The 576,716-nt window shown below is 42.5% G+C and overlaps 1 protein-coding gene and 2 pseudogenes across 7 annotated transcripts; 1 reads left to right on the top strand and 2 right to left on the bottom strand.

Annotated features, from left to right (window-relative positions):
- Positions 1–19,047: 19,047 nt before the first annotated feature.
- On the bottom strand, positions 19,048–20,268 carry LOC133098286 (splicing factor 45-like; annotated as a pseudogene).
- A 49,090-nt stretch (positions 20,269–69,358) lies between these two features.
- LOC133098285 (surfeit locus protein 6-like) lies at positions 69,359–70,401 on the bottom strand (annotated as a pseudogene).
- A 22,319-nt stretch (positions 70,402–92,720) lies between these two features.
- On the top strand, positions 92,721–570,911 carry PALM2AKAP2 (PALM2 and AKAP2 fusion). Of its 7 annotated transcripts, XM_061200117.1 has the most exons (12): positions 92,721–92,801; positions 220,678–220,723; positions 305,287–305,367; positions 316,259–316,389; positions 356,989–357,103; positions 358,277–358,298; positions 363,983–364,084; positions 374,403–375,098; positions 435,281–435,366; positions 537,300–539,694; positions 556,593–556,771; positions 567,000–570,911. In XM_061200117.1, exons 1-12 carry the CDS (start codon positions 92,797–92,799, stop codon positions 567,096–567,098), a joined length of 3,957 nt encoding a protein of 1,318 aa, XP_061056100.1. In that variant the 5' UTR covers positions 92,721–92,796; the 3' UTR covers positions 567,099–570,911. The 7 variants fall into 7 exon arrangements, with proteins under 7 accessions (XP_061056100.1, XP_061056101.1, XP_061056103.1 ...); XM_061200118.1 differs by lacking the exon at positions 363,983–364,084; XM_061200120.1 differs by lacking the exon at positions 374,403–375,098.
- Positions 570,912–576,716: the final 5,805 nt, after the last annotated feature.

The following is a 576,716-nucleotide window of genomic DNA, read 5'->3' as shown; positions in this document are numbered from 1 at the left end:
CCTTTATCTTATGGACCATCGTTATGATAACTACTTTAACATCTTTGCCTGATAATTCCAACATCTGGATCATCTAGGAGTTGGCATCTTTTGTCTTTTCCCTTGAAATTTTCTTCTTTTGTGTATGCTGGGTAATTTTGGATTGTATTCTGAACATTTAAAATATTATGTCATGAGACTCTGTGACCTATTAAAATCCTCTGGCGAATGTTGATATTTATGTTTCAGCAGACCTTATTAGGTTCAAACTGCAAAATCTGTATCCCCTTCTGTGGGTGACTTTTCCAATGATAGTTTTCAAACTGTTGCTATGGTGTTTTGGGTCTGTCCCATGTTTGTGCTGCTTAGGGGTTAATCTGAGACTTGAATGGTGGTTTAAATCATAATTCAGTTCTCAAAGACTTTTCCATGGTGCTTTGTATCTGTCTTGTGCATTCACAGCTCAGAGTTAAGTCTGGGCCTTGTGTAGGTTTACACATAGAATTAGAAAATTCCTTTTTCTGGCTCTTTCCTCTCCAGGATTCTTCTCTGTGATCTAGCCCATAGAGGACTCATGATCCTCTGCTCAGAAAGATGGGGTTTTACTTAGGGTTTTATCTGTCTGTATCCTTGCTGCTATAGCACCCCTCCATGACTGGGACCCACCCTCAGGGCAAAGAAGCAAGAGAAAAAAAGAGAAAAAGAAAACAGGGATTCCTCACATACTTTTGGGAGTGCAGGGGCCTCTTTCCCCAATTATCCTGGTCAGAGAAACAGAGTTCCTACTAGAGTTTCAGCTGCCTGCACTGCCACCACACAGTTCCATGACTGGGGCTTGTCTTCAGGTCAAACCTGGGGAGCTCATCCCTGGACAGGTTGCTGCTGCAATTGTTTACTTCCCTTCTTGTCTCTTCTGTTTACTTTTCAGAGTCCTCAGGTAGTTGCTTTTTATATCTTGTACATTGTTTTTAGTTGTAATTAGAGAGAGGTAGGCTATTGTGGGCTTTATCCATCTTGTGTGGCACCAGAAGTTCTTATAATCCTTTTAAAGTTTCATCTTTTTACTTTTAAATCTTTGCTCCTTCTGGAATTAATTTTGATGTAAGGAGTAATGTAGTACACTATTATTGTTGTTGTTGTTATTATTATTACTATCCTAGGAAATCTTTGGTAGGTGAATAAATCAGGAGCCATAGTGGGAAGACCATGGGATTAGCAGTTGCATCAGTCTGGGTTCAAATGACTCCATCACTTACAAGTTCATGACATTGGGCATAACCTCCCTAATCTCAGCTTCCTCATCGGTACAGTAAGGATAATGAATAGTATCTGCTTCACAGAGTTGCTGTGAATATTAAATGAGATAATGCTAGTAAATTATTTTGCACGGGGTCTGGCACTTAGTAGGGGACTTAATAAATGTCAGTTATCGTGGCTATGATGATGGTGATAATTATTGTTGTTATATAAGTAACAAGACAAAGTCATTACACTTGAGAGTCAGGTGCACTGAAGGCTTAGGGGGATGTTACTTAGTCACAGTACATACATCAAATCACATAGAAAGCTGCTCTCTGTCCCAGAACATGTGTGAGGTCTGAATCAGTGACATGGATTTGAGTTTGTAGGATCAGGAAGTGTGACTGGGAGATGGAGAATGTTGTAGGTAATACATTCGTAACTCCCTCAGTCAATGTTTGTAGAAAGGAAAATGAAGAATCCTAAAAACACATTTTAGAAAATGGTGTTTTTCAAATTGGAATCAGAATCATCTGGTCTACTTGTTAAGATGCAGATTCTTGGGCCCCACTCCTGACCTAAGAAATTAGAACTGTGGGCAGGGCCTGGGAATATGCATTTAGCAGCCTCCCCAGGTAATTCTTTTTTTAAATAAATAAACAAACAAACAAATAATTAATTAATTTATGGCTGCGTTGGGTCTTCGTTGCTGTGCACAGGCTTTCTCTAGTTGCAGCGAGCGGGGGCTACTCTTCGTTGCTGTGTGTGGGCTTCTCATTGCAGTGGCTTCTCTTGTTGAGGAACACGGGCTCTAGGCACGTGGGCTTCAGTAGTTGCAGCATGTGGGCTCAGTAGTTGTGGCTCATGGGCTCTAGAGTGCAGACTCAGTAGTTGTGGCGCACGGGCTTAGTTGCTCCACGGCATGTGAGATCTTCCCAGACCAGGGCTTGAACCTGTGCCCCCTGCATTGGCAGGTGGATTCTTAACCACTGTGCCACCGGGGAAGTCCCAATGAAGATGTTTCTGGATGAGATTAACATTTGAATCAGTAGACTGAATAAAGCAGATTGCCCTCCCCAAAGTGGTGGGCATTATCTAATCTGCTGAAAGCCTGAACGGAACAAGAATGTGGAGTAAGGGAGAATTTGCTCTCTCTGCCTGACTCTCTTCAAACTGGGACATCTGTTTTCTCCTGCTTTTGGGCTCAAACTCAAACCAGAACTTACACCACTGGTTTTCCTGGTTCTCAGGCCTTCAGACTCAGGTTAGAACCATACCATTGGCCCTCCTGGGTCCCCATCTTGTCAACTGCAGATCTTGGGGCTTCTCAGCCTCCACAATCGTATGAGCCAGTTCCTTATAATAGCTCTCCTTATATATGTATGTATATGTGCTTTTAACTATATGTACTTTTATATATATTTAAATATATATTTATATGTATGTGATATATTTTATATGCTGCATATATATTTATATATACTGTGTGTGTGTGTATATATATATGTATATATACACATATATATATGTAGTGTGTTTCTCTGGAGAGCCCTGCCTAATGCATCTTCCTCCCTAGTTCCTCTGTGTCTTCCTGGTCCATCACCTCCCTCCGTGCCCAAGTCCCTTGCTTTGTCCCCTCCGTCACAGCAACTTGGTTCTCAGTAATGCTCTCCCTGTCCTATCACTCACCTGCTTAGATTTCCATGACTCCCTGTGGCCTTCAGGAGGAAGTCCCAGCTTTCCTAGGCCGGCCCAGGGAGCTTTCTTATCAACCACTCCAGCCTCCGCTCCCATCACCTGCACTCACCCGTCCCTGACTCTCGGCCCTGATTTGCGGCAGCAACTTAAACTGCTTATATTTCCTGCTTCATGTTTCCCTGCTGTCGCTCATGCTGTCCCTGCTGCCTGGGATGCCCTCACCCTCCAGACGTGTCTGGTTTACCTGCTAACTCCAGTTTATCCTTTACGACTCCACTCAGTCACCACCTCCTCCAGAATAGTCCCTGACCCAACTTAGCCTGCATTAGCTGCTCCTCCTATTGTTCCCAGGGTACTCCGTGTTTCCTTCTGTTGTTTCTCTTATCAGATGTGTTATAATTACCTTGTGTGTGTCTGTCTTCCTCATTGGGTTGTAAGCTCCCTGCCTTATTTAACTTTGTACTCATAGACCCTAAAATGTAACTGGTACTAAATATATGTTTGTTGAATGAACAAAACCAAGTTTTTGTAGAAGGGTCTCTTTAGTACCAGCTGTAAAACTCTTCTCATACCACCTACCCCAGTGGCTCAAATCCAAGTGGTTTCCACCTGGATCTCTGCTTATCACCTCTTTCTGCTGCCTTCATGGACCCCTGTACCTTGTACTTAGTTTGGACTTTGGCTTGTGGTGCTTATTTCCTGCCTCTGCATTCTCACTTTTACTGATCTTCTGGTTTGGACTTCTGTGTCTTACCCTTTCCAGTAAACCAACGATCTCCTGTCGTCTGGGGCTACTTGAACTGCAAGATCCAGCCTTCTCCGTCTCATCCATCTTGTCACCTCAAACACCCCCCTACCCCTGTCATCTTCAAATTCCATGTTATACTTCCTAGACATTAAATATTATTATAAATTTTATTTTATAATAATACCATGAGAAAAATGTCCTTCATAGCAAAACAACAACAAATCTGTGCATTAGTGTGGTTATGTGAGATTTACAAGGTGCTTTCACACAATTTATTTCATTAAATCCTCATAACAACCTCGTATAGTGGGTTATTATCCCCATTTTACAGATGAGGAAACTGAGGCTCAGAGTAGTTAAATGAACTGCTTGAGATCTCATAGCCAGAGAATGACAGAGCATGGACCTTAGATGAGATCCTTTGACTTCAGAGCTTTGAACTCTTTGGAGTTCACCATGGCATTAAAAGATGAGCTATAGCTGATGAAAAACAGATATATCTGATTGTAAGCTTGAAAACATGGCCTCTCCAAATCCATCTTCTATACTACTGTTAGCATAATTTAAAAAAACCTTAAATTCAGGTCAGATTTCTTCCCTATTACAATCCTTCAGTGGACCTTGGTTCCTCATCCAGTTACCTGGGGTTCTGTTGAACCCCTGACCTCAGTCTTACCCTATGTTTTAGCAATCTCTACCAATTGCCTTGCTCTAAAGGCCAATGGTGGTCCATGCCTTGGTGTTCTTTGACCTAATTTCCCACCTGTAGTGCATCTGCCTTTTGCCTGGCCAGTACCTCCTTCCTTTCTAGCTCAGGTATCACCTCTACTCTGGACTCAACAGCCCCACCCCCCCATCCTCACTCTTCCTACTACCTCCTTCATAGTGTCATGGAGTGAGTCACACGCTTTTGTTCCAACACCTCTAACCATTTGTGGTGTTGTTTTCATTATCTGTCTGCCTCCCTCTGAAGACCTTTATATTCCTTCAGGTTACAAATAAGGCCCAAGTTCTCTGTGTTTACAGACACAGCACTTAGCACAAGTCCACCACAGAGTAAAAGATAGTGGATGTTTATAGAATGGATAGACAGATGGATAGTTGGAAGGATGGATGGATTCATTTTTAGAAGGATGGATGGACAGCTGGATGGTTGGATGGATGGACAGATGGACGCGTGCAATAGTGAACTTCAGGTTGCCCTTTCAAATCCAGGTCTTCTTCTTCTTCTCTATTTTATCCAGTGGCAAAGTAATTAAACAGTTTTAGTAGAATATAGAATATAGGATTAACTTCTTTCCCCCTTAGAATAGTATACTCATTGAGCTGTAGAGGAAATACAAAGTCACCTCTATCAACCCCCTGCCTTCACACCTGTCAATGGGCCAGTCATTTTATTCTTAGATTATATTAATAACATTCCAGTTGGTAGAAGGAACCCCTTATACTGAGCACAAGTACGCCTCCCTGAAACTACTGCACTTGGGTCCAGTTTTGGCTTTTTGAACCAATGTAGATGAATAATTCCTCTTTCACAGGGTAGATTTCAACATATGAGATCATGGCCTGCCTTATTCAAGACTCTGCTGCAAGTGACAGAAAACTCAGTTTAAACCAGATAAATAAAAAAGGACAGTTATTGCCTCCTGTGAGCCAACTGCAGAATGGCAAGGATGGAGCTGTCCCCACAGTTGACTGGCCCCAGGCGCTCCATCTCTCCATTTCTCAGCTTGTCTTCTATTTGTGTTTTGCTCCATTATTTCAACTTCTTCCACATGGCTGGGAATCCAAGTACCACCATCTCTACAAACACATCCTTTAACTTACAATCCAAGGGGGAAAAGGCAGAAACCCTAGGGCAAGGCTTTGACTGGTCTGGTTCAGGTCACATGTCTGTCCCTGTGGCTAGAAGTCAGGGTACTGCACTTGAAACTGAAACCATGCACCTCAGATTGGGACTTGAACCCATGTGGCCGGGACTCGAACCCGGCCAAAACCCACAGTCTTCCAACTGAGATCACACAGCTGGTTTCAGGACTTAATGAATTTCAGGTTCTTGATGTCTCACTGCAGCAAGAATTCATTGAGGGGCAAAGTGATAGGTAAGAAGTGGATTTATTTAGAGAGAAACACACTCTGCAGACAGAGTGTGGGCCATCTCAGAAGGTGAGAAAGGCACCAGGGTATGGGGTTGTCAGTTTTTATAGGAGTGGGTCATTTCATGGGCTAATGAGTGGGGGGAGTATTCCAGTTATTTTAGGAAAGGGCAGGGATTTCCAGGAGTTGGGCCACCGCCCACTTTTTGATCCTTATGATAGGTCTTGGAACTGTCATGGCGCCTGTGGGTGTGTCATTTAGCTTGCTGTTGTGAGCGTATACTGAGGCTCAAGGTCTAGTGGAAGTCGACTTGTCTGCCATCTTGGACCCATTTGGTTCTAATCAGTTTATGTCATGTCCTTGGGCTATGTCATTCTTTCAGAGGTTGTGCTCTGCCTCCTTCCCTCCTGTTTCAAAACCCCCCTCCAGAATCACAAGGAATAGGAAAGGAGCAGGTCCTCTACAAAGCAAGGGAAATAGTTACCAGAATAAGGAGGCAAAGGATTCTGGTTAGACCAAAATAGGACATCTGCCACATCCTGCGTTCCTCTTACCTTTATACCTTAAGGTTTTGAAATTTGAGATTTGAGTGCAGTCCAGACCATCCTAGGTCCCCCCTGGATATGCTCAAGTTTGTCAGTATCCCACTCACAATGTGACCCTCTTCCCCCAGTGGAATCCTGAGGAACGCACTGTACCTCGAGTTATCTGATCTGCACAGGACACAGCAGACTCCTTGGGTTCCTCGTTCTGAACATGACCATCCCAGTGCCAGGCGTATAGTGCGTATTCCAGAAATAATGAATGCATAAAAAGATAACCATGATTCTCAAGCCAATCCTGCCTAAACATTTCTCCCAAAGGCAAATAAGGCAGCTGTTTTGCAATTGGTAAAATATAGCAAAAGAGACACAACCAATTGCACTGAGAATGAGGGAGCATGTGGGAGGCTATGGCTGGGACACCTCGCCAGGTGCACCTGGCACCCCTGCTTGGAGGGACGGCTCTGTCTTCCTCTAAACTTTCAGTTCACTGGAATGAGCTGCTCCTCCCCAAAGGCAGCAACACGGGAAGATGAAGGTATTTACAGAATAAAAACAAAACCCAAAAAACTGCATGTACTTTTCCTGCCTTTGACTTTGGCTTCAAGGGACAGAAAATTCAAAATGACAGTGACTTAAATATGAAAGACTGTCATTTAAACCAAGTGCAGAGGTAAGAGGTCAAGGCTGGAATGGCAGCTCCACAGTCCCTGGGGACCCAGATTTGCTCTTGTTTCTCCACCATCTTGTTGGTCCCAAGTTCCCACCATCACGCCACCATTCTAACAGAAAGCAGGAGGGGATAGAGGAAGGAAGAGGGTGAAGGTATGTTCCAGCGGTCTCAAGATTTCCAGAAAGCTCCCCTAACACTTCCATTTACATCTCATGGTTGGAACTTAGCTCTAGCTATGAGCGAGGCTGGGAAATAAGGTTTTTATTCCAAGCAGCTTTGTGCTCTGTTAAAGCCAAGGGCTCTGTCACTATGTAAGAGACAGGAAATGGATGCTGGAATGGGCAACCGGGATCTCTGTCAATGCTGCCACGAAGGAAAAGCTGATTCTAAAGTGTGAAGGCAAAGGCAGGAAAATTAGAACGTGTCCTGCTGTGGTCTGGGCTACAGTCCTGGTAGGGATTTTGGAGGGGAAGACTTCAGTCCATCAGTCACGTTGCCAGAGCATCTTCCGTGAAATTAACTAGACCAGATCCAGGATGTGATCTTGGTTTCCTGTAACTAAACTCCCAAGCGTGATATGCAAAGCATTCTGCACCTGCCCAGTTCTACCTCCTTTGTATAGCAGCAACCTGCCACTCTCCTGCACTAGGACCACACCCAGCTCCCTGTCATTACTAAACACGCTCAGGCCAGTTCAGTTCCCCTCCCTCCACACGTGCAGTTCCTGGTGCCTGGAAAGCACTTTCCTCCCCTCCTTGCGTGAAAACTCCCAAACACTGAGCTTTCGAGTTGAAGCTCACAAGGACTTCCTCCATGGGTCCCACCATTCCCTCCTTTGTGATTGCTAGAAGCCTTCCTCAGATTTCCTTTGCCTTCTCGTCTTTATCTGTATGTGTTTTCCTCATCACCGACCACCCTATTTAAAACAGCAGCCCCCATTTTCCCTCTAGACCCTTATCCTGCTTTATTTTTCTTTGTAGCAATTAACACCACCTAACATTTTATGTATTCATTTTTTTCCATATGTTATTGTCAGTCTCCTCCCGTTAGAAAGTAATGTTTCCAAACTCCTGGAAGATATTTAGCTTAAGGATTTCACGGAAAAATGGGGAGGGGGAGTTTCTTGGGGTTCTCCAAATCATGTTATTCCTCTAAAAAATCTAAAAAATATTTTTTCATAACTTTACTTGTTTTAAAATGATAATGAGTGACTCAAATAATAAACAGGGAATCAGTTTTTCTGTGATACAGTTATGCCAAAATTTCAGAGATGTTCTGTTTAAAAAACCTGACGTATTAAACAAATACAAGGTTTGTGAATCATGAACCAATGTGTTGTGATGAGACTACATATTTCAACAACATACAAAAATGATTTCTACCTGATATTTTTGATAAAGGATTAAAAGAGAACATTAACACAAATTAAATACTTTTTTATTCGTTATATGACAAATATTCCAGGTATAAAAATTTTTTCATGTTGCTTTGATTTGGTTGAGTTGTTAAGAGTCCAGAAGCATCTTTAAGTTGGGTACATGTTCCTTCATACATGCTCATTTCCTTAATAATGAAAATATTATTTGAGCTGCCTACTTTGTTCAGCTCAAATATTGCCTCAGAGAGGCCTCCTCGGGCGGCATGGTTCAAAGCAGTAGCGCCCCACCCCTGTCTTCTCTTTCTCCCTGCCTCCCTTACCAATAGGTGGTAAGTTCTAAGAAAAGAGGAGTGACCATTTGTAAGTTGCAACCAGGCCCTCAAAACTCTACAAGTTCAATGTGAGTCCATACTGCAAGTGGGCCAACCCTTAAAATATCAGCAGTAGCAGTAGTAAGTAGCAATAGTAATAACAGAGCTATTTCTTTTTAGCTCTTATTATGTACCAGGCGTCGTTTAAGTTTTTAAAATTAATGGTTTCTACGGGAGTAGATAGGATTATTATCCTTCGTTTTATTGAGAAGGTCCCAGAGAGGATAAATAACTTGCTCAAGGTCATGCAGCTAGTAAGTAGGAGAGCCAGTTGTTGAATCCAGAACACGTGCCTCCAAATTACATACTTTTCACTCTGACATCTTACTGCCTCCAGAACAATTTTATTCTACATACAACATGGTGTATGCCAGGGGAAAGCTAGGTGCGTACTCACTGCCTCTTCCCTGTGTTAGTTAAACCACACTAGAAGAAGGGTGTGTTTGGTTTTGGGATCCACTAACTGGAGCCCTTTGAGAGAGGGTCCAGAAATAAACCATGAAAGGCGGGGCTGAGAACCTGATGATGCTTGACCTGGGAAGGAGAAAGCGTGTGATTGCTTCCCTACTTTCTTTAGGTCCTTGCTTAGATCAGAGAGACGCTGTTTCTGATCACCATTTAAAATGGCAACCCCATCACCCTGGTCCTTCTCCTGTTTTAATTTTTCATCATAGCACTTATTACCACCTGACATTTTCTGACACATTTATTCTTGACCAAAGTCATTGTCTATCTCTCCCACTAGAGAGTAAACTCCATGAGTTCAAGGATTCTGTCTAGTACCATCTTTCCAGGGATGAGAACAGGGCCTGGTACAGAGTAGACATTCAGTATATTTGTTGAGTGAATAAATAAAATATGAGTCCCCAAATAAAATATTTTCATTTGTTGACATACTATTCTAGTCCTTATCCAGGAATAGATTCAATTAGTATATACCTAGAGTAATATCACAGAGAGAATTTTATATCCTAAATTTTCCGCTGATATTGAGCTAGGCATATTTTTCTTTTTTGCTGAATTTAAACTTTACCTTCCTCTTTCTTTTCCTATCTCCACTCTCCCAAAGGCAATTAATATTAAAAGTCTATCCTCCCACATCTTTCTCCCATATAATCATGCACCTGTATGACATGTACATGTAAGTTTTTTCATCGTTTTACAAATGGATATATATCTCTTCCATTCTGCCTTTCTCACCTGTGTATGCAAGTATATACTTAAAGATATACTTACATACATAGATATACTTCTATATCTATGAAGATATAGAATAAACATTAAAAAAGCCCACAACATACTTCATGGTATAACTGTTGCAGCAATTTATACATTTCTTATGGACAGGTATTTCAATTGTTTTCCATTTGTTGCCATTTCTATCAGTCCTGCAATTTGCATTCTTATATGTATATTCTTTTGACTTTGTGTTTCATTTCTGTTTGTTATATTTTATAAAGTGGGATTTCTGGAGTATTAAGGTGTGCAGTCAGAATAGATTTGCTAGATTACTTCCCTAAAGAGCTATAGCAATACACATTTCTGTCAGCAAAGGCCAAGAATGCCCTTTTCTCTCTGCAACCTTGTGTGGGGAAGTAAACCTTCTCTGGATTTCTCAGTGCTCCTGTAAAATGCTCTAGCCTCCTGAGACAGAGAAATGTATTTGGTATAAAGACAGAGAATGTTTGCCTTCACTTCTCCTAGGCATGTTTTGCTTTTCATACACTATGAGAATTAGATCTGTAGCCATTTGCTGATTCCTCTAATCCAAAACGATAACAAAATTTCTCTTATCTCCCCAAATGGGACAAATGACTATAATCTGGACTAGATCCCTAGGTTAAGCTTCCAAAGTGTCAGGAATAGTGGACCACTATTTCCCTAGTGTTTACGTTTCAAAAGGGATGAAGCCCGAACCTTGGAGCCATCTCTTGGTAAAAGCCTGAGACACCTACCGGGCTTAGCTGGCCCTTGGAGAGAGATTTTTACATTCCAAAAGGTCAGAGTGAGCATCTAGGATCCTTCCTATCTCTTCTCCAAAGGGCAAAGGTTTTTCCCTCTCCTTCCCAGAGAGGAGGGAGGTGGCTGCCTCTCTCCTGTATACAAATGGAGGAAATATTTTTTTCCATCCCTTGTCTATGGAATGAAACCTGCCACTCACAAGAGAGTTTTTATCAGCCCTCACAGCATTACCTGTGGGTCTAGGAGTCAGGGACCGACACTGCACTTTACTCTATTGATCTGGTTGCATCAATAAAGAACTCTTTTCTCTGACCCAAGTGCTCATGCTTCTGCGGCATATATATATATATATATATATATATATATATATATATATATATATATATATATATATATATATATATAAAACAAAAACTGTGCAAGTGGGAAAACATTCCAGACCCTTCACAGTTTTTGACACAGCATGCTGCCAGCACTGGGAATGTTCATTCTTTTTAATCTTTGCCAATCTAATGGGTGAAAACTGTCTTCTCACAGTCTTCTATTTTCCCTTCTATCAGTGAAATTGAACATATTCCATTTTAGGCATTTCAGTTACCTTGCGTGTGCATCTGTGTATGTGTGTGAGAATTGCCTTTTCATAAATTCTGCCCTTTTTCCAAAGTTTTCGTTGAAATTTTTCTTATCAGTTTGTATGGGCTGTTTTTATGGTAATAGAATAGCTATGAATATAGGCTGACAGTGGCTCTTCAGCAAACGTTTTGCAAATACTTTTTCTTCCAGTCAACCTTTCAGCACGATATTTGTCCTCATCCTGCTATTCTTCCTACATGCTTTGTCTGCTTTCTGTGTGCTACCTAACAGGAAGAGGGTCCTTAATGCCTACTACTTGCAGGTCCAAATGCTAAAGCGAGGGCCAACCTCTTAGTTGGTGAGAAAGGGGCTAGAGTCACATGGAGAGAGGGTCCTTCCTGAGGGGCTTACTGTAGGGAGGATGTGTCCATTGAAAACCTCCTGTCTGACCCTGAGTCTGATATGGAGGAGGAAACCTGGAGAAAAAGACACAGTCAGTTTCTCTGCTAGAGACGCTACTCCCGAAAAGGGAGAAGATCATGGTGGGGATGTCCCAACGGCTGGTCACTGCAGCTTGGGGCTTGGGATGCACACTCCATCCTGGGTTAGGAAGAACTTCGGCATCCTGACTTCTACTTTATCACGGGTCACCGAGCAGGCAGTCAGAAAGCAGAGCCTGCCCCCTCTCCTCACTCCCCTGGAGTCAGGGTGTAGATGCCCAGAAGAGCAAGCTGAGCAGGACCCACAGCTAGCAGGAAAGGAATATGGTGCCAGCAGGAAAGGAATATGGTGCCAGCAGGCTGTGTTTGGACCAGAAATGAACAGGATGCGAAATGGGGCTGAAACCGCTGAGGCAGAGACCAGGGAAGCGGGGCGCAGTCTCCATGCTGGATGCTGAGAGCGGGAGATGGATGCTCCTGGGTATCCTTGGGGAGTGTGGTTCTAAAGGTAGAGGAGGCACAGCCGAAATGCCACTCGGGGCCAACAGGCAGCCTGCTGGGCACATTCCTTCAGTAAAGTTTCTTTCTAAAAAGAAACCACATGGTAGCTGATCAGAGGATGAGGTTTCTTTTCCAGATGTAAGCTCTGAGTGTACAGAAGTCAAGAGGAATCCAGGGCTTTATGAAAAATGGATATTCCTTGCCCTTAAAACTTCCAGAAGCTAGTAAAGACCGAGTTTCTAGGGACAGTTGGCCGTAACACAGCTTGGGGGCCAGGAGGGCACGCTGACTCCCGAGAAATGTCAGCGACATCCACGGTGAGGCTGAGGGCATCTGCCCCTTGCCTGGGCTGTGGCTGGGGGCTCACTCACTGCCATTTTCCAGTTGGACTGCCAGTACACGTGTGGGGAGGCCTGGCTGCACAGTCTCAGCCCTCAAATCTCATTCTTTCCATGTGTCTTGTTGGCGAGGTTTCCTGCCACCCTCCTGGAGACTGGACAGAGCTGGCAGCAAGAAAAGAAAGACAAGTCAGGGTCATGCTGCTCTAAAGAGGCATTTGGGGCTATTTTCATGAAGGGATGGGGTAGCCGTGAGGGTGGTGGGCCGGGCAGTAACTTTGCCTCTTGCCCAGATGTACAAATGAGAAGCATCAGACTACAGGCTGTCCAGCAGAACTCGCCATGAGGGTGGAAACAGTCCATATTTGCACTCTCAGATGTGATAACCACTAGGCACATGTGGCTAGTGGGCCCCTGGAGTGTGACTATTAGAACTGAGGAAGTGGATTTTTAATTTTACTTGATTCTCATTAATTAAAACTTGAACATAAGTAGCTAGCGTAGTGGCTAGTGGCTATTCTATTGGACAGCCCAGCACTAGAACATGGGGGTCAGGAGTTTGGGCTCTAGAATGAGACAGAGAATCTTGTTTCCCTCACTTCCTAGCCCTGTGAACTTGGAGAAGCAACTTAACCTCTTCCTTTTATCTAAGCTGCTTCCCTCTCCTTTTATCTAAGCTGAAGCTGATGGTACCAACCTCTCAGCCTTAATGGGGGTGTTGCCTGTTCAAATACGGAAACACTAAACAAACACATTCAAATAATTGTCACAGTCCTGAGAATCCACACCTGTCAGTCGAGGTGGAGCTGCCAGGAATTTTCAGGTAACGTAGGAGGCAGAAAGGGAGGGGATGCTTTCTGAGAAATGGGCTTGGAAAGAGTTCAGTTAATGAACTTCTATCTCTGATGCTTGAGGGTTCCTGGCTGATGAAGAGTGTTTCAAGAGGCTTTCCTGGGAGGTGACAAACTTAGAATGCTCCCCTCTGGGTGGGCTTTGTGTCTGAGAGTCGTCTCCAGGGCCAAGTCCTGAGCTGCTCAAGACTTTGACAGATTCTAATGAGACCCCAGGGGACAGCAGGGGTGGAGTGGTGTTGGAATCCATGTCCAGAGAGTCTTGCTTGAGAGAAAGGAGAGGTGATACCAGAGGCTGGGGAAAGGTCAATTTTTCCCAAGCTTGTAGTGTTGTCCTCAGGACCGGAAGGAGAAGTCAATCCAGACAACCTGCCTTTGGTCTAAAGCTACCCTAAGGCATCGGTGATGGTACTAGTCTAGGAATCGGGTAGGTACAGAGAAGCCAAAAGCCTGGGAAGATGGCAAGGTCAAGTCCCATTTTCCTGTCTTTTGCTGGGAACTTTTTTTTTTAATTAGTTTAAAAAAATTTGTTTTAAATTAATTAATTAATTTATTTATTTTTGGCTGCTTGGGTCTTCGTTGCTGTGCGCAGGCTTTCTCTAGATGCAGCGAGCGGGGGCTACTCTTTGTTGCCATGCACGGGCTTCTCATTGCGATGGCTTCTCTCGTTGCAGAACACGGGCTCCAGGTGCGCGGGCTTCAGTAGTTGTGGCACGTGGGCTCAGTAGTTGTGGCTCATGGGCTCAGTAGTTGTGGCACGTGGGCTCAGTAGTTGTGGCACGCGGGCTCTAGAGCGCAGGCTCAGTAGTTGTGGCGCACAGGCTCAGTTGCTCCATGGCATGTGGGATCTTCCCGTACCAGGGCTCGAACCCGTGTCCTCTAATCAGGTGGTTGACAACCAGTCCCCACCCTTAGAAGCCCCCCCGCCAGTGGCCGATGATGTAATCAGCCAGCCTATGTAATGAAGCCTCCATAAAACCCCTAAGGATGGGGTTCAGAAAGCTTCTGGGATGGTGATTTGGGGAGAGTGGTGCACTTGGGGAGAGCATGAAGCTCCGAGCCCTTTCCCCCCACCTTGTACTATGCGTCTCTTCCATCTGGCTGTTCCTGAGTTATATCCTTTTATAATAAACCAGTTGTCTAGTAAGTAAAATGTTCCTCTGAGTTATGTGAGCTACTCTAGCAAATTAATCAAACCCAAGGAGGGGTTGGGGGTAGCTCCCATCTATAGCTGGTCAGTCAGAAGCACAGGTGACAACCTGAACTTGTGATTGGTGTCTCAAGTGGGGAAGTGGGGGGCTAGTCTTGTAGGACTGAGCCCTAAACCTGTGGGATCTGATGCCATCTACAGGTCGATAGTGTCAGCGTTTAGTTGAATTGTAGACCACCTAGCTGGTGCCAGACAGTTGCTTGGTGTAGGGAAAAAACCCACATGTTGGAACTGGGTGACAGATTTGGACCTCCTAACTGGACTCCTGCTTCCAAGCCTCTCCATCACCTCTCTGTCCAGCACACCTTGTGAGTTTGGTCTTCCCGGGAAGCCATTTCCCTCATGGTGCAGCCCTGTTCCTTACTACCTCCTTTCACTCCCACTCTAGGCCCACTCTGCTCTGCTGCTTAGGTTCCCACAGGGTCCTCAGCTACATCTCATGCCTCTAGCCTCTCCCCTTTGGTCCTCATTCAGTATAATCTTTCATCTGTTCTCTGCCAGGAATGTCCTTCTTATCCAAATCCTGCCTGTTGGCTTAAGGCTCTCTGCTCCTGAAATCTTTTCTACTGCCCTTGCTCCCATCCCCTCTCCTTCCTTGGACTTTCTCAGCGCTTACATTTTGACCCTACACCAATCAGTAGGACATTTGGTTCTGAACAAGGGAGTACCTCATTTGTCTTGCTGTCATAAAATCCTGCTCCTCCACTACCCACTCCCTGCTCCCACCAAATCTGGCCTCCTGGAAGGGCTCTGGGACCCTGTGGAATGGGTGCAGCCTCTTCTTAGGAAAGAGCTTAAGACTCTTCTCCCACATGCTCATACAAACACCCCAGAGAAGCCCCCAAGATTTATGCGGGGGGACGGGGAATCAGAGCAGAGTCAGAGAGTTGAGGCAGGAGGCTCCGAAAGCCCCCCTCTGCCTCGCTAGATCCTCAGCAGGACTCTACAGGGCATTAAGCCCAGGTGATGCCATCAGGATCAAAGCCCAGCCAGTTGCAGTACCTGGCAAACAGGATCATTACTGTCATGCATCAGGATGCCAAAGGTGGATCAAAAATGGCAATGTGCTTCAACTGAATGACTAGTTTCCTCTGCTCTCTGGTAGTAACTTACTACCAGGTTAAGCTGTTTCTTGAGATGCTCTTGGACCTGAAGGTTAGGAGCATATTGTCAACTCAGAGAAGGACACTTGACTGTCTGTGTATTAATAGCAGAGTATGTGTCTCAATTGTCAAAATGTTGTACCCACAGCATAAGGGCTATGAGGAAAGGTTCCCCTCTGATTTATAATTAATGTCGCAAGGTAGTGGTGGGAATAATAATTAGAACAACAGACTTGGGTTCAAATCTTTCTGCTATTAGACTCAAAGTCTAAGAGCCTCAATTTCCTTATCTGTGAAACGGGGGTAATAATGGTAACAACCTTATGGAATGTTGTGGGGATTAAGTGAAATCATGCATTTCAAACACTTAGCACAGTTCCTGGGACAATGTAAGTGTTCAATAAGTGTTAGCCATGATTGATATTATGTGAAGAGTCCTATCATAAGATAAATCTGTAGTATCAGAAGACAGGCATTTTTTAGGTTTTAGTAGTAAGTACATGAAAGGTACTTGGGTAGAAGTCTGTGAAGTTTTGGCTTTCTTGCTACCGCAGAAGTGAAGTGAGCCAAGGACACTGGTGGAATGTGACCTGGGGGTCTTGCTTTAGGACAGATGACCTGAGCATCACTTCTGGTTGCCCGAGTTTTGAGTTGCCTCTTGATGCTAATGGCATTGTGATGAGCTAAGCTTACACCGATGAAGTAAATAGTAATTGGGGTTGAGCACCTGTGGCCCATCAGCTCCCCCTAGAGGAAGGAGTGGGGTGATGCTGGAAGGGGTTGCCAGGGGCCACTTGCTGATACCACATGGGCCGAGTGTGAGCTCTGGATCAGGGACATCTTGGATCTGGAGTCTGAAAGCCTCTTGCGCATGTACCTGCCTGTAATCTGTCTTCCAGGCATGGTGAGACCTGTGAAAATAAACCCCAGCCCCTAGTCTGTCCTGCTTGCCGTGCCAGGGCGGGAAGAACACTCTGGATTGGGGGATAGTGGTAGTCATCGCTCCAGGGGCTTCTGTGAGGGGGCTTAGGTCGCCGGTGAGTGTGGCCGCCTGCTGCCCTGTTGCATGCCCTGCCCTTTGCTGCTTCTAAAGAGGGCAAAGCCTGCCTGTGTGGGTGGGAAAGGTATTATTACTGGGGCTCTTGTGGTTATTGCTGCCACCACCGTCAGTTACACAGGTGGAAAAGGGTATTGGTTGGGTCAGAAAACTGCCATCGAGTACTCAGATTCCTCTACTTAGATCAAAGAAGGAAAGAGAAAAGAAAAAAGACACTAATGGGCCCTAAGAGACCAGAATGAACACTGAAGTGCATTTTTTCAGAAACAAAGGCCAGAGAAGGCAGTGAGATGTCCAGGGCAGCCATCTTCCTGGCAAGATACAACCCTCCCCCTGACCCCTAAAGCCATTTTTGGTGGCCGAATACGTGGTAGAGATCCTGCAGGTGCGGTCTGCGCATTGTCTTGTGTAATCCTTGGGACAACCCCACGATGAAGGGGTCATTGTACCTCTTTTACAGTTAAGGCAAAGGAGGCTCAAAGACCTTACGAGATTTGTCCACTTTGATAGAGCTAGCAAATGGGAGAGTGAAATTTGAACTTGGTTCTGACTAGATCTAAAGTTTTCCAATTCATAACTTGGATGTTGCCTCCCAGGGCTCCATTTTCCTTCTCAGTAAAATGGGGGAGTGAAACTGGTTCTAAGGCCATCCTTCTAAGCCCAGTGACCACAGGTGGCCATCAGTAATTGAAAAAGGGAAAGTATAGGAAAGAATCCAGTTTGGTGAAACAGCAGTTCTGTCTGAATAGAGTGATCCAGGCAAGAGGTGTGTCCCAGGGGCTGGCAGGGGGCACAGGCAACTTTGGGAGGAAAATTCTGAGAAGGCAGGGATTGAGACATGTAGAGTCTGTCTTCCTTAGGCCATTTGGGTCTCTTGGGAAGGACATTAAAGATGCTCTCCTTTCTTGTGCCACTCTGCCCTTTCTCCTAGCCATGAACCCTGGGCTCTCACTCTTTCTTCCTCCCTAGGAAACAGGCGGGCCTGTCTAGCTAGCTTTGGGCCACCAGACTGGACTCTCAGCTCTCAAAGCTATGTTCTCCTTACCACTGGATGCTTCTCCTTTCATGCTTCTTCACCACAGGCCCAGCATCAGCACTGGGGGTGTTCCTGGAAAAGTGGCTGGAGACTTCATCCCCTTGTCCATGTCACCGGGCAGATCTTGCTTCTCTGGGAACCATTGTGAATGACCCAAGTACAAAAGTGTAAATCAAAGCCTCCTGATGCTTTGAGACCTTCACACTTTCACTGAACTGGCAACATCAGCAGCTCTGTCTGCACCCACTGCACCAGTATGACTGTTAGGATTCCAACTGTCACCAGAGCTCCAGCAGACAGGATTCTCTGACCTCACCCATGATGCCAGAACATTCCATGGTCCAGCTCAAACTCATATCCAGCAACTGTAAGACCCTCCAAGACAGTTTCTTTTTTGCAATAAAAACCCCCATAGATGTGCACTCGTGAAAAAAAATCAATTTTATTAATGTATAATTTACAGATTAAAATGCATCTATTTTACGTGTGCATTTGGTGACTTTTGACATATTTATACACCTGTATAATCAGTATCATGATCAATATAGAGAACATTTACATCATCCTAAAATGTTCCCTGTTCCCTTTCTCAATTTTCCATCCCTGGTCCTAGACATCCACTGATCTGCTTTCCGTCTTGATAGATTTGTCTTTTTTATAGTTTCATATAAACGAAATCTTCCAGTATGTAGTCTTCTATGTCTGGCTTCTTTCACTCAGCACAAAAATGTTGAGATTCATCCATGCGATTGCATGTATCATAGGTCATTTCTTTTTCTTCTTTTTTTAGTAATTTGCAGGTTTTATCAAAATGAATCAAAAAAAAGAAAAGCAAAGGGTAACACAACCCCATATCCCAAAACTTTCTAGATTTTTTAGTGCAAGAAATGCCATATCACTGAAGCACTTGAGGATTATCATGAAATCCTAGCAAAACATGTAATCACCTCAGAAGTGGTAATAAAAAAGAGAGACAACCAAAGAGGCACACAGATTGTTATTTATTTACTTATGTTTTTGAATTTTTGAATTTTATTTTACTTTTTTATACAGCAGGTTCTTATTAGTTATCTGTTTTGTTTTTTTTAAAAGGATTTTTATACTATCTTAAAAAACCACAAAATAAAAAAGGAATCAGTCGACATATATCTTAGAAGTCCTTCCAGAGTCTCTGTACCCACAGCCACGCGGGCTGCCTGTCGCCTTGCTCTCCTCTGCTTGGTCTGCGGCTTGTTGAAGGATTGCTGGAGATGACTCAGGGTCTAGTTCTTACAGTCACACTTGTTCTGCCAAATCCAAGACCCTGAATTTATCCAAATTGTAGAAACATGCTTTGACCACCCATCCACCAAAATACCTCCCATTCAGATCAACAACAACTTTAATTGCTGATTCAACCCTCTCAAATTCTAAAAATATTCGTACTGCTTCATCATCAGGGGTACCAGGAATTTCAAATATCACACATTTTCCAACTTTGCCATATTTTTCACACTCTTCCTTGGTTTCAACTTCCAAGTCTTCATCTACCTCTCCTGCACCAACCATGTTCCTTAGTAGGACCACTTTAGTAGGACACTTCATGTATTTCAGTTAATGGATTTGAATCCGACTTCTTGGTTGCATCTTTCTCAGTGGCGTCGCCCACGATGATTTGCCTCCCCGCTTGCTGGTCTCCACTGACAGCGCTGTGCTCAAGCCCTGCTTGTGCTTCCCAAGATCCTGGCCTTCCTGGAAGCCATACTTCTGCATGATTTTATGTGCTACTCTGCCACCCACGTTGGGGAGGAAGGAGTTGCCGGGGCCGGTCGGGGATCTGGGTCTGTCTTGTTCCTCGTACACTGGGGGAGGGATAGCAGCTTTGGAAGACGGTGAGCGAGGTCTTGAATCCTCTTCATAAGGAAAGTCTCAGGGTAACTTTGTGTTTCTCTACAAGGGAAGTGGGTGGTACAATGGCAGCTCCGCCCATACTTCTCTTCCTCCTCTCTGGCTCGTAATCTTCATCTTCATCAGAATCTGAATCTGGTCGCCTGGAAAACCCCCTAGCTTCACGTCTGTCTTTACGCCTCTTTTCTCTCTCTTCTATTTCTGTCTTTCCAGCTCCCGCTGTCTCTGTCGCTCCTCTCTTTGGCGCTGCACTACTTTCTCATAATCGTTAGGAAACATGGGATCATATTCATCAGCTAGGGGAATCAAAACTTCTCCTGCAGAAAACCCCCTGGGAACCGGATCCTTGAGGCCCGCTGCCACGTGCGGCGGGGTGTCCACAATCTGCCTCTGGTCTGAAGAGCCACCTCGCTTCAGGTCGATTACCAGGGCAAGGACTGTACTTTGTTTTGTCCTCTGGCTCTTTGCCTGAGTGACAGCTGCCCTCTTCACCTGGAGCTGAGACTACAGAAGTTTGAAGTTTGGGGACCAGGCTGCTGTTTTTGAGTCACTGGTCTCCACTCCCAGGTCATCGTACAGGGACATCTCAGTTTAATGCCGGCCCGCCCGGCCGATGCTCCCAGGCCGCGGCGGCACCCCGGGGCCGAGGCGCCGCGGACTCGATGGGCTGGGCGCTGGGTGTCAGCCCCAGACGGCCGGACCTCTCCGGCGCCAACGCCTACGCAGAGTCCGCGGGGCCCCCCGGCGGCGCCGTCATGTTTTTTTTTTTTTTTTTTTTTAATTGAGGTATAGTTGATGTACAATGTTATGTAAGTTACAGGTGTATAACATAATGTTTCATAATTTTTAAAGGTTATACGCCACTTATAGTTATTATAAAATATTGGCTATATTCCCTGTGTTGTACAATATGTCCCTGTAGCTTATTTCGTTTATACACAGTAGTTTGGTACCTCTTAATCCCCTACCCATATGTTGCCCCTCCCCTCTTCCCTCTCCCCACTGGTAGCCACTAGTTTGTTCTCTATATCTGTGAGTCTCATTTTTGTTATGTTCACTAGTTTGTTGTATTTTTTTAGATTACACATGTAAGTGGTATCATACAGTATTTGTCTTTCTCTGTCTGACATTTCACTTAGCATAATATCCTCCAAGTCCATCCATGTTGTTAAAGGTCATTTTTATTATTGCCGAGTAGTTTCAGCTGTATGGATATACTTCAATTTGTTTATCTATTCCCCTGTTAAGGGACAGGTGGATGGTTTCTAGTTTTTGACTACTATGAATAAAATTGCTATAACATTTACATACTAATCTTTGTGTAGACATGTGTTTTAATTTCTCTTGGGTAGCAACCAGGAGTGGAATTGCTGAGTCTGTGGTACATATGTGCTTAACTTTATAAGAAATTTGTGTTAGGTTTTGTCAGATACTTTTTTTGCATCTATTGAGCAAATCATGTGGGTTTTCTTCTTTGATCTGTTAATATGGTGAAATACAATAATTGAAATTCAAACGTTAAATATTCAAACACTTGATCCATGATGATTAACCTTTTCTATACATTGCCTGACTTGATTTCCTAAAATTTTGTTACAGATTTTTGCAATCATATTATGAAGGCTATTGGTCTCAGTTTTTCATTTCTTTGCAATGTGTTTGTCTAGTTTAGGTATAAAGATAATGTTGGTCTCATAAAATGACTTGGGAAGTGTTCTCTCTTCCTCTGTTCTCTGGTAGAATTGGTATGATTTCTTCCTTTAATGCTTGATAGAATTTATCAGTAAAGATATCTGGGTCTGGAAGTTTCTTTGTTAGAAGGTTTTAAATTACAAATTGATTTTTTTTTCTATTTTTTGGCCATGCCACACAGCATGCGGGATCTTAGTTCCCCAACCAGGGGTCGAACCCATGCCCCCTGCAGTGGAAGCGAGGTGTCTTAACCATTGGACTGCCAGGGAATCCCACAAATCAGTTTTCTTTAACAGATATTGAGATACTCAGATTTCCTATTTCTTCTTGAGTCAGTTTTATTCATTTCTATCTTTCAAGACACTTGTCTATTTCATCTAAGTTGCTGAGTTCATTGGCAAACATCTTTTCACAGTCTTCTCTTATTGTCCCTTTAATGACTTTAAAGTTAGTAGTGATGTTCCCGCTATCATTTCTGCTATTGGTAATTGTGTTTTTCTTTTTAACTTGATCAGTCTGGCTAAGGGTTTGTCAAATTTGTTGATATTTTTCAGGGAATGAGCTTTTGGTGTAAGTAATTTTTTTTGTTTAACCATATTCTATTTCATTGATTTCTGTTCTTATTTTTGTTTATTTTGATGAAAGTTTAGACAATTAATCTTAGACATTTCTTGTTCTTGTTTTGTTGTTAACTTTTTTTTTTTTTTTGAGGGTTTACGTGTCTTTAATATCTAAGAATACAGAATGCAATGCATGGCATCTGAAGTAAGGCTGTTGAGTAGATGTGGTTTGTGCTAGTGTTGGTTTGTGGGCTCCAGAAGCTCTGGCAGCTCTTGAATCTATAGGAAAAGTGAGCCCTGCCCTTCCATGTTACTTTTTTTTTTTTTTATTTTTACAAGAGATAGACTGACACCAAGCATTGTACATGGATGACCACAACAAAAGCAACAATGATTGCAATTACCAAACATGAAACACACTCATACTATGTCATAATATTGACATTCAGTCCGGTAATCCTCCACTGTAACAGCTCCTTTACTTTGCAGTGAAAATTGATTTGTATATTCTTTGCCTCTGAGTCCTTGTGGGATTTTTTCTTTTTTCAAATTCAAACAGAAAGTCACAAAAATTATACTCATCCTCATCAGTTCACTCAGTCCCATGTAATTAATTTTTTTTTTTCATCTTGATCTATTGTTAGCACTTTTATGAGCTCATCAGTTTTTCATTAGAGTTCTGAAAATGCTTATTCATTCAGTTCAGCAGTCCAGTCAGGTACCAGAAACCTGTACTTGTCAGAGTCTTTTCCATGAATTTCCTGAAGATGAAACCCTTTTATAGGAACATATTTACAAAAGCATCAGAGTACACCCAGAACTGTCTGTAAATGACAAAAGACTTAAAAATGACCACGGTTAAAGATTTGATGAAAGTTCATAATAATGCAGTTGACAAGAAAACTAGTTATTTCTGAGATATACATTTTAAAGTAATAACTAGGATTATGACTTATAACATTATACCAGAACATATAAGATTTTTAGAAATTTCATGTAATGTCTGAAACATTTATATTAACATATTTCCATACAAATAACCCAATGAAAGTTTAGTATTAGTTGTTTTGTTTGTTTGTTTATACTGCAGGTTCTTATTAGTCATCAATTTTATACACATCAGTGTATACATGTCAATCCCAATCGCCCAATTCAGCACACCACCATACCCACCCCACCGCAGTTTTCCCCCCTTGGTGTCCATATGTCTGTTCTCTACATCTGTGTCTCAACCTCCGCCCTGTTGTTGTTAACTTTTTAAATGTATAGAAATGTATACCTTAGAAAGTGAGAATTTCCCATAACCCATTCCCCCCCTGAGGTAACTGCCTTTCTACCAATGTGCTGATCACCAAAGACATACTAAAGGGCTTGACATCCCTCTAATCCACCACATGCCTTTGAACATGTGTGCCTTTGCTCCTGGCATTCCTTCAGAAAGGAATACTCTCCCCAACATTCTCCACCTGGTGAATTCATAGTTATTAAGGTCCATCTCAAATACCACATCCTCCTTGAACTTTCCTTCAGTTCTTCCAATCAGAGTTCATTCTCTTCTCTGTGTACCACTGGACTCTGTGCATGATTGTACTATATTGATCATTGGAAGGGTAGAATTTGAATATGGTCCATTTGTTCCAAAGTCCACACTTTTGTGTGCTATGCTACTTCCTTGGCATTTTTCTACTGGGTTTTAGAGCAGTTTTCTATAATTCTTGACTTACTATACTCTTTTTGTTTGTTTGTTTTAATTGAGGTATAATTCACATTACATAAAATTTGCCTTTTTAAGGTGCACAATTATTATAGGATTTTTAATCTCCAATTTCTTTATGGAAAGAATTATATTTATCTTAGTATTTCCAGTTCCTGGTATAGTACTTAACACTCAATATAAGACATTCAGTAAATGTTTCCTGAATTAAGAAAATAAGTGTTTACCATATGTTCTATGCTGGTATTTCTCAAATTCAACTTGCATACAAATCACCCAGGGAGACTGTTAAAATGCAGATTCTGATTTGGAAGTGGAATCTGATATCTAAACTTCTAACAAGCTTTTTACATGATGCCTATGCTGCTGATCTGAGGACCACACTTTGTTTTTTTTGTTTGTTTTTTATTTTTTATTTTTATTTATATATTTTTTAACGTTTTTATTGGAGTGTAATTGCTTTACAATGGTGTGTTAGTTTCTGCTTTATAACAAAGTGAATCAGTTATACATATACATATATCCCCGTATCTCTTCCCTCTTGGGTCTCCCTCCCTCCCACCCTCCCTATCCCACCCTTCTAGGTGGTCACAAAGCACTGAGCTGATCTCCCTGTGCTATGCTACCGCTTCCCACTAGCTATCTATTTTACATTTGGTAGTGTATATATGTCCATGCCACTCTCTCACTTTGTCCCAGCTTATGCTTCCCCCTCCCTGTGTCCTCAAGTCCATTCTCTAGTAGGTCTGAGTCTTTATTCCCGTCTTGCCCCTAGGTTTTTCATGACCAGTTTTTTTTTTTTTTTAGATTCCATATATATGTGTTAGCATACAGTATGTGTTTTTCTCTTTCTGACTTACTTCACTCTGTGTGACAGACTCTAGGTCCATCCACCTCACTACAAATAACTCAATTTTGTTTCTTTTTATGGCTGAGTAATATTCCATTGTATATATATGCCACATCTTCTTTATCCATTCATCTTTCGATGGACACTTAGGTTGCTTCCATGTCCTGGCTATTGTAAATAGAGCTGCAATGAACATTGTGGTACATGACTCTTTTTGAATTATGACTTTCTCAGGGTATATGCCCAGTAGTGGGATTGCTGGGTCGTATGGTAGTTCTATTTTTAGTTTTTTAAGGAACCTCCATACTGTTCTCCATAGCAGCTCTATCAATTTACATTCCCACCAACAGAGCAAGAGGGTTCCCTTTTCTCCACACCCTCTCCAACGTTTATTCTTTGTAGATTTTTTGATGATGGCCATTCTGACCAGTGTGAGATGATATCGCATTGTAGTTTCGATTTGCATTTCTCTAATGATTAATGATGTTGAGCATTCTTTCATGTGTTTGTTGGCAATCTGTATATCTTCTTTGGAGAAATGTCTGTTTAGGTCTTCTGCCTATTTTTGGATTGGGTTGTTTTTTTTTTGATATTGAGCTGCATGAGCTGCTTGTAAATTTTGGAGATTAATCCTTTGTCAGTTGCTTCATTTGCAAATATTTTCTCCCATTCTGAGGGTTGTCTTTTCGTCTTGTTTATGGTTTCCTTTGCTGTGCAAAAGCTTTTGTTTCATTAGGTCCCATTTGTTTATTTTTGTTTTTATTTCCATTTCTCTAGGAGGTGGGTCAAAAAGGATCTTGCTGTGATTTATGTCATAGAGTGTTCTGCCTATGTTTTCCTCTAAGAGCTTTGTAGTGTCTGGCCTTACATTTAGGTCTTTAATCCATTTTGAGTTTATTTCTGTGTAGGGTGTTAGGGAGTGTTCTAATTTCATTCTTTTACGTGTAGCTGTCCAGTTTTCCCAGCACCACTTATTGAAGAGGCTGTCTTTTCTCCATTGTATATTCTTGCCTCCTTTATCAAAGATAAGGTGACCATATGTGCGTGGGTTTATCTCTGGGCTTTCTATCCTGTTCCATTGATCTATATTTCTGTTTTTGTGCCAGTACCATCCTGTCTTGATTACTGTAGCTTTGTAGTGTAGTCTGAAGTCAGGGAGCCTGATTCCTCCAGCTCCGTTTTTCTTTCTCAAGATTGCTTTGGCTATTCGGGGTCTTTTGTGTTTCCATACAAATTGTGAAATTTTTTTTCTACTTCTGTGAAAAATGCCATTGGTAGTTTGATAGGGATTGCATTGAATCTGTAGATTGCTTTGGGTAGTATAGTCATTTTCACAATGTTGATTCTTCCAATCCAAGAACATGGTATATCTCTCCATCTATTTGTATCATCTTTAATTTCTTTCATCAGTGTCTTATAATTTTCTGCATACAGGTCTTTTGTCTCCTTAGTTAGGTTTATTCCTAGGTATTTTATTCTTTTTGTTGCAATGGTAAGTGGGAGTGTTTTCTTAATTTCACTTTCAGATTTTTCATCATTAGTGTATAGGAATGCAAGAGATTTCTGTGCATTAATTTTGTATCCTGCTACTTTACCAAATTCATTGATTAGCTCTAGTAGTTTTCTGGTAGCATCTTTAGGATTCTCTATGTATAGTATCATCTGCAAACAGTGACAGCTTTACTTTTTCTTTTCTGATTTGGATTCCTTTTATTTCTTTTTCTTCTCTGATTGCTGTGGCTAAAACTTCCAAAACTATGTTGAATAATAGTGGTGAGAGTGGGCAACCTTGTCTTGTTCCTGATCTTAGTGGAAATGGTTTCAGTTTTTCACCATTGAGGATGATGTTGGCTGTGGGTTTGTCATATATGGCCTTTATTATGTTGAGGTAAGTTCCCTCTGTGCCTACTTTCTGGAGAGTTTTTATCATAAATGGGTGTTGAATTTTGTCAAAAGCTTTCTCTGCATCTATTGAGATGATCATATGGTTTTTCTCCTTTAGTTTGTTAATATGCTGTATTACATTGATTGATTTGCGTATATTGAAGAATCCTTGCATTCCTGGGATAAACCCCACTTGTTCATAGTGTATGATCCTTTTAATGTGCTGTTGGATTCTGTTTGCTAGTATTTTGTTGAGGATTTTTGCATCTATGTTCATCAGTGATATTGGCCTGTAGTTTTCTTTCTTTCTGACATCTTTGTCTGGTTTTGGTATCAGAGTGATGGTGGCCTCATAGAATGAGTTTGGGAGTGTTTCTCCCTCTGCTATATTTTGGAAGAGTTTGAGAAGGATAGGTGTTAGCTCTTCTCTAAATGTTTGATAGAATTTGCCTGTGAAGCCATCTAGTCCTGGGCTTTTGTTTGTTGGAAGATTTTTAATCACAGTTTCAATTTCAGTGCTTGTGATTGGTCTGTTTATATTTTCTATTTCTTCCTGGTTCAGTCTCGGAAGGTTGTGCATTTCTCAGAATTTGTCCATTTCTTCCAGGTTAGGACCACACTTTGAATTGCAACGCTCTAAGGGTACCTACTCTCTAGAGTAAAGGTAGTTCTCCTGAACATACGCAAGGGGGCGCAATGGGCAAACATTTCTACTGCTATTTATAACAAAGTAGTGAATGAATTCCTGTGACATGCTTTTTGGCAGCTGTTTTGCTAATTATTATTTATTTCATGGAACAGGCACAGTAGATATCTCAGTATACTAAAAATAGACTTTCCTTTAAGCCATGTCTTTTGAAGGATTTGCCACGATTATGCTCATAGAAACTGGAAACCCTCACAATCTGTTATTAGAAGTGTCAAATAAGAATAGCACTAAAAAATTATTAGATATGAGAGATCTGAAAGATGTGAAAATAATAATAATAGTAATAATAAAAGTAATAATGATAGTATCAGTCATTTATTGATACCTATTAAGTGTGTAGTATTGTACTAGCTGTCTCACATAAATGGTTTCATTTAATCCTCACAACCACCCCATGAAATAGGTAATATTGTCCTCATTTTACAGGTAAGAAAATCGATGCCTAGAGAAATTAAATAAAATGCCCAAGTTCTGGAAGTTGTAATTGGAAGGGTAGAATTTGAACATGCTCCATCTTTTTTTTTTTTTTTTTGAATTTTTGGATTTTATTTATTTATTTATTTTTTGCATTTTATTTAATTTATTTTTTTATACAGCAGGTTCTTATTAGTTATCTATTTTATACATATTAGTGAATATATGTCAATCCCAATCTCCCAATTCATCACACCACCCCCACCCCACCCCCCACCACTTTCCCCCCTTGGTGTCCATACATTTGTTCTCTACGTCTCTGTCTCTTTCTGCCCTGAACATGCTCCATCTTTTCCCAAAGTTCACACTCCTGTGTGCTGTGCTGCTTCCTCAGAATTTTCTTTTCTTTCTTTGTGGGGGGAGGATTTTCTTTTGGTGTTTAGAGCAGTGATCCATGATTCTTGATTTGCCATACGCTTTTTAAAAATTGAGATATGATTCATATGGCATAAAGTTCACCCTTCTAAAGCACACAGTTCACTGGTTTTTAGTATAATAAATACAAGGTTGTGCAACTATTGTCACTATCTAATTCCAGAATATTTTTGTCACCCCCTAAGAGAAATCCATACTCGTTAGCAGCCTCACCTCATTTTCCCCTTCCACAGCCCCTGAAAACCACTAATTTACCTTCTATCCCTATGAATTTGTCTATTCTAGGCATTTCACATAAATGTAATCATGTAACTCGTGGCCTTTTGTGTCTGGCTTTTTTCACAGAGCATAATGTTTTCAGAGTTCATCCATGTTGTAGCATATATCAGTCCTTCCTTTTTATGTCTGAACAATATTCAAAAGTATCGACATACCACATTTTGTTTATTCATTTATCAATGGATAGACATTTGGGTTGTTTCCATTTTTTAGCAATTATGAATAATGTTGCTATGAACATTTAGATATGCATTTTTGGACGAACATAAATTTTCAATTCTCTTGGGTAAATACCAGGGAGTGGAATTGCTGGATTATATTTTAACTCTATGTTCAGCTTCTTGAGGGATTTCTAGATGGTTTTCCAAAGTAGCTGCACCATTTTATATTCCCACCAGCAGTTTTCTCCATATAATTGTCAATCCTTGTTGTTGATTTACCATGATCTGGTGATCATGAATTAATTGAAGGGGAGATAATCAAATTCTCAAACATGTTTCAAAATGAGATGCCCTTTAATTTTTTAAAGTGATGAGTGGGCTTCTGCCTACTGCTGTGGAAAGAACACTGAACTGGGCTTCTTCATCATTAACTATCGTTCTCTGTCATTAACTGTGTGACCCCATATTATGATCTAGTCCTTCAGACTCTCAGCTGTAGGTCTGGGATAATAAAACCTGCCTTGCTTCCCTGGTGGTCCTGGCATGAAGTTAAAACCAAATAGCTAAGGCAGGAGAAAACACTTTCACAAATGAAAGAGTTGCGAAAATTAATGAAGTTTAAGCACTAGTGCCCCTCTTTTGCCTTGGCCCTTTCCAAGGCCCTGGTCTCTGGCCACTCTGTAACCCTTCTCCTCTAGTGAGGTGGCACTGCAGTGGACAAGGACATGTTGAGTCACAACTAAAGATAAGTTCAGCTGGGCTCTATGGAACTTGTTTCTAATAAGGTGAATCCTAGGTATCAAGAAAGTCATGGCAGTATCTTCGTTTATTCAACAACAAACTATATTGCATCTAGTACCTGTACTAAGTGCTGGGAATACAATGTTTAGAAAGGGTAGTTGGGGGCTTCCCTGGTGGCGCAGTGGTTGGGAATCTGCCTGCCGGTGCAGGGGACACGGGTTCGAGCCCTGGTCTGGGAAGATCCCACATGCCGCGGAGCAACTGGGCCCGTGAGCCACAATTACTGAGCCTGCGCATCTGGAGCCTGTGCTCCGCAACAAGAGAGGCCGCGATAGTGAGAGGCCCGCGCACCGCGATGAAGAGTGGCCCCCGCTTGCCGCAATTGGAGAAAGCCCTCGCACAGAAACGAAGACCCAACACAGCCATAAATAAATAAATAAATAAATAAATAAAATTTAAAGGGGGAAAAAAAAAAAAAAAAAAGCTCCCTCTTTAAAAAAAAAAAAAAAAAAAAAAAAAAAAAAGAAAGGGTAGTTGGAATTTTAATATAGCTTTCTGGGACACCAGTTGACAGAGCACACTTATTGATAAAATAAGCAAATATAGAAAAATTACGTAACATGACTAATAAGCCTGAAAAAATAGATACATATCACATATATCCAACAAATAGAATATGTACTTTTTTTGTATGTGCAACATTATGTTTCTACCTCTGTATATGCTGCATTGTGCTCAACACCAAAAGTATAATTTCCATCTGTCACCATTCAGTTGATCCCCTTTACCTGTTTCACCCTCCCCCCTACTCCCCTTCCCCTCTGCTAACCACTACTCTTTTCTCTGTATTTATTTGTTTGTTTTTATTTGGTTTGGTCTATTCATTTATTTAAAACCATTTTTTATATTCTACATATGTGTGAAATCATATGGTATTTGTCTTTCTCCGTCTGACTTATTTTACTTAGCATAATACCCACAAGGTCCATCCATTTTGTTGCAAATGGCAAGATTTCATCTTTCTTTTATGGCTGAGTAGTATTCCATTGTGTGTGTATGTATATATACACACACTTCTTTATTCACTCATACATTGATGGGCACTTAGGTTGTTTTCATACCTTGGCTATTGTAAATAATGCGGCAATGAACATAGGAGTGCATGTATCTTTTTCAATTAGTGTTTTCATATTCTTTAGATAAATACCCAGAAGTGAGATAGCTGGATGATATAGTAGTTCTATTCTCAATTTTTTGAGGAACCTCTTTACTGTTTTCCATAGTGACTGCACTAATTTACATTCCCACCAACAGTGTATGAGGGCTCCCTTTTCTCCACATCGTCTCCAACATTTGTTATATCTTGCCTTTTTGATAATAACCGTAGAATATGTACATTTGGATCGTACCTTGTATATTTATTAATATTGACCATGTTCTAGGCCACAGAAAAAGATCAATTTATTCCAAAGATTATTTTATTCAGTATCATGCAGACTATGTTCTGTAATTATAATGCAATAAAATTAGAAATCAATAACAATAAAAGAGTTAAAAAACTTTCCTTTTTCTGGAAACCAACAAGCAACAAAAACAAATCAAAAACAAAAATAGTCCCCGAAATCCTTGGGTTAAAGGGATCATCATATGTCAAAATTCATGAGGCACAAAGTAGTATTTAGAGGGAAAAATTATAGTTTGAAACAAATTTATAAGAAAGCAGGACCAATTTGAAGGAAAATAAACAAAACATTCAACAACAATGGTTTGAAGAAGACAACTGAGCAAACTCTACTCATGGGGTTCTGACTTATACGTACACAGGATGCTGAGTGAGCCCAGTGGAGGTGCATCTAACCTGCAGGGATCACATGTGAGCTGCTTGATGGAGTATAAGGAATCAGATTAAGATATCTGGGAAAAGCAAAGAGCAAGTGCACTGAGGTGAGAAGCAGCCAGTGGTTGTGCCCCACTGCAGGGAACGGTTCCTATGGAGAGGAGGTCAGAGAGAAGGCAAGGGTTATGTCAGACCATGAAGGCTTTGTTGTGAAATAAAAGGAAGGCATAACACTTTTTAAAAAAATTAATTAATTAATTCATTCATTCATTTTTGGCTGTGTTGGGTCTTCGTTTCTGTGCGAGGGCTTTCTCTAGTAGCGGCGAGCGGGGGCCACTCTTCATCGTGGTGCGCGGGCCTCTCACTATCGCGGCCTCTCTTGTTGCGGAGCACAAGCTCCAGACGCGCAGGCTCAGCAGTTGTGGCTCACGGGCCTAGTTGCTCCGCGGCATGTGGGATCTTCCCAGACCAGGGCTCGAACCCGTGTCCCCTGCATTGGCAGGCAGATTCTCAACCACTGCGCCACCAGGGAAGCCCCACATTTTTTAAAATAAAAGGATGATGATTTCAAATAAGAGTTTGAGCTCCAGGGTCAGATGATGCTGAGTTTGAATCCCACTTATGCAAACTGTGGGGTTCTAGCTGTGTGCTAATGGGCCAGCCATTTAACCTCTGCAAGCCTCAATGTCCTCATCTTTAAGTAATAATAATAGTAATAATAATAATAGCTACCTGATAAGTGTATTGGTGTATAAAGCACTTAGCACAGTGCCTGGCATAGACTTAGGATTTATCTGTTGTTCCAGTGTAATTGTTCGTAGCACACCCTTTCATGATCAAAAGTGTCTCTGTTTGGCTGATAAATTATATGGTCACATCAAATTGGCACTCAGTATGTCACCTCTATGTGTGCGTGTGAGGGTTTTAGAAAGATCATCCTGGATGCACATTGGAGCCTGGATTTGAAGGACACTAGACTAAAGACAGAGGGGTCACTTAGGAGGGACCTGAACCAGGCAGGTGAGGATAGACTGGAGAGTTCCAGAACAGAGGTGTATTTTTTAAAAAGGACGCAGCTTTTATACAACTGGTGACTACTAAGATGCTTCTAGGCTTCATTAATATTCCTGACTTAGAGGACCAAGTGGGTGGTGACAGGGGATTCACCCCAGTGGGTCCAACAGAAGGAAGCACATATTCGGGATGAAGGCATGTGGGATGGTGAATTTTGGACGCGTCAACTTTAAAGACGTCTGGGGGATTGCAGCATGGAGGGGATCATTAGAGAGTCAGAAAGCAGAATCTGAAGTTCAGGGAGAGGCCAGGTCTGGAGATGGAAATATGGGTCTTACCTGTATGTGTGAGCAAATGAGATCACTCAGGGAGAGAAGTGAAAAGTGAGACGAGTTGAGGGCTGAAGAGCAAGCCCCGAGGAACACTGCCAGGTAGTAGGCATCCATGAAGGATGCTGTTGCCTGGGAGCTTGGGAAAGCCAGGAGAAATAAGGGTCAGAGCAGACAAAGAGGGCAGAGTCTCAAGATGCAGTGAGCTGTCAGTGGCATCAGTTCTATGGAGAGGTTGGATATGAGGAGGGCACAGAAGTGCCATTGGGTTCTGCCTGTGACGTCATGGCTGCTTTGGGAAGAAAGTTTCCGAGGAGTGGTGGGGTGGAAGCTGATTGCAGAAAGTTTAGTTTGAATGGCAGCTCAGGAGGAATGAATAGTTAAGTTGTATTTATAACATTTCTCAGACTCGTAGATTCAAGTCAAATCCATAATTCTGAGAATTAAAAGAATCCCTTAGTTCTGGTATAATTCTTGTGGCTGACGAATGAGCGTCCCTAGTTGTTGGTCATTGTGCGCTGATATCGTGCCGGACACCCTGGCCACAGTGTCTGGTGTGATAATCCCAGCGAGGGGATGAGGAAGGTGTCCCTTGACAAATGCAGAAGCTGAAGTTCAGAGGCTCTATGTGACCTGCTCAGTGTCACACAACTACCCAGTCCCAGAACTGCAAATCACACTCATCTCTGATCCACCCCAAAGTCCAGTTCGTTCCTCTGAACCTCAACTCCAACCTCAGAACCTTCCCTCTTTTTTTAAACTGTCTGAAAAAGAAATTCAAAAACCCCTACTACATAGTAACCACTTTTAAAAATAAAAATGCAGAAAGTTCTCACAGCTGCCGATGGAACCAATCACTTGTTCGTCACGGTATAACCTGGGGACCTCAGAAATGTGAAAAGCATTAAAAAAAAAATCACTGTGCTTTCTTGTGCTGAGAGGGAACAGTGGAAAATGACCTGTCTTTCCTACCTGAGCCCCGCTTTAGGGGAAACAAGGAAACTTTGTGTATCTTTCAGTCCCAGAAAAGGGGGGCCTTGTCTGTGAGTAAAATAGCAAGTTTCATCTTAACCTTCAGGAATGATGTCTTTTCATGTATTCATGGGGTACCTGAAGCCCTGCCAACCTCATGAGTGAGAAACCAGACCCACTCACCCTGGCCTGTCCACACCAGTCCCCACCACATCAGAGGCTCTTTCTGAGGCTCTTGCAGGGGTGTGAGTGCACCCTTGTCCTTGGGGAGCCGTTCATGTGTTATTCTCTACCACACATGCATGCTCTTTACCGCCTTTTCTGTGTATGGAACACTTCATAATATGGTCCCAAAGGCACTGCTTAAAAAACGTAAAGAAAAGTAAGACTAATATTTTCAAGAGAAAAAAAAATCTTTTTTTTTTAATAGATCTTTATTGGAGTATAATTGCTTCACAATACTGTGTTATATTCTGTTGTACAACAAAGTGAATCAGCCATATGCATACATATATCCCCATAACCCCTCCCTCTTGCGTCTCCCTCCCACCCTCCCTATCTCACCCCTCTAGGTCGTCGCAAAGCCCCGAGCTGATCTCCCTGTGCTATGCGGCTGCTTCCCACTAGCTATCTATTTTACATTTGGTAGTGTATATATGTCCATGCCATTCTCTCACTTCGTCCCAGCTTCCCCCTCCCCCACCTGTCTCTTCAAGTCTATTCTCTATGTCTACGTCTTTATTCCTGCCCTGCCACTAGGTTCATCAGTACCTTTTTTTTTTTTTTTTAGATTCCATATATATGCTTTAGCATACGGTATTTGTTTTTCTCTTTCTGACTTACTTCACTCTATTACAGACCCTAGGCCCATCCACCTCACTACAAATAACTCAATTTTATTTCTTTTTATGGCTGAGTAATATTCCATTGTATATATGTGCCACATCTTTATCCATTCATCTGTCAATGGACACTTAGGTTGCTTCCATGTCCTGGCTATTGTAAATAGTGCTGCAATGAACATTGTGGTACATGACTCTTTTTGAATTATGGTTTTCTCAGGGTATATGCCCAGTAGTGGGATTGCTGGGTCATATGTTAGTCTATTTTTAGTTCTTTAAGGAATCTCCATAATTTTCTCCATAGTGACTGTATCAATTTACATTCACACCAGCAGTGCAGGAGGGTTCCCTTTTCACCACACCCTTTCCAGCATTTACTGTTTCTAGATTTTTTGATAATGGCCATTCTGTGAGGTGATACCTCATTGTAGTTTTGATTTGCATTTCTCTAATAATTAGTGATGTTGAGCAGCTTTTCATGTGCCTCTTGGCCATCTGTATGTCTTCTTTAGTGAAATGTCTATTTAGGTCTTCCACCCAGTTTTTAATTGGATTGTTTGTTTTTTGGCTATTGAGCTCCATGAGCTGTTTGTATATTTTGGAGATTAATCCTTTGTCGGTTGTTTCATTTGCAAATATTTTCTCCCATTCTAAGGGTTGTCTTTTTGTCTTGTTTATGGTTTCCTTTGCTGTGCAAAAGCTTTTAAGATTAATTAGCTCCCATTTGTTTATTTTTGTTTTTATTTTCATTACTCTAGGAGGTAGGTCAAAAAAGATCTTGCTGTGGTTTATGTCAAAGAGTGTTTTTCCTATGTTTTCCTCTAAGAGTTTTATAGTGTCTGGTCTTACATTTAGGTCTTTAATCCATTTGGAGTTTATTTTTGTGTAGGGTGTTAGGGAGTGTTCTAATTTCATTCTTTTACGTGTAGCTGTCCAGTTTTCCCAGCACCACTTACTGAAGAGGCTGTCTTTTCTCCATTGTATGTTTTTGCCTCCTTTGTCATAAATCAGGTGACCATATGTGCGTGGGTTTCTCTCTGGGCTTTCTATCCTGTACCATTGATCTATATTTCTGTTGTGCCAGTACGATATTGTCTTGATTACTGTAGCTTTGTGGTGTAGTTTGAAGTTGGGGAACCTGATTCCTCCAGCTCTGTTTTTCTTTCCCAAGATTGCTTTGGCTACTTGGGGTCTTTTGTGTTTCCATACGAATTGTAAAATTTTTTGTTCTAATTCTGTGAAGAATGCCATTGGTAGTTTGACAGGGATTGCATTGAATCTGTAGGTTGCTTTGGGTAGTATAGGCATTTTCACAATGTTGATTCTTCCAATCCAAAAACATGGTATATTTCTCCATGTTTATGTCATCTTTGATTTCTTTCATCAGTGTTTTATAGTTTTCTGAGTACAAGTCTTTTGCCTCCTTAGGCAGGTTTATTCCTAGGTATTTTATTCTTTTTGTTGCAATGGTAAATGGGATTGATTCCTTAATTTCTCTATCTGATTTTTCGTTGTTAGTGTATAGGAATGCCAGAAATTTCTGTGCATTAATTTTGTATCCTGCAACCTTACCAAATTCATTGATTAATTCTAGTAGTTTTCTGGTGGCATCTTTAGGATTTTCTATGTATAGTATCATGTCATCTGCAAACAGTGACAGCTTTACTTCTTCTTTTCCAATTTGTATTCCTTTTATTTCTTTTTCTTCTCTGATTGCCGTGGCTAGGACTTCCAAAACTATGTTGAATAAGAGTGGTGAGAGTGCACGTCCTTGTCTTGTTCCTGATCTTAGTGGAAATGCTTTCAGTTTTTCACCATTGAGTATGATGCTTGCTGTGGGTTTGTCGCATATGACCTTTATTATGTTGAGGTAGGTTCCCTCTATGCACATTTTCTGGAGAGTTTTTATCATAAGTGGGTGTTGAATTTTGTCAAAAGCTTTTTCTGCACCCATTGAGATGATTATATGGTTTTTATTCTTAATTTGTTAATATGGTGTATCACATTGATTGATTTACATATATTGAAGAATCCTTGCATCCCTGAGATAAATCCCACTTGATCATGGTGTATGATCCTTTTAATATGTTGCTGGATTCTGTTTGCTAGTATTTTGTTCAGGATTTTTTCATCTATGTTCATCAGTGATATTGGTCTATAATTTTCTTCTTTTGTGGTATCTTTGTCTGGTTTTGGTATCAGGGTGATGGTGGCCTCGTAGAATGAGTTTGGGAGTATTCCTCCCTCTGCTATAGTTTGGAAGAGTTTGAGAAGGATAGGTGTTAGCTCTTCTCTAAATGTTTGATAGAATTCGCCTGTGCATCCATCTGGTCCTGGACTTTTGTTTGTTGGAAGATTTCAATTACAGTTTAAATTTCATTACTTGTGATAGGTCTGTTTATATTTTCTAATTCTTCCTGGTTCAGTCTTGGGAAATTGTACCATTCCAAGAATTTATCCATTTCTTCGTGGTTGTCCATTTTATTGGCATATAGTTGTTTGTAGTAGTCTCTTATAATCCTTTGTATTTCTGCAGTGTCAGTTGTGATTTCTCCTTTTTCATTTCTAATTTTATTGATTTGCGTCCTCTCCCTTTTCTTCTTGATGAGTCTGGCTGAGTGTTTATCAATTTTGTTTATCTTCTCAAAGAACTAGCTTTTAGTTTTATTGTTCTTTGCTATTGTTTGCTTCATTTCTTTTTCAGTTATTTCTGATGTGATCTTTATGATTTCTTTCCTTCTACTAACTTTGGGTTTTGTTTGTTCTTCTTTCTCTAGTTGCTTTAGGTGTAGGGTTAGATTGTTTATTTGAGATCTTGTTTCTTGAGGTGAGATTGAATTGCTATAAAATTCACTCTTAGAACTGCTTTTCCTGTGTCCCGTAGGTTTTGGGTCATCGTATTTTTATTGTCATTCGTTTCTATGTATTTTTTGATCTCTTCTTTGATTTCTTCAGTGATCTCTTGGTTATTTAGTAGTGCACTGTTTAGGCTCCATGTATTTGTGTTTTTTACAGTTTTTTTCCTGTAATTGATCTCCAGTCTCATAGCATCGTGGTCAGAAAAGATGCTTGATACAATTTCAGTTTTCTTAAATTTTCTGAGGCTTGATTTGTGACCCAAGATGTGATCTATCCTGAAGAATGTTCCGTGTGCACTTGAGAAGAAAGTGAGTGTATTCTGCCACTTTCGGGTGGAATGTTCTATAAATATCAATTAAATCTATCTGGTCTATTGTGTCATTTAAAGCTTGTGTTTCCTTATTTATTTTCTGTTCGGATGATCCGTCCATTGGTGTAAGTAGGGTGTTAAGTCCCCTACTGTTACTGTGTTACTGTTGATTTCCCCTTTCATGGTTGTTTGCATTTGCCTTATGTATTGAGGTGCTCCTATGTTGGGTGCATAAACATTTATAATTGTTATATCTTCTTCTTGGAATGATCCCTTGATCATTATATAGTGTCCTTCCTTATCTCTTATAACAGTCTTTATTTAAGTGTATTTTATCTGATATGAGTATTTCTACTCCAGCTTTCTTTTTTTTATAAATTTATTTATTTTATTTATTTTATTATTTTTGGCTGCATTGGGTCTTTGTTGCTGCACGCGGGCTTTCTCTAGTTGTGGCGAGCAGGGGCTACTCTTCGTTGCGGTGCGCGGAAGAGTAGCATTCTCATTGCAGTGGCGTCTCTTGTTGTGGAGCACGGGCTCTAGGCACACAGGCTTCAGTAGTTGTAGCACGTGGGCCCAGTAGTTGTGGCTCGCGGGCTCTAGAGCACAGGCTCAGTAGTTGTGGCGCACGGGCTTAATTGCTCCATGGCATGTGGGATCTTCCCGGACCAGGGCACGAACCTGTGTCCCCTGCATTGGCAGGCGGATTCTTAACCACTGTGCCACCAGGGAAGCCCTCCAGCTTTGTTTTGATTTCCATTTGCATGGAATATCTTTTTCCATCCCTTCGCTTTCAGCCTGTATGTGTCCCTAGGTCTGAAGTAGGTCTCTTGTAAACAGCATATATATGGGTCTTGTTTTTGTATCCATTCAGCCAGTCTCTGTCTTTGGCTGGGGCATTTAATCCATTTACAGCCAAGGTTATTATCTATATGTATGTTTCTACTACCATTTTCTTAATTGTTTTGGGTTTGTTTTTGTGGGTCTTTTTCTTCTGTTGTGTTTCCCACCTAGAGAAGTTTCTTTAGCATTTGTTGTAAAGCTGGTTTGGTGGTGCTGAATTCTCTTAGCTTTTGCTTGTCTGTAAAGCTTTTGATTTCTCCATCGAATCCGAATGAAATCCTTGCTGGGTAGACTAATCTTGGTTGTACATTTTTCTCTTTATCACTTTAAGTATATCCTGCCACTCCCTTCTGGCCTGCAGAGTTTCTGCTGTAAAATCAGCTGATAACCTTATGGGGATTCCTTTGTATGTTATTTTTTGTTTTTCCCTTGCTGCTTTTAATATTTTTTCTTTGAATTTAATTTTTGTTAGTTTGATTAATATGTGTCTTGGTGCGTTTCTCCTAGGGTTTATCTTGTATGGGACTCTCTGTGCTTCCTGGACTTGGGTGACTATTTCCTTTCCCATGTTAAGGAAGTTTTCCACTATAATCTCTTCAAATATTTTCTCAGACCCTTTCTTTTTCTCTTCTTCTTCTGGGACCCCTATAATTCGAATGTTGGTGTGTTTAGTGTTGTCCCAGAGGTCTCTGGGATTGTCTTCAATTCTTTTCATTCTTTTTCCTTTATTCTGCTCCCTGGCAGTTATTTCCACCATTTTGTCTTCCAGCTCACTTATTCGTTCTTCTGCCTCAGTTATTCTGTTATTGATCCCTTCTAGAGTATTTTTCATTTCAGTTATTGTGTTGTTCATCTCTGTTTGCTTGTTCTTTAGTTCTTGTAGATCTTTATTAAACATTTCTTGTATCTTCTCAATCCGTGCTTCCGTTCTATTTCCGAGATTCTGGATCATCTCTACTGTCATTACTATGAATTCTTTTTCAGGTAGATTGCCTATTTCCTCTTCGTTTATTTGGTGTCGTGGGTTTTTACCTTGCTTCTTCATCTGTGACATATTTTTTTGCCGTCTCATTTTTTTTTCTTTTTTTATGAGTGGGATTGTGTTCCTGTCTTACTGGTTGTTTGGCCTGAGGCTTCCAACACTGGAGTTTGTAGATGAGGACCTCCACGAGATCTAACTCTGATGAATATTCCCTGGGCTCTGAGGTTTTCTGTCAGTCCAGTGGTTCGGACTCGGACCTCCGACCGCAGGAGCTTCGGCCTGACCCCCGGCTCGTGGACCAAGATTCAGCAAGCCAAGCAGGGGGGCAAAAAAAAAAAAAAAGGATGACAATAACAAAGTAAAAAATAAAATTAGACTAGGAAACTAACAGATATGTTAGAAAGAATATAAAAATAAAAATATAGATGCAACAACAACTGGAAGGTAAAACAGAACCACAACAGTAAAAAAAGAGGAGGAGAAAAAAGAAAAAGAAAAAGGTGGAAAAGGCCTTGGCTGTGGAGGGTGGGGCCTAAGCAGGGGTGGGGTTTGGGTGGTGGGTGGGGCCTATGCTTAGGACCCTCAGGGCTGGAAAAGGCCCTGGGGGGTGTGGGGTGTGGAGCTTAGGCTAAATGGAACAGAAGAGGCCCAGGCATGCCTCCCACCTCTGGTCTCAAAGGGCGGGGGAACCCACCTGGGAGCCCAGCAGGCTTCCTGGGCCGGAGTGGTCAGGGCCAATGCTCTCTGCTCCTCTCCTACTCCTCCAGTCCTGGAGGTCCCCTCCTGCCTGCCTCTCCTGCTCTCCCTGGCCTCCCTCCTATGCCTGCAGGACCAGTGTGGTCCCTGGGGTGGGGGTTGGGGGGGCTTGGAGGGCGGGGGACCCGGCCTGGGAGCCCAGTAGGCTTCCCAGGCCGAGTGGGCAGGGAAAACCCCCTCCGCTCCTTGTCCTGCTCCTCCCGTCTTGGAAGGCCCCTCCCGCCTGCCTCTCCTGTTCTCTCGCAACCTCCCACCTATGCCCCCAGGACCAACGCGACCTGGAGGGGGCCTCTGAGGGCGTAGGACCCAGCCGAGAGCTGGGTAGACTTCCCGGCCGATTGGGCAGGGGAAATGCTGGGCACGCTCCCCCCTGATCTGAGCCCCCAAGGGTCCCTCCAGGTGTGGGAACCCCTCTGCCCTCTCAGCCACCCCTCAGGGGAGCCGGTACTGTCCGGCCTCCACTTCTCCTCCCCCCTCTGTCCCCCCACGTCCTACCAGTTTGCTTGGGGGTTCCTCCCGTCTTCTTGGGCATAGAGGTCCCCCACCAGCATCCGGCAGGTGCCCTAGTTGTGGGGAGATGTGAACTCCGCATCTTCCCACACCGCTATCTTGACTCCGGCCCCCCAGAAAAAAAATTTGAACAGAGGAATGGATAAATAAAATGGGTAATACATTTAATGGCACACTCGACAGTTAAAAGAGTGGGCGAGAGCTGTTTGAATCTGGATGAAGCTCAAAAATACATGATTTTGTGAAAATAAAACATTGCAAAATGACATGCACAGCGTGATATTTATCTACATGTAAAAATAATAAACAATCTGTAGATTTTCAGTGGATATAGTCATATGTAAAATTGCATATTAAGGATATTATACCAATCTTATAGTTGTGGTTACTTTGGTGCCAGGGAGGTGGTGGGTGTGTTGAAGGAATGGGGATTAGTGGATGATGAGGAGGGCTTCAGCTTGATCTATAACAGCTGTTCAAAAGTGTGGTCCGAGGATCCATAAAAATACCCATGACCCCTTCAGGAGTTCTTCAGAGTCGAACTATTTTCATAATAGCATGAAGACGTCATTTGCCTGTTTCATGGTGTTGACATTTGCACTGCTGGTGCAAAACCAATGGTGTGTAGAACTACGGGGTCCTTAGCAGGAATCAGAGAGTCATCATTATATCCCGGGCTGCCACTCATTTGAAGTGAAAAAATAAACCTGCCAGTTTCACTTAAGAATGACCCGAGGAAGTGGTAAAAAATTATTAATTTTATTAGATCTTGGCCTCTGTGTTCATTTAAAAAATATTCTAAATGCTGAAGTATATATGAAGTGCCTTTGCTGCATTCGCGATATGATGGTTGTCTTGAGTAAAAGCACTTGTGTGTTTGAGTTGAGAGTGCAATTAATTGATTATTTTTCACGGAACACCATTTTTATTGGCAGGAATGACTGACAGACAAACTGTGGCTATTCAGACTAGGGTATTTGGCAGATATTTTCCTGAAAATGAACAAAACGAGCCTGTTACTTCAAGGAAAACAAGTGACAGTTATTTGTTTCCCATGATAAAAGTACACGTTTTCAAGCAAAAATTAGAATTTTGGAAAACTTGTTTCTGCCACCATGAGCATGACAGCTTCTCGACACTTAAAAAGTTTTCTGATGAGACTGGTAGTCAGCAAACAGGATTTAAAAAAATTTTTAATTTTATATTGGGGTATAGTTGATTTTCAGTGTTGTGTTAGTTTCAGTTGTACAGCAAAGTGATTCAGTTATGCATATACATATATCTATTCTTTTTCAGATTGTTTTCCCATATAGGTTATTGCAGAATATTGAGTAGAGTCCCCTGTGCTATACAGTAAGTCCTTGTTGATTATCTATTTTATATATAGTAGTGTGTATATGTTAATACCAACCTCCTAATTTATCCCTCCTCCCAACCCACTCTTTGGTAACCATAAGTTTGTTTTCTCTGTCTGTAAATCTGTTTCTGATTTGCAAATAAGTTCATTTGTATCATTTTTTTTTTTTAGATTCTACATATAAGTGATATACGATATTTGTCTTTCTCTTTCTGACTTATTTCACTTAGTATGATAATCTCTAGGTCCATTCATGTTGCTGCAAATGGTGTTATTTCATTTTTTTTTATGGTTGAGTAATATTCCTTTGTATATGTACCACATCTTCTTTATCCATTCATCTGTCAATAGACACTTAGGTTGCTTCCATGTCTTGGCTATTGTAAATAGTGCTGCAGTGAACATTGGGGTGCTTGTATCTTTTCGAATTATGGAACAAACAGGATTGTATGATATTGTGTAATAAAACAAGCCAACCTCTGGAAGATCTGCATAAGCCAATGAACCAATATTTTGCAAAAGACCAATGCATTTTGTTACAAAATCATTTTATTCGTTTTTCTGCATTTTCAACTCTAAAAAAACTATTTGCTGTAAGATGTTTATCCTAAAATAAACCCAGATTACTAGAACTAAAGTTATTTAGGCGGTGGGACAGCAATTCACAACATATATAGCTTATAGCCCCAAAGAACTTGTACTTACCTTTCTCTCCTAATTATGTTATACTTCATCTTCCTTTTCCCCAGCTTCCTCCTTTCCCATTTCCCTCTTTTTTCCCCATGCCCCAAAGTCAAAATGACAAATGAAGCCAAGAGTTGTTGATGTTGCCCGTGTGGGTGTGTGTGTTTGTGATGGATTGGAGGGTATCAAATAATTGCTGTTTTTGTTTATTTTCCATCTGTTGCCATTAATACAGTCCCTTTCCTCTGTCTTGCTATTAAGAGAGAAACTTGGAAGTCAGAGAAAAGAAATTTGAGCATGGATCCTTTGTCCCAAATGTCTTAGTTAGAGGCATTTGGAGGTAATATATGGAGATCTTTTGAAATAAGGAAGAAAAGAGGCAAATATATCTCTAGAGTAATAAGACCAAGGTTATTGTTTCTCAAGGAGTGGGGCCAGCATCAAAGTAGCGGGAGAACATACATCCTTCATATTGCCTGGCTGGGAGTCCTGAGAAGGATAATGAATTCTTGTGGTCCCAAGTCATGTTAGTTAGCCTTCTGGTATTTTAGGGAGAAACTGGTCCCAGCATGGCAGGTGTAATCGAAGCATCCATGATCCCCTGCCTCCTCCTAACTCAGAACTGAAGCCCACCACCTCTCCCCCCACGAGGGGAGTCAGCAAAAGCATGAGCTTGAGTTCATCCCTGTGAGCTTATCGTGATTGTCATTTGGGCCCAAGCACGACAAAGTCAACCTTCTGGGCAGGACCCATGTCCGAAGCAGCATCTCCAGCCAGTTCTCAGGGACCTATTGTGTCGCCCTTGTGGTGTTACTATCTGTCACAATTGATGTCTGTTGAACACTTACTGTGCACCTGAGTGCGAATCATTTTATTTATTTCTACAACATTGCTCTGAGGTTATCATCCTGTGGCCAGGGATTGGCTGGCTTCCTGCCGTTGGGCACACAGCTAAACTCGATTCCCCAAACTCCTTGGCAGTTAAGCCTGATGGTAGGACTGAGTTTTGGTCAAAGACTTGCTAGTGAAGGTCTCGTGTGTTACTTCCCGGCCTGGCCTACATACCACCCGTACATCTCTGACCCTCCGTGTTCTTTTCTCCTCTATCTTGTGAAGACAAGCACGGTGATGTTGGGATATAAACTGGAAGGAGTCTGGCTTTGGAATCACATCTTGGAGGGCAACCACTGCTCGGTAACACCCGGTTTGGATTTCAAGAGAGCAAAAATAAACTTTTATTGTGTTAAGCCAGTGAGATTTTGGGGGGTTTACATGCAGCAGCTTGTGTTCCTCACATTAATACTCACCCCCATTTTAGACGTGAAAAAACTGAGCCTTGGAACATTTTCTTTGTCCACAGTCTCACAAGTAGCAAGCAGATCTGTGTAAGCTTGAATTATGTGTGTTTATTTCTTTGGGAGTGAAGTGGCAAGAATCTCAGTCAGGTAGTAGTTGGCAGTATGTATGTGTTGGGGGGGAGGGTAGGGTACAGTTCCACCAGTGTTTTGGGCTGTGTGGTTCCCAAGATCCCTCTTGATCTCAAGCAAGAATGAGAAATGTGAGTTTCAGGGCCATCCTGTTCCCTTGTCAAGGGATTGAGGGCTCCACCATGTACTTCTGCTCCTAAGCATTGCTGAGCAAGAAGCAGTGACCCCCAAAGCGACTGAAACTTCACCCCCGGTGTGGCTGCTGCCATGTGGCTGGCTGACAAGATCCCAGCCCTCATCTGGGCTGCAGAGGGCCTGGCCACGATGATGCCGACCTACGGGAGAATGTAACTCTGTAAGATGTCAGCTTTCCCAGGGATATCAGTTTCGGGAGGCTGGCAGGATGTGGAGGGAAAACAATCTCAGGCTGGCTTCCCTTGCTCAGGGCGATACCTCCCCTCCCCCATCATGTGGAATTTCCACCCGAGCAGGCAGAAAACAAGCCACCCCCCACTGCTCCACTTCTCAGCCAATGTACCAAGGCCGGCTGACCTTCTTCCTCGTAACTGCATCCCCCCGGGAATTGCCTGTTGATGAAGCCCATGCAGTGGTGGGGTTCATGTCTGTCTCCCAAGCACACACCCATCCTGCTACTGTTTGTGAGTTCAGGAACTAGCTGTTAGAATGTTGGTGCTCAACAAAACACCGAGCTGATCTCCCTGTGCTATGCGGCTGCTTCCCACTAGCTAGCTATTTTACGTTTGGTAGTGTATATATGTCCATGCCACTCTCTCACTTCGTCCCAGCTTACCCTTCCCCCTCCCCATGTTGGGGCCTTGGGGGCGGCAGTGGGTGAGGTGGAGAGGAGGGGCCACCCTAATTGTTCCGAGGCCTGAAGGAGGGCACCTCCTCCCCAACCAGCAGACCCTCGTCCCCCTCCCCCTGCCCCTGGGATGTAAATGCCTTAGGTGATTGGTAATATATGAGCAGGTGGTCCTAACACCTGGGAGGCATATATTCTACCAGGAAAAATTGTGAAAGACTTTGAAATGGGCCTAAAAGACTACTGGGTGTCTTGTCTAATGCACCCTTCCTGGTTATCTGCACCTTTGAGCTGTTTTGTAACTGTCATTGGTGGAAAACTGATAGTAATGCATATGATTCTTGCCCATAGAAATGCAAATGAATTTTGTCCAGTGGAGATGCAGTTGGTTATCACAGGGTGGATATTGACTAGTTTTGCATTTATTTGTAAATTCCTTTCAGCATTCTGGATTGCCTTGTTAATGTATGCTCTTGAATGCTCCTTTGATCTGGTTGGAACACCTTACTGGTTCTCTTATCAAAGAGTTAAATAAATCTTTGACACGTGCTCATTTAAGAAAAAAGGAAAAATAAATCCAGGTCCCCTTTCTCTCAGTTGAGTTGCCCTAAAACCAGGGAAAGTTAAGCTGTACTCTGCAGAGCCCTCTTAGAGCCCACAGGAAGGGGGCTTCACTGAGAGGACTGATAGGGACTCAGCACCCTCATGCCAATCAGAGAAGCTCTGCTTTGTCTACTTTTGTCCCCCCCGCCCCCCAGACACACGGGGTGGGGCATCCACATAAGATTTCATTGGAACCAAGATGTTATGGGTTGAATTCCTTCCCCCACCCCGTACCCCTCCCCGACCCCAGCCAAATATGTTTAAGTCCTAATACCCAGCACCTGTGAATGTGACCTTATTTGGAAATAGTGTTTTTGCAGATGGTCAAGTTGGGATGATGTCATTAGGGTGGGCCTTAATCCAGTATGACTGTGTTATTATAAAAAAGGGGGAATTCGGACACAGGGATGGACACACACACAGGGGGAGCGCCATGTGAAATAGAAGGCAGAGATCAGGATGATGCACCTATAAGCCAAGGAATGTCGGGTATTTCCAGCAAGCCACCAGGAGCTGGGTGAGAGGAGCAGAAAATGTTCTCCCTCACAGCCCTCAGAGTGAACCACCCCTGCCGCCACCTTGATCTTGGACTTCTAGCTTCCAGAAATGTGCACTAGATTTTGGCTCGCTAACCCTCTCTTCACCACGAGAAGTGGAATTAGGACTGCAGAGTGTTACAAGGCTTCAAGGACCTTAAATACAGCCACCATTCAAGTGGGGAGGCATCCCATCTTTTTGGTTGTAAGTCTTCTCCAGGACAATATAAAATCCAAAATAGCACGCCCAGCTGCAATTTGACATTGTGTAATTACAGTTCTCCTGTTTGTTGTAGGCAAAAGCAGAGACCCTCCCAGTGTCTGAACAAAAGGAACAGACTGTTGCCTGAATGGCACCCAGTTACTGCATCCTCAGTTTCCCAATCAGAACTGTCCTTGGTTGCACTTAATTAAGCTGTCTTCCCAGACTCCTGGCATCCGACAGGTTCCCATCGTAATTACTGTGGTTTGCAAGCAGGGCTGGCTTTCCTGCGCCTCTGCACGCTCTCCTGGCAGGCAGGGGTGGTTTGGACCGTGATGAGATCTTGGCTTTTCCCGCAGCATATACTGGAATAAACACTGATTGATTTTGAACATTATTTTAGCGAAACCTTGGTTTATCCAATTTTTCAGCAAGAATTTGACTACCAAAGAGAACACACACAGGGCTTGAAGAGGGAGTGACCCAGGTGCCTTGCAAGGGGGTCTCTGGCAGTTCTCTAGGTTGCTGGGGGCAGTTGGTGATGGGGCAAGTGGGTAGTGAACCTGGGGAATCAGCCTCATGGTTCTCTTAGGCTGAAGTGGTCTGCTGGTCAATTCTCCTCTCTGCTTAGTGACCCACTTGGTGCCTATCAGAAGCCCTTGCCTTGCCTGCATTCCCCAGATTGATTAAGCATTTTCCTCTGATGGAGATCTGATCAGGTGTTTTCCTGCAAAGGTTCAAGTCAATGCCCCAAGCTGGTTGATGGGGAGGGCGACAGAGGTAAAACAGGAGTAGAGAATGATGATTCTACTTTGCATCTTACTTGCTTATTACAATGAACTTGGCACAGCTTCCCTACACGATGATCAGACCTCATTTCCCAACCTCCCTCTCTTTTTTCCTCCCATAGTCTTCTCTTTAGGTTTAGAGTTTTCCACTTCATCTACGCCCTCCCCATAGGAAAAAACCCACACAGTCCCATCTTGTGTCCTGTGAATCTGACACCTTGGTCTTTAGCTGGAAGTTAATGAAAACTCCTCTGGGTGCCCTGGGGTGTGTCTTGTGTGAGTTCTTTCACTGAGTCCTTTTGTCACTTCTAATGTTCTGCCCATGAACTTCTCTCCTGCCTTCAGAGGAGTCTCCTGGTCCCTTGTGACTTCATAAAGTGGTTTGTCACCTCTGCCGTGTCTGTGAGTGTCCACAGTGACATCCACAGCAAGCAGTCAGCCTCCTAAGGCTGCCAGAGCTGCCAACTCTCCAGATATACCTTGTGTTGTCACTGCACTGCCTGGTGTCATCAATTCTGGGCACGATTCAAGAGGAGGATTCCTCCCCAATATGTGCCATGCTTTGCCTGTGGTCTCATTTTCAGTTCAGGTTTACACTACAAAGCAAATACGTGCTGGGCTGGCTCAGCCCCAAGCCCACCCCAAGGCCAATGCCAGCACACAGGGGACAGGCTAGTGACGTCTTCTTGTTGGGGCCTGGAGCCTTGTCTGTGGAGTCCTGTGACCGCAGGGGTAGGATGAACTGAAATGACAGAGAGCCCTGGCTCCATTGTGGACCTGTCTCCATCGCGTGGCTGCTCTTCTCATGACAAAAGAGATCATATACAAGGTGTTTGCTTTTCCTGGCACAAAGCACAAGCTATTCCTTGAGCCCTTCTGACATTGTAGACTTAATCGTGCCTGTTGCCTTGTGGCTGCTTGTAAATGTTTATCCAGAAACTCGCAAGGCCAAATATGTCTCGTCAATTGTGTTCTCAGAGCAGAAACTTCCATGGCGTTTCTCCTGTTAACTAAGAAGCTTCCAGAACAGATAGGCCTATCTCTAAGTGAATCGAGCAGAAGCAGTAGGTTAGACTGGCAAAGCCAAAATCACAATTCAAGAAGCCATCCAGCAGGAACTCATGTGTTTGGGGGGAGCTGGAGAGCTACTCTGAATGAGATTTTCTCCTGAGTTAAAAATCATTCCTTTAGCAAAGTTAACTAATGAAACCTAATCACTGTAATAAAATACACAAGCAAAGAAACAAACAAAAAATCATTCCTGACCTACTGTATAGCACGGGGAACTCTACTCAATATTCTGTAATAACCTACATGGGAAAAGAATCTGAAAAAGAATGGATATATGTATACGTATAAGTGAATCACTTTGCTGTACACCTGAAGCTAACACAACATTGGAACATCATAGCTGAGCCTAGCCTGCCTTAAACATGCTCAGAACACTTGCATTAGCCCACAATTGGGCAGAATCACCTAACACAAAGCCTCTTTTATAATAAAGTTTTGAATATCTCATGTAATTTCTTGAATACTACGCCAAAAGTGAAAAACAGAACGGTTGTATGGCTATAGAATGGTTGTAAAGTGTATCAGATATTTACTCTTGTGATCATGTGGCTGACTGGGAGCTGAGGCTCACTGCCGCTGCCCAGCATCACGAGAGAGGATTGTACCATATATCACTAGCCCAAGAGAAGATCGAAATCCAAAATTCAAAGTCCATTTTCTACTGAAAGGAGAAAAGGTTGTTTCACACCATTGTAAAGTTGAAAAATTGTTAAGTGAACAGTCATTTGAATGGCGTTGCTAATGCATAGTGGTCAAGGTCCCATCAGAAGACAGAAACTACAGCTGTTCTCATATTTTTTTTAAACACCAACCTGGCCCTGGTGGGTGGAGCATGGGGTTTCCCAGAAAGGGAAGCTGGATGTGGCTGGAGCCCTGAGGGTGCACTTTGACACTTTAGGTATGTGTATGTGTGAATAGGTCTGGGTCCAGGTGTAGGGGCAGGAAGAAGATGAACGGGATTTGAAACAGACCAGCATCATGGTGCAGACGTCTCCTTCCCTCTCGCCAAGTCAGTATGTGGCATTTCCAGCCTCCATCTGATGCCCCAGGCAGCCCTTCACAGCTCTTGCATGGCGTGTGAGGCTCCAGTCTATCTTCTCTTTTTGCAAGAACGTGAGGCTTTGCTGTTTGTCCCTGAGTCTCTCAACCACTTGAGTCCAGGTCCAGCTCTTATCCTTCTGTGAACCACTTGGCTTTAGTTTTTGCCCCTGAGTTGAGCTGTGCATATCTCCCCTTTATCATGTCTGTGGATGTTCTTTCTTGCTTTCCAATTCATCTAGGTATGTAATAAAGCTCCTTATTTGGGTGGGTGGGGGACTTGTGTGGTGTTTTACCCTGGATTTTTACATACTTGTGGCTGAGGTGGGTAGGCCATTCCGTGACAGGTGAGTTTGTCATGGTGACCTAAGTGCCCCGGAGAGTTCTGACAGGGTGAGGGTGAGAGAGAGGTACAAAGGGTATGTGAAGATGTTTGGCTGGGGACTAAGAATGTGGTCTTCTATCTGCCCCTGGTAATGATTTGAATTGTTTTAAATTACTCTTGTTCATCTGTGGTTTATTTTATTATAATTCCACAGACAAATGGAGTCACACGGGCTCCAGTTATATTTGAAATATGACTTCAGGTTTCTAATGATGGTGATTGTGAATTTATTCATCTCAGTGCTTGCCGTATAGTAGATCCTCAATCCATATCTGTGGAGCAGATGTATGCATGAGTAAATGAATGAATGGGTGACAGTTTACTAGGACAAAAATCTTACGATTGGGGTCTTCCATCCTCAATAATTTGACAGCTCTGATGACTTGAGCAGGTGCTGTGACATTGACCAGCAGCCGCAAATTAAGTTAATAAACAATGGCTTTCCTGACAGAGGGGGACACATGGGAAATGTGAAAAGCAAAACTAGAAAGAGAATGCTTGAAGGAAAACATTTCTCCAAGGAAGCGACAAATTGAAGGTGACTTTAAAAAATAAAAGGAAAGGCATTGATGACCTTATGGTAGAAAGGCTTTATTGTCTCTGTGGAGAAAAATCAATGAGAATTTTAGAGTGAAAAGAGAGGAATCGTGGGTTTCTCAGCGCACGCTTTGTACCAGGTGTAGTGGCGGCTTTGCCTCAGGGGAAGCTTTTATAGCCTCAGGAGGAAGGAGGCTTCTAGGAGCAAGTCACAGGCCAGCTGGGGCGCAGTCCTGACGGACTGAATGGCGGGAACAGGAAACTGACTCAGAAAGGATTTATACTTTGGTGATGTAGGGTAAGGAAAGTGACCCAGTAAGAGAGATCATTGGTTCAAAAAAGGAGGAAGAACTTGATAATCACATTAAGTTGATGAGAACAAGTAGCAGAGAGGCAGGTGTGAGAACAGAAGCTAAATCAATGGCAGTTATCAGTGACATGGGATCAGAGAGGAAGCCCCGGGCAGTGGGCAAATAATACTGGACCACACTTGGGAGGAGAGTGGGGATAGGAAGCTTGGGAGGAGGAGACCCCAGGGTGCATAAAAGGAGGAGAGTGATAGGGTCACAGCTTGGCCCTGAGGCTGTTGACAAAGAAGGCAGAATGATTCCGATCTGTTCCTCCATCCTCTCTCTTTTATGGATATGGTATTCCAACTGGAAAGGGTAGAACAAAGAGCATGTAGAAGGGAATTGCAACCAAATACCAGTTAAGGAAACAGGGAGAACCAGGCCCAGATGAACTATATTCCAGAGATTAAAAGAGCTAGAACTGTATGAAGCTGTTGTCAATAATCTATGAGTAATTATAGAAAATTGGTGTTGGCCAGCAGATTGGAGTTGAGTTGTCCTAGTCCGTTTGGGATGCTATAACAAAATACCATAGACTGAGTGGCTTGCAAACAACAAAAAATTATTTCTCACAGTTCTAGAGGCTGGGAATCCAAGATGAAGGTGCCAGCAGATTGAGTGTCTGGTGAGGACCCTCTTCCTAGTTCATAGATGGCTATTTTCACTGTGTCCTCACATGGCAGAAGGGGACAAAGAACTCTCTGGAGTCTCTTTTATAAGGGTATTAATCCCTTTTTTGAGGCTCTACCCTCATTACCTAATCACCTCCCAGAAGCCTTGCCTCCAAATACCCTCATATTGGGGATTAGGTTTCAACATAGAATTTTGGGGGAACACAAATGTTTAGTCTATAGCATGAGTTAACACAATTTTCAGCAAGCCACCACTGGCCCATATGGAGCCTTTGTGTGATTTAGCAAAAGGCACCTCTTCTTCAAGATACTTTGCTTCCACCTGTTGGAAAATTATCACAATATAATTTTTAAAGAATAGGACACTTTATGGCCTTCTGCCAGAACAATTTTTACAATATTTAATGCTCAAATTTACAGTATCTACCATGTATGTGGTCCCTCCTTATATGTGACACTCTTAAGTATATATCACCTGTACCCCTTGCACAATCTCTGATTTCAGGAGAGAAAAATGGTAGGTTACAGAAATTGTAGAATAGGAGCATGGCATGATCCTTGGAAAAATTGAAGGACACTCAACTATTTTACTTGGGAACATCTAGAAAATAATGTGGTGATCAGTAGAACTCATCAGGAATGTTGATTAATGGAGAAAAAGTAATTTGATAGACTAGTCTGTTAAAATTATATTTAATAGGGAGAACTTGTACATAACCCTTGAGTCTGAAAATAGCGCCACAAGTGTAGGATGGGGGAAAGACGTAGTTTAACAGAAGCATGTGTGAAAAGAATTTGCCAGGAATCTCAACATAAATAACTGCTGAGAAGCGATCCCTATACAAAATTTTGGGGTCCTAGGCTACATCAGTAAACTTATTAGAATGACAGAGATTAGGGCCCCTTTCTATTTTTTTCAGCTCACACCAGGATTTTACATTTGGTTCTGGGTTCCACACATGAAGACAGATATACCTAAACTGGAAGAAATTCAAATGTTTGTCTAGGAAAGTGAGAAAAATGGAAAATACGTTGTTTGTGTAGCAGTCTAAGGAATTGGTGGCATTAGCTGTGAGATAGGAAAAATTACTTGTAATTTATAACTTTCCCATTGAATGGCTGTGGTTGAACATTCTTTTGTTTGCTGAAAGCAAGTCTTCCTGGGAATAATAACCTTTGGCATTCTGGGATTCTAGAAGAAAGCTAGAGACCAAACAGAGGGCAGTCAACGGGAAAGATTTTTGGGAGGAAGCATGTGTAGGATGGTGACCAGTGGGGAGTGAAAGCCTCTCTCCAGCACATCAGTAAAATCTTTGGTCAAGTTTATATTGCTCACTGTGGGTTATGGAAGGTATTTGTTGCTGCAGGCAGGCTGGGATGAAGTGTTGAGTCCTGCTTCAAGGTAGGCTAGGTCACCTTGGAAAAGAGAATTTTCATAGGGAAGGTAACGGTTGCGAAAGGCTGTAAATTGAAAAAATTAGTAGCAGTTGCTTTCTTAACTCTCTTTCAATCTACAACAATTCCCCTCCACCCCCTTTGTCAGCCCGTCCATTTGTGGAAGTCATATGGTCATTTCTTCTGCAGAATTTCCTCCATTCTGGACTTGGCTAGTTGCTTCTTGTGGAGTTTAACTTGTTTTTCTATCCCTCTACCTCCCATACTTTCTCTAGACCTGTAGCTATGTCTGGAGACTTGATTAGATTCAGGTTCAATTATTTTGGCAAGAATAATTTATACATTTTGCTGTATACTACCTATACCTCACATTGATGCATGCCATGTTCCATTTTTTTCCATTTTTGTGTGATGCTAAGATGATCAGTAGGTTTAAGAGTTTTCAGTCTGATCCATCCATTAAAAATTTCCTATCAACTCAATGATTTAACATCCACCAATGATTGTTGTCTAGATGCATTCTTTCATTAGGGGTTGCAAAGTGGTCTTTTAAATTCTATCATGCCTTCTGCACGTATTATCTGAAGTTATCCTATAAAGAACAACTTACTCATCAACTATTTGGTTATCCTGAAATATGGTCATAGAGGAAAATCAAGATAAATGCTCAATTCTTGCCTTTTATCAACTTTCAGAATAGTGAGTTGATATCCTAGCAACCTCTAAAAGTGACTAATGCTTATTATTATTGTTATTTTAAGTGATTGTATAACCCAGGCAGTACTCTTAGATGGTTTCCTTCTTCCTCTAATTCTTGACAGACATTCCCTGGGGTGGTGCAATCTTTGTTCACCACATTTCCACTGTTTATTCCTTCATAAAGCAGTTCAGGTCTTATTGAGAGTGTTAAATGAGATGATGTGTTTAAGGCTCTTAACACAGGACCTGGCAGGTAGTAAGGGTTAGAAATATGGAAACCGTTATTATGAAAAGATTCTTGAAGCAGACTTTCACCTCATCGATCCACCCAGACAAATGAGAATCCCTGCCAAATATCAGTACCTCCTCCCTGCCAGACCCTTGGGGATTCAGCCTGCTCAGTCCTGCATCAGAATTCAGTGGTAGCTTGATTCATGAGAACATCAGGCAGCTGGGTCCTTTAAGCCTGTCCCGAAGAGAAGGTACTTCTCCCCACTTCCGGTATCACTGATAGTGTTTCTTAATGCTGAAGTTATTTATGTTATCTTTCTTTCTTTCAACATATATGTTTTGGTGGACTTTTGCATGAAAATGAAAACTATTTCTCATGGTTGTGGCATTCTTGCCCCTCCTGACTCACTCTCCATCCTTTACCGTGCTCCGTGCCAGGAGGCTGACTACATCAGTGGGCTTCTTTGCCCTCTGGCTTCTGGTTGGGCTGTGCCAATGGAAGGCACAGGCAGGGGAATTGGAGTGAGGTGATGGTTTTTTAAGCAGCTCCCTCCCTGTCAGGTTACTGTATATGGGCTGTAGCCCTACTGTGGGCTGCAGCTCCTGTCTGGCAGCTCTCTTCATATGTTCTCTCTAGTTTCTGGCATGTGCTCATCCTCCATCAGGTAACAGCCCCCCAGCATTTCAAGGCACCAGGTAGCACACCATCCATTGGTTGCTTTTCCTAAATCCTCCCCTTGACTTTGTAAATAGTACCTTTATTAAACTCTGCTGAAATTTCCCAATGTAAGTGTGCAAACTGTGTCCTGCTGAGTGGTAGGTACAAAATTGTTTGTTAGTAAAAGATCAGAAACAACCTAAAATAATCACAAATTATAGGGGATTAGTTTACCAAATTATGGTGTAGCTATACGACACAAGAATATGTAGCCATCTGAATTCAAGTTTTTGAAAATATACTTAACGACAAATGAAAATGCTCATGGTATAATATTCAGGATCACCCAATTTTATAAAATAAAGTGTGTGTCTATGTGTGTGAGTACGTAGAAAAAGGATTAAGTTCCTTTAACTTAACATTAAGTTCTGTGTAGGATTGTGGTTGATTTTAACTAAATTCATGCTTTTTAACGTTTCCCAAATTAAAAAATGAAAAGGTAGAGTTTTGTAAGAATAAAATAAACACATTTCATTATCTCTATATTATTTAAATCAGTTTTCTACTTAATGTCATGAATGGCAATTATAGCAATACCAAAAGAGTTACTTTGGGGCAGATGTTTTTTCCTATTCGTATATTGTTTTGATGTTTGTAATCTGCTTTAAATTACTTCAGCATAGAGGTGTGTGTGTGTGAATGTGTGTGAATATGTTTGTGTGTGTGTGTGTGTGTGTTACTCTGAGCTGCTCTCTAGGGGCTGTCAGTCGCCCTAATCAACAATTCACACCCCAGGAGTGATCAGCTAGCACTTAATCAGAAAGGCCAGGCCCTAAAGGCAGCTGCTACAGCATTTAAGTTGTCTATGTCTCAATCACCACCAGAGACTTTATTAGTTAACATAATGAATGTCAGAAATGAGCTTTCATGGATGAAATTTATGTCTTGTTAATCTGCATGACAGATGATAGAAGTAGGCTCTTCTTAGTGAAATTAAAGGGTCTCCAGCTATGTGAGTTGGCTAGCATACTTTAGAGATGGTTGTCACCCTTGCAAGTCTTACAGCCTGATCTCTTGGGGATGGCACCTGAGGTTTGGTCCTTCAGTAGTTCTATGTTGATGCAGAGTGGAATGATTCCGGTTGCTTTCTGTCCACAATTAGGGTGACAGAATCCTGCCTCTGGAACATTGTGACATCTGCCTCTGGTTAATGTTCCATGCAAGGTGGAATCAGAGCATCTAAAAACCAAAAGAGGTTATACGATCTGTTTTGTGCTTGCTTACTATTAAAGTTTGTTTAGTTGGTATCTGTACATGTGGCAGAATTTGATCTGAGACTTGCTTTCATGAAAACCTGGTAGCAAGGGTGTGGAGGTGAGCTACTTTTTGGTTTGGCCAAGACAAGAACCTGAGAGTCTTGGATGATCAAAGTAGCGTTACGTCCATTTGCAACATAGAGAACTTGGACTCCAAGGCATGTGTTGGAATACTGTGAGTTACAAAGAGCTACTTGAGGATGGAATTAGGATAAAATACTCTTTGGCCAGTTGAAATAGCTAAAGAGTATGCAGCAGAATATGTTCCCCCAAAGCCAGAAAGGTTGTGTATTGCTGTCCATTGTGCCCTCTGCCTTCGTAGTCCTGGTATTCACCTGCTCCTAAGACCAGGATGTTGCAGGTAGAGAACAGATCAGAGCCCCGGAAGGTGGGCATGACCCTCCCAGGTCAGAGGAGGAGGAGAATGGTTATGAAAATAATTTCAGGACTGAAAGAGAAATAGTGGCCCCTTCCAAGCACCGTTGGGTATCTCCAGGAGACAGCACATAGATGTAAGTCACCCAAGGCCTCAATGCCTCTCCAGGTTAAGAAATAAGGCATCAGTAGTTGTGGGCATGTTGAATGTATTTGCATACTGAGCTTGCTTAGGATTTCTCAGAGTCATCTACAGTCTCTCTACCTTTGTAATGTGCATCAATTATGAATTCAAATATAAATAGTATTTTTATTTACTAAAATTCCACTGTTCTGAAACTATTGAGGCAGCTGGATAATGTTGCCTATATAACTAAATGAGGTTAATTCATTTAGTATTTGATGATATATTTTATGGGCTAGCTTAACCCGATAAACCTTTTAGATGCAGTTCTATTCCAAAAGGCATCAAGTGACCAGCTTATTGAATAAGCAGGACTTACTTTTTTTTTTAAGAAATAAATAAATAAATAAATTTATGGCTGCATTGGGTCTTCATTGCCACACGCCAGCTTTCTCTAGCTGTGGCGAGCAGGGGCTACTCTTTGTTGCAGTGCGCGGGCTTCTCATAGAGGTGGCTTCTCTTGTTGTGGAGCACGGGCTCTAGGTGTGTGGGCTTCAGTAGTTTTGGCACTCCGGCTCAGTAGTTGTGGCTCGTGGGCTCTAGAGCGCAGGCTCAGTAGTTGTGGCACACGGGCTTAGTTGCTCTGCAGCATGTGGGATCTTCCCGGACCAGGGCTCGAACCCATGTCCCCTGCATTGGCAGGCAGATTCTCAACCACTGTGCCACCAGGGAAGCCCAGGACTTTACTTTTTCTCTAAACTTCCCTGTTGACTTGTCTTTCCCTTCCCTCGGATGAAAGTCTGGGCAGTTCCCATAGCTTTTCCAATCACTCACTCGCAGGTTAACACATTGTCTAATTAGTAAGTCCAGTCTGGTTGAATAGCAAACTTCAATCTTCCATCCAATTTAAAGTCTCTCCTCTCCCACAGTGTGGACCCTTGTCAGGTGGAGACTAGCAGTGGGGAAGGAGGCGTGGTTGGATTCTTCACTATTCCTCACTCTTCTACTCTTTCGCCTCGACTCTGCGGCTTTGGCTTCTCCAGGGTTAGGGCTAGAGAGGGAGAGGAAGAGGCAGAAGATGCCTGCCTTGACTTACAAGGTAGATTACAATGTACTTGTAATCTACATTGGTGCCCTCTGGGTGGGGCCAGTGGACAAAGGCCAATTCCTCCTCTATAGGGCTTTCTCTTGGGTTCCTTGGAGCTATCCTTCCTGGGGCCCTCCTATTTTGGTTACTTGGTATGGCACTTTCCTGGACAGTCCCTGACCCTCGGTGGCTCCCTCCACACCCCTTCTGGTGGGATCACCTGACCTTCCTCCCTTCTAAGGGATCCATATCTAACACCTGGGATGCATGTATGCATCTTTGCCCCTCCACACTCTTCAAGTGTGGGCCAATTGCAATGCAGCCCTCTTAACTGTACCACCAATGGCCTCTCCAGCCAGCCAGCCTCTCACGTTTTGACAATTTCAGGTATAGGTCAGCTCCAGACTCTGTCTTCCAATCACCAGAGTATATCTATCAAACTCTGAGACTTGAAACCCATCCTCCTGTGGCTTTAGGTGAGAACAACTTCCCCCTTCCTTCCCATTTTCCAGTGGGAACGGAGGGGAAATGCCACAGCACACCAAGTCTTTTTCTTAAAAAACTCCCCACTTCCCAATCTCTGTGACAAATCCCTAAACCTGTCCCAGTGTGAGGAGTGAAGGACTGCAGAGCCTGCCTCACGTTTCTAAGCTCATCCTACATAGGTGGTCTTGTCCTATTGTACTCAGCTGCAAGGAGAGGGAAAGGCATATTTAACGTCCTGTAACTCTAACTACCCACACCCAGAGGCAGTTCTATTTCAAATGAAACATTCCAGAGGAGTCTTGATAATTAAGACTTCTACTGCAGTAGAAGTAAGCGGGTCATGCCTGCTCTCAAAATCTACCAGGCCAACATCATCACATTCCCTGTGAGTCAGTCTGAAGGATTTGGAGACTTCAGTCACGCACATTAACTGCTCAGGGTTGCTTAGCTTTGGCAAAGTCCCTAGAGACCTCCATTCTGCATCAACTGCCAACTGGCTTCTGTCCATATTCCAGGCAAAGTTGGAGCTACGCCAGCCATCTCCAGATTCTCTCTTTCTCTCTGAGACCCATGTCAGGACGGAACAGGCAGTTCATGGAATAGTCTTCATAGGACTATGATCTAATTCCTTGGGTTTCATTGAAGGTCAGTGTAATGGGCAACCATTTACAATTTCCTTTTAGCCATACTAGAAACGTCAGGAAAAAAGCAAATCTAATGGAGAAATTACCAACCGCCTTTAATCTTCCATGTTCAATCTTCACAACATGGAAGTTGTGAGGTAAAACTGGAAATTCTAGACAAAGAAAGTAGAGTCCAGAAACACCAGCACTGCCTTACGACTCCTGTGACAGCAAGAGAATGTGTTACAGGGGACACAACTGAAAATTACAGGTGATTGTTCTGCCTCATTTGGGAACAAATCCTATTGCAAATAGCCAGCAGAACAAATTTTCTGGAAATTGTAATAATTGCATCTGGGCTAGAATGGAAGAAGAAACAATTGGGACTATTTCGTTTAAATGACAAGAACAAGAACAATTTTAATAGCAGTAAAAAGTAGCCTCTGACTAAAACATTCTCCCTGTTCCCCCAGCGTCCCTCAAAATCTTCACAGTCTAGAGCAGTGTTTCTCAACCTTTTATTCATTATAACCCAATAAGGAGCTTTTTCAGACATTTTTTTCCTCATCTCCTCCTTCCATGAAAATTTAATACCATAAACATAATCTAATTATGTTTATGTAAATATAAAAATATATGTATACTTACCATCTATATCTATATCTACATCTATATCTATATCTGTATCTATGTGTGTGTTTTATACATAAAAAGAGTAAGATTTTTTCACCTATATTAATTTCCCAGGACTGCCATAACAAGTACCATAAACTTGGTGACTTAACACAGATTTATTCTTTTATGGATCTGAAGACTAGAAGTCCAAAATCCAAGTGTTGACAGGGCCATGTTCCTCCTGAGGATCTAGAGGAGACTCCTTCCTTTCTGCTTCAGCTCTGGTAGCCCCAAGCATGCCCTGGCTTGTGGCTGCATAACTTCAATCTCAGCCTGAGTCTTCACATGGCCTTCCTCTCTCTGTGTCTGTCCTCTTCTATCTCTTATAAGGACACTCTCATTGGATTAGAGTCCACCCTCATCCAGAATGATCTCATCTCATGCCTTACCTGAATTATATCTGCAAAGACCCTATTTCTAATAAGGACATATTCTGAGGTTCTAGGTGGACATGAATTTTGGGAGATGATATTTAACCCACTACAGATCCCAAGAACCAAATTTGGTCCCCTTGGGGATGACATCATCCTTGCTGAGAATACCATAACCTAGAGAATAAATGGTATTCAAAGCACTCCAGAATCTAAATCCAACTTACTTGGAGAAGTGAATGCTGTCAACTCTCTGAAGAGATCCCCTGACCAGTCCTCTGCTGGTGACTTTTGTAGTTGTCTGCAGAGGGATGCCATGGTCCCCGGAGGAAAGTCACAGCACTATCAGTCCATCTGCCCTCCTGCACCCCTCACCCAGCTGCTGAAAGGGTGCTTTAACTTCTCTCATCCTCCACTGCATCCTCTGTAAAGTGGAGAGAATCAGAGTACAGTATCTACTTCCTAGAGTTAATTTTGGCTTTAATTGAGGTCATGCACGAGGAGGGGTTCACTCAGTGTCTACCATAGAAAATGTGCTCAATAAATGATTAGCAGTTATTTTTATTATCATTCTTTTTTCCCCACTGTGTCCCCCTGAAAAATGGTGCTCCCAGTCCTTCCCCTTGACAGTTTCATGATCTGATTCCTCTCTCTAGTGATGAGGCTTCCTTTTTAGCTATCTCTCCCATTTAATGACAGCCCATCTGATCTTTCACAAGCTTCAGCTTTATTTCCCATCAGGAAATCATGAAAATGCTTTTTGTTGGCTCACAAAGCTTGCCTTGATATAAGTTGGGGAACCATGCACAGGGGAGGGCCAACCATCAATGTAGTGAGCCAACTATGTCATGAAAAAACTGGGTGCACTGGTCAGCCCTGGTACACTCCTGGGGGGAAGGGGGGTTCTTCTCTGTGACTTCTCTTCTAGAAAGGTAAGGAACCTATGCATTCGCTTTTCTGGGAAAATATTTTATTATGTCATATGCTTGTGAATAATTTACATTTCAGGGCATTCATCTCTGCATATTTCTAACTTTAGGCTTTTTATCTTTGTCTTTATCCTGTGGCTAAAACTCTATGGCAGAAATAAAGGTGGAATGGGTGCCCTTGACTCCATAAGCCTCAGAGGGACCTCTGTCAAATGGTCCCACTCACATGACAGGAAACTCTATCCTGTGGTTTTGATTTTATCTGACAAGTAAGTTGAGATTTGTATTCACAATTCCATCTTTTTCCTCCATGTTGCACCAAGAGTTCTTGGTCATATAGGATTGTGCTTATGATCATTTAAACACTCTTTGTTTTACATACCCTTTGGCAGAGCCAAGCGTTTGTGGGGACTTGAATGATATTGGGGATCGTTGCTTGAAGGACATGCTGATTTTTTCCTCTTCTAGATAATCTATCATATATCCTTGAGTCAAACTAGACCACAGAGACCCAGGAAGGTGGGCTACACTGTTCTGACAGCGGGCAAAGTTAACTTTGCTGAGTTGCTTCTTGATTTGATGCCTTCAGCCTATATAGGGGTCCTCATGGACCCATCCCTAGGAAGCTTCTTATTCTGTTGGTTGAAGACAAGGCTGAGGGTGTCATGCTTTCCTTCCATGGTGTCCTCTTGGAAAAATGCTTATCTTCACTACTAAGAAGATCAGTACTTCTCTTGAATGACAGCTCTGTTTTTTGCCTCATGGATATTGGGAACTGTATATATGATCATGTTTCTTTTCTTGTGTTGGATGCTGCAAAGCTTAGAACCAGTAGGTAGTTCACCATAGCCAGACTGAGGACCGCCTCACTCCAAGCTCATTCTTATCCCTTTCCTTGTAGTCTTTTTTCTTCTGCACTATTTAAAATTTGTGCTCTTTTACTGTATTTTAGTTTTCCTTGTAAGATCCCTTATATCCTTTTTGGAATAAAGTAGGAAACACATTTTTTAAGTAAATATTTATCTGAGAGAAGAATTAAACTAATTTTGTATGATCCCAATGGGCAAAATGAGGATTCCTTCTTTTTTTCTATCTTTTCCTGCCCTCCCTGCCTCCCTCCCTCCCTCCTTCTTTCCTATCACTCAAATATTTAACATGTCAACTAACTATGAGGAACTGAAATAGGAGACTTAGGGAGATAGAGGAGGCAGCTTCTAGCTGTTTAAGAAACGACTTTATAACGCTCAGTCCTGCCCAAAGATAAACAATTACCACTTGTACCAGAACTTCATAATTTACAAAGCGCTTCTGCCCACATATGACCTTGTTTTACCTTCACAGCAGTGCTCAATTGTAGGGATTATTATCTTCATTGATCAAGAACCTGAGCTTTAACAAGAATCTTGGCCAAGGTAACTTAGCTGCTAAATGGGGGAGGTAAGAATGGCTTCCTGATTTTCTGGTTTCAAATCCTTGTTTGCCCTTTCCATGACCTGAGACACCCCACCACTTATCCCCCCTCCACGCGCCGTGCAGTGGGCATACCCTCTCAGTCTGAATGTGTCCCCTTTCACTCTGACATCATTTTTACCCAGAATGTGAATTCACAATTCACATAGTATCAGTGCTGTTTTTATTCTCTGTGATTTAAAAGCCAACAGAGGGACTTCCCTGGTGGCGCAGTGGTTAAGAATCTGCCTGCCAATGCAGGGGACACGGGTTCAAGCCCTGGTCTGGGAAGATCCCACATGCCACGGAGCCACTAAGCCTGTGCACCACAACTACTGAGCCTGCCCTCTAGAACCCGCAAGCCACAACTACTGAGCCCGTGTGCCACAACTACTGAAGCCCATGCGCCTAGAACCCATGCTCCACAATAAGAGAAGCCACCGCAATGAGAAGCCCGCACACTGCAATGAAGAGTAGCTCCCGCTCACCACAACTAGAGAAAGCCCGTGCACGGCAATGAAGACCCAACACAGCCAATAAATAAATAAATAAATATAAATAAATAAATAAATAAATAAAATAAAAAATAAAAGCCAACAGAGATATGCCAAATATGTTTCTGCTTTCATGCTTCAAAGTTTTGCTTCAGGAGATAGCATCTTCTGTACAGGGGCCACATGAATGCTGGTTGGAAAACAGGCGGGTCCCTGTGCCAGTCATTCAGTGCTCTATCAGATTCGGCATAGCGTTTTTGAGTCACCACATGCCACCACCTCCACCTGGGGAGGTGGCTCTAGATTGCTCTTCACGTGGGTGCATATTGTGTGTTATCTTAGGGAGAGCAGAATGGTACCTTCTGGAACAAAGCTAGGGCTTATCACAGCATGCCCCACCAGCAACTATTAAGGTACTTTCTTCTCCAAACCCAAAAGTTGGGGAGTATTATTATTATTATTATTATTGGTGAGGGGAGCCTCCTCACCATGTCCCTATTTAGCATGAAAAAGTAAACATTTCTAGGTTACTAATTTATTTAAAGGAGTATTGAGTCATCCCTTGTTATCCTTCCTTAAACTTATTTTATCTTGTTGAAATTTCTCCAAACTTATGGCTTATGGATGGCACTCTTCCTTAACTTCCAGAGAGATGCAGCTGCCCCCATTTTTATGGTTCTTTGGTCATTTCCATAAGGTCATTGCATGTAAGCCCTTGCATGGAGTGTATCAGGCAGAGTAAATCAGGTTGTGCTGTGGTAACAATACACCTCAATTAAACAAAGGTTTATTCCCTGCCTGGGTCCATTATGTGTCAGCTGGGGGCTTTGCTCCTCATTGGCTTTACTCTGGGACCGAGGCTGATGGCGTAGCCACCACCTAAATGGCAGAGGGAAAGAGTGTCTCCACTTGTGCACTGGACTCCAAAACTTCAGCCCACCAAAGCGAATCACTCAGCTACACCTCACTTCAAGGAGTGGGAAAAATCAAACCCACCATGTGGAGAAGCCAAAATATTTGGTGCAGTGAGTTAGATCCTTGTGCTACACGTTAATCTCATCTGGAAATGTCAGCATTTATCTTTTAGGCAAAAACCAGGGGAACTTTTTTTTTTTAACTAATTTATTTATTTTATTTATTTATTTTTGGCTGCGTTGGGTCTTTGTTGCTGCGCGTGGGCTTTCTCTAGTTGTGGTAAGCGGGGGCTACTCTTCGTTGCGGTGCGCGGGCTTCTCATTGCGGTGGCTTTTCTTGTTGCAGAGCACGGGCTCTAGGCGCGCGGGCTTCCGTAGTTGTGGCTCGCGGGCTCTAGAGCGCAGGCTCAGTAGTTGTGGCGCACGGGCTTCATTGCTCCACGGCATGTGGGATCTTCCCAGACCAGGGCTCGAACTTGTGTCCCCTGCATTGGCAGGCAGATTCTCAACCACTGTGCCACCAGGGAAGCCCTGCAATTCCCTTTTCTTAATGTTTAAGTAATAATCCCCTGGTCGGGCTACTTCCATAGGATTATTGGTGAATGTCAAGGAGATACTATATATGAAAATATTTTGAAATGTGGAAAAAGTTTTATAGATAAGGATTGTTCAGCTTATTGCCATGTCTTTTTTGGGTAGAATAATAATTCTAACTCATATCACTTAGATCAAAAATAAAATACACCCATTCTGAGGACAGGCACCTTTCTCTGAAAATGATTATATCAGTTCTACAGAAATGTCAAGAACCTTTTAAAATTAATGTATAAGGCACTGGAGAAAAGGCCATGCCAATGCAGCACCTGGCACAACTTCCCAATAGTTACCTTCATGTAACTATGAGTCTAGATGCGTAGGTTATTTTGTCTTTAGACACTTGTGGAAATACTTTCAGTCAGACCAAGAAGGATTATCTCTGCCTTTTGCCGGCCCTTTCTAAGTTGACAGGTAGAAAATTGATCATCAGAAAAGAGCACACAAAACTCTAATACTATAGATTGCGAATGGATGATAAGATTTCCTGGGCAGTCAAATGAACCCATTCGACATGATTCCCATTTTTCATGGCAGTTCATATTGATCTTCCTTCCTTGGGGCTCCCTAGAGGGGAGAATCGACCAGGTATGCTCTTAGGTTCAGCAGGGTGGCTTCCTTTATCTTGAATTTCACAGGACACTATGAAATGTATGACTTTTAGGTCCCTCAAAGACTCCCTTCACTGGGCACATCTGGCCAAGTGGGTAGCACATTTGCCTCACAAAAACTGATCCTTTATTCTTGGCTTTTTTTTTTTCATTCACTAAACACTAATTAAACACCTGTTATGCACTGTGTTAGCTACCTAGCTAGTACGGATGTAAGATTAACGAGACCCAGTCTGCCTTTCAGCAATTCACAATCTAGTGAAGGAGACAATTATACAGGCAACGGTGACTGTACAACATGTTAGAGATGCCCAGGAAGTGCAATGAGATATCCTGGCAGCTTAGAACAGGGGAGCCTCACTGTCTCTAGAGGTCAGGGAAAACTCCCATGAGGAGATAAAGTGCCAGTTGGGTCTTAAGGATGATTCAATGGCTGTCAATACAGAGCAAGAGAATTGGGGGCTGAGGAATAGCATATGTAAAGACCTAGAGGCTGGGAAGACTTCCTGTTATGAAATTTGTATAACTGGGGGTCATGATGCTCTGCAGAGCCCCAGTTATAGGGGCATGTAGGACCAGCTCTGTGCCAGGGAGGCCTGGGTCTCCCTCAGAACCAATTCCTGTCATCCCAGGGGGTTAACCAAAGGTGTAACATACATACATTACACGTTGGGTTGGAGCCCAGAGAGCCCTTCCACGTTTCCCCCACTTCTTCCTTCTCTGCTCCTCTGCCTTCTCCCCGACCTCCCACTCCACCTCCCAAGGTTCTGGTTCCAACCAGCTGCTACCATGGTTGGCCAAGCCCAGGACCCTCTGTGCCCCTTTGGTCTGAGGTCACTGCATCTTGGGAAAATAACAGTGGATCTTTGTATTCCTCAGAACGAGGCACCTACCAGACAGATTCACCTCTCTCTTGCTAATACCCATTACCCTGAAAGCCTTAATGGTGATGCATGATTATGTTAAAAGACTTTCTTCCCATAAGGGAAGAGGACAGGAAGGAACAAAGCAGGTGAACAGTACCAAGAGCCATGTGTGTTCACTTTGCAGAGGAAAAATCTCAGAGAGCAGCCATGTCTGTGTTTTGCATCGCTCTCTGCTTTCTCCCCAATCTACTGTTTGCATGGTAAGAAAAATAAATCCTGCCCTTTGAGAGGGTGAAACAAGTTCAAGAGCTTCTTATCCAGCTCTCCCTTGATGACAACCTAATGGTTTCCATTAGATTTGTTTTCCAGGTTATATAAACCAACAGCCTTGAACGCTGACTTGGGGTAAGCAGAATAAACCAAAGAAAAAGCCAGTTAGAATGTATTGGTGAGGCATTTAGTCTTAGAAAAGAAAATTTGCAGTTGTTCTTTGTAATGGAGATTTGCTGATCTGATTCGAAAATCCCAGAAGCTAGCACTGCATTTTGAAATGGTGCATTGCTTGACATGAGGTTTAAGTTCATTTTGGAGCCAGTTCTTCACCTACCACCCCAGGTTCTTTCTGAAATGTCCTCAAAGCCTTCTTAAGAGCAGAAAGATGCTCTCCCATTTCCTCCCCGCAAACCATTACATTTTCTTTCAGTGTAACACTTTATACAGTGATCAAATTATGTGGTGACCATAACTGAAAAATATCTGTATACAAAATTCTTCCTACTCTGGCAGTGTTTATGGCAGGGACTGTTATGAAATAGCATATAAAACATGGACCAGCTTAAAATGATTTTGCTTTTGAAAAACAGGCTGTTGATTAATAAAACCTGAAGTTATTTTGCAGTGACATCACTGCGCATGTGCAACACGGAAACCTGTGTCTCCAGGATGACCCTGGAACCAAGGATCTTCAGTCTACGGAATTCAAAGGATAGAAATGTTGCCACCAGAGCTCTTTACAAAGCAAGAACTCCTTCAGTGAGGAAAATCCAGCTTCCAGCAGCAAGAGTAGCTTGATTAGCATTTATGGACTGATTCAAGATTAGCCAATCAGCTTCCAGGTTTGAAATTCTCCTAATTCCTTAAATTTCGCCCTGAACCTTGGATCTGGGAGACAGATTTGAGCTCTGCAGGTCGACCTCGCAATAAAGCTCTTTCTTTTCTCAAAAGCCGATGCCAGAGTATTGGCTTCTGTGTGCCTTGGGCAGTGAGCTTTCGCTTGGTAACACTAATCTCTGGCACCCAGTAGGTTTCTAATTCTACCACTATGCCTGGCACATAGCAGGTGTTCAATAAATATTTGTTAAATTAAATCTTATATAAAATCCCTGCTCAAAAACTTCCAATGGCTTCCTATAAACTTTCAACTTCCTCCTGACTTACATATTAAGAATCATTCTGTGTAGTTTGGAGCTGAGAGTTTTGAAGAATATCTTTGGGTCTATGAGCCAAGGCTTTCTTTATTACCTCTAAATACTTAGAGTATCTACTAAGATTAGGAAGGCTTCCCCACCTCATATCCTCATTAGCTTTTCCTTGAACTATTATTATGATTTCTTATCTGGTCTCCTTGCCTCCTGACTCCCCCTTATTTTAATCATTCATAATCACTCTCTCCTGACCTCAGGACCAGCCACATAGTTTGAAGGTCCCAGTGCAAGATGAAAAATGCAGGGCCCCTTATTCAAAATTACTTGAACTTTCAACACCATGGCAGCAGGACATTACACCAAGCACAGGGCCCTTCTGTGCTCGGGGTCCTCGGTGATGGCAGAGTCTGCATATTCATGAAGCTGATCCTGCCTGAGTTCAACCCTTTTAAGGCACGGTTTCAGTCATGGTAAGTCCTTTTTCAAAAACTTTCAGAGGCTCCACGTTGTCTAGAGTTGTAATTATAGGGACTTATATCAATTCTGATCCCAACCAACCTTCCCAGCTTTATCTCCTAGAATTCCTCTTTATACACCGTACACTTCTTCCAAATGGAACTACTTAATCTTGCCCAGAGGTATCCCTTCCTACCTCTGTGCCTTATTTGTACTGCTCCCATTACTTAGAATGACGAGCCTCTTGTTTCCCATCATCACAAATCCTATGTGAAATCTTTCCTGATCCTTTCATTAAAAAAATTTTTTTTATTGAAGTATAGTTGATTTACAATATTGTGTTAAGCGTCAGGTGGGATCCTTTCATTTTTAAGAACTCTTTTCTCCCTCTGAATTTCTAATACCATTTTAGCGGCGTCCTCTTTTGTTCTTTCATTCTTTAATGAGCTCCAAGACTGTCTCGATGCTGTGGAAGGTACAAAGATGAATGCTATTTATTCTACTGATACTACTGTTAGGCTCTCTTATGCTCTCGAGGGTGGGCTTTGCCTAGACTTACCTGTGTCTGGCCTTTTGTAGAGAAGGTGCTCATATACTTGTTGAATAAACCAGTGGTTACCAGTTGACTTTCAAGAAAAGGGCATACGTTCATTTGTCAGGCAAATATTGAGTACCTACTATGTGTTAGACTCTCTTCTAAGAGCAGGTAATACAGGTATGAAAAAGGCATACTGGTGCCTGCTTGCATGGATATTATATTTTTATGGATAGGAGGCAGGGAACAAACAAACAAACCAGAAAAATAATAGCTGTTGCTAAGTGCGTTGGATGTCATTGTGAAAGGGTTGTGAGTTTGAGGGTGTCTGGGAGACTCTTGGATTAAATAGCCAGGTAAGATGACACCACAAGGTGACATTTAAGCTGAGATCTGAAGAATAAGAAAGATAATCTTGGGGGAAGTTTAAGGGCAGAGGTTCAATGCAGAGAAAACAGGCAGTGCAAAGGCCCTAGCGTGGGAATGAGCTTGGAGGAAGAGAAAAAAGACCAGAGTGGGCAGAGCAAAGTGGGCATAGAGAGACAAATATGAAATGAATGAGGGGAGGTCAGTGTGGTAGGAAGAGGAATATTGATTTTTATTCTAAATGTGAAGGGACACCTTTGGGGGATGGGAAGGTTGGGTTTAAATAGAGGAGGAATGACTTGAATTCTTTACTTTGTGGATACTGGCCTGTGAGGTGGCAAGGCTGGAGATAAGGAGTTATGAGCTGGCAATAGTCCAGGTGAGAATTTCTTTTTTTTAAGGCTACAAAGTGCTTTTTGCACTGCCTTAGCTGTGTCCCACAAATTTTAACGCATAGCATTTTCATTATCTTTCAGTCCTAAATATTCGCTAACACCCATTAGGGATGATTCTTTGACTCACAGGTAATTTAGAAGTGTGTTTCTAAGCTTCCAAAAAGGAAACTTTAACAATTACCTCTTAAGTTTTTTCATTGTCCTGTGGCCAGATCATATACTTTGTATGACACTGGCGCTTTGAAATATGACTTGCTTTATGGACTAGGAGATGGTTGGTTTTCACCACTGTTCCATGTGTGCTTGAAGTACATACTGTTTTCAGATACACTGTTCTGTGTGTCCAACAGATCAAGCTTATAAATGCTTTCATCCAAACCTTCCATATCCATCTGATTTTGTCTGCTTGGTTTATCAATTCCTAACAGAGATGTTAAAAATCTCCCACTTTGGCTTGTGAATTGATTTCTCCTTGTAGTTGTGTCAGTTTCTGCTAGACAGATTTGAAGCTATGTTCCTGGTGCACGACTGTTCTACCTTCCAGGTGATTTGAACCCCTTTTCATTACGTGGTGATAGTCCTCCTTAGCAGTGCCTTTTATCTTAAAGTCGACATCATCTTATAATACAGCCAACACCAGCTTCCTTTTGGTTACCATCTGTTTCTTAACTTAGTTTAGTCAAAAGTTTTTTGACTAAAGTTTAGTCAAAAGAATTTTATTAACAGTTTTTTTGGAAATATAATCCACATACCATAAAATTCATCTGAGTTTTGTCGACGTGCATTCGTTCTGGCTGCCTGTGGGCTTGGACTTAATTCTGCCTCTGTGTACCCTCCATTCCCCCGGCTTAGTTGTAGGTTTTACTTTCTCTCCCACCTCCTCCTAGACTGACACTGTCCACCCCACTACATTTTTCTTCTTTCTAGTTTAGTAACACTGTTTCTATCTTCTAGTGGTTATTTTAGGATTTTTAATGTGCATGTTTATCTTAAATGATAATCTTTATCCATCTTACAAATAAATTTAGAGTAATTCAATTCCAGGCAGCCTGAGGACGGCCCCGCCTTCTCCCAGTTACCAAGCCTGTCAATACCGCCTTCAGCTCTGGCTACAGGGGTTGGGTTTTGTCCTTTCCAAGAGAGTTTGGGGCTGACACAGCAGTCACACAGGCCATTCCCTTCCTGCTCCTGTGAACTCGGGAGAGGAGGAGGGGGCCAGTGAAGACCCACCCCCTCCCCATGCCCACTCCCTCCTCACCACTCCCTCGTCCCCCACCCCGGAATTTTCAGGGAGCGTTCTGGCCTCACCAGAGGAGGCTGGAGCCCGGATCTGGGTCACCCCCTCCCCGGATCTGAAGGCTCTTCCTGCACGTGTGGCCTGAGCCCCGAAAAGTCGGTGAGGGCAGCGGGGCAGCGTCCGATTTCCGCTGGGAGCCTGAGCCTGCCGGGGTCGGGGTCGGGGTCGGGCCCGGGCCCTCAGGCCGGGCCGGCCGGCTCCAGGTCCTCGGGCAGGATGCGGCCCCTCTTGCGGGTCTTCTCCAGGCGCCGCTCAGCCTCGGCCGCCTTGTTCTCGCGCGGGTTCTACCGCCACGGATCCCGCAGCTGTTGCGTCTTGTCCGCCACACGCGCCGTGCGCTTCTCGCACGCGCGCTGGCGCTGCACCCCCCTCTTCTTGCGCTTCAGAGCCTCCTGCAGCAGGTGCTCGTCGTCGCGGATCTTCACGCCCTCGGCCTTGTCCAGCAGGTTCGTCCACTGCATCTTTGCCTCGAGCTCCCGGGCCTGGCCCGCAGCTCCTCCAGCCCGGGCCCGCCGCGCCCGCAGGCGCTTCAGCGGCTGCCTAGGTCCTGCCTGTTAGCGGCGTCAGGTTGCCCTTCCCCTTCTGCCTCTTCTCCTTCCTGCGCTGCGCCTTGCGGGACGGCTTCTCTTCGGTCGCCTCCACCTCGTTGAAGAGCAGCCCCGGCCGGCCCTCCGCCTCCTCGCGGGGCGCCTCGGGCCCGCTCAGCGTCCTCCGCGCCTCGGGGGCCCTGGGCGCCTTCCGCTTTGCCCTCCGCCCCCGCTGCTGCGGCTTCTCCTTCCGGTCGCGCTCCTGCTTCCTCCGCTTCCTGCGACGTCTTTTCTCTAAAGCGGCGGGAGACAGCTCCTTGGCGCTGCCCTGGCCCCGCGCTTCCGGTATCTTTTCAGGCAGACGCTGCCGCAGAACGTCCAAGGCGAGTAAAGAGGCTCTTTGTCCAGGCCGTCCGCAGGGGCCCCGGTGGAGCTGGAGGCCTCCTCCTCCTCGGCTGCCACCGGCTTCCTGACCTGAGACTTCTCCGCGGGGGCCCGGGCCTTGGCCTCTGCAGCCTTCTCCCGCTCCTGGGATTTCTTCAGTGCTTTCTTCCTCTCTTTTTTAGGAGCCCAGCAGCTTCTAAGACTTGAGTTTTGCCAGCCGACTTGCGCTTCTGTGGCTCGGGCCTGGGCTTGGAGCAGATCTTCTTGGCCAGGCTCTGCAGGTAAGCATACTTCACGAGCAGAGGAACCATGGCTGGAGGCTCAGGGGTCGGGCGGGGATCGCTTGGGGTCCTACTCGGGGGAGGAGGGCCGGGGTTCAGCATCCCGGCGGCACCTGGCAGTTCCCGGCCCACGCTACCCTCACCTACCCGGCTGTGCTCGCCAGAAACACTCCATGGATTAGGGTGGTAGTGGCTTGATCACCTGGGCGGTTGTTGGTGCCGTTCTTGAGGACGGAAGAGAGTAGGGGAGGTGTAAGTTCGGAGAGCTGTTGCAGGGAAATTCTGCCAAGTGGAACAGGAAAGTCTGCATAGGCTTTGGTATGGTATGCAGTAAAGGATTAACCTTTCCCCCAGAGAGGCCTGGCCTTTGCCCTTGGCTTCTGGGAGGTAACCTCTAAGACCTTGGAATGTCCTGCCTGATTTGTTTAACCTGGGGACCTTTGGCCATGCCAGATAGTCTATGCTAGCAGTGTGATTTATAGTAGGGGTCCTTGGGTCATAAGCGTGAACTTGACCTCTGGAGAATAAGGTTGTCCACATGGGCAGTCAGCCATATCTATGTGACTGAGCCCCAATAAAACCTCTAGACACCAAGGTTCATGTGAGCTTGTCTGGTTGGCAGTAGCTCATGCGTATTGTCACACATTGTACCTGTGAGACATAAACAGTGTCTGCATAACTCCACTAGAGTCCCGTGTTAGAGGTCCCATGCTTGGGACTCTCCTGGACCCTTCTCTATGTACCTCTTCCCTTAGCTGCTTTTAATCTGTGTCCCTGTGCTGTCATAAACTGTAACTGTGAGTATAGCAACTTTCAGTGGGTTTTGTGAGTCTTTCTAGCAAATTATCAAACTCGAGGGTGATCTTCGGGGCTCTCTAACTTGCAGTTGATAACAGAGGTAAAGATGGCCTTGTAGACCCCCGAACTTTGCATTGAGGGTATATACAAATTTAACAAAGAGAAGCCCTGTGTGACTCAGGTCTTATACTCTATTGGTCAGCTGAGTCCAGGGAGACCTGAAGAGTAAAAAGAGAATAAAGAACCTGTTGTCTCTTGACCAGTGTCTCAGAGGATTTCTCTTTTCCTTTATGCCAGTGTCACATTAAGAATCATCTACACTCTTCTGGTCAGAGAGCTGCCTATAAGTGTAACCTGGAAAGACAGCAGAGAAAGGCAGTGCCTTTAGTCATTGTGCATGACGAAATCTGTGGGAAGAGATAACACTCCTGATATGTCAACACAAGTATGGTTTTCATCTAATTGAATCCATTCATCACTACATTAAAAAAGAAGCTGATGCAATTGAAAAGTGAGTTCAGTTAGTCCATCCTCCCACAAAAACAGTCGCGCGCACGCGCACGTGTGCATGTGTGTGTGTTGATGTGAATCTCATCTTACAGAAAGTATAAATTCTGGCTTCAGGCAAATGAAGGTTTATTTCATATGGCAGCCTCCTTGCATACTGCTGATGGTTACAGCATGTGGAATTACTTATAACTAAAGCCTTTGACTGAAAATGTGGACGTAGCACTCAATTTATCATCCTCTTCTCTGAGATTTAAAAGCTCTTTAGAACACAAGCTAATACCAGTTTCTGTTTTAACAAATCAGTAAGTATCTTTTCATGGACTAAATGACTTCCCCATTTGGCACCTCTCAGACCACGCCCCTCCCCCACCCCCCTACCCCCCTGGCTGCAGAGGTTGTCATATATGTGCTGGATACAGGCAGCTTGGAAGAGTGTGTCTTATTTCACAGACTCCAGCAAGGCAAGGGCAGCAAGAGTAATTGTTCAGAACTGTGAAAACCAGACACTCTTTCCTTGATATCTCAGCTTGGATCAGGATTGCATTAGTTATCTATTGCTGTGTAACAAATTGCCCCAAATTTAGTGGCTTAAAATGATATACATTTATTAACTCAAAGTTTCTGTGGTCAAGAGTTTGGCATAGCTTAGCTGACTGCTTTGTTTTAGGGTTCCTCACAAGACTGAAATAAAGTTGCCAGCTGAAGCTGTGGTCTCATATGAAAGCTCAGCTGGAAAGGATCCACTTCTAAGCTCATCCAGGTTGTTGGCAGAATTCAGTTCCCAGAGGACTGTTTGACTGAGGGTTGCAGATCCTTCCTAGCTATTGGCTGGAGATTGCTCTCCAATTTTTGCCATGTGGACCTCTCCAACGTGGCCACTTTTTTCATCAAAGTATGCAAGCTGAGAAAGCAATATGGAAAATCTAGCAAGACAGAGATTATAACATAATTATGGAGGTGACATCCCATCACTTCTGCTGTATTCTGTTGGCCTTCTCACTCTCAAGGGGAGGGGGTTACACAGAGTGTGAATACCAGGAGGTGAACACTGGGAGCTATCATAGTGTCAGTCCACCAGCAGGACAGGGCCCCTGGTTGAGCGAGTCACAGTAATATCCTCTTATAGGGAATGTGCTGCATGTTTCTGAGTTTCAAAAATATTTGTGGATAGGTTCAGCAGGAGAATTATATCTTTGAAGAAACTATGATGTCTTGGTGGCAAATTTATGTCTTTATTCTGGCTAATTTTCTCATTTTTCCCATGAAATGTTGTTTTCCATTCTCTCCAAAGAATCTGTTTTCTTTCATTCCTCCTTTTATTATAACCTAATAAATGCCTGGTCAAATTAGAACCTGGAAAGAGCTCAGGGTCCTTGAGGTTGGGCAGAATAGCCTAGAACTTAGCAGGTGGGCAGTAATGTGTTGGCTCAAGGCAGCTTTCTGACCTTGGCTTTTCTCAGTTTTACTATTTCTCTTTTATGTTTATGAGGCTCTGAATCGGGCACCCACACAGCTCCAGAGCTGCTTCCTAGCAGTGTCTTCATGACAAAGCATTTCCAGGGAATTCCATGCTTTACTCTCTGGAGTTTTACAGCCTATTGAATCGGTTCCCACCAGTGTTCCTTGTAGACATTACTAAAAGTTACAGATGACATTCTGACTGAAGACCAATATGAAGCACCCACGTGTCTTTTTCAAGTGGGCAATAATCTCAGGGATTACGAAATTGTTGTTGCTATTGTTGTTTTCGGTCACCAAAAAGTATGAAACAAATTCATCCAATCACTCATTCACATGTTGACCTATACTCATTCGAGAACTGTCATTGACTGTTGGTATGGAGAATGACAAGATGCAAAAGGCAGTCACTACCTTTATTAATCCTCGCTCTTCTTTCCCTTCTTGGCTTTCTTCTTAGCATCCACAAAGGTGTTTGCATGCTGCTCTAGCCTCTCCTAGAGATAGAAAACGTTTTATCTCTAATGCTTGTTAGGGTCCCAGCAGACTCAGAACTACTATTTCCTAGGTCTGAACACAAAGAGTCAAGGGCAATTCTTAGCCCAATCAAATCAGCAGCTCCTTCTTCATCTTCTTCTGGGGACCCAAGGGGCTATTCAGAGCCTGCCTGCATTGAGCTGGACCCAAGAGTATGCAAGCTTCCTGTTTTCGTAACATGCTTGGGGGTGGTGGACAGAAAAGGGGAGGAGGTGGGGGGATGCTAGGTATCTGAAGTCTAGAGAAGATGATTAGAGTCTTTTAAAAGATGAGATCAGCAAATCTCTGAGCCTGTGGTGAGGCCTAGGGGTAGTTTTCAAACAAGTTAGTGTATGCTAGAATCACCTGCGGAAATTTTTTTTAATACAAATTCTATTTGCAGATATTTTGATCCAGGGGAGGTCAAAACACAGCCTAGGAATCTGCATTTGCACTTAGCATTCCTCACATTACAGATGCTGAAGGTCTAAAAAGCACTGTTTAGAAACAGTGAGACTTTAGCAAAATAGGTAGATCACATGTAAACCATAAGAAGAAAAATCCAGAGAATGAATTTACTATTTGTTTTTCCCTTCATAAATTTCAGATATATAATCATAAACACAATACCACCTACTTGTTATTTTTGACCAGAGGTGGAATGGTTTCAATGCTTATTAAATGAGGGAAAACTGAAAGCTGTAATTAAACCAACTGGCTACTTAATTCGGTCATTCATCTACTCCATCGAAGGAGCATTCATTCATTTCCTTTCTTTTCTTTGATTCAAGAACATAGTCACCTATGCTTTATGAATGAAAGTCAGCAGCCTTTCACAGCTAGACAAAGCCAGCTTGGGACAACCAGACAACGTCTCCTCTATATTTATGCCTTTAAATCACACCCTGAGTAGCCACTGTTGTTCTCTCTTGAGGAAAACAAACCGAAGTTTGGAATTACAAAGACTCAGAGGGGGAAGTCTATGATCTGCTTAAGAAAAAAAGAGCAAGATACAAGATAAGAATATAATATAATTACTATAATATAACATCCATCTATATGTACATAGATATGTAATATTTTTATGATGCAAAATTTTAATGATTTTTATGAAATATTGTGCTGCAATATTTTTATGAGGAAAAAGAGGTGAAGATAGATTCTACCCTGTTAATATTTTTTCCCCCTTTGGGGAATTGGAGATGAGATTGGTGTGGGAAATTATTAACTTAATTTTTTATATCTGTGTAGTATTCTACCTGTTAACAGTGAACCTATAATTTTTTGGTATAAAAATTAAAGAACAGTATGTAATAAGTGCAAGGAAATTCCAGCTTTCAGGTCCAAAGTCTCTGGTATTTTAAAGTTAAAGGAAGAGGCTAGGTATTGAGGTAGATGGACTCCAATTGGCCTCCCATCAAATGCCTTTGCTCAATGTCTTTTAGATTAGATTTGCTAATGATTTGAGATGACGGACTGTTTGCTTTCTTCTTTCCTCAATGTGTGCGTGCTACAAGGGGTTTCACTCTTACCAAGAGGCCAAGTGGGGATCAACACACAAACACAAAGCACCCTCCAAATGAGTAAGAAGATGGCAGGATTTCTGATAAGACATCAAATGTGCCCTGATTTTGGAGTTGAGATTTTTGTTTGTTACTGAAAGTGACCAATGGCTTATTCCTTAAGAGTGACCAGCAAAAGTCCTGGGGCCTGCCCAAGTTTTGAGGCAGAGGTAGGGAAACCATTCATTCATTCATTCATTCACTAAATAAATTTTTAAAGGTGAGTAGAGGGCCAAAAAAAAGTTGGATATTGATTTCATCTGCTAGTAGCGCTCGGTCAACAGCTGGTTATTTTAGCTATTATAATTGAAAATCGGTAAAATTCAATTTATAATTTAAGAAATTACCAAAAGCACAAAAGGACAAATATGTGATTCCACTTATATGAGGTACCTAGAGTAGTCAAATTCATAGACAGAAAATAGGATGCTTGTTGCCAAGGGCTGGGGGAGGAGAAAGGGAAGTTAGTGTTTAATGGGTACAGAGTTTCAGTTGGGGAGGATAAAAAAGTTCTGGAGATGGATGGTTGCACAGCAATGTGAATGTACTTAATGCCACAGAACTGTACGCTTGAGAATGGTTAAAATGGTAAATTTTATGTTATGTATGTTTTGCCACAATTAAAAAAGATAGAAAATGCAAGATGCTTCCAGAAACCTCTTCAAAGTGCAGCTTTCTTGGATCTTATTACCCTTGCAGTGTGGACCTAATTCTTACAATTCAAGGGGAAAGTACTGAGGTGACCAACTGTCCCACTGTGCCTGGAACTGAGGGGCTTCTCTGGATGCAGGACTTTCAGTGCTAAATCAGAAAGTCCCAGGAAACCCAGAGCAAGTTGGTCACTTGAACAGTAGCCACCACAAGCACACCTTGTGTGCTTGGAAGAAAAACAACAGGATGGCAAGATTGTTAACCGTGGAGAACAAGGCGAAGTAGTGGGTGGTGAGGCAGAGTCTTGATGGGGGAAAGCAAGACCAATCAAGGCTTCCTGCACGTACAGTAGTGGAGATGCTTTTTTTTTTCTCTTCAATTTCATTTGAAATCTGAATTGCTTTGACTTCTTTTAATTTACCTTTTTGATTATCAGTGAACAATTCGAATAAGAAAATGGTGCAGACCTAGAGTTGGAGGTGCTGGCAAAGCATACGCTGCAGGACATAATGCAGAGACTGCCTGTTTTGTATGTGTCCAAGTTAACCCCCCCAGGTCTTCTGCAGAATAAACAAATAACTGAAATGGCTTCCTTTGATGACCCATTTGGCTGCCTGAGGGCAAAAATCCCCTGACAGGCCTTTTTGCTGGCTGCTGGCTGATCAGCGTTTTACCGAAGCAAGAAATCAAAGTGGCTTGGTTTTTTTTGTCTCCTCTAGTTCTCTTTCTCATATTTAAGTCATTTTATTTTGTATTATTTTATTTTATTTTTAGAGGAAATTAATGTATTGTTGTTTTCCCTTGTGCATAATTAAATAGTATGCTAATAATTTTACCGTATGTCTTTGAGTTATTCTTTGACTCTTATTCTGAAGGCTCCACTGTGAATGTGTAGATTAAAGCAAACCTGGATCTTTTCTGGTCCTGGACCCCTTGGGTCCTTGGCTCATCTTCTCTTGGCTCCTGTCATAATGCTTATGTGGCGATTGGGCTCTCTGGCTCTCACACGCTAAACTGATTCTTGGTCACATTTGTTTCTGCTTCTGGTTCTTGCTCTAGTTGAACAGGGTGGGTTGACTCTACCCTGGTGACAACAGTGGTGGCATCTGGGTTTTAATTCTGTGGCCTGGCCATTAAGTGATTTCTGTCAATGGCAGTTGATAAGAATCTGTAATCTGATTTCTATGACCCTTTTTGGTTGTATGCCTGAGGATTCTGATTGTTCCTGGCACTTGAATGCAAGGTTGAAAAGTTTTTGGTGTTTTTCTTCCTAGATTCTCTCTGTTTATGTATTTTGGTTTGTGTCAATTTGGCTTCCTCTGACCCTCAAGCTCAGAGCCTTTTTTCTTCTTTCAGAATTCTGGTAATTTTTCATGTGCATTTATTGTGGTCCCAATTGTGCCAATATCTGCTAAGTTAAAATTCCTGCACCAAAATTAAAAGGAAACTGAATCCTTAGTATTCAACCGTCTGCTTTTGTTTTTCTTAACAATTGAATAATGCCAAAATTACTTTCTTCAGGATTTATAAAATAAGGCTAAAGAAAGGAGATTATCACTATTGTTAAAAAAAAGAAAAGAAAAAATAATGGACCTAGAAAAAAAGAGAAAGACAATTTTGGTAAATTCAGAAAAATCACAAAATTGCACAGATTTTCAACACTGTGTTTCCCAAGAGGAACAAATGGTGATTAATTACACATTTTTATTCTTCAACTGATCAATATCCTTAATAAATATTAGTGCCTATATTTTTACCTTAAATTCTTAAACTCCTCTAACTTGTATAAGAGTTGATAAAAATTCCCGGTTTATAAATATGAAATAGTTTTTGAGCAAATAGAGATACTTTGTCTGCCTCTGGAGAGAGTTGATAAGTTAGATTATAAGATCTCAAAATCATTAGATTTTGCTCCATCAGGAGCAAATACCTTTTCTGGTTAACTTCTCTAAAAATTTCAATATATTAACTGCTTGTATAAATGTAAAATAAGAGAAACTAAAAATTCTAAATATGATTTAAATATGTTGACTATATAAGAAATTTTTTTTGCTAAAGCTGTAACCTAGGAAAAAAAAGGCTTAAGTGTGAGCTTCATTTGCAGCCTTGGATACTAGGTTAGAAAATCAAATGGAAAAATTTGCTTTAAAGCATGTTGGAGATTTTAACATATCATAATGTAGAGGTATGGAAAACAGCTTTTTGAAATATTCATAATCAAGATGACTCTGAAAATTAAACTGACTTAATAAATTTGTTTAAAAACAACTTTATCTCTTCCCTCTATGCCAATCTTGGATAGATTTTTTTCATGGAAAGCCTAATTAATTTGAATTTCCTAAATTCTCTCTTAGTTTAGCTGGTTAGATTACCTAAAATCACTTTGTTTAAGATTACAAAATCAAGGGAACTATACTCAATATCTTGTAATAATCTATATGGAAGAGAATGTAAAAAAATTGTATATATATATATAAATGAATCACTTTACTGCACACCTGAAACTAACACAATATTGTAAATCAACTATATTTCAGTAAAAATTTTAAAAAAGATTACAAAATCACAAAATCATGTGTTCAACTGAATTAAATTATAAAAGGTAATTTCTTTATAGAAAGAGACTTGTGGACAAAAATAGCTGTATAGTTCTTGCTTTTCTGCTTCAGGTTTTCTGTGTCTAGAGAAAAAACTTGATTGCTCTGGTTAAAGACAGCAATTACTAAAAATCCTGAGATTATACTGGTATAATTATTAAAAAATAAATATCTGTATACAAGATAATGAATATAATTTGTTTATCAAGGGAATTGTTACAGTTTATTAACATGGCAAACTTTATATATTTTATGCATAGTCTTATATATTTAACAGATGAAACAATCATAAACTCACAAAAAAGTTGGAAATACTGCCAAGACCTCTTATTTCCTGAGCTATTTGAGAGTAATTTGCAAACCCGATGTCCTATCACTGTCTTAATGTGTATGATATTTCCTACAAGGCCATTCTTCCATAAAACCACAGTACAACTATCAAAATTGGGAAATTAACTTTGATACGTTATTACTGTACAATCCTCAGACCACACTCAAGCTTTCTAATAATATCCTGTGTAGGAAAAAGACCCAGTTCGGGATCAAGAGTTGCATTTGGTTGTCATGTCTCTTTTATCTGGAACAGTTCCTCACACTTCCCTTGACTTTCATGACCTTGACACCTTGGAAGATTATAGGTCATTTACTTCATAGAGTGTCCCTCAATCTGAATTGGCCTGATGCTTCCTTATGACTAACACAGGTTATGCATCTTTGGCAGGAATAGCACAGAAGCGATGCTTGCTCTTCTCACAGCATCTTATCAGGTGGAGAAGGGTGTCATTTGGTCCCATTACTGGGGATGTTTACTTTGATCACTTGGTTGAAGTGGTGTCTTTCAGGCTTCTCCTCTATAAAGTTCTCTTCTCAATTGCCCATTTGTCATTCAACTAAGCTTTCTCTCTCTTTTCCTCCGTCTTTTCTTTCCACCACTATTGACTCATGGATTTCTCTTTTATTCAGTGGGTTATAATCTGTTTCTATCATTATTTCTATTGCCCCCAACATGGCCCCTGAGACCAAATCAGTTCAGGTTGGTGCCTGCATCCTTTCAATATGTTCCATCGTTCTTTGAGTACTTCTTTGCTTTCTGCCATAAGTTGTTTCAGGCTCATCTTGTACTTTTCCAGTCCCAGTTCTAGAACAAGACATTTCTCCAAGAAGCACTGGTCCCTTTTAATGGAGAATGACATCTAGAAACCCAGACCTGAGGACTAGATGTCCTCATTTTTATTGGGGTGTCACTGCTCCCACGCAGTGGGTGGAGGTAGGGAGTATATGTTTGTGTGTATATATTACATGTGCACACATTTGTATCTATATTTATCTCTACATATAACTATATGTAAATTGAAAACCATGAGGTAGCACCAATACCTCTAATTTCAGTCCAACACCACAGATTTTATTCTGTTTTTTTTCCTTTCTATATTTATTACTTCATTCTCTGACACTGAGAAACCTGGCTCCTGTTATCCACATGTATCTCCTTATTTGTTCAATCTTCCTGTAAGTGACCAATCTCCAATCTCCATCTTCATTTTTGACCTGCCTTGTATTCAACCCTGATGGTAATCCTAATATGGTATTACTTGATAAAGCCTCATATATTGAAAACAACCAAGGTGTACCTTGTTCTGATATATCAATACTATAATTTTTAAATATTTTATTATATATATAGTTACCTGTAACTCATTCTATTCAGATAGCCACCTATTAGAGGCTCTAGAATTAGCATCTCTGCCAATAGTGGATATGTCTTCAGGGTTGGTTGAGATTTTTTTTGAAGTATAGTTGATTTACAATATTGTGTTAGTTTCAAGTGTACAGCAAAGTGATTCAGTTATATATATATTTATATATATATAAATTTTTTCAGATTATTTTCCATAGTAGGTTATTACAAGATATTGAATCTTGTTCCCTGTGCTATATAGTAAATCCTTGTTGCTTCTCTATTTTATACATAGTGGTGTATATCTGTTAATCCTATACTCCTAATTTATCCCTCGTACCTTTCCCCTTTGGTAACCATAAGTTTGTTTTCTATGTCTGTGTGTCTCTTTCTGTTTTGTAAGTAGATTCATTTGTATTTTTTTTTTTTAGATTCCACATATAAGTTATATCGTATAATATTTGTCTTTCTCCTTCTGACTTACTTCCCTTGGAATGATATTCTCTAAGTCCATCCATGTTGCTGCAAATGGCAAGATTTCTTTCTTTTTTTGCGGCTAATATTCCATTGTATGTATCAATATATACCACATCTTCTTTATTGGATGAGATTTTGATATGGTGTCAAAATAAAAGAAAAAAAGGTGATGACTTATTAGAGGCACTTCAACAACTGAAGAAAACCTTAGTTATTAAGATTAAAGTCAAAACTAAAGAAAATGCCCCAAATATGTGATATGCCAGCAAGTAACCATTGTCCCTATGGGCTCCAGGATTCTGGCAAGGTAGAATGGGCTATGGGTGTGTTAAAACCAAAACCGTCCAGATTTTCAGACGCGCTTACTCTTTTTTTTTTTAATTTAAAAAATAAATTTATTTATTTATTTATTTATGGCTGCTTTGGGTCTTCGTTGCTGCGCGTGGGCTTTTCTCTAGTTGTAGTGAGCAGGGGCTACTCTTCGTTGTGGTGCACAGGCTTCTCATTGCGGTGGCTTCTCTCATTGCGGAGCACAGGCTCTAGGTGCATGGCCTTCAGTAGTTGTGGCACGCGGGCTCAGTAGTTGTGGCATGTGGGCTCAGTAGTTGTGGCTCGTGGGCTCTAGAGCGCAGGCTCAGTAGTTGTGGCGCATGGGCTTAGTTGCTCCGCGGCATGTGGGATCTTCCTGGACCAGGGCTTGAACCTGTGTCCCCTGCTTTGGCAGGCGGATTCCTAACCACTGCGCCACCAGGGAAGCCCCAGAAGCGCTTACTCTTTACACTTAACTCTAATAATAGCAACACAGTCCACACCTGAAAACTCCTCCTGTGGTCTCACCATGTGAAATGCTTACAGGAGGACCCCTGAGACTTGCTTGTCCCTCCATCTAACCATCTCTACTTCCTTGTACTCAGATCCAGCCACTCATAAGATTACACATTTTTTCTTGGGTTTCTTGGTATCCTCACCTTGCCACTCCTCAAGTTTGCTGGTTCTGACCTCAGATTGCCCCCGAGTCTGTGTCCTCCCCTCACCCCTGTTAAGATTGGCAGTCTGCACTTGGTTTGGTGCTTGACATGGCTCCTGCGGGGCTGATGGGGGCACAGGCCTCTTTCATTTTCATAAGGAAATTGAAAGACACATGGCACAGAAGCAAGACATATTCTAGAACATTTTTGCTTTGTAGCACAGGAAGTCCAAGCCCAGAAGTATTCTAAAAAGCATTGGTTGTTAGCATTTTATTTGGATGGGAGAATCCTGTGATTTGCACAATGTTGTATTTGATCTGGTCCATCTGTTCCTTTATACTGGAACTTTAATATTCATTCAAAAATCAGTATTATTTGAAAGACTACCCGGTACCCAAATATTTTTCCCAAGACCAGTCACAGTTTCTGAAATCCGAGCATCAGAGATTCATTTGATGAGGAAAGGAACTTTAAAATATTTTTTGTCCTTAAGTGCCCTCCATGGAAATAGGAATCTCTGTGGGAGGATTGTGAGGCTGGGAGAGGTTCTGAGGTTCTTGATATCAATTTCACTTTTCAGATCCAGCCTCTCCCCTGGTCACTATTTTTGTTTTAACTTAAACACTTTCTAATGTTTTGGTGTTGGAGAGCTGTGGAAATGATGCTTATGAATATGGAAGATTAAAAGGGAGGAAATTATTTGTGTTGTTGGAGACAAACACACTTAGCTCAAGTTCTTCTTTGTAAGTTGCTTAAGATGCTGGCACAGAGGGCTGTAGGTCAAGTTAAAGACAATGCCAGGAGAAAAGTTATCTGTAACATTAACTGGAACCATGAGTCAAGGCAGGGAGCCTGGAGAACAGGGGAGTAGGTCAAAGAGGCCTCAAGGACAACTTGGGAGGCAGAAATGCCACCCTAGGCAAAGGGTCTGACAGTTGGGACATATGGGCTTCTGGCTGCCGTCTTGTACGTCGGAGGAACGTACAGTCCAAAGAGGGTGGGCTTCGAGCCAGTCATCTCCGTGCAAGGAGTGGAGGATGGGGGTGAGTGGGACATTCAAAGACTGCTGCCACCTCTGAGTTTGGTAAGAAGTATTCTTACTCCCCTCCTGTCACTTACCTGCATTAAATGGCTTGTTCTGACTTGTCCTGAAACCCATAACTCCCTCAAGAAAACTTGTGTATGCCCTGACCTCTCCTCCTTCATAACAACCAACATCTTTCACAGAAGTCCAGAGGCCTCCCCTGCTGCCCATTGATTACTAGATAGCCATGTAGCCAAGTGTGTGACTCTACAGGGAAACTATGAAATATCCATGTGGTTTGTGAAATTCAAACTCATCGCAGCTGATCCCTTAAACCAGGGGTTGGAAAGGGCCAAATATGGCCCTCTGAGTCATAGGATTATTTAAAAATTTTTAGTAGTCATTCACCACTTTCTTGGGGGAGATTTTATACAAAAATAAAGATTTTGTGTTTGTTTGTTTCCCTTGAGAAAATTGAGAAGATCTAGACACACCAGACCTATATTCCTACATGGTGGTAGTTGGCTGGGGCTGAGTAGAGGGTACCACTTCCAGGTGGAGTATGGTCCCCACGGTTCCCTATTGTCTCTCTACCCGGCCCTCTTTACTCATTTAAAATACGTGCCTGGTCTTTTGTGAACTGAGTCGAAAAACTCACCTGAAACTATCCTTGGCTAGCATCTTAGATAAGATGGCACAGAAGATAGAAAAGGAGTGGGGCGGGCTGTAAAAAAAAAAAAGATTACCCTATTTCAAATGGTTAACTGAGACACTGACTCCCTGCAGGCCACAAATCTTAGCCTGACCCAGACTTGGACCTTCTCACTGACTCAGGTTCACTGCCCAGGGCGACATTTCATTGGTGTCATACTCATTGGGCAAACATTGGAGATGTAAGTGGAAGCATTCTCTCTCACTCATTAGAAAGAGGCCAGGGTGTACTTCCATTTTTCCTAAACAGTCTGAGACGTCCAGGACCAAGAATAGTAGGTCTGGGAAGGAAGAAGAGAAACTGCTCTGGTCCCATACTTTTCCTCAGCTTCTGCTACCCGAATCTGTGCCCCCAGGGACTGCTCACACATCCAGCGTGGCTGGGAGAGAGACAGCCAGAAGAGCGTGGAGGTGCCACTGCACTGTCTCTTTCCTGAGGTTTGGACCTCAACCCAGCAGTACCCCCTGCTATTTTCATGGTGCAGTATGTTTGTAGGAGTAGAGGGGAAAAAAGTGGATATGGAAGAATGTGGATTCTGGAAATCTGAGAAAGTAAAACAAGACTGTTACTTACCTTTTCTTTAAAAATAGGCTACGTTCATGTTTGGCTTTTCAACATGAAATCTGGTGGGTGTAGCTGCCTTGAGTGGAATGGAAGTAAATTTGTTGGGTTTGAGGAGGTCAAGAAACTATGATGAAAGGGTTTGCATAAGACATTCACATGATATGAGGATGATACCGGCCTACAGAGGTTTGAGGCGTGTCAGTGAGTGTAACTGACAAAGGTGATAGGAGGGAAAGGTTGGTGCAGTTCACTTGGTTCAAAGGAGAACATTTAAAAACTATCTGCGAATGGAGATTTAACAGGGGACAAATGGCGACTGGTAGCTAGGAGGACGCCTGGACTAACTTACTGGTCTTTCTAATGATGGAAAGTTTGCTCTCTGAAAATCAAATGATTTCTTATTGCGAGTATCTTACCTAGTTCTTTAGGTTAACATATAACCAAAAATACAACGTTTGAATAATCAGTTGTATCACTTATTTTTCCTGAGTCTTCTGATACTGTACTTTCACAGCAATCCAGATTGGCAGAGAATTAAATTCCATTGGTTCCTCAGATATTACTTCTCTCCTGACCTCTCTGCATAGCTCTCCCGGGAGCAGCTTAATGTGTTTCATAGGTCACACAACAAAGTACAGGTGGTCCCGGCCCAGAGGGAAATGAGGATCAGCCGCTCGTTTGTTGAGGTCAGAATCCCCTGGTGTCACCTCTAGGCTGCTCTTGAATGCTCTGTCTCAGTTGGTCTTATCTTTCAGTGAGTCATTCGAGCCGTGAGAATGAGGCTTGGTGCCTTTCTCTTACCCACACATTCTGTGTCCTGGCGTATTTCTTGACTCTCTTTCCTTTCCATGCCAACTATGGCTGCCCTAATTTAAGACCTTATCATCTCTTGTCTGAACTGTGGCATCAGGCTTCTAACTAGCTGTCCATCCTAAACTAAGAGACCCTGAGTGTCTCCAGTTACAGTGCTCTGCTTGTGATTTGGAGGTAAGAAGGGATGTTGTGTTTGCCAACGTCATCCTGTCCCTTTGTTAAGCTTCTGCAGGCAAAGTCCTCTAGTGACCTTCTCCAGCCTCAACTTTTAACCACCTCCTTCAGGACCACAACTCCAGGGGGCACCATTATACCATGTTGTATGTAAATGGGGCCTCTGGAGTGGAGTGATATTGTGGTCCTTCTCTTTGCCTCCTACTCCAGCAAATGCCAGAAATAGGTAGACATCACCCTGCTGATTCCTGTTTCTTTGTCTTTGATTTTGCTGGTCCCTCTTTCTGGAACATCTTCTCACTACTTTTCCCTACCTCTTTGGACACACAGACACACCAAGATACACACAAACTTGTGCACACATGCACACTTCTGGTTAAATGTTATTCATCCTTAAAGACATAGCCCAAGCATCAACTTCTCCGGCAAGAATTTCCGATTTCTCTACTATGCCTCACCTTTGTAATCACACTTAAAACGTTGTATTTCAATTTTGATTATATATATGCCTTTCCTCCATGAAACTGTGAGCTCTTTAAGGGGCAGACACCATGTCTCACGCATCACTGTAGTCCCAGTTCCTACCACAGTATCTTTCCCCTAACCCTTGTTAACACTGCTCTCTGCAGGTCAGATTTCCCATCCTAAGGCTGACCCATTCCGAGGGTGACTGAGAGTGGGACTACCTCCTTCCTTCACTGGAAACCCTGCCCTACTTACAGGAATGGAATTCTGTCCTGTGGACCCCTGAAAGATACTAAACATAATATGTGGTCCCACACATATTCCCAAAGTCTAGGTTTATTGAGTATTGATATCATAGGGGAATCATCGAAATCTAGACCAAGTTGTACCGCCTAGAGCATTATCTAGTTCCTTTACAGAACTCCAGCATCAAAGGAAGAGAAGACAGATCTGCACACTTTCCTGCCTATCGTGTGTGTGTGTGTGTGTTTGTGTGTGTGTGTGAGTCATGTCTCTGATTCCTCAGATGGCAACATATATACACAAACAAACAATACTATACAGGCATAGGGCAGTCAATGCATACTTAGAGAAAGATGCATTTCTTTGGGAACCGTCAACTGTAAAGACTTGGATCTGACAAAAGATACATCCAAGAAAGTACAACTTCTTGAGGTCTTGCTTAAGAGGAATTTTCTCATTATTTTAATTCAACAAATAGTTACTAAGAGCCTACTATGTGCTAGGCACTGTTCTAGGGGACATATGAGTGAACAAAATGGAAAAATAAATCCCTATCCCCATAGGACTTACAGTCTAATGGGTACCTGATTGCATTTGCATCAGTAAGTGTTCTCCTCACATTTTTCCTAGAGCAAAAGAACATTCTACTTCAAAGATAAATCCAGGTTTCCAGCTCTCAGAAGAGAGAGATGGTTTCCATCTTTCTAATGATCCTCCTCAGAGCATATTCCAAAAACATTTGCGGTCCATCTTAGGTAGTGCTACTTTTAATGTTGACATTTAATGTTTGTATCAGGAGATGAAAGTATTTAATGATGATATACGTAAGCCTACCTTTAAAGATACCACCAAGTAACCAGTTAGCTTCTCCAGCTTTATTCAGCAAAGGAGAGCTGTTAAGATTATACTAAATTTAGTATTAATAGCCTTATAGCAATTGAACCTCATCTAGCTCTTCTGGCTCTCAGCTTAAGCAGTGTGCAGTGTGTCTGGGTGACATTGGATTGGTTTCTCTCCCATGTGTGGTTAAGGGGCAGTTTTCCCTTGGCAAAGTCCCCTTGATGAGTCCATGGTGGCACTGGGTTATCTCTGAGAGGTCATTGTTCATCTTCCATCATAGGTCAGACTTGGCAGTGGTGAAATAAGTTTTCTTGCTACATCTGTACATGCATAATCATGGGCTGTTCTGAACACATACGTCATCTTGTGGGTGGATGAGAGGATTCTAAAAACAAAAAACAAATAGGCCTTTTCAGTTTTTTGAGCTAAAAGAAAACAATAAATGTGTTTCAACAAGGAAGATGATCCCAGGTCAATCATAGAAGTTTGTGTTGGCTGTTGGACTAGGTAACCCCCAGAATCCCTCACATCATCAATAGACTGTGATTGCAAGAATCATCCATGACTCAGAAGTCAATGCTATCGGTGTCTTGTCGGAGCAGACTCATAAATATAGAGAGAAATCAATAGAAGACTATGAAAAAGAGAGATTACCTTTGCCCATGTTTAACCAAAGAAAAGAGCTCTTTGCGTGCCATCCTTCCTGTCACGATCTGTGGGCTAATTTTACCCAGCATCAGTAGAATCACAAGAAGCTATTTGAAGTGCCATATTTTCAGAGAGAACTTATTAATGGTGGAAGAAGAGTGAGACATGAAGGCTAATAGTGAGTCCATGATGTTAATTCCAGCTCTGTAAACCAAGTGGGGGGGGGTCTGCAGATCAATGCAGCTCTGTAAACTGTTTAATTATACCCGCCTCACACACATGAGCAGCTCCAGATGAACAAATACCCAGCTTCTGTGAGAGATAGCTTTCTTTCCTACATCTCTCTAATAGTAACATTATTGACATGAAAGTAAAAGGGTAGAATGATCCTTGTTATAAAATGTAAAAAGTACGTAAAGCTCCACAGGACATAATACTTCTAGGAGTATAGTTGAAATCCAGTAATGCCAAGCAAATTAAAAGACTGATGTGTTTATATTTTAATTATTAATCTAATGGTTTGCTTTGGGTTTGTGAATGTATTGGAATGGTACCTAGAACTTGACAAAGTGACTGTGCTTATTTTTATTTTCTTCCTCCCCAGATAGACTTTAAATGATAATAATATCTCCATTTATCCAACATTGACAAGGAAGGAAAGTGAACATGAGCACTGAATATACTTTCCAAGTAACTAAAATTTCAGCCTAGGCGAGATATAAAATTAACAACCTAATATACATGGAAAAATTTGAAATTCCATTTAGTCTTTAACACACATCGCTGAATATGATTATCCTATGATGGTCTCAGGAGCTACTGTGGTGTGTAGGGTTGCTTGTCCTACACTGAAGGATTCCAAACTGACATTTTTGTTATTTTGTTTTGTTGTCTTTTGCCCATTTTCACACTTTTCTTCCTCACTTTTAGCTGTAACTGCCTGAAGTAACACTTTTTCCTGTTTCTCTCCAACCCCTTCTAATTGTGTGTTTTTATTTCTAGTAAACCAGAAAACCATTTAACCAAATATGCTCAGAATTATATCTAAAGTAGTCACATTAAGAGTTTGTTTTGAATTAGGAAACACTGAGATCCCAGTGTAGGTTATGGACACCCTACTCTCTATCCATCACACACTCCCCAACTCATAATTCTGCCTATAATCTCAGGCAGATTTCTAAAGCCCACCATGATCCCCAGTTTAAAAATTCCTGTTCTAAAGTTTATGAATTATACCTATATAAAAATCCTGGTAGATACTGTCTCAGAGCTGGTCATTCTGTTTTTAGACCGGGAAGCTGAAGACTTTCGTTCTGTTAAGTTATTGACTTCCAAGTCAGTTAATATGTATTTGGTGTGTTGACAGTACCTGGTGAGCTGAGCTTAAATGAATAAACTATTAGAGAATGTGTATCAATGGATCCACCTAGCCATACCCTGCTACTTTGAAGCTGTACTATATATATTATATATATATGCATATATATGTAAAATTTTTAATGAATAAATAAATATATTATCTAGTGTAACATTCTCATTTAATCAATGAGAATAAACAAATTGATCATCTAAGTACCTGTATCTGTATTGGTTTCACCTCTTCAAAGGAATACTATGAAGATACGTAAAGACGGCTGTTAAAATATTGGAGATTTCAGAGGAAAGTTACAATGTAATGATGATGATGATGAGATAACTTAGCTACTGTTTACTGAGAATCTGCTAAGTACCAGGCACTGTGCTAGGCAATGTATACATACTGAATCTAACTTTCAAACTAACCTTTAAAGATAAGTATTATTGTCCTCATTTTATAGGTAAAGAAACCTGAGACTAAAGTTAATAGGGTCAAAATCACAAAGCTAGTGAATGACCAAGCTGGAATTTTAATCAGTCTGTTTGACTCTAAAGCCTGTTATTTTTTCCCTAAAATTAAACATAGCAAATGATGTATTTGTAACTCTTAACAAAGTCTTAGCCAGCCCTATAAAATATATTAAATGTTGTTTTCCTAGTGCATTTTAAAATTGTAATAGTCAATCTACTAACTTCAGAGAACTTAGATGCACCTACAATTCAATTTAACCTTTATCTTAAAGTTAAGAGATGCCCATTGAAAGGTTTTAGGCAAGGGGATTCTATGATTAGATTTGTGTTCTTGGAAGATTGCTCTGGCTGTTCAGTTGAATGGGTTGGAACAAGATGTGACTGGAGGCCAGGAGGCCAGGAGGCCAGGAGGGAGGCTTTTTTATCTACAGCATGAGGATAGGGAGAAATGAATGGCTCTGTGGCTATTCAGGAGGTAGCCTGGATCAATCTTGCTGGCTGACGGGGTACGGCAAGTCAGGACAGTTAGGAATCAAAGACAATGCCCAGGTTTCTGTGAGGACACTTCCCTCTCTGTTGTTAGGATAGGTAGGCAGGGTATTAGGAGGAGATTTACAGGTGAAAATGATGAGTGAATTTCGGACATATTAGGTGTGAGGTGTTTGTGAAGATGTTACAGTGGCCTTTGGATATTCAGTTTTGAAATTTGAGAGTGATGTGGACTAGAGATTTAGTTTTGGAAGTGAGCACCGTGTCAGTGGGTAAATAAAGCCACAGCAGTAGATGAAATTGCACAGGGAGGGTAGGCACAGTGAGAAGTGCAGCAAGTTGAGGACAGACCCAGCAGAACACCAACATTTAAGAGACATGTAGCAGATAAGGGGTAGCTAGAGTCGAGGCAGTGTGGTGTCATAGAAGAAGTGCTTCAAAACAGGAGTGACCCTAGTATTGACCCAAAAGAAATGAAAACATATGTTCACACAAATACCTGTACACAAATGTATATAGCAGTTCTGTTAGTATTTGACACAAAGTGGAAACAATGTAAATATCCATCAACTGGTGAATGGATAAATAAATTGTGGTGCCTCTGTACAGTGGAATACAATTCAGCAATGAAAAGGAACTGCCTATACACACAACAACATGGAGGACTCTCAAAAGTGTTTGCAAAGTGAGAGAAGCCAAACACAAAAGGCTACATACAGTTTGATTCCATTTATATGACATTCTGGAAAAAGCAACACCATGGGGACAAAAATCAAGTCAGTGGTTGCCAGGGGCTGGAGATGAGAGGAGGGGATTGCTATCAGGAGACTCAAAGGAACTGCTTGGGGTGATGGTAATGTTCTGTATTGTGACTACGGCGGTGGTTACACAACTGTATAATGTATCTGAACTCACAGACCTGTACACCCGGAGAGGATGAATTCTACTGTATGTAACTTCTGCCTCAGTAAACCCAACTTAAAGTAAAAAATACAAAAAGGAGTGGTCAAAATGTCAAATGCTGGTCATAAGTCACACAGGAAGAGGACTGAGAGATGCCCATTGCATTCAGCATTGGTGACTCTATGGGGAGCAGGGTCAGTGGTACGTGGGAGGCAGAAGCTAGAATGCTAAGGATCAAGGAGTATGACAAATATTGCTGGTTGTCCCCCAGTATCCATTTCCCCTTCTTTCATGGGAATGGAGCCCCTGACTTTTGGCTATGCTATGCTTCTGGCTATGTGGACTGAAGACTGCTTTGCCCAGGCTCCCTGGAAACTGAATATGGTCATGTGAATTAATTCTGGCCAAAGAGATGTAAGTGAAAGTGTCCTGAGGCAGCTTCTGGGAGCCTTCCTTAAAAGGCAGCTGGTACGCTTCCTTTGCCTCTTCTGCTTTGCTTCTTCCACCTTTGTGCTGGTTGGGATGCAGACACGGTGGCTGGAGCCTAAGCAGCTTATTTGGATCATGAAATGACTTTAGGAAGGGACACCACAAATAAAAGAGCAACATTTTGGAGGAGTCTGGGTCTCTTAGCTCTTTGAGAGCTGCTAAACAGGTCCAGGACTCTGAACTTACAAGAGGTAGAAAGACAAACCTGTTTCCTGGTTAAGCCTCTTGATAACTCACAGCTGAACTTAATTATATATGCTACAGGGAGTAAATAGGAGGTAAGGGTGTGGAGATCGTGAGTATGGGCAATCCTTTAAAGAGGCTTGACTATGAAGGGGAAGAGTAAAGATAGGATGATAGCTGCAGAGGGACATGGGCTGAGGGAGAGTTTTCTGATCTCCAAATTCACACTGGATTCTCTGAATGGAAACCTGGAGAAGATCTATAATCTCTTTCCACAAAATATCTCTGTGAATCTTCACTGGGTTTGACTTTGTGGCTCACTTTCCAGAGGGAAAGGAAGGGAGTGAATCTACCCAGAACGCTTTGCGCTGGCTTCCTTTCAGTCCCTTGAGTGTGTAGAGCTCTTCCCCATCTAGAGCCACCAGAGAAGCTGATGGCTGGTTGGAATGCCCTTTCCCCTGTGGCTTGCATGTCTTAGCCGTTCCCCCTCTCAGGCCAGTCCCTTCAGGGGGGCTTTCCTGAACACCTTTCCTTAGCTGGTCCACTTCCCTTTGATTCTCCATCAGAGTATTTTTTTAACTGCTATAATAAAATATATTATATTTACCCAGAATGTACAATTTAATGCTTTATAGTAAATTCAAGAGTTGTGTAATCATCACAAATTAATTTAAAAACATTCATCACAGCATTTTACTACTTGATTTTTATAGCAATATCATCAGCCTGTGATGATGTTTATTTTTTTCTTTCTCTGTGCTTTGTCCTTCTACGTTAGCCTGTGAGCTCCACCAAGACAGGGACCGTGATGGCTATGCTTAGGGTTGCATCCTCAGCACCTAGCAGATACCTACTCACAGAGGGGCCGGGCAGTAAGATACAGTGAAAGCCTGAAGCTTGTCTCATCTACTCTTCACTGCAGCAGGTGCAGGGCCCCTGGATGGGGAGCCAGGTTCCCACTCGGGAAACCATTAGGAGTAGAGGATTCTCAGAAGGGGTGTAGGGAGGGAATATATGTCCCAGGGAGGCTTATAACCGTGGGGTGAGGCCGTGGTAATTTGGGAAACCATATTCAGTATGTCTTGTTTTCAGAGAACCAATTAGGGAAAGTAACGCTGGGCAGTATCTTTCTGGCAGGCGGGAATACGCAGAACGTGGAGTGATAAGAAGGGCGTGGGGTAGCCAAAGTGATGGAACACCGCATTAACGCGCCGCAGCGCAGCTGGAGTTTACCTTGGGAAACTCAGATGGATGCCCACTTAGCTGGCTCAGCTGCGTTTCCGAACCTGTGCCCAGCCTGTTGGGGGCAGTACTTGCTATTTGCAGAGGCCAGATGCTTCTTCCTCTTGCAACTTCCGAGCTGCAACCTTGCCAATGACTCAATCGTTTTCCTGCGCCCTGTGGGCTGTGCCACCCGCCGCAGCCGCGCACCTCCCCCTCCCACCGGTCCCCGGCGTCTCAGGGCCTTGCAGCCCGTCCCAGGGGAGCCGCCAGCGCACCTGGCGCCTCGGGCGCCGGGGCCCTGCGCGCTGGTGGCCACATCGCCCGGCGCGCAGCTGCCAGCGCGCTCCCTCCCCAAACACTTAAGTGGAGTGGCTTGTCTAGTGCCCAGCGAACAACATTATCCAATTGCTTCCCGTTTTATTCGCAGGCTGGGAGCTGAGAGAGCCTGAGCTTTCACTTTCAACCCTCAAGGGGAGGAGGGGGTTCGGGCGGGGAGGGGAGACGCTCCCGGCTCCACCTCGCGCGCCGCGCGAGCAGAGCGCCCGGCTCCGGCAGAGGCGAGCAGCGCCGTAGAGCCCCGCAGCAGCGCGCCCGGCCGCCCGGAGCCCCGCGATGGAGTGAGTATCCCGCGCAGCGCGCGCTGTTCGCTGCCTTCTCCTCCGTATGTTGCTATGGCGACCGAGGCAGCAGGCTGACCCCGGCTCCGGTCCCGGTCCCGGATGAGTGTTTAATTTCAGTCCGGTGTGTACGCCTGGCGTTTCCATAGCAGCAGCCGCGGCGGCAGGAGCCAAGGGGTAGGAGCCCCGGGATGCGTGGTTTTGGCCGCTGCCCCTTGGCCAGCAGGGCCTCTGGAGGGGACGATGTTGCTAAGGAGAGAGGCACGTTCTAGGCTTCCCCGTCCCTGCCCCAAGCTTCCGCTACTCAGGGAGTTGGCCGCAATAGCCATTACTTCCGATTCCTAACCATGTCAGCGCTATTGGACTGCAGTTAAAAAAAAAAAAAAAGGAGTGGGGGGGTGTCACTGCGGATCAGAAGCAAATGTGGCTGGGTGTGAAGCGTGTAATGGAAGGATGATGAGTTAGTGGGTAATATGAGCCAGAGCTGCAATGCCCTGGCTACTAGAAACCATGAGAACCTCCAAATAATTGATTTGTTCCTGGGGTAATTGAGAAAAGAGACAGAACCCTAGGACTGGCAGCCGGGGGTTGAATTACAACGTCTGGCACGGTGGGCACCGCATGGGAGGGGTGGAGGAGAGGGCATGAAGGCAAGAGGGGCGTTAACCAGAAAAGACACAATAAAGGGCTCCCGTGCAGGTTCGGACTAGGGTTCCTCTCTCCTCTGCCTTTGCATCCCTGCGTTGCTTTTTGGTCACTCTCCCAGGTTGCTGCCGCAGCAAAGCCACTCTGACAGGCGACAGGCTCCAAGAAGGGGTCATTTTGGGAGCCAGCTATTAGATATCTGCTCACTTGGTCAGCTTCTCCTCCTCCTTTCTCTTCCCACGGATACTCCCTGACACTGACGCTGTATGAAATCATATTTCAGCCTGGAGATAATGTCCTGTTTTCAGGTATCAGGACTTTCATGCCAAACCCATAAACCCTAGATGCAGCTTTTATTCCCTCCCCCATATCTGATTGTGTAGATGCAATTTAATCCTCTCCAACAAGACTACTAAAGCAGAAGTGAGAGACGGTGTGGCATTTTAGCATTGAGAAGTTGTAGATTTCAACCTCTGCCTTGGCTGATCCTAGTGCTGTTGATTTCCTACACCAGTAATTTGATGTCTCTGAGCCTCAGTTTCCCTATTTATACAATGGAGATAAAGATGTTCCTTACTCATTTTTAAATGTTGAGAGGATCAGATAATATTTCTATCTCTTCTAAAGAGATTTGTAAATTGTAAGGTATGTACAAATTTAAGGAGCTAATGATTAAGGTTCCGGAGTCAGTTTGCTAGGTTTGAGTCCTTCTACACTTTGCTACATGACGTCAGTCTATCTGGGCCTCATTTCTGGAAACAGAAATAGTAATAATAACAACTCTTTCATGTGATTTTTGTGAAGATTAAACCAGTTGATACATACAAGGTTTTTGGAACAGAACCTAGCACAAACTAAACTCAATAACTAGCATCAATTGTCTGTAAATAGTATCTATTATCTATTATTATTACTATGGTCTCCAGCATTTCCCATTGACATTTTATGGGGTCTCAGGTTGGCAGCAAGCTATTTTTTTTTCAGACAATTGGTACAGAAACTCAATACCCCAAGGGCAACTGAGAGTAGCACAATTCTTAAGATACCATTGTAGATGCAGAGACTCAACCAGAAGACACAGCAGGCTTGAGGAATACATAGCAGAAGCTGGCCAACTTGCCTCTGGCCCACTCCATTCCCATTCCTCATTGCCTTTTTGATGCGGAAACAGTCTGTTATAAGAGATTGAATGTAGGTCTGGTCATCCCACTGTGTAAGGTTAAAGGGTACCCTGGTTGTTTGCTGGGGCAGTAATTTTCATCTTTACGATCTCACATTAATATTAATACTCTAATGTATAACCTATCTGCCAGACTTGAGTGTGAGAGTTCAATAATTGTGTAACAGTGTATAGTATTTGTACGTTTACTTCCTCAGACCTTCCCTCCCTTTCCTCTCCGTCCCCTGCTAAGCTTTTATTTCAGGTGTGCCAGTCTCCCGCCTGGAACTCCTTGTGAACAAAGGCCTTTCCCATCACACCCTTCTGCTCCCTCCACAGGATCCCAGTTGGTGCCTCAGCCAGCCTCCTTCTCCTCTAACGACCTGGCCCTGGCTTTCCCATTCCCGTGTGACATTCCAAAGCCCTCCTCACCTTCCATTTAACCTCCTGAATTTCCAACTGTCTATCTATTCTCTGTCCCACTCCCTTTGCTTCATTAATGTAGTTAGCTTTTTAACTCTTTATATCCCCTTTCAGAATAGCACCTTTTTCTGTCCTACCTTGAAATTTCCCATATGCCGCATCCTGTTCTTCCCCTCAATCTAAACCCTCCCCAAATCTCATCCTAGATGGGACACTCCTTAAATGTGAGTGGGATAGGGACTCAATTCTCCTTACTTACTGTGTCCAACTTATGTTTATGAAAAAATTAAAAGGGGGAATAAAATTCACTTCCTTCTTTTATTTTTTCATGTAACCAACAAGTATTTGTGGAGGTTAGCACTGGTTAACACAGCAGCCATGATTCTCATCACCTGGAGTTCATAGTCTAATGAAGGGATAGATGTAAAACCAGTAAACACAAGTGAATCTATAAATACATAGTGCAATAAATGCCATGGAAGGAAAAAACACAGAGAAAATGACAGAAAAGGGATATAGGTTAGATTAAGGGGTCAGCAAAGCCCCGCTGAGGAACTGAGTTCTAATGTGACATCTAAAGGATGAGTAGGAGTTGGCTAGGTAAGAGGTAGAGGGAAGAAGCACTCTGGGCTGAGAATGCAGCATGTGCTAAAGCCCTGAGGCAGGAGAGATCTCAGCAAGTTGGAAGAACTGGAGGAAGGGAGGTGTGGCTGGAGTTTTGGCAGTGAGGGGATGGTGGTTCAGAGATGGCTAAGTGCATGGAGCCACCAAAGAGCTTTCTGCACCTTTCCTTCTGAAGGTATTTAAAATGAATGTGTCATAGCCAAGCGTGAGATTATCAATTTAAAAAGCCAGACTGTTGTGTGCCAATATCTGATCATTTCGAATAAGCCAAGGTCACTAATTTAAAATGACACTGAGTTAAAAAAAAAAGCAGTCATTTATTCCTGAGAATGTTTGGTTTTAATAAAACAAGAGCATCTTAGTTAAAATGAGAAAAAAAATCTAGATCACAAGCCAAGAGGGTCCTAGATGATTGTAGTTGGCTACTCTCCTTGTTGGGTTGAGTGAGAGCATATGTTTGTGAGCATGAACTGTAGTACATGCAGTTACTAATTTGATACCACACCTAAAGGCTTTGCCAGACACTTCTCTAGAACAGGCTGGGAGCCAAAAAGCAAAGAGAACATAGCATGGGAACTCTTTAAATTGTAGAGTGTGTCCAATTTAGACTTGATTGATTCCTTAATTCTGACAGCTGAGGAAATGAGAGAACATCACTTAGCCTTCCATTTACCATTTGTTGCAGTTATATTGTGAGTTTTACATTTTCAAAGTTTTCAACATTTGCAGTTTTGAACTGTAAACATAATTCTCACAGTTCATTCAATCGAGTGCCCTTTAGGTACTAGGCACTGTTCTAAGCACTGAGATTACAGCAGTGAACAAATCTGAAACAGGTCCTGTCCTCACAGAGCTTCTATTTAATAGTGGAGAACATATTTTATATATATATATATGTTAATGTCAGGAAGTAATAAATGTTAAGAATAAAAGTAAAACCCAGTAGGACACTGGAGGGTGATGAGGGAGGGTTACTTTTTTTTAAAATTGAAGTATAGTTGATGTACACTGTTGTGTTAATTGCTGCTGTACAGCAAAGTGACTCAGTTATACACACATATATATATATATATATTCTTTTAAATATTCTTTTCCATTATGTTTTATCACAGGACACTGAATATACTTCCCTGTGCTATACAGCAGGACCTTGTTGTTTATCCATTCTATACATAATAGTTTGCATTTGCTAACCCCAAACTCCCAATCCATCCCTTCCCACCCCCAAGGGAGGGTTACTTTTGATAGAGTAGTCAGGAAACACGTTTCTGAGTTGGTGAGTTTGAGAGTTTGAATAGAGACTTGAACAATGAGAGGGTGACCCATTGCAGAAGAAGAGCAGTTGCAAAGGTCCTGAGGCAGGACTATGCTTTGTGGGCTTAGTTTTCATCTTGGATCTAAATGGAGTCCAGGTCACCACCAGCCCTTTCACCAATGGCCTCCTCTTTCCTGAGCATTTTGTGTTGATTTAGTGTTCAGTTTGAAGGTTTTGTTTTCAAGTGGGGCCCAAGGATGTTATATTCTGAATGCCTTTCTGTTGCTTTTATGAACAAAAAAATTGAATGTGTATAAAATTATAGACTCATGTCCCCCATCCCCCCATAATTCTATAAGACATTGTTCCATTGTGTTCCAGCCTTGACTGTTGCTCTGGTCTGAAGCTAGCCTGATTAATTCCTCTGGCAATTTTTTTTTGCCTTGATGCTGATAGAATTATTTTTAAACATCAAAGTTTAGCAACTTTTTTGTGATATTTCTCACTGTAAGTCATTGTGTCAGTTTTTCCTGGAAAATGGTATGTTCCTTTGAACTGAAGATTCATATTTTCCTTTATTTTTTATAAAGGTATTTTCTTCCTGGCCTTCAATTAAGAATTTTATTTTTTTTGTTATCTGCTACAGGTATATCTATTACTCCCCCACCATAACTATTTTGAATTGCTTTCATTTTTTCCTGACTTTTCCATGAGCTCTTGTTACATTTTAAAATCTATCCCCTAGGTAACTGTTTCTTAGCAGTATTTGTTTAGTCCTTACTCATTCTAATGTAGCTTTCACTTCTGTAATGGTTTTGTTGTTATTTGTTTTTGTTGAAAACAAATCTTCAATTTATTTTCTGACTCTGCCAGTTCATTTTGCACTGATTTTTTAAAGGGTTTATATTTTCCTTAATTTCTTTGAACGTGTGGAGAAGAGCTTATCTGAAAATTTCATCGATTTCTTCTGTCATTTTTCTGAAATATATTTATCTGCCTTTTGCTTGTAAATCTCTACTCTCCTTTTTAAAAATAATAGGTAAGTATATAGAATCCGTGCATGTTGACAACTTTGCATTTATTACTCATTTCCAAATGGAGGTAATTCTAGCCAAAGCTGCTATTTGCCCAAGAGTAAGTGACAAGGATAAGGGCAGTGTTTGGGGAAGACAGTGACTTTAGATTAGATATTTTGTCTCATAAAAATTTCTTACAACTCTACAATGTCTTCTGCTCTAAAAATACCTCGTAATGAGTGAGCAGATCACTCGGACAGGTCAGACATCCCAGCTCACTTTGTGTGTGTGTGTGTGTATGTGTGTGTGTGTGTGTGTGTGTGTGTGTGTGTGTGTGTGTTGGGGTGGGGAGACAGACAGCTACTTGGTGCTTATTTATCACTACGTGGTTGACTCTGTTTAGCATCCCAAACAAAGGGGAGGGGGCAATTCATCTGCAAAGGTAATTGTTATTCTCTTCTCTTTCCTACATCTCTTGCCTCCAGACTAGTTATCTATGTTTAGTTTTTAAGTTTTCAAGCTTTCATAGATAATGAAGATAGAAGGCTCTGTGTCACTTCCTGCACCACTCTGGTGTGGAACCAGCCCCTCCACACAGACGTTCCCCATGTCCCCCATGTCACTTGCCCATGCCACGCCCCACCATTCCAACCCTGGGCCTCTCTGAACTTTCTCATTACTTATAGAGAAATTTGAAAACCTACTGAGATGTATAGAGGTATAGATCACCTTTTAGGGTTGTCCATTGATTTAATAAAACTTATACTCTTTTTGGCAGATAATTCTTATAGTCTGTGATTTGAGAATCTTAGCTCTTTGCTGGTTTCATAGTAGATCAATCTTTCTTTCCAATTTTTCATTCTTTTAGTTCATTTCAGCAGGTTTCAGGGAGATACAGAGAAAACTTGCCTTTACCGTATCTTTGAGTGAATGAATCAATGAATCCTGTGCTCCTATGAAAATAATGTTAGGAACTACCAAATGTCATTGTTATTGGAAAATTCGTTGTTACACATATCTTTTTTCAATCAATTCTTAGGAATGTGTATGGCAAAATAAGTTCATGAATAAGATTATAAGTACTTCGCAGTGGAAGAGTTTTGGAAAGGGTATGCGTAGTGGACAGTCTCTGTCTCACCCATCAAATCCGCTCTCTCCCCTTTCCCCACTGCTCTCTCTGTGCCCTAGGAGGCTGGCCCCTGTGTCTGCATCAACTAGGGTCTCTTGCCCTTTGGCTTCCTGTTGGGTTGGATCAAGGGGAGGCGCCAGCAGGAGACCCAAGGGTGGAAAGAAAGTGAGGTCAGAACATTTATTGTATCACCTCCTTTCTTGCAGGGGAGTGGGTTGGCAGTGGCTGCGTTCCTTCTGTGAAGGCCACAGCCCCTGCCTGCAGCCTTGTCCCACAGCTATAGCTCTGGTTCTCTCCCAGTGCTGAGAATCACTGCCCCCCCACCCCGCCCCCTGCCTTTGCTCCTTCAGGACAAGGTGTGTCAGTGGCTGGCCTCCCCACTTTGTTAGCCTCTGGTGCTTCACCATCCCCTTTGGTTTTTCTTCACTCTGACCATGTCTTTGTAAAGCAGTCCCTTTATTAAGCTCTCCTCAGTTATCCAGTTTGAGTGTGCCGTCTATTTTCAGCTGGGATTCTAACTCACAAAGGATAGAAGTGTTTGAAGTCTAACAAAAACACACTTCACATTACTGGTACGGAAACTGACAACTTTTCTTTGTCTACATATTCAGGTTATTGGAGCTCAAGGCTCCAAAATATGAAATAGACGTTGACAATTGTTATGAACTTACAAAGGAGAAGCTTCAATTCCACAAGGAACCAAAGTGTTGGTTTGCTTCACATTGAAAATGTTGTTTGTCTTATTACTTATAATAAAAATTCCCCATATTTGACTGCTCAGAGGAAGAACAATCTCAGTTATGGAGAGGCTTAATTAGAATTTTGTTGTATTTAAAGAAATGAAATTTTATTTCTTCTCATTAGAGGAAGGAACTTTACTAGTCAAAGTTCTGTTTTTGTGCATAGAACTTCATAGTATTTGACCTACTGTTTAAACATAAGTGATAATTTAACTAATCAATAGTGTATAAGTGAATGCTTCCTAAATTCTGCCAAATCAATAAAATCTGTCCCATCTTGCTTGTTCTTCTTCTTCACAGATAGCACAAGAGCATAAAATATAGGCTAATCAAAAGATATATTTTACAAGTTCTGAATGAATGGGCTCTAAATTAAAGATATTATACTCCATCTATTTTTATAAGTATTTCATACTTAGAAAGTAAGTTGTTTAGACTGCTTATCTTGCTTTCAGTACCACCATTTCTCTGTCAATTATGTTCATTTATTCATTCGTTCAACTCATAATTATTAAGTACCTACTATGTGCTAGGTATTGTTCTAGGTCCCTGTGATACAAATATGAATATGTCATAGTTCCTGCCTTCACGGAGGCCACAATCTATGAGGAACAAGTAATTATGAGAAAGTGTGCTAAGTGTTATGCTAGGGGAAGGTTCGATGAGATACTGTCTGAAGCACATAGCAAGGGGACAAGAGTCTAAGTGAATCTAAGGAATTCAGAGATCCTACATGGGGCCAAAATCCAAGCCTGATTCTTAGCCCCTGAAATTAATTTAGCATAAAAACACTTTGTTTCTTAATGTCTGGGCTAGTCATCTTACAACTGCTTAAGTCACTTTCTAAAAAAATTAGCCAAGCCAATTCCAATATTAAAACTAGATTGAATAATTGATAGTCTTCAAATATTTTTGTTTGCACTGCTGAGCCTATGGCTGAGGTGCCCTCCAGGACCATTCATGCTACAGAATCGTGGTAAACGTCTGCCCCCTTGAGGCATCAGAAACTCTGTTTTTCAGCCCTTGAGGAATCAGAAACTCTGTTTTTCAGATGACGGTGGGAGGAGGGTTAACTGAGGAAGCAAAGCAAAACAAAACAAAGAACAAAAAGCAAACAAATCGAAACAAACAAACAAACAGGCAAAACACATGAAGATTTGCCAAGCACTGCCAAACCTTTTTGGATACTTGACTTGTTTTAGCCACCTTTGTTGAAATCATGTCCAAAGCCTCCAACTTTTGAAAAGCATTAAGATCTGCTAAAGCGTGGCTATGAGACATACAGGGAAGTACTAAAGAAGTTGGTCTAGAAAGAATTTGAAAGTTCTCTATCCTTCCAGTGCTTTCCTTGTCTTCCAAGACAGAGGTATCCAGTTATTTAAAGTTGATGACACCAACAATAAAGGCTTATTTCCTCAGGGACTCACACTGTAATGTGCAATGAATCCCCTGGGAATAGCATTAAAAGGCAAATCCTGATTCTGTGGATCTGGGGTGGGATTGGAGAGTCTACATTCCCAACAAGCTTCCTAGGAGATGATAATGATGCTGCTGATCTGGAGACCACACTTTGAGTAGCAGCGCAGGGCTGTGTATAATGCAAGAAGTGAGGGTCTCGTCCTTTTACACTTCCTCCCCCCAGACAACCCTCCTCGTAGGGGATTGCTCCCATGAACCAGAGTTCAGCAATCTGTGAAACAGGCCAATCTACAGAGCAAAAACCAGACTCTTCATTTTAGTTGGCATAACTTGGCAGTTCCATGTAGATAAAGTCTTTATTTTTTGGACAGTCAGGGCAGGATAGGGGGTTGTGAAAAAAAGTGTCTAGGAGGTAAATAAACGTAATCTTTTTTTTAAAATACGAATTTGAAAAGTTTTGGGGTCATAAATAATTTAAAATCTAAAAGTATTTTTCTTTGGCCATTTCCTTAATATTTAAAAAATAACTAGTGAATCTAATTACCTTAAGTATCTGCAAATCAGTAAAATCTTGGTGTAAATGTCAAGTTATGATTCTATAAATATGATAGCCATGTTAATATGAATATGAAATGTTCAAACCAAGAAGCTTGTGGTATTATGTTTTCTGAACAAGATCAACAAACTTAGGGATCCTTACTTTTGAAAGCCAGGGAAGAGTGACATATTTCATAAAGAATAATTTAAACATGTTATTTAAGTTGGGTTTTCATTTATGTGAGACGAAAATTATCCCCAAAACTCTTTCCTTGTTATGGGAGCTAAATATTCTAAGGACAGTACATATTTGAGAATTAAACTGTGCAGAATAAAGTTTAGTTATGGATTCTTGATTGCTTAATAAAATGATGACTCTCCAAACCTAATTACATTTGCGTGAATTAAAGCACAATTTTTTTTTTTTTTTTAAATTTAATTAATTTATTTATTTTATTTTTGGCTGTGTTGGGTCTTCGTTTCTGTGCGAGGGCTTTCTCTAGTTGCGGCAAGTGGGGGCCACTCTTCATCGCAGTGCGCGGGCCTCTCACTCTCGCGGCCTCTCTTGTTGCGGAGCACAGGCTCCAGACGCGCAGGCTCAGTAATTGTGGCTCACGGGCCTAGTTGCTCCGTGGCATGTGGGACCCTCCCAGACCAGGGCTTGAACCCGTGTCCCCTGCATTGGCAGGCAGATTCTCAACCACTGCGCCACCAGGGAAGCCCCAAAGCACAATTCTTAATGGCTCTCTATTTGTCTTCCCCCAGCCGGTGTCAGCTGCACAATGTGCCTTCCTGTTAGTTTCACTCCAGGTCTTGAAATTAGAAGTGTTTGTTATGTTATGTTGATGTGCATGTGGCTTCAGTGCAAGAAAAGTAGGAGTGTTATGCTCTGGAAAAACAAAGATTAAGAGTGTGTGTGCCTCTGTGTGTGTGTGTGTGTGTGTGTAACGCTCTTTTTAAGGCCTCCTTCTAAAATGTGTATCTGTGTCTTATTTTGATACTTTCCCTTTTCCCCCATCCATCCTTACCTTGGGAATGATAAAAGGATTCCTAAGACCAAAACCCTCAGGCTGATGGAAAAGCTTTGGCCCTTGTCATCCACTGCCCAAATTTGCCTGCATCAGGAGATTGGTCATCCTTGGGGGTATAGGCTGGCATCTTCCATTCCACAATGGAATTCTTATTTGTTTAAAAAAATATTTATTTATTTATTTATTTATTTGGCTGCACTGGTCTTAGTTGCGGCATGAGCGATCTTTAGTTGTGGCATGCAGGATCTAGTTCCCTGACCAGGGATCAAACCCGGGCCCCCTACGTTAGTCCCTAATTTTCTTTTCTTGTAATGCCCTTGTCAGGTTTTGGTGTCAGTGTTATGTTGACATCATAAAACTAGCAGGGCAGGGTGTCTTCCTCCTCTATTTTCTGGAAGAATTCATGAAGTAGTAGTACTATTTCTTCCTTAAATGTTTGGTAGAATTCACTGGTGGAAGTTTCTGGGCTGAATTTTTCTTGATTGGAAGGCTTTAAACTACAAATACCATTTCTTTTTTCTTTTTCTTTTTTAATGAAGTTCTATTCTTTTTTTAAAATTTTATTTATTTATATTTTTGATTTTTGGGTGCGTTTGGTTTTCATTGTTGCACACGGGCTTTCTCTAGTTGTGGCGAGCAAGGTCTACTCTTCGTTGCGGTGCGCGGGCTTCTCCTTGCAGTGGCTTCTCTTGTTGCGGAGCATGGGCTCTAGGTGCATGGGCTTCAGTAGTTGTGGCATGCAGGCTCAGTAGTTGTGGCTTGTGGGCTCTAGAGCGCAGGCTCAGTAGTTATGGCGCACGGGCTTAGTTGCTCTGTGGCATGTGGGACCTTCCTGGACCAGGGCTCGAACCCGTGTACCCTACATTGGCAGGCAGATTCTTAACCACTGTGCCACCAGGGAAGTCCCACAAATTCCATTTCTTTGATAAATAAAGGACTATTCATATTTTAAATTTCTTTTTGTGTTATTTTCAGCAAGTTGCGTTTTCCAAGGAATTTGTCCATATCATCTAAGTCATTAAATCTGTAGACATAAAGTCTTTCATAATATTCTCTTATGAACTTTTTTTGTACGATATATCCTTGTAGCTTATTTATTTTATGTATAATAGTTTGTATCTCTTAATTCCCTACTGCTGTCATGCCCCTCCCCCTTCCCTCTCCCCATTTGTTTGTGCTCTATATCTGTGTCTGTTTCTTTTTAGTTATAGTCACTAATTTATTTTATTTTTTAGATTCCACTTATAAGTCATATCATATAGTATTTGTCTTTCTCTGCCTGACTTATTTCACTTAACATAATACCCTCCAGGTCCATCCATGTTGTTGCATATGGCAAAATTTCATTCTTTTTTATGGCTCTCATTATCTTTTTAATGTGCCTAGGAATTTGTAGTGATGTTGCTGATATCATTTGTGTTTTCTCTCTTTTTTCTTGATTAGAAAAAAAAAAGAAAAAACTATCAATTTTGATAATTTTTTCAAAGTATCAACTTTTGGTTTATTGTGTTCTATATTATTTGCTTTCCATTTCATTGATTTCCATTCCTTTCTTTTTAATTTCTTTTATGCTATGTGCTTTGAGTTTATTTTGTTCTTTTTCCAACATATTAAAATGAAAACTCCTTTTCTAATATAAATATTTTAAGTTAAAAATTTCCTCATAAACAGCTCCTTGCCACAAATTTGGACTTGCTGTATTTTCACTATCATTTAGTTTGAAATATTTTCTAATTACTCTGTGATTCCCTTTTTAACTCATGAGATACCATCTAGTGTCATTTTCCTTCAGCCTGAAGAAATTCCTCTAGCAGGTTTTAATGTAATGTGTTTGCACTGGTAACAAATTCCCCTGCGTTTTTATTTTAACTTCATTTTTAAAGAACATTTTTGCTGGATATAGAATTCTAGGTTGACAGGGTTTTTTTTTTTCTCTTCAGTACTTTAAAGATTTCCTTGTGTTGTCTCTTACTTGCAATATTTCTGTCAAGTCAGTCATCATTTTTATCTTTGTTACCCTATATGTAATGTCATTTTTACTATGGTTGCTTTTAGGATTTTCTTTGGTTTTCAGTAGTTTGGTGATAGCGCGCCTAGATGTAATTTTCTTGTGATAGTTCCTATTTGGAGTTCTGGAGAGTTCTCAGCATGTAGTTTTTCAAATACTTTTCCAAACCCATTCTCTATTCTTTCCTTTTGGAACAACAGTTATTCACATAGTAGAGTGCTTGATGCTATCCCATAAGTCATTGAGACTCTGCTTATGTGTTTGCCCTTTTTAAATTTAAATAATTTTTTTATTTAAAAATAGGTTTAGATTTATATAAAAGTTTTAAAGATAGTTTAGAATTCATATATTCCCTCACCTAGTTTCTTATGTTGTTAACATCTTATATTACTAGTGTACATTTGTCACAACTAAAGAACAAACATTGGGATATTATTAATATCTATACTCCACACTTGATAAAGATTTCACTAGTTTTCACCTAATATCCCCTCTCTGTTCCAAGATCCCACCTAGGATACCACATTACAGTTAGTCATCATGTCTCCTTACCCTCCTCCAGTCTGTGACAGTTTCTCAGACTTTCTATGTTTTTTTTATCACCATGACAGTTTCAAGGGGTACTAGTCATGTATTTTATAGAATTTACCTCAATTTAGGTTTGTCTCATGTTTTTCTCATGGTTAGAGTGGGATTATGGCTTTTTGGAGGAAGACTACAGAGGTGAAGTGCCAGTCTCATCACATCATCTCAGGGGTACGAACAATCAACATGACTCATCAGTGATGATGTTAACCTTGGTCACCTGGCCGAGGTAGTGTTTGCCAAGTTTCTTCTTTGTAAATTTACTTTTCTACCTTTTCCAAGGTGTAGGGAGTTAAGCTCCACCTCCTTGAGGGAGGGGTATCTGGATAATTTATTTGGAATTCTTCTGTAAGGAGGCTTATCCTTTCCCCACCATTTATTTATTTATTCAATCATTTATACATACCAGCATGGATATTTATTTCATACTTTAGGTTATTATCCAATGCTATGTTATTATTTTGTTCAAATTTTTCTGTTTTCGTTATTGGGATCTTTCTTAGGTTGACTATGATATGCCTAAATATAGTTTTCTTGATATTTCTTCTGAAGGGTTTGGGACTCCCAGCATATATACTTTTCCTACCCCATTCTTTATCCTCTTCTTCTAGGACCCCAATTATTCATATTTTAGAGTGCTTGGTATTGTCCCATAAGTCACTGAGGCAATGATCATGGTTTTCTAAATCTTTTTCTTTGTATCTTGCTTCCATTTTGATAATTTCTCTTGATCCACCTTCACATTCAGTGTTTTTTCCCTGCATTGTCCAATTTGCTGTTAATCACATCCAGTGAATTTTTGAATTTCAGATATTTTCTTTTTCAGTTCCAGGATTTGTTTTTGGTTCTTTGTTAATTTCTATATCACTGTGAATTTTCTTATCTCTTCACCTGTTATACCCACATTTTCCTGTAGCTCCTTTGACAGATTTACCATAGTTATTCTAAAGTCCCTATCTTCTGATTCCAGTGTCTGGGTCTTCTGTGGGCCTGTTTCAGTTGACTATTTTTTTCTTCATGTCTCCAGTTCACATTGTCTTCACTTTCATGGTGCTTACAGAAGTTATTGAAATGATGATGGAGAACGCCCACATTACGTGGTATCTGCCTAGCACCTCCTAAGGCAATCTGCTCTACAAAATTTCTTACTAAAGTATCCAGAAGATACTAAAAAGATAAAAAATTTCAGCACCCCAAATTGAGACAAATGACCTATTGTCACCCTCTGGAAGGAATTTCCACTAATTATGAAGCCAATGGAAATGGGAAGAGGACAGCATTCAGTGTCCTACCTATGCTTTGCCTCTGGAAAGGGAGTAGCCTCACATCCCCAAAACAAGGTCGAGAGAGTTTTTCCCCCTCCCTCACTCTCTGCCTGATTGACTGTACAGTCCGAAAATCAGGCAGCTTTACCTCTATTCATTTCAAGGCATATATTCAATGACTTCTGTGCCAGGAAAACGGGGAAGGAAACAGAGAGGAATTAGTGTTTGTCCACTGTAATCTTGGAGCGTAGCTAATGAGAAACGTACTGCAAGACACGGAAGAGATAATTGGGTGAATGTTGGTATCCTTATTAAGATAGGGAATGCAGGAGGCAAGAGCAGATTTAGACAACAGATGATGAGTTCAGTTTTATACTTGCTGAGTTTGAGGCGCCTGTGTTTTATTAAGATCATTAAGATGTGAGGTACTTTTAGATTTAATTATAATCATTAAGAGTTTTCAAATAGATCCAAGGGAATAACTGGTAGAAATTTGGCCAAGTGATTGGAGTTTAAGCCAGAAGTGATATGGGCTTGGAAAACATAGAGTAGTTGAAGTCAAGGATATGGATGAAAGAAAAGGACCCTGGATAAATCCCCAAGGGGCACCAACATTTTAAGTTCAGGCAAAGGAAAAGGAACATGCAAGGAGAGATGGAAAGATGTCGCGGAAAGAGTGGTGTCTCAGAATCTAAGGAAGTAAAGTGCTTCAAGAAAGAGAAAACAGTTCACAGTGTCAAATGTTTCAGATTAGGTAAGTCATAAGTATGTAAACTGAATGTATGTATTAAGTAAGATTAAGTAAGATGAATGTCGAAACTCGATTGCTGGAATTGAGTACTAGTTATCCACTGGTTATCTTCGGCAAAGAAATTTTGGAGGAATGATGGGGGTAGAAGTGAGATTCCCATGGGCTGAGTGAAAGAGAGGGAAAAAGTAAGGGTCACAAAAGTCTTTCTAGAAATTTGACTTTGAAAGTAAAGCTAATGGACAGTAGCTAGAAGGTTATGTAGGATCAAAGGAGGATTCTTTTGTTCATGAGCAAGACTTGAATACATTTATATTCTTAAGGGAAGGAAGCAAGTGAGATCAATATGGGAGAGAGAATAATGAGCTAGTTCCTAGAGGTGGACCTACAGAGGAACAGGCAAATTTATTGGCAAACCACTTACTCTGTGGTTCACAGGACCCAAATCAGAGACTTTTTTTGGATCCCTTAGTTCTTAAGTGAAATTATGCTGCTGCAGAGATCATAGAGGACTTTAACATAAGGTCTGACTTGGCCATAGAATTCTTTCCAGACTAAGGATGATGTTGGTTTTGTCCTTCATTTTAAGAAAGAGGTCTCTTCTACCTCAGGCCCTCTAACTATAGCAGGCAATCATTAACATTAATAACATTAACAGAACAACCTTGTAAAAACAGGTTCATTCTAAAAAGGTTTGAGGTGATTTCATAGATTTTTATTTTAATAATACAATTGGATAAAAAGAAATGGGTGATAAAATCAAGACAAAAGGAAAATTAGGTTTGGGAATATAGATTAAGGCTGAGCAAGATTAGGACACAGCAAATGCATGTCACGTGGTTCTGTTCACTTGCTGAAGGTGGGTCGCACATTTGGCACTAGGCTTGCCTGTGGCCACAACAAGGATGGAAAGCAATTGGTTACAAGATTCAAAATGCCTAAATGAAAAAAACAAAAAAACTAGTTATTAAGGAGAAAACAGTTTTTCTTAGGTCCAAGGCTTGAGAGAAATTTCTCTCATGAATGCTCAATGTTCCCACATTAAACCCACAGGAATTTCCTTGCAATGCCCCTCACTGAAAGTGGATGACACAACAACCATATGCATTACCTTTTACAGAAAGAAGTATCAGTGAGGGGCATTTAATAGGTACTAAATACTTAAAAGATTCCGACTACTTTCATAGGTCCTATTACTTACACTGCAGTAGTTCCTCACATAACCTCTGTCCAGGGTTTCACCCTTAATTTTCACACCCTTTCCAACCCCTGAGATAAACATGATCCGCATTTCATTTCAGAATGGATGAAAAAAATGATCTGTTTCAGTTCCCTTTCTCATTGTTGACTGTGCTTTACACTCAATCTAAGAGAAGCAAAGCACTTGGTACTGAGAGCTGATAATGTTGGTTTTCATCTATTTGAAAATCATTAAGATTTTCAAATAGATACCAATTCTCAGGGCACATACTTATCTAGCAGAGATAATCTCTGGGCCTTCCTAGTGTCCAGCAGAGACAAGGTATAGACAGAGGAAATTAAAGTTCTGGGAAGAGGAAATCACTGTTGGCCTAAATGTTATAGTAGCCTTTTTTTTTTTCCTGGCTAGAGGTAAGCCAGAATTTAATTATACTGCTGATGGTTTGGCTTGATGAGTATAATGGATGCTAATTCAGAGGTGGCTGGGAATCAATATATTTTTTTTTCAGCGAGTAATAACATGTTTGCTTTGAAATCTTTTATCTAAGTGTAAGATTCAACGTGAAAGCTTTTTGAGGCAAGAATTCTGGTAAAGGCACTATGGGAAAGGCAGATTCCTGTAGGGCTTAGATCTGCCCTGGTAGATCTGATTTACAGAAGCCCCTGCTCACCTCTGGAACATCATTTTAGAAATCTCCAGGCACCAAAAAGTCCTTCAAGGGCTGGGTCTGTGTTACTGGAGGCCTCTGTGTGTCTGGAACTCCATCAGCTTTCTGTTGGGGCTTCTTCCTGTGAGTGTTCCAGACTACACATGACCAAGCTGTGGCTGTGGAAGGCATCCTGTTGACAGCACTAATTTAAATGAAAATGCTTTCATTCTGTAGATGTACCAGATTAGAGGGAAGCTATTTCAGAAGTGAAAAGAGCAAAGACACACTAAGAGAGTAGTGGTGTGAAAATGGGAACAGTCAGTGTGTAGAGCTCTTGTGAAGAGCTGGTTCCTTCACCAGCCAGATGCCCTTGTTCTTTGCTGTTTCATGGATGCAGACCTTGCCCTCACCAGGCGGAAGTAAATTACCACTTCCCTCTTGGGAAAGGAACCCATTTATACCTGTCACTGATTTTTGCCTTTGGAAACTCTGACTTAGTATATGATCTTTGGAAAGTAATTGAACTTCCAGCCTTCAGGGGCCACTTGAGTATGATCTAGACTAATTATATTTGGGTTTTTCATACCTTGCTGGGAGATACAGAGCAACCCCAAAGCACAGAATTCTGAAGCTCAACAGTCATCTAGTTTAGCCTAGTGTCCAGGTGTTTGAACTCAGAGGTAAGTGTTCTCCATTACAATTGGACCCACATTTAAAAAATCCACCCCCCTGCAAGGGTTAAGAAACTCCTCTGGTTGATGGTTAGAGTGTTTCATTACTTTTAGGCAAGGAGATGCTCTTTGTAATGAGAAATATTGTTACTAGAGGTGGAAATACTGTACTATAGAGTCACTTCCCTAATTATGTTTGACAGGCTGCTTCATTTACTATCTGTGTGACTTGGTAAAGTCCCCTTGTTCATTCTGAAGTGTTCATCTGTAAAATGGAATAGTAATCCCATCTCTCTAGATTCATGCAAGAAGAGATTTTTTTCCAACTCTTACACGATGATGTTGTTTTATATTTTATTGACATTTATTTCTGGGAACTAACCAATTTTCATCGATGACTCACATTTGGCTTATGGTTCACCTAGATTCCCAGGTGGTTCTGGCTACACCTGGGTCAGTTTCTTCCTGCAGTGTGTATGGTTTGGTTTTGATTCAAATGGTGCAGCTTATGTTTAAACTCCATTCTCTGTTACTGAAGCCAAGTCACACACAGACAGGCCCAGACTCACTTGCAGATGGGTCCACTTCCTCTCATGGGTGATCGGAGCAGGACAGTCACACGGCGGGAGGGGGGTGGGTGGAGGCACAGACCGTGCTCTCATACCTGCTCCCATCACTGCTCCGCAGCAGGAGAACAGGCCACGTGCGGTTACGCCCCAAAGCTCAGCCCTGCCTTTGGACGTTACCTCAGAAAGATCTCAGATGTGTGCTAAGAATAACTACTATCAGGGCATTGATCAAGGTCCTTAAACCTTTTTTTTTTTTGGTACCACAGATCTTTTTGGCAGTTTAATGAAGCCTATGGATTCCTTAAAAAAAATCCCATAAAATGTGTAGGATTACAAAATTTAAAACACTTACACTGAAATATAGCCATTAAAAAAATTTTTTAAATGTGATATAGTAAAGCATGTACTTTATTCATGCATTAAATATCAAGCCTAACAGCAGATCAAATAACTACAGTTAATTTCAAAGTTGTGATGAGTATATCAGTTATTTCAACATATCTGCAACAATTGTAACATGAAAATACCTGTGATTTCTATTAGTGACAAAGTCACAGGTACTGCTTCTCCTACTGTGGTTTGTGACCTACATTCATAACTGGAAGAAATGCTAAATTTCAGTTAGATATTAGTGAAAATAAATTTGTAACTTTTTTCCCTATCAAGTTCATGAATCCCCTGACATCTATCCCAGGCGAAGGACCCTAGATTTGGTCAATAACGAAAGCAGAAGAAAAGATAAGTATAAGAAAAATTGGAAAGCTTACTTTTTCAGTGTACAGTTACATGAATATTAAGTACATTTCAAACAACTAACAATAAATGTGCTTTAATTTGGTGGTTAGCACAGCTTTTTGCATACGTTGTCTTGGATACATATCTGTTGGTTTGAAGAAACTAACAAAAACATTGCTTTGCCTTCATGCATCTACTGTGTCTTCTTCCTCTAGTGGACTGTGAACTCTTTAAGGGCACAGTAGCTTTCCTATGATATAGGAGCCAGTAAATGTTAAATGAAAAAACTCATACGATATAATATCTGGATTAAGTCAGAACGCCTTCAAAATATTATCTGCTTAGCTTTGTATTGAATAATACCTTATTAGATAGGGAAGAGAGAGTCCTCACTAATTTCTGGCAGAATTCTATCTAATAGCCCCCATTTATTATTTATTGTATGTCAGGGATATAAGTGTCATTTAATACAATAAGGGACTTCCCTGGTGGCACAGTGGTTAAGAATCCGCCTGCCAATGCATGGGACATGGGTTCGAGCCCTGGTCCGGGAAGATCCCACATGCTGCGGAGCAACTAAGCCCGTGCACCACAACTATTAAGCTTGCACTCTAGAGCCCGCGAGCCACAACTACTGAGCCCGCGTGCCACAACTACTGAAGCCTGCATGCCTAGAGCCCATGCTCCGCAACAAGAGAAGCCACCGCAATGAGGAGCCTGTGCACCGCAAGGAAGAGTAGCCCCTGCTCGCCACAACTAGAGAAAGCCCGCATGTGGCAACGAAGACCCAACGCAGACAGAAATAATAAATAAATAAATAAATACCCACAGTAAGCTTGTGGGTATGTATTACCCACATTCAACAATGCAGTTCACATATCATTGAGAGTTTATGTGCAATAAGCCATGGCGGGCTTTTTGCTCTAAGCTCAATGGCACACTGGGGAATAGAGAGATGAAACAGATAACGGTTCCTGCCTGCAGATAGCTTATAATCCAGTAGAGGAGAAAGATATGTATAGGCCTAATCATGAGACAAGGTGAACAAAGGCAGACTAAGGGGTCAGCATGACAAAGAGCACTGGGGCAGATGGAGTGGTTTTTTCTGGAAATGGTGGCTTTTTCAGAGGAACTAAAGCTTGAGGAGAGAAGGAAGGGGGGTAGCAGGAGAGAAGGCTGAAAAGGTTGGGATTTAAATTTCAGAGCTAAGTGTTTTAGACTTATTATATACATAGTTCAAAAATACCACTGCTATCTTCAAACTACATACCAACGATATGCCTCGTTCTAGTCACTGTACACTTAGATGATCGTGATTTTGGAGGAGCCTCTCAGAACCATAATGAATCTTGTGTTTTTAAGATTAAGTGTAATCAACACTCCTCTCTTTATCCCTGGTGGAAGTCTTGTTCAAAGAATACAGGTGACTCCAAATTTATGACAGGAACAGAAGCATCTAACTGCCATATGTGACCAACCTGACAATGCTAATCTGAAGCACTGATTTGCTCTCAGACTCTGGTGAAGCATCATCATAGTGGTTCATAGTAATTTTCCCAACTAAAAAATTTAAGAGGATTAATAACACAGTAATTTGATCCAACTTTATTCTCTTGGACTAGTCAAGGCAGTTAGGGAGCTGTCATCCATGCCATGCCTCTGTTTATCCTCATGAGAAGCACCCTGATTTATAGTGAAGGCTGACAGTTTAATGTAGCTCGAAACATAATTTGTAAACTCTAATGACCAGTGCAATCAGAATGGTATAAACGGAACCATTTCTCAGAATATGTGCTGTTCTGATGTTTCTGAATCATGTTGCTTTGCTCGCTCTAGGAAAAATATTGCTTTGTACATCGTTCACTAGATAAACAGTTGCATCTTCTACCAAAATATATTTTTCATATAATCGTCTGTTTAAGTACATCTGTGGCCTTTGAATGTATAGAATAATGGAATATTTGCAAAGATGGGGTTTAAAAGTGTTGTAGTCCAATTACCTTCCTTTATAAATGGAGACTTCCAGACGCAAAGAGAGAGAAAAGATTTGCCTAAGGCCATTTGACTCCATAAGAGTGGACCTTGAATGGGACCCCGGCCAATGCCTTTGCCCCACTCAAGGCTGATCCCACGTGTGGGTAGTTTTTAGGGCACTTGATCTTTTATTTGTTTGGAGTACCTTATGCTGCATGAGAACATGTTTCTCTGCCAGGTTTCTGGGGACTTCTGACCAAGTACCATTGTGTATTTTGCACTAAATGGAGAATTCTGTCATTGGTGAAGTATCATTCCTTCTCCTCTCATTTCTTGCCTTTATTTCTGAACTTCCTTCTTGTAATAGATTGAATGATGGCCTTCCCAAAAGATATGCCCACGTCCTAGCCCCTAGATTCTAAAAATATGACTTTGTTTGGAAAAGGGGCCTTTGCAGATGTAATTAATTTAAGGATCTCAAGATGAGATCATCCTAGATTTAGGGTGGGCCCCAGATTCATTGTTGAGTGTCCTTAGAAGAGAAAGGCAGAGGGAGATTTGAGACACAGAGACACAGGGGAGAAAGTCATGTCAAGAAGTAGGCAGAACTTGGAGTTATGCAGCTACAAGTCAAGGAACAAGGAACATGCCAAAGATTGCCGGGAGCCACCAGAAACCAGGAGTGAGGCATGGAACAGGTTTTCCCTCAGAACCTCCAAAAGGAACCAAAGAAGATGCTAATCAATACTAATGGAGTGAAAGGCAAATAAATGTTTACTTCTTAAAAGTGCATAATGGTCCAACTCAACAGGCTGTCAAGAAATTAGGCACTGCAGAGAAGATAATACAGAAAAGATTGAAATGCTCAAGGAGAGGCAAATTCCATGGTAACCTTTGTGAAGCCAAACGTATCCTTCTGTAATCATCGGTTATAAGACTCTAGTTGTTACCATCATCAGACCTCAGTTCTGTCCCTTCTGCAGAATCACATTCCCATCAGAGGGCTAACGGTGATAAAACTCACTAAACAAGTGAGAAGTGGTTGACTTTGGGTTCCTTAATTCTTCTGATCCTCAATTTTCCATCTGTACGATGAACAAAAATTGTATCTTCCTCAAAGTCTTTTCGAGGTCACAGCATGAGATAGCTGTGATATATGACTTTAAGAGGGCATAATAAATAGCACCTCTTACTTGCTTGAATTCTGAACAAACTGAGAAATAAGACCAAAGAATCAATAGATGGAAGACCAAAATATAATATCACCTTCATGATACTGGTAAAGGCTAAGTTGGAGTCCATGTTAGTGTGAGACTTCCGTGAGACAGCTACATCTCTGCATGGGGCAGACTTAACTTTCCAGTCTCAGGCTAAACCGGACCCTGCCCGGGGGAGGGTCTCTGGAGGAGCTCGGTAAGTCACGGGCTCCCTACGGCCTGGTCCACTTCTGAAAGAAAGAGGCAGGGTAATGCATGTCAAATTCCTGCCAGCAAATTCGCTACTCAACTGAGTGACTCCCAGGGGAAGAGTGAGGAAGAGGTGGACCAAGGCCAGAAGTGTCATGGAAATAGAGCTTCTTCCACATGAATGGAAGCATCTGGAGTATCTTTTTGTTTTGTGAATCCATTAGGGCTGAGCCTGTGCTCAGCCATGGAGTGGCCATCCCTGTGGAAGGGGGATCCCTGGGCATCAGGACAGTCCTATTCTTATCCTTGGAAGACTGTTCTCCCCACCAGCCCACTGCTCGCCAGCACTTCATCCTGCCTTGGCTTGTGTCCAAGATAATATCTTTAATTTAGTTCACAATCTAGAATCATGTACTTTAAAAAATCTGTAGTATTTAGCAAAATATCTTGAAATAAATCAGCTACAGGTAAATTATATCTTGGTAATTATGAGGTTAGAAGAATAAATCTTTTTCTTTTCTGGATGCTGACTTAAAAAGGAGATTGAATCTCTCCTTTTCTCTGTCACACATATTCCTCCAAAGGTCCATCTGATCTCTGCTCTAAATTTATGTCTCTCGATCTCAAAGAATCCAGTTAGCTTTAAAACTCTTCGTAATTTTGAAATGGTCTTCAATTTTCTTGTCGTCGTTACAGCTTAATACTGCATAGTTGGGAAGAACACATCATGTTCACAGCTTGTAATAGATATGTCATTGCCATTGTTCTCATATATAAATTTAGGGTTTTTCTCCCCCAAACTGAGTTCAAAGATAAAATTAAGTAGGGTACATGGAGACCCGGGATTAAATGTTCTAAATAGCTAAGTACACATTGGCTTAACAAATATAACTTACAAATGTGTAAATACTCTCTTCCTTCGTGGGCACCCAACACACATGGGACCTGCTTACAAGGTTATGATCATGTCCTATACAATTGTGAGATAAAACAAGATCTTTAAAAAAAATTTTTTTGAAGATTTATTATTTATTTATTTATTTATGGCTGCGTTGGGTCTTAGTTGCGGCATGCGGGATCTTCATTGAGGCATGCAGGATATTTCGTTGTGGTGCACGGGCTTCTCTCTAGTTGTGGCCCGCGGGTTTTCTCTCTCCAGGTTTGGCGCTCAGGCTCCAGGACGCATGGGCTCTGTAGCTTGTGGCATGCGGGCTCTCTAGTTGAAGCGCACAAGCTCAGTAGTTGTGGTGCACGGGCTTAGTTGCCCTGCGACATGTGGGATCTTAGTTCCCTGACCAGGGATCGAACCCGCATCCCCTGCATTGTAAGGCAGATTCTTTACCACTGGACCACCAGGGAAGTCCCTAAAAACTTCAATAAAAAAAATTTTTTTATCAAAAAAATTTTTTTAATTGAAGTATAGTTGATTTACAATGTTGTCTTAGTTTCACATGTATAGCAAAGTGATTCAGCTATACATACATATATATACATATATATATTCTTTTTCAGATTCTTTTCCCTTATAGGTTATTACAAAATATTGAGTGTAGTTCTCTGTGCTATACAGTAACAAGATCTTAGTTTTATGTGTTATATGTTCTGCAACAGCCGTTCTGCCTTTCTGAGATATTTCTCCTGACTTCAGCATGAGAACACTGGCCACTTCTCAGAATGAGGAATGAATGTGTATATTTCAGAAGAAAAGCTATAAAAATGGCTTTTAAGTGCCCTCAGGAGGGGCCTGGAAAAATCTTGAAAGGGGGAAAGTTGAAGGGGTAGTTGGAAGAATTTGCTGTTGGCATAAAATCAGAAGAGGTTCAAATATAACCACAATATAAAATATATAAATGTTCTCCTCTAAAGCACTTAGATCTCTGAGATGCATGAATGTTGTATTACTTTGAATCAAATTTTAAACACACACACACACACACACACACACACACACACACACACACACACAGAGCTTCATATGTTCTGTAGCTAACTATAAACTGTCAGGGTAAAACTTGGGTTACTGAGAGAAAACGTGATTGAATCAGTATCTGGTTGAAGAGTGGAGTAGAAAAATTCCTTCTCCTTTGATTTTCTTTCCTCCTTGAATAAATTAACTCTATTTATTTATAACATAGACTCATGGATCCTGGGAGAGGGAAAAAAACTTACTTAGAAAGGAAGTGGTATCATCTCCTACCAAATTTAGGAGTTTTCTCCCTAGCATTCCAAATTCTGGTCTTCCTACTTTTATTTGAAGAGGCCTAAGAATGCAAAGTTCTGAAATCATAAGACACCCATGCTCTTTGCAGGCAGTGGTAGCCACTAGAAGCCTCTTGTATCTGAGTTGACCTTCCTCTCCCTGTAATATTCATCCTTTGCTTTTCATTCAGTCTTTTGGAACTAAAGGAAATAAATTAAGTTCCCTGCCCCTCTCTCGTAACACTCTTTAAGATGTTGGAAGAAACCTCTCATATTGCAATAAGTCTTTTTTTCTAATTTATATCCAAGTTTTGCACAGCTGAATAAATGGCATTTCCAGGGCAGAACTGATATCTTAACAATACTGAGTCTTCTAATCCTTAAAGATGGTATATAGGTCTCCATTTATCTCGGTATTCTTTAACTTCTCTCAGCAAGATTTTTTTACTTTTTCAGTGTGCAGGTTTTACATATGTTTATCTGTATGTATTCCATAGGTTTTTAAAATTGAGATTGTAATTTACATAAAATTTACCTCTTTAAAGTGTATCATTCATTGGCTTTTAGTATATTCATGAAGTTGTGCAAAAATCACCATTTCATAGTTTTTAAATGGTATTGTTTCCATTTCCAATTGTTTACATACAGTATATATATAGTTGCTACTATGTTTATGGATATACAATTTATTTTTGTATTTTGACTTTGTGTTTGAGAGCTTGCTAAATTCATTTTTAGTTCTAATAGGGTTTTTGATTTTTTTTTCAGATCCTATAGTTTTCTGTACATAAACATTCATGGCATCTTTGAGAAAGACAGTTTTAATTCTTCTTTTCCTTTCTCTATTTTTTTCCTCTTTATTTTGCATCATTACTAAACTTCCAGTAAACTGTTGAATAACAGTGGTGAGAGCAGATATCCTTGCCTTATTCCTGATCTTAGGAGAAAGTATTCAGTTTTTCACCATTAGGTATGATATAGCTACAGGTTTTTGATAGATGCCCTTTATTAAGTTGTAGCGTGTCCTTCAACTTTCAATTCTAAACATATTTAGAATTAGTTTAATGAATGGGTATCAAATTTTGTCAAATGATTTTTCTGCATCTGTTGGGATTATCATATGGTTTTCTTTTTAGAATATGTTAATATGATGAATTACATTAATTAACTATTTTTAAAATGTTAAACCTTGCCTTTCTCCCCATTTGAGTCCAATGGGATGAACCCCATTTGATCATGATGTATTACCCTTCTTCTGTATTAGTTGATTTGATTTGCTAAACATTTTTAAAGGATTTTCGCATCAAGGATATTGGCCTGTAGTTTCCTTTTTAAAACAATGTCTTAGGATAGTTTTGTTAACGAGTAATGCTGGCCTCATAAAATGTGCTTGAAAGTGTTCCCTCTTTTTCTATTTTCTGGAAGATTTATGTAGAATTGGCTTTATATTCCCTTAAATGTTTAGTAGAATTTACTAAGAGGAGCCATCTGGGCCTGGTATTTTCTTTGTGGAAATGTTTTCAATTATGAATTCAAATTATTTAATAGCTATAGGGCTATACAGGTTAGTTATTTTTTTCTTGAGTGAACTATGATGTTTTGTGTTTTTCAAATAATTTGCCCATTTTATCTAAGTTGTCAAATTTATTGCCATAAAGTTTTCTAAATATTCCCTTATTATTTTAATGTCTGTAGGATCTCTGAGAAATTTCCTGCTTTTCATTACTAATATTGGTAATTTATATCTACTCTTTCTTTCTGGTCAGTCCTAGGAAGTGTTTTATCAATTTTACTGACTTTTTCAAAAAACTGTCATTGATTTGCTTTATTGTTTTCCTATTTTTTATTTCACTGATTTTATCTTTGTTATTTCCTCTCTTTGCTTACTTTAAGTTTAATTAATATTTTTCTAGTCCCTTAATGTAGAAGCTTAGAACATTGATTTTGAACTTATCTTCTGTAATTTTGTGCTATAAATTCCTTCTAACTACTGCTTTAGTTAATGCTCACTAATTTTGAGTGTTTTCATTTTCATTCAGTTTTAAATATTTTGAAATTTCCTTTGTGATTACGTTTTTGACTCATGGGTTATTTAGAAACCTGTTGCTTAATTTCTAAGTATTTGGGGATTTTTAAAGATATTCTTCTAATAATGACTTCTAATTTAATTTCATTATGGTAAAATTTCAGTCTTAATAAATTTATTGACATGTTTTATGGACCAGAATATAGTATCTTTAGTGAATGTTTCATGTGCATTTGAAAAGAATGTGTATCTTAAATTAGTTCAGTTTTATTATAACAAAACACCACGGAGTGGGAGGCTTATAAACAAGAGAAATTTATTTCTAACAATTCTGTAGACTGGAAGTCCAAGATCAGGGTGCAGGCATGGTCGGATTCTGGTAAAGGACCTCTTCCAGGTTGCATGCATCTGACTTCTTGCTGTGTCCTCACATGGTAGAAGAGACAAGGGAGCTTTCTCAGGCCTCTTTTATAAGGTCACTGATTCCATTCATGAGGACTCTACTCTCATGACCTAATCATGTCTCAAGGACCCACCTCCTAATACCATCACGTTGGTGGTTAGGATTTCAACATAAGAATTTGTGGGAAACACAAACATTCAATTTATACCAGCCACTATTGGATAGTATGTTCTATAAATGTCATTTAAGTCAAGGTGATTGGTAGTATATTCAGGTATTCTATATCTTTACTGCTCTTATTTAGTTATTCTATCAACTTTTGAGAGGGGAGCATTGAAATCACCAATGTAACTGTGGATTTGTCTGTTTCTCCTTTTATTTCTGTAAGTTTTGGGTTCCTGTATTTTGAAGCTCTGTTATTTGCTGTAAACATATTTAGTATTATGTTCTTTTGTTGAATTCACCCCTTTTTCCTTGTAAAATGTCCCTTTTTCTCCCTGATAATAGTCCTTGTTGTAAAGTTTACTTTGTCTGATATTAATATAGCCATTCCAGTTTTCTTTAGATTAGTATTTTCGGATTACATCTTTCCCATTATTTTACTTTTAACCTCTTTTTATATTTAAACTAGTTTTTTTTTTTTTTTTGGTTAAACAGCACAAAATTGGTTCTTACTTTTTTTTTTTTAAATAATGAGACAATCTCTGCCTTTTAATTGAGGTATTTAGATTGCTAGTGTTTAATGTAATTATCAGTATGGTTTGGTGTAAATCTACTATCTTGATGCTTGTTTTCTATATGATTCATATGTTTTCTTTCTTTTTCCTCTTTTCTCACCTTCTTTTGGATTAACTGATATTTTTATTAATCTGTTTCATCTTCTGTGTTGGCTATACATTTTGCTTTAATTTTTGTGTGGGGGGGGTTACTCTACTATTTGCAACATATATTCTTAACTTATTACATTCTACTTTCAAATAATATTATACCAGTTCACAAATAATGTAACACTTTAGAACACTATACTACCATTTCCTCCTCCCAATCTTTACACTATTGTTGTCTTTCATTTTCTCCTATATATGATATAAACTCCATAGTACATTGTTATTATTTTTTTCTAAATAGTCAATTATTTTTAAAGAGATTATTAAAATGAGAAAAAATTTTATATTTATCTGTATGTTTCCCATTCTGTTGTTTTTTATTGCTGTCTATTGATTCAAATATCCATCTAATATTTTTTCTTTCCACCTTAAGAACTTCCTGTAGTATTTCTTGTAGAGCAGATCTGCTGTCAATGAATTCACTTTGCTTTTGTTTGTCTGAAAAGTATTTCATCTTCATTTTTGAAAGATATGTCCATCTAAAGAATTCTAGATGGACCATTTTTTTTCTTTCAGTACTTTAAAGATTGAATTTCGTTATCTTCTTCTTTCATAGCTTCTGATGAAACGTCAGTCATATCTTTGATCCTCTGTATATAATGTGTCTTCTTTCTATGGCTGCTTTTAAGATTTTTCTCTTAAAAATCTTACTGGGTTTTAGCAACTTGATTATGATGTGCCCTGGTCTGTTTTTATTCTTTTAATGTTTATTCTGCTTTCGGTTCATTGAGCTTTGTGAATCTGTAGGATTAGAATTTTCATCCAATTGGACAAAATTTGGTCTTTATTTTTAAAGTGAATTTTCTTCCCATACCCTCCTTCTTTTTTAGGATTTCCAATTGCATGTGTGTTATTTTACATATTGATGAGGGCCTGTTAATTTTTTTCCCAGCCTTTTTATTTCTGTGCTTTATTTTGGATAGTTTTTATTGCTATATGTTCAAGTTCACTATTCTTTTTTTTTCTCTCCTAGAGTGTCTACTCTAATCTTCAACCCATACAGTGAATTTTTTCATTTTAACCATTGAAATTTTTATCTCTAGAAATTCCATTTGGACCTTTTTAATATTATCCATTTTTTCTCTTCATCATGGTTAAATTTTTCTCTACTTTCTTGAAAAATATGAAACATTTATAATAGCTGTATTAACTTTCTTGTCTGCTAAGAGCATAATCTCTGAAATTTCTATATTGTGTCTCTTGGTTGATTTTTCTCCTGGTTATGGATTACATATTCCTGCATTTTAGTGTACCTAGTAATTTTTTTTTAAATAAGCTGATCTTTATTGTATTTTTTTAAACATTATATATATATATTTGTAATTTATTTGTTATTTATTTTATTTTTGGCTGTGTTGGGTCTTCATTGCAGTGCACGGGCTTCTCATTGCTGTGGCTTCTCTTGTTGCGGAGCACGGGCTCCAGAGCGCAGACTCAGTAGTTGTAGCTCATGGGCTCTAGAGCACAGGCTTCAGTAGTTGTGGCACATGAGCTCAGTAGATGTGGCTCGCGGGCTCTAGAGCACAGGCTCAGTAGTTGTGGCGCACGGGCTTAGTTGCTCCGCGGCATGTGGGATCTTCCCGGATCAGGGCTCGAACCCGTGTCCCCTGCATTGGCAGGCGGATTCTTAACCACTGCACCACCAGGGAAGTCCTGTACCTAGTAATTTTTGATTGGATGCCAGGCATCACAAATTTTTGTTGTTGGTTCCTGGATTTTGTTGTATGCCTTTAAATAGTATTGATGGTTAAGTTACATGAAATAAGTTGGTATTCTCTCCCAAGCCTCATTTGGAGGCTTGATTTGAAGAGTTTTAATGGTGTATCTAGGACAACATCTTGTCTAGAGCTGATTTGGCCCCACAGCTAAGGCAGTACCTTTCTGAGTCTTCTACCCAAAGGCCCACATATTACAAGACCTTTCTACTCTCTCCTGTGGGACCAAACTATTCAATAGTCCTGTGTGATCTCCAGGAATTATTCTTCCTATTCCTTTCTGGTGGTTCTTTTCTTGGCTTAGGGTTGTTTTCTGTTAGGAAAGCCAGATCTGCACTCAGCCAGAGAGTCAGGGTGACCCCTCTGCAGATCTTTGGTGCTCACTGTCTGTGCAGCTCCCTTCTCTATGGTAATCTACTCAGCAAACTCTGCAGATCTTCTGGATCTCCTAGACCCCTCCACTCAGTGAGACCTCCAGGCTCTGTGTGGGTTCTGCCTCCAGTCAGTTAGCTGGTGCAGCAGTAGGACTTACCTTCTTTGTTATCCTTCCCTAAGAGAATACAGTCCCATACTGCCTGTTGTCCAATGTGTGAAAACTTGTTTCATATATATTGTCTGATATTCTAGTTGTTTAAGAAAGAAGGGCAAATCTGGTCTCTGTCATTCCGTCTTGGAGGGAAGCAGAATCACTCTTTGATTTTTAAACTTTAATAATTTTGTCATCACATCAAACTTTCTTCCTCTTCTTTACCCCCAATTCACCTTAGCTGCTGTCCCCCTCATCTTATGAAGGTGTGCTGGTTTTTTGAGTAACTCCACCCTCATTTTTATTAATCTAAAATTCACAGGTTCAATTTTAGCCACACATACTTGTCTCAAAAGTAATTTTTACTTCTCAAGACAAGAAATATATCTATAACTTCTCAACTATGATTAAACTTTTTTTTTCCTGAATATTCTCTTCTTTTTTCTCGGCACCATTCCTGTTTTTATCCAGGAGCAAGTAGGTTGGACTTCTTAATGCTCCTGAAATTAAACCTATAAAGTTCTTTGAATTACAACCAAATACAAAGATCTGTTTTGCAGTAGCTAGCCTCATTTTGAAACCTGAAATATCATGGTGACTGTGGCGAGTACCTAGTCATTTCAACCCAAACTAATTTGTTTTCCTTCATTATCATTCCCTTACTCCCTCTAAGTCTTTGATCCTCATAGTTTCATTGCAGTCAAGGTAGAATTGGATCCAACTCTTGGATATATTTGTGCTGTATTTTCTCCTTGTTACTCAGCTCGTAAAGATAGATCCCCTCTTTGTAAACCAGTTTTTCTGTGAACTTTAATCCTCAGGCAGGGATAAAGTAATATGTGAAACAGCACAAGGAAGAGTTTTTACTTACAGAGGATGGTATAAACAATGTGCCAAATTTTTTTAAATTGGGAGACTGAGCCAATATTTCTAGAGATGTGTATCATTGAAATATTCTCCATTTCTAAGACAAATGTTTTAAAAATAAAATAGGAAAAAATGCCCAGTGGAACATACTATTGGCTGGTTTTTGTTACACTAATAAAATAAGGTATATTGTAATCTTTTAAAAGTGCATTATATTAGGTCCAAATGAGTCAAAAAATTTTTAAAGTTGTTGAACGAAGAAACAGAGAGACGTTAAGTGCCAAATGGACCCTCAGTTTATGTCAAAATGTAACTAAGGACTGTATAATTCTGTACTGAAGGTCAGTAATTTTTATATAGTTCTTTAACCCTTTTAGATAATTTAGGTACTATTTGGTATAGGCTTATTATTCCTTTAGCATGTATAATTCTTAATGGCATGGTATGTAGGACATCATCCCTCTTTCATGAATGAGGAAACTGAGGCTTATGTGACTTGGCCAGAATCCCTTGCCTGGTATCATACACTGCTTTAATAAACACTAGTAGTGTCCTTTGATGAAACATGGAGAAAATATATATCCTGATTCTGTTTACTTCTCCCAGTCTCTACAGCTACTACACTAGTTCACCGAAACTCCCGTCTGTATAACTAACGTCCTTCCTTCCACTCTTGTCCATCTATAATCCATTTCTACACAGCAGCTAGAGTGATTTTTAAAAAAAAATATAGGTAAGAGCATGACATTATCCTTAAAATGATCCCATGACTTTCCATTGTACATATAAAATCCGAATTCCTTACTATAGTGTATATGTTTTGATGCTTTGGGCTGCAAGTAAATAAAAAGTTGACTAACGTAGCTTTAAGTGATAAGAAGATGCATTGTGTCATAAATCTGGAAGTCCATAGGTAGGTCAGGCTTGGTACAAATGACAGCCAAGGATGTCTTCTAAGATCCAGGTTCTTTTTGTCTCTGGGCTCTGCCTTCCTCAGGGTTCATCTTATTTGAAAACCAGTTTACTTCCTTATCAGGAGATGGCTGCCAACCACTGGGCTACATGCTTCTGTCCTCAGTAGGGAGGGGAGAGAAAACCTGTCACTGCAGCATAAGGCATGTGAGGATCTGGGACTAATGGCTGACACCAGGGGAATGCCATGTGTAAACGCTGAGATTAGGATGCTTGCTGGAGCTAGAGCTGGAGCTGGTGTAGACACCTGAAGTTCTTTCAGAATGGAGGAAGGAGGGTTGGATGTTGGGTAAGAAACTAACAGTGTGCACTACACTTGACCTAGAAGGGCCTTTGTGATCTGGCCCCACCTGTGTCTCTGACCCCAGTATATATCACTCCATCCTTCTCTCCTTCACTAACTCCAGCTGCAGTGGCCTTTCTGTCCTCAGATACCCACTCTTTCTCATGACTTAGGCCATTTGCACATGCCATGTCCTCTGCCTGGATACTCTGTAATGAGATATTTGACACCTTCATAATACTCAAGCTTCAGTTCAAATATCACTTCTTCAGAGAGTCTTCCTTCACCTTGTAATCTAAAATATTTCCCTTCCCATCCATTTCCCTCCTTATTCTACTCTTTATGACAACAACTTCTTTTATTTGTTCCATAACACTTGCCACTCTATGGTATTTTACTGTAGATATATTTGTTTACCTTGCTTATTTTCGATTCCCTCTTTCTCCCCCTTCCCTACCCCACAACTGGAATGTATGTTCTATGAGAGCAGGAGTTTGACCGTCTTGTTCTGAGTATTCCCAGCTCCTAACACCTAGTAGGTATTCAAGTATTGGTTGCATGAATAATTAAATAAACAAATAAATGAATTTATATAACTTTCCTCAAAACACCAAGAGAATTTATATGGCTAGAAGTTACGTACAGGCTAGACCATGGTGCTCAGATGAATACTTTAAAACTTCTCCTCTTTGGTTAGAATTAAAAAATGTGAAAATTTGTCATGTACATATTTCTCTGAAGAAAAAAATCAGCCTCTAAGAAAAATAATTTTTATGTATCATACACAATTGCTTCTTAAATTACTTCCAAATGATTTTCTTATGTGTCATACACAATTACTCTTTAATTCAGAATTCAGGAAAATGCCAATCCACCTCATTTATAGAAATTTATTTATTGAATTAGAAAGGAGAAACAGAGATGACAACAAGCTAGAGAATATAGTGGAAAAAAATCCCATTTGCAACAGCAACATGAAATGTAAAATATTTAGTAATAAGCTTAACAAAAATGTTTAAGATCTGTATGAGGAAATCTTCAAAACATGATTAAGGGATGCAAAATTAAATTGAATAAATGCCTGTTTTGGAAGGAATACTCAATATTATCAGATACCCATTCTCCCTAAATTAATCTATAAGTTTAAAGTAATGCCAAAAGAAGCACTAAAGGTTCCTCAAGTATAAAAGGAAAAATAAATCTGCCAGAGTGGAGAGGAGGATTCTAAAAAGGAAGACCAATAATCAGTGACTCACTCACCAAATATTAAAATATAAAACAATCTTAATTTGAACTATTACCGGGGCAAACTTAGAAAATGAAGACATCAGTGAAAAAGGAGAGTCTAGAAATACACCCAAACAAATAAACTTACTCTATCATAAAGGCACCGTTTCATTTTAGTGAAGAAATGATTAATTAATTAATGCATGGTGTTAGGACAAATGTGATGCCATCTGGAAAAAAAATTTTTTTAAGTTGGATCCTTACTTTACTCCTTAACGTCATCATAAATTCCAGCTGGATCAAAAGTTTAAATGTAAAAAGTAAAACCATAAATGTCAATTTAAAAAATCACTAAAGAATTTTTTTTTATCATCCTGGAGCCTTTGGAAATGTGACACAAAATTGAGATGCTATTAAAAAGAGTGATACATTAATTATTAAGGTATTTTTCATTTTCTTATAAAATACCATAAGCAAAGTCAAAAGTCAACTATGTATATAGTGTTTTTCCACTATAAAAGGGCTAATGCCATTAATATAAAGAGCACTCAGGAATCAGTAAAAAAAAAAAAAAAAAGACCAATAGCCAAATAGAAAAATGGGCACAGGGCATAAATAGGCAGTTCACAGAAAAGTAAATAAAAATAGCTTTGAAACATACTAAAAGATATTCAAAACTTCTCATAGCAAGAAAAATGTGAATTAAAATTGCAACAAGGTGCCATTTTCTATCTGTCAGATTGACAAAGACTAAAATGTTTAGTAACATTTTCAGCAAGGCTGGGAGAAGACAGAAACTCTCACGTTTTGGGTAGGAGTGTGAATTGGAGAGCAATTCGGCAATATCTATCGAAATTTTAAATATTTATAGCTTTTGATTCACTTGTTCCACTTCTAGGTATTGATCACTTCAGTGGCACTGGCACATATACAAAGGCTTGTGTCTATGAGGGTATCAGCATTTCTTGTACTTGCAAAATTGGAAAGGACCTAATGTCCATTGCGGTGCTCCAGCTAGATCACCTTTTCTGAGCTACAATATCCATCTCCAGCTGCTCTTAATGGCTTACAGCTGCACCGTTCTCCAGAGATTTATCCTCGACTGACCAGGACCCTTCTTACCTGGAAATGCCTGAAAGGCTACCCCTCGATGGAACCCAAAGCCAACGTCTGACCTATATTGTGGGACAGAATCTCAACACTCTTTCCTGGTGCCATGCACACTCCAGAGCTCCCCATGGGATCAGGCTGAGGTTAGAAGTGACTAAAATCACGCCTTAGCTTCTTCCCCAGCCCTGTCTTTTCTCCGTGGCTTCTGTATAGGTTTCTTTTGAAAGCACTTCTCAGGAAATCACTTGCACACGAATCCCCATCTTGGGCTCTGCTTCTAGAGAATCCAGTCTAAGAAATTCATTCACAAGGACTGGTTAATTAAATTATAGTATTCTGCATAATGGTGTACTACCTAGACATGGAGAAAGGCAAAAGCTCTCTGAATACTGATATGGCATGATCTCCAAAACAGAGTGCAAAAAGCAAGTTGCAAATAACTATGTGTAATGCACTACCATTTATGTTAATATAGGCAATTGACAAATATGTTTGAATATGCATAGAATATCTCTGCAAGTACAGCCAAGAAATGATAATAGCCTTTGCTTAATGCCAAGGGGAGCCAAATTGGGGTATGTGAGATGGGAGGGAAGAAGACAGAGTTTGCTATATATTGAGTTGGCCAAAAAGTTTATTCGGGTTTTTCTGTAAGATGTTACTATATACTCTTTTCTACCTTTTAAATATTCCTCCGTGGAAATGAATTGCCTATTAAATTATATTAACAGTGTTAAAGCAAAAACCATTAGTGTTACGAAATAACTTAGGTTTAGGAGAATGTTACTTCTCAGAAGTCTTTTCTCTTGCCCTCAGGAATAGATTACATTTTTAAAAATTAGCATGTTAGTACTCTAAATGGAAACGTGTTTTTTAAGTCTCTGGAGAATGCTTAAAAATTATCTTATTTTCTGTATCTTAAGAATTCTCTCTGCAATTTTGTTAATTGACTTAGTAAACACTTCTTATCAGTAATGCCATGGTAACTTACAACTGGCCCTTTCCAAGTTATCACATTGTCGAGTATCTTCATACAAATGAATGTGATTTTCTGAACTTGAACTTAATGACCATTCATTTTACTGCATTAATTATGATGGATTTCCTGCCTCCTTCATGCCTATGACCACATAGACACACCATGATTAGTTATGTTTGGCCTTTGGCTACAAATTATACACACATGTTTGCTGTGAATTGTACATTAAAGATCAAACATCCTGGACTTAGGGCTTAAACACAGAAAGTGATGACAATGCATAGTCCTGAAACTTGAGACCACACATCATCTCTGCCTCATAAAACAGACGTCATGACTATGTAAAAAAAACCTTTTTGCAGCTAAAACATAATAGAAGGTATCTCATGCCTCTCTCCCTGTCCAGCCCGGAGACCAGGAGGTATAACAACCCCCAGTTTGGCTTTTATCCTTCAGCTGCATGGGTGCTGCTTTTGAAGGCAGGCGAAGTGCTCTTTCAAAAAGTGCCTCACTCTACCAGCTCCCCACCCCACTTCTCACTCCTGCCACATTTGTAATATCCACTCACAAAACACAGGGCTGGAAGACTGGTGTGAATGCGTCTTGTCTGGGTGGCCTGTGTTCTTCCATTCATTCAATAAGCACTTCATGAATCCTTCTAGTACCTAGCCCCATGGAGTTTAGATTTACTCTGAGGCAAGACAGTAAGCAAATGAGAGTCGGACAGTAAGCAAATGTCCTTTTCATGTACAAAAAGGAACGGGAGAAACGATGTGTATGTGTGTGTGTGTAAAATGTAACAGTATATGTATATATTATATATGCCTATGTTTATATTATTGGACTACACAAAATTTTAAAACTGTGCACTAGAAATAGCACAAGAAAAATGAAAGACTAAAGATGACAGCTTGATTGTAGCACGTATGACATGAAAAACTGGATTGCTCTTAAAAATTAATAACAGAAAGAAACAGCTCAATAGAAAAATGGACGAAAAACATAAACAATTCTTAAAAGAATGAGCACATTAAATCAGCGATGAGATACCATTTGCGTCCATTAAACTAGCAAAATGTTTTAACTCTAGGACCTCATGAGGCAAGAATGAGGTTGAAAGACTCACACGTACAGCAGTTAGTGGTGTAAATTGTCTGATGGGCAGTTAGACTGTGTAAATCAAAAGCCTGAAACCAGTTTATGATACTTGACTCTTCAGAATTCTATCTTGAGGAAGTAATCAGAGATGTAAATAAAGATTCTTGTACAAGGATGTTTATTGTAACACTATTTTATTTTATTTTATTATTATTAGTTTTTAAAGAAATAATATTGGAAGGACTTCTTTACTTTTTTATTTTTTATAAATTTATTTTATTTATTTATTTTTGGCTGTGTTGGGTCTTCGTTGCTGTGCGCCAGCTTTCTCTAGTTGCGGCGAGTGGGGGCTACTCTTCGTTGCGGTGCGCGGACTTCTCATTGTGGTGGCTTCTCTTGTTGCGGAGCACGGGCTCTAGGCACGCGGGCTTCAGTAGTTGTGGTGCCCGGGCTCAGTAGTTGTGGCTCGCGAGCTCTAGAGTGCAGGCTCAGTAGTTGTGGTGCACTGGCTTAGCTGCTCCGCGGCATGTGGGATCTTCCCAGACCAGGGCTCGAACCTGTGTCCCCTGCATTGGCAGGCGGATTCTTAACCACTGTGCCACCAGGGAAGTCCCTGTAACACTATTTATAATTATGAAAAATAGCAAACATCCTATTCCAAAACTAGATGTTAAAATCTACTAAAGAAATTATAGGATGGAATATTATTCTACCATTAAAATTCATATTTTCAAAGAATAAGCATATGAGAAAATACTTAAGGTATATTATTAAATGAAGAAAGCAGGTAAGAACAAAAGCGAGTTAGTGATATGCACATAGACAGAAAGGAATAAGTCAAAACAGTGAGTGGTTACTTCTAGTTGATGGAATAAGGAGTGATTTTTATTTCCACTTTGTTTTTTCTTTGTATTTTCCCATCTCAACTGTGAACAAGCATTATTTTGATAATACATTCAAAGCTTATATCAAATGGTAAGGAAGAGATGTAAATACCACCCACTTCATTCTGCACCCAATCTAGATATTTACAGATGAATGTGTTTTAAATGATTGTTTGTTCAAATCCTTTAAAGGTTCCTGATGTCCTTCTGAATACAGCTGCTGTCTCACAACCTCTCAAAATTCTTCTAGGATGTAACTTGTTGTTCACAGTTCACACCTCCAGTGTCTCATTGGAAAGTCTGGGCAGTTTCTAAACAGTTACTTGAAAGGTTCTCATCCTCCTTAAATGTGTATTTGAAAGTTGTTGCTGGATGTCTCTATCACACCGGGAGTTCATTAAAGGTGGAGGGGAAAGAAAGTCCAGGAAAGTGGATGCATTATTTCCTATTTCCTTTTTGTCCACCTCGGCCATCTTATGTTTTCAGTCTGTGCAGTTGAGCACCAGATAAAATTATCCTTTCACTGGAAAATCAAAACATGAGCATGGTTGGCAAAAATACAGTAAGTCAATAATATGACTGGAATTGTAACAAGGACAAAGTATGGGAAATCACATATGGTAGACATGGACATTTAGGCCGAAATGCAACTTTTTATAGCTGGGAAAGAGGAAACACTTAAAAAAAGATTTTGCATTCAGTATTAAATTTTATGGGATTATATAAGATTGGGATATAAACATTATAGTTGGAGACAACAGAACAATCTACAGTATTTTATGGCTATAAAATAAATCCTTGAGCAGGATAATAGAACTTAAAAAAAAACCATTTCTTAAAGTCATTTCTCATTTGGTTGAATTTAGAAATTCAAATGTACATACATTTTTAGCTTTTGCAGTGTTGTGGGTATTCAGGTCAGTATTCCCAGTGAAAATTATTCAGCATTATATAACTCATCACAAAAATATTTTTCAGGCTTCATTTGGCAGGAATAGTTTCAGGAACAGGTGTGTGTTTGTGTTGTGACTAAAAAGAAGGATTTTACTTATTACCTAAGTTTTCAATAAATGAGATCATAGAGCAGTCTCATTCATTCAAAACATTTTTATTGCATACCCAGTATGTTTCAGGCAATATGTTGTTGTCATTTTTTTTAAATGAAAGGCTTTTTATTTTTTTTAAAGATTTTTTGATGTGGACCAATTTTAAAGTCTTTATTGAATTTGTTACAACATTGCTTCTGTTTTATGTTTTGGTTTTTTGGCCCCAAGGCATGTGGGATCTCAGCTCCCCGACCAGGGATCAAACCTGCACCCCCTGCATTGGAAGGTGAAGTCTTAACCACTGGACCGCCAGGGAAGTCCCCAGGCAATATGTTTTTCTGATAATTCCATTATGTCCTGAAAATGTTTTCAAATGGTATTTTGTAATGGCAAAATTTTTGGAAAAGTTCATAGGTTTGTACTTTTTTCATAATAGCATCTTTGTTCTGTATCAAAAAAGACAGGAATTGGGTAAATTCTCTTTTGACTTTTATGGCTAATGAATCCCTGGAAATAATTTGCTTATTTATTCAAATAAGAAATACAGCATTGGGCTTCCCTGGTGGCGCAGTGGTTGAGAATCTGCCTGCCAATGCAGGGGACACGGGTTCGAGCCCTGGTCTGGGAAGATCCCACATGCCGCGGAGCAACTAGGCCCGTGAGCCACAACTACTGAGCCTGCACGTCTGGAGCCTGTGCTCCACAACGAGAGAGGCCGCGATAGTGAGAGGCCCGCGCACCGCAATGAAGAGTGGCCCCCACTTGCCGCAACTAGAGAAAGCCCTCGCACAGAAACGAAGACCCAACACAGCCATAAATAAATAAATAAATAAATAAATAAATAAAAATAAAAAAAAAATAAATACAGCATTATGTAAAAGACAGGAGGGTGGTGTGTGTTAGTGAGAAAGACTATGCAGTATGGTTATATTTCATGGAATAGAAACCTTAGATTTATAAATTGAATATTCATAAGTGACTCAGGGTGATAGACAATGAAGATCTTTCATAGCAGTTTAAGAGGTAAAAAAAGTATTCTTTACCTGGACAGTAACTTGAAAATACTTTAGTTAATCTATGGAGGACATTAATTTGACTACACAACCCTTGGAAACCAGAAAAGTCATATTCTTTTTTTTTTTTTTAAAACATTTGAGTTAGCTGTTACACTTTTTTTTTTTTTAACTTATTTATTTATTTATTTATTTTTGGCTGTGTTGGGTCTTTGTTTCTGCGCGAGGGCTTTCTCTAGTTGTGGCAAGCGGGGGCCACTCTTCATCGCGGTGCGCGGGCCTCTCACTATCGCGGCCTCTCTCGTTGCGGAGCACAGGCTCCAGATGCGCAGGCTCAGTAACTGTGGCTCATGGGCCCAGTTGCTCCGCGGCATGTGGGATCTTCCCAGACCAGGGCTTGAACCCATGTCCCCTGCATTGGCAGGCGGATTCTCAACCACTGCGCCACCAGGGAAGCCCCGTCATATTCTTTTATTTCCTAAAATTTTATTCATCTTCTCTGAGCCCCTACACCCATGTCTAGGGAAATTCTATCTCAGTATGTTTTGTGGGCACTCTCCACTCCCCCTGACTAAGGGTCATCTAAAAGTTCAAGGGTCTTAAGTGGTCCAGACCATTGGGAAAGGATGTGCTCATCTTTGGTCCATGCTGACCGCTTCTGAAAATCTTCTTAAGCAGCCTTTGTGTCTTGGACCTCACCCTGGGAGCCTTCCAGCCTTGGGACAATGGTGAGGGGACATCTCTGAAAGAACACATAGAGGGCTTCCTGGCTCTGAGAGACTGAGATGGAGCTTAGGGCAGAAAAAGCAAGGGCCCAGGGGCTGAAAGGAAGAACAGAAGATGTCCTCCCTAGGGAGGTGCCTTAGGGAGGGAGTCACCAGTTAGACAGGAGGGCTGGTGCTCAGATATGGCAGGTTCTAGACCATGGCTGTGAAGTCCTTGGATTCATTTCCAAGTTTCTCAGCTTTTTAGCCTGTAAAGCCATAGATAACCAGCCCCTCTGAATGACCTCCCTATGCACAGTGTGAAAGTGATTGAAATCAGATGCGCCATGGCTGTGAACTCACTCATATAAATATGTAAATTGCTGACATGTTTCGCTCAAATGGGGAAAGGTAGCAAATGTAGTCCTTGGTACCTCATTGCAGGGAGAGAAATTTGCAGAGAGAGGATACTGCAGAATGGGAACTCCGATGGGAAATGTCTGTGCCTTCACAGATTTTCAATGCATGGACACACCATAAGTCATCTTTAGGGAGGCCACCAAGGCCATAGGGAGCTTAGTGGGGGATCCAGTAGGTGGCCTCTGGTCACTGTTTCAGGGCTGCCTTTTCTGTCATCTCAAGTGTCTCACCCATTGGTCTCCTTTCACATCTGTAACAATCTCCAAACTTACCTCTGCCGCCACCTACTTTCCCCATTCCTGCCCTTCTGCCCCAAAGGATCTGAGAGAACACATAGCCATAAAGACCTGGCCCCCTATGAGCTGCCATTCACTTCAACTTGGCTCTCACCAGTGCTTGACAAGTCTTCTCTCCATTTCTCCTTGGCAGGTCTCCAAAAGGGCTGTTTTAAACTATTTTTTTCTCCTTAGTCCCCACAGTCCTACCTGCTGAGAGTTAAGATGGTAAAATATGGGAGAATGTGGATGTGGGCATCAATAGCTTGGCACTCACAAGTCGTAGGACCTTCACCAAGTTTCTTAGCTGCATCTGGAAAACAAAGATGATAATAAATAGAACTTAACCTCTGAGCATTTGTGAGTCTAAAAAGAGAATATCTGGAAAGCTCTTAGTGCATGAGGACTGGGCTCTGTGAAAGTCATCTGAGATTGTGGGTAACCTCCCTTCAAATGAGTGAACAACCTCATTCCTCCTTTCCTTGGAAAATGAAGCGCCCTCTGCATATTCTCCTTCGGCTACTTGATTGTAATTTCTACATATCACTCTCTGTCTGCTTAATCACCTTTTCCAAAATGTACCTGCAAACCTGTGTTCTTGGATTCCGTTGTTGGTGGCACAGGTTCCTTGTTACCACAGTTATCCCCACCTTCTCTGTGATCTCCCTTGGCCTTCAGGCAAACTTTGATGCTCTTGAACACACTTCTTGAAATGCTGCCCTCCCTTGGATTACATTGCACCATCCACTACTACGTGTCACTGTATTCCCTATTTCTTCCTGTGTCATATCTTAACACTTCAGTCTTTGCTTTTGTACCAATTCACTCCAAGAGCTTCCACAGGATGTTGAGTGGAACAAATCATTGCTAAAAGCCCCGCATTTGGAGAATAGCCAACAACAGTTGGAGGTGGATACCTCCCGTGACTTACCATGACGAGGCAGAACTGCCCAGTTAACTAAGGTGGTACTTGTCCTTTTCCAAATACAGCAAAATGGTTAAGAGCACAGATTTTTGGAGCCACACTACCTGGGTTTGAATCCTGACTCTGCCACTGACGAACTGTATGCCTTTAGTTGAGTTATTGATACTTAACCTAGTTGAGTTATTTAACCTCTCTGGTTTCTCATCTGTAACATACGGATAATAATAGTACCTACTCTTTAGGGCAACTGGATTAACCAAGTGCATTATCAAGAACAACAGCTGTGGGACTTCCCTGGTGGTGCAGTGGTTAAGAATCTGCCTGCCAATGCAGGGGACACGGGTTCGATCCCTGGTCCGGGAAGATCCCACATACCATGGAGCAGCTAAGCCCATACGCCACAACTACTGAACCTGCACTCCAGAGTCCGTGAGCCACAACTACTGAGCCTGCATGCCACAACTACTGAAGCCCGCACGCCTAGAGCCTGTGCTCTGCAGCAAGGAGAAGCCACCACAATGAGAAGCCTGTGCGCTGCAACGAAGAGTAGCCCCTGCTCACCACAGCTATAGAAAGCGCGTGCACAGCAACAAAGACCCAACACAGCCAAAAAAAAAAAAAAAGAACAACAGCAGTATCTTTATAATTTGCCAATCTTTCTGCCTTGTCCCCAGTCCCAGTGGGGGAGGAGTGGCGGAGTGAAGGAGTAAACCATGTTTCTCTCCTCACTTCACATCTCCCCAGCAAGGAGGCAGAGGTGTACAGGAGAGCAGGGTAGGGAGGAGATGAAATTTAAATCATATTTGAGATTGAAATGTTCAAGTGACTTGGACTTTTAGTAACTTGTCAGAAGGTGTCTGGAAAGCTATGAAATCTGTCCAAGATGTAATTAAGAACTTTTTAAAAAGGCTTATTGCAGTTTTGGAGGAAAAAATTCACATTTTTTTACTTTACCAGCTTGATTTCTCAGTGATTGAGGATGATGACGACTATGATGATGGCTAACTGCATCAGGATGGGTTTTCTTGGATACCCATGGCAAACTATTAAGCTTGAAAATTTTCTTATTACTTTATGCCCACCATGATGGCTATAATTATTAACACAGACAATAACAAGTGTGGGTGAGGATGTGAATAAACTATAATACTCATATGTTACTGGTGGGAATGTAAAATGGTGCAGCCACTTTGGAAAACAGTTTGGCAGTTCCTCAAAATGCTAAACATAGAGTTACCACATGACCCAACAGTTCTATTCCTGGGTATCTCCCAAAAGAAGTGAAAACATATATCTGCACAAAAACTTGTCCACAAATGTTCACAGCAACATTATTTGGCTATTATTATTCATAATAGCCAAAAAGTAAAAACAACCCCAATGTCTGTCAACTGATGAATGGATAAACACAATGTGATATCCCTATAATGGAATATTATTCAGCCATGAAAAGAATGATGTACCGATACATGCTACCACATGGATGAACCTGAAAAACATTATGTAAAGTGAAAGAAACCACTCACAAAAGCCTATATATTATATAGTCCCATTTATATGAAATGTCCAGAATAGGTAAATCTAGAGAGACAGAAAGTAGATTAGTGGATTCCTAGCACTGAGTGTAGGGTGGGGTGGAAAGTGACTGCTAATGGGTATGAGGTTTCCTTTTGGAGTGATGAAAATATTCTAAATTTAGATTATAGGAATGATGGCACAACTCTGTAAATATGGTAAAAGCCATTGAATTGAACACTTTAAATGGGTGAACTTTACGGTGTGTAAATTATATCTCAGTAAATGTATAAGAAATTAGTTTATTTTCTGCAGCTTTTGAATGGAACCACAATTGCCTTGGGCTTTATGCTTTAGAATAAATAACCTTTACCTTTTCTCTCCACATGGTTTCACTCACCAGTCAGTGATAGTAGCAGACAGTTGTCATATTTCTGGCTTCCCAGCACTTGAATCCATTTCCAAGTTTGGGGAAACCCCCATTCATGAGTCTTGGCTGGATGCGCCAGCCACTTCTCATTCTATAAATGGAAAACACCAGATACTTTCCAAAGGTCAGAGGCACCCAACCTAGGCTTGACCAACCTGCCCCAGACTTGTAGTTAGGCAGTAGGGATAGAGGTATAGAAGAGGGAAGAAGTAAAGAAGTGGAGAGTACATTCTGAACGAGGGTGAGAGCAGTGGCAACAAGCAATCTTGTCCAGGGACGGTGTTTGTGTCCAGTGCCAGGCAGTGGAAGCAGTGCAAGGCATAGCCTGCTGTGCACAGCAGCAAGGGGTGATCTCACTGGATTGATTTTTGGCTTGATTTTGGCTGTGATTGAATGCTGCTTCCTCTTCTGGTCCTGCCTGTTTTCCAAGCCTGGTTCTCCAACCTTCCTAGCAATTGTATGAGCAGGTGAATATCCTTCCAACCAATTCGTTTCCTTCCATGATCAGTTTCTCTGCTTGCAACTAAGAATCCTTGATGCAGTCAGCAAGGCAGGATGATTTCATCCCAAAGGGTCTCCGGGATTCATCCTTCAGATTCTGGAGGCATTCATTTCTTCAGTGCCTCCTGACTACTTTGTGCCATCCGTTATCTCATTTATTCCTCACAATAACTTAGTGACATAGACACTATGACTGCCTCTTCCATAAATGAGGAAAGAAGCTCATTGGAACAAACAACTTATAGATTCAAACCCAGGCTGAGCCCAGGGTCCTTTCCTTTAGAACTTTGTGGCCCCTTCTCCATTTTCACTGCCACATCTCCTCCATCATCTGCAGAACAAAAGGGCCCAGTCTATTCCTCCCTCTGTTCCTTCCTTCTTTAAATCATTGTGGGGGGCTTCCCTGGTGGCGCAGTGGTTAGGAATCCACCTGCCAATGCAGGGGACACGGGTTCATGCCCTGGTCCGGGAAGATCCCACATGCCGCGGAGCAACTGGGCCCATGAGCCACAACTACTGAGCCTGCATGTCTGGAGCCTGTGCTCCGCAACGGGAGAGGCCGCAACAGTGAGAGGCCCACGCACCGCAATGAAGAGTGGCCCCCGTTCGCCGCAACTGGAGAAAGCCCTTGCACAGAAACGAAGAACCAACACAGCCAAAAATAAATAAATAAATAAATTAAAAAAAAAAAACTAAAAAAAAAAAAAAATTTAATTAATTAAAAAAAAGAATCATTGTGGGCATCATTGCCAGTTTCCTTCATAAAAGTACTGTTGATCCCTCTGTACAAGAGTCTGTAACTATTCCTCTAGATGCTCAGGCCTCAGAAAGGCATTTACTGCTCACATCCCATGCTTCCTTCTTCTCTGGCCATATCTCTCACTAACTCTCAACAAGCCCATCTCGTGCCCAAAGGTCAACCCCTGTTTTCGTTTAGTCTGGCTCAATTCACTGCAGACAGTAGGCCCTCGATAAACCTCTTTAATCTGGAGACAGACTAAAGACAAAATACTGAATTCACTCCTCCATTGTAAACCCCAGATTCTATGGCAATGATGATGTGGGGAACAATAAAATAAGCATCAGGCATCATATGACAAAGTCTATTGGAATGTGATATTCTTGGCAGGAAATCACTTCAGAGTGGAAAATGTTTGCTAAATATAAACACTGCAAAGGCATGTGTACCACCAAGACTTTATTATTAGATTCCCAGGGATTTTTATTTAGAAGCTGCAGAACTTGCAAGGCTGTACAATTCCTGGAATGGAATTTAGGTTGACTTTCTGAAATCAATTCAGGCAATACTTTCATACACATGAGCGTTCTTAGAAAGTCTCTGAGCGTCTATTCTTACTCACTTATACTGGTGGCAAAAAGTCCCCAAATAAAATCATCATGAGGTTCTGCCTGTTTCCTGCTTTAGTTGCACTGGAAATCTTCCCAGGAAACTCATGGACTTTGTAATTTCTCCTCTGCCTTTCCCATTGCCATTGGGTAGTTGAAGCCTACACTCAGGGCAAGGTCTAGGATGGTATTTGTGATTCTGCCCCCAATTCCAGTGTGGAGGGGGGTGGTTTTCTTCACACCAGCAGGCAATTCTTGGACACCAACAGGCTGTACGAGAATTCAACTCAGTTCTGACATTGTCTATCTGGTGATAGCATCAGATTCCACAGGTTAAGTCCTGTAAGACTCTGCCCCCACTTTCCACCCACTTCAGATGCTAGTTGACAGCCCAAGTTATCACCAGTGCTTCTGACCCACAGTCTATAGATAGGAAGTTCCAAAACCCACTCTTTGTACTTCAGACACTTGTCACAAGTTCAGGTTGTTACCTATACTTCTGTCCAACTGGCTATAAATCTGAGGTTCCCCTAACCCCCTCCTTGGGTTCAATTAATTTGCTAGAGAAACCCACAGAACTCAGAACATGTTACTTACTAGATTACCAGTTTATTATAGGAGGATATAACTCAGGAACAGGCAGGAAGAAGAGATGCCTAGGGCAGTGTATGGGGAAAGGTCTTGGAGCTTCATGCCTTGTCTTAGTGCACTACTCTCCCCAAATCTCCAACCCAGAACTTTCTGAACCCCATCCTTTTGGATTTTTATGGAGACTTCATTACACAGACATAGTTGATTAAATCATTGGCCATTGGCAATTGAACTCGATCTCCAACCCCTCTCCCCCTTCTCAATGTGCGGAGCAAGGGGACTGAAAGTTCCAACCCTCTAATCTCACAGTTAAGTTTCTTGGCAACCAGCCCCCATCCTTAGGTGACCTGAAGGCCTTCCAAAAGTTGCCTCATTAACATAATGAAAGATACATTTCCTCTCTTATCACAGGAAATTCTAAGGAATTTCAGTGTTAGGAGCTCTGTGCCAGAAACTGGACAAAGACCAAATATATATGTTTTATTATAAATCACAATATTCACAATATCACAGATGGTATGAACCAAAATGAGTCAAGAAGTCTGAACAGGAGAATGCAGAGGACTGGACTACACATGCCAAGGATGGACCGGAAAGCCAGGGCAAGGGGGGAGGGTGCTTGAGCCTGTCAGATGAGCCTTGCACAACTCCTCTTCCAACAGCGCGGCTACTGGCGGGTCCAAATAGATCCTGACCATTAGCAAGAAGGATCAAAGGGTCTACAACCCACATTCTGGGGCACTACAATGTGGCCTTTTTATTGCTGCGTCTGACCCCAGCTTTGGGCCCTGAATGTGACACTGTGAGAATGTCTGGCTAAATTCTCATGTTAGGCCCACCTGGATGATTGACACCTGCCCCTTCTCTCCTTATGCTTCCTCCTGCCGCCCATGTGCCTTTTCCAAGATGGCTGTCACTCCATTCTTGCTGCTATGAGCCTTCAGACCACTGAGCAACTCTCCTGGCTGTTGCTTGCTCACCTGAGCCAGGGCCTGTTGTTAAGGCCATAGCTTTCCATCAGTACTATCCTTCATAACCTCTTGCCAGGTAGAGCCTGTGCCCTTAACAGCCTGTCTTCCCACCATAAGATCCTGTAGGCAGATCCTAATTTCAGACCCATGGCTGACTCCACTAGGCTCTACTCCTCAGAGAGTTGGTAGGACCTGAGGAGGCTGTCAGGGGCCCAGCCATGTGTTAAAGACTCTGTTAACCATGACTAGAAAGAATGGATCAAAATCCTAGACTGATGGACCGCAGGAATGGGGGAACACACCAAGGAGACCAAGTCGTCCATTAGCCCATAGGTGCCTTTGTGAAAAATGGAAAACCACATCCCTTCTGGGTGGAACAATTAGAAAAAGGTGCTTTTCCTCCAGGTGGATACAACCTGAAGTGGGTTGATGGTGGCCCTCAAAAAGATACATCCAAGTCCTAACCCCTGGTACCTGTGGATGTAACCTTATTTCAAATAAGGGTCTTTGTAATATAATTAAGAATCTTGAAATGAAATCATCCTGGATTAATGAGGTGGGCCCTAAATCAAATGACCAGTGTCTTTATAAGAAGAGAAGAATCACAGAGGTGACACAGAGAGAACGCTATATGGTGATGGAGACAGAGATTGGAATTATGCAATTATAAGCCAAGGAAGGACAAGGATTACCGGGAGCCACCAGAAGCTAGGAGACAGGCATGAAGGGATTTACCCTCAGAGCTTCCAGAAGGAACCAACCTTGCTGATACCTCCAGTTCAGACTTTTAGCCTCCAGAACAATGAGAGAATAAGTTTCCAGTGTTTTAAGTCACCCAGTTTATGGTTACTTGTTACAGCAGCCCTAGGAAACTAAGATACACTCCAGGAACGGCACATGGCTTCCTGGGCAGAGTACAGACTGCTTTGAATCTCTTCCTGCCCCTCAGCCTGGTTTCTTTAAAACATATTGTTTTTTTAACATTCCCTTTCTGATATTTCATTGTTAGTGTAAAGGAATGCAACTGATTTCTGAATGTTAATCTTGTATCCTGCTACTTGGCTGAATTCATTTATTAGATCTAGTAGTTTTTGTGTGGAGTCCTTAGGGTTTTCTATATGTAGTATCATGTCATCTGCATCTGTGACAATTTTACCTCTTCCCTCCCAATTTGGATACCTTTTATTTCTTTTTCTTGTCTGATTGCTGTGGCTAGGACTTCCAATACTATGTTGAAGAGAAGTGGTGAGAGTGGGCATCCTTGTCTTGTTCCAGATTTTAGAGGGAAGGCTTTCAGCTTTTCAGTGTTGAGTACTATATTGGCTGTGGGTTTGTCCAGCCTGGTTTCTTTGAACATGGCACAGGTATACACTGCACAACCATTCACCAAGGCTGTGATGGAGACTGAGGCACCAGAGCCCAAATCTACAGAAAGAATTAAAAAGAGTCAGTATATGGCAGTGGGAAAAGAATGAATTCTGGAGGCAGATAGAAGCCTGGGATTCCAACACTGTTACAAGCTAATAGGACCTGAGCATTATTTCTCATCTGCAAAGGAGGGAAAGGGCATTTATTGATCACCTGCTGGGAGTTTTTGTTCCTCTGACTTCACTGGATGGCTGTCAGCTTTGGATGACAACGTACAGGGCTTTGTGCCCCATTCTTCCTCAATAGATACTTATTTCCTTTCCTCTTCCCACCTTGGGTTACTGGTATCAGTATTCCAGGAGCAAGAAGGCTGCTTGGATCTGTGCTACAGCTTTGCTTCAGCTCAGGAATGTTTGGAACCTCTTAAATGGCAGCCAGTGGTATCTGGCCTTGGCTCCTTGCGCCTTGCAGGGAGAATGAAAGTGCCCGCTGGAGAGGAGAGGGAAGGAAGAAAGCAAGAACTACAGTTTATAAATTCTGTTCCCCCAACATGGCCATAATGAAATCTACTCTGCATATTTATTTCATATGTAATACTCTATACATGAGTAACTGATCTAAGACATTCTCCATGATGAACACAAGCATTTTAACCGCATTTGGTTCTCAATAGGAATTCAAGTGGGAAAGGGTTTTTTTAAATTCCAGTATGCCCTTATTTGGATGTTGTTGCCTTTGCCAGGCAAGGGAAATGCCTCTGTTTTCATTTAAAAAGGGGAAGATGGTGGTATTAGTCGTGGGTTAGAGGAGAATGGATTCACTTCTCTACCAAGTGGAGTCTGTCTGGTTATTCTGAAGCATAGGGACATTCTGCGTCTTCTGAATATGAACAGAAGTTTGTTGAAATATAATATTAATATGCAGTATTGCGCTTCCCTCGTGGTGCAGTGGTTAAGAATCCGCCTGCCAGTGCAGGGGACACGGGTTCAAGCCCTGGCCCAGGAAGATCCCACATGCCGTGGAGCAGCTAAACCTGTGTGCCACAACTACTGAGCCTGCGCTCTAGAGGCCGCAAGCCACAATTACTGAGCCCACGTGCCACGACTACTGAAGCCCGCGTGTCTAGAGCCCGTGCTCCGCAACAAGAGAAGCCACCGCAGTGAGAAGCCTGCGCACCGCAACAAAGAGTAGCCCCTGCTCGCCGCAACTAGAGAAAAGACTGCGTGCAGCAACAAAGACCCAGCGCAGCCAAAAATAAAAAACTAAAATAAATAAATTTTAAAAATATGCACTATTATTAAGAGGATTTCAATGGTTTATAAAACCCATGTGAATCATGTATGAGAGAGAGTTACTGAAGAGTCTCCATAAATCAAGTAATAAGATGTACACAACTTGTACGTTTTTCATTTGATTATGTTTTCAGTGCTGTGTTATACCTATTTGATGGATAAAGGGAATCAAAGTCTCTGCTTTTAGAGGGGAATAATAATTCCAGTGTGACATTGGAGAGTGGCTTGTGAGTCTGAGTTGGGGAATTGTGAGAGCCCCAAGGCTGGTCCTGAATGCCATGGTTATAGAGGTGCTCAGGTGCCCAACATTGCAATACTCTGAGTCCAGGGACAATTAGGAGAAAGGGATGGTTGCACCCTGCACCCCTTTGAAAGCTGCCTTACTAAAGCTTATGCTCCACCAGTGGTGAAGCAAAGGAGGGCTAATGGTACATTGGCTCCCTGCACCCCCCTCCTCAGCCCCCCTTCCCTCCCTACCTCCCAGGTCAATCCCTAGGGAAATCTGAGCACATTTCTGTTGGATTCATCAGGGCTTTTAATGGGATGGCATTATGCTATCCAGTGGCTGGGACTTTGCAGTTCTTTCAAAGGAGGGGCCTTTCTTATCTTTATGTACATACTTATTAATAAAGACCTTTATGGCCTTTCTTATCTTTATGTACATACTTATTAAAATCATGGCCTTATCTTTATGTACATACTTATTAATAAAGACATTCCAAATGAGTGGTGACTTACTGAGCTGTCACTATGGATGTGCCTGTCCTCGTGCGTGTGTATACTTGAGCGTGTGTGCATGTGTGTGAGCAAGCTAAATAACAAGTCAGCTCTAAAGGTCTTAGTTCTGTCTTCTGATCTGACAGATGCATATACGTTGGAACTATGAACTTGTTCACCCAATAAAGCAGGGGCGATATAAGAATCTTCTATGGTTTTTTTTTTTTTGAATATTCTATGTTTTTATGCCCCATTTCAGCATTCCTAGGAACTCTCAGGCAGAAGTTCATTGCTTAAAGGGTAGTTAAATAAAGATGCTAAAGGATTAGCCAAAACATTAACCATGTGTTATCCCAGAGTTAGTGCCAATACCTACTGACAAAAGAGAAGATTAATCTCAGAGCCTTTCGCTAAACTGCAGGCTGAAGCCCCAGTCACGTCTCAACATACTTGTTTGCAGGGAGGCCGTTTTATCTCTATCCAAGGTAGTATTAATAGACTTATGGAATAAGTTTTCTTCTTCTCCAGAAGCTTGTCTGCCTTCCAGTGACATGCTTTTGCAAATAATTCAGCTAGTCAAGTCCATCTGGAAACAGTTGTTTTGATGCTTTATATCTTTATATCTTTCATGTGACCCGTAACAAAGGCTACAGAATGAGTATGGTTTGCAGAAAGATTGAGGTGTCCACAGGTAGTGTTTAATACCCTGCTGACATTCAAACAAGTCAGCACCTGCCTCTTCAGAAGTTTGTGCGTTAACACGAGGAACCACAGAGGCTCAGCGTTATGGAATGCTTGCCCCAGAGGGGCTTAGAGCGCCTACGTCCACCTCCCATTTGGTGAGACATATCTTCAGAGGCTTTCCCTCTAGATGGTCTCTGCACACAGGGAAAGGGATGCTCACCACTTCACAAGGCAGCCTATTTCTATTGCTAGGCTACAATAGCACAAGGAAAGTTCTCCTGTTGAGCCAAAAAATGTTTATGCGACATTTGGTCCTAGTTCTGCTTCCCAAAGCAACACAAAAGAAATCTCATTCCCCAGGATGGACTTCGTGGTCTAGACAGATGGGTAGAGATACTGGGTTTGACCCTGGTCTGTCACTTAACTAGCTGGGTAATTTAGTATTCCTCAGAACCTTGGCTTCCTGATTTCTTAGAGGAAGATCAGAATTCCAATCACCTGGGCTGTTTGTAGGTTTTGGACCAAATAATAGTACTTTTTAAACACCCATCATAGTGCCTGGCATATCATGAGCATTTATTGAATGTTCCCCTCTGCCTTCTACTTGGCAGCTCTTCTAAACACTTAAAGGCAGCACGTCTGTTTCCTTTTGGTCTCCTCTTTTCCCAGCCACTAAACTGCAGATCAAAGGGATGGAGTTGAAAGTGGGGACTGGAGAGGGAAAGGGGGGCTGGGAAATGGCTAAATCAGTGTTTAGCAAAGTGTTGGCATCAACAGGTGGTGAAAAGGATTATTTTTAGATAGCACTCGGATGATCATTTTACAATTTAAATTTAAATCTATTTAAATGATATATTTCATAGTGGTCTTCAATTATGGCAGGGGATACTATTTATTTCTGGTATGATAGTGATACAAAGTTTGCTTTAAAAATAAGTTTCAGAATAAAGGTGAATCAAGTACCCCCAAAAGCTCTTATTATTATCTTGTTTAAAATTAAATGAATTTTAAATCAAATCCGAACAAATCAAACTCTGGTTCAGCATCTCATTAGCAAGCCAGTCTGAAAAGACTAGATCTTCTATGATTCCAACTATATGATATTCTGGAAAAGGCAAAACTGTGGAGACAGTAAAAAGATCAGAGGTTGCCAGGGATTCCGGGGGAGGGAGGGATGAATAGATGGAGCACAGGGGATTTTTAGGGCAGTGAAACTATTCTGGGTAACACTATAATGGTAGATATATGTCATTATACAGTTGTCAAAGCCCGTAGAAGGTACAATGCAAAGAGTGAACCCTAATGTAAGCTATGAACATTAGTTAAGAATAATGTATCAATATTGGCTCATCACTTATAACAAATGTTCCACATTAATGCAAGATGGTAATCATAGGGGAAACTGGGGGTGGGTAAGTGAAGGTGTATACGGAAACTGTCTGTACTTTCTGCTCAATTTTTCTGTGAGCCTAAAACTGCTCCAAAAAATCTTTTAATTAAAAGAAAAATCTCATTAGCTAGGCAGATCACCAGTCTGTTTATTCATTTCCATATCTCCATTTGCCTGGAGGAGATTTCATGTCAAAAGCCAAATTAATCACATTTCCCCCCCATAATGGTACTGCTACCCAGTTACCACCAATTGCCACCATTTGAGGTCCTCAGACTCATCTTAGAGGATATTGTGCCCCTATTCCTCCTCAATTTACTACATTCAGTTTATAATTAACCCCTCCTGTTCCTCCCCACCCCCACCTCTTCCTCTTCCTCTCTCCGAAATCTCAGGCCTGTTCAATTTACACAACTATTGCCGTGGACTAGGAGTTCTCATCTCCCCAAGCCTGGGCTACTCTGACAGCCTCTTGGGTGGTCTTCTTTAATTTCTCCTCCATTCTAAGATTATCCACCAACATCTGTTAAAATAATGTGCTAATGTCAATTTCATCCTAGTTCTCCTCTGCTTGAGAATTTACAAGTCTCTGTTCCCAATCGTCCAAACGGAGGTTATGACCAAAGATGTGGATATTACATGTGCTCACCAGGTCAGGACAGGGACCTGAATGAAGATTGGCCACAAGCTGATCCAACAAAGATAATTGATTAACAAGGATGCTAAGGTGTGTGCCCAGGCTGAGGCTCTCATTCCCCCACCCACTGCCGGGAGTGTTGGTAGCTGGCAGCTCTCAGGTGAGTACCTACCTAAGAATTGCTCTCACCTGAAGACAGCCACCTCTCAGGGCTAGACCACACACAGTGACTGGTGGATAAGGAGGTATCTGGGCGCTACCTCCTTGCCTTGAAGCAGGACATTTCAGAAGAGCCATCCAGGCGCTAGAGTCCCCCTCCATGGGATTGGCTGCCTGTGTTGTGACTGCATCACAGTTCAGTTCTCCTCCACTTCCCCACAGTTCTTGCTTCCCCGTGAACCATCCAATAAACTTCCTGCACACAAGTCTCCGTCTTGGCATCTGCTTTGCGGGGAACCACATCAATGACGGCATCCAAGGTCAATTAGACTCTGAGTCTGTGCTGTTCCACTGATGTACACTGTCCTTCCAAAACAGACGGGTGTTGGGGGGGGAAATAACTGATACTTGTTGAATACCTTCTAGGTTCCAGATGCTGTATTAGGATATTTTATTTATATGAGTTCTACTCCTTACATCAACCCTATGACATAGGCCTGCTTTCTAGATGAGAATACTAAGATTTAAAAATCTTGGGAACGTGCAGAAGTGGTCCAGTCAAAAAGATGTTTGGACTTAGGGAAATCCAGTAAGTAGCAGGGAGGGAAAATGACAGCACACGAGTGACTCGGTGCTGAATTCTCATTTACTCCTTTCTGCCCAGGGACAAATTTCGTGCCAGGAGATGGAGGCTGCATGGGGCCAGGAGGGCTGGGCCATCGTCCTCCACAAACAGCTCAAACTGTCTCTCGTCCCAGGACCCCAGTCTCACTCCCTCTCCTTCTACACAGGAGCCCTCCATTCCAAGCCAGCTTCTCTGCTTTCTGTCCCTTTCACTAAATGTAACTCAGCTCAGCACCTGCCTGTTACCTGTGCCTTGTTTCTTCTTCAGAAATGCCCATTCATCAGCCCATGCCATTGTATCCATTTAAGTTTGTTTAAAAATGTATCTCCTTCTAATGCTAGCCCCAGGTAAAGAATTCGCCTCCCCAAGTACTTAAACCCTCAGTGTGGTTATAGCTGTTCTGTCATCAGTCATATCTTGTAGGAGGTTGCCTTTAGAGTTTGGAAAGCTTCTTTTGATGAGTTTGAAGATTTGGTTGGGGTGGGAGCTCTAATCTCATTTGCATCCTGAATTAATCAAGAAAAGGCACAAGAAGCTAAATGTATATTAAATCTGTTATAGGAAAATTCAGATTTGGGGATACTGGCTTAGAGGAAAGAGCTCTGGTTTCCTACCCATTTCCCCAAATCTGGATTCTGGTGCCTGATGCAGGTACAGTTATCACAGGGGGTAGGAACAGAGCAAGAGCCCAGGCTCTGCTTGAGGTTTGGCAGGTCCAGAAGAGAAGAAAAGACCAGACCAGTTCAATCTCACCAGGCAGGCAGAGAAGCCAGTGCAGTGAGGGGGTTGGGATGGGAATCTGAAATGTTCTTTCAATACTGTGTCCTGGGGAGATAGGGGATGGCCTTTCTCTTCTATGGACATATGATGAATGGGGTACACTGCCTTCCCATCCCCCTCTTGAGCAGATGTTGGTTGTACTGAGTCAACTAGAATGTACGCTCCTGGAGGGCAGCACACCTCTTCCTCCACTTCTGCTGTGCCCTTGCTCAGAAGATCAGAAGTGTCTCGAGCGTAACATTACTACATGTCACTTTTACGCAACAACAATGCTCCTTAGAATATTAGACCCCGGAATACCAATTTTCACCAACTTTGTGAAGCAGATATATTCTTCTCTATTTATTAACACATCTATGGTGCCCATGTGATTTCTACATATTTTTCGGGTGCTCTTGGGCCTGGTCTTTTCTGCCAGGTTGACTGGAATGGCTAGAACATTTTATCATCTGCAGCTGGGGAATCACTGAACTGTCTGAATATTTTCCTATGTGAGTGATTCTTATGTCAGCCAAGGCAGAAGTAAGATTTTAAATAAGCCCAAACTGTTCCATGATGTAATTCTAGGAGTGAGAATTGTGTGAAAACATGAAAAAGTAAAGGTTTTTATTGTGATAATTCTGTGAGAATTCTCTCCCCTTTATGTCACATCGCTGCCAAGAAAGTCTTAACATGTCTTCCTATGTTTATAATATTGTCGAGGATTAAAAACACATGAAGCAGAGCATGACTGTACGTGATTCCCATTCAGTCCCCATGGGACACATGAATTTCATGTCAAGATCTGTTGTCTGGATCCCGCTTAAGGTGGCATAGGGGTTGCCAGGTAAAATCAGGATGACCACTTACATTTGAATTTCAGATAAACAACAAAAAATTTTTTTACTGTAAGTAGGTCCCACACAATATTTGGGACATACTTATACTAAAAAGTTATTTATTGTTTATCTGAAATTCAAATATTAATGGGCATTCTGCATTTTTACTTGCTAAATCTGGCAAGTGTAGGCTGGCAAAAACCTGGGAAGACCCCTTCCTCCCTCCAAGGAGAAAACCAGGTCATGGGGGAAGGTTTTAGTCAGAGCAAGGAAGAAAGAGGATGTTTTTTTAAAAAAAATTTATTAAAGTATAATTGATTTACAATGTGTTAATTTCTGCTGTACAGCAAAATGATTCAGTTATACATATATATACATCCATTTTCATATTCTTTTCCATTATGGTTTATCACAGGGTATTGAATATAGTTCCCTGTGCTAGACAGTAGGACCTTGTTGTTTATCCATTCTATATATAATAGTTTGCATCTGCTAATCCCAACTCCCAATCCATTCCTCCTCCACTCTCCCTCCCCCTTGGCAACCACAAGTCAAGAGCCTGTTTTTAGTGGTAGCCAAGAAGGTCAAAGTAATGCCCCATCATAATGTGTTCTCCCTTTGAAAAACAGAAGCAATTTGGGAAGGTGGTTGTAAACAATGGACTGTGGAACATGGAGCATGAGACCAACGGCCCCATGTGTGTACATCTAGAAAATCAGTTGGTCGACGTGGACACGTTCAACCCCTGGTTGTGCTGTCATCCTAACCATAGGCAGAGGAAGGAAGAAGGATGAAGTTACAGGGAGTCAGGATGGCAGAGCTGGCTTGACTGAAGGAATGGCTCCTGATGGGATGTCTGGTTGTCTAATATACAGTGTTCAAAGTGACATGGCAAACTTGCCCTTGGTTTGGGCTGGCAATAAAACCCAATGAGATCCAGTATGGCAGGCCAGTCATGAGAGAAAGGCCTGGTTCCTTAAGAGAGAGGTTGGCAAGAGTTTGGATAAGAGTTAGGACTTATGTCTCAGTGGGGACCTGGAAAGCATGGCAGGCAATGGTGAAAGAAGCTGGTGACTAGAGCAGGGGCGTTAATGAAGACAGCAGCTTGAGGCTTTCGGACTTTTGGGCTTCTCCCAACGCTGAAGGGCCCTGCTGGGGCAGCCTGTGTGATTCTGGCTCTATCTCAGGAGTGGAGCTGAGGCAGCTCATGTCCTGTCTGTGGTCAGGCTGGCCAGGGTCCAGGAGGTGCCCGGCCCAGGAGACTGATGGAAGAGCCAAGATCTGAATAGCTCAGGGGAGCCTGGAGGAACAGCCACAGAATTGCCTTTGTACCAGGAAGGTGTGCGGGATAGAGAACAGGCTGTGTACCAGACACCGTTTAAAGAAAGCAGTAGAAATAGTTGGAGATGCAGGGCTGACTGAAACAGGAAAGTACAGGCCAAAAAGGCAGGTGAGTCATTGTATAAAGATAGCGCTAGAAGCCATGAAGGTCTTCTTCCTTTGAAAAACGGAAACAATTCTCAAAAGGTGGGAATAGGCTTTGTAGACTGCGTGTGATCTCTGGCTAGGCTCCCATGCTCAGCAGGAACCTGTCCTAAAAAGGCTTTGGCTGGGGAGAGCTTGTAGGTGGAGAAGCCTAAGCCCTCAGCAGAAAGGCCCATGTTTCCATTAGGTCTAAGGTCTCAATTGATTAATTGAATTTAATGCCTTGTGTAAAGTCATAGAAATAAATCCAAGAACACTTGGTGCCTCAGAGCTAACAAAGAAGAGAGTTTCAGAGAAATGAATGAGAGATTAAAAGAGAGAAAGTAGAGGAGATAAAAGAAAAGATAGGGAAAGAGAGAAAGAGACCACACAGACATGGGAACATTCTTTATCTTTAATTGCACTGCTTTATACATTTTGACTGAACATTCTGAAGATGAGTCTTTGCTAGACTTTGTTACCTTATTTTTTCGTATTTAAGTTAAATTTTACACAAAAATGTTTGCAGTACGATTACCAACTTCTACAAGGCATTCCTTACTTGTGTTGCTTTCTACTAAGTTGATTTCTATTAAAATGTTGAAAACATCACTGTCTGCATGTGGACAGTGTTGGCCCTAAATGCTTCTTAGTGTAACTTCTAAATGTACTTCTAAACACCCAGGTATTTAGCAGTTGAGAAATGCTCCCCTCAGACCCATGCTTTCCATTGCCCCGTGAACCTGAACTTTTCCATCCTAGACCTTGGTATCAATGTGTGGTCCCTGGTTAAATGGTGTTTTTCTCTCATGTGCTTTTTGTATTTACCACATCTCTGTTCACAATCTTCAATGTAAAACAAACTCTTTGAAAATGATTTTTCACACGGCTAGTGTTGAAACTGAGGCAGACACACATTGTTCCGGCAAGGAAAAATATACTACCGGGGGTAAAATGAAAACATTCATTTTCCAAATTCAAGGCTGAAGTCTGGAATTTCATCATCCCATAAAAATAAACCATTTGAAAATTACTTAATTCATCACTGATTCAGTCTGGAAATTAGATATCAGGGAACAAAGACAATGAAGCTCTGTTAGTTGGCATGAGAAGGCCACAGTGTGTTTAGTTTAAGTGTTTAGGTTAATAGACCATCCCTGGGTGTTTACTCTACAGAAAAGTTCAGTTTCAAAGAAGGCTCTGACAAGTCAGCAAGGTGTAGTGCTGAGAGCATGAGAGCACAGGACTGGGAATCTAATTCCAGCTTCTAAGGCTGATTTGTATCATTTAAGGCAAGTCTCTTAACCTCAGGTCCTGATGTCTTCACCTGTAAATGAGAGATAGTCAGTGGTATGGTCTGAATGTTTGTGTTCCCTAAATTTCATAGGTTTAAACCTAACCCCACGGTGATGGTATTAGGAGGTGGGGCCTTTGGAAGGTGATTAGGTCATGAAGGCAGAGCCCTGATGAATGGGATTATAAAAGTAGCCAGAGAAAGCTCCCTTGCCCCTTCTGCCATGTGAGGTTATAGTGAGAAGATGGCTATCTATGAGGAAGCAGGCTTTTACCAGACACTGAATCTGCCAATGCCTTGATCTTGGACTTCCCAGCCTCCAGAACTGTGAGATGTAAAATACTGCTATTTATGAGCTACCCAGTCTATGGCATTTTTCTTATAGCATCGCAAATGGACTAAGACAGAGAGAGAGTTAAGGTTTTTCCCGAATTCTAGATTCCACACACACACACACACATACACACACACACACATACACACACACACATACACAATCAAATTCTCTAAACACTAAGGCATTTGAGTAGTAGTATCTGATGATTCACTTGGTATTTAGGATCTTGGTGTAGATAAGGGCACCAATATGAATGTTAGCTGTGGTGTGGATGAAATGCCTAGGTGAGAATGAATGGAGATTTTGAGGACCAAAGGCAAGATCAATGCTTCTGAATTCTCAAAACGATGCGGCACACACAGAAAACTGAGATAAACAGATGAGGATGCTCAAGCCTAAGTCAACTGGCCATAGCGCTTAGCTACCCAAGGCTGTTCCCAGATGCCCCAAGGGCCGAGAAGATTGATATCTTGGGCATCAATCTATAACCCAGTCATTCAGGATGTCCTAGACTAGAAAACAGAACATACTATAGAATGGAGAGTGATGGTTTACACAATAAACATGATACTCCTTTTAATTTTTATTCTTTACTTCTTATTTTAAAAATTCCAGAATGAAGGAGGAGGAACATAATTGAAAGGGATGAGATAATAAATTCAGTTGGTGACACACCAATTTTGAGGCATTTGAAACATTTGAGTTCAGATATTGAGATGCTAGGTGGATACCCAGATCTGGAAGGACGTCGGGGCTAGAGAGAGTTTTGGAAGTCATTAGCTTGTATAGATGAGATTTGAATCCATGGACAAGATTTCTCTGAGAGAATGAGTAGAAGCCAAGGATGGGCTCAGGGGAACACTAATATTTAAGGGGCTGATAAAAGAGAAGGAGCTAGCAAAATATAGAGGGCTCATTTGGAGCTTTTTACAAGGTGATTTAATGTCATTTCATAAGCGAAAAATATAAGACAAATTGATATCCAAGTATAGATATGATTTGTGTTATGTAATGACATACATAGATATAAGCAAGGGCACACACATACGGTGGATTTGTTCATTCATTCACTCATTAACAGTAAATGCATTCATTCTATCAATAAATGATTACTGAGTGCCTACTATGTGCTTGGAATTATTCTAACCATTGGGGATACAACAATGAACAAAACAGGTCAAGTCCCTTCCTGAATGGAGTTTTATGTGACACACCACACCACACTACACACACACACACACACACACACACACACCCTACTAAATACAGCCTCTTCCCCACGAGGTACAGCAGAATGTAGATGGGTTTGTATTTTTACTGAGCCAAGATTCTTTATCCTCCTAAAGGATTGCCTGTCATCACCACCAACATATTGCTTTGGCCCTGTTGTTGTATTTGTCTTTTATTCACTTAAAAGGTTAACTGGATGGTTGAATTACAGGATTCTAGCCAAAGTGTGCTTCCCATAAAGGAGTTCCCAGCTCATCAGTAAGCTGAGCTCGTTTGGCATCTGTCTTACATTACTAAGGAGCTGGGCATCTGCAGGCTGAGCTCATACTGCAGAGGCATCGGCAAGACCTTGATCTGCCTTCACACCATAATTGCTGGATGACAGGGGAGCAGCGGAGGTCATGGTTCAAATCTGAGATGGCAGGTTCTGAGGACATAGCCTGCAGGGACCATTTTCTATTGGAAACTCTTTCATTTTAATTCATTGTCAGAATATTCTAACTCCAGGTCTTCCAACTCCAAACAAAGTGAAAGCAAATCTACCTTTTATCTTTCCACCTTATCATTTCCTCCAGAGTTTTTTTTTTTGTTAAAATTTTCTCAGATAATTAGGAGATGATAGATCTTTTCCATTTCTGGGCCAGTATGTTCTGGGTCCCCATTAGCTAATAAGCCAACTCCATCTCTAGAATTTTCTGTTTCTATTAATGACACTATCCACTGGTGTCTCTAATCTTGCTGGTTCTTTAAAGTTATTTCCCATCCAAGAAACTTTTCTTACTCTCTGTCCCTTCTCCATTGTCTGGTGGAGACCTAGTTGAAAGCGTATTGGAGATGGGAAGGAGATAGTCTTTATGGGTGAGAAAATACTACATTATGCCCAAAGTGTTGGCTGCCCTGTCCTTTTTATTAATGAACTTGGAATAACCCTTGATTCTTTTCTCTTCCATCATCTATCATATCCAATTAGTTATATATGAAGTCAGTTTCTTTAAATACTGTTTGTGCATGCGTTCTTCAGCCAGTAACTTTCGATGAATCCCTATTACAAATTAGAATCCAATACATTAACCTACTGCTTGACCCAATGATTAACACTTTTAGGAACTTATCTTACAAATATAGTCACACTCATGCAAAAACACCTGTTTGCAAAAATTATTTATTGTAACCTTATATGTAATAGCAAAAGACAGGAGATAACTTAAATGTCCATTAATTAGGGACTGATTAAATAAATTATGATTCATTCATACAGTAGATTACTAGGCAGGTATAAAACAGGAAATTCTTTATATTCTGATGGTAATGATCTCTAAACTATACTGTAAAATGGAAAAAGTTAATATTTGTGAAAAAAGGATACACATGCAATATTTTCTTCTGTATGCATTTAATGTCCCTGGAAGCAACATAAGTAACATCAGTTGCCTCTGGAGTGGAGAGTTGGGTGATTGAGAGAGAAGAGTGAGAAGGGCCTTTTCACTATAATATACATTGATACCTTTTGATTTTTGAGCCATGTGAACTCTTAGAAATACATATACATGTACATACGTATATACACTTTAAATTTTAAAGTCCTTCATCTAGCATTTCAGGCCTTCACAATCTGGCCCTTGATGACATTTGCAACCATATTTCTAGAATACCACATTTTCCCCTGCAGAAGATCTCTCCTCTTGCCACATTGGTCTGCTCAAACATCTGTCTCATGCATAGTTCCATCTAGATCCTTTCAAAGTCAAATTGCCAGGTTCCAGTTCTGGTGTCACCCAACCCATGGGTCTTGACTTAAAGGAGGCAAATGAGGTATAACAGCAAAACTTGTCCTGTAGAGGGTGGCTCCACCAATCTAAACACCTGCCTGCCGCAGCTCTGCCTCTGTGGAAGTGAATTTAGAACTAATGCCAGTACCGGATCCCCTCTGACCAGAGCCCAATGCCACCTTTCTCCTTTCCCTCTAGGATGATGTACATGTGGAGGGCTATTGTTCCTGCAAGGTGAGGTTCTTTAGTCTCCAGAAGGAAATCCCCATCCTGTCTAACACTAGATCTCTGCAGACACCAGGCAAGATGTTGCTCAGCAGGCCTGAAGGTGCCCTTGTGGTTTGATGTCCTTTCAGAACTTGCCTTGACCCAAAAAGGAGTCCCCTTTCCAGCTAATGCCATATCCTGCAACTCTCTGTGATGTTGCTTGTCAGGTCTTCATTGATGCTAATTTCATAAAGTCTGGATCCCAGAGACCTTTCCTAGTACAGAAGTTTTATGCTTTTCAAGTGGGACTTTGCCCCTAAAATGGCAGAACTCTATCTGCATACTCTCTAGGCCTACCAAAACAGTAGCAGGTACAATGTGATAGTGGAATAATAATAATGTAGTGATAGCTAACAAACATTTAAGTGCTCACTCTGTGCCACGCACTGGTCCAAGCACTCAACATGCACTAACTCATTTAATCCTCACAATAACTCTGTGTAGTTATTTTTACAGATAAAAAAACTGAGACCCACAGAGGTCAAATCACTTGCCCAAGGTCACATAGCTATAAAGTGGAGAAGCTGGGATTTGAACCCAGGTAGTCTGTCTCTGAAACCCTTAAACACCAAGCATGCTATACCAAGTGTCTTGCAAGCTGTTAACAATACAGTGACCTTCTTGGAATGACTTTTTGATCTCCATCAAAAATACCCCTCTTTTGGGCCACTCACTTTCAACTTGACTTAATGTCCAAGGTCTCACACAGCTAATAAGTGGCAGAACCAGGGTTTAGATCCAAGCAATCTGGATCCTGAGGCCAGGCATTTGATCATTATGCTAGACTGCCTCTCTGAAGCAGAGAGGCTGGGGTGACGGACCCTTTATTACCAGTAAGACCTTGACCCAAACCCTAGTGTTCAGCCTGGCAAGAGTAGGACTGTGGTTCCTCCATGTAGGTTTGAAGATGCCCCTTATCCTAGGGCTTCATCACATGGCCTGGTCAGTAACCTCAGACTGGACCCATCCACTGTACTCCATTTTTGAAGTGTGGGTGGGAGGTCTTATCCTTGATCTTAGGCCCATTGGTGGAGAGGAGGAGATGGGGTTGGGTGGGAAGAGTTGATGAAAGTCTCAAGCTCCTTCAATATGCACCAAAAGGTCTACTTCCCCCAGGCGTCCATGCCTACCCACTCAGCCTTGGTGATCTCCTCCCCTGAACTCCTGTAGTCTAATTGTGACTGCCCACAGCAGTTTCCATAGCTTTGTGTGGCCACTTGCCTTGACCATGTATGATGGTGCTGTGCTTCCCAACCAACTCAATACATTTATGCTTTCAAAAATATTTATTGAACACCACCTTGATACCATGCCACCAGGTGGCAAAAAGATGATCAAGACTCCATTCCTGCCCTCTAGGAACTCATGGACCAATAAAGTAGTGATTATATTTAAAGATGAAGATGTCATCACTGAGATGAGTGAGACATAGAAGAGAGACCTCCTAACTCTGTATGGGGGATCAGGGAAAGCTGCTAAGAGGAGACTGACCTTGACGTGAGTCATGAGGATATGAAAGGAGCTTTTCAGGGTGATAAGTGGAAAAAGAACAAGGGAAAGAGTATCCAAACAGGAAAGCATTTCAGGAGAATTACAACTAATTCAGTTTAGCTGAAATACACAGCACTTATAAAGAAGCAAAGGAGATGAGGATAGATCCATAGGCATGAGCTAAAACAGAGCACAAATTCCTCCTGAATGTAAGCTTCTTAATGGCGGGGATTTTTGTCTATTTATTGATGTATCCCTGGTGCTCCACAGTGCCTGGCACAGGGGAGGCACACAGTATGTTTTTGTTGTGTATGAAGAAAAATGAATGTATGTCAGGTCCATAAATTTGGACTTTGTCTTTAAGGGTTATTTAAGAATTTTAGGCAGATGAGTAATGTCGTTAGAAATTCATTTTGGATAAGCATGCAGTCACCGAAAAATGAATGCAAGAACTCAAAATGAAGGCTGGATACAAAATAAACATGCAAACATCACCCATTTATACATACGTGTACTTGCCAGTAAAAAAATAAATAACAATAAAACTGTAAAATAACAAGTAAAGTAAGAATGTGCAAGATGTACATTAAGAAAACTATAAAACTTGATAGAAGAGTAAAAAGAAGGCTTGACTAAATAAAGAGAAACACCATGTTCTGGACAGGACGACTCAGTATTGTAAAGATGTCATGCTTCCCTAAAATAATATATAAATTTAACACAGTTTCAGTTAAAATCCCAGTAGGATTTTGTGGTACTTGACAAATAGCTTTTAAAATTCATTTGTATGTATAAATGAATGAGGACAGCCAAGAAAAACTTGAAAAACCAAGAAAAATGAGAAGGGACCTTGCTTAATCAGATCAAAAGTCACTATATAAATCTACGGTAATTAAAACAGTGTGGTACTGGAGCAAGAACACACAGAAAAATGGAACAGAGTAGGATATCCAGAAACAGAATCGTGTGCATATGTACTTAGCATATGATTATAGCTAATATTTATTGAGTACTTACTATGTGCTTGGCACTGTTCTAAGCACTTTGTATTACTCATTTAATTCTCACAAAACTTTATGAAGTAGGTCCTATTGTTATTCCCATTTTATTTTTTATTTTTATTTATTTATTTTTAATATCTTTATTGGAGTATAATTACAATGTTATGTTTCTGCTGTACAACAAAGTGGATCAGCTATATGTATACATATATCCACATATCCCCTCCCTCTTGAGCCTCCCTCCCACCCTCCCTATCCCACCCTGCTAGGTCATCACAAAGCATTGAGCTGATCTCTCTGTGCTATGCGGCAGCTTCCCCCAACCGTCCATTTTACATTTGGTAGTGTATTTATGTCCATGCCACTCTCTCACTCCATCCCAGCTTCCCCTTCCCTCCCTGTGTCCTCAAGTCCATTCTCTATGTCTGTATCTTTATTCCTGCCCTACCACTAGTTTCATCAGTACCGTTTTTTTAGATTCCATATATGTGCATTAGCATATGGTATTTGTTTTTCTCTTTCTGACTTACTTCACTCTGTATGACAGACTCTAGGTCCATCCACCTCATTACAAATAACTCAGTTCCGTTCCTTTTTATGGCTGAGTAATATTCCATTGTATATATGTGCCACATCTTCTTTATCCATTCATCTGTTGGTGGACATTTAGGTTGCTTTCATGTCCTGGCTATTGTAAATAGTGCTGCAGTGAACATTGTGGTACATGACTCTTTTTGAATTATGGTTTTCTCAGGGTATATGCCCAGTAGTGGGATTGCTGGGTCCTGTGGTAGTTCTATTTTCAGTTTTTTAAGGAATTTCCATACTGTTCTCCATAGTGGCTGTATCAATTTACATTTCCACCAACAGTGCAGGAGGGTTCCCTTTTCTCCACACCCTCTCAAGCATTTATTGTTTGTAGATTTTTTTGATGATGGCCATTCTGACCGGCGTGAGGTGATACCTCACTGTGGTTTTGATTTGCATTTCTCTAATGATTAGTGATGTCGAGCATCTTTTTATGTGTTTGTTGGCAATCTGTGTGTCTTCTTTGGAGAAATCCACTGGCATTTTTCACAGAACTAAGACAAAGAATTTTACAATTTGTAAGGAAACACAGAAGACCCTGAATAGCTAAAGCAATCTTGAGAAAGAAAAACGGGGCTGGAGGAATCAGGCTCCCTGACTTCAGACTATACTACAAAGCTACAGTAATCAAGACAGTATGGTACTGGCACAAAAACAGAAATATAGATCAATGGAACAGGATAGAAAACCCAGAGATAAACCCACGCACATATGGTCACCTTATCTTTGGCAGAGGAGGCAAGAATATACAGTGGGGAAAAGACAGCCTCTTCAATAAGTGGTGCTGGGAAAACTGGACAGCTACATGTAAAAGAATGAAATTAGAACACTTTCTAACACTATACACAAAAATAAACTCAAAATGGATTAAAGACCTAAATGTAAGTCCAGACACTATAACATTCTTAGAGGAAAACATAGGCAGAACACTCAATGACATAAATCACAGCAACATCTTTTTTGACCCACCTCCTAGAGTAACAAAATAAAATAAAAAATAAACAAATGGGATCTAATGAAACTTAAAAGCTTTTGCACAGCAAAGGAAACCATAAACAAGGCAGAAAGACAACCCTCAGAAGGGGAGAAAATATTTGCAAATGAAGCAACTGACAAAGGGTTAATCTCCAAAATATACAAGCAGCTCATGCGGCTCAATATCAAAAGAACAAACAACCCAATCCAAAAATGGGCAGAAGACCTAAATAGACATTTCTCCAAAGAAGACATACAGATTGTTATTCCCATTTTACATATAATAAAGAACATGTAGATGATGCTACATGCAAGCCAGTGAGTGGTATCCAGGCTTTATGACTCAAGGCCTTCATTTTGTTTTATTTTATTTTATTTTATTTTATTTTGTGTGGCTGTAGTTGAATTTATTTCTATATAGTATTCCATCATAAAAATATAACCATTTTACTTATACATTCCTTTACTGATGCACATTGGGTTGTTTCCAGTTTGATGATTTTCCAAAGAACACTGCTCTGAACATTCTTGTCCAAACACATGTACACATCTGTGTTGGGTATAATCCTAAGAGTGGAATTGTTGGGCCGTAGAGTATGTGTATGTCCATCCTTTGGAGATACTGCCAAGGAGTTTTCAAAGTGGAATGAACAGTTTATACTCAAACAGCTGTGTATGAGAATTCCAGTTGCTCCACGTACTCACCAACACTTTGTATTGTCAGGGTTCTTTATTTTAACCCTTGTGGTGTATGTGTAGGGGTATCTCACTGTGGTTTTTTGTTTTTTGTTTTATTGAAGTATAGTTGATTAACAATGTATTTATTTCTGATGTACAGCAAAGTAATTCAGTTATATTTATTCTTTTTCAGATTCTTTTCCATTATAGGTTATTACAAGATATTGAGTATAGTTCCCTGTGCTATACAGTTAGATCCTTTTTGTTTATCTGTTTTATACAAAGTGGTGTATATCTGTTAATCCCAAGCTCCTAATTTATCCCTCCCCCACTTCCCCTTTGGTAACCATAAGTTTGTTTTCTGTGTGACTTTGTTTCTGTTTTGTAAATAAGTTCATTTGTATCATTTTTTTAAGATTCCACATATATGTGATATCATATGATATCTGTCTTTCTCTTTCTGACTTACTTCACTTAGCATGATAATCTCTGGGTCCATCCATGTTGCTGCAAATGGCATTATTTCATTCTTTTTTATGGCTGAGTAATATTCCATTCATTATTTATCCATTCATCTGTTGATGGACACTTTGGTTGTTTCCATGTTTTGGCTCTTGTGAATAGTGCTGCTATGAACATTGGGGTACATGTGTTTTTTTGAATTAGAGTTTTCTCTGGAAATATGTCCAGGAGTGGGATTGCTGGATCATATGGTAACTCTATTTTTAGTTTTTTAAGGAGCCTCCATACTGTTCCCCATAGTGGCTGCACCAATTTACATTCCCACCAACGGTGAAGGAGGGTTCCCTTTTCTCCACACCCTCTTCAGCATTTATTATCTGTAGACACTTCAGTGGTGGCCATTCTGACCGGTGTGAGGTGATACCTCACTATAGTTTTGATTTGCATTTCTCTAATAATTAGCAATATTGCGCATCGTTTCATATGCCTGTTGGCCATCTGTATGTCTTCTTTGGAGAAATGTCTATTTAGGTCTTCTGTCCATTTTTTGATTGGGTCGTTTGTTTTTTTGATATTGAGCTGTATGAGTTGTCTGTATATTTTGGAAATTAAGCCCCTGTTGCTCACATCATTTGCAGATATTTTCTCCCAGTCCTAGGTTGTCTTTTCATTTTGGTTATGGTTTCTTTTGCTGTTCAGAAGCTTTTAAATTTAAGTAGGTCCCATTTGTTTATTCTTGCTTTTATTTCTGCTAGGAGATGCATCCAAAAAAAATACTGCTATGATTTATGTCAGAGTGTTCTGCCTATGTTTTCCTCTAGGAGTTTTATAGTATCTGGTCTTACATTTAGGCCTTTAATCCATTTTGAGTTTATTTTTGTATATGGTGCTAGAGAATGTACTAATTTCATTCCTTTATATGTAGCTGTCTGGTTTTCCCAGCACCACTTACTGAAGAGATTATGTTTTGTCCATTGTATCTTCTTGCCTCTTTTGTCGAAGATTATTGACTATAGGTGTGTGGGTTTATTTCTCTCTATTTTGTTCAGTTGATCCATATGTCTTGTTTTTGTGCAAATACCATGCTGTTTTGATTACTGTAGCTTTGTAGTATTGTCTGAAGTCTGGGAGGATTATGCTTCCAGCTTTGTTCTTTTTCCTCAGGATTACTTTGGCAATTCTGGGTCTTTCGTGGTTCCATATAAATTTTAGGATTATTTGTTCTAGTTCTTTGAAAAATGTCATGAGTAATTTGATAAGGATCCCATTAAATCTGTAGATTGCTTTGGGTAGTATGGCCACGTTAACAATATTAATTCTTCCAATCCAAGAGCATGGAATATCTTTCCATTTCTTTGAATGATCTTCAGTTTCCTTTATCAATGTTTTATAGTTCTCAGCTTATAAGTCTTTCACCTCCTTGATCAGGTTTATTCCTAAGTATCAATAATACTGATTCTGCCTTATTTAACATTTTGATATTTTGTTCATTATGGACTTATTTGCATTAATTTTCATTTTTAAAATATTGCATTAAAATATTATTTGTCTTGACTACTGAGGTTTTTTTAAAAATTAATTAATTAATTTATTTATTGGCTGTGTTGGGTCTTTGTTGCGGTGCGCGGGCTTCTCATTGTGGTGGCTTCTCTTGTTGTGGAGCATGGGCTCTAGGCACACAGGCTTCAGTAGTTGTGGCTCGCGGGCTCTAGAGCGCAGGCTCAGTAGTTGTGGCGCATGGGCTCAGTTGCTCCGTGGCATGTGGGATCTTCCCAGACCAGGGATCGAACCCATGTCCCCTGCATTGGCAGGCGGATCCTTAACCACTGCAGCACCGGGGAAGTCCCACTACTGAGTTTTTTAATGCCTCTTTAAATTTTGTGTCCAAGGCAAAGTGCCTAATGCATCTAATACTAGTTTCAACCCTGGATGGAAAAAGAAATTATTACTAGCTTTGAGGATGACTTGGAAAATCAACATGTTAGGCCTGCTTAGCCACTAATTTGAAAATTCTGTTTCTAGGAATATTACCTAGAGGTATGACTGGACAAGTACACAGTGATATATATATAGGGGTGCTCATTGTAGCACAATATAGAAGAAAAAATTGAAAAATTGAACTGACCATCAATAGGGGATTGATTAAATAAATTATGGTACATTTGTGCAATGGAGTACTATATAGGCACTGAAAAGGATGGCATAGAGGTGTACATGTTTAAAGGAAAGGATATCTATATTGTCTTAAGGAGTAAATTAAAAAGCATGACTATATAGAACTATATGTGTACAGTACTCTCAATTAGGCAACATATACACACAACTCCAAAAAAGTCTCAAAAAATAATGTAGATCTTTACTGGAGTCACATGAAAAAGTAGCCAGAGGAAATATTACACTTCACAAAATCTCATCCATTATGGCAGCTTCTGTAAAACTCTTGACTGTCTCTCTCAAAACTCTCATTTTTTGCCATATCACTCCCTCCCTCCTAATTCTCTGACATATTCTATTTTTCCAGTGGTAGTAGATAGTGCCTCATATGCCAGCCCACCCCCAGGCCCCCAGGTTTTTAATTCTGTATCTCTACTTGTCACCCAGGAGGCCTAGTACCTGTAACACATTAGCCCTCTTCCCTAGGAGGCAGGTGTAATAAAAATCTGTTTTTGTTCAGGGAACTCCTCAGCTCATGAGTCTGTCCCCCTCTACAGAGGCCAGATTCTTGCTATTCCAGCCCCTCTTGCAGGCAGAGCACAGACGTATGACCTAGGCTCAGTCAGCTGCCCCAGCCCCAAACTTAGAAGCCAGCAACTCAAAGCATCAGGTGCCACACAGAATCCAATCCAGCAGTGATGGCAGCAGATCCATCCAGTGTCCAGACTCAGCCATGGCAGGGGTTCTTATGGTGGGACTCAGTATCCAGCATCCTGGGGTCAACAGGGCAGGCTGCTGCACTGCGTCCAGTGGTGTGGCTATGGTGTCTCCTCTAGACCAGCTCTACAATGTGACTGTGCCTTGTTTCTGGCACATGGAGCCTCCAATCCTGATTTTCTGGCCTCCCAGAGACTCTGTGAGTGACCTAATATCCTTTAATAAATCCTTATTCTGCCTAAATTAGCGAAGTTTATTTTCCAGTGCTTGCGGCAAAGAATCCTGCTTCATACATGTTTATTTTTGGTGTTGCCATGTATACATTTTGTGAAGAGATCTGATTTCAGCATTCATTATTGTACCCCTTTAGGTCCCTCAAAGCAAAACAAGCTGATAGGTCAAGTCAAGTTGTTATGTTTTGGGCAGTTTTATTCATCTAGAGCTGCGTAGTTCAATATGGTTGCTACCAGGCTCTTGTGGCTGTCTAAATTTAAATCAATTAAAAGTAAATAGGGACTTCCCTGGTGGTCCAGTGGTTAAGAGTCTACCTTCCACTGCGAGGGACACGGGTTCGATCCCTGGTTGGGGAACTGGGATCCCACATGCCGCAGGGCAGCTAAGCCTGTGCGCTCTAGAGCCAGCATGCCACAACTAGAGAGCCCGCGTGCCACAATGAAGAGCCCATGTGCCGCAACTAAGACCCAACACAGCCAAATAAATAAGTAAATAAATATTTTTTTTAAAAAGTTAATAAAATTAAAAATTTAATTTCTCAGTATCACTAACCACATTTTAAGTGTTTAGTTGCCATATATGGCTAGTGGGAACTGTATCAGACAGTGAGATTTAGAACATTTCCGTGAACACCAACAAGTTCTATTGGATGGCACAATCTAGAGGGATCTTGATATCTCACCAGCCCACCTCACTGAACCATCAGAGAGAGTCAAAGACCACCTTGGAATAGATTCATTGCAATATCTGACCATATCACAGATATATTAACAGATGAGCAATTGTGCTAACTAGACCAGGGTATATTTTATTTGCACCATTTAAATTGTTCTTGCTTGCTTGCTCTTTGCCTTCCTACCTCTCTTTATTCCTCTCCCTTTCTTTGCCAAACCCATGTTGGTGAATTCAAGTTATTTGGGCATATGCTCTAAGTCTTCCATAATAGTATTTGCCCTGTCAACTCCACAGGGTTGCTATGAGCAAAATCATGTAATTTGAGCAGGGGGGTGGGGTAGGGTTTCAGGTCTATGGCTGGTCTGGAATGAGCCCTGAGATGAGTTGTTTCTATGATGTTAGCCAGTTGATTTTGAGAAATCACTCCAACTTTCTGGATTCCAGTTTACTTACCAGTCAATTGAAGGAGTTGAATGAGATCACTTCTAAGTTCTCTTCCATTATCAACATTCAAAAATTCTGTTATTCCATATGGAATCCCAAAGACTTTATTTATTATCTCTTCAAGGGAGCTGAGAATAGAGTTCTGATGCTGGTGGGCAATGGTCAGGGAGGTGAGATGAGAATAATCTAGAATGAGTCTTTATTCAAGGTTTGATGTGCAGTAGCCCACTTTACTGGTGGCAAAGTATAGGATGGGAAAAGCAAACTGAGAAGCTTAGACTACAGTCTCTGTCTCTCAAATTACCTGATGGTCATATTTTTCTTGCACTGTAGTTAATGTTTAAATGTTCAGAAGCAACTTGCAAATAACTAAAGTTTTAAATCTGCATTTTCTCTTTGGGTGGCCCAGCTTCACGCTTGGCAACTCATTCCTTGCTATTGGAACACTGTCTACCCAAAAATGATTAAATTGTTGTTCCAAATTAGTGTTCTTTAAAAAAATTCAAATGCATATTTCAAAGCTACCCCTTGAGGTCAGCCACCTAGGCCATCCCAGTGAAGGACTATTGAGCAAAGGGCTTTCTAGTCAGGAATTCAAACACACACAGTGTCAGCCTGTCTCTGTTGAATCTCCTGTTCCCACAGTTTCTATTACCAAATTAAAATGTTAGGTCAAACTTCTTGAGAAGCAAGGGTACTCTAGGTGAGAGAGTATTAAGCCTTGCAGATTTGGTAACTTCATATCATTTCTAGAACTTTCTGTTAGGAAAATGGATGTTCCTCATTGTCAATAAGGAGTTGTGTTATGAAAACCATAGCATTAATTATCATTAACATTCATTAAGCGTTTTCTATGTGTTTAGCACTTTATTGACATTCCCATTTTACAGATGTGGAAACGGAGGCACAGAGAGGTTTAGCAACTTGCCTTGCCTTATAGCTCCTGGTTAATCAAGGGCATAATAACGTTGAGAGGATTTGAAGCTTAGAGTTGTCACAACCATCTTGCTACCACATGCAGATGGAAAATGATCGTGGCACACAGAAGGGAAAGATAAAGGAAGCCGAGAAAAATCCTGTCCTGATGACAGCAATTGAGCCCTAAAGTCAGTTGTGCCCAAGCCAGTTCGAGCCCTGCACTTTGAAGTTTTGAGGGTTCAGTCAGAGCTTTTGGGGGTCAGTTTTTCTTTCATTTACATCCTCAAAAATCCTACTTGATATATATTTGTTTAATATAAAAGTTTTTAAAATTTTATTACTACTATTATTTTTTGAAGTGTAATTGACCTACAACTCTGAGTTCCAGGTGCACAACATAGAAACGTTTGATATTTCTATATATTATAAAATGATCATCACCATAAGTCTAGTAATCAGCTGTCACTGTACAAAGTTATCGCAATGTTATTGACTGTATTCCCCATGCTGTACATTGCATCCTGTGACTCATGTATTTTCTAACTGGAAGTTTGTACCTCTTCATCTCCCTCACCTATTTCACTCATCCCCCAACCTATTCCCCTCTGGCAACCACGTGTTTGTTCTCTGTATCTATGAGAATGCTTCGTTTTTTTTTCTTATGTTTGTTAATTTGTTTTTTAGGTTCCACATACAAGTGAAATCATATGATATTTGTCTTTCTCTGTTTGACTTAATTCACTTAGTATAATACCCTGTAGGTCCATCCATGTTGTTCTAAATGGCAAGATTTCATTCTCTTTTTATGGCTTAGTAATATGCCATTGTGTATATATACCACATCTTCTTTATCCATTCATCTATCAATGAATACCTAGGTTGTTTTCATATCTTGGTGTTTGCAAATAATGCTGCAATGACCATAGGGGTGCATATATCTTTTTGAATTATTGTTTTTGTTTTCTTTGGGAAAATACCCAGAAGTGGAATTGCTGGATCATATGGTAGTTCTATTTTTCAGTATTTAAGGAACCTCCATGCTGTTTTCCATAGTGGCTGCACCAATTTACATTCCCACCAACAGTGCACAAGGGTTCCCTTTTCTCCACATCCTCATCAACACTTATTCTCTCTTGTCTTTTTTGATGATAGCCATTCTGACAGGTGTAAAGAGATATCTCATTGTGGTTTTGATTTGCATTTCCCTGATGATTAGTGATGTTAATCATCTATTCATGGGTCTGTTGGCCATCTACATGTCTTCTTTGGAAAAATACCTGTTCAGGTCCTCTGCCCATTTTTTAATCAGGTTTTCTTCTTTGTTTGTTTATTTGATGTTGAGTTGTATGAGTTCTTTTTATATTTTGGATATTAACCCCTTATCATACCTATTATTCTCCCATTCAGTAGGCTGTCTTTTTGTTTTGCTGATAGTTTCCTTCACTGCAAAAGCTTTTTAGTTTGATGTGATCCCATTTATTTTTGCTTTTGTTTCCCTTGCCTAAGGATACATATCCAAAAAATATTGCTAAGACCAGTCAGTGTCAAAGAATGTATTGCCTATGTTTTCTTCTAGAAGTCTTATGGTTTCAGGTCTTATATTTAAATCTTTAATTCATTTTGAGTTAATTTTTATATATGGGGTAAGAAAGCAGTCCTTGATTCTTTTGCATGTAGCTGTCTGGTTTTCCAAGCATCATTTATTGACAGGGTTACCTGTTCCCTATGGTATGTTTTTGCCTCCTTTATCGTAGATTAATTGACCATGTAAAAGTGGGTTTATTTCTGGGCTCTCTATTCTGGTCCATTAATCTATGTGTCTGTTTTTGTGCTAGTACCATCCTGTTTTGATTACTGAAGTTTTGTAGTATAGTTTGAAATCAAGGCATGTGATACCTCCAGCTTTGTTCTTCTTTCTCAAGATTGTTTTGGCTACTTGGGATCTTTTGTGTTTCCATACAAATTTTAGGATTATTTTTTCTAGTTCTTCTTTGTTCCTTTCTTTTTTTGCTCTCTTCCCTTGTGATTTGGTGACAATCTTTAGTGTTTTGTTTGGATTCCTTTCTCTTTTTCTGTGTGTGTTTCTATTATACACACACACACATACATATATATATATACATATATATATATGAATGATTATTTTAAGTTGGTGATCTCTTAAGTTTGAATGTATTCTAACAACCCTCCATTTCTACTACCCCACACCCCATTTACTGTTTTTGACAACACATTTTACATCTTTTTTGTGTATCCCTTAACTACTTAATGTGAGTATAGATGATTTTACTCCTTTTGCCTTTTAACCTTCCTACTAGCTTTATAAGTGATTGACCTACTACCTTTACTATATATTTGCCTTTACCAATGAGATTTTCCTGTCATAATTTTCATATTTTTAATCATGTTTTTTTTTCCACTTAGAGAAGTCCCTTTTAACATTTCTTGTAAAGCTGGTTTAGTGGTGCTAAACTCTTTTAGCTTTTGCTTGTCTGTAAAACTCTTTATCTCTTCTTCAAATCTGAATGATAACCTTGCTGGATAGAGTATTCTTGGTTGTGGGTTTTTCCTTTCATCACTTTAAATATATCATGCCACTCCCTCTGGCTTGCAAAGTTTCTGCTGAAAAGCCAGCAGAGAGTCTTATGGGAGTTCCTTTGTCCATAACTAGTTGCTTTTCCCTTGCTACTTTTAAGATTCTCTCTTTATCTTTAATTTTTGCCATTTTAATTACAGTGTGTCTTGGTGTGAATCTCTTTAGGTTCGTCTTGTTTGGGACTCTTTGTGCTTCTTGGACTTGGATGTCCGTTTCCTTTACCAGGTTAGGGAAGTTTTCAGCTATTATATCTTCAGAAAGCTTCCCTGCCCACTCCCCCTCTTCTCTATCTGGGACCCCTTTAATGTGAATATTAGTATACTTGATGTTGTCCCAGAGGTCTCTTAAACTATCCACATTTTAAAAATTATTTTTTCTTTTTTTCTGTTCTATTTAGGTGGTTTCCACTACTCTGTCTTCCAGTTCCTCTGTATCATCTTATCTGCTGTTGATTCCTTTTAGGGTATTTAAAAAAAATCTTAATTATTGTATTCTTCAGCTCTGTTTGGGTCTTCTTTATATTTTCTAACTTTTTATTAAACTTTTTACAGTGTTCATCCATTCTTCTCCTGAGTTCACTGAGCATCTTGATGATCAGTACCTTGAACTCTTTATTAGGTAGAGTACTTATCTCCAGTTCACTTAGTTCTTCTTCTGGGGTTTTATCTTGCTCTTTCATTTGGAATGTATTCCTCTGTCACCTCATTTTGCCTAATTCTCTGTTTTTATTTCTATGTATTAGGCAGGTGAGTTATGTTTCCCCATTTTGGAGGAGTGGTTTTATGTAGGAAACATCTTATGGGGCCCAGCAACACACTTCCTTCTGGGCACCGGAGCTATTGGGTTGACCAGAAAGTTCATTCGGGTTTTTCTATAACATCTTATGGAAAAACCCGAACGAACTTTTTGGCCAACCCAATATATACTCCGTGGGTGCCCCCTATATGGGATGCATGGGCTCTTCTGTTGTGATGGGGCCAACCCCTGTGCTTGTGCTGGTAGGTAGGGCTGGCCCCCCAGCCTGACTGGCTGCCAAGCTTTGCTTCATGTGGAGGTTGCCAGTGCTGGTGGGCAGGGCCGGGTGCTGGGGCAGCTGGCTCTGGGGCCCAGGTGACCCGGAGCATGTGCCATTTCACTGATGGTTGGGGCTGGGTCTGCATGCAGCTGGCTGCATGGCCAGGGGTGTCCCGGATCTAGTGCCCACTGGCTGGTGGGTGGGTAAGCCCTCAACATTAATAGGCTAGAGGGAAAACTCCAAAATGGCACTTGCCAGTGCCAGTGTCCTCGTGGTAGAATGAGCTCCAAAAAATGGCAGCTGCCTACACCTATGTCCCCAGGAGGAGTCCCAGTTGCCTCCTGCCTCTCCAGGAAGCTCTTCAAGATCAGCAAGTGGATCTGACCCAGGCTTCTTGCAAATTACTGCCTCTGTGCTGGGTCTCAGAGCGTGTCAGATTTTGCACAAGCCCTTGAAGGGTGGAGTCTGTTTCCTACTGCCCTCTGGGTCTCCTGGACATAAGCCCCACTGGCCTTCAAAGTCAGATGTTCTGGGGGCTCGTCTTCATGATGCAGGACCCCCAGGTTGGGGAGTGCAGTATGGGGCTTGGACCGCTCACTTCTCGGGGAAAACCTCTGCAATTGTGATTATCCTCCCATTTATGGGTTGCCTACCCAGGGATGAGGGTCTTGACTATACTGCATCTCTACCTCTCTTACCTGTCTCATTCTTTATATTTTCAGTTGTGGGAAATCTTGTCTGTTAGTCTTCAGGTTATTCTCATCAATAGTTGCTTTGTAATTTTGGTGTGTAATTTTGGTGTGTCCGTGGGAGGAGATGAGCTCAAGGTCTTCCTATTCTGCCACACCTAGACTTGTTTTAATTAATGTTACCAATACAAAGATACATAACCTTATCCCAAGGATAAATTTTAGTTCAGGAATATGTAGAAAAATAATTCAATTATTTTTTCCTGGGTAAGGCCAATGAAAACCACCTTACCCCCAATATGGCCTCCGAGAGCTGACTGGATATCAGATTCATCCCCCCTTCCTCATTCTGGAACCTAAGCCTTGAACTGCATTGGAGAAATAATTTAATGTGGTATTTTGCTGAAACATACTGTAGATATTTTAGGTATTTGCAGAGGGAATTTTTTGATCTTTGAATAATATATGTGCTGAGAAAGGTCTTGGGATGTTTTAACAACATGTTGAACTGAGATAGGCCTGAAGGGGTTTATTTTGGTCTCTGTTGGCTGCTACTCTTTTTCAAATCCTGTTGGTTAGAAGTTTTTAGTCTCTATGAGGACACTTTCCAGATTTTTCTACTGCAACATATTTCATGCTATTCGATTGTCCCTTCATCAAAGACAGCATGTTGAATAACCTTCCGGAGAGTGGCTCCTTTAATACTCTAGGTGCGTTCCTGCTGACCTGTGGTAGCCACCTGGACATCCAGTAGACACCTCCAGCTTAATATGTCCCAAAAGGGTGCTGGCTACTTAGAATGGAGACACACTTTTCCAACATTTCAAACTGCTGCTTCATTCTTTGAAAACATCAGTACAGGTGATTACAAGCAAAGAGATCAGTGTAGCCAAAGACATCTTGAGGACTGGATCTCTTCCACAAACGGTTTTTGATTGAGGGGGTAATTATGATCAAGTCTACCACGTCAGCCCTTTAGCAGAGGAAACTGAATGTAATTCTGCTGTCAGTGCAGTATGACAGACCTCAGCTTAGACTGGGGATTAATTAAAAGCACATGCATTTTGGCTATTCTGCCAAAAACACAAGGAGGCAGATTCTCCTAGAATGCAAGATAGTCCCTTGGCTAGAGTTTGGCATCTTTGGAGGACCTGTTAACCTTTTTGTGCAATTAAGCTACCAGGAAACGTATTTCTGCCCCAGAGGACCCTTTGTTTCCTAAAAAAAAAGGAACTTGTATTATGGAAGTTTGTGGGTGAGAATGCTATGATTTGGTCTTGAATTATGTTAAGCTTGGTTTTCTTCCAAATTAATAAAAGAGCTTGGACTCTACCCGTCTTGCTCACTGCTGAGTTCCTAGAGTCTAGCACAGTGATTACAATCAGCAGGCATCCAGTAATTATCTCTTGGATGAATAAATGCACTAAAGTGGTAAGCAAATGCCTCGAGGAGATAGTAACCACCTTGCAGAGGAGACTTCTGGAGCTGGGTATCAAAGATTGAGTAGGAGGTCTTGGTCAAAGAAGGAAAGAGGGATGGGGGAAAAGGAATTATAGTCAAAGGGTTACAGCATGCACAAAGGAATGGAGACGTGAATTTCAACCATCTAATAATTCATAGCAGGAATCCATGAGTAAAACCTTGCATAAGGTAATAAATGACAAACCTTCACAATCAAAGCGCAAATAATACCCCAATTCATAAATGTTCTGCTGTGGACATTGGCCAGAAGTTGGACTTTAGCCACAATGTAAGCACTATATTAGGCCAATTATCTTTGTGAGGTGATGAACCATTTCTAGAAGTTGGCACGTTCTTCCCTGCCGGTTGTAATAAGGCTATTGCATAATGTCGACTTATTCTAGAATGTTGCCTGGGGCTGCGCCACCAGGAGTAGTAATGAATCAAGGACTGGTCAGGAAAATACACTAACCTCTGTGTTTGATAGAGTGGGAAGTTCTTCTACAGTTGGTGTTTGGCAAACTGCCATGTTTTTGCCAATAGTGTAGTTCTGAGACTTTGGGTTTGGCTTAAGAAATTTAAGACAATTTTTAGAAATCACTATATCTTAAAAAACATTTATCACCTTTTCAGAGAGTTGGTATATGCATACAAAGAGTCCTTAAGGAACAATAATCACCCTTTTCTCTACCCCCGGGATGCTTCACAAAAGAGAATGGGGACACAGTCATTTCCAAAGGTCAGTCTGCTGGGCTCATTAGATTATATACCCTACTTATGCAAGGATGGGGGTGTCTGCAATCTTTCTAACCAACCACGTATCATGAGTAGTACTCATTTACCAGTGGGAAAAAATAAGTATTAACATCCCTTATGCTAATTAACAAACCATCTGGTGCAGATTTAGAAAGCTATTCTTGAAGTGCTTGCCTATTATTTCCAATTTGGTACCATCGAAGGCTAACCAATCATCCTGGAATATAAATTTCTTATTAGGCACTGCAGATGTTAACTAACCACACCCAGAGTGTATATTAACGTTAACTCATATATGCATATACCTACTGACACATGCTGAACTATTCTAACATAATTACAGAGAAAATTGTGTCTTAATCCCTGATTTTTTCCTAATGGTCCCATCTATGCCTCCTGCCAATGAATCATGGAATCACCAAGGCTGATGAATGAACTGGCTTATATTGGCCATATTTCCTTTCTTTTTTGTGTCAAATGATGCAGTTCTCAAACATCTTGGAGTGGCTAGGTTTTCAGCAAATCTAACCTTTATCCTATCTGTCCCATCTTCTATCTTTTCCCAAAATAAAGAAAAAAATTGTGACCCCAATACAATCACTTTTTTGTATTCAGTAGAAAGAATGGTGAACTGAATTTTAAATTAAACTGAAGTTGTAAATTGGCTTATTTTTATCTTTGCATTATCTGACTGCCTGATTATCCTTTATCTTGGTGGACCTTAAGTGTGAGTTACGTTACATCTAATTTATTACTAAGGGTAATTAAATATTGAAGATTGTAAAACATTTTATGATATAGGGTTTGATCATATTGTACTCCTATAGGTGTTCTGAGGACAGTAAAGTTGGAGTTTACAGCTATGGTGCAGGGTAATACTCATATATGTGACATGTGTGTCAGCAGAGAAGAAAAAGAGAAGATCTCTACCTTGTTTGGCCTGAGGTGCCAAGGTATGAGATTACCTTAGGTTTGATTCTTGTTCCAGCTATAGGACTGAATGGGGATGGTGGATGGTGCCGTAAGTGACATCCTGGGCAGGTATGCAGCCAGGTCTGTGATTTGGGAAGCCCAGCACCTTAGTGCCTTCAGCAGGAGCCACTGTGGCACAAAGATCGATGAGACAGGAAGACCCCTATGAGACTAGTCTTCCTCAAAGCAAGTTCCAGGCACCTGCTTCATTGTGGGATTGGAAACTATGCAAAGACCAATATACAAATCAATGGTGGTGAAAGACGTCACACATAAGGATAATGACCCTTCCATGTGTTCCCTGCTCCGTGTTTTCCCCAAAGTTCTCAGGCACACTGCTTCAGAAGACTGGGAGGGTAGGATGGTGCAATGGAAACAGCGCCAGCTTTAGAGGCAAAAAGTAAGGAAGCTCAGCTGTATGACCCTGAGCCCCACAGTATCCTCATATGTTCAATGCATATAATACATCTCCCTGACAAGGCTTCTATGATGATTAATGAGATACCCCTTGGGAAAAAATCTTGATTTTATTTATAATTGATTGCTGTCATCTAAGGTAGGTGGATAGTAGTTGGAGAACTTTTTGTTTGCTTATCAGATGGATGGGTGGTGGGTATATAAGTTTGAAAGAGTTAGAACAGAGCTAAATTGCTTCCATGCACTTATAAAACACATGGACATTTGAGATATGGGTGAACAAGGCAGACAAAGACACTGATCATATGAAAGTTACCTTCTAGTGGAGGGAGGCAGAAAATAAGGAAATAGTCCAAAAGATAAACAATATATGCATCATGATGAGTGCTAGGGAGAAAAATAAAGGCAGGGAAGGAATTTGGGAATGCCTGGAGTGGAAAGGGTGGCGGGGGAAGGTGCCCATCTAGCATCTGTTTGTATCATCTTTAATTTCTTTCATCAGTGTCTTATAGTTTTCTGCATACAGGTCTTTTGTCTCCTTAGGTAGGTTTATTCCTAGGTATTTTATTCTTTTTGTTGCAATAGTAAATGGGAGTGTTTCCTTAATTTCTCTTTCAGATTTTTCATCATTAGTGTATAGGAATGCAAGAGATTTCTGTGCATTAATTTTGTATCCTGCTACTTTACCAAATTCATTGATTAGCTCTAGTAGTTTTCTGGTAGCATCTTTAGGATTCTCTATGTATAGTATCATGTCATCTGCAAACAGTGACAGTTTTACTTCTTCTTTTCTGATTTAGATTCCTTTTATTTCTTTTTCTTCTCTGATTGCTGTGGCTAAAACTTCCAAAACTATGTAGAATAATAGAGGTGAGAGTGAGCAACCTTTTCTTGTTCCTGATCTTAGTGAAAATGGTTTCAGTTTTTCACCATTGAGAACGATGTTGGCTGTGGGTTTGTCATATATGACCTTTATTATATTGCGGTAAGTTCCCTCTATGCCTACTTTCTGGAGAGTTTTTATCATAAATGGGTGTTGAATTTTGTCGAAAGCCTTTTCTGCATCTATTGAGATTATCATATGGTTTTTATCCTTCAGTTTGTTAATATGGTGTATCACATTGATTGATTTGTGTATATTGAAGAATCCTTGCATTCCTGGGATAAACCCCACTTGATCATGGGGTATGATCCTTTTAATGTGCTGCTGGATTCTGTCTGCTAGTATTTTGTTGAGGATTTTTGCATCTATGTTCATCAGTGATATTGGCCTCTTGTTTCCTTTTTTTGTGACATCATTGTCTGGTTTTGGTATCAGGGTGATGGTGACCTCGTAGAATGAGTTTGGGAGTGTTCCTCCCTCTGCTATATTTTGGAAGAGTTTGAGAAAGATAGGTGTTAGCTCTTCTCTGAATGTTTGATAGAATTCTCCTGTGAAGCCATCTGGTCCTGGGCTTTTGTTTGCTGGAAGATTTTTAATCACAGTTTCAACTTCAGTGCTTGTGATTGATCTGTTTATATTTTCTATTTCTTCCTGGTTCAGTCTCGGAAGGTTGTGCTTTTCTAAGAATTTGTCCATTTCTTCCAGGTTGTCCATTTTATTGGCATATAGTTGCTTGTAGTAATCTCTCATGATCCTTTGTATTTCTGCAGTGTCAGTTGTTAGTTCTCCTTTTTCATTTCTAATTCTGTTGATTTGAGTCTTCTCCCTTTTTTTCTTGATGAGTCTGGCTAATGGTTTATCAATTTTGTTTATCTTCTCAAAGAACGAGCTTTTAGTTTTATTGATCTTTACTATTGTTTCCTTCATTTCTTTTTCATTTATTTCTGATCTGATCTTTATGATTTCTTTCCTTCTGCTAACTTTGGGGGTTTTTTGTTCTTCTTTGTCTAATTGCTTTAGGTGCAAGGTTAGGTTGTTTATTTGAGCTGCTTCTTGTTTCTTGAAGTAGGATTGTATTGATATAAACTTCCCTCTTAGAACTGCTTTTGCTGCATCCCATAAGTTTTGGGTCATTGTGTTTTCATTGTCATTTGTTTCTAGGTATCTTTTGATTTCCTCTTTGATTTCTTCAGTGATCTCTTGGTTATTTAGTAGCATATTGTTTAGCCTCCATGTGTTTGTATTTTTTAGTTTTTTTCCTGTAATTGATATCTAGTCTCATAGCGTTGTGGTCGGAAAAGATACTTGATACGATTTCAATTTTCTTAAATTTACCAAGGCTTGATTTGTGACCCAAGATATGATCTATCCTGGAGATTGTCCATGAGAAGTTGAGATGAAAGTGTATTCTGATGTTTTTGGATGGAATGTCCTATAAATATGAGTTCAGTCCATCTTGTTTAATGTGTCATTTAAAGCTTGTGTTTCCTTATTTATTTCCATTTTTGATGGCCTATCCATTAGTGAAAGTGGGGTGTTAAAGTCCCCTATTATTACTCTGTTACTGTCAATTTTCCCTTTTATGGCTGTTAGCATTTGCCTTATGTATTGAGGTGCTCCTATGTTGGGTGCATAAATATTTACAATTATTATATCTTCTTCTTAGATTGATCCCTTGATCATTATGTAGTATCCTTCTTTGTCTCTTGTAATGTCTTTATTTTATTTTATTTTTCATAATTTTTTTTTGAATTTTAGAATTTTATTTATTATATAGCAGGTTTTTATTAGTTATCCATTTTATGCATATTAGTGTATATATGTCAATCCCAATCTCTCAGTTCGTCACACCCCCAGCCCCACCCCTGCCACTTTCCCCTCTTGGTGTCCATACATTCGTTCTCTATATCTGTGTCTCTATTTCTGCCCTGCAAACTGGTTCATCTGTACCATTTTTCTAGGTTCCACATATATGTGTGAATATACGATATTTTTTTTTCTCTTTCTGACTTAACTTCACTCTGTATGACAGTCTCTAGATCCATCCACATCTCTACAAATGACCCAATTTCATTCCTTTTTATGGCTGAGTAATATTCCATTGTATATATGTACCACATCTTTATCCATTCGTCTGTCGATGGGTATTTAGGTTGCTTCCATGACCTGACTATTGTAAATAGTGCTGCAATGAACATTAGGGTGCATGTGTGTTTTTGAATTACGGTTTTCTCTGGGTATATGCCCAATAGTGGGATTGCTGGGTCGTATGGTAATTCTATTTTTAGTTTTTTAAGGAACCTCCATACAGTTCTCCGTAGTGGCTGTATCAATTTACATTCCCACCAACAGTGCAAGAGGGTTCCCTTTTCTCCACACCCTCTCCAGCATTTGTTGTTTGTAGATTTTCTGATGATGCCCATTCTAACTGGTGTGATGTGAAACCTCATTGTAGTTTTGATTTGCATTTCTCTAATAATTAGTGATGTTGAGCAGCTTTTCATGAGCTTCTTGGACATCTGTATGTCTTCTTTGGAGAAATGTCTATTTAGGTCTTCCACCCATTTTTTAATTGGGTTGTTTGTTTCTTTAATATTGAGCTGCATCAGCTGTTTATATATTTTGGAGATTAATCCTTTGTCTGTTGATTCGTTTGCAAACATTTTCTCCCATTCTGAGGGTTGTCTTTTCGTCTTCTTTGTAGTTTCCTTTGCTTTGCAAAAGCTTTTAAGTTTTATTAGGTCCCATTTGTTAATTTTTGTTTTTATTTCCTTTAATCTAGGAGGTGGATCAAAAAAGATCTTGCTGTGATTTATGTCATAGAGTGTTCTTCCTATGTTTTCCTCTAAGAGTTTTATAGTGTCTGGTCTTACATTTAGGTCTCTAATCCATTTTGAGTTTATTTTTGTGTATGGTGTTAGGGAGTGTTCTAATTTCAATATTTTACATGTAGCTCTCCAGTTTTCCCAGCACACTTACCGAAGAGACTGTCTTTTCTCCTTTGTATATCTCTGCCTCCTTTGTCATAGATTAGTTGACCATAGGTGTATGGGTTTATCCCTGGGCTTTCTGTCCTGTTCCATTGATCTATATTTCTGTTTTTGTGTCAGTACCATACTGTCTTGATTACTGTAGCTTTGTAGTATAGTCTGAAGTCAGGGAGTCTGATTCCTCCAGCTCCGTTTTTTTCCCTCAAAACTGCTTTAGCTATTTGGGGTCTTTTGTGTCTCTGTACAAATTTTAAGATTTTTTGTTCTAGTTCTGTGAAAAATGCCATTGGTAATTTGATAGAGATTTCATTGAATCTGTAGATTGCTTTGCGTAGTATAGTCATTTTCACAATGTTGATTCTTCAAATCCAAGAACATGGTATATCTCTCCATCTGTTTAATCTTTAATTTCTTTCATCAGTGTCTTATAGTTTTCTGCATACAGGTCTTTTGTCTCCCTAGGTAGGTTTATTCCTAGGTATTTTATTCTTTTTGTTGCAGTGGTAAATGGGAGTGTTTCCTTGATTTCTCTTTCAGATTTTTCATCATTAGTGTATAGGAATGCAAGAGATTTCTGTGCATTAATTTTGTATCTTGCAACTTTACCGAACTCTTTGATTACCTCTAGTAGTTTTCTGGTTGCTTCTTTAGGATTCTCTATGTATAGTATCATGTCATCTGCAAACAGTGACAGTTTTACATCTTCTTTTCCAATTTGTCTTCCTTTTATTTCTTTTTCTTCTCTGACTGCTGTGGCTAGGACTTCCAAAACTATGTTGAATAATAGTGGTGAGAGTGTGATCTTAGAAGAAATGCTTTCAGTTTTTCACCATTGAGAATGATGTTTACTGTGGGTTTGTCATATATGCCTTTTATTATATTGAGGAAGCTTCCCTCTATGCCCATTTTCTGGAGAGTTTTTATCATAAGTGGGTGTTGAATTTTGTCAAATCTTTTTCTGCACCTATTGAGATGATTATATGGTTTTTATTCTTAATTTGTTAATATGGTGTATCACATTGATTGATTTGCATATATTGAAGAATCCTTGCATCCCTGAGATAAATCCCACTTGATCATGGTGTATGATCCTTTTAATGTGTTTTTGGATTCTGTTTACTAGTATTTTGTTGAGGATTTTTGCATCTATATTCATCAGCGATATTGGTCTGTAATTTTCTTTTTTTGTAGTATCTTTGTCTGGTTTTGGTATCAGGGTGATGGTGGCCTCATAGAATGAGTTTGGGTGTGTTCCTTCTTCTGCTGTTTTTTGGAAGAGTTTGAGAAGGTTAGGTGTTAGCTCTTCTCTAAATATTTGATCGAATTCACCTGAGAAGCCATCTGGTCCTGGACTTTTGTTTTTTGGAAGATTTTTAATCACCGTTTCAATTTCATTACTTGTGATTGATCTGTTCATATTTTCTGTTTCTTCCTGGTTCAGTCTTGGAAGGTTATACCTTTCTAAGAATTTGTCCCTTTCTTCCAGGTTGTCCATTTTATTGGCATAGAGTTGCTTGTAGTAGTCTCTTAGGATGCTTTGTATTTCTGCGGTGTCTGTTGTAACTTCTTTTTCATTTCTAATTTTATTGATTTGAGTCCTCTCCCTCTTTTTCTTGATGAGTCTGGCTAATGGTTTGTCAATTTTGTTTATCTTCTCAAAGAAGCAGGTTTTAGTTTTATTGATCTTTGCTATTGTTTTCTTTGTTTCTATTTCATTTATTTCTGCTCTGATCTTTATGATTTCATTCCTTCTGCTAACTTTGGGTTTTGTTTGTTCTTCTTTCTCTGTTCCTTTAGGTGTAAGGTTAGACTGTTTATTTGAGATTTTTCTTGTTTCTTGAGGTAAGCTTGTATTGCTATAAACTTCCCTCTTAGAACTGCTTATGCTGCATCCCATAGGTTTTGGATGGTCGTGTTTTCATTGTCATTTGTCTCTAGGTATTTTTTGATTTCCTCTTTGATTTCCTCAGTGATCTCTTGGTTATTTAGTATCATATTGTTTAGCCTCCATGTGTTTGTGTTTTTTACGTTTTTTTCCCTGTAATTGATTTCCAATCTCATAACGTTGTGGTCAGAAAAGATTCTTGATATTATTTCAATTTTCTTAAATTTACCAAGGCTTGATTTGTGACCCAAGATGTGATCTATCCTGGAGAATGTGCCGTGTGCACTTGAGAAGAAAGTGTAATCTGCTGTTTTTGGATGGAATGTCCTATAAATATCAATTAAATCTATCTGGTTTATTGTGTCATTTCAATCTTTAGTTTCTCTATTAATTTTCTGTTTGGATGATCTGTCCATTGGTGTAACTGAGGTGTTAAAGTCCCCCACTATTATTGTGTTACTGTCGATTTCCTCTTTTATAGCTGTTAGCAGTTGCCTTATGTCTTGAGGTGCTCCTATGTTGGGTGCATATATATTTATAATTGTTATATCTTCTTCTTGGATTGATCCCTTGATCTTTATGTAGTGTCCTTCCTTGTCTCTTTAACATTCTTTATTTTAAAATCTATTTTATCTGATATGAGAATTGCTACTCCAGCTTTCTTTTGATTTCCTTTTGCATGGAATATCTTTTTCCATCCCCTCACTTTCAGTCTGTATGTGTCCCTAGGTCTGAAGTCAGTCTCTTGTAGACAGCATATGTACTGGTCTTGTTTTTGTATCCATTCAGCAAGCCTGTGTCTTTTGGTTGGAGCATTTAATCCATTCGCGTTTAAGGTAATTATCGACATGTATGTTCCTATTACCATTTTCTTAATTGTTTTGGGTTTGTTTTTGTAGGTCCTTTTCTTCTCTTGTGTTTCCCACTTATAGAAGTTCCTTTAGCATTTGTTGTAGAGCTGGTTTGGTGGTGCTGAATTCTCTTAGCTTTTGCTTGTCTGTGAGGGTTTTTGATTTTTCTCTCCAATCTGAATGAGATCCTTGCTGGGTAGAGTAATCTTGGTTGTATGTTCTTCCCTTTCATCGCTTTAAATATGTCCTGCCACTCCCTTCTCGCTTGCAGAGTTTCTGCTGAAAGATCAGCTGTTAACCTTATTGGGATTCCCTTTTATGTCATTTGTTGCTTTTTCCTTGCTGCTTTTAATATTTTTTCTTTGTTTTTAATTTTTGATAGTTTGATTAATATGTGTCTTGGCGTGTTTCTCCTTGGATTTATCCTGTATGGGACTCTTTGTGCTTCCTGGACTTGATTGACTATTTCCTTTCCCATGTTAGGGAAGTTTTCAACTATAATCTCTTCAAATATTTTCTCAGTCCCTTTCTTTGACTCTTCTTCTGGGACCCCCATAATTCGAATGTTGGTGCGTTTAATGTTGTCCCAGATGTCTCCGAGACGGTCTTCAATTCTTTTCATTCTTTTTTCTTTATTCTGTTCTGCGGTAGTTATTTCCACTATTTTATCTTCTAGGTCACTTATCCGTTCTTCTGCCTCAGTTATTCTGCTATTGATTCCTTCTAGAGAATTTTTAATTTCATTCATTGTGTTGTTCATCATTGTTTGTTTGCTCTTTAGTTCTTCTAGGTCCTTGTTAAACAATTCTTATATTTTCTGCATTCTATTTCCAAGATTTTGCATCATCTTTATTATCATTACTCTGAATTCTTTTTCAGGTAGACTGCCTATTTCCTCTTTATTTGTTTGGTCTGTTGGGTTTTTACCTTGCTCCTTCATCTGCTGCATATTTCTCTGTATTCTTATTTTGCTTAACTTACTGTGTTTGGGGTCTCCTTTTTGCACGCTGCAGGTTCATAGTTCCGTTGTTTTTGGTGTCTGCCCCCAGTGGGTGAGGTCGGTTCAGTGGGTTGTGTATGCTTCCTGGTGGAGGGGACTGGTGCCTGTGTTCTGGTGGATGAGGCTGGATCTTGTCTTTCTGGTGGGCAGGACTGCATCTGGTGGTGTGTTTTGGGGTTTCTGTGACCTTATTATGATTTTAGGCAGCCTCTCTGCGAATTGGTCTGGTTGTGTTCCTGTCTTGCTAGTTGTTTGGCATGGGGTTTCCAGCACTGGAGCTCGCTGGTCGTTGAGTGGAGCTAGGTCTTTGCGTTGAGATGGAGATCTCTGGGAGAGCTCTAGCTGATGGATATTACATGGGGCCAGGAGGTCTGTGATGGTCCAGTGTCCTGAACTTGGCTCTCCCACCTCCAAGGCTCAGGCCTGACACCCAGCTGGAATACCAAGACCTTGTCAGCCACACGGCGTAGTGAAAGCCCAAGGATATTAAAGGACTTGCCAGAACTCATGCAGCTGATTAGAGGCTTCGCTGAACAGGAACCTCATCTTCCCATTCCCCGCCTGGTACTCGAGCAACTTCTTGGGCAGTCAGATTCCTGGAGTCTTCCTCTCTGAAGCGTTCAGAAGCGCTACTGAAGGAGGTAGGGGTGGCAGGATGCTGGGGCCGCTTGGAAAAGGGAAGAGGAAAGAAAGAAGTCTCCCCTCAGTTTTAATCATGGCATTTAACATACTCATTTGAGGATCAGTCTGGAAATCATCAGGGAATTCTTTTTTCTTTTTACTGCTACTGCATGTAGCGATTGTGCAACTGAGTGGAGGAAAGATTTTTGCTTTTGATGTCCCAGGGAATGGAAAGTTGTTGCTGTCAGCCACTTAGTCAGAATCATAATTTCTTTTCCACCACAAAGGAAGGCTTGTAAGAGACTAGAAGATGGTTCCAGGTAGCTGGAATACACATTAAGTGGTGAATGCATCATTGCATAGGGGAGATGCAGCCATGTTTGAGTAGTTTGATTAAAGAACAACTCAGATGGATTCTAGATGATTTAACCTTGACTTATTGTAAGCCAAAGGGGGAGACCATAATTATAACTAACTCCTCTTTTTCTTGGCAGAGTGTAGAGTCCATTTCGTTTTCATTTCACTTAAGGTACCCCCTCTACTGAATTGTCTCCTTTTTATTTTTATTTATTTTAATTTACTTTTTAAGTTGAAGTATAGTTGATTTACAGTGTTGTGTTAATTTCTGCTGTACTACAAGGTGACTCAGTTATACACATATATACATTCTTTTTCATATTCTTTTCCATTATGGTTTATCCCAGGATATTGAATATAGTTTCCTGTGCTATACAGTAGGACCTTGTTGTTTATCCATTCCATATGTAATAGTTTGCATCTACCAACCCCAAACTCCCAGACCATCCCTCCCCCTCCCCGCTTTTCCCTTGGCAACCACAGTCTGTTCTCTATGTCCATGAGTCTGTTTCTGTTTTGTAGATAGGTTCATTTGTGCCATATTTTAGATTCCACATACAAATCATATCATATGGTATTTGTCTTTCTCTTTCCTACTTACTTCACTTAGTATGACAATCTTTAGTTGCATCCATGTTGCTGCAAATGGCATTATTTCATTCTTTTTTATGGCTGAGTAGTACTCCATTGCATATATGTACCACATCTTTTATCCATTCGTCTGTCGATGGACTCAATTATCTCCTTTTTAGATAGTGGCATTAAATGTTTTAAGAATCTTACAGTCATTTTTCCTTTCAGCCTTGTCCTGGGGAATCAGTCAAGATGACCACAAATAATGGCATCTTGCAGCTGGTACAAAGAGAATAAATTACCAATTGAATGTTTAACCTTACCTAATATTGCTAATATATAGCCATTAGGCATATATGTCTATTTAAATTTAAGTTAATTACAATTAAATAATATTAAGAATCAATTCCTCAGTCACACTAGACACATTTTTTTTTTTTTTTTTTTTTGCGAGGGCTTTCTCTAGTGCGGCAAGCGGGGGCCACTCTTCATCACGGTGCGCGGGCCTCTCACCATCGTGGCCTCTCCCGTTGCGGAGCACAGGCTCCAGACGCGCAGGCTCAGCAGCTGTGGCTCACGGGCCTAGCTGCTCCGCGGCATGCGGGATCCTCCCAGACCAGGGCTCGAACCCGTGTCCCCTGCATTGGCAGGCAGACTCTCAACCACTGCGCCACCAGGGAAGCCCCACTAGACACATTTCAAGTGCTTAATAGCCACATGTGACTAGTGTCTGCCATACTGAAAGCACAGATATAGAATATTTACCTCATTGTAGGCAATTCTATTGGACAGCCTGATCTAGGAGTTTTAATAGTAGGAATTAAAAGAAGAGCTCCTTAGAATGTATAAAGAGGCAAGAAGTTCTTGTCAAACAGTTTCCATGATTTTAATTTCATACCCTTTAGCCACTGACATCTTCAGCAATGGATCTGTATGTATCTTCAGCAATGGATCTGAACTAACTAATTACCCCAGAAGAAGAAAAGTGAAGCTAACTTTTCTACCATTTCCAAAATGTTTGTATTCCCAAGATCTTAGGATATTTTGCAAAGTGGCCAAAAGCATTTGCAGCAGATGGAAAGAGGACCCATCTACTGAGTAATCACAAGGCCCTACAGCAATGAACTCAGCCATTCCCATCCCTGGAGAAATAGATTGAAGCCTCTTCACTTCCATCTTGACAAACGTATTTACATTCCTCAGTTGATGTGGGGAAAAAGCTTTCCAAGTATAAGCTTGTCTTGGGGGCCAAGCTGTTTGTCAAAGAACATAGAGAAATACTAGCAACTCCCTGCAGATGAGAACTTAACCTTGTTCTCCAGGCATTATTGGAAGTGTTCTCTAGTTCTCTGTGCTCTTCTCTCCACTCAAGCAAAAGTTGTCCTCAGGGGCTGGCTGTTGCCCTGGACACTAAATCCACAGGCCTTTTCCTGATGCTCCTTTGTGGCTGATGCTGACCGTGTTCTCCAGCAACTCAACCTCAAGTAGAGCTTGGACCCACCATACTTTATGATCTCCTAGTGCTGTGGGGAAAGACACATTGTGTGTGTGCACATTTGCACACTTGGAGAGCATGACATCTGAGGACTGTTGGAAGCTGTGGTTCTAAGGCTTCCTGCATCTGGTGAGCCTCAATTAAAGGCAGCTTCCTAGGGCAAAATCCCAGCTCGAATTAAGTACTACAGGGAGCCAAGGCCTGAGTCCAGTGAGTTCCATTTTTAAAACTGTGGAATTGAGCACAGAAAGGCCCAATGAAATTCCTATATTCACACAGCAAGTTAATTATGGAGTCAAGAAATCATACTTTTTTTTTAAACTGAAGTTCCTGTTACATGATTAAGAATTTTGTTCCCTTTACTCTCTAAAGATGCTTTGTGAGCCTAGGGGAAAGGGAGAGATGGTATAGATGCTAATTTTCACTTAATAGATTTTCCTTGGGACGTTGGTTGGTTTTGTTCAAAGCATCCGTGGCAAGTTGGACTACATGCATCTAGTCATCAGGCTGACGATGGGAAGAAGAGAAGCTGGACAAAGATTCCTTCTTTCCCTGCCTTTTAGGACTGTGACTTGGGTTTGCCTTCTGTTTGTGTGCAACAGGCTTTGGAAGACAGGCCATCTCTCTGGCTCTCAGATGTTAAGGAATGGGGCCAAATATAAAGAAAAAAGCCAAGTAGGCGTTTCTCCCACGGTGGTTATCTTTAGTCTATGCTGAGGTCATTTCCTAGTGCGAGAAAGTTGTCTGCTCATGGGCTATGGGCCAAATTCACACTGATTCCTAGAGTCTGGAAAATCACCAACCATCCCAACATCCAGGATCAGACTTCTTCAAGGCATAAGCAGGGTTAAAATCCCCTGTGTTGTGTCTTGCCCTTATCTATCTATATGGAAAATAGGTCCCATAGATCTAGTGCTGTGCAAAAAAATAAAAGAATGGTCACAAACACTCATACATTTGTGAATGTATGTATAACCACACGCACTATACACACAGTCTCTTTTATTCTACAGTGACTATGAACATGAGAGCAATTGATCATTTAAATTTAAATTTAATGAGTTGATAAGTATTGCAAGACATGTTCAAACAATTGTCTAGGTGTCATAAGACTCTTATGTAGCAGTCGCCATAGCCAAACAAACGTCATGGCAAGATGGGTTACCCTTTCTTCAATTTTAGTGGAAGGCAGTGACACATGGTTACTTTCACTACACAATTGAAAAGATTTGACTGCCCTATTCCGAAGGCTGGAGAAAGCATCTTTTCCCTTGACCACAGATAAAATATTGGTATGAATGTGCAACCCAAGTACAGTTGACAGAAAAGAGTTAAATAGCCTTAAAGAACTGAATAGCTAGTTTAGCCATATCTTTTGCATATTAAGCTTAATCATTCTGATCTTTATCATCAGTGTGGGAGAACCAGAAAGCACTTGAAAATGGATTAGGAAGACAACATAGCAAAAGATTCTTTAATCTCTAGGGATATATCACTTGGGAAGCATTTTGTCTGGAAACATTCCTTCTCATCCTAAATCCTAAGAGAAACAAGAAGAAGGTTAGGGATCACTGTTCTGGATCAGAAAGCATCAAAGGGATCCTGGGAACCATATGATCAGAGTGGCTTACAGAGATGTGGTGGAAAAGACTTAAGGACCAGTGGTCAGTTTGATCAACATACAGAACCAACATCCCCAGTAGCCCGAGTAGTCAATCAAAGCTGGAAAGAAGTGACCAGTGAACCCATGTGTCCTGTGACAGCACAATTGGAACTGTGTCCTTTAAAGTCTAGGGGAAGTGCCTAAGAAACTCATTGACTCCATGACCATGTGGCCAAGGGCAAGGTCTGGTGTGATTGTGCAGAGAAGTGTCACTTACCCTGCCACGTGTGTATCTGAAAAGAGGCAGAAGCAAATTCATTAGAGGCAGCAGCAGCCACTGTATACTGTGTACTGAACTGAAGCATGTCAGAGGCCCTTCCACAGACAAAAAGTAAGCCAGGCACACAAGCATGAAAAGTCAAAGGAAAACAAGACCAAGAATAAAACTGGAACTTTGCTAATTTTAGCTAGGTGCATTTATTGCTCTCATAGTAAGAGCAATTGACAATCCAACAAGAAAATAACTAGTTAACACACACTATAATTAGTGAATTTTGACCCTACATTGTTTAGCAAATCTATAAGCAGTTCACCCACCGGGTTCCAAAGCTTGTGCTTTCAAAGAACCAAATTAAAGAACCCTGTTCAAACATTATTACTAATCGTAAAATGGATAGTCTCTATCCAGTTTTAAGGTTTTATTCTTACTATGTTTTCTCAAAATCTTTACAACATTTAGGTATTGGATCCAAAAAGTCTGAGACCAGACAGATGGCCACCAGCTTGCCTAACATGGCCTTGGTACCTAAGCATGGAAAATCTTGATTGTGTCTTCCAGATGGCAAGAGGCACAGACAATCATTATATAGTTGGCCTCTAAACTGAGAATGTTCCTGACACCAGTATTGCCAAAAATTAATACTAATTTACTGAGCACCAACTATATGCAGCCTATTGCATTTGCCACATATTTCTTTACGTGATCTTGTGTTTCTCTCATAGCATATCCGGGAGGTAGAATTACTATTCCCAATTTAAAGATAAGGATACTATGTGTAAGGTGTCAAGTGAGATCTTCTTCCCCATTTTCTCACAACTGCCCCTAAAGCCTGCTGCTGAGAACGTCCAGTTTGGAGAAACAACAGCTGCCATGAAGGGCTTGCTGACAGTGTACCATTTTTGAAGAATAAAATAAAAGGCATACTAGGAAAAGAAGAATAGAAGAAGAAAAAGACAGAAGAAGAATAGAAGAAAAAAAGCTAGGAAAAAAACCTGTCTTTCCCCACAGAATAACGATTATTTATAGAGAAAATTAAGACACCTACAAAAAAGCTGCTCACACTATTAAGTGAATTTAGCAGGGTCTCAGGATAAAAGGTCAATATACAAACATCCACTATATCTCTATAATACTGGCATTGAACAATTAGAAAATGACATTTTAAAATGTTCCACTTATACAAATAGAATTCCTGGAAAGCGTTAGGATCTGACGGATTTGTCCTTGAGGGAGTCTGCAATCCAGCAGAAAAGAGGAGTCAACCCAGAACAGGTGCTAGGAAAGTAAAAAGTGTTCTACATTTTACCTCCAAAGAGTTGAGACTACTCAAACAAACCTTTACACAGGCCCAGAGTGATTAACTTTCCCAAAGCCTCACAGCTCATAAACCCATGAACTAGGATGTGAATTCTGGCCTCTGACTCAAAACTGTCTTGTCTTATTCCCCACAGCACCCCTGTTCTCTGCACGTGTACTGCGCATCAGGGGAGACCCGATAGACTCTCTATTCCAAGTGCTCAAAGGTTCAAAAATTCTTCCTGAACTCCCAGCATTTCCATTTGGTTTTAGGTTGGCTTTCAAAGTCCAATATTATAATAATACTATCTCATATTCACACAATAGTTTTACTAAGCTTTCCCATGTATTACCTCATTTAATCCTCACAATAACTTTTGGGTAAGGAGAGACTGAAATGATCTTGGTTTTACAGATGATATTTAGATTGACTCAGATGGGATTTTTAAATTTTTTATTTATTTATTTTCCTTATTTTTTTGGCCGCGTCGGGTCTTAGTTGCAGCACATGGGATCTTCATTGAGGCATGTGGGATCTTTCGTTATGGTGCGCAGTCTCTTTGTTGCGGCGCTCGGGCTTCTCTCTAGTTGTGGCGTGTAGGTTTTCTCTCTGTAGTGGTGGCATGCGGGCTCCAGAGCGCACGGGCTCTGTAGTTTGCGGCACGTGGGCTCTCTCATGGAGGTGCGCGTGCTCAGTAACTGTAGTGTGCGGGCTTAGTTGCCCCGCATCATGTGCGATCTTAGTTCCCCAACCAGGGATCAAACCTGCATCCCCTGCGTTGGAAGGTAGATTCTTTACCACTGCCACTGGACCACCAGGGAAGTCCTGGGATTTTTTTTAATTGAAGTATAGTTGACTTACAACATTATATTAGTTTCAGGTGTACAACATAGTAATTTGATATTTTTATAGAATATAGTCCATACACAGTTATAAAATATTGACTGTATTCCCTGTGCTGCATATTACATCCTTGTAACTTATTTATTTTATACCTAGTAGTTTTGTCTTGACCAATGTCATATTGCTTATAAGAAACCGAACTAGAAATGGAACAAAAGCCTGCTTTGAAAATGTTGATTCACAAAGAGCACCAGTCTTGGCTAACAGACTGATTTCGTTTATTCAGGCAGTCCGATTGTTGACTTAGACAACATCTGAGCACTGGAGTATATTTAAGGAAATGTCAGTTGTTACATCCATTTACCTACATCAGTGTTTGATGAAGATGGAGAAAGGGAAGGTAGGCCTCATGTTTTAGAGAATGCCATCAGTTGTAGAAAGAAATTAGCGAACTCCTCTGTAATAAGCCTTTTTTTTTTTTTAAATGTAGGTGTCATGACTGAAGGCTTTGCTCATAAAAAGTTGAACTCTTCCTCAGTTTATAAGTATAGAGATCACAGATTCAAAACATTTCAGAGTTCGAAAGTGATTATAGAGTTCTTCTGGCTGAACCCCCTCTTTCCTAGTTGAGGGAGCAGAAGCTCCAAGACTGTAGCTGATTGCTTATGGTCACACCACCAATTAGTGACAGAATTGTTCTTAAGGGTCCAGACGCCAGTCCAGTTCTGTGGTCTTACACCCCAAACTTGGGAATATTTCCCTGTTTTCAGTTTGTATTAATTTAAAAAATTTTTAAAATTATAGTATGGTTGATTTACAGTGTTGTGTTAGTTTCTGGTGTACAGCAAAGTGATTCAGCTGTACATATATATTCTTTTTCATATTCTTTTGCATTATGGTTTATTACAGGATATTGAATATAGTTCCCTGTGCTATTCAATAGGACCGTGTTGTTTATCCATTCTATATATAATAGTTTGCTAGTTTGTATTAGTTTTAATACTAACTTTCAGGTCTCTGGTTCTGAATGGTTGTGATTTTGGAATGCAAATGACAGCAACTTAGAAACTCCATGCCAGACCCTTTGCAGGGCCACAAGGGCGAGCTGCAGAATGTGGGTCACTCCCAGGGGCATGTCATCCCCTGGAGCTTCCCACTGTGAGCACAAAGGACAGTCTCATGGGTCATCTTGCTCCATGACTTCTCATCTTAAAGGTCTTGTCAAAGCTGGCCACATAGGCCCTTAAAAATATTGTAGAGTTCTTTGAAGTAGGTTGTTTATTTTTCCTGAAACACATCTGCTATTCATCTTACTTGTGTTTTGAAATGCAAGTGTTTTGGCCAGCAATTTGAAAGAGAAGTCTAATCAAAATTAAGTATATCAGTCAGATGTGATTTTTCCATCAGATCTACCATCACCTCCTATTCATTCATTCATTCATTCATTCATCAACTACTTGATAGGTGTTTACTACATGCTAGAAATTGGAGTAGCTGCTTGGGAAATAACAATGAGCAAAACAAAGTCCTGGCTATCAAGATGCTTTCATTCCAGAGGAAAGAGACAGACAATACACAAAGGTATAATTAATTTTTTATTATTTAACTTATATCAGATGTAGATGAGTGCTATGGCAAAGAAGCATGGTAAGGGAGGGTAGGGAGTGTAGTGTGGGTGGTGGTGATGATTTCAATGTTATATAGGATGGTTACAAAAGGCTACTCTGCTAAGGTAGCATTGGTGCAGAGACCTGATGGAGGTGGAGAAACAAGCCAAGTCACTATGTGGGCGGAGAACTTTCCAGACAGAGGCAACAGCAAGGCATGGTCCCTGAGTTAGGAGATTGCTTGGTGTGTTCAGGAAGTGGCAAAAAGGCCTGCATGACTGGAGTGGAGGGAGGGAGGTGGAGAGTCAGAGGAGTTGAGATCAGGGAGGTAGCAAGGTCATGTAGGGCCTTATAAAATATTATAAGGACTTTCCCTTTATTAAATAGTTTTAAAAATCGAGATATAATTTACATATAATAAAATGTACAGATCTCAAGTATTTGTTTTGAAGGGTTTTGGTAATTGTATATGTCCTGTAACCTCTACAAAACCAAATGTAGAAAACATTTCCATCACCGCAGAAAGTTCTCATGTGACACTTTCTAGTCAATTCTGCCTTCAGCCCAGAGGTAAACAGTGTTCTGATTTTTATCACTGTTCTTGAACATTGTAAAAATGGAATTATGCAGTACGTATGCTTTTGAGTCTGATTTCTTTTATTCAATATACTGTTTTGGAGGCACATCATGCAGTTGCCTTTATCAGTAGTTCTTTGCTGAGTGGTATTCCATTGAATAAACACATCACAGTTAGTTTATCCATTGTTTTGATGGGCATTTAGGATGTTTCTTGTTTTTGTCTATTTTTGAATAAAATTGCCATGAATATTCCTTTTTTCTGGTACCTTTTGACCACCTTCACCCATTTCCCCATTCCCACCCCCCTGCCCCACCCCTGCCTCTGGCAACCACCAGTCTGTTCTCTGTTTCTATGAGTTCAGCCATGAATATACTTGAACCAGTCTTTTTGTGGGTATATGTTTTCATTTCTCTTGGGTACGTACATAGGAGTGGAACTGCTGGGTCATAGGCTGATAATATGTTTAACTTTATATGAAAGTGCCAAGGGGCTTTCCCAAGTGATGGTGCCACTTTACACTTCCACCAGCAGCATGTAAGAATTCCAGTATGCTCACCGGTATTTGGTATTGTCAGGTGGGTTTGTTTGTTTTTGCTGTAATCGTTATAGGCAGTTTGAATAACACTTCACTGTGGTTTTAATTTGCATTTATCTGCTGACTGCTGATATTGATCACATTTTCATCAGCTTTTTGGCATCTGCATATCCTTTTTTGATGAAGTATCTATTCATGTCTTGCCCATTCTTTTGAAATTGGGTGTTTGTCTTTCATTGTTGTTTGTAGCAGCTTTAAAAAACAGATTCTGATAAGAGCCCTTTAAGAGATCTTTTTCTCTCTCTCCCTCTTATCTATTTATGTCTATCTATCTATCTCAATTATTTTATTAAAGTCTGCAGGTTGCATATTTACTTTCTTAATGGCATCTTTGGCTAGGTAGGGATTTGTAATAGGTATGAAATTTGATTTATCATTTTTTTCTTTTATGATTAGTACGTTTTGTGTCCTGTGTAAGACATTTTTGTCTACCCCAAAGTCATGAAAATATTTTCTTCTAGAAACGTTATGGTTTTTGCTTTTGGGTTTAGTTCTAAGATCCATCTTGAATTAATTTTTGCGTATACAGTAAGGTAGGATGAGCTGCAGATATCCAGTTTCAGCACTGTTGGTTAAAAACGCTTTGTTTTCTCTTTGAATTCTCAGCAGAAGGAGTTTGTTTTTACTCCAAGTGAGAAGAAAGCTGCTGGAGAGTCTGAAGTGCTCTCTGAAGGCAATTAACACTTTTTACCTTACATACTAGTTGCTATGTGCACGTCTTAAAACACATCCACACAGACTTTGAGAACAGGGACTATATCTTGCTTGGATTTTTATCCCCAACTTCAGCACCTAGCACAGTGCTTGGCATATCATAGGTACCCAGTGAATGAATGAATGAATGAATTCCAACAAAAGACAAAATTAGCTTCCCCACCCCTCTTGTTTAGGATGTGGGTGTATTCATTTGTCTGGGTTCCATATGGCTACCACCCAGACTATGATCATTTCCATTTAGGTTCGTTAGTCCCAGATTTACAGGACATTTCTAACGTGTGTGCAGGATTATATATATTTCTTTGACCCATACCACATAAACATATACTGGCTCCTTGCATGGTTAACTTAGCTTCTATTTTTGTTCGCATTTCTACTTGTCATATTTGGGTAGAGAAGATTAAAAAGCAGATGTGGAGAGCAGAGAACTGGCATCTGGATTGTAGCCTGGCTGCAGCTCTCCCAGCTCTCCTAAAATGCCCAGAAAGATGCAGAAATAAGAAAGGATGCTCACCACAGCCCTGAAAAGGATGATTGTCAGACAGCCGATTGCCAAGATCCAGGATTAGTCTCCCCGCAGGGACAGCAGAGGTGGAGGCAGGGGAAAAAGGCTTTTTATGCCTATCCTAGAGGTTTCCTTTTACAGAAACCCTTGGTCTATTTCAGCCAGGAATCTGAGCACCCCTCCTCCTACTTCCGAGGGGCTGCTTCCTTTTAAGGCGGCCACAAAGCTGTTTCCCATTCACCCTTCCTTCTTTCCCTATCCACACAGCCTCAAGAATTCGCCAAAACCAACAAGACAGAAAAAAAGGGAGGGACTTCTTTCCCTCTCTTGAAGTATGTGTAATGTTTAGTTGCATCCTGGGAAGTGTAGTTCCAAAAATTCATCACTTACGTGGGTCCAAAAAGTAAGATTTATCGCAGAAGCACTCTGTATGCTGGGGTTGGCGTTTTTCATGTACGTTGAGTCAGAATCTCAAAGAAACAGACAATGGGGGCAGGAGGAGATGCTCCCCCAGGAGAGCAGAGCTGCATTAGGATCTGGAGTTTGGGTAGAAATTGCACAGCCACCTGTGATCCAGCTGTAAGCATGAGATCATCATATAAGTGAAGGGTGGGTGTGGACGAGTCTAAGTCCATACCATGTATGGACTAAGTCACTAAGTCTGGAGAGAGCTCACATTATTTAAGTTATCATACTGAAAAAATAATATAAAAGACTACTTGGAACCAGTGGACAAAATTGCTGCAGATCTCAAGAAAGGGAGCATCAATCTTAAAAGTTTAGAAGAAAATAAGATCTCTAAAAATTGTCTAATGCAGGAGCCAGAAGAAATTTTCAAAAAAAAATGTATAGTATTCATAATATCTTTTGAGATTTAAGCCTTTCTTAAGATAGGTAACACTTTCTACCTTGCATTACAGTTGTTTATGATATGCATTTCCTAATACATTTTGATAACAGGGGGCAAATCTTGCTTTAATACCTAGCACAGTGCTTGGTATATCATAGGTTCTGAATGAATGAATGAATTCCAGCAAATGACAAATGTGCTCTTTTTTCTTGTTGAGTACATGAATGTACTCATTTGTCTATGTTCCATATGGCCTTTAAAAAATAGAAATAGAAAAATCACAAGGTCATTGGAATGGGGAGGAGCGAGATGAACATGGAAATGAGAAATGGATAAAATACGCCTAAAAGTGAAAAATCTCAAGAGCAGTATTAAAATCCTTATTAGAGGCAGTAAATAACCGAACTGAAGCAGTGTAGGACTGCACCATTATTGGAGAAGATAAATTAGAAATCTCTCTCAAAATGCAGAGAAAAAGGAAAAAGATATGCAAATGACAGTAGAGATATTGTTAGATATGGCGGGCAAGGAATGTATTTCCAACCTAAAAATTATATATATTTTTGAGTTAGTAATAACCAGAAAAGAAATCCTTGTAAAGACTTTGAAGAAACAATTTTCTGTACTGAAACTAAGAACATGGTTGTCACACTCCAGGCAAAATGAATGACCATATTTCTGGATCACGAGGATAAAGAAAAATAGCTTGCAAATCTCCACGGATGTTGTCTAGCTTCATGGCCTTGGGCAATTTTCTTCACCTTGAAAAGAAGAGGTTAGCAGAGAGTCACTAGGGTCCCTGCTAGACTTGATTATCTTATGATTTCATAAATGTTTTGAGGGCTAGAGGGTCTAAAACAATGATTATTTTAACATCACACTTGCGAGGAAGGAAGCAATTAAGTTCAGTAGCTGTAAGTCCCTCCAACCAAGGCTTTATTTCCCCTTTAACATCATTTGCTCCAATGTGTTAACTCGGATTCCAGGAATGTTATAAGCACCCCAGATGTTCTCATAGTAGCAGCAGGTCCTCACAGCTCTGGCAGCATTCACTTCTTGCCATGTTCCTCTCTTCTAGAAGAGTCAGGGATGAAGACGTGAACTCCCTTTAAGTCCTTGTGTCCCTTTAAGCCCCCCAATAATTTTTGGTACCCCCAGCCCCTCCTTTCAGCCTAGGCACCAAGCAACTTTTCTGACAGCTTTCAGGGTTTCAATCAAATCTCATCAGCGAACCCAGGTTTCAGTTTTGCTCGTTTTCAGAGCCCAGCAATTAGCCCTTAGGAACTACCTTACATAAAATGGCAGGAAGGCAGGTCCAAATCATTTAGCGCCTCCCCCCATTACCAGATGGACTCCATTTGAAAAGGGGCTCATTGTTCAGAGTTTTCACTTCCTCTGTGACTTGACTTGTTGGCTGAAGTGAATGCTGCCTCCGTTCTTTCCTTTCCCCTGATCTCTGGAGTCAACTCTAGTGGTCGTGTGCGGATGTGCACGTGTGTGTGTGTGTTTGCAGACATGTACACACTGAGCTCCAAGAAGGAACAGACGTGAACTGCACCAGTCAGAATAGACACACCCTCTCCTGTCTGGCTAAATCCCATTCCAGGTTATTTAAAAAGTCACTCAGTTGCCAGATTTTTAGCAACAATAGAAATGGGCAGACATCATCCATTCTATGAACAATAAACACATTTAGAAAAAAAGTGGCAGATAGGAAAGGCTGCTGGGAAGTGTTTAAAAGGCATCTTTTCCCCACATGAGCGTGCAGAGGTGCAGCTGCCAGAACACCTTGGCCTCTGCACTTGATTTACACAATGGTCTGTGTTGCCCCATTTGTGACCACGCAGCTTGGCGCTGGGCTTCATCAATTTAGACCCCAGAATACAGTTTATTTGTGTTATGACTCCAACCAAAACGTTCCAGGGAAGCCAAGTCCCCTCACCCCATTAAAAATGTATACTACGTATTTTTACTAGCCCGTGGAGCTTGGAGTTAGGAGGTAACAATATGTGCTTTGTTCCTCCACAAGTTTGCTGCAAAGTGTGCTGTAATCTTTGCCCGGGGTCTGCTGCTCTTTCCCGAGAGGGTGCACAGCCCTGAGGAACACTTCAAACTGCTTAACTGCTTGCCTGAGCCTTGCCTTTTATGGTATTTTTCTTCTGCACAAGGGAATGACAACCACTTAGAGTGTCAGCCAGTGAGGAACAGTTGACAGCAAAAAATCCACTCTGCTCTCAGTCCCTGGATGTCCTATCTGCCTTGAACTATTGGTCTCTGAGCCCGCTCTCTGATAACGAATTTGGGAGTGCCAGTGGGTTTGGAGGGAAATAGAAGTCACTTAGAAAAGCTCACCAGATAATTCTATTTTAGAAAGCACAAAAGAATGTTTTCCCCTCACCCTGGTAAGTTAGTTAATAAGTACAGGGCACAAGAAGCTCCCAAATAAATGGAAGAAATGGAGCAAAATATTGATATAAGCTACAGAGTAGGTGCTTGATCACATATGCTAATATTTTTAAAAATTTATTTTTTTGAAATATAGTTGATTTACAACTATGTTAATTTCTGCTGTACAGCAAAGTGATTCAGTTGTACATATATATATTCTTTTTCATATTCTTTTCCATTATGATTTATTACAGGATATTGAATATAGTTCCTGTTGCTATACAGTAGGACCTTGTTGTTTACATATGCTAATATTTAATCATTTAATTTAATTCAATCTTTAGGTCAGAGTTAACAGAAATAAGTTTGCTTATTAATTATTAATTCTTATTAATGAATAATTATTAGAACCATATCAAAGTATCCTTACATGCACAGAGTCTAGGGTTCTAGATAGAACCCAATAGAAAAAAGCACCAATAATATCCCCTGGAGGCTGAAGGAAGGATGGCGTAGATCTGGTTCAGGCACTGTTGTAAGTGTCTTAGGTCTAGTATCTCATTTAATCATCACAGCAACTCAATGAGGTAGTACCATTCTTTCCTCATTTTGCAGATGAGGAAACCAAGGTACAGAGAGATTAAGAAACTTGTCCAAAGTCACACAGCTAGTTTGCAGAAGCCTAGAGTTTAAACCCAGGCCATCTGGCTCCATGAGGATTTTAACAGACATAGGGATGAGGCTCAGTGGGCATGGCAGACGTGACGAGAGAACAAGAGCAAAAGCATGGAGGAGAGAACAGGCATATGTCTGGTTGGACTGAAGCATGTGTAAGAGGGTGGTGGGAAATCACACCAGAAACATAAGAATCACATAGCTCTTCTTGCCAGTCACTTGATGTCACAGAGAAGCATTTCTGAGTAAAAGGAATAATCATACATGATGTCACTAAATGTTGCCCGTATGGGTGGGTGCCCCCAAATATTGAATCAGGAAATAAGGGTCCTCCCATTTCTAAAAAACTATGACTCCATAATTTTAAAGACCACAAAACGGCTCCACCAAAGGTATTATTTTAACCAGTTTTATCAAAATATTTACCAGCTCAAATGGAGTTTTATGCTGTTACAAGGCCATCTTCTTATTTATATACTTAATTTATTTTAGGACATTTATTTGATTCATCACTTGGAGTAAAGTAGAATTGTGTTTTTTTGCTTGAATGGAGGGACCAGGCAGATGAGGGGAAAGAGAGGCTATGAACCCTGGCAAACATGCCTGGCGCCTGTGCTCTTTCCTTTTGGACTTGGTGATCTGAGCTGCCCTTCTGCACCGGGACACATAGGCTGCCCAGGTCCTTGTTCCCAATAGGGCACTAGAGTCTGTAGGTAATCAGGTACTATAAGAGGAACAAGAAAAGTGGGGCAAGGGGGGGAGGTCTACAAGATGGCAGTCCCTTTGGCAAACCTTCGCTTTTTTCTATGTCGATGAAATACTCTGTGATCTTTATACCATTATATTAGAAACAGAGTCGTGATGTTTCATAAGTTAAACATGTCTGATTCCATGTGCTGTCATGTGGTGTGTCTTGTCATGACTGACAGTGACACATTTATGCTCTGGATTGGGGAATCACAGTTTGATGTTGGGATGTGATGTGTTCCCCCCTTAGGGCCCCCAAGACAACGCGGCCATCTGCTTTAAGGGTGAGGCGATAGGGGCATCTCTTGTATTGCCATCTCTACCCCTCTGGGCTGCCCATTAGCCTTTGCAGGAGTCAGCCTGACAGGTCCGGGTGCCCTTCAGAAGAGCCCAGGCCTTTCACAATATGTAGCCAGGCATCTCCACGTTTCTTCAACAGACTATTGAAGTTGGTCACGTACTGTCTTAGAACCACTTTCTTGGGCTTGGGCAAATCCCTAGTGCTGGAAAACAATCCCTGGAATCAAGAGATCATTCTTGTCCAGACTGCCACTGTTCTGCTCTTGAACAAGTCTTTTTTCTTACCTGGAGCTGGTTTTCTTACTTGGGATATCATGAGCTTTATGATTTCTAAGACCAGCTATATGTGAATTGCTCTCGAAAGTACAAATGTGTTTTCGTAGGTTGGAAAAAAACCAAAAACTATTTTCTAGGAATCAAGTGTTGTAAGAAATTACAATTTTACAACATATTTTCATTATAAAAGTTAAAGTATTAGGTGATCTTGTAGAACGATTCAGGACCATTTTGCTTGTCTAGAATTCAACCTGTGATCTCCATCTTCTAAATCTGACAGACATTTTCTGAGCACTAATTCTATACAAGGCACCAGGGCTGAGCCCTGCATTTAGGATGCAGTCATTCAGAGGCAAATAAGTCTTCTTGGTCCCCTGCTCCCAGGAACCATAGTCAACCTGTTTCCTTCTCTGTATGTTCGGACACCTTGGCTAAAGTCAACAGTACCTACGGTGGAGTCCATGACTTTAATTCCTGGCTATACTTTGCCATTTAGAGCCTAAACAGCTCCAGGCTGGTAGGCATCACTGACACAGCTCTATTGCTCCCATGGGACAAAATTGCTCCTTCAACCTGCCTGAGTGCAGGAGCAGTGATTTGTGTGGCCAATATGCCAGACCTCCTGACTTATCAAGAAAAAGCCAGAAGTCAAGATTGTAGGCAAACCCCTATAGGGTTATATTTAAGCACAGAAAGACAGGAAGCCAAAGGAGCCTCATGAAATAAGAAATGCCAGGGAAAGGTCTATCGCTTCCCTTACCTTTCAGACAAAGACAGCTGACAAAGATGCCCCCAACACTGGGATGTTGGTTCCTCATTAAAGAAGGAAAAAAAGAAAAAAATACAAAAATTTAACATAGAGTTCTACAGAAGTAGTATAATGTAAAGAAAATAGCGGAAAAAAAAGAAACAGAAAAGAAAAAGTTCTGCTATCATATGAAAAAGAAATCATGCCATGCCAAGTAACCAAGTAAGGTGGCCAACCAGTGGAGACAAAACTCATTTCCTTCTCATTCTGAGGGCTGCCCTAGGATGTGTGTGTGCGTGTGTGTGTGTGTGTGTGTGTGTGTGTGTACGTACCATGGGTTGGGGCAAACTGGGATGCCTGTCTTTTCTAAAGGTCATTAGCAAATGGATTCTACTTGGATCCAGCCAATTGTTGCCATGAAGAAATTTTTAAAATGTTGGCAACCACTTTAATACATTCTTTTTAAAGACATAATCTGGCCCTAACAAAGCACGTCTTGGTCACTAATTTGCAACCTCTTTTCTAGAGCATTTTTCAGAACTTTGTGTATTCAATTCATGATCAGAAGGAAGGAGCAAGTGCAATTCAAGATGAGTTTCTTTGCCACTGAAGAAACTCCAGACAGAAACCAGTGCAGGAGGAGACTCTTACACCCCTGCCTCCACCCCACTTCAGGTTTCCTGCGCAAAGTGTACAATCTACTTAGTGTGCTGTGTTCACGTGGCTCTTTCCAAATATACCTGCATCCAACCAGGCAGTCCTGGGTTTGCACAGGCAACTCTGTTTAGTTTGCTTTCAAACGTTTTCCTCTCAACATTCCACTCAGAAAATGTCTAAACTGAGTGGGAACTCCAGTTGAGTTGGGCATATGGAAGGATCTCTTCAATGCTGAATCTGCCCTAAATATCCATGGTAAGGAAAAAAAAATTTTAATAATAAATTATTCAAATGTACATTCATTCTTGAAACACTTTAAGGATATTTACATTGAAACCAGATGCCTGCTCCACAGACAGCCCCCATTTCTGTTGATTTTACAGCTCTCCTGATCACTTCACTTTTCTCAGTGGGATCTTTGTTTCACTCACAAGTAGAAAGAATGTTTCTTTTGTTTGCTTTCCTTTGCCATCAGTGCCGCCCACCTCTGGAGGGAACTCCAGCGGTGCTGTGATTTGGCCAGCAACCCTTTCATTTCACTCCTGGAAGTCACATGCACACATGATGGTAAATAGTTTCTGATGCACCACGTGCTTGGGCTTTTCGTAGAGCCCTTTTCCTCTGTGTGGTTGGAATTTTGCAGCAGTTTGAGCAACAGTTAGCGAATGCTCCCAAATAAAGTTGAGTCAATTCAGGAAACCCATCTCCTAGAGCGAGAAGGAGCTAGGATTTCTAGGGAATTTCTGGCCCTTCGAAAAGGTCATCTGAACCTAAAGCTTCTATTTCTAATCTGAGCTGAATCCATGGCCAAGCAAAGAGCTGGAAGATGTATTTGTTCAAATGCCTGCAGCTATTGGCCTGGGGGAGTAAGGGGAGAGGAGCTATTCCCAAGGGTGCCCTGTTCTTTCTTAATCGGTGGGCAGTTTCTCCAGAAAGGAGAAACATCTAAGAAAAAGGTAAATGGCAAAAAGATCACTAAGCAAACTTTCCCACTCCCACTTTTATTTGGCCTGGTTCATCCATTTATTTATCCAAAAAGATATTTATTTAGCATCTACTACATATTACCAGGCTCTAGGTTAGGGACTATGAGACAGCAGTGAATATCTCCTGGTGGGGGTGACAGAAGAGCCCAGAAAATTATAATGTGGCAAATAATATGGAGAGAAACACATGGGATAATGGTAGACCAGGGAAAGGCAGTCAATGTAGATTAGGTAGAATAAAGGTAGAGTGAGAGAAGACTTCCAGAAACAAGTCAAGCCTGAAGTGACCATGAGTAGGAACTAGCTGGACCAGGGCTTCTGAAACCTTCCCGTGCATGGGAATCATCTGGGGATCTTGTTATACTGAAGATAACTGATTCCGGAGGTCTGGAGTAGAGCCTGAGATTCTGGATTTCTAATATATCTGATTGCTTCTCATCAGCCTATGAAGAGTTTTCTCACTGCCTCTTACAGTGGAGTAGTGTTCTCTGGTATGATGTATAAAAACCCATTTAACCCAATGAGGGGCATTCATTTGCTATTACAAACAGAACTGCAGTGAATAACGTGGTACAACTCATTTTGCACATGGATGATCTATAGGATAAAATTCGTGGAAGTGGAATTGCTCAGTCAAAATCATTGTGATTTGTAATTTTAATAGACATTGCCAAGTGCTTCTCCACAAAGTTTGTCCCAGTAGTAGCTGATTTTCCTACACCCTCATTAACACTGTGTTAACAAACTTGGTAAACTTTTTTTTTACCTGCCCAATGAGTACAAAATAGTGCAGCTTTAATTTGCCTTTCTCTTAGTATGAGTGAGTTTAAGCATCTTTTCATATGTTTCAAGGCTAGTTGTATTATCTCTTCTATGAACTGTCTATTCATTTACTTTGCTCATTTTTTTTTTACCGGACTGTTGATCTTGTCTCAGTGATTCATAGGTGTGTATATTAAGAGAAGTAACCATTTCATTAATTACATTGAAATTGAACATCTTTTCATATGATTAAGAGCCACTGTGTTTCCTCTCCTGAACTGTCTGTTTACATAGTTTTCCCCACCCGCTTTTTTCTTTTGGATTATTGATCTTTTTTTTCTTGATTTATAGAGTCACTTGTGAGTCATAGAATCTAAATTTTTGGACCCCATTCCAGCCTCTTACACCTGGTCATGATGTCTCCTCTAATGACATTCTACTTTTCTTCATTTCATTGAATGGAAGAACATTTATAAGTGGGCATGTAAAAACAATTTCCTAAAGACCACAAACTCAGAAAACATTGCCTCAAAACCGTGATTGTTTTTTAAGGGGCAAGATAATGTGAATCATTTAATCTCTGGCAAATACATTACAATATACAAACTTTTAGAAGAATAATCAAACATAATAAAATTTGCAAGCAATTTATAAACAGAGGCTGGAGTCTAAGATATTCATCATAGTTGGTAGAGAAGAAAAAAAAAAAAAACCCAGTGATTAATTGCACGCTTCAGGCCTGGTTTAAATGCAACCTCTTCCATAAAGTATGCCTTGGTGTCTGTGGATGGATGTTTCTCTTGCCTCTGAATTCCCGGAGAACTTTGTACCTCTCTTAGGAGGAGTATCAGTGTCTGTCTTTATTATAGTTAGTTTTGTACAAGAGTATTCCCAGGAGCACTGCTCATTTCCTGTACTGATCATAGATTTTTTTCTTAAAGGAAACCTTGAAGGTCCCAAGCCACAGTCTTCCTTTTTTTTCAAAGTCAGGTTTATTGAGATATAAATTACATACAGTAGAATGCACCCTTTTCAAGGGTGCAGTTCACTGAGTGCTGACAAATATATACAGGTGTGCAATCACCTGCAAAACCAAGATACACAACATTTCCGTCATCACAAATTGTTTGTTCCCTTGGACCCCTTTGTCATCAATTCCCTCTCCCCATCCTCAGCCTCTATCAGTCACTGATCTGGTTTCTGTCCTTATAGTTTTGCCCTTTCCAGAATGTCACATAAAAGGAATCATTCATTCCGTAGCTTTTTGTGTCTGGCTACTTTTACTCTAAGCCACAGTACTTTGCAATTAAACGTAGAGAAAACAATTTCCTCATTGCTTTGTGGAATTTAGGCTAAGTAGGCCTGCTCACCAAAATCATGCCAGTGGTTAGGCAATGGCCACAAGGCAGGAGCAAAGAGGAAGGGAGAGAGACAGAAACACAAACAGTTAATATTTATTATAATATTCTTTACTGCTTAGAAAATGTTACTTTGGAGCACTTCCAGTGTGCACACTGTTTTGTGTAATCCACATGACAATCTTATAAATTGTTATCATTTCCATTCTGCAGATGAAGACATTGAGGTTCAGATTGTTTAAGTGGCTTGTCCCCAGACAGAACCATAGTAAGTGGAATACTGGCATTGAACTGAGCTCTGATTTGAAAGACTTTGTTTTGTGGATTTCTCTGGGCTCCTTTTTCCCCAAAGTCTAATAAGGGAGAGTTAACAAAAAGATCTGTAAGCCCCAGAAGGAGTTTCTCTCTTCATTCTTCCTGAAACTCATTCACTAGAAGCCCAGAAACTAGCACTGTGCCCACCAGATAGCAGGTGCTCGTTAAATATTGTTAAACGAACCAATGAAAGAGGAATCTACCTTTCTGATCCTTCCAGCGCAAATGCACTGAACTTTCCCTCCCACTAGCTCACTGGGAGTTTTTCAACGGTTACATTTTTCTTACTTTAATAAGTTTCCTTTTTTTTTTACTCAAAGGAAAATGCAAGTTATCTCTCAATCCCTGTGATTTTGTGTCATCGCAACACATGGATTGAGTGAGTGTGAGCAAGTTCCAGCTATCCCCTTTTGGATTGTCTGTCATTTGAATGAAGGTTTATGTTCATTAAAGACCACTCCGTAGGCACTAGTCAGTTAATCATTACTTACTATGTTCTATAGCTAGACCATGAGGAGTAAAAGTCAACTCTAAGTAAAGTGAACTTAATATGAATACCTAGAAACAATTTTAATAAATATTTAATATCTTTGATATATTTGAATACAAAATAGGCTATATATAAAATAGTATTGGAATGAAAGGAAAATCTAATCTTAGGGTATTTTAAGATGCTGGCAAACCAACACGGTACATGGCAAATTTCTTCCCAGATAAGATGATTGCTTTTCTAAAAACAATCTGAATGTTTGAAAGCAGATGAAAATGTCAGGATGATGATAATATCACTTTGTAGAATGTTGTGAAATGATGTCTAAGAACAAAGATAAACAATGTAAAACATGGTATTCTATCATATAAACCTGTGTGCTTCCCATAGGGGGTTCCAAATTATTTCAGAGAACTCTGGGAAGTTTTTGAGCCTTTGAATTTCTCGTTATTCCTTTACATAATTATGTCTCCAAAATGGTTCCACTTTTGGCAATGAACTTTGGTCAGTGGAAGTGTAGGGGCACCTGGGTTGTAGGTCTAAGTTTCTATTTTTATAATTTAAAATATTTGTCTTTTTAATATCCTGGACCTTTCCAATGAAATTTTATCCTAGAGTATAATAAAAGACCATTTTAAAACTAGACATGTGGAATGGTGCTAATACCCACCTTTAAATTAATCAATCAGTTATGCTCACTGGCAGATTTGCCATCCCAGACCCACAGAGGGAATTGTAGGAGCTGGCAATTTCTTGAAATAGCAATGTACACATCTATATGGCAATAACACAGCAGACTCTGCTTTATCATTGCAGCCCAAGCTAATGTAATTCACTCACTGTGGACCAGAAAAAAACCTAAGTTATATAAAGGAGCAAAAAGTATTTTTGCATGCTTTTTTTTTGGTCTCAGCCTTGGGCTGAGAGAATGGGAAATTTTTAAAAGGGAAAGAGGAAAACAGCATAGAAGAAGTATGTAACCTTTTCCCTTGGAAGACATGGTTTTCCTCCCAGCCCTTCACCTGGATGCTTTGCCTCCTTGTTTTACAGGGAGATGGGGACAGTGGGAGGAAAGGGGCAGGGATGCTGAGAGCAGAAACCAGAAGAAACATGATGATTCTAGGGTCAGGAGAAGTTTGAGTGCCGGGGTAGAGCTCAAAGATGTAAGAACAGCCAGAACCGAAAGTGAGAAAACGAGGTAGTGAGACCACTGTCCAGGGAATCAACAAGAGTAGGGCCATTTTAAAGACATATATGGGGAGAGCCAAGGAGGACTCCTTGAGAACCAGGTGCAAAGAGCAGACTAGAGAGTTGGACAGGTGAGTGCATCCCAGTGGGTGGTGTGGCGTGGAAAACAGAGGCTGATGTAAACTAGAGGATGGAGGCACCGCAGCACGTGAAATCCGGGAGGTTCGATTCCTCCTGCCACCCTCCAGATGCCCGGTGAATTGCCAGGTCCTGGTAATTCTCCCCACCTACTCAAGTCTGCTCCTTCGTCTCCATCTCTCTGACATTAGACCAGGGAGCTGAAAGCACAGGCTCTGCTCCCAGACTGCCTGCGTGAAAAACCTGCTCAGCCACCTACTGGTTTTGTAACCCTGGGTAAATGACTAAACCTCCCTCTGCCTCAGTGTTTTCATCTGATAGATGGGAATGATGATAATATACTTACCTTATGGAATGTGGGGTTTGCTAAATGAACCAGCACCTATGCAGTACTTCATGGGGTGCCTGGCGTAGAGTCAGTAGTCAATGTTAGTTACTGTATTAGTTTCCTAGGGCAAATGAAACGAATTTACCACAAACTGGCCGGGGAGGGGGGTTGGCAGGGCTTAAAACAACAGAAATGTATTCTCTCACGGTGCTGGAAGTCAGAGTCTGCAATCAAGGTGTCAGCAGGGTTGGTTCCTTCTGGAGGCTCTGAGGGAGAATCTGTCCCATGCCTCTCTCCTAGGTTCTGGTCACTGCCGGAATCCTTGGTGTTCCTTGGCTTGTGGCTGCCTAACTCCAGTCTCTGCCTCTGTCTTCACATGGCCTTCCCCTCTGGGTCTGTGTGTCTCAAATCTCCTTCTCCTTTCTCTTATAAAGACACCAGTCATTGGGGTTAGGGCCCACCCTCAATCCAGGATGCCGTCATAGCAAGATCCTTAAGTTAACTGCATCTGCAAAGACTCTATTTCCAAATAAGGTCATTTTAACAAGTACCGAGGATTAGAACTTGGACATATCTTTCGGGGACTGTTCAACCCATTACAGTTGTCATAACCATTATTTTCAATTCAGGAGCTTCTCATCCCTTTTCTAGACTCTGAAAATAGTCTCCATGCCTCCAGGGAGACTCCCTTGCTCAAAAATCTATTCTCAATAAGGAGCCCCAGTGATCTTTCCAAAGTGACTTCCCTGCTTCCCCCTTCAGTGGCTCCCCTCACCCACAGGAGGATATGTGATGTGCTAAGCAGAGCTGTGACCTGGCTCCTGCCTCATCTCAGCAGTGCCATCTCTCACGTTCCTCCATCTTGCACATCCCTTTTCAAAACGGGGTGGCTTCTAGCGCCCCAAACACACGGCACTCTCTTGTGCCTCCTGGCCCTTGCACAGCCTCTCCCCTCTCCCTATGGACCATCCTCTTCCCTACTCAGGGCCTATGCATCCTTTGAAATTCAGTTTTCATTTTCTCTCCTCTGGGAAGCCTTCCTGGACCCTCCTCTGGCAGCATCCCCAGACACCCGGAATTGGCTTCCTCCGCTTTACCCCCAGTGCATCTTGGATTTGTCCCTGTCGCCAAACTTTATTGTTTTGTAAAAGTGTGTTAATGTTTCTGTTGCTCCTTGAGGATTGTGCCTTACTCAACTCTATACCCCAATGCCAGGACAGTAAAGGAAGGTGTTGAATAATGGACGGATGGATGGATGGATGGACAGTTGGATATATAAACAGATGAATGAATGGGTAGATGGTTGGATGTATAGATAGATAAATGAATGGGTGGATGAATCACTGGGCGGATAGATGGATGGATGGATGGATGGCTAACAACTGGGAAAAGGAAAACTCTGAGTCAGGGATCATGTGGAACCACAGGATGAAACCTGGACTAAAGCTGGCACCATCTGTGGTTAGAAGATCTGACCAGTTTTTAGAGGCGTGAGTGTGACTACTCACGACACTACTTGTATCTGTGTAGTGTAAATTATGAACAGCTTTGTGTATAAACGTACCAGTACATGATACCCAAATTTGCTGAGCAAATTCATCACAGCTCCCCCAGAGTACTCTGATTCTTCTCAATTTCCAAAGTCCTAAATTAAAGAAGCCCCTTCGGGAGCAGATAAAATGGGGTTCTCACGTATTACACTTTAGTATGAAAAAGATTCACCTGGTACATAAGTTTAGAATGTGGGTCCCTAGGTCCCCACCCCCAGAGATTCTGATAAAGTCAGTCTGGGGCAGGCTCAGTGATTTGCGGCAAAGTTAAAAGTACAAATTTCGTCTCTGCCCCGTCTGCCCTCGGTGACCTTAGATGGTTTCTTAATTCTTCATCTCTGAAGTGGAGAAAATAATAGTACCTCTTTGTAGGACTGTGATGAGTTAATATAGTGATAACAAGAGTTTGACATTTGTAAGTTCTCAATAAGTTTACCTGCAATCTTTGCTATCATGATCATCAGTGAAACTCTAGATCAGTGGCTCTTAATCCCAGCTGCATAATAAAACTTGAAAACAGACCCTAATATAGTTGGTCTGGAGTGGGTCCCCAGGGATGGGTATTATTTTAAAGCAGCCCGGGTCTAATGTGCTGTCACAGTTGAGACCCAGCAGGCCCTAGATCGATCGGTGCTTCTCAAAATTGAATCTGCCCACAGATCACCAGGGGATCTTATAAAAATGCAGATTTTGATTCAGTAGGTTTCAGGCCGGGGAGAAGCTGCATTTCAACCTTGATATGGATGTTGCTGTCCACAGACCACACAAGGAGTAGCGAGGATTTGGAGTACAACCTGAGGCCAAGCAGACAAGACCCGCAGCTTGGTCGGCGGTTTGATGTCAGCACAGGGACCGATTATGACTGAGGCCATGTGGTTCTTGGTTATACCCAGGTCTGTCACATCCTAGTGCCACACTCTTCCCGGAAGCTCCCCCATCCCTCCCTAACTCAGCTAAGCCCTGGGAGGAGAGGCAGGATGGCTCTCTCTGATTTCCTTGATAAGATGTGTCAAATGAACATTCATTACAGTCCCAGGAGTCCTTTCAGAGGCATTTAAGGAAATGCTGCACATTTAGCACTTAGCTCTTCAGATTATGGAGTTCAGGGTCATCATTTTGCCCATAGAAGGGCCATCTGTATGTGTCTAAACTGCTGAGTCAATTACCCTGCCGAGTGGGGATACTATTGTGGCCTCTGTTTTTGGCACAGACGTCTTGAGGGGTTTTCCAATCATCGGTAAATGCCGAAGTTCCTGGCTCTCAGTCCCTGGCCCAGGTGTAATGACTCAGAGGCCTGCAGTCAAACCAGGTGAGGGAGGGGGTGGGAGGTTAAAATCCGAGCCGGCTAACAGGCAGAGGATGTTAGTTCTCCAAGACTGCATCTGCATCTTCTTGCAAACTCATTGTGATTTCCTCAAAGCAGCCCTCTCCAAGGTTTAAGCTGTAGGCAGAGGCCCTCGCTGCCTGAGTGTACGAGGTGGGACTCACAGCATCGTGAAATCACGCTGATGAAGGCAAAGCTGAGAGCATCTTCATTTACTGTGCATGTAGTTAACGTTACATCATCCTTTCACTGCATGTTGATTAGGCAAAACTATGAGTCACTTAAATATCTGATTACAAAGACTCTTAATTTTATATGACAAAACTATCCTTTAGATTTTCATTTCATATTTTATGATTCCTAAGACCTGGAGTCAACACTAATTACATTTTTGCAAGGCATGCTTTATTTATCATCTTCATCACCAGAATAATAAAAGCCAACACAGACTTCCCCATGTACCCCGTAAGGTAGATATTATTAACCTGAGTTTACCTAAGACGAAATTGACACAAGTTAAGTACCTCACCCAGGGTCCCCTATCTAATAAATTTGGAGCTGGTCTTTGAACCCAGAGCATCCTGGCACCAATGCTCTTAACCACGGCACTCAACACCTTTTGTAGGAAAGCTGCCACTCAGCATTTATGGGAGCACTTCTTACCTGCCAGGCACAGGGCTTGACATGGATTGTCTCCTTTTGCCCTCAAAACACCCATATGGGTCAGGCACTATTAATTTCATTTTCTGATCAAGGGAGTTGATCTAAGAGAAGTGATGTAATTTCCCCAAGTTTACACTCTACCTTGTAAGCACTAGAGCTGAGGGTTGAACCCAAGGGGTCCGTGTCCCCTCTCTTTAGCTGATATTGGATTCTTGTCCCCTGCCACTCCTCTCCTCCAGCCCTGGAGTGAAGGTTTCCTGGATCTGGCCAGGCACTGGTTCCATCAGTACCCACCTATGCCCACTCTGCCAAAGTCCCTTTGGCCATGTAAGGTGACACATTCACAGGCTCCAGGGATCAGGGCGTGGACATCTTTGAGACCATTATTCTGTCTACCATGATCACACCATTCCATCATTCTCTCACATGAATCCTGCATGGTCCTCCATCTGATCTCCTGCTCACATCTTCCCTCCCTCATCTGGGCAGTCAGAGTGATTTTTTGAAGGTGTAAATACATCCCTTCACAGCTTGTCCAAACCCTCCCAAGGCCATGATCTGACCAGGCCACTCTTTGGCCTCTTTTCCCACCACTCAACCCGTCGCCCCCTCTGCCACCGTCACACTGGTCTCCTGGCTGCGACTCCAGTGGATGCTGAGCACACTCACGGTGCAGAGCCTTCCTGTGTGCTGCTCCCTCGGCCCCGGACACAATTCCCTGAATATTTGCATAGCTCTGTCACTCGCTCTGTATTCAGGTCTCTCTGATGGAGTGTTGCTCCTTCATCCCCACTCTCTCCCCTTAGGGTGCTTTTCTTCAGAACATTTCTGAAGTTAGATTGTAGATTTTCCTGCTTTTATTTTTTTTTTATTTTTTTAAAACTCATTTGCAGTTTTTTAATTTATTTATTTATTTTTGGCTGTGTTGGGTCTTCGTTTCTGTGCGAGGGCTTTCTCTAGTTGTGGCAAGCGGGGGCCACTATTCATCGTGGTGCGCGGGCCTCTCACTATCGTGGCCTCTCTTGTTGCGGAGCACAGGCTCCAGACGCGCAGGCTCAGTAGTTGTGGCTCACGGGCCTAGTTGCTCCGCGGCATGTGGGATCTTCCCAGACCAGGGCTCGAACCCGTGTCCCCTGCATTAGCAGGCAGATTCTCAACCACTGCGCCACCAGGGAAGCCCCCGATTTTCCTACTTTTAATGTCCCTCTCCCTTCCATGGAATGGAAATGCAAAAAGGCAGCTTCTTTGTCCTGTTCTCTACTGATCCCCAGCACTTGGGATGATGCTTGGTGTGAAGTGTGTTCCCAATATGTATGCCGGGAAGGAAGGAAGGGAAGGGAGGGAGGGAGGGAGGAAGGATGGAAGGAAACAAGAGATGAAGGGAGGGAGAGAGAGAAAGAAAGGAATGATGGAAGAAGTTGGCTTAGCTCTCTGGCCCTTTTATTGTTGTCATCTAAGGTCTTAACCCTCAGAGAGGATAATATTCCAAGTACCTCAAAAGAAAAGAAATCACTTTCACCTCTTTGAAATGCGTTTTATTTATGCAGATAAATCCTCCCAACATTTAAATAGTCCCACACAGATACAGGCTTCCAACATCATGAGCAGGTTACCTGATATTATTACATCTGCCACTTAGAGCTGTGTGACTAGAAGCTCTCTGTGTCTCAGTGTCCTCATCTGTGAAATGGGTATAATAATAATGCTGCCCTCATAGGGCTGTTGTGAGGATTACATCTGTTAATGTTTGCAAAGCACTTAGAAGGCATCCAGGGACAGAGTAAGCATCACATCAGTGTTTATTAAAGATAAAAACCCAAAAAACTTTTACACTCAAATTCAAACTGTTCTCTCCAATACTCTTCAGACCTTTATTTAATTGAGAAAGAAACTTGGAAACTTTCAGCTTTTTCTTAACTCAATTTGTTTCTGCTTTATTATAACTTGGGAAAATACTAGTTTGTACTCCTATGAAAGTAAAATGGCAAAAGAGTATCTTTGCCCATTTTTTTCCACCAGTGGTCATATTCTTATCAAATAAATGTTTTTTCTATGGACTAGAGCTGTTACAATGTTTTCTAAATACTAGGATTATCAAATTTAGGACTTCATTTACTCAGAGGGTTAAGTGTGAAATCTCCAGGCTGCTCCAAAGTCGAAGTTCATCCTGAAAGACATTATCCTTTGCCTGGCTTTCCACGGGGGTGGGGTTTGAAACCTGACACCTATTTGTCGGTTGCCTCATTAGGTCACCACCTTGGAAAGGCTGCTTCCCCCTTATTAAGGAAAAGCCAGCTCCATTTGTTTTGGCTCCCAGCAACTTAACAGAGTCTTTATAATTCAGCAACAGTCTGTTTTCCTTGGAAGCTGGAGAGGCCAGTGGTTTTGGATCAAGCTTGAATTCTCACTGGAAGTTCCAAAATGGAAGTCAAATGACTTCAGCCGGCAGTGGTAGAGGCAAGAATGCGGGGCAGGCCTTTGGAAAGTGGAGTTTGAATATTGGAGGCTACTCATAAGATGCCTGATGGGATAGAGCCTAACACGGTTTGAGGGTGATGTGGACAAGCCATTTTATTATTCTGTTCAAACTCCGGGTTCTGATATCTGTTTTTGTTTTTTTTTTTTTTTTATTGTTTCCACCTAGAATAGAAAACAGTTTCAACCTAATCCTGGGAAGCAAGAATGGATTGATAAGATCCTTACTGTATACAGATGCAAGACAGGTCCATTCTGGGGGAGACCAGTGAGGGCCACTCTAGAAGGACTAACTGCTGGATAGGCATTGGTCTGAGGAAGCTTTGGGTTGGGAGAAACACTGTAGAGGTAGCTCATGCCCAGGAAGGGGGTTCATTGGCGCCTGTGCCTTTTCTCTGCCAGAAACTATGAAAGAGAACTAAGGTAGGGCAGCTCTCAGTGTGTAGAGGGGGCAGCCTGGGCAGCCATTGGCAAGATCCCTGGTGGGGGCAGGAGGTGACAGGGCTGAGCAGGAAAGACCCAGACTTCCGGTCTCATACATTAATAACCAGGTTGAGCTTCCCAGCTGATAAATCAACTCTCTCCTGTCTTTCTCAACTCCTCTGATATTCTAGGTTCCAGAGAAGATTTTTTTTTTTTAAACAGAGGTCCATGGGTCTTCTAAGAGTGTCCATGGAAGAATTCAAGGGGTTCCAGAAAGCTCAGAAATTGTATACAAAATGTTGTAGGCATGTGCATTGCCCTTAAGTCCATAGTTTTTACCAGATTCTCAAAAGGACTCTGTGATCTGCCCTCCTGCAAAGCTTAGATCACTGTTCTAGGTGGTAGCATAAATCACCCCGTAGAACACTTTGCACTTTTGTCTCCTTCAGTCTCTCATGATAAGAATTTGGCAAAGCCAAAATGTTACAAAAAGGTTTGCACAGCATCAAAAGACCTTGGAGAGCAAACTCTAGAGGCAAGAAGCAAGAGTCAGGAGTATTCATGAGTAAGTGCTGGTCTAGTCTGAGGACCATATCTGGCACACCTGGGGTCTTAGCTCAGGCTGCTGTAACAAATTACCATAAATTGGGCAGCTTAAACAACAAACATTTTTTCTTACAGTTCTGGAGGCTGGAAGTCCAAGATCAGGGTATCGACAGATTGGGTTGCTAGTGAGGGCCCTCTTCCTGGTTTGCAGATGGCTGTCTGCTTGCTGTGTCCTCATATGGAGGAAGAAGAGAGAAAAGCAAGCTCTCTACTGCCTGTTCTTTAATCCCATCATGAGGGCTCCATTCTCATGACCTAATTGCCTTCTAAGGCCCCATCTCCATCACACTGGAGATGTGGGTTTCCACGTTTGAATGGGAGGGGGCACAAACATGCAGTCCATCGCACCCAGTGATGGGCTAACAAGTGACTCAGGAGCCTTCACTTGGACACAGGCACATCTAGGCAGAAACACACCCAGAATGATACAGATATTGATGAATAAATGAGATTATGGTCATGATTATAAAAGAGTATTCACTGACCACCTTCAATATGTCAGGAGTTACATACATGATGAATACATTATATCACTTGATTGTCACAATAATCTTGTAAAATGGATACTGATATCTTTCCCATTTTACAGACAGAGTAACTTAAGCTCAGAGAAGTAAATTTCTTAAGGTCATTAAGTGGTAGAATTGAGATTTAAGGTCCAGTTTGTCCAATCCATGCTTCCTGCCAACCTAAGTAGCTTTGTTACATGCAAACAACCATCATGGTGGCTTGTGGGATGCTGATGTATCTGAGATCTCCTTCAGGGCTCTGACTTTATGATTTTTGAGTTAACTGAGAGAGTGACAAGTTAAGTAAATAATTTGTTAAGTCACACACTATGTTAGAAATTGGGAGGGGTAACCACTTTCCCTTCCCAAAGGGACCACCATGCATACCCTGAGGGGGTGGGATTTCTGGAATGCTGTAGAGTTAACAAGAGGGGACTTGGAAAGTTAGAAAAGGGAGGGGGAGGCTGCATTCCAGGCATAGCTCGTGGTATGAGAAAGCACCAAATTTGGAATGGGACAAACAGATGAAGAAGGTGTCAGGTTCTCTGGGGAGGAGTATGGGGACTGGAGACTAAAAACAGGGTGAAGCTCTGGCAAGATGCTCTGGTGACTTCTGAGCCTGAAACAAAGGAGAACCATCCCAGAACCCTAGGGGCCTCCCCTCCCCCATCCCAACAAAGGGGAGTTCCCTGCGACAAGGGGACCGAGCCCCAGGGGGAAATGGACTGACTGCCTGTCTATAGCGGGAGATCTTCAATTCTAGCAGAGAGCTCTCTGGTCACAGGAAAAGCTATCTCGATTGTGATGGCTTGTCCACTTGCGAAAGATGGTGTCACAGGGGCTTGACTTAGGGAAGAGTGAAAGGTGAGGAACTAGAGGAGGAAAGAGAGGAACTGAGTGGGAAGAGAGGACATCATGTAGGACTGACAGGAGACACCTGGGTCCCAGTGCAAACATCAACAATCTGACATCCAGATGTGGGTGCACAGTACTTAATCCAACCCAGATCCTAGAAGGCAGCAACCTCCCTGCCCTCCACGCCCACCCCGGGAAAGCTGTCCCCGGAGAGAAAACAACGGGAGTGACATCAGTCCAGAAGGCAAGCTCAGCTGTGCCTCAGAAGTGGCCCTGCCAGCTGCTTTTCCCCAGGGGACAGACACTGCTCTCACTGTGGAGGCCTGGAGAACAGCTGAGTGTCCCTTTCCCAAAGGGTTGAGCCAGACTTGGGGGCTTGTGGGAGTCAGGGAACTGCTGTCTCTGATACATGATCTGATGTCCTGTTCGTGCTCACTCCCTCCTCAGCAGAACACAACACACCTTCCTTTGTCAAGTCAGCACAGGCTCCATCCTTGGGGCCTCCCAGAGGGGCTGCCCACCCCCCACCCCCCACCCCCCTCAGTGCTCCTGGCTCCCAGCCAAGCGGACGCCTCTGCGTCAACTCTTTTTCCATCCCCACCTCCCCAAGTACGCCTTTCCCTTTAGTGGTATAAATTTAGCTCGGAATGAATGCAGAAAGGAGGGCACATTCATGTAAACACGGACCAGGTAGCTTTCCAGTCTAAGTTTGACACACACACAGATGGCAGAAAAGATCCAAGTTTCTCTGTTTCCTTCTCTCCTGCTTCTCTCTGCTGCTTCCACTGCATCCTTGGACCCCACACCCTATCCTGCATTTAGCGAAGCTAATTAAATATGTAGATCAGGAAGTGCAACTGTTTGACTGGATAAAGCAGAAATTACTTGAGTAACTGAGGAACATTAAGGAGGCAAAGAGAGCCCTAGGTGGCGTTGGTCATTTTCATGTATTGGTTTCATTGTCTTAGAAACCCATCAGACATCTGGAAGCCTCTTTTGTCTTATGTGCTAGCTGAGTCTTTTCTCCTGGTAGGCCGAGGCTGTGGCTGCTACAGAATGTTTCTCAGTCTTACAAACATCACCTCACCCCAGCCCTGCCTCCACCCCACTGACCAGTCCTTATGTCCCTGAGTTCCTAACCTTGAAGGCATCCCTTTCACTGTAGTCCTTCCCACTCTGAGAGCATTTATAGTTAGTTCTCAAAACACCTTCTCATTCATGAGTTCCTTTCAGCCTTACAAGAACCTTGTGGGGTAGTTAGCTATCTCTGTGCCCAGTTTACAAATAGAAAACCTCAGCTCAGAGCAGTTAAGTTGCTTGTCTGAGGTCACACAGTAAGTGGCAGAGTTAGGATTAGGACCTAGGGTTGAGATTTTGTCTGGTGCTCTTTCCACTCTATCTTGAGCTGCTTTGAGGAAAGGCTCTCTGTCCATGAGGCCCCATCTGGGAGGGTTACATTTGGTAAGGAGAAAATTTTTTTGGTGTAGGTTTTTTATTGTTAAATATTGTTTTGTTTTTAAGGGAACAATTCGGTGGCATTTATCACATTCACAGTGTTGCACAAGCGCCACCTCTGTCTGGTTCCAGCACATCCTTATCGCCCCAAAGGAGACCCTGTCCCACTAATCAGTCACTCTCCATGTCCCCTCCTCTTCCCCTGAGAATACCAGATTACTTGTGTGTCCATGGATTTGCCTTCCGTGGACATTTCATATAAATGGAATCAAGAAAATGTGACCTTTGTGACTGTTTTCTCTCAATAGGCATCATGTCCTCAGGGTTCATCCACGTTGTAGCAGATGTCAGAGCTTTGTTCCTCTTTATGGCTGAGTAATATTCCATTGGAGAATGAGAGTAGCTTTTATGGGTTCAAATAGAAGTGACGATCTGTACCTCCCCTTCTTTTTTTTTTACTGAAGTATAGTTGATTTACAATGTTGTGTTTCAGGGGTACAGCAAAGTGGTTCAGATACATTTATTCTTTTTCAGATTCTTTTCCACTATAGGTTACTACAAGATATTGAGTGTAGTTCCCTGTGCTATACAGTAGGTCCTTGTTGTTTATCTACTTTATATATAGTAGTGTGTATCTGTTAATCCCAAACTTCTGATTTATCCTCCTTCCCCCCTTTCCTCTTTGGTAACCATAAATTTGTTTTCTATGTCTGTGAGTCTGTTTCTGTTTTGTAAGTAAGTTCATTGTATCTTTTTTTTTAGAATGTACACATAAGTGATATCATATGATATAGATCTGTCTGACTTACTTCACTTAGTATGATAATCTCTAGGTCCATCCATGTTGCTGCAAATGGCATTATTTCATTCTTTTTTATGGCTGAGTAATATTCCATTGTATATGTACACCATATCTTTTTTATCCATTCATCTGTTGATGGATACTTCAGTTGCTTCCAAGTCTTGGCTATTGTAAATTGTTTTGCTGTGAACATTAGGGTACATGTATCTTTTCTAATTAAAGTTTTCCTCTTTTCTGGGTATATGCCCAGGAGTGGGTTTGCTGGATCATATGGTAGTTCTATTTTTAGTTTTTTAAGGAACCTCCATACTGCTCTTAGTAAGGAGCAATTTTTGAGACTGACTGGCTATTACCTCTCAGTGAGACCGGCTCCAAGGGGCCAAACACAAGTTGGATCCATTTTGCCAGTGTATGAGTGTATGGAGGGTGGGCAATGGGTGGGCATGCAGGATTGAAACCCTGAACACTCCAAAGGCCATCAGAAGGGCTCAGCGTCCATAGGTCGTAGGAGCTGAAGCTAGGCTTTCCCAGTTTCATTATTCATTCCCCAACCAGGAGGCCACACAGGATTTAACTGATAGGCTACTGTCCCTGCACTGCCAAACCCACAGGAAATCTCTCTCTTGTTAGCAGTGCTGACTTGCAGGATGTGTACGGCATGATTGAATCATGGCTAACAATGAAAGTGTTGATGGCCCCACTGCAAAAAGGGATTCCAAGCTGACGGGGCACTTCATGGTCATTGTACTAAGGCAAACTAGACTGGCCCCTAAGCTCTCTGGGAAGCCAGTGACCTGATTGTGTCTACCAGCATCAGATAACCAGACTGGCCTTCCCAAAGACTTTTCCACTTTGTAGCTAATTCACACCCAAACCTTGAATCAACTCCACCAAGGAGCACCTTTAATATGTGGACATGCAGCTCTCTTCCAAAACACTCCACAATTAAGCTCTTCTTTCCATCTTCTCCTAGGACTTAATCTATGTCCTCTTAAGCATTCCCTTCTCATTCCTTCTTATTTATAATCATTAAATTGACTTACTCCAAAAGATAAGGCTGTAGGTGTCTATGAATCATTAAAGGGGGAGTCTGGTAATGAAATTTCTAGACAATAAATGACACAGGGCAGAATCCTCCCTTTTAAAAGATGAAAAAAGAGAAGTACCTACTAATATGGAAAACTTAAAGAATATTGATAGTTCACCCCTTTTCTTAAAAGAAAAAGCCTACATTGCAAAAAAAAAAAAAGCCTACATAAAAGGGTAGATACAATCAAGTCACTCACTTGATTTGGTCTATGACAGTTTTAATGAAGAAGTAATTGGGTTGTATAATTAGGACCTGCCACTTTTGGAGCACCTACTATGGTCACTCTCAAGCATTTTCCATCTGTTATCTTGATTTCTTGCAATATCCTTATGAGGTTAGAGTTGTTATCCCCCATTAAGGATGAGGAAATTGAGCTAAAGGAATTCAAGTTTGTGCAGTTGGTGAGTCTGAGGGCTGGGATTCTAACTTGTCTTTACAGCTCATGCCTTTTCTCTGTGTCATGCCCACCTCCCACCTCCTAGTCCCACTTTTCAAAATTTTTATCAGCATCTGAATGTCCCAGCAAGGTGAATGTAGAATGACCCCTAACCATCCAGATCCAATTCCTGTATGCTCTCCTTATAGCCCCTGGTTTCTTCCAGCAATTCACAGTGTCGATCAACTGACATTGCCAAGGCTAGCCAAGAGAAAATGAGGCCATCAGATAGAAATTCTACCATTCATTTTTAGATGGATTTCTAGTTGCTCTTTTTGAATCTTCTATGTAGAGAGCTTAGTCAATCTATACCTTAAGTGACATCCAGTCTAGTTTATTTCCCACACTGGCACCCTGTTTTCTAACTTCTTTCACTCTCTTGCACCATGGGGACTCTCTCTATGGATCTGTCATTTGAATCCCATTGAGAAAAACATCACATACTTGAAATCCCATCCACTTTCCCAAATTGTTCACAACCACAGGAGCCAAAAGGGCTCCAAGCGCTGTTCCCCTCCTTTTGATCCTGTGCAGCCATCACATATGTTTTTAATGACCATGTATTCTAAAAGATCCTAGGCAAAAGAGAGCTGATACAAATACAAACATTTTGGAGGACCTGGCATCCTTTTAAAATTACTTTTGTTAATGGAAAGCTTCAGGTTACTCTGAAGTTTCACACTCTTAGGTTCTGTTCAGCAAGACTTTAACTTTTACTCACTCAATGGGTCTTGGCAAGTCATTTCCCTCTCAGTTTACAGAGCTCCCGTTTTCCCCACAGGGGAGTAGGCTGTGATCATCTGTGGTTCTCAAACGACTCACACCCTAAAATAGATTCTGCAATTTTTATTACCAAAACATCTATTTCGCAAATCTAGCATTCTGTATTCTCTCGATATAATGCTGTGCAATACAGCATCTATCAGAAAAACCATTAGACAATACGGGTAGTGCTTATGCAACACGGTTTACTGTCCCAGCAAGAACTAGTGATTTGTTACACACATTATGCACCCATTGTAATAGATCTTTTGAGATTTCAAATGTGTGGAGGGCAAAAAGTCACCAATATTAGCACTAGACTATGAATTCTTTGTAATACCAAGCCACAGCCTAATGTCTAGTATAGAATAGTTATACAATAAAAGTTTATGAAAGAAATGGCATAATTTGGGTTATAAGTGTCTGTGTTTGTAATGGGTTAGATGATTTCAAAATGCTAAAATTTAGAGCTTTGAGAGGAGAAGTATTGGAAGAGGAGAAAATGTTTTCTCTCTGCTCTTCACGTGCCTTCCTGTTTCACTTAGGGTTCTTAGTCACAAGCAGCAGAAACTGATTCTAGTTGCTAGGAGCAGAGAAGGCATGAATCGAAAGTGTATTACGTAGCTGGCAGAATAGCTGGGAAGGCTAGAGAAGGAGGCTTGAGCAATGGGCAGGACCAAAGATGAGCAACCAGCCTGAAAGAGTTCTCTAATGCTGTGTCTTCAAGGTCCTTGGCCAGTGCACATGGCTAACTAAGCCTAGATTGCATGCCATGTCATAGCTTCTGAGGACCTGTGAAACAAGTGTCTGGCATTTCCCGGCTTGCATGATGGGAAGTAGCTCTGAATCTCACAATGGCTCGTAATATGGGAATTCCCCAAAGATGGGAAGGGCTGCACAAATGGGGCAGCCAGAAAAACAATGTGGAAGATTCTGCTACATTTCCCCCTGGACAAATCCCCAGGGTCCAGCATTCTGAATTTCTTCTCTCCTTTGACTTTTGGCCATCCCTGCTTTGACAATCCTCAAGACGGAATAAACAGGAGCCCTGTATATCATGGGTCTCAGGCGGTTAAAAGCCACTGAGGAAGTAAATTGGTCATAAGTCTTCTGTCTACTCCTAGTAAGCCCAGTTAGTACGATGGTTCTAAATCCATCCCTAACTTTTACCTCACTCCATAGATATTTAATTTTGTACATGTGTTCAGAGAAATGTGACCCAGGAGATTCTGATGCATACTACTGACTGGGAAACGTGTCTTAATTGTTCCCATTTCTCACAGTTTCTTTACAAACCATTTCTATTTTTCTGAAGTCCCCTCCCACACCCCATCAGTCTCAACCAATGGCCCTTCCGTCAGCTGGGAAAACTAGGCTTCCGATATACGCTCCCTCAACTTCTCTCTCTTTCAAATAAAATGACTTCATCTTTACCCATTCCATCTTCTGTCCTACTTCATTTCCCCATCTTTCCAAGCCTAACTTGGCCACCAGTGCTCATCTGGATGCCCTCTGGTCTAATCTGAGACCTAATACTTATCTTCCCTTTGGACTGTGTCTTTGGTCTCACTTCCCTGGTGCCTAATTCCCTTTGGCCCTGAAACATTCAAGTCTCACCTGATCTAACAACCCTTCAACTTGACTCTGCTTCCCATAGACCACCTTCCTGTTCCCCCCACCACCTTCATCTTTCACATCCAAACATCTGAAAGGAGTGGTTTTTACTCAAGGATGTTCCTTCCCCACCTCTCACTCATTCAAGTCTCTGTAATTGCTTACAGGCTCACCCACACACACACACAGCTCTCTCAATGTCACCCATGGCTTCCTGGCTGCCCAAGCCTCTTAGTCTGCATCTTTCTTGACCTCCCCAAACCACCTGACTCTGTTGAAAAACACTTTCCTCCTGTTGTGGCTTTTCGTAGAAACATCCCTCTTGATTTTTCCTTCTAATCTTCAGATGATACTTCCTCAGCCTCCTTTCCTGGGCTTTCTCCTCTTCTCGTTCTCTTTTCTTACCCTGGCCATTCTTTCTTTACCTATAACCACAATGTAGATGACACCCAGGTATGTGTCCCCAATCCTGATTCTTCTATCTTGAGATTCAAAGCTTTCCAACTGGTCACTTCCAAAAGATGCCTAAGCCCGTCTTCCACTCCATCTCACCTTCCATCATGCCTTTTAAAAATTTATCATAGTAAAATATACATAACATAAAATTTACCATTTTAACCACTTTTAAGTATGCAGTTCAGTGACACTAAGTGCATTCACATTGCTGTGCTCTTCTAATTCCTTTTTAATATCTGTGTAACTGGAGGGGAAAGGACCACTTATTCATCACCGGGGGCTGCCCCACCTTCATATTACTGGCCGAGCCTGGTGCCTGGTGGTTATACACATGAGCTCTGGAGGGTCTGATCTAAGTTGAAATCCTAGCTCCATGACTCTGGCTGAGTCTTTCCACCTCTCTGGTCTCACTTCGCTCATCTTGTATTCTCTACTCTTGTTGGGTACGCAGTCACTCTGCCGACGTACTAAAAGCTTTGTTTATTTGTGAGCTAACACCCCTCTAAACACTTGTCCTCTGGAGCTGGCACTGGAAGTGAAGAGAAAATGGAGCCTTTGAAGAAAGTGATGGGTCTTAGCCAGAAAGCAGAAGTTCTGGATATGCTGGAGGGGGATGTCAAATCTGGTGTTGGCTTGGATTTATGATACAAACAGCTCCACCTACGCCTGTTATGAAAAGAAAGAGAAAACAATCAGTCAGTGAAACTGTTTTGGTGACTGCTTCAGTCTTTGGGCAGAGTAGTAATTGCTCTTCAAGTGACAGGTGAAACCTCTCTGAATGCTGAAAAGGTGATTTAGTAGAAATTGCAAGAATTTGCCCAGGAAAGAGGTGATTTGGAGAAATTTGATGTGCCTGTCTTTCAAAATGCCTTCTTAAGTCTTGCATTTATAGAGTCATCAAGGATCTACAGAGGTCACATTGGTTTTTTTCCCCCATGTTTATTTCATTTTATGGAGGAAAGTTTGCTTATGAATGTTGGGAATTCTAGCAGCCCCCTCCTGGAGGTGAAGACGTATTTTGTTTTTAGCTTTTTGTTTCCTTCTGGACTGGATCTTATCTATCTCTCATTTCCAGCCCAGGGCATAAAAGATGCACTTTAGAACTGCTGCCTGTTTCAGTAAAGAAGAGGTGAAGTGTTTTGGTGACCAGATCCTGCTTTTCCTTTCAGAGACTGAGTACAGAAGTAAAGATTCTCAGAGTTTCAGCCCAGAATGTCACAGGATAATGTTCAGAACAGATTGCCCTTTACAAAGCACCTTTATATGCATACTTTATCTCATTCAGCACTGACGGACACTCCATTTTTCAGATGAGGAAACTGAGGTTCAGAGTGGTTAAGTTACTTGCCCAAGGCGTCACAGCTAATAAGTGATCAAGCCCAGCCTAGCCGAGCACCTATAGCTACAAACTCTCGGTTGTCTTTCTAACCCACGTTTGGCCACACGGATGGCCTGTGTTGAGCTACACCCTGCCCTTGGCCAACTTGACTGCTGAGGATCCTGCCATTTAAGGCATGTGGGTGAGGCAGTTGGAAATGTCCCCGTGTGGAGTCTAAGCGTTTGGCACGAGCTAGGAGGCAGGACGTGCTGGGGCCCCAATTTCTGCCAGAGGCCCCTGGGCTGGCGTCTGCACGTCCCCAGTGAGCACGTGTCCACCTGGGCGCACCGACCGTGCGCCCTAGCGGCTCCTGGTGCGCCCCGGGTGCCAACCCGGCCGCGCGCTGCCCGGCCGCGCCTTGAGGGCCTCCGCACTCCCCGCGGCCGTAGCCCCGGTTTCTCCCGCCCGCTTAGAGCAGTCCGGGGCTGCGGCCGCGGGTCCCCCACACCCCAGGGGCGGAGCGAGGCGCGGAGACGTCAGGGCGGAGGACGAGCGCTGGGCGAGCGCGCCCTCCCGGCTGCTGCCAGTGGCCCACGTCCCCGACTGGCGCGGCCGGCGGCGGGGAGATGCAGGGAGCGGCGGCGCTGGGGCGCAGCCAGGCGGCCGGGCGGGCGGGGGCCAGAGGCTGAGCCGGCCGAGCCAGCCGCGCGCACAGCTGTGCCCGCCACCTCCGAAGCGGATCCCCGGACGCCCCTCGGCTCTCCCTGGGTTTCTAGCAAAGTCCCCCCCGGGGTGTCCATCAATTTCCTTGGGTGACTACAGCGTGTGTTTTGTTTTTCTTTCTTCCTTCCCTCCCTGTGTGCCCTTCTCCAGGATGGCAGAGGCGGAATTGCACAAGGAAAGGCTGCAAGCCATAGCAGTAAGTCCACTTTCATTTTATTTTCTTGCTCTATTGTCTGGGATGGAAGAGGACCCCGAGTGCTTCGGGGCCGTCGACATTCCAGCACAGTAGCCGCAGGACATGTGTTTTGGGGGTAAAAGTCTGTCAGGGTTCAGCTATGCTGCTTTTTCCTTTATGGTCTGTAGATGGAAAGCCCCAGGGCGCGCTTTGGACTGGGGATTTGAATGTGGAAGATTGGCTTAGAAATAAGATGCTTGCTACTGGGCTTTGGGGAAAGACTAAACAGGAGCATGAGGGGTGGGGGTGGGGGTGGGGGTGGGGATTCCTGGAATATTACCACCCAGTGCTCAGTAATACTGACTTCAGACACTGGAGAATGGCGGGAACGGTCACCAGAACGGTGGCTGCCGTCCACTCTGCCGAAGCTGTTGGTGTGCTAAGTGGAAAACCAGCAATCAGCTCCACTGCCAGCCACGCGGTAGAACCTCTTCCCTGAAACCGGGAGTGTTCATTTTCCCTGTTCTGTTTGATATTGACAAGGGCACTGGCGCAAGCCACCACCCTGGGGAGGGGGGGTTGGGGGGGTGGTCTGGGGACTTCTTAGAACAACTGGATCCTGGGAATAATATTCCAAGAGAGCCTCCTTCTTCTAGGTGTGGATCATCTGAAAACCTATTTTCAGCATACAAAGGAGCAACCAGTTTTGGCAAAGTTTATGTGCACTCTCAGAAAAGTGTACCCATGTGCATCTTGGGTATAAAAGAGCTCGAAAGCTGCCTAAATTTGAGCAATCCTGCCACAGTGTTGCCAATGATCCACAGATGTGGTATTTTTACTGGAGCCACCACAGCTGGATTATATATTTCCTTTTCAGATGAGGGAATGATTACTGCTGCTATATGAAATAATAGCAATTAAAAGAGAAGGTCTCTTAACATATTGGCATAAAAGAATCGCCAGACATTCTTTTACCTAAGTACTGTTTTTTTTTCTTTTTGGTCCAGGAGTTCCCTGGAAACACATATAAATTTGTTGGAGAAATGGTGTGTAATGTTTTGGAAGCAAAGTATATTAAAGTGTTTTTAAAATCCTTTGGACGGATCCTTCACTGGGAAATGCATACAGACTCTTCTTTTTTAAAGAAGCGTTTGATGTGGTCTCTGTGGCTCTGAGATCCTCTTTATCAAAGTCCTCAAATCTTAAAATGTCTTGGAGACTTTACAGCTGAAGCAAGAGAGACGTTTGTTGGCACTGTTGAATGCTATGCCTTTTTTGCCTATTGGGCAATCTTTGAACTTGGTCCTCAGAACTCAGGAAGGCTTTTTTTTTTCTTTCCCTTTCCCTCTGAGTATGTGTATTTTGATGGTTAGTGAGGTTGTTTACGGTTTCTAGAGTTAGTGGCCCAGCAGTGTGGCCAGTATGTCATGAACTTGATAAGAATGGAGATATTCAGTCCTCGGTGCCATGTAGCTGGTGGGTGTTTTATATAAACTGAATAATAGGCTGCTTTACTGTCCATGAAGTGGCTGCTCCAGAGAACGTTCGGTTGCTCCCATCGGAGGCCGCCGAAGGTTTCCAACAGTTGTCACATTCTCTGCCTTTGCATGACCAGCTTTACTGGATGCCTGAGGAACAGCTGAGCCTCATGAAAGGACTTGCTTTCTGAACGGGGTGCCAGTAGCAGCCTACACTTGGGCCACCCTTTTCCGAGTGGGGCTGGGTAATCCCAGCAGAGGCTAAATGGACTTTCAAGAAAGATCTAGCCAGTCTTCTGGAATTCTCATGCCTGTTCAGTTGTGGAATTGAGTTTGTCCTGTACCTGGGAAGGTGTTGATGATTCTCATGAATGATTCGGCCTCAATGAATATATCTGTTGTTATTAGCACAGACTTTCTAACAGCGAATTAACTGTGTGTGTGTGTGTATGTGTGAGAGAGAGAGAGAGAGAGACAGACAGACAGACAGACAGAAAGAGAGAGAGAATTGAGAGATGGGGTGGAGGCGCTTGTGACCACATCAGTAAATAGTTCTATGCCATGCTTTGGCCTAATGCATACTCTCCAAATTTTGCAAACTTGCCTCTTTCTACCACCTTCCTAGGGTTCTCAGGGGACCCTCAGGAGCTCACGAGGCTGCTGCCAGAGCCTAGCCCTCCTGAAGTCTCTCTGGAGATGTGAAGGAGGAAGAGAATGATTCTTTTTTTTGTTTTTTGTTATTCGTTATCTATTTTATACATATCAGTGTACATATGTCAATCCCAATCTCCCAATTCATCCCCCCCGCCACCCCGCTTTCCCCCAGGAGGAAGAGAATGATTCTTTATCTCTTCACCAACTTGGGCTCCTCTCCAAGAGGAAGAGCAGATAGATGGAGATTCTAATCTGTAGGCTCTTGGGTACTCTTTAGTCTGGACCTTGGTTCCTTCATCTGTAAAGGGGGCTCATGAGTTCTACCTCAGGGGCTGGCTGTAAGGTTTAGATACGGTGCAGGTGAAGGACCTGGCATGCAGGGGCCAGTGGATGGTCTTGAGCTAGAGCCCCCATTTCCTGTCTGCACTGCTGCCTTGTCCTGTGAGGGTGAGAGGCAACATCTCTGAAACAGAAAGAGTCTGAACAGCCTTCTTTATCCTTTCCTTTACTGCACTGAAGGCCAGAGCTCAGCCCAGTGTCAATTTCGCTAGCTCCTCAGACCAGGTGCAGAGATGTGACTGGAGGATCCATCCATCCAGTCATGCAGTAGGTATTTACAAAGTATTGCCTCTCGGAAGGGACTGGCAATACCAAAAAGTCAGTGTCCCCAAGTTTCAGCCATCAGAGGGAAGACTTTACCCTTTGCACACCTAAGTTCTAAAAGGGACAGATGTCCTGTGACCTACTAGCCACATGATCATCTGTGGGATTTTTTTTCCCCCCAAGGGAGTGAAATACTCAGAAACTATAGTGCTTTAATTGAATCTTCCAGTTGTGTCCAGAGACTAATCAATGAGAAAAGATGAATCTCAGCCTACTTCCTGCCAAAAGAGGAGCAAATCCATCTTGACAAGTGTCTCTACTCCCAGGTGCTCCTTCCATCCGTACGGACTCTCCCAAAGTTGTAATTTTAGAAGACAGCAAGATGCCTCTATAGCAGAATGAATGTGGGTAATCATTCAGGGCATAATAATACAGTTGCCATTTATTGACCATTTTCTATTCAGCAGGGCTCTTGTGACGTGTGTTCTCTAAAAAAAAAAAATCTTAAGTTGTTAATAGTCTAACATAAACAATTACTATTCAGTAGCAGGAATACTTATGCAAATGAGCACACACCTGGAGCAGGTAAGCTGACCTGGAGGGGTTGTAGAGCACTTTCCAAGAGAGATGTTTGAGCAAGTCTTGAAGATTGAAAATAAAATGTGAAATAACACAGTAACTTCCCAGTGAGCAGAAGGTGTTTATTCACTTGTTTGTTGTTAGTTTGTTTATTATTTATTTGAAATAGTATAAGAAAGGGAAAGCGAAACACATGAAGAAGTTAAGTCAGTAGCCAAAGGCACCAACTCAGCAAGGAGACTCAAGTGCATTTGAGCACAGATGATGCCATTTAATCCTAATAAGCTGATGAGGGAGGAACGTCTGTATTGTCCATGTTTTAAGGAGCCCGACCTTAACAGAAAGTGTCAAGGCTAGAATCAGAACCCACACTGGAGGGCACTGGAGCCCCTTTAGTGACCACTGCCAGAACTGGCTCCCCACAAGATGGTGGTAGCATCTCGTGCTCTTCCCATGAGCTCACTGGGTAGTTCGGCAGCCTCTGTGTGAGCGGATGAGGGAGAAGCAGACTGATTCAGTAGCATCGGGAAAGGCTGAGACAAACCAGGAGGCCACATCCTTTTGAGAGTCTTCCAAGCTGGGTTTCAGTGCATGGAAATACCCAATGGGAGTTCTCACCGAGTGAGGAACATTCCCTTGGAGAAGAAACCACTGTGTCTCAATAGAAACCAGTTTGGGGGGAGGATGTTGTTATGTCTGCACATCCGAGAGGAAGAGAGTCTTCCTTGGGCTCTGAATGTTTCAGAGGTCATCGTGGGCAAAAGCCCTCAGAGACATAGAAAATACGGACACACGTCAGTGTGTCCATATTTGCTGAGATATGCCAATCCTACACTGGCTCTTTAGGGAATGTTGTCACTTAATGAGAACTCAGACTCTGTGGAATAATAAAAATGATCTTTGGCATTTGTACAGCACTTTACAAAAACCTGCATGTGATACCTTAATTCTGAGCTGTGCTGGGCAGGTCTCATTGTCTCCACTTTACAGTCGAGTATACAGAGGCATCTGGGCTCACACAGTGAGGTGTGGAAGGGTTGTATCTCTCTCCTGACTCCTGGTTCCTCGTGTTATTGGCACGTCTAGCCTTGGAGGAGTGCTGTGCTAGGGGCAGGAGCTGCCCCTAGGATCCTTCTGAGCTGGCGGTGGGGAGAGGGGTGAGCTTGGGGGTATGTGGGCCTAGCCGTGACTCTGTGGAATCTGCCTTTTGGGGGATTTCACTTTGGACCCCTCGCCCTCTTAAAATTCTCCCCCAGAGGGTACAGATAGTGGCCTATGGCTCCCACCTGACCCCATTCTCTGTCCTGAGAAGGCCTGGATGTAGGTGGGTGGCTTAGGCTGGTTCTGCCTTTTACCCACAAAAAAACTCTCTTGGCATTTCCTTGGCTTCATCTCTCAGTGTTCTTCTTGCCTCTGAGCAATAAGGCCTTGAGTGCCAGGGTTGGAGTGTGGACCAAAGGCTAAGGAGGCCAATCAGCCCGCTTTGATTCAGGCCGCTTCGGTTGGCCTGCATGGCTTGGACAAAAGTCCTGGCTGCCATTTGCCTGTGATCCAGCCCAGCTTCCCAGATCAGGGATCCCTCAGGGGTTCTAGAGACCCAAGCCCAAGCCCTATAGTAACAAAAACTGTGATTCTTGGGGGGACCATCCCTGTACATGAACCTCTGTCGTTGGCAGGCAGCTGGTAAAGGGCTGGAGAATTGAAGATCCCAGTCATTTGTTATCTTCTTCCACATAAATGGTACCCTGCTTCTAAAAGTTCAAGTTGAGGCTTAAAAAATGGTTTGCTCAGGACATCGGTGCTGAGGAAGAGTTTGCCCCAGCTGACTCTGCAGGACTGCCCAGCAGGTAAGTGCCACTGGGGGCCCATTCAGTGTCATTACCAGGTCTGGGAGTGCCCAGGCAGGCCTTACACAAATATGCCCAAGGGCCATACACCTCTCTGACCATTTATTTGTACCTCTGAGTATATCAGGCTTTAGCCTCCTGGGACAAAGAGCAGCTGCTCTGGCAAGTGCCCTGTGAAATAGAGCAGTCATCATTTAAAAAGCCAAGCAGGGGGGCTTGTGGGGTATGATTTGTTAATATTTAGAAGAAAAACAGGGCTCAGTAAAGGCTTCTTTGCATTTCTTTGGGGTTACCCAGTGCTTTGCGGGCCACTGCTATTGGTCCTTTGAACTACCCACATTTCATCACTGATCCTTTTTGGGGATGTTGATCAACTTCCTTGGCAGTAAGAGTTGATCATCATGTAGTGTGATATTGACTGAGGCAGCAAATGGCATTGATGCACAGAGACGGTGGTCCCCAGGGCTGTCAGTACCTCACAGTCTGGTGAGTAACAAGCGTGGATCCTGGTGTACGAAAGCCTTGGCTCACATCCCAGCTTTTCTATTAGTATCTGTGAGACCTTGCTGGCCCTCGGTTTCCTCATCTGTAAGTTGGAGATAATTATAATACCCACCTCATGGAATTGTTGTGAAGGTTATTTGAGAGATTTCGTGGGAAATACTCAGAGCAGGGGTACAGAAAACACTCAACAAAAGTTTTCTGTTTGTAGTAAGTGAATCAACAAATCATAACTCATCCATCTTTATGGAGAAAATGGACGCAAAGGGTGAAAGATGAATTCTTTTCACCTCAACTTGTGAATTGCCAAACTGGGAAATTTCATGAGTATAGTAACACCTGAGAGTTTGCAGTGCAGGAGGATACTAATAATAACAATGAAAAGGATTGTTTATAGTCGACAGGAGTTGCAAACCCAAAAGGACCCGGGAGCCAGCCTGTAACATAAATGATTGACACGGATTGAGTGGGAAATTGTAAGGACCTGGAGAGCAGATATCACTTCTCAGTGAAGGTACAGTTAATTTATACCAGGTGAGAACATGGGTCCTATGTTGTCACATCAACTGATTCTCAAGAGAAGCCAGAAATCTTCCTTTTTAAAATGTGAGATCTCCTGTTTCAAAAAGAATAGCATCAAGTATCTTAAAAGCTTTTAAAAAATTCGTGGACACAACAAAATTCCTTTTGGCCAACGGGTTGACCTTTCGTGACCTCCACGTGTAGGTAGAGCTTTGAACATTACCGTGTGCTTTCCTTATGCGTGGACTTGTTTGGAATTCATAAGGATGCTGTGAAGTGGTACTACCAGCTCCCCTGAGATCTTTCATAATGTTACAAAATCAGGGTGCATTTTCAATAGGGCTTTATGCGTTTGGTGTACAAATGTTTGGATCATTGGAAAAATAGCGCATATTTCCTATATTTTTTATTTCTTTATTTTTGGCTGTGTAGGGTCTTCGGTGCGGTGCGCAGGCTTCTTATTGTGGTGGCTTCTCTCATGGTGGAGCACGGGCTCTAGGCGCCCGGGCTTCAGTAGTTGTGGCTCGCGGGCTCTAGAGCACAGGCTCAGTAGTTGTGGCTCACGGGCCTAGTTGCTCCGCGGCATGTGGGATCTTCTCGGACCAGGGCTCGAACCCGTGTCCCCTGCACTGGCAGGAGGATTCTTAACCACTGTGCCACCAGGGAAGTCCCCCCTATACTTTTTTATATTAAACGAGCTCCTTGCAACCACTGACATTATTGTAACTCCAAGTTCACATCTAGGTAGAAGATTGCTCTCTCAAAATTAACAGAAAAATTTAAAAGACAGCAGCTTGATGTGGGAAATTCCTGTTATCATAGAAACATCTTTAAGAGCAAGGTAGGCAAATTGAGCCATCACGTGTTACCCAGGTGTTTGAGATGATTTTGATTTGTTATCAGCCTCAAATAGACAATGTAGGGAGACCGAGCTGGGCTCTGGACTTCTAATAATGGCAGCAACTGCTATTGGGCGTAGACTTTTGGCCAGAAATGGTGTAGAACTGTGATTCTCAGACTTCAGTGCATTAGGATCATCATCACCTGGAGGGCTCCTTAAACACACAGATTGCTGGGTCCCACTCCCAGAGTGTTTGATTTAGTAGATCTGGGGTGGAGCCTGAGAATTTGCATTTCTAACAAGTTCCCAGGGTTTGCTCTTCCCAGCTGCAGCTGCTGTTCTGGGGAATACACGTGGAAAACCCATGGGTATGTGGTAGAAGACCAGTAGCAAAGGGAGAGGATGGTCTGGGTCTTCATAAGTGGCACACGCCCACTGTGACATGCCCAGGGGTTTGTGAAGTGTGTATATTTTAAAGAGGTGAAGTGGAATAAAAGACCAAATTCAAGTCTTAATTAGTGAGAGCCTAAACCTAGCTCAGTTTGAAAGTGATATAGTTGTGTTCCTCTTACATCAAGTGACTAATCCGGAGGAGATCTTGTTTGTCTTGGGTACTTGTTTTAATCTATTTAAATAAAGTAAAATTGAAGACACCTGTTTCAAGAGTATGCTTGGGATTGGGATTGGCTGATCAAAACCATGGGCTATAAAATTCACTTGGGGAGGCCTTAGGGGACACCTCAGTGAGACAAGAAGTCATGCAACAGAGCAGATATCCAGCAATACAGTGGGAGCCCCTTTGAGAAATATACATGCTACATATCATGATGCTATAGATGGAGAAGTCCCAGAGCAGATCAGCCAATCAAGTCTTGTGGCAGCCTCTCCAGCCTTCAGGCCTGATTCTCAATGCAGCTGCTTCTCACGTGAGCAGCTCTAGTAGGAGGTCAGGATGAGCAGCAAGTGAGGTTCATTTACTTAATGATGGTTAGTGATTCTCCTAAGCCAGTCTGTGTGCACAAGCCAGGCTTGTCACTGGCACATCAAAGAGGAGTTTATTCTTGTCAAGATGTCCTCCAGGCTTCCCTCATCCTAATTGTAGCATCCATTGTTTGAACCAACCCTTCATATTCAGATGGATTCAGCTTCACCCGGGCTCTTATTTGTCCTAAAACACAAAGCACAGAGGCCACACTGTGCAGGATGAGACCTAAGAGAACACGGACAGACTGTTGGGTGATGGCCGCCCAGCATGGGCGCTTCATAGAGGCAAGTTTGCACTTGAGCACTGTGGGTTTGGGCGAATACCGCACAGCTGAGACCTATTTCTGGCAGGAAATGCCGGCAGAAGCAGAGGTTTGGTGGGGGTGGGGGAGCACGTTGGAGCTACATATGCCCTTGGTTAATGGGTATGTCAGTCTTTTCCATTAGTCTCATGTTGAATTAGAATCCACAAAAGGAGATTATTGAATACACAGAGAGACAGACAGAGACAAGCCTATTGCCTATGTACATAATGCTTGAACATATATTAAAAATACTTTGGGGCTAGTCTTTGACTCTAGTGTCAGTGCTCCTATAGCATCCTCTGAGCTTAGCTAGAAGAAAGGAATAGGGAACCTGGTCCCTTCCCCTCGCATAAAATGGAAGGGGAACGAAAAGCCACATGCGCCCCCAAGGTAAAAAGCCCTAGCTGTAGATGCAAAGGCTGTGAGCCAGACCTCAGAACACATCTTCTCCCTCATCATTTCCCCTCTGGCAGCCTATTTCATTACCCTGCAGGCTTCCAGGCTCTTGACAGTCTGTGCCCTCCAAAATGTCTTCAAGGCATTTGTAAAACCTGCCCTTACTTCTTTGCTACGTTATACCGATTTACTTACTATTCTAGGTGGGTGGGATTTTTTTTCCCCCTTCTAAATTATAACCAGTCATCTGAGGATTCACTTTATTTTTTAGTTCAGGGCTGAAACTTAAAACTTTGAGGGTTATTAAAAAAAACGTTATTCTTAAGAGAAAAACATATGCTTGAAAACTTAACCCCTTGGTGGTAGCCAGGGGATCCTCTTTCTCCGAGTTTGAGTAATAGTGCAAACAATTTTTGAGACCAATAAATACCACGTGGGGCTTCAGGATTGGGGTAGCTGTGATAGATGCATGTCCTTATGTGATGGATAGAGAAGCCGGGATCTGGGAGAGGTACCTTTTGGCCGAGAGGCATGGGATCAATCCAGAGGCTCCCCCCAGCCTCCTGGTTCATCTCTCTTTTTTTTTTTTTTAAACAGTATGGTTGAGGATAATCTTTATTGTGAGTAGTAGATTATTTACTTACTTACTTACTTATTTATTTATTTATTTTTGGCCGTTCCGTGCAGCATGTGAGATCTTAGTTCCCTGACCAGGGATCGAACCCATGCCCCCTGCACTGGAAATGCGGAGTCCTAACCACTGGACTGCCAGGGAAGTCCCTCCTGGTTCATCTTAAACAGAGTTTCTATGGCCTGACTTGTCAGCTTGGGTTGATGATACTTGCTGCTTCTAATGGTTTGGGAAATGGTTCGAAAATTTCCTTGCCCCAGTGGGACTGTGAGACATATAAGATCTGAAAAGTGGAAAAGAGTGTAGAGGTTCCTCAAGAAATTCAAAATAGAACTGCCATGTGATCCAGCAGTCCCACTTCTGGGTATACATCCGAAGGAAATAAAATCACTATCTTGGAGAGATAGCTGCACTCCCATGTTCATTACAGCATCACTATTCACAGTAGCCGAGAGATGAAAACAACCTAAGCGTCCATTGACAGATGATTGGATAAAGAAAAGGTGGTACATACAGAGTGGAATATTGTTTAGCCTTTAAAAAGAAGGAAATCCTGCCGTTTGTGACAACATGGTTGGACCCTGGAGGGCATTCTGCTAAGTGAAAAAAGCCAGACACAGAAAGATAAATACCTATAATCTCAATTATATGTGGAATCTAAAAAAAACCATTGAACTTATTGAACAGAGGAGAACAGAGGAGAGTGATGGGTACTAGAGGCTGGGAAGTGGGGGAAAGGGGGCGATGTTGATCAAAGAGTATAACTTCCAGTTATAAGTTGAATAAGTTCTGAAAACCTAATGTACAGCATGGTGACTGTGGTTAATAATCATGTATTATATACTTGAAATCTGCTAAGAGAGTAGATCTCATGTGTTATCATTAAACACACAAAAATGGTAACTGTGTGAGGTGATGGATATGTGAGTTAGCTTGATTGTGATAATTATTTCACAATGCATATTAAAACATCATGTTGTACGCTGTAAATATATACAATTTTTATTTGTCAATCATACCTTAAAGCTGGGGAAAAAAATGATCAGTTTAAAAAAAAAGATCTGGAAAGCTTGAAGCTAATGTGAATGGCCTTGAAAATAAATACTGCTTATCCAGGAAGCAAAAACACACTATAGATAGTGATGAGCCCATCATCTGAGTGCCCATGTTTCTTTTCCAGGTGGTATATAGGCAGCCTTGTTCATGAACAGTGAAGTCTGAGCATACGTGTTCAGAATTTAGTGCTGGTCATCAAATAAAACTCGCAGCAAAACCCAAAGGATATTTAACAATAGCTGGGATAGGTCTGTGGGGATGGGTCAGAAGGCAGGGCAGGTCCTGGAGGCTGGCTGTAGAATGTACTCTCTAATGCTACCAGCTACTAGAAATGAGACTTTGGCAGCCTGATCACTCCCCATCCTTATTCACACGGGACTGAGAATGACAGATGTCCATCCCATCAGCGTTGGATCTGATGGCCATGACGAAGAGAAAGCATTGGCCCTGACAACACAGAGGAGGCGAAGGTAAAAGTAATTGCTCAGTTACCCTCCTCTCTCTCCCCTTCCCGCCATCATCGCTCTCAATCTTGACATATCACTGCCTCTGGAGGATTCCAGCTCTCCATCTGCGCTGAGCCTGGGTCCACAGAGAAAAGCTGGAAGCAGAATGGCTTAGCAGTTGGGGGGGTGGAACAGGAGGGGAACATCTCCCCTATAGGGAGGCAGGGCACCCCAGGGCTCAGAAAGCAAGTCAAACATGGTAACTTGATCCTGTAGCTTTCTTTTAGGGGGAGGGAGGAAGGGTCTCCCAGTTCCTGAGAGCTTCCCATGGGCCAGACACCCTGCTGAGTGCCTTATACTGGGCGTTAAAAACTCAGTTGTGCACAGGTGGCAGGTTGACGTGATGGCTGAGCTTGTGGGACTGTGGTGACCGGAGAGGGTGGGTTCCCCAGAGGGCAGGCAGCACTCAACTCCAGCTGATGGGTACTTTGTGGGAATATAAGTCCGAGATCTTCTATTCTTCAAGGCATCTGGAAATCCAGCTTTTGAAGGAAGTCTGTTGATATTTATATGTTCATAACCATTGAAACACTGTGTGGGCCAAACCAAACACAGTGAGATTTTAATACAGTGTGTGGGCTGGATTCATTCCTCACCCCTGACCGCCCCCCTACCCCCACCTCGGGCCCCCAGTTTCCCACTTCTGCCTTTCACAGCATTTTTATTTAATTGTAAAGCCAGTAGTATGTGGAGGTGATAGGGTAGTAGTGTTACAGCTTGAGGCTAAGTCAGAGGTAGGTATGTTTAGGTCTGTTGGGGAAATTGGTGGGGGACCTGCCAGAAGCCCATCGAGGGCCCTCTGGATGGGGACCCTATAAGAAAACCATAGTCTCAGGTTAGAGTCAGGATTGCTACTTAAATCCATTCCTTATCCAGCATGCTGGATCAACTCGCAAATTCTCTGTAAGAAGTAACAACTGAAATCACTCCTTAAAAAAATAATAATAATAATTAACATAGAGCAAAATGACCTTTTTGACGTACACATCTCTGAATTTTGTAACATGTAGATTTGTATAACTGCCAGCACACTCAGGATGCAGAACAGTCCATCAGCCCTCAGGACTCCCCCAGGAAGCACTGTTTTTTTAACTCAGTACACATTGCAATGTAAAGGCCCCACCTTGCACCCTGACTTTAAGGATTCTGAAAACCACTTGGGGTGAGAGGGTTAACCAGAACAGGAAACTGGGGTTCCCAGTCTTTGGTGGGTGACTCTTTCATAATGAATGCCCCTCCCAAACCTATAACAAATTCTTGCTTTTCCCTAATAAATGCCTACCACTCCAGCCTGGTTCCTTTTTTCTCTAGCCTCTACTAGAGTTATCACATTTGGCAACTAAAATTATAGGATGCCCAGTTATTGCATGGGACACACTTTTATACTAAAAAATGATTTGTTGTTCTTCTGAAATTCAGATTTAACTGGGCGTCCTGTAGTTTATCTGGCAAGCTCATCCCCTTCACATATATGCTGCATTCACAACCGAGTTTAGAACCCACTTTTTCTGGGTCTGTGTTTCACTCTTCCATGTGAGTGTGAAAATACTCATTGGTTTTACTTTATTTTTTTCTCTTTCTTATTTCATTTGTTTTCTATTTTAAAAAGTTTTTTATTTTATATTGGGATATAGTTGATTAACAGTGTTGTGTTAGTTTCAGGTGTACAGCAACGTGATTCAGTTATACATATACATGTATCTATCTTTCAAATTCTTTTCCCATTTAGGTTATTATGGAATATTGAGCAGAGTTCCCTGTGCTATACAGTAGGTCCTTGTTGGTTTCTATTTTAAACATAGCAGTGTGTATATGTCAATCCCAAACTCCCAATCTATCAATACTCATTGGTTTTAAATAGTAATAAGTTTGTAGGAAGATAGGGCATGTACTGGAAGGCCAAGAGGACCTACCTCATCAATACATTAATGTGTTTTCAAGAAACCCACTAGACGTATCCTTTCTGGAGAATAAGAAATGGATTAATGTGTGTTGGAGGGCAGAGGACAACTGGATTTCAGAAACTGGGACATTTTCCAGCCCCCCTTCACCCCCCTCCCCTGGCCCAACCTTTGCATAATATAAAATTGCGAAGACTAAACAAGGAGATTGTTCACACTGGGTGATTTTGAAAATATCACTGGAATGCTAGCCTTCAGCAGGCCATATATCTTGCATTGAGCAAGATGCGGCCTTGTGGTGTGTTGTCCGTGAGTCATGCAGAGCTCACAACCAGCTCATTCCCAGCCTGGATGTTTTGGTTGAGAATGCTGTGATGGTTGATTGATTTCTCTTGTTTGTTTGTTTGTTTTTTCATTTATCAATTTTACTAGTGTGATTTCAGAATCACAATGAGACGAGAAGGAAAATCAATTTTACAGAGTACCTTCAGAATGAAGAATGATTGGAAATTCCAATTTTCTGTCTAGACCAGAGTCAGCAAGCAGCAGTCTATGAGCCAGATCTGGCCTGCAGTCTCTTTTCATAAGGCCTGTGAGCAATACGTGGTTATTACATTTGTAAATGGTTGGAAATTTTTAAAAAAATATTTCATGACATGTGAAAATTATATGACGTTCAGATTTCAGTGTCCACACTAAAGTTTTATCAGAACACAGCCATTCCCATTCATTAATGTGTGGTCTATGGCTGATTTCATACTACAGCAGCAGAGCTGAGTAGTTCCAACAGAGACCATACGGCCTGCAAAGCCTAAAATATTTATTCTCTGACCCTTTATAGAAAGACGTGGCCGACTCCTGCTCTAGACTCTGTATCTGTTCTGTAACCATAGAAGTATGGTTGTGTTTGTCTTTAAGGTTCTAGGAATCTTTTAGCTAAAGAAGTGACTGTTGTCTGGTTGCTAGCAGTTCAGAACAGTAAACCTCCTAGGCATGTATCCAGAGAAAACTCTAATTCGAAAAGATACATGCACCTCAGTGTTCATAGCAACACTATTTACAATAGCCAAGACGTGGAAGCAACCTAAATGTCCATTCATTGACAGATGAATGGATAAAGAAGGTGTGGTATATATACACAATGGAATATTACTCAGCCATAAAAAAGAATGAAATAATGCCATTTGCAGCAACATGGATGGACCTAGAGATGATCATACCTAAGTGAAGTAAATCAGACAAAGACAAATATCATATGATATCATGTATATGTGGAATCTAAAATATGATGCCAATGAACTTATTTACAAAACAGAAATAGACAGACATAGAAAACAAACTTATGGTTACCAAAGGGGAAAGGGGGGTGGAGGGAAGGATAAATTAGGAGGTTGGGATTAACATATACACACTACTATATATAAAATAGATAACAACAAGGACCTACTGTAGAGCACAGGGAACTATGTTCAATATCTTGTAATAGCCTATAATGGAAAAGAATCTATATATATATTCAGTTAAATATATATGTATAACTGAATCACTGCAGCACACTCGAAACTAACACAACATTGTAAAGCAACTATATTTCAATAAAAGTTAAAAAGAATAAAGAAGGCACAGTGAATGAAAAAACATCAGTAAAGCATCAAACTCCCTTTTCACTCTTTTCTGGGCTGCTATGATGAGAGGCTTATATTTACTGAAGCACTCGCATACTGAATTTTGCTACTCTACGGTTTTCTTGTTACATCCTTGCTGTCTAAGCCAACTATGTGTTTTCTTTTGAAAACCAGAAAATCTGATGTCTTAGAGGTAATGGTTTGGCCCATCTAAAAATAAGTGATTACATTTAAAACCATTTTTTTCCATTGACAGGGGATAAGAGGGTAGAGGAAAAGCACTGGTGATTCTCCATATCGTTTTTCTTTCTCCCCAGAAGTCTCATTCCGTGCTCGCCGGGGATTTTAAGGGTGAAGTGTCAGAATGGGAGTCAGAGAACCATCCACCACATTCCCTGAGTCCGAGCAGGAAGCCAGTGGAAAGTGGCTTCTGACCCACTGCCGTGTCATTCATTAGCCCTTTGCCGAGGGTCAGTTACCTCCTGGAAGCCATAGCACCAATGGATTTATTTGCAAATGAAGTGACCAGCAGGTAAAAGCTGCTGATGGCCTGCGGTAGCAGAGTCCACTCTAACCTCCCTGAATCATCAAATGTTTCCCTTCTGCCCCCTTCCCTTTCTTGTCTAAAAGGGCCAGCTGCAATTTTAAGTCTTGTCTGCCTGGAAATTTCCAAAGGGACTTTGGTGCCTTAGTAAATATTTTCAAATTGCCCAAGGGAGAGAGTAGAGCCATAATTGTGAAATCAGGTTTAGAAAGCGATTACTGCAGTACTTGGGCCGGCCGTGTGAGTGTGCGGAGCAGGCCGTGGTGTGGACACTCGTGGTTCCTCACTCGACCGGTGGCTGACTTTTGCTTTTCTGGTCAGACATACGCCAGACCCTGACATTCTCTATCTGGGCAACTTCTGAGCAGCTGCTGGGAGGATAGGAAGCCAAGCATGGGGTTAGCGTAGGGTTCCCTCAACTGTGGCACTATCGACAGTTTGGACCAGATAATTCTTTGCTGTGGAGGGCTGTCCTGTGCATTGTATGATGTTTAGCAGCATCCCTGGTCTCTATCCAGTAAATGCCAGTAGCATTGCCCGTGCCCCAGCGTGACAATCAAAAGTGTCCCCAGACATTGCCAAATGTTCCCTGGAGGACAAAATAAGCCCTTTGAGAACCACTGATGTCGTATAATGTAAGGGTTACCTGACCAAATGTATTTCCCGTACTTTCAGTATTAGAGATTCATTGCTTTACGCCTTCCCTTTCACCCTTAGGGATTCATTCCTTGAAGCCATTGAGGCTTTTTTAGTTTCCAGAATGTCCCATGAAAATACAAGTTTCTCACAAGGGGTTAAAGCCCCAAGCCTGGGAGGACAAATGTTTTTCATCTCGTGTCAAGCCTGACTGTCTTGGGAAGATGTCTGAGGCTGCATTTGGGTTTGGGGTAAAGAACAGCATGATAGAGTACAGGGGATGAGGGAGTTGCTCTTTGTGTGTAAAGAGCCTTCTTACCTGGTATCTCTGCAGAGATTCATCAGTCAGGCCCTCGTCTCGGGTTGTAACTGCTCCTGGGGGCACCGTTCGTACGTGGTCACTGTAGCTTCGTGTATTTGTTAGGGCAGTTTTCTAGCAGGTGCCAGAAAGGTGTCTTGGAGAAGAGGTACCTTTTCTAGATCCCACAGAGCTACCGTATGGGCTGGCGGAGGTGCTGTAGTCTGCTTGATGGGAATAAGCAGCAGGAAGCACAAGGAGAGGGGCACAGAGGGTAATTCCTATCTCTCTCCCTTCACTTGATTATAAGCTCCTGGAAGGCAAGGGCAATGTCAATTTCATCATTACCCCTTTGCTGCCTTCATGGTACCTTTCACATAGCACCAAAGCCTCTTCAGTGACCTTAAGCAGGGTTCTTAACATGTTTTATGTCTCAGACTCCTTCTCAGTCTTGTGGACTCAGAAAAACGCTTCAATGCACACAATAAAATACATAGGACTAAAAAGATGACCAATTACATTGAAATACAAGCAGCACAATATTAGAAAATTGCAATAGATAACATCTGCTCTTCTATATTATTGTATTAAATGAAATCTAGTGGCAATTCTAATACATACTCCAATTTCTAATTATTGATGAACGTAAGTGATATTTCAAGTTATCTCCAACAACTATAATGCGATCTGAAAATACCTGCGATTTCTATTCATGGCAAAGTCATAGGTACTGAAGATATTTCTGAGGCTTGTCCTTCTGTTCGTAACTGAAGGTAATGCTACATTTCAGCTAGAGGTTAGTGAAAATAGCCTTTAACTGGCTACCCTGAGTTCTGGCTCATCCCTGGACTCCCTGAATTCTTTCTTAACCATGCATCTGCTTTAAAGCTCCCTCTGTTCCTCCACGTGATGCTACCCCAGCCACCTGCTTGAGACTCTTCCCTAGCAAATTTCTCCAGGTTCCTTCTTCTGTCCATACATGCCTTTCCATCTAAACCCTCCCGCTGGGTTGTGTCTTTTGTCTCCTATCTAAGTTCGCAAGGCAAGGGAAGCATCCAGCCCCCACTTGGGGTTCCCGAGCTTGAGAGGGGGAAACAGACGCATCCTAGATGTCCAATGAATGCTTGTTCGGATGAAATGGTCGTTTTGCCAACTTTACCCTTTTTTTTTTTTTAACATCTTTATTGGAGTATAATTGCTTTACAGTGGTGTGTTAGTTTCTGCTTTATAACAAAGTGAATCAGTTATACATATACATATGTTCCCATATCTCTTCCCTCTTGCGTCTCCCTCCCTCCCACCCTCCCTATCCCACCCCTCTAGGTGGTCACAAAGCACAGAGCTGATCTCCCTGTGCTATGCGGCTGCGTCCCACTAGGTATCTATTTTACATTTGGTAGTGTATATGTGTCCATGCCACTCTCTCACCCTGTCACATCTTACCCTTCCCCCTCCCCATATCCTCAAGTCCATTCTCTAGTAGGTCTGTGTCTTTATTCCCGTCTTGCCACTAGGTTCTTCATGACCTTTTTTTTTTTTTCCTTAGATTCCATATATATGTGTTAGCATACTGTATTTGTTTTTCTCTTTCTGACTTACTTCACTCTGTATGACAGACTCTAACTCCATCCACCTCACTACAAATACCTCCATTTCGTTTCTTTTTATGGCTGAGTAATATTCCATTGTATATATGTGCCACATCTTCTTTTTATCTGGGGTTGCTATTGGATGCTTGGGCTGTGTTGCCAAAAAAAAAAAAAAAGAAAATGCACAACCTAAAAGTTGAGAATTATGTTTTCTTCGGTGACCTTACTGAGAACTATAGCCTGGGATGGCAGCCTCTCAGACAGCCCTGAAGGACTGTTCCAAAGAGGTGAGGGAAGAGCCAGGATATATAGTTTTTGCTGACAAAACAAACAAACATGTAGTCCAACATCGAAAGATTACTGCTAGATCACAAAAAAACACACATGTCAAATTAATGATTTGAATGCTTTTCTCTGTATGGGAAGAAGCAAGAGTCTGTTTCATTGAGATTATTCTTTCGATATGCATCTTAACCATCTAGGGCCAGTATCCTGTCTTTCTCCTTCCTGAATCCCCCTCAAGGTGCGCCGTCGGGGTGTCTGCAGTGGCTCACGGCTCGATGGCGGGCAACACCATTGTTTACGTTGTTTACGGCATGGCAGGTGACATTCTTTGTTTACTGGAACGGCAGACGACTTCTTTTTTGTCCACAGCTGTGTTTGAGCTCAGCCCGCTCTTGATGCCTCTCTTCTGCGTGGGGAGCAGCTTTCAGTATCGTTTGCCCTATTCCTGGAGGTCTGCCGATCTCCTCTGGGAAGAGGGAGGGCTGGGCACCCACTGTGCCAGAAGCAGCGGTGAGCAGTGTGCGTGGTAGGACCCTTGACCAACAATGACCCCACCACATGCATGTGCCACGAGCAGCTGGGCAGAAGCCGTCAACATCCTCATTGCATACCTTGCCGTGGACCACCAGGGCAGGGGACATGCCTGCGAACCAGGAGCCTGGGGATTCAGGATGGCTACAAGGGAATTTCAAAATAAATAAATAAAAAGGAGCCATCGTTAATTAGTTTCCTGTGACATTAAGGTCAACAGGTTCCAGAATGTCCTGTGTGAGGTTAGCACCTGTGTTTCTCATCAAATGAATGTATCAGTGTTCTACCCAATTTGGACTATTGCGGCTTCCGAAGTTCTTTGTCTCCCTGGATTGTTATAAACAGTCTGTGTTAGTTTCTTAGGGCCGTCGTAACAAAGTGCCACAGACGGTGGCTTAAATAACAGAAATGTATGGTCTCACAGTTCTGGAGGCTGGAAGTCCGAGATCAGGGTATCAGCGGGATGGGTTTCGTCTGAGGGCTGAGAGGCAGGCTCTGCTTCAGGCCTCTCTCCTTGACGTGTAGCTGGACGTCTTGTCCCTGTGGCTCTTCACATGGTCTTCTGTGTGTGTCTGTCTGTGTCCACATTCCCCCATTTCATGAGGGTACCAGTTATATTGGATTACCTCTGTAAAGACCCTATTTGCAAATAAGGTCACATTCTGAGGTACTAAGGGTGAGGACTTCACTATATATTTTATGGAGGGACACAATTCAACCCATACCAGGGTCCCTGCTTGTTGTGAGGTGGCATCTGCATCTCACAGTGATGGCCATTCACACCCTAGTCTGCATCTGGCTATGGCAGTAGAAATCGTGTCCCAAGGGAAGTGGCCCAGGGACTCGTAAGTAGTGGGTGCCATTTGCCATGAATGCCTCAAGCCTCTGCCCTTTGTCACACTCATGACTTCCTCTTAGCACACAGGACCTTTTATCTGGAAAGGCCTACAACAGCATTTCACACTAAGTTGTAATGAAGAAAGCGTAAACATTCCCTCTCCTGAAAGCCAGAAAAAACAGAGGGCAGAGATGTAGACTACATCCCAGAGCTCAGAATGTCAATTAGCCACCATCAGGGCTGTTTTGTTCAGGACGCTGGATTTTCCCCCTCCTCACCACCGGTAATGACCAAAACAGTCCTGATGGATTCATGGGTATTTAGAGTTTGCCGAATTCTCTCACTTTCATTATCTTGTTGGGGCATCGATAAAGAGTAGGACGTCTTATTTTCTGCATTTCATTTCAGAGAAAACAGCAGCTTAGCTAAGTAATTTGTGCCAGCTCATACAGGGCTACATCATCTGCGCCTCTCAGCCAGATCTTCTCAGCACACCTACCCTGTCACCCTCCGTCTCTCCTCTGGGTCCCCACAGTGTGGTCCATGCAGCCTGAGTCTCATAGGCTCGCTGATCCCCTTGCTCTGCCCCAGGGCTCAATCCGACCCCTCCCACCCTCCCCAAGAGGCCAAAAAGTAACCTAGGCCTGGTGAGTGTGGCCGAGGTGAGAGTATTCTTTGTTCCAAGTTCTAGGCTAAAGGGGCACCTTGGGCAACGTCATGAGGCTTGTGAAGGAGTAGAGCAGCAGCAGGAAATGACAAGGAGTTGGGTGTGGCTGGAGCATGCCGAGAAATGAGGCCAGAAGGCCAGGTGTGCCAGGGATGGGGGCCAGGACGTGGTCCCATGGTTGGCAGAGCCCATGGTTTATCAGAGACTGCTCTCGTGACAAGATGAGGCAGGGAACTGCTCCCTGGGTGCCCGCCCAGCACCCCATCGCTGTCGGCGCTGGGAAATTGCTGAAGGCTTCTGAGGTGGCCTCTCTGTTCCTTTTGTGCAGGGGTCACCTGTCGCTTTTATAATTGCTTAAATCATTCTCTTTAGATGGAAACTCAGAAGAAGCATCTTAACCACCTTCAGCTGAAAGCCTTATTGCCGATGGAAGCCAATTTAGAGTTGGAATGTGGAGGCTATTTCTGGACACTGTGACATCCTGTTCAACTTTCAGAGGAGCCTGGGAATAAAGGGGTGACTCAGTGTGTGAGCTTATTTTTAGGGAAAGCTGAGAATTCAGTCTGGAGCCACTCAGAGTCCTCAGTGTCTGCCAGGGCAGGGGTGCTGTTGGTGGAGAGGATGCTGAGCAGAAATGCTGTATTTATCATCAGCTGTTACCCAGCGCCTCCTACACGCCAGCATACGGTTTATTGATTTGAAAACAAGATGGGAATCAGCGTAAACAAACCTTTGAGTCAGAGGAGCCTATTTCAGGGCATTTACTCTTGAGAACTGACTTTAGAGCTAAAGAATTAATATCATAAGAGTTCCTGTTTATTGGGCATTTAATATGTACAACATATTTTGCTTTGCAAAAATTGAATGGGAACATCGATACTCTGTTAGAGGTATGGTATTGTTGTCAGTGTTTTAATAGGTGAGGAAATGTTAACTTAAGGAGGTTAAACATTGTCCTACGACAAGGTAGCTGAGTTTGAATTTGAACTCAGATCTGGCTCCAAAGGCCATGCAAATGATCACTCCAGATTTGGCAAATAAATGGCTCGAATGCTGCCTCTCTTTGGTCCTGTGTATCACTAATTGATCATGGGATCATTGCCTGCTCAGCTCAGATTTGGCCTCAGGATCCTTCTCAACACAGTGCTCTAGGTAGCTACTGTGACCAACTGAGCAGCATTAGTACTTGAGATAAAGCCCATCTGTCATCTTAGTTGTATCTTTGTTTTGGCTCAAAATGGAGTCTTTAAGTCTGGAGACTTTATTATTGTTGATTTCTACAGATCTATTTATAACCTTTTATTTCCTAAACACTTATAAGCAATGGAGCATTCACTGCAGTTTCCTTTTACAGTCAGTGGAGACTCTGTATTCTTTAAAAGGGGCTTCTGACTGCCTTGGAGGGAAGGATGACATTTTAGGACCCCAAGCCTTGATTAGACAATTGGCTTATGTGTGGGTGTCTGAGATAGAGAATGAACCTTAAGAACTCAGGCCATTTATAGCAGTAAACCTCTCAAATCGCCCAGTCTGATTAATTACAGCAGGGTGGTGAGGTGGGATGGGCGGATGGGGTAGGCAGGCTAAGACAGCAAGATGATGGGGCCAACTCTGGGGAAACTTGCTCCTCGTCAGTTGCTGTGAAAAATGTCACCTCAGCTGGCAAGCAGGTTGTCCTAAAAGTGTAGCACAAATGGGAGCTCGAGGTCCCAATGGGGAGAAAGGAACTCCTTAAAAGCAAGCTCAGACAAGAGAAAGGGGAAGAGAATCCCCAGTGTGGTGGCAAAGGACCCAGCCATGCAGTAGAATGAGATAATGTGTCCAGGAGGAAGTTCTTGGTCAAGGTCTAAAACTGGAACATCCAGAAATAGGTATAGAAATGCATTGCTTAGAAGCCTGGAGGCTGCCATGATTTCTTCAAGATTCCAGAAAATTGAGCTGAAATGGGGTTGAACAGTTGAAACAGATGGAAGGTAGCACATATAGATCATCAACGCAGGGTACGTTCAATAAAATTAAAACCTTTTTGCTCTACTTAAAAAAAAGAAAAGAAAAATCTAGCTTAAGCCAGCAGCCTCTGGAAGCCTGTCATCAGGGTGCAGGATCTCAGCCGTAGGGCTGGGCTTTAGGGCTGGGGCTCCAGGCCCCAGGAATGCAATGGGTAAGAGTGTGGTGAGAGTCATCTGAAATCTGGTTATCAGAACTGAGGCGGGAGGTCAGGGCAGAGCTGGAATCAAAATGCTGTGGCCCAGACTGGATACCCGCCCTGGAGAACAGTACTCTCCCCCTGCTGACTTCATCTTGTTGACACTTATTTTCTGGGAGTGTATGTTATGCAAGCTCAGGGAACCCTCAAAATCATTTGGATCCAAGCCAGAAAGAGGGGGCTACCTTGGAGATGGTTTTACTTTATGTCGTGAGATGCTAGTGATTTGCCAAACAGGGATCAGAGACCAGCAACCTTTCACAAAGCTCTACAACTAGACCCAGCCCATCCAGTCTTCATCAGCCCCACAACTTGCTGCGGTGCTGAAGGAGCCACGATGTGTCTGTGAGATGCGTGGGAAGGATGCAGAAGGCATAAAAGCAATTTATCATCAGCACGAGGGAGCAGGCGCACAGGCTGAACCCTCCATCCCTCACCCTGCTGCTCCCTCCCGTGGTAGACACAGTGTGAAGAGGAGATGGAGACAGCGGCTTGGAATTCGTGTCTGCATTTGATGGGTATATGCACCTTGAGAATTAAGAGGTAGATGAGATTAACAGATGTCTAAATGAAGGCAGTGTCCATACTCACGCTCCTTGGAGCTTGGAAGCCCCATGGCTGTGTCCCAGACCAGGCCCGTAGAGTCCAAAGAAAAATCAAAGACTGTCACATAATATAACTATCTGGCCACCCTGGAAGCCCCACCTTTTTCCAGGCAGCTCCAGAAAAAGACAACTCCCAGCCCAGCTCTGACAGCTGAATTAGATGGCTGAGTTGTGGCATTGCTGTTGCCAAAACCACTTGGATAGTTTCCCCAGGGGGCTTAAGGCCGTGGCCAAGTTTCCTGTTTTACCCTCAGTTAAGCAGAAATCTTTACCTGGCCGGGCATTGTTACGTCTGTGTCACCTCATCATTGGAGAAAATGCATTACGGTCTCCTGCAGTTTCTTTCGTGAAACGGAGCATGGCATCAAGGAAATAAGATAGGCAGATGGCATCACAGCGGGTCAGAAATAGTATCATCTACATACTTTGATTATATTTTAAAATTCAGTTTATACACAATAGGAATTCAGTTAATTAACTCCAAGCTGTAATCTCAGTCTGGATTTGAATGGATCTGCATTTCAATAGCTTCTTTCTCCACAATAATATTTAGATGGCCCATAGCAGCCTACCATTCTAGTGCTGAAATCATAGGACTTGGTTGTTTCTTCCTCATTTTTCAACAACCATTATTTTTTATGCAGTACTAATGAAATCAAGCAGTTATCATTTGACTTTTTTGTAGTTGAGGTTAATTTGTCCATTTCCTGCCAGTCTTCCATTACCTCCAGTACACATTTTTCTGATTAGCTGATAAATCAGAATTCTAATAATGGCAGTGGAGAGAGGACTGGCAAAGTTTACTTCTGTGGATTTTCTCCCAGATCATAATTGGTTGATCTTTTTTCCTTTAGATTTTCCAGGACAAAGGAGTTCTTATCTTTAATAATATCTTTTCATTCTAAACAAAATGTGAAATGTGCAAAAAAGTGAAAAGAATGAAATCATCTAAAAGTGCCTGGCCTGGGGCCTGACACTCAATAAATATTTTAACATTCTACAAGGAAAAAAATGCCCTTAATCTAAACACCAAACAAATTTGGGGGATTTTCTTGGCATTGACTTTATGTAGGTGTAGTTAGACTCCATATGAATTTTACTTCGAACTTTTTTCACTTAACATTTACATGAACATTTTCTCATGCTATTATAAACTTTTCATAAGTATAATTTTAATTGGTTACATAATCATTAGTTAGGAGTACATTTGGCCGTGAGTAACAGAAAGCCTGAGAAACAATAGCTTCATAAGTTTTTAGTTTCGAAGAAGAAATTGGGACAACTGAGGAGGCTCTAGGGGTAGGGAAACCTCTCACTGAGGGCACAGGAGCTTTCGATGCTCTGCTATCCTTAGAGGGGGTCTGCCATGCACCAGGCATGGAGCCTTCCCAGAGAGAGCAGGAAGTTCCGCTTCAGGGAGACTAAGTCACGTGATCACCCTCACTCAAAAAAAGCCTGGGGGGCTTCCCTGGTGGCGCAGTGGTTGAGAATCTGCCTGCCAATGCAGGGGACACGGGTTCGAGCCCTGGTCTGGGAAGATCCCACATGCCGCGGAGCAACTGGGCCTGTGAGCCACAACTACTGAGCCTGCGCATCTGGAGCCTGTGCTCCGCAACAAGAGAGGCCGGGACAGTGAGAGGCCCGCGCACCGCGATGAAGAGTGGCCCCCGCTCGCCGCAACTAGAGAAAGCCCTCGCACAGAAACGAAGACACAACACAGCCAAAAATAATTAATTAATTAATTAATTAATTAAAAAAAAAAGTCTGGGAAGGTGAGTTGATAACTTTCCAGGCTTCTGTAGTGAAGGAATGTGGGTTTCTTAGAATAAAGTGGTCAGAATTCGAATTACTGTGTCAAAGGGCAATGGATTTTTTTTCACAATTCCAGTTTGATTGCTTACCTGGCAAGTGGCAGGATTTAAAAGCTGTGCTCCATTTACGACCGTCTAATTTGGCACTGGAAGCACAAATGCACAACCAACCAGTCGTGAAAGTCGCACCCAAACCAAAACCGGTGGATATCGGTTTCAGGGAGGCAGCCGTCAGCACAAGGTAAGGAAAAATTCCTCAACATTTAGAGCTGGTCCAATTTGGAATTAACTACTTCATGAGCAACCTGTCCCAAGATGCAGAGACTGAACAGATACTTGGTATGGAGGAGGAAGAGGTAATTTATGGATCAGGTGAAGCGGACCAGGTGACCCCTAACATCTGTACATCTCCATGATTTAAAAATTAGGGTATATTTGCTAAAATACTTCCCCAAGCACCTAGGGTATTGGCTGTGTGGTAGAGCCTTGCTCCAACGTTGCTTGTTAGTTACCTGATGTGTAGCTGGGTAGAGTGATTGCCCCACACGGCAGGATTCACCTCCCAGGCTCCCAGCTCCAGTGCCATAGGAAAGCCCTGTCTTGGGCTTCCAAGCCACTGCCTGGCCCATAAACTGGCCTCATCCAAAGTTACACATCTTTTTTTCCTCAGTGCCTGTTAGCGTGACTCTATTATTTTTCCAGAGGCCACGGATTTCCTTTTTTGTGCCAACAAAATGTGCATGTTCCTCATGGGGAGGATGGTGTGGAATCTATCTTTGATATTACTCAATTGTAAAACAAGGAAAAACATAAAAACCATTGTCCCTTTGATTTAGTTGCAAAATGGACCTGCTAAAATGGAAAGTTTCATTAATTAAACTCATTTTCTGTGAACAACTGAAAGCTATAAAATCAAGTGTGATCGATACACGAGTCTAAGTTTATGTAACTCAGGCAGCACAGATTTTTTTAACATCTCCTTTGTGGAAGACACATTTGTGGGTGTTGAGGATGTCACAGTAAATACAATATGGAGCCTGCATTCTGCGGGGGGGACAATTTACAAATAGACAAGTGGGTAGCATATACTGTGAATAGATGTCAAAAGAGCAATTTACAAATAGGCAAGTGAATAGCATATGCTGTGTTGCTTTGTGACAGTATGAGGGCTAGGGTGCTCGGAGGGGGATACCTTTATTGGATGGTCAGGGAAGGCCTTACTAACAAGATGATGTTTGAGCTGTGACATAAAACAGAAGAGTGAGCCAGGTGGACCTCTGGGGGAAGCACAGAAGGCACAGCAAGGGCATTGGCCCTGAGTTGAGAGCATACTTGGTGTGTTCAAGAAGCAACAGCTCATAGATACAGAGATCAGATTAGTTACCAGAGGGGAAGGGAGTTGGGGGGTGGGCAAAATGGGTGAAGTGGGTGATAGATGGTAACTAGTCTTGTGGTGGTGACCACTTTGTAGTATATGCAGATGTTGAATTATAATTCTGTGCACTTGGAACTTATATAGTGATAATGATGATGATGATGATAATAACGATGATAATAATAATAAAAGAAGCAACAGGAAAGCCAGCGTGGTGAAGGAAAGTGCTAGGAGATGTGACCCAACAGGTGGTGGCCAAGTCTAGAGGACAAAGGCATCTAGATACCAGGGTACAGACTTTGGCTTTTACTTTAGGTGAAATGAGGATCACTTGGAGGATTTGGAGCACCATCTGACCTATTTTTTTTTCTAAAGGATTACTCTAGCTGCTGTGCTGAGACTAGTTAATGAGGAGGGAGGCAAGGGTGAAGGCAAGGAGACCAGTTGGGAGGGTACTGCAGTAATTCAAGAGACAGATGAAACCCACTTGGGCCAAGATGGTAGCAGTGGAGGTAGTGAACGATGGATATGTTTTGATGGTACAGCTCAAGGGATTTTCTCATTGAGTAGAATGTGAGAGAAAGAAAGAAGTCAAGGATGCTCCAAGGGTTTTGGCTTGTGCAACTAGGAGGATGGACTTTCACTTTAATGTGATGGAGACAACAATGGGAAGGCCTGTTTTGGAGGGAAAATAGGAGTTCAATCTTGGGAATGTTAAATTAGAGATGCCTATTTGACACCCAAGTGGAAAGCTTGAGTGGGTGGGTAGATGTACAAGTCTGGAGTTCAAAAGAGAGGTCTGGGCTGGTGACATCAACATGGGAATCATCAACATTTGCACAGTATTTCAAGCCAGGAGGTTGGAGGAGATCACCAAGGGGATGAAAGTAGCTAGAGAAGAGGTCTGAGGTTGTGGGAGATGATGAGGAACCAGCAAATGAAACTAAGAAAGGGCGGCCAGTGAATTAGGAAGAGAACTGAGAGAAGTGGTGACCTGGAATTTAAGAAAGTATTTCTAGAAAGAGGGAATGATCATCTTTGTCAGATGTTGCTGAGGTGCCAAGAAATTTGACGTCTGAAGATTGACCGTTGGATTTATCAGTGTAGAGGTTACTGGTACCCTGGACTGGAGACGTTTTGATGGAGAGGTGCAGGCAAACACTGGACGGGTGGGATTTCGGGGAGAGAGAGGCGAGAGGAACTGGAGACAGCATGAGTGTTGACTCTTTTAAGGAGTTTTGCTGTAAAGGGAAAAAGAGAAAGGGAGGGGTAGATGAAGAGGAATGTGGGCTCAAAGGAGGCTGCTTTTAAAGATGTTAGAGCATGTTTGAGTGCTGTTGAGAATGATCTGGAGACTGGGAAAAGTTGATGAGGCAGGAGAGAGAAACTGCCTGAAGGACATCCTTGAGTTGGAGAGTGAGGATGTCATCGAGAGCACAAATGGAGGATGGTCCTCCTACGAGAGTGATGGCAGAGCCTGTGGGACCAAGGAGTAGACTGGAGCCTGTGATGGAAGGTGTGGAGGAGACTTTCTGACTGCTTCTGTTTTCTCAGTGAAATGGGAAGCAAGGTCATCCGCTGGCAATGAGGAAAGGAGAAGAGTTGTTGGAAGTTTGAGGAGACCGAAGGTGTAATATAATCCTCTTGGACAGTTCAAGAGTAATTAGTCTAGAAACACAGATTTCTGGATACCTCCAAGGCCTCCCTGCAATTTAAGGTCATGAATTGAAAGCAAAACCAGACAACGTGGTCCTGTGTTTTCTTTTTTTTTTTTTTTTAACATCTTTATTGGAGTATAATTGCTTTACAGTGGTGTGTTAGTTTCTGCTTTATAACAAATTGAATCAGTTATACATATACATATATCCCCATATCTCTTCCCTCTTGCGTCTCCCTCCCTCCCACCCTCCCTATCCCACCTGTCTAGGTGGTCACAAAGCACCGAGCTCATCTCCCTGTGCTATGCGGCTGCTTCCCACTAGGTATCTATTTTACATTTGGTAGTGTATATATGTCAGTACCACTCTCTCACTTTGTGCCAGCTTACCCTTCCCCCTCCCCGTATCCTCAAGTCCATTCTCTAGTAGGTCTGTGTCTTTATTCCTGTCTTGCCCCTAGGTTCTTCATGACCATTTTTTTGTTGTTGTTTTTTAGATTCCATATATATGTGTTAGCATATGGTATTTGTTTTTCATTCACTCTGTATGACAGTCTCTAGGTCCATCCACCTCACTACAAATAACTCAATTTCGTTCCTTTTTATGGCTGAGTAATATTCCATTGTATATATGTGCCACATCTTCTTTATCCATTCGTCTGTTGATGGACACTTAGGTTGCTTCCATGTCCTGGCTACTGTAAATAGAGCTGCAGTGAACATTGTGGTAATGACTCTTTTTGAATTATGGTTTTCTCAGGGTGTATGCCCAGTAGTGGGATTGCTGGGTCGTATGGTAGTTCTATTTTTAGTTTTTTAAGGAACCTCCACACTGTTCTCCATAGTGGCTGTATCAATTTACATTCCCACCAACAGTGCAGGAGGGTTCCCTTTTCTCCACACCCTCTCCAGCATTTATTATTTGTAGAGTTTTTGATGATGGCCATTCTGACCAGTGTGAGATGATATCTCATTGTAGTTTTGATTTGCATTTCTCTAATGATTAATGATGTTGAGCATTCTTTGCTTGTTGGCAATCTGTATATCTTCTTTGGAGAAATGTCTGTTTAGGTCTTCTGCCCATTTTTGGATTGGGTTGTTTGTTTTTTTGATATTGAGCTGCATGAGCTGCTTGTATATTTTGGAGATTAATCCTTTGTCAGTTACTTCATTTGCAAATATTTTCTCCCATTCTGAGGGTTGTCTTTTCGTCTTGTTTATGGTTTCCTTTGCTGTGCAAAAGCTTTTAAGTTTCATTAGGTCCCATTTGTTTATTTTTGTTTTTACTTCCATTTCTCTAGGAGGTGCGTCAAAAAGGATCTTGCTGTGATTTATGTCATAGAGTGTTCTGCCTATGTTTTCCTCTAAGAGTTTGATGGTGTCTGGCCTTATATTTAGGTCTTTAATCCATTTTGAGTTTATTTTTGTGTAGGGTGTTAGGGAGTGTTCTAATTTCATTCTTTTACATGTAGCTGTCCAGTTTTCCCAGCACCACTTATTGAAGAGGCTTTCTCTAGTTGCGACGAGCGGGGGCCACTCTTCATCGCAGTGCGCAGGCCTCTCACTGTCGCGGCCTCTCTTGTTGCGGAGCACAGGCTCCAGACGCGCAGGCTCAGTAGTTGTGGCTCACGGGCCTACTTGCTCCGCAGCATGTGGGATCTTCCCAGACCAGGGCTCGAACCCATGTCCCCTGCATTGGCAGGCAGATTCTCAACCACTGCGCCACCGGGGAAGCCCGGGAGTGTTTTCTTAATTTCACTTTCAGATTTTTCATCATTGGTATATAGGAATGCAAGAGATTTCTGTGCATTAATTTTGTATCCTGCTACTTAACCAAATTCATTGATTAACTCTAGTAGTTTTCTGGTAGCATCTTTAGGATTCTCTAGGTTCTGTGTTTTCCTCCAGCATTTTCAACTGAATATGTGCAGGTACAAATAGACAAAGTGTTGGGTTTCATCTGAGTTGGGCTTTTGGAAGAGTATGATTATAATTGTTGATCGTGGAATCTAAAATGTGCCCAAAGAGGGCAGTGAGGGCATGAGATAGGTAAGGGGCAGTGAAAGGGTGATAGGATCAAAACAGTATAAAAAGAATATTATGTTTTATAAATTGCATTGTCTTTTATAAATTAAATCATATTTCCAATGCATGATGGAAAGTTACCACGTTTAAAAATCTGTAGTGAATTTTGATATGTGAAACATCCTATATGATAGGAATAATTTGCTGCTGCTGCTGTTTACACTGCATTTTCCTACAGCAAGTCATGGTATATCTGGACAAAACTAGATGTAAGGCATTCTGGATAAATCTCAATGCAGTTGGCCAACTGAGAGGGCTCTCAGTGGAAGCCACGTGTGAATTAGGGGTCACTGGCCCAGCCCCAAGGCCTGGATTTAAATATGCAGCTGGTGCCCCACTGGCCAAGGGAGTAGCAGTCTTGGTCACATAACAGAACTAGTGATCGATGATGTGTCTAGTCAGAGGCATGGAGACTGCTAATAGGGGAAAGCAGCTGGCTGTTTGGAGTCAGGATCTATCCATTCCAGGAAAAGAGAACTGCTAAGGGTTGAGGACAGCGGGCGACGGGAACACCCATCTGAAAAGGGAGCAGGGTGGTAGGCAGAACCACAGCGGAGGGACAGCATGGAATTCCAGCCATTCCTCCTGAGTTGTCAAGTCTGGATTTGGAGATGAGGGTTGTTGTTGGAATCACATTGACCGCAGAGGTAGCTCAGAAGAAAGGGAAGAACCTGGGTGCGGGGTGCCTCTTAGCTTCGAACACCCTTCCCACCGTGGTCTGCGCTGGCTCAGACGTTGGGTAGGACTGAGCCAGAGGCTGGGGGCACTGATGATCCAGCTGCAGAATCTGGGAAAGGCAGGGGCAGAGGAAGCGAGGAGGGGCTGACGAGGAACAGCTGCTCTCTTCCCCAGTGCAGATGGAAGCCTCCCTACCAGCACACCATTTATATCACCTATGACAAAATCCATGTTGATTTCACCCGTGGCCCCATTGTCCATATTTAACAGAAATTAGGACAGGGTAAAGGGAAACCACGGTCCTCCCTTGGCCTCACCGACTTTATTCTTGCCTAGGGCAGGTGTGTACGGCATGTTAGTGTCATGAAGTGGGGTGACTCTGCTAGGCGTGAGTCCTGATTCTAATCCAGCAGCGTCATGGTCTTGTCACGGGATCTTGCTGTGTTTGAGGCTCCTCATCCTTGATAAGGAAATGGCAGTACGTGTTCTCTCAGTAGCTGGAGATAAGAGATACGGAAGTGCTTGGGAAAGTGCAATGTAAGACGCAGCTGCAAGGCTTTAGTGGTAGGTGGGGATATAGAGGCCCTAGCCTTACAAAATGAGGTGAGGTCAGCGCAGATTAAGCAGACCAAATCAAATCTTTGATGGTTGAGTGATTTCTAGAAACAATTGCAGGTCGGCACAATTTAACAGGACTGCCCATAGTGGCTGAAAACATTGTCCAGAACGGATCAGATAAAGCCAAGTTAGAAATTGATTGTTGCTGTAACTCAAGCGGTAGGCTATCAATGACCTAGATTCCCCCAGAAGTTTTCCCACAGGAAGTGAAAGAAAAACCACCCTGTGGCTGCTGAGGCTTGATTTGTCAAGAGCTCTGAGATCTACATGGCGTTAAAAGATTGCCCATCTCTCAGCTTGCCCTAATGAACTGGGGCGCATTTAATTCAAAGCCAGTGAGATGTGGAAATCACATCTATAGAATAAAATGGCCAGATTTCAACCCCAGTTGCCAGCGATCCATAACAGCCTCTCGTTGCGTTGTTCTTCTCTTAGCTAGTAAATGCTTGGCTTGTTGCTGAAGCTGCTGCTTTTTTATGCCTCACACTGCGAAGTCAGTATTTTCCCTATTTTCTGCCTTCCTTTAGGGAGGTAAGGGTGAGAAATAGCATAAAGAGAGGGCTTGTGATAGGCCATGACCTGGAAGACCCAGAGGGCTGGTCCTGAAACAGAGGCTTGGGTGGCTGTTCTCTGTCTGCACTGTAGGGTATGAGGCCAATCTGAGTGGCCCAGGGATGTGCGAGCTATTCCAGGACATCCTGGACTTTCCAAGAGGCCCATGAACTCCTGGGAAGAACCAAGAGCCATCTTCTTATCTTATGTCAGGTCTCCAAAGCATGTAACACACCACACCCTGAACCCCAACTGATCAAAGTCAGGCACGGTCACCACAAGATGGTTTGTGATGGTCCCCAGGTTCCTCCTCACTGGTTCCCCACCTGCTCTTGTGTCAACCTTATCTCTCCCGCATTCTGAATCCCTGGCCCTGCAGCTGACTTTGACCCCACCTTTGCCCTTTGGGTTTGTGTAAATACGATGACTGGGCTGATTGACAAACCCTGGCACTCACACTGTGAGATGTAGGCTTCGGTGATGACATCAGAAAGCACCCAGTTCCACGTTAGGACATGGTAGGTGAGCATAGTTCACATGTATGTGTTCACACAGTACACACTTGTACCATCACTGCTGTGCTTTTTCACCTGTATGCACGTGGAAGTGTAAATGCATATGTACCTTAATGTACACATGATGTACAAGTGTCAATGATGGAGTTTTCAGGGCAGAAAAATCTAGAAATATCAAAGTAAAGGCCTAGAAACCCTATATGAGTCAGAACATGATTGTGGGAGGATTGTAAGGCTCTGGATGCCCTCTTTTAAAGAACTTTGTAACAATCAGATGCAAAGATGTGATATTTGGAAGAAGTGAGCTTCCCGTCACTGGAAGAATTGATTCATTCTCCTCATTTATTCATATGCAGAATAAGTACTGATGAATGCCATTTGCAGCAACATGGATGGTTGCTAGAGATTATCATACTAAGTGAATTAAATCAGAGAAAGACAGGTACCATATGATATCACTTACATGTGGAATCTAAAAAAAATGATACGAATGAACTTATTTACAAAACAGAAACAGACTCACAGACATAGAAAACAAACATGGTTACCAAAGGAGAAAGGTGGGGGGAGGGATAAATTAGGAATTTGGGAGTTACATATACACACTAATATATATAAAATAGACAAACAACAAGGACCTACTGTATAGCACAGGGAACTATACTCAGTATTTTGTAATAACCTATAATGGAAAAGAATCTGAAAAAGAATATATATATCTCTCTCTCTATATATATATATCTGAATCACTTTGCTGTACACCTGAAACTAACACAAGTTTGTCAATCAACTATATGTCAATTAAAAAAAAGAATAAGTATTGATGGCCTACTGTGTGCTAGGGATTCAAGGACAGCCCAGCAGGATAGACGGACTAGTAAGGAGAATTTACAAGGTCATGTTGGCAGTGAGTGTTCTGAAAGAGAGAAGCATGTTGTGCTCTCAGAATAGGTACCTTGTCCACGGTCACAGACTAGTAAGTGGCAGGGCTAGACTTTGAACACATGTCTATCTGACACCAAAACTCATCTATCAATCACTAACCTATAGTACTTCACAAGCATTTCCCTGTAACTGGATAGGAAGGTATGAGAGAGGAATAGTGAGAAACGATGGTGGGAAGGTAGACTAAGCTTTGGCTAGGTAAGGGGTTTGGATTTTGTCCTGTGGGTAATGGGAGGCTCTCTGGGAGTGATCTAATTGGGTATGCATTTTTGAGAGAGTTTTCTACTATAGTATAGAAAGTAATTTGAGTTGGGAGAGAGAGGGGGCGAGCAGGAAGACCACTCAGAGGTGGTTCCATTGATCCCATAATGAAGTAGCAACGGCCCAAAGTAGGAGAGTAGCTGTGGAGATGCTGAAGAAGGCATGGATGCAATAGTTATAAGTTATGATTTACAAGGTGATGTAAATCAACACATCTTGGAATTGATTGAATATGATATGAGAGGTATGGAGAAATAAAGGAGATAGCCAGGTGTCTAGCATAGATAGCTAAGTGGATGGGTTGATGGTGCTATTCATCAGGGTAGGGAACATAGGGAGAGGGACATATTTGGGGGGAAGGTGATGAGTTTAGTTTAGACACGATGAGATCATGGTGCCTTTGGGACATACATGTGAGATGCCTGGTAGGCAAATGGACATACAGGTCTAGAACTCTGGTGTGGGGACTTAAAAAAAGCTGCGAATAATAGTAACTTCAGCTCTGGGAATGATTGAAGCTATCCAGGGAGAGAATGTAGCATGTAAAGTCAACCTAATGACTTATATATTTAGGGATGAAGGTGGCCAGAGAGGTAGGAGGAGAATCAGGGCAGGCAGAAGGAGCGTGGTAGGTGAGGATGAAAGAACTTTTCAAGAGGAGGGAGTGATGCATGATGTTGAATGCTGCTGACAGGCAGTAACATGGTTTCTGGAAAGTGTCCATTGAATATACCAACTGAGCGGTCACTGGTGGCCCAGACAGAATGGAAATGCTGGTTAGATAGAGTGGTGAGGTGTGGAGTTGAGCTGAGAGCAAGTGGAGATACTGAATGAAGGCTTTGGCTCCCCAAGTGATATGGTTGTGAAAAAAGAAAAGAAGTGAACTTTAGCTAGAGAGGCCATAGGCTTTATATGGATTTTTTTTTTTTTTTTAAAGACGAAGTCTAAATTCTGAGGTGAAAGAGCTAGTTGAAAATAGACACAGACCTACTAGAGAATGGACTTGAGGATATGGGGAGGGGGAAGGGTAAGATGTGACAAAGTGAGAGAGTGGCATGGACATATATACACTACCAAACGTAAAATAGATAGCTAGTGGGAAGCAACCGCATAGCACAGGGAGATCAGCTCTGTGCTTTGTGACCACCTAGAGGGGTGGGATAGGGAGGGTGGGAGGAAGGGAGACGCAAGAGGGAAGAGATATGGGAACATATGTATACGTATAACTGATTCACCTTGTTATAAAGCAGAAACTAACACACCATTGTAAAGCAATTATACTCCAATAAAGATGTTAAAAAAAAGTAAATTAGTTAAATAAATTTAAAAAAGAAAATAGAGAAAGAGGTGAAAACTACAGATGAGTGGAAGGATTACTGATGGCATGGCATCTCTGAGACATGATGAAATGATGGAATTCAAGGCACTGGTAATGAGCCTTTTATATACAAACAGAAAAAAAAAAAAAACATTTGGAGTTTCTACTTATGTTAAGCATGGGCTTGTGCTGGGGAGGACATATCTTCTACTGAAGCTACAGAGTTGACAAACAGCACATACAAAGATTCCTGGATGGTGTCAAAAGCCCAGCTGAGGTTGAAGACCACAGATTTGTAGTGGCGATCTCCTGCAGTGTTATGATTTCCTCCAGAGGGTGTGGTTCTCCGCATGGGTATTTAATCTTGGGAAATCAGGATGGGCACTTAACCCTGATTTGCAATTTTGCCAGATGGGTATAGCCAAAGGATGAGGAGGCAAGCGATTGAGAATACAGGAAGACAGTGGTTGGAAATGACTGTTCACATGGTCTTAGCTGAAAAGAGATGAAGGGGAAGACAGGAGAGCTATGATGGGTGGGAAGAAAATAAAGTAGGAGATGAGAGGGCTCGAAAAGATCCCAGAGCAGATGTAAGGACAAGCCAGGGAGAGAGAGGGGAGGATGGAACAGCTGCGGATGGAATCTGGGCCTTTGTATCTAACATTTCATACTTGGTGATGAGGCCAGGTGTCAGCCCTGGGGAGGGTTGGTTGAGGAGGGGGAGATCAAGGTTATCTGAGATGAGATTGTCAAGGAACTGTGGGAATAACGGTTGGATGAGTCACACACACAGACACTGAGGTCACCAGGATGATGGTGGGTTTTGATATGGATACTGTGAGCCAAGGAATGAAGTCACCGGTGGACGTGAGGAGGTGACCAGAAGATCACTTGGTGACAGAGATGAGGATGGATAGACCGAGGGAACAAGCAAGACTTTCCAGGAGGACACAGGAGTCATAATCTGGAAGCAACACTAAGGAGTAAAAAAAATTGCCAAACTGACTTCCTGATCCTGATATGGTCTGGTTTAAAAGCCTATATTCTTAAAACTATTCTGTACTGTTTACTGAATCTGAAGCTGAAGGATAACTTCCAGTTTACCTGGAGGTACTACCAATATCTTTCTTAAAAAAAAAAAGCTATAGGAAGTAGTCCATCCTCAGCTTTATTCAGCCAGATCTATTCATCTCTATTGAATCTATTCATGTCTACCAAATCAGCGAGTCTATATTTTAAGGAATAAATCTTAGGGGCAAAACATGGTAGAAATAAAATGACATGTGCCATAAAACTCCTTAAGTCAATCAAGCTAATCTTATGAATCTCTGGTTAAAATTTAGACTGCAGTGGACACTTAAAATGTGAAAACATTCCAGTTGGCACTTTTATGTCTTGGACACAGTTACTGGCCTTTTGATTTGAGGCCAGTGTTGAACTAGGAATACTCCATGCATATGCATGATGTCCTACTGTTTGTAACACATGCTTGACATCTGAACCTACCTGTTATGCTGAGAATTATCAGACCAGAGAAATGTAAATAGCTGTGAGTCACAAAGCCAGCAAATTTAGTCTAAAAAAAACCCTCAAATCTCTATAATTAAAGAGTTCATAGCTCTGTTACTCAGATTTTTTAATTGGAAAAACAAAAGCAAAAAACAAACATGGGGTGAAAGTAGATGGTACAGGCTTGTGTACATTTGCGGTGGAAATTTGCCTGTCTTATGAGCTGTGCAGTGTATATGGGTTGAAAAATGGCATCCAGAAAGCAAATAGTTGGTTGCCTCAGAGCCCCTAGGGATGCTCAGAATTCCTTCACATCAGAGTAGTGACCACTGAAAGTTTCATTCTGTTTTGTGACTTACAGTGAGGAAGGTAGCACAGCTGTAAACCAGCTGGTATTTCACTGATGCTTGGAAACAGGGCCCTTTTGTCTGTTCCACATGTTCTTGGCCCCCTCCCTTAATTTCACGGATTTGGTTGTTAGTGGAAAAGTATCAATAGCTGTTGAAATACAGGTTCAGTCTTGCTGAGCCTGCCACTCACCAGGACTTCTGGGGACCCGCGGGTATCGAATTTAAGACAGTGAATCTTGTTTGTGATGTGTGGCCAGGTAAAGAAGTCATTCAGTGGATTTCTCACCTGTTCCTCTGCGACTTCATTCATAGAAACGCACCTATTCCTGAGCTTCCTTGAGGACTGTCTTCCCAGCTGTCTGGGAACATAAAAGGATATAGCGCCGCCTAGTGCAGGCAATTTCTTGGCGTGTGTTCAGCCTTATTCTGGAATAAGGCAACATGGTAACATACAAGAGTGAATGTATTTATTAAATCTGGGCAGCAGTGAAACTGAAGGGTGTAAATAAGCCTTTCAAAAATCGTAAGTTACTACACAATCTTTTAATGGTGGAAAAATGACTTTGAACCACAGCATCTTATAACTTATAGGGGCTATGAGGATTAATAATATGGAAACTAAAATCGTAGTTACTTTTGAGTGAAGGGAGAGGGGTTGAAATTGGGATGGGACACGTGCAGAAGCTTCTGGAAGTGGCTGGCAGATTCTATTTATTTTGAACTGGGTGGTGATTACAAGGGTATTTGCCTTGAAAGAACTCATTAACTACACATTGATTTTATGGTGTTTTCTGTATCTGTGTTTAGTAAAAAGGTCAAACTATGGAAACTTTTGACCAAACACACCACCTCCTAAATTTATAGCCCTTTTCAGAGAAACCTCAAAAATGCTAAGGCATGTATGGTTTTGGCACTTTACTTCATCAGACTTTCAGAATAAGGCTTAGGTACCAATGAACACCTGCATTGACAGGTCTGTAGCATCATTCAAACTTATATTTTTTTACCTCAATAGACATATCATGCTTTTATAGTAGACTGTGTATTTGTCCTGTTCTGTATTTGAATATGAGCTTTTATGTTCTCTGTGGCACGAATTTTCCCCTTCCCAGCTCTTCAGAGATGTCCAAATTCAGTAATGCCCTTGGAACATCCAGTTGCCATGGAAGTGACCATTTAGGCTACAAGTTCATTTTTGTGACAAGTCAGAGAGAGAAACTAAGAATTACTTAGGAAGACATCTGTCCATTAGAAAATCCTTTGCGGAGTCCCAAATTTTTAAAAATTAATTTTCTTTTAGCAGTGAGAGGTGAATAGATGCATTAGTAATGCTGAAGTATTTGACTGCTTCTTCCAAAGGTGAAAACTCCTGCAGAGCATTTTACAGGAGAAATTATTTAAGAGTGATATAAGTGGTGGTAAATCAACATTGGATTGTAATATTAAATCCAACTTAGTTTAATTCTAAGTTATAGCTAAATTTTTTCAAGACATCATGCATTTAAAATTTCCCCTTAAAGGAAATCTCAAAAAGGATTTTACATTTGTATAATCCAGATGAGAAATGAGAAAAAAGCAAGGAAGTTGAAAGACCCAAACTGATTCCAGAAGCACTTGCCAAGTTTCCATAATGTCTCATCCGCTGTTTATGGGAGAGGGAGACTTGGGAAGATCGAGGACTCTTTTCTAGGTTTTCAGGTTGGGAAATGAGATTTAAGTCTGGTCGAACTGATCTTGTATCTTTATGCGTGTCTTCTACCTTATCCCAGGCAGATCTGGCCCCTCAGATGAACAGGATGCAATGATAACCCACATTCCAGGGGCAACTCCTTCTGCACCCATCATGGAACTCTGCCAACCTCACAGTGGTTGGGACACACACACACACACACTTAAATGAAGACTGAATTATGTGTGTGCGTGTATTATATATATTAACCTGGGGTTTATGTGTGTACCCTTTTTCTTTCTCCATAGCACTACGTATATGAAGATCAACCACTTTGAGTTGGAATAAACTGTCCTTATTTGTTTGGTATTGTGAGACCACCAACCACCCAAAAATAAGCTTTCAAAGAAACATTAAAATTGAAGTGAGAGCATGTGCCCAGAGAAGCATGGATTAGGAAGGGTGTTGGGTTTTTGTTTTTTGGGTTTTTTTAGCATTGTTGGCAATAATAAAAAATTGGGAACAGTTTAATAGGAAAAAAAGAAAATGGATAAACATATGTTCACAGTAGGGAATACTATGCAGCAGCTTAAATAGTAAAGTAGATGTATATGTACGGACACGAAAAAAATTTATATACATAAACATACCTTATGTAAATACATAAAGAAGGGGGTAAGAATTTTAGAGGGGGTGGGAAAAAAGGACTTGATCTTTTCTGTATCATTAGGGTTTTTAAAATATCAAAATTATGTTCACATATTACTTGTGTAATTTTAAAAAATTAAGTTAGTCAAATTTATACCTCTTGGGAATCTACCTTTTAAGAGTTATTTTACACCACCTGAGGGTAAACTTACCTCTGTGGTTGAAGTTTCTCTGGTAATCTGAATTCTCGGTCTTGTTGGACATTTTAATCTAAAGACTTTTTCAGAGGAGGACTTAGGGGGGAAATCTCTTCCTGTGTGTCTGTCTGGGGTGCTCTAGAGGTGGGATGCTGTCGCCTCAGTCCAATGTGTTGGTTGATTGTGATGGTTTAGGGCTCAGTATCAATCCCTCTTCTGCCCACTGTTAGCTCAAGGCCCTTGGGGGGCAAGGAGATGAAATCATTAAATGCCAGACCATTTCAGCGTTTCCTGGGAGCCTAAAAGCAGATGCTGTCTTACTCCAATATTTCTTATTTGAGATACCACCAGCCCCAGACAATCAATGGGAGGGACTCACCAAAGATGCTGGTGATGCTAGCTGCTCCTTTGTTGTTTGAATTCTGGCTTGTGAACAGATCTTATGCCCAAGACAGAGGAAACCTCGTGTCTTTTTTAGTTGTCATCTTTGGGGGAATCCATGGAGTGACTAGAGAAGGCGGATCCAGACTCTTTCCTTTGAACAGCAGTTTGCACAACGTATACCAGTGGCTCGTAGACCTGGTTTTCATTACTGACACATTCTATCTGGGGGCTGCCGTGGATGCCGCCTGGACATTTCAATTAGTGCAGCATGCTGCACTCCTGTACCTCGGTTTGCTGCCCCAAGCTTGTCCCAGCTGAGCTCCCAACTACCCCGGGAACTCTTAGCTATCCTGATTTCAGGATAGCTGAACACAGCATCCTGATTTCAGTCTAATAAGTTAGTCTATTTCAGCCTCCTCAATTTCAGATCCTTTTGAAGTGCTGCCCCGTCACTGTACCAGACACGATACCACTTCCAGCTCCTATCACTGCCACTGGAGGTGGCTGCCTTGTGAGCTGCTAAGTGAGACCAGGCACAGCCCAAAGCAGGGGCCGCATGATATCTTGGTCTGTAGAGTAGGTGCCAAATAATATTCCTCGAATGGCTGAATGAACAAACATTTATACAATCTGGGAACATGAATGAGTCCCCTCCCCCACCACAGAGCCTTTGTGACTGAGCTGCTGGGATCCACCTCATTCAGGAATCTCTGAGGTCGCTGTGCATTCATCCGTTCATACAACAACAAATGTTAAGTACCAACTCTGTGCCAGATACTGTGCTAAGTGATGGGGATATGGTGGTGGAAAAGGCATGGTCCCCACCATCAAGGACTTCACAGTCTAACAGAGAAGATACTCTAGGATAAAAGTAGGGTGTTGTATGGCCCAACCAAATTGATTGTGATGCTTCCTCTGTGTTCACTAATTAGTAGAGTACTGTTGGCACTTGCCCAAGACCTCTACCATCTTCATCGCCTCCCTGACATGACTCCGTTTAGTAGGGAGCCCATTCTCTTAGGCACCTTAGTAAATTCATCTTCTTGTGTAAAAAAGTAAAATGCCTCAGATTCCATTGCTTAGAACAGGCACTTAGAGACCAAAGGCATTTCATTTTTTTTTAAAGAAAAAATTGTGTTTCATAAGCTAATGTTTTGCCTTCTAGACCTGGGTGTCCTTCTCTTATTCATCCTCTGCCCAGGCCGCTAATAGATTTGAAGGGTAAAAATAATACCAGACTCAGCATGTTACATGAGAAATGTATTAGTTAGAAGCCTGGGGTTCTAAGAAATAGAGACCAGATCGAGCTAGTTCAAGGAAAAAGGGGTGGGTTGTTATAAGGGATGCAGGGGTGTCTTACAGAATCAGAAACAGAAATGTGTCTGGGCCGTCAAAGCTGGGAAGCAGAAGGTCACTTGGAATCCTTTCTCTGCCTTTCATCTGTCGGTCCATCTTCTTCATCCATCCATCTTTTCCTCTTCCCTTCCCTTCTTCCTCTCTCTCCTTTCCCCTGCTCAATATTTCTTTCTCCACTTCACTTCCTCTGCTTTTCTGGTGCATGCGGTCAATCAAATTTGGCTGCCCCACAGTTTCTAAGTTGACCTGTTACAGGTCCAGCCGCATCACAGAGACTCCCTTCAAACCATGTGTGGCCAGGGGCCAGGGTTGTATTGTCCCAAAGTAGCTCCTGGAGGTCGCGCTCCTGAATATGGGTTAGCTTCTAGAGAAGGGGACCCATTTTGAGCAGGACAGACATGCCCCAAAATATCTAGCGTGCCTGGGTCTACACACACAGACACACTTGTAGCCCATACACCAGAATCCCTTTCATGATGGCTACATGTTTAACTAGAGATGGTATGATGGGCCCTGCCCTGAACCCACGTGAGAGGATGTGGCTCTGACATGAGTCACAGGATTCACAGGGTTCTTGTGGAGGTTCTGGGAACAGCCCTGGACCTGAGCCAGAATACGTGAGGTCCAGTCATGGATCCACCAGTAAATAACTCTAGGGACTTGGACAAGTCCTGACCCCAGCTGAACCTTCATTTTCTGGTTACACTTAGAGTCACAGAGGCAGCTTTCAGAGATGTGAAGGGCCATAGTGGTGGAGAATGAGCAGGCGTGTTATCTCTGTAGTTCTAGAGTGAAAGGACAGGGGAAACTACGGAGCAGTAACAGTGGCTGAAGATCCCAAAGAACTTTCTCACCATCAGGCTGCACCGACCCTAGAACTGGCTGCTTTATGGTGCTGGCACTCCCTGTCACTGTTAGAAATCCAAGGGAAGCTCAAAAATGATCTATAAAATGGACATACCAGCCTATTTCTTTTTTTTAATTTTTAGTTTATATTAGTGCATAATTGATTAATTGTGTTAGTTTCAGGTATATAGCAAAGTGATTTCAGTTTTACATATGCATGTATCTATTCTTTTTCAAATTCTTTTTCCCATTTAGGTTATTACAGAATATTGAGCAGAGTTCCCTGTGCTATACAGTAGGTCCTTGTTGGTTATCTGTTTTAAATATAGTAGTGCGTACATGTGAATCCCAAACTCCCAATCTATCCCTTCCCCCCGCTAACCATAAATTCATTCTCTAAGTCTGTGAGTCTGTTTCTGTTTTGTAAATAAGTTCATTTGTATCATTTTTTTTAGATTCTGCATATAAGTGGTATCATATAATATTTGTCCTTCTCTGACGTACTTCACTTAGTATGATAATCTCCCAACCTGTTTCTTAAAAGAATTATTTGTGTGTGTGTGTGTGTGTGTGTGTGTGTGTGTGTGTGTGTGTGTGTGTGTGTGTAGGAGGAGGTATGGGAGTTTTGAGTGCTGTATAAAAATGTATGTCTTTTGTATTATGGTCTTAACAAGGGAAAAGAAGTATTGGGTTGGCCAAAAGGTTCGTTTGGTTTTAAGTAAAAATAAAAGACACATTTTTCATTTTCACCAAGAACTTTATTGAAAAAGGTATTCAGTAACTGAGTGAACTTTTTGGCCAACCCAATATTTTTGCTCTACTTTGTACATTCTTTAAAACCTTTGAAGCATAGTTTTTAGTGCTTGTGTCACAAGAGTTTCCAAGGCCATGAGCCCTAAGAAGAATAGGTGGGGATGTAAGTGACACGCACTTATCTTAATGAAAACAATGCCAGTTGTTCTTCTTAGCCCCATCACTGTAGTTTCTGGAATTCTTTCTCCCTTCCTTCACTCCTTTGTCCTTTCTACTTCCTGCTGGACTATCAGGGTAGGGGTGGGAATAGGAGAGAGAGCAGATTTTTGAAATCAACCTTTAACCCTGTGTCCTATGTGAGGGTCTAGTAATAGGATGTTCCTTCTGGTTCTCAGCTCTGTGTTGCTGACGCTGATGTCTGGTTATCCCTGCCTCTGTCACCATAACCTCTGATATTGTCACTTTCTCTTTCTGAAGTCTTGGCTGGAGTTTGAAGAGCTGAAACAGTGGGGCAGTTCTGCTTTGACAGGGTATGTTAACCAAATTCCCTCTGTGAGGCCCTAGTGGCATATTTGGCTCTTTCCATCTTTGGGGCTCAAATACTCCCTTCAGATGGAGCCTTTTGTTAGATCTCTTCAAATTGCTTTGATATTTACATGGCTTTCAGTTTTTGCCAACCTCTGATTGGTTTTCACTCCTACTAAATGGAGCTGTTAGGTCATTCAGAAGCAGGTATAGGTACATATTTGAGTCATAATACAAGTCTAGAAATATTTACATAGCTATCACCTATAAAGAGATTTAACTGTATAGCACAGGGAACTATATTCAATATCCTGTGATAAACCATAATGGAAAAGAATATGAAAAAGAATAATATATGTATATATGTATAACTGAATCACTTTGCTGTACAGCAGAAATTAACACATTGTAAATCAACCATATTTCAAAAAATTTTTTAAAGATTCAAAAGAGATTTAATGGTCACATCTGCTATATAATTTCTTTAAAATATATAAAGTCAGATCTCTTGGGCATATTGTTTTATGTTTTTCTTATTGCTGTTAATGATGTATTTTTTAATTAAGGAAAGAAGGTTTTGATATTACTGTAGGAGTTGCCAACCTGTAGAGGGGTTGTGCTCCAAGATGATATGTGACTTAGTATTTAAGTGTAAAAATAGTTACCTTCCCAGGCTAGTCCACAGTCATCAATTTTAATACATAATGTAGGAAAATTAGTACATATTTCCAAAGAACTTGGGAAAGAAAGAAGCTTATAAATCTAGCAGTGAAATAAAATAGAACTCTAAACTTGAATTTTAAAAAAAAGGTTTATTATCATGAATGTTGGTGATTGAGGAAAAGTATGTTTAATTCAAGGCACTAAAGGGAGCAGATGAACTCTCTCATGAAGATTCTCAAAGGGGTTCTTGGATCTCTCAAGTGTTTAGAAAATAATGACACTGGTATACTATTATATATAATTGCACTGGAAAACACACTTTTGACATGGTAATAATTACTTGTGTTCACATTATTTGGATATTTTTTGCCTTGCAAAAAGAAGTTAGGGAAAGAGATTTCTCTGAATTAATTGGGTAAGAATTGGAAGAAAAGGGGGAATGGGGAGAAAGCTAAAGAAGATATGAATATCTGTGAGAAAGATTACCTGAGAGTGTGAACAGGGTGGCGAGTGGAGAGTGGTAGGATGTATCTGGTAGGACTTGCTCTTGGGGATGATTGAAGTTGAGATCATATAGTTTTTCACATCTTTTATTAAGTGGGCATAATTGATTCAACACATGATTGTGTTCTAGGACAGCAATTCTCAAAATACACTCCCCCTGATTGATTAGGAACTAAGATCAAAATACAAGTTCTTGCTTTGATGAATGATGAACAATCCCATAAAGTGCCAGTTTTTACATATGACTGAGGGTTACTAGAGTAACGTACTGAGTGAGTTTTCAAGGGTCTTTCTGAGCTCAAATTAGCATGTTACCATAGACTCTAAATAGTCAAGGAATCTAATTAGTTCTACTAAAAAGTCTAGCTGCTATTCAGTAACAAAACTCCTATAATGCAGCATGCATGTGGATAGTGGGAACTGCCAAAAGGGAAAGGTGTAGGCGGGGCAAAGAATGGCCAAAGTGGGCCGTGATCAAAGAAGCTCGAGAGTCATTGGTTCAGAAAAGTTATTCTCTATTACTCAGTCATAAAAAAGAATGAAATACTGCCATTTGCAGCAACATGGATGGACCTAGAGATTATCATACTAAGCAAAGTAAGTCAGACAGAGAAAGACAAATATCATATGATATCACTTCTATGTGGAATCTAAAATAATGATACAAATGAACTTATTTACAAAAAAGAGACTCACAGATATAAAAAACAAACTTATAGTTACTAAAGGGAAAAGGAGAGGGGCATAAATTTGGAATTTGGGATTAACAGATACACACTACTGTTTATAAAATAGATAAACAACAGTGTTCTACTGTATATCACAGGGAACTATATTCAATATCTTATCCTATAATGGAAAAGAATCTGAAAAAGAATACATATAGATAGATAGATAGATATACATATGACTGAATCACTTTGCTCTACATGCAAAACATTGTAAATCAACTATACTTCCATTTAAAAAAAAAGAAAACAACATTCAAAATACATTTTCCTTAAAAATGGTTTGGATTAGAAAAATAAAGTTCTCAGAATTATAAATAAATAAGTTTAAATTTAAGAAAAAAGAAAAGTCATTCTCAATCCTGGCTGGACATCAGAATTGTCTATAGTGCTTTTAAGAATTATGAGTTGCTGGACTATGTGATGATTTACTCAGTGAGGATCCACCTTCTCCCCAGCAGACTTTGCCTTCATCTCATTTGGCTACAACCTATCCACATGTCTACACCAGACCAGTTGCTGGCAAAGGGAGACAGGGTTGTGAAGATTCATCCCCTGGGGCTGGAGCCTTGCTGACCTAGGAAAACCACCACCACTGTGGTTTCAGCATTATGCAATGTACCATGGTGTGTAAAAATTCACTTTAAAAACAAACAGAAAAAAGAAAAAGGACTCTGCCTTCAAAGCTCATATACTATTCACTTAGGAAGACCAAACATTGTAGGAAATAACTGGATAAGTAATTGATACAGGGCAAGAGAAGTAGAACCAACCTTTGTGAAGTACCTACCTAACCACGTGCCAAGTACTTCATACTTGTCATCTCTATTAATCCTCACTTCAGTCTTATGAGGTCATTAGTGTCAATGGCATTTTACAGATGAAAAAACCGTAAGTTCAGAGATTTCAGGGCATTTGAATTGGATTATTTATCTAGAACATGGTAAACTAGAATTTGTGTTCTTCTTCTTGGAATCTATGTTTGTTTGTTGATTTGTTTTGTCATGGCAGCCTATCAGCCTGTCTCCTAAGTAATAAGGAGCTTCTTCACCCTCATTCCAGTTTTCCATATGTGACATGACCAAAATGCCTTCTATTCCTATACTTTGAGTGAATAGGACAGGTATGGAGTGGCTATGTGTATTTCCTCAGGATTAATCCGTGCATGAAGCTCTTTGAATCAGAGCAATATTGTACAGCCCAGTTCTGCTCATCAAATATCAGTCAGTGATTTATTGACAACCCAAACAAGTGATCTGTTCATGTAAGTTCATGATTTGTGAGTTATAGCGTGCTCCCCTGCACAGTGTCTACCTCATTTCAAGCCTGCTCTATAATGTAAAAATGATGGATGTACAATAACTCTGTCTACTGGTGCAGCTGTACCATTAACCAGAGATTTTTGTTTTGACTTTCACCATTATTTCACAAAATGGGAGTTCATTTCATAAAGAAGATGAGCTCATACAGAGAAATTGCACTTTGGGTTTTCTTAAGAGATGGTGATTCTTGTGACATTGAGTTCATGGGTTCATGTTGTCTGATCCTATGGAAAGAATAATGCCAGTATGTGAATCAAATAATGGAAGGGGAATAAAATAAGTTTTGAGAAACAGAGCTAAAATAAACTCAATTTATCGTAATTAGAAAAATGGATCTTGGGACTTCCCTGACGGTCCAGTGTTTAAGACTCCGTGCTCACACTGCAGGGGGCACAGGTTCGATCCCTGGTCGGGGAACTAAGATCATGTTCGGCACAGACAAAAAAAAAAAAAATGGATCTTGAAAGAGTCTTTCTAAAAGGTGATGATATGGTGGTAGAATGTAGAGCTTTTTCTGTGAATGGACTCTTTTATCCCAAATTATCAAGTGAGGTAGAAGAAATACGATTCGTTTTATAATGCTTTAGTTATTGATTTCATAGGAGTTTGCTTTCTGCTTGTTCACAGCCACTAACTAGCATACAGAGGAAGTGTTGCTTACTTATGTAAAGAATTTTTTAAGATCGAAAAACTCGCCACGGTTAAACTTAGTTACTTGTGTAGGCTTAGTTCTCTCCCTGGGATGCCCACCTCACTTCTCCATTGGCCTGGGGAGCACATACTCTGTTGTACCACCTCCCCTATAAGGCCCTATGGCCCTCCTCTCCCAAGATTCCATCCTTTATATTCCATCCAAGTGTGTCTTGTGATATCCATAGCATTTAGTGTATTTATTGTTTCCTCACCTGATTTCCTCGATTAGATAGTGAGTGCCTTGAGGACTGGGAGAGTGCCTTATTTATCTTGGTTTCCCCAGCACCTTGGAGCAAAGAGCATGACACAGGTAGGTGCTTATGCCAAATGTAACTCAAAGAATCTTGGGACCTGCCCTGCTGCTGTGGGGAGAGGGCAAAACCTGAGGTTAGACGTGCTCCATCTGCCACAAAGTTCTGGGATGAAAAAGTACGAAGCGTTTATTGGTGCACGTACAAAAGTCACTTATCTCACAATTTTTCATCTGTCCTACTCCCTTCTCTCTTTTTTATCAGGGCTGCATATCCTCTGTCCTGGCCAGAGCATCATTTAGAGTGTGTTCATGCAATTTTCAGGGTCTTCAAGTAAAGGTCTCAGGACTGAGATAACCAGTTTTGCTTGGTTATCATGTTCTCTTATAAAAATCAATCCATCGATCAATCATTAACTTTTTATGGAAAGAGTCAATACAAAATAAACCTTGATTTAGAAGTTGATCATGCAAACATTTAACATAAGTGAGTTCAGTTAGGCAAACAAAAAACTGAAAGACGAGTTTGAGAGAAGGAAAAATAATGACCTCTTTGAATAGTGTGAATGATTCTTCATGAGCTTGGGCCCTGGGTGTGAGATGGGAGATTGATACATTTGCTGAAATCTCTACTGGTCTCTGTTTATGATTTTAGCGTTTAAAGATGCAGGTATGTTTTTCATGCTTCTTGGCCCCTAACCACAAGCCAGCTTCTTTATCTGGTGGTCAAACAAAAAAGTGATGACCTAGCTCATAGTAGGAGGAAGAGGTGACTTCATTGGACTCCACGTGAGACACGGCTGCTGGATGCTTTATGGACGTTTTAAGGATTCTCAAGGATAATTCTGATGAATTTCACCTTATACACTGACTAGAAACAGAACGTGACATTCTCAGAGATACAAAATTTGTTGTCCAGATAGACTTTAGGGTTGGCAGGCTTTGTGAGCACATTGTGTATGTGTGTAGGGCTGAAGAGAAGGCAGGTCCATTCACCAGATAAAGGGCTGGTGCTGATGTTTGATCACCAAAATGCCTCTAGGCCTAGGATTCTGATCTTGGTCCAACTGCCAGCCGAGGTTGAGCAAAGCCTTTTCATGCCTGCCTTTCCTGTATCAGAGGAAAAAAGGAACTGTTAAGGAAAAGGAAAGAACAAGCAATGGTTTCAGCTAAGCAATGGTTCCATTGAATAAGGGAATGGAGTGTGTTTTTATTTAATTTGAATGGAAAAGTCCCGGCCAATAGTTCCAAACCTGGGTTGGAATAACAGAATGGCTTTGAGGGAGAGGGAGAGAGGAGAGGATGCTTGGTTTTAAGTGCCTGCTGGATGTTGTGTGCTGGGTTTAATACATGACAGTCCTAAGTGGAAGGGACAACTCTCTCCATTGTGCCAAGGTTGCAACTGAATCTCAAGGACTCCTGAAGGTCACACAGTCAGTGTTGACAAAGTCTAGACTACAGCCCAGGCCTATCTCAACCCAAAGTCTATACTTCTCTCACTGCAACTCTTAAAATTGGCATAGGGTGAAGGCTGATGGAGACTCCTGGGTGCTATACCAGATTTGGGTGGAACATCAGGTTTAGGGGTTGCGTGTCAGGAGAATGAGTGGATTGTGAGAATTTGGGTCCCCAGAGGCTTGGACAGAAGACCTGCTGATGGAATTAGGAGTTGTTCAGTTGGAGGGGAGGTGTTCAGAGTAGGGGTTCCAATGAAGTCATTTCTTTCCCATGGGTGACTGTAATCCCCCCCCAACGCACACACACATACACGCGCAGGAGTATTCATGCACATATGAACACATACACAGACACACTCACAGGGCATGTGTTTTCGTCCAGGTAAGGGTTCCTTCCCCACCCCATCTTCAGCACATAGCCATGGGCGCCTCTCTGTGGCTGAACCTTGTCTTGTATAAGGGTGCTCACAGGTAAGAACTCTCCACCCAGGGTCCAGAGAGTATGCCTCCTTCATCTTTAAGCCTCCTCTCCCCCACGGTTCCTGGCACAAGGGTGATGAAGCTGCCTGATGGTTTGGGGTGCTTTTTGACAAGTTATATAAACCACCATTTGACACCTTTATGCTACTGGCTGTGCAGTTGTGTGGATACATATCAAGTGAAGCTGGATAACTTTTAAAAAATCACAATAAAAACATTCCTAGCAAAGCCAGTTCCCCAAAGGAGGTTGGCTGGCTATTGAATCGTCTGGGAGTTGTCTGCAGGCCTTTAGATAATGAGCTCCTTTCTGGACTTAGCTCAAAATTAGCGACAGATGCAGTTAGAGGAACAGAATAAAGAAGGCTAAAATTATGCAAGCCCTTTTTCTTTTTTTTAACATTTTTATTGGAGTATAATTGCTTTACAATGGTGTGTTCGTTTCTGCTTTATAACAAAGTGAATCAGCTATACATAAACATATACCCCCATATCCCCTCCCTCTTGCATCTCCCTCCCACCCTCCCTATCCCATCCTTCTAGGTGGACAAAAAGCACCGAGCTGATCTCCCTGTGCTATGTGGCTGCTTCCCACTAGCTATCTATTTTACATTTGGTAGTATTTATAAGTCCATGCCACTCTCTCACTTCATCCCAGTTTACCCTCTCCCGTTCCCGTGTCCTCAAGTCCATTCTCTACATCTGTGTCTTTATTCCTGTCCTGCCCCTAGGTTCTTCAGAACCATTTTTTTTTTTTTTTTTTAGATTCCATATATATGTGTTAGCATACGGTATTTGTTTTTCTCTTTCTGACTTACTTCACTCTCTATGACAGTCTCTAGGTCTATCCACCTCACTACAAATAACTCAGTTTTGTTTCTTTTTATGGCTGAGTAATATTCCATTGTATGTATGTGCCACATCTTCTTTATCCATTCATCTGTTGATGGACACTTAGGTTGCTTCCACGTCCTGGCTATTGTAAATAGAGCTGCAATGAACATTGTGGTACATGACTCTTTTTGAATTATGGTTTTCTCAGGGTATATGCCCAGTAGTGGGATTGCTGGGTCGTATGGTAATTCTATTTTAACTTTTATAAGGAAGCTCCATACTGTTCTCCATAGTGGCTGTATCAATTTACATTCCCACCAACAGTGCAAGAGAGTTCCCTTTTCTCCACACCCTCTCCAGCATTTATTGTTTGTAGATTGTTTTGATGATGGCCATTCTGACCAATGTTGAGGTGATACCTCATTGTAGTTTTGATTTGCATTTCTCTAATGATTAGTGATGTTGAGCATCCTTTCATGTGTTTGTTGGCAATCTGTATATCTTCTTTGGAGAAATGTCTGTTTAGATCTTCTGCCCATTTTTGGATTAGGTTGTTGTTTTTTTAATATTGAGCTGCATGAGCTGCCTGTATATTTTGGAGATTAATTTTGTCAGTTGCTTCATTTGCAAATATTTTCTCCCATTCTGAGGGTTGTCTTTTCGTCTTGTTTATGGTTTCCTTTGCTGTGCAAAAGCTTTTAAGTTTCATTAGGTCCCATTTGTTTATTTTTGTTTTTATTTCCATTACTATAGGAGGTGGGTCAAAAAGGATCTTGCTGTGATGTATGTCATAGAGTGTTCTGCCTAGGTTTTCCTCTAAGAGTTTTATGGTGTCTGGCCTTACATTTGTGTCTTTAATCCATTTTGAGTTTATTTCTGTGTATGGTGTTAGGGAGTGTTCTAATTTCATTCTTTTACATGTAGCTGTCCAGTTTTCCCAGCACCACTTATTGAAGAGGCTGTCTTTTCTCCATTGTGTATTCTTGCTTCCTTTATCAAAGATAAGGTGACCATATGTGCGTGGGTTTATCTCTGGGCTTTCTATCCTGTTCCATTGATCTATATTTCTGTTTCTGTGCCAGTACCATACTGTCTTGATTACTGTAGCTTTGTGGTATAGTCTGAAGTCAGGGAGCCTGATTCCTCCAGCGCCATTTTTCTTTCTCAAGGTTGCTTTGGCTATTCGGGGTCTTTTGTGTTTCCATACAAATTGTGAAATTTTTTGTTCTAGTTCTGTGAAAAATGCCAGTGGTAGTTTGATAGGGATTGCATTGAATCTGTAGATTGCTTTGGGTAGTAGAGTCATTTTCACAGTGTTGATTCTTCCAATCCAAGAACATGGTATATCTCTCCGTCTGTTTGTATCATCTTTAATTTCTTTCATCAGTGTCTTATAGTTTTCTGTATACAGGTCTTTTGTCTCCTTAGGTAGGTTTATTCCTAGATATTTTATTCTTTTTGTTGCAGTGGTAAATGGGAATGTTTCCTTAATTTCTCTTTCAGATTTTTCATCATTAGTGTATAGGAATGCAAGAGATTTCTGTTATTCAAGCCCTTTTAGTTGTTTATAATTGATATGCCCAGCACTTCTTGATAATTATTGGAAATTTTTGAGCTTTATAGTGCTTGATGTAATCAGTCCATGTCTCTGATGAGCCAACTGTTTTAGGCACTATAGAACTCTAACTTTTTAATTGCTGAATTAGTCTTTTTTTGTCTTGGTAGAGAAAATGATCTAAAATAACCTCATTTTGGGTGACTTGAGCTGTCAGTTAAATTTAAAAAGCTAATTATTTTTAAGCAGTAGAGCCTTACAGATTCTAAAGTCACAGACTGGGAGCCAACCAACCATCCAGGGTGTAAATATTTCCTTTTCGGAGGAACACTGACAGATTCTTTCTAAATACTTCATTCCAATTCCAGTGCCCCACCTCCACTCACAGACAAAGAGACATGGGGAAGCCTCACTAATTGGCAAAGCTGGACAGATATAAAAGATTCAGTGCATGCAAAAGCAAGACCCTGATCTTCTCTTGGGATGAGCGCAGAGCAGAGCGTGCTTGTAAGGGGCCGTCTGGGCTTCATGGAAGGTGCTGGAAGTGGTCCAGGGTTGAGGTTTGGCAGGTCTCACTGCCTAAGTTTGAATCCTAGTTCAGTCACCTACTGGTGCGTAAACGTGGCCAAATTACTTAATGTTTCTAAGCCTTGGTTTCACTATCTGTAAAATGGGGATGATGATAACCGTGCTCCCTTCCTAAGGATGCTCTGTTACGAGGATTAAATCCACGTCGGCACGTAGCGCAGGGGGCTCACACGAGGTGCTCAACTGAAGTCGGTCAGTAGCTCTATGGAACTTTTTTACTTCAGTCTCAGGGGTTACACGAGTCCCTCTTTCCTGCATAATAATCCGTGGCCCAATTGCCATGTTTGAAAGAAACGTTATTTTAAAGTTCAGAAAAATATACCTAGAAATTGAATTTCTCATTTAATTTCCATGCCTTCATGGAAAAACCCAGATATCATAGAAGACAGATTTCTGATCCAGAAACTTCCTCAGCAGTGGTGACAAAGAGCTTTCACAAGCCCCAAACTTCCTTTATCCCAACAAAGCCACTCCACAGTCACAGATTACCTGACACAATTTTGATGTGTTTCTCACATGGTAAGAGCTTGTTCAAAATTCCTATACCTGAGCTTCCTCCCTAGAGAGGTGGATGGGGCCTGGGAATATGCATTTTGATGCAGGCAGTGAGTAGATGGCTTTTTGAGATATTCAGCTCTATGCCTTTGGGTTCATTCCAGCCCTGCAGGACCTGCTGTCCTTGGGGCAGGTGCCCTCTGGTCTTCATGCCAGAGCTGTTGCCCAGCCAGCCTGCACCACTAAAGGCAAACTGACTCATCTTTTAAAATCAACTTTTTGAGCACCTGCTCTGTGGTAGGTACCACGATGGGTCTGGAGTTTACAAAGATGAATTCAACATGGCCTGTGCTGACATGGATCTCACAGTCTAGCTGAGGATCCCCCTGCAGGAAAGGGCCGCCATGTGTCCTGACCTGGAGGTGTTCACAAAGGCTTGTGAGAACAGAGCTGGCCCAGGCCACCCTGGCCTCCTCAGACCCACCCACAGGTCCCAGATTCTGGTCTGTGGGCTCACCTAGTTTGAAGACCCCCTTGAGCATCAAGGAATGTTCCAAGCATGACTCATTCTTTGTGTGGGACTGCCCTACACATCATAGGAAATTTAGCACCTCTACCCTCCCAACACTAAATGCCAACTGTGCCCCTCAGTCATTGTGACAATCTGGGAAAATAAGAGCCACCGTGCATTTGTAAGCCCATCCCTGGTGGGATGCTGCTGCTTCGGTTGAGGACCTCTATCCAGTCCAGGCCTTTCTCACTCGGTCTATAGCTCTGTTCCTTCCTGAGAGACCACTTCCCTCCAGGGGTGTGCTTTCTTAGAACTGTAATTTGACAGTGTAAAAATCTACCTGTCTTGGGCTTCCCTGGTGGTGCAGTGGTTAAGAATCCTCCTGCCAATGCAGGGGACATGTGTTTGAGCCCTGGTCCGGGAAGATCCCACATGCCGAGGAGCAACTAAGCCCGTGCGCCACAACTACTGAGCCTGCGCTCTAGAGCCTGTGAGCCACAACTACTGAGCCCATATACCACAACTAAGGAAGCCTGCATGCCTAGAGCCCGTGGTCCGCAACAAGAGAAGTCACCACGCACTGGTGAGAAGCCCGTGCACCGCAACGAAGAGTAGCCCCCGCTCGCTGCAACTAGAGAAAGCCCACACGCAGCAACGAAGACCCAATGCAGCCAAAAATAAAAATAAATAAATAAATAAATTTATTTTTAAAAAAATCTATTTGTGTTAACATACAAATGAGTTAACATAATATCAATCAAGGAGAAAGGAAGAGTCATTTTGTAACAGGGAGAAAGCAGTTGGGATTTAAGAAGCACCTTAATCACCCTTAATTTTTTTTCTGTAAAGGAAAGTAGTTTTCTTTCTTTCCAGGGATGTGCAAATGAGAGTCTTAACAGGGTTACCTAAGTAAGTAAATATGATGATTTATAATCAGCATCTCTAGGGATGGAAAGTTGTACAGAGTCTGAGGCTGACCCTTTGTGGTGTGTGGTGCTGGGTGTCTTAGCAGAGGGGCCAGCCCAAGGCTCTGACTTGTAAGAGCATCACAACTCTGCCCGGGATCACTACACTGGGAAATCAAACAGAACTAACAGCTTCTGTTCACTGAGTATTACCATGTGCCAGGCACTGGGTTGAGTGCTGAAAAGGATCTCTTAAATCCTCAAAACAACCAAAGTTTTAGCATCTTACAGTTGGGAAAACTGAGGCTTAGCAGTGGAGTTTAGACAGCCAGGAGGGGTACAGCTGGCATTCACATTCAGGCTGTCCACATCCAGAGCTAGGACCCTGGACCATTGTACCATCCACATTGTCACCCATCTTTTGCTAGATTCATCTCTCTTATTATTCATTTTAGGATTCAGTCTGATTCTCCCAAATCTCAAATTTTTCATAGGTGAGCAGCACTTCTAGTAGAAACCCTTCCTACTTAATGCCAGGAGGGGTCTCTGCTTAGATTGTGCTGTGGTGTCTGGGCTGCTTCCACTACTCAGATTGTGGCCTCTTGGAAGCTGGCATTTAATTTCAACGGTTGATACGTGAGAATAGGAGGGGAATCACATTGGCAGAGGTAGAGGGATAGAAGGAGAGGGTGAAATAAAAAGAGGACTGGAATTCGCGTTAAGAGCCCTGGATTTAAACCCCTCTTTAAAGTTTACTTGCTGGATACACGGATGGACCTAGAGATTATCATATTAAGTGAAGTAAGTCAGACAGAAAAACAAATATCATCTGATATCACTTATATGTAGAATCAAAAAAAAAATGAAAGAAATGAACTTATTTACAAAACAGAAACAGACTCACAGACATAGAAAACAAATCTATAGGGGAAGGGTGTGGGGGAGGGATAAATTAGGAGCTTGGGATTAACAGATACAAACTACTATATATAAAATAGATAACCAACAAGGACCTACTGTATAGCACAGGGAACTATATTCAATATCTTATAATAATCTCTAATGGAAAAGAATCTGAAAAGGAATATGTGTGTGTGTGTGTGTGTATGTGTGTGTGTGTGTAACTGAATCACTTTGCTGTGCACCTGAAACTAATACAATATTGTAAATCGGCTATACTTCAATAAGAAAATATTTATCTGCTGGATGGCATCATACATGCATAGATTTTCTGGGCCTCAGTTTCTCTTTCACATGTGAAATGGGAATGGCTTTATCCACTTACCTAATAGGGCTGTTGACTATCCAAAGATAGTCAAATGCCCCAGGGAGTGTACTGGGCAATTCTTGGGAGTGAGGAGGGTAGAAATTTTTAGCATTTCTATTTATTTTTTACTTACTAAGAAATTAAGCTTTACTAATATTTAATATATGGATTGATCCTGCTACCCACAGTATGCTGCATGTTCCAGGCATGTCCTTAAAAAAAAGAGAAAGTTCCAGAACTGCAAGGGGTTGGCTGCTCTGTCCTCATTCAGCACATGGTGTTTTATCGTAGTTTATCTCTGCAGGTAACATGGGCTCACAGAGAACATTATCTAGTTTCAACTGAACATACTCTACCAAACTGTAGATGTGGCTTAAAAAGGTTTTTGCACAGAAACCAGGAATTAAATTTTGGTTTGTCCACACAAACCAAAAATGGCAGAGCTAACACTTCTCTGGGAAGGAGTTTTTTTTTGTCAGCTCCAGTAAGATGTAAAAGCAAAGACAGGCTTATGATATCTGATAAGAAGTTGATCTCAAGGGTGGTGGTGGGATGAATTGGGAGATTGGGATTGACATATACACACTAATATGTATAAAATAGATAACTAATAAGAACCTGCTGTATAAAAAAAAAAAAGTTGACCCCAAGAAGTTCAAAATTATCAAGAAGACTTTTTGAACTAAACATTTACCTCTACTCTCATGGGAAGTCCCTTGAATTTTTAATTTATTTAATGTATTGCTTATTTCCTCTATAAATTATCCATTTTAAATGCCCTTTTTGTGCATATTCTATAATGTACACATTAGTTCAGTGGTGCATGTAGATTATGTTTATCTATTATTTGTATGTATTCAGATGGTATGTACTCAAAATAGTTTACAGATAAAGGTGTGTGAAAAAAAATTGAAGGCCAACTCTGATGTATAATATATGTGCAGGGCCTGGCACACATCACATGAGCTCAATCAGTGTTGATTTCCATCCTCTTCCTCCCTGGAATGGAGTCCATAGTACTTAAGTGGACCTTGCTGATGAAAGGGGAGTGGTTGGTTTGATTTGTGGAACAAGGTGCATCTGAACCTTGTGCTACCCTAGGCCTGGCCCCATCCCAGCTGGTCACACCGAGCTCCAAACGTTTGTAGGAGCCAGGACGAGACCAGGTGGCTGCCTGTTAGTGGCCCTCTTCTGTCACCACTGCACAGTTGTCACAGCCCTGGCATCCATCCACCAGACACAGCCAAGAAGCAGTAGCCAAGATTCAAATCTGTAGTTCCTGATCCCAACAAACACACCCAATGCTTTAGTGGGTTGTACAAAGAAACTGCATTTTTCAGATTTGGGGTCTACTCCTCCAACTGGCTCCTGACCATTCATTGGTTGGTGAATCTGAACGTGGGATACAGTTGCTCATGTCACTGTCAAGAGCGGATCTCGGTAGCTAATGTTTACTGGGTGCATTATATGCCCAGCCTTCAGCTAAGCACTTTTCCAGAATTATTTAATTTTCACAACAATCACATGAAGTAAGTTCTGCTACCAGCTCCATTTTACACACTAGCAAACTGAGACCCAGAGAAGTAACCTTACGAAAGGAAAGTAAACTGAAAATGAAAGTGAGAAACCCCAGCCTCTCATTGGCCCAAGAGCCATTTTCTCCATTTCCAAAGCCCATTTTGTAAGGAACTGAAGGGGTATACCATCCTAAATTGTCAAATAGAAAGGCTTTAAATGCAATGTGGTATCCTAGATTGGATTCTGGAATGGAGAATGGACACTAGTGAAAAAAAGGAGAGGTCCAGGCCAGGAGAGAAGCTCATGGCACACAAGTTAGAGCCTATGATAATAGGGACCTGCCTCCAGAGGAAGGGAAGTAAGCAGCAGGTTGGTGTTCTGACTGCTGCACAGACCATTGTAAAAAGGCCCCACGGGTGGGCAGCCACCCTGGTGAGGGTTCAGCGTCATATGAGAAGTCTCTGGCCGTTGTGGTTCTTTCTTGCCTGAGTCTCCTCTGCTGGCCAGCACTCACCAAGCTTTGTAAGGGAGGATGCTGGTGTTAGAAGGGAGAAGACTCCACGCCTGACTACCTTTATCACTGAAGCTTTGGCTTTGGGGAAAACACAACGCAGGCTCAGAGTCAGACAGAGCTGGGTGCAAATACCAGCACCACCTCTTCCTCCCCCTGTGCTCTGGCCGCTCACCCATCTGAGCCTTAGCTTCTTCATCTGCAAAGTAGGGACCATGCAACCTTCTTAGTGTTGTAAGACTTGAATAAAATAACACCTGACAGTTCCAGGTGCATGTATCACTCAGTGGGAACCCTCTCCCTTCGTCGTCCTTGGCTTCCTCTTTTCCTCTAGGAGTAAGGAGTGTGCCAATTCAAAACCTGTGAGACAATTTTTTTCTCATGTTTCCTTTCCCTATTACTTACTTATAGGTGCCCGCTCAGCACCATCACCACCTCCAACGCACACACAGCTTGTTGATTAGACTTCAGCCTCCTAGAGCTTGTGTCAATAGCAGAGCTCAGGGATGGTTGGTTCTTGGTACTTGTAGCCAGGGTTCTGCAAACTACAGCCTTTGCCCAAATGGAGCATAGCTACGCCCAATTGTTCATGTATCGTCTGTAGCTGCTTTTGTGCTACAAGGGCAGAGCTGAGTGTTACCAAACCAAACTTGGGTTTATTCACCCGATGAACGTTAAAGCCAATCTAGTGATACTGAGTTGTGGTGAAGAAAAGTACAGCGTTTATCTCAGGGCCAAGCAAGAACGGGCAGCTCATGCTCAAAAGACCCAAACTCCCCAGTGGCTTTCAGGGAAGGGTTTTTAAAGGCAGGGTGAGGGAGAGGGTCTCAGGGTGTGTGACCAGCTCACGTACGCCTTTCTGACTGGTTGGTGGTGAGGTAACAGAGTGATGTTTCAGGAATCTCAATCATCAACCTTCTGGTTCCAACCCATCCGGGTCTACGTGCTGGTGGTCAGCATGCCCTTAACTTCTTCCACCTGGGGGCGGGGGGTTTAGTATTTGCAAAACAACTCAAGGATGTGGCTCAGGGTATTATCTGAAGCTCTTGAGGAGGAACTAAAGGTCCTTGACTTTGTTTCATGGCTGAACTATTATTATTTTGTCTCCCTTGACTGTTTTCTTTTATTTCTGTATTTTTTTAAAACTCCTCTGATTAAATTTTTCCTCTTGGAACTCGGGGATGGACTAGGAGGCTAAAGCTTTTCTACAAATAAGAGGTGGGGGACATGGTGGCATCTGTCCTCAGGAAGGCCCCGCAGGGTGTCACAAGCAGTTGGGACAGAGACCATAAAGCCAAAAATATTTAGTCTGTAGCTCTTTACAGAGCAAGTTAGCCAACTCCCACACCAGAGGATAGAAGTTTTAGAATATAGGATAGAACATAGACTCCTTATAAAAGAGAGAGGGAGAGGAAGGGAGATGGGGGAGAGAGAGAGAATCTATCTCAGAGTTTTCACAAAGCCCTTTATTCCCTAACGAATGCAGTGCTTATGGAACTTTCACCTATGGTACTTTCAGCCCTCTGCTTGAAGGCAGGAATCTTCCAAAGGTCAAGTGCAGGGCCCGGAGCCCTAGGACTCCAGGCTGGCATTGGTTAGTAACTCTTTAGGGAGGTAGACATCTCAAAATGAGCCTACACATAAGGCATCCAGCTGGGGATTTGCAGATAGATACCTTCCCCATTAAAATAGATCAAGAAATGACTATTTGGCATCACTTAATATAATCTTGTTTGTTTCTTGAATAGCATTTTCCTTTTCCAAGTTGGTTGGCTTTCACACGTCAAAAAAGCAAATGGGAAGTAGGACTATGTAATGATAGGGGTGCCATTTGCCAAGTTTGTGTTGTCCCATTCTTGCAGTATTTTTTATACTTTTTGTTAAATTACCATTATTAGCATGGGTTCTTCATTCTTTACCCTGATCAGGAACTTACCTGAAATAAGTGCTGATAAGACCCTGGAAAGTGTGGGAACAGAGGAGAAGGATAGGACAGGCCCCCTTGTTCATTATGTGTAGGGAACCCCTAGGGAGGCTGAGTCAGTTCAGAGAGACCCATGGGCCTCCCACACCCTCACTAGAACTGATTCCCTCTCCCTGTCTCAAACTGTCATCAGTCACCAAAGGAGACTGAACAGGGACCCTTTGGAGGCTTCGGAGGTACATGCGGGATCTATCGCCTGTAATTCAAAGCTGATTAAAGACCTACTCAGGCCATATTTACTGCTCTTTCTCGGCACTCACAGGTGTTATAGGTGGAGGCTGCATAGAACAAACCTGTTCTCAGGGATAATCTTTTTCTTAACTGTTGTCTTTCTGAATTTTGAAATTTAGTATAGCATTTTAAAGCACAAAACTTGTTAGCCAGATTCAGTTTGACCAGCATTTAAGATGTTTTCTGTGGTTCTATATCCAACCTCCCACTTCTTCCCTTCTGACCTGCTTCATCACTCATGTCCTAGGGTAGAAAATATTCATCTAAACTAATCCCAAGAGAAGGGGCCTCATCATCTAAACTAATCCCAAGAGAAGGGGCCTCGGGGGAGGGGAGGAGAAAGGAGATATCAGCTGATGAGGATGATAAATCCTACAGTGATAAAGCAGCTTGACTCTTGAAAGCCCTGTGCTCAGTACAAGACCTCCAAGCCATTATGTCAGAAACCTCATCGACCTGTGGCTGAAACCCAGACTCTGAAGACCAAAGGAAGCAAGGCCTAACTACAAAAATAGAAAAGTGACCAACCCAGTGCTGTCTTCTAACAAAATTTAACCAAATAGCTTATTTCAGACTGATGAAGAAAGAGCTCAAATCTGCTTAAGCCGTAGGAACTGCTTATCAGCCTGGACCATGAGATTGCCGCACGCCCAGCAATGATTTTCCACCTTGGCTGACCTTAAAAATACCTGGTAGCATTTATAGCCTCCAAAGCCCAGACCAATAAGATCAAAGTCTCTGGAGGTGGGGCCTGGGCTTGGTACTTGTTAACGTTCCTCAGGTGATCTTAATGGTCATCTAGGGTTTTGCACTGTGGGGAGAATTAAGGTCAAGGTGTGGTGGCACCCAGCTGGCTCATGCCTGTTAAGAACTGGATGACACTGGAAGCCAGATGTTAATAATGAGGTCAGGACACCACTGACATGTTTTTTTTTTTTTTTTTTTAACATCTTTATTGGAGTATAATAGCTTTACAACGGTGTATTAGTTTCTGCTTTATAACAAAGTGAATCAGTTATACATATACATATGTCTCCATATCTCTTCCCTCTTGCATCTCTCTCCCTCCCACCCTCCCTATCCCACCACTCTAGGTGGTCACAAAGCACCAAGCTAATCTCCCTGTGCTATGCGGCTGCTTCCCACTAGCTATCTATTTTACGTTTGGTAGTGTATATATGTCCATGCCACTCTCTCACTTTGTCCCAGCTTACTCTTCCCCCTCCCCGTATCCTCAAGTCCATTGTCTGGTAGGTCTGCATCTTTATTCCCGTCTTGCCCCTAGGTTCTTCTGACCATTTTTTTTTCTTCTTTTTTTTAGATTCCATATATATGTGTTAGCATACGGTATTTGTTTTTCTCTTTCTGACTTACTTCACTCTGTATGACAGTCTCTAGGTCCATCCACCTCACTACAAATAACTCAGTTTTGTTCCTTTTTATGACTGAGTAATATTCCATTGTATGTATGTGCCACATCTTCTTTATCCATTCATCTGTTGATGGACACTTAGGTTGCTTCCATGTCCTGGCTGTTGTAAATAGAGCTGCAATGAACATTGTGGTACATGACTCTTTTTGAATTATGGTTTTCTCAGGGTATTTGCCCAGTAGTGGGATTGCTGGGTCGTATGGTAGTTCTAGTTTTAGTTTTTTAAGGAACCTCCACACTGTTCTCCATAGTGGCTGTATCAATTTACATTCCCACCAGCAGTGCAAGAGAGTTCCCTTTTCTCTACACCCCCTCCAGCATTAATTGTTTGTAGATTTTTTGATGATGGCCATTCTGACTGGTGTGAGATGATATCTCATTGTAGTTTTGATTTGCATTTCTCTAATGATTACTGATGTTGAGCATTCTTTCATGTGTTTGTTAGCAATCTGTATATCTTCTTTGGAGAAATGTCTATTTAGGTCTTCTCCCCATTTTTGGATTGGGTTGTTTTTTTTTTTGATATTGAGCTGCATGAGTTGCTTGTATGTTTTGGGGATTAATCCTTTGTCAGTTGCTTCATTTGCAAATATTGTCTCCCATTCTGAGGGTTGTCTTTTCATCTTGTTTATGGTTTCCTTTGCTGTGCAAAAGCTTTTAAGTTTCATTAGGTCCCATTTGTTTATTTTTGTTTTTATTTCCATTTCTCTAGGAGGTGGGTCAAAAAAGATCTTGCTGTGATTTATGCCAGAGTGTTCTGCCTATGTTTTCCTCTAAGAGTTTGATGGTGTCTGGCCTTACATTTGGGTCTTTAATCCATTTTGAGTTTATTTCTGTGTATGGTGTTAGGGAGTGTTCTAATTTCATTCTTTTACATGTAGCTGTCCAGTTTTCCCAGCACCACTTATTGAAGAGGCTGTCTTTTCTCCACTGTATATTCTTGCCTCCTTTATCAAAGATAAGGTGACCATATGTGCATGGGTTTATCTCTGGGCTTTCTATCCTGTTCCATTGATCTATATTTCTGTTTTTGTGCCAATACCATACTGTCTTGATTACTGTAGCTTTGTAGTATAGTCTGAAGTCAGGGAGCCTGATTCCTCCAGCTCCGTTTTTCTTTCTCAAGATTGCTTTGGCTATTCGGGGTCTTTCGTGTTTCCATACAAACTGTGAATTTTTTTGTTCTAGTTCTGTGAAAAATGCCATTGGTAGTTTGATAGGGATTGCATTGAATCTGTATATTGCTTTGGGTAGTAGAGTCATTTTCACAATGTTGATTCTTCCAGTCCAAGAACATGGTATATCTCGCCGTCTATTTGTATCATATTTAATTTCCTTCATCAGTGTCTTATAGTTTTCTACATACAGGTCTTTTGTCTCCTTAGGTAGGTTTATTCCTAGATATTTTATTCTTTTTGTTGCCATGGTAAATGGGAGTGTTTTCTTAATTTCACTTTCAGATTTTTCATCATTAGTGTATAGGAATGCAAGAGATTCTGTGCATTAATTTTGTATCCTGCTACTTTACCAAATTCATTGATTAGCTCTAGTAGTTTTCTGGTAGCATCTTTTGGATTCTCTATGTATAGTATCATGTCATCTGCAAACAGTGACAGCTTTACTTCTTCTTTTCTGATTTGGATTCCCTTTATTTCTTTTTCTTCTCTGATTGCTGTGGCTAAAACTTCCAAAACTATGTTGAATAATAGTGGTGAGAGTGGGCAACCTTGTCTTGTTCCTGATGTTAGTGGAAATGGTTTCAGGTTTTCACCACTGAGGACGATGTTGGCTGTGGGTTTGTCATATATGGCCTTTATTATGTTGAGGAAAGTTCCCTCTATGCCTACTTTCTGGAGGGTTTTTATCATAAATGGGTGTTGAATTTTGTCAAAAGCTTTCTCTGCATCTATTGAGATGATCATATGGTTTTTCTCCTTCAATTTGTTAATATGCTGTATCACGTTGATTGATTTGCATATATTCAAGAATCCTTGCATTCCTGGGATAAACCCCACTTGTTCATAGTGTATGATCCTTTTAATGTGCTGTTGGATTCTGTTTCCTAGTATTTTGTTGAGGATTTTTGCATCTATGTTCATCAGTTATATTGGCCTGTAGTTTTATTTCTTTGTGACATCTTTGTCTGGTTTTGGTATCAGAGTGATGGTGGCCTTGTAGAATGAGTTTGGGAGTGTTCCTCCCTCTGCTATATTTTGGGAGAGTTTGAGAAGGATAGGTGTTAGTTCTTCTCTAAATGTTTGATAGAATTCGCCTGTGAAGCGAATTCCTGGGCTTTTGTTTGTTGGAAGATTTTTAATCACAGTTTCAACTTCAGTGCTTGTGATTGGTCTGTTCATATTTTGTATTTCTTCCTGGTTCACTCTCAGAAGGTTCTGCATTTCTAAGAATTTGTCCATTTCTTCCAGGTTGTCCATTTTATTGGCATATAGTTGCTTGTAGTAATCTCTCATGATCCTTTGTATTTCTGCAGTGTCAGTTGTTACTTCTCCTTTTTCATTTCTAATTCTATTGATTTGAGTCTTCTCCCTTTTTTTCTTGATGAGTCTGGCTAATGGTTTATCAATTTTGTTTATCTTCTCAAAGAACCAGATTTTAGATTTATTGATCTTTGCTATTGTTTCCTTCATTTCTTTTCATTTATTTCTGAGCTGATCTTTATGATTTCTTTCCTTCTGCTAACTTTGGGGGTTTTTTGTTCTTCTTTCTCTAATTGCTTTAGGTGTAAGGTTAGGTTGTTTATTTGAGATGTTTCTTGTTTCTTAAGGTAGGATTGTATTGCCATAAACTTCCCTCTTAGAACTGCTTTTGCTGCATTCCATAGGTTTTTGTTTTTGTTTTTAAATTAATTTATTTATTTTTGGCTGCGTTGGGTCTTCGTTTCTGTACGAGAGCTTTCTCTAGTTGCGGCGAGTGGGGGCCACTCTTCATCGCGGTGCGCGGGCCTCTCACTGTCGCGGCCTCTCTTGTTGCGGAGCACAGGCTCCAGATGTGCAGGCTCAGCAGTTGTGGCTCATGGGCCCAGTTGCTCCGTGGCCTGTAGGATCCTCCCAGACCAGGGCTCGAACCCATGTCCCCTGCATTAGCAGGCAGATTCTCAACCACTGCGCCACCAGGGAAGCCCCCATCCCATAGGTTTTGAGTTGTTGTGTTTTCACTGTCATTTGTTTTTAGGTACTTTTTGATTTCCTCTTTGATTTCTTTAGTGATCTCTTGGTTATTAAGTAGTGTGTTGTTTAGCCTCCATGTGTTTGTATTTCTTACAGATTTTTTCCTGTAATTGATATCTAGTCTCATAGCGTTGTGGTAGGAAAAGATACTTGATACGATTTCAATTTTCTTAAATTTACCAAAGCTTGATTTGTGACCCAAGATATGATCTATCCTGGAGAATGTTCCATGAGCACTTGAGAAGAATGTGTATTCTGTTGTTTTTGGATGGAATGTCCTATAAATATCAATGAAGTCCATCTTGTTTAATGTATCATTTAAAGCTTGTGTTTCCTTATTTATTTTCATTTTGGATGATCTGTCCGTTGGTGAAAGTGGGGTGTTAAAGTCCCCTACTATGATTGTGTTACTGTCAATTTCCTCTTTTATGGCTGTTAGTATTTGCCTTATGTATTGAAGTGCTGCTATGTTGGGTGCATAAATATATACAATTGTTATATCTTCTTCTTGGATTGATTCCTTGATCATTATGTAGTATCCTTCTTTGTCTCTTGTAATAGTCTTTGTTTTAAAGTCTATTTTGTCTGATATGAGAGTTGCTACTCCAGCTTTCTTTTGATTTCCATTTGCATGGAATATCTTTTTCCATCCCCTCACTTTCAGTCTGTATGTGTCCCTAGGTCTGAAGTGGGTCTCTTGTAGACAGCATATATACAGGTCTTGTTTTTGTATTCATTCAGCCAGTCTATGTCTTTTGGTTGGAGCATTTAATCCATTTACATTTACGGTAATTATTGATATGTATGTTCCTATTCCCATTTTCTTAAATGTTTTGGGTTTGTTATTGTAGGTGTTTTCCTTCTCTTGTGTTTCTTGCCTAGAGAAGTTCCTTTAGCATTTGTTGTAAAGCTGGTTTGGTGGTGCTGAACTCTCTCAGCTTTTGCTTGTCTGTAAAGGTTTTAATTTCTCCATCAAATCTGAATGAGATCCTTGCTGGGTAGAGTAATCTTGGTTGTAGGTTTTTCTCCTTCATGACTTTAAATATGTCCTGCCACTCCCTTCTGGCTTGCAGAGTTTCTGCTGAAAGATCAGCTGTTAACCTTATGGGGATTCCCTTATGTGTTATTTGTTGTTTTTCCCTTGCTGCTTTTAATATTTGTTCTTTGTATTTAATTTTTGATAGTTTGATTAATATGTGTCTTGGTGCATTTCTCCTTGGATTTATCCTGTATGGGACTCTCTGTGCTTCCTGGACTTGATTAACTATTTCCTTTCCCATATTAGGGAAGTTTTCAACTATAATCTCTTCAAATATTTTCTCAGTCCCTTTCTTTTTCTCTTCTTCTTCTGGGACCCCTATAATTCGAATGTTGGTGCGTTTATTGTTGTCCCAGAGGTCTCTGAGACTGTCCTCAATTCTTTTCATTCTTTTTTCTTTATTCTGCTCTGCAGTAGTTATTTCCACTATTTTATCTTCCAGGTCACTTATCCGTTCTTCTGCCTCAGTTATTCTGCTATTGATCCCTTCTAGAGAATTTTTAATTTCATTTATTGTGTTATTCATCACTGTTTGTTTGCTCTTTAGTTCTTCTAGGTCCTTGTTAAACGTTTCTTGTATTTTCTCCATTCTCTTTCCAAGATTTTGGATCATCTTTACTATCATTATTCTGAATTCTTTTTCAGGTAGACTGCCTATTTCCTCTTCATTTGTTAGGTCTGGTGGGTTTTTACCTTGCTCCTTCATCTGCTGTGTGTTTCTCTGTCTTCTCATTTTGCTTAACTTACTGTGTTTGGGGGTCTCCTTTTCGCAGGCTGCACGTTCATAGTTTCTGTTGTTTTTGGTGTCTCTCCCCAGTGGCTAAGGTTGGTTCAGTGGGTTGTGTAGGTTTCCTGGTGGAGGGGACTAGTGCCTGTGTTCTGGTGGATGAGGCTGGATCTTGTCTTTCTTGTGGGCAGGTCCACATCTGGTGGTGTGTTTTGGGGTGTCTGTGACCTTATTATTATTTTAGGCATCCTCTCTGCTAATGGGTGGTGTTGTGATCCTGTCTTGCTAGTTGTTTGGCACAGGATGTCCAGCACTGTAGCTTGCTGGTCATTGAGCGGAGCTGGGTCTTGGCGTTGAGATGGAGATCTCTGGGAGATTTTCGCCATTTGATATTATGTGGAGCTGGGAGGTCTCTTGTGGACCAGTGTCCTTAACTTCGCTCTCCCACCTCAGAGGCACAGCCCTGACGCCTGGCTGGAGCACCAAGAGCCTATCCTCCACATGGCTCAGAATAAAAGGTAGAAAAAGAAAGAAAGAAGAAAGAAAGAAGATAAAATAAAATAAAATAAAATAAAGTAAAATAAAATAAAATTATTAATATAAAAAATAATTATTAAGAAAAAAAATTTTTTTAAGTAATAAAAAAAAAAACCAGACAGACAGAACCCTAGGAGAAATGGTAAAGGCAAAGCTATACAGACAAAATCACACACAGAAACATGCACATACACACTGAGAAAAAGAGAAAAAGGGAAAAAATATGTATATACCATTGCTCCCAAAGTCCACCTCCTCAATTTGGGGTGATCTGTTGTCTATTCAGGTATTCCACAGATGCAGGGTACATCAAGTTGATTGTGGAGATTTAATCCGCTGCTCCTGAGGCAGCTGGGAGAGATTTCCCTTTGTCTTCTTTGTTCGCACAGCTTCCTGGGTTCAGCTTTGGATTTGGCCCCGCCTCTTCGTGTAGGTCGCCTGAGGGCGTCTGTTCTTAGCTCAGACAGGACAGGGTTAAAGGAGCAGCTGCTTCAGGGGCTCTGGCTCACTCAGGCCGGGGGGAGGGAGGGGTACGGATGCGGGGCGAGCCTACGGTGGCAGAGGCCAGCGAGACGTTGCAGCAGCGTGAGGCGTGCCGTGCCTTCTCCCGGAGAAGTTGTCTCTGGATCACGGGACCCTGGCAGTGGCGGGCTGCACAGGCTCCCGGGAGGGGCGGTGTGGAGAGTGACCTGTGCTCGCACACTGGCTTCTTGGTGGCGGCAGCAGCAGCCTTAGCGTCTCATGCCCGTCTCTGGAGTCCGCGCTGATAGTCGCGGCTCGCGCCCGTCTCTGGAGCTCCTTTAAGCGGCGCTCTTAATCCCCTCGCCTCGCGCACCAGGAAACAAAGAGGCAAGAAAAAGTCTCCTGTCTCTTCGGCAGCTCCAGACTTTTTCCCGGACTCCCTCCCAGCCAGTGGTGGCGCACTAGCCCCCTTCAGGCTGTGTTCACGCCGCCAACCCCAGTCCTCTCCCTGCGATCCGACCGAAGCCCGAGCCTCAGCTCCCAGCCCCCGCCCGTCCCGGCGGGAGAGCAGACAAGCCTCTCGGGCTGGTGAGTGCTGGTCGACACCGATCTTCTGTGCGGGAATCTCTCGGCTTTGCCCTCCGCACCCCTGTGGCTGCGCTCTCCTCCGTGGCTCTGAAGCTTCCCCGCTCCGCCACCCGCAGTCTCCGACCGCAAAGGGGCTTCCTAGTGTGTGGAAACCTTTCCTCCTTCACGGCTCCCTCCCACTGGTGCAGGTCCCGTCCCTATTCTTTTGTCTCTGTTTTTTCTTTTGCCCTACCCAGGTACGTGGGGAGTTTCTTGCCTTTTGGGAGGTCTGAGGTCTTCTGCCAGCGTTCAGTAGGTGTTCTGTAGGAGTTGTTCCACGTGTAGATGTATTTCTGTATTTGTGGGGAGGAAGGTGATCTCCGCGTCTTACTCTTCCGCCATCTTGAAGCTCCTCCTGACATGGTATTAAGAGCGAGAGATCTTGAATGTTGCCCCCAACTACAGCTATAACTCCGGAGGATACTGACAAAGGAAAGCAAAGTTCCACTTGATTCTGAGCCAGACTTAGTGAGATCCCAACCTGCCTGCCTGCCCTCCATGCCTCTCTCATGGCAGATCTCTGGTTAAGGCCAGTGTGGCTGGAGTGCGAAGTGAGGAGGTGGAGAAAGAGACAAGATGAGGGGCAAGAGAAAGGCAGGCAATGGACCATGGATGGGCTTGCTTTGATTTTATTCCAAGTGAAAAAGGAAGTCATTGGATGGTTTATAAGATGCCATCTTATTTAACCAATTATTTGCTGTTTGGTTTTTTTTTGATGTTGCATATAGCTCTGTATTGAATATTCTTTACAAAAATCTTTGAACATATTGAAGGTAATTTTCTCTGGATAAACTCTTTCTGATAAAGTCGATCAAAACTTTTGAAATAGCCTTCTGGAAAGACAATTTATAATTCCAATAGAGTCATACTTTTATAATTATTAGTTATAATTCTGACAGAGATTGAAGAGAGGGTCTTTTTTATCCACACTCTCCCCAACACAGAACACATGATATTTTAAAATATACTTGTTGGGGGTAGAATACCTTTCACAGGTGGAAGTGACACCTCAGTGCTTAATTTGCATTTCTTTGGTTATTAATAATGTTGAAAAATTTCCCTATATTTTGTTCTTTTTTTCTATATTGAAGTGTTTGTATTTTTCTTTATAAATCATATTGATTTATAAGAACGCTTTATTTATGACAGGTCTTAGCCTTTTGACATATATGTTGCAAATATTTTTTTCCCAGATTGCCACTTTCCTTTGAGTTGTTATGTATGGTTGGTATCATAAATACCAAAGTTTTAAGTGTTATGTAATGAAATTTATCAGTTTTGTTCTCTGTGGTTTCTTTCTGTACTTTATGTTTTTGAAGTCCTTTCGCATCTTAAAGTCAGAGAGTCACTCTATTTTCTCATGTTTTCAGTTTTTACATTGCTTGAGTCCATCCAGAAGTGATCTTGGTGGATGGAAAATTTTGTACTTTTAAACCATGGAGAATGGCAACAACAGCAGAAGGAATAGACCCTCTTTCATTATGGACAAATGGGCACAACTTAGCTATGCGATAACTCTAACATGAACAGTGCAAGGAAAAGAGGTACAAATTTGATTCCTTCTAAAAAACTGATGGAGTCATAATAGACTTCTGTTCATAAGGTAAAAAAATCATCATTTTTTAAACCTGAAAACACAGAGTAATAATCTGTGGTGAGGACAGATCACCCGAGTATGTTTTAGGAACAGCTTACAGTTATTAACAAGGTGGTAAATATTTTCTTTCACTTAAAATTCTTCAGGGTCACTAAGGATATGGCTAATAAGGGGGGAAAAACCATCAAAACTCTTATGAGTTGCTTGAATCTTATTTTCAAATCAGATTTATATCATTTAAAACACAGAGAAAATGTTTGGGGGAGGGCAGTTTGGCCCTATTAAAGTTTTAAGTGCTCAAATCCTTTGACCCAGCAGTTCTACTTCTGGAAATGTATCCTATGGATATTGTCATGAAAGTACATGTACGTAGAGGAAGATTCATTGCAGCCCTGTTTATAATAGCAAGTAAAACACTGGGAACCGCCTAAATAATCTATCAGCAGCAGACCTGTAACATAAGTTAAGGGCCATCTGTGAACTACCATGCGGCAGTTACAGAGAGTGAGGGGGGACTCCATGTGAAAAATGGCATAGAAAAATCTCAAAGATACATCACTAGGTAAGAAGAAAGTAAGCTGAAAAGCAGGAACTCTATAGTATGATTGCTTTTATGTAAAGAATAAAAGATCCATATGGATAATAGGTTGGTATATTCATATTTTTTCCCAAGTAGGATACATATAAGACCCAAAGGAAAGAAATTGATGGGGGTGGGGTGAAGGGAGATTCAGCTGTTCATTCTACTTCTTTGTGTATTGTCTGAATTTTCCTACCATACACATCTATTAGTTTGATTTATATTATATTTTTAAATGCTGTGTTTATCTGGGTGATATAGATATAGATATTCTCTCCTGGTGTTGGCATCTAAAGAAACAAACAAAAACATGATTGGCCAAAGTCATAAAAGGTGTGTCTGTCTCTGGAATTATGCTAATCTTTTGGAGTTCGGGGTTCTTTGTTGTTATCAGAATTCTGCACATCCTGTTCTCTTTCTATTTTTGTGCACCCTATTTTGTTTTGCATTTCCAACCATCACGGCCGTGTTCAGGTTCGCCCCAGCCCCTCTACTGTCCTGTGGACTGCTGCTCTGAGACCTGCAAGGAGCCAATGGGAAAGCTGCTTATTGCAAGGTCCAGGCAGTGTCCGTTCCTGCTCCCTGCTGAGGGGCCTTTCCTCTAGGTCTTGCAGCATCTTTTCTAGGATTGGACCATCAACTTAGTGGACACCTCTGCTCCTTACTCTTCCTGTCATCTAATTTTAGGGAGATATATTCTGATATCGAGAAGACTGGATTTAGAGAGTTTTCTCCACTTATGAGCCCAACATGGTAAATTGAGAGCTTTCCCAGCTGCTGCCTCATTGGAAGTAGTCCCTCTGCAATGAAAAGTCCAAATGGGAGAGAAATATTTTGCATTTTCTCTCCTTATCATATCATTTAGTCACCTGGAAATGTCTTCCCTGGAAATTAAAGTAAACGAATATATTGGTTCACCAGGCATTGATGAAGGTTCCAACCCAGCCTCGACCTATGTGTTTGGGATTGGGAAATGCTCCCAGATTTTGTAAGAGGCCTCTTGTTTTAAGAGTGGAGGGATTTGACATCAGAGTGTTTTGCATTTTCAACAGCTCATTTGTTCTGGGAAGTTTTGGCACTCGAGTGTGAAGGTGGCAAGATAATATGTTTCATGTGTCCTGTGTGGAGTTCACTCAAAGCTAAAGAAATCTTAACAGCCAGAACACATCTCTGTCCATGATAAAGTGCTCTGGAGTCAGACTGTCTCAGTTTCAACCCCTACTTGGCTACCTCTTGGCTCATGACCTTGAACACGTTTACTCACCCTAGACTAGCCTTGACTTTTCTTATCCATAAAATCAGGGATATTAAAGGTACCTACCTCACAGTGTTCTGAGGATTAACTGAAGGGGAATCCTTGGAACAATGCCTGGCCCATAGCAAGTAGTCAATAAACTTAGTTGCTATTATTGTTATCATCATTTTTTTAATTTATTTTTTATAGATGTATAGTTGATTTACAATATTGTGTTAGTTTCAGGTGTACGGTAAAGTGATCCAGATATATAGATATATATATATATATATATATATATATATATATATTCTTTTTCAGATTCTTTTCCATTATAGGTTATTACAAAATATTGAGTATAGTTCCCTGTGCTATACAGTAGGTCCTTGTTTTTTATCTATTTTATATATAGTAGTGTGTATATGTAACTCCCAAATTCCTAATTTATTCCTCCCCCCACCTTTCCCCTTTGGTAACCATAAGTTTGTTTTCTATGTGCGTCTGCTTCTGTTTTGTATAGATTCATTTGTATTATTTTTTAGATTCCACATATAATTGAGTCATATAGTATTTGTTTTTCTCTGGCTGACTTACTTCACTTAGTATGATATTCTCTAGATCCATCCGTGTTGCTGCAAAGGGCAATATTTCATTTTTTAAAAAATATCTTTATTGGAGTATAATTGCTTTACAAAATTGTGTTAGTTTCTGCTGTACAACAAAGTAAATCAGCTATATGTATACATATATCCCCATATCCCCTCCCTCTTGAGCCTCCCTCCCACCCTCCCTACCTCACCCCTCTAGGTCATCAAATAGCATCGAGATGATCTCCCTGGGCTATGCAGCAACTCCCCACTAGCTATCTATTTTACATTTGGTAGTGTATATATGTCCATGCTACTCTCTCACTTCGTCCCAGCTTCCCCTTCCCCACTGTGTCCTCAAGTTCGTTCTCTACGTCTGCGTCTTTATTCCTGCCCTGCCACTAGTTTCATCAGTACTGTTTTTTTAGATTCTATATATATGTGTTAGCATACGGTATTTGTTTTTCTCTTTCTGACTTACTTCACTCTGTATGACAGTCTCTAGGTCCATCCACTTCACTGCATATAACTCAGTTTTGTTCCTTTTTATGGCTGAGTAATATTCCATTGTATATATATGTGCCACATCTTCTTTATCCATTCATCTGTCGATGGACACTTAGGTTGCTTCCATGTCCTGGCTATTGTAAATAGTGCTGCAATGACCATTGTGGTACATGACTCTTTTTGAATTATGGTTTTCTCAAGGTATATGCCCAGTAGTGGGATTGCTGGGTCATATGGTAGTTCTATTTTTAGTTTTTTAAGGAACCTCCATACTGTTCTCCATAGTGGCTGTATCAATTTACAGTCCCACCAACAGTGCAAGAGGGTTTCCTTTTCTCCACACCCTCTCTAGCATTTATTGTTTGTAGATTTTTGATGATGGCCATTCTGACCAGTGTGAGGTGATACCTCGTTGTGGTTTTGACTTGCATTTCTCTAAAGATTAGTGATGTTGAGCATCTTTTCATGTGTCTGTTGGCCATCTGTATGTCTTATTTGGAGAAATGTTTATTTAGGTCTTCTGCCCATTTTTTGATTGGATTGTTTGTTTTTTGATATTGAGTCGTATGAGCTTTTCATATATTTTGGATATTAGCCCCTTGTCAGCCACATCATCTGCAAATATTTTCTCGCATTTTGTAGGTTGTCTAGCACATGAAGTTGCTCTCCTTAGCATTGCAGAATCCTAGACATAGGTGGAACCGTAGAGCGAAGCTGGTCCAACTTGCTCATATTACATGCCGAATCTAAGGCCCAGAAACAATAAGGGACTAGTCTGAGTCACTGAGGGGTTAGTGGCGAAGCATCCATATGAAGACAGGTGTCCTGAGTCCCAGTTCAGTGCTCATGTGGCTTCATGGTGGGAATATCACAATTCGTTGAGGGTGGTGATAGGGAGACTACCTTCTGCGGGTGAATCTGATTATGTAATTTCTGGCATTTGGGACTTCCTCAGAGCTCTCAACCATTCTCCTTGTACAGAGAGTGCTCATTTTTTTCACCATAGTGGGCTTATCAATATGGTACCAAGAAGCAGATCTTACTTTCTGATGAGAGCTGTATCAGACTACTTTCCTTCTTGATCTCCAGAGAAGACCGCTAAAGGGAAGCACTCCTAGCAAACAGTTTGATATTATGACCATTAAAGCAAAAATGTAGCTATATGTTTAAACAATTATTTAAAGAGTAACAGTATGGGCAGACCATAAAAATAGCCTTAAGATATAATTCATGTGGATTATAAAGTATCTACTAAAGACTTTAAGCTGAAACTCTCCTGTGTTATGCATTTGACTTGGCAGTAACAGACTAGCAATATTAACTGTTAGGTGTAAATTAGTAACAATTTTACATCCAAACTCTATATGGTGTTTCTTAAGATTTTAGGTGTTATGTTATCCTTTCAAAAACCAGCTCCTAGAGAAATGGAAATAAAAACACAAATAAACAAATGGGACCTAATGAAACTTAGAAGCTTTTGCACAGCAAAGGAAACCATAAACAAGACCAAAAGACAACCCTCAGAATGGGAGAAAATATTTGCAAATGAAGCAACTGACAAAGGATTAATCTCCAAGATTTACAAGCAGCTCATGCAGCTCAATAACAAAAAAACAAACAACCCAATCCAAAAATGGGCAGAAGACCTAAATAGACATTTCTCCAAAGAAGATATACAGATTGCCAACAGACACATGAAAGAATGCTCAACATCATTAATCATTAGAGAAATGCAAATCAAAACTACAATGAGGTATCATCTCACACCAGTCAGAATGGCCATCATCAAAAAATCTAGAAACAATAAATGCTGGAGAGGGTGTGGAGAAAAGGAAACCCTCTTGCACTGTTGGTGGGAATGTAAATTGATACAGCCACTATGGAGAACAGTATGGAGGTTCCTTAAAAAACTAAAAATAGAACTACCATATGACCCAGCAATCCCACTGCTGGGCATATACCCTGAGAAAACCATAATTCAAAAAGAGTCATGTAACAAAATATTCATTGCAGCTCTATTTACAATAGCCAGGACATGGAAGCAACCTAAGTGTCCATCACTGGATGAATGGATAAAGAAGATGTGGCACATATATACAATGGAATATTACTCAGCCATAAAAAGAAATGAAATGGAGGTATTTGTAGTGAGGTGGATGGAGTTAGAGTCTGTCATACAGAGTGAAGTAAGTCAGAAAGAGAAAAACAAATACAGTATGCTAACACATATATATGGAATCTAAGAAAAAAAAAAAAAAAAAGGTCATGAAGCACCTAGTGGCAAGACGGGAATAAAGATACAGACCTACTAGAGAATGGGCTTGAGGATATGGGGAAGGGGAGGGGTAAGATGTGACAGGGTGAGAGAGTGGCATGGACATATATACACTACCAAATGTAAAATAGATAGCCAGTGGGAAGCAGCCGCATAGCACAGGGAGATCAGCTCGGTGCTTTGTGACCACCTAGAGGGGTGGGATAGGGAGGGTGGGAGGCAGGGAGACGCAAGAAGGAAGAGATATGGGAACATATGTATATGTATAACTGATTCACTTTGTTATAAAGCAGAAACTAACACACCATTGTAAAGCAATTATACTCCAATAAAGATGTTTAAAATAAATAAATAAATAAAATAAAATAAAATAAAATATGCCAAAAAAAAAAAAAACCAGTCGTGAAGTTTGAACTAATCAATGTCTTCTTTTCCTATTTAAAATTCTTTCTGTTGACTTTATAATTTCTGTTAAAAACAATACAAAGCAAGCACTTCCCTCTTTTACCAAAAGATGGCAAGCTCAAGGCCAAGTAGTCAGGTGAATAAAAGAGAATTTACCTACGTGGAAATGCTGATCTAAACTAAGCAATGAGAATGAATATAGCTGTAGAATTCTCTACTCCACCTGGTGATGTTGAGGGTTGGATGGGTGCATGGCGAGGCAGAATAGTGTGATTACAGGAAATCTAATTTACTTGTCCTTTTGACCAAGCCTTTTAAACTGACTCTAGATTCTGTTACTTAGTTTTGTAAGATCGGAAAACTACATACGAACTTAGTTTTTAGTACACTCAACTACAAACCCATGTGCCAGTTTATTTACTTTATAGTGGATGGACATTGCAGGGAGCTTGACAAGTGTTATCTCTCCATTTAGGTAACTACTTTCAAAGCCTGAATATAATCAAAATCATAATGGGTGACCTTGAAGTCAGAGCCAGGAGAGAGGGTCTTAATATCTAATGGCATTGAGATCAGATAACTGATCTCTAATGGGGATGTGTCTTGCTGAGCAAATTCAGCATTCAAGTTAGCTGGACAGGCAATTGGACTAAGCTGAGTGGGCACCTCTTTGATTGTTTTATACCTGGTCACTCAGGTTCTCAGTTTTCAGACTGACCATCTTCCTTTGTTTCCTCAGACATATAAATGGCATTCGTTCTACAGCAACATTAAACAGGGAATTATAATCCAACCATGACTGACATGACATTCTGATTCCTTAATAGAAAAAGCTCATTGGGTCCCCATTTGCAAGTTGACTTTCCACAGTTTAATTCTCGAAACATCACCTTCCTTCTTAGTGTAACCTATGTAAAGCCTGGCACTCTGGTGATCCAGTTTTAGCATGAAGTCATGTTCAAAGAAACAGTGTAGTAGACAAAAGTCCAGTATCCTTACTGGCATCTTTTGGAGAATGTCAAAGGGGATTCATTTCATAAGCGACAATAAAATATCTGAAGATTCTCTCTCCCTGGTCTTTTGGTCTTAATATCTCAGCCCCTTTATTTTTAAATTCTTGAATTTCAAAACTGTCCCCACCCCTTGCAGTTCTTTGTCATCCCATCTCTCCTTTTCTCCATCTTCAGTTTCCCCCTGTATCTAGCATATCCCCCATTCCCTTTCCAAGTGCAAACTACTTACAACAGTCTGGTTTGTGCACTTCTCCAGCACTCTACTTCTTTCTCTGGTGCTGCATTGCCAAAGCCTAGGGACCAGCTGGCCCAAAGTCACATACAGGCCTGTGTGATGGGGAGGGACACACAATTGCCTTAAGCTCACAATGGGAGAAGTCGACACAAAATTTCCTTTATCTAGCAATAGGAGGAGGAGATGTTGTAACATTTCAATTTTAAAATATTTTCTTTTTTAAAAAATTTTTGTTGAAGTATAGTTGATTTACAATGTTGTGTTAATTTCTGCTATACAGCCAAGTGACCCAGTTATATATATATATATATATGTGTGTATATATATATATATATATATATGTATGTATGTGTATATATATATATATATATACATTCTTTTTCATATTCTTTTCCATTATGGTTTATCACAGGATATTGAATATAGTTCCCTGTGCTATACAGTAGGACCCTGTTGTTTATGCATCCTATGTATACTAGTTTGCATCTGCTGATCCCAAACTCCCAGTACTTCCCTCCCCCACCCCTCCTCGCCCTTGGCAACCACAAGTCTGTTCTCTATGGCCATGAGTCTGTTTCTGTTTTGTAGATAAGTTCATTTGTGTCATATTTTAGATTCCCCATGTAAGTGCTATCATATGATATTTGTCTTTCTCTTTCTGACTTATTTCGCTTAGTATGATAATCTCTAGGTCCATCCATAACATATTTTCTTTTCCCCCCTCTCATCTAAATTCTGGGATGTCTCAGTGGCAATAGTGCCATGAGGAGGTTTTCCGGTTCCTTCCCACTGCTGCACCCTGGGGCCCTAGGTATCAGCCCTAGTCAGAGTGGACCTCAGCAGAGGAAAGGAAGCACCGTCTCTTTGCTTCTCACAGCCTTCCCTGCTCAGCCTCTTCTCTCTCTCACTGTTTCTCACAGACTCAGTAGGGACCCCTCCCCCAGCCACTCCCTTGCATTCCCCAAAGCCTGGTTGCAGCCCAGGCAGCAGGAGAGAAGAGGGAGTCTGCCTGAAGCTGCACCAGGGTGGACATGGGCTTCCTAGCTACTTCTAATACCTGTCTTCCCATCATACTTATTAACCGCCTTCGAACAGTGTCCTCCATTCTATGTGGTGGCTCCTTACTACACTAAGAGTTGATAGTTTCATAATGTTGCAATACTTCCAGAAAATACTTGCCAGGAAAATATGTAGTTCATAGAAAGATGATGAAAGTGGCTTGCTAGGCCTCCCAGATCGTGGAAGGATCTGGAAATCTTCCTAATGGATTGAGATCACTTCTTTCCAGATGTCTCTTGAGGCACATTCCCCCTGAATAGTTTGCTACTGTCAGCTCGTTATGCTTTCCCTGGAATTTCTACTTCCCCCAGCCTTTCTCCCCAGAGTGAGCTTTCCATGATTCTTTCCCAGAATGAGATTTTTCAACTCTTGTCTTCTGTGCAAAGCCATAAAGGTTTATTCCATATGGGCTGCATCTTCAACAGAAAGATACTTCTGGTTTTGTGGACTGACGGCTAATGTGTTTTCAGTGAGGTATTTTACTGCCAGTGAAATCATGAGTGCAAATTCATGATGCATTTGAGTTGAGGGATCTGGACAAACAGGAACATGGTGGGAGGAGAACAAGTATCTCATTCAAAGATTCTTACTGAGTGTCTGTTACATGTCTCTACCGTGCAACAGTCTAGACTTTGGAGATGCATGAGCCAAGATCCTTGTCCTCAAGATGCCCATAGTTTGGTAGAGGGAGAAGATGTGTAAACTGTTAAGTGCATAAAGTCCTAAAGTGCTCAAGGTACTAATGTAGAAAGATCCACAGCCCATGAAGGGAAGAAAGAAGGAAGGGGTGATGAATTCTCTTTGGAGGGAGCAGAGAAGTCTTCTGTACTTGTCAGAACTCTTTGAGCTGCAAGTGACAGAAACACCACTCAAACTAGCTTAAGCAGAAGGGAGATTATGAGTGTATATAATTTAGGAAGCCCACGGATGGTTCTGGCTTCATGCATAACTAGATCTGGGACTCAAACAATCTCACTTGGATCCTCCTTTCTCTGTCTTCCAGCTCTGCTTCTCTCTGCGGGTTAACCTTTCTCCGGCATGGATGTGTTTCTTCCATGTGGCTTGGGAAAATTGCCACTCAGATAGACATTATCCCAGCTTAACCTTAGTGAAAAGGGAGCTTTTCTCTCCCAGTATTCATGTGTCTATTCCCAGAAATGCCTCTTCTTGGTTCTGCTTTGGTCCTTTAGCTGCTCCTTGGACCAGTCCCTACTGCAATGAGATAAGGTAGTTTGATTGTCCTAACCTGTATCACACACAAGTCCTGGTGGCAGGAATGAGCCGGGCTATATGTGACTAATCATAACTGGCATTTCCACCACCATTTATAGTGAGGGTATGTGGGTTCTCTGATGGAAGAAAGACTGGGCAGGTGGTTGCTCTGGCTTTATGGATATTTAAGCTGTGTTGTCAAAGAGAAAAAGGTTTTCATTAGATGAAGGAGTGAGGGAAATCCATTATTGTTAGAGGAAGCAGTAAGAGCAAAACCAGGAAGGCATGAACCCACCTGGCAGATCAGGACACTTCAGATCATGTGTTGAGGCTGGAGCATATGATTAGGGGGGTCATGGCTTGAGATGAAACTGTGAGATACGGAGGGCCCTCTTGGCCATGGGAAGGAACTTACTATTTGCACTGTGGGCAATGAGAGACATTTCTGGGATTTTAGGCCAGGGATGGAAGTAGTCAGATTTCCATTTTAGAATATCACTAAAGCAGAGGGTGACTTGCTCAGAGCCAAGCCTCAGAGGCAGGAAGACTAGTGAGGAAACCACTGCAGTAATCCAGATGGAAAGAGGGTATAAACAGTTCAGCGCTATAGCATGTGAAAGATACTGATGTAGAGTAGTCTACCTGGGGGGGTGGGAAGATAAAGGAGGGAATATTAAGGTTGTAATAAAGTTTCTAGTGGGAGGTAGAAGGCGTGGAAAATGACGAACAGTATCATCAGGACTTGGTCTTTTAAGACAGTGGAGTGTTTAGAATAAATCAGATTTCCAACTTGGGTCATGTCATTTTCTGAGATGAGGAATACAGAAGGAATAGATGTGAGAGTAGGGGAGGAGGGATGGCCGAGAGGATGACTTAAGGGTTAGGTTTGAGGCACTGGATATGAACATTTGGCAGTTGGATAGGGGGACCTGGAGCTCAAAGGAGAGATCTAGGCTGAAAATATAGATCTGCTAGTTATCTATACTGATATTATATAGGTTGTATAGTTGATGAGAGTAAAGAAAATCATGTAGGCTAAATGTCTACATTTAGACATTTGAGAAGGAGTGAGAAGAGAACCCAAGAGCTAATGGTTTTGCCTTGATTAAGGGAAGGAGAAGTCTGGGAAGCAGCAAGCTCGCCAGGTGAGGAGCATGGCCTGGACCAAGCAAGCAAGCATCAGGAAGCCAACGGTGGCCCCCTCGAACTTGCTGTACTATGACTCATATGTAACTCTGTACGCAGGCTGATTGCACATCTTACCTCTTGTCCAGTCAGGAGTGATTTCAAGACCTAACTCCATCACTGTGGAAGGGGACATAAAGAATCCCACAATAGCCATAGATGCAAAAGGGTCCTTGTGACAGGGCTAAGCCCAGAGTCTTCGTCAGATAGAACACAGATGAGAACATGCTGTTACTGACGCCTGGTTGCATGTGTTAACAACTCTTTGATTTCTAGCTTCAACCCAATATGGAGTTTCCTCAGGGGAGATATGAATACAGAATAAATGGGAAAGCACCACTTTCCCACTGTTGCCCGTTCCTACACCAGCACTCTCTGTGTGGCTCAAAGCCAAGATACCATATTGCCCCACCCTCTAGATCCTATTAGTCCTGAGCCTCATCAATTCTATTTGTATTTGTCCTTTTCTTCCCAATCTGATTGGAACGGCTCTGAGCTAGGATGGGCTTGTTAGTTCATCCATCCCCACCATACCCCAGGGTGAATGTTGCATCCTCCTAAGACATTTTTAAAATGTATTTTTTACTGAGGTATAGTTGATTTACAGTGTAATGTTAATTTCTGGTGTACAGCAAAGTGATTCAGCTATATATATATATATATATATATATATATATATATATATATATATATATATATATATTCTTTTCCATTATGGTTTATCACAGGATATAGAGTATACTTCCCTGTGCTATACAGTAGGACCTTGTTGTCTATCCATTCTATGTATAATAGTTTGCATCTGCTAACCCCAAACTCCCCCACCCCACATCGTGGCAATCCATCCCTCCCCCATTACCCCTCCCCCCAGCAACCACAAGTCTTTGCTCTATGTCTGTGCGTCTGTTTCTGCTTGGTAAATAAGTGCATTTGTGTCATATTTTAGATTCCACATAAGTGATATCATATCGTATTTGTCTTTCTCTTTCTGACTTCACTTAGTATGATAATCTCTAGGTCCATCCATGTTTCTGCAAATGGCATTATTTCATTCTTTTTTATGGCTGAGTAGTATTCTATTGTACATATATATATATATATATATATATATATATATTCCATTGTATGTGTACAGACACAGCACATCTTCTTTATCCATTCATCTGTCAGTAGACATTTAGATTGTTTCCATGTCTCGGCTATTGTAAGTAGTGGTGCTGTGAACACTGGGGTGCATGTATCTTTTCAAATTATAGTTTTGTCTGGATACATGCCCAGGAGTAGGATTGCTGGATCATATGGCAACTCTATTTTTAGTTTTTTGAGGAACCTCCAGACTGTTCTCCATAGTGGCTGCACCAATTTACATTCCCACCAACAGTGCAGGACTTCTTTCTAAGACATTTAATGATCTTTTCATCCAGAGGTCAGCAGACTATGAAGATGGGCTAAATCTGGCCCCCACCTGTGTTTGTCAATGAAGGCTCATTAGAGCACAGACACGCTCATTTATTTATAGATTGTCTACAGCTGTTTTTGTACTGCAATGGCAGCATTGAGTAGTTGCAACAGAGACTGTATGTCCCACAAAACCTAGAATGTTTACTGTCTGGCCATTTACAGGAAATGTATCCCAATTCCTATTAATCCATCCTATATACCAGTGCCAGATAATGTTCCTAAAATGCCATTTCACCGTATTACTCTCTTGCTTAGCACCCTACAATGAGGTTACATTGTCCGTGTAATAAAATCCAAGCTTCTTGACCTGGCACCCAAGGTCCTCAGAGGTCTAGTCCTAGCCAGTCTTTCGAATCATCGATCTCTATTCCTAAAGGCAAGCCCTGCACCTGAGTTTTATTTCTCTCCTCATTGTCCCTGGAATATGCAGTGTATTTCTACCCTTACTCACACATTCCTTGGAATGTGCTGCCCATTAATCTGTATCTACCTAATTCCTACCTTAGTTAGTTCCTTAAAGAACTAACTTAAAACCTGCATCTTTCATGATCATATCTGTTCACAGTGACCACCAATGAGTCTACTCATATAAAGATTCCCCGCTTGTACCATCTGGTGATATTTCTTCTGTTCAAGGCATGGTTCACCAATATGATGGAGGGCAATGTGCAGAGTGAGAACTTTATGTGAACAAAGGCTCAGAGGTGGGAAAGCCTAGGAAGGGTTTGCAAATGACCAGATCTGTAATTAGAACATTGTCTTTGTCCATTCAGTCTTCTCTAATGAAATACCACAGACTGGGTGGCTTATAAACAACCGAAATTTTTTGTCTCACAGTTCTAAGAAGTCTTAGAAGTCTAAGATCAAGGCACCCACTGATTTGGTGTCTAGTGGGGGCCTGCACCTGGTTCACAGGCAGCTGTCTTGCTGCTGTGTCCTCACATCGTGGAAGGGGTGAAAGAGCTGTCTGGGGTCTCTTTATGAGAGCACTGATCTCATTCATGAGCTCCACCCTCATGACCTAATCACCTCCCAAAAGTCCCACCTCCTAATACCATTATCACCTTGGGGATTAAGTTTCAAAATACGAATTTTGGGGAGAACACAAACATTCAGTCTGTAGCACACACAGCACTCAATTAACATGGATGGAATTATTGAGTCATCAGCATCTTGTACCTGTGACATACTATGTTTTTTTTTTTGATTCTTTTTTTAAAAATTAATTAATTGCTGTGTTGGGTCTTCGTTGCTGCGCGCCAGCTTTCTCTAGTTGTGGCGAGCGGGGGCTACTCTTCGTTGCGGTATGCGGGCTTCTCATTGCGGTGGCTTCTCTTGTTGCAGAGCATGGGCTCTAGGCATGCAGGCTTCAGTAGTTGTGGCACACAGGCCCAGTAGTTGTGGCTCGTGGGCTCTAGGGCGCAGGCTCAGTAGTTGTGGCACACGGGCTTAGTTGCTTCTCAGCATGTGGGATCTTCCTGGACCAGGGCTCGAACCCGTGTCCCCTGCATTGGCAGGCAGATTCTTAACCACTGTGCCACCAGGAAAGTCCCCGACATACTATGTTTTGATTCTGGATTTAAATATAGGACAACTCCGTACCTTGATAGACCGTGGGAATGAAAGATAAAGTCCAGTAAACCTACTGTTGAGAAATTCTAGAATAAAGAGATAGTGGCTGGTTCTGGAGGTCCTTGCTTTGTCATTGGTACCTTTTAAAATTTTTATTTATTTATTTTTTTATTGAAGTATAGTTGATTTACAGTGTTGTTACAATCTCTGCTGTACAGCAAAGTGACTCAATTATACACATATAGACATTCTTTTTTTAATATTCTTTTCCATCATGGTTTATCACAGGATATATTGAATATAGTTCTCTGTGCTATACAGTAGGACCTTGTTGTTTATCCATTCTATATATAATAGTTTGCATCTGCTAATCCCAAACTCCCAATACGTCCCTCCCCCACCTCCCTCCCCCTTGGCAACCACAAGTCTGTTCTCTATGTCTGTGAGTCTGTTTCTGTTTTGCAGATAAGTTCATTTGTACCATATTTTAGATTCTACATATAAGTGATATCATATGGTGTTTGTCTTTCTCTTTCTGACTTACTTCACTTAGTATGACAATCTTTAGTTGCATCCATGTTGCTGCAAATGGCATTATTTTGTTCTTTTTTATGGCTGAGTAGTATTCCATTGTATATATGTACCATATCTTCTTTATCCATTCATCTGTTGATGGACATTTAGGTTGTTTCCACGTTTTGGCTATTGTGAATAGTGCGGCTATGAACTTCGGGGTGCGTGTATCTTTTTGAATTATAGTTTTGCCCAGGTACATGCCCAGGAGAGGGATTCATATGATAATTCTATTTTTGGTTTTCTGAGGAACCTCCAGATTGTTTTCCGTAGTGGCTGCACTTACTTATATTCCTTTGAGATGCTGGATGGGTGGGCTCTCCTCAATGGTCCTCACTTTTCCCATCTGCTGCCATATATTGTGTGTTCTTGGGCATCCTCTGGGATTAGCAGCATCAGTGATGCACCATGGATTGGAGTTCTTTGGTAAATAGTAAGTTCCTAAAATGTCCTCAGGCCTTACTTTGCCAGGGAGGTTATGTCCCTGACTTGGATATTATGTCCCAGTGGCTTGAGATTATAAGCTACTATTTCTTAAAAGTCTGTGCATTACACAGAAAAACTTGGTTATAACATAAATTTTTACTATGTTGATTTGAATAGCAGTGGTACAAGCACATCCCCAGAAACATAGCAACTACATAAAGTAAAAGCTTCCCTTAACACAGAGCAGAGCAACCAGGCTTTTACATTATTGTCTTCTCCAGGATTTGGCTGTTGTAGTGTAAAATGCCATTATGTCTTGTCCAACAAGTTTCCCCTGCATATGTGAGTAAAGGGAAATAATCCATTGCAGTAAATGTCTCAATAAACCACCCCCTTATGCACTTTGGAAACAAAACATTGAACAAGTAAGCTATCGTAAGGGCAATCCTTTCTATTCTTCAATTAATCACTTTTATGTGATGTTTATTGTCTATATTGGAGATGTATAGAGAAGAAAAATACTAAGCATACACTCCAATGGAACAGTTATGCTCTGAATACAAGGGAAATACATCCCTTTAAAACCAGTTTCTAGGCATTGCCTAGAAGTATACATGTGACAGTAAGTGTAATGGCAAATAATATTTATTCAGCATTTACTGTGTGCCAGGTCATTGTTCTAGGTCCTTTAGATATATCATCTCATTTAATCCGTGCCCCAGCCATATGGTTTAGGTACAATTCTTATCTCCTCTTTATGCAAGAGAAGACTTAGATCCAGGGAGGTAAAAGAATTCGTCAGAGGTCATACAAGCAGCAAATAGAAAAGCTGGGAGGTGGACCCAGGCAGACCAAGTCTAGACTTCACATTTACCATAACCTCAGCAAGCCCTCCCAACATGAAGTGCTCCCTCCGAGATGAACTTTAACAAAGATCACCCATCTAATTTGCAGTGTTTGGTAGGTTCAACTGGATGATTTGTCCTATAAAATTTGAAATTGCATTGCATTATTTATATGTAGGATTTTGATAACAGGAATTTAACCCCAGAATTTCCCCGTTTATTCTATCATCTTTGCAGTTGATAACAACCTCTGTCTTCACAATTGAGACATTTTTATTCTTTGTCTCTAAATTAACACTGCACAGAACATGACTCTGTGTGTGTGCATGTGTGTGTGTATGTGCGTGTGTGTGTGTGTAGAAGCTGCCTTTTCTTCTGGATTAAATTGTTGCAGCTTGGCTGAGTGAAGAGAATTTCTCCCACTCACCGAGCCCACAGCAGACATGTTAAGAGAAGGCTGCTGCTTACAACGCACCCAGACACGGAAGGGCAGGTGACAACGGTGTGTGTGTCCAGCGTCTCTGGAAGGGTCTCTACAGATGTGTACAGCTGCTGCTGCTTCCTACCTTCAAATTCCTGGAGCCAACACCCACCCACTCTTACAGCCTCTCTCTCTCTCTTTTTATTTTCAAGGAAAAAAGAAAGAGGCAGACAGAAATAGAAGGCAAGCGCCAAGAGCTGGACGAGCAGATACTTCTGCTGCAGCATTCCAAGGTAAGCGGCTGATCCCACAAACCTGTTCCGTTATTAGACATGCAGATCACACGCCAGAGATCTGGGCAGAGCCTGCCCTGGTGTGAAGGTGCTGCCGCGGGCTGCACCAGCCCTTTTTCATTGTCAGGAAACCATCTCTGGGCTTGTGAATTTCTCAAATTCAGGGCATTGTTACAGCATTCCAGTTTCTGCAAGCATGATGAGCTGATAGGTGCCTGTGGATGGGTTGGGGGTGTGTGTGCCTGTGAACCGTGGTGGTTATATATAGAAATTGGAGGAGAATTTCCACATGGTGGGTGAGGCAGTGTTCCAGGGCTGTGTCTCCAGTACATAGATGCTGTGTGTGTGTGTGTGTGTGTGTGTGTGTGTACAGAGGTTCCCAAAGATACATTTAACATGCTCTTTATTAAATTAAAAATATTAATCTTTTCTTTCTTGATCTGGAGCAAAGGGAGATAAGAGCAGTATGGTCTGATAAATGAGCAGTGCTGTGCACTTCAGGTTATTCATGTGTTTTCTTTCTACTTTAACAATTTTGAAAGTGTCCTGTTAGAACACTGTCAAAGACAGTATTGAAATGATTTGACTTGATTGGTTTCCATTGCACCATGAGAGAGAGAGGGATGCTTATTTATTTATTTTTCTTTAAAACATAATGCACTTAAGCATCATAATTGATGACAACCCAGGAGAAAGCTCTGTCACTGTCACAAGGGCTCCACTGGTTGCAGAATGTTGCTTTCTGCAGGCTCAGAGAATAGTGTGTCCAGTGGCCAGCTGGGAGTTGCTGCTTGCTTTTCACCGCTCCTGGGCTTTTTTAGAAAAACCCTCTCGTGCTCACACCTGACATTACATGTACAGAAATTGCGTCGCTCAGAGGGCTAGTTGGGAAGGTGGGGCTGACTCTCCAGGTGATGCTGGGTGTGGATTATTTTTTAACAAGATGAACCTTTACGGTTGCATTTCCCATTCTTTTCTAGAAGACGGGGTTGTGCTGAATGAATCCTCAGAATAAAATTATCAGCAAGCGAGTTCCTGATTTTAAATAGCAGCATGAGGGGATGTAGGGACATGTGTATGCATATGGCTGATTCACTTTATTGTGCAACAGAAATTAACACAGTATTGTGAAGCAATTATACTCTAATAAAGATCTATTAAAATAAAAAAATAAATAGCAGCATGACCTAAATCTGCTTCACATATTTATCAGTTCACCATTAACTTGAACTAGAGAAAGGTGTTTTAAAGGAAGAATGGCAGCACGATACTGAGAATATTGCCTGTTTCTTTCTGCTCATCATGTAAATCCATTTATGGACCTTTCTTTGTAGGAAGCTTGCATGTACCCTGTATGCCACTACTCTTTCCTTACCGCATTCCTGAGGGAGGATTGAAGGCTAAAGTTAGCATCCTCTTCTTACAGAGAGGGGGGGCTTAAACACACTTAATAGAACCGAGTGAATTGTTCAAGGTCAATCTGGACAGAGCTGGATCTCTGGCTCAGAGTATAGTCAACTCACTCCTTATAAGAGACCAAAATGTATTAAACCTCATCAAATTCTTGCTTAAAAGGTGAACTTTTGAACAAGAAGAGTGAAAGAATGAGAGGCTGTTTTTGACTAGACAGACTCCCTCCTCTTTCAGCTCAATGCGGTTCTTTGCTTCTGCATTCCTTGAATCAGAAGTCAGGCAATAAATGTATGTCAGAAGATCATAAGACATTTTGTCTTTGATCATAAGACAAAAGTTTCTTTTATCTTACCTTTCATCTTTCTGGGTGTCAAATAAGATACCAAGGATTCATTCATTGCTGATCCAGTCCAGTGTTACAATATTCTTTTCATATTCCATCTGTCCATTTTTCATCCATCCATCCATCCATCCAAACAACAGAAACAACAGTACAGATGACTTAGTATTGCATGGGGAAGCAGTGAGATTCCTTCAAAGACTTAGAAACAAGGGAATAAGATAGTTCTCTATGGTTATCCTGCTAAAATTCTCACACAGTTGATGAGATTGACTATTTAAGGGAACACCCAGCACTTTCACCAAGGTTACCTTGCTATACCTGGGGAGAAAGGATTGGAAATGATGGAAATTTAATAAGTGGAGACCAGTGCATTATAATTTCTCTTGCTGGGGAAGACCTCTGTAGTAAGGGTGGACCACTAGCCTTGAACAACGAAAAAGGGAAGCTTAGAGGTTGCAAAGGTGGTTTATTGGGTGCTACCCTGGAGAGAGACCCCAGCTCTGGGAGGTCCCGAGTGTCTCTGCTCTGAGGTGGCGTCTGCAGTAAGGTGAGGACAGTCACTGGCCTCACCGTGATGCAGGTGACACTTCCCTCATGAGTCTGCCTCTCTTTGTTCTGAGTCCATCCTCCCCAAAATAGAGTTATTTTAGTAATAAGGAGGGCGGTGCCTGATTGAGAGAGATGATCACTTCAGGCACGAGAAATGAATATGTTCTACCTTAAATCAGTTAACTGTTGACTGACCTTAAATAATGTGAGTCATCTTCCCTGTGATCATTGTTTGGAGCTTGGCAGCCTCACCCCTGGATGGTAGTAAATTCATTGAGGTTATAGTTCCCCCGTGAGCTCTTGGTGGAGACTCAGCCAGCTTCCTGATGGCAGCATAGCAGCCATGTCAGCCCCGTGTCCATCCTCAATAATGGTCATCATTTTCTTTCAGTGCCCAATATGTGCCTTTAAATACATCCCCTCAATAATGACCACATAGTAGATACTACTCTCCCCATCCTACAGGTGAGGAAACAAACTGGTGAGATCAAGTAATCTGCCCAAGAACAGGGAGACTCTGAGTGGGGGAGCCCGATTGAACCCCAGCACTGTCTCCATAACCATGCTTTCTCCAGGACACTGTTTCCTCCGAATGAAATAATTGGTCTAGAAAGATGTCAGTTACTATCGTCACTGTCTCTTTTACTCTAAGTATATTTTCATGGGCTCTGGAAAGTTTGGACCATGTGGAGATGTGCCACAGTGATGATTCGTAGTTCCTTGAAGTAGAAAATATTAAGAAATATGTCAGGAATTGCTATTTATTTTAGCATTTTTCAAAATTCCAGATGTGCTCTAAGAAAAATTATTCTCAGTGCAAAGTTAAATGGAAAAGCATTAGAATTTGATTTCATATTTATTAAGATATAATTCTCATTATCAAATAGTCTTTGGATGCTTATTCTCATGCAATGAGATATGAATTATTTAGACAGATTCACTGGTCTCTTGTCAAAACAAATAAATTTTGCAATGCAATCATCTTGATACTTGTATATTTGACTAATATATTTCCTAATTGCAATAGTTAGGGCTATATAGTAACTCCACAAAATGGAATATCATTACTTTTTATATGAATGATAAGCAAATTCTATAAGACGATGAAGAAAATGTTGAAATATTAGCTGCTACACCCCAGTGATTAGGAAACCTCCAGGTACTTTGACGTCCTAGCCAAATTAAACTCAGATTTCTTTTTATAAGATCCTTAGCTGTATTGAGTATCTGATATTTGTGATGCAAGAATTTCCAAGAAATGCTCACATAGGGGACCAGTAAGCAATTTTAATAGCTGTATTACTTTTGCTGATTATAAAAGGAAGGAATGTATGATCATTGCAAGAGTGAAATTCAAAAGTACAGCAAAATATAAAGAAAAACATATCAATTGTCTGCTCACCACCCAGATATAACCCAATATATTTTTATGGATTAAGATATGGAACCCTTACCACAGGCCTCATCAGCCTGTGAGTAAAATGAAATTATATTTACATTAGTTTCCAAAATGCATTAGCCTTTATCTCTTTTTTGATTTTTGTATTTAAATTTTATATTTAAATTCTCATACAAAATTTTATAGTTTTTATGAAGTCACATCTAACATTCATTTACTTTATAATTTCTGACCTTGATGTCGTCCTTGGAAAGAACATCTTCATCTCAGACACTTATCTATGATGTTTCTTACACTTCAGTAGTTTTAGGATTAAAATCTAGAATTTATTTTCCTGTAAGGAATAAGATAGGAATAACTTTACTTTTTACTGATGGTGAGACAGTTGCTTCAACATGATTTGTTGATTAATTCATCCTTTTCCCCACTGATTTAAATGTCTTCTTTATTATATACATATTTCCCATTTATACTCGAGTCTGCTATTTGTGGATTCTTTTTATTCCATTAATCTGCCATTCCTGGGCCAACTCCATTCTCTTTAATCCCTCTAGCCTTTTAATATATTATAATATTTCATAAAGCAAGAGCCATCATTATTCTTCTTCTGAAAAATTGTCTTGGCTTTTAATTCCATGGAAACAATTACTTATTTTTATTGTTTTTATTATGTGACTTGTGATCATGTGAGTTTAAAACAGTAAATCAACTATTGGATTATACCAGACAGACTGAATTTAATATTCCCTTTTGCCCCTTGGTTGAATTGCCAAAGATCTGTCTCTTTCATTGGTCATTTCAAGGTCCCAGCAAGAAAAGGCACTCAGTATGTATTGCCACATGAATCCCTTTGGGACTGTCGCATTTATAAAGGTTTGTATAACAGAGTCAGCATGGTCAGAATCCAATTGCTAATAACCACATCTTCAATACATAAGCTGTCTTTGAATTATTTATTCATGAGCAGGAACCCTGACTAGAGTTTTTTTCTAATCCAAGCCATGAAAATTGTCATTATATTTTAAAAACCACAACCTTTTCTCTCCAGAAGACTGAATGGAAAAAAAAAAAAAAATCAAAGAATGAATTGTGACCCTGTGAGATATTTATTGTCAACTCACCAAGGTCATTTGCTGAATAGCCCGAAGGTATCAGGAGCCTTGCTTGCAAAGACATTACAGTGTTTCTCACTATTGTGAACCATTGAAACTAATTTTAGACTTTTCTTGGTTGTTAGTCTGTGCAAAAGGCCAAGTTCAAATTTGAAAATATTGACCAGGCAGGCAGGGTACACGATGTAAAGGAACTTTATGTCTCATCCTTTTCCCCATCACATCTCCCCCCGGCCCCGTAAACAGAGCTTGAGTGGAAGTTAAAAGTTGGTTTCTTCTATGAAGTCTTGGATCGGCTTTTGTGTGGCCTGAATCATGTAACAAAACCGCAAAACCAAACCAAGATCTTATTGGGAGTCAATGGGGAGGGGGGGAGGGGAAGGAGAATAAAGAAGGGGACACAAGTGCATGAGAACACAACACAACCATTGTGCCACCCTATGTTTAAGCCATTTTTTATTAGGAGATGGAATTTAGCCAGATTCCCAACATCACCCACTAACGCAGCCAATGTCAGCTTTAGCCCGATTACGGGTGGATGAATGATTTGGAGTAAAAAGTAAAATCACAACAATATAAGAAGAAATCACAGGTAAATAAGTTTTAGAATGAGAAAGTCTTGGGTAATTTTTACACCAAAGCCAGAACTATAAGGTAAAAAAGATTGCTAGATAATGACTTTATAAAAATGACAAATGAGCAGAAAAAGATTTGGAGACTTACTGATTCATCTCCCACTTTCCACTGTCCCCCACTCACACCGGACACTCCTCACTGCTTAGCTGGATCACCCTGAAAAGTTGCTTTAGCTTAGTTACCTTATCTGTAGATTAAAAAGGTTTGATTAGACAATCTTGAAGGTCACCAAACTCTGTCCCACTTGCCAGCTATGACATTTGTCATCCCTCCACCTCGAATGCCCTTCCTTGCATCTCAAATCTCAGCTCAAACGTTTAAGTACTCAGAGAGATCTTTCCCACCTAAAGTGTCTTCCCTCAGTCCCTGTTTGTCACATCATCCTGCCTACCTCCTGCCATGCATGTATCATACTCTGAAATTATCTTGCATCCATTTTTATTGGAATGAAGACTTGGTGAGAGTGAGGACTTGCCTATCTTCCCGAGAGGTGTCTTCAGACCTGGCAGAGTGCCTGGCATGTAGGGGATGGATGGGGACCCTGCTGTTCCTGAGATGGGGGATGCAGGAGGAGAGACAGGTTTGCAAGAGGATGAGTAGTTCTTTTGGCTAGCCAGCGGGAAAGCTTATTGCATTCCTCAGGCATTTGGATAGTCCTCATGCAGTGCTACTCAGACTGTGGTCCTCGGTCTGGCGACATCAGTGACAGCATCACCTGGGAGCTTGTTAAAATTCAGACTCGGGCTTCCCTGGTGGTGCAGTGGTTGAGAATCCGCCTGCCAATGCAGGGGACACGGGTTCGAGCCCTGGTCTGGGAAGATCCCACATGCCGCGGAGCAACTGGGCCTGTGAGCCACAACTACTGAGCCTGCGCGTCTGGAGCCTGTGCTCCGCAACAAGAGAGGCCGCGATAGTGAGAGGCCCGCGCACCGCGATGAAGAGTGGCTCCCACTTGCCGCAACTAGAAAAAGCCCTCGCACAGAAACGAAGACCCAACACAGACAAAAATTAATTAATTAATGAATTAATTTAAAAAAAAATTCAGACTCCCAGGCCTTATCCCCGATTCACAGAGTCAACATCTCTGGGGGCAGGGCCCTGGAATCTGTGTTATAGCAAGCTCTCCTGGGAATGCTCATACAGACTGTAAGTTTGAGAGGCTCTGTACTAGTTTTGTTTTCCGAGGCTGGACCGGCCCACAGAGCAAGAACCAGATTTACTTCAGGAGGTCTCTCCATCGGCCTTTCAGGAGCCCTATCAAGACTCCGTGTGTCAGCTGCCAGCTCCCCGTCTGCTGCTTCTTTGTCTTGACTCTTCACAGTTGCCTCCACTTGACAAATGTGAAATTTTGACAGTTCTTAGTACCTGCACGCTTTGATAGACTTTTTTTTTTTTCTGATGTGTGTTACTTGGACAATAAGGGCATAAGAAAAGAATACTTTTTAGTTCTGGTTTTCACTTCTGCTGAGCTCTGCTTGTCACTAAATTCTGAAACACTCAGGCGGCCAATGAGAGCCAGAGCGATACAGGGAAGGTGGTGCTTTTGGCGGACGTGCGTGATCAGTACACACAGGTGCCTTACATCCGAGGCCCTAACACAGTCAGCTCTATGGTACAAGACGAGGGGATCTGGAGTAGGTTAAGGAAGCCTCTGGCGGCAAATGGATTTGAATTGGTGGTTTTCCCTGACAGCAATTACTTTGGGGCCAAGTGAAAACTCAACTAAGCATTTTTGGTTTTGTAATGTCAAAACACCTTTGTGAAACAGACTTGCCTGAGACCAGGCCCACTGTCCTGTTCTGTTAGATCCTCTCTTCCTAGCTCCACCTGTTTGAGGATGTTTTGGTGATGTCACTGCTGTATCCAGCAAAGGGACAGATCTGGGGGCACATATGTTTTTGGTGTTCATGGTCACCAGGCTGCTTTTGTCAGAAGCACTGACCAATGGCTGGGGCTAAATCAGCCAGAAAATGGGGTGGGGTGGGATAATTCAACCCTTCCCTTGGTGGCAGGAGGCACTGGGTGAAGAAGAGCAGACAGAACATTCCCAAAATCAGCCACTTCCTCGCATTTCAAGAAGCCCTGGCTTGTAGAGCATCTCCTGCTGGGGCACAGAAAGCCGGGACTCTCCATGGCTGCCTTTCCAGAAGGGTCCACACACCAAGTCTGAGGTTGCCAGCATATCAGTCTCCCAAAATCCTGAGGTTTTTACCTTCCACGGGTGGAACTAGGTTAATTTCAAACATTTTAGCACAGGAAGCTCCCTGAAAGGGTGACCCCTTCCTCCCAAGTAATCAGAGTGAAAGAAAATCGAGAATTTTCCAGTTCACCCATTCACTCATTCATTGGCTGGAACTGAGCCAGGTGAGACAATGAGATGCCAAGGTGAATAAGGAATGACCGTAGCCATTGAGGAGCTGGGAGTCTACAGGGGGGACAGATATAAAAAGAAATAATTTGAGGGCAATCTAAAGAATGCTCTAGGAGTTCCCTGGTGGTCCAGTGGTTAGGACTTGGCGTTTTCACTGCTGTGGCCTGGGTTCAATCCCTGGTCAGGAAACTAAGATCCCACAAGCCGTGTGGTGCAGCCAAATAAATAAATAAATAAAATTTAAAAAATAAAGAATGCTCTAGAATATGTTCTCCACTATAGGAGACACTAATCCTGCCAGCAGAAGTGGAGGAAGGCTTCTCAGGTGGCATTTTACCTGCTCTTTCTCAGGTGAAAAGAGGAGAGACCAGGGGAACAGGACGAACGACAAGAATAAACATTCCTATAGTACTAAGTATAGACCCAGCACTTTTAATATATGAACTCATTTAAATCCTCATAACACATCTCTGAGATGAGCACAGTTGTTGTGTCCATTTTACAGATGAGGAAACTGAGGCTCAGTGAGGCTACGGGCCTGTCCTAGGTCACACAGCTAGTAAAGGGCAGACTGGCTCCAGAATCCAGACTGTTAACCATTGTTCAACCTGGTCTCTTGCCATATGCGAGTGTGATCTCCCTGGAGAATTTTGAGTGGCTTGAGTGGAGAATGGTGGTTCTGAGGGTTTTGTTTGTTTGTTTGTTTGTTCCTTCTGTAGCCCACTTAGGAAGAGAAACCAATTTACCCCACCCATTCCCACTTTCCAGTGAGGGGTGGGGGGAATCTCTGTAATAAAGCTTTGGAGAATGTAGTAGTTTGCTAGGGCTGCCATAACAAATTCCACAGACTGGGTGTCCTAAACAACAGAAATGTATTTTCCCACAATTCTAGAGGCTAGAAGTACAAGATCAAGGTGTCAGCAGGGTTAGTTTCTTCTAATGCCCTCTGCTTGGCTTGTTGATGGCTGTCTTCCTCAGGTGTCTTTACACGATCTTTCTGTGCTTGTCTGTGTCCTAATCTCCTCTTTTTATAAGCACACCAGTCATATTGGATTAGAGCCCATCCCAATGACCTCATTTAACGTTAATTTCCTCTTTAAAAACCCTATTTCCAAAATAGTCACATTCTGCAGTAGTGGGGCTTAAGACTTCAACATATGAATTTGGGGGCGGGGACACAATTCAGCCCACAGGAGAGCCACCAACATACACAAATTGCACCATGAGCTTTCACACATGATTTTATATTATTAAACAATGCCCTATAAATTTTTAAGTATTTTTTTACACTTTCCTGAGTAGTAGTTGCAAACTATTTATAACGTGTTTACTGGCAACATGTTAGCAATGATGTGTAACTGTTTAAGCACATTGGGGTGAGAGGGTGGTTCCTGTCTGCAATCACTTTAGCCGTACAGTTAGGAATCATATGTGAACAAACTTGTGTCTTTAATGAATGGAAAGCTGCAGTTCAAGAGCTATAAATATGCCTCTCTATGCACTCTAAGAGTGACCAAACAAATCTCCGCCAACGACTTGTAATTCAAAAGGAAGAATAACACCAGTGAAAACTATGGCCACCTGGATGCCACCCTGATGATGCGTTGCTAACAAAAGGTCCAACCAGAAGTGCAGGAATTCCAGCCACCAGAACTTGCTCCTGTACATCCAGCTCCTGTACATCTTGCTCCATGGTGCTGAATGGTTGCCTGACTTCTCAGTAGAATGGCAGATCAGAACCATTAATGAATTCTAATTTACTATTACTAAATGTTAGTAATTTTTAGTGACTCATTTTATAGGTTCATAATAAATAGCCCTTAATCCCATGTAAAATGAGAGTCTATGGACTTGTGTATCTTTTGCTTGTAAGAGCTATCGAAAGGAAACTAGTAGTCTGAATTGTGTATCCACAATGTTAGAGACATAGTCCATTCTCTTACTTCCGTAAATCATATTTAATTGGTTCCAAGCCATGCATGACCTGGCTCTTAGTCATCATGAGAGCTCCCTTTCTTTCACTTCCTCACCCTAACTAATGAGATCAAACAAGATTCAGATAGAGGGGATGCCAGGGAGCCAGAGAACCTAGCACTTAGTCTATGTTGACTGGCTTCAAGGCCATTATTCCTGTCCTTGCTGGGAAGAACTTGTCGCATGCCCTTCTTCTGGCAGAATTGGTGAGGCATCCTCACAGTGGTCCATTCCCATGACCACCGACCTGCCCACAGGGATGCTCAGCCATGATGTCCAGCCTCTGGCAAACATCCAGTAACCACCAAATGCCATCTAGGGAACCCAAATCAAAAATCCTGTCCTATGCCTTACATGCTTTGCTCTTCATTTTAGGGAGTTTCAACATGCCTTTCTCTTGAGCTGTTTTCATTTCCCTTCTCAAAGCACTAATCAATCACTCCCTCCTAACCACTGACCCAAAACACGAAAACTTTTCATTTTACTCCACGATTGTATTGGGACACCGACACAGGTGGGGTGCATAAGTTTAGTACCATTAAGAGACAACTGCTGAGGATGGTTGGGAGTCATTAAAAATGAGTTTTTAAGAAGAGGCATGACATAATCTTTTAAAAAGAGCACGTTAAGATGGACTGGATGTTACAGTGATCTTAGGAAATGTTATAATGGAACTGTAGTTGCATAGAAAAATGTCCTTATTTTCTAGAGACTTGTACTAAAATATTTATGGGTGCCATGTCATGATGTTTGTTATTTACTTTAAAATGCTTTGGTGGAAAGAATATATGGGAAAATACGGCAAAATGTTTATAGTTGTGAAATCCAGATGAGATTACACAGGCAAGCATCATATAGTTTCCTCTGTTTTTCTGTATGTTTTCAAATTTTTTAATAATAGAAAAGTGGAAATCAATCCTTTTGGCGGCTCTCTGGGCCTTAGGCGAGAGAGGCAAGTAGGGGGCCAAGTAGTGAGAAGCGATTCAGGCGGACACTGATGAGGGGCGGAGCTAAGATGGAGGCACCGCGGAGGGAGAGGGGGGGTGTGGACTGAAAGGTATCATCTAGTCTGTTCTCTTCGCTCATTCCCACAGTCCAAAGTGCTTCGGGAAAAATGGCTGCTGCAGGGTGTACCTGCTGGAACTGCGGAAGAGGAGGAAGCCAGGCGGCGGCAGTCTGAGGAGGATGAGTTAAGAGTCAAACAACTTGAAGGTAACATTCAGAGGTAGGTGGTTTCCAGCCCAGGCCCCCAAGCTGTGGCTTTACAGTGCAGTAACCACCGCTCTCCTCTAGGGGGCGTTTCTCAATGCCGTCACCTTTTCCCAGGGCTTTAGAATTATCTTCCTAAACAGAGTAGGTACGTTGTTGCCACTGAAACTTTTCCATATAACCCAGAATTTTGACTCTGAGTACTAAGTATTGTATTGGGCTGTCACACAGTACAGTGATGTCTTCATGGACCAACTAGGTGTGGTAAGCAGCTTGCCCCTTCACTAAATGTCCCCTTTTTGAGTTCTTCTGTCAGCTTTGTCTTTTTCCTTCTTGAGCTCAGGCTGTTAGCTGTTAGTGGGTCTGTTGTCAAATTTGCTACATTTGATCAATTTGAAATGGGAAAACTGTAGCCAAGGGTCTTGGAATTGAAACTGAGGGCACCCCTGTGAGCTGTGTGCCTGGGCTCTAAAAAGTAACTTTGTATTGTCCAGTTTCAGTGCTCAGAGGGTGAGTTGCTTCCTTTATGGTCCTCAACCAGGTTCTGAACATTTCAGTCTGGGAGATAAGTGACCTTTCTATGGCCAGTGGCTGGCCAGGCTCAGACAGAAGCAAAATAAATGTAGGTTTCCACTTGGGAACTGTAGCCACGCCAGGTCCCAGGACACCCAGCCAGAGATGTGAGATGGTGGGGGAAGATGGTGTGTGGAGATGCCTTAGAACGAAATCTCCCCCGCCACCTTATCCCACCAAATTCTGCTGGAAATCTCACCTTGGAGAGGGTCATCTCTTTCTCCTGAGGTTTTGAGCTCTTTTAAAATACAAAAAGTAATAGCTAACTTGCTACCAGTCATTTGTACCCAAGAGTGAATGAAGCTGGTGAGGGTACCTAGGGGACCCCAACAGCATCACCAAAGGGAAAAGCAGACCGACTGTAAGCCCCAAAGGCCTGTGTCCCTACTTTGCCCTTATGCCCCTTACAGAGTTCTCAGAGCAGCTTGCCCAAGCTTTGCTTGTGGGGGAAACTGGCTAAAAAAAAGTTTATATGGGATGTGTGTGTGTGTGTGTGTGTGTGTGTGTGTATGTGTACATATACATACACACACATACACGTACACACACACATTTTCTTAAAATTCAAAGGATAAAGGCTAAATAATATATATATATATATATATATAACATTGGAAAGGCTAAATTATTAAAGGCTAAATATTAGTGTGTGTGTATGTGTATATATATATACATATATATATATGTATATATATATACCATTAGAAGAAGAAATTTTAATCCTGTAAATACTGACATCAAGCTTGTGAGGACAAGTACCTCCAGAACCCCAGGAAGAGAAGGGACTTCATGTTAGACACCCAGAAGATAGAAAGGGGAGGGGGTGGAATGAAGTAGCTCAGAGTCCTGAGCCTTGGGGATTCCCTCTCCTCAGAAGTGGCTCGGCTTGCTGCATCTTAGACAAGATGAGGGAGCCAAGGATCATGGGAAATATTGACAGTCAATTGGAGAGGAAAAGGCAGCTCTGAGACATGGTTTTATAGGAGGTTTGTTTCTAAGTCTCAAAGTGGCAAGTCCATGGCGCTTTCAGCTGCAGTAACAGTTGATACCGTGTAGCATCTCTTTACCTTTACTCTTGTTAAAAGTTCCATTCCATTTCCTATCTCTTTCTTACTACACTACACTACGCATGGGTCTGGCACCAAGCAGGTGCTCCACAGCTGTTTGTTGAATGAAAGGATTGGGGCTGGGACCCCTGCCTGGCAGAGGGAGGCTGGGGAATTACCCTCCAGTCCAAGTTGGCAAAATTCTAGGAACCAAGTGGCGTGGGCACTGTCTGTTCACAGCAGGAACCATGATTCAGGTTCACATGGGGCAGCATTATACGGCTGAGTAGTTCTAGGCAGGATGAAGAAACAGGGATGAGAATTGCAGGCCCCCTCTGGTATGGAGGGAGACAGTATACGCCTGGATGGGCAGAAAATTTGATTTAAAATTGTTTTTTTAAAACCTGGATATCTTTTCTCACTGAGCCTGACATGTGCATTCATTTCATGTAGTAGGTATTATTACAGATGGCAGGCAGACAGGATTTGGAAAGTAGGATAAAACCAGTTCTATGACCTTTTCTGGTTTTCTTAAATGGCATCAGAAAACGTGGTCTTCAACCACATTGGCAGTTTCACTTTGGCTTGAATACAAATATATTGTTGTTCTAGCCCCATAGGTGGTAACTCTCACCTGTGATGAGCCATTACACGTGGGAGAGGAGTCTTAAATCAAGACTCAGTTTTGGCTAAATTAATCAGTTAGGAGCTGGTTTGTGGTTCAGGTGGGCATGACCGTACTCTGAAAAATAAAGAGAATCTCTTTTTGTCCTTTGAGTCAACAGAAGAAAGAGCTCATTCAATGCATGCAGGCAATCTCTTGGAGGCCATTTAAGAGAGAGATTCCCAAGCCAGAAGGAAAGAAATCATAACAGCCTAAAGGGGTGGGGGTGGGATGCTTAGGCCTGGATTCAGGAGTCATTTCCTTCTGCCATAACCACGGCTTTGCTGGACATCGGCCAAATGGGCATTGGCCATTTGTTGGAGAATGAGCTGTGTTCCCTGGAGCTGCTTTTCTGTAGGAGCAGGGCTGCCAATGGGCATCATTTCCTCCTTAGGGCCTCTTGAGGGAGGAGTTTCTTCCTACCTTAGATGTCAGTTTCTGCTTCCCTTCATCTTACTCGCAACTTCTCTTCTACAGTATTTAGCATCTTTAAGCTCCAGTCCCAAGGGAAGAAAGGAGCTCTCCCCGCTCCTTCCTTAAAGGATACTCAGTCACCTAAGACACTTTCCTGAAGTCAAGCATTGGTTCTCTCTCACACTCTTAGTCACTTGAACTGCTTTAAAGGTTCATTGTAAACCTAAGCATCCTCCAGTCTTACAAGGTCTTTGGGGATTGGCTGGCCTGGCTCTGCTAATTTTGGCCGAGCTCGGCTAAGAGACTCTAAGCTGTAGGTTGGATGCGCCTGCTCTTATTTTCCCTGCACTAATGAACTAATCGTGACAATTTCCTTTTATGGCAATGGCAGAGGTGCAAGGGGGCCGAACAGGCACAAGGCGTTGGCTCAGAACTGCCCGTGAGCCATTAGCCAAAGCAAGTCGAAGGCTAATCCCAAAACCCAGGGGAGGAGGTAGACAGTCAACCTTTAGGGAAAGGAACTCAGAGTTATGGGGCAAAGGGTACAGATACAGGAAAGGGTGAAAATGGGTACTAATCCTTCAGTCTTCCAGAAGCATGATTGTTCAGTTAAAAACTGCAAGCATTAGGGAAAACTGACCAGCAGGAGGGAAAGTACAGAATAGCCCAATGAATGAGAAAGAGGATGAACTAAAACAACTCAAGAATTCAGAGGAAAAGGAAGAAGAGAATAAAGGAAAATATGAGTGGCTTTGAAATAAGATCTGATCTTTATGTAATAGGAATCCTGGAAACTGTCTGCAGGTCAAATGCAGCAGAACCACTAAATTAAGGAATTCTAAAGGAAAATTTCTTTGTTTGAATTGGAACATTAATTTGTAGATCTTAAGATTTGGGTCCACTTGTCTAAGTCCTCCCCCAGCAACAAATTATATTTTCCTGAAGAGACATATGAACTCTTTTCAAACTATATTAGTATATAATATAAATGTACTAAAATATATTAGTACATTTAGGCCCTGAAGGTATATTAGTCCCTTTTGGTGAATCAGGAGTAGCTTGAAGAACCTGATGGAGCAGTAGAGAATAGCAATCCAAGAGCAGGGAGAAAGCCTGCAAGGAAAGGTTAAGGGAAATCAGGGTCAGTTAGTTTAGAACAAGAGAAGATAATGATAGCAACCTAACTCAGAACTTCAAGTGTATGTAGGATTTAGGCCACATCTGAATTCTTTATGTGTTGGCCATTCTGAATATGATAAAGACTTAAAATAAAGCATGAGAATTTGCGCTTAGACGTATGTCTGTTTCCCTAGATATCTTCAAGAGAAAGAACATAACCACCTTTCTAATTCTGATTCCAAAATTCTTTACAGTGCCAGTAGCCATACAAGAAGTTCCAGGTTTACAGACATGTTTTCTTCCAAAATGTTATTTGTAAATTGGCGGTGATTTGGAACTGAGAATGTTGTCTGTCTTTTAAAACTATTATATGTGGTGCTTAGGTTTTTAGGGCAGCCCACAAGGAGGATGGGAAGGAGGGGAGGAAGCAGGGAAGGAAGGGAGGGAGGGAGGAAGGAAGGAAGGAAGGGAGGGAGGGAGGGAGGGAGGGAGGGAAAAATGTAACTAGACTATTAAATCTGGGCATTAGAATCACTTGGGAATAAAAATATGAATTCCCAGACTTCATTCCAGGAAATTTGGATTCAGTGACCGAGGTGAGGAGCCCTGTAATTTATGTTTTTCAAACAGTGCTCCAGGTAATTCTTTTGCATGGTCAGGTTCAAGAACAATTGCTATAAATGGAAAAAAGCGTAGATCATAAGTGAAATCCCATTATAATACCTGTAAACCCTCAAGGCAAGTGAGAAGTAAATAGTGTTTGGAAGAAAATTGATTTCACCCAAACAGATAAAGAAGGACAACCCTGACCCTTGATTTCAGACTGATTAAAAGCCTTAGTACTTTGACTCAAGGAAATTTGAACACTGCTTTGCAACTCCTTTAGGTGGGAATAAAGCTGTCTCTCTGGCACTGGGCTGAGGTCTCTCTGGCATTGGGCTGAGGTCTCTCTACCATAGGTCCCACCATGGAACCAAGCTTTTCATTTGAACTTGATTGGAAACAGCCTTGGTTTACCAAACTAAAATTGATACCCGTCCAGAAAGATGGCTACTTTCCCAAAGGCCAGAAAATGCTACCATTTTTCAAAGGTTTCTGGCTGAAATTAAGAGCACGATAGCCTTGAAATGATGACTTCAGTGATGACAAATGATATATCAATTGTCAAATTCTTTTGCACAACTTTTCTCAGGGCAATTTCAGGATGGCCCCATCTGTTGATTATATTCTTGGCTCACTAGAAACCAGGAGAAAAATAGGCTAAAAAAAAGAAGAAAAGTTGGAATTGTTGAAAGCAAAATCTGTACACAGATTTCTTTTTTCTTTTTCTTTTTAAAAAAAAATTGGATATCACATCTGTCTGCTTTATTTCCCATTGGAGTGCTATATTGAGAAAGCCCAAAGGATTGTTTCTGGCTTGGGCCCATCATCCGCCATTGTCCATGCCATCACTGGATGTGATGCGTCCCTGGGGGCCACAAGTGGGTTTCCCATTGATCCTTTTGGAGATTTTAGGTAGTTAGATTCACACTAGCTGTATCTATTTCACATCTGCTCCAATCAACAAGTCTTGTCACTTGCCTTGTGGTTTTCTCACCTAAGATTCTCTTTCTTATTTAACCACGTTTTATTTAAGTGTTTGAAATATAGTGTTCTTAACTTTCTTTGATTAGTGAGAAGTATGAGGAAAATTTGTCTCCCCACCTTGGAATTACTCCAGAGAAGATGAGAAACCTCATGAAGTGGTAAATGAAAAGGGAACAAACTGTCGCAAAGCCAGGGTGCTGATTCTAGCTCTGCTGCTAATTTGCTGTGTGACTTTGGGCAAATCTCTCATTCTCTCTGGTCTCAGTTTCCTCATCTCTTCAGTGAGAGGTCTCTCAGGGTCTTCCAGATGTGGTATTCTGAGATCCTCTAATTTGGGAGGTTGGCGAGAGATCCCTCTTCTGAACAAAGAGATCTATGCAGAGAAATATCGCTATTGTGGAAGGAAGTAGTTTTGGAGGCAGGCCAGAATCGGGGAAAGAGGTTAAGTTCTCAGGAAACAAAAGCTCCGTGTGTAACTGACTCATCCCAGAGGTGACTAATTCATCTGAACAGCTGTCAATTCTAAAGTATGTCACATCGAAATATTCATTGAATAAAATATTGAAGCCTCAGTTGCTAACCCAGAGAGGGCCATGCAACTTTTTATTTTTTATTTTTTTTTATTTTTGGCTGTGTTGGGTCCTCGTTACTGTGCGAGGACCCCCTCTAGTTGCGGCAAGCAGGGGCCACCCTCCATCGCGGTGCGCGGGCCTCTCACTATCACAGCCTTTTTCTTGTTGCGGAGCACAGGCTTCAGACGCGCAGGCTCAGTAGTTGTGGCCCACGGGCCCAGTTGCTCCGCAGCATGTGGGATCCTCCCAGACCAGGGCTCGAACCCGCGTCCCCCGCACTGGCAGGCAGACCCTCAACCACTGCGCCACCAGGGTAAGCCCTATGCAGCTTTTTAGAAAGAAAATTCAAGATGCAAGTGGTCTGGTTCAATTCTGCTTCTGACTCAAGATTCTTTGAGTGCCTCTGTTGGTCTCTGATGGACACCAGAATTCACTTAATTTTCCATATTCTTAAGACACTCAAAGCAGAAGACTGGCAACATCAGGCATAAGCATGTGTGTGTTATATTATGGGATTTTGGCAACCAAGAAGATGACAGTGACCCACAAATAGATGTTCTAGAAAAGGCAACCACAGAAACGTTCATTGGAATCACAAAGGACACTTGCTTGGGATTCAGTGTGTTCTTCCTACTTGCTGTTTTTAAGTCTGTGATGTGCTGTTGTTTCTTGGCAGGGCACAGAGCATGCCACATTGGCTCTCCACATCTGTGCACTCCTGGCCACATTTGGCAATCTAGTCCTGCCAAATTCCCATTCTTTTTCTTTCACTAAAATAAATCTTTATATAGTGTAAACCATACGGTGATATAATGGTAGCACTATATTGTCTAATATTCATTGGTCTCTTACTCTGTTCTGGATACTGACTTAGCTTTGGGGCCTCCATGAATTCATTAATATTCTCATTTCATCCCCAGAACATTCCCACAAAGTAGTTGTGATGATGATGATACCCATTATACAGCTGGGAGAACTGAGGCTTAGGAGATAAAGTAACTTGCTGCCCAGAATGACCCCTTTAAGAAGTGAAAGAGCCAGTATTTGAACTCAGCTCTGCCTAACTCCAAAGCACATTCATAAAAATCTCAACAAAAGTGGTTATTTTAAGCTAAAAATCTCTGAGACTTGTGATATTCAGTGAGATTACAGCAAAATTTCCCTCATGGTATAAGTGGATGGATAAGTAACGTGCTCCTCCCTCCTCAGGGACCTTGAAAGCGCTCCATTGAGCATGATCATCGTGACTGGGGAGGCTGCCCCCTTCAGGTTCTTTCAGGAGGTACAGGTTCCATTTTAGGTTTGGTTCCCTTCCTTTTCTCTCTGAAGCCCTTTGCTCCCGAGTACACTTTCTTGGTTGTCTACAGCCTAATCTCTGCTGGAAACAGTGTGTGGTTATGTAAAGGGCCCACAGCATAGCACACTGGTTAGGAACCTGGACCTTAGAGTCTGATTGACCTTGGTTTGAGCCCTAGTTCTGCATTTATGAGTTGTTTGATCTTGGGCAAGCCCTGTAACATCTCTGGACTTGAGTTTCCTCACCCATACACTGGGGATAACAATGCCCGTCGTGAAGAGTGGTTGCAACGTGTAGAGATCATGTGCATGTGCAAGTGCCAAGTACAGTAGGCTGTCAGGAAGTAAGAGTAGTGCTACTGTTATTGTTTTCTCTATCCTTCTGGAGAGGGTTTCCAACAGTAACACTATAGACATTTGGGGCCAGATAATTCTTTGTTGTGGGGGACTGTCCTGGGCTTTGCAGGATATTTAACAGCGTCCCTGCCCTTTACCTAGTAGATGCCAGGAGCACTACGCCCACCCCCAGTCATGACTGTCAAAAGCGTCTTCAGGCATGGCTAAATGTCTCCTGTGGGCTAAAAAGCCCCCCGCTGAGAACTGCTTCTCTGAAGCTTGGAGTTACAGGTGTTGATACTAAGATGAAAATCACCCCATCAAGTAGCTTCAGAATACAGAACCCTTGAAAGATTTATGAAGATAACATTAATGATTCTTGGTGCAGAATGACGTAAAGGCTTTCAGTTAGTTGAAAATAGGAGTCTTCACTCAAGCACTGAGCCATGAAAGTCAGTTCTGTGTTAAAAAGAAATGGTTGCCTTTTTTTTTGGCATCCAGTGCTGTGCTGATTTTGCAAAGGCAGTGAGTTTATGACAGTTCTACAGTTCATAAAACTGTAGAATCTTAGCGTATGCATAACTGAGGTGCTGTTATCTGGATCAACTTTTATCTGATACTCCAATTTGCAATGAACCCAGGGAGTGCGAGGCAGTAGGCAGGCTCTCCCCAGAGGCTAAAAAATGACAGGAAGCTTACTTCCTCACAAAGTAACACCCAAGTCCACACTGGAGCAAGTCTCATTATCACAAAGAATCCTCCCTTGGGATGAAAGTTATGTTCTCTGCAGTTTTTCCCGGCTCTCTGGTCCCTACCCTGCCCCCTAGGGACCACACAGAAAAGTCCCTCTTTATAGACTGAAATCTGGATGCTTCTGGGTTGTGGTCAGCTTAGGAAGCTGGGTCAGAAAAGGGAGGAAGCACTCTAAAATTGCATTCAAGCACATCTGCATTGCACGTTCGTTTCCCAGTTGCCAGTAGTGGAAGAGCCTACCGCCCGATGTTTCCCAAGCATCTTGCCTTACTCGGGTTTTGTAGGCTCCATTATAATTGCCTCATTGTTGGTTAGGTAGATTGGGTTTAAAGTACCCGGAATGATGAAAATAGTGGGAGAATTCCATCCATACACTGAGACCACGTAAGAGCCACACTTGGGGAAAGTTTGCATTTTGCAGCCCTTAGAACAATTGCTGTAATTGAAGGAATTATGCAAAGTCAACCTTCTTGGCAGCTGGTCCCAGGCTTTTTGGCCTATGATTGCCATGCCTCAAGTTTCCTCTCTACAAATGCTTTGAAAATAGTATTTTTCTGCCCCAAAGGCTTATAATGTGGTCACTTCTAACCCCTCTATATTCTTGATGGATCAAAAACGTCAGGGGTCCTTTCGACATTTTCTTCCATGGTCTTCACCAACTGTATACCAATTGTGCATTCTGAAGGCAATGGATGGTCTCTCGGGTCCTTTCCATCAAGGGCAGTCTATGATCTTACAACATGGGGGCCTTACAGTCAAGTCTGATGGCTGAGGTCCAGCGGCCATGGGGACCCAGGCAGGCTTTGATGGGGAGCAGACTTGCAGGCAGGCTGACCCAACACCTCCATCACCACAGTCTGCAGCCAAGTCGATCTCCTGAGCACATCCCCACTTTGTATGCTCTCTTTTCACTACTTAGGCCCAGAGAAGAGTCCTGTGGGACCTGCTTAAGACCTGTCACTGCAAGGCCTGCCTCTCCTGGACTTTCCAGTTTCTCCTCCCGTCAGGTCCAAGCCTTGAGCCCTCCAAGGCAGCAAGTGGGAGATAAGCTCACAATCCCTCTCCCGTTCTAAGATTCCAGTTCCCTAGCAGACGTGCAAAAACAGTAGAAGGAATGCCCCTCTTCTTACTGTTACCCCAAAAGCAACTTCTGCCATCAAGCGTTCTTTAGATCTCTCACCGAAGGTGTAAACCTTAACAGTGGGAATTCCAGGCCAGGTGAGAGGAAGAGGGTACGCAGCAATACATGAGTTAGGTTTAGGCCATGTTTATTAGGAGGGATTTGCCTACATCCTCATTCCCATCCCTTTTTGGAGAAACTATTTTTGAGCACATTTGGCGCACATGTGCAGTTATACTTGCAACGTGAAGAATTAAGGTTTATTGTGCTCACAGATTCTCAGTCAGGAATTTGAGCAGAGAACAGTGGTAATGGCTTGTCTGTGCTTCACACTATGTGGGACCTCAGCTGGGAAGACACAAATGGCTGGGGGTGACTCGAGGGGCTGTGTGCTGGAATCACCTTCATGGCATGTCTAGAGCTTCAGCTGGGATGACTCAAGGGCTGGGTGGGACTAATATCCTCGGCACCTCCACATGGCCCTTCCACAGGACTGGCCTTCTCCCTGCATGGCAGCTGGGTTCTGCGAAGGAGCACCCCACAGGGAGTGTCTAGAGAGCAGACATTCCAAGGGAGCCAGTGGAAGCCATAAGACTTCTTCTGTCCCTGCCCCCCTTGGAACTCTGGTAGCATCACTTCCACTGTGTCCTGCCGGTTTCAACTGAGCCACTAAAGCCAACTCAGATTCAAACAGAAGGAAATGAGAATCTTTACCTCTTGACGGGAGTGGCAGGGTCACATTGCAAAAGAGCATGTGGGATGGGAGAGATTTTTGTGACCTGTTTGGAAAATACGATCTGCCTCAGAGCCTATGTTGTTTGGTGCATATTTGAAGCCTAGTCTTTACTATTATGTAGTTTTTGTTTGAATGTTCCATTGATTATTATGTTGTGTTCCTCTTTATTTTTATGAATCTTAAAATTCTTTTTTTCCTTTTTGACTGCACCGTATGACATGCAGGATCTGAGTTCCCCAAACAGGGATGGAACCCGTGCCCCGTGCAGTGGAAGCACAGAGCCCTAACCACTGCACTGCCAGGGAAGTTCCTTAAAATCCTTTTTGATGCAGTTAAAAAACAAAAAAGGATTGAGGAATAGAGGCCCTAAAGCCACATGTGAAGTGACAAGACCAGGTGGTCCCTTCTGACTGACAGCAACCTCCCTCCACCCCGGCCCCCTACTGCTAAGCCTTTTGATCTCCTTTGAAACAGAATCTCTGTTGGAATAATACACACTCCAGGGATCTTGGAGTCTCATGTTTTTCCCTCCCATGTGAAAAGGCAAAGGAAAAAAGTGAATAATGTTTGAATATTACCAGTGCACAGAGAATATCTGTAAGGTTAGGGACACTTCTGCCAGCACAGACTGTCACCCCAATCTGGGTGCCTGGAGGAAGGATTTTACGCACTGCCATGGTATGTGGCGTGAGGGTTGCCACCTTAGCCAGATTCTGCCTGGAAGGACTGGACATCTCAACACCAGTGGCGTTCACGGCCATTGCTGGGCTACATGGCTCTTTAGTGCAAATTAGAAAATGCAGCTCCACATGAGGCCACCATTTGGAAAAACCAGTGGCTGGATTCTAGCCTCCTCTACTCCTTCGACAGGTGTCCTCGGGCAGAAATAAGCTGTATAAGCATGTGCATTGGTCCTGCTCACTTCTCAGTCTCCGCTGGCCTCCTTCCTATCGGTCGTTAAGGTATTCCCAGTTACCTCCCATTCTTAAATAGTCTCAGATAAGGCCAGAGGAGATGGAGAGGAAGCTTTTTACAGGCCACTGGGGAACACAAACAAGTAAGCCATCAATTATAAGCTGGTGGGAAAGCTCCTACCATGGAAGTTCAAAAAGAGTCTATGGGAACATATGCAAGGGAGGGGTACTTAACACTCAGATTAGGGAGTGCAGGTAAGACTTCCTAGTGTGATGTGTGAGGAGAATGTGTTTTTTAGCTCTTGATTTTATCTGCTGTTGATTTTCAGCAAATTATTTTATCTTTTTACATTCCCTTACCTTGCATTACATTACACTGTATTACATTATGTTCATTCTTGACTAGGATGGAAGTTCCCTGAGCACAAGAGCTTCATGGATTGCTCACTGTCTTAGTTTCCTGAGGCTACTGTAACAAATTACCAAAAACTAGGGGGTTCTAAACAACAGAAATGTATTCTCTCACACTTCTAGAGACCAGAAGTCCAAAATCAAGGTGTCAGCAGGGCTGTGCTTACTCCAGAGGCTCTAGGGGAGGATCCTTCCTTGCCTCTTCTAGCTTCTCATGGCCCCAGGCATCCCTGGGCTTGTGGCTGCATCACTCTCCTCTCTGCCTCCATCTTCATATGGCCTTCTTATCTCCCTGTGTCTTCTCCTCTTCTGCCTCTTATAAGGACACTTACCATTGGATTTAAAGCCTATTCAGATAATCCCAGAGGATCACATCTCAAAATCCTTTCATTACATCTACAAAGACCCTTTTTTTCCAAATAAGGTCATACTCACATGTTCCGGGGTTAAGATGTGGACATATCTTTTGGGGGAACACCATTCAACCTACTACACCCACTATATATATGTGTGCGAGTGCCTACAATACTGTGTGGTGCCTACTAGGTTGCTCTCAATAAATATTCTTTAATTTAATTGATCTGTATCAGCTTTAGGTCATCCGTAGGATTGTCATGAGGTTGAAAACAAACATTTATGTCTAGAGATGGTATAGGACTGAGATTACGGCAAAGAGTATCAGCATCCCACTTGCTGGTTCAGGTCCAGGGTCTCCACTTGCTGTCTGTGTAATCTTAGGCAAGTTTCTTTAGCTTCACTTTCCTCTACTACAAAAAAAAAAGATAATAAAATAATAATGAAACAAACTATTGGGTAGTGGCGATGATTAAATTAATATATACGGAATGCTTAGAAAGTACTTAGAACGGCCTAGGACTCGGTGCCCAATCGGTTTTAGCTTTTATTATAAAAATAAAAGAGTGATGTGACCATGTACAGTATATAAATAGCCCCAAACTATTTGATTTTACCAGACTCCCTCTCCACTCTCAGAAACAGCTGAGAGGGACGCCACCACCCTAAGCTTAGCACACTGTTTAGAAGTCAGCTGCAGCTGGACATACAAGTCCAGTGGTGACTTGGAAGCACCAGCCCTCACCCCTAGGATGTCCAGGGCAGAGGAAGAAAGGAGGCCGGGAGCACAGCGCTGAAAACTGCTGCCTTGCAGGGGTGGGAAGCAGCTTTTGTCCCCAGGGCAGCTGCTCCCTCTTTGGTTCCCTCCTGCTCTGTGATCAGCTCAAGTCTGTTACCCTGAGGCCCTCAGCAGGAATTCTAAGGCTTCCCAGGACCTGTCAGCTAAAGTGGAGGATGAAAGAGAACAACTCCAAGAACAAAAGAAGTAGGACAATATGATAGATTTGAGAAGAACTCAGACCGGTTGTGGGGCAGATCCAGTTGAATAGGGTGAGAAGCTAGAGTTATCTCAGCAGGTTATTTTTTTAAAAAATGTAACCTTGTGCTTTCCAGTTGCTTATTTTTTTAAAAATTGTCTAGGTTGTTAGAGTGATGCCCTGCTCAGGTCCTTAGGAGACTTGCTTTGTTAGAGAAAAATGGCTAAACCCAGTGCTATTTAAACTATGTCCATGGACCGCTTCCGACCAGGCAACTGTTTATTACCAACTGTTTATTACCAGTCATTACCAGTCTATGACAAGATAAGGACAGGAATTGCCAGAAAGGTGTTTGGAAACCTTAATGGCAATCTGGCATTGTCATGACAACCAAGTGGATGCTCAGTGGCTCTGTCTCACTGCATAGACCAATTTGCAGGTTGTTGCATTTCTTGGCAAGTTGCATGTGTCATGAGCTGAGTGTCTGCGATGGGTTGGGATAAACCCCAGTCTTTGACCACACTGCTGCAAAGCAAACACCAGAGAGAAGAATATATGCCCCAAGATCATAGTTTTTGCCTAAATGTTTAAATACTGTCATCGCCATCTCTTTGCACCAATTTATCTTTAGCTCTAGAAAAAACCTTACAGAGTCTTTAGACTGAGCACCTCCCCACACCTGAGGCCAGGACAGACCCCAGGACTCTCAGAATAACCCAGCCAACCAGTGATCTTCCTGCAACTAAACCCAGGTCCCCAGTGCTCTTTTAGAGCTGCCATCCTTGCCTATAGCTAATGCAGAAGAAAATCTCAGCCCCTGACAAGGAATCACAAATTCCAGATTAAAGCCCCAGAATGATGATATGGTTTTCTTGGGAGCAGCTGTTTTATAAACAGGATTTGGGGGCATCTCAGGCCTTCCATACCAGGTAATGTGCTGCTGCTGGGGTCTGCTCTGTGAAGCAAAGGACAGGACTCGAAGACACTGACCTTTTAATATTAGCCACACAGATGTCTTGCTGTGTGATCTTGAGAATATTAGTTAATGTCCCAGCTGAATCTGTAAATAGGAATAAGAATAAGATTTGCTGTCCCTGGGGACATCCTAAAAATTTTGGTCAGGCTGTAAGAGGAGGCCTAGAGAGATGACTTGGCCGGGGAAATCATCTGTAAGACTCTCTCCATGGTTAAAAAAAATCATCTGGGGGCTGGAAGAGACCCTTGGCAACTGGTGTGTTCAGCCCCTGCCTTCAGGTAGGACTACAGCTTCCACCATTTCAAAGTGATGCACATGTCTCCTATTTTTAAAGAAGGGAAGGGAGATTCTACAATTGGGTGGCTGGCTATTCCTTTGGCCAGCGCTGTCATGGCCTTGACAATATAAATGGAGCCAGGCAGGGAGGAAGCCATCTTCAGGGCACAGTCCTACTGTGGGAGAGTCAGAAGGGACATCCTCATATCTCAAAGACGGTGGCGCTTAGGTTCCAAGTGTGTCCTGTGTCTTGTGGAGTCCGATGCAGCTCTGATAAAGAACATTATGAAGATGCTCCTTGGGCTCCTCTTTAGATGGTGTAATCTCACTGGCTTTCACATGTCCTACATGGAATTTTCTCCAGCCATCTGTTGCTTCATTTAGTAATTAACCCTAAGTTCTTTTTTGCCACTCCTTAGGCGTGAATCCCAGGCTACACACAGAATTCTAGTAGCAAGAAATGTGGATTTTCCACAGGTTTAAATATTTGCCACTTGACCTTTTATCAGAGAGCTCTGAGGCCAACCTGCCATGCTCTGTGGAAGGCGGAGTGGTTTAAGGTCAAGAGTAAGCATTCTCTCTCAACTCGAATCTTCACTTCACTACTTCTCATGGCCTTGGACTGCTTACTTCGTATGTCGTGCCTCAGTTTCCTCATCTGTAAAATGGAAATACTCATAGTATATACTTAGAGGATTGTTGAGAGAATGAAATGAGTTAACACATATAAAGTGCTCAAAATAGTATCTGACAAAGATGCTAGCTGCTATTTTTCTACCATGACCCAAAGCCTAGGTTTGCTTCAAGCGAATGGGAATTATGTGGGAATGACCCCACATCACCGTTTTAGAGATGCTCTTTGTGCCTTGAGCTGCTCACCTCGTCTCTGAAATTACACTGTGTTTGCTTCCAGCTCATTCAGTAAGACAGGGGGTGTTGGAGGGGCTCACTTACTGTTTAGATTAAATGTTCTTTAATCACTGGAGTATGGGAATTTTCATTAAAATAAATTGTAGTTAATCACACTAACAAACCAGAAAGATTTATGATTTATTAGGGCAAAAAATAATTTACTGAAGTGTCCTTTGAAATCTATTTGTGGCTGTCTCTGTTCTCCAAGGAGAATTAATGTTGGATACACCTTTAAAAAAGATTTTGAACAAAAAGGGCACATAAGCAGTGGTACCCTACTTCCTTTGCCACAATTGTACCCTTCACACCTGCCCCAGGTCACAGCAACACCAAGGTCAAGCTCCCAATACTTCAAGTACAGATGTCCTTTACCTTTGCACATACACATGCATACACAACTCCCATTCTCCAAAATTTTCTTTCCATAATGTTCTACGGAAGAGGAAACAGATCTCAAAAGTCCTGTCTTTCTCAGCCATTTGAAGCCATTTTGCAGAGTGCTGAATTCATGGTTCTGCTTTTACATATGTTAGAAATATCTCCTGCCTGGACTAGTTTATGTTCACATTCATAAAAGCCGGCAGATGTTTCCTTTATTAGGACACGCTCAACATTGCTTGTTGAAGGATCGCACCTTTTAAAAGTCAATCTAGAAAGGAAAAATTTGGAATCTTGATAAAAATAAGGTAATACTTGTGAAGATTCTAGGAATGCATAGCTGACTTTGGAACAGCCGTTTGTTGTAAAACATTCTCCCCATCCTCAAACTCCACTGACGCCATACCCCGCCTTCGCTAACTATCCTCTCTCTCCTCCCCTTTAGCCCCAGACTTCTTGGAGCATCAACGATGCTCAGCATCTCCACCTCCTCACCTCCCATCCGCTCTCCTCCGTGTCTCCTGACCCTGTACTTGCCACGCCACCAGTGGCTCAGTGCGATGGAGACTTTTTAATCCTCACCTTAGTTGACTGTTCAACATCAGGTGAGACTCCTGAATGTTCCCTATTTCTTGAACCGTCCTCCCTCCTTGATTTACTTGCCATGACAGTATCCTTGATTTTCTGTCTCCTCTTCCTCTGTCCATCCTTGAGATGTTGGTTTTTTTGGGTTCTTATCCTGGTGCTCCTCTTAACGTCTCGTATTCTGAGTCGTATCATATGCTCCCATGGCTTCTGAAATACAAACATTCTTTCATTCCAATTTTTTCTCCAGAGCTACCCATTCAGCCAGCCTTCTTCTGAACATCTCAATTTGGATCTCACCTAAACACCTAAACCTCAACATGTTAAAAATTGAACTCATTACTCTCTCTAATTTGTTCCATCTCTTTGGTTCTTAATTTCTTGAAAAGCACCACTGTGCACCCAGTTGCCCAAGTCTGAAACCAGGGCATCATCCTTGTTTCTTCTCCCCGTCTCAACCCCGTGTCCATTCACTCATTTTATATCGCAAATATTTCTAGAATGCTTCCACCCTTTTCCATCCCCATTGCCATGACACTAGTCCAGGCCATCATTACCTTTCACGTGGGTTGCTTCAACACCCAGTCTCCCTTCCTCTAGTATTGTAGACTTCTAGCGCAAACTCTATCCAGCCACCAGAAGTGTCTTTCAAAATTTCTGTCTGATGATGTCACTTTCCAGCTTAAAGACCTTCCCTCATTCCCTTTGGACTGCAAGATAAAATCCAAACCCCTTCATATTTATGATATGACCTCTGCTTGCCTCTCCAGCCTTATCTCATCAGTGCTTCCTCCTTCTCCAATCACCGGCCACCCCAGGCACTCTCTGCTGTTTCCTGGAGAGACCAAGCTCTCCCTGGGTCAAGTTCTTTGTCCCTGCTATTCCTTCAGCCAGGAACACTCTTCAGTCCCTCTTCACTTGGCTAACTCTTATGGATCCTTCAGGCCTCAGTTAAGATACCACTTTCCCTAAGCCCTGAACACTGGTTTGCTGTCCACCAAGAGCATTTTTAGCCTAGAACTTACTGTATCATAGCACATATGAAGCTGTTTTCTGTCTCTGTCTCTCTCTGTCCCTCCAGCCTCAGCTTCCTGCAGAGTAAGAGAGAGTAGTGTTCACTTTTGTATTCCCAGATCCTAGCGTACTGCTTGGCACAAAGGCTTTCGTATATAGTTACTGGAAGGAGGAAGACCAGAATGAAGGTACCACAGGTGACACACCCACAGTTGCTTTAAGTATAAATGCTTGTGAGATTTCTCTCTGCTAGGCATTTCCTACTGAATAGTGGGCCTTTGTCTCCGTTACTGTGATTGACATTTAATCATGACATGAACTAAAAGAAGGAGATTGTTTTCTTGGCATGGCTCTCATTTATCTAGAAGTATGGACAAGTGCTGCCATGAGCAAATGGCCATGATCGCAACTAATTGCTCTGATGTGGCTGATATAATATTCATTTGGAACAAGATTATTAAATAGATATTCATTGAGCATCATACATAGCAGTGGGAAAGATGTTGGAATTATACAAAAGAGGTCAAAGTGTTCTCCCCTGCTCTTAGGATCTGACAGTTTAGGTGTCCGATGGATGGAATATACACATGATGGGTTCCAGGAACATATCTTCTACTACTCAGTGTAGTAGAAGTTCAGGAAAAGGAATGATCATTGAGGGCCTTAGTATTGGGGCTTTTACCCTGGTGGGATATGGCTGAGATCAATCTTTCTAAGATGTATTCATTCATTCAATAAACATTTATCAAAATGCTTATGATAGAGGCCAAGCTAGGTTAGAGATAAAGATGAAAATGGTATAATTGCTACCCTCAAGAGACCTATAATCCACTCAATTATAATGGAAGACCACTCTTCAAAGTTCCTTAACTGTGGGTATTCAGAGATCTCCTGAACCTTCTGGACTTATGTTTCTATTGCTCATGATTCCCATCATTTGATGTTAGAAGGTCCCCTTCCAGGAAATACTTTGTACCACCAAGAGAGTTAACTTTGACCCCAGACAGCACATGATGGTCCCAACCCAGAACATTTAATAACTGAACCTTTTAAAGCAGTGATGGTTCATAGCATCACTTCCTTAGTTTTCACTTCTAAAAAATAAAAGATGCTAAGTCAAGTTTAAGATGCCTCACTTCATTGGAAGGAAATTCCAGGCTCGTAGGAAATGAACCATGACGGCTGAGTTGGGACGTGAGCTGAATGGCTGTCACTGAGATGGAGCAAACACACATGGACATCATCACAGATAACCAGAGAGGAAACTGGGGGCCCTTCCTTGACCTAGGTGAGGCCTTGGCCCCTTTTAGCCCCAAATCGGATCCCAGATTTAGAGCTGGACTTGATTTACTGGATGATGCAGTCATGAGGACGCTGACCACGTTTGTGTTGGATCGGAGCTTAACTGGCAAGGTCAGCTGGTTGTCATGGACGCTCCATGCTGACCCAGCTCATTTGGCTTGTGACAGCTCAGCCACCTGTTGTAAACAGCTGAAGGGGGCCTGGCTCCACTTGGAGGCTTTTACTATCTCTGGCATGTTGTCTCCGCCTGGCGGTGGTAGGGGAGTGTGGATACAGTGAGGACGGACACCAGTCGATTGCTATTCTCACAGAGTCACCCTCTTCATGGGGAGCAGTGGTCCAGGCGTGGCTAGCATGAGGTCTTCCTTCTATACAGGATCTGTCATCTCTTTGAAGACAGGAGAGTCACAGACCTAACTATAGAAGCAACTGTGGAGAAAAGACTGGAATAACAGGTTGGAACCAGATCCTAGAAGGCTTTGAGTGCTGAGCTGAGGGACTTGAAATTTATCCTCGAGCCCATGGAGCGTGATAAACGTTTCAGAGCAGGGGAGTTGTAATAAGCCCAGGAGTGAAACTAGGATGCTGGTTCAGTGCTGCAGTTAGAGAAGGAGCAAGGCAGAGAAGTCGTGGTAGACTGGGAACCAGCTGGGCAGGCGACTAGTTTAGGTTGGGCAGGGTCGAGGAAGACAGTCTACGAACAAAGGATGGACCAGGACACCAGAGGGCAGATCAAACAGGTCGCTCAATAATCCCGAGATCCTCATGCTTGAGCCAGAGAAAGCATCAGGCAGAGGTGGCCCAGGGCTCTGGAGAGTTCCCAGGGAGAGGCACTGGTGCACCATGAAGGAACACTTCCAACCTCGGAACCAGTTCTAGACCTGCTCACTTGTGTCGTCATGGTCATCATCCTTGCCATTGTCCTCTTCCTCCTCCCTCTCCCTCCTCCCCGCCCCTCCCTCTTCCTCCCCCTCCCCCTTCTCCTCCTCTTCCCCCTCTTCTTCTTCCTCTTCCTTCTCCTCCTCCCCTCCTTTTCCTCTCCCCCCTCCCCCTCCTCATTGTTATTATTATTGATCTCGTCAATATCTTGAACCTGAATAGAGTTCTACCATGAATTAGGAGTTCCTCTTTCCCTGTGCTTTTGAAAGACTGAGCAGGGGCTTATTACAAGACGCAGTGACAAGAGTACGCTCTTTGGCATTGACTGACCTTGCTCCGAACCTCAGCTGTGTACCTCATTAATGGCGTGGGATTTGGGGCAAGCTACTTAACCCACATGTAAAGTGGGGATCAATAATAGGTATCTCCTTTGGCTCTTGTGAGGCTTCACTTAGTTAACGTATGTGAAATGTCTAGTCTATGCCTAGCACAGAATGGGTTCCCAGCTCCTGTTAGTATCCTTTTGTCTTTCTCTTCTTATAGCACAGAGCTTGTCCTCTATGGATCTTGTTTCTCCCTAGCCAGCGGCAGACTCTTGATGGGAGGGATGTGATCAGAACAGTAGCCTTTGTTCATTATGAAGTCAATTCAGCCATCCCCCTATTTTACATTGCACTGGTTCCCTAAAAAGCTGTGCAGTGAACCGTCATTTTAATGCAGTAGAGCCGCGGTCCCCAACCTTTTTGGCATCGGGGACCAGTTTTGTGGAAGACAGTTTTTCCACGGATGGGGGCTAATGGTTCAGGCAGTAATGCGAGTAATGAGGGAGCGATGGGGAGCGGGGGATGAAGCTTCACTCACCCGCCCGCCCGCTGCTCACCTCCTGCTGTACGGCCTGGTTCCTAACGCGGTCAGGGGCTTGGGGACCCCTGCAGTAGAGTAGCTGGATATACTAGGAAGCCCTGCTTGTGGTCCTTTGTCAAGTGAGATGTGTCATCATTGAATTCTTTTATATGCTGATTCTGTTGAGTTCAATGCATTTAAAGGTGGAGCGCACCTATGAACTTATTTCGCTACTTAGCCATGCCTCAGCTAGCACTTAGAGGGCCCCAAGCCTCATCACAGAGCCTGCCTGTCTCTCTCCAGACACATATGGCCCTGTCTAACTTGCAGATCCAAGGTTGCACGTGACTGATTTGCCCTGGGAGGAACTCCCTGTCCAGAGGCAACACAGCTAAACCCTTACCCTGGCCCAGATGAGAGGAGAACATGGGGGAGCAGGTGTGCACTTGGTCACAGGCCCCTACTCAATGCCACAGGCACCCAGGATCTCCTTTGTGCAGGTCCTTAGGATGCGTGCTGGGGTTCCTGAGATGACAGTGGCCTCTGCACTTGGAACCTCACAGGCTTCACGATCCTCTTCTTGTGCTTGAACTCATGAGCCAGATATCGCTCCTGGCCCTGGGTGCTGAGTTATTAGATGTAAGGGTGAAAGAGCTGCTCCTTAAGCAAAGGGTCAGGGACACCCACGTGCTGGAGAATGTGCTGAGCCAGCCTCAGGAAGGGAGGGGGCTTTGCAGGAACGCACCCCGCAGAGCCTCACTGCCTGCTGCTTTCCAGATGTGGGAAGAGCCAGAGGCCTTGGGGTCTGTGTCAACACAGTGACTGGCCTTCAGTGGTAGGGAGGACATGTGGTGGCCATACTGGACCACAGGGTCACTGATTGGGTTGTTCATCACTGGCCTTTGGGGACAGCTGCTGTAGCCCCTTGATGGTGTCTTATTGTCACATGGCCCCTATAAAAATGAAGATGAATCAAATACTCCCAGCCACTGCCTCCTGAAGCCTCAAACCTCTGGATCTTCTCAACCAGTTTCTCTCCCTGTTATAGAGCAGGTAACAAGGTAGGTTCACAGGTTTTGGCTGGAGATTTCTGCACACACCACTAGGGGCAAGCGCACTGTTTCTTGGAGAGCAAGGGAACAAAGCATTGAGGGCAATGGACATTTTAATGTTGATACGTTGAGCTTCCTCTTCCCAAGTAACCACATGATACCAAATCCAAACAACAGCAATTTCCTCCCAGATATCAGTACTTTATGTAAATTTCCAAGCACACTACCTCAGTTGGTGGAATATGACTTTACCCGCCACTAGATGGCGCCCCATGTGCACATAAGCCTCTTCCACATTGAGAACTTGAATTAGATTTTCTGGATTTTTTTAAAGGTACACACACACACACACACACACACACACACACACACACACACACATCCTAACTTTCACCATCCTTGAAGACAATCATCAATTCTTTAATTTTCCTTTTAGCATTCAAATTATAGGCTTAATCACATTCTCTGGAAAATTGGCTTAACATAGGGGTCTGTGGGTGTTCTTAAATCTTATGGACCACAAACCGTGTGATTCAGAGGCTGAATTTGAATGTATTCCATTAAATAGTATGTTTTGGTTTGTCTTGTAAAGTAATGCATATGGTATTTAAAAAATAGTCTTTATTTTTTTTTCTTATAAAAGTTTATAATTTTAAAGTGTAAATGATGAATATATTTATATCACAAAAATTTAACATAGTAGTTTAACTAGCAAACATATAATATATATTTTTGACTAATATAATGATGCCTTTCTTGGTATTCAATTATTTTTCAAATCCTACCTTGTCTTCTTTTTTTTTTTTTAACATCTTTATTGGAGTATAATTGCTTTACAATGGTGTGTTAGTTTCTGCTGTATAACAAAGTGAATCAGTTATACATACACATATATCCCCATATCTCTTCCCTCTTGCATCTCCCTCCCTCCCACCCTCCCTATCCCACCCTTCTAGCTGGTCACAAAGCACCGAGCTGATCTCCCTGTGCTATGTAACTGCTTCCCACTAGCTATCTGTTTTACATTTGGCAGTGTATATATGTCCATATATACACTACCACTCTCTCACTAAAAAATAGTCTTTAAATTCAATTTTTTTAAAGACACCAGAAGAGAAAGGGAGAACAAACATTAAATAATACTTACTCCATGGCAGGCAGTGTTCTGAGATGGCTTAAATGTTAACACATTTAATCTTCAGAGCTTAGAAAGAGCTCTTCCATATACATCATTATAACCATCTGATAACATCTAATAGACAAGGAAGTAGAGACTAAGAGAAGTGGGAGATTCTCCATTGTTTCAGCCAGTAAATGGCAGACTAATGGAACTCCTGACCTGGGCTCCTTTGCGGTACATCCTGCTGCCTCCCACTGGTTGAAACAATCAGGAGAGGCTTTGCAGAAATCAGATGGTGGCGTGAAGGGTATTTGGATTCTGCTTTCTCTCTTTTCCTTTGTCTCAATTTTCTTATCTATAACATAGGAACAAAACAATCCCTAATTGCTGTGAAAGAACTACGTAAGCTGTCTGCTATTATTTGGGGGGATAATTTGGGGTTTTGTGGGAATATGAGAACTCTCATATGTGAAGCTTGTGATCCTTCACTCATTCACACAAAAAACATTCCTTGCTACTGTGTAAGATCTCCCACACTGAGGTGCCTGTACTATTTCAATACTAAATCTGGTCTGCCCTGAGCTCTCTCTTACAGCTGAATGTTGCAATGAGATTTCCTGTGCTTTCAGCAGATGATTCTGCCTTAGCCTCAGGATCCAGAAATAATAGACAATGGGAAGACAACTCCAGGGGTGGGACCCAGCTGAATAGAGAGTTAGCCAGTGCCAGTTCTGTACAAGCCAAACCACCAAGAAAAGGCAGATCACTTTTTTTAAAAAGATTATCATTTTGGAACACAAAGTACTCTTTCTGTATCCAAGAGAAATTTGTTTCCATTTCAAATGGCACATCAGATTATCCCTTTGACAGAAGGCTTCAATTAAAAGCCCAAGTCTCTGGATCGGTTTTAAAGGGCATTCTCCTTCTTTGGACCTGATGCAGGTCTTGCTTCTAAGAGCTTCTCTATTTTGGCTTACATAATGCTTTGTGACCCAGGCTTTGATTCCTACATGGGAATCATTTTGTATCTGGAGGTTCTCACTGGCAGGCTCTTGATATAAGGAAGATTCTGTTTTCCTTTGGGATTTGAAAACCCAGAAATAGACATCCTTCTCATTTGACCTCTCAAGACACTAGATGTTATAAAACAGAATCAGGGCTGATAAGTGGTATCAGGATAAAGTTTATCAGAGAAAATACTTACAAGTTTATTTTAGTTCTGAAAGTTTTTGTCTCAAAACCCCATAATAAATGTGGTGTGTGTGGCTTTCTTTAACTTCTGCAGCTCTTCTGTGGGACATTGGTCCACTCAACTGCGTTAAGCAGGGTTTCCCAGAGCTCAGGCCAGGCGGGCTCATCCACCAAGGCCATTCTCTCTCTACCAGCCCAGCCTCCAGACTGCCAGAGGGCACCCATGAGCCAGGGCCAGGGGGGATGTAGCTGCTTCTCAAAACCAGATGCGCCACTGGAAAAGGGCCCCGCCGGGCCTTCTCGCTGGCATGTTAAAGACAAAATGTCTCTACTGTATCTGTAATATGGAAAAATAACGGAGCTGCCAGAAGGATCTGAACGTGCCAAGGAAAAACCAATAGTGCAGGGCCACGATGTGCCTACAACCCACGCAGGACACTCCGGGAGGACGTGGTGTTTGGTGTTGACTCAGCTTCTCTGCTGCAGGGGAGAGGGGAGCCTCAGCATTTGCCGAGATTCCATGATGATGGTTAGGCAATAACTCCAAGCCCTTTCCTGCTGCAGCCATGGGAGGGCAGTGATGCAGCTCATCAGGCCAAGGGCTGGTTTTCCTTTAGAACTCGAGACCATTTCAGTCCTTGGAACATTTTCAATTAGGGCCTCAAGACATGAGGTTCAAACTCATGTCTTGGCCAACTCTTTACCATAGACCATCAAAGGGGGCACAGATGGCTGCAGCTGTGTTGCCTCCCTTGCCCCGAGAAGAGGGGCCCTCTGGTACCTCTAACAGTCAGGCAGTTGCAGGGAAGTGACCAAAAGAGAGGTGGGCAAGAATGGAAAGCCGAGGGTCTATCTAACCCCTCGCAGACTCTAGCTCCTGGGCTCCCTCAGCTACTTTTGCTCATAGTTTCACAATTAAATGTCACTCAGTTTTTTCAGCCCAGCCTGTGACGCCACATTCATGCAAAAAGGTTGACTTAGGATATCCTCAGTGTCATTATAGCATCAATGTCAGTCAATGGAAGCCTTTTTTGCTTCCCATAATAGTCCCTGTCAAGCACGGCCTCCTCATCTCTTGCCTGGGCAAATCTTAATTGATCTTTATGCTTTCCTTCTGCTTCTCTCCCCTACATCCACCCCCATTCTCCACATAGCTGCCAGTGTGGTCTTTCTGGAATGTGGCTGATCCGATCACGCCCTTAAAACAGACAGACAGACAAGAAACTTAAATGGTTTCCTTTTGCCTTCAGGACCAAATCTAAACTCCTGAGTATGGCATTCAAGATCCATCACGTCCTGGACCCTCCCCTCCCCATCACTCTCTTCCCATCATGAGCACACTCGGAAGAGGCCAGTCCTACAGAGATGCTTGAACCTCCTTGCGCATTTCTGCCTCAGAGCGTCTGTGTCCACGCTGTCGCCTTGGCCTGTAATGCCCTCTGAACACCTCTCTGCCTTGATCATTTTTTCTCATCCTTCGAGATCCTACTGAAATGTCCCAAACTCCTGATATCCTGCCCTGCCCACTCCCTAAGCAGAGTTAGTCAAGCTCTCTTCTTTGCATTCCCGTGGCATTGGGCACTTCCCGTTAGAGCTCTACAGAGCACTATTTTGTAAATGTTTATACATCTGTCTTCCCCATGAGATGATGAACTTCTTAAAAGTAGACACTGGGTAACTATCACTGTACTAGCTCAACACATGCTTGATAAACAACTAATGAAAGACCCAGCATATTTCAACATCTCTTGGTAAGCGAGAGAGACCCAAACACTGTGGTGTCTGCTTTAACCACTCGGGCCAGGAACTGCTCCTGTTTTCCTTTTAGGCATTTTCCTCCAGCCAAGTACCTGATCTCTGAGCCTCGTATATACCTCGACCCAAAGCCACCAGTGCGGCCCTGGGCTCCAGAGAGGAAGGGGCAGGGTTCTGTAGCTGCGCCTCTGAGAACAGGCTAGGGAACAATGGCAGGAAGTGTCCAAGTGGGAAACAATCAGCCAGGCACAGCCCAAGTGGAGGAGCTTCCTGATTGGCTTGATTTGTTCTGAGCAGGAACTCTTAGAATAACTTTGGAATTATCCCCGTGGGACGACAAGTTTCTCCGCGGAGGAGGAGCTGTCACCTGGTAATGTCAAGCATGGAAAACACAGTTAGAAAAAAAACAAAGCCTGAGAGAAAGACTCCTTTAGGAAGATCCATTTGGATTTTGCAGAGCCCCCAGCTCCTGCCATGGCATCCCAGGGCAGCCTCCTTCAGAGTCTCCTCTTTGGGCACAGTTGAGCCATCACCTGTGCCTTCCAGATGGAGACCATTCTCCTCTCCAGGGCTCAAAGGCCAGAGGCGCTATTTGTCCTTGGATGCCCTGTTGGGCAGCTCATGGAAGTTCAGGGTGTCAGTGGCCGCAGGCAGCAATGCCCCCTTTCAGAACCACAGTCCTGCGGGAGACACTGATTGAACACTGGCTGTGTACAAAGCAGCGTAGACACTTTGGGGAGCATAGCAACACACCAGCAGCTGTTTCCACTCTCACAGCACATTGACTGCCAAACCACGTTCTGTTCTGTGGAAAGGTCCACCCCAGGCAAAGATGGGGTAGGAGGAGGGGGAGGGGCTCCCCATCAGCTCAAGCCTCAACCAGGGTAGCTCTCCCTGATCAAGATGTTGGAAAAGAAAATTCTACAGCAAAAAGCGGAAACTCTGGAAACCTTTGGTGTGGGAGGGGTTCATTTGCTCTTGGAAGGAGGCGGCACAGGGCAGCAGTTAATTGCCTAGGCTCCACAGTATCTTGTAATAAACAGTAACGGAGGGCTTCCCTGGTGGCGCAGTGGTTGAGAATCTGCCTGCTAATGCAGGGGACACGGGTTCGAGCCCTGGTCTGGGAAGATCCCACATGCCGCGGAGCAACTAGGCCCGTGAGCCACAACTACTGAGCCTGCGCCTCTGGAGCCTGTGCTCCGCAACAAGAGAGGCCACGATAGTGAGAGGCCCGCGCACCGCGATGAAGAGTGGTCCCCACTTGCCGCAACTAGAGAAAGCCCTCGCACAGAAACGAAGACCCAACACAGTCAAAAATAAATAAATTAAAATAAATTTAAAAAAAAAAGCAAGATGTGACTAATTCAGTCTTTAAAAAAAAATAATGGAAAAGAACTGAAAAAAAAGAATATATATATATATATACGTGTGTGTATATATATATAACCGAATTGCTTTGCTATACACCTGAAACTAACACAATATAGTAAATCAACTATACTTCAATTAAAAAAAAGAAAAGAAAAAAAATCCTAGGCTCCAGCAGCGAGCCAACCTAGGTTTGGATCCCAGCTTTACCATTGACTGGTGGCAGATCACGAGTTACTGATCCTCTCTCAACCTCTGGCCTGTCATCTGTCAAGTGTGGATTATAGTAGTAGTTACTATGCAGATCGCAGAGAATTGAATAATACTTACACACCATGCAGCACATTGCCTGGCCCATGGTAAATGCTCACCCAATGTTAGCTGTTTTTACCACTACTCTTCTTGGACATTAACTAATTTTTATCCATGAATGACTCATTAATGTACTAACTCAGGTATCTTGAAAGCACTCTCAGTCTCCCCAGAGTAACCTCCAGTAGAGGACAGCAGGCAGAAATGTGTTGATCATCCGCAATGTGGGCATTTATAAAAGCTGTGGCTGAAGCCCTGTGGATGCACACACACATACACACAGAGGCTGACAGGAAACTCTTAACTCAGCAGGAAAGCTATCACAGAGTGCTGGATTTAGGCATAAACAATGAATAAACAGGGATTTGGAAGAGAGGAATGCGCCACATAAACAATTTTCACAATCAGATATGAAAGACCATATGCTTCCTGCATGAAGGGGTGAATTCAGAGAGAATCACAGGGGGAAATGAAGTAAACGCAGAGACAGTCCATCATTCTCACCCAATTTCTGCACATCTATGTGTCCTCCGCCTGTGGTTTTATTTAGATGAGCCCCAGAGTAAATAAGAACAGTATGTTACACTTACACCACACGTGCATGTACACACACACACACACACACACACGAGTCAGGTAAAATTATATATTTGAGATATTTGGGAAGAGTGACAAGTCTAGAAAACACAGCAGCTACCTTCTACATTATCTTAGGAGAAAGCAAATAAGACAAGTTTCTTTTTAATCAGTTCCTTGTACTAAGTCCAGAGTTGCCATTATTTTTAATTTTTTTAAGAATCATTTTTGACCGAAGGCGTTGAGCCAAAGGGTGTGTCTTGAGGCTACTTTCAACTGGGAAACAATTTATGCATTCATTTACTCAACCAGCATTTCTTGAGAACTTTCACTAAGCCAGGTTCCTTGTTAGACACAAGCTAGCAAGATGCCAGGAGCCATGTGCAGAGAAAGATAAAGAAGAGATGGTTATTATCCTCAAGAGGTTTGCAAATGGGAGTTGGGGACAGAACCCCAAATCCATAAAAAAGTGTTTAAAATACAATGGCATAAAATTGGTGGTGGAAATATGTCTATAAGATATGGCAGTGAGAAAGCATGGGAAATGTATCAGGGAAGACTTCCAGAAGGAGATGGTACCTGAGCAGAATAATAAGTAGAATTACCCAGGGAGCAAATTGACAGAACTTAGTAGCTAATATACGTGTGTGGTGTTTACCAGAGAGGGGCAAGTTAGTGGTCAAGGTAACATCCAGAGGCTCACAGACATAGAAAATAGACTTGTGGTTGCCAAGGGGGAGGGAGGGATGGATTGGAGTTGGAGGTTAGCAGACACAAACTGTTACATACAGGATGGATAAACAATAAGGTCCTACTGTATAACACAGAGAACTATATTCAGTATGCTATGATAAACCATAATGAAAAGAATATGAAAAAGAATATATATATATAACTGAATCACTTTGCTGTACAGCAGAAATTAACATTGTAAATCTAGTTCAATAAAATTAAGAAAAAATAAAATCAATAAATCAAACAAACAAACAAAAAACAACAAAAAAAGATAACATCCAGGTCTCCATCTTAAATAGAATGGATTAGTGGTGGTACCAGCAGCTGAACTAAAGAATGCCGGAAGGAGGAACAGCTTTATGGAGAAGATGAGTTTGGTCTTGCATATTTTGGGTTTGAGATACTTACGGACCATCCAGGTGGAGACATTGAAAATGCAATTGTATGTAGAGACTGGAGTTAGGAGAGAGGCTGAAGATATAGGTTGGGTAGATATAAGTCAGTGTGTAGGCGGGAATTAAAGCACGAGGGTGGACATGATTAGTCAGGGATAAAATGTAGAGCCAAGTGAACATTTAACGAAGAAGTAGCAGAGGCACGCATATTGAGAATGTGATATCCTGGCCTCTGAAGGGGAGAAGGAGTGGTCCACAGCATTTTATAAAGGGAAGAAGTCAATAGATTCACACTGAAGAGTATCCATTAGACGTGGCAGTTAGGATGTCATGGACTTTAACAAGATCAGATACAACAGCATGGCGGGTGCCAAAGCAGAGTGGAGTAAGTCGAGGGGTGACTGGGATGTGAGGAAGTTGAGGCAGCAAGAGGCGAGTGCTATTGGGGAAATCTGGAAGAGAGATTGAGCGGTAATTGGAACAGAACGCAGGGTCAAGAGAAGTTCACCTATTTTTGGTGTGAGCGACTTTATTCTAAAGGGACTAAACGGAAGGAGGCATCTTGGAGAGACGTTGAAGCTATGGCAGAGAGGGGATCATGGTTAAAGTGCCATCCCAGAGGAATCGGCACAAGGTCAGGTGCACAGGTGGAGGCCTTGGCCTTCAGCGGGAGAGTCTCTGAGTCAGAGGCTGGAGGTGAAAGGCTGGATGAGACTTTTTCTCTTCCTGCAGAAAGGGATATTTCTTGGGAAGAAAGGATTTAAGCTACTGAGAAATGTATTGCTTTGAAAGGAGATCATTTCACTTTCATGTAATCAAAACTCTTTATTTCTGATGAAACAGACTCAAATAAGAATCACACCCAAGAAATCAATGCTCAGCGCGGGCTTGGAAATGATTTTCTATAGAAGAAATCAACTTGCACAGATTCTGGCAGTATGAGCCATGTGATTCCAGATAAGATAAATATACAAGAAAAGAATAGGCTGGTTTCCAGGGGCTTAGGAAAACTGATGGAGAGAGAAATTTTCATTCATATTTACTTGGGATTAAATTTGATTGCACCAACATCAGTAATGAAAAGTACTAATATGTCCCAGCTGTTCACTGAGATAAAAATAGAAAGTAATCCAATCTTGATTTTTTTCAATGAATATACAAATTTTAATACATTTGGGGGGGTGGGGAATGTAGCAAAACCAAGCCGAGATTTTTAAATTATATTGAATAGCACCATTTCCGAGTTAGTTTCACTATAGAATCCTTTAAAAGTGTGTTCTTGCTTTGCTTTGCTTTGCTTTTCGTTCACTCAACAAATATTTATTGAGCGTCTGTATATACAGGAAAGAGTATGAGTTACAGTAATAAAATAAAATAATAGAATATGATAATAAAAATAATAAAATATCATCCTATTTCTCAATAAGCCTGTACTCAGGAGAGGGGTAATACAGGTAGGGTTAGGGAGGATAAATACATTTTTAATGCTCTACTACCAGGTGGGGTGTACCAAGTACCTAAGAGGTCTAAGGATGCTATGGGGATTTGGAAGGAGTGAACACGTTAGGTTGAGGGGATTGAAGGAAAACATTACTACAGAAACACTTTGGGCTTTAATTATTAGGCGTATCCAGTAGATAGAGTTGGGAGAGGAGAGTCATTCCAGGCTTTTTCACAGAGAAGCCTGCTGTTGGTTCTGGCTGGGACACAGGGGATAGTGTAAGGCTGGGAAGGCGTGAGAGCAGAGGGTGGAGGGTGTGACCTTCCACCTAAGAAGGTCAATCCGATTCGGGAAGGAGATGATGGAGAACCGTCAACTTTTCAACAAGGGAAAGGATATGAGCTATACTTCAGGAATTCTTAAAGGCACCATTCTCTTCTCGGCCATACTTCTGTCTCCGTGATGACGTAGGGGAAAAAAAATGAAATGGGCTTGAGTTTCCACTGACACTTTACAGTCAAGGAAGGTCCTGTTCTTTCACAAGGAGAAGTGGAAATCCTCTGTTTATTTAAAGGCCATTAACCTTTTTCACAGTAAAATACCAAATGATCTATGGTGATTCCAGATATACTCATCTAAGTAAAAGGAAACTTGTTTCCTTACAAATTGAGTCACAAATGAAAAATATTTGGGGAGTGCCATAGAAACAAATGCACTGTTTTCCTGAAATATGGAAAATGAATTTTGTAGCATCTATGTGTGTGAAAGGAAACAGTATTCTGCACAGTGTCCTACCTGGAATATGGAAACAGAAAGCTATTTAGATAGATAGATAGATAGATAGATGATAGATAGATAGATAGATAGATAGATAGATTAGGTAGGTCGGTAGGTAGGTAGGTAGGTAGGTAGATAGTGTTAGAATGGAGGGGTTAGATAATCAGGTCCCGGGCAGAATTGAGGCTCCAGGCAGCAGGAATTAATGGGGCAGCCTTCAGAATCCTGCTGTAGGAATGATTGACCACCCCCCTCCCAGTTTTTCTCCATTCTTGGGCTACTCCTTCCAAGATGCAGATTTCTGGGCAAGAGTCCAGTTGACCTAGAGTCTAGTTGACCTAGTTAACATTTCCACTCCTTGGCCAGGGATATGAGGCTGTCTGATCAATAGCTTCACCAAATCCACAAGGCACTCCAGAGAGATTGTTTCCCAGTGGAGGAGCTGGATTCTCTTCCCCAAAGGAAAAGAGCAGGGACCCTGGGCAGGCAGAATTAATGATGCCCACCACCTTAGCGTCTGCCACCAGACTCACTTCTGGACTACGAATAGTGTGTATTCTGCTCCCACTCTGCAACCAGAACTCCAGGGTCATGGGTGAGCTCCACGTTGCTGAGTCTTATGTGTAGGGATGATTAGCTCACTGTACTGCAAAGCGGGGAAAGTCTTTCAAGTGTATGGACAGCCCAGTCTTGGCTCTCTTCCTGGTATGATTCAGCTGGCAAAAGCTGTGAGCATCAGACTGACACAAACATCACAGTACCAACATACCAGAGATGCTAAGACATGGATGATTATTACTGTGCAAAGAGTAGGAACTTCCCTGCTGAGACTTTGGATGGGGCAGGGATGTGGGGTGGGGTGGGGTGGGATGAAGCACAGACCCAGCTGAACCCCATTTTATAAGGGTTGATTAGCAGGAATGAATTGCATACCTCACGATTGCTCATTTCCCCCTTCTTTTGCCGCTGAGACATTAATGAGGCTCTAGGCTCTGATTGCCTATGGCCCCACATCCGCAGCGTGCTTCAAGGAGCATTCCTTCAAAAGTCAACAATACGTGGTAAACGTCTTGCATCACTTAGGATTAAAGGTGGATGCGAGTAACAGAGACCTACAGTAACAGTGGCTTAAACAAGATGTTTATTTCTCCCTCCAGGAAAAATCCACAGGTAGGCAGTCAAGAGCTGTCTGGTGGCTGTGTGCTGGGAATCCCTCAGGGACCCAGACTTCTTCCAGCTTAGCCCTCTCCTATCTTTGTTCTCAGAGTCCAAGATGGCAGTGAGAGCTTCACCTGCACATCTGTGCATTTCAGGCAGAAGGATGAAGGAAGGGCTGAAAGAAGAAAGGGCTAAACAAGGTTCTAGAAGCTGCCCTACAACACTTTGACTTACATCCCTTTGGCCAGAATATGCTACCCATGATTACAAAAGATGCTAGGGAGTGTGCACATTATTCTGTGTGCCCTGTGCCCAGCTTAACTTTAGGGGTTACGTCGCACTGAAAGACGGGGAGGATGGGAATTGGTGAACAACTCACAGCCTCTTTTACATTTTGCCTTGTGCTGGATGCATAAAGAGGCGGGCAGATTTCCTATCTTCTGAGGAGCAAGCATTCTCCCTAAGGTTCTTGTTTTGGCAGGTTGGTCAGACAGGCGCCCCACCTGACTGCTCAACTATGAAACTGCAGTTCTAGGGGAGAGAACAGGCCTGAATTCAGCACCTTGGGCCGGTCTGTCAGCATCTCCTTTTCGTTCTGGGAGTATTTACTAAGACTCTAATGCATGTCGCCTGAGCGGCAATGGTTGACCTGTCCACAGTTTATGTGTGTGACCTGGGCCCATGTCCTTCGACAGTGAGGAAAGCTGTAATGGGTCCATTGTGAGGAATAGACTGGTCTTGCTCAGGGCTTGTTCAGAAACGTGCTTCGGGTCCCCAGGATTTTGTGAAGCTCCTTTACCGCTCCCCTTGCCTCAGCTTTTCGTTGGTGCTGAGTTGGCTCCGTGAAGAAGCCCAGAAGTCCCCCTTCCTCTTGGTCACTCTCCCCTTTCCTCTTCTACTCTTCCCACTGCCCCCCACCCACTTCTGGGCCCCAGTTCATATCACCCATGCTCCCCACTGAGTAGTAAGTTCCATTTGCCTTGGGTCTTCCCGTTTCCCAAATGGAGTGCCTACAAGTCAGGGTGTTTGCTAAACTTGACCTCTGCACTTCCAAGGGATGGAACTCAGACCATGAGTGAAAGCTGGTTAGCTTTCACTGACCAGTGCTGATGGTGAGCACTGTTCCAAGAGGGAAGGGCTGCCTTGGGAGGTGGTGAATTCCCTGTGTGCAGAGGATTTCAGGCAGAGGTAGGATAACTGCTGGTTGGAGAACAGTTCAGGGGCTTCATGTTTCTGGAAATCAATGCGATTAAATGGCTTCCACTTACAGCCTGACCTTCTGTGGTTCTGTGAGCATGAAAAATCCATTGTGTTGTGCTATGCATTCTTGAGGAAGTGAGGGAAAAGGAGAAATTGGTCCTAGGGAGATAGTCGAAAGCAGTGGCAAAGAGTCCTGGTTCTCCAGTACCAGGGTCCAAATCCTGGCCCCATTATCTTTGTGACCCTGGGCAAGTCAGTAGCTTTCTGTATCTCAGTCCTTCATCTGTGTAATGGGAGTGAAAGAATCCCTATTTCATAGGATATTGTGAAGATTAAGTATCATAATGCATGTAAAGCACTTAGAACAGTGCCTAGCACATAGTAAGGACTCAAAAATCCTCCTCATTATTACTGTTGTTACATATAAGCAGTATATACATAACAAAAACAATATTAGAATTGTTAGTATCATAACAATTATTCTAACCATCACTGATGGAGAAAGAAAAAAATGAAATACACCTGAGTTTATAGGCAAAGCCTTTTCCAAACAGTAAGACTGTTGGAAACCCAGTTTGTACTAGTCTGTACTCTTTTGGATTCCACTGAGAGATGCCATGCGAAGGGAACATTGATTGGCTCCTATAAGTAAGAAGGGCAGAGGTGCCGCAGAGAATCATGGGAAGCAGGAGCTAGAGAATCAGTGGGCCAGGGTCCCTCTCACTCAACCTCTCTTGTTCTCGTCTCTCTTTGCTTGAGCCTTGTTTTCTCCCACTGCAGATGAGGGAAGGTAGGGTCCCAGCAGGGCCTGAAAGGCCAGGTATTTCTGGGCCAGTCCAGGCCCAGCAGAATGAGAGCACAAAGTGAGCAGTGGGGACGAGGGACAGGAATATTGGGGACCTCTCTGAGGCATCTTGCTGGGCTGTGTCCGTTGGAGGGCAGTGGTTGAAAAGGCCATGCAAGGCCACATGCTCCTGGGTGAGGGAGGGACGTATTATATTCTGGGCCTCGGTCTGTGATGTCTCCTCTGCCTGGCACGTTTTCTTCTCTTTTCCACCCGATGAAGGCATCCTTCAAGGCCCAGCTAACATAACACCTACTCAAGTCAAGTTTTTCTCACCACTTTGTATCTGTTGGAAATTGCGTTCAGCTGTAATCACAATAGTGGCTTAAACTCACAGCAAGAAATCTGGAGCGAACTGTCCAGAGCTGGTGTAGTCACTCCAGGATGCTAACTAGAACCCAGGCAATTTCTCTCTTTCTGCACACTCAGCCATCCTTAGTAGACTCTTGCCCCTCTGGACCCAAGATGACTACTCCACCTACAGCATCATATGCCTTATGGTAGGCAGAGTAATGGACTCCCCCCCCCAAAGATGTCTCCGTCCTAACCTTCAGAACCTGTGAGTATGTTAGGTTACATGGCAAAGGGGAATTAAAGTTATAGACGGAATTAAGTTCTCCAAACAGCTGACTTTAACATAGGGAGATTACCCTGGATTATCTGGGTGGGCTCAATCTAATCATAAGGATCCCTAGAAGTGGAGAGGAGGCAGAAGAAGAGAGTCAGAGGGAGATGTGACTGGGGAAGAATGGTCAGAGAGCTACAGCATTGCTGACTTTGACGATGGAGGAGGGGGCCATGAGGCAAGGACTGTCGGTGGCCTCAGGGAGCTGGAAAAAGCAAGGAAACGATTCCTCCCTAAAGCCTCCAGAAGGGAACACAACTCAGCCACCTCTTGATTATAGCCTGTTGACACCCATGTCAAACTTCTGACCCGCAGAAGTGTAATATAGTAAGTTGATATTGTTGTAAGCTACTATGTTTGTGGTCATTTGTTACAGCAGCAGTTGGAAGCTAATACATCTCTCTAGCACCAGGTCCCTGTACCAGGCAGGAAGAAGGGAAAGGCCGAGGGCATATGCCAGCTTTCCCAGAAGTCTCGCCCAACAATGTTTACATACATCTCATTGGCCAGAACTGTCCTGTGGCCACCTTTCTGTGCAAAGGAAGCTGGATGTGTAAATTTTCAGCTGGGTACATTGCCACATATCCCCCACAAAATAAGGATTCTGTTAGCATGGGAGAAGGGGAGAACAGATCTTGGGCAGGTAACTTGGAGTCCCCGGTGGAACTGACACTTTTCCAAATCGTTCTTTCCTCCAGCTCTTTTTGGGCTCTCTTGCAATTTATGTGTTTACTTGGCTGTTCTCATTACTTTACCAAGAGCTCGCCCAGCAGACACCGTGGCTGATTTAGCTCTCTGTCCCTGATGTTCAGCACAGTGCCTGATGGAAGGAAGGTGCTTGCATTAAGTTGGATGGATGGATATATACATGGACTTGGAAATGAGAGAATGATCGATGCACTTTATAGCGCCATAGGTCCTTTGTATTTTCCCATTACGAAGGTCTGTTGGGGTTAGGTCGATTTTATGAGACCATTTGGCCAGGATTGCAACCTCATCTCCAGTAAATTGAACGTGCACAGCTGCAGTGTGTCACCTTTCTTTACTGTCTATTACAGTCTGCTTCTTGCTCAGAAGAAACTGAGCAAGCCAGTCAGAGGCTGTTATGTGCACTTGTCTCAGCCTAAAGAGCCTTGGTTAACCTTGAGTGTAAATTACACTTCCTGCCAATTCTTTATTTTTAGCTTGGCAGTATCTCCTTGGCTCCTCCAGGGAAGACTGCATTAGATTTCGGTCATGAAACTACAAAACATTGACATTTCTAGCCCAACTGGGATGACTCTTATTAACCCCATGACACTCGGTTTCTTGGGAAGCTCCTCAGCCCTGGGACTCAGGTTTTCCACGAAAAGATGTCAGTCTGGTCGTCCAGTGCCCACATGTGCATGTGTAGAGAAAGCTGCTGCTTGGATCTGACTCACTCAGACTTATATAAGCTGTCGATTTCCTGAGTTCATTCCCTTTGGATGAAACTCAGGTGGTGTTATCGTGAAAGTCTAGTTTTGTTGCTTTTTTTTCCTCTCTCTCTCTCCGTTCCTTCTCAGTTACACAGTATCACGACCCAAATCTTTAGCACTTGATCTATATAGCCAAGAGCCCTGAAACCCATAGGGCCTGGGCAGTGGACACAATTGGGCCAGCCAGTTGGCATCAGGTCACAGAGAATTCTTAATCACTTGAGCCTGCTTCATCGGAAGAAGTGAGTTACTTAGAGTCAGCCTTTTTTTTTTTAAGTCAGATATTTTTAACCCAACTTTTTTCCAGAATCCCTTGTAGTGCCTGACTCTGAGTCCAGCCAGACAAGCTCCATCAGTGTTGGTTGAATTGAATGTAAATTGATATTGTGCCCATTTTAACCCCTCACTCGACCCAGGAGAAGCTGGGACCCCGGCTCCTTTCCAGTGCCACAGCCTGTGAAAGGCAGCCTTCTCAGCGCTAGGCCAGAGGAGGCATTTTTTTTAAAAGTGATTTACTGTTTTTATTCTGATTAGATAAGGAATACATGAGGTTTTTTTTTTAATTGGGGAAATATTGAAAATTATAAAGAAGAAAATTAAAATCACCCAATAGCTCATTACCCAGAGACAACTACCACGGATATTTTCCTATTTTCTCGAACTTAACGCTCATGAAGGGGTGCTCTGTATCCCTCCTCATTTCTCTAAGGATTGGGGAAAATGGGGAGAGGGTAGATTATAGTCTTTCTAATCTTTTAGCTTCAGGTATTATTGGGATATACGTACACATACATATATACATATATTTATATAGATATAATATATATTATTAGCAAATATATCATTAGGATATAATATATATAGTACACACATATATAATATATATCTCTCTAACATACACATATGTATATTAACATCTTTATTGGAGTATAATTGCTTTACAGTGTTGTGTTAGTTTCTGCTGTATAGCAAAGTGAATCAGCTATACGTATACATATATCCCCATATCCCCTCCGTCTTGTGTCTCCCACCCCTCTAGGTGGTCACAAAGCACCGAGCTGATCTCCCTGTGCTATTCGGCTGCTTCCCACTAGCTGTCTGTTTTACATTCGGTAGTGTATATATGTTAATGCCACTCTCTCACTTCGTCCCAGCTTACCCTTCGCCCTCCCCGTGTCCTCAAGTCCATTTTCTACATCTGTGTCTTTATTCCTGTCCTGCCCCTAGGTTCTTCAGAACCTTTTTTTTTTTTTTTTTTTTTTTTTTAGATTCCATATGTATGTGTTAGCATATAGTATTTGTTTTTCTCTTTCTGACTTACTTCACTCTGTATGACAGATTCTGGGTCCATCCACCTCACTACAAATAACTCAGTTTCATTTCTTTTTATGGCTAATATTCCACTGTATATATGTGTTACATCTTCTTTATCCATTCATCTGTCGATGGACACTTAGGTTGCTTCCATGTCCGGGCTATTGTAAATAGTGCTGCAATGAACATTATGGTACATGTTTGAACTGCGTCAGTTAGCTGTTGTCACAACAGTGCTCTATGACAAACTACTCTCAAACTCAGTGGTTTAAAACAAAAATCATTTGTACTTGATCACACTTCTATGAGGAGTAGGCTGGGTGTTTGCTGATCTAGGCTGGGCTTAGCTGAGTGGCTCTAATTGAAGGTGCAGGTCTGACTGGGCATGGCTTCTGACTCTGGGTTGGGCTCCTGTCCACTCCCCATGTGTTCTTTCCGGGGTGCAGGCTGAAGGCACAGCAGCTGCCCAGAGAAGCTGTTCTCTTGGTGCCAGCAGAGGCACAAGAGGACAAGCCCAATGGGGCAAACACATTCCAAACCTCTGTTTGTGTCGTGTCTGCTAACATCCCATTGGCTAAATCAGGTCACATGGCTGCACTCAAAGGGGCAGGGAAGTACGTCCCGCCATGAGGCCAAAGCAAATCATGTGACCCAACATCAGTGGGTCGGGGACGTATATACTCTTCCCATGGAGGTGAAGGGGGAAGGGAGGGAATTTGTTTTAGAATAATGGAATCTACCCACATCCTAGAAGTCTGCTGAGGTACTTGGTTTTTTGAGATTCAGATGAAATCTGCTCAGAATTCACCTGGCCAGTACTATCATCCAGTCTCTCCAGGAAACCTCTAGCCCAGAGCTCCTCTACCCAGTGAATTAGTTCCATTTATAGATCATTTGAGTTGTCCCTATTCCATGCTCATATTCCTTTCCTTGATTCCTCCCAAAGTAATTTACACAGCTGTGTGTAAAAGGTTTGCTGAACATTTGGAACAGCAAAGGTTGATATCTCTTTGTTTATATATTGGTGTTGCTTGGCCCCTCTCCTCTAGATTCTGTTTGCATTTCAGCCCACACACAGCCTCTCAAGTCAAAGCTTGCTGAAGAATTACCTGGGTCTCAGAAATCCTGAAGATCTCATCTTGGCTGAGCTATGACTTTTTTGCAACTTGGTTCAGCTTTTTTCATTCATTCAACATACTTGTATTGAGCATTTGTACCCTCACCATGATGAATTTATACTCTAGTAGGGGAAATTAACAATGTGTGTATACTCTAACACAGGGTTTAGAACTATTTAACCTTGGCAATGTTGATTTTGGGGGGGCAAATCATTCCTTATTGTGGGGGGTGTCCTGTGCTTTGTAGGATGTTTATCAATTGCTGCCCACTAGATGCCAGGAGCACCACCTCTACTCTCCTTGAGTGATGGATAGCCACAATATCTCCAGACATTGCCAAATATGCCCTGGGGGACAAAAGCACCTTGGTTGAGAACCATTGCACTAACGTATAGTAGACTTGATAAGACCTCTGGTCTTATTATTTCCTGGTGGTGAATCTGTGAAAGCCTTATGGGGTGGATGATATCTGCGTTAAGACTTCAAAAATGGTTAGGGTTTAGAAATGGGTTTCTTGAAGGAGGGAAAATCATGGGGCACAAATGGACAAATAAGGAGTAGCTCTGTCTAAAGCATAAAATGAAGTAGACTTATTGGTAAGAGTGGAGGCTATATAGGTATTAGGAGGCTAGATACTGTCATCATAAGGACTACCACTTTTACTGTGAGGGAAATGATCAGTATATCTGAAGCTGTGTTCATTTGGAGGGGATACCATTACACATAGTGTTTGTCTTCATAACCCAAAGTAATTGCTGCGAAGTCTTATCCATCCAGAGGTCATTTTTCTGATGCCTAGTAAGGAAACAGAAAAGGCCTCTGAGGGATACAGTGCAAAAATTCCATGCCTATATCTTGGTGTTTCTTACCCCTCAGAAGATCACACTAGCCAGTTCCCAACAGCAGATTAGAAGATGGAAGAGGAGGAGGGGGAGGCAGGCATAGACTCTGCAGAAAAGCTTCCAGCCCGACAGAGGGAAGGAGACCAAAAGCAGAATTGAATGAATGAACGAATAAATTCAGACCAAACGATTTGGAAGCATAATAATCTGGAGTCCTGTAGGCAGGGGACCATCCATCCCTTCATAACCCCCAAAGGCATTGGTGCATTCCAGCGCCACCCTAGTATACCAGCACACTCAATGTGTAACAAGGCAGGGCATATGTGAAGTACTGTAGAGCCCATGTGGCTAGAGTTTAGCACAACGGTTAGGAGCAGGGTCTAGAGTTACACTTCCTGGCTTGAACCCTAGCCTCAAGGCTCTGCACCAGTAAACTATTTCCTTAACCAGGCCAAGCCTTCATGATTTCATCTGTAAAATGAGAATTCCCGACTCATAGGGTCATAGGGTCATTGGGAAGGTTAAATACAATAATCTACATGAATTCTTAGCTCAGCTCTTGGCACAGGTTTAGTGCTCAAGAAAAGTTAAATGGTTATTGCTATCATTTCAGTGAAAGAATAGAGCTGCCAAGACTTCCCCCAAATCATCACTGTAGCTGCTGTTCTGGAATATTCCCAGAGTCTCCTGGCTGTGCTGAAATTTCCTTTCCAGGAAATAGATAAGTGGGTTGTAAAAACTAAGGAAGGTTTCAGAAGAGTGGGGGCAGTCGTATCAGTCCCTTCCATCTCCTGTCTTCTTGGTAGTAGAGGTTAGGCCACTGAGGAAGGTGACAGCAGGTTCCCAAGCGTGCTGGCCATCAGCCATTTCTCGGCAACATATTCCCTTTAAGCAAGACTGGCTCTTCACCCTTGGCCAAGCTGACAGAAGAGCTGTTATTCTGAGATAGGAGAATATGAAGCTGCTCTCCGGCAGAGAGTGTGTCCTATGTTGTGTAAAACCATCTACCTCTGAGTTAAGAATGTACACGTGAAGAGAAGGGGAGGCCCCAAAGCAAACTGCAAAGTGGCGGCAGTGACCTGGTGGCAGCACCTCTGGGTTGGTTTCCTTTGATCAGTGTCTGCTCAGTGGCAAAGCTGGAAACACAGGATGCTTTGTGAGGTAAAGCCTTGGCCGGGTACCACAGCATCATGTAAAATGCAGACTGCCGGGAAGTCACCCAGCAGGAAGAAGCTGCTCTCTGGTCCAGGGGTGGCAGGAAAGTAGAGTAACCTGTCCTCTGTTTGTGTGTTTTCCAGGCTGGAACAGGAAATACAAGCACTGGAAAGTGAAGAGTCCCAGATATCTGCCAAAGAGCAAATCATCCTAGAGAAACTAAAGGAGACAGAAAAATCCTTCAAGGACTTTCAGAAGGTGAAGAAAACAAATGTGATTTCTCTCAGTTATATCCCTGAGGAAGTAAGCACTAGCAGAATGGTGCCAATTGGAGAAAAGGCCAGTTGGCATTGATGAGAAGACTAAGCCACACACTCTGAGGGGGAGATGCGTGAGGACCAGTGCCATCTCTGAAGCTGAGGGGGGCCTGTCTTCAGGGGTGGGTCCACCTGGCCCACCAGAAGCACAGAGAAGAGTCATGAAATTAACCCCATCTCCCTACGGTCCAAACCCTTTCTATGCCTCATGCCTGAAAAGTCATCTCCCATTAGACTCTAGAATTCTAAAACCAATTCTTATGAAGCAGATTAAACAGACTCCCTGTGGCTTTAAGTCTTTCCTTTATGAAAAGGCCAAAGACAAAACCATATCAAATGGGCGTGAACTCCAAAAACAAAGCGTCAGTGAAACATGAAATTTTACCATACAGGCATGCCTTGGAGGTATTGCAGGTTTGGTTCCAGACCGCTGAAATTAATCAAATATTGCAATAAAGTGAGTCTCATGAATTTTTTGGTTTCCCAGTGCATATAAAAATTATGTTTATACTATACTATAGTCTATTAAGTATGCAATAGCATTATGTGTAAAAAAAAAATGTGCATGCCTTAATTAAAAATAATGCTGTTGGAACAATGGTGCTGACAGATCTGCTTAACTGGGGGTTGTCAAAAACCTTCAATTTGTAAAAAAATGCAATATTGAGGCCCAATAAAATGAGGTATGCCTGTCTGTGAAAATAGATGGTGCTGTGTAGCAAAGGGAGAATCCATGAAGCCAGCAGGCTCCGAATAACTCAGGACCCTCCCTCCGTTTTATAACACGTGTTTCCTCAGGTGCCCAACAGTTGATAGGAAAGCAATCTAATCACATTCATTTTAAGATGGGATTTTCTGATATCACTTCTCCAACACAACCAAGGGTATTTGCTGAATAATTGAAATATATCTCTTGTAGGAGAAATTCAGTATAAGGTGGGGAGGGTAAATCTTTCCCTTAAATTTCAGGATCCCAAACAAATTTCCCAGAAGGAAAGAAAGCATGGGGTTTGCCCACCACAGTCAAGTTCTGGGGGAGAAAGATGGGTTAAATGAGTGAGGGGTCATCTCCCCACGTGTGTAGTGACGTTCTGCCCTGCTTTTGTTTCCACAGAGCTTCTCCATTACGGATGGAGGTAAGTGTAAGCGCTCTCTCCCCATCTGTACCTGAATATTTTCATCCATCAGCTTAGTGGGTTTCATTAACACAGGCTCACCAGGAGACGCGATGTGTTGGTTTTTAAGGGCGTCAGAAAGAAGGGGAGTGCTGTTTGCGGGTGCTCAGGAGGGCCACGCCCCCAGTCTCCTCTGCCTCTCCTCTTCAAGGACTGCTTCTTGACCAACTCTTTCTAGGCTTACACAATTGGCCTGGCTCTTCTCCTTCCCATTTGGTCCCCAAGGTTCACTGCTTTGATCTCTCTTGAAATATGCTCAGCCAAGAGTGCCAGCCTCAGGACCAGTTCCCTGGTAGGATGAGGCCACTGGTGCTGGTGGTTAGGTCTCCAGGTTACAGTATATGGCAGGAGCCCATCATCTGATGTTTAGGAAACCTTCCTAAGGCCTCTGGTTTTACTTTGAATCAGAAAACTGCAGTTTCTCCAGCCTTCCAGGGAAACAGGGCTGGGCAGAACCTCCCTCCCTGTGGGGCATGGTTGGCCAGGAGCACGTGAAGGGTGGGAGCAGGGCCCCGGCTTCCTGACCTCCATCGTGGCAGGAGTGGGCCTTCCTCTGCTCTCCTCTCCCCTCCCCTCCCCTCCGCTCTCCTTCACTGGGGCCATGTGATGAACTTGGGATTGTGTGCTTCTCAGCCTTCACCTTGCTCCTCTAACGTCAGCTACAAACTCATGAAAACCACTTGATTCCCTCTTTCACTCTGGCCCTCAGCTAGACCTGTCTTAAAATGCCGGGACTTGTTGGAAGATCAGATACCATCTGCTCACCTGATACTTATGAGGTCAACCTCTAAACTAGGAAGATGATCAAAAGCCAGAATAAGTGTTGACATCAGTGTTTTCCCAATGTCTTTTGGAAATATATGGTTAAAGATTTTAAAATGCAGAGATGGATAATGCATTTTTCTGGATTAGCAAAGATCCTTGCAATAACGATAATTCTAACTTCAGCAAAAAAGAAAACAAACAAAAAAACTGGTTTGTCTGGGTGCTCCCTGCCACCCTCCAGCAAGTAAAAGGCAGGGGATCTGGATTTTGGCTCCTTGGGTGATCTTTGGGAAGGTATTAAATTAAATTCATGTGTCCAGCGCATGTGCTCAGAGGCAAGTCAGGGTCGAGCAAGCAGGGACTCCAGGAGGAGGACTTTCGATAGTTCTAGAACCTTTTCTAGGGTGTGGCCAAATCAGGACATTTGTTCTGTGCTTTGGGGGTGGAGCATGGACTGAAGAGGTGGCCTTGCCTATTTTGGAGAGTTGAGGGTGGCAGCATGGGAAGGATAGCGGGCTTCCCTCGTGCTAGGGCTGCCCAGAGGCCGTGTACGTGATCATCAGTAACACAGTGTCAGACACTGACCCACAGATACCCACATATCGGAAGCGTGCACACCAACTTTTTATGCTTTCACTTCTTTTTCTCTCAAACCAGGGCCTTTCCTAGACTTCTCTCTCTACTTAGGGAAAGGATAGAGCCTGCATGTCATGTCCCAGGGAAAGCTGTGCAGGCCATGGAGACCCATGTAGTCTATGACTTGTTAACAAGCATCCATGAAGCCATGTTATAAACTCTCACTGCTCTCTTTTTTGTTTTCACCCTGAACTTCTCTCATTTCCTCCTGTACTATGTACTTCCCACTATTTTCGTCTGTTTACCTAAGTAGTTCATAAAGATGGTAAGAAACACGATTGTGACTGAGAAGGGAACCTACAGAGAAAAATCACCTTCATGATTCCATCCTTCATCACTTTTTGACAGGATGGGTGAGCTCAGGCTTTTAAAAGGATGCAAAATTCTCAGGGATCCCAAGAGGTGGCCAGGGAAAAGTTTCCATGGCCTTGTCACCCTGGATGATGATTCCTACCATGTCTGGTTATAACTAAGTCTGGGGAGACCTTTCCATTACACCACATCTACTGGCAAAGAAAAGTTTGAAGGAGGGAGCACGTCCTTCCAAGACTGCAGTCAGTGTTTATAGGCCACTCTGTGGTCTGAGGGTAAAAACTCATCATGAAGCACATCCAGTTCAGGGACTTTGGGATGTCTGATTCTTTTCTCTTTCTTTGATTTCAAAGTGCCAAGACCCTCTTAGAATCAACCAATTGTTGTTACTAAGACCTAACAAAAAAATGATTGTAGAATAATGATGCTTAGGACAAATACCCAACTTCTGAAACACGATGATTACAGAATCCAGGCCCAACTGAAATTATGTAACTGTACAAGATGCTGCAGATAATCAGCAGAAGCGTCTCCAGTTTAATGAGTTGCCAAGGAGTCGGCTGCTAGCATGTGCATGTGTAATGACCGCTCTTCAGGTACCCTGTGCATGTCTCCCTATGCTTTTCAGAGAAAACAAAGGTACTGGACTGCTGGATCACTAATGGTTTTTGACTACATGGTAGCCTTGGCAATCAAGAGCAATGTATTCCAGTCTGGAGTCGAATTTCTTGGCAACATACATTCTGATCCCCCCTCACTTCCTCCCCACCCCACATACACACTTGTTATATGGCAGAGTCCTCATCGATTGGGTGGGTTGTTTTTACTGCCCTAAATAGGCACAGTGTTTTGTGTAAGTATAAATTGCATGTGGTATGTACCTAGAGCTACCTCTGTTCTTTACCCACCGAGGAGCTGGTGTGAAACCCTTGGCCAGAACTGGCAAAGGAAAATGTCTGGCCTGGGCCCATCTCATCCTTGCTGTTTTGAGACTGACCTTTGTAGATTTCCATCCCATCCCAGTCTGGGGTGGCCTGGGACCTTTCCCACATCAAAACCCTCATACCAGGGACTTCCCTGGCAGTCCAGTGATTAAGACTCTGCAATTCCTTTGCAGGGGGCACGGATTCGGTCCCTGGTTGGGGAACTAAGATCCCGCATGCCACAGGGTGTGGTAAAAAAAAACCCAAAAAACAAAAAAACACCTTCATACCAATTGTTGGGACAGCTCAGTGTGTCTTCAGTTGCCCAGAAGTCACGATTTCAGGAGAGTTTTCATCAATTTTGTTTCTCTAGCTTTGGCTATTTATGTTCTTCATAAAGATTTTAGCAGTGCCAGAACTGATGAGAAGCACTCATGTTACATCTCTGCTCTGTAAGTGACTGTTCTGTGCCTTCTCAGCTGGTGGGAAGAAGCATGATAGACCACCCTGACTTTGGCAGGAAGAGGGCAGTTTACTGACTGAGGCCACATGGAGGAATCTCCCTGTGGAAGCTTTGGAGGCCCTGTTTCTTATTCCTTGTGTTGGTCTATCAGACACCCTCCGTGCTGCAGAACCTTAGGGTTTTTACTTAATGATATATTGAGGGGCTACCCTGTCCTTTTCCTCGTGCCCCACTCCTCGCCACCCCCTTATCTCTTAGCAGAAGCCATGGCTCCCCAGCCCCGCAAGAGCTGCTGTCCTCAAGCCTGTAGCCAGTGACCACTGGGCAAAGGTAACTCCATCACCCACTCACATCTGGCAGGGAGCAGCCTCTGGGGGAGCCTGAAACGTAAGCAATAGGAATCACATGCGGAATTCCCCACCTGTGAGTGGCTTTTATTTCTAGCTGCTAAAACTTTCAGTATGCAGAGATGTCCTGGAAATTCTATACGTAGCATAGAATGTACCAGACACGTGTGACCAGTCCACAGAGTCTTGCCTGGTCTTAATGGCTTGAGTCTCCATCTCATTTGAATGCAGGAAGTCAGATTTACTGTGGTTGCCATTCCACGGATTTCTGGAAATCCTCAGGGAAGCTCAGAAGTTCTGCACATCTGCTCTGGTCATCTCTTGTCCCCTAAACTGTCTCTCTAACCCCACATTGCTGCTCCCCCCTTCCCATGGGCCACTGTTAGCAATCTCCCTCTACCCCCTCAAGCCCCACTTACCCCCAGCTGCTGCTCTCTCTGGTCCTGCCTTGTGCTACCTTGTGGCCCAGACCCTTCCCACAGCTCCCCAGAGTGAGAGCAGAGGCTGCAACCTAACTTGAGGAATACTGGCAGGGCAGCTCAACATGGAGAATAATGGGCAACTTTGGACATGTAGCCACACTCAGAGGCTCTGGCTCCAGTCCAGGCCCCTTTCAGAGGGTCCCTACAGGCTGCTTCATGGCCATCTCCCAGCCCACCATCATCTCAAAGGCCCATCTTCCTTCCTTGCAGTGAAGGACCTTCAACCATGTCTGCCCGACCCAGGGCCCAACTCCAGCACACATGAGGCCCCAGGGAGAGACAGTAACCAGAGCCTCACTCCAACCCAGGGCCTGCCTGCCTGCTGACTCCTGACTTCCTGTTCCGTCTCCCCAAAGGGTTGATATAGACAAACCCATTCTCTTAGAGAGACTCCACCCCATCCACTCCCACAGAGTGTGTTCTTTGCCCTAAGAACATGATGGTCCAATGTCAGTATATTCTGGGTTATTCAGACACACGTGAGTCAGCAGTGGTCTAGTCGGCATATAACTGAACTAATCCTAATCTGGTGTCTGTTTGCAGTCCTCTGCTGCATGAAATTTAAAAAAGAAACCTGCCAGAACTAAGGCGGTATCGATGGGGATACACAGGACGGGACGGATGTGGGAAGTGGGTAGAGGCTAGGGACTAACTGGCCACTGGGAGGGGGAGTTAAGGACACCACCCAGGATCCTGGGTGAATTATGGTGCCAATGAGCTGAGGTACGTTGTACAGGCGAAGCAGCAGATGAGCAAAGGTGAGAGTTCCATTTTGGACATGTTGAGTGTGAGGTGACTATGGGCCATTCAGTGGAAGTATGTGGTAAGCAGGTAAATGTGATCATTGACAAGTGATTGACATTCCAGGATTTTGGGATGTGGCCATGACACAAGGAAGGAATCACATCACCTAGAGCCCAGCTTTCTAGAATGTTGCTTCGCTTTCCCACTTCTCTCTGGGGGATATACAGATTCTTCTCCTTGTTTCACATCAGTGGTTTCCGCCTCTCCCCTAATACTTCAGCACGCCTGTTGACTTCTGTGCCCTCCATCTCCCTAAATGGGCTTTCAAGGTATTTTCCCAAGCAGAGCTGGTCTCCCTCTGTTGCACGGCCTCATTTCTTGCAACTGAGCTCATGGTGAGTTCACTGGGTGCTGTTATTTGGAATCTCAGGATTTTCTAGCTGAAACACCAGCCAGAAGTACTGAAATTGTGGGATAAATTCTGGACTTTTTTTTTAAATGCCTACAAAATTAGTCTTCTGCATGAATCAGGCACATAAAGCTATATTTCCAGTTTAAGGAAAGAGCCCCAAATTTATTTTCCAGTTCTGCTTAAGGCACGTTTCTAGTTTGAGGTCCCACATTTGGCCAATTCCACCAAATTTATAATGGCTCTCACTAGTCCATCTCTCTTTTTTTTTTTTTTTGCCCCCTGAACTCATTGTACTCTTAGAATCTAGAGCTTTCTGGTGAATCTTTTAATACATAGAGCTGTCCTGGGGCTTGAGCTCTCTGGCCAGGATCTCTCCTACCTCAGCTACTCTACTGAATATCAGTCACTGGGCAAATGCTGGTCTTTGTTTACCCTGATCCTCTGTTGCAGTGGCCGCCTCTGTGGTCCATTATGTAGGGCAGACAAGCTGCTGTCTCGGCAGTGAACCCATTGGGCCTCCCAACACTGTGCCTAATTGTATTCCCTGTTCTCTGCTACCAGATGCAGTAAATTACATTTCCTCCCAGCTCCCCGACCTGCCAATCCTCTGTTCACGAACAGCACAACCGTCACCTGGGCAGGACGGAACCAGCAGAGCAGCTGGTAAGTCCTGGGGAGCTATTTGGTTTTGATGCCAGGACTGACCATGGGGCTTGCGTTTCTCTGAGCTTTAATAACGAGTGATGCCCAGATATCCTTACATAGGGGGGACCCTGTCCTCAGCACAGCTTCAGATGTAGAATTTACAGTGGCCACACCGGGCAGGCACTGGGCCCTGCTGGGTGTCTGAGGACCAAAGGGGAGGGAGTATTGAGAAAATCAGAAACCATTTTCTTCCACTTCAAAAGAGTCTGTCTTGTGTTTGTGGTCTTTATAGCTGTCCTCATTCTTAAAGTTCATTTGCACTCTGCCTCCAGGGATTTTTATTTTCCATATTGGAATAGTACAAGATCAAATGAGCTATGCCGGGAAGCTGGAGGGAAAGTATTTTCAAAGTGTATGAGTATGTTGCTGGAATCCTTTGGGAATCGAGCTGTTTGTATGTTGTGAACATATATATTCTCAAGTCTTCCCATTTCTGGAGTTATTTCTTAACTACTGTGGTATATTTGGGAAATAAAAGGAGCAATTTAAAGAATATATGTTTCTTGCTAATGTTTCTCACAGTTGTGGATTTTAGAAAATAATACACTTGTGAGTGTAAAGCCTATAGAGAGCTCTGCTTTCCTCTGTTCAATGCGAACGTGCCTCAGAAATCAGAACTGGACGGCCGTGAACAATAAATCTCTATACCGATATTTTTGCTCTTCACAGAATTGCACTGAGGGCCGGGGTGGAATGGAAAAATGAACTGCCAAGGTTGTACAGTTCGTGACAATGTAGGTGAACTTGAATCTGAACATCAGATTATGCTTTACATAATCTAGGTAAATTTATGTTTAAAATAAGTCACCTAAGGACACCTTTTATAAGACAGAATAATCATGGACCGTTAAGTCAGAGGAAATCCTTTATACAGGCCAACCTGAATATTTTATGAAGCAAATAGTCCCTCCTTATTTTAATATAAAAGTAAAATAAAAGGGCAAGTAAGTATTGACATAATTGTCATGCGCACTGGCTAAATTTCAGTATCTACCGAGTGTCTATGTAAACATCTTAGCATCATGTTACTTTTACATACAGACTCACAGGGTTCTAGAGTTGGGGGGAGGGGGGGCGGGGAGGACTGTAAATTGTGTCTGGTCAAACCCAGGCCAGGTCAACGGATCCCCGGATAGTTAAAGGATAAGCCAGAACTTGCAGCCTACAGTCATGCTACAAAGGAACCATTGGCAGTGACTTAAGCTGTGGATTCTTTTAAATGCTCCAAAATGCACGTCTGAGATCAACTGGGGATAATAACTCTTCAAAAGTCACATACCTCCCTGCTTGTTATTAGAGTGTTGGTAGTTCCCAATAGCTGTGCGTAAACAGCTTTGCAGCCCCTTTCCACATGTTTCTGCACCTCACGGGACATGCAATATGACCCACCTAATGGATCGGCTCATGGAGGGGGGGTAGGGGCAGCGTGTGGGGACTAATTTTTAAGAGATATGGAAAGGATTCGTAGACAAGCAATGTAAAGTTCGAGAGTGTTCTGTTGCTGGGATTGCAGTGCCGTGTGCATAAGAATACACATACTATTACAAGCTAGCATCCTTCATCTTCAAAGATACTGTAAAAACATAAAGATCCAAATAGCAAAGGCATTTTAAAAAAAGTATTATGTGCTCAAAATCTTCTAACACATAAGCTTACATGTACTTCTGTTTAGTAGGTAAGAACTAATTTGCATAAATGTATCTATTGTGGAAATACACAGACGCAGAGTCTTGAAAGGAATTGCCTTTGATGTGGTTAACTGCTTTGTCCAGGCTGTTTTTGAAGTAGAGCACCCAGATTAATTGTCACTTATGGCTAACAGTGACTACTCAGAGCATGAATGGCATGCAAATTAATGGCACTCACCATTAATGGAATTCTTTCTCCTAGATATAATCCATCTTGCTTTAGGAACGTCCTTTTGGAAATTTGCGCAATCTTAGGGCCATTTTAATAAATGTCACCGGTCATTACTCAGTATTATGACAAATATCTGATTGTTTGGAGTTTGGGAGGTTTTAGATTCTGTATAAATGGGAATTTATTTAGAATCATTGCTTTGCAGATTCAGGAAGCATCTATTCCAATCCCTCATTCAAACATGGAATCCGGGGGATAGAAACCCTGCCAAGAGGCCCTCAAAACCCACAGTCACCCACCATGAGACTGGGTCTCCCTCCAGGTGGCCCATTCTGTCTATAATTGGTTCTGACAATTGGGAAGTTCTTCCTCTGATGGAACTCTCATTAGTCTGCTGCTTTCATCTTCTACCCATTGGTCCTTATCCTGCCCTCTGGAGCCCCTCAGAACAAACCTAAGTTCTGATTTCCCTGTAGGTAGTTGAAAATGGCGGTCACGTCCTGTCTTTCCCAGGTCCTCACTTTCCATCCCCTTAATACCCACAGCCCCGGTCTCTTCAGCTGGTCCTGAGGTGATGAGGTTGCTTTGACATCCTCTGCCATGCCTGTCCCTCCCCTCTGAACGCTCCCCGCTTTGTCTCTGAAGTACGAGGCTCAGAGCTGCCGAGCGCGCGCACTCTGGGCTGAGCCGGTCACCCCACAGAGCGGGGCTTGATGCCACAGACCGTGTGACTCACTTGGTTGCCATCACAGCCTTCCAGCTTCAGGCTCTAAGGTAAAGCCTCAGAGGTACGTGACATGTGCCACTACTGGGCCTCCTTTCCTTTGTCCAGTGGACTCATCACTCCAGAGTCATTTCAGTGGCAACGAGCGGTCTGTTCCCCACAGCTGCACACATAACGCTTCGCCTTATCACGTGCAGAAGAACCCACAAAATCCTTTATTTCTAATCTCGAGAGGCAAAAGTAAGGAGGAGCTATGCACCTGTCGGCCCTTGGTAGATTTCATATGACTAGTAAATTTCTTCTTGTTAAAGTGTCCCTCGGGAGTGTCGGGGGGCCTGGGGTCACTGAGGAGCCTCCGGAAGGTGGGGAGGGGTTGAGGTGAGGGGACTTGGCAGTCAGGTCCCTTGTGTTCTCTCCCATTTCAAGCACAGCAGCTCCCCGGCGCTTGTGTTTCCATATTGTATTTCTGCATCAGATTTCATTTGAATAAAGGGTTTAACCGTTTTGAAAGGAGAAAACTGTCTTCTCTGTTGTCCGGGTTTTTACGGCTTGTGATTGTGGCTCCGAAGACACTAACTTTTCCTCTCAGTTTATTATCATCTCAGATCTGAAAAGCACACTTGCATTATTTATCATCATTTCCCTGATAAAGACGTTGAACAGTTGGAACCAGAGTCAGAGGCCTGCAGCTCACCGTTAGGGATCTCCTGGCCCTTGGGAATCCTCACTCGGCACCTATGGGGCATGGCCCTTCAACCAGTGACAGGTTCTGGCAATTGTCCTGATATTCAAGGCACGTGTTTCTGTCTTGACAACTTAAGGACATAGGGACTTTCTGATGATCCAGATATGCTGTATCTCTGGCATTTGCCTAATCTGCCTAGAGACCTTGAAGAAAAAAGAAAATGAGATTAATGTGCCTAGCTTCTGCTCTTTGAAAATTAACTCTAGAATTCAGCCAGCCATGATGTCAAGCTGTTTCTATGTAGTTTATGGAATTCCTTCCTTCTCATTTTTGAAAATAAGAACTTTGAGTCACTGCCTCCAGCGCCTTTCCTGGTATATAAAATCCTTGAGACAAATTCATTGATACGGGAACTGGGGCCCAGGGCCGAAAGCACTGACAGCATTTGTATCCCTGGGTGCTTTATCATTTTCCAGTCTTCTCTACTCATCTGGGTTTCAATGACCTCTTAGCAATTTCTTTCTGGCACTTTTCAGGCTGAAAACTGCCCTTCTTGACCAAAAAGACTGAAGCAAAATCGATATGAGAATTGGCTTTGGCCTTTGTTGTCCTTCAGCATCATGCCCTTGCTGACTTATTTTTGTTGAAACCACACTGTCTTGGGAAAACAGTTGATTCGAAGAAATGTTTGATTACTGGTTTTTGAAGTTAGAGATTGCCCTCTGGGATGAGAGGGAGGATCCACTCTGAATGAATGTCCTCATTTTCATTGTTATTGACATCACAATGCCAATTTTATATCTCCAACCTCAAGAGAAGGAGTGAACGTAAATGTATATGTATAATCATATACTCAGATGGGTAAGACTGTACATATGTATGTTCATTCAATAAGCCAAGCATATGTATTGTTTCTCTTCCACATTCCATGTATAATGCCAGCTACTTGACGATCATTATATTGGGGTGATCTCACTGCTGGGTGGTGGTCCTGGTCTGGCTGTCTATCACCCTCGTCTAGTACTTGACACATCACTGACTCACAAGCCACACAGGCTGTTCATGGCACCATGGAATATCAAAGCTGGATACCATATATATATATATATATATATATATATATATATATATATATATATTTATATATACATATATATACACACACACACATATATATATATACACACACATACACACATATATATGTGTATATATGTATATATGTGTATTTGTATAACTGAATGACTTTGCTGTTTACCCGAAACTAACACAACATTGTAAATCAACTATACTTCAATTAAAAAAAAAAAAAGCTGGATACCCTTCATTGTACAAATGGGAAAAATGAGGCCCCAAATTAGGATGTGACTTGAATAGGAATTCAGACTTACTATCTTTCTCCCTTCCCCGACACCTCCCATCTTACTGACTGATGACAGCGGGGCATGACTTTTTATACTTTACACGTGGACCCTCAGCCTTATTCTTCTGCCCACTGGTCACAGTGAGTCAAAGGAAGTGAGCTGGGAGCAGCCTGGGTTGACAAATTTAACAGTGATTGAATGGTTCTGTCCTTACGGAGCGCAGAGTCCTGTCTTGTGTGCTCTTGTCTCGATCCTGAAATGGAATCATGCCAGTTGGTGCCCCCCTCTCCTTACTTGTGTCAGGTGCTGTTGTTTCTTCTTCCCTGGGCTCCTTAGAGCCCTTACAGCTGCTCTCTGTTTGCCCAGGCTGAAGGTGACAGGGAACAAGAGAGTGTGAAGAGCTAGGGCGGTAGGTTTGACCCGGAATCAACCATTCTCTGCTCCTCAGACCCTCTCTCTGAGCCCTGCGGTGCGCAGGTATCTTCCCTGGGGGCCTCCCACTCTTGCCCATACCTGGGTCTTTTCAGAACCTAGAAACTGGGATTATCGATCCCTGTTAGTGTGTCTCTGCTTCTTCAAGGTGGCCCTTCTATTGGTGAGAGAGCTGTGGGGGAGAAGAACCAAGAAAACCAAACAGAGCTCAGAGTCACAGCACCAATGCAGTCATCCATTTGTATCCCTTTGCAGAAACTGGCCACTTTGGTTCTTATTCTTCATTAACAAAATGGAGATACTACTCTGCTCTCTCACCCGATTATTGGAAGGAAGAGCAAACATGTTGTGTGTCCTCCAACCTCATTGTCATCAGTGTATAATATTTGGAAATCAATAATTAAATATATCATTTTATAAAGACGTACTTCCAGATTTCAGTCATCCCATCATTGCAATGTCCATTGGACTGTCTTCTTTCTTTTTTCTCTATCTCCTGGTCCTTCCTCAAATACTTTTCTTTTTGTTCATGGGGCTCTTTCAAAATCTCTTTCAAGGGCTCCCCAGAAAGTTTCCTCCCCTGAGCAGTACCACCCTCCTCATTTTTTTTCAATAAGATGAGCTTGGATAACAAGCCCTTACGATCCTCATCACTGTGTACCTGTGGCATGGGGAGCCTTGTGGAAAGAAAAGGGCAGATTCGAGAGTGTTCTTTGTGGTTAGAGATGAGGGCATGATGCAAGGGAGAGGAGAGGTCTTTGGTATACGCTACTTGGCAGGAGTAAAAAGCAGAGTTTTAAAAATTGTGTGCATGCCTCATAAACAAAATGTTGACTTTAAAATGTAAGTCTTATTTTCCTACTGGTTCATATCTACCCTCGTTCACATTTGGGATATTATTGGCTGAGAACTGGAGCAAAATAGAAATACTTATTCATAAACAACACATTTAAGATAAATGTTCACACTTCCTGTGTGGTTTTCTGAATGTCTAATAACATTCTCATATATGTATCCATAAAGTCTAAGTATTGCCTTCAGAGAGTAGAACTTTAAAGTTATCAGCCCTAAAAATGGCAGTTATGTGAGGGGGTGAAGGGGTTAACTAACCTTATTTTGGTAATCATTTTGCAGTATATATGTATATTGAATCATCACATTGTACATCTTAAACTTACATATGTTATATGTCAACAATACCTCAATAAATCTGGAAACAAACAAACAAAAATATTGCCTTTGTGTAAACCAGAGCTTCTCGAAGTGTTTGCCTGGCTCCCCCTTACTAGAGAAGAGAGTGAAGGCAGACAGGGTATGTGAGACCAAACCTGAAGAAACCTGCTAAAAATCTGTGGTTCCTTTGAAGCCCAACATCTTATCTGGGGAAAAAAAATAGATACGAATGTTGTCTTTTATGGCATAACATATCTAGGTTTCTTTTATTATAAAAATGCCTTAAAGTGTTCTGCTCTCATATTCTAGAAATATTGAAAGAACAGTGTATAACATATAAATATAAATATTAATCTGTAACCCTAATGAATCCATGTCACTTGTGGTTCAGTTCCAGAGCCATGTCACACTTAAAAAAATACAGCTTAAAATCACAGACAAAAAAAAGAAAACCCACTAAAAAGAAACTCTGTTCTTTACCTATTTTTCCTGAAGGATATTAAAAGGGATCCAATTCATATCTCCACCCAGAAGCACTTACGTTCCCTTTACTTCCCTCCACATATAATTCTCCAAAGCATCATCCACGGCCACAGAATGTTCCTTCCCTATCCTTCTCCCACACAGCTTTCACTGTCTCTTCCATTCAACTCCTTCTTTCTCAACTCTTTATTGTATGGATCTACTTAACCGTTCTAGCAAAGACCTTCTCCTCGTCATCCCTCCTTTCAGTCCAGTCTCTGATTCTAGGAACAGGCAAGGACCAGATGAGGTTGGGGATTAGGATGGCAGAAAAGGGAAAATTGGACCCAAAATGACAGCCTTCTCATTGGTGGGCAGAGAGAGAGAGGGACATCCCTAAAGATTCCTATGTTCATAATTTGTATCCTATCAGATATGGATATAAAAATAGAAATATTTTATTCCATACTCTGTATTGATTGCAGCTCATTGTATCATTTGGTTCATATATTACTGGATGTTTGCGGTGTTGTATCTATAACTGACAATCATTATTACCTTTCTTATTTATAAATATGTCCCATGAATGTGTTAATAGTGATAGGACATAAGATTTTAACCCAAAATTGTGCTTTTTACTATAAATGTAATATTTAAAGAACAGGCTTTTGGAGCCCATGCAAAATTTTAAATACCTATTCTATTTCTTTGATAACACATTTTGTGGAAAATCAGGAAATAACAGAAACAGATATCTCTCTTGATATCACCGTCATTGTGTGATCTCATGTACCTCTATGACAAATATTGGTTGGCCTCCCATTGTGTCACTTAAGGAAACTCAAGATCTTTGTGCTGAGCAAGTGAAACTTTCAAAACAGACACAATGAAAAATCGAGCATTAGATTTTGCTTCAAAATCTTTTTAGTTAAGTGTTAACCGTGATCAGATTGTATCTTATTACACAAGCAGATGGAATAATACCGTTGCTATTTTTTTTAACCAGTACAAACATTAATCACTGTGTGTACCTTTTCATTGGTGTCATATAAAGTATTTGTGACTAGATTAAAACAACAAATTAGACTTTTCAGTTAGTAGCAACTGTTTCACAAGTATGTATAGCAGGTACCTTTTCTGCAAAAGGTTCTAAGGTAGGTGTTGGGAGGGAGGGGGAATCATAGAAGGATGTCAGGCAAAAAACTAGCCTTCAAGGATCCTAAGAATCTATGGAGCTAATAAAACATTCCCACAGATAATTATATTACTGCGTGGAAAGTGTTAAGTGCCTTCAGACAGGTTTAGAGGAAGTGTTCAGAGAATCTTGAGAAGAGAGGGATGACTTAGAGATGGGATGATCAAAGAAAGCTCATGGAAGAGGGCGCTGTTGACCTGGGCATCGATGGATGAGTCATATTTGGATATAAAGAAACTCAAAAGAAGGACTTTTCAAGAGAAGGGAATCTTAAAAGCAGGAAATGTTAGGTGTGAGATGGTGTTTTTTGGTCTCTCTAGAGGGAAAGGAAGCAATGAAATGTGTGATTGGAAAGATAGTTTGGATCTTTTTAACACAGTTGGGGCACTTGTAGTTCTTCAGAAAGAGGTAGGGACTCAACGGCCATGATGAGCAGAGGTGTGACATAGGACTCTAGGGTCTGCCAGTGGAGGAGGGACAAAAGGCAGTCTAGGCAGAGGGACAGCAGGCGACAGGGATGAGGAGTCATGGGGGGATGTCCTGGGAATAGTGAGAACTTTGTTATGGCCTGAGTGGATGTGGGATGAGAGGGGCCACAAGACAAGACAAGAAAGGAAGATTGCAGATAAATGCCAAAGGTAATCACATGCCAAGCTAAGGAGTTTGGTGTTTACCCTCTACAGACACAGGAGCCAACGGAGGGTTTGTAAGTAAGGTAGCTCTGTGGGCAGGGTGGAGCCTAGGCTAGCAGGGGTCGGCTGACTTTTTCTGTAAAGGGCCAGATCATAAATATTTTAGACTTTGTGGACCACGTATTGTCTCTGTTGCATATCTTTTTATTTCCTTTTCTCTTTCTTAAATTCTTTCTTTCCTTTTCTCTTTCTTAAGTTCTTTCCTTCCTTCCTTTTTTTTTTTTTTTTTTTTTTTTTAATGTAAAGACCATTCTTTGCTCCTCTGGCCATGCAAAACGGGGCCTCAGCTGCCTTTGGCCCACTGGCGATGAAAAGACAGAAGTAGCAGTTAAAAATCAGACACAGGTAATTGTGCCGAAGAGGGCCTGGTCTAAGGCAGTAGTGATAGAGGTAGTGGTGAGGAGATGCATGGGGATGGATCTGAAATAGAATTAGTCTCAGCAGTTGTTTGACTCTGGGTAATTAGGAAGAAAAGGAAAAATCAGGTATGATTCTGAGGCTTCTCGCTTGAAAGACTAGGTAGTGGAGCTGGTGTTACTTCACACCAAGACTACGGGGGAGTTTTGAGAGAAGATGCATTCAGTTTTGCAGCTGCAGAGTTTGATGTATCTGTGGGTCATTCAGGGCAAGGGTGTCTGGGGACAGTTGGCTCAGTGGGTCTGAGGCCCAGTTTCCTCCCATCCAGGCCGTGTGCCTCACAGGGAGTCTCTGAGGTAATAGATTTGAAAGTATGGAGTGTCAATGTAAGTCTACAGGACAGGAAAGAGCTGGTTCTTAGGAAGCTCAGACCAGCAGCAGGATTTGAGATGAGTTGGAGAGGCCAAGATTGGACCTGGGAAGACCAGGTAAGAAGCTCTTGTGATATCTAGGGAAGAGGAAGTAGTGTCTCAGATTGAGTGGTGGCAGTAGCACAGAAAGAAGGCGGCAGATGGGAAGGAAGTATGGGGCAGAATCTCGAGGGCTTGGCAATGCGTGCATGGGGGAAGAAAGAGGCTTTCTGTGAGGATAGTCCTCAAATTCCAGTGTCGTGGGTTGACGCCACCTCTGGTCTGTTCTTTTTCTAGTTCGTATCTTAGAAACCTAACAAAGTGACTGAAGCTTACAGAGCATATAATCTGACTCCTTTCATAGCTTTCAATTTTTATAAATATCCTCTTTTACAGTACAGTAAAGGATGGCCATGTGCCACCTGCAAAACCCTTTGTGTAATCTTCATTACAGAAAAGGGAAATGTCTAAAAACCAGTAGAATACTCTGTAAAAGAATTTTTAAAAGAGATTTAAGATTTTAGAACTAGGTTACATCTTAACTAAGGGCTTTAAAATTGTCTATAAGCCTAAGGTATGCTCACGATCAAGGTAAACTTGCATGTTGTCAGCCTCCCTGTAATGTGTCACACTGGATCTCAACAGTCGCTCGTGGCCTTATTTTAGCTCATCTTCCTGGGAAGTGTGAGTGCCATTGAGATATTGGTAACTCTGTACATGTGTCTTCCCAGTGCATTTAGCTGCTGTGTTAAAACACATATATAACCACCTCTGTCCACATTGCACTCACTCTAACACTCAAGATGCTTGGCAGTTAGACTAGAAAGGGCACAGCACCTTTTTTTTTGTCTGTTTGGCAATTAACCATTCACTGGCTTTTTTTGTTGTAACATGCACTTCCTTTCTCTTGTTTTCATTCAAGCTGTGTACGCCATGGAAATTAATGTGGAGAAAGACAAACAAACAGGAGAGACCAAGATTCTCTCTACATCCACCATTGGCCCAGAGGGTGTCCATCAGAGAGGAGTCAAAGTCTTTGATGATGGTACCAAAGTAGTGTATGAGGTGCACTCAGGAGGCACCATAGTAGAAAACGGAGTGCACAAATTAAGCTCAAAGGATGTAGAAGAGCTTATTCAGAAGGCTGGACAATCAAGCTTAAGAGGAGGGCACGTGTCAGAAAGGACTGTGGTTGCAGATGGGAACCTCAGCCACCCTAAGGAACATATGCTCTGCAAAGAAGCCAAGTTAGAAATGGTCCATAAGTCTAGGAAAGATCATACTTCCGGGAACCCAGGGCAGCAGGCTCCAGCCCCCAGCACTGAAGGGCCGGAGGCAAACTTGGATCAGCCAGTCACCATGATTTTCATGGGCTACCAAAATATCGAGGATGAAGAAGAGACGAAGAAGGTGCTAGGCTATGATGAAACCATCAAGGCTGAGTTGGTCCTCATTGATGAAGACGATGAGAAGTCATTGAGGGAGAAGACGGTGACAGATGTGTCCACTATTGATGGGAACGCAGCTGAGCTGGTGTCCGGGAGACCCGTCTCAGACACCACAGAGCCCTCATCCCCCGAAGGGAAGGAAGAGAGCCTGGCCACAGAGCCAGCCCCAGGTACCCAAAAGAAAAAGCGCTGTCAATGCTGTGTTGTCATGTGACCACTTCTTTCTTCCCTTTTCTTCTGGGCAGCCTTTGTGCTCTCCACCACTTACGTAGACCTCCCTGTACCACTAACTGCGATACTGTGAACTGGAAGCAAACACCTGCCTTGCCTTGCAGTTGGATTGCTTTGATCCCTCTTATTTTTTTCCCTTTTGTTTTTTTTTCTCCAGTTTCCTCAGCTCAGAGACAACATGCATGTGTGTGCTTCACTCTTTCCAAGAACTTGCTTTTCCTCTAAACCTTTCCTTGTGTCTTCAAGAGGGAATCGGTTCCTTACTGCTCGATTGGAATGGACTCTTCCTAGCAGCCAGTGATCTAGTAGCCTTAATTCACTTGACTGGAATTGAATCCATGGGCATCGGGGGTTTCATTTTGTCGTGTGTTCCTATCACGTAGTCACACATCACCACGTCACTGATTTCTCACTTGCCTCCCTCGCTGTGGATCTTTGCTTTTATATCTCATGTGGCAAAATGCTATGGGCTCTAGCCGGTTGCTAGTGTAGCCAAAAGTAGACCTTACTTAGTCTGTCCAATCTAGGGTGATGCTTTTTGCTGCCTTATATAAGCTTCCAGGTTACAGTATTGTGCATCTCTGGCTTTCTGTTAAAACAAATGAAATTGGTGTAAAAGAAAAGAACCCAGTGCTTGTCATAATTGAATTGTAGGGACTGATTCCATAACCTGCCCATCAGCAGCTGTCTCTCTTTCTATGACTTAACTGATGGACCCTTTATATAAGAAGCACCATTTTTAACTTTCTAAGGACGTGAAACAAGCATTGTTTTGAGCATCAGCAGTGATCTCCAAAGTTAGGCGAACCCATGAGCCTTGCTTCTATTCTCTAAAAAAAAAAGAGTGTAAATTTTTATACTGTTTTCTTTTTCACGGATATTTTCTGATCATGTTCATCTGTTTTCAACGAAGGGGTCATTTTGAGGAGTTTCTCTGTAGTGACCGTATTTCTAAAACAGTCCTTCTGACCTACAGTGGTTGCTGGGATGCTTCCGCTCCATTGTGGACGGTGCTGTTCCTGAATTAACTCTTCATCTCACCCGCCCCATTGATTCCAGAGCCTTCCATCTGGACTCTTTTCTTTGTGTCCCCATGAGAAAGAGAATGTTTTGCGTACCATCACCATGTAGGTTTACCCACCCCACAGAATTAAACTCTAAAATGTAAAAAATGTTTAAAAGATGAAGAAAGACCTATCTTCTCACCTTAAGTATTTTAATTCGTTCCACAAATACTGATTGAGTGAGTGGCACATAGCTGAGCTTCTTCAAGCATTGTTTCTTCAACTTCTGAAGATTCCAGAACATCAAAGGATGGTTTTTATCTAGAACACAATGAACAATTCTTTAAATTCTTAGCATTCCCCCAAAGCAAAGAGCCACAGGTATAATAAAACCAAAGGGAAGCAATATAGTAAAATAATAATAGAGTAATGAAATAAAGCTGTAACATTTGAATTGATTTTAAAACAGAGATATCTTTTAAGTTTTTTGCCCGAATGTTCATAGCATTGTTGCAGATAATTCACAAAATTATCTACGTTCCATAGAACCTACTTTCAAAAAACATATGATAAGATGTACTACATCAAGTTTAACTTCTGTGGAAAGTAGATGAGGGAAAAGTAAGGTGACCTTGAGAGAATTTTATTACAGAACCAACTCAGTTTGTCCTAAATAGCTATCTTAGTGCTAAATCTATTATTATTTTTAATTTTTTAGCTTGAAATTATATTTATTCCAATTAAAAGGGGGAAAAACAATATTTTTTAATTTTCAAAGTTAATCTTTCCCAAATAATTACATTTTTAACGAGCACAAAGTAAGTCGTTTTATCACCAATATATAAACCAAAAAAAGCTAAAGAAGGAAAAAAGTAACGAGCTAAGTTCTACTTTCTAAGATGATTCCATCCATGGCTTGGTTTTGAACAGCTGAGGGAATTATCTCTAAATCTCAGGTTCAGCAAAGAAGCTTTTTTTGAATAAAACTGTTCTATTATCTAGAAATAATATCTGGTTTTGCTGCCTATAAACTTTCAGCTTCGTGCTCCTCAGCAAATGGTCATTTTAGCATCATTTAAAGGTTAGAAAAAGAAGAAGAAGAAGAAGACATGCCAGAGAAACCTATTTACAGAGAAAAAGAAAGCAGCTTCAATGTTTTGGACAATCTCTGATTTTAATAATTTATTTAGAAAGAAACAATCTAAAAGTTTCCCATAGCTTATCTTTTTTTACTCATTTGGGGATGAAGACTATTCAGTTTGGGTTTTTAAAAGCACAGTGAGTGAGTGGAATGGTAGAATTTAGCCTTGGGCGTACTTTTGATAAACAGAACCAGAGTCTTTCAGGACAGATCATTCCCTGACCTACACTTCCATCAGTGAGTTAGTTTCTCATGAAGAAAATGGTCTTTTACCTCTCACTACAAAACCACACGTGAGATTTAAAAGACCAATGATAATATGCGCTCTCATTTATCAATAATTAGTATAGGGATTAGCAAATTATATGAATTAGAGTTCTCTCTCTACTTTTACTGGTAAAGCTTATCATTTAAATGGTTTTTCAAGTAAGATGTGTTACGTTTATTAAAATGATGTGTGGCCACAGTAAACGAAGGTGTGTTTGAATATGGCGTATGTATTTGTATAGCTTGCCTCATTTTCCTATTGCAGTGGGAGGTTCAGCTTCAGCCAGTACTTTTACGGGATGAGACCTATAATCCCATCTACAGAGAAAAGGAACTACCCTTCATAGTGAAAATATAAACAGAGTTGTGACTGTGAAGATTCTGCCTTCCCTGCTGGTACTGGCATTGTCTCTGTAAACCCTTTATTATGTATGGTATCACGCCCTTCAGAAAAACAGGGTATTGACTTACATCACCAGACTAATTAGAGAATCAGTAATAAAGCTGCAAAACCATGATCATTTTTGAGCTCATGGTTGGTTGGACTTTCTTTTCAAATCATATACTCAGAACCCTTTAAATGGAAAGAGGAGAAAGAGGGAAAAGAGGGTCATTGCATTTGCTTAAAACAGATTCTCAATGGCATGGAGTTAAAGATCCTTTAAGAGTTAAAATGATAAACCTTATATATCCTGAAAAATCTTGATGACTTGTATACCCTTGACTTTTTTTTTTCTGTTTGATGTGCAGTAGGACAAAATTAAGGGGTTTTCTTTTTTTACCTTGTGCCTCATTTACCCACAATTATATTATCTTCCTTATATAAGCAAAATTATTTGCCTCTAAAAGTGATTTGACAATGTCCAGCAACATCACTCAATATAGGCAGTAGAGAGGACGAGGGGCTAGGGAATTCTTTTCTGGGTAAACCCCAAACATGGTTTCCTAAGATTATTCAAAGGCTTTCAGAAAACTCAGATTCTAGAGTTCATTTGATTTGACTCTTTCTGAAATGTTAATGACGTGTTATCTGCTTCAGATTCCCACCTAGTCCATTTTACTTTCTGGTGATAAATGTTCTTCCTGCATGCAAGGAGGCTTTTTATTTTGGTTAGGGGCAAGTTTTTATAAAAGGGGGAAATCATCTCTATATAATTTCCTAGAGTTACGATATCATCTCTGGAGCAAAATGTTGAGGCCAAGTCTGAAAACAGCTGATTTCTTTTCACTTCCTGCAGAACATCATTTCAAGGGACCACAGAACATCCTTGACAAACACCATTTATTTAATGCCAATGAACCGGTGGGTAGCAAAAGAGGTGGCGGGAATATGGCGATAGAGGCAAAAACTGAACCACTAAACCAGTTCTTCCTTTTTAAGAAACTAACCCTGTCAATGTAAAACACAGATGAACATAGACAAAATATGCACGGAGGATTTCTTTTGTTCTTACTTAAAATCTAGAAGCTCAGCCATCTCTGTTTGTCACCAGACCCACTTGTGGAGTTTAACCCACCAAACGGCCCATTCCTTGTGGGAATATTCTCATCTCCTGCAATGTTATTTTGTTTACAACCAAAACCATTCCAAGGCGAGAGCAGTTTTATGTTGTACTTTTGCAACATGTACATTCGTTATTGAAACCATGAATTCTCAGCATAGTTAAAAGATAAGTTTCAGAAACTGTGTAAATATGCAATCTTTTAGAAGCGCCTCAGTTTATTAATCAAGGTATATGTAGCTCCACTGATTAAGATGGAGCCAGAAGGTATCTTTTGTCCTATTGGATAGTACAACCCAGCAGGTACACGGAGTGATGGTATATATCGCAAAGCATCTCCAAGTAATGCGCAAGATGGCATCTGGGATTCCTGCTGCCAGTTCGCCTTCATTGTGTAGACCTCTTCTGGTCTAATCAGGAAAACTTCCCTGCATTTTCTAGGGAAAAAGAAAAATCCATCTCTTATGAGGAGCGCAATGCTGTTATGTGTCTCTATTTTCATAGCTTCAGCAAACCACATGAAAAAATCTCCATTTTAAAACCAAAATACTTATTATTTGAATGTAGAAAAGGCTAGAATAAAGATTACATCCTGAAAGTTTCAAAGGGCAGTTTCCCTGGGGATCCTTAGACCAACCTCATCCCCTACCCCTTAATTTTTATATGACTTAAATAGGCCTCTGCGTCCCCTCTCCACTCCAGTCTAAAATAAAAAGGTCTGAACTGTAGCACAAAAAAACTTGCTTTCAATGTGAAAATATAATATATATCTTTGGGGAACCACAAACTTTCTGCATCAAAGATCTGGACAGCCTTAACTTTTGTAAAAATTTTTCAGTGCTCTCTTTTACTAAGCAGGGAAACAAAATGTTTCCTGAAATTAATGACTTTTTAATATTTTGTGACTATTTTCTAAGTTTCTACAGGTTCATCTTCTCCCCATATTGCCTCTTACTAGTCACCTGGGGCTATTTTTTTGCAAGTCATTGCATTTTTATTAAAAGAAAAGTACATCTTATGAACCACAAAATTCCCTCTAGACTTCAGGCAGTCCTTCTGGAGTAAAAGAACAGAAATACAGAAAGAAAAGAATGACAGGGTGGCTTTTTCTTTCCCCCCTTATGGTTAACGTACTGTATGGTATATATGTTTACAGAATGTATCTGCCTTGTGATGTTAACAAAACGAATGACAAAAAAAAAAAAGAGTTCTGATGTGCCATTTGAAAGTTTGCCTTAGCATCACTGTTTATGTTCTTTTCTATCCTTTCAAAATCACAGGTTGTATTCCAAAGCTGTATGAACACAACATTCTCTTCCCCACCCCTACCCAGCCCTCTTCAGAGCTGTGAATTTCATCCCAGGAGCCTGAGGCAGAACCTTGCAGGTCTGGCCCAGGTGGAATAAAGTAGGCAGAGCTTGGGCATTGCCTCTGCATGTTTACCAACCAAATACTTCCTTGTGTTCCCTTCTGAGCCTGCACTATCCCACTCTGACATTCCTGGGGTGGGCTTCATGCAATGTGTGACCTCCTGCAGTCCTTCCCACTGTAAGGGAGGTGAACTTGTGGACCCCCCTACCTGGGTCTGGGAGCATATTTTTAAGCACAATTGGCATAGCTTGAAAAAGCGAGAGAGATGGACTCAAATGGTGTGATGGAGCCTTACCTGAGGGGTGTGCCCATTCATTCTAGTGTAAGACGAATGGCGTGATATAGATGGGAGTAGGGAGTGATTATAGAAATGGAATAGTTTACACTTATGTATTTTTTTAAGGAAAAATATTTTTGTAATGAAATTTAGATGCATTATGAAGCTTGAGTTTGAAAGCACCCTTGATTGATTATTTCTCCATTCCATTAAGGTAACTTTCTGGTGAGTTCTATAGCACTAGCCCAGACCTTGCGGGGCATGAACAGAGGTCCCGTGACCTGCCCTGGCACCAGCACTGCATGAAATCCAGTGTTTCCCAATAGTCCTAGGTTGTACAATCCAGCTTTCTATACCTGTCATTAGACAACCTGTTATATGGCTTGATAGCTCTCTGAGCCACACCTTTAATAATATAGAACGATCTTTTGGAAGGAGATACCTGTTTTAAACGAAAGCTAAGCCCAGCAATTATCTAAGTTCAACTCTTTCACATATTCAAGGAGTAATTGCTACATTTGAAGTTAAGACACCACTCACTATGGTACATTTGAGTAACACATGCGAAATGGTGAGTCAGAAGCATCTGGCCATCTACATAATGTACACAGTATATATAAATGTATAAACCAACAGTATAAAACTTACCAGGAGTTCTTGACCTTGTAAATATCAATGAGGCTGCATCCTATTTTCAGAGTTAAGTAGAGACTGGAAAGAATTATCCTTATCCATCCATAAAGGAGATACTGAATTTTTAGAGTTCTTGGATTTTTTTCCTCAATTTTCTGCCACATTCTTGAGTTCCCATCACAGTCACACTCGGGTTCATGAAGATCTTCACCCACACCTGTTCATCTGTCTGGCTGACACCAGAGGTCAGAGGTCACACCTAAGAATCTGCTCCCTATTCCTGTTAGACTCTCCTCCCAAGCAGCATCCTTTCCTAGGATGGGACCTTTTTCTACTACCCTAAAGGACCAAGAGCCTTTTTCCAACAAGGCAAGGTCTTCAACACACTCTCCATTTCAAGAAAAATAACCTCTCTGGTTCCCAGGCAAATCATTTTAGTTTTTTCATCATCAGAATCCCTCCAACAGGCCCAATTCAGGCCCAACTGTGAACCGAAGTGTCATGGCAACAACTCCAGAAATGAAAGAACTATGCAATTGCCTGAGGGTGGTAGGGAGAGGCCGTGTGCCCTAGCCTCTTGTTACTACGGGAACCTCTCGGTTTCGAGATGAGGTGGTCAGGCAGACATCCAGTCACTTGGTTTTGCAACTAGTCTTTATGTACAAAGAGACCACCGGGCAATGCCTGATCTCAACTAGTCTGTGTGTGGCTCCAACTCCAATTCTGTCATATCCCATTCTGGCAAGTGGAAAGAGTCCTATCCTTTGTGGGGTTCTGGAACATTCTTTCCTCCTCTCAATCTCCTGACTTAAAAGAGTCAACATCATACAGGGGTTCCAGAAAATGTTGTGTCTGATGCAGCTTTCAGTGAATGTAGGTTGTTGATTGGAATGTTCGGCTTTAGCAGCTCACTCGGGGTGAGTGACATCACTGTAAATATATCCATTTGGTGGTTGGTTGCGGGGTGGGTTGGGAGCCTGTTGTGCTTACTCTGAATTAGACTTGCTGGGCTATAGCTGCTGTACTTTGTAACCTGAAGTGTACTTTGACTGTTCTGTCTCCTTCAGATGAAAAGCAAAACAAAAACCGACTTCAGAAATAACACTGCCAGCGACAGCCGATGCTGTACTTGTAGCTTCTCTCTGTTCCTCTGTACAGTATTAATAGACAATAAACTGCCTTTTCACTGCATCTACCTCTGTGTGTCTGTGCCCCGGTTCTTTCCCCTTCTCACCTGCCATGAGTGGACTTCAGGCCAGACCTCATGGGGAGCACCTCCGACTGCCCACTAAAACTCAACGCTAATCCAGTGCTTTTCAAACCTGAGCCTGCTTCAGCATCACCTGGGGGCACCCGCTAAGAATGTGGAAGCTCGACCACACCTCTGGAACTCAAATTCAGATTCCTGAGTGGGGCCCAGTAGCCTGCATGTTTACTGATCTCTCCAGGTGATTCTGATACATATGCCACCTAACCCAGCCAAAGGTTTGGGTGCCCCTAGGTGGGAATCCCTGTGGCCTGCCTGTTCCAGCTGGTTTCCACATTAACTAATCCTTTCTCTAACCCCCTCTTGCACATCTGTCTCAACACCTGTCATCCCTTTTCTTGTTCCTTATAAGCCCTCAGCAGTGGCATTGCCTTTGATCCCACGGGTCAAACTCGGTCAGCCCCTTAGTTTAAGTAGTAAGAGTTCATCCAGTGTGATCTTCTAAACAGGAGCCTCTCAAGACACATGGGGACTTTGTTTCTCTTTTTTAATGCTGTATCCTCTTTCTCTAAAATAGAGTCAGCAAATTTTCCTCTCAATGGCGAGAGAGTAAATATTTTTGGCTTTGTGGGTCACATGATTTCTGTCACAGCTACTCAGCTCTGCCAGAAAGCAGCCATACACAACATGTAAATGAATGACTGTAGCTAGGTTCCATAAACTTTAGTTACTGAAACAGAGTGGGGGCCAGATTTGGCCCTCAGGCTTGTAGTTTGCTGACCCCTGTCCTCCAACAGAGCCTGGCACATAGTAGGTACTCAATGAAACGTTAAAAAGTTATTGCAAGAGAGAATGAACAAAGGGCAGGTATGAGGACACCTGCAGAACTGTCACAGTTGTTTTCTTTGAGGATATGAAATAAATCAGTTGGGGAGTTCTCATCTGTTTGGGTTCTGTAGTAGATTTTTTTTTTTTTCTGGTGGCTTTATGCATGGAAGATAACTCAAGATTTAAACTTGAATGGTGCCTCAGATTGCCACGCTGAAATTAGCAAGAGTTTCAACCAATAGAAAGCTGAGGAAGTGCAAGGACCTCTTGTCCTTGTCAAAAGTACTGGGCACTTGAAACCTGGGTGGTTCCTGGGCATCTGTGCGCTTTATCCTAGTGTTTGTGGAACTACATCTTATCTGATCCATCCTACACAGCGAGTGGCAGGGCTTTCTTGACATTATTCTTTTTGTTAATTGAAATACTCTTTAGTGTGTGGACATGCAGACTGGAACCATGGTAGACCATTATACACCCCACAACTCTAGGGCATACCCGCAGTGACACTCCGAGTAGTGTGTGAAAAGCCGTGTGCTGACATCCATCCCCAGTGTTGTTGTGAGTTAAGGGAAATTATATTTACATAAAGCACTCTGTAAGCTGGAAGTGGATAACAAATGTTAGTTTACTTGTGATGAAAAAGTGTTTGTTCCTCTACTAAAGGTCTTACTTTTCCCAAATGTAAACATAAGCTGTTCAGATGTGTTTCAGAACCAGTATAAAAGGGAAGCTGCTTTTTCCTGCATTGGGTTTGTGACTGCTTTTGTATTATATCGAACCATATGAAATCGCCATTTAGTAAATCAGTAATGTTAAATATTGACAGTTCCCTATAGTTCAATCTAATAATTCTATTCCAGGGGTAATTTCCCAGCATGGAGGGCAAAAGATTAGCAGATAAACCCTAATTATAACCAGAGGAATTTAGATGAGAAAATAAGAACTTTGGAAGGGAACATAGTTCCATACTTAAAACTAGGCACTTCCCCTGGATAGGTAGAATTTCCTTTAATATTACATCAACCTTATGAGGTAGACATTGCTAATATTCTCCATCATACATGAAGAAACTGAGTTAAGGAGACAGTAAGTACCTTGCTCAATATAGCAGAGCTAAAAATTGGGATGGGGCTTGGGGAACAAGTTTCAAGCTCAGCTCTCTTTACTTTCTTCCACACAGAAGCTCTTGTTATGAAAGTGGTATGGGGATGCAGCTGAGACTGGATACAGAAAGATTTGGATAACAGAGCCATCTGTGCCCAAAAAAGACAAAATGGCACCAGTTCTTATTTTGTACCTTTATCTACCCAAGCAAACGCTCTGTAATAACACTGCCCTCTGGAGGATGGGAGGTGTCTCTGCAGCACTTCCTTCCCAAAGGGGAAGCAGAGGGCTAATCACCCATATCTGTTCTCTTATCTGTTCATTTGGAGTCCTGTTGTTCTGCCTGACAGTTTTTCCTTCCCCATTCGTATAGGAGTGGTGTGTCCATCCCGGAATAAGCACAGGAGGTTTTGTTGTTGTTGTTAATATTGTTATGATTATTATTTTGCCCCGTCATAAGAGCTAAGAGGAACAGTGTTCTATGACACTGTGCCAGTGCCTCTTGATCTAGGCTCTGTCACCCTTCTGCAGCCACCAGTAGAACACACTGTGTCTCCAACAACCCAGCTCCTCTCCTGCTTTTCTCAAACAGTGTCAAATCCTCCACTATATGGGCATCACACAAAAGCCAAAATTTGCTATTTAGAAGTTAAGGCTATAGGAGCTCAAAGAGATCATCTAATGTGGAAGTCACAAAATGGTTATCTACCGGCTGCATCTGGCCTGTGGTTATGTTGGTTTTGCCTGCATCATGTTTTAAAATCATTTTTAATTCACTGCCATTTAAAAGACGGATTTCCAGCTTCTCTTGACATTTCAGAGGCTTTGTCAACAATGGGCCTGTTTTCCTGGCTGACAGGTGTCTGGAGCCGATGGTGGCTGCCCCCTTTGGGGGAGTCATACTCTCTTACTCACTCTCCTCACCCCCACTTCCTATTACCTTACTCTTGGCCAGCTTCCTTTGTTTATATTACCTGCCTGGCACCTGTTGGCATTTGTGGGTTACCCCTAATCTACCATAATCTACTCATTATATGGCTGGGTCCAAGATGAGACTTACCCATAGCGAGATAATGGCAGAGCCGGAACCAGAGATGAAGTCTCCTGAACTCCTTCGGAAGAATAAGGCTTTGCACTGGGTTTGGACTTAGATCTGATGGAAGCATTTAAAAATTTTGAACAACCCATAAGCAGAAAGCCAATAGCAGAATTTGATGCTTGAGCTTTTTAGCAGAAAGACTCACGTGACTTTATAATGATAGATTATCCTAAGGCTGGTGAGCTCATTTACAACTCAAGAGAAAAAAATTCATTTCTTACAACAACTTAGAGTATTTAGATTCAGCTACTCTCTATTTCTTAGGTTAAATGAACCATGTCATGTTTTAAGAACTTTGTGGCATCATGTTTCATGGTTGAAAGTTGCATTCCTGGAAAAATAAACAAAAACTTTTGTAGTCAGCCCTTGACTAGTTCTGGTGCTTCATATCCCTTCTTAGGAAAAATAACAAGAGGCAAAGGCCGTATGTATTTAAATTTAAATGTGATTTTCTTTTCCCTCCTAATCCTTAGTCTCTTATCAGGCTCCTGAGGTCATGTGGTCACAGAATAGTAATATTCTCTAACGTTCACTTCCTTATCTTACTAAGAATAATAATCAGCAGAAAGTTTGACATTTCAAAGAACCGATGAAATAGGGATCTTTCCTCCCATGGCTTGTCATCAAAAATCACTGTGATCTAGTATTTTCTTTCTTTTTTAAAAAATTTTAACTAAAGGCTAAAAGAATTTAAGATGATAATTATATTTTCCAACTTTTTTTTTTTCTATTTCCAAGTCACTGAGTATAGAAAATATGAGCAGCAGACCTACCCTTTTAAGGCCAGGGTTCTTAGGTCAACCTGAGGACAACCTGGAGGTGACATAAATCCTACAGTCAGTGTGAATCGTCCATCCATCAGAATATGCAGATTCATATGAGCCTACATATTCTGTCTCTTAAAGAACTTATTTCAAATCAGAGTGCAAGGACCGATTCAGTCATTTCTTTTTTCTCTGGGAGACTGACTAAATCCTCACTCTACTCAGAGGCTTGATGTGAGATTCTGTCTCATACTTTAACTCAGTTTTTCATAAACTTAGACTTTTGGTATCACCTTAATTATTTTTGTCCTGTGTGTGTACCACCTGTGGACCCTCATTTACTCTTCTAACCACTTCTTTGACCTAAAAGGTAACTTTATTGCCCTACCTTAAGCAGGCAGCACATGCCATAGAAGTAACTGTTGAAATAAATGTAAATCAGCATTATTAATTTTCAGCTGCATACAGTTGCCTAGTAATACATTCAGTTACCTGAGACCAACTCTTTCATTGTTAAAGGAAGGAATAGCCAGGTTAGAGACATATCAAAAATATACCCCCATCTCTTCGATATAATCAGATGGCATGAAAGAAAATCAAAACAGTAATAATTTTCTCACTGTGTGGTTCTGTGTTATTTAATGCCATGTTCATCTACCCCGAAAATTTTGGAAGCACTGCCTTACTTCATTGCATTCCCTTAACAAATCCCAGCTCCTCATTTTGAAGTTAGGATGAGAAATGCAAAGTGACTTGCTCAAAGCAACAGGAAGTAAGAGCAGAAACACAGTGCTAGGATTCAAACCCAGGTCAGGGTGACTTCAGATTTTTTCTGTTATACCAGGTGCCCAACAAGCCATTCCTTTTATAAGGAATGAATTGAATATATCAGCAGCAAACTTAAAACTCTCCAGTAAAGATCTCCATCATTTAAGCAAACAAAAGTAACATCTGTTCCAGCTAGAGCTGTCTTTGGCATAAGCAGTTTTTCACTGATGGGGATCAGATCTAACTGGGCTCCGTCTGCCTTACTTGAGCAAAGTTATACAATCAGATGTGAGTTTCCAAATAGAGCAGGAAAGTGACGCAGTAGACAAGTGATGCAGTAGACAAGTGATGCAGTAGACAAGCACAGGGGCCCCATGGCTGCCTCTACTGTAAGGCACTCCAGCCCTCAGCTTCAGTACCTCTTCTGAGCTCTAGTAAGCTGACTCCTGCTCAGCAGAGCTCTTGGTTAACTCTTGTAGAGTCGGGGATTTAGTCAATGCAGGCTGTAAAACTGGCTCAGCACTAGAGAATAAGCAGAACTTAATGGAAAAAGAACCACTCAGGGAATCTCAACTTTTCTTTTCCCTTCCTTTCCCGTCCTTTCCCTACCCTTCCCTTCCCTCTTCCCTTCTTTCTTCTCGTTTCTCTTCTTCTCTACTGAATGAGCCTGTTTTTGACACAAGGTGCACTCCCACCTGTAGGATGAGTTGATCTTCTCAAAAAGTTCATTAATTCTCCCAGGAAACACCATGCTCTCTGGTTCTCATTTCTTGCTTGCTGCACATTAGAATCTGGAACATTTTCTTAAAAATATAATTATACTAGGGCTCCACCCCAGAGATCCTGATCTAATTGGTATGGGTGAGGCCTGGAGCATTTATTAAATGGCTCCAAGTGATTCTCATGAGCAGTTAGGGCTGGAAACTGCAGCACAGAAGGACCCAGAGCAGGCAGGAGGGCTCCAGGTTGGAATCCTTGTCTCAACTCTGCAAACCAAGAAAAAAATGTAGGCTTTGGTATCTGAATCAAAGTCAAGTCCCAAGTCTGTCATTGGTCAGCTTGGTAATCTTTGGCAATTTATTTCAATTCAACAAGCCTTGGTTTCCCCTTCTGTAAAATGAGAATAATGCCTACCTTGTAGGGCTTCTATTAGGAATGTTTTAAAGACTTTTCTTTCTGCTTTTCCTTTCTCCTTTCTCTCCCATTACAAAAGAAAAGTATTTGAGGAAGTTTGTAGGAAAAAATGCAGGCAAAAGAAATAGAGGAATAAGTCAAGAGAAAAATGAGATGAAACTAGAGGACTCAATCTAGCATAGATTTCTGAATGTTTATTTCTCTTTCTCCCATTTGTTTGAGCAATTCAGCTTGTAAAATGTACAACACAATACTACGTTATCAACCAAACCACTGAATTCTAAGTTCTTGGATCTGTTTTGAAAACAACAAAAACATGAGATGATAGAATTGGCGTTCGGAGTGTGAGGGGACCCAGGCCTGGGCTCTGTCCCAGGTATGTCATTCATGTGTGACTTAGAAGAAGTCCTTTTTCCTCTTCTGGCCCCAACTTTCTCATCTATAAAATGAGTAATTTTACTAGATGACCATTAAGATGATTCTGAGCGACATACTATGTGGATGTCAATATCAAAGGTATTTCTCTACAGTTAAAAAAGAAAAGAAAGAAATACATCAAGCTGAGGAGTGTTTTTCCTAAAAGATCCTTAAATCCCTGGCCTTTAAAAGCCAACACATAAGCAATCCACCGCGGCCCTGGCCTGGCCCTGAGGAGTCCCTGGGCAAATCCCCCATCACTGCCTTGCTCTGGGGTCTTTCCAAGCCCAATGGAAAACCAGTGGCCATTTTCCTGTGCATGGTATTCAGTGGGTGAACAACTGACTCACCAAGACTTAAAAATCAGAATTTGGATTCCCTTTAAAAAATATAAACAGACTGGTCTTATTAGGGGCTAATGCCTGACATCTGTGTGCCCCACTCTCTCCTGACCCAGAGAATCCTGGAGGGTTGGTAAATATGCATCTAGAGTCTCCTGGGAGGTGAGTGTAGCAGACACGCACCACCGCCCATCTATTCTAGATGGTTTCTCCAAAGGAACCTTGAGGAATGGAGCAACAGAATGGCAGTGCTTCTCTTCCCCAAGTCCTTCTCTTCTGCCCCAAAGCTGAGTGTCCAGTGTAACGGGGTTTGAAATCAATAAACCAGTTCTGCTGCTTGCTAGCTCTGTGTCTTCGGGCCAGGCACTTAGCCTTTGTGCTCTGCAGAATGCCACGGACAGTTAACTAAGCATGGGTGTATTGATATTGATGCAAAGAACGTCAGAGGAAGTAGATAAAAAACTAGTCATGGAAGTTCCAGCTGAATGGGGTTAGTTGTCTGAAGCTTGGCTGAGGATAGTTTGGTTTCAGGTCTTTTCATGTCTCAGGAGAAAATTCCTCTTTCTGAACGTTGGAAGGAGAAGTGAGAATTCTCAGATGATTTTCTGAAGCCACGGCTGGGTGATGAAATCCTTCATTGCAAGCATAGAAGCATTCATCATCACCAAGACCAGCCCCCTCCCGACTTAATAAAAGAAAAAATTGCTTTTTTTTTTTAAAGGGCCAGATTCACTCTTTTTTTTTTTTTTAAACCCCACATTTGTTTATTTATTTATTTTTGGCTGTGTGTTGGGTCTTCGTTTCTGTGCGAGGGCTTTCTCTAGTTGCGGTGAGCGGGGGCCACTCTTCATCGCGGTGCGCGGGCCTCTCACTATCGCGGCCTCTCTTGTTGCGGAGCACAGGCTCCAGACGCACAGGCTCAGTAGTTGTGGCTCACGGGCCTAGTTGCTCCGCGGCATGTGGGATCTTCCCAGACCAGGGCTTGAACCCGTGTCCCCTGCATTAGCAGGCAGATTCTCAACCACTGCGCCACCAGGGAAGCCCCAAGAATTGCTATTTTATTCTTTCCTTCCAGAATCAAGATCAAACTCTTCTCTCTGAAATTCAAAGTTTGCTAAAATGGAACATCTTCTCCTCCATCTCCCTTCTTCACCAGACTTCAGGTACCCCTGATTCCTAACATAAAATGCGCATTTTTAATTAAGGAGCCCACGCCCACCCTCCACTGGCCACATTCACCCAGCTTTACTCATGCTGTTTTGGACACACCTAGCGTAGGCCCTTTCCTCCCCACATTTTGGGAAGTCTTAGTCATCCAACTCAGCCCAGCTGAGTGCCTTTGTCTCATTCTGCCCGCTGCACCTGCCTCTGACCCATTGTTATCAGCCTTCCTCTGTCCTCTGAACTCCTACTGTCCTTATATGTGGCTGAGCCTTTACTTGGGACTTCTGCATTCATATAGCGAAAGACTCATTTTCTAGTTCCAGAAATGGATCAGGAGCAGCATCTTTTCTCTCTAAATTCGTTGATTTCATAGACTTACAGACTATGTGTTGAAAACACAATCAAGATTTAATGCCAGCTCTTGGCTCCTGAGACTCAGTGGGAAGGATGGGGCAGGAGTCCTTGTTAAAAAAATGGGGCAAGCGGGGTTTCGTTTTAGTTTCTCCCCCCTTGTCAGAAAAAATGGGGCTTGGTATTGTGCTGACAGCCATGGGTCTTCTCTTGTCAGGCAAGAGGAGAGACTGAACTTCTATCAGCAGATTCCAGGCAAGTTTAACAGCAGAGCACAGACAAAATAGTTTTCCTGTGCCTCACAGGACAAGGGTATTTAGGTGGGTGGAGGCTTAGTACTTTTTAGTAGTGACTAGGCAAGCAGACAGCAGACAGCCAAATCACCCTGAGGGTGTCCAGCTGTGTAAGGATTAGGCTGCTGAAGTACACCAGTTCTGGCTGATGGGAGATGGGACTAGAGTTACCCAGCAGGGCCAGTGTCCTGTTGTTCAGGTTGCTCACTGCATAATCCTAGAGGGCTCCATTCACATAGAGTATGGTGTGAATGGTGCCCTTAGAGTTGTGCAGTGCACAACATGCCCACTGTCCATGCTCAGACATGGACATGCTTAGGTAGTATGGAAATTCCTTGAAACACATAGGTGAAAATCAAGCAGAAACTTACATTACAAACAAAGCATTAAACCCATAGTAAACTCGCTGTAGTGTGTCAAATTACAAGAGCCAATTTTAACTCTAAGGACTATAAACTAACTCTTTAGAACCAGTAACCAAGACATACTCCCAGGAACCAGGCCTATTCTTCCTTGATTTTCTCCAGTTACGTATAGCACCGTATAAAATACATGGTATGGATGAATGTTTCATGGTGTCATAGCTGAGATCATGTACTAGAATGAAAAGGGGAGGGCCGGTTGCTCTTCTTTCTAGGACAGAGCAGTACTCCCCAGGCGTGAAACATTCACCAGTGGCCACTTAGAAAGGTTTCTCTGACCAGAGTGACAGTGCATCCCACTTTGCACGTGTTTTCCCAGCCTAATTCTTGGTAGTGTTCCAGTTTGGATGGTAAAGCTTGTGGCCATGCTACCTCCAGCATGTAGTCAGACGTCTCTGCTTGGTCAGCCATCCCCACACCTGAGACTGGCCTTTCCTTCCATTGATCCTTTGGCAGTGATGTAGACACAGTGATGTAGACACAGTGATGTAGACACGGCGCTCAGGGCACAGCAAGAGCCCTTTACCCAGATAGACTTATATGAAGGATCAGTCAGAGCACTGTGGGACAGTCAGCCATCACATAAAATCATTTCCTTTTTTTCTTTGCCATTTATAATTAGTTCCATATTCCTATGGGAACTCAATGAAGAGGAAGAATTAAAGACAGAAAGCAGAATACTCTCAGACCCAGTACTTATTAGCCACTAGAGACTCAGCAGAGGACGTTGGTCCCTGGCTTGTGCCATTTGCCTGCTGCTCACAGTTGTCGCTGGAGGAGATTCACCGTTGGGTGTGTTCAGTAGTTATAATTACAACTGACAGCACACGAGAGGGAGGAGGGTGGCTTAAAGTCCTTTGCAGATGCACGTTCATCCACCAACAATCAAGAAACTCACACAAGATGGTGTAGGTGCTGCCCAAGGCCTGAACCCATGCTGCACAGCGGCTCCGAGTTCTGATTCTCAAGTCCACCTGCCACTTCTTTGTGCCTCTGTTTCTTTATACATAAAGTGGTGATGAGCGTTAAATCTCTTGTAGAGTGTTTTCGACGCTGCCTGGTAATCACGGGCAGAATTAAAGCATTAGCTATTAGTTTGAGTAGTAACCACAACTTTGAGAGGCAGAGAACAAGCCCTAAGAATGGTATGAAACAGGGTCAGGAACTATGACCCTTGGGGCAAATCCGGCCCTCTGCCCCTTTTTGTAAATAAAGTTTTATTGGAACACAGCTATGCCCACATGTTTACATATTGACATGGGAAGGAAGCCATATGGCCCATGAAACCTAAAAAATTGTCTAGTACTTTACAAAAAGGTTTGCAGATACTCAAATTTGCTTTCCTATTCTCCTAGCATTTACTGAGCACTGATAAAATGCCCTGAACTATACTAAATGTTTTAACGCATGCTATCTTTTTTTTTTTTTTTTTTGGCTGTGCCGTGTGGCTTGTGGGATCCTAGTCCCCCAACCAGGGACTGAACCCGGGCCCCTGCAGTGAAAGCACCAAATCCTAACCACTGGACTGCCAGGAATTTACTACATATTATCTTATTTAGCTTTCACAAGAAGTAGCTCTTCAAGGTCAATAGAAATGTCCGCCCATTTTACACAGGAGGTTCAGAGCACTTGTGACTTGCATAAAATTGCAGAGCCAGGATTCACACTCTGGTGTCCTGGTCCAGAATTTCAGGAGTCATCAGGGCAGGTGTCTTGAAGGAGTTGGGTTTGCACTTGCCCTTGAAGAATGAGTGTGGTTGTCAGTACACAAGTGTGAGAGCCAGGGAGGGTATTCGAGGCAGAAGGAACTCCTTGATCAAAAGGCCTGCGGTGGGAAGCAGGGACTGTCTGCTCCTCTGATTTGGTAGAACACAGGAACCCAAAGGGTTGGAGGACAGGCAGTGGAAGAAGTGGCTTGAGGCCAGTGTGTGGAGGGACGGGGTGTTCTCAAGGAAGAAGTTGCAACTGAGAGTTCAAGGGCAGGCCTGTGGCTGTATTTTGTTTGGCCTTTATTGTATTGACTCATACAAAGGTATTTTGTTTGGTTTGGTTTTAATTTGAATTTACAACCAAGAAATTCCACAATTTTATCTTCTCTTGAAAAAGCAGAAGGTCTAGCCAACACTGGACATTCCCAGGAAGCAGGAATCAGCTGGAGTTGCGGTCAGCTGCCCCCTTTAGATGAGGCGTGATCAGTACCACCTTAGACCCAAGCAAGAGGAGCCCCTGTCCTGGGCCCTGGGCTTTAATATGGTCTTGCTCCGGTCACACACTTTCCCATGGGGTGAGGCATCTCTGGGTCAAGGGGAATTGCCTGTACCCCTCCCCTGATCCAGGCTGTGCTTCAGATGTCAGGACTCAGAATTCTCTGCCCAAATGGGCCAAGCTCACTTCCATGGACCTCTTCACTATGGCTGAGGGGTGTACTGAGGGAAAGCAGATTGTGTTGGGGGTACAGTTTGTGTGGATGGAGCTTTGAAGTTCAGGCTGGGGTATCCAGCATTGGCTGCAAGGCCCCTGGAGTTGCAGGACAGAGGCGGGAGAGGGAAGAGAACAGATATGGGTAACAGGCCAGAGGACCTCGCTGGGAACCACCATGTCTCAAGACTCCTAGGAATCCAAGAACACAATTTGAACTTGGCCTTCAGAGTCAGTATGAAGTGTATTTGCCAACTCAGGAGGAGAGAATGCAGTTTCTTTAATTTGAGCTTGATTTCCAGCTTTTAAATATTGGGACATATTGTGTGTGGTCCTCCATTTGTATACTTGCTCCCAGGTTCAGAAATGTCTGGGGTGAGCCTGGCTGCAATCCCCACCAGTTCCTAATGTCTTACACTATGGTTGTGTCCCTCATTGACCTGATCTATCTGGTTGTTATGGCCCTTGCTCTGAATAATTCATGGGGAAAAACGTTGAAGATTTTTAATCAGAGCCACAGTTTGCCAAATGGACAACTCTAGACAGAGAGTGAGGCTGGAAGGCCAGCTAGGGGTTACTGCTAGGAGGAGGGTCCAGCTAGGAGGTTATAGGTCTACACCAATGGAAATAAGAGAGGAAGGGACAGATACAAGAGTAATTTTTTTTTCCCCTATAATCTTTAGGTTAGGGTGGCCAACTTATCCTGGTTTGCCTGGGACTTTCTTGGTTTTTGTTCTGAAACCTCGCATCCCAGGAAACCGCTCATTCCTGGTGACACTGAGAAGGTTAGTCCGCCTGTCTACCACCTAAACATCTGCCCCCCTCATACTGAGATCTTACTGTACCTGAGCTGGCTCAGATCCAGGGGTTGTGGATCTGAGCACAACTTTGTTCTGGAAGCAAACTGTGTAGCTATTTCTATTCCTTAACCCTATATGCCAAACTCCTCCTAATTAGGCAAATAACTCTCAGGCCACAGAGGTCTCCCCAGGTGCTGCAGATTTAGTTCTTCAAGGCAAGAGTGTGTTCAGGGCCTAATTAATGCATCAAGAGGCTTAGAGTCCAGATTCATGTTGGAAGAGAAGCTGTCTACCAGCCCACCTTTGATGGACATGGGATGTCATTTCTCTACCTGTTTCTGGCCACTGTCACTACCACCAGCATTAACAGAGATCACACATCGAACCTTGACTTATAGAATCCTTACTAAGTTAGATCCTCATCTGTTCTAGGAAAAGTGTTTGTTAGTGAAATCAAAATCCTCAGGAAAATCATATTGAAATCAGAATCCTCGGGAAAATCATATTTAAGCCCCAGACACGTGGCCTTCAACAAGTGACTTAACTTCTCTGAACCTTCATTTACTTCATCTGTGAAGTGGAATGAACAATCCCTACCATAGATTTGTTTTGAGAATAAAACTGTAAATGCTTCATGCACCAAAGAATTGAAAGCAGAGACTTGAACAGATATTTGTGCACCAGTGTTCAGAGCAGCATTATTCCCAATAGCCATCCCTAGACAAGGGTGGAAAGAACCCAAGTGTCCATCAACAGGTGAATGGATAAACAAAGTGTGATATATTCATACAATGGAATATTATTCAGGCATAAAAAATGAAATTCTGACACATGCTACAACGTGGATGGACATTGAAAACATTATGCTAAGTTAGATAAACCATACAGAGAAGGACAAATACTGTATGATTCCACTTATATGAGGTACCTAGACTGGTCAAATTCATAGAGACAGAAAGTAGAGTAGAGGTTACCCGGGGCTATGGGGAAGACAGGAATAGGGTGTAGAGGGTTGCACCCCACTGTGGATGTTCTTAATGCCCCTGAACTGTATACTTAAAAGGGTTAAAATAATACATTTTATGTTGTGTCTGTTGTAGCCAAATAAAAAGTAAATGCCTCATGCAGTACCTGGTCATTGAAGATACTCCAAAAGAAGAGAGAGAGAGAGAGAGCTAGAAGGAAATATTAAGATGCTACTTAGTGTTGATTGACTTCAGGGGTGGGAGTTCATACTATAAAAGCAGTCAAGGAAGAATTTGCCCAGGAGGTGGGATTTGAAACAGGGTTTGTAGGACCAGGAGACCAGGCGAGAAGGGAGGTAAAGACAAAGCCAGGCAGGAGGAGACGTTTAAGCAAACCTGGAAGGTCGGTCTGTTGTGATGGAGGCCGGGTGGTGCTGTTGTGTTCTGTTCTGTTTTCTGTTGGTGACTAGAGGTGGGACCAGGTTTCAAGGGCCTTGGAGTCCAAGTCAGCCTGGTTAGATGCCAGGCAGAGCCAAGGCACTGAAGATGTTTGGGCAGGAAGGATGGCAGGAGCAGTATTTACAGAAAGATTAATCTGGGGCAAAGTATAAAATGGATGGGGTGGTGTTGCAGGAGTCCTAGATAAAGTAGGATGGCATCCATGCAAAAGAGGAAGGGATGAATTGGAGACACATTTCAAGGGAGACTTGATAGACTTAAGATACAGGGAGATAAGGGAGGAGGTGGCAAAGTGTTCAATATCTAGAAAAAAATAGCTTAGCCCTGGAGCCAGGCCCCCTGTATTCAGATACCAGCTCTGTTGCTTATGAGTTGTATGACCTTGAGTAAATCACCTAATCTTTCTGTCCTTGGTTTCCTCATCTACAACATAGGAATGAATGATCTAGTAGCATCTCTCTCACAAGGCTGTCATGAAGGTTAAGTTAAAGTAATTAAAATAGTGTTCAGTACAAAATATATGTTTACTATTATTATCTGTTAAATCTGGGTGGTAGGTATGTCGGGGTTGGTTACATAATTTTTTGTATTTGAATTTTTTAAAGCATTGCTTTAAAATAATGTCTTTTACAAAAAGATATTGCAGAGCCGTGCTTCTTAAACTTCCACGTGCCTGTGAAACATTTAGCCATCTTGTTAAAAGGCAGGTTTGGGTTCAGGAGGTAGGGGGTGGGGCCCAGGGGTCTGCATTTCTAACAAGCTCCCAGGTGGTCCAATGTAGCTGGTCCACCGGCCACTCTGTGAGCAGCACGGCTGTAGAGGAATCGAGGTCCACCAATGTTTCCAGGACAGAGTACTGTTCTGGTTATCCATTGCTGCATTACAAATCACCCAAAGCTAGTAGCTTAAAACTAAAACAAGTATTTATTACTACTGTTATTATTGTGGTTGTTATTGTTACTATTGTCTCGCACAGTTCAGCTGTGCAGTTCTCTCTCAGGATCTCATGGAGCGGTCGTCAGATGGTAGCTGGGGCTCGAGTCACCTTGAAGCTCCCTCACGCTCATGTCTGAAAGTTGGTTCTGCCGTGCCCTGGGACCTCAGCTGGGGCTGTCAACCAGAACATTACCTGTGGCCTCTCCAGGTGACAAGGGGCTCTTCACAGTCCAGCAGCTGGGTTCCAAGAACAAGTGTCCCCAGAGAGGGAGCCAGGCAGAAGCTGTGTCACCTTTCCTAGCCCAGCCTCCAAAGTCACCCAGCGTCACTTCCGCCACTTTCTATTCATTAGAAGCAGGTTGGGCTCTAACGCACAGCATGGTGATTATAGTAAATGACACTTAAATATTACATATCAATATATATAGTATACAATCCAAGAAGAGTGATATGCCTGAAAGTTGCTCAGAGACTAGATCTTAAATGTTCTCACAAAACAGAAATGAGAGAAAAGGTGACCCAATATGTACTTTTAAATCAAAAGAAAGCTGTGTGCCTGAGGGCCGCGCCGGTCTTAGATTTAAAATGCCAGGATTGCAATCCCAACCCTGCCATTTACTGGACAGGAACTCCCATGCATGTCATTTTACTTTGAGCCTCCGTTTCTACATCTTGTAAAAGGTTTTTCTTCTTCGGAGATCTGAAAGGTAAATGTGATCGAGTACGTGAATGAGCCCAGCAAAGTGCCTGCAACGCAATGATTGTTGGTTATTTGTGGTTGAACAAGAAATCCAGGGAAGGGGTAGGCACATTTCACATCAGATACAGGAGCATGTCGTCATCACTGACCCAGAACATAGTGCAGGCGACCAATAACTGTCTTGAGGGATTAGGCCAAATGACTGGATGCCTAATTGAAATATGATATAGACAAGGATCAAAAAGGCTAGCGCACATATAGGGGAGGGCAATTAGGCTCTGTGTCTTGAAGGGAGAAATATCAAAGGATTTGCAGATGTGTCTTAAAATCTCCACAGGGACTTGCTTAAGGAAATTCTGGCAGGAACGGAAAGCTGGGGACCAGTGTGCCAGGGAAAGCTGACATGGTTGTGTTTAAATCCATGGGTTTGAGGTGATGTGTGGGTCAAACGGGGCTCTTCCTGCAGCAGGCAGGAGGGCATGTGGATATGTGGGTATCTGTCTCCATCACTTGACTGTAAGTTTCCTGAAAGCAGGGACTTGTCCCCTTTCTCTGTACTAGTCCTAGTGCAATGGTCCAGCACAGTGCTCGGCACCCAGAAAGGACCCAATAGATATTTACTGGATGAACAAATGAATGAATGAAGGAAGGAACGGGAAAAGGGTTAGGACCTAGGCTCTGAGGTCTGGAATTCTGGAAACCTTTCCCAGGATCGGCCTTTCGGGCACTGCTCCCAAGGAGGGAGGGACTCCTCTGGCTACTCAGGGACCCCTGTGGCCCTGGGGGTGTGGTCTGTGCTGAAGCTTCGGGGGCCAGGGGACTGTGGGAGGCCTGGATTTACTGGGAAACCTCCCTCTTGACTTACACTAAATGGAAACTGAAACAGGAATTTCAGGAGAAAATGAAGATCAGCAGTGGCTATTTTGATTCTCATGCTATCTCCTTTCTAAGCCGCTATCTCCTTTCTAAGCCGCTCTCTCCACTTCCTGTTTGTAGCCTCAAGAGAGCCAAAGGGACCAAACCTCTGAGGGGAAGGTTTTCTCTGGGGATTTCTAGCCAGATGGGCAACAGGAAATGATCAGGACTCCGCCAAGACAGATTTCTGTCTTTCAGCCAAACTGGCAGGTGTGGTAGTGCCCTGGCTGCGGCGGGCAATGCAGGTTTCAGAAAGAGGAGCCTCCAATTCTGCATCCAGCCTTCAGCATCTCCTACTCCTACCCACATCCCCATCCCCCGAACCCTGGGATTGCATGTGATGTCAGCCAGTGCAAAGCCACTGGGGAGGGAGGCCCCAGGGAGTGCAGATGTGATTCTCCGGGGCTGCCGGGGAGCTGTGTTTCACTTTCAAATGCCCAGGAGGAAAGGCTGTCTGTGGCCGGCCATCTGTCTTCGCGGGAGGAATCTCAGGATTTCCTCCAGAGACGGAACAAGATGCCCAGGTTTTCAGAAAGTGGTTCTAGACCCAATTCCTGTCCTGGCTACAAAACTCTGGAGCTTGACAGAGCCTGAAGGACACTTGCAGAATTAGGGGCTAAGAGAAAACAATGACAGAAAAGCAACTGAACAGTGGTAGGATTGCAAGTTGAAAGGTCCTGTGATCTGACAGTTCTTCCCTGCACGCACCCCACCATACACACACACACACACGTGCACACGCACGAACATACACACACACACACACACCTCCCAGAAAAGCTCTGTGAAGATGGGACCTTTCAGCTGACACCTGAAAAACTAGAAGAGCGGCCATGCTGAGAATTATTCCAGGCAGAAGGGACAATAATTGCAAAGGCCGGGCAGCTCCACCGCTGTGGTCTGGGCCAGAGAGGACAACCTGTGGCTCCTTCCACACTCTCTGCTTTCCCACGTCTGAGCCCCTGCGCCTGCTCTCACCTAACGCCCCACCCCCGTCCTAAACTGCCAGTGTCTTTCTCATTCACCGCCACTCCTAAATTCATTCCCAAAGGGTAGCAGGTAGAAATGTTAATCCACAAACTCCTGTGCCAGAAATAACGCTTATTTTCTTTTAATCAAATTATGATAGACTCTGAGTTCCAGTGCTGCTGGCCTGGCAGGCATTCCATCCCAGGCATTCTTGGGAGTCCCTTGGACCCAGACTCCTGCCAAGGTGCCACACTCACCAGGGGATAGGCCCACCATCCCTGGTCCTCACTTCTGTGTGGTACTCTGGCCCTCACAATGCCTTTAGGGCTAAAGTGCACGGCTCCTGAGCCATGCTTGGGGACAAGAGCCGTGGCAGAGGCTGGGAGCCCTTGGACTCGGCATCCAGCTTCCCTGCATACACATAGCGTCAGTATCCTGTCCTGTATCTCTCCTCCCTCCCCAGCTGCAGCCAAACTGACCTCTCCTCTGGCTCCAACTCCTGGAGGAAATTACACCGCCCCGCCCAGGCCTGGTATAATTTCTTTCATGAATTTCAGCTTTTGCAAAAGACCTGAAGGACCACTGACCAAAAAGCAGCTTCTCCCACAATCCCTCCTCTGCACCAGCAAGAACACAAAACCCACCCAGCTGCTAGAACTGGAAAGGAGGGTGACACATAGGAAACACCCACGCAGATGTTTCCTGGACCTTCCAATAGAGTCTCTCTGTTCTCGGGGATGCAATCCACCCAGCCCTGAGAACTTGAACTCCCGAGAACAATGCTTCTCTAACCATCTGTGGTGATGGATCAGATTGTATTTTCTTCTTTTTAAAGTTCCAATTCATCCCAGAACAATACTTTTGTAAATTATTTTTATTAGAAAAATGAAATGGGAAAAAATATCAGTGAGAATACAGGTACCAATTTTTTTCTTCTCAGATTCAACAAACTGCTAGAAGTTTCTAACTATCTTCTCTCCATTTCTAGACTGACCTCATCACAGAGGGATAACCACCTGTGGATGGGCAGAAATTAGTGGGTCACACACACTTTGAGGAACACTGCCTTAGAGGGATTAGGAGGGGGAATAGGGTCTCCTCACCCCGAAAAATGTGGAGCTTTGTCAAATGTAGACTCTTTAAGGGGTGAAAGTAGAAGCTGGAAGCAGGGACAGCCATTCACCAGTGAGCCAAGAAACTAAAATTCAGCCTCCTTTACAACTGCCTATACTGCAGACGGGCAAGCAGTGCAGGGGTCTGGAGCCAGCCTCTGGCTCACCCTGCCGGCTCATGTGCTCAGGCCCTGCCAATGACTGCCTTGACCCAGGAGGAGTTAGCAGCTCTGAGCCTCAGTTACCTATCTGGACAATTCAGATAACAGTACTATCTCATAGTGTTGTTGGATGGGTTAATAAGTGGGTGATCACACAGAGTCATGCCTGGCAAATAGTAATGCCTGCTATTATTAAAAAGTTCCCTCCATAAACAAGGACCTACTGTATACCACAGGGAAGTATATTCAATATCTTGTAATAACCTATAATGGAAAAGAATCTGAAAAAGAATATATATATATACATACCTGTATATATATAACTGAATCATTTTGCTACATACCTGAAACTAACACAACATTGTAAATCACTGTAAGTCAACTATACTTCAAAAATAATTTTTTTTTTAAGTTCCCTTTAAATGAAAGCTTCAGTGGGGCAGGGATTTTTATTCTCTGACCTTTCCCAAATGCCTAGAACCATGCCTGGCACACACACAGTAGGTGCTCAATAAATATCTGTCCAGTGAATGAATCAATCTTCTAACCCATGCTGAGCTTCCGACAGTCACGCGTATCCATCCTTAACTCTTCATTACAGAAAGGGGACGTCTGTTTGTCCTCTGTGCTGATTTGCACCCATAGCGTTTTCAAGCCTCAGGCCATTCGAGGCTTTTGTCTTGAAAGCCCCACACATTCAAGAAACACTTGAATTGTGACCCCTGCCTGGGCAAGGTGTTAAGACTAGCCTCAAGATACATTTTTAAAGAGTGTAAAATCAGATCTTCTTGGCCTGGGATTTAGACTCCAAATCTAGTTCCAACCTGCATTTCTAGGCAAAGGATCCACTACGTGCTTTCCTGCCCCAGCAGTGCTACCCTGAGCGTGGTGGTCCTCCCAGAGACCCTTCTCAGCCTGCCTGTTGAAAGATCACTTATTCTACCAAGCCAGCCTTCCACGCGCCCTGCTCCTTGAAGCCGACCCTGATATTCAGCCAGAGTTCATCTCTCCTCTGCATCTAATCATTCTCTCTGCTGTACTCCTTCTTCAGAAAGCCTTGTGAGCTGGCAAATTGTTTGCACACCTGTTCCTTTTCTAAGGGCAAAGGGCCACGTCTGGAGCACCTCCGAATAGCATCAGTGCTTAATGGATGGCCTGGCATATAAATAAATCTTCACAGGGTCGAAGTCGTTGGTGGGTTCCCACCTGCAAGCATGAGGTCAGCAGGCTTCATTTCAGCCAAATGTAGGTGTAGATCAGAAGAGGGAACAAAACCCACGCCAAGTGTCCCAACACCACGTTTCTCTTTCCTTCTTAGTTCTGGGTAGTTTTTGAACAAGCTGACGGTGTAGGAGCAACAGTGGCCCCCAACTGAAGGACTGTACCAGCTTAGGAGAAGGGACCGTGGTTTGCGGATGAACAGAGGACATGGCCCGGCCTAGGGCTTAGTACTCGTAAGGCAGGTGCGTCTGCTTTCCGAGCTCCGTTGCTGCGTGGCTGGATGACCTTGGCATGTTTTTCACTTTCCAAAGCCTCAGTTTTCTCATCTGTATAATGTGGGTAATGTTAGTACCTCCCCTGCTAGGGGCATAGTGAAGAGGAAGCTGAGAGGGGACATGTGATCACTGCTGGTCTAGGGAATGCCACAAAGATGCTAATTGTTGCAAATTCTGACAAAAGGTGTTGTGGGGAGGCTCGCAGACACTACGTCACCGCAGGCACCACGTGCCCTTCCTATACTCCTGTATCTCACAGCACAGCGGTGAGGATTAAACAAGGTAACATGTTTACAGGGTGTAAAACCAGACTTGGCACACTGCTCTCCAAGAACGGCTTGATAAACATCAGCAAAAAGACTTAATAAATATAAACTACTGTTAGTTAGAATGAATAGTCCGTGAAGGAGACTCTGGATGAGGTTTCTAGGCTGCAGGCACTGCTGTGCCCTAATAGAATGGGTGAGCTTTGCATCCCATTAAAAAAAAAAAATCTACTTTCCTTTTATGCGACAAAATGCCACCTTGAATTTATTCTAGTGATTGAATGTCACACCCAAACAAACCCAAAGTGCTGGAGCAGTTGATCTAGTAGAGGTATCCCAGTGTGTTCGTTTATCCCACAGAGGTTTACTAACCCTCTGCTTTGTGCCAGGCACTGTGTATCAGTCAGCTTCTTCTCTAGATCATGCTGTTGTAACAAACAACCCCAACAAAGGTTTCTTTCTTGCTTATGCTTCATATTGGATGTGGGGTGGCTTCACCTCTGCATCTTCATGCCAGGACCCAGGGAGAAGGAGCCGCCTCTATACAGCACGTGCTATTCTCATGACAGAAGGAAAAAGAAATAACAGAACCATCAATAGCTCTTAAAGTTCATGTTTGGATATGGCATGTGTAGCTTGTATTCCACTGGCCAAGGCAAATCATGTGACCAAGCTTTGCATCCAAAGGGTAGCGAAGTATATTCCTCCCATAGGGCAGTACTGCCAAGTCTCTTGGTAATGGGTGGGGACATATCATCCTCTTATTGGGAAAGCAGAAAATAATTGGGAATAATAATAGTCTGTCAAAATAAAATATGGTCTATGCATCTAATTTTAGTCTCACAATAACTCTATGAGATAGTTATTATTATCCCCATTTTACAAAGTGGAAAATTAAAGCTTGGTATGGCTAACTAACTTGCCCAGGATGAAGCCAGCAATGAACAGGCTTGCCTGACTTGAAGCTGGTTCCAGTGGTGTGTAACCATCCTTGGCCTGGGCAAGCTTCTTGAAGACTCATTTTCATATAGATGTTGTCATTCAATAAACATTTATTAAGCACCTGCTGTGTGCCTGGCACTGTGCTAGACACTGGAAACATGGTGATGTGCAAGACAGAGGCTATTTCTACCCTCCTGGAGTCTAGATTCCAGTGGAGGAGAGAGGCAAACAAGAAGGATGTAAGGCATGAGTGGTCCAAGCAACCAAGAGAGAGATCAGGGCACGGTGAGAACCCAGGGTGGATGCACGTCTCTGATGACAGTTCGGAAGCTGAGAGCTAGAGCACTGTGGGACATGGCTCTTGTCAAGGCCATGCCTGGCAAGAGGGGTGCCAAGGACAGTTTCGGGTTCAGAACCCTGAAGGGCACGCCCAGGAGCTCGACAGCGATGGAAGTGTGCCCAACGTGTTGCTAACAGGCCTTGCCGAGGCAATGGCTGTGTGGCGGGATGCTGCGATCGTGTCTGATCCAAACCCTATCAGCCTCTCCTGGGGGCTTTGTCTCGCCTTGGACACACTCAGAACCATGCTTGCCACAAAGAACAAAGACCCAGTGACTTCAAAGTCAGCCTGAGACAGAAAGGGAAACCCAGATTCGGTCTGATTTTGAGTCAGCGCAGTGACACATGTGGTTTACCTGGCCCAAGCAACCAAAGCACACAGCTCTCACTTCCGTAAATGGCTTCCATTTTCAAGGCGCGTTAATGAAAAGGAGAAGGAAAGAAATCCCCTGCCACGGTTTGCAAAGTGTACCATCACTGTAAGAAGAAACCCCTTTCTTCTCACAGCTGCCGCTGTACGGAAACGTGGACCCCAGAATTAGGCCTGTCTCTGTCAGCACAAGCCATCAGGTAGTAAGCGGTTGCCCCTCCAGCAAAGATGGCATGTGTGCTAGGAAACAGGCTGCTTCTTAATGAGACAAAACCCCCCGCAAAAAGCTGGCACGGCCTCGGACTGTCCCCCTCGGGATGAGAAAGGCATCGGAAATGGGAACACTTGTGTTTTGGAAAGAGGTGACTCTGTTTTCAGCTTTGTTATGGACGTGTACATCCTTGAACATTTTAGAACATACCAAAGCCAAACCTATATAGATATATGGATGGATGTGGATATGTGTTTGCATATGTATAAATACTCTTCTGATTTGATCTAAAAACTGCAGCTGGACGCCAATGTGCTTTGAGTTTATACTCGCTTTAAAAACTCTGTCTTGGAGTTTAGGAGGGAGCCCATTCTGAGCAGACTGACTCAGCCCCAGGCCACGGGCAGGGAACAGAAAGTGCACCCCAGCCTCTTTGCTGACCTTGAGACTGATGGGGAAGCAGGAAGAGCTCCACATTGCTGGTTGCTGGATGCGGTTCTCTAGCAGGGCCTGTGTTTTCAGGGTCCACCAGGGGAGAAAGAGCAGAGTCAACCCTGGTGTCCCATGCCCTATGCCTCAGTACTCAAGACAAATCATATTTTAATGCAATATTTGAAAAAAATAAAATTAGCAAAGTATGGCCATGGACCATCTGCCGGTGTTTGTAAATAAAGTTTTATTGAAACCTTTTTTTTATTGGAACGATTCCAACTTTTATTGGAACTGAGTATATTGTGTCCCCTGAAGTTTTATACCTGAGGCAAGCCCTCCCTCACCTCACCCTAGACCTGGCCATGCCCCATATCCACTCACTCATCATTCCCTCATCCATCCTGTACCTACAGAGGGACAGGCACCAAGAGACACAGCTAACAGTTATTGAGCATGTACTGTATGCCCGGTACTGTTGTACCTTTACACATTTTGCCTCATTCAATCCCCTCTGGCAATCCTATAGGTAAATACAATTAATTCATCCCATTCCCCAGATGAGTAAACTGAGGCTTAGAAAGGCAAAGAAGCTTTCCCAAGATCCAACAGCTAGAAAGGGGAAGAGCCAGGGGTCATCTCCAGGCAGCCTGAGGGCTTTGAGGAAGGATGCCCTGAGGAAGGAAGTATGAGCTCTGGGAAGCCATCACAGAGGAGGTGATCTTGAGCAGGGTGTTGAAGGATAAGTAGGAGTTTGCTAGACAGAAAAAATAAATACAGGTGGTAGTGAGTGTTTTAGAAGAGCAAACCCTCTGGAGGGGTCCTCTCTGGCTTTCCTGCGCCCAGGCCCTGCCCTGCAATCAGAATAGCAGCAAAATAATTCAAATAACCAACATTTATGGATGGCTTATCCTATGTGCTAGGTACTGAACTAAGTACTTTATGAATATATATATATTTTTTAATAAATTTATTTTTGGCTACATTGGGTCTTCGTTGCTGCGTGCGGGCTTTCTCTAGTTGCGGCGAGGGGGGCTACTCTTCGTTGCGGTGTGCAGGCTTCTCATTGCGGTGGCTTCTCTTGTTGCGGAGCACGGGCTCTAGGCGCGCGGGCTTCAGTAGTTGTGGCACATGGGCTCAGTAGTTGTGGCTCGCGGGCTTTAGAGCACAGGCTCAGTAGTTGTGGTGCACGGGCTTATTTGCTCCGTGGCATGTGGGATCTTCCCGGACCAGGGCTCGAACCCGTGTCCCCTGCATTGGCAGGCGGATTCTAAACCACTACACCACCGGGGGAGCCCTACTTTATGAATATTATCTCATGAAATCCTCAAATCAACTATTTAGTGGCTACTACTCTTATTTGTTTTACACATGTAGAGTCTGGGACTCAAAGAGGTTAAGCAGTTTGCCCGAGGCTGCATGGGTAGAGTAAGTGGCTGAGCCAGACCGTAAACCCAGGGAACACCACAATGCACAGCTCCAGGGCCCTGTAAAACCTAAGAACCTGGCACCAGAGCTGCACACTTAACCAAAACACTGGCCCGTGTTCCTCAAACTTCATCGCGCATCAGAGTCACATGGAGAGCTCGTTAAAACAAATAGCTGGGCTTCACCCCCAGAGGATCTAATTTGTCAGGTCTGAGGCTGAGCTGATCATCTGCATTTCTGACAAGTTCCTGGTGATGCTGCTGCTGTGGTCCTGGAACCAGACGTTGAGAACCACTGCACTACATTGACTTTTAGCAACAATAAAATACCGCTGCTGTCCTAGGCTGCCTTGGGAAGCACAAACACTTAGGTAGTTGGGAGAAAATGTTTCTTCCTTCTTGGTACATAGATCAGAATCAACCCACTGATGAGCTTTCAACCTCTCTTTTTTTTTTTTATTCCATTTACCTTTCTTTTCTTTGGTACTTGCATCGAGCTTCTTAATTATCCAGGCTCTTAGTATTGCTTTCTGTTCCTATGAACTTTAATCCTCTACCCACATGCTGGTGCTTCCGCAGAATTAGGCAGCCCTGTGTCCCTCCACCTCTGTTGCAAGTCTGATGTGTTTCTTGGACTGATGCAGATTCCAACCATCAGCGTGAGGGGGAGGAGCACACGATCACGTGCTCACGGGTGGTTCTTGAGGCTCCACAGGGGCCTAATTATACCAAATAGTAATTCCTTCCCTGTGTTAGTCAGGAGTCTTGGGGTGGCAAGTGGCAAAACCCAATCTGAACAGATGGTCTGGGAAAACTGGGCACTTACACACTCACAGAGCCTGGTCACAGGAAGGGGGAGGGTGCAGCTGGGCTGCAGACGTGCCCATCGAGGGCTCCCAATGCCACTGGCCTCTGCTCTGCATTCCCTGCCTCTGCTTCTTTCTGAGTGTCAGCAGCATCCTTTCAGGCAGGCTCTCTTCACATAGCTGGCTGCCATTCACTCTCCAGCCCTCTGTTTTCAGTCCCACCTCAAAACGAGGACAAGGAGACATAGTTCCTGGCTTCTGGGAAGGGCACTCAGTGGCCCAGCTTGGATAGTTGTCCATCCCTGGACCGTTTTGGATGTCTACCCATGTCCAATCTGGGATGAGGTGGGACAGGTGTTTTAGAGGTTGTTAGATTCCCCCTCAAACCATAATGTTGGAATGAGTGAAGGAGCATTTCCCAGAAATCAGTGGAGGAGATACTGGGAAAAAAATAAAACCCCACAGGTAAGTGAGTGGGTGGATGGAAGGGTGCACGCCTTCTCAATATCAGGCACTGAGTTGGCGGCTGTAGCAGATTGAGAGAGGAAAATAAGGAAAGCCCCAGCCTTCCCAGAGCTCACAGTCTAGAAAGCAGGCCCAGACATGCCGTGGAAGTCAGCGAAGCTGGGCGGGAAGTTCTGTGGGTCACAGCAGGAGGCATTGCAGGGGGTATCACAAATGCATTGAGAAAACCTGTGATCTTCTGGCTGGGCTTATTTCTTCAGCCACCAGCCAATTTTGAGCATCCACCGTGTGTTAAATAACATGCCTGCACACAATGAACTTACTGGAATGACTTAAGGTGGCATTCAACCTTATCCCCCTCAGCCAGTCACTCGAAAAGCTGTTTGTGGGGAGTTCCCTGGTGGTCCAGTGGTTAGGACTTGACATTTTCACTGCCGTGGCCCAGGTTCAATCCCTGGTTGGGGAACTAAGATCCCACAAGCCGATGGGGCACGGCCAAAAGGAAAGAAAAAAAAAAAGAAAGAAAGAAAAGCTGTTTGTAAAGCTCTGTATCTTGGCTAGTGGCTGTCCCCAGCCTCCTTACGATGCCGTGTGAGGACTTTCTTCCTCCAGTACCTCAGGCTTTTGTGGTCCAAGTCTTTCATCCTCCATGCAGGGGAATCTCACGGAAAACGATGAATCCGCCCTGTGGCCTTCTGTTTGCTCACTCTGGATCCTGGAGCAGAGATTCTTTTTCCATCCCTTCACGTCCTTCCCTTTGACTTCCTTGGCATTCTCCCTGGGACTCCTTGCTATCCTAAGCTGTGGCTTCCAGAGCTTTTTAAAGCAAGAATGCAATCATTGCAAATCCTCCCAAGCCATTTGACTGTGTCGCTGTGAACACACTTGACTCCGTTTCTCTGGGTGGTGAGCTGGTGGATGGTGAAACTGAGGACAGGAGGCAGGTGTCATCGGGTTCCTTGTTTCCCTTTCTATCTTCTCCACGTGCCTCTCTGCCCCAGGTCTCCTATTTTAAGAGTCTGGCCATGAGGGCAAAGGAAGAATCTGTGGGGCATTGTGGCTTCAGGAACTCTGTGTGTCAGTGTGGGGATACACATCACCCATTTCTTGTCTTGCAATAGGAATGCCAATAGTGCTCCCCCAGACAACTTTTTTTTTTTTTTTGGCTGCGTTGGGTCTTCTTTGCTGCTCACGGGCTTTCTCTAGTTGCGGCGAGCGGGGGCCACTCTTCATTGCGGTGCGCGGGCTTCTCCTTGCAGTGGCTTCTCTTGTTGCGGAGCACGGGCACCAGGCGCACAGGCTTCAGTAGTTGTGGCTCGCAGGCTCTAGAACGCAGGCTCAGTGGTTGTGGCTCACGGGCTCTAGAGCACAGGCTCAGTAGTTGTGGCGCACAGGCTTAGTTGCTCCGCGGCCTCTGGGATCTTCCCGGACCAGGGCTTGAACCTGTGTCTCCTGCACTGGCAGGCGGATTCTTAACCACTGCGCCACCAGGGAAGCCCTCCCGCAGCCAACTTTTGCAGAAATATAGCAAACCAGGTTTCAAGTTGTCTAGCGCCATTTTTGTGCTTTCCACACTGGCATTACCATTCTCTGTGTCTGTCTTCCCAGGAGCTTCCTTTTGGTCACTGCTTTTGTTATGTTTCCTCAATGCCCAGCATGTGCTTGGACACAACAAGGGGGCAGTACATGAACTATCCCCACAAATGGAACTAATGGGCAAACCAGCTCAACTCTTCATGTAAAGGAAAGGGGTACAAGAGGAACAACATTTATTTTGCCAGTTTTCCGTGATACTGCTGCATTTGGGGAATGATAATTAAGGACATAAGTCCCCTTTAAATTCAGAATTGATTGAAAGATAAGGCACAGTGAGCTTTTCCTAGTGAAGCTGATTAGGGAATATGGTTTAGATCTGTGCACTGAATACATTCCTCACCTGAATTCAACTCTCCTACCGGGTGTCAGACAGGTCTGGACAACCAAAGGCCTCCCCTGGGAGCAGGCTGCTCTTTGAAAGACAGAGATGAGAAACAGGTATCCTTGGGTTGCTCCTAAAAGTGTGGAAAGGCCTCACCACGCATGCTCATGTCCCCGTCACACCTGCTTCTGACTCCCATGTCCGTTACTTTCATCTCTGCCATTTCAGTAGCATCTATACCCATTTCTATAATGTATAAGGCACTTTCCCAAGCATTATTTCATTTACTTGACAGGCAGGGCCTTATAGTCTTTAAGAACCTAGATCTGAAGCTAGAAGGAATATAAGCATCGTATCCCACCCCATAGCTTTATTATAAAGAGTGAAGACTTCAGTATACATAAAGTATATAGAAGGGTGCCAGGCATGGAGTAGGTGCTTAGTAAATCTTTATTTGCAGACGAGGAAACTGAAGGTAGACTTGTGCAGGGTCTCACAGTAAATGGCCAGAACACAATCCTAACTCAGGTGTTCTGCCTTCACTTCCAAACTCTCACGAATTTAGTCTTTGCTTACTTTTCAAAGCCACTTTGAATGTAAAGCAGTAAAAGTGCCTGGAACCCCGTCAAATAGCAAGTATTTATTGACTGTTTACTGGTGAGTGCAGGATGTCGTGGGAGGTTGCAAATGGATGTTATTAACCACAACTGAACTTGCCTCCAAGCTGCTGGGATGAGCTTGAAGGGTGGAGAGGGCAGAGGAGTGGCAGATGGAGAGCAGCCTTGAATGGCAGGAGCTGGTCTGGGGAGATGGGACCAGCCGAGGCCTGGCTGAACTGCCACGATAATACACGAATATAACTTAGCAAACTTCTCCCTAACATCTAACTGAGACAAGGAAGGTGAATGGAGGAGGGGATTTTGGTTTGGTTTTGTTCCGTTTTGGTTTGGTTTGGTTTTATACAAGGAAGAAGCAGTCGGCTATCGGCTCCATGAGGGTTTTCAAGCCTCATGAAACCAGACCCCATTCATTCTAGCGAAGGGGAGGCAAGATATGGAAGAAAGGCACAGAACTAGAAATGGGCTTGTCTACTTCAAAAGTATCCCTACAATGCTTCAAGCCCGCAGGAATGCACGAGAAAACGGTATCTCTCCTATGGATGAGAGTAGGCACTCTTCTACGAAACCGCTGCTCTCAGGCTAGCCACGTTCAAGTTCAACAGGCTTTTGTGGGCTAGCCTGGAAACCTAAATTTGTACCTTTGACAAAATATGTTCATGGTTCTGAACACCTGGTGAATGAATTGGCTTTGGTAATACATAATACAAAATAGAAGCCCTTTCCCTCTCGATTCTCCTCTACTGACCCTTCTTTTTCTGTGCCATCTCTCCCCTCTTTCACTCTTCTTGCTATTCGTGTTTTCTCATCTTTTTCTCCCTCCTTCCTTCTCTCTCTTCCTCTTTGCTCCGTCTGTCTGTTCTTATTTTCTTAATGCCCGAATTCCACAAAAAATTTCAGGTGACTTGCAGAAATGGAAACCAACATCGCAAAATGTAAGTAAGATGGCAAAATACAAGATCCAAATGATGTAAATGCAGCTTAGAAGGTTCTTCCACGGCTGCCTGGATTTGTTTTTTACACTCAGTGGCAGATATTCACAGCTGTCTTGCTGTGCTTCAGTGAGGTCCTTTTGCATTAATTGATTATCTATTAAGAGTCAATTCTGTTAGAGCAGGCATGTAAGCAAGTGGCTGTTAAAATGCCCAAGGCCAGCGCCAGCATGAGTAGGGAACAGCCATTTTGATTCTGAGAACATTCTTGAATCTAATTCAGTGGCCCTCAAAGTAACCCATGTATGAAACAGCATTTGAAATAGCTTACAAACTAGGAAAATCAGGCTTAGAATATTTTAACGATTTATCACCCCAGACTGCAATATGGGAAGAGTGTTGCTGAGTTTCTTATCGAATGAATTGTTTTTTACTACCTGAAAAATTCACGTGATTCAAAATCAAAATATTATACAAAGGTACCCCTTGGGATGTCTTATTTTGAATGCATGTTTCCTATTCCTTCCTCTGTCACCCCCAAAAAGGAGCCACTTTTAGTAGGTTTTTATCAATGTGTTCCTATATGCAAATATAATAAAATTCAAAACTATATTTCCACTCCCTTCCCTTTTTTACGCCAAAAGTATGATACTACATACAGTATTTTGCACCTTTTTTTCTTTCACTTAACATATTCTGGAGAGTTTTCCATGTCAGTACATGTGAACTTACATACACACACACACACACACACACACACACCTGCATAATATTCCATTGTATGGATGCCTTTATTTCAACTTCCAACTCTGCCCATTTTGCTGAAAGCATGCTGTGAGCGCTGATCTTCTTGTGGGTCTCACCTGTGCCTTACAATGCATCTAGGGACCAATCAGAACCCTGTGGTATGACGGTCAGAGACCAGGAAACACCCTTGTTACTGGGAGACTCACGGTTTGGTCTGAGGCCAGGCTCTCTGGATGTATCTTCCACAAGGTATTTCAGTTTAAAACTGTGAGTGACAGTGGCTGGTGGCATCTAGGAAATTGTTTATTCAGAAAACGAGTATTGAGATATGAATTTATTGCATAAATCACCCTAATTTATATCTTTTTTCAGTATCAAGGTGAAGAATCATTTAAGAATAGTTCTGATGGGATACTAAAAATGCATCTAGTATTTATATGACTTCATCCTTCTTGTCAGTCTTGACCATTTTTTGGAGCTAAATTCTCTGTTCACTCTGAGATCCTTAATCCTCTATTTTTTTAAATTATTAATTAATTAATTAATTTGTTTATTTTTGGCTGTGTTGGGTCTTCATTTCTGTGCGAGGACTTTCTCTAGTTGCGGCGAGCGGGGGCCACTCTTCATCACGGTGCGCGGGCCTCTCACTATCGTGGGCTCTCTTGTTGCGGAGCACAGGCTCCAGACGTGCAGACTCAGTAGTTGTGGCTCACGGGCCCAGTTGCTCCGCAGCATGTGAGATCTTCCCGGACCAGGGCTCGAACCCGTGTCCCCTGCATTAGCAGGCAGATTCTCAACCACTGGGCCACCAGGGAAGCCCTAATCCTCTATTTTTAATCATACTATTTGGGGTGGCTAAAAGAAATTAGTATAGTGAAGTAGGTCGGTCTCTTAATTGGGTCTTTAAATCACAAATATATTCCTGAAAATCTCCTTATATGTGTAATTATGGCAAATCAAAGGTCTATTTCAATAGAAAACTGACCTTTTAAAGACAATACAAGATGGCTCCTTTTAGAATTAAAAAAATGCATGCTTTGCAACTTTGGATATTTAGTATATTAACTTTTTAGAAAACAGGGCACAACGGTAGACTATTCCTACACTAAACATTTGCTATCTATAATGAGGTGAAATGTATGTATGCTTTTTCTCCTCTATGTAAAATATGCTTAATTGTCTTTTAAACTCTCTGCGTTTTTTTTATTATTATTATTCTAACTGCACAACCTGACATTTCTTTTACCCATTAAACTGGCTTCAACTGGTAATACCTCATCAAATTCAAAAGAAATCTGATCCCTGCACCAAAACCCAGATCTGAAAACAATTAATCTTAAGGTACAGTTCAAAATAAAAAGAAAGCTAATGTTTAATAAGGCCTTGATATAATGTGTTCCTTGAGTCAATGTTTGAGAGACTGAATGACAGGAAGCTGTGTGAAAGCTTGTGGGGGCTGGAGGGGGGAGGGAAGTGCATTCGATGAAATGTACTTGTGATTTCTTGAATTATTTTTCTGTAGTTCATGGCGAACTTCCCAATATGACAGTAATTTGCTTGGCCTTGATTTTCTGATCTGTCTTAATTTAGTTGTCAGTACTATGAATAACTGAACTCAGTTTCAGTGGTGGTTCCTAAGAGAGGAATTCCAAAAATAAAGCTCTATAACTGCCCACTACAAAAATATTCCAATAGCCTTTCCATCTGATATGAATTTGATAGGTTTCCTTTATGTCCGGTTTTTCCCTACCCAACGTTTTCTCTGTTGTTCAGGCAGATGCAGACAGTTTTCTCACTGCGACAACCTCTCCGACTTAGATTTTCTATTTCCCTTGTGTTTGTGCCAATTAAAGCATGCCTCAGGCTGTGCTTATGACATATTTTCAGAAATTCATTGTGTAAGACACGGTGACCGTCTCCCACACTGTTTTTCCTTAGTCTTCTTTCCTCACTGCTTTATAATCCTACCCTTTCTCTTCTTTGAAGTCTGTGTGTTTGACATTTTTTGAAAAGATCTTTCGTACATTTGGGTTATTTTAATGGGTAATTACATCAAGGGAGAAAGCTCCAAATCACTGACATGGAATGACTTGTTCTAGAAACATTTCCTAAAACACATGCCACTCCTCCTTAATAGACCTTTCTTTGCCATTTATTTTGTGCAAAAGTTCCTATTTGGGATCTGATGCAGTGTCCTTTCTCACAGACTTTAAAATAAAGATTTCAACTGGAGTAATAATTTATAGAAACAGAATCTAGTGAACATTTACTGATAAGCTATCACTATGAAGTTGGATTTTCTTCTGATCTTTGGTAGAAGCCATGTGCATATTTATGTTGTTAGGATTGTGCATGTATCCTTTTATATCTGCTTTTCTTTTTCATAATGTGATTTTTCATGTACACGTGTCACTGCATTTTCTAGCTTGGGATAAAAAATATTTAATCTTTTGGTCAGAACTTTGATATATCGTCTCCAAAATGAATTATTATGTCAAAGAATACAAACAATCTAATAGCTTCCTGGAGTGCTTTTGCTGCAAGTAACAGAAAATTTTATCTCAGTTGGCTTAAATAATAGGGAAACAATATAACTGCCCACAATAAGAACTCCTGTGGTGGGGCTGCCTGGAGTGATTTAATTTCACAGCACGATGACATCCTCAAGGGCTCAGCTTACTTCCATGTTTCTGTTCTTCCATCCTGAGGGGGTCATCTCTGTCACCTACCTGCTGTTCTCATGGTCACAAAATGGCTGCCACAGTCTAGGCATCACCGGCCCTCATACATCTGACAGTGTTCAATGCAAGAAGAGAGGGAAGTTTCTTTCAACTGTGTCTCTTTTAAAGAGCAAGGAAATATTTCCCAAAGATCCCTATCAGGCTTCTGTTTCATTGTTCATTCCATATTTTTTTGGCAAGTGCCTTTCCTACACCAGTCACTGGCAAGGAGCATAGGATGTCTATGATTGATTTAGTGAAACACAGGGCCACGTGGAGGACAGCAGCTTACCCGGACCGGATGTGCTCTGTTCTACAGGGGAAGGATAGTTTCTGTTACACTTCCCTTATGCATATTTTAGATTAGAATACCACTTTACAGCAGCAACCTGCAAAGTCTAAGTGTGCTCATTCCTGGATAAAGCTAAGTTTCTATCACTTTCACTTACTATCATAAATCTGAAAGGTAGTTATATAATAAATATAGTTTTAATGTCTGTTTCTTGAATGATAACCAAGGGATATGCAGTCTCTAGGTTGAGTTGGTCTGTTTTCATTTTCTTCAGTGTTTCATGTCTATTGAATTTGAAAACCCCAACCCAATCAATTTTTTTTTCTTTTTATGTATTTTTATTTCTAGACGTTCTTTTTCTTTTCCTTTTTTTTAAAATAGATATTTATTGGAGTATAATTGCTTCACAATACTGTGTTAGTTTCTGTTGTACTCCAAAGTGAATCAGCCAGATGAATGGATAAAGAAGATGTGGCACATATATACAATGGAATATTACTAAGCCATAAAAAGGAACGAAATTGAGTTATTTGTAGGGAGGTGGATGGACCTAGAGTCTGTCATACAGAGTGAAGTAAGTCAGAAAGAGGAAAACAAATACCGTATGCTAACACATATATATGGAATATAAAAAAAAATGGTACCAATCATTTTATATAGTAATTGCTCAAGGGCATTTGCCACCACTCATGATCCCTATATGACTTTTGAGTCAGAGACCATATCTACTAAGTAACCCTATATTGCTAAAGTCTTCCTTATAAGGTGTTAAAGTTTAAAAAAAGGAAGAAGAAAAAATAGGAAAAAGAAAAGGATGAAGAAGTGTGTTTGGGGGGCGTTTCTTTGCCAAAGCTAGGTACTTTGGGATTGAAGGATAGATGAGTCTGGAGCGAAAAGGACACCTCTTTGCAAAGTGCCAGGTGGCTCTCTCTTAGCAGACTCTCCCTTTATCCAAACCTCAAGTCGTGCCATCCTGTCATCCTGGCCCACAGTGATGGAAAGGCAAGCAGCAGGGACCATCTACTGCAGCTTGTCATAAATATTCTCCAACCCCAGAGGGTTGCTGCAGTCAGTTTCTCACTTTTCCTCTCTAGTTGCACTCAGTGCTACTCAGAAGTCCCTCTCCCTTGTGGGCCAGCTGGCAAGTAAGTCTTGTTTCATGTCATTACTCTCTTTGTAATTCTGCCCCCGCAGCTGCATTTGCCTTGAATACTCACATCCTTCAGAGCAGAGGACCCTAACCAAAACAACAACAGCTTTTTCTCTAGTATTTACCACTCCAAATAGGTTATTTTCAATACATTATTCAAGTAAGAGATGCTTCTCAGGGGTGCTTACTCCTATCAGAGATGACAGATGAGGAGACAGAGAGCTCTATCCTGCCCCAATCTCAGCTGCTGTATGGACGTTGGCCCAGAGAAACCCTGCAAGCTTCTCCTAGCTACACTCGGTCCATCCTTTCTTGTTCCATCTAAGTTGTAAGTTGCCAGAGCTGGCTGCCTCCTTCACCCCTGGCCATGTGGGTGCATAGATCATATTTTAATCTGTCTCCAAAGATCCCCATCCTAATCTAAATGCTGAACTGCCACTTCCGTTAAGAATTGTTTCCCTGGGCTTCCCCGGTGGCGCAGTGGTTGAGAATCTGCCTGCTAATGCAGGGGACACGGGTTCGAGCCCTGGTCTGGGAAGATCCCACATGCCACGGAGCAACTAGGCCCGTGAGCCACAACTACTGAGCCTGCGCGTCTGGAGCCTGTGCTCCGCAACAAGAGAGGCCGCGATAGTGAAGAGGCCCGCGCACCGCGATGAAGGGTGACCCCTGCTTGCCGCAACTAGAGAAAGCCCTCGCACAGAAACGAAGACCCAACACAGCCAAAAATAAATATAAAAATAAATAAATAAAAGATTACTATTTAAAAAAAAAAAAAGGGAAGCTAACTTTAAAAAAAAAAAAAAAAAAAAGAATTGTTTCCCTACACATGCACCGAAGGGGGGAAATTTGGTTACTTCCTAAATTCTTCTTATACCAGGATGGTATAAGAATTTAGGGAGAAACAAACTCCTCGTGCTCCCTGCTGCTGACCTCGTTTCCTTATGGTTTGGCTGAAAGAAGTTCATTCAGAGATGCAGCGGGTTGCCCCTCTGTGTGTGGCCACCAGTGGATGGCCCGGTGCACAGACTTCTTTCTATGTGGTGTTGTTAAAGCACTTTTCATAAGCGACCCCACAGTGACCCCGATCTAAAGATGGGCCACGGGGAAAGTCCAGAACCAGCTCTTCAGATCTTTAGGCGTCCAAGCTGCAAGAGCTACCTTTAAAATGGCCCTCCAAATTTAACCCTCCATCAGAGCAAAAGTAAAGAAAGCTGGTGAATTAGGACAAAGGCAGCTTCCCTTTACCCCAAGAGGCGTCAGCAAGGCTACACGTCATTTGGGTGTGGGACATTGCCAGAACTATGTCAGAGACATAGAGTCAGTGACATTGCCAGAAACTGGCCCAGTTGTCAGAACACCTTGCCTTTTTGTTCATGTGTGATCAACAGGTGCCTAGAATCCTGTAATTCTGCGGTCATATTTTTACTCTTGGAGAAAAAAATAAGAAGATGATGTTAAGAGGCTTTCTATTTTCCAAATTTCTTCTCAGGGCTGAGTAACCTGTTTTCCATGAATGTAGGCCTTTATCTTGTCTAGTGGGAACTTCCCCTAGATTAAGGCCCAGGGGTACGGGCTACCTGAGGGCAGTTCCTCCTTCTCTACCGTTCTAACTGCAGTGGGGGAGGGGGGAGTACCGGGCTCCGAGGGAGACATCCCTGCATCCCTGGCTGAGAAAAATGCCAGCATTTTAAAAAAATTGTTTTAAATTGAAGTATAGTTAATTTATAATGTCTTAGTTTCAAGTGTACAGCAAAGTGATTCAGTTATACATGTATATAGCTATTCTTTTTCATATTCTTTTCCATTATCGGTTATTACAAGATATTGAGTAGAGTTCCCTGTGCTATAGAGTAGGTTCTTGTTGTTTACCTATTTTATACATAGTAGTGTATATATGTTAGTCCCAAACTCCTAATTTATTCTTCTCTCCCCTCCCCGCCCTTTTTCCTTCGGTAACCATAAGTTTGTTCTCTGTGTCTGTGAGTCTATTTCTGTTTTGTAAATAAGTTTATTTGTATCATTTTTTTATATTCAGTGATATCATATGATACTCATCTTTCTCTGTCTGACTTACTTCACTTAGTATGATAATCTCTAGGTCCATCCATGTTGCTGCAGATGGCATTATTTCATTCTTTTTTTTTTATAAGCCAGGATATATTTTAAATGCTGCCTTTTGACAACCTTCTCTCTATGTTTCATGATTTTGCTTTCTCCTCTAACAGCTTTTCATTGTAGTGCTAACCATCACCATATTTATTTAAAATTATGAATGAAAAGGTGTCACTTTGTAGGATTCTCAGAAGTAGCAACTGCCACCCCTAGTAGTGGATTGTAGTCCAACGCAAAGCCTTTTTAGCTCACATCTCGAAGAAGACACTGAGGATGGCTTGAATCATATAGGTGGTGACCACTGAGAAACAGCAAATGACTGGAAGGTTTACCCATACCAGGCTCTGAGAGGCACCAGGATGTGAATGGCCTAGAAAAATAAATGAAGAGACGTCTCAGTTGGGACCTAATCGCAGCCTGGAATACCTTGTTTCATAGAGGAAAAAATAGACACATGTTTGACTCCAGAAGGCTGAACTGTGGCCAGTAGTTGCGTAGAGTTAAATTTTAGCTCAATATCAAGAAGTACATTCTGACATGAAACTTGCTAAAAATGGAATGAGCTGTATATTCGTTTCCTAAGGCTGCTATAACAAAATACCACAAACTGGGTGGCTTAAAACAACCCTGTTTTTTTCCTGGGTTGAAATGTATTCTCTCATGGTGCTGGAGGCTAGAAGTCCAAAATCAAGGTGTTGTCAAGGCTCTGCTCTCCCTGATGTCTTTAGGGGTAGATCCTTCCCGGCCTCTCCCAGCTTCTGGTGGCCCCAGGCATTCCTCAGTTTGTGGCTGCATCACTCTAGTCTCTGTCTCCATCTTCACGTGGCCTTCTTCTCTGTGTCTCTGTCTCTCTTCTTTCTTTCTTTTTTTTTTTTTAATTTATTTTATTTATTTATTTATTTATTTTGGCTGTGTTGGGTCTTCGTTGCTACACGCGGGCTTTTCTCTAGTTGCGGCGAGCGGGGGCTACTCTTTGTTGCAGTGCTCGGGCTTCTCACTGCGGCGGCTTCCGTTGTTGCGGAGCACAGGCTCTAGGCGCGCAGGCTTCAGTAGTTGTGGCATGCAGGCTCAGTAGTTGTGGCTCGCGGGCTCTAGAGCACAGGCTCAGTAGTTGTGGCACACGGGCTTAGTTGCTCTGCGGCACGTGGGATCTTCCCGGACCAGGGCTCGAACCCATGTCCCCTGCATTGGCAGGCGGATTCTTAACCACCACGCCACCAGGGAAGCCCACGTCTCTTTTCTTGTAAGGACATCAGTCACATTGGATTAGGGCCCAGCCCAATGACTCAACCTAACTTGGTTATGTCTTCAAAGGCCCTATTTCATATATAAGGTCATATTGGGACATGCTGGGGGTTAAGACTTCAACATATTTTGGAGAGAACACAATCCAACCCATAACAAGCTAGCTCGGTGGGAGTAAGTTCTTTATCCCTGGAAGTGTGCAAATAGAATCAGAGCAATTTGTTTTTCAAGATGCTTAGGGAGATTTAAGCACTGAATAGAGAACAGGACTAGATGGTTTCTAGTATCTTCTTCCAACCCTGGCATTTCCTAATTCTACCAGTCCTGTCGTAAAGGGCTCTGCTAAGTCCGGGGACCACCTTGGTCTGGTCTTGGTGAAAGGTCACATGCACAGAGACCCAGTCCAGCTTCCAGATATCATTCAAAAGGATTCCAGTCTTTACTTTTAATTCTCGAAGAACATCAGTAGCGATCCCTTTTTCCATCCCCTGCAGCTGCTTCTCTCTGAGTCTCTGTTTTCATCAGCACTCTTTGAGTCGTACATGACAGAATCCTACTTCAAAGTAGTTTCCAAGAAAAGATTCTATTTTCTCAAAAATCACAAAGTCCAGGAGTCATTCTTTTGACTTGGACTCCATTTCTCAGCTTTGCTTTCCTCTCTGCTGGCTTCGTTTTCTGGAAAGCTTTTTCCATATATGGCCACCCATACCCCCAAGCTGAATCTTAGCAGTTTAGCAAACTCATTGGGAAAGGTCCTCCTTTCCAGCATTCTAAGGGGAGTCCCAGGGCTGTCTCCAATTGGGCCAACCCCGTCCCCTTGCATTTGTCACATGCTCATCCTAAACTCATCATCGGGACTCTGCTCACCTCCTGAAGAAGGAAGCTGAGGAATGGAGGTAGCCCCATCGGAGTCACACAGTCTAGGAATGGAGGACGATAGCATCCCCAAAGGGAAATTGGGGTGCTATTAACATAATAATAGGGAATCAGTGTTGGAGAGGACAAAACAACAATGTCCACTATGATTCCTTCATTCCTTCCCTCAAACCACTGGTATCTTTTGATAGATGATAGATAGGTAGATAGATAGATATTGGGAAAATAAGTAGGAAGAGACAAGCTGGAGAGGCAGGAAAAAAAGGGAAGGGAAAACCAAAAGACATGCTAAGCTGCCTAAATTTTACCTGTCCATCCATCTATCCATCCATCCATCCATCCATCTATCTATCTATCTATCTATCTATCTATCTATCTATCTATCTATCTATCTATCTACCTATCTATCCATCTATTCATCCCTCCATCTATCTGTTAATCTATCTATCTACCTATCTATCTATCTATCTACCTACCTATCTAAAATCTAGGCAGCTTAACATCTGTCTTTTGGTTTTCCTTTCCCTTTTCCTCATGTCTCTCCAGCTTGTCTCTTCCTACTTATTTCCCCAATTCCGAGTTATAAATGCCGAGCTACTGAGCTGGCAAATACTGATCTCTCCTTTAAGGGCAAGAAAGGAAGAGAAATGGAGCCAGCCAACACTGGATTCCTTGTAGCAGCGGAGGGGAGGGGAGAAGGGAGGAACTCACACTAATAATTTTGTCCCCACCATATATCAAATCACCAGAGTGAGCCTGTGTCATTTTGAGTTGTGGATACTTTAAAAATTTTGCATCTGTGTCCAGGAAAGCAGTAGATAAATTTGCCCATGATAGTGAAAGGAGACTTCGGGATATAAATACTCTGATGCAGTGTTATGGATGCCTCCCAAAAGTCTGGTCAAACAGTTATCTGTGTTTTAGCTTCCAGACTTCTGTAGTGGATCAAGCCAAACTCCCAAATGGGTTTTTAAACTTGAGAAACATCAGGCTTGTTTGTTTCCAACCACACAAGCACTCTTGAATTGCAAACAACACAGGCTTATAAAAAAACAATATAAAAATTAATTGAGAGCTCTTCCTTCTGCCTTTAGCACATTCAGCCCTGTGGCAGTTCAGACTCAAACTCTTTAAACAACCCACCCCCCTCACACACACACACATGCACAAACAGCCTGCTAAGAGCATCTGACGTCCTAGCCAAGGGCTTTGGCCCTGTCTCTGGAATCCATCCTGACCGCCTCCTGCTTCCCCATCCTTCATCACACGTCTTGCTTCTCCTCACTGATCCCAAGCCCTGCCGTGGACCCGGTTCTGGGAGTTGACCACTGCTCCACACCCATCACCTGCGAATCAGGGGCTCTCCTGGTTCGTGCCCTGACCCTCTGTTACCCAAGTGGATTCATTTGCCAGGGCTGCCTAAACAGCAGAAATGTATTCTCTCACAGTTCTGGAAGCTAGAAGTCCAAGATCAAGGTGTCAGCAGGTTGGGTTTCTTCTGAGACCTGTCTGCTTGGCTTGCAGGGACTGTCTTCTCTGTGTGCGCCCATGGTGTCTCTCTGTGTGTCCAAATACCCTCTTCTTAGAAGAACACCAGTCAGATTGGATTAGGGCCCACTCAGACAGCCTCATTTTCACTTAATCTCTTTAAAGACCCTAACTCCAAATACAATCACATTCTAAGGAACTAGGGCTTAGGGCTTCAAAATAGTGAATTTGGGGGAACACAGTTCAGCCCATAACACCAGACTAGCCGACTCCCCACCTGCAGGCCCACAGATCTGCTAAATTCCCATTTCTACAGAAATTCCCATGTAGGTAAAGTAATTTCAAGTTAAGAGCTATGATAATCTGGGGGGCAAGGAAGGGACCAAATCATCACTGGTATTTGTAGAAAAAGTAAAGTTAACTGAGCAAGCCAGCAGGAGTGATAATTATGACCCCAGCCATATAAAGACTTTGGAAGCCTTGATTTAGATCTGGGTATCTGCTATTTCTCCTGGCAACACTTTTCTTAGCCACAATCTGCACTGCTGTATATTCCTAGAAGCCATTTATTTAAAAGGGAAGCCATTATGGCATCACAGAATAAAAACGATGATAGTAATAACTAACATATATTGAGTGCTTGCTCTCTTCCTGGCAGTGAGCTGAGAAGTTACATGTATTCGCTCATTTAATCCACAGCAAAACCCTATGAGGTTTCGGGAATTCCCTGGTAGTCCAGTGGTTAGGACTCTGCACTTCCAACGCAAGGAGCATGGGTTTGATCCCTGGTCGGGGAACTAAGATCCCACATGCTGTGCAGCCAAAAAACAACAACAACAAAAAATATAACAAAACAAAAAAAACCGTGTGAGGTAAAGAGAACTAAGGCTTAGAGTGGTGCAATAACTTGCCATGGTCATGTGGTTCTCCTGACAGTTCAGTAATAAGTTACTAACCAGCTTTGGCCAAGTCAGTTTTTTCAACTGATGGTTTAAATTCAATCTACTTCAAAAAAATCTTCTTCAAAAAAAATCTGAAGGACTCACTGGGTAGCACAGGGAACTATTCAAAACCTTGTAATAACCTGTAATGGAAAATAATCCGAAAAAGAATAACTCTGTGTGTGTGTGTGTGTGTGTGTGTGTGTGCACTCCCGAGCGTAACTGAATCACTTTGCTGTATACCTGAAACTAACACGACATTGTAAATCAACTAGACATCAATTTAAAAAAAAAAGGATTTGAAATGGGATTAGTTCCCAACTTTTCTCAGCCTCCTCATGAGGGACACTGTGGGAATTAAACCAGATTGGATGGCAAACTCAGATGCCATTAAGGGCCAGACAGGTAACATTAGTGAGTGATGTCAACCCACAAATAAAACAATAGAGAGTGGTGGAGACTGAGGCCTCAGAGCAGGTAAATCTCATGTATAAAGATAGTTGTCAGTACATAGATCTTGACAGTTGCTACCATGTAGCGTGGTGGCTACTGGGCCTAGTTTTGCCAAATCTTCTCATTTTTTTCAAGAGAAACTAGATATTTGTTTGGATGTTCACGTAAGTTCTCATGAATTTTAAATCTTGGCAACTAAATCATTTAAAGCAACAACAGAGCCTTGCAGACTCGACAAAGCATGTCTACAAGCTAGAAGGGCCGCCATTTGTAACTTCTGGACTGATGATGACCCTAAGAACCTTTCTGAACTTTCCAGAGGCTTTTCTAAAAATATTCTCCCCTATATACTTCTACTTGATTCAGGTGGGTTTTCTGAATGGCTGAGTGAGCTCCCAGGGGTCACCTGACACCACCACAGCTCCCCACCCCCGCCCCGAGGGAAGGAGAGGAGGCACTGGCAGGGCGCCTAGAACTCAGGGCGGAAATACAACATCCTGGCCGCACAGCCAGAGGAGGCCCCATACAGTGAGGGAACAGAGTGATGCTGGAAATCACATTGCCCAGAGAAGACCTCCTCCCAGACCACCAGCTTCCTGAGGGCCTGGACCGGGTCTTCCCATCTGGGTCTCCCCAGCCCAAGCACCAGTGCCTGGCACAGAGTGGAAATGCAAGGAAGGAGGTCAAGGTTGGGAGGGATGGAACCACAGTTACATTTCTGAAAAATAATAGTGGTGATGATATGGAAGACAGATCTGAGTTGGGAGACCTCTGGAAGCCTGAACTGGTGCAGTGGCAGTGAGGCTGGGGAGGGGGCGTCAGGTGGGAAAGCTTGGCAGAGCCCAGCTTCTTCATGTCTCCAAGGGCCACGCTCTCCACTGTGCCTTCAGTCCATGGCACCCTTTTCACAGCCAAGAGAGGGAAAGTCACAGCATGCCAGCTGGGTGATTGACCCTCCAAAGAGCCCAACGACCCTAAATATGTCCATGTCACTACCTGCTGTTTTAATCATTAATAGGTCAATGCATCTCCCTTGCATGGGAACTGGATCCAAGATGGTGGATTTTTATTTAATTTTTTTCACTCTCTTGCCAGTTTTATTTATTTTTTTAAAATTTTATTGAAGTATAGTTGATTTACAATGTGTTATTTAATTATTTAATTTTATATCACATGTCTAGGGGCTAAATATCAAATATCTTTCCAGCCTAGTAAAATCAGGCTGGCAAATCTAATAATTGGGATGCTGTGGAGACTATAACAGAATCCTTTATTGGACTTGGAGGGGGAGGCCCCTGAACGGTAATATCTGCAGATTAACTTGAGAGTAAACCAGGCTTTAAGCTGTTAGTTCTCTAACCTCTGAGTAGGGACCCTTGAGTTTGCTGCAAGGAGCATGGTTGCCTAAAAAGGCTTTAATTTCTGAGGACTGGCTCGGGCAGGCTAAAACAAACCATTTTCAAAATTGGCTTGGGCCTCCAGGGTCTTCTAAAACTCATTTTCCACACAACCGTGATCCTTTTTTGCCCTCATTTTCGTGCATTTGGAATCTGCCTCCCCCTTCATATACAGAAGGATGCTTAAAATGCACCTTGGAGAATCGAGCAGGAGGTGAAACACCTAGTTTCCCATCTACTCTCAGATGCTGTGACCGAGAAAGGCTCTTTTCTTCTTAAAGGGAGGTCCAAGACTCCCGAGCATACAGCAGATGGTAGCTGAAAAGTTGTTACAGCTTCACACCCAGATACACCCATGATGGGTGTGTGCATGGGTGATGCACTTGTACCTATGTGGGTCTGCAGGTGCGCACACAAGCATGCACACAGGTGTCTGTGTGTGGAAGTGTACATGTGTGTACATAAAAGTGTATGCATGTAGCGGGCATGTACGTGTGTATACCTATTGTCTCAATCTCAAGAGGGGTGTTCCTTCTTGCCTTCTAATTGTGGGTGCCTTAGTGAGCAGAAGTGATTAGCAATAGCCTAAGGTAGTGTGAGCTTTATCCACATCCCAAATCTGCTCCTTATTTGTGTGTTCTTGGGCAAATTACTTACCTCTCTAAGCTTCGTTTTTGCTGTCTAGAAAATGAAGATTAAAAATAGGGCCTACTTCATGTGGGGTTTTTGACTGTTGGTGAGATAATATATGTTAAATATAGCACAACGAAGAGCACATAACAAGAACTTAAGAAATGATAGCTGCTATTATTATTGCTGTTGTTGTTGTTGTTACTCCTTCCTACCCCATGCTTACAGGGAGAAAGTCAGCAAACTGTTTTCCAGCCCAGGGTGCTATAAGTTTCCACTTCTCTGCATGCTTGCCTCTGAGAGCACCCAAAGTTTGTCGCAGGGTTTTTGTGGGGTGTCTGAACCCAAGGTGGCGCTCTTAGGTACTAGGTGCTTTCATAGTCTTTTTTTTTTTTTTTTTAATAGTTTTATTTGTAATAACCAAAACGTGAAACAGCCCAGATGTCCTTTAATGGGTGAATGATTAAACAAACTGTGGTACGTCTATACTCTGGAATACTACTCAGGAGTAAAAATCAACAAAGTATTGATACACACAGCAACCTGGATGACTCACCAGAGGACCATGCTGAATGAATAAAACCCATTTCAAAGGTTACATAATATATGCTTTCATAGTCTTAATCCTCATCCATCTTTCTAAGGTTCTGCTGTGCAGGTCGGCCTCTGCAGAGCTAGATTGTCGTGGGATCCCACAGGACTGTGCCTTGGAGCTCTTCCTGTGTGAAAGGAGAACTGCCCCATCCTTGCTGCCACAGAGAGGCCCTATGAACCCCTAGTAAACGTTCGCTGAATTGCGCTGGGTTGGGTTCAGTGCCAGCCGTGGCTCTGTATCTCTCCGGGGACCCCCCCCCCCCACAAAGCCTTTATTTTATCTGCTCTTTGTGAGCTCGGAAACCATCTTGAATGGGAACCTCCAGGAAGAAAACTTCCCCTCAGCAAATCTTGTTTTTTTCAATATGTCCTCAAGCTTCCTGTCCCCCTATCTCTGAAAACAAAAGAAATACAAATCTTTGGGATGGTAGTAAGCTCTTTTGGGTGGCACTAAATTGTACTGGTTAGGCAGAGAGCCTCTGAAGTCAGAGTGCTTGGATTAAATCTTGGTTCCATCACTTGCTAGTTCAGTTTTAAGTTTTCTAAGCCTCAGTTTTCTCCTCTGTAAAGTGGGGATAATATTGTACCTGCCTCATGTACCTGTATTGTATGAGGATTGAATGAGATGATACCCATGAAGACCTAGTCCTTGATCCATCGTACATCCTCAGTACAGTTTAGCTGGCACGATGGGTATTATCGTGGCCATGTTGGTGGGGAGAGCAATGGAGTGGAGAGGACATGGGCACACTGGGCAAGACATTGAGGTTTTATTTTTGTGCATCTTTGAGCTCCCTAAACATCTGCCCTGAGAGGCACCCAAACAAACTTCCCTTATTCAGGGAAGTGTAGGTGGGGGAGGGGGTCCAACAGCCTCAGGGTTGAGGAAATGTATTATTTCAAGTTATTTCCAATAACTCGTCCAAATGGTGGACTTTTCTTTTTCCCCGATGAGCTCTCCTCAGGAAGAGGAGCCAAGAGAGGGAGAAATACCCCTGCCACCATTGCTTCTAGAGGCCCCAAGGCCTGGTCTTTACATCTATCCCAGGGAAGAGAAAGCTGGGGCTCAGAGGCAAGGATGAGCCACCACCTGGAGTGGGGTGAGCTGGGGTGAGGTCACATCCTGCCCTACCCCTCCAAGTGCTTGGGTGGGGCTTCCCATCCAGAGGAAGCAAGTCCCATCAGCTAGTCGTTGGGTGGGGTTTCCCAAAGCGAAGTGTTTAGAGGCAAATCATTGTTCTGAAATTCCGCTAGGTTTTAATGACCACCATGCTGAGAACTCCTCCAAGAACAAAGTGAGATTTTTCAAACCCAAAGGGAGCGAAAGGCGATTAAAAGGAAGAGAAGTATCTAGCCAAGTCTCAATTCCAAGACTTGAATGAGGAAGAGAGTTTAGACGCAGGGGGACCCAGGCCCTAACCCCTTTCTTTTCATTGTGATCAATGAAATTTTCACAGTGGGTCTATCTTTTGTCTGTAAAATGGGGTTGATATAATTTGGGCCCCAGGAAGAACCCTCGTCTAGGAAATCAGGCAATCTTGTCTCTGTCAGACCCAGCTTAGCAGCTACTTTCTGTGGGCCCTTGACACATGCTTTTGCATCTCAGGCCCTTGGTTTTCTCACTGAAACATGAAAGCCTGGGCTCCAGACTTCCTTGTAGTTCTGTGGCTGTTTCTAGGTCAATGCACCGATGAGGGCTGAGGCAGAGATGTGATGAAGAAGAGAATAGCCAGGATGGGCAAGAAGGTTGGAAGCACCTGAGAATCTCCACCAAGGTGCCAGCAAACAAAAGGTCCACTCCCAGCCATGGTCCCTCCACTGTGTCCTCCGTTCTTGCCTTTAGCCAGGCTATGTAGGGCATCATCTGGGATCTTTTCTCCCCAACCTGTTTGTGGCTCAGCTCGTCTTAAGATGGTCCATTCCAGCTGCCCAAGCAGCATGACCTTGTGAAGTGGTGAGGAATGTGACCAGGAAATGGCCATGTGGAGGCTGAGGAGCACTCATCAGATGACAGAGCCTTCTTTCCTGATAAGAAAGAAGCACAGGCAGCCTCAAGGCCCCTTCCAACTCCAGTTCAGTTAGGGAAATATTTAAGGAGCCCCCATGATGTGCCAGCCCTCACTGTGCTGACTGAGGAATGAGGTGGGCGTGGGGGTGTGGCCGGTGAAGGGACAGCCCCATCTTCAAGGTACACGGGGTCTCACCACCCAGGTGTTTTATGTCTGGTGACTGCACCTCCAGTGGTTTGATGGCAAGTATCTAGAGCCACCACCAGGTCTTGCCTGGCTCTGGGGGAAAGGACCAATCACAGTCTGTTTCTTCAGCATCTAGAGTGAATCAGCTCAAAAGTGGGACTCTTACTGTTACCAACCCAGGCCCTTGGACTCTTTCATCGATAGAAATTGATTAGAGGCCAGATGAGAATCGCAGGCCAGGCTTTATTGGGACTCATGCTGCACCAGGGAGTGAAAACAAGAAACAGGTGCCTTTGCTCGCTCCCTGAGAGGAGGTGCTTGGGTCCTTAAATAGGGTAACAACAGGGGCAGGTCCGTGGGTTGGGCAGGAGGCAAGGCTTAGGTGGTCTGCCCACCCCCGTGGTGGTGCTGTGTGCAGGGATCATGCACAGTACCCTGTGTTTGCTCCAGGCACCTCAGAAACAGCTGTTGGTTTGTGGCCTTTCTGTATCTTATTGTTCGTAATTGCCCCAACTGCACATGCATGCAGTTATTTTTCGTTGCTTATCGTTTCTTTGTATTCTGTTGCTGGAGGAGACGTCTGTCCAGGTGCAAGCACTCTGGTAAAGGGTCCCAGGCCCCAGCCTGTCTCATTACCAGCGCCTTTGTGTTTCTCTTTTCTCCTTTGAGCACTCTCTGCTCTTACCCAGGCCCCACTCTGAAGCTCCTACCCCTCGCACCTGGCTGCCTCGAACTAACGCTGCTCATTTAACAGCCACTAGGGGAGACTAACCGGGTATCAGGCCCACTCCCTGCCCACAGGTGCTTACAAGCTAGTTGATAAGGGCACTCTAAGGCAGCACGGACGAGCAAATGCCGTCAGACAGACACACTTAAGGGCTTTCCCTGCTCAGGCCCAATAAGCGTGGCTAATGATCAGGGCTGAGTTCACAGCGGAGGGAGGAGGTGGAAACGTCACTCTAGGGCTAAGACACCATCACCCTAAGGAGCTGGCGCTGGAAGGCAGGGCTGAGTCCCGGCATCATCTGTGTATTTAACTTATATGAATTCGACTGTGTATTTCTAACTAATAATGAGAGGAAGAAGAAAAATAGAAATTTTAAAACTGTCAGGGATCCTGCCTGCTATTCCAATCTATGTGCACGTCCTCTTGTGACAGACCCTCCTGGTGCTTGTCTGACAGCCATCAACCTGTCCCCTTCTTTTTTGCCTGGCGAGATCTTGTTTTGTTCCTCTGTTTATCCTCCAGGTGGCCATGTGCTCAGAGAAGGCTGAGACCCTCACCGACCCAGAGGGTAAATCTTGATTAATTAGCTCCAAGCCAATTTTGATAATTCCATTCCCTTTTTCCATGATTGGGTTAGGAATAGCCTTATGGTCTGTTTCTGACCGGTGAGACTTTGGGGGTCGGCTTGGGTGTGTGAGGAGGGTGCTTTTGTGGAAGGCATATTAACTCCTCCCTTCTTGTGCTTCTGGATGTTTCCATGACACATGGAACTGCTGTGTCCATCTTGGGACCCCAGAGGAAAGGCAAGAGCGTTGCAAAGAGGTCAGACTAAGGCCGTGAAGCCATGGAGCCATTGAATTAACCACCTCTGGTACCAAACTACCTTGGGACTTCTTGTGACATGAGCCAGTCTATCCTCTGTTGTTTAAGCCTTTATTAAATAGGCTATTGATTACCTTTGGCTAAAAGCACTCTCAATCATACACCCCAGTGGGAGGATGACAAGGGAGGTATTCATCTGCTGTTCCTGCTGTCAGCCTCAGCTCCTTCTATCTCTCATATTCTGAGCATCTTCAAACACAGAAATCCTAGTTTCAAGATGTGTATTTTTTTGTACAACATGATCCTTAGTACAAGCCAACAGCATCATCTGGTACTTAACAGGAGAAATGGTCTGTTCCAAAGCTGGAACAAAAGTGGCTCTGTTGGGCTTTCTGAAGTACGGTGCTAATTGGACAGTATGGGAGATTTAAGGAATTTTCAAGGGCAGTTTTTTTTTTTTTACATGTATCCATACACACATTTAATTTTTATTTTTATTATTTATTTATTTGTGGCTGTGTTGGGTCTTCGTTGCTGCATGCGGGCTTCTCATTGTGGTGGCTTCTCTTGTTGCGGAGCATGGGCTCTAGGCACACAGGCTTCAGTAGTTGCGGCACGCAGGCTTCAGTAGTTGTGGCTCGTGGACTCTAGAGCACAGGCTCAGTAGTTGTGGCGCATGTGATTAGTTGCTCCGCAGCATGTGGGATCCTCCCAGACCAGGACTCGAACCCGTGTCCCCTATATTGGCAGGCAGATTCTTAACCACTGCACCACCAGGGAAGTCCCTAATAATTTTTAAATATAAGTCATCTCGTGTTTATTCTGGTATTTCCAATTCATATACATGGCTTTACTGAACTTTTTCTATATTACATCTGTATCTTTTTCTACACTGAGAATCTTGATTCCCATAAGCACATGATATGACAGCTGGAATATCTCAAGGGCAGTTTTGATCATGCAGGTTTGTGCCTTTTGTCTTTAGAACCTAAATCCTTCATGAGATGCAACCGACCTGTGCAATAAGCACTGGGGCACAGTGGAATCAGAGAGTGGCCCCCAAGGAAGTAGAAAGTATGGGCGATTAGAACCTGGTTGAGGAGACGATATTTAAATGGTAGAATTTATTTAGAGGATAGATACAGATTTGTCCGATGAACTCTCTGTAATGGGAACTGGAGGTTGATGGGGATGGCGGGTCTGGAAGGGCTCCTTCCTTTCCTAAGGCTGGGCTATGTTATGCTGCTGTAATAAACAGCCCCAATCCTTTGGCTTAACATAATAAAGGTTTAGTTCTCATTCATGTTACATGGCCATTGTGGGCTGGCTGTGTCTGTGCTTTGTGTTACCCTCTCGGCTGGGCCTTAGGCCAGTAGAATTGCCACTGTCTAGAACATTGCCATTCACCGTGGTGGAGGGGAAGGGTACTCTGGAGGGTCCTGCATCAGCAGTTAAATGCTCCGGCCGGAAGTGATCAATGCTACTGCTGCCCACACTCATCAGCCAGAGCTAGTCACATGACCTCACCAACTCTAAGGAGGCCAGGAAGTGAAATCCTGTTATGTGTCCACAAGAGGAAGGAACCAGGAGCGTTTGGTGAACAGCACTAATGACCACCTCGGCCACCCACTTTGTCCAATGATCTATCTAGAATCTGTGTGGACAGATGGGCTAGAGCAAAGGTCCATTCTCTTGCACATAAGAGTCCATGCTGACTTGTCTTCCTCTCTTTCTTAATCTGCTTTCACCTCGTGACACATGGTGATTCCAGGGGCACCCTCCCGTGCAGTTCTACCCTCTCCCTCTAAGCCTTGGACCCTTAATTTTTATTTATTTTTAGTACTAGCCAGGATCAGAACTAAGGAAGTCACCCAGTGTTTCCTGGGATGCCATCAGTTGCTTCCCCACCAAGCCTCCTTAGCTTGCTCACCCTCTCCACTGTTCAGTCTAGTCCTGTCTCCCTTTGTTCAAACACACAGAACCATTTTGCCTATAGTTTACTCTGCTCAAGACCTCGTGGCTACCTGCTACCAGCTCAAACCCTCTCCCTGCTGGTCCTCAGGTATGCCCCTGGCTTCTCCAGCCAGGGTTGAGCCCAGCCTCCTTCCTTTTGCTTGCACTGCCCTGTCAACCGCACACATATTATTCCCAACAGAAATTGATAGGGAGAGTGGCCAAGCCAATCAGCAGGGTGTGCCCTGGGAACAGAGACCCAGGGATGTGGGCGCCAGGGAGCTGGAAGCTTGGGCAAAGGGACGTATTTATCTGACTGTGCAGCTAAGTAAGGAGGTGTATAAAAAGCAACAGCGACAAATTCATGGTGGATTTGATTTATTCCTGCAAGATCTTTATACAACTGTCCCTGATGGAGTATTCATAAGCATCCCTCACCTACAAGTAGACGGGTCTCAATTTTTCCACTACAGGGAAATGCAAACTTATTTTCTTCTGGGAGAGAGAAGTTATTTTTTCCTGAAGGTTTGACCCAGTCTTTTAAAAATGTAATTAAAATAGTAGTAGTATTGCTAGGGATTGTAGAAATAATATAAAATAGAGTTTCTCAAAAAACTTATAAATAAGAGGTTGAGCAAAGGGAGAAGGGGGGATATAAAAGTGGTTATTTGAAAGTACAGCAGGTAGAAATATATGTGAAATATATATATTCTATATTATATATCAAATTATATATATATATGTTGATAAAATCAACATTGAAAGTTGTTGATAAAATCCTAGCACTGACGGAATCTCAAACAAGCAATCTAAGCTACCCCCTACCCACATGTGGTGCAATCACTATTTTGGAAATGGAAGTGGCTTTTTTACATGTTTAAGCATCGTTCAATAAAGACATGTCAGTCATCTTGCATCTTCAAGTCTGCAAAATGGGAGGATCTCTTGTACATTGGTTATCAAAGAAAATTGACCCGTAGCCCTATCAGCTGTAGTGTGCGGGTCTAGTACCCTCTCCAAGAGTCTTATTATCATGTCCTTCTCAGACTCCACTTTTGCAGGGAGCTCCCATGTACAGATGGCTGCTCTCTTCTCTCTACCCTGAGGTCCAAATGTGGGACCTTATTAATTTCCAGTCAACAACACCAATAGAAGACAATGGTGTAAGACAGATCTTCTCTGAAGGTATGAGAGTAAGGAGAGAATTACATCCTGACACAGCACGATGAATAATTTAAGATTGATTTTTAAAACATCACTGTTCTCAAAAGTCCTTTTTATCACCCCCTGGGAATTTCTTACTGCCAACTCTTGTTCCAGCATTTTCCAGCTACTCTCCTTCTTCTAAATGGACCTCTTCCATTTTTCTTTTCCTTCCACGTTTTCATACTCAAATGGCTCGTAAAGTTGCTTTGTTCTCCAAAAACAGCTTTCTACCTGGAAGGAATTTTGCTTCTCTCTTTTAAAATAACATTTTTCTGTCCTCACAACTTATTATCAGGATTAATAACATTTTTAAGTTGAAATGTTATATCCATTTTCTCTCACTCTTGCCATGAATTCTGAAGTGGTTTCTTGATTGCAGGCTAAAATTCTGAGAATACATATATATTTATGTCTCATAGCTCTTTCTTATGGCCATATATCCTTTCATAAAGATAGTATTGCTTATGAAAGGAATGATTATAGCAGAGAAAAGATTCTTCCCAAAGTGGGATATAATATATAGAGAGAGATGGGAATTAATACTTGTAAATGAATTTTATGCAACAAAGGGAATTATATTTGCATAGTTAAAAATGAAATACTTTATCCAAAATGATTTTCGTTATAGATTGCATCTATTAGCTATTGTTACAATAATGTTTCTTGACAAATAATCCCCAAACTCAGTCACGTTTATTGTCATGCATATGCAGTTAGGCTAGGGGTTGGCTGATCTACACTTGGCTTAGCTGCAAGGTGTGGATTGGGTCCAAGTCTGCTCCCCATGACTCTCATTTCCTTGAAGGCCAACTGGGACATGTCCTTCTCATGCTATAGCAGAAGTGCAAGAGGGCAAACATCACCACACAAACCCATTTCAAACCTTTGCTTGCATAATATCCACTAAAATCCCATTGGTCAAAGCAAACATCAGTAGGACAGGGAAGACAGTTTCTCCCACAGTGGGAGAGAAGGGGGCCGAATATTTGCTGAACAATAATTCAAATTATTCCATAATTAAATATCATATATTTGTCCATCATGCCCAACATCTGTATGTCTCTGCCAGCCAGATCCAACAGGCACCAACAGTGGCTTAAACCAGGAGGGGCTTTAGTTAAGTGCAAGATGTGTCTGGGAAATAATCTATTCATGTGGGAGCAAAGATTTCTTTCCCAGAAACGTGCATTTAAGACAAAGCCCACAACTTCCCTGAGAGGAAATTGCAGGGCAAGTTATCAAACTTCTCTGACCCAATTTTTACAACCCAGTGAGAGACAGTTATTTGCACTTTGCAATAAATTATAGCCCATGGATCTTGAGTAATCCATTGTGCATATTTCCTGTGAAATGAGGCTCTCAAGGATTCAGAATATAAAACAAGGCAATGCAACCAGTGCTAATGTATTAACATTTAATTAATCTCATATTAGTTTATGTAAAGTGCCATGTAATTACAAACAATTGTTATAGTTTCACCACCCGATTTGTCCAGTTGATCCTTAGAAATATGCTGAAGTATCACAATCTTTCCTGGACACATCTCTGGCTTCTTGATTTAGCACAGAGGCTGGTAAAGCACGTCTCATGAGCCAAAACAGCCCAGCTCCTGTTTTTGTAAATAAAGTTTTATTGGAACCCAGCTATGTCCATTTGTTTTTATGTTATCTTGGCTGCTTTCTCTCTATAATGGCAGCTTGAGAAGCTGCAACAGAAGTGGTCTGACCTCAGAGCCTAAAATATTTACTATGTGGCAAACAGGAAAATGTGCCAGTCCTCATTTAACATAATGCTTGACAGTTGAAATTTGGAATTTGGGTGATACACACAGGTCTGGCATGAATATTGCCCTCAAGTTACCCTTAGAGAAAATTATTCAAGAAAATCAATAATGTAAATTAATATTACACAGTTATAGTCTGTTTAAGGAAACAATCTTTTCAATACTTTAAGCTATGAGCGCTCATATCCCAGTAGGCAGTTATTATACCAATTATAAAATTTGTATCTGCTTATTAAAGTGGACCCTGAGAAACTCTGCTAAGTATTACCTTCGTAGCTTTTAAGAAGATGACTTTACTTGCAATATTGTTTTTTAAAAATATACTTGTCATTACTTCAAACTTTTCACTATTATAGACCATTCCACCTCCATTCACACACATAATTGCATCTAAATTAGTGTAGTTTTACTGTATTGTGATCATGGGTATTTCCAAACACCAGCCCCTGATCTCTTTTGTTGAGGTTGGAGAGAGCAAAACCTTGTATCTTGCCAGATGTCCACACTTGGAGCCTGTCTGACAGCTTAAGAAAAAAGGAGCTAACATGCATTAAGACTTGGGGAGAAATATATATAGATTTTAAAAGTGAGTGTAAACTCTCAGTTATTTCCAGCAGCTGTGTAGAATCTAGGACAGTGAATAATCTGGGGTCATTTCTATTGGATGTTGAATTAGATTCAGATGTGCAGATTTCTGTGTTATGGGGGTCACTTTAAGCTCCGAATAAGACCTCAGTATGAAGCCTGGATTCTGGAGGAGTTCATTTTAACCTCTTCTCCACTCTGGACTAGGAATAGCACTATTTATAAAATACGAGATTTAGATAATGACTCCAAACTTGGAGATTAGATAAAAACAAGAGGTGCTGACTGACCACACTTCTGAAAGGAAGCTCTCCTGGTAACTGCCAGGCAGTTAAACGGTGGATAATCATTGGTTTCCTTTCAAGTCACATGGGCTTGGAAGCTGCGAAACAGTGAAGTATCTCTCTACACCAGCTGAACGCACTTGGCTCAAATGGCACCATTTTGATTTTTCTTTTTCAGGAGTTGGGTGGGAGAGTGTGCTGCTAACAGGAGATGAGATAACCTCGAAAGCCACAGACACGTCCAGCGCAGACATGACTGTCAAGGTAAGGCATCCTTTCTCTAGTGTGATTCTCAAAGTGCATCTCTAGAGGAAAGTGAGTGTATGGCAGATTTCTGGGGGCAAAATGAGCACTGCCCCTCACCCCAGTGGGGTTCTCTCTCTATTCACTGAAGCCTCAGTGAGCCAACCAGAATAAGATTTGCTGAAATTTGGGATCCGGATTAGGAAGCCACCTGAAAACTAGAATCCAAGACTTGTGATTTCCAATGGACCGGTTGTAGGATCTTCAGTGAATATCTACATGTAGACTGTCTGTAAGTGGTAACCCTGTGGGGACAGTGAAGCAAATATGAAAATTCTGAGCTGAGAAACCCAGGCCCCACTGTGCATTGTGAAGAAAGGTCAGAGAGGCATAAAGTAGCTTTGATCTTGACTCAAGATTTCCACTGATGTCAGCAGGAAGGCAGCACATGGCCCACTCTGCCTGGAATGCTAATGGCCAAAGGTTTACAAAATGAGTCGTCTGGAAATCAACCTAATTATCACTGTTCAAATTAAATGCATGAATTAGTAATCATTGCCTAGATTAAGGAATCTGTAGCAAAATATATCAGACATAACTACTTCCCTTATATTACTGGAATAGACACAAAGGAATGGTCCTCCTCTCTTGGAATTCTGTTTATGTTTCACTTAACAAAGGCTGGGGGTGGGAGGGCTTTCTAACATTTTTGCTTGAATGATTAGAATTTAAATAAATGCCACTTACGATGTTTTCTTGGAAAAACAAAAAGTAATGTCCTTTTTTATATTGAGATATCACTAGAGAGATTTCACTCCTGGGTTTTTTAGTAGAGGTTGTACAAAAGAATATACAGGATGAATTTATTCAAGCTCTCCTTTGTAATGTGATGGCTGAACTTGTGTTATCTGTATTAAAGATGTTAGAGAAAGCAAAGAAACATACCACAGTGAAATGTATTATAAGATGGGAAAGTAGCTTGATTGGTTAAAAGAGTCAACTAATCTAAATAATAATTATCCCGTGCTGCAAGTTTGCTTGTAATTATGTTAGCAGAATTTGCAAGACAATGATATATATTGCAATGATGTATTGGTGTTTTGCTGGCTATTCGTGCAAAGTTTGCAAAGTTTGAGAAATCTTTGGCCATGTTGGATAGAGAGGGGTGGATGCTGATAGTAGAATTTGATGGATTTTGATGTGCTATTTTGCAATCTGTCATCATTTTAAGAATTAGTTTCTGAGATGTGTTGCTAGTGTACCTGCAGAGTTTGTTATATAAAAGCAAATGGTGTATTCTGATACAAACAAGTTTTGCCTAAATCCTGTTTTATAAGGTTACTATTTAATCAGTGTGCTCCTCTTTGGCACCAGGATCTTGACTAAAGTTTTATTTGGGTCTATTCAATTTCTATGTCATTCTCAACCTCTCTTTCTGTCTTCTTTTATTGAATACCTGGGAATGTTTTATAAGAACAGAGGATTTTTAGTTCATAAGAACTGAACCCACTCAGAAGAAAGAACACTATATACTTTAAAAAGTTAAGCAAAATACAAATATATTTACTACTCCAATAAATTCCTACAAATATTATTAAGTTACTCTATTAATGCCAGTCTCTTCTCAATAAATGATTTTTGAAACCTCTAGGTGGATGTAATTTAGGGAAACGCTTCTGTTTAGATCTTTTCTGTTAGGTTTCCCAATTATGCAGCAATTATCCATTTTTTTCCTTTGGTACCGTGCTATTTCCCACCCCACACTGCTTTATGTATCCATCCTGCCCTGTGTCTATCTTAAAGTATTATTTTTTTCTGTGTCTATAAGTGCCTGATGTTCATAAATTAACTACAGATTCCTCATCATATATTCATGCCTCTACAGCTATTCCTGTTTCTAATAGCTACTTCATATATCCTTGTAATATCAGCTACTCCTGTTTTTTGCCCTGGGAAAACAAAATATTCTGTTAAAACATTAATTATAATAAAACTTGATTCATTGACATTTACTAAGGGGAATATCAGCAGAAACCACTAAAATACTTTGGTTTCCTCCCTATTACTCTTCTTGAAATAGATTTACCTTTCTTCGCGCTTAGAAATTTTCTTTCTGAAAAAGGCACATTTTTTTGTGATGTCAGTTGCCTGAATATGGTTTTGTCTACTATATGTAGCTTTTTAATACCATGTCTTATTTTGAAATGATAGTTATGCTTCTAAAAATATACATGACTCAGATGAATGAATTCATTTATAAACGAACTTCTGTCATTCTGAGGAATGTTGAACTAAGAGCATTTATGCTAAAAACACCCTCTAAATACACTGATACAGGTAGGAGTATTATGTAGGCCTGCTCAACAATTTAAAATCACTATGTAGTAGGTTGAATTGTGAATCCTTTCCTTCCCCGCAAAACCATACGTCCAAGTCCTAAACCCTGGTACCTGTGACTATGACCTTATTTGGAAAAGAGGTCTTTGCAGATGTAATTAAGAATCTTGAGGTGAGATCATCCTGGATTAACCAGGTAGGACCTAAGTCCAATGACACATGTCCTTATAAGAGACAGAAGAAGAGGTAACACAGAAATGAAGGCCACAAGAAGAGACAGAGGCAGAGGTTGGAGTTCCATATAGCCCAAGCCAAAGAACACCAGAAGCTGGAAGAGGCAAGGAAGTATTCTTCCCTAGAGACTTCAGAGGAAGCAGTGCCCTGCCAATACCTTGATTTTGGATTTCTGGCCTCTAGAATTGTGAGAGAATAAGTTTTTGTTGTTGTAAGCCACCGAGTTTGTGGTAATTTGTTACAGTAGCCCTAGGAAACCAATATGCTCGGATCTACCCAAGAATTATACCTACAGTGCCAATACCATAGAGGCTGAAAGCCAATATTACACACATCCATCACTATTTTCTTATTATACTATGCTCAGCCTTTACAAGTTGTTTTTACCTGTTCTTGTTTTGAAAGAACCATTAACCTTTTTCAGCCTGAATCACGATTCACTAGAAGAAAAGGGTAGTCATATTTGGGGATAGCTTCTATATTATATTTTAATCTGTTTTGCTGCTTGTCTAGATATTGATTTTTTTTTAAAGTATGGATCAATATTTTCTAAAACTTGCCTGACCACGAGAATCGTCTGCAGCAGTATTTAAAAATAATATAGCTTCCCAGGCTTCTCCTTTCAAAATTCAGATCCAGAAGATCTGGGTTTGAGAATTAGCATTTTTAACAAATGCTGGTGATTTTTGGGGTCAGTTTGGGAAAATGTTGTCTAGCATACCACTAAAGTAGTAAGGGGTTGGCCACAGGAACCCTACCGCTGCCCTTGGCTCTCTGGTTGTCCAGCTGGTCTGAGAAAGGACTTGGGGACTCCCTGTTCAAAACCCTTTGGTTCCATTTCTTTTGCACACTGACTAAGGCTCAGAACTGCAATTTCATTTCTAGCCCCATCTTCCACCATGTCTGTCTCTGGACCTATTTTTGCTCTCTGCACCCAGCCTACTTGTAACCAGAATGATCTTTTAAAAAGGGCAAGCCAGGGCTTCCCTGGTGGCACAGTGGTTAAGAATCCGCCTGACAATGCGGGGGACACGGGTTCAATACCTGGTCCGGGAAGATCCCACATTACGCGGAGCAACTAAGCCCGTGCGCCACAGCAACTGAGCCTGCGCTCTAGAGCCCGCGAGCCACAACTACTGAAGCCCACGCGCCCAGAGCCCATGCTCCACAAGAGAAGCCACCGCAATGAGAAGCCCGGGCACCGCAACAAGGAGTAGCCCCTGCTCGCCGCAAAGCAACGAAGACCCAACACAGCCAAAAATAAATAAATAAATAAATAAATTTATTAAGAAAAGAGAAAAGAAAGTAGCATAAGAGAGAGGCACAAGAGACAGACCCTCATGTGAGAACACAGGGAGTAAGTAGGTTTGAGGAAAGGCCAGTGATCCCTCTTAACTGCAGTCTAGACAGAGATTGTCTTAGGCAGGTGCTATGTCTTTTAAAACCCCATGGCTTTTATTCAAGGCTTCCTTCCTCTTCCTCTTCCTTCCTCTCTCTCCCAGCCCAGCTAACCCCTATTTATATTCAAGTCTTTGGCTCAAATATTAGTCCTTTCTGACCAGTATTGTCACGTGCTCTCAAAGGCCCTAGTGCTTCTCCTGCAGAGCCAGGCACGTAAATAACCATCAGCGTCCTTGCATGAGATCCGGTCTCCCCTGCGGGAATGTCGTCTCTGTGAGGACTTGCATCCCAGCTCCCGACCGAGTGTGTAGCCTGTCATGTGCAATTGTCAATTGTTGTTGCATGAACAAATATATGAAGGAAGAAATGAAGACAGTGTCTGTCTAGACTGCAGTTAAGGGGGACCGCTGGTCTTTCCTCAAACCTACTTACTCCCTGTGTTCTCACCGGAGGGTCTGTCTCTTGTGCCTCTCTTTATGCTTTCTTTTCTTTTTTCTTTCTTTTTTTTTTGAAATGTAGTTGATTTACAGTGTTGTTAGCATAAGAGAGACATGTGCAGCAAAGTGATTCAGGTATCTATATCTATATGTTCTTTTTCAGATTCTCTTCCATTATAGGTTATTACAAGATATTGAGTATAGTTCCCTGTGCTATAGGGTAGATCCTGTTGTTTATCTATTCTTTTTTTTTTTCTGTCATAGAATCTTTATTTTACATGTTTGCATCACAGCAAGAGAATCCATCCCCTACATCACCCTGAAACAAAGTGAATCAGCTATAGCTATACATATACATATATCTGTTTATCTATTCTTATGCTACTTTCCTCCGTGTTTTGTTTTTCACTTGTTAGAACCTCTAAATCACAGTTCTTTTTTTCACCATCTTTTTTTCTAAACATAATTGAGGTACATAATTTATATAACATAAAGTTCACACATTTAAGTGTACAATAATTTCTAGTAAATTTACCAACCATCACCATAATCCAGTTTAAGAACATTTTCATCACTCCAATAAGATCCCTATTATGTCCTATTAGTTTGTCTCCATTTCACCCCCAATCCCAAGCACCACTTTCTGTCTCTATAGGTTTGCCTGTTACGGACATTTAATGTAAATGGAATCATACAACGTGTGGTCTTTTGTGTCTGGCTTCTTTTGCTTAGCATGGTGTTTTTGAGATCCGTCCATGTTGTAGCCTGTATTAGTATTTCATTTCTTTTAATGCTGAGTAGTATTTCATTTCATGGATATACCAGAGTTTTGCTTTGTTTTCTAGTCCATTCACAAGTTGATGGACTTTTAGGTTGTTTCCCCTTTTTGGCTATTATGAATAATTCTGTTATGAATATTCACGCACAAGTCTTTGTGTGGACGCATGTTTTCTTTTGTCGTGGATATGAACCAGGAGTGGAATTGCTGGGTCATGTGGTAAATCTGTGTTTAACTGTTTGAAGAACTGTCAGATTGTTTTCCAAAGTAGCTGCACCATGTTACACTCCCACCAGCAGTGGATGAGGGTTCTGATTTTTCCACATCTGATCAATGCTTGCTATTGTCTGTGTTTTGATTATAACCATCCTAGTGGGTGTCAAGTGGCATTTCATTGTGCTTTAGATGTGCGTTTCCCTGTTGGCTAGTGATGCTGAGTATCTTTTCATCTGTTTATTGGTCATTTGTATGCAGTTAATTTTTCAATGGCTTGGTTTCCTTTATGTGCAAGAGGGTACAGGGTACATTCTGTTATTCTCTTACTGCAGATGTGTAGTCATTGTTTACTGAGTGAGGGACCCTCTTCTTGATGATGGGGGAAGGGGGCTCAGTTCATTTTTCCCCTTTAGGATCACTGCCATCCCCCCACCACTGCCCTGGGAGGGGGTAGGAGTGTCTCATCAATCTCTTTTCTTTCCATTTCTTCCCCTTTTCTTTCTCTCTCTCTTTTCTGTCTGATTATTTTCCCCTCACATCTCAGCTTTTTTGTTTTTTATCATTGTTATTAACCTATCAGTCTTATATTTTTTATTGTGGTAAAATATACATAACAAAAATCACACTTTTAACCATTTTTAAGTAGCATTATGTCATTCGTATTGTTCTACAGCCATTACCACCATCCATCTCCAGGACTTTTTCATTATCCCAGACTGTAACTCTGTCCCCATGAAATACTAACTCCATTCCCCTCCTCTCTTCAGCTCCTGACAACCACTTCAGCGTCACAGTTTATATGTAATAATATCTAGCTGTCTTCTCAAGGGGATTTTAAATATATCCTATTAAGAGTAAAAAGCAAGTAAGATGGCTAAACCTCAACCTAGCATTTTAATAACCTCTGGACAGGGCAAGCTAGAAAGGCAGTCATTTTACATGCATTTAAGAACTTTATATTTCCAAAATAAAGTTCCTAGGAAGCTGCTACATACTAGATCTTAAAGGAATTTGCTGGTCACAGAGCATGCTTTCTTCTGAGGAGTAAACTGCCCAGTGCTGACATCCTGGAAGTGTCTTGCCTTTATTCAGCTGGAGCCACCAACTGCACCTGTTTGGATCTGCATTGTTTTCTTGAATTGTGTTTATTTAATGACTGTACAAAACTACATCAATCTGTGTTAAAAGTACAAAGATCCATGTTAAAAGAAATATCTCTTGGTCTGAAATAATGTGATTTGGCTGCCATCTTAATCAAATATACCAACTAAGTCCCAAATGCTGTCTTTACCTTACCCTCTTGTTGTATATACAGAGACTAAAAACTAAGTATTTGCAAAAAGGAGCACAGAACATTCTAGTACACACCTTGGATTTTTTCGCAGAAAGAAGTCTTGTACTTATTTACATTGTTAAAAGATAAACTGAGCCATAGTAAGAATTTTAAGAGTGTATTTGAACAAAAACTCATTCAAATTAGGCAGCACCAAACCAGAAGTGGTTAGCAGCACTCTGCCCACAGGAGCTGGGGAGAGACTTTTACAGAGAAAAGGTGGAAGCAATGAAAGGCAAGTAATCAATTGGCTGTAACTTAAAGCCTCACTGGCTGTTTGTATTGTTTCTCCTTAGTGTTTTGATTTTGTAACCTGGAGGCAATAACAACTTAAATTTTGGTTTGCTGTTGGGGGTCTCCATGGCAGTAGAGCCACCTCTGTCTAACGACCTCCTTGTTTAGTTAATTTAACCACATATACAATATTTTTCAGTTGTGCTTAGGCAAGAAGCAGGATGGGTACCAGTTAGGCAAGTTGGGGGTTCTGGCTGTAAAACCGTTTGAAAGGGGCACATTTCCTAACCAAGGACATGAGAGAGCCACATAAAAAGAGGTTGTTGCCTCTGTATGTAAAACTTACTGCTGGGAGGGGGATTGTTCTCCTGGAATGGCAGATGTTCTCTGTTACAAAAGGGAAAAAGCATTTAGACTCTTCCGGTGGTGAATAGAGGCCACAGGTTACAGCTTTCTTTGCGAGCTGCCTTTAAAAAGCCGTTCTGCTGAGGACCTCCTGTTGCCAGCAGTGCTGACCAGTTGTCCTTTGTATTTGCCGATGACGACATAGAGGATTGTTTGTGCAGGGGCTCTGGACAAAAAGACACATTTGGGACCAGAAGTCCTTTCTACATTGGGTACATACATAAAGATTGTTCTAAATTTGCTTCCTTGCCAAAGGAACTCTTTTATGGCAGACTTTTTTAGTCCTTGAAACTATTTAGAGTGGTGGATCTCAAAGGGGGATGATAGTGGGGGGTAGGAGGCATTCCAGGACTAACTATTGGCTAAATGTTCACCATACTCTCTCTTGGAGAATCAGTGTCTTGATTTTTTTTTAATATGCATTCTGTATTATTACAAGGAATCAGATGTGAAAGGCCCTGGTGTACACTATAATATGGTGCATCAGTATTGGTTATCGTTAGTCCTATGTGTTGCTCCCTATGTGTCAAATAAAGTGAAGGTCAAATAAATGAAGTCACAATTGATAACTCTCATTATATATGTATAGATAAGGAATATTCTGGCAAATGAAAGATCTCAGGTACCTTCTTCTCTGCTGTTTTATTTATTCATCATGTCCTCCTGCTGACAATAATAGCTAATATTGATTGAGCATTTGCTATGAGCTGGGTACTGTGCTCAGCCCTTACATGTACCATTTCATATAGTCCTCAAAATGGCCCTGCAAAGGAGGAACTATTATTCACCCCATTTTACAGATGTGGTGACTGGGGCTCAGCAAAGTGAAATGAATTATCCAAGATCTCAGAGTGAGTGTTGGAACTCAGGTGAAAAGACACGTTATAACCTCTCTACATAGGGATTGATGAATGCAAATTAATTTTACTATCAGCTAAAGCAGAGTAGCTCCTAGGATGGGGCAAAAGTAGTTTTGCCAGATAAAACACTGGACACCCAGTTAGATTTGAATTTTAGATAAGCAACAAGTAATTTTTTAGTATCAGTATGTGCCAAATATTGCATGGGACATACTAAGAAATTGTTTATTTGTTACCAAAATTTAAATTTAACTGGCCATCCTATATTTTAATTTGCTAAGTCTGGCAGTCCTAGGCAGGGAGGGGTATTGCAAAGGAGGTAAAGGAAACAGCTTAATGCATTTGATTGCTGTGGTCTGAGATTATTTGTGGTTTTGTATTTCTTTCTTTACTATGACTTTATTCACTTCAGGATGACCATATATTAAGTTCATTATATTAAGCTTTAAATCAGACAGATATACAGGTTCAGTTTATACAATAAACTAATAACCTATCAATGGATCTCTCCTGATCCACTTTTTTTTTTTTCCCTAGAAATAAAGCCTTCCAAACCTGACCCATGCCAAGATCTGTACCTCACTGGTTTCTCTGTGAAGTGAAACCATGGGAAATTCTGCCCCCAGTTTGTTTGTTTCTCTTGACTTAAAACAAAACAAAACAAAACAAAAAACACGACTTTTCCTCAATCTGGGCATGTTATAATTTTTCTGCAGCCTATTCTAGGGTTTTCATTTTTAGCTGGGCTATCAATCAGTGATTTCATTTCCTGCAGAGAGTTTCATCACCCCAAGTTTTAAAATGTTGATGAAATATTCTTGTGCTTTTACCTAGTCTATGGCTTAGTAAAATTCCCCTCTCTCTGGGTGGTCACCTCCTGAAATAGATGACACCAGCCTACATATTCCCAGCAAAAGTTCTGACACATTCACAAATATTTCCTGAGTACATCAGTGCATTTCCTCCAAAGCATATTTCTAGCATTCCAGGGGTGGGAGCGACTAATGATGACAAAGCTCTAGAATAGTCTCTGTCCTGTATGTCAGAGCCCTTTCGCAGATAAGCCTGTCTTCTTATGAATGATCTGCCCAATCTAATTAGCTTTGAAGCAGGGCGTATTTGCAGTTACCAAAGTCTGACTTCTCATAAAACTAAGGCAAGCAATCCAAACGCAGAACCCACCGGCGGGAACCATCGGTCTTTGGTGCTCTTGAAAGGTTGCCAACTGGTTCCCATTAGGCGAGAGTTTGCCTATCTAGTTTATTTATGAATAAATTATCCTTAATGTCTGGGAGGGTTTGGAATGGTCACAAGTTATTCCTGAAAAACAAATTATTCACGTGGCTGTTTCCAAAAGGCTTTGTCCTGAAACAAGTCCGGTATCACAGAGGTCTCATAAATCTTTTGCATAATCCTCCGGAAGTATCTGTGGGATTCATCGGCAGAAAGATCTTGCTTCATTATACAAGCACTTAAGATAGTTTAAGTGAGCATCTAGCACTCCTCTTCATAAATTATCAATGCCTTCCTTTTCTGTGTCTTTCTTCTACCCATCCTCAGTGACCTTCCTCCTTGCTTTTTTCTGTAGCAGTGAAAACTAGTAGTTAACAGAGAAAATCTGACACACATGTAAGTTGTATATAAAAGGAGACTACGTGCTCAGGCAAGGTGATTTCTCCACTGGCTAGGAGAACAGGCTTCAAAGTGCTGAGAGATTTACACACCAGGAGTTGGGCTGTTTTGATGTCACTTGAGTTTATTACTGTTGCAACAACTGCTTCTTCCTCAGAAATGAGACAGTGGAAATGTGACATTTATTTTAGCTCAACATTATCAGGTATATTTCTAAAAAGAAAAAGGTACCGGTAGCCACAATCCCCACTCCCTCTCCCAAAGGGATCTGGGCTAGAAGGTAAGGTAATGGATCAGTCATCATATTCTCCATATGCTCAGAGACTGAGTTTTGATCTCTAATATGATGAATTTTCGAGTGAATTTCAGTTTAGAAAAATGAATGAGAATAATAGCTAACATTTGTTGAGAACTTTCCATGTGTCAGGCATTGCCCACTTGCTTAGGGTATTATATTATTTAATTCTTACACAACCCTATGAGATGGGTACCATGAGTATCTCCAACTTACAGAGGAAGAAAAGGTACAGAGACACTAAGTAACTTGTCCAAGAAACACACAGCAGAGTCTCAGAGCCCAGATCTAACCAGGCAGCCCTTGATCTTTTTTTTTTTTTTTTTCAGCCCTTGTTCTTAACTATGTCGTACTGCTTCCCCTGGTAGAACAAAATGGTGATGCTCTTATGCAAACAGATAAAGTAGGTCTCACAGCCCCTGATCAATAAGAGAGCTTTTATGTAGTTCTGTTTGCATTTGTTCTTCAAATGCAAAACTGCAGTTTACCTGGTGGGATAAGATTAGATTTTCATCCCAGAGATTTGGTTGTTTTTCAGGCTTGCCCTTGGGTTTACATCCTATCAACATTCTGATTACATTTCATTATCATTCGACTGCAGTGATTCATGAATATGATAAAAACAGACTGGCTCTTCAATAAATAAGGGAAGCTGGGCCGACAGTGAATAAATAGACCTTTCTTTGAATCTGGAGAAATTCAGCCTACGGATGTCCTGCAGTATTTATTAGGAGACCACTATACCTACCATGCCTGAGCTTGGGGCAGTTTCTTCTTTTAGTTTTTCCTAAGATATGTGTATTTCTGTTATACAGCATTTCTTAACTTTTAGGTTGAAAAAAAACCTTATTGAGTGTTATGTTGCATGTTCTTACATGTGGGGTACTATATTTAAACACGTTCAAATTCTGAGGGTGATTTTTCAAATTTATGGCAATAAATCCTTTGGAAATTTTGAAAATGAAAAGCTTAAGTTGAGAAATAGACAAACATTCATCCAGTAAGAATTATTATTTTTATTATTCTTAATGTGTTTTATATATGTTGGTTCCTACAAAGAAAATATGAAGAAAACCCAAATATGAAAAAAATTGCCAAGTTTAGCCCATGAGTGACATAGGAAAATCCCTCTTAAGAGAAAAGGCATTGCAAAAGAGGCAAAGAATCTTTTTCTTTTTCAGATAAAAATATGCATCCTGTTTCTAAGCATTTTTCATAGTATTTGACAGTTTATTAAAATAAACCTTTTTCCTCCATATGGATTTTATCAAACTTTCTTATCCTATAATAGTCTTTGACCCACCCTTCCTATTTTCTTCTTTCTCACCCTTGTTTCTTCTCTTCTTCCCTCTCTTCTTCTCTTTTTCCTTCCTCCTTTCCCTTCCTTCCTTACTTCCTTCCTCATTCCTTCCCTCCCCATTCGCTCCCTTTCTTTTTCCCAGCATTCACTAAGGGTCAGACACTATGTTATTTCACTTAACACTCACAATTTCACCGTGAAAGAGGGACCCTTGTTTTGTTTATTTGAAGAGCTCCATGCTCTGAAAAGGTGATTTTCCCAAGGTCACAAAATCTGTAAGAGTGGAGCCAGGAATCAGTCCTAGGTCTGTAATATTCCACAGCTCACAGTTTATTGCTTTCCATACAATGAGTATTTCTTTAATAAATGGGAAGTTATTTTAATTAAAATTTAATGACAGGACTGACAAAGACATATGATATTGCTTACATGTGGAACCTAAAAAAATAATACAAATGAACTTATTTACAAAACAGAAATAAATTCACAGACACAGAAAACAAACTTATGGTTACCAAAGTGGAAAGGGGGGAGGGATAAATTGGGAATCTGGGATTAACAGATACACACTACTGTATATAAAATAGATAAACAACAAGGACCTACTGTATAGCACAGGGAACTATATTCAATACCTTTTTAAATTTTTTATTTATTTTATTTTTGGCTGCGTTGGGTCTTTGTTGCTGCACTCGGGCTTTTCCCTAGTTGCCGCGAGCAGGGGCTACTCTTCGTTGCAGTGCGTGGGCTTCTCATTGCGGTGTCTTCTCGTTGTGGAGCACGGGCTCTAGGCGCGTGGGCTTCAGTAGTTGTGGCTCGCGGGCTCTAGAGCGCAGGCTCAGTAGTTGTGATGCACGCGCTTAGTTGCTCTGTGGCATGTGGGATCTTCCCGGCCAGGGCTCGAACCCGTGTCCCCTGCATTGGCAGGCGGATTCTTAACCACTGAGCCACCAGGGAAGCCCTCAATATCTCATAATAGCCTATAATGGAAAAGACTCTTTAAAAAAAATTATATATATATATATATATATATATATATATAACTGAATCACTTTGCTATATACCTGAATCATTATAAATCAACTCTACTTCAATAAAAAAAAATTAATGATAGGAAAATAGCTAAATAGCTATAATCCCCCAGGAGAAGGCATTAGTCAAGAACCCTTCTGAGCTAAGACTGATCTGGCTCTTTGGACTGGCCCCAGGGCAGTTACTAGAGCAGCAGACCAGCATAGATGAATAATAACAAATAGCTACCATCTACTGAGAATCTAAATGGTGGGTTCTTTGGTCTCTGTAAGCATTAACTCAACCAGTGCTCACCACAAACCCATGGTATAGATACTATGTAATTGTCTCCATTTTAAAGGCTAGGAAACTGAAACTGAGACACAGGGAGGTAAAGTCACCTGTGGAAGGTCCCACCCAGAATCAGTGGAGGAATGCGGATTTGGCCCCCAGAGCACACCCTCCTACCCATGACACCGGACCACCTCTCGCCTGTGATCCACACATGCTTGTCCTTTTCTCAGGTGATGCTGAGCCAGTTAACTTCACAACCAGCCATTTCCTTGGAGTTCAGATCCATAGCAAAGAAAAGGCATAGGAGTCTGCTTTCCCAATCAATAACTTTCAAGCCACACATTCTTTGTGCAAGTGACTTATCTGAAAAGAGCTATTTTTGTAATGAAGGAGTTAAAGGGAGAAGAATGCCAGAGATAATAGCAGAAAAAAAAGAAAGGCCACTTGAATTCACCCATGATAAATGTTAGAAATTTAAGGGTCAATGTGGTCCTTGCATATGAAACACTAAATTCTTCTTGGAAATCGTCTTATGGGACACTCTAGTTTGTTTAGTGTTTCAAAAGTGCAATTTTTTTACCTAAAGTTCAGGAACTACTTTACCCAATGTACTTCAAAAGTCTGTTTTGGTGAGTTGGTATTTTGTTGAAAAGAAATTTCTTAGAAAAATAATCAAATGGGGATTTTTTGAATTTAAAAAGAACATTTTATTGTAATGAGAATAAGAAGTATATGCGCATGCATCTGATAAATAGGTATTGAATGTCTTCTAAGTGCGATGCTCCCTGCCATGTGCCTGGTGCATCTTCTTCTTCCAATTATGTCTAGAATCTGATTCCACCATTACTATCACCACTGTACCATGACCATCCTAGTTTAAGCTATTGTCACCTCTTGCCAGGATTACTACAATAGCTTCTAAGTGGTCTCCTGGCTACTCCTTTTCCCGCCTGTGGTACAGACCTTATATAGTAGCAGCCACAGTGATCTTTAAAACAACTTAAGTCATTTATCTGCTTAAAATAAATGAGTGGCTTCACATCTTATTCAAGAAAAAAATAATCCAAAATACTTATCGAGGCTTGTGGGGTCCTCATGATCTGGCCTGGCCTGTTTCCTTTCTGAGCTCACTCACAGCCACCCTCCCCTCATCTACCCCTCCTCAGCTGTGAAGGCCTCCTGGCTGCTCCACACACGGTTGGTCAGTGTTGCCACAGCTGCTGTTTCCTGTGCTGAAATGCTTTTCCCTTCAATATCTCATGGCTCATTTCTTTTTGCAGTTCTCTGCTCAAATGTCACCTCATTAAGGAGTCTCTTCTTGACCGTACTGTATAAAATAGTACCCACTCCCCAGTGCCATCAATGTCATCCCTTTCCCCTGCCTTATTTTTCTTTATAACAATTAACACCTCTTGACAATAATATATTTCTAATAGCTACATGGGTTAATTCAACTGACCTTTGATTTTCTATCCTGTTATCTTATTTCATATTATCTGGCATTCTTCTCCCTTGTTGGTTTTTTTAATCTTTCCCCATTCTTCACACTGTATTAGGATGTAAGCTCCATGAACACATTTTTTTCATTTATTCAACAAATTTTAATTAGCACCTACTCTATGCCAAGCTATGGGCATCTAGAAATTAACTAAAGAGACTATAATCCTGTATGCACGTAGGTTACTTTTTAGTAAGGGGAGATAGACAAGAAACAAAGAAACAAGCAGGTATATTATATGAAAGAGAATGATAAGTGCTTTGGAGAAAAATAAATCAGGATATTGTCAGATGGGAGTGACACGGTTGTGGCTAGAAGAATGGAGTCTGTCTTTAATCAGGTGGGCAAGACTATGGGAGGAGCAGATTTGGGGAGGAAATTAAGAATTTTCTGGGCACTTGTTAAGTTTAAGATGCCTTCTAGTCATCCAAGTGGAGAGGTCAGGTGTGAGTGTGGAGTTCCAGGCAGAGGGCAGGCTGAGATAGAAATCTGGGACTCATCAGTACATAGCCACACGACAGGATGAGATCACAGAGGGATAGAAGGAAAGAAGGAGTTGAGGCCCTAGTCTTGGATCAGCCTATATTAAAGATTTGGGAGATGAGGAAAAAAAGGAGACCAAGAAAGAATGGCTAGTGAGGTCTGTGAGGAACCAGGAGAGAGGAGTATTTGGGAAGCCAGATGAAGGAAGTAGTTCAAAAAGGAGTGACCGAACATCTGTGTCAAATCCTGCTGAAAGGTCGAGTAAGATGAGTTCTGAGAAATGATCATTGGGTTTGGCAGCCTGGAGAGGTCATGTTGACTGTGACCAGTGCTCTGTCGGTGGGGCAACGAGGACAAAAGAAAGAATGGGGGTGATGGGGGCAGGAAATGGAGACAATAAGTAGAACTCTCTCTTTTAAATATGTTTGATCTAAGGGGGAATAGAAAATTGAGGTGGTAGCTGCAGAAGGCTGTAGGGTTAAGAGAAGTTTTTTTTTGGTTTTCTTGTTTGTTTGTTTTTAAAGTGGGAGAGATCACAGTAGACCTTATGAGGTGAGAGAAAATTTATGTTGCAGGAGAGGTTACAGTTGGGGGAGTAATGTCCTGGAAGGGGTAAGAAGGGACGGGATCCAGTGCAAATGGAGGAGATGGCCTTAGCTAGGGTCAGGGGCATGTGCTCATAGTCACAAGAGGGAAGGCCATCTTCTCATTGCGTGTTCTTACTCAGTGAGATGGGAAGCCAGGACATCAGATGAGAGTGACGTGGAGCAAGAAGTGTATAAGGGAAAAGGAGAAGGTGTACCTAGTCATCGCAAGAGTAGGGGAATGAATGGACTGGGGAAATGTAAATAGCATCTCCAGGCACCACTTAAAGGAAGCAGTCATCAATTTAAAGTGAGACTGGCCAGGTGGTTGTATGTATTTCTCTAATCATGTCAGTGTGTGAATGAAGATGTGGAACGGACAAAGAGTTGGATTGATCTGGGGTTACTGATTACAGGGTGACTATGGCAAAGGGAGAGACAGACAAAGGAGTTGAGAGCGTACACAAGGGATGGACCATGGAATCTAAGCTACAGAAAGAATGAGACCAGGAGGGATGAGGAACAATGATCCTTAATGGGCTCATTGGATTAGCCCTGGTCATGGAGTTGGAGAATTTTGGAGTTGGCATAGTAGTAGAAAGAGTGTGGGACTTCCCTGGTGGCACAGTGGTTAAGAATCCGCCTGCCAATGCAAGGGACATGGTTTTGAGCCCTGGCCTGGGAAGATATCACATGCCTCAGAGCAACGAAGCCCGTACACCACAACTACTGAGGCTGCGAGCCACAACTACTGAAGCCCACACGCCTAGATCCCGTGCTCCGCAACAAGAGAAGCTACCGCAATGAGAAGCCCACACACTGCAAGGAAGAGTAGCCCCCGCTCGCCGCAACTAGAGAAAGCCCCTGCACAGCAACAAAGACCCAATGCAGCCAAAAATAAATAAATAAATTAATTAATTAAAAAAAAAAAAAAGAAAGAGTGGTGGTTAGAGAATAGGATGTTTGAAACTGAGATTATGAAGGGTGCACGGTTATTGGTAATTACAAGGTCTAGGATGGGACCATGGAACTGGATGGCTGAAGTAGGAAGACAATAATAGTTATTTTTTAAAATTTATTATTTATTTATTTATGGGTTTTTTTGGCTGCACCTCGCGGCATGCAGGATCTTAGTTCCCCCACCAGGGATCGAACCCGTGCCCCCGGCAGTGGAAGCTTGGAGTCTTAACCACTGGACCACCAGGGAAGTCCCAATAATAGTTATTTTTTAAAATTTTAAAAACTAAGAGGCCAGGATATTCGAAGACTTATCCACATGGGTGCCATAATCATTAAGATTTATAATCAGAATGTTGGAGAGAGTGACGGATGCTAAAATCTTCAGGTAATGAGGGAGAGGGATTTTACTGAGAAAGGAGGACAGTAGTCTGGAAGAAGCAGTAACGAGCAAGAACACCCATCCCACCTCCAGGCCGAGTGGCTTGAGGATGAGAGAAAGCACTTGGCTTTGTTCACTGCCACATCCCTGGCACCTACAATAGGGCCTCACACATGGGAGAATCTTAATAAATGTCTGTTGAGCGGATGAGTGATTGAATGACAGGGAATGTCCATCTTGGCAAGAGGAGTCATTGGAGACCGGTTTGGGACGCTAACTCAGATGCATTGTGAAAGGTGGCCAGGATGGGGGAGAGGCCAAGGGCAGGGAGATCTGCTAAGAGGCCATTGAATAGGCCAGGTGGGAAAGGAGGAGTGAAGGGGCAGTGGGGACCGTAACAGGGGCCACAGTAACTTGACCACAGTGAGGAAGAGGGCAAGTGACCATGGGGATTGTGGGACCCTTGAGTCAGGAAATACCGGGCAGATGAGTGAGGGGAGGCTAGTAAGGGTTGGGTTGGAGCATGTGTGTTTGATGGGTGTTCAAGGGAAGATGCTGAACCCAAGGTAAGACTCTAGGCTGCCCTGGATAGAGTGTCTCTGTCAAGGGGAGGGTAAGGATAATGGCAGTGGGGGAAGGAGATTGTGGATGGAGGCCCTGGAAACAGCAGCCTTGGGGGCAGGCTTGAAGCAGGGGAGTCAAATAGGCCTTGACTGGTAAGAAGGGCTTTCTAGGTAAAGAGCAGAATGTGACTAGAATGGGCGAAATAACTGGTGGATCCAGGGCCGACTGAGTGATACCGACCCAGAGAAAATGAAAGCAGAAGGTAGAGCTAAGGCTGGAAGGGGAGGGGAGCAGTGGGGGCTCATTTCTCCCTGGCAGGGCCCTGCCCTGGGGTAAGATGGTCCCCCCATCTTGTGGGAACCAAGCACTCTGGATACAGTGCCTGGCAGGGACCCCCTCCAGAGAGTGTCCGCAAACCACAGCACACACGCATGTCAGCATGAAGGCTTCACTTCCCCTCTCTGATATGCAGGTCTGTGGCAGCATCCTCTGTCTGCAGAATATTCCAGAATATTGAGAACGGGCTGGAGACTTTAACAGAACTCAAAGCAAAACTCCAAGGCAAAAGGCTGAGAGGGAAATATTTCTAGGATATTGTGATAGAGATGGTGGGCACGTAACCATACTGACAGCACAACCATCCTGCCTATACTGATGGTAACCAGTGCTTCTGCACTTGTCTGGCCAGAGGTGGGTCATAGATATGACTCTGGCCTTAAAACCAAATTAACCAGAGCTTTCACTCATCATGCCATGTAATTGTTGTTTATTGTTTTCTTTAGAAATAACAAAAATACCGAAGAAAGCAAGCTTATAGCAAAGAAATTAACCCTGACCTAAGAGTGAGCAGGCCTGAGTCTGAGTCCTGACCTTGGCCCAATTTTGCCTGGTGGTTTTGTGTAAGTCCCATCCCCCTTCGAGGATTCAGTTGCTTTCACTGATAACAACTAACATTGTAGCTGGCCTTGGGCTTACAGCTTTACATGGATGGTCTCATTTTACGCTCACAACAGTCATATTGTAGATGTGACACTGCAGGTAGATGTTCTCATGATCTGCCTTTTATAGGTGAGGATTCGGAGAGATGGAGACGCTGAGCAACTTTCCCAAGATCACACAGCTAACAAATGACAGACCAGGATTTGAACCCTGGTCTTTAGCTCCAGAGACCCTGGATTTCACTGACACTTTGCTATACTGTAAAATGAGGAACGTGGCTGGGGTGATGTAATGTGCCTCCTAGCTCTAATTCTCATTTATCTGACATTTGGATATGCCCTCACTCATCCCAAGCAAGTTAAGAAAATGCCTGATATAAAACAGAAGCAGTGGCAGCCATCTGTCTAAACACACAGTTCTCTCTTCGTGCTGGCCTATCTTATCTCGGTCAGTCTATAAATTAATTAGCAGTCCTTCACAGGAGTCACAAACTACTTCTGATAGTCTGGCTTTGGAAGGTATTTGAGTTTGCAGTGCCTGCTCCTAAAATTTACTATGCTGTGGTCTAAAAAGAAAAGGAACTAGGAAGGAAGGGAAGAAGGAAAGCAGGGAGGGAGGGAAGGGAGGAAGGAAGGAAGGAAGGAAGGGGAAAAGAAGATAAAGGAGGGAGATTGGGATTGACATATATACATTACGATATACAAAAGATAACTAATAAGAACTTACTGTATACAGGGAACTCTATTCGGTGCTCTGTAATGACCTATATTGGAATGGAGTCTAGATGAAAGTGGATATATGTATACGTATGGCTGATTCACTTTGTTGTACAGCAGAAACTAACACAACATTGTAAATCAACTATACGCCAATAAAACAATTAAAAAAAAAAGACGAGAGAAAGGAGGAGAGGGAGAAGGAAAAGAAGCAGGAGAGAAGGCAAAGGCCTTTACTTGAGAAGTTGGAGGCTCTTCACAGATTATGTGGGTTTTTATGCTTTAGTTGACTTTATCATAAGCTGTTATGGTTTCTAAAGTGATTTTACATAGGTCATGGTCCCCTCCCAACAGAAGCTTTTAATATGCTGTAGAAGAAGCCATTATTATTCTCCATATCTAAATGGTCTTAACATTTTATAATCTTCATTGTTACTTAGGTAAGTAATTAGCTTACTCTGTGTAGATAAACTCAGACTGCCTTCAGAGTATTCCCCCATCATATTCAGTGAACTTACCTTCACGCCTGGATAAGTAATTTAATATATTCAATATCATAGAAGGAAAAAGCCTATTGTCTTGTTGGGTTGTTCACAATATTAAAACACTTGACCAGTAAGTCAGAGACTACTTACTGCAAAGGCCACCCCTCTCTGATGATCAGAATTATTAAAGTTTAAAATCAAGTTTCCCCTAATAGTACTGAAAATCCTTATGGTTCTTTCCATAAATTAACAGCCTGTAATTAAGAGTTCTTGAGCATGACTGGGAAAATGTTACGGTCCCATTTTTTAAAAACTAAAAAATCATTCTCATGTTACCTAAACTGAAAAGGAATTAAGTACCACCAGAAAGAAAGGTAGTTTTGTATTTAAAACACAGATCTCTGGGAATTCCCTGGCTGTCCAGTGGTTAGGACTCGGCGCTTTCACTGATGAGGCCCCGGGTTCCATCCCTGGTCAGGGGAACTAAGGTCCCGCAAGCCTCGTGGTGCAGCCAAAAATAAATAAATAAATAAAATAAAACACGGATCGCTAATGAGAAGCAAATTCACTGGATTTACTCAACAGAAACTGCCTTCTGCACTGGGGGCACTGCTCCCATCGTCGTGTCTGTGAACACGCTGTGTCCCTTCCTGTACATTCCAAGTATATTTAGCAGACTTTGTGTTTGTGATGCCGTGCCTTAAAATCACCTTGTTCTATGCTGTGTCTCCATTAGGGCATGAACTCCAGAGTGTTTACTAGATTTTTTAAATGCTTCAGTTGTTGAATGAGATAAAATTCTCAGCCAGGAAACAAAGAACTTGAGCCTCTGGGCTTTGTTGTTAATTACCAAAGTATTACATGAGTACATTCTTGTCATTAACACTTAAGCTTTGAGGCCTCTGTAAAGAGGAAGGTGGGGCCCACAGTGGTCCCACGTGTCCATCTGTGCCTTCTTGCTTCCCTCACAGGGGGATTCTGTCGTTTGCGCTCTCTCTCCCTTCCCCACCCTGCTTTCCCCTGCACATGTAGCTTTTTTTCTGCATCCTTTCCAACGAGCAGCTTCCATGTTGCTGCATTTCACTGATGATTTTAGTCTGGAACACTGTATGACTTGCACTTTATAATGGTACCCTTTAAATGTATATTACAAGGGGCAATCTGGATGCACAATGTCCCTTTGTCAATGTGGAGAAGGCACAGTCCAGCTATAATGTGGGACAAAATGAAAGCAGTTAGATGGGCAAAAGTTGCTTGGGTTTCGGAATGTTTCTTTGGAGTATTTTTAAAAGTCTTTTGAAAAAAGAGTCTCAAGCATTGGGGTGAATGTCATCAGGTCACCATTTCCTTGTGTTAGAGGATTTGGCAAAGGAGAGGCCAAGTGTGAGGATGCAGGGAAAGGAAATATATGTGGAACAGGCTGGAAAGGAACTTACTCGGGCACAGGAAGCTGGAGATCCTGGAGAGGAAATGAAGGAAAGGCAGGCAACCACAAACTAGGCCAAGAACGGGAGTAAACATGGTCCAAGAGCCAAGTGTTCTCATGTGACAGCCATCCCTGTCTCTGTGTTCACTTGCTCTCTCCTTCCCCTGCCTAAAGATAATTGTGTCCACCCCAAGTGGGTCCCAGACCAGGCTGTGTCATAGAATCATGTGAGAAGCTTGAACAAATACAGATTCCTGAGCCCCAGATCTTCTAGGGTAATTAACCCAGGCTTTTTGTTTTTTGATTTTTTTTTTCTTTCCAGTTTTCCAGCTACTCTCAATGTGGGCTAGCTTGGGAAACACTGATATTCAAAGTTTTAAGAGCTGACCATCACTCAGAAACCAGACTTGACACTAGAGAAGAGATGGTTTTGAGAAGAGTGTTTTTAATTTGATAAAACAACTATAAGTCAGAACAAACAGTCCATATCCTGTCTTATATGTTGTGCATTCATTCAGAAAGTTGATGGTTAAAACAGTCTATGGATGAAATATCTCTTCTATGGAAAAGCCAAGGATGTAAGCATCATTGCTTACAATTATCTAGAGATGACATTTTTGCCCTTTTATAAGAATCAGATATCAGTGGAGAAATGTCTTAAGTGGGAAATCCATAAACAAACAAAACATCCAGATGAATAGGGTAAAACCACTATCAGAATTAGAAAATAAGCCAAAATCTGTGTGCATCCTAGGAGTTTGTTGGTTGGCTATCCCAAGTCCCACAGCCTTCAGGGGAAAATTATTCCTTTTATAATTATTAAATTAAAATTACTTGGACCCTTACCCACAAAGTGTTAGAGGTGGTCCAGTGCCCACCCCACTCTTTTTATGGATTTTTAACTCAAGTGGTTAACTCCGGTGGGATGGAATTAGTTCTCCTGGTCGCTTCTTGTTCTGGTTTCCCATCTTGTCTGAATTCTTAATCTCACATCCTTCTTGCGTGATATCCAGTCTGCACCAAGCCATATATTAGCCCCTTGCCTTTGGTTCTCCGAACAAATACTGTTATCAGAGGTCTAGGGGTTACCAGAAGTACTTACGTCACAACATTACACAGCAAGCAATTTTAAAAGTTTATATTAAATAGTCTCTTTATTTTGGCCACTTCTGTGATCAGGAATTTCTTATTCACTGACTCCTCCCTACCACTTCAGTCTTCTTCTGACTCACAGATCTTATAAGCTTCCGAATTCCAAAAGTGAATTGCAAATTCAAGTGTATAAGCATTTTTTTAAATTTTAAGAGATATCAGCAAATTGTCTAACGAATTTACCAATTTATTAACATCAGTTTATATTCCCTTCAACAATGTACAATACTTAATTTTCATCATTCTCTCACCAGTAATAGATAATATTTGTATTTTATGTATTTACTGATATCATAGGCAAAATATATTATTCCAGTATTTTCACTTGCATTTTTTTTTTTAATGAGAAAGAGTTTTGGCATCTTTTCCTAAGTTCAATGGCCAGTTATACTTACTTATCTATAAATGACTGGTTTGTTTTTTTTTCAATTAGATAGTTGGTAATTTTCTTCAATTTTCATATTGATTTGTAAGAACTCTTTGCATATTAGAGATAGTAACCTGTTGTTATATATGTTGCAAATATTTCCCCCTGTTTGTTTCTTCTCTTAGATTTGCAGTGGTGCATCTGGTCCCATGGGGATGCCCTTGGGATTGGGATTGTTCCTAACTTTCCAATGACTTTACCTGGTACTTGCTGGGAAAGCCCAACAGATCTACGGCTATTGGTTTGAGGGGGGCCAGCCTTTTCAGTGCTGGTTTTCTTTGCTTTTCCATCTTATTCTTACTCTTTTTTTCTAGCAAGCCTTTATTTTCTGTAGGACACATTTAGTACTTGAGGAGTATACCCAGCTGATGCTTTTTGGTCTTTCTCCTTGCCAGAAGGAAGAAATGGCAAATTCTTTATGATTGACCAGTCTTGGCCCCTTCTTTGGGTTTTCAGATCAGCTCTCTGAGCAACACATGGGTCTTTCTTTCAGCTTCTATTCTTCTCTAAGCTTGGGGAGGAAGAAGAGGCTCTGTCAGTCTGTGTCTAGGCTGACTTCTTTCCCAGAAACCCAACCTTTACTTCTGGTGTTTCTCTAGTAAGTACATTCTATTTCTTGTGTCCCCTGGAGGCCACTCTTGCTCAGGGGCACCATTTAAAATGGGCAGGCAGCATGGCACAGGCAACATAAGCAAAAATGTACACTTAGGCCATAGGGAAAAAAAAATCATGACCTCCCCTCTTGGCAAGCAACGTTTCCATAGACGGTGTTGTGTCCTAAATGGTGTAGGGAGTGTTTAACATTTTCATATCCCAGCTATGTTTGTTTGTCTTCACAGAATCAGTAGCCCTTTATTTGCTTCATAAGTGCTTCTTACATGGATCAAGGAGCGTATATATTTCATAAAATATTCTCAGCTCTAATAACCATTATCATGTTAAGGCACATACAGTGTGATGAGCCCATAAGCATGCACTGGGTAAGAAGCCAGCCTTTCCCATCTCCAGTGTTTCTTTTTTTTTTTTTAATTTATTTTATTTATTTATTTATTTTTGGCTGCATTGGGTCTTTGTTGCTGTGCGCGGGCTTTCTCTAGTTGCAGTGAGCGGGGGGCTACTCTTTGTTGTGATTCGCGGGCTTCTCACTGTGGTGGCTTCTCTTGTTGCAGAGCATGGGCTCTAGGTGCCTGGGCTTCCGGAGTTGTGGCTCGCAGGCCCTGGAGCGCAGGCTCAGTAGTTGCGGCGCACGGGCTTAGTTGCTCCGCGGCATGTGGGATTTTCCCGGTCCAGGGCTCGAACCCGTGTCCCCTGCATTGGCAGGCGGATTCTTAACCACTGCGCCACCAGGGAAGCCCTCCAGTGTTTCTTATACTTTTATGTTCTTAAGAATCACCTAGGAGCTGTTAAAACAGTTTCCCTGGTCCTGCCCACAGAGATTCTGACTTAGTAGGTAAAGGTGGAGCCCAGGAATTTGCATTTTTAATAAATGCAGACATGGTCCTGATATCTGTGGTCCTTAGTCCTGGCTTTGGGTCCAGGGCAAGATATCTCAACGTCGGCACTCTTGACATTTGGGATACAACGATCCTTTGTTGTTGTGGGACTGTACCATACCCTTCAGGATATTTAGCAACATCCCTGGCCTCTAACCGTTAAATGTCAGTAGCACCCCACCCCCATTATGACAATATGACAATCAAAAATGTCTTCAGACATTGCCAAAATGTCTGGGTGGGCGGGGGGTGGGGGTGGGGGAAGCATCAAATCACCCTTGGTTGAGAACCTCTGACCTAGGGGAAAATAAATGTTAATTTAAAACAGTTTTTACTTTCACATGCAGATGTTCATACCCTTGCATTGATTTCATTGAACAAATTAAACAAATATTTCTGATCCCTGGTATGTACCAAGTCTTTCATTTTAAAAAAGTGTAGCTTAATCATGGCTTCCTCTTTAACATCTTATAAGATGAAAGAAAAGGAAATGTTCTTGTAAATTAATATCTATTGAACTTGTACTTTTCCTAAATTAATATTCCCAATAGTTTTCTGTAGAATATGCCAGAACTTTAAAATTAACAGAAAATTAGCATTAATTAATTCATATTTAAAAATAATATTACAGTCATATTAACACTGACATTGCTTTAGGAAAGAATTCAGAATTGCTGTACTATTTCTAATAAGGAAACAAATTTGACTGGTAAATGTTTGACTGGAATATAGGAAGAAGGAGTGATGATGCACTTGCCCTAATACTGTTTATAAAAATCTCACCTCTGCTGTAAGTTTAGAATTTTTCCTTGAAGAGTCTATGGTCCATATAAATAAATAAGTGTCCCGAAACATGCTCATTTCAATGTGAGTTTTCACATGCTATTAAAATGTTAAAAATAGAGCACAATGTAGGGCACCCAAATATTTAACTCAGGTTAGTGCCATGAAGAGCTGAAAGAAAGAGAGAAAGGAAGGAAGGAAGGAGGAAAGGAAGAAAGAAAAGAAAAGAAAAGGAAAGAAAGGGATTGACTGAGGCTAAAACTCTGTAATCTCCAGCCACTGGTCAGTAAATTCTGTTGAAATTCAATAGTGTAAGAGACAAACATGCAAAAAGGCTGGTGAAACAATTCCTAAATGCCAAGAAAAAGAAGCCTATAGATTTTCAGGAACCCTGAGGAGAACCGCTGAGGTCTCCATTGTAGCCTTCACTGCATCCCCACCTCCCCTTCCGTGAAGGTGTGAATAAACCTTCAGACAGTAAATAAGCCTTTTCCGGGGTTGATGCTATTTTTGATGTCTTTAGCTGGACAGGCTTTCTGGACAGGTCCCCATGTTATCGTTTCTTGTATGGGAAATCAAGGTCCCTGGCAGTTGTCTTTCCCTGCCGTGTGTGGCAGGCAGAATTGATTCTCAGAAGAGGACCCCGGGATTTTGGCCAGCGGTTCAGAAAAGAAGCAGGCCAACAGAGGATGGAAACTAGGGAGTAAGGGGCTCTGACTTGCAGAGGTGGGGAGGGAGAACCACTGGGAAATGAAAACCTTGATCATGCCTAGTGGAAAGTTGAATTCAAGAAATCTGACTACATATCATGTTTATATTCTATTTCCTCTGCAGAGAACACCTTGGTTTTAAAAATACTGTTTTCTGTGTGAGGTGTTTTTGTGTGTGTCCTCTCAGGATTTCTAGAAGGTCCGTCTTCAGAGGGTCATTAACATTATTTAAATATTCATGGTGGGGGAGGGGATTACAAGCTGAAATTTCAGACAGCTTGGGAGTGGGGGATGGCTGGCCACCCGCCGGATCCAGCCCCACGCGGTGTATCAGCTGCCTCCTTCCCCACCGCTGGCTTTGTTAACACACGCGCTCTGACACCAGGCCACCAGCTGCCACAACAGGGAGGGCAGCATGAAGGCTCTAGCGAGCCAGTGAACCAGAAGCATCCCTGTCCGCACCTCAGCCTCTGGACCACATCAGGGAGAGGCCCAAAACACACCGAGCCGCCGTCCGCGTCACAAAGACGCGTCTCCCACCGGCTCGCAGCGGTCCTGCTTACCCGAACACAGTCTTGGTGCCGGTAAGGGATGGGGAACTCGACCCCTCGGATAGGAACTCAGCGGTGCCGGCCTTGTGAGGGCGCACACGCAGCCACACACTTCCATATACACTCATATGCACGTATGTATACACCAACGCACACGTCCAGATGAACGCACGCCGACACGGCCACACGTGCGCTAACACAGGTCCACGTACCCAGACACAGAGCCCTCTCCCCAGTTAGGAAATACTCGGCTTCACTTGCCCCATCCCTCCATCCCTCCAATCTATCCATTCACTCATTTCTTGGTTTCTCGGTGTGTGCCAAGATTTCGCCAAAGCCACAGACAGAAGGTGTGAGTGGTTGGGGAGGGGATGTGGAAGCGGAGGGGCAGACCTCTGCCCCAGGCGCTGGGAAGGGGGCGGGGAAGGGGCGGGCTCCGGGAGCAGGCGGGCGGCGCTCCCGGCGCTCCAGCGCGCAGAGCGGCCGCGGCTCTCGGCAGATGCGCTCGCCCCAGCCGTGGCCTGCCGAACTCCTTTCCGCGGAGTCTCCCCGACGCCCCGAGGAGGAGGTAGTGGCCGCGCCGCGCTAGATCGGAGGCCGAGGACAGCGCCCCCGTCCGGCGCCCAGAGGTGGGTGTCCAAGCTCAGGCGCGGCGATCCAGGACACCAAGTCCCTGGGGCCCCCTCCTGGTGTTGGGGCCTCGGGCGCGGGGAGAGGGTGACTCGGGAAGGATTGGTCCCTTGGGAGGCCCTCTGATGCACCGCGGACTTTAAAGGGCTTTTATGGTCCTTGCCTAGTGGAGCGTGTGCGGGGCGGGGGCCTGGCTGGAAAGGGCTGTGACCCTGTGGCTTTGAATTCCTAGGTTTGGGGGAGGGCCAGCTTTTGGCTGCTTTATTCAATACTTACTCACTTATATATGCTTTAAAAACTTAACTTAGGTATACCACCTCCCTCCCACCCCCTCCGCCAAACACACACAGAGTCGGGCTGTACAGGAAAAGCAGAGAAAAATCAAAGGTCGGTAGCCGCCACTCCAGACCTGGGAGCCGCGGTGGATGGAGCCAGCGGTTCCAGCTGGAGAGGAAGGCGCGCGTCCTGACTCCTTTGATGGTAGCGCTGGGGGCGTTTTCAGAAATCAGGAGCTTTGCAGGAAGACTGAGGCCGAGGAGGGCCGGGTTCTCAGGCAGCTGGAACCTTTTGGAATGGGGTCCGGGGAGATGCTGCAGGAGGAGGGAGCAGCCCTTCTGCGCGCGGAGGGAGGGGGAACCGGGTCCGAGCTGAGCCTGGAAGTTCGGCCTGAGGCTGGGACCCCAACTATTAGGATCTGGTGTTTTATCCTGGACAAAGCCGGAGGGTAGGTCTCTTTGGCCCCTTTGTGGGGACCCTGTGGGGAGTTGAGGGCGCGGATCGTGGTGGTGAGCGCTGGGGCAAGTGTTCTGGCATCGCGGTGGAGGCGACGCGCCTCCCCGGATAGGAGCTAGGAGATACTGGCGGCCCTGAGAAATTCTAGAGAATCGTAGTGGAGAACAGGGGACTGAATGGAGGTCCGGGAGAGCGGGCTGTCCGGGAGCCGCGGAGGGAGGCGAGGCGGGCCGGGGAGCGGTGGGGTTAGTGGCCGGTGAGGGCGGAAGGCGAAGCGGCGGCTGCAGGCGGTGGGGAGCGAGGCGGAGGGTGGACCCGCGGGAGCGGGACCCGCAAGCTGGTTTCTGAGTTTCCCTGGACGGATGCGAGACGGCCAGCATTGGGGATCTCTCCCTGATCCGCAGAAGGGCGCGTCTGGGAGGGAAGTGACTCGTGTAGAGAGATGGTGGATTATTTCTCCAGACCCGGTTTCCCGTGTGGGGCAGTAGTGGTTTGGCAGATGTCTACCCTTCCCTGTAGCAGTTTTAGGCGCAGCACCTAAAACCACCCCCACAACACACACACATATTTACCTTTGAAAAGAGCACACACACACACGTCTCTCTATATAGTATATCCCTCAGTCTGCAAACAACTTCTCAGAGGAAGCACTCTTCCCTCTTATCACCCGTCACTGGCACCTGGAGGCTGAATTAGGACAAACCCACCACTCACCAGTGTAATCCCAGGGGATTTGTTTCCTTGGCTTTGTTCTAATTGAAGAGAGTTAATTTAAGCATCACACTTTTCTTCCTGGAAATGTTCGCAATTTAATTAAACACTCTCTTCCTGCTGGCAGCCTCCTCAACTTTGATCAATAAAATTTCAGAGTAACAGGTCTAGAAATGAGGCATATTTAGTAAGGAGTTCATTGCTTCTTTAAACATAAAGCCTTTTAAGAATTGAAACTTGCCCTAAAGCACCTCTAAACGGCTGTCCGATGCCGGCTCTCTCCTCTCCAGTTTTGATATAGCTCTTTGCTTAAAGGGCATCTTCTCCTTTGAGTGGGCACACCATGGGTCTTGTAGGCCCTGCAGTTATTTTGAGCTGCACCAATAAAATTAGTCATGAGCCAGAAGAAATGAAAGTAATACACACCTTGGGTCTCCAGATCCCTTACCTAACAGACTGGGCAATTAAGTGTTAAGATGCTTCTCTGGCAGTGGAGTTCATTTCAACTTCTTTCTGGGATGCCAAGATGCTAGTGTGAGACTGGGCTTTGAGATGGGACAAACATTTTGAAATACCCATTATCTCATAGTTCTGGCATGACAGTTGAAACAGCTTCCTGCCTGCGGAGTTCAGGGTAGTGTTGTCAGAATTTATTTCACTTTCATAAGTGGCTCACTAGCTCAGGATCTCTGGCTGATAAAGTGGAAGAGGTTGTCTTAATTTAGTTGTCAAGTGAGGGGAAAATGATCCACTGGTTGTTTTATTTCTAAACCTTTCAGTATTTTAATATAGAAATTACATATTAACTGTTGCTTTTAAAATGCTAACACCCTGGACTTTCTAATTAATTATTATAATTATTGGCTAGATTCTGCTGTCTTTATAGAGTTGGTGGACTCTTAAAACACCCATGTCCTAGATTTCTATCAAGGTTGTCATCACAAGTCTCTACATATTAGGAAAATGAGAAATGTTTCAAATAAAAATGCAATTGAATTTGGAGGGGGGTTGTGCTGAGGGATTTTAATGATTAAAACAGGAGCATGTTGAAAATTGACTTCTGAAAACCAGTTTCATTTTTTAATTTTATACATTTCTCAGCACTGGTATGATCTCTCATGAATTAGCCTCTGGAATGGCTGTCCCTTGATCCTGAGACACATGGGAGTCACCATTTGCTTAGATTATTGGTCAGGCATACTGTGTAAGCTATTGGAAATTTCAAGTAATTGATGAATATACTTATCAGGTTCAACAATGTTAGTAAGTTTTGCTAGAAGATTGCATCATTTTTTTGGTACTGTGCAAACTTGACACCTGGAGACAGATTTGCTGTGATGCTAAAAAAGCTTAAGCTTCAGGGCCCTGCACTAGCACCAGCCTCATCCAGGAGCAGCACATTGGGTGGCTTGGGCCTGAGGGAGACAGTGCGTCCATGAGCCATCATGGGGGGGAGGGGGAGGGGGGAGGGAGAGAAATATCTTTGTTAGATAATCACCTTTTTTTTTTTATCATTACAGTCATTCATTTGTTGAGATTTTTTTTTAAACATCTTTATTGAAGTATAATTGCTTTACAATGGTGTGTTAGTTTCTGCTTTATAACAAAGTGAATCAGTTATACATATACATATGTTCCCATATCTCTTCCCTCTTGCATCTCCCTCCCTCCCACCCTCCCCATCCCACCCCTCTAGGTGGTCACAAAGCACCGAGCTGATCTCCCTGTGCTATGCGGCTGCTTCCCACTAGCTATCTGTTGTACATTTGGTAGTGTATATATGTCCATGCCACTCTCTCACCCTGTCACATCTCACCCCTCCCCCTCCCCATATCCTCAAGTCCATTCTCTAGTAGGTCTGTGTCTTTATTCCCGTCTTGCCACTAGGTTCTTCATGGCCTTTTTTTTTTTTTCCTTAGATTCCATATATATGTGTTAGCATACTGTATTTGTTTTTCTCTTAGATAATCACCTTCTAAGGATATATGACTGCTGTTAAGTTTTGGACATATGCCCTTCAAACACATTTTCCAGGAATATATTATTATAGAGAAGTTGAAACCACCTCTGCTGTAACAGGAACATCCACTACAGGTTTCCCCCACTTTCTGAAAGTTCACATTAGTGCCCCTTCGCTTTTACTCAAGATCTACATTTCGCTAACCAAAAGAAATCCAAAAAAGATTTTCACTTCTATGAAAAAGCTGTTATCGAACTAATGTAGTCTTTCGTAAAATTGAAGTGCCTGCTGTAACGTGAAGTGGGAATACTCTTTGCTTCATGCCAGTTCAGCTTACCAGAGGTTTCATAGGAGTGGTCCACTTTCAGATAGTGGGACAAACCTGTATTTTGCTCAAAAAGAAAATTGTACAGTATGTTTGTGTGATTTAAGTAGGACTTGATTAATTAGAATACTTAAGAAATGGAGTGCTCTAATAATTTCAGTAACCTAACATTAAACATTTATTTCAACTGTTGTTGATGAAGATGTTTCTAAGATGTAATAAATGACTACCCCGCCTTGACTACTTCTTGCCTTAGTGAGTTTACCATGGTGAATGTACTGTTGTCCTTCCATTGACCGTTCAGGATTTTGTAGTCTCAGTGTGATGTTAGCGTAGATACAGATTATAATTTTTACAAGTGTAGAAGTGTAATCGCCAAACCTAGTCCAGTACAGACTCTGGAGGCTGGCTTTTGAGAAAACTAAAATCCCGATATAAATGTTATTTCTGTTCTTTGCCCCAGTCTCTGAAAGATGAAAGATGAGCGCCAGAAAAATGAGTTAATCAAGACCTTGCCTTCTTCCTACAGTAAAACAGGATACGCTTTCTCCAGGGTTCAGCCAGAGGTTCTTTTTTCCTTTTGAAGTGAATTCAGAGATTGAGGAGGTGCAGGAGAGGACAGACAGCATGGGCAGAGGGGCTGAGAGCATCCTTGGGCCCATTCACCTCTTTTTCCCTTTGGTACTTCTCTCTCAAATCTAGGAGCACCAGTGCTACCAGGCCTTGGGGGGACACGTTTGAGTAGGATCAAGGAACATGTAAGTGGCATTTGTTCCTTTCTTGGTTGGAGTCTCAGAAAGACTGCATGGGCCCTGCAGCTGGAAAAGATACCCTTTGGAGGTAGAATGCTGAGGGTTTCCTTATTCAGGAAGAGGATAGGGATGGGGATGAAATGATAGAGCTTCCCTCAAGTGGGTTTGTTTGTTTGTTTGTCTTGGGAGGTTACATGTCCGAGTTGAGGGAGTCATGGTGTGAATGCCAAGGAAGGGGAGAGAGCTGTAGAACTTGGTGGGGGTGACACTGTCCTCTGAAGCCCCCTTTTCAGGGACTTTGTGGTCGGTTGGATGCTTGATTGGAGCAGATGGGGTGAGCAGAGCCAAATACACAGATACTATAACTAACGCCCCAGTTATCCAGAGCCATGGCAGGGCCCAAACTCATTAGTGTGTTGGCCAAATTCTCTATAAGATCTACGGCATGTCACATAAACTGAGTCTTAGTTCCTTCATCTATAAAAAATGGGATACAGAGATTAGCGTGGCCCCTGCATAAGGATGAAGTGTTCCATATTTTTTATACACACTACTATATATAAAATAGATAACTAATAGGGACCTACTGTATATCACAGGGAACTCTACTCAACACTCTGCAATGACCTATATGGGAAAAGAATCTAAAAAAGTGGATATATGTATATGTATAGCTGATTCACTTTGCTGTACAGCAGAAACTAATGCAGCACTTTAAATCAACTATACTCCAATAAAATTTTTTTTAAATAATAAATAAATAAATAAATAAATAAAAATTAAAAATGGGGATACCAAAACTTACCTACTTCAAAACTTAAATGAGATAGGTATGGAAGCACCTTGAACATGTATTCTTCCCCAAATTGGTTGTTTTCTTAAATTAACCAACATCTTCTTTCATCTTTATGGCAGATGCAAATAAGTAAACAGTTTTTAAAGTTAATTTTAAAAAATTCCAGCAATTATGTAGCACATCAATTGTTCATCCTTTACACCAGATCAGATCCAGAAGCTTTGGGCACAGAGGTTCTCCAGGACTGACCTCCATGCCCACCCCACAGCCCCCTTTTGACTTGCGGAACCTGGCTGACATCCTTCTCTTCCCCTTACCCCAGAACACTTGCACTGTTGTATCAAGGCTTCTTCCAGTCTTCTTTACTTGCTCTCTCCTGATGCTTCGAGTAGGTCAGAAATTGCTTCTCAATGGGAAAATGGACCCACATTTTCAGGACCCTAATCCTGGGCTTTAAGCTCACTCAGTGACCGGCAGTAGGATGGGGGTCGCTGGGATTCCCCTTCACGAACTACTGCAAGCTTCTTTGCCAGCTTTCATGAGTTTACTCTGTCATAAGGCAGGAACACGGATGAATGTATTAAGTAAAGATTTGCCATGAGGGTTAAAATAAAAAAGGTTTTCAGAAGAGCCTGAGAAGCATAGTGAATTCAGTCCTTTTTGTCTTATCATTGAACTTCTCACAGATTTGCAGTAGAGTTGGCTGCTTGGATGGATGATTATGTAGCAGCCAGGTGAGGTGGGCACACCAGAAGCATTATCTTGAGTTAATTCTTAAGTGCTACAAATCATTCTTTTTAACAAACACATATAGAAGGTAACCTCCACCCTTGGTCCAAACCTGGCCACCAAATTCATGGTGCCACCCCTGGATTAGGGTGAGCCTGTACGTTTAAGGAAGTGAGTCGGTTAGAAAAAGCAGTTGGGGATTCACAAACAGCATGACTGAAAAAGCAGAACACTGTAGCACCTAACCCAGTTTGTGATGCCCCTGTGAAGTTTTCTTTTTAATCACTGTCTGCTGGAGGGAAGTCCCCGCTCAGAACGTCTCCGGAGGGGGAACTGTCCAACTCAGGGCCAGTGACTCTCCAGTGTCTGTACTCTGTTTAAGGGCCTCAGCCCTGCATGAAGACCCAATTTCCTGGGAATTGGCCTGTTCACTTGAGCAGCATATCTGGACATGTGATGCATCACCCCAGTGTCCATAGAGGGGCAGACAGTGTCCATATGGTACAGACTGTCAGCATCACCCACGTGGGAGGAGCCTGGATACTGCCTTTTAAACTGGTTTTGCTGGTGATGCCAAGACCAGGTGATCATGGCAATCCTGGTGCTCTGTCAACAGGTCTGTGAATTCTACTTGCACGTTCTGCCCTGTGGAGTACCCAGAGTCCTTATCTGCTACGTATGATTGGCGAGCAGTTGAGTCAGTGTATATCAATGGCGGTCCAGAACTATTAACCTCTCTTTGAACTACACAAGGGTGTTTTTTCTTGCTCTGCGTATGCTTTAGCAAGGAAGCCTTGAAAAGGATTATTACTGTGCAAAGCAAGGATAAACAGTGATGCTAGAGCAGTTTTTCCTGGGTTGTCAAAGGGTGCTGGACTGGACATTACCCCACAGGCCTTAGAGCGCCCTGGGTTGGTGAGGTTTAGAGGAGAATTTGCCAGACCTTCCAGGGTTATTGTCTTTTGTCGGTTAGAAGGAAGAGTGTGTGCGTGGAACTGGTACCCACACCACTCCAGGTTCTGTGAAGAGAGAGGGGTTCCTTAGGTGGCCATCCCAGCCATCCCCATGGCTTTTCCCAGGGTGTTTGTGGTGATCCTGTGGGCCTTGGGCTGAGCTAGCGCTTCCTGCAGCAGAGACCAGCCCTGCAGACTCTGGGGCAAGTCCCGACCCTCAGATGCCTTTCTTCCCACCCAGCCTGACCAGCCTTGAATGCAGAGCTCTGCCAGGGCCGCCTGAGCCCCGCACCTGGGTGAAGGTGGAGGAAGGCCAAACCACAGTTTCCTGTAGGCGATTAACTGCCGGCTTGCTGCCCCTCTCCCAGTACAGCTGACTGTCTCGACTTCTATTCTCATGACGACATTTGCACAGTGGAATCATGCAGAAACTTACTTTGTTTGGAGCAATGCCTCACATACATTTTTTCGGATACAGCCTACAAATGGAGAAAGACAGCATTGTTGAGCACTTTTCGTGGGGGGGTGGGGATGGGGAGAGAGTGATTTTCCCAAAGGAATACATCTTACTTAATATTCTAGAAAAATCAAGTACTACACAACCCTGAATTCAAAAGCTCTCTCTGTATGTGTGTTAAAATCAAGGTCTATGTGTCATGTGCTGTGTGATCCCAAGGCTATATTTAGCCTGGCAAATTAGTATTTTTGCATTAGAACATTTTATCCTTGCAAAGGATAGCAAGGATTCTCCCCGGACACAATTCCAGATGAGTAGAATTCATTCATTTGGGGAGGAATATGAAGAAACTGTTTTGGAAATTGAGATCCGACCCAAAGCCCTTGCGATTATTCCTGTTTGAGATCATTTTTCCTTTTGAGAAAAGTTTAAATCAGTGTTAAATGCAGCATGGAGGTGGACCCGGAGAGTGGGAGGCATTGCTTTTGCATGAAATCACAATGTGTACATTGTTTTAAAATATTCTTTTCATCATATGCTTCATTACCAAAACAATTCACAGCCTCCAAAGGATGACAGATGTTATGGTGTAAGCAACAGAGAGAGTATAAACTAGAAGAAAGGAAAGGGAAGAAATCCCTCCTTCTCCAACCACCACTCAGAATGGAATTGAGTTTTTTCTTCTAGGGAATTTCCTGTAATCCTCAGGGATGGCTTGACCTTGAGGTTTCTAGGCTTGGTGCTGGGAGGAGCTAAGAGGAAAAGGGGAGGGAATTAACATTTTCTGAGTGCCAGACACCAAACTGGTTGCTTTATCTTCAGTGTCTTACCTAATGCTCGCAATCACCACCATTTTTCAAATGAGGATGCTGAGGCGCTGGGAGGTTACCAGGTAACCAGCCAAGCTGTGCGACGCCAAAGGCCCTGGTGCTGAGAGTGTGGTCTGAGGGCCTGCGGCATTAGCATCACCATCACCCAGGGGCTTTGTTGAAACTAGAGAATCCTGAGCCCCATTCCAGACCTGCTGAGTCGGAATCTGCATTTGTAACACAATCCCTAGGGACTTGTATGCACAGTATGGTGTGAGAAGCTCTACTACCTGGGACTTGGAGGGCAAAGGTCTGGCAGATACCACGGAGGAAACTAGCCAAACCTCAGGACTTCGAGATCGGCAGACTGACTTGAGGGATTGGTCTGTCTGGGAGGGGGGATGGGTGCAACTATCAATAGAATCTAGCAGGATGCAGCTGAGCATCTTAAAATGCACAGGATGCCCCCCTCCCCTCGCAACAAAGAATTATCTTGCCCCGAATGTCCACAGTGCTGATGCTGAGAAACCCCAATCTAGTCGTCCATATCTGGAATTCACATCCTGTAGATATGTTTCCATAGCTTCGGATGCATGCAGCTCTCTAGCAAGTGTAACTTAGATGATACTGATTGCATTTTGCTATGCAAATGTGATTCTCTTTACTGGGACTTGAAAAGAGTAAAAGAGCTGAAATTGCAGCATGATAGATTTCCGTTAGGGTTATGAGAGTGTCTGGCTCTGGTACCCAGGATGTTGCAGAAATGTTTCTGAGCGTGTACTGAGTGCCCCCCACTGGGGGTCATCCCCCCCCCACCTCCCCCCCACAACCCCCCGGTCCAGTCCTGCCTGGCAACAATACCTTTTGTTTGTTTTACTCCCCAAACTTGCCCAGGCCTCTGTCCTATTTCTCAGCCTCCAAGAAAGCTGTGTTGTTGGGTCAGCTGTGATACCTGGAGGCTGGGGGAGGAAAGGGAGTAAATGCAAGACTGGTGAAGGGAAGCAAAGCCTCTTTCCTACCACCTTGCCTCCCTGCCTGCCCCTGGGATCTACTCATCTCCCCCTTTTCTCACTCAGCTCCTCTAATTCCAGCACCTCCACTGACAAACACCTCTCCTCTCTCCCTGCCCCTTCTCTCTCTCTCTCTAGATTCTGGCCCAGAACATCTGGAACTCTCTCCCCTCCATCCCCTCTGCCTCCCTCCCTCCTTTTCTCTCTGTCTTCCGTTTGTGAGCTGAAAATCAACCTGAATCACAACTGGGAAGTGAAACCAGGATGTCCAGTGTATATTAAGGGAGGGAAAAGTTTTGAACTGAAGTTCTATCCGATAAAGAACCCTTGTCATTTATCTCCTTCAGAATGGCTACAAACACCTCTACCGACTTTCTTGTTCTACTCTGATTAAAACTTGCTTTTTCTCCAGCTCTAGAGTTGGAAAACAGAATTCTTTCTTGGTTCTAGTGTGTTTTCCAGCTTTCTTTCACTGTTGATATTATAACGATCATTTTCCTATACTTTTAAATGAACATTGTCATTGAAGTAGATTGTTCTCAACAAGTTTTGGATTTATCACCGAGGCATCCCAAGGAGAAGAAAATCTCTTCGCAACTTCTGTGTACCTTCTTTTCATAACTCTCATGATCCTTTGCAAATGAAAGGGGACGCCTTGGAGAGTGACGGCAGGCTACACAGACCGTCCAGCTCCAGCATTTGGAGCCAGAGGCCAGGGCAGATGAAGCGGGAGTGCTGGGCTTCTGGCCAGAGTGGAATGAATCTTCCCAGCACTGGGAAGCCTGTGTTCTTCCAGCAGACCAGCTGATCTGCTCCAGAGGGCTTTAAATTGGGCAATGGGGAGTTCTGGGGAATAGTGGAAATCAGAGAACACGAGATCAATTGCTATGGAGGATTATTGGTTATGTCACAAAAAGGGGGAGATTTGACATCTGGTAACTGATTCCTAGTAATTGTTTTGAGAAAATAGTTGGGAAATCAGTATTAGAAACAATTTTGTCTTTAATATCAGTCCTAAAGGTGTATAAATGAGAGGAAGAGGACTTTCCCGGTGGTCCAGTGGTTAAAACTCTGTACTTCCACTGCAGGGGGCGCAGGTTCAATCCCTGGTTGGGGAACTAAGATCCCACATGCCACGCAGTGCGGCCAAAATAAATAAATAAATAAATAAATGAGAGGAAGAAAAGCTTAGAGGACTTTGTCCCCCGAGGTACCCCTCCTGTCTTCAGCCCACACCCTCTAAGTGTGTTGTCACATCTCATGAACGCCTCAAGGGTCCTCTTGGGCTTGATAATGTATGCCATCTTTTGAAAGATCCACTAAATTCTTTTGGCCACAAATTATGCATTTCAAAATTGGCCTGGAAGAATGCTAGTAAGAATCATTACACGACTGACTACTGCAAATCCTTGGACACATACAGAGTAACAATTACTGGGGCTTTATGAAGAATGGCTCCAAACCAAGGGCAGAGTTTACATGAACAGAGGAAGACATAATTCAATATGTGTACAATTGAATAAAACCTTGAACCTTTAACATGGGCCCATTTTCATACACAAATTGGGAAGAAGCTTCTTTCAAAAGAGCGTAATTTTGAAAAAGCTCAGATTTTCATATTTCTTCAGTGAGTTGAATCTTCCATAAGTGCAGATACTGGGAGATTAAAGGGAATTTAAGATGCTTCTGATAATGAATATTTATTGAAAATCAGGCCCTCTTCCAAGTGCCACATATGTATCGCCATCTTTAACCCTCATAACGTCCTCCTGTTGGGAAGATACCAGTATTATAAATTTTTGTTACAGATGAAAAAACTGAGCACAGTGGTTTAAGACACGGGCATATATCTAGTGGCACAGTCAGAATTTGACTCCTTGTAGCCTGGCTTTTATACACAGTCTCTTAATCTTTACCATCCTTATTCTGCCTTCTTTGTACTTAAGACAAACTAAACTTGCCCTCTCCTACTGCGGTTGAGGGTATGAATCTCAGTCCATAAGCAAAGGCTTGCAAAAAACGTAGCATTTTATAACTTACGTAAATTAACTTAATTTTGTCTCCAAGCCTTCAATCTGTCCAGCTAACAGAAAATTTAACCTCAGTTATTTTGGGAAAACGCCCACCTTATGATTGCATCCAAGGTCTAAGGTTTTAGGAAAAGGGCCATCTAGACAAGTCTCTCTCACCGGTTTTAGTTGTGATTTCCAGTCACGTGTCTATATTGCTTTGACTGTTTCTGTCCACATGGGCAAGTTTGAGGCTCTCGGCTGTTCCACACAGGCATGGGATGGAGCCCGGGAATCCTTGGCAAATCTGGGAACCTGGAGCCTGGAGTCTCTCCTCTCTGAAGTCTTGCCAGCTCTACTAGGAGCTTCCAGGGAACAGAGTAAAACACCCAGAGGTAGAGGATGGAAGGACGCTTTCTAGAATGCCTTGCATAATCTTGTCTATAGCTTAGATTTTTACAAAAGCTAGGAAGAACCTTGACTCCTTGACACCAGATCTCCAAAGCAAGCATCCTGCTGGCTGCCTGCCTGCCTAAGGGAGAGGAAGGAGGAGAGAACATAAAAGGAGAAGACATTATTAAGATCTCAGAAATATTCATGGACTAGAGTGGTGGTTGCCAGGGGCTGGGGGGAGGGAGGAATGGGGAGTTAGTGTTAAATGGGTACAGTTTCAGTTTTGCAAAATGAAAAGAGTTCTCTGGATGGGTGGTGGTGATGGTAGCAGAACAATGTGAGTATACTTAATGCCCCTGAACTGTACACTTGAAAATGGTTAAAATGCTGAATTTTATGTTTGTATATTTTACCACGATAAAGCATAGTCATCCACACAGAAATTTTATTTCATTTGTACCAATTTTGACTTTTATTAAAAACAGTCAAATGGTAAATCCAAATGACAGAAATAGAAAATAAACATCACCATCAAAAAAAAAAAAAAAAAGTTCATGAAAAACTATCTTTTGAAAGCTAAAGGAGAGCAGTAGATTTGAATCCTCCATTGGTGGGTGTGTTCACTTCCTTCAAGGGAAGCGCTGGTCTTGTCTGACCTCTGAGCCCAACCTTGGTCTTGAAGACAGTGGGCCCCGAACACCCAATGGTAAAGTGACCTCAAAGTGTTTGAGGTCCCAGTGGTCCATTGCCTTGAAGAACACTCAGCGAGATGGGCCTGCGTGGTTCATGGTACCCTCACTGGAGGCCACAGGACTGATTCGAAGAGGAGAACATGTGTTGAGCTGTGTTTTCCTACTGTCTGGGCTGCTCTCTGGCCCTGGGATGAGGGCAGCTCCATAATTACCACACCTCTGTCATCAAAGGAATCCCAAGTTGTCACATTTCTCAATATTGTTTCCTTTGCAAATTAATTCTGGTTTGTCATATTTCCAAAGTGGAAACTACCTCTCCTCGCTTTTTTTTTTCCCACTGTAGCTCCATGATAAGGGAAATGATGGATGCCTGGACTTGTCTTCTGGCATCCAGGGCACTGCATATCTGGGCCCTGCAGGGACCCAACCTCTGAAACAGGAAGAGGTGCCTGTTGAGGTCTCAAAGACACACTTTCTTAGAGTTTGCTGTCTTCTCATGCTTCCCCGGCTGTCAGAAAGGGCATGAGAGTGACCTGGGGGTTGCGAGGCTGTGGAAACACAGTGGGGGCAGCCCTGGATGGCTCTTCCCCTCTGTGGGCTTCGGTGTCACCCCAGCAGGGTGACTTCCAGGTAGAGGGCCAGCTCCCTGACACCCATGACAGCAGGACCCCTTCTGCCTGCCGGCCCTGACAAGCATGCTGGGACATTTCTGTGATGGCACTGCTAGTTCTTCCCCTTGCTTGCTTGTTTTTCATTTTAATTGTGGTAAAATACACATAACATAAAATTGACCATCTTGACCATTTTCAGTCACGTTAAATAAGTACATTCACATTGTTGCGATACCATCACCATCCATCCGTCCACGGAACTTTTCGTCTTGCAAAATTGAAACCCTTTACCCATTAAATACCAACTCCCCCTTCCCCTCTCCCCTTCTAGCCCCTGGTAACCACCGTCTACTTCCGGTCTCTCTTAGTTTGGCTACTCTAGGTAACTCATCGAAGTGGAATTACATAGTTTCTCTCCTTTTGTGACTGGCTATTTCACTTAGCATAATGTCCTCAAGGTTCCCCCATGTTTTAGCAGCTGTTAGAATTTCCATCCTTTTTAATATTGGTGAATTATATTCCAGAGTATGTCTATACCATATTTTGTTTATCCATCATCCATCGATGGACACTTGGGCTGCTTCCACCATTTGTCCCACCCTTGTTGTTGAGAGGCATGATCCATCTGTGAAGTCCTCCAGAGATGAAAAGAATTCCCCAGTCCCTACTTTCAAGGAGTTCACTTCTCTAGCAAGTGCCAAAGTACTAATACAGGAAAAACTAAATCACAGTAAATCATCGTATATTATGAGACATCTGTCAGGACATGTCACAGGAGGATGTGGATTTGCAAAATGCATGGCTTAGAGAGAGTACACTCTATAGTGTGGATTCCAGAGGTAGGTAGCCCGAGCCCCAATCCTGGCTTTGTCTTTAGTATCCATGTCACTTTGGGGGAATTATTGAATCTTTCTAAGCTTCAGTTTCCTTCAGTCTGTAGAATGGGGATAATAGTACTTTCCCCATAGAGTTGTTGGGAGGATTAAATGAGAAAACATTGATAAAGAGTTTAACAGAGAGCCTGGCATGTGGTTAGCATTCAAGAGTAACATACAGAGGAAGCACCCTATTACCCACTAAATGCCAGTCAGTTCTTCTTAATATATTGTTCTTGTTGTCTTAATCTGACTATACACATTGGTATCTGCATTTGCCACAATTTCACAAATATTTGTGGTTCCTATTCTGTCTTTCCTCTTCATCTCCCTTTAAGATTATGGTAGTTTGCATGGTAATCGATTTTGGAGATTCTCAGATTATTCAGTAAGAATAAGCTGTTTTTATCAGAAAATTGATAGTAAAAGTGAATATGGCCTGGCTTTCTTATCCATGGGAGGATATAAAATGAGAAAGGGAATGACCGTTAGTAGATAACCTTTATCTAACTGACGAGGGAATTAGCTTTCCCTAACTCTGGGCCCCTTAGGGAGAGGGGGAGGCCGGGTTCCATCTCTTGGTAACATAGGTCTGATAACATTGCCTATGTAGATAGTGCTATTGTGGCTGTTCTCTCAATTAAAAATTTCATATTTAGATTATTTTAATCTCAAAGATGGAAAGACTCTCATTTCTTCTAGTAATGCTTAAGAAAACTTTTAAAAATTAAATTGATAGTTTTGCTGAATGAAATATTTTTCTATTCAAGAGTGCCCTAAGGCATTCTAGAATGTAGGTCTAAGGCACATCATCTGGCTGGTGCATTACTTTATTCTATTCCTGTTTGTCTGCTTGGTATTTCCTACCCAGGAGTCCACCGACTTCAAGGCAATTGAATCCATTATTACCCAGGAGAAAAAAAGTCTGAGTCTCCCTTGCCCCAACAATAGATTCTCTCTAAAAATATATATATAATAATAATAATAAAGGCATTTGAGAGGAGTGGGTGCACACACAGGAACCTCCTCCTCCACCCTAGCTGTTGCTAAGCTGTAAGCTAATATTGTGAGAGAGAAAAAATATCAAGGTCTCAACTTTCCTTGCCATACCGCTTTGTATTTTTTAGTAGTATTAACGAAGGTTTCCCCCCAAATGCTGGTTAAAGCTGAATGGTTTGTCCTTTAGTTTGTAGACTAGGGAGCTTTGCTTAGATTAACTCAAGGTGCCCAGGCTTCTTCCACTCCTCTTGGAGTTCTTTTTTTATACCTTTCCTATTATTCTGGTGGTATCTTTCAATCAGCTTTTCTGATCAAGTACTTATGGTGACGATTACTCAGTCTGCTGGGGTGGGTAAAGGAATGTTGTGGTGCCTTTAAATATATTTGTCTCTTTGTCATCAAAAGTGAAAACCAAACTTGGAGATTTCTTTTCTCTTTTTAAGTTTGGAGACTTTTCTTTTTGCCAAAATCTCTGGAGAATGATAAGGTAGCGGTGGTTGAAATACTTCTGCGGCTTTTAGCAAGGGAGGATTTAGCAAGTGAGAGTTTCCCAGATTGGGTTTAGATTCATATTTGTTTATGTTCCAAACTTTTTTTTTTTCTTTCTGTAATACCACAATTTTGAGTATCAGCAGAACGTGGGGCAGATAGTATTTCATGGAATGTGTGTAATCCTTTGGGGTCGTATATTTTACTCAAATAAACTTTCATGACGGGTTGGTTAAATAGGACAAAGTCTCCAGCAGACTTCACTTGACTATTTTTGTTCTTTTCCTGTTTTCCTGATCAGACTTCTGTCCAACCCCCTTTAAGAAGGGCAGCTGAGTAGCGTGAAAATAAGGGTTTTAGGTGGTGGTGCAGTTAAGTTACTGAGGGGTGTTGTGGGTTTGGTCTCACTTGACACTAATAGTGAAGCGATATGGGAACCCCCCACGCCATCTGCTCCAGTGGTGGGTCTGGGGAGCTCTCCAGTGATGGAGAGTAACTCCTCTCTTGGTTTTCTCACTTCTGGGTACCAGAAATAATTAGCCCTTGGTTGGCAGAGTGTAGAACTGCCCACCAAGGAGGGATCTTACAGTACGGAAGCAAGAGCATAATGTAGGAAGGAAGTTGACATTTTTCAGGGTCAGCTCTACCTAATTTGCAAAATGTTATATTTTCGAAAGCCATCAAGTAATCCACAGACTCATCAAATCAAAGGGCTAGGTTGTAGGGAAAGAATCCTGTAGAACTGGGGAGTTCAGAACGACTTGATCAAGTTATTCTACCTCCCAAAGCCTTGGTTTTGTAAATTGCAAAATGGGCTAATAATACCTATGATTAGTTGTTGCCGTGCAGTAACCAATCCAGAGTGGCTGGTATATTTTCAATAATATATATATATTTTTTAATTAATTAATTTCTTTATTTATTTTTGGCTGCACTGGGTCTTCATTGCTGCACGCGGGCTTTTTCTAGCTGCAGTCAGCGGGGGCTGCTCTTCGTTGCGGTGCGCGGGCTTCTCATTGTGGTGGCTTCTCTTGTTGCGGAGCACGGGCTCTAGGCGCGTGGGCTTCAGTAGCTGTGGCACGTAGGCTCAGCAGCTGTGGCTTGCGGGCTCTAGAGCGCAGGCCTAGTAGTTGTGACGCACGGGCTTAGTTGCTCCGCGGCATGTGGGATCTTCCCGGACCAGGGCTTGAACCCGTGTCCCCTGCATTGCGGGTGGATTCTTAACCACTGCATCACCAGGGAAGCCCTCAGTAATATATTTTTAATAAATGTAAATTTCCCTTCCTTGACCATTCAGGATCAAGTAAGTTGCCATGTAAAAGTGTTTTGAAAACTACGGATATTAATTATTATTTGTGTTTGCCTCTTAGTTGACTTTAAAACATTTGTTTGTCCCAGGAACAGAAGAAAAATATCCCTTGATTGTGAGACAGGTGCATTTTTAGTATGTTAAGTCCACTGCCTGTCTTTCTTTTTTTTTTTTTTATTTACTTTATTTATATATTAATTTTTATTGGTGTATGGTTGCTTTACAATGTTGTGTTAGCCTCCACTGCACAACAAAATGAATCAGCCATACACATACAGATATCCCCTCCCTTTTGGACTTCCTTCCCATTTAGGTTACAGCAGTGCATTAGGTAGAGCTCCCTGTTCTATATTCCCAGTATGTTCCCATCAGTTGTCCATTCCTCCCACCCTACCCCTCTCCCCCTTGGTATCCATATATTTGTTCTCTACATCTGTGTCTTCATTTCTGCTTTGCAAGTAAGATCATCTATACCATTTTTCTAGATTCCACATATATGCGTTATTATACAATATTTGCTTTTCTCTTTCTGACTTCACTCTGTATGACAGTCTCCACTGCTTATCTTTCTTGTGGCTTATTAACATGGTCAATTTCAACCCTTCAGTATTACTGGCACAGAATCTTCAGCTGTTTTCATCAAGTATGTTCTTGGGCTGTAAGTTATCAGATGATCCTGTGGGTGGGTCTCTGTCAGCTCCAAAATTAAATGACATGTGTGAGTTTTCTTACTGACTTAACTCAAAAGCCATAGGATGACTGGGAGGCACTGAGGAAATGACAGCTTCCAGATAGTCCATCGGCCTTCCAGAACCTGTGTCTTTAGGGAGACAAGTGAGGCAGAGCTAGAGCTGCAGTTAAGTGACTCCCAGAGGCCCCTCACATTCACCGGTTTCCGCCTGGTCTGATTTATCAGGAGTGATGGGAACATGATTCAGAGATGGTCTTTTAAGTATTTTTATTCTGGTTGAATCATATCTGGTGGCTCTTTCCATTTTTCTAATGTTATCTGATTAGCTCAGGGATGCCCAACCTTTATTGTCCTGACTCACTGAGGGACGCTGCTTGGTCATGAATGGGGAGACCCTGGGGAGGAAGAGGGTTGGCAGGCATTCCCCCTTGATGGGTATCCTGGCAAATTCCAGGGAGGGAAGCATGTGATCATGACTTCCAGCAAAGCCTTACTAAAACCTTGCACACAACCCATTGTGGAAACACTTTCATCTACTCTAATACATTCATCTTCCCCTGAGAGGAGGCTGAGCTGACATCACCCTATCCCATATTGCACACCAAGAAACTGAGTCTCAAAGAAGCTAAGGGAATGGCTTAGAGTCCCATGCGTAGATCTGGTAAAATTCCAGGTGGATACAGACCACCAAAGTTAGAGGAGAAAGGAAAGTCTAGAAAGACTTTCTCCTCCTACTTTAAACTTTCCTGTATTGGTTGGATAGCTTCCAAAGAGTGATGATAATTTTTTAAAAAATCATTTTTTAAAAAACTAAAAATGTATTATATTTGTGATTATTATTCAAATTTAAAGAAATGAAAAAGGACCTAATCAATCCTCTAGTTCAGTCCTCTCATTTTTACAGATCAGAAGACTAAGACAAGTGCCATTAAGTAATTTGGTCAAGGTGATACATAAGCTGGCAAGTGGTATAAAATATATTTCAAAAACTTAATAGACTACATGTGATTATTAAAGCTCTGTATTCCACTAAATACACCTTTAGCTGCCTGAACTACCCCAGATGACTCTGGGCTGTACCGTTGAAAGAAAGGCTCCTGACCCTTGGCTTTGGGGTCTGTGAGACCCAGGGTGAGAACTTGGTGCTTCATGGTACTTGCATGACCTCGGGGCACGTGACTCTTCTTCCTTATATCTATTTCTTCATCTGCAAATGGGAATAATAATTCCCATCTTGCAAAGTTAGAATTAGAAATTAGAGGTAATGAATTAGGTAGAATCCATCTGAAATCGCCGTGTTTATAGATTAAGATGGTCAAGTATTGGGAATGTTGTATAGTTTAACCTAAAATATAAAGAGTCTGATAGATGCTCAGTAAATAGTAACTGTTCAAGTTATAATAGGGGATACAATAGAATTTTTGTGGATATTACAGTGAGGTCCCAAATGTCTGTTTTCTTTTCTCAAGGAAACAAGGAAGACCAAAATGGCTCTGCGTTTTCTTAAATTTTACAGGTGATCTCTGACTTTGGAAAGCTTCTTACTTGAGTGCCTGCCCTCCCCCCATGGCCCTTCAGGATGTGATCATTCTTTTGATGTCTTTGACGGTTCATGGCTTAGTTAACCTTCTTCCATTGCTCTTGGGGACAGGTCCTCTGTAACCCCTCCTTCCGGTTTTCTTTCATTGAAGATCAGTTATTTTTAGGTTAGAAACTTTTCTGTACAATAACTGCCCTGCCTCACTAATGCATAGAAAATGGATATCCTTTCAGGATTTTTAGCACTGTTATAGTTTCTCTTCAGATAAATTTTGGCTAAAACTCTATAAAATTCACCTAGACTGAAGTAATATTATTGAGTTATAAGAACCTGAGGATGATTTTGGGGATTCCTGTGTTCTGGACATCACTGTGTAATTTCCTAAATGTTTTGCCTTGGGCTTCATATGACTAGTTTATAAATATACAAGATTTATAAGGTCATTCTAAGTAAAAAATTTGGTTATTTATGGTTTTTCTCGGCATTATATATTCATAGATAGTGCAGACAGTGAGCGTTAAGGAAACAGTGAGGGGTGAGTTATTATTAGTTCATATTATTATTTCATTTTATTAGATTTTTGAATTTTTTCTTCTCAAATTTTCTCTGAACCAGTATAACACTACATCCAGGGAAATGTGTTGCTTAAGCTTGTTGGTAAAAGAAATTTAACCATGTTTCGCTATAAAACAAACCACTGACATGGGCAGAGGTGGGGGGAGAGGGGAGAAAGAAATAGAAGAAAATAATGAGAAAATCCTAAATCTTCATCATTTTCCATAGGGTTCAACCCAATTTTCTACTCCCCAAAGTGACAAGCTAAGCCTTTTTGTTTGTTGTCTTTTGAATGATTAAGAAAAAGGAAGCTGACATTCATGTAAAACTTAACTCACTCAACAACTCCAGATGCCTGGTGGTAACATCACTCTGCACACATTTTCAAGATTTATCTTGTTTCATTAAAACTGCAGATGTTATGTCGTCTGTTTTACTTGTCTACATAGTTTTATTACTAGGCAACTTAGTAGTCTTGCAATCTAGGTTAAAAACAGGAAAGAGAAGAAATGGGAAAGTTGGAAGAATAAATTCCACCACCTCCAGTGTGGCAGTGATCGTCAGTAATGAAATATGAAAGGATCAGGTACCGTGCATTTAGATGCCCTATGAAGAAAGCAGATCTAAGGTAGTAACATTCAAACTTTTTAAAAAGTTTTATCATTTAGTTAGATTTCCCAGGTGGCCACTAGAGAATGGATTTGGAGGAGCTTGCAATGGTCCAAGGCCAGTGAGGGCTTTTGAGGGCAGTGGCAGAGGGGATAACAAGGAAGAGGCATGTTTATTCTTCCCTGACCTTTCATGTGACCCCTCCTTGGCTCCCTTCCCACGCTTCCTCCTTTTGTCTTTTTCTCCTCTGTAAGGGCAGGATTCCACGGCAGTCTTTCAAGATCTGGCACTTAGCTTATGCTCTGAGAATTTACCAAGTGAATTCTTGCTTCTCGTAAATAGTAACCCACCAGCCAGGGTGGCATGTAGGAGAAACAGGATGGGATGTCCAGCCATGGACCAGGTTGCCAGCGCTAAAGCGGGGCTCATTGCAACACAGCGCTTTCTGCCTGTGTGTGAAGGATGGAGGAATGCTAAGCTTGGACCATGAGGGCAAAAGTAGCCTCTCAAAATACCCTGCAGCCATGCTGGGATGGATGGGATGATGGACTCACTCTGGACCAGCTCCATGGCTTGCCTGGCAGGTGGCCAAGCAGAATGGGGCGGTCCCTGATTGATCAGAGGTCTCCAAAAACTGCCTGCTGCTAAGCTTGGATCTTTCTAGAATCATGTAGATGATAGAATTTGCCTGTGGTGTCATTTGTGGAAAAGGAAGAAAAACTGAAGGTGGACCTGAGAGAAATGACTTGTCCTGGGTCCTCCCTGTTCTGAGAATGGCACTAAGGGTTTGAAGGAAGGGATGGGGATGAGGATGGGGAAGACATTGGTTGAGAGAGATTTGTAGTTAGGACACAGGCATCCTTACATGCAGGAGTCATGTCTTCTTTGGGGGAGCAGTGTTTATATAGCATAAACGCTCTGGAGGTATATGGACCACCAGGAGGCATAATCTATCCATGTGATGCCTGCCCTACAAAGGCAGTCAGCCTGCCCAGATAACCCACCGTGAAGACCAGCCAGCTTTTAGACTACTCTCTAATTAAATGACTTTTTCCCCTGTACCTTGCTCTCACTTTGTGGGCTACTCAATTCATTTCCCCTGTCTCTTGAGTTCGGCCCCAGTTCCACCTTGGTCGACACCCCAAATGACCCTATTTCTTGGGCTCACCCAGCTGGCATTCCTCCTTCCTTCCTTGCTTAACTTTGCATGTCAACTTCAATGTGATTCTCTAAAGAGAACATATTATTAAAAAATGGAAATCTGAGACAATGAGGAAGAGTAGAAATGCGTCACTGTTTATTTTTAGGCCCAAGAATTCACACAGCAACAAACCCAAACTGTTAATTATTGCCTTAGGAAAGGTTTCTACGACTGTGCTTGCCAGGTACAAGAAAGGAAAATTACAATTGATTCTGCATTACTCTTGGAATAACCTCATCATAGATTTTCAAGCACAGACTGAGCCTTTTTGTAAAGCCCTGAAGCTTCTATCTGCAAGTCCATCTTAAGGACAGATTCCCTGTTCTGAGCAAGAATGCGTCATCGCTGGCCTTGTGTTTTCAGATTAACACAAAGCTTTGGGGGGGAAAATGCTTTAGTAAAAAGACTAAGGGTTGTTCTTCCATGGGAGTTCCTGGAAACTTCTCAACTGGGACATCTGAAGCAAGCCTCATGACCTGGCCTGAGAATTGCCACGGCTGACACGCTTTTATAGGATGTTCTACAAGGACCTATTTTTGTGAACCACAGACTTGGGCCGTGGTTAGCCTAGCTTGTTGTTTTATCTCAGTTAAAAGACTTTTATTAAAAGAACAAACAAGAAAGTTCATATGAGTCAAGAATGTTTTTTTTTTTTTTTTTAATTTATTTATTTTTGGTTGTGTTGTGTCTTCGTTTCTGTGCGAGGACTTTCTCTAGTTGCAGCGAGCGGGGGCCACTCTTCATCGCGGTGCGCGGGCCTCTCACTATCGCGGCCTCTCTTATTGCGGAGCACAGGCTCCAGACGCACAGGCTCAGTAGTTGTGGCTCACGGGCCCAGTTGCTCCGTGGCATGTGGGATCTTCCCAGACCAGGGCTCGAACCCATGTCCCCTGCATTGGCAGGCGGATTCTCAACCACTGCACCACCAGGGAAGCCCCAAGAATATATTTTAATAAAGAAGATGTGGTACAGATATACAATGGAATATTACTCAGCCATAAAAAAGAATTAAATAATGCCATTTGCAGCTACATGGATGGACCTAGAGATTATCATACTAAGTGAACTGAGTCAGACAGAGGAAGACAAATACCGTATGATATCACTTATATGTGGAATCTAAGCAAACTAAGTCAGAAAGACAAATACCATGTGATATCACTTATGTGTGGAATCTAAAATACGACACAAATGAACATATCTACGAAACAGAAACAGACTCACAGATGTTGAGAGCAGACTTGTGGTTGCCAAGGGGGAGGCGGGTGGGGGAGGGAAGGATTGGGAGTTTGGGGTTAGCAGATGAAAACTAGTATGTATAGGATGGATAAACAACAAGGTCCTACTGTATAGCACAGGGAACTATATTCAATATCCTGTGATAACCCATAATGGAAAAGAATATGAAAAAGAATGTATTTGCCTGGGCTGATATAACTGGCTGTATAACTGAGTTACTTTGTGGTACAGCAGAAATTAACACAACATTGTAAGTCAACTATACTTCAATAAAATTATTAAAAGAAAGGAATGTATTTTAGATGCCAGCTCTAAGGATGTAACTAGAGGGCAAATGATATTAAGTTTTCAGTTTCTCCAGGGACTCGGGTTTACATCCAACGTCATCACTTCTATATGGAAAATTCTACCCAAAAGTCTTTTCTCTGTGCAGGTTCTGAAAAAAATTTGGGGGGTACTATATTTCTTAAATGTAACTAGCAAATATATTATGAAGATGTGTTAGTTTTTTTTCTGAAGGCTGAATTGATTGCTACTTGGCATAAACTTTTAACTGTTCTATTGTTCCGTCAGGATGTTTATATAGCTTCATGTATCTCTCCACAAAATACATATTAATTGCCGAGGGAACAGAGTAAATTTGCAGTGGAGGAACCTGGCAGACACCACCCTAGTCTCAAATTAAAAACTACCACCATTAGTAATTGGACAAATTGACATTGATCACCATCTGATGAGATGAGCAAGAGAAAAACACAGCATCACTTCTGTGCTATTCCTACAAAAACTCGTAACTTGAATCTAATCATGAGAAAATATCAGATAGCCCCAAATGGAAGAGCATTCAGCAAAATAACTGGTTTGTAATTTTTTAAAGCATCAAGATGATGAAAGACCAAGAAAGTGCCCCAAATTGAAGGAGACTAAAGAGACATGAGGATAAATGCTACATGGGACCCTGGATTGAACCATTTTTTGATAAGAACATCATTGGGATAACTGTTGAAATTTGAATGGGGTCTGTAATTTAGATGGTGGGATTCTGTCAACGTTAATTACATGATTTGGAGGCTGTACTGTGGCTAGGTAAAAAAAGGTCCTTATTTTTAGGAAATATACGTTGAAGTATTAGGAATAATGAGCCTTATATTTGCAACTGACTCCAATGGTTTAGAAAAGAATTATATACACACATATTCTAATAAGGTTTTAAAGTAAAAGACATTATTATAAGAGACGAATTAGAAGGATATGCTCTTTCATGCGGGGACAGTTATTTCTGCTGTCAGTTTGACAATCTTGAGAAAATTCTAGCTGATGCTTGGAGTGCCAGTGTTTTCATGCACCAGTCCTGTAGTCTGCCCCTGCTCTTCTGAGATCTGAGTGGAAAGGAATTTCAAATATGTTGTGAAATTTACCAATGTAAAATTGCTGCTGTGAACAGGATTTAATCTGTTTAGGGCTTAGACACCTTATCTTCAAATTCCTCTGACATGAAATATTGAGCTAGTACTACATAAAAGTGTTTGAAGACTGAATCAGATGTGTATGTGATTCATATAAGTATATAATTTACCTATAATATTTATTTTTCCTGATTATGAAAATACTACTATAAAAACTGTAGCTACACAAAGTATAAAAACAGTAAAAAGAAAATAAAGTTCAAATAGAATCTCACCACTCAGAAACCACAGGTCACTGGTAATATTTAGGCTTATTTCTTTCTAATATATATTTTTTAGACTGTCCCCATTCTTGAGACAGCATGCTGAATATATAGTTTTTTTCTATAAACTCAAAAAATATTAAATATCAAAAAACATTAGTTTTGTATCCTAAGGTTTTTATTCACTTTAGCATAAGCATTTTCCCAGTAAACAAATTTCAGATATTTTTTAAGCTTTTCATTTTCACATAATTTTCAACTTAGAAAAGAGTTGCAGGAATAGTACAAAGAATTTTTGTGTTGCTTTAGCCAACTGTTAACATTTCTCATAGTTGCTTTCCCTCTCTCTCTTCATATTCATGTATATGTGAATGTACATATATAATGTATGTGTATTACATATATTTAGATATTATTTTTAATATAGCTTTTTTCTGAACCATTTAAAAATAAGTTGCAGACATCATGCCCTTTTATGTTATTTTATAGTCATAGTAAAGTTTGAAAATTCAGGAAATTTGATATTGATACAGTACTAATATCTAATATAAACTCCATTTTCATATATTGCCAGTTTTCTCCAAAATGCTCTTTATAGCAATATTTTTTTAACCCCCAAACCAGGATCCAATTAAGGATCATTTAGATGTCATGTCTCCTTAGTCTCTTTTCTTCTGGAAAAATTCTTCAGCCCTTTTCTTTTTTTTCTTTTTTTCTTTTAATTTTTCTTTTCTTTTTTTGGCTGCTTTGGGTCTTTGTTGCTGTGCGCAGGCTTTCTCTAGTTGTGGTGAGCGGGGGCTACTCTTCGTTGCAGTGCGTGGGCTTCTCATTGCAGTGGCTTCTCTTGTTGCAGAGCACAGGCTCTAGGCATGTGGGCTTCAGTAGTTGTGGCACGCAGGCTCAGTAGTTGTGGCACACGGACTTAGTTGCTTTGCGGCATGTGGGATCTTCCCAGACCAGGGATTGAACCTGTGTCCCCTGCATTGGCAGGAGGATTCTTTTTTTTTTAATTAATTAATTAATTATTTTAACATCTTTATTGGAGTATAATTGCTTTACAATGGTGTGTTAGTTTCTGCTGTATAACAAAGTGAATCAGCTATACATATACATATATCCCCGTATCACCTCCCTCTTGAGCCTCCCTCCCACCCTCCCTATCCCACCCCTCCTAGGTGGTCACAAAGCACCGAGCTGATCTCCCTGTGCTATGCGGCTGCTTCCCACTAGCGATCTGTTTTACATTTGGTAGTGTATATATGTCCATGCCACTCTCTCACTTTATCCCAGCTTAACCGCTGCACCACCAGGGAAGTCCCAGCCCTTTTCTTGATGTTGACGTTTATGAAGAGTACAGGAAATGTCCCTCCATGTAGATTACTCGGTTTTCTACACATGGTCATAATAGCTACTAAACATTCCACTGAAATATATTTAGATAGTGGTTTATGTTGGGCAGTTAGGTGGTTTCCAGATGTTTGCCTTTATAAATAATATTGCAGTGAACAGCCTTATACTTATGTTTTTGTAAGCATCCCTGATTATTTTTGTCTAAAAAAATCCTGGAAATGAAAATGCTGGGTAAATTGGCCTGGGTATGACAACATATTTCCAAATTGCTTTTCAGAAGGGCAAAAAGGGCAGTAATAAAATCTCACAGGTTGCCAAATGAACCTCCGTTTTTGAAACCCAGGAATCTAAAAGAAAGACTTATGGAATATATTTTATGTTGTTACTGTTTTTAAGTTTTCTCTCATATTTTTGTTAGATGTGCTGTGTTAAGTAAAAATGCAGGGTCCCAAATTATGCACACTTCATGTTTAGAAGTGTAGAGAAGACAGAGTTGCCAAAGCGGCCTCTGAGTTGTGTAGGCAAGCCAATTGTTCTGGGTTGTTTATTCATTTGAATTTGATACTGGCACCCATCGAGGTAAGACTACTGTATCTTTGCTTGGGGCTTCCTTTCACTACCCATATAGATAAAGCTTTAATGTTTATTTTATGGGCAATTTTTAACATCCAGCACGTGAGTGAGGCTGTCACACAGACAGTACCCCTCCAGTGCCAGGCCCAAGCACAGCACTTGTCTCAGAAACGATACTAGTAGGCCTTTGTTCAATGAAGTGGATAGATTTGGTGGAGAGCTCTCAGTGAGTCAGAGTTTGGGGAATCAGTGCTCATGGTAGTTAACAGCATAAGCTCTGGAGTCTGACTCTTGGGTTTGAGTCTCAGCTTACCACTTACTTGCTGTGTGACAATGGGCAAATCCCTTAACCTCTCTGAGCCTTGGTTCCTTTATCTGTAAAAGGGGGATCATAATGGTACCCATCTAATAGGGTAGTTGTGAGGACTAGGTGAGATAACACATAGAAAGTCCTAACGTGGCACATTCTAAACCCAAATTCAGTGTGAGCTTTCATGATTATAGTGACCGTCCAGTCTCTTTGAGGCTGTGCTTTGCAGTGGCAAAATCACTTTTGCATCTTGTGAGGTTGGTAAGGCAGGTGTTAGTTCTTCCCTTTGACAGATGGGAAACTCAGGTTCAGAGAGGAGCTGTGAGCTGCCAAGGCTGTGTGGCCAGTACACGGAGAGGCCGGGGCGTTCATCCCTGTTCTCTGAATCATAGGTCAGGGCTCTTGTTCCTGAGATCCGCTGCCTCTTTCGTAACTCTGTACCTGGAAGTCCAAAGCTATCTGGGCAAATGTTAAATAAACCCCAGGATATGCCTTGATATAGACCAGGCATCAGCAAACATTTCGGTAAAGAGCAGTAAATATTTCAGGCTCTGCCGGCGGCATGGTGCGTGTTGCAATTACTCTGCTCTGCCTTTGGAACTTGAAAACTGCCTTAGACAATATGTAAATAAGTGGGCGTGGGTGTGTTCCACTAAAACCGTATTTACAAGAACCTGTGGCAACCAGATTTGGCTCCTGCATGGGCTGTTTTTTTATCAAACCCTGATTTAGACAGTTGGTGCACTTCTGGTGGGGGAGCATGTGCATTTCATTATGTGGGCCACTCAAGAACCTTCTTTTGAATCCTTAGATATAGTGATAAATGTGCCAGTAGCTTAGGCCTGGCACTTAGTAGGTACTTGGTCACTGCTTGCCAAATACATGAGAATTTCTTCTATCAGTCTGTATTTTCCTATGGAGAATTTTTCTAAAGTTATATATTCCTGTATTTTAAAAAAGATCGTGGTTTATTTAGCATCTATGAATTTTCAACTTCATTTTGTTTTTGTAGCATGTCATTCTGAAATGACATTAAAAGCACATTGGGAAAAGAGCTCTTATCCCCAAATGTATATGAAAAATTTTTTTCCAGATATTCTTAGTGTTTATTATATATCAGTTTATTTGATTTTCATTCTCTTGCAGTGAGGGTAATTTTTAATAAAAACTCTCTTTGGGGATTTAGACAGTTTTTGTTTTAATTAGAAAGATATCTCATTTGTACTCTTAGACTACTGTTGACTCAGATAATTTAAAAAATAAGGGCTGAGGACACATTTGTTCTTTCAAATTAAACAACTACTCTTTGTAACCTAGATAAGAGCCAGGCTGTGGATACACATGGGGTTTTGCTCCAAGAATATTTCTCGTGGTGTGGGAAATGGCAGTGGTGGCCTCTTGACCCTCAGGCCAAAATACATTTAGTTGTACTTCGACCATGAGAGCAACCCCATATAACAACTAATTTTAGGAAATTTGTGTAGTTAATTTGAAATATTGCCCTGGGCAGTCCAACCTTGGCTGAATAAAGATGTTTTCTTTTCAGATCAGTACTTTGTTGCCTTCAATGATTATTCTGTATCAATCTGCCAAGAACTATTATTTCCCATTTGTAGAATTTGATGAAGTCCCTCAGAATCTCCTGGCTGTGGTCAACATTTCATCTGAAAGGCAGCAAATATACTTTCTGTTGTACAGCAGGGAGGGAAAACATGTAGCTTTTTTTTTTTTTTGGCTGCGCCGCACGACTTGCGGGATCTTAGTTCCCCGACCAGGGATGGAACCCCTGCCCCACTGCAGTGGAAGCTTGGAGTCCTAACCACTGGACTGCCAAGGAATTCCCGTATGTAGCTTATTTTAATCTTCAAGCTGAGATATTAGGTTAATCATCGGTTTCCCTTGGTTTTTCCACATAGAATCGTATGGAAAAGACTTTGATACAATCATTGTGATCCAGCCAATGAAAGGAGCAGCACCGTCCAGTTCCATTCCAGGGGATGCACAGCATTGCACTGTGCATTTGTCTCTCTGTACTTGCTGCCAGCTGGGAGAGATAGAGACTTGGGTTGGAAGATTGAGGTTCCCTGTCTCAAAAAAGTATCTTTCTTCTCCCTCTCTTCATCATTCAGTTTTGTGAACCTAACATTCTGGCAGCTACCACGTGCAAGGCACTGTGCTAGGTAACCCTGGGGATATAAGCATGTAATTCATCACTACTGTTAACCTGCTGTATCCCAGGAGGGATTTGAAGGTAATTTGAAGGCTGCATCCCAGAAGGGAGACCAATGGTAGTCACTGGCAAACTGGCAGGCAAGGTCTTCAGTGTCTTCTGTTTTTCTAAAAGAAAAAAACTTGGGAGGAAAAAAAAAAGTCATATATTCCATCAGTTTTCAACCCTGTATTTTATGCCACTAGGAGAAGATTCAATAGAAGTTGCCAAGAATATTGACAGTTGTAGATAGTCAAAACCGTTGAGGTGTGATGTCAGCTAGGGTAAGAGATGGGGGAAGCACAGTGCAGCCTGTCTGCTTAGCACACATAGTGGTTATGATTAGACATGGGAAGCGTGTACTTAGAGCACCGTCATCCCTGGTCATTTTTCTGATCCTCCGTCTATAAAAGCTGTGCCCACTGGTAATTTAGAAAGAATTGGATAAGCTGAATATTTAAAGTGTTTTGAGCTCAGGAAACCAATAAACAGAAAGTTCAAGAATCTGTGGTTTGTGTTAAAAGTATTTTGTATCATTCCAGAGATGGAATGAAAGGTACATATTTAAAGTGAATGCAAGCGGGACTTTCCTGGTGGTCCAGTGGCTAAGATTGCACGCTTCCACCGCAGGGGCTTGGGTTCAATCCCTAAAAAAAAAAAATCCTGCCTGTCGCAGCTAAGACCCGGCACAGCCAAATAAATAAATAAATATTTTAAAAAATAAATAAAGTGAATGCAACCTACTGTATAGCACAAGGAACTATACTCAATATTTTATAATAACCTATAAGGGAAAAGAATCTGAAAAGTTTTATATTTATATATATCACTGAATCACTGTGCTGTATACCTGAAACTAACACGACATTGTAGTGAAAGTGCGGGGTCCTAACCACTGGACTGCCAGGGAATTCCCCTAACACCACATTGTAAATCAACTATACTTCAATTTTAAAAAAGGACAAAAATTTAAAAATAAATAAAAAGGAAGTAAAGTGAATGCAGTGAGTAGAAAGAAGTACTGCTTCAACCTGGTAACATTGCAGAAATTGCTTTGGGAGTGCTTCAGAAAGACTATGTACCTTTTAATAAATAAGAGAAGGTGATTCTTCTGACACTCTATTTGCTTAATTTTCCAAAGCCTTCTAGAAGATGTCTATTTTGGAACGTCAACCAAACTAGCTCAAGTTGAAGGTTTTCCTCTTGATGAAAAGTAATGAAGCCAGTGATATTTTTTTCCAGGGGGAAAAATTTACAACTTGCACAAGAGCATTTCATCGAGAATTACTGTTGTTTTGGTTTGGAAATTCACATCATTAAAAAGAGAAATTTTGGAAAGGCAGGGGGGGACTAGAATTGTGGCTTGTATGTCGCCTGTAATCGTGTATTCCTTTTCTTAGGAACCTATTTTTCTTAGGGGATTATGTTCTGAAAATAGAGCACACCACACTTACCACCTGGCTTGGTGGGACACAGCATTTTGTTTACTGTTTGGGCTTATGTTCTGTGGACATGAGCATTTTCACAGACAATCCCAGGACTGAAAGGGCTCTTAAAGGTCAGCTAGTCCAGCCCCAGCATCCCCGTCCCAAGTGGTCTTTCTGCCAACAACTGGAGCCTGATTTTCCAGTGGCAGTACAGCCTATATTTGGACAGTGCCCAGGTGACAGAAAATTCTCCCGTATATGAACTGGAATCTCACGTTGACTTCTCTTCCTGTGCTTCATCATTGTTGGGAGTTTCATCAAGCCTGTGCCGTTCAGATATTAGAGATTTGAAGACATGTTTTCACACTCACACCATGCCCCCACCCCACCCAACCTTCCCCATCACGCCCCCATTCCTCCACCTGTATCTCATTTGATAGTTAAAGCCCTTTACCACCAACCTCAACCTTCTTAATATGTGGAATCAAGAAAGGAACCTGTGTTCTAGTCCAGAATATCACTTCTCTGGATCTTAGTTTTACACTTTTGTTAATATAGCCCAAGGTAATATGGGAGGGTCTGGCTCTAAAGGGTGAGGCTTGGTGTGGCAAATAAAAGTCACCCCTGGAATCGCCCATGAAGTACAATCTATAGAAGAAACACATGGTTTTGCGTCTGTAGCCCTTACAATAAGTCCTGTTATCCTAAGGTTTAGAACTACTGATCTGGCCTAAAGAATGAAATTAAAGGAAAGAAACCAATCTTATCTGCAAAAGACTTCTGTGTAAAGAGAGTGGATTGAACACATGCATCTTCTTTTGCTCCCAGCCAAACAAAACCTCATTAAAGTGAGGTTTAAAGGGAGGTTTTATTGGGTTTTTGCTTTATTGTGGTAAAATGTGTGTAACATCAAATTTACCATTTTAACCATTTTGAAGTGTACAGTTTAGTAGTAAGTACCTTCTCATTGTTATACAACCATCACTACCGTCCTTCTCTAGAACTTTTTCATCTCTTCAAAGTGAAGCTCTCTGCCCATTAAGTACCGATTCCCCATTCCTCCCTTCCTCCAGCCCCTGGCAACCACCATCTCCTTTCTGTCTATGGATTTGACTACTCCAAGTCCCTCGTGTTAAGTGGAATCATAGGTATTTGTCCTTTTGTGTCTGGCTTCTTTCACTTAAGGGAGTTTTCTTAGAGGCATAAATCCGCAAGCACAAGGACAACAGGAAAGGAGACGATAGGAATAAAATTTTTGGCACCAAGTTGAAGGAGATGTATGGTTAAAGTAAGGAGGACTGATCTGTTTCAAGAATGTCTAAACATTCCTGAGTCCTTTGCAGTCTTTCATATGAATCAGTTGGCTCTCAGCCTTCCACAGTGACAGCTTAGGATCCTGTTTTTTCAGGTCCTAAGAGTTTTGTGTTTTTTGTTTGTTTTTTTCACTACTTATGTGTCTGCTTTCTGTCTTCCAGTTTTATTTTAAAATTTCATTGGTGGCATACTGGTTGTCTAGGTCTGGAGGGGAGGGGAGGAAGAGAGAAGGGAGGAATGGAAAGTGACTGCTAATGGGTATGCATTTGTTTTGGGGGTGATGAGAATATTCTGAAACTGATTATGATGGTGATTGTACAACTCTGTAAATGGCTGAATTGTATGGTATGCAAATTGTATCCCAATAAAGATGTTATTTTTTAAAAAATTCATTGGTGGCAAAGAGAAGATCCTATAAGCTTCCAGGGGTTAAAAAAAAAAAAAAGTTTATCACAGGCAAAGATCAGGAATCAAAATGGGTCTTGGCATCTCAACAGCAACAGTGGCAGTTAGAAGGCAGTCGAGCAATGCCCTCAATAGTCTGGAGGAAAATGATTTTAAAGCTAGAACTTTCTATCCAGCCAAACTCTTAATCAAGTATGAGGGTAGAACAATGACATTTTCAGACATACAAGTTTTTCAGGAAGCAACTGGAGGGAGGTTGTTCACTGAAATGAGAGAGTAAACCAGGAGAGAAAACTACAAGTGATACAGGAAATAGGAGATCCAGCATGGAAGAGGCAAAGGAAGTTTCCAGGTGTTGACAGTGGGAAATCCCAGCTGTGCTCCCGAAGTGTGTCAGAAGGCTCAGGAAGTGATTTCTTTCCCAAGGTGGAATTAATAGGATATTTGATGCATTTCAGTGTCATGAGAAGAGATTTAAAGATATGGTTAAAATTTAGGGCTTGAATTAGTGAGAAATATGTAAAATACTGAGTAAAGGGGGCAAAGTACTGGAGAAAAGAGTAAGATATTTGGAAAAGTCATCGTAGTTTACCACATGGCTCATGGCTCACCTGGAAGTAGTGTTATGTAATCATAATAATACTGATCTTTAAAAGTTTTAGTATAATTATATTGTGAGGATAGGGGCAATTGTGTGGTGAGGAGATAGATAGAAAAAATCATGAAATCCTCATTTTCCATATTGGGAAGTCAAAAAATAGTGCCAACAACTGAGAAATCGCAAAGAAACAATATAAAATTGTTACTAAAAGAGGTTAAAGTACTTTCTTCTTGGGAGGAAGAATTGGAGGGGAGGGGAGTGAGGGGATGGAGTTAAGGGATTGTGTTCTACAAAATCCATAGAACTCTTAGGCACTTTAAATTATGTGCCTATATAACCTTCATAAAATAGTAATTAAAATTAAAGCAGATGTGAGGAAAGGAAAAAGAAAGGTACTGGAGGATATGCTCCAGCAAAATGAGAGAGCAAATAAAAAAAGTGAACAGGATGCAGAAAACAAGGGATCCCACAAAGTGAAGTCTAGTGATCAACCAGGCAAGACAGGGGCAGGAGGACAAAGGGCTGTGGGACACAGCGGAGCTGATAAATTTTCTGATCAACTCAACTATTTAGAAAATGCTATTGGGAGGTTTTACAGACCTTCTAGAATTGTGGGAAGAGCTGGTAATAAACATAGAAAACTAAGAATTGGGAAAAATGAGGTACTTCTTAACTCTAGAGAAAAAAACCATAAAAGTAGACAAGAAAATATAATGTACTTCTTAGGTCAGCAGTATACAAAATTTACATGATCCTAATAATGTGAAGACTGAAGAATTAGCCAAAATTTGTGAAGTACAGGGACTTCCCTGGTGGTCCAGTGGTTAAGAGTCCACATTCCAATGCAGAGGACTCGGGTTCGATCCCTGGTCAGGGAACTAAGATCCCACATGCTGCAGAGCAACTAAGCCCAAGTGCCGCAACTACTGAGCCCACGCACTCTGGAGCCCGCACACAGCAACAAAGAGCCTGTGCGCTGCAACGAAAAGATCCCGCGTGCCACAACTAAGACCCGATGCAGCCAAAAATAAATAAATAAATAAATAAATATAAAAACAGAATTTGTGAAGTACATAAAAATATCGGGAGAACAAGCACAGGGGGAGTCAATGGATAATGTTTAAAGCTGAAAAATAAAAAGCAACATGACAAACATCTTATTTAAAAGTTTGGCTTTTTTAAAAAAAAAAAGTTTGGCAGGTAATGTAAGAAATAACTATAAAGAGTTGAAAGTGGTGTGAGGCTAAGGAATGGGAGGAAGTGGGACAATAGTTTTGACACTTTAACCCTTCTATTGCCATTTGATTTTAAAAACCATGTGCATGCTCTGTGCATTTTTATCTAATGAAGATTAAAAGTAATTTAAAAAATCAAAAAGGAAAACTACAGCTGTGTGGGCAGTATAAAGGATCTTTAATCTTGTTAAGAGATGGTTTATTATTGTGATTATTGAAGGAGATCATGTTTGTAAGAGCACCTAGCATACCAGTTGGCTCTAAGTAAGATAAATCCGTAAACCTAAATGGATTTATTTATCTAAATAGATGGATTTGCATCTGAAGCAAGCATGCTTGACCAGTCCCACTTAGAGATAGTCCCTTGAAAAGCTGCAGAGAGTGACTTGGCCACCATTTCATGACTTTCCAAGATGGCATTTCTTGCTGCGGTGGATTATCACTGTTGGATCATGGGCATTGGGCTCATGACCCCACAGGTGTGTGTGTGTGTGTGCACACATGCATTAGATTGTAAAATCAGTCCAAAGGATGTGACTGCATCAGCCTGTCTTGGCAGCCGTATCACTTCTAGCCCACTTGACACCATCAGGCTTCTGGACACACTGGCAGTATTTTCCATCCCTGTCCTACCTGGTATAATTGTCTCAAGTGTTACGCTCCTTTCCAATTCCTTTACCACCAATACATCTCTAGGATCATGAAGATCATTAAAGAGCAAATAGTCATGTCATCCTTCTTAAAGCCTCTTGCCCATTGCCCTAAGAATAAAATCCCCAGTCCTTGGCATTCAAGGCCTGTATGAGCTATGATTTCACCCTGCACCCATTTCTCTAGGCTTATTTCTTGCCACTCCAGACCTCACCCTTTACACACCAGTGAAACCAAAGTACTGGCAGTTCTCTGTGAATAGTTTGCCATTTCATGCCTACGTATCTTTGCTCTTGCTATCCTTCCTGCCAGGAATAGCCATTCCCTGGCAACTTGTCACTTCTAACCCCCAACGCATACCACTATGGCAGCCCTAACTCTATCCCCCTTCAAGATGTAGGTTAATCAGCTCTTCCTCCAGGAAGCTTTCCCTGACTACCCCATGCTGAGTGAAGTGTCCCCTTTTGTGCTTTCATAGCACTGGTACAACCCCCTCACAGAGTCTCAGAAGTAATGCATCATCTTAGTAGTGCTGATGTGTCCATCTCTTCCAGAGGAGGTGAGCACCTACAGGGTGGGGTATCCTGTCTGTCTTGATCACTGCCCTGTGTCCAGTACCTGACAGAGCTCATTCCCATGGGGCCTGACACTAATTGTGTGGGTCCTCAGGGTTGCAGCCATTTCTTCAGAAGTGACTCTTCCCCTCCATGAGAGGAGCTTCATGTCTGTTCTTGGGGGATCCCAAGACCATGGCCTCCAAGTCTCCAACCTTGTGATCCTGGTTGGAGGCTTCTTTACCTCCTTACCATCTGAATGCACAGCTGCATGCTCTGGATGAGCTGTGGAATGTGGTTCCATGGGTCAAAGTTCTGATAAAGCAATTCACAGTTCACTCGCCAGGTTGGGTGGACTTCCTTTTTTTTCCATTTCAGCAAGGAAGCACTTGGGCCAGGTGCACTGATTCATTCATTGATGGACTCAGCAAATATTTAGAGTGTCTGCTCTGTGCCAGGCACTGTTCTGGGTAGTTCTGGAGAGGCAGTAGTGAATTAGAGAGGCAAGGTTTCTGTCCTCAGCGACCTTACATTCTAAAGGAGGGACGCAAACAATACAAAGCAAACACAGGCAGAGTCATTTCAGGTGGTGGTAAGTGCTGAGAAGAGAAGAAAAGGGAGTGTGGGGTGAGGAGGCTACTTTAGATGTGGGGATCAGGGGAGGGCCCCTCAGCCTTTGGGCTGAGGTCTGAATCCGGAAAAGAAGCTGCTCAAATGGAGAGCTGTAGCGGCACTGTCTCATCTGGTTGCCACTGGCCACCTGTAGCTATTTAAATTTGCATTTAAATTAATGAAATGACATTAAAAAATCAGTTCCTCAGTCACACCGGCCACATTTCAAGTAGTCAGTAGCCAGCGTATGGCTGGTGGCTACCATATTGGACAGTGTGGATATAGCACATTTCCATCACCGCAGAATCATTCTATTGGGCAGAGCTGAGCTAGAGAAAAAACATTCAGGGGAGAGGGAACAGCAGGAGCAAAGGCCATGGGGCAGGAACAGACTGGGGGTGGAGGGGCCATTGTGGTCAGAGTGTCGTGAACAGTGGCAGAGAGAGGGCATTGGTTAGGCTGATGGGAAAAGCGGGGGATAAGGGAAAATGAGATTGCAGAAGAGCAGGTGTATCTGTTTCAAAGAACTGCCTCTTTTAATTTCACATGCTGAAATCGGGGCTGAAGTCAAGACTAGATTTGTCTGATAGAATTTTTAAAAGTAGAATGAAAATGATCTCCAGAGGTGATATAACGCATGTAAAAACCACTTGAGAAAAGACCTCTACAGTATTGAAGAATACAGCATGGATCCAGTAAGTCATGACTTGGAGAGATATACTGGTTGACTCCAGTGGCCAGTGGGTGAGGTCATGGCGCTGCCCCTCGGCCTTAGAAGGAGGGAGCCAGCCATCCTAACTGAGGCCAAGAACATAGCTTCCTGTATCTTTCCCCCAAATCTCTTAAAAACAGGACAACAGTTTTTTTGTTTGTTTTGTTTGTTTTAATTGTCCTTAATATTGGGTTGGCCAGAAAGTTTGTTCAGTTAGTGAATACATTGTTCAATAAAATTCTTGGGGAAAATGAAAAATGTGTCTTTTATTTTTATTTAAAACCGAACGAACTTTTTGGCCAACCCAATAACAGTTCTCGGTAAAAGTAGGATTTTGACTCTGTGCCTTAGGAGGCTAGAATTATAATCCTGTTCCATTAACAGGAGCATCTGTGTCTTGACTTCATTTCGTATCACTTTTCATGAAGGGCTTGTCCCTTTTTGCACCTGCCTCTTTGCTAAACAGGTTTTCTTCCTCTCTTTGTAAAGGTGCCTTTGTCTGAACCAATAGAGTTACTTGTCTTTACTGTAAACACAGTGTCCAGTGACTGTCCTTACTGTGGAGAGCCAGTGGTTTTGCAGGAGGGAAAGCGTCTTGAAGGTCAGTTTCTGGTGTTTATTATAAAATAAGTCATCAGAACTTTAAAAAACAAAACAGGAACTGCCCACTGCCTCCCCAGGGCTCCGTTATCCCATTACCTTTGAATTCAACTCACAGCTAGCATTTGTCGAATCATAATTGATCTGATAAAATGTAATCCGATAATTAGTAGTTGTGTACAAATAAACACACTCGACTCCTGTTTCATTTGCCCTTGAAGGCTCTAACATGGTTCCAAACTGTACCTTTGAATCGGAGAAGTCGGGCCGGTTCACATTGCAGTGTGTGTGCTTCGTCTGGGGCAGTGTCCACCAGGTACGTGTGTGCACAGGATGCCAGCTCCGTCCCGCTTCACTTGAAACGTGGTGACCTGGCAGAGGGCTGTGTCCTTACGTCGGACATCTGACCGAGGACAGGGAAACCCGGGCGAAGCTTTAGGAGCAGCTGCTTCCCAAGATCAGGTTGTGACTGGGGGACAGTCAAGGTCATGATTGCCACGTGGATGTTCTTCTCTCTCTTTACGGTAGGTCTCCTGGGTTGCTTCCTTTTACTCTGGAGTTCTGCCAGGTGCCGCCCAGGGAACTTTAGTGCACCTTTAGTGCCTCAAACTCATGAATGGACTTTTCCTGTTATTCTTTAGGAAACTTACCTTTCTCAACTCAAGGCACTGTAGTTGTCCAGAAAGAAAAAGCACATCCCTGACGTTTCAGACACTGGAAAGTTCTAGATAGCTAAAGGTGTGTTTCTCTGGGTGACTTTTCTGTAAGAAAGCCAAAGCAGAACAGCTCTAAGTCTGCAAAAATGCTCTTTGGTGTAAAGTTCCGATTTTGCTGTAAATTATTTCTCTTTCCCTAGTAATTACTGTAATACCTTAGGACCTTCCATTTATATAGCACTTTTCTTCTCAGGGAGGCACAGCTTAAGTGGGAATGTTCTCTGGGCTTTTTACCTGGTGATTTAATGCTATAATTATTTCTAAACTAGTTAGTAATGATTGTGGATGCATTGTCAGAAAGCTAGGCATACAGCCCATGAACTGCAAATACATGAAAGCTATACAGGCCCTGATTTCAAATCTGATCAAATTGTTTGCCACTGACCTTGAACCTGTTGGCAAGGTAGGTCAACATGGGGGTCGAGCTAAAGAATATCCTTCTTAGGGTTTGAAAACTATTATAGGAACTCCTGACCCACTTCTGGCCAGGCATCCTGTCCCCAGCAGGGCTTGGGGGGCAGTTTTCGTATTTGTGTGCTTCTTCTAGCCCAAGTCAAAGAGTGGAGGGAGATAGTCTATATTACCTCTAGCGAGAGTGAAGTAGAGAAAAGAAGTGTGGATTACACACTTGAACTTTTTCAAGTTCTCAAAGATCAGGTATTGTCTGTGATCAATACAGACTGTTAAGAAACATACTCTTAACTCAAGAGAGGTGACTTCATTTTCAGAACTCTTTCAAATTTGTGTGTGCTGATTTATAAAGTAATGTGTGTGATCTTTGTTGCTTTTCTGATCCCAGACAGTTTTGTGTTGTTGAGATATATTGATGTATATCATTTAAGATTTATTCACTTTTTATTTACACACAGTAAAACTCACTCTTTTTGCTATATAATTCTGTGAATTTGGACAAATGCATACAGTTGCAGGCAAGGTACAGAACAGTTCAATTATCTCAGTATATTTTGTTTCGAATTTCTATTTGCATGTTTTGGTATTGAGTTTACTCTTACTTCTGAAGATGGAGCCAAACCATTTTGTAACGAATAACACAGCAGTGTCTGACACTTTCCAGGCTTACGAGTGAGTGAGATGTTAGAAGCAAGGTCTCATTTGCTGATTCTTTCCTCAAAGAGTTATAAATAGGAAAATTGCACTATCTGATTAGTTGTTTCTTCCTATTATAATGAGCAGATTAGAATGGCATAAGGTATTGCACAATATATTAAAAATAACTGAAGAAATTTATAATCAGCACTGTAATTAGTAAAAGTAATACACTAAAAATGAAAAAAGTTGATGTTTTTGCAGTTTAGGTTTTTTTAATGTAAATTGAGTTCTGTGCGATTTTTAAGGGAAGTGAAATGCTGCTAGAAGCAAAGGACTGCATAGCTTAAACTGAAGGGGATTAAAAGCTCAGATCACTGAAAAGTACAAGGATGGGTTTCAGGCATGGTGGAATCCAGGGGTTCAGATGACATCATCAATGTCCCTCCATCCCCATTCAGCTGTGCTTTCCTCTGTGTTGGCTCTATTCTTGGTAGGCTCTTTTCCTTCCGGTATCAAGATGACAGCAGCTCTAGGCTTTTATCCCATTTTCTCAGTTCCTTTCAGTTCCAACTGAAGTCTCAGAATGGAGTCTCATTGGCTGTGATTGGTTCTCTTACCCATCATGGCTCCAGAGAGAGAGAGCGTGGTGGGGAAGGTGCAGTGTTCTGATTGGCCGGGCTTGGGTCACATGCTCACTCTTGGAACTGAAGGGGTATCAGCTCCCCTGGACCATAGGGCAGAAGGAGGTAGTGGCAGAAGGAATAGTTCTTTAAGGAGAATCGAGGGTCAGACAAATCAAGACAACACTTGTATGTAATGAAGCCTCCATAAAAAACCAAAAAGACAGGGTTCACAGAGTTTCTGGGTTGGTGAACACGTGGAGATTTAGGGGGAGTAGCTCACTCGGAGAGCGCATGGAAGCGCCATGCTTTTTCCCCATACCTTGCCCTCTGCATCCCTTCCATCTGCCTGTTCCTGAGTTATATCCTTTTATAATAAACCAGTAACCTACTGAGTAAACAGGTTTCCTGAGTTCTGTGAGCTGCTTTGGCAAGTTAATGGAGCCCAAGGCAGGGGTCATGGGAACCTCCGATCTGTAGCTGATTTGTCAAAAACACAGATAACAACCTGGGCTTGCAATTGGCATCTGAAATGGGGCAAGGGCAGTCTTGTAGGACTGAGTCTTTAACCTGTGGGATCTGATGCTGTCTCCTGGTAGATAGTGTCAGAACTGAGTTGAATTGCAGGATTTCCAGCTGGTGTCCGAGAACTGCTTGTTGGTGTGTGTGGCCCGGGGGGGGGGGTGTGTGTGTGGAGGGACCTCCCTACTCCCACCAAACACACACACATTGGAATTGGTGAGCAGAACTTTTTATTAAAGTAATATGTCTTCTGGTTAGGAATGATTTAGAAATGAACAAGCTGTTCAGATAGATTTTCACAGATTTAGAATCTGAGAAATCCACTGAACACCACAACCCGGAATGGTGGGCACCTAGCATAGATTAGGTGCTCACTAAATGTGTTGAATAAATTTAATCCTTATGCTTTAGTTGAGGGTTGCGGAGAAAATTACTCCAAAAACCCCTTCCAAATCTGTACATTTTCTATAAAGTAGTAATGACTTTGAAGTCTTATCGAGAGATGTCTCTATCTTCTTGTGCCAAATAGATGTGTGTCTGGGGCCATTTTAATGTTGTTGTTAATGACCTAGGTTATAATGCCAGTGTTCAGCTCCTGTAGCACAAGAAATAAAATCTATCTGACTCTACATAAAATCTACATGGACATAAACCTTTTGGAGAAATAAAGCTGGATGAATTTTTACTTCTGCAGATGAGATCATTTTGTGAATTCTTGGAATGATAACTCAGATTTGGTTCGGATTCTGAGGCATCGGATGCCTGGTGGGGTGTGCGTTGTAAACTGATATGGCATTAACTTAACAACCATTCTACTGCGTAAGTGGTCAGTTTGGCAGATGTCTGTGAAGTTGCCCCCTCTGAGCTGGAGTGTACTAGGTGCTGGAGATACAAAGATGGCTAAGACAGAATCTCGGCTTCTGAGAGTCTTACTGTCTAATTTTTTTTTAAATTGTGGCAAAATATATAAACATAAAATTTTATCATTTTAAACCACTTGTAAGTGCAAAACTCAGTAGTATTAGGTACACTCACAATGTTATGCATCCATCACCACTATCTATTTCCAAATCTTTTTCATCATCCCAAACAGAATCAAACAATATTTGTTCTTTTTTGCCTGGCGTCTTCCATATAGCATAATGTTTTCAAATTTGCCATATTGTAGCATGTGTTGGAATTTCATAACTTTTCATGGCTGAATAATATTTGTGTGTGTGTATACCACATTTTGTTTAACCATTCACCCATTGATGGACACTTGGGATTTTTCTGCCTTTTGGCTACTCTGAATAGTGCTGCTATGAACATTAATGTACAAATATCTGTTTGGGTCTTCCCTTTCAATCCTTTTGGGTAACCAGTTTTACATCTTGCCTGGCCACATCCTTTAGCTACTTCTGGCCAAGATTTCTGCTGATTGTTACCCTCACTTCTGACTATTACACTTTTCGCTACCATATGTGTGGGGATCTGGATTGGTGAAAATCAATGGGAAAGAAGAGAAATCAGAAAGTAACAATTCCAAGAACAGAAATAGTGAATATTCTGTGTTCTGGCTGCTGGCTTTTTTCTTCTTGTGCCAAGCATCGTTGTAAGGTAGCAGCTCCCCTTTTCCCTGGAACTTATGCCTAGGGGCAAGGGACTGTCAGGAAGCCTCAGAAAATTTTCCTGGAGACCTCACTGAAAACCATGTAAATGGGGGACATTGTCTGAGTGGGTCATCCTGAATAGATGATGCAGATGGAAACCTAGTTATTAAATACTGCAGACCTAGAGGACGCTGACTGTCTTTCTTTGCACAATCTTGCTAGCTGTGAGTTCCGTCATTGGGGAGAATCCTGCGGAGAGGGCTGCTTTTAACTCCAGCTGCTGTGTTTGGGTTGGTGGCTTGCCTTAGAAACAGAAAGGGGTCAGCTCTCCCGTCAGCCACCCAGGCTTCCGGCTGAGTTTCCTTTTAACCCTGGGATTTCATACGGACCCTGAGCTCTGAAAGCAGATCGCATATGGCCAGCCGTCACCCACAAGAATAGCCTTTTGTTCTTGGGGAGCTTCGCAAAGCAAGTGGGAGAGGGGGAAGAAAACCTTTTTTTAAACATGGAAATGTATTACTGAAATTCCTCCCCTCCGTTGCCCCCTCCCCATTTTGTGCTGTTTACTGGCATCAGGACTTTTGCTTTTTTCCTAAGGCTGAATCACAACATTTGGCCATAGCAATGGCAAAGTGATGGAGGTTAGAGTCTTAGAAGGAAGGAGAATTGAGCTCCTGGAGTAGGACCACCATGGGCTGGGCATGGCACTGAACTAGCACATCTCTAAGTCTTCCCCTCTCCCCAGCCAGCTTAAATGTACAACATTATTCAAACAAGCCCCACAAATCAGTGAGCCTGTGAGTCTGAAATCACATGCTCAAATCTGATTTTCAATTAGAATGGAGAGGGCTGGGCAGTTTCATGCTGCTTCTTCTGTGTATGAAGGGTGATGTGTTTTCTCCTTGGTTTATCCAGACCGATTCATCCTTACTGCTCCAAAAACCCCACAAAAACAAAACAAAAAATCCCTGCAGCATTAATGCAAATTTCAGGTCCAAGGGACTCTGGCACCAGCTGGTGATGGCTGATGTGATTTGGATCTAGTTATTAAGCCTGCCATAGGCACCTGGCTCTTCCTTCAGGCTAGTCTAAATGGAGATTTCTAGGTGGTCCATGTATAATGCATGGCAGGCACAGTTCTTTACCTATCTGTCAGTCATTTACTGAGATTCCACTAAGTGCCAGGTGCTAGGGACCTCAAAATGAGTCAGATGCATCCCTGTATCAAGGGGTGTACAGTCAAGCCATCTTCCTGCTACTTCCTGGGAAAGAGACATTTTTTTGGTTCAGGACAGCAAATTTGTCATGGACATGAAAAGAAAGGCTGTTATTTTTATTTATAGCATTAATGATATAATAAATGAAGAACTTCACTATGTCAGACTCTTTTAATAGAATCACAGAATTTTCAAACTGGCTAAGAATGCTGGCTCTGCAGCTGGACTGCCTGGGCACAGATCTCAGTTGACTTTACTATAAAGTGAGGGTCATAATAGGATGAGTTTCATAGATTGGTTGGGGAGATTAGGTAAATTATTTTACAAAATGTGCTCAGAATACAGCCTGGCACTTAAAGCCATGTTACCTTTAAACTTCTGATTCATTCATTCATCAAAAAATGAGTAGTAGTGATGGTTGCATAAGTCTGTGACTATACTAAAGCCTCCTGAACTGTAGACTTTAAAAGAGTGAATTTTATGGTACGTGAATTATCTCAATGAAGCTGTTATAAAAAGAAAATTAATTGAGTACCTATTATGTGCAGGCACTGCCTTTTAAAACTGAGCAGGTCAGTGACTTGCTGAAGGTGAGCGGCAGAGATGGTTGTAGAGCTCAAGTTCCTGGCACACAAGCCAAGCACTTTTGCAAACTGTCAGGGATGAAATGAAGATCACAATTCAGATTGGAAGCTGAATTTCTGTCCAGATGCAGAACCAGACCTTCAGTTAAGAAAGAAAAAAAGAATATTTTGAAAAATGTATATATATATGTATATCTGAATCACTTTGCTGTACAGCAGAAATTAACACATTGTAAATCAACTATACTTTCATTAAAAAAAAAAGAAAGAAGAGTAGTGTGACCTTAGACCCTCTACAGTCACCAGCTCTTTCCAGCAATTCCCCTCACCTGCTGCACACCTCTGTGCTTTCCAAGACTTCAGCCAAATATAAATTCCTATATAAATACACTATGGAAAAGGTGCCAACAATTCTCCCCACCCCAGCTCTGGACATAGAATGGAGACTTTTCAGTTAGGTTTTTCAGTGAGCTATTGCTTTCATAACCAATTTTTGACATTTAAGAATTAGACCTTCTTTAAAAAAAAAAAAAGAAGAAGGAAAGAAAAAAGAGAGGAAGGAAGGGAGGGAGGGAGGAAGGAAGAAAGAAAAGAGAATGTTTCCTATTGCAAGACAGGGACAGCATTTAAAAATCAACCCCCGTATCACCACTACCAAAAACTAATAACAAATTTTGTCCCCATGGTGAAGAAAATTTTACTCATTCTTGAGATTTCCCCACTAATGTATAAGAAGAAAAAGAGTGTTTTAGAAATAAAATGGTTTTGTTTTTTCCTGCAGAATCCATTTATATAGTAATAGAAACCATTTTAGATCCAGAATTGCCTCACAGCCTTCGGCTCCCATCAGCCTCCTGCTTTTTCTGCCATATGCTTTGTTCTGGGATTTCTTCCTTCTGCTGACATCTGGTTTTCAGGATAAGGGAAAGCCACTTCCCCTGAACTAGTGAAATGACTTTCAGGGAAAAATGGCTCAAGTTTCCAGGCAGCTATGAATGAGATGTTTTTCTGAGAGTCCTGAGAAACTATCTTGAGGAAGGAAACCTAAGAAGGTACAAGCCTTCAGCCCCTCCATTTCCCCAGGATGGGCTTGAAGCACTTTTTCCTTTAGTGGCTTAGAGGGCACCCGGCTTTCCCTAGCAGATGGGCAGCATTACCTCACCCCACATTTAATGAATAGGTTTGCCCCCAGGGGGTGGAATTGTCCCAGAGTCTATTATGAAATCTCATTTGCTTTGCATGAATCAGTTCAGGAGTCCCGAGAAAACAAAATCTGAAAAATGAAAAATGGTAAAATAGGCCTGTCACTTAGAGCTACCCATCTAAATCAGGTTTGCCCTGAAACCGCTCTGACTTGGCAAGTGATAAGCATAGTAATTTTGCACTTTTGTGATGGAGAGGGCTTTTAATTGAATTCCATTTCTTGTGGGAAGGAGCAAAACCAGTTGTAAACACCTCTCACCTTCCCCTCTCCCTTCCCTTTTTTTTCTAGGACTGTAGCCTCTGAGGCATATAATTTAGCTCTGAAAGCAGACAGCTGGAGGAAAAGAGTGGAGGGGGAGGGGATGGTAGCTGAGAATCATCCAAATAACACACAAAGCACGCTTTTTTTTTTTTTAATCTTAAGCACTTTATCAAGAAAGGTACTAAGAACTGAGTTTCCTTCAGCCAACAACCTCAGGCCTTTTATAAATCTGACTTTCGTAGGGTTAGACATTTGACCTTGATGCAAGCTGAAGTTTGAAAGAGCGAGCGGGCTCAGTATCATTGGGCCCAGAGGGAGGCAGAGGTTGCCTTGCTGCTATTTCGGAAAGGTGAGATGGTGGTGGACAAGGCCGTGCGGCAGCCCACTGCCCATCCAGAAGGAAGCCAATAACTGTCCACTTGCTCCTGTGTTTGTCTCTGGATCTGTCTCTTCTCAGTCACAAGGAGGAAACTGAGGCAGCTTATCATAAGATTCTGCAGAATCATTAAATAAGAAATGGATTGAGGTTTTGGTTTGGATAATAGGGTGTTTCCCCTCAAGACCTCTGTTTACATGGGCGGGGGTGGCGGCCTGAGAAAGGCCATCGGAAATGGGTGGCCTTAATTTTCACTCTTTTCCTGTGTCCCACATATGAAGCTCCTTGTGCCAAAGACAGGCAGAAGACCATGTTCCCTAGCCCCTGATATGTAGACAGCCCACATCGCTCCCTGGCCCCTTGAAGGCCACCGGGCACTCTTGCAAAAGAGGTATGGTTTTTAGGATTTGTCTCAAGGAGCTTTTTTAGAAATCCTTCTGAATAACTAAGGATTCCTGCAATGTTCTTATACTGGACACTCAACCAGAATATGTGAGTCTGGCCCAGGCCCTCCTCAGCCTAGAAAAGGAGTGGATTCTCACAGGTGACTTGAAGATTCTGGTCTGAGGATTTTCCATGAGGCTGAAGGCCTCTGCTGAGTGAGCCAAGGGTAGCTTCTGGGGAGGCGAGTGCCTGGAGACTGTGCCCGGAAACCAGGTCATGAAGCCTCCTGACGTCGAAGTGATGCTCTATCAGACCTTTTCCCGAAATCTAGAATAGAAGAAATAGAAGTAGAGGTTATGAAGAACATCTTAAAGGAGTTGAAGCTTTTGAAAGCCTACAAGCCTCTATCATGCAGCTGAGGTCCTTAATGTGACTGGGTGGCTTTCCAGGCTTTTCTATCAAATTAGGGATCACACCTTGCTAAAACAGAGATCGTAAAAACCAGGCACGCAGGTTGCAGGGTTGCCCCTGGGAGTCTTATCGGCAAGTTCACAGTCCTGCACCCGACGCCCCACTCCCTAAGCACCCCAAGGGACAAGGCTGTATGTACAGAAATGGAGTCTCCTCCCCGTCTCACTGTATCTCGAATATTTGCTGGAGCGAATCCTCTCTCACTGTCATTTTCTGGATCTGATTGAAAGATAAATCGGTAGTAGAAAAATCTACCAGTGCCTTTCAAGGTTGTGGGCCAGGGCAAGGCAGACTGAGGCAGCCACACTTGCACTTGGCCGCTTTTGGATGTGAACGGCTGCTGCCTCTCTCCACATGAAACCCCAGGCAGCTGCTGTTATCATTCCCACTGGCCTCCCCAGAGAGAGAACATGGCTGGCTTCTGCAGGCCTGCCTGAAATCATCTGCAGCTGCTTGCATGATTTCAAGAGGAGAATGAAAGGGTTTAAGCAGAGGTTAAGCTGGGAAGTCCTCTGTGTGAAATATTTTCCTTTCATGGTTCCCTTTCCTTTGGGATGTAATGTACAAGCCACTTACTAGGCAGCCCGGTGAGCCACTGGCCCACAGGGAGCTGCGGCTGTCTTCTCCAGGTTACTCCTACTGCTACCACCCTTCCTACCACCGTGGCAGTCCCTGTGTGCGGGGCACCCCCTCTGCATGTTAGATACAGGATCTCCTTTGATACAACAGCACTCTAAGGGCCATATCCCATTTTCAGATGAGGAAACCAAGGCTCAGAGAGGTCCACTGGCTCGTGCTCCAGCAAGCTGGTGCAGAACCAGGATCCAAAAGACTTTTGTTTGATGCTGAACCCCACACTCTTTCTACCTCTGCAGTGCAGTTTGCTTCATGTCGGCACTTTCAGCCTCAACTGCTAAGCAGCACCATCCGAGAGCAGGAATATCCTTATTAACAGGATAGTGCCTAAAGGGATCAGGCTTACTTCTGTAATCTAGCCAATGTTTACTGAACTGTTAGGAAGATGCAGTGTGTTTGGAAATAATACAGACATTTATTATTATGTATTAGAGTATAAACTTGATCAAACGGAGAGTAAATTTGCCATCCGGTGTTACTGGCATCACATATTTTTTGTTTGTGTTATCTCCAGGGCTGGATCAGAAAGATTAAGTTAAGAAAAAAAGATCAGACATTCAACAGTAAATACATTACTTCAGGCCTGGCTTCAAATTCACTGGGTTTATGGGGCTATTGAATTGAAATCCCAAAGTCCTTGGACCACAGCCTCTAGGAAGCCCAGAGCAGCATGGCCGCTGCTGGGATTCCATTCCCTGACCAGACTCCTGGCTTTGTTGGGCATTAGCCAGAAAGCAGGCCATTATCAGGACAGAAAACTGAGACTGGCAAAGCAAATGGTATGTCATTCCCCACTCCTACCCTTCGTGCATTTATCCTTTCAATGGCACCTGAAATTAAGACCCAAATCCTATATGGTCTGGCCAATCCACCTCCCCAGACATCTTTTCCATCATGACCACTTTATTCCATCCCAACGTTGGGAAGGGGAAAAACAGGCCTTTTTCCTCTACCCAACTTAGGTTCCTTGGCTGGGGCCTTGCAAATTAGACTGAGAAAAGACAGAGTAACAAGAGAAAAGCAAACAAGTTTTTTAATGCATGCATTCCATGTGCATACACACGGGAGTACTCAGTTATGAGTACCTCAAAGGGGTGGTTAGAACTTGAATCTCTGTAGCATCTTAGCAAAGAACAATAATTTTGTAGAGAAGTGACAAGACAAAGGAAAAGGACTTTGAGCTTCTAGGGTTGGCAGATTGTGGGAAGGCAAATATATGGGGAGACTAATGATAGATAAGGCTAGTTTTAGTGAGGATTGTTAGGTAGACTTCTGGGGCCATCTCTGGGCTGATGAGGGTCTGGAGTTGTCTCTGGTGATTACCTTCTGTCCTTTCTGGTAGAGAGAGGAAGGGGGGACACCTTTATGAATCTATGTCATGCTTCTAGACAAATAAGGGGAAGGCAGAGAGCTTTTCTTGCATCTACTTCTTCACAGTTGCATTCAGCTCATAATCCTATGCCAAAGGGGCATACTTAGGGGTGGCAGTCCTGGTACCCTTCACCAGCTACCGAAGCTGTCTGCCATATCTTGTCCCCTTGCTTTTCTCGCCCCTACCCCAGGGCCTTTCACACCAGCCTGGAACGGTCTTCTGTCCCCACCATGGCTTAGTTAACTCCTCAGCTTTCAGATGGCAGCCCAACTGTCACTTCCTCACAGAAGCCTCCCCTGACCTCCCTGACTAGCTCACATTCCCCTGTTAGAGGGTGGCAAAGGACCCAGTGCCTTTCTTCCCAAGCACTTATTACAGGTGCAACTTCACATGTATTTGTGATCGAAAAACGTCTTGTTTTCCCACTCCCATAAATTTCCAGAGGGCAGCTCCATGCCTGGTTCTCCCCACGTGTCACAGTGCCCAGCCCAGTGCCTGAGACGCAGGAGGTACCCACTTGCCAAAGCAAATGAATGGATGCAGCTAAGCCCAGCCCAGTATCCACATCTCCTGCTCACAGCCACTGGATAGTCTGTGCTCAAGTTGCAACCAGGGAGACACTAAGCAAGTGAACAGCTCTGATGTCTTAATGGTGATGTTAAATTTAGAAAGAGAGCTTCAGCCATAAAAAAGAATGAAATAATCCCATTTGCAGCAAGATGGATGGACCTAGAGATTATCCTACTAAATGAAGTCAGTGAGACAGAGAAAGACAAATACCATATGATATCAATTATATGATATCTAAAAAAATGATACAAATGAACTAATTTACAAAACAGAAACAGACTCACAGACATGGAAAACAAACTTATGGTTTCCAAAGAGGAAAGGGGGCAGCGGAGGGACAAATTAGGAGTTGAAGATGAGCAGATACAAAACTATTATGTATAAAATAGATAAACAACAAGGTCCTACTGTATAGCACAAGGAACTGTATTCAATATCCTGTGATAAATCATAATGGAAAAGAATGTAAAAGGAGAGCTAGCCACTTCTCACTTCAAGCTTCCAGACTTCTAGACCATTCTTAGTTTAAATATCTCTTCGAGGGGAGGACGGAATTCCAAAGATGCAGCTTTTGATAAAGCCTTGATCTTTTACCTCTTGCAAATTCTGCTTAGGAATTAGAACCTGGAGTATGGCTGCTGCAGAGAATCTTCTTTGCAGTTTTCCCTCTAGCTGATTTTTCCACTTTTTCTTGAATTTTTATCTTGAGGGCAGATGTCCCTTATGAATTCATGTGGTGTACGTAAGTTGCCCTAATGGGTTTATTTTTATTTGAGATTTGGTCTGCTATCTATAGATGCGCTGGAACCGAGACCTCTGGGGTTAGAGCTGGGCCCTTGTTCCCAGAGCCCCTTTGAACTGAGAGAAATTATTTGCCTTTTTGGCAAAAGATCCACTTTTAATTTTTTATTTCTTTCTTGCTCAGATTTCTCTTTTGGCCTCATGAACTTAGACCCATCTGTTCCCCTCTCCTTTCTGGCTGTGTCGTGATCCCTCAAACATCTGAAGGAGTGCCATCTTGTAGGATTACTCAAGGGTCTCCATCCTGAATCAGTGGAACCTCTTGAATTGCCTCCCAGAAGCTCCCATGTTCCTGTGTGTTTGTCACTTGGACACAGTTCTCCTTTTTCCTCCTTGCCTGTAATCTAAATGCACCCTAGGAAATTTACAAGAGTTCTACCTTTTTTTCTTTTTTTTTTAAGAGCAAGGTGTCATGTCTTGAGTTCAGTTCAGTCTCAAACTGGATTCTGTCTAGACTTTTTGTTTGGGTTTCAGATGTTTAGCCCCAAACAAATTGAGATTTAAATTGAAACAGGTCCAGATCTGGTAATGTTTGAGATTCTTCCCAGAGCACAAACGGTCCCTTACTTGAAGCTCCCCTAAGTGCAGTTCTTAAATCTTCAATCTCTGTGTTCCTAGTAAACACTCACGGAAGAAACAGTTAACAATTAATCTGCTTGTGTTCCAGTGACTTGAAAAATAAGCATCAACACTTCTGAGGCCTCATTTTCTCAAGTTCTGAAGGCTGGTTTTCATAGCTGATGTTAGGCCTTGGTTTATCAGCTCCAATGGCCTGGAAACGCCTTAGACCTGAATATTTGGGATGAGCAGAGTGGACTCAGCTTAGGAATTCCAAGAAGGCAGAATCAAGATAGAGAGTGGCCGAGGCTCCCAGGTGTGGAACGAACCCAGTTTCTAAACCTGATTCTTCTGCTCAGTTGTAATGTTTATAACTTGGACTCCCTTGAGATTTTTGTACCTGGTTAGAATGTTTTAAACCTTGGAATGATGCTTCTTTGTGGATTTATCTGTGAAACATGGCAATCATAGTTCCAAGCTATCTCATAAGGCTGCTGTTGAGATCTTCAGAGTGTTGATTCTATCTTCCTGGTGCCTCAGAAGTGTGAAATGGTAGCAGATATGTGGTATGTGTCCTGAGATTATCTGGGCCCTTTCTCTCTACTGAGATTTGTTTGTTTGTTTATTTTTTATTCAAGTATAGTTGATTTATAATGTTGTATTAGTTTCTGCTGTACAGCAGTGACTCAGTTATACACATATATACATTCATTTTTTATATTCTTTTCCATTATGGTTTATCACAGGATATTGAGTATAGTTCCCTGTGCTATCCATTAGGACCTTGTTGTTTATCCATTCTAAATGTAATAGTTTGCATCTACCAACCCCGAACTCCCAGTCCTTCCCTCTCCCTCCCCTCTGTCCCCTTGGCAACCACAAGTCTGTTCTCTATGACTGTGAGTCTGTTTCTGTTTTGTAGATAGGTTCATTTGTGCCATATTTTAGCTTCCACATATAAGTGCTATCATAAGGTATTTGTCTTTCTCTTTCTGACTTACTTCACTTAGTATGATAATTTCAAGTTGCATCCATGTTGCTGCAAATGGCATTATTTTGTTCTTTTTTATGGCTGAGTAGTATTCCATTGTATATATGTACCACATCTTCTGAATCCATTCATCTGTTGATGGACATTTAGGTTGTTTCCATGTTTTGACTATTGTGAACAGTGCTGCTATGAACATAGGGGTGCATGTATCTTTTTGAATTATAGTTTTGTCCGATATATTCCCAGGAGTGGGATTGCTGGATCATATGGTAATTCTATTTTTAGTTTTCTGAGGAACCTCCATACTGTTTTCCATAGTGGCTGTACCAACTTACATTCCCACCAACAGTGTAGGAGGGTTCCCTTTTCTCCACACCCTCTCCAGCATTTGTTATTTGTAGACTTTTTAATGATGGCCATTCTGACCGGTGTGAGGTGGTACCTCCTTGTAGTTTTGATTTGCATTTCTCTAATATCTATTGAGATCTTAGTTGACGGATTGATCAACTTGCTCAAGTTAGTGATATTATCTCTTAGGTGATGTACTGTGTCATCCTACACAGCATCCCCATTTTACAGGAGGAGAAATAAAGATGGTGGAAGGAGCAAGGCTAGAACCCCTTCCTTCTACACTGTAAATTCAGGCAGGGGTCTGTATACCTCTTAATGGTTAGTTTTCTGAAGAGCTTCACCTTGAAGGATAGTAAATCAGAAACTTAAATATGCATGTATCCAGTGGCTTCTTTTGAGATTGGCTTGCAGTAAAGCCCTTGGGTTACTTATACCAGAAAAAGGCACACAGAATGAATGCGTGATGTAAATGCTCGCATTGTAGTTCCCATGCAATAGCAAAAGTCTATGCTCGTGGTTCCATTATAACATCTAAATGTTTATACTATTGCAACTTAAAATTTGGTTGCTTCGTAGCTCCTACATGGGAGTTGAATTAACTTCAACGCACTTGACCAAAGCTGCTTCTTTTTCTACAGTTTTGGGGAGGTTTTGTTTTTAACATTAACCACATAGGTGGTAGTTGTTTTAAAGGACTCTTAGCCACACATACTGTATAGGTTGTTAAAAAAATAATTAGGAGTTAATTTTTAATAATGTCTGTTTGGTGGCTACAAATTAACATGTTTTAAAACCCCTGTGATTTGACCCCTGTTCATCATATCCTGCTGTTGATTGGTGCTGACCAGCAGAGCTAATGAGATGCCTAAGTACTGCTGTGTTTCACGGCTTGTTACTCTAGGGGAGTTGGTCTCACTTTTTTTTTTAAAAAACGTGGGTGGACATAAAATTTATCAGCAGGCAAATCCATGAGGAACTAACTTTATTACAAGTATCCTTTTAGACTTGAAAGATCCCTCAGCTAGTTAATTAACTTTGCACATCATATATGTGGTTTTCATTCCAAAGCTTTTTGCTTATTGCTGTAAGAAGGTTCTGCTTGATGAAGCAAAGTAGTCCGGGTTGTTTTATTTATATATATCCCCCTCTAGTCTAATGCTCTTATTTTCCTCTCCAGATTCTTTCAAACTCCCTCCCCTTCTTATGCACAATATAAATACACAAATTATTACTTGTCACCAACAGCCTTAGTGATTTTAGAAATCATCATGTGGCTACATTGCATATTTTTGCATCAACGAGCGTGCTTCTTTGGCAAACATGGTTGAGAATTTTTGAAGAAGAAAACCTCAGGTCCATCAGGTTGGTTTTTTCTGTGGTGGAGATGCGGGTGGTATCCTCTGGGTCTCAGCAGGCTCGCAGCTCTGACCCCCAGATGATGAGACTTTGTGACTAAGGTCTGAGAGAGTTGACCACAAAGGAGGCCAGAAGTCCTGAGAGCTGGGTCCAGAGGTGGCTGGCAGGAAGAAGATTCTAACCCAGAAAAGCAGCTTCTGGGAGTGCAAAGTGAGGTACTAGCTTAAAGGGGAGGGACCACACATCTAACTGCCTCAAGGCTCCTGCTAGCATCATTGCTGGGGGACATGTAAGGCTGCAGCCTCTCTTAGGTGGGGAGAAGAGAAGCCTCCCTTGGTGGGCATGTGCTGAAGAAGGGTGTTACTGCGAAGAGAGAGGTGATGGGTGCTCAGTGCTTTTTCTGTCCCAGCGCAGGTGTGCCAAGGACCACTGTGCTGGTCACAGGTGCGGCAAGATAGGAGGCTAGGGAAGGGGGAGAATGCCGGCCAGGAGTGGATTTGAGAGGTTGGGAGGACAAAGGCTTGTGTTGCTTTGTATGTGAGCACAAGCATGTGTGCTCCTAGACATCCATCAACAGCCCAGAATTTGTTTGCCATTCAGTTCTCAAACAAATGGCTAGTTTATTAAGCTGCAAACTGCTATCTCCGTTAGGAAATATTCAATTCCAGCTATTAGCCCTGAGGGTTAAAGAGCCCCCCTCCTTCCTGTCTGCTTTGCTCTGTCCCCAAACAATGCTTTGATGTGCATGGTGCTCCTAATGGAGGATAAGTCATCAATTAACCCAACTAGAAGGTTCAACTGAAAACAGACTTTTCAAAGAGGGGATTATCTCTGAGTTGTTAACCACTGATTGACGTTATCTGTCTGGGATATATTCTTATACCAAGGCTTAATCTCCACCTATATAACAAAGGTGCAAAAGTATTCTAGTTATTCGGTTTGTTTTTAAAGTCACTCTAGAAATTGGGTCTTAGATCACTGAGGCTGGGGTAGAGGTGACCATATTTTCCTTTCCAAACAAGTTACCATTTTAATTCCTTCAAGAATTGGTCCTGATACCATTAAATTGCTAGGGCTTTTTCTTTTTGTTTTCTTTTTTGTTTGTTTGTTTGTTTCTTGTTTTGTTTTTTACAAAATAGAAGCAGAACCATCTATTTTTATAATAGTATGAGCAATATTGTGAATTTAAGCATAATGCAGATGAAGCAAATCTGTAATTGTGCTTGGGATTTGCAAGTCAAAACAAGGCTTTTTTTTTTCCCCTCCCCCAGATGCTTTCAAATTCTGACAAACTCTGGTGTTAATTTACATACAGCTTTTCAGGAAAGTATCAATTGAATAAAATTAATCTATTTCACTGTTATTTTTCATTGTGCCTTTAGTTTTCTAGCATGCTTATGAGACCAAAAAGGGGCTATAAAAAATTAATTATCAAACATTTAGAAAGTAAAATAGGGCAGTCAGGCCACTATCCTGATACAATCAATAATTATTTTAGTCTCTTCTAGTCTTTTTTGCCCTATATTTGCTACAAAGATATAATCCATCTACCTAGAATCTGCTTCCAACATCATTAGCCTCACAGAATGTTTCAAAAATTATACCCCCTACTGCTTAGTGGGTACAGAGTTTCTGTTTGAGGTGATGAAAAAATTTTAGAAATAGATTGTGGTGATGGTTGCACAACATTGTGAATGTAATTAACGGCCACTGCCTTGTACCCTTAAAATGGTAAAAAAATGGCAACTTTTATGCTATATATATTTTACCACAATAAAAAAAAAGTATATGAAAGATATGCCCCCGATTGCTTTTTTTTTTCTTTTTTGAGAACTAAAGCATTGACAGATTTCAGAGTTTATAATGCTGGGAGAAAATTTTAGTGTGGAGTTTATTTTTCACAGACGTCAAAAACTACAACTTTTCAATACTACTTAGGGTTTGCGATAAGCCTGTAATTTGGAGGCAAATTTTCAGCAGTGGGGTGGCATGTTATTATAACACCAGAAACCTTGGAGGTTGAGAGGTCTTGTTTCAGGCTGAGGTAGTTAAAGCCCTCCCAGGGACACCAAAGCCTCTGAGGGCAGTGCTGACAGCCCTTGATTGACACGGACTGATAGTGAGGTTCACAGGCTCAGGTGAGGGGAGCCCTGCCCTCAGGGAGCTCCAACAATGACTGGGCAAGTCCTCTAGAATGATGTGGAGATGTGACAGAGCAGTTCATTCTGCTGGGCTGTTTCTCTCACCCGGAGACTTGGGATGGAGTGGGGAGCAGGTTGGACCTGGGCTTTCCGGGAAGCTGAGGGAGGGAGGGAAGGGCCAGGGAGGAGAGGCCAGCGAGGGGATAGACTTAGCAAAGTAGGTCAAGTTTGGGCAGGGTGGCAGATCCTTAATTCCAGATTCATGAGTGTCTATTAGAAAATGGTCCAAGCGACATTTATTGAAGGCCTAGTTGTGCTGAGCTTTGGTGGAGGAAGGGAGACCCAGAGCAAACCATAGTGGCACCCCTGATCTCGAGCACCCATTGGGTGGGGTTCAGATCACAGACTGGGGACATCTTTCTGGACCACACACCTGACTTCCTCTGCCCCGGGGACCTCCGTTCCCAGCAGTGGTTGTTGTGGTGCATTTATATTCCTGAATCCTTAAATATTGCAAAGACTGATCCGGGCTTACAAAGAGGAAGGCAAGCTGGATGTGTGAACCTAACTGGGCTCAATGTTTTAAACATCTCATATTCTCTCAGGTTATTCTTTTGTGTTCATATCCCAACTCTGAAATTAATTGGCCTAATACATGATTTGTTAAACATGAATTAGAGAGTGAAATCAAGACGTGATTTTAAAGAATGCTTTTCATAACACAGGCTCAACCAGGTTCCTGAAAGGAATATATGCTCACTTAGGGATTTCAGCGTTACATGGTGACATTGAGGGAGGCTGACTTGGTGGGGAACCCTTGATGCCACCACAGTTTCTGCAAGTAGAACCTTGCCCCCTCTCCCTTCCCAATCCCCTTAATGGCCACGTGCCCGGCCAAGATGAGATACAGGAGTTTTAACCCCTGCATCGATTCTGAGGTTCAGCCTGAAATCACCAACACGGGAGCATGGCTTGGCGTTACAGTTTTTCACTTTGCATAGGATATGCTCAGAGAAACTAAGGGGAAAAAATGGGAGATTGAGTGTTTTAGAATACAACAAAGCAACACCTTGGCTCAAGGCAACCTTTTTGTTCAGGAGCTTCCTAGCGCCTCACGGCTTGAGATGTTTGTTGGTTGTGTTCCCTCCGCACTGAACCTCCCCCCGACCCCAAACCCAGCCCCTGTTATTTCCTGTTCTTGGATCCCCACCTTCTGCCCGGCTTGCTTGGGGCGGGGGGGAGGGGTCCATGTCCGGAATGGACTGGCTGCTCTCAGATCCCTGCTATTGTTGTCCAAACTGTGTACAAGACAAAGAGACATTCTTGGGAGTAGCCAGACGTTATCTAGAGAATTCCAACCACTCTGCTGAAGAGAAAGTCACTCACCTTGACCCTTTAGAGGAGAAGCCCAGGCATCTGAAGTAGGGGCAGAGGGTAGACACAGCTTGTTAAGACTATATCTGAGGGGCTTCCCTGGTGGCCCAGTGGTTAAGAATCCACCTGCCAATGCAGGGGACATGGGTTCGAGTCCTGGTCCGGGAAGATCCCACACGCCGCAGAGCAACTAAGCCCGTGTGCCACAATTACTGAGCCTGCGCTCTAGAGCCTGCGAGCCACAACTACTGAGCCTGCGTGCCACAACTACTGAAGCCCGCGTGCCTAGAGCCCGTGCTCCACAACAAGAGAAGCCACCGCAATGAGAAGCCCGCGCACCGCAACGAAGAGTAGCCCCCGCTCGCCGCAACTAGAGAAAGCCCAGGCGCAGCAACAAAGACCCAACGCAGCCAAAAATAAATAAATAAATACATTTATAAATAAATAAATTTATAAAAAATTATTTTAAAAAAAAGCTATATCTGAGACATACCTAAGAACCCAAAGTGAATTCTTAAATTCAATGAGCTGTGGCACATCCTCTATCTTGGGAAAGCAAAAAGGATGTCAATATTTGCTTCTTTATAGTGGACTTAGGAGAGGCTGACAAGCCAGGGCTTAGATCTCAGCTCTGTTACTTACTTGCTTTGTGTCCTTGGGCAAATTATTTAAGCTCTGAGCCTCAATGTCTTTATCTGCAAAATAGGGATTGTACCCTACTTCAGGGTATTGCTGTGTGGATCTATTGAGATAATGTATATAGAGGGCATAGTGGAATGCCTAGACATTGTAATGTTCAATGAATAATTGTGACATTGTCATCCATATCATCTCCATTTCCTGTAAAGGAAACTGACACACAGCTAAGGCAGAGAGCTCATGGGAAGGTTCTAGGATTCATTTAGAGTATGTGGTAAGGTAGAAAAAGAATCTCGGGGCTTATCTTTCTTTTTTTTTTAAGATTTTTTTTTTTAATTTATTAATTTATTTATTTTTGCCTGCGTTGGGTCTTTGTTGTGCTGTGCCCGGGCTTTCTCTAGTTGCGGCGAGCGGGGGCTACTCTTTGTTGCGGTGCGTGGGCTTCTTATTGCGGTGGCTTCTCTTGTTGTGGAGCACAGGCTCTAGGACCACGGGCTTCAGTAGTTGTGGCTCGCAGGCTCAGTAGTTGTGGCTTGAGGGCTCTAGAGTGCAGGCTCAGTAGTTGTGGCACATGGGCTTAGTTGCTCCGCAGCATGTGGGATCTTCCCGGACCAGGGCTCGAACCCATGTCTCCCACATTGGCACGCAGATTCTTAACCACTGCGCCACCAGGGAAGCCCCAAGGGGCTAATATTTCTTGTTCGATAAGTCCAATTGTTCCAGCTTCTACAAGAGGCAAGATGGTAATTAAAGGCCCTGAGACAGGAAGCTTCACCATTTACTGCTGGATGTCTTGGTGCAAGTCACTTAAAAGTCTCTGAGTCTCAGTTTTCTGAGCAGTATAATAGAGCTGTCAAGAGCCCTGGCCTCCTAGGTGGGTCTTGAGGAATAAATCTGACTATGCGTTCAAATTGCTTAGTCCCATGCCTGGCATATCATAAATGCTCAATATAGGGCTATGATCATTTGATCATCAACCTCAGCCGACCCCTGAAGTCTCTGGGCCCCCACGTGCCTTCCCCTGTTTGACAGGTGCATACGCATTGCCAGCTCCAGGACTCTGCAGCTTCAGTCTTTGCAAACTGGCTTCACTGGTCACCAGCATCCACGTGTGCTTCTGCCTTGCAGCCGTGCAGCCTGGGGATGCCCTGATTCCACACGTATCCCTTTGCTCTCCCCGGTTTGTCCATGAGTTTTCAAAAGCGCAAATACCATGTGGCCACCCACTTGATAAAGCTTGAAAATCCTATTATTGGCCTGTTGCCAGAGGACAGAGCAAGAATAACCTGCCTTGTGTTGAGGGTCTCCCCTGCCCCGGGCAGGAAACCAGCTGCTTTCACGTGTTGTCTCTTAGGGAATCTTCATAATAGCCTTAGAAGGGATGTGTGTTTGTTTCCCTTTGCTGCCGTCACAAATTACCATGAATTTAATGGCTTAAAACAGTAGAAATTTATTCTCTCACGGTTCAGGAGGCCAGAAGTCCAAAATCAGGGATGGCAGGGTTGATTCCTTCTGGAGGCTCTGAGGGACAATCTGTTTCATGTCTCCTCCTAGCTTCTGGTGTTGCCAGCAATCCTTGGCACTTCTTGGCTTGTAGATGAATCACTCCAATTTCCGTCTCTGTCTTCACGTGGAGTTCTCCTTTGTATACATCTCTGTGTGTCCTTTCTTCTTATCAGGACACCACACCTGTCATTGGACTGAGGGCTCACCCTCATCCCCTATGATCTCATCTTAACGATTACATCTACAAAGACCCGATTTCCAGATAAGGTCATCTTCTGAGGTTCCTGGTGGATGTGAATTCTGGAGGCGAGACTATTCAGCCCACTACAGTAATTACTATACCCCTTTAACATATGAGTGACCTGAGTTTCAGAGAGGAGAAAATCCCTTACATAGCATCACACAGTCACTTTGTGACACCAGAGGATTCAAACCCTGACCTCCTTTTCTCTAGACTCGAGTTCTTCCCATTGGATCACCTTACCACTCATAAATAAATGGAGAATAAAATAAGGCTCTAAAAACCATGGCAGCAAACTGCTGAGCAGCAGTCAGCCACTAGATCAAAGGGGGCCTCGGGAGGGTAAACAGGATGAACAGAGGCTATGCAAGTGAATGGTGGCCCCCCTTCTTTTTTTGTTGCTTGTTCTCAGACTTTATCCTGTTTCCATAATCAGTATAACTTGTTGGTTTTCAACCACAGTGCTTGCTCCTGGGATTCCACAACCCAGCAGAGAGATTCCTCAGAAATGAGACCTGAAGTGGTGGTTGGGTTCCCTTGGCATTAAGCAAAGGGAAGGAGCACATTTCCTTGTGCAAAGCCAAGTACCCTCCGTGACTCCCCGTGGCCTGTCTTACTGCTGGCTGATGTTTACCATGCATCCCCTTGCAGAGGTTCCTTCCTGGCATTCAGAGCCACAAAAGCAGTGGCCAGAAGCAGGTGACTGGCCCTTAGCTGCCCTCATATCCAGGCTGCCCAAAGTTGTGGTCCAGCAGAGCTGGCCCGGGGCCAGACTGGGAAAGCACAGAGCTGTGGGCAAAAGAGGGGTCATATCACATGCTCTCCCTGTTTCTGGCTAAAGCACAGGACTAGAGCAGAATCAGAACCAGGTCAGGGTCAGGTCCTCAGTGTCAAGGGCAAGTTTCTCTTGGTTTAAACCACAAACGCAACGCTGTCTGCAACCAGGCTCGGAATCCCATGTAGTCAGTGGCGTCAGTTTGCTGCATGAGGTGGGGTCAGAAGATTTGAGTGGGTCTGGCTTGAGCTTTTCTAAGTGCTCCTTGGCTGCCCGCCGCGCCCTGCTCTTCATCAGGCCAGTGTCCCCAGCGCATGTCCTGATCCAGAATCTCCACTTAGTCCTGGCAGAGCAGGACACTCAGGTCAATCATCTGGACTTACCTGGGGTCCTCTCTTCCTGCCCGAGCAAGTCAGAGTGAACTGGATCAGAGGTCTGTTTGCTGCACAGTCTGCCTTCACATAGGACTTTGTGCTTTTGCAGAAATTTAAGAAAGGCTGTTCGTGAGTTTTCAGAGTGACTGGCAGTTCATAGTGACACTGATATGCATGATATGATGAGACCCGTTGTGTGGATGGAAGTCTAAACCTTCTAGAGCCTTCCACTGGTTCCCTTGCAATCCATAGGTACTGATTCAATAGGATCAGACCTCCTTCCTGTTGGTAAGTGGTAGATCCTTTCGTTGAGTTTTCTTAGAGCTCACCAGGTATTTCATGGAAAGAGAACCTTTGATTGTTGGGTTTTCCTTTCTTCAGAATTGTGAGTGTTGTCTTGGGGAAGCGAAGCCTTGCTGTGTCACACCTCTTGCCTTTGAGCAGAGGAGAGCTTGGTGGGTGAACTGTAAGAGGACCTGGCTCCATGCTAAGTCCTCGTGCTGATCTCAGATGCTCAGGCCCGGCCTGAGGGCTGGGAACTGGGTGATGGGGAGTGGGGTAGGGAGGATCCCAAGGCAGAAATGGCACTTGGGCCCAGGGCTTAGGATTGCCTCCCAGAGTTATCATGCGTCCCCACCCTCCCAGCGCTCAATTTAAACATCAATGAGATGTGTGCTTTTGCTTACAGAGGACTAGATTTAGCAAACCCAAAATCCTGTCTTTAAAACTCGACTCAAAGCTTTAAAATACTACTAGAATAAAAAATTGATTCAAATTCACTGAGTCCCTGTTTGTGTATGTGTCCACCTGTCTGTCTGTCTTATAGGTGGATGGGGAGGCATCTAGGTTGACTCCACTGCACAATTAAATTGAATGAAGCAAAAAACAAGGAAAAAAGACTTGTTTAGAATAATAAATCAAGTCAGCCTCCAATTCTTGTTCTCTGCTTGACTAATCAGAGCTTGGAAAACGTTTTAATGGGGTTTTCCTATGACATATCCTGTCTGTGACATAGTTCATGAAATTCTGTGACATTTGACTCCCAAAGAGGAATTTGGTTACTCACAGAGTGTTTCACAACTTTTTTGGGAATAGGCAGCTCATGGAAGGAAAATATTCATCTATAACAGTGAGTCAATTGCATATCTTTGATGAGAAAGAAGATTGTGTCATCTCACAATTGTGTAGCGTGGTCGGCTCCTAAAAGTATGATATATTACAGCAAGAAAGCACAACTTCCTTGAGGGAAGGTCATGTTTGAAACACTTGTCCATCATGGCTGAGTAAAGGATTCCCTACTCACCATGGAGACGGAAATTGGAGATTGAGAGGTGTTGCAATACCTAACAAGTAGACGAGATGGTCTTTTTTAAGTCTGTGTATTTAAAGCTCAAATTTGTAACATTTATTGATGCATGATTACTTTCAAAGATTACTTTTCCAATTATAAAAGTAATACATGCTCAGTAATACATACCTTTATAAAATAAAAGTTATACGTTCCACGTCAGCTTTTCATTCTGCCTTCAGCATTGAGTTCCCCCATTCTCCAGGGTTAACCAGTTAATATATTAATATGATTCTTCCAAACAATATGTATACAAATGGTATCCTTGGCTTTGAGACAGTGATTTAATCTTCTCTAATCTCTCATGGTGCCATATTTCCTTTTAGTTCTTGCCCATCTCACTTTTTATATTTTTATGTACTTAATTTTTTTTCACAAGTTAATACATGCACATGGTTGAAAATTCAAAAGGTGGAGAAAGGAACACAGTGAAGAGAAGTTTACTACCTCATATGTCCAGTCCACCCCATTCCAGAGAAAACCATTGTTTATCAGTTTCACATTTATCCTTTCAGGCATAGTCTATGGATATTATGTGTGTGTGTGTATATATATATATATACACACATACACATACACACATATACACATATACACACACATATATACAATATATATTACATATACATTATACACACCTAGAAACTAATAAAAAATTATGTATATAAGACTATATATTCACATTCTTTTTTTGTTAACAACTAAAATAGCATGGTGTATATACTGTCCTGTACCACTTGTCACTTAGCAGTAGATCTTTGAGATTGTCCTATACCAGTTCTCATAGAGTTGGGAGCTGTACTATCCTCTTAAAGGTTGCATATGCTATTCCATTTTATGAATAGTCCAGTCCCCTAATAGGTTATTTGTAGCCTTTTATTATTGCAAGCAATGTGGCATTAGAGACCTTTGGATATAGGTCATTTTATACACATGCCACTATACCTGAGAATAAATTCTTGGAAGTGGAATTACTGGGTCAAAGACATTGCATATTTTAAAGTTGGTTACATATGCCTAATTGCCATGCAACTTCATGGAGTTGGATAAGGGTACCTCTTTCTTCCCATTCTGATAACTAATTTTCTTGGTGGAAAACTTATCTCATAATTTAGTTTTGCTTTTCTTTTACATGAGTGGGATTGGGAATCTTTTTGTATGTCTAAGAATAATTTATATATTTTTTTGTGTGTCAACTGTTTTCCATGTCCTTTGTCCATTTTTGTGTTTGGTTTGTTGGTCTTTTTCCTACTGGTTTGTAAGAGTTCTATATATATCATGAATATTAACCTTTGTGATATGAGTTACAAATATATTCTGTTTATTTCTATTTTAGCCACCATTCACTGAGTCCTTTTACTGTAGGACAAATCCCCCTACTGGTCATCGTACTTCAGGTCAGCTCGCTAAGGTAGTAGTAGTTTTATATCCTTTTTACAGAGAGGGAGAGGTCCAGATCTGTTGGATATCAAAGCCCATTCTTAACCAGAACTCTGTACCCCTCTATACACAATATATTAATATAGCATCATTCCAGGTTGCCATGCAATTTTGAAAATATGCTTTCTAAAGGTTGCATAACATTCCATCAGTTCAGCAAATTACAGTTTTCAGGTGCTGATTTTTATGACTACACATTTTCATTGCCTGCAGGTTTTTATTGTTCTAGACAAGATTGCAATCAGTGCATTTCTTAAAGCTTTGTGTCCGTGAAGCACCATAATGGCACCAATATTCCTGCAGAAGATAAGGGTATAGTGTCTGAGGTAGCAAGCAGAGGGACCTTTTGAGTCTATGATCCTTGATGGAGGGACCCACAACAGACTCAGAGCGGAAATGGGGTGCGTGTCAGGCCCTGCATCGGGGCCCTGTATTGGCTGTCAGACCCTTTCCCTTACAAGGTCACCACCAGCTTCATCTGGTTCTGGAATGAAGCATACCATATATTACGATTCCAGATTCTCCTCCCTTCTAAAGGCTTCTTTGTGAGCAGTATCAGAGGCAGAGGGTACACTGGGAGACTGCAGGGTGCAATGGGAAGGGAAGGGCTAGGAAGTTGGTGAACAATTTCTTTTTCTGTAGAATCGTGTTTCTTACAGGAATAAATGAGATCGTGGTGTGTGACATAGCTGGGTGGTCCAAACATCCTCGTGTGTTCTTCCCATCCCTGCTCTTTGGCTTTCAGGGTCCTGAGCACCTGGGAGGTGCTGCTGAGTCTAGATTTCCTGCAGCCTTTTAAGGGAAGTCACTATTCTCTTCCCTTCTCATCCATTTTCCCTCAATAAATTAAGGGCTGGTTATGTCTTAGTTTCCCACACTTCACTCCAATTAGAGATCCTTTCAGGTAAACAAGCTCCCATTTTAAATTGTCAATATTCCCATCACATTCACATCTAAGCACAAATTGCTTTAAAGACCTGTCTCCATGCCAAGATGTGGAGCCTTTTGGAGGTGGGACTTGGAGGAGGGACCTACCTGAAAGGTAGTGGGGGAGCGGGCAGCCTGGGGAGGAGGAAGTGGCCATGGACACTTAGAAAGGACCTCTGGGGGTGCCAAGGCCCAAGCTGCCTTCAGTGTGTTCCTTGAGTTAGGTCTCGGAGCAGTTTGAAAAGCTGCAAACCTCCATCTTCCCTGGGCCCCGAGAAGCGTGGAGAGGGAGCTTCCCTGTGCTGACCCCACCCCTCCCCTCTTTACAGGTCCAGGCAGCGGGCTGGGTAGGACCATTTTTGAAGCCAGTCTCTCCACCTTGCCTGCTTGCATCTAGTTCCTTGTGATCTCAGCAGATCCATTTTGGAACATTCTATCACGCTAATGGTACATAAATGGGATGGCTCCATTTAGCACAATAAACTCCTTCAACTAAAGAGATAAAGTTCTGACAAGGGGAATGTCTAAGACGGAGCGGAGTTCCTTCCCGGAACCCTTGAAATCTCTCTTGGCAAAAGTATCAAGCAGTTTCAAAGGAAGCAGCTGTTCCCATTTGCTGGCTGGCTTTTTCTCAACTCTGCCCACGTCGTTACCAGACTCAGAACTACCCTGGGCTTCGCCTCTGCCCAAGGTTCATGCTAACATCACAGAACGACAGAGGTCAGGAGCAGAAAGGAGGTGCATTTGGGGGGTTCACCTACTTTGGCTCTCTTATTTTACAGACCAGAAAACTAAGACCCAGAAGAAAAAGCCTGGCCTTCCCAGGGTCATGGAGAAGCAGGCACACGGTTTCACAGACAGTCTGTTGCTGCCTGGCATTTGCTTTTTAATTTTTCCCTTTTGATCCTTCGCATACTTCCTGGATCTGCTCTGTCCTGAACTGCCCAGGATGCCTTCCAGGGGCAGAGCCCTGCCCTGTGGGTGGGATTCCTGGCTTCCTGCCAGACCTCTGTTCCTGACCAGCTGTGTGACCCTGAGGAGGCTCCTTAGGCTGGGGCCCACCCCTTGGTGGAATGGGTGAGAATCCCCACCTTGCAGCGGGTGAAAGGAGCACAGAGAGAAGGTACGTGAAGGTGTGTGACCCAGACTGGCCCCAGGAGGCGGGCAGTGGACCTTCACTGAGGGAGGATCATAGTAGCGTTGATGACCTTCCCACCCCAGCTGCTAGGTCCTCACAAACTGCACTTTGCTTCCCAGCCAAGCAAGTTTCCAAATGACTTCCTTTCTCCCAGTGCAAGGCACCCTCAGAAACTAAAGCAGATCAGGCTACAGCAGCCAGAGAATTAAACTGGCAGTACACAGCTGTTTTCGTAAACTCTGAAAAACCACCCCAAGCTCAGAGCCAAGAGGGAGGAGGATGGATGCGGAGCCTCGACGTGTAGGTGCTGCTGGATTCCGCTCTGCTCCTGCCTGTAGGGAGACCCCCCCCGCCGCCCCCCCCCCGCCCCCCGCCAGCCAATGCGGGTGGCTCAGTTCGTGCTTTTGCAGCTTCCGTCTAGCTTACCAGTTGAATTTCTCCCTCTGCCTCTGAGGATAAACCACTGTTCTGGAGCAAGTCACTGTGACTTTGCCACAGAGCGTTTTTCCTAATTCCATCATATTTTTGCAGCCGGAGGGAGGGGGGCGTGTGCGTACGAATATGAGTGATGAGTATGCATATGTGTGTGTGCACGTGTGTGTGTCCGTGTGGATGTGTGAGCGTGTGCATTGGTTTGCTAGGCCTGCCGTGGCAGCGTCCCACAAATTGGGTGGCTTAAGCAACAGAAATTTATTGTCGCACGGTTTGGAAACGAGACGTGTCAAACCAAGGTGTTGTCGGTGGAGTTGGCTCCGTCCGAGGGCCGTAGGAAGGGACGTTCCAGCCCCTCTTCTTGGCTGACCGACCCCTGACTTCTCTCTCGGCCTTTTCACGTTCCTTCTAGGTACGCCTCTGTGTCTAAATCTCCTCTTTTTATAAGGACATTAGTCACATTGGATTAGGACCCACCCAAATGACATCACTTGACTTGATTACCTCTGCAGAGACCTTATCTCCAAACGGGGTCACCTTTTGAGGTACTGTGTGTTAGGACTTCAACTTATGAAGTTGGGATGGGGGGGACCCAACTCACCTCCTGACAATGTGCACGTATGTATAGGTGTGTGTGTGCGCATATGTGTAGTAAACCGTGACACCTCAGACTCCAGTCAGAAGTGTGCCTATTGCTTAGATAATAGTACTTTAAGAGCACATACAATTTCCTCTTTTGCGAACAGGGCAGATTTAAAACAAGTTTTTACACACCTTCTCATGGGGGCAGAGGGGCAGGTGTGATTATGTAGCAAGTCCTGGGTACCACTCTTGCCTCTTGGCTTGAAAGCACCTCTTCATGGAGGGCCCTGCTCACTTTGTCATTCCTGAGCAGAGCAATGCCACCCTGGGTGTGTGATTTCCCCTCCTCATTTTACTTTAGACCGTTAAGTAGCATCTTGAAATGCCTTTGGCCCTACAGCAGAACATTCCGATTATTCCAAAGGGCGGCGTAACTTCAGAGTTGCCGTAGTGTAACGCTCCCTGGTGACTTGGTATCACCCAGTCACTGAGAAACTCCTGGATATTTCTAAATAAATTTCAGCTCATTAAAAATGTCTCTTGGATGTTGTAAATAGTTGTATAGTATACATTTAACTTCCTTTTCCGAAGAGCCTGCCTGGGCTCCATGCACTCTGATGACTCCTTCCCAGACTTGTGTTTCCGGGAGAGTCACAGGGGGTCTGCGATGCTGGGCTGCCACCGTCTTTGAGCTGCTCGCCTACTTCACCAGGACAAACTGGTCCCAAACTGACCCCAAATAGATTGCCCCACAGGACCATGGTTGGCATTTGTCCTCCTCTTTCCATTCAGTTTACTGTGAATCTCAGTTCTCTTTGTCCTTTCTAAAATCTTACTGAAGGAAATGAGTTCTGCACGGCCCTGGAATTCTGATTGGCTTTCCATTCAGCCAAAATCCTAAGTTATGCCCCAGACTTTCCAGGTCAACCCAGAGTTCCGGGGGACCAGGTGGGTGGAGCCTCGTCCACCGTGGGGCAGCGAGGGGAACCAGTCATTAACACGCCATGAGCATTGGTGTGTGGTGCTGGGGGTCTGATTCTATGGCGAAAGAGTGAGGGATATATTTGTGGCATTTATGTCTCCCCAGGGCCCATGTGGGTCTGTTTTCTTTGTGGCAGAAGATACTAGTTAGCCCTGAGAAAGGAAAAACCACTTCCCCCAGAGATCCTTGAAATTAGAGCACTCATCCCTGTCTTCAAATTCTGTCCCACTTCAGCATGGGACACAATGTAACCATTTAAAATATATCTGACCACCACCATTAAAGGACATAAAAAGTGCTTGTGAGATAATGTGCAGTGAAAAAAAGTTGGCTACAAATTGCATATACTGTGGTCTCAACTCTATTAAATACATATTTCCAAAAAGGAGACTGCATGAATGCAGTAAACCATTAACTGCTTTCCTCTGTGTGGAGGGAGGATGAGTAACTTTTATTTTCCAAATTTTCTACAGTGAGCATTTATTATTTTACACACACATATAGAAGCTGTCCTAAAAAGTTCATTTAACTGGATGAAGTCCATTTAACTGGATCTTCGGGATCCATCAGGGTTTTTTTGCTGCCTTTAGCATCACCAGGATATTAATTCCCTGCCTGCCCAAGGCCCATCTCTGACTTTCCAAGAAGACAGCCCTAACTGGTTCATCTCAGCACCACTAAGCTCCCACCTGCCCACGCAGCCCTGGGCGCCAGGTGCGAACAAGAGCTGCTTCTGGCTGGCCGGCTGCTGCCCTCCAGGCTCGGGCCAGCTAGGGGGAGGGGCCAGGTCTCTTTGAAGGGGGTTAAAGTCCTTCTTTGTGTGAATGGCCTTTGAGGGAGCAGGAGGAGGGCCAGCTGTGACTTCACAGTCTTCTGTCAGGAGGCTCAGAAGGAATTTGTCCAGCTTGAGCCGGGGCGCAGGATACTGCCTGGAAAAAGAGGCAATTCTGACCAGGGATATGTGAAGTGGGCACTCCGGGCAGGGTAAGCCGAGTCTGCTGACCTAGCTTATGGTCCTTTGCTTTCTAATCTGGAAGGAGAGGGTTCCCTTGTGAGGCCAGAGTCTTTGTGGAGGAGGGACTCAGAGTGGGGACTTCGGGGCTACGCTGGGACGCCTTTCCTGCTGGAGAGAGAGTGGGCAGCTGGGCTCAGACTGGAGACTTGCTTCTCTTCTTGCTAATCTTGTCAGACTCCCAGCTTTAATGCTAAAGGGCAGAGCGGGAGCTCCCCACCACACATACAGTGCAGGCAAAGATGCAAAGATGCACACATCATCTTTGCCAGATAATGCTTTGAAGATGGTGCATGAGTGTGTGTGTGTGTGTGTGTGTGTGTGTGTGTGTGTGTCCGTCCTTTTCCGCAGCAGAACCAAGTGACGTAGCTGTTCTCGTGACGGGTTTTCTTGTTATCACCTTGTATGTAGTTAATCTACAAGCCCTTGTTGTAGAACTTGCCACATTCACGGAGTGGCCTGGGGCTTCTGGGGGAACGTGTGTGCCTGTCTCCTGTGGGACCCAGGGCCATGGGAAGAGAAGCTCATCAGCTCTGTTCCTAATATAGACTCATCTGTGGACAAAGAGTTAATCTCAAAAGCCTCTGGCACGGTTTTCTCTTTTCTCCTGGCTCTGCCTCCACATAGCGGATTTTTCCTGGGTCCACGGTGGAGCCCAGCTTTTGCTCTCTGCCATTACTGGTTGTCCAGGCATGAATCCAAGATCCTGAACTATTTTAAAACCAAGAAGGACACAGCTAAGTTACAAAGAACTGAAGCCAGGCTTGCTTTTGCTTTCAGCAGAATCAGTTACCCAGAAATTTCAGACTGCGGTAGCCAGAGTTCCCTCTGTGGCCTTGACCTTGGTTTATTCTGGAGGTGGGGACTGTCCTGTAAAATAGCTTCACAGTGAAAAGGGCCTTTGGTGGGAAGAGCATCTTAGGACTCCTTGATAGAGCATGGGGTGTATTGCATCGAGGAAGAAGCGAAACTTGCCTTTCTTGGAGCTGAAATGAGGCATCTCTCCTCATCTAGGGGAAACCCTGAAATCTCCCAGTGGTTCTCAATCCCTTTGGTAGGGAATGGATCTCCAAGTGACTGAAAGAAACAAGCTTTTCACCAGTGGCTGCAGAAAAGGCAACAGCTTCCTTCCTCGCCTCCTCCCATCACACCTCCATCACACACACCCTCTTTAGTTTCTTTCAGAGAGAGCCTAAGCTGTAAATGTGTTCATCAAACCACACCTTAACATTTTCCACATGTGCAGCCTCACATCTGAGCCACTGACTTTTCAGCGGATGCTATTAATAGGGCAGGCTGTGGTGCTGGGGAGACTCCCTTATGTTACAAAGGGACCACTTCTTCACCAGGATCGTGAGTGAGTCAAGACATAGGCCAGCCTTGTTTCCAGTGGAAGGGGGTTCCAGAAGTGTTTTCATCCCATCGTCAGCAAGCCTGTACCTGAGGCCTAAGCCAGAGAGAATGGCAGGAGGGTGATTGCTGTGTTGACCAATACCATAGAAGCTCTCAGAAAGAAGGGCTGGGCCTGTAAGAAGAACAGGAAGCTCTTTTTAAACTTTTTTTTTTTAATAATCTTTTTTTAAAATTTATTTTATTTTTGGCTGCGTTGGGTCTTCGTTGCTGCTCGCGGGCTCTCTCTAGTTGAGGCGAGCGGGGGCTACTCTTCACTGCGGTGCGCGGGCTTCTCATTGCGGTGGCTTCTCTTGTGTGAACCATGGGCTCTAGGTGTGCGGGCTTCAGTAGTCGTGGCTCACGGGCTCAGTAGTTGTGGCTCGCCGGCTCTAGAGCGCAGGCTCAGTAGTTGTGGTGCACAACTACTGCCTGGGCTCCATCCACTCTGATGACTCCTTAGTTGCTTAGTTGCTCCGTGGCATGTGGGACCCTCCCGGACCAGGGCGCGAACCCATTTTCCCCTTCATTGGCAGGCGGACTCCCAGCCACTGCACCACCAGGGAAGCCCAGGAAGCTCTTTTTAGAACCGTCTGAGTCACATTTAGGGGTAATGGCTTCATGGCAGGAGGAAGGAAACCCCAGAGATGTTGTTAGTGTTATCCCCCTTTATTGAGGGTCGTGTCATTATCCCTGAGCCCGTCTGGTCTAATTTTAGCTTTAACTACCCCAGAGTGCTGGGGGGTTTAGGTCTGCCTCTCATCAACCAGGAAGGGTCTCTGGCCTCCTTGGGGAGTGGCCCGCCTCCCGGCTTCCCACGATCAACACCAGCCTTTGGTTCTCCGGGCCGGAAGAAGCTCTGCTGGGGAGTGGGAAGGAAATTCTGCCTGGGATTGGAATGTGGCCCAGGTTGTCACTGGGGTCACTCCCCTCCACTTCCTGGCCCAGAGGCCCGAAGCCCGACAAAGGAAGCAAGCCATCCTCAGACATTCCCACTCTCTGTGCCTTCGCAGGGGCGGGTGAAGGGACCACTCAGAGTCCCAGCGGCTTCTCTAGTAGGGGTGGGGTGGGAGGGGAGCCACAGGCCAGCTGCTGAGGAACGCTGGTGCTCCCAGCCGCCTTCATACAGTCTTTTCAGCCTACACCATCTGCCACCCTGAACAGGGTGGGAAATTTCTCCCCAGTTACTGTTGTAGCAGTCCGTCTGCCTTTGCTCTATGCTATCTTTATGTGACTCTGTCTTCTCTCCTTCCAAGGCTGTAAGTTCCTTGCTGCAGTGTGGGGACCACCCCAGAGTCCTAGGGACCTCCCGTGGCCCCGGCACAGGGCTTGTCACTCTACAGGTTCTCAGGACACGCCTCTCCTTGCAGGAATGCACTTTGACCTTTTCAGCCTCTGTGCTCCCTTTCCACACTCCTTGGGTTCCCTTGGTCTGGGGAGTCCGTCTCGCGCAGACCTCCCGACTGTGGCTTTACCCCATCCCTCCAAGGCTGGTGAAATTCAGCAGACCCGTGCGGGCATCTTGCAGGTGTCTAAGCATCATCCCCTGGCCAGGTTGCACCCTCTCCTCCCATTTGCCTTCATGATGGAAACTTCAGCCAGAAAGTAAAGATTCCTGCACGAACCTTCCTAGAGACAGCCATGCGTGGCCCGTGGAACACAGCAGTTGTGCCCTAAAAACTTGACTTAGGAAAGAGAGGGAGGACAAGAAAGAAAAACAGAGACGCCCTCTGGTTTGACAGCTACAAGGACGTTTTCTTTCAGAGCCGTGCCCCTGTTCCTAGGCCAAGAATGAGTTTGTATTTTTGGTGGAACTTAAAAATAACTGGATTAAAGGGTCAGGTCACCTATTACCTAGGGAAACGCATTTCTAGTTTAAATATTGTGGCTTTAGTAGGAAGTAATCTGGGTTATTCAGAGCAGAGAAACCCGCTCGCGCAGCAGGCGCCTGATGATTGAATAATTTGGGTCGCACGGTGCATTTAGGCTAGGAGACTGGGAAGCTGGTGACAGACATTGTCAAGAGCAGGGAAGGAGGTAGGGAAGAGGCAAACAGCAGACACGTGAAGTGAGCAGAAGCTTCTGCTTCTCGCTTGACCTGGTAGCGAAGGACACCTTTCTGGAGTCCCCCTGGGCCCAGCCAGACCTGCTAAGGAAAATGCATTTCCTTCAAGTTCTTTCCATGCTTGATGCACCCAGCTGCAGGCCCAGGTACCCGGGGAAGATAGAGCACACTGCCGTCCATGACCTAAGCCGGGCAGGCGTCAGGGCCCTGATGTGTTTTCTGGGCAAATCAAACAGGCTTCTAGAATCCCACCTGTGCTGCTGACTCTGGTGCTGGGGAGGAGTTGCAGCCTCGTCCATTGCCACGACTGGGATGTGAGATTTAGTATTTTGCCTCTGGGGTGTCATCAGAGGAAGAAGAGGACCCCCTTCAGAGGCCAAATTCCCAGAGTGAGCAAGAGGCCAGCACCTCCATTTCTAGCTGGAGGGTCCTGCAGGTAGAGCAGAAGGTAGGAACTGAAACTAGGTCTCCAGGGAGTCTGTCTCTTGTCCATTCTGAACAAGGAGGGCAAAGGGGTCCTTGACTTCTGAGGCCAAATTGTGACTCTTACGTGACTTCTGGAGATTGAAGTGTGCAGACCATCAGCCAGAAAGCCGAGTAAATGCTCTTCAGATCCATCCACCTTCTTAAGACTTCCCTTGTCGTTCTGGAAGCTTCCAGTCATCGAGAATACCTTTTGAGATACTGGGATAGAATTAGGAAGAACTGGCCTTCAAGTCCTGGCTGTGCCACTTACTAGCCAGGGGACCCTGAGAAGTCTCTCGAGTTCTCTGAACCTTTTATTCTCACCTTAATTATGCCAATTAGCAAAAGCCTCAGGGGCCCTTGGGAGTTAGAGCTAAACTCCAGGAGGAAGGCAGGCACCTGTGGAAGGTGGGATTTCTGATTAGATCCTGGCTGAACACTCTTGGAGTATATACTCTGGATTAGGATGGCTGTCTGCTCCTGGAATGTAATTTAAACTAATTTCAGACACACAGAGCTATCTTACATTGTGTCTGCTTGAGTATTTTAAAGTAAATGGTAGACATCCTGACCAGCTGTTAGCTATTCTAGGAAGCCAGGAGGCCGGCAGGTATTACGTGCCAGACTGTTAGGGCTCCACCTGGAGGGTTAGCTGGGGCCATCCAAGGATCTCCCACCCGCCCCTTAGCACCCTGGTTTTTCTCTGACCTTCGAAAACCCAGTTTGGTGGTTCTTTCATATCTTTCTGCTTTTTGCATTGGGGCCTAGTCTATCTCAGAAAAGACTTAAAAATCCATTTAATGAATGTGCATTTTGTCTGAATCTGGAATCAAGCTTACCTTATCTGAAACACGGAGAAAATTCTGGTCTCTCTTATCTTCAAAGGGAGCAATAAGTATTTGTTGGTTTAAACATGACATCATTTAATGACGTCAAACGCAGACTCTTGCCAGATCCTCGCACCGTGGGGATCCCAGCCCACTTTCATTCGCCTGGTATAGTTACAGCGGCTTTGATCACATCAGGCCATCCTGCACAAAGGTAAATTCTTCCTGCTGAGACAGAACTCAGGAATTTGCTCGTTGGTTATAATTGTTCCCTAACTTTACAAAAACTCAGGAACTCTGAGGCAGGACTGTAAATCAGCAATGCGGAGTTGTTCTTCTCTTTAAGGACTTCTACCCTGATTAGGGTTTAGAGCCGCAGCTCCCTGAGGTCGATGGAACTGAGTCTCAGTAAGAATTTTCTGAATTAGTGGAAAGGAGCTGGGGCTCCATGTAACTAACAGGAAGGAGAGCCTCTTTCCTGTTTATACCCTCCAGTGTCTAGATTTTTTTTTTTAAGGTATTGGAAAGGAATCACCTCAGATTACACTGGGACTCCAAACTTTGCCTGTAATTAGCATTTTTAAAATATTTGACACATCGCAGACACAACTCCATTTCTGACTCAAAGGTAAAGTTAGTTTTCTTGACACTGCAAAAATGCACTGTCAAATGCTGTTCTCAGATATTTAAACTTTTGAATTGGGACAGTTGTTGCTAGTTCAGAAAGTATCCTTGGAAAAAGTTGATACAGTTTTTTCAGTTCTTAAAAAAAAAAAAAAAAAACCGTAGGGCATCAGCTCCTCCCTCGTCCAACACTGGGACTGTGAAGCATCCAGGAGGAAGGGACAATGCTGACAGAGTGTTCTCGGGGATGCTGTGGAGATAGGCTCAGTTACTCCAATCTCTGTGATCAGCAACAAGACATTAACATAGGCAAGTTTTTCGCTTCACCTGACCAGACTAAGTAAACCCCAAAATAGACTTAAAGCTTCCTAGGAAGTATGGGAAATCCAGTTTTTGTTAAGAAAAAGGGTGTTGTCACCTGGAATTTATTGTTGCCGTTAATTACGCCATGCCCTACAGAACAAGCCTCCTGCATTTTTAATGAATGAATCAATGACTAAATGATCTATAGAATTATTTGCCTTTTAGCTTCTTTTAACGTTACATTGCCCTCTTTCCTCTCATGTCAACTATTGTAAAGTGTTTTCCATTTCAGTAGAGCAATGATTTTTAACCATATTTCAATCTCAGCAGCTTCCTACTATTTTCCTATTCCCCCCCTCCTCCAAAAATAAGCGCCAAAAGAGATAGAAGGAAAGCTCTATTATTCCCATGAAGAATATTAGCAGAGAATCATTGGCCAAATGAGGCCGGGGGTTGGGGGGTGGTTCAGTAGTCTGACTTCACCATAGAAATACCGTGTCTCTTTTTGTTGGTCAGCTTATTCCATTAAGAACTTTCCATGGGGTAGGCTAATTTTGACCTAGGTTTTCTTGAGGACTGAATGGCAGCCAGTAAGTTTTAGGCATTCAAATTTCCTGTAATTCTTGAATGACATAGAAGTTACTGAATCTCCTTACCAAAAGAAAGTTTAGTTAACTTTTTTTAAAGGACAGTAGCAACATTTTTGCCATGCCTCTTTAGTTCTTTCTAAAGACAAAAGAGCCACTAGTTAACAGTGGTCAAAAATGAAGTAAAAACAAAATAAAGATAGTGGAGGTTATAAATAGTAACTACCAGACTTTGACAAAGACCAGATCAAGGCTGGAAGATCCTTTGAGACCAGAAGGTGCTGACAAAGAAGTAATATTCATTATTGTTGCCTATTTCTAAGGAAGGAATTTATATTACTTGATTGATTTTAAGTCTAAAGAGGAATGTGGGAAACACAGTGAAGGAAACCCCCAGTTCATGGGTAACCTTCCAGTTTATGGATGACCATGAGAGTTTTTCAACATTCTGACAGCAATGCAGAGCACATAGCATGAACTTCCACATTTTTCTAGATAGTATGAACAAATCCATAACTGTTCACTTTCCTTGAAAGGATTTTTAAATTAATCCCCTGAGAATCATCCTAAGGTGGTGTTTTAATATTATGTTCTAAGCCTTTAACAATGTTTAAATTTAAATAAAGGAAAATTATACCGTATTGCAATTTTGCATTGTGTTAAGTCAATAATACCAGGCACCCTATAGACCTGAGACTTGAAACACGGCTGATAAAAGTGTTAGTGAAATCCTTGAGGGGAACTCAAATTAAGCTCACAACTTACCGCTGAATTATCTGAGACAAACCGGAGTCCTTTGGTATGAAAAAAAAAAAATCCTAGAGTTTGAAAATTAATCTTAACTAATGCCAAATAAAGTGACATGGGATTGATAACTGATGAAAAATATGATGCATTTAAAAACATTAAGAAAATGTGGTTTTTTAAATTTAAACACAAAATTGGAGCTGTCACATACAAAGCATTTTAGGAACTAGATGGGAGGGGCCACCATCCACTAGCTTTTCACTCCTTAACCAAGGAGCATTGTTTTGAGAACAGAACTGTGTGATCAGTGGCTTTGGTTCTGTGTTTATAACGCACATGGTCAATTACAGCCATGGCAGTGTGGCACTGAAGCTCTTAAGGGGCCGTTGAAGAGATCTACTGTTTTGCAATATTTTATTTTGGAAAAATTTTTCAAAAAGTTTCCTGTCTACAGAATAATTGCATTACATCTGGCTGAGAATCATGTTTTCAAGATTTGTTCCTGCCAAACGACCTTCTTTTTATAGTTGGGGACATACAAATAGTTCTGTTACATTTCTGCAGACATTTGCTATGGAATTTTTTGAAAAATTCTGATACAATTGCTATATAATCTCTTCCACTTTAGAAATTATTTGAGCAATGTCATCAGATGATCCAAATCCTAATTTACTTTTTTAAAAAAATATTTATTTATTATTTATTTAGGCTGCACTGGGTCTTAGTCGCGGCACTCGGGATCTTTGTTGCGGCATGTTTAGTTGCGGCATGCGGGATCTTTAGTTGCGGCATGCAGGCTTCTTAGTTGCGGCATGCGTGTGTGATCTAGTTCCCCAACCAGGGATAGAACCCAGGCTCCCTGCATTGGGAGCGTGGAGTCTTACCCACTGGACCACCAAGGAAGTCCCCCTAATTTAATTTTAAATGTAAAAATGGGACTAGCATTTATTGAAAGTTCTCTGGACACCAGGTAAACAAAATGGAATCTGTAAAATTGAGAAGGTTTAGGTACCCATTACTGCAACAAAATGAATATATAAAGGATTTTTTAGAAGAGAAACTTCTATTCAAAAGATCCTGTCATTGTGGTTTCAGTTTTCCTTCCAGTTAGTTATCAGCTAATATCTGAAGTTCATATCCATAAGCGATGTGGTCTCTAACCCTGACTTCTGTTTTCTCTTTTTTCCAGAAGGCTCCCGAGCTTTCCGAGGATGATATCCGGCTAAAAAACGAGAGAGACAACTGTAGTGGCAATCCCCTGGAGCCTGCCACCAGCTCTCTTCCCCCAGATCACAAAAACATGGAAATTGAGGTCTCTGTTGCAGAACGTAAGAGTGTTCCCGGAATCACCTCGACTCCACATTCCATGGACCACCCCTCCCCTTTCTACTCACCCCCCCATAATGGCCTCCTCGCTGATCACCATGAATCTCTGGATAATGATGTGGCCAGAGAGATCCGATATCTAGACGAGGTGCTGGAGGCCAGCTGCTGTGATTCTGCTGTGGACGGAACCTACAACGGCACGTCTTCCCCAGAGCCTGGAGCAGCCATCTTGGTGGGCAGCCCAAGCCCACCTGCCCACACGGCCGTCCAGCCGGAACCCACCGAGAGAGTGGCTGGCAGGCAGGCTCCCCCTCCCCTTGAGCTCCATCAGAGCACCTCTGACACCATGGCAGAGGGTGAAAGAGCCAACGGCCACCCCCCCGACCAGCCCAGAGACCTGCTGGGGAACAGCCTGCAGGTGCCCGTGAGCCCCAGCTCCTCCACCAGCTCGCGGTGTTCCTCCCGAGATGGAGAGTTCACACTCACCACGCTGAAGAAGGAAGCCAAGTTCGAGCTGCGTGCCTTCCACGAGGACAAGAAGCCCTCCAAGCTCTTTGAGGACGACGAGAGTGAGAAAGAACAGTACTGCGTCAGGAAAGTGAGGCCTTCAGAAGAGATGCTGGAGCTGGAAAAGGAGAGGCGAGAACTCATCCGGAGTCAGGCCATGAAAAAGAATCCTGGTATCGCCGCCAAATGGTGGAACCCTCCGCAGGAAAAGACCATCGAGGAGCAGCTGAACGAGGGACATCTGGAGTCGCACAAAAAGTACAAGGAGCGCAAGGAGAAGAGGGCGCAGCAAGAGCAGCTGCTGATACGGCAGCAGCAGGCCTCACCGCAGCTCTGCACGGCCCCTGCGTCCTCTCCAGAACGTTCCAGCGCGACTGACAGCGCAAAGGAGGACATCGTCACGGAGCAGATAGACTTCTCCGCGGCTCGCAAACAGTTCCAGCTGATGGAGAATTCCAGGCAAACGGTGGCCAAGGGCCAGAGTACACCCAGGCTCTTCTCCATCAAGCCCTTCTACAGACCTCTGGGGCCAGTCAACTCAGACAAGACACTGACCATCTCGAGACCAGCTTCTGTCGGGGGACCTCCCGAAGACTCCTCAGCAGCCAAGGGACAGAAAGCCCACTGTGCCCTGGAGAGCCAGTCTTCTGGGGGAGGGGGCCAGGGCAGCACAGCTCCTCAGGGGAAGGAAGGGCCGTACGGTGAGCCCTCCAAACGCGGGCCCTTATCCAAACTGTGGGCAGAGGACGGCGAGTTTACAAGTGCCCGGGCTGTCCTCACCGTGGTCAAGGATGACGAACCTGGGATTTTGGATCAGTTTTCAAGGTCAGTCAATGTCTCTTTGACTCAAGAGGAACTTGACTCTGGCTTGGATGAGCTGTCGGTGAGGTCCCAGGATACCACCGTCCTGGAGACCCTGTCCAATGACTTCAGCATGGACAACATCAGTGACAGTGGGGCCTCCAATGAGACAACCAATGCCCTCCAGGAAAATTTGCTGGCTGATTTTTCTCTGCCCCAGACTCCGCAAACTGACAACCCCTCAGAGGGCCGAGGAGAAGGTGTCTCCAAGTCATTCAGTGATCATGGTTTCTATTCCCCTTCGTCCACGCTGGGAGACTCTCCATCGGTTGATGACCCCTTGGAATATCAGGCTGGTCTCCTGGTGCAGAATGCCATTCAACAAGCCATAGCCGAGCAAGTGGACAGAGCTGTGTCTGAAACCAACAAGGGTGGAGCGGAACAGCAGGGGCCTCAAGCGAGTCTGGAGGAAGCTGGAACTGGGCCTTCCAGCTCAGAGAAGCCTCAGAGCATGTTTGAACCGCCTCAGGTGTCCTCCCCTGTTCAAGAGAAAAGGGATGTATTGCCAAAGATTCTGCCTACTGAAGACAGGGCGCTCAGGGAAAGGGGGCCCTCCCAGCCACTGCCGGCAGTGCAGACCAGTGGCCCAATAAACATGGAGGAGACCAGACTGGAAGGGAGCTACTTCAGCAAGTACTCAGAGGCAGCTGAGTTGAGAAGCACAGCCTCACTCCTGGCCACTCAAGAGTCCGATGTGATGGTTGGGCCCTTCAAGCTGAGGTCCAGGAAGCAGCGGACTTTGTCCATGATCGAAGAAGAGATCCGAGCAGCCCAAGAAAGGGAAGAGGAGCTGAAGAGGCAGAGACAAGTCTTGCAGAGTACCCAGAGCCCCAAGGCAAAGAATGCCCCATCACTGCCCTCCCGAACATCGTGCTACAAAACCGCTCCTGGTAAGTGAAGTGCCGCGGACCAGAGACAGATGCTGCAGACATCGGTGTTGCTGATTCCAGCTTTCAGGGTTGTATATGTGTGGACCCTCCTCTGTGTGTGGCTGGAATTGGTGTCAGGGGACACTGGAACGGGGATTTCAGTGTTCGGAGACACACATTGGGAGTGTCAGAGTGTCCTCTGGAAGAACCCTGAGCCTAGACGGTGTTTGCCATTTCCCAAAGGATGTAATAGCTCCTTTCTTGTCCTTCTGCTGTGGTCTTGGTTTACTGTGGAGAATTGTTCTCTTTCATTGTTCTCTCTTGGCTGAGGGAGAGGCTATGTGTGGCACAGACCCAGAGTCGGCCCTTGGGTGGACTGTATTGATGTCAGTATCTGCAGTTAAATCAAACCTATCTGATTTGGGGATGTCTTCTCCTAACCCCTTCTGAATGCTGAGTGTCTTCCCAGCAATGACAGTTATGGGTTGGTGTTGCAGATCGACCCATAGAAGATGCTTTTGTCCATCTTCTGTATAATTGATCTTTATGGATTTGTCTTTCTTTAAGTCACCATAAAGCAATTACTTTGGAATCAAGGTGGTCTCATCTATTTGTGTCCTGTGACCCTTTTGGAGAAGTTGAGTTACTATATGTAAAGACAGTCCTCTAATCTTCTCCCATTGCCTGGACAATCCCTATCTTGAATACTTTGTATAGATAGTTGATGTTAATTACAGTGGTAATTATTGTTGCTACTATTATGGATAACACTGTGACGAGTAATTTTTATTTCTCATTTGGACATGATGGCACTTGGGGAACCACACATCCTACCAAAGAGAAGAGCTGCTCAAGGTGTGGTCCAAGCTAGTTCATGACTATTCCTGATCCATGCTAAGTACAGACATAGGGAGTAAGCATTTGAAAACTCTTGGAGCAATTTGATAGTGTCCTCAAATGAAAGTGTGGGATTTTGTATTTTTTTAATGGATGGTCCATAATAGATTAGGCAGAAAAACTGTTCCTTCACTAGAGATAATTTAAGAAGTGTTGCGTTAACATATAATTACTGGCATTTATCTTGGTCTATCCAGATCTTAAGCCCATTGACACTTGGCTTCCATCAAATCTATAATAACACAAGTTAACTCTTCCCATTATTAACTTTTAAATTTGAAATAATCTCAAAGCTAAAGGAAAGTTCCCTAGTTAAATAAAAATATCTTTTTTATTCTGAATTAAGAGTAAATTGCCAACATGATGCTTGATCACCCCCAATTTTGTAGAATGTCCCTCAGTTTGGGTTTGTCTGATGTTTTCACATGATTATGTTCAGGTTATGCATGTTTGGTAGGAATACCACAGAACTGATGCTTATTCTTCTTACAGCATCCAATCAGGTAGTACATGGTGTCAGTTTGTCCCATTACGGGGACAGATGTTAACTTTTTTCACATGATACTAATTTTGATCGCTTGATTGAGGGCTTCGGTACAAGAGTTACTTTTTCCCTTTGTAATTAACAAATATTTTGTGGTGAGATGCTTTGGTACCATTTAATCTTCATCCCACTCCTCTTCAGACTTTAAATCTATCTATCTATCTATCTATCTATCTATCTATCTATCTATCTATCTATCTATCTATGACAGATGGTCTCATGGATTCCTGTTATATTTAGTGGGTTATAATCCATTTCTATTGTTATTTTTATCCTTAATTGTTCAAATATAGTTCACAGGAGCCCTTTCAGGCTAACTTCAGTGTCCTTTTGACATGTCCCCATTTTTCTTTGGGCACATCTTTACTTTCTGGTGCCACAAGATGTTCCAATCTCATCTTATACTTTCCTAACCCTGAAATCAGCCTTTTCAACAAAGAGCACTAGTTCCTTTTAGTGGAGAATGGTATTTAGAAACCAAAGTCTGAGTGTTTGATGTGCTCATTGCTGTTGGATAGACACTGCTCTCAGGCACTCGCAATGGTCAGAATTAGAGAATATATACACATTCTATCTATCTATCGATTGATTGATTAATCAATCTATCTATCTACCTACCTATCTTGAAAACCATGGGCTCACCCTGATACCGTTAATTCTACTCTAATACCACTGGGTTCATTTTCTCTCTTTCCATATTTGTAACCTCCTCCTTGACAACAAGGTACCTGGTTCCTATTATCCTCAATATATTTATTATTTGATCAAACCCCTCCCCCCTATGGAACCAATCTACTATTTTCCTCACCAAACATGGGTTCAAGTGTCACTTTCTGGGTGGCAACTGCTGTTTCCTGTCACCAACACCCTCTTCACCCAGCTTGGGCTCCAACATCCTGTGCTGGGTCACCCGTCTCCCTTCCCACCCTGCTCTGGCTCCAGCACACCACTCTGGGCCACTGGGGTTCCTCCCACCCTCCCTGCAGACACTCATCTTGTTCAGCCCCACCTAATAGCTTTTGGACTAAATTATTCAGGAAGGAAAGGGAAGGGAGCAGGAAGAGGGATAGCATGGTGACTTTCTTGATATGTTTTTTAATGCCTTCAGGTCATGGAGCAATGGCCAGCTGAGTGTTTGAGGCAAAGAAAACTTTCAGAAGAGGCTATTTGTCTACGCTTAACAGTGACTGGTTGGCTTTTCCCAAAGATCCTTACTTGTCGAGTTCACTTTAAAGTCTTGTTGTGGGCTGGCTTGGCACAGAGATGCCAGCTGGGCTTTCTATATGGTATCCTAAAAAAAGTTTTGGTACCACTTGAGTTCAGTACCACTTGAAGCCCAGTCTGGGGAGCCTGCTTCACAAGTAAGTGATTGTAAAGGGCCTGCATAAGAACCTGCAGCTTCACTGGTGGAGGAAGTCTCTGCAGGCATCTCAGCAACTTCTGCTCACATAGCAGGCAGATTCCATGGCTCTCTTATCAGTTACAGCTGGCTCCACTTACCTAGCCCTCCCTTTATATTATTTCATTATAGAACCTTCTCTACACTGCATATGCTCAGTGGTATTTTCAGTTTTCTTCACTCCATCTCTAATTAAACACCTTACCATATTGCTCCATACTTTACTTCTAGCACACAAACAAAAATTAAGACATCTCAACACTCTCCTCTAGTTCCCTGACCTGCTGTGGTCCGTTAGGCTTCCCGCCAGGCTTAAAACAGGACAGAGTCCTAATGTTTGCCTTCAGCATCCCAGTAGCCCCGTACTGATTTCCCCCGTACTTCCTCCTATGCTAATGCTGATCTCCTCCCCCATATCCCATCCCCATAGGCTTGATTTCTGCTCCTTTAGTAAGATGGTAGTTCATCCATGCAAGTCTGCACCCTGCTTGGGTCTGGTTGTCACATTGACCACAGTCATGATAATGTGTGTGCAACTCATTTCTTCACATTTACCTGTAGAACATTGAAAGTAGGTGGCAGGGCTTCCCAGAATTACAACCTGGATTGAAAGAAGCTGAATGCAAAAGGTAATTTTTTTCTATCCATGCCTGGGAACGTTTAGAGTAATGCTTAGCCAGCCAGCTTCCAAGTTCGTGATTAGGAAGGAGGCTGACACATCACTCTGAGCAGCCAAACCGGACCTTTCATGGCCAGGGTCAGAACTGCTGGCTCCAACTCTGGTTTTGTGAATGGAGATGTTGCTGAGTTCCTACTGTACTACTCCCCATTTCATGCCAGTAGAGGTGACTCAGCTGGGTCATTGCATGACACAGAGTGACAATTTGATATTAGGTGATGAAAAATATAATTTTTAACATCTCCTCTGGAAATTAGAAATTATGCTGGTGACATGTTGGAATCCTGAAATCTTAAGGCAAGTAAAATCCACTGAGAGCCAAGATGTGATAAGGAGAGAGAAGTGCTTTCCAACCATTTCCCAGGTGTTGAAAAGCTACTTGTTTTTGCTTTTGGTTCCCTTGCCTTTCGAGATGGAAGATGATGAGATTTCTATTTTTAAAAGGATGTAATCAGGGCTTCCCTGGTGGCGCAGTGGTTGAGAATCTGCCTGCCAATGCAGGGGACACGGGTTCGAGCCCTGGTCTGGGAAGATCCCACATGCCGCGGAGCAACTAAGCCCGTGAGCCACAACTACTGAGCCTGCGCATCTGGAGCCTGTGCTCCGCAACAAGAGAGGCTGCGACAGTGAGAGGCCCGCGTACCACGATGGAGAGTGGCCCCCGCTCGCCGCAACTAGAGAAAGCCCTCGCACAGAAACGAAGACCCAACACAGCCAAAAATAAATAAATTTTAAAAAAAAGGATGTAATCATTTTCAAAGACCAATTATTAGGAAAAATTATATGGAAATTTAATCTTGTTGGTTCTTACATGACTTTTAACAGAAGAAGGTCCACTTAAATAGGGTTTGTGTGGCATTTGTTCATACAGAAGTGAACAAGGCAGATAAAGTCCCTGCCCTCAGGGAACTTATATTTCAGTAACAGAAACATCAAACAAAGGTGGCAATTTCATAACAGAGAAGCGTGGAGACCTGTGGAAGAACAGAGCAAGGAGGACCACCTCACTGGGGGGATAAGGAAAGTCTTCCTTTCTTGGGAAACTATCATCTAAGCTTTGAATTGAAGGAGTTGGGTTGGGTTCAGGGGGTGGGGGAGATTGTTCCAGTTAGAAGGAAGGGCACCTATAGAGGCCCCAAAGGAAGAGAACTTGGCACGTTTGAGGTGCCTAAATAAAGTTAGGGTGGGTTAAAGGAAGAGATTTAAAACAAAACAAAAGAAAGTTGATTTGGAGCCAGACAGTGAAGAGCTATGTAAATCATGTCAAAGGTTTTAGATTTTAGACTTAATCCTGTGGTCAGTGGGAAGCCAGTGAGGATTTTCAAAGGGGTAATTATCTCCACGAATCTCCAAGCTGTCCTGCCTTCATCCATGAATTGATGAATTAAAAGTCTTCCTGCTTTCCTGAGTCCATTCCACTGGCTTTTTTTCTATGTATGTCTAAAGGCCGGCCGCCATCTTGACGAGTGCCCTGGGTTATGGGAGAGGCCATGCTCCCAAGAATGAACACATGTGGGCCTTCTCTGGATGGTACTTAGAAGTAGAGAATAAAGGAAGCACTTAGGCAGGTGCACAAGCCTGATTTGAAGGTGTAACCCACGCAATTTTGTAAAACGCCCTTGAGGAATGAGTTTGGGAGGAAAACCCAAACATTTTACTGAAGTTACAATTTAGACCTGTTAAAATGTCTTTTCATAGGAAGGGTATCAGCAGACAGTTCTCTCTTTAGTGCCTGTGTCTATTATTAGATATCCTGGTTTCACTTCCAAGTTCTAGGCAGGCCGGAGAAACCCAGTTAGTTAGGTGATGATTAGCTTAGGTTTTGGAACTAGTTTGCATTTTCATGCCAGGTGTCGAGTTGATTTACCAAGTCAGACAATTTGCCCAGTGTGACATTCTGGAGAGCGGTCAAGGAAAAGATGTGGATACTGAATCCCATAACTTGTCTGTTTAGGTCTTTTAATATGTGGAAAGATATGTTAGTTATACATCTTATAAAAATAAGATTTCCAAGGTGTTTTGACTTCTGTTGTCAGTTTGAATTGATTGCACATGTGATGTTCATGACATTATTATAAAGCTTATTGACTGGGTCTTTTTTCTTTTCCCTTCATTATCTCCCAATATCACAAAGAAAACTCCTTTAGTTAGAAAAAAAATGTTTATATCAGCACAATATTCAGGCAGCAGAGCTTGGTGCCTTTGTTCCATGCTGAATTAGAGCTGAATGAGGCCAAGTCTCACTTGAGATGCCCTCAGTCCTCCACAGTAGAAGACCTTGGTGTGGGTGACTGATGGAAGGATTCCCTCCCAGGCCCAGGTAAGAGAGAGCTTTTCTTCAGGAGTGTACAGTGTTTCCCTTTCCTGCCAGCAGGTACAAATTGTGTATCTTATAGGGGCACAGCACAGTGTGAAGGTTCTAAAGCTGAACGTGGAGTATCCTACAGATGATTATGTATACCGCCAAATTCCTTGAACATTCTCTGGTGACCGAAGTATAATCACAGTAGCTGCAACTCACCAAGACCTTAAAGCCCAGTACTATAATTCACACACAGTTTTCTCATTTCTCATTTTCTCACGTAACCCTCCCAACAGCTATCTAGGATAGAATCCAAATTACCCAAACTCTTGAGACCAGATATATTCCACATTTTTCTGATTTTAGAAAGGCCGTAAAGTGTCCATACCATTATTTAGAAAAGCAATGCAATGCATGTACTATTATTGAACACACCCAGTGGAGTCTGGGGCTGCAACTGTCATCAAATTCGATTTCTGCTGTGAAACTTAGAGTTTGTTCTATTAAGTGGGATCAATAAAGACCAAGAAGAACCTCATGCTGGTTCACCTCGGGTTTTGCTGCCAAATAAGTTATGATAAAACTTAGTTTTAATGGTTCCTCTGTGCTTTCAGAGCTTAATTTCAGTGCTCCAAATTACAACAGTCAAATTGCTGATGCTGTCCAAAGATCTGGGCAGATGGCGAGGGACTAGCGTCATCCATGTCAGCCATCTAGCCTGGCTGCTCTTGTGAGTTCTTTCTGAAAGTTCATGCCCCAGGAGGAAGCTCAGTCATTCACTCTGGAGACAGGCTCATTGCCTGAAAACTTTGAAAGGACTGGGAGCTCAAGCAAGGAATTCATTTCTTAATTTGAGGATGCGTGGGGATAAGTGTTCACTCCACTACCTGACCAGGTTAGGCGGAGTAGGGCCAACGCTGGCCAAATTCATTTACTGGTGGTCATTGAACACCATGTCTGCTCTCTGCTGTTCTCCTTTGCTCTTTAAGATTGTTCCTTCTGGGGCTTCCCTGGCGGCACAGTGGTTAAGAATCCGCCTGCCAGTGCAGGGGACACGGGTTCGAGCCCTGGTCTGGGAAGATCCCACATGCCGCGGAGCAACTAAGCCCGTGCGCCACAACTACTGAGCCTGCGCTCTAGAGCCCGTGAGCTACAACTACTGAATCCTATGCGCCTAGAGCCCGTGCTCCGCAACAAGAGAAGCCACCGCAATGAGAAGCCCGCGCACCGCAACGAAGAGTAACCCCCGCTGACCGCAACTAGAGAAAGCCGGCGTGTAACAATGAAGACCCAGCGCAGTCAAAAATAAATAAATGAAATAAATAAATTTATAAAAAAAAAAAAAAGATTGTTCCTTCTGCCTTGGATCAGAAACTCCCTGTATTTTTATTTATCTGAACCCAGCGAATATGTTCATTTTTAAAAACACATGCCATTTGGGAAGGAATTGGTAAGAAAAGGTTAGGTCGAAGTAGGGTTTGGCAAGGGGTGAAGGTTGAAGGTGTTCAATGAGGTCAGAACTTCTCAAGTTACAGAGTTCAAAGTTCTTTTTGGACATTGCCTTCAATGTTTTGAAAAGGGCAACTGTCATGGTTAAACCCATCACCTTCACTCCTGAGAAGATATAGACCGTGGTCTTTCTTCTGTGACAAGCCTATGGTCATGGCTTCCGGGACGTAGAACTTTGGAGAAGAACAACACTTCCTACCATTCCGTTTTGTAACAGCTTCTGCTGTCACTGCTGATTGTGCTGGGTCTTCTGGTACACACAGTGTCTGGGTTGTCCCTTGCTTTGCTGGGGACATCACATGGTGGCCTTGTTACTTGCCCTTTACCCATGCCTGGCTACCCCACGCTCCAAGTTAAGGAGAGCTGCTTCCAAAACTTCAGACTCAACTGCTCAACTGTGTGAACCTACATACAAAGGAACATGGAGTCTTGAGCTGAGAACGAAAAGATGATCAAAGGACCTAATTCTTGTAAGATCCCTGCTCTACGCCTGGTAAGAAATGTGAGCTAATCTAAACCAGGCCTGGGAGCAGGATGGCCCCCGTGACTGCTGGAGTTTAGGGCAGGATATGACAATCTCTTACTAACCATGGCAACTTGCCGTGAGCTTCCCTAGGGAGATTGGTGTTTCAGAGCCATTTCATCTTTGTAAATAAGCTACTTACTACTTACGGGGTGGAGGACTGGGGGTGGTGGTGGGAAGAGGGTGCAGGACAGGCCATTAGAGCACCAAAGAACACATTCATGTTACATGTAATGGTATTTTATTTCTCATGACCTTGAATGTAAAGGTCAAAGGTTTCCCCAAAAGTTGTATGCATCTGACATCACAGATATTCTCAGTCTCTCCGTCTTTTATTTCTCATTACTCAGATATAAATTCATGCCAAAGCTGGTCAAGGAGAATTAAACACGTGCTTAAATGTGACAGTCATTTTTCTGGATTCATATCTAAAGTTCGAATCCTGACACCACTGCTTGTTAGCTGTGTAACTAACTTACTTCACCTCTCTAAACCTCAGTTTCTTCATCAGTAAAACGGGAATAAAATAGTACCAACCTCATCAGTAAGTTAGTACAGTCAGTGCCTGGTGCACAAAAGGCTTCCAATAAGAGTTGTTGTTATTGCAGGGTTTTTTTAAATTAATTTATTTATTTTTGGCTGCATTGGGTCTTTGTCGCTGCGCACGGGCTTTCTCTAGTCGTGGCGAGCGGGGCTTACTCTTCCTTGCGGTGCGCGGGCTTCTCATTGCGGTGGCGTCTCTTTGTTGCGGAGCACGGGCTCTAGGCGCGTGGGCTTCAGTAGTTGTGGCATGAGGGCTCAGTAGTTGTGGCTCACAGGCTGTAGAGCACAGGCTCAGTAGTTGTGGTGCACGGGCTTAGTTGCTCCGCAGCACGTGGGATCTTCCCGGACCAGGGCTAGAACCTATGTCCCCTGCATTAGCAGGCAGATTCTTAACCACTGCACCACCAGGGAAGTCCCATTATTGCAGTTTTTGTTCTAAGAAAAGACCTAGAAAACCTTAGGAGAGTTACTTACGAGTTATTCTTCTGCAGCTACTGGAACCCTGATGTAAATGACACAACATGCTTTATAAAATTGCTTTCTAGTCCTAGCTGAGATTTATTCATAGTTACTTCTTTAGAATTAAAGTTTTTCATATAAAATCAGAGTTCAAGAATTAGCTTTCAGGAGTCGGCTGTGATTTCAAAAAACAAAGGCCATTATTAAGCATGTTGGGTGACAGTGAAATTACAAATTACCATGAAAATATTTTCTTTTTTGGGGAGGGGGTGATAATGTTCATAGAGCTAAGCTCACTGTGTTGGTAGAAATGTATTTAACCAAAAGATCTTGGTGGGGCAATTGCTACTTACCATGATTTTCATCCTTACTGTTTTAATTAAATTTTTTTCTTTTTTTGGTCTTAAACTCTGCTTCCCCTGCAGATGCAAAACTCTTTCCTTCTCCAGTTTTCATTTTCCAGTTCTGTTCAGAGGAATGATCCAATATCGACAACTCATCCAACATCCCACCATAACTTGAAATAATAATATTTGGAAGTTTCTCAGACTTGTGTCACCAGGCAAGGGTATTTCTCATTTCTGAGCTAGGCTTATAATCTGAAGATTTGTATCATTGCATTCTCCCACCCCTGGGGCCTTCAAAGGAGGAGATGAAAGGACCAGGGACTAGGTCTTGGTGTGTAGGCCATAGCTGGAACCATACCAGCCCATGGACTCCGGATCTGACAGGCAGGATATTCCCTTGTACTGGGAGGAAATGGAATTTAAAATGCAAGTCTGAGCTCCTTTCTTTCTGGTGATCTGCGAGTCGTTTAGATGTTTGCAAGCTCACCCCAAGGCTCCATGAAGAAAGGAGATCATTGAAGGAGGCTTGGGCCAAGGCATGTTATCTGGTGGGCGTCTTTGTTCGGTTTGGTTTTTAAATAAGAGTGGGTGATGGCTTTTTCTTTTCTTTTGAGAAATGTAGAAACAAAGGATCTTTGATTTTTAAGACGTCAGACGCCATGTGTATAGAATATAATAATCACCAAAATCCTAATGTTTGACCAAAATAATTTTCTTAACTTTGGGAATCCACCCTCTTGGCTTTTTAGAAGTTAGTCCTGTTCTTATAGAGGGAGGGTGTGGGCTGTCATGGATGGCAGCAGCTGTGTACTGAGGACATGCAGCCCTCGCTCTAGTTCCCTTGGGTGGGAGGAATTGCGGGTTCTTCTCTCTGCCCCCATCAGCACAGGGAAATCCATCTTGTTTGGAGAACCCAGAAATGCAGTCAAGGCATGGCTTTTTCTCTCTGGACAAGGCATGGCCTAACTACTTATAATAAACATACAGGAAACACAAATTCATGTTTCCTAGTTTTTTCTTCCACTAATCATGGGAGACAGCATTTACTAATTTGGAGTGAAATTCTGCTTCCCCCACTCTTCTCCTTAGTCTGCCTGTGAGAGTCACCAGTGAATGTGACCAGTGCTTCTCTGAGGCCCCAGGAGGTGTCAGCTCAGTAGCTCCCCTGGGCCTGTGTGTGCTGCCTGGCGAGACAGAAAGGCTTCCGGATCTGCCTGGTCCGTGAAGGTTAAAGCCCCAGCTTTATCTGCTTTTCTTAGCATGTGTGGTAATACTTAAAAAAATTCTGGTTTGTTTTATAATTTAAAATTAATTCATGCTGATTGTAGAAAAAAACTTGGAAAGTAAAGAATAAAGATAAAAGGCAAAGTGATTCATAATCCTAACTACTCCCTGCCTAGTTTTTCTCATGCACACATTTGCCTGGAAGATAACATTGGGTCTACATGTGTATTAGTTTCCTATTGCTGCTGTAACAAATCACCACAAATATAGTGGCTTAAAACAACACAAATTTATTATCTTATAGTTCTCGAGGTCAGAAATCAGAAATGTGTCAGCTATGGACTGAATTGTGTCCCCTTCCAAATTCAGTATGTTGTTGAACGCCTAACCCCCAATGTGATGGTATTTGGAGACGAGGCCTTTGGGAGATAGTAAGGGTTAGATGAGGTCATGAGAGTGGGGCCCTCATGATGGGATTAGTGCCCTTATAAGAAAAGGCACCAGAGACCTCGTTCTCTCTCTGTGATGTGTGGACACAGCAGGAAGGTAGCCATCTGCATGATAGGAAGAAAGCTCTCACCAGAACCTGACCATGCTGGTACCCATGCTGATCTCACACTTTCAGCCTTCAGAACTGTGAGAAAATAATTTCTGTTGTTTAAGCCACCCAATCCATGGTATTTTGTTATGACAGTTCAAACAGACTAAAATAGTGTCCTTCTGTGCTAAAGTCAAGATATTGGCAGGGCTGTATTTCTTCTAGAGGCTCTTGGGGAGAATCCATTTCCCTCCCTTTTCCAGTTCTAGAGGCCATCTACGTTCCTTGGCTTGTGGCCCCTTCCTCCATATCCAAAGCCAATAGTATAGTATCTTCAAATCTCTCTCTCTCTCTCTGTCTCTCTCTGTCTCTCTCTCTGACCCTCCTGCATCTCTTTTATGAGGACCCTTGTGATTACATCAAGCCCAACTGGATAATCTTGGATAGTGTTCCCATCTCACAGTCTTTAACTTAATCACACCCGCAAAGTCCTTTTGCCATGTAAGGTAAATATTCACAGGTTTGGGGGATTAGGGTTTGGACATCTTTGTGGAAGCCATTATTCTGCCAACCACAAGACTGTTCATCTTATCCTGACTAAGTTTTACCATGTGTCATGTGTGCACTTTTGTTTTCTTTTACACAGCTAATAAGTAGTGAGTTAGGATTTGAACTCAAGCAGTCCAACTCTGGAGCCTGCACTCCTAAACCCCTGCAATATTTCTGCTTTTGTAACCTGCTTTTTCTCTTAATGTATTTTGAATATTTTCCCATGTCCATAACTATTCCTCTAAATTTGAGAGACTAAAACATGACTTATAACGGCTAAATAATACTCCATCATCTGAATAAGCCATAACTAATTTAACCATTCTCCTATAGTCAGATGCCTTTGTTGTTTCCACATATGTAATTATAAGCAAACAAACGAACAATGGTGAAAGTTCTTGTACATAAGCTTTGTGCCCATACTTATTAGTTGAACTTGTGCCCATAAGTTAGTAGTTAGTGGTTAACTAGTATACACTAGAGAATAGTATTTTCCAAACAGTTTTCCTCGAGATATTAATAAGGATTCTATGAAATGAGGTTCTGTGGTTAAATAAATTTGAGTAATGCTGCACCCCCATTCCTAAACTAGAGATTCACAATCATATCAGCACTAAAACTTTAGAGAAGTCCCCTGGTAAGGAAATCTATCTCGTTTTATCATTAAAGCTTTCTTTAGTCGAGTGTTTCTCAAACTTATTTGCCCGATGACTTTTTGACCGTTTGCAGCATTGAGTAGTATCTTACAAAGCTAAGGTAATAGGACGTGATTTTAGAAACATGGCTTTGGAATCATCCGAGCCAAGTGAAGCTACTTATCCTCAAACACCTTTAAATGCTTAAGTCTAAAATTACTCTAGATGGAATAGTTTGGACAAAATCATATGTATGAAGTAAACTCAAGAATGTTTTCTACCCTCCACTTTGAATTCCAGTCTAGCTTTCTTCTGTTGGTTCCTATGTCAGTTAAGCTCACATTGCCCCTGCTCCCTGCTCTGTAAATGTCAGGGACCAGCCCTTGGCCAAGACCAACACAGGTCTGCCTTGAGGTCTGCATGACACTTACTGTACATGTTGTTTCTGGGGTCCTTCAAGAGAGCTATTTTGTAGAGTGTTCAGCCCAGGTGAGAAACTAGATAGCAGGATGTTTATCATTGAAAATAGAGGCCACTTTCAGCTACCGTCAGCTATTCAGTCATTCACCAGGTGAATAGACTTATATGAGAACAAGTTTTGATGGGACAAGTGGGAATGGAACCTGGGGGTACTGGGGGAGTGCTGGATGCACGCCAATGAACACCAAAGATAACCATCACTGTTTGGGGATTCTAATGAGATTTGTCCTCGGGGCCAGGGAATTTCAAGGTGCCTTCCAAGGCCATAAAGGATGAGACAGACTTCCCAAGCTTTGCATCACATTTATGTCATGATCCCCAAGGCCCAAACAGTGGTGGTGTCTGCAGTGTCTATTACTGGCGGAAGAGCACGAGAAGTTTTTTCACCATCCTAATCAAAGGGAAAACTTGATTAGGCTGCAAGCTAGGTCCCTCTCCAGCTTTTTGATGGCCTGTGTGATTCCTAAGATGGCGTGAGAATTCCAGTCATGGTTGGAACCGTACTGGAGGCAGGATGCTGGGAGATCACGGTAGAGAAGCCCAGCCAAGCCGACTTCCCCAGATGTCAGCCAGACCAGAAGTCCGGGGTTGGGGCTCCCTTTCTCTGGAGACCTGTGACAGCTTCTCCTGAGGCTCTGATGTGGCCTTGGTTATCTGAACCCTTCTGTTCTCTCCAAGACCTCTCAGCCACCTTCTCTTTGGAAGACACTGCTCCAGACCGCTAAGCTAGTCTTTGGTTCCTGCTACTCACGTGACCTCTAGTGGCTGTAATCGGCAAAACTTGCTCCGGGGATGGGTTTCATTTTGCTGGCATACTAAGAAATGAGCAGGAAATGTCCACTTCTTTATGGTAACTTCTCACCCTCTTTACGATTCTCTGTCAGCACACACCCAATTATATAATTTAGCAACAGTCAACACAATTTGGGTTCCAGACCTAACTCTGATTGTTACTAACTCATGTAATTTGGATTGATGTTAAGCATCTGAGCCTCCATGGTCTAAATTGTTCAGAGATGTCATGACGTTCACCCTGACTACATCCCAGGGTTGTTGTAAGGATCAAATGACTTGAAGCCTATCAATGAAATGCCATATAAATGTGTTTGTTATAACTCCAAAGCCATCGCGTCTGTGGTTCTGTAGACCAAGATTGTTTTATTTAATGTGCTTTGGTGAAGACGTTTAAACACTTTCCTCAGATTCTGTATTGGGAATTCTGTCCCAATCCACAAGCATTTAATAAGTGGCTGCTCTGTATATTTCATAATGGACTTACTGGTTCATTCAATAGCCATGAACTCCTGCCTTGTGGGATTCAGCATTGACCAGGACAGACAAGGTCCTGCTCTAATGGAGTTTACATTCAAATGAGTTAGGGGGATTCATAGCCGATTGAAATGGTCCCTATCTTCAGGTGACTGTACAGCTTTATTGAGAAGAAAAGCTTAAACAACCAGATTGATACAGTCGATATGTGAAAAAGGCTTTCCCAGAAGTATAAACAAAGTATTATGAGGTAGGGGTGGTATATGTGAAAGGGTGAAGTTAGAGGCAGTGAATATGAACTATGCTTTCTAGAAGTTTAATGCTGGAGGATTGGCTGGTGGGAGATGATTTGGACACTTGAGAGGTCAGTTAGAAAGTGACCAACCTGGTCATGTGGTATCTATTTCTAGTCTTAGAAGAGTTGTGAAATTTTTATGCAGAATTTCCCATGAAATTGCTCATTCTTACTCCATAGACATATTATTCTTTGAGATTCCAAATAAGTACTAGCTAGACTCATTGGATGCTTGCCATTCTAAATATTAACTTTATAAATATTAATTTAGTTCTTGTACCAACCGTATGAGGTAGGTACTTCTATCAACATACCAATTTTACAGATTAGGAAACTGAGATAGAAAAACTTCAAAAAAAAGGCAAGTAACTTGCCCCAAGGGTATTTGGCTGCTAACTAATGAACTCAAACCCAAGCAGGCTGGCTCTAGAACTGCATGCTCACCACTGCTGTGTTGTTTCTCAAAGCTTCATTTTAAAAATCAACCAGGGACTTCCCTGGTGGGGCAGTGGTTAAGAATCCACCTGCCAATGCAGGGGACACGGGTTCGAGCCCTGGTCCGGGAAGATCCCACATGCTGTGGAGCAACTAAGCCCGTGCGCCACAACTACTGAGCCTGTGCTCTATAGCCCCTGCTCCGCAACAAGAAGCCACCGCATTGAGAAGCCCAAGCACACCTCAACGAAGAGTAGCCCCCACTCACCGCAACTAGAGAAAGCCCATGTGCAGCAATGAAGACCCAACGCAGCCAATAAATAAATAAATAAAAGTTAAAAATAAAAGTCAATCAGAATTTTTAGAGATACATACTACGTTTTCAGGGGTAATATTGCCTGAGGTCTGAGATTGCTTTAAATATTTTAGTACAGGAGGGTGGGAGGAAGGCAGGCAGGCAAGATAGATGGAGCAAGGGTGGTAAAATCTTGATAAATGTTTAATATAGTTGATGGGTCCATAGGTGTCATGATAGCATTCCCTAATTTCCATAATAAAAAATAGAAACAGTTTCTAGAGAATTTGAAGATTGAAGACCTTAAAATATTTGTAACCTTACTGTTAATATCAAAAGACTTTTTATCAATGATCTGGGTAATTGAGGTCAAAGCAATGAGTTTCACTAAGTTAACTAATGTAATGGGTCTACAGATGTAATGTCTGTGTATTAAAAACCACTTCCCCATCTAATTGCCGAATGTGCTGGCCATATACTTTTTTTTTTTAATCCATAAAGGTTGATCTTCTTGCCAAATGTATTTGATAGATTAGCAAAATGTTTGAGTTAGAATGGACTTCCAAGACAACTTCTCCCCAAATTCTCATTTTCTAGCTAAGGAAGTTGAAACTTCGAGAACTTAAGTGATCAGCTCAAGATTAAAGGGGGAACATTACATGATTGTCTACAGCCAACCTCATGGCTGGTTCATGGAAGAGCAGAAATTAAAACTCGGGCTTCCTGAACTCCGGGGGGCTTCCCAACTCCCATCAAAGGAGCTATGCCCAGTAAAGTCCTATAGCCACCCACACAGAAACATGGACCCCAGGCTTCACTTGTGATTCCAGCTCCATCAGGCAGTCTGGGGGGGAGTGAGGCAAAGAAAGATGAGCTGCCTTCATCTTGGGTCTGGAGGAGGTCAAATGGGTCTTTAACCTCCCCTGGCGGTTTCTGAACTTTTGTGCTTGAAATATCCATTTATTTTGTGTGTTTTCTCCACATTCCTTGTTCGCAGACCCTAGCTGTGTCTCCCACAAGGGGCATAGTTGGAAAAATCATGACTGTTGCACCTGAAGGTACTTCTCAGAGGTGCGTTTGGGGTTCTGGCAATATGACCCACTCCTTCATGGGCCAGAAGGCATTTCCCAAGAGGGTGGGATGCAGGCGGTCTTAGTGACAGTGCCTGGCATCACCACACCACCATGACTGTGGACCCAATCTCCTCATCCTGAGAATACCTGTATGGCATCTCAAAAACTAAAACCTCACCTTTCCCAAGTCTGACACACCCCTTTTCTACAACGTTGAAGCTGCTGTTGGCATTCATTCTTTAAGATCCGGGATCTCAAACCTAAATGCTTTCAGGACCGTGGCAGGTAAGGTAAAGAATGAAGCTGGCCAATGTAAGACTGGAGTGACCTGGGAAGAACAGCTTAGTTCTCATTCAGAGGTTTTACAACATGTGTTGTCCATACAAAAAACCCGGGCTGGTCATCTGACCATTGGCGACCTCTGATAGAGAAGAAAGAGCCTGGGAAGGAAACCAGGAGACCTGGATACCATCGCCAGCTCCTGGTGGCCCAGCACAGCCTTCCCTTTGCCGAGCCTAAGTTTTCCTTATCTGTAAGAAATGGGTCTTTAAGGTTCAAAGGCACCGCCATCTCTGACAGTCTGATTGTATGATCTGTGATAGAATACTTGTCCCCAAAACAACTGGAGCCAGCATCTGTCTGTCTGTTTGTCTGTCTGTCTGGCATATATCTGCAAAGTGCCTGAGAGCCCTCTTTGGTCTGACTGACTTTAAAACCGGTTTCCTTGAGGTCTTTTTTGGATGGGTTTGTGACATTAATCCTTAAGCACATTGATCCCTGTAATAAAATGACCTGCACTTAACCGTCATTCTGGTACCACTCGGTATGTCAGAGGTTGCTTTTTTGCCAGTGTTCTTCTCTTCTTTTCGAAAGCAGTCGTGACCAGACAAGCTTAGAAAGGGTGTTCTCTTCGTGTTGTTTCAGGGAAAATAGAGAAAGTCCAACCTCCTCCATCCCCCACACCTGAAGGTCCCAGCTTGCAGCCTGACTTAGCCCCCGAAGAGGCTGCCGGATCACAGCGGCCCAAGAATCTGATGCAGACCCTCATGGAAGACTATGAGACACACAAATCTAAAAGGCGCGAGAGAATGGATGATAGTAGTGTAAGTTTCTCCTCCTTTCCTCTTTCCCGTGTCCAAGGGTGAACTTCAGTACGGTGTACGGTACTCCGGTTCAGGCATGGATGTGTGTGCGGTTGTCTGGCCAGCACTGTGGTTCCAGCACCAATTTTCAAATGTGTGGTTTAACATGCCTGCAGTTGGGTTGGGGGTTTTGCCTTGTTCTCAAAAACTTTGATCATGCAAAGAGTGGGTCTTTTTGCTGCCAAGTTCTAGTTTGAGTCTACTGGTACGGCTAGTGAGTGAGGTGTGCCGTGTGTGTGTAGAAGGACACTGCGCAGGGGCAATGCGGGAAGGACACAAGCTCCCTGAAATCACCCGCAGGCACCGGGGAGCTGATCTCAGCCATCGCTCGCCTGTTCTGTAGAGATGTTATTTCTCTAGAGAACTATGACGATGCTATTCCTTCAGTGTCTGCTCTGGGCGATCCCTATAAATGGTACATAGTGCTCGGAAGACTAAGTATGTTTTGGGCTGTTACCAAGCCGGTATGTACAGTCTGGCAGGAGAGAGCCACTTAAAATGACAGTTAAAAACCGCATAGTTACCCTGCTACCCTCAACCCCGAGAACTTTGCACATGACATTCCCACCAACCACAAAGGAAGTCATCTGCTCTGTGGTTTCTTTCTCCGGTAAGCGGCTTAAGAGCCAGTGCTGCCCACAGCCTGCACAGCCAGGAGCCTGGGGATCAGCCTCAGGGGTCCGTGCCAACCTCCTTGAAATCCATTAGCATTGACTGAGGTAACTACCTCCTCCCCCCAAATAGCTTGGGTCGGTTGAGGATACTCCCCAGTTGACCCAGGACAGTCCTGGTTTATGCCTGTTGTCCTGGCGTAATTATTAATAGCATCTCCTTTCCCTCTTAAAAGTGCCCCAGTTTGGATGCTAAATTATTTTTTCACCTTAAACTTGAATGCGATGGGGCTCACAGTAGGAATTCCATGCTGATTCACTGCTTCTCATATCCAAGTTGGCTGAGTTAAAGGTTTTCTGGAGTTGAAGCCAGATACTGAACACTTAGTGGTAAAGAAAGCAAGCAAACACGCCTATGGCAGCTGAATGACCCACTTGGTGTGTCTCAGCCTCCTCTCACTTGGGTTTGTACCTAAATTGCTTGGAATACTGGCCCAGCTCCTCTGTTGGGCTGGAATATTTCTGGGCTGTTCCCTGTATTGTACAGTGGGATGGGCCTGGCCCTTGATGGCTGCTGCTGAGGTTTCAACTGCTGGGGCTCCTTCTCTGAGCCTGTAGGACCTTTTCTGTCCACGAAGTCACTTTATCTGGCTCTTCTTTTCAGCCCTTTTTAGGTATTTTCTGGAGTCTGTGACCACCTTGAAGCTTAGGGCTATAAGGGGCTTTTCTTCAATGATTCCACACCATACATCAGCAGCTTTGGTGGAAGTTAGCTGGGATGTGTAGATGGGGAAGAACCAATGGACCACTTTGCCTGTGACCCAGCTGAGTGATTTGGAAGCACACTCTCTATATCTCTTGTGCATGCCTTTTGTGTTGAAGTGCAGGTGTTAGGGGAAAACACCATACCCAGAAGCGAAGTTACTCATTTCGTAGGCAGAGGCTGACCAACTGACACTCAGGAAGCCACCTGGCGAACGTCAACTAGGTTGGATTTCCCCTTTTCATGAAGGAAGCTGCTTAGAATCAGCCTTTTAACATACTGGTTGCCCTTCACTTACACAGTGAAGTGATAGCCTCCCGTCTCTGTTTTTCTCAAGTAAATTAATATTTCGGGTAAGAAAGAAACCTACTAACTAATCAAGCTGTTAATATCCCCAGATCTCAAATTCAAGGCCAAGTGTTCTGCACTGTTGTTGATATTACAAGAGAACCAAGTTTGTTGCTGTTGAAAATTCTTAGGAACAGAAAAAAAAAATCTATCCAACCCACTATATCCTCTTTTAAGAGACCCAAATCTGGAAAAAACAAAAGTCCATTAAAAAACATACTTCAATTGCTTCTAAAGCAAATATATGCTCATCAGTGAGACTTCATTTCAGAGCCGCCTGTTAACCTGTCTTAGTTCTTTTGATTCAGGGGATCTTTCTGTTGTGTCGTCATCAATCACTGGAGAATATGTTGAAGTTTACCTTTAGGAATAAACAAGCCTTCATCTCTTTTCCTAGCTGACCTGTGGCCCCTTCTTTAATGGTCTCTCATACCAGAAGGATAACCATAGGGAACACATGGATGGCTTGAAGCTTGAGTTGTGTAACTGGCTTCCGTGCTACAGAAGCTGGTAGTTCTGTTCTCCTGGCTTCATCCACATACACTGTCCTCAGGGAAAGTTGTGGCTTCTTAGATCCTCCACCCCCTATGAACCTCACTTGGCCCACCTGGGTCCAGTGTCATCCGGCACTTCCACCTGCCAATATTCCTTCCAAAAAGTCAGTTGGCAGCATTTATGTGTCCCTCACGTGTGATCAGGACCCAACCACGTGTTCACCCATAGGAAGCAGCAAGCTCTTTCTGAATTGAATGAGAAGCATTCTTATTTGCTGTACTTCCCAAGGAGAAGGTAGACTTAAAAACAAAGTGGGGTAATTGGGATGTATGCATAGTGACGCGCTGGGTACAGTGATGTCAGTGAGCGTGAAGGAGAGAAGGAGAAAGAGAGGGAAGGCAAATGAAGCTGTGCCCGCAGTTTCCATGAGTAGCTTTCACCAACCTGTCTGGGAAAAAAAACTGATCCTCACCATCAGAACAGGTACAGCATCCCTCCGCCCCAGAGCAGCGATGGTGTGTGGAGTCCTGTCCCCAGTTCAGGACCCTTCCACTTTCCCACTTGATAAAATATCACCTGCAGGACAGGAGGGAGGCCTCTGGCTCACAGGATCCCTGCCAGGGGGTGGGGTGGGGACAACCGTGCAGTATTTAGTGGTCTTTTTCATGTTCTTAGCTGGCCTCTCTCCTGCTGGAAGCCAAGTGAGGGCTCAGAGAATGATCGAAGATGGAACATTAAATCATGAATCTCTCTCTGGGAATATATGCCCAGGAGTCACTATAGTAGTCATATGAAGTCACCTGTGGATGTTGTGCTTCCTTTTGCAGTTGGTGACAAAGTCAATGACAAGGAACCAGAAAAAGCCCCTTTTCTGAAAAGGTTACCCCCCCAAACGGCCATCCTTGTTCCCAGCTCAGGCCTTGAGCAGGATAACCCTTGAGTAGCGACAGTCTTCATCCGCTGGGGCTGGCTGCCTTGTTCTGCATGGTGTGGTCACTGATGAGTGTCTCCATGCTGCAGGCTGAGCCAGGTTCTACCTCTTAAGGGACCCCTTGGCTAACCTGGGGGCAGGAGGATTGCTAACCTCCACCCACACGCCTTACCCTGGGCTGTTTCCCAGCCTATTCAGGGCCTTTGTGAGAATTAGCAAAAGGCACCCTTTTTCAGAGCTCTGTGTGGATGCAGTCCTGCACCAGCTACATGGTCGGTGAGGGGAGTCGGGGGTCTGAGCTTCAACCCCATCCATCCCCCCAGCCTGGTGTTTTTGTGCAACACACACACTGCCCACCCAGATGCAACCGTCCTGCTCTTAGTGTAGGTTTCTTTTATCTGGAAATGTTATCTTAAGTGGAAATGTCCCCTTATCTGGGCCTGCTGCCATCTCTGGTCAGTCATGCAACTCATAATGGCCTGATGAATCATAGTTTCCTGTAGGGTTTCTTGGTACCTTGCAAAGGAAGGATACTGAGGCAACACTGTTTTTCTGGCCAGTTTTCCCCCCCCAACCTGACCTGAGCCTCAGAAGACAATGAGTTCTTGAGTCAGTGGTGCTCTTGAACTTGTTTGGTAGATTTGCTTTCCCTTTCTCAGTTGAGGGGATGCTGGGCTAAGTCCAGATTACAGCCTCCTGGACATTGAGCCCTATCCTTCCTCCTAGCACAGAATCTAGGTGGGTTTTTCCTGTGTTCTCTTTCTTTCTCTTTTGCCCCCAGAATAGTTACTGAGAGGGCTTTCAGCCTTCCCTGCCTGTCTTGGAATAAAAGAAGGCCTCTTTGGTTCCTGGGTTAAGTCCAAGCTGGGGGCTGGCAGTCACTGCTTTTCCAAGAATTCCTGGCACACACTTCCTTCTAGACCAGGACACCCTTTGGGAGTTCTAGCCAAACTCTCACTGGGTGGGTGGAGGAAGCCCGTCTGGCTCCAGTGCCCACCCACGCCACCGCAGGGTGTATGGGAAGCTCAGCCAACATCAGTGATGCTTTGTGCCCCCAGCTCTCTCGGGTTCTCCCACATGCCCTGGGAAGGTGCAGAGGAGAGGAGCGCTCCACATTTATCAGCCCCCGGTCACCAGTCTGATCATTACAGAGCTGTGATTTTTAAGTGCAATACCCAAGAAGCAGTCAGTGATCACAGACATATGATCGCCCCTATCCAGTCGGTGGTCACCATGCCAGAAACCAATCAGTGCCTCTAAAGTCGCGCAGTGTAAATGCAAGGTCATGACCACTATTCTGGAGGAGGCTGTCCAAAGTCAGTCCTTCTCACTCATTACCCACAGCCGGGGCATTTTTTCTCTGAGCTTTTCTTGTAGTGACTTTTAGTTTCCTTTATAGGAACTAAAGGATCATTTTAGTTCCTACGTAATCACTCCACTTTCAGGAACTTACTTAGGACCCCCAGGGTAGTGATGAGGGAGGCTGCTTGGTCTCCCTTGGCAGTGCCATCCTTAGATCAGCTTCAGAGAATCTGCCTCTGCAAACCTCGCATTCAAACCATCCCCTGTCTGTGGTTAGGGTCTTCTTTTCATGGGACAACAGACTACAAGACTACTTTGGGGTTCAGAGACGCCTACAGGTAGGGGAAGGGCTGTTTGTCCACAGATGGCAATAGATTCTAACGAATCCAAAATGACCCTTAAGGATCTTGCTGGTGGGCAGCTGGTTGCGTACAACCCGGGGGGAAAGAATCTTGTTAATTCAAAGCACAGAAGATGGAAGCAACAAATCTTGAATTAACAAAGTATGGCTCATCTGATATTTTTATGGAGGAATAATAGGGTATCTACTTGCTGCAAAAGATACAGACTTTTAAATAAACGAATATCAGATGAAGCAAGTCTTGGTGTGGGTGTGTCCTGGTCTCCTGATGTTACTTCCCCTCTTGTGTCCCCTCCCCCCCTCACCGGCACGGTGCCAGTTCCCAGCTGGGGGGTGTTTTGTGAGTGTGTCTCTGCCATGTACTAACCCTGGTTTTTCCCTCTCTGCCAGTACACCTCTAAGTTACTGTCTTGCAAGGTGACTTCCGAGGTACTTTTCCACTTGTTTGTCTTGGTCTTCTTGCATGCCTGACCCAGGTGCATGCTGTCGTGGTTTGCCATTTCCTCATGGGTTTTTCTCCCTGCCTTTACTGAATGGGGTGATTGCCTTGAAATGTTAGCGTCCATGCAACAGTGGTACACGCGGCTGTGCTTTGCTGTGCTGTGCTCTGGGTTGGAGAAGATTCTGTCCTGCTCATGGATCTGGAAGATGTTTGGACTAGAGGGTACAACCAATGGGCTATTTGGATTTTTGTTTGTTTGTTTCTTCAGGCGCTGATAGCAAATCTACTCTGGTCTGGTTAGAAAATCATGCAGCTCAAGAGGACTGGGCTGTCGGTTCGGATCAGTCCTTTGTTTACCTAAACACAAACCCAGAGAGCTCCATGCCATCACTTTAGGGTAACTTATTCCTACTGTGAACCAACTCAGTTCCCCCTCCCCTCCATCTTTAAACCTGTATTTTTGGTTTGGAAGCTTCTTTAAGCATTGAATTTCCCCCAAGCCTCCTCCTTTCCCCTACAACTTCCCTTTACACAGATTTCACAAACCTGTGCTATGAAAAAGCACAATATTTTTTATTTTTCCCATTTTTTCCACATATATATTGACTTATTTATATGCTATGAGAAAGCATACTGGCTTTTATATTTTTTATTTCTAGAGCATTGTATTATTTTAAAAGAATTATTGTAAATATACAGAATTGTAGAGAATCATTTATTCATTCACCTGGTTAACAATTTATCGAGATCCTACTACACATCGGGCACTTTCTGGGTTCTGAGGAGACAGCAGTCACCTGAACAATGTCCCTGATGCCATGGAGCTGGCATTCCAATGTGTCAAGGATATGGCAGAGTAAAATAATAAAGCCCCCTAGCCAGCTTTGTGCATTCTTATCATTTCATAATATTTGCTTAATATTTTAAAAAGAAATTAATATTGCAAATACCATTCAAGCCCTCTTGTTACTTCTCCCAGCTCCCATTTCTTTCTCTCTTGAGAGGGAATTTTTCTGGAGTTTGGTGTTGATTGTTTCCATGCATGTTTTTATCCTTATACTACATATGTCTATGTACATAAATTATATCTAATGGTTTTGCATGTTTTAGAACTTTCTATAAATATATCATATTGTAGTATCCTGTACTCTTTATTCTGTCTGCATCATTTTTAGATGTGTCCATGTTGATACTTATGGCTCTAGTTCACTCATTATAATTGCCATATATAGTATTCCATTGAATGAATACATATCTATTTATTCATTCTTCCAGTGATGGAAATGTAGGTTGTATCTTTTCTTTGCCATTACAAACAATGAGTCAATGAATGTTATTTTACACAGCTCTTTGTGTGACCTATGGAAGAAAGTCTCTAAATATATCTAGGGGTAAAAGTACTGGTTATAGGGCTTACACATCCTCACATTCACTACCTATTGCAAACTACTCTTCAAACTGGCTGTGCTAACCTATAGCACAATATATATTTTACATCTCCATATTTAGCAAAATAACTATGGTTAACTATAGACGTGAGCTGATGATTATCAGCAGTTTTGTTTCGCAAAGCGTAAAATGAATATTGAAAATATCATTACATGGACCTTCCTCAGTGTCTAATTGTGGTTCGCAGTGAGGAAATGCTGGTTTAAGAATTAGACCCTAAGCCCACATCCCCTTGGAGTCAACATAAGATTGAAGAAAATCTGGTCAAATACATCCAAGGAAGATAAGACTGGGCCCTGTCTGCCTTCAGTGGAAGATATGAGGGATAAAATATTAATATAAATATTATTTAACATATCTGTCTTTTGTTTTATATCCCAAAATAAAATCATCTACGTTGATTGCTGCTCAAACTGAAGCGATTCACTTGAATTCCCTAAGCATCGGAGAGAAAAATTAATACTAGAGGATTGTTCAAAGAGAATTGATTTTCTTTTTCTCCCACCAGACCTAAGTCTGAATTAATTTGTGAAAACGATAAAACCTTAAATCAGGTCTTTCTATTTTTTTTTTTTTTTTTTTTATGTTTTTCTCTCTCCATTCCTATGGAGAGTATTTATTGCCCTCTCTGATGCGTCTTCCTCCATACTCCCCCCAGCCACTGAGCAGCCGTGGAACATGCCGGCCCAGAGCATCGACTCTGCACCCAGAGTTCTGGGTTCAAATGTTAGCTCTTCCTCCTTCTAACTGATGTTAGTCAAATTATTGAAACCTCTCTGTGCTTCAGCTTCTTCATATGTGAAATTCATAGTATGACTCCCATAGAATCCATAGCGAGGATTAAAACCGTAGCTGGTTCATGATACCTGTGATGTAAGTGTTTACTATTACCAGAGCCCCAGAGGCAAGTGCTTTTTTTAACCCAGAAAGGAAAGGAATGGACTTTAGGAAATAAAGTTAATATGTAGAAATCTAGAACAAAAGTTCTAGATTTGCTAGAGCTTTACACACACACACACACACACACACTCACTCACACACACAGTACTCTGAATTAATTGTGGAATAAATGCTCATTCACATACCTTCCCCGAGGGCTTGGCTTTTTGAATCTTCAAAAGGTCAGTTGGAGGAGGGAAGAAACTGTTCTATCCTGAACATGAAGCACTGTGCCCGACACTTGGTAGGAACCCAATAAATGGCTATAAGATGGATGGACAGATGGATTGAAATGGGTTCCCAAAGAACAGAGTAAATTAAATTTTTTCAAGATGATTGAGAATTAAAATAGGGCCCAAGTACAAGACAAGGGACATCTGAAATTGATGGGGACTATTTTTTTCAGAACCTGAGATTTATTTTTAGCTCTTATGTAAACCTTTCAGTTTGTATGTACAGTCTGCAAGGCAAACGTATGACAGTTTTACACAATGTGGAGCTCCTTGTCAAAACGTCTTATGTTTGAATACCACTTGATTGCTTATAAAGCCCTTTCACATGATGAGAGAAATACGTAGTTATTGTTTAAGAATTTGCTATGCCCTGGAAACTTTGGTAAATTCTTCGCCTCATTTATTCCTTAGACCACCTCGGTACTGTAGTTTTTATTATTCCCTTTTTACATATAAGGAAACTGAGGCACAGGGTAATAAACTTTCCCAAGGTCACATAGTTACTAGGATTTAAACTTAGACCTGCCTGGACTTCAGAGGCTGCACTGCTTCCTGAGAGAGCCTGTGAAATAGGGCAGGTGTTGTGTCCGTTTTACAGATAAAGGAAGTTGAGACTCAAGATGCCATGAACGACAGCACATGTTCCAGGCACAGAGCTGGAAACAGAGCTCAGGACTTGCAATTCCAGTTCCTCACTGCCTTCCAGTACCATGTTACCAGGCCTTGACCAGAAGATTCCACTGTTTAACTCTACCAGACTTGGAAACATGCTTTCCTCCTACTGATTTCTTATTCTTAGATGTTGACTAGGTGACCATGATATGTTTACACACCAACACTTTAGGGCATGGCTTACGTGCTTCCCGGTGAACATTCCTTCAGGAGACATGACTGAGTTGTGTCCTACACGTCCGGTCAAAGCCGTCCCTGCTAGGAGGACTGGGGAAGCCTTCCTGGAGGAAAGACACTGCAGCTCTGGGAAGTCCATGCATTTGTCAGAGGTGCAGAGAAGCAAGTTGAGATGCCCTGCTCCCTGCCCAGACCTTTAATCTGACCAGAATTTGCTTATGTCTGGGCTCCCATCACTGCTGATAAACCTGCCTCCCCTTGCTTCTCTGGAGTTGCCAGCATCTCTGTCCCTTGCCAGAATGATTGTTCTCAGAATAAGCAAAGACTTCTTCGCCTGTTGGTTGTATGACCAACCAGTGTTGGCTCTGCTAGACTTTAAATTCGGAAACTGCACATCCTAAGCTAATGCCACAGTCATTTAACTGGTTGGCATGCAGGGGCTTGCTTTTGGTGCGGTATCATGAAATTGAGCCATTTCTCCTGCGTTGGCAACCTAAATGTCATTCATCTGGATGTCATCTGGACCAAACTCAAGCTGGAGTAGACTGACGAAGGATACCCCCTGGGGTCCACAGACTCTTCTGGGGAGCCGGAGGGAGGGTGGCCTCACCCCGATGGTGGTGAGCCTATTCGTCCTTGATGTTGTCACCTTTCTCTTCCTTTACTAGCACCTGTGGCCCTGAAGTTACATCAGAATGCTCAGATTCCATTTTTTAGTGGCCTGAGAAGCTCTTTTTCTTTTCACTTAATTCCTCTTTCAAGCGTAATTATACCAAAGTAGATTTTTGTGGTATAAATATGATCACATCTTATGTAGGTCCACAAAGCTTGGTGGAATGAATTCACACTGGTTCAGTTGTTTGGAATTACTTTCCCGTCTGCTTGTTTATGAAGAGACCAAGACTGTCCATAGCTGTGCTGTCCAGTATGGTAGTCACTATTTCCATGAAGCTATTGAATGAATTAAATTTAAATTTAAATTTAAAATGAATTAAAATCAGATATTTAGTTTCTCAGCCACACTAGCCATATTTCAAATGCTCAATAGCCATGTGTGGCTCGTGGCTACCGTATTGGATAGCGCAGATACAGATCACTGCCATCAGACTGCGCTCATCTATAGCATGGAACGATCCACTTCGTTATCTAAAAACTTGATGCAGAGTCAGGTCTAGTTCAACGAAACTTGCAGAACACGTCAGGAAAATTAAATCTTTCTGTACTGAAAACGATGGGTCAAATAGCAAGTGAACTTTGGCTCTGAGGTGAATGCTACCCAGAACCTCCCATCCCGCCACCTTTACTTTCACATCTCTCCTACCTCCCAGCCGTACCAGACACTTTACCACTTTCCCCCTCATTAGATACTGTTGAGAGAGGGAAAGGAGGAAGGAAACAGAGAAGTTGGCTTGTGTTCATAATGAACAATCATGAACTCTGCATAATTTTTTCCCCTCTCTCTTCAGGTCCTTGAGGCCACACGGGTTAATCGAAGAAAGAGCGCATTGGCCTTGCGCTGGGAGGCGGGGATCTATGCCAACCAAGAGGAAGAGGACAATGAATAATCAGCTTCCTTCCACCCAGGAAGCTTCTTTGGTGCTTGGGTTCCCAAGAAACCAAGAAATCAACACATCAAAGCATTTTAATAGAATATTTATTAAAGTGCAAACAAACTCGGCAATCCTTATGCAGACCAGAAGTTGCAATGTACAATGATGAAAAATCAAGTGAAAAAAGAAGTCCACCCATCAAACACGAACTTCCGGGAGTCAAAAGAGAAAGGATTTTTTTTTTGTAACTCAAAGAATCCCCTGGGTTTGGACCACAGTTGATCCAAAAGGACAAAGAAGTTACAAGCAAATTGACATGGTTGCTACAGGCAGAACCAAGACTAGCCTCTCTGGGTGATGAGGAAAACAATGGTAATGTGGCCATTTGGAGAAGCCACAGAGCTGGTGCCATCCACCCAGCAGAGGATATTTCCCTGTGCCTGCACCGGTTTCCACCCATCATAGCATCAGAGGTGTTGGACTAACCCCATTTACTCCAGCAGCTATAAAATAACGCTTCTCTCTCTATTTGCCCAGAAGAGGCAACTATGGTTCCATGTCTCTTCCGTTTAATTGTTTTGAATTGGGAGCAATTAAGGATCGCAATCCATATTTTGAAGACAAGATTTCTTCATGTTGCAAACACAACCTGTTCTGCATTAGGAGGTTGAGGAAGGGGGGAGAAAGCCAAACCAAATGGATTATTTTAGCTTTAGGATCTTGTCTGCTTATGATATTGACTGAGCTGCAGTTTATGAGAACACATTTTCACAATTCTGTTTCTTTATATGAAAACTATATTTAGTGGGCAACAACTATTTTTATGATGGGATGGGGGAATATATCCATGTATAAAACCTATACACATTGAACAGCTTGGTTCAAGAGGGGAGGGGTATTTTTAGAGTGGTAATAATTGAAAAAAGGGCGAACTCTCCCTTAGAGAGGTAGATGATGAGAAATAAAGAGGTGTTTATAACTATATTTTATATGTAAAGTGGACCTTCAGGGGAGTAGGAAGAATGATATTTTGGATCAATCAGAAGGAAACAGTAAAGAAAGCTCACGACAGGTAGAGAGAGAAGAAGGGAGGGAGAAAGTGTGGGAAAATAAGGAAGTTAGAGATATTTTTTCTGAGCAACCAGTATTTTTCAGGATGAGACAGAGAAAAATATAGAATAGAAACTTAAGTGCAGGCTTAGGTTCAGCTACAAATCCTAAAGGTGGTGTGCGTGCGTGTGTGTGTGTGTACACATGCCTTTGTGTACGTGTGCAAAGCGCATGTGTGCTCATGAGTAAGGGTGTATGTGTGTGTGTGAGGATTAAAATTCCAGAATGATCATGGGACAAGGGTGTTCACTTATTTCCTCCAAAGCTGTTTGCCAGGGTCAGGAGTGAGTGAGAATTTCTTTTTTATGAAAAGGATATAGAGGCTCCGAGCTGATGCAGTATTTGTAATATTAAATTGACCTAACATGGTATTTGCATGAGTCACAATGGCAAAGTTTTGAGCAGTTTTGTAATTTGACATTTAGGAAAGTATCATATTTATTCTCATGCTTTGTATTCATGCTTAGTATACGCTAAAGGATGCCAGCTTTACTCTTTCTGTCATTTAAAGCAATATGATAAGGGTATTCAATCATTGAATGCCCTCAATTTCTGGATGAGAAATTTTTCAGTTCTGGCCATGAGAAAAAAACTGACCAGCCTTCTTTTTTTCCGTCCCCTTTGTTTTAAAACTGGTTTTTAAAAAAGCAATAAGTAAGTCAGACCTCACTAAAATTCATTTTTGTTTTTATGTCTTTATGTCATAAGCGCTAATGTGTTGTTCTGACAAGTAGCAGTTCCACCAAATTTGTATGTAGATGTCATGCACATTATCTTTGCTTCTTTTAGTAGACTAGTGTCAACATTAGGGGAAAGTTTATTCATAAACAGGTGGTGGACACAAAGTAAAAAATGGAACTCTCTGGTAACTTACAAGGATCCTTTGAAACTGCCAAGGGAACCTGCAGTTTGCAGCCAAATTCTACAGATGGATAATTGGCGCCATCTTTATATGGTTCATGCTCCTGAACATTCTGAACGAATAGTCAACAACATGTGCTAGACGCTGGGGATATGAAACAAATAAGATCCCTGCCGTTAGGAATTTATTTTTAGGTGGGAGAGGCTGGCATGGAGACAGACATTCCCAGGAAAATGAGATGAGGAGTCCTGACAGGTAAAATGGGGGCAAGGAAGGAAGGGTGCTCTGTCTGAGGATTTCCAGCGTTCCCAAGACAGGCACGGGAATGAAAACAGATGGGGCAGCAGCATCGTGTGGCCCAGGGATGCAGGAGCTGCTGGGATGCCTGGAGAACAGAATGGTTCTGGGGGTTGCACAAAAAGTGAAACATGCTTCATGATTTCTGGACTAACTCTGGATCTGGTAGTGACCATAGACTTGATACAGATGAACTCCTCATTTTTCGCAAGAGGAAACAGTCCTCAGGACTTCCCTGAAGTTTTTGGTTCTGTTTTGAAGGAAACTGTGTACCCACCTTAAAACTACATTTGAGAAGAGAATGGGCAGCTGAAAAGAAGGCTTAGGAGGCCACACAATTCCTGGAATCGCTTTAGAGGCAGATAAGTTGGTCTTTGACTGCAGTTGATTGACCCAGATACACTTATTATGTAGAGTTATAGAGTCGGGATCCTTTGGTTCGCACTTTGGATAGGCAACAAATGCAGCGTTTCCGTGACTCTCTCACAGTCACAAAACCATTTTAACTGTGGCCCCTACATCTCCATCATTTGCTTGTTCCCTTCTGCTGCCTTCTGATGACTGCTGCCCATTTCCTTGTTCCACTCACGTATCATCCTGTTAAAATGTAAATTAAAGTTCCCTTGGCAGAGCCAGATTTTCTCTGCGCTCTTGAGTTTTTTACTCATTTAAGAAACATTGGGCCATGGCTTTGTACATAGCACTGTGCTAGGCTCTGGGATCCCAAATGAACCCTTTTAACTTTGTGAAGATGCAGCAGACCCCTGGCGGAAGGTCATCCGTGCCTAATCCATCGAGGAGAAGAGGCTTGTCCAAAAATTGGCCTCCGATGCTCATCCCTGCCCCCAAATAGCACACAAGCTTGTTAATCTCAGCTAGAACAGATGTTTAGATTCTGTAGATGTTAAAAGCTTTCCTGAAAGTATTCCACTCCACAGTGTTGATAGATGTTCACTTTCCTCTGGAACTGATTACTGACATTCCTTGGCTTTCTCATCCAGAAATTATGGAAACAGGGTCTGTCAGTGGCAGGAGGCTGGGCTGTGTCCTACGTGAATGACACATGCAGTTCCCTTGCCTCTTTACACCCATGCATGCCGCCCACCCTAGACAGTGACATATAAGCAGTATATAGATCAGTGTCCACATATATACACAACACACACACACACACACAAGGCATAACAAGGAACACTAAGACAGTGTTGACTCTTGTCTCAGAAGACAAATAATTAAACATTTTTCCAACTAAAGAATGGATGTAATTAAACTATGTATTGAAAAAAAAATAGCCTAAGTGTTTAGAGATGGTGACTATATCCAGTTGTAGTAACAGAACCAATTTCCTGAATTTTAAGCATTCAGTGAGTGAGCTGCCAATTTTGATTTTGTGTTGCTCTTTACCCAAATGACTTTTTTTTTTTCTTTTTTGGAGGAGGGGGCAAAAAGCAGCAATACTGTGTTTGAAAATGATACTCTGTATCTGGCTCTCCTGTGTATGTTAACCACTTCAATGTTATTATCCTGCTTTGGTTTTATAGTGATTGTGAGGCATTCAATGCAAGTATACAATTATTTTCTCATTAAAATCCAGTGTGTGTTGTGCTTTTATAAATGAGGGCCCCTTGTTTGACTGTCGGGGGAGGTTGGAGGACCGAGCAGCCCAAGGGTAGCATGCCAGCACTCTCGCCTCTGATTCCATGGGGCGACATCTGCTTCTTGCATATTTGGAACCAAGAAAGCAGTACTAGCTGGCGGGGCACACCTTTGACAGACGGTTCCCAATGCCTCCTTTGGCCATGTTGTCTCCAGCTGCCGTGGCTAGACCTGGAAACTCCGACAGGACCCACAGAAATGATACACATGCCTCTTGAGGTAGGTAGACTCCAAGGTCAAAGAGATGGTGGGGCAAACGGTAGGACAAACAGTAAAGCTCAAGCTTTGCACGTGGCTCTTAGGCTCTAATTTTTATTATTCATTCCATTCCCAGCACCTGTATTTGGCTCTCCTCTGAGGAATAGAGAATTTCGGACTTTACAGAGCATCTGAGACCACAGGTGAATCAGAAAGCTTCCTCCCCGATCTCCTCCTGCCCTCCCTCCACTTCCTCCCCCCAACCCTGCAGTCTCCAGCCCCTCCACTCCGTCCCACATCTCAACTTGCGCCCGGACCTTCGGTTTCCTGCTCTTCCTTACCACCCGCTCGCCCGTCTCTCTTCCTAGGGTCTCCTTTCCAGCTGCCTCTTTCTCCATCTCTCCCCACTTACAGGACTTCTTCCAATCTTCCCTCACCCCACACCTCCCAGGCTTTCCAACCGTATTCTCCTGTTCTTCCATGTGGCATCATCTTCCAGTCTCTCTCTGGTGAGAGTTCTGAATTTTGATGGGAAGGGGTGAGGTGGGGTGACAGGCCCCTTTGAAAACTGGATCAAACTCTAACAATAACGGATAACATTTATGAAACACTGAGAATGTGACAGGCACTTGCCGTGATTTCCACAAATGTAATCTATTTCTTACAACGCCATGGGGTGTACTCTTTTGGTTTGTGGGGGGGTTTGGGATTTTTTTGGCTGCACCACGTGGCTTGCGGGATCTTAGTCCAGCAACCAGGGATCGAACCCGGGCCCCTGGCAGTGAGAGCACTGAGTCCTGACCACTGGACTGCCGGGGAATTCCCTGGGGTGTACTATTTTGATTTCCATTTGACATGTCAGGAGACGGTTGCCATGGAGCTGGTAAACAGTAGCGCTTGAATTTGAACCTGGGCACTCTGCTTCAAGTGTTGCTCTTACCCACTCTTCCTGTAAAAATGCACATCAGCAACTTCCCATACAAGGTCCAGTAGATCTGATGATGTGTGTGGGTCTGGGTGACCTCCTCCCACTATGCTCTCCAGGAGGAGGGGCTCTCATGGACCGAGGCCGAGGTCGTGATAGGGGCTTAAATCTTAGGGGAGAGCTGGGTTTTGGTGGCAGCAGCAAAGAAGTTTCTGTATTTGAATGAACTCCCTCTGGGCTCTTTCCTTTGGGATCAGCTCTCCCAGGAGATGGTGAGAGAAGATGACCGAGGCATCCCTGTTGCCAAAAAGGAACCCGAAGTGACTGCAAATGGGGTGATGAAAATGTGCTAAAATTGAATTATGATGACAGTTGCACAACTTTACATTTACTGAAAATCACTGAATTGTACACTTGGGAATGAGTACATTTTATGGTGTGTAAATCATACCACAATGAAAGCTGTAGCAAAAAACAAAGGGATGAGGGAATCAAGGAACCAGAAGAAGAGTCCAGGGAAAGGAATCAAGGAGGCCACACAGCCTCAGGTTGAAAGGAATGAGAGGAGTCATTCAGGCCAATATTTGGTGAGGCCAGCTCACCAGCTAATCAGGAAGAAAGCTTGCTGTCCTAGGGGTGCCCCCCAGGAACCAGGAGCAGTAGAGTTGTGATTGGCTGTGGATTCAGCGTCCTGGTCCTCTTTCCATCAGTCACTGCTAACACCTGGGGGACATCAGGCAGCGCTAGGTGAGTCAGGATACAAAGGACTGAGATTTGGTGGGCACTCAGGCTTTGTAAACGCAGGAGAGCGGGACGCAGAGTCTGATGTAGTCAGAGTAGAAAGAATTTAGGGGTGATTCTTACTGAGGAAGCTCTTCCCAAAAACCCACCAATGTGAGGCCTTAACCTCTGAGCAGAGGACAGGTATGCAGGCCTTTTGCTCTGTGATGTCAAGTATCAGTGGGGCGCCGGAGGGGGCCTGTGGCCACTACCCCCTAGTTCAACTCCCCTGGGTTTTTTTTTCTTTTTTTCCTTTTTTTTTTTTTTAAATTGAAGTATAGTTGATTTACAATGTTGTGTTAGTTTCAGGTATACAGCAAAGTTATACATAATTTCTATTTTTTTCAGATTCTTTTCCCTCATAGGTTATTACAAAATATTGAGTAGCGTTCCCTGTGCTATACAGTAGGTCCTTGTTGTTTATTTTCTATATAGTCGTGTGTATATGTTAATTCCGAACTCCTAATTTATCCCTACCCCCTTTCCCCTTTGGTAACCATAGCCATGTTTTCTATGTCTGTGGGTCTGTTTCTGTTTTGTATATGAGTTCATTTGTATCATTCTTTTTTTTTTTTTTTTAGATTCCACATCAACTCCCCTGGTTTTATTGGTGGCAAAGAGACTGATAATGAGGTTCCTTTGGAGCATTGCTCCTTTTAATCATGGGCTCCTTGGGTCACAAGAGGGTGGTGACTGTAGCCCTCCCTGCACACAACCCACACAAAATTCAGAACTGGGCTGCTAGGGGGACAGAAAACAAATGGGGAATTAAAGGGAAGAATTCAAATGGTTTGAAATGTACAAGATGACATTAAGGCAAAGAATGGGGCCTCGGGAAATACCTAGAGGTACCACACCAGCAATTTCTAAGTGTTACCCAAGCGTTCAGATGCCTTCTCTCAGAGAACATTTGCCTGATAAAGATTTTTTTTTTTAATTCCACCAAGATACAGTAATCTCACTGTCAGTTCATCTTGATGGTAGACTTACCCAGATGACTTGCTCCAAGTCCACAGGTGGTGGGCTCGCAACAAGTGGAGTGGGTCTGTTGGTCCCCTAGAGATGTAAAATCACAAATCTTTCTTCCCCTTCTTTGGATTTTCTCTGCCCTCTCATTTAGACAACCTCGGCCTCGGCCTCTGCCGTGGTCTTCAGCTAGTAACAGTGATTTGTCTCTGAGGAGAGCTGTTGTCAAACTTTTGAGAGGACCCCTGCATCACTTGGAGGGCTTGTTAAACACAGAATTGGACCCATACCCAGAGTTTCTGATTCAGAAGGGCTGGGGTGCAGCCCAAGAATTTTCTAACTAGTTTCCTGGAGATGCTGCTTCTGGTCCAAAGGACCTTGCTTTGAGAATCACTGGTCTGGAGTGTAGGTAATGAATAGGGTCTGGGCATGCCACTTATGTTTGAAAACTTGGGGAATTGATGCAGGATTCATAAGCTGCAGATACAGTCACACATGGTTTTGGGCTGGTTTTGAATATTTCTTGGGGGCAGTGTTTGCCCAGCACAGCAACTCACTACTTGGTGGGTCTTGGTGAAGCAGGACCAGGATTTCACTCAGACTTGAGTGAGGACCCTCTGACCAGGGCTGAGCAGATTAAGAAGAAAGTATATATGTTCAGACTTTAATTTCAGGGTGAGATCAAAGGATTCTTTAGAGTATTGGAAGAAGGTCTTATCGTGTAGGCTGATAACAATGTCAGGACTCAGTGGCAAATTTGTTTGAATAACGTGGTTGCATAATTTAAGATGAGATGCAAAGCAAGAGGTCATTCTGATTTGGTCTAGAGCAGCACTTCTCAATTCTGACTCCATCTGCATCACCTGGAGAGCTTTACGTTTTGGATTCAGTTGGTCTGGGCTGGAGCCCAGGCATTAATAGAAATTAAAAGCACCCCAGAGGACTCTAATACAGAGCAAGATTTGAGCATCCACTGTCCAGTGGTTCCGAACCCTGGCTGCACTGCACATCAGGATCATCCAGAGTGGGTTTTTTTTTTTTAAGATATTGGTGCTTGGACCTCACCCCTATATATTCTGGTCATTTTACCTAAAAGGGGGTCACAACATGGGTTGGTTTTAGAAGCTCCTCAGGTGTTTCTAATGTGTAGCCAGGGTTGAGAATAGGGGGTAGACTAGGGGAGGAATGTACTTGCTCCACGACCTGACCCCCTTCAGAAAGCTCTTAGGGGTAACATCAAAGTGAAATGAGTAGAAGTCCTTGAGGGGAAGAACTGACCCATCTCATTGGTCCCAGGAGACAGAGCACAGTGTTGGTGACTGAGGGAGGGGCTTTGCAAAGGGGCTTTGTTGTTACTTCTGTGGAACTCTAGCTCTCTGCCCTCGAGGAAGCCTGCACGCTCAGGCTGATGGCATGTCCAGATGGTAAACCTTTTAGGTTAAGTGAGGGACGAAAAGCCACAAGGGGGGTGCCAGAGGCGTGCTCTAACCTGTAACAGGTGCACACGGAGTAAGAGCCGGAGTGGACAAAAGGCCAAACACGCCACAAAATTATTTCTGGCAGGTGAAGCCATGACCATTTCCCCCATTTGTCCTGATAAGTGTTTGTCAATTTCCGTGGTGTAAATATTCCTATGATGGCTGCTTTGAAGATACCAACAGTTTAACAACCAGTTCTCAGAATTCCTGAATATTTAATAATTGGTGGAGAACAAAACTACTGTGACTAGAAGATGCCCAGGAGGACCTAGAAGTGTGGAGCTAGAGCCGAATTAATAAGAGACTTCTTAGCTTGGAATGGCTCTTACGAACCTGTGACAGCAGGTGGCCATCAGAGATACAGGATTCTGACCATCTCTTCTGATGATCGTGATTATTCCTAGATAGCAAAAAAACAAAAAACAAACAAACAAAAAACCCAGCCTAGGTCATGTGCCCACCCCTGTTGCCAGGGTCTGTGACAGAGGAAGAGGAAGAAGAGATGCTGGGAAGACCAAATGTGTGATACAGTACAGTTTGTGTTGCAGACAATTTCCCAGTATCTCTGAGCAATTCCATTTTTAGTGTGAGTGTCTCTCTGACAAGCATTCAGCCTTTGGGATCAGGCAGGGGACTCAGGTTTGGGCGCACCACTCTTTCAGTGGAACATTTGTTTATTTGCGTTCTCTAGATCAGATTTCTGACTTATGGAGTTGCTATGAGAATTAAATAAGTTAGGTGTAGAGTGCTTGGTGAATGGTTGGTATAGATGTGCTCAGAGTTTCCTCCCTTTATTTTTTAATTTTATTTATTTTCTTCCAGTGTTATTGAGATATAACTGACATATAGCACTGTATAAGTTTAAGGTGTACAGCGTAATGATTTGACTTACATACATCGTGAAATGATTATCACAGTAAGTTTACTGAACATCCATCATCTCCTATAGATACAAGATAAAAGAGAAAAACTATTTTTTCCTTGTGATGAGAACTCAGGAGCTACTCTTAGCTTGTTAATTCCATGTATCATTTGTATGTTACATCCCTAGCTTGTTAATTCCATGTATCATTTGTACGTTACATCCCTAGTACTTATTTACTCCTCTCCCGCACACCTCCAGACTTCACTTCCTCTAAAGCCCTGCATTCAGTCAGCAAACACTTACTGAGTGCCGACTATGTGTCAAGCTCTGTGTATATGAGAACAAATTAAAATGGGGTTTGTTCGGATGGTTTCAGCTAGAATTGGGGGAGCTCTTCCTTAACATTGGGCTTGTGGGGACAAACCTCTTACAATGTCAGGTAATGTTTCCACATCTGCCTACTAACTAGGGCCACCCAGTGGTCACCTGTACTGTC

This window comes from Eubalaena glacialis, chromosome 9 (genome assembly GCF_028564815.1).
Source record: "Eubalaena glacialis isolate mEubGla1 chromosome 9, mEubGla1.1.hap2.+ XY, whole genome shotgun sequence".
NCBI lineage: Eukaryota > Metazoa > Chordata > Mammalia > Artiodactyla > Balaenidae > Eubalaena > Eubalaena glacialis.
The sequence above is the reverse complement of the archived record's forward strand: the minus strand, read 5'-3'. Positions and strand labels throughout refer to the sequence as shown.

Coding starts and splice junctions, on each gene's coding strand:
- PALM2AKAP2 (XM_061200117.1), top strand. Junction 220,724..305,286: donor AAAGGCTGCAAGCCATAGCA/GTAAGTCCACTT, acceptor TTTATTTTCAAG/GAAAAAAGAAAGAGGCAGAC. Junction 539,695..556,592: donor GTGCTACAAAACCGCTCCTG/GTAAGTGAAGTG, acceptor GTGTTGTTTCAG/GGAAAATAGAGAAAGTCCAA.